Source organism: Giraffa tippelskirchi, chromosome 13 (genome assembly GCF_054371585.1).
Source record: "Giraffa tippelskirchi isolate mGirTip1 chromosome 13, T2T-mGirTip1v1.2.pri, whole genome shotgun sequence".
NCBI classification, from domain to species: domain Eukaryota; kingdom Metazoa; phylum Chordata; class Mammalia; order Artiodactyla; family Giraffidae; genus Giraffa; species Giraffa tippelskirchi.
The window spans coordinates 17,492,841-18,069,556 of record NC_137287.1 but is presented as its reverse complement, the minus strand read 5'-3'; the positions used below and the strand labels follow the sequence as shown (position 1 = coordinate 18,069,556).

Sequence of the window (576,716 nt, the reverse complement as noted above, 5' to 3'; positions counted from 1 at the left end):
ACAAATTCAAGGAAAATATTTGTAAGATCTCAGGTTGAAGGGAAGCTTATTAAATAACAGAAAACATTCAAAAACCACTATTGAAAAAATAAATGAAGGAAAAAGATATTATAAAAATCAAAGGACTAGTAATAGATTGGGAAAATGTATAAATTTGAAACATTGCAAATAAAAGATTAGTGTTTACATACAGGGCTTCCCAGGTGGTGCCCAAAGAAGAATCCACCTGCCAATGTAGGAGATGTAAGAGACATGGGTTCGATCCCTGGGTCTGGAAGATCCCCTGGAGGAGGGCATGGCCGCCCACTCCAGTATTCTTGCCTGGAGAATGCAATGGACAGAGGAACCTTGCCGGCTATGGTCCACAGGGATGCAGAGTCAGAAACTGGCTGAAGCAACTCAGCACGCATGTGCATTCATACACAAGCTATTCAGAAATGTTTAGAAACAAACCAAACATCTAAAAAAATACAAACTGTGCCCATCTCTAGGGCTCAGGTCTCTGCATTAGGGTGACAGTTGGAAGGAAAAGGATGAAGGATCACACATGGGAGGATTTTGAGGAACAGACCTGGAAGTGAAGAAGGACATTACTTCCTCTCACAATTCATTGGCCAGAACTCAGTCACATGACCCTAATGAATTGCAAGAAAGTCTGGAAAGTGTGGTCTCTTTTTGTGCTCCAGAAAAAGAGAAAATGGGACCTGATCATCAGCTGGAAGACTGCCATAATTTGGCAATTCACAAGAACAGGTATTAGTGGCCAATAGACATAGGACAATATCCTTGCATATATAAGTATTTGAGAGAAGTCAATTAAAATATCACCTCTCATTCAATAGACTGAAAAAATTACAAGTGTTAACACACAAGTATGGCAAAGATATGAGGAGAAGAGTTTCTTTCATGTGTTTCTGCTATAAATAAGAAATGCTACAGTCTATTTGGGAAGCTGTCTGGCAATGTCTATTACACGTTAAAAAAAAATCACATGTAGCCTCCAAACCAGAAAGCCCACTTCAGGAAATCTATTCCTTAAATACAACTGTATGAGTGAATAAAAATATGGATGCAGAGATGTTATCAATGCATGTTTAAAATGACAAATACAGAAGTCAGAAACACCCTGAATGTTGACGAATAAAGGAAGAGTTGAACAAATCTCAGTATATTTATTCCATGAAATAATATGAAGTTATTTTTTTTAAAAAAAACTGAATTAGACTTTACACATTATTCTAGAGATATGTATACAATGTATTGTTAAGCGAGAAAAACAAAGAGCAAGAACTTATTTGAGCATTGCCTAATTTTGTAAAATAAACAATTTTTACAAAACATTGTTCTGTGTACAGGTTTGCATATGATTGTGTGAGTAATGGCTGAGGTGGCCGAGAGATTCTTTACAGAAACACACAAAATGATTAATGAATAAAATAAATATCCTGAATTTTATAAGTTAAATCGTGCATCCATATATGCATTCAAGTTATTGAGCCAAACACCTTGCTGGGTATTATAGTGGTGAAGTGAAGGTCACTCAGTGGTGTCCGATTCTGCAACCCCATGGACTATACAGTCCATGGAATTCTCCAGGCCAGAATACTGGAGTGGGTAGCCTTTCCCTTCTTCAGTGGATCTTCCCAACCCAGGGATTGAACCCAGGTCTCCTGCATTGCAGGTGAATTCTTTACCAGGCAAATACAATGGACATGATTTGTACTTACAAGCAGCTTGCAGTCTGCTGTGATGTTGCTGCTGCTAAGTCGCTTCAGTCATGTCCGACTCTGTGCGACCCCATAGACGGCAGCCCACCAGGCTCCCCTGTCTCTGGGATTCTCCAGGCAAGAACACTGGAGTGTGTTGCCATTTCCTTCTCCAATGCATGAAAGTGAAAGGTGAAAGTGAAGTCACTCAGTCGTGTCCGACTCTTAGCCACCCCATGGACTGTAGCCTACCAGGCTCCTCCGTCCATGGGATTTTCCAGGCAAGACTACTGGAGTGGGCTGCGATTGCCTTCTCTGCTGCTGTGATGTTAGGTGTGAGTAAATGAGCAAATGTAATAGTGTGGGAAATGCTTTAATGGGAAATATTCAGAAGGACAGTGGGGGATCACTATTTATGCTCGTTTGAAAACAAGCACCTAGATATATGACCTTGATCATGAGGCTTAGGAAACTTCTGGACTCAGTTTCCCCATTTTTAATTGTGCTAAAAACCCTCTAACTTACAGGGTTGATGCAAAGACTGATTGAAATAGTAAGTATAAATTGTTCCTGGAAAATGGTAGGATCTTGGAGAAATAAGGTACCTTTGACGTTCTCTCCTTGAATCACTCCCCTGTGCCTTTTCTTCAGATATTAGGTTGCAGGTGTTGGAAAGGAAGCATTTTTCCCAAACCTACATCCACTTCACCTCTCAGGTTTCACCCTCTGAGAGTAACTTCTGTTACTGAATAGTATTTATTTTATTAGCTGTTGTTGTTTAGTTGCTAAGCCATGACTGACTCTTTTGTGACCCCATAGACTGTGGCCGTCAGGTTCTTCTATCCATGGGATTTCCCAGGCAAGAATACTGGAGTGGGTTGCCATTTTCTTCTCCAGGGGATCTTCCTGATCCAGCGATCAGACCCATGTCTCCTGCATTGGCAGGCAAAGTCTTTGTCACTGAGCCACCAGGGAAGCCATTTATTTTATTAACCTTTTTTTAAAAATTGAAATATGTTTGTGCTACATTGAGTTATTTTCAGGTGTACAGCAAAGTGATTCAGTTATGTACATATATGTGTGTGGGTGTGTGTGTTCTGCTTCTGATTCTTTTCCATTGCGGGTTATTTATAAGATATTGAATAGAGTTTCCTGTGCTATTTTATATGTAGTAGGGTGTGTTTGTTCATCTCAAACTCCTAATTTATTATTTTTGAACAGTATTGGCCAAGAGATATGTCTGAATAAACCCAGTGTGTCTTTAGTGGTGTAGAATACCTTCATACCTGGCTCCTTGAAAATGCCCAAAGTAGTTCTCAGGTACCTGAATTGTGTTTGTCACGAGTGAAGCCCCAATAACTCACAGCCGCATCTAAAGATCTCCAAGATCATACCTGCAATGGCTTTTGTTCATTGTTCTACTTTTATTTGTATGTTAAACATTTTTAATGGCAGACATTGTTTATTAAGAATGGTAGCAGAAATTTGTTTTCATAGTATCCGTATACTGTGGATATACCCTTCTGTGACAGTATCCTGGTTTTATTTTGAGGAGCCACTCTCCTCAATGCACCTGTCCTGTTGTTTTAATGGGAATGACCATAACCCCAGATATAAGGATGGTGGACATACGATCAAAATCTGGCAAGTCAGAGCATTTAATTCACAAGGAAACTCTGATTGGTTGAGAGTCAATAGACATCAGCTTCTGGGCTTCTGCTAATCATATTATAAAAGAGAAGGATTCTGTTACTAGGGTCTTCTGTAGCTTCCAGAATCCACCATGTAAAGAGAAGCATACCTAGGATTTTATGTGAAGTCTCCCAATGTTTTAATATTTGCAACTAATTTAATTTTAAAAAGAAGCCATATACATTCCAAACAAAACATATTTACAGGGATGATTGCAACCAGTGAGTGGTGCCTTTTGTAAACTCTGGCATAGACATTTCAACAAGGCATGCCTGCAGATCAGCCCTATGAACTATTCATCCAGAGTGGTCTAAGAAGGGTAAATAAAGAGGATGGCTGAGCATTTTATCCTGCCGTCCTCATAAGGTGAGTGAATCATAATAACTTTCTTTCTATTCATTCAGCAATAAAAACAGCAGTGTTTACATCAGGTCTATGGTTAAACATACAGATTTGTATCCCATCTCATTTGCTTATTAGCTTTGTGATAGTATTAATAATAGTATCTACCTCCTATGGTTGTTTCAAGAGTTGGGTGAGGTAATTAGTCCTCAGAACTGCTTGATGATCTCTTTCAAGATAGAGGATCACTGTGGAAAGAAGACAGGCTCCCCAGTCACCTATCATCTAAGCCATTGTAGCAGATCCTTTGATTTTTTTCCCCCTCTGGAAACAGTTTCCAAATTTCTGCCTCCTTCTCAACTAATGTGGTATCTCTTCTTTCTTATGTGTCTTTTTCTTTTACTTTTTGGCCACACCACACAGCATGTGGGATCTTAGTTCCCCAACTAGGGATCGAACCTGAGTTCCCGGCAGTGGAAGTGAAGAGTCTTAATTACTCGACCATCCAGGAAGTCTCCTTTGTGCATCTTTTGCACAGACAAGAATCAAAACAATCTCTTTTCCATGGAACATCTCTTGGAAAATAAGAGATGTCTTATCTTTAGGGTTACTTGGGTTTAGATTTATCTTGGTTTTCTTATTTTTCTTTCTCTTTAAGAACAATATCTCCTTTTAGCCCCTCTCTTTTTTTTACCTCTCCATTTATATGTTGGCCTTTTGCTTCTCTTTTCTCTTTCCTTTTTCTCTTCTCCACATCCTTGCTTTACACATTCTTTCCCCCCACATTTCACCCTTTCTTCCTATTTTTACGTCTGTATAGTAAGAAAAAAATAACTGAATCTTTATGGCTGTTTTAAGGTATAGAAGAATACATTTAAGATTTCTAGCATTGCCAGGATATAGCAGGCTCTTCTTCCTTTTCCTGTTCCTTTGAACATGTCCTCTTCTTTTCTTGCTCTTGTTTCCTTACTTAGCTCCTTTGCATCCACCCTCTGCCTTCCACCCCCACCTTTTTACTGTCAGGTTTGTATCAGTACTTTCTTCACCCCCGCAGCTCAGTAAGGCAGCTCCCTTCATTCCAACCACTAACAGCCCTTCCTTGGCTTTTTATTGTTCCTCCTTCATTTGAGATGCACAATGGTAACTTGTTATATTGTTAAGATGATTGACACATCACAAGAGAAAAGAGTCACATTTCATGAACTTCAGAAATTGTCGTAATAAAGCATATTTGCACTATGCACATTTTAATTATCTTTGTCAAAGGACTGTTTTCGATGCTAGAAGTAGGATGGAGTGGAAGTCATCAGGTAAAGTTTGGCTGTCTCTTAAAGTTCTCTCCAAGGTGCTGAAACTTGAACTCACTGGTTGTCTTCACTTAGTTTTCTTTGAGAGGGTGGACAGAAGATACTTATTCACAGACAAGCTTGACAGACACAGCTGCAATAGCATCGCACTTTGAAATTTTTGAATTATGTTGCCTGGAACTCATACCTTACTCCTATCATGTCATTTCTTGGCTCAAGAATTCTTAATGATTCTTTTCTACTGCAACAAGCTCTTACAGGGTTATCTTTGTGACAGCATGAAGTTCTGGCAAAGAGCATGGCTTTTGAAGTCATGCCTCCTCCATCACTAACTAGCTATGTGATCTTGGGAAGATTACTTAACCTCCTTGCATCTCTGAAAAATGAGAGTGAGTGGGAATAATAAATATCTACTCCATAGGTTTTGCAAGGGTTAAACAAATCAATGTACGTAAAAATGCTTAACAAAATCCTTGTTAGACATTAAGTGTCATGAAAGAGTTAGCCAATAAAATGTTTCAAAATCAAATAATATGGACATAATTTATCTCTCTAGGTGTAATAGTGTAGTGGAATTCACGCTGAACTCAATACCATCTACTACGTGGCAAATGTGCTAGTCACCACACCTGTGTACCTACAACAACTTTATGGAATAGATGTAATTATTATCTCCATGTTGCAGGTGAAGAAATAAGACACTGAAAGCTTACAATATTACTTCAAATCACTCAGCCTAAGCACTCTATTGAAATATAACTAAAACTCTTATGCAAAGAAGTGGAGGATTTATTGCTCTGGTAACTGGAAACTCCATAGCGGGAATTTCTAGTTTCAGGCACAGTCGAACCAGGTGATTAAGTGATACTGTCTGAAATTTGTCTTTATTATTTCTTGGCCCCTATTTATTCTTTGTTAGTCTCATGCTGAAGTCGGCTCTCCCCACATGGTGGCAAAAAATGAAAAAAAAAAAACCCACACTTATTATCTTCTTTTTAACATTTTAATCTCTTGTGTAGTTCCTTTTTATTCGTGTGGTTATCTAAAGCTGATTTTCTGTACAGTTATTTTACTTGTAGCTGAGCTTATTTTATTCTTGTGATTTCTATTTAATTCATTAATTTTATAATAATGTTGTTTTGGGTCTCAATTTGTTTCCTGAAGTCTGCAATGGCCCTTTCATCTCATTCTGTTGTTCTATTATCTCAACCTTGAGCTTTCATATTATTGAAATCTTATTTTAATTAGTTTTTTCTATAGCCTGAAGTACTCTTCATGCAATTCTATGAGCTATGTTTTCTTTCCAACAGGTTTCTTCACCTATCTTTTGTGAGTCATATTGTACGCTTCTCTATTTCTCTTTGAATTGCATTAGCAGACTCAGTGTTGCAATGCTTTTGTAAGCCTCTTGTTCATACTAACCCTAAGTGTGCTTTCAATGCTTTTATATGAAGTATATATTAATGTATAAGTGAATTGGCTTTGCCATTTTTGTTCTTTATCTGAAAACTGCATATCTTTCTGATGAGCAAGATCTTGAGTCTGGGCCTTGGTTTTATACCCCTTTCCATACACAGACATAAGAAGAATGAGACATAAGGCAGAGAGAAGTCTTTGCTATAGAAACTGTTATATCGCCAAGGCTCTTCTCTCTCTTTCTCACTCTCTTTCTCTCTTCCCCTCTTTTTTCTCTCTCTCTCTCTCTCATCCTTATATTTCTATCTCTGTGTATCACTCATTAAATGCCCAAGATCTAGGTTTTCTCCCCTTAGTTGAAGTTATATGTCAATGCCTTGAGAATATTAATTCACACTTTGGATATTATGCCTAATTAGGTCTAAGGGAGCTGAAAAAAAGGCAGGGCTTAATGGTTCCACGGGTCTCAGCAAAAAGAATTGTCTGGTAAGTAGCCAAGATTGAAAGCTGTTCTATAACTTTTAATGGGCAGCTCCTCAGGCCATATCTCCTTAAACTAGGAAGTATCGATAAGCATTTTATTGACTTCTCCTCTCTTCCCTCCCAACACCCAGTACTTCTTTGGTGAATTCAAGCTGGGTTAGTCTGCTGCTCTTTGACAGAATATTCTGTTTCTTTTCTTCATTCTCATTTTTTAAGGTTTTAAGTTGGATCCCTTTCATTATAAAGTTGCTGCTAGCATTTTTTTTCTGGCTTTTACCATTTTTATTAATTTCATGAGTATTGGGGGGAATGTAAATGTGTGATTCAACCTGAGCCTGCTACATTTGCCCAGAAGCCCCATTAACTCCCTGAGGAAACTGATGTTCTAAGAGTTTGTAGTTCTGTAAAACACTCAGTCATTAAGTAACAGAAATAAGACTTACAGTCTGCTCTTTTATTTCCAGTTCTAGTGAGCTTTTCCTCTTGCCTACATTCTCTCAATGGCTATTTTCCACTTCTACTGGCAACTGAAACAGAGAAAATAGCTTAAGCCACAGTATGAGGAAGGAAAGGAAAGCTCATTAAAACGACAAAGCTGCTTCCCATATTTCATCAATTCATAGATTCATTCATTCAGATACGTGTTACTGAGTTTCTCCTACAAACCAGAGTCTCTGCTGGGTGTTATGATACAAGGAGATGAGTGGAGCAAAAAAGACAAGATAGACAAGACCCTTGTTCTGTGGAACTTCAGGCTAACAGGGAAGACAGATAATAAACAATAAAGCACATAGAGGCTACATTGTGATAAGCTCAATAAGACACCAAGCAAGTGACGTGACAGAGAATAACTGGGTTTGAGGGGGGCAAGAATGCTACTTTTCATGATGGAGACAGAGAAGATCTTTATGGCGACTGGATACATTTTAAGATCTGAAGGATGAGAGAAGGACAATATTGTAAAAACTGGAAAGGAAAAAAAAATTCAAAATGTTGAGGCGGAAAAGCTTTTGGAGCTAGGGAGGAATGGAATGGAGCCTGAGGTGGTTGAAATGTAGAGATTAGAGGGGCAGGTGGAGAGAGGTGATATCAAAACAGTGGGTGGAGTTCAGATTGAGTACACTGAATACACCAAAGGGTATGATCGATCATCAAGTCATCAAGTGGCTTCCTGAGGAAGCCCCCCTGTCTGAGAGAATTGTAAAAGAGGGAAGTTTAGATGCTGGAGGTAGTGGCTCTGGTGCTAAATGACCGTTACATTCTCTCTCAGAGATGGCAACTTCACAGCACTAAGTGAAGAGAGCTCAGTGTATTTATACGTTGTAAAGAGCTCAGAGATGAAAGGTGCTAGAGGAAGCCAAGCCCGTGGCTATTCTAACATTTTGAGATGCCCGCCCTAGACTGTAATAGATTCCTCTGGCATTTTCTGCTTTCTGTCTGAACCTTGGGTAAGAATCATTTTTTTATTTCCCCAGTTACATCTCACTTGCCTGTGTCTTCCCACTTGGTAGGATGGATGTAAAGGTTAATTCCACATCTGTAACTTCAGGAAGGGTTTTCTTCCAGGCTGCCAACCTCTTTGATGATTTGTCTTGGCTGTTGTGTGATAGAATGTCACTCCTCTCCACTCACCCTTTGAAAACAGCCTATTTAAAGAAGGATGATTTGGGGTTAGAGTCAATAAAATCAGGTGGTAAGCAATTCTTCAGCATGTTCGGTCCTCAGCAGATTGGCTGGGTGGCTGGAGAGCCATTTTTTGATGACAAATGTCTCCTTGTGGTGGAAGCCTGGGAGACGCTCTGTGGATGAGCATGCAAAAGGCTTGGGTAACTTAAAGATGCACCCAGACAAAAACCAAATCTGGACCATAAAACCTTTTTTTTAAAAAAGTCTTCAGGGAACTCTGTGGGGCTCTCCTGGGAGAATATGGGTTTCATCCAAAGCTCTGTCTTGTTAGGCAAACAAAATATTATTTTGGGCCTCTGTTTACCCATCTATAAATTGGAATCAACATTTCTACCAATCAGTATTATTTGGAGACTTCAGGAAGATGTACGGAGGTAACCAGCACAGTGCCTGTACATTCTTGCAGCCTCTCCCAGCCCTCCTGTATTTCATCTTCATTCTGCTCCTCTTTTTGGCTTCTTCACCAGTCATTCATATCTGATTCTATGGTCTCATCAGGGAATTTGATGCAGCTGTTAGAATGTAAACTCTGAGGTCACATCACTTGGGCTTGAGCCGTGGTTCTGCCGTTTTACTTGCTCTTCAACTTTGTGCAAGTCATTTAAACCTTGTGTTTTCATTTAGCTACCCACTAAGTGATGCCAACATCTCACAGGGTTGTCGAGATGATTAAATCTGACAGTATGGAAAGTGTTGAAGATAATGCCTGGCTGGTGTTTGGCGCTTTATGAGAGTTAGTTGTTAGTACTTTATTGTTATTATTGCTGCATACATCTTCTAGTTCATCTTTCCAGAAGTCAGAGTTACTGCCAGGAGTATTTGTCCATCGGTCCCTCTCAGAGTAACAGAGGAAAGCCACTGGCATTAGTGAACACATATGGATCCCTGATTCATGCATTTGTCCCCAGTCTGTATTTCAAGGCGGAAGTAATAAGGTAACATTGGCTAGATTTTGTTCATAGAGTTGAACAAACCATACATAGGTATTTTCACAGCCTCATGCTTAATAATAAAGCATTGTCCCACATAAGAAAAATAAGAAAAGTAATCATGTATATTCATAATATAAATGCTACATACTTACAATATTTCAAACAAGGGTTGGATTATAGGAGGCATATTGTGATATAAAAAATTAAAGTGGGCTGAAAAATGAGCCAGGCTTCCAAGCTGGCTCAGTGGTAAAGAATCTGTCTATCAATGGAGGAGATGAAGGAGACCTCAGTTCGATCCCTGGGTTGGGAAGATCCCCTGGAGGAGGAAACGGCAACCCACTCCAATATTCTTGCCTGGGGAATCCCATGGAAAGAGGAGACTGGAGAGCTACAGTTCATAGGGTCACAATGAGTTGGACACGACTGAGCATGCAATACATGAACCGTGAACTTGCAGATGTTCAAGCTGGTTTTAGAAAAGGCAGAGGAACCAGAGATCAAATTGCCAATATCCGCTGGATCATCGAAAAAGCAAGAGAGTTCCAGAAAAACATCTATTTCTGCTTTATTGACTATGCCAAAGCCTTTGACTGTGTGGATCACAATAAACTGTGGAAAATTCTGAAAGAGATGGGAATACCAGACCACCTGACCTGTCTCTTGAGAAACCTGTATGCAGATCAGGAAGCAACAGTTAGAACTGGACATGGAACAACAGACAGGTTCCAAATAGGAAAAGGAGTACGTCAAGGCTGTATATTGTCACTCTGCTTATTTAACTTACATGCAGAGTACATCATGAGAAACTCTGGGCTGGAAGAAACACAAGCTGGAATCAAGATTGCTGGGAGAAATATCAATAACCTCAGATATGCAGATGACACCACCCTTATGGCAGAAAGTGAAGAAGAACTAAAGAGCCTCCTGATGAAAGTGAAAGAGGAGAGTGAAAAAGTTGGCTTAAAGCTCAACGTTCGGAAAATTAAGATCATAGCATCTGGTCCCATCACTTCATGGCAAATAGATGGGGAAACAGTGGAAACAGTGTCAGACTTTATTTTGGGGGGGCTCCAAAATCACTGCTGATGGTGATTGCAGCCATGAAATTAAAAGACGCTTACTCCTTGGAAGAAAGGTTATGGCCAACCTAGCTAGCATATTTAAAAGCAGAGACATTACTTTGCCAACAAAAGTCCATCTAGTCAAGGCTATGGTTTTTCCAGTGGCCATGTATGGAGTGAGAGTTGGACGGTGAAGAAAGCTGAGCGCCGAAGAATTGATGCTTTTGAACTGTGGTGTTGGAGAAGACTCTTGAGAGTCCCTTGGACTGCAAGGAGATCCAATCAATCCATCCTAAAGGAGATCAATCCTGGGTGTTCATCGGAAGGACTGATGTTGAAGCTGAAACTCCAATACTTTGGCCACCTCATGAGAAGAGTTGACTCATTGGAAAAGACCCTAATGCTGGGTAGGATTGGGGGCAGGAGGAGAAGGGAATGACAGAGGATGAGATGGTTGGATGGCGTCACTGACTCGATATACATGGGTTTGGGTAGACTCCAGGAGTTGGTGATGGACAGAGGGGCCTGGCGTGCTGCAGTTCATGGGGTCTCAAAGAGTCAGACACAACTGAGTGACTGAACTGAGCATGCATGCATGTATGCATACATGCAGAATGAGCCCGGTACAGACAAATACAAACACACAAACACATTGATAATAGATAGAAGAGGAACTGTATCAAAATATTAACATTAGTTACTTATCTGTAGGTGCTTCATAGACGGAAGACTCCTAAATGCCTAGAGACTAAATCTAAATCCTCAGGCAGTATCAAACCATAGCCTGAAATGTCCTACTACATGGAGAAATGTCTTCTAAATTTTTTAAAAATCGTATTTTCTTTAAAGTACCACTGCATTAAAGAGTAGTGTCTTTACATATCGGATTCAATATACAGGCAAAAATCTTTGCTGTGGCTGTTGCAAAAATTTTAGAACCCAGACCCCATAAATAAATCCATATGAATTTTTTAAAGTGTTTTTTTTTTTCCCACATATTTCTAGTTACATCAACTCTTTGAGGAAATTTTACCATTTTTACTTCATAGCTTCCCACCTCCTTCATACTGACTCATGGTTCTGATCATCACAAATAGATCATTGTGGAGCAAAACCTAACTTTTCCTAAAAAGCTTGGAATGCAATATGTCCCGGGCTATAGCTCTCTACCTTCTGGCATCCTGGAACCTGCACTCGAAGATCATTTCCTCCATCAACACTTCCTTCATCAGGGTAAGTAGGATGTGTTTTTTTCTCCTATACCTTCAGTGCTGAAATAGATACATGAGTCACGCTGAGGATGGGGGATGGAAAGGGAAGGGCCTTGACTGGTTTTGAAGACAGTTCTTACTCAAAAGGGGTAGGAAGGGCTGCCTGTATTTTAATTGTTATTAGTTAAGCTTCAAAGTTCAGCTCTATGTGTAGACAGTGGATTTATGTTCCAACCTTCTTTGGGAAAGATTTTCTTGCTGAGTGCAACTCAGTCCTTCCCCCTCAACCACGTGTTGTAGCATTGTGATTAAGAACACAGATGTTGGTGTCAGACAGACTTCAGTATGAATATTGGCTCTGATACTCTGTGCATAATACAAGGATAATAACACCGGATTTACTGGTGCTTGTGGGGATATTTCAAACCTCAAAATCAAATAAAGATGAAAGGTTTTCTGTAAGAAATGATTCAATTTGCCTAGAAATACATTTTTAAAAATCATGCTTATGATACACATGAAAAGAATCTTTAAAAGATATTAGAGGATATAAAGTGTTATATAAACAAATGGAAAGGAATATTCTTTTCTTGGGTTATAAATTAATATCAAGTATTAATTATCTCTATATATTCAATATAATTTTATTAAAATGTACCAACAAGCTCATTTTTAAGCCAAAGAAATTGATATTAAAGTTTATATAAAAGTAAACATGCTCAAGAACAGTAAGAACTTTGATGAGGATTAATGTTACCATATATATGTTATCATATATAATGAAATAATGAAAAGTTACAATAATTAAAGTAGTGTGGTTCTAGCACATGGATAATGACAGATAAATGGAGAGAAATAGAGACTGTAAAAACTGAAACAAGTATACAGATGAATTTACAGAGATGATGATACAGGAAATGCATTTTAGTGGGGGGAAATGTGAATTAATAAATTTTATTGAGAAATTTGGAAACCATATGACCTAGAGCCCTACTTCACTCCTTATAATGAATGTATTCTAGAAACAGCAAATATTTTAACTTAAAAATAAATCAGACAATGGAATATTATCCAATGATATTAGAAAATGAATTAAACTGTACAGAATGAAGAAAGGTTGGCTCACCTAACTTAAGGAAAAAGATAATGATGCCTGTTCTTACCACTGTTATTACAAATTGTACTAGAAGTTTTGGAAATCAGGCAAGAAAAACAAATAAGAATCATATAGCTTTGAAAGAAAAAAGTAGAACTATTCTATTCACAGATGACACGATTCTATATGTAGAAAAATCAAAAGAATACACACACACACACAACTCACTAGAGTTAGTAAATGGAGTCACCAAAGTTGCAGGGTACAATAGTAACACAAAAATAGAATTAGTTGTCCCACTTTGCCTACAAAGGTCCAAATAGTCAAGGCTATGGTTTTTCCAGTAGTCGTGTGCGAATGTGAAAGTTGAACCATAAAGAAGGCTGAGCACCAAAGAATTTATGCTTTCAAACTGTGGTGCTGGATAAGACTTTTGAGAGCCCCTTGGACTGCAAGGAGATCAAACCAGTCCATCCTAAAGGAAATCAACCCTAAATATTCTTTGGAAGGACTGATGCTGAAGCTGAAGCTCCAATACTTTGGCCATCTGATGCAAAGAGCTGACTCATTGGAAAAGACCCTGATGCTGGGAAAGATTGAAGGCAGGAGGAGAAGAGGGTAGCAGATGATGAGATGGTTGGATGGCATCATCGACTCAATGGACATGAGCTTGAGCAAACTCAGGGAGATAGTGAAGGACAGGGAAGTCTGGCGTGCTGCAATCCATGGGGTGGCAAAGAGTCGGACAGGACTGAAAGATTGAACTACAATAACAACAATAATACATCAACCATGAACAACAATTGAAAAAGGAAATTAAGAAAACTACCCCAGTTACAATAGTATCAAGAATAAAATACCTAGAAATAAGTGTAACCAAGGACGTGAAATATTTTAACAATGTTTACTCTCACATAAGAACCTCCTTGCTGTCGTCATCAGTTGGTGGTTTCTTTCACTCAGTCTAGCCACCAAGGAGCAGTAAAGACGGCCCAGATAATCTATTATGAAATTATGTCTATTTCTTTTATATCTTATTGCTTTCCCCCAGAAGATTTTATGCCAACCTGGCCTAGAAGTTGATCTCCTATTTATGCTTCAAAGCCAAAATCCAGTTTTTAGGTTCTGTGTGTATCTTCCTGCTCATCACCTCAAGCAAGGCTACTAGCTGCCTCAGCCTATATTCAACTTTTTCTTGAGCATAATTCTACTTAAAATTTCACACACACAGATTCTGTTGTGTGCTTATGAAATAATTATTGATGCATGCAGCTGTCTCCCATACTGTAGTGCTACATTGTGACTCCACAGAATTGTGCCAGCTATATTTACCTTCCTCACACTAACAGTGACCTGGCAAAGAGACGTGGTTGTTGAATACATGAGTAAAGAGAGAAAGGAAAGCAACAGTCAAGGGAGAGAAACATAGAGAACATGCAGTTAATGTTACGAGTTCATCAATTGGTGTCCAGGTGGGGGTCGAGGAGAGCCTTGTGTCAAAGTCTATGGCTTTCTGGTTCTGATGGGCTGTACCATTTCAATCCAACTTTTAGCTAAAGCTTTTAAGATCAGGTCTGACTCAGGCCTGAACCTACAGGGCAGATGAGTGCCCCTCAGAAAATCAGGCTGAATGTTCTGGGGAAATCAGGGCCTGACAGGCACTGCACATATTCTCCTTCTGCACATATCCTCCTAGGAGTGGGGATGGGAGGAGTGAGACTGACCTTTTTTCAGCACCGGGACAGCGGCCCTTTTGTCCAGTCTAGCCTATGTGGTAAACTAGGTCAAGAGAAGACCCCCTTTGAAAGAAAAGGAGAGGCTTGCCAAAAGCTCTGGAGAGGCAGGAAACTGCTAAGTCAAAATGTTAGCGTAGGAGGTGTTTTTGACAAAGAAAAAAAATATTTGCATCTATATTTGGGGCAGTGATTTTGAGATAAAGACATAGAGTTACCAAAATAACCTGAGATTGATTCTGTGGAAAAGAGGCAGCAGGTGGGGGTGGGGGGACTGCTCCTTTGAAGCAGACATCTGCAATAAAAATGCAATTGGGGCTTTTATTTCCAAAATAGGCTGCTACCTGTCATGCTCCAGCTTTGTGAAAAACTCAGAGAAAATCTAAATTCCAGAGGGAAATTAGGTGATGTTCACTTAGCATTTTTTTTTTATCAAATATATCAGATCTTGTGGCTGAAAAATCATAACTTTAGTAGGTTTGTAGACCACAGACACATCAGATGGCCCCAGATTGGGCACTGATGTGTACCCCAAACTTAGTACCCGTCTAGATGTTTCTCAAAAAGTTGGGACACGTTCCCTCAACCATTTGCCAATGTTTTTATGTTCAAAGGGTCAAAAAATGAGAGAGCATTTAATTTTTTGTTTATCTTGTGTACCTATGATGTACCAGACACTTGGTATCATATGTGCTGGTATCTTGTTTCACATTTTCAGCCATACTATGAGGCAGATATCATTGTCATGTATTACAAATAAATAAACTAAGGCTCAGGAACATTAAGAAGATTTGTTTCAAGTTACCTCCTCCTAAATGCACTGTTATCTTCAGAATCAGCCCCTGACCTCTAAAGGCAAGACATGCCACAGTCTGTGTTCTTCAATTGTATGGTAATAAGTGACAAAGAAGACTAAAAGCTGCCGTACATAATAGGATCTTTACTCAGGCCAGGCATGGTGATATACACATATGCACACTCCTTCTATACACATACATATACTCCTGCATACACACATCTACAAATATAATGCATATATACCCATCACTACTCGTTTCTTAAAGATGAGAACATTGAGCCCCCCATGCTCATATAGTCAGTAAGAAATGATCTGGGTTCAATTCCAGAACCATCTGACACCATGGTTTTTTCCATGGCATAGCTCCCAGAGATGGTGGTGGAGTAGACGTAGACTCTGCTTATTGTCGATCCAATGTCTCATCTTCCATTCTTTCTTATTAGCAGAATCCCAGCAACAGACTAGCTGATTTCCTTTCTATTGACCCTGTCCCTTTCCTGGATTCTTTGCCTCTCACTTGGATTATTCCAAGTGTCTCTATGGAATATCCCAGGCTCTAGTCACATCCTTTCTGATCCAGCCAGTTCCCAGGTTTATTCAAGTATGTTACAACTAGTGGAAAAGTTTTAAAGATGACTTGATAAAGTCCAAACTCTTTCACAATCAAACTCAAACTCAAACTACAATCAAACTCAAAGCTTCTTTTTCAGGCTCATTCTATTACTCATATTAATATAAATAAAAACATACTTTGTCTCAACTAGACTAAACCAGTCCTGTTCTCCCAGATGCATCCTGAACTTTTTAATTCTTGTCATTCACTTTTGCTAAACACTCTCAATGCCATACTTCCCACCTGTGCAATCTTAGAGCCCTTTTAAGGTCTAGACCTCAATATGCCTTATAAAGTTTCTCTCTTTTTTTTGAAATCCAGCAAGAATATAAGGGATTCATTATACTTAGACATACATCAGATTCAGGTTGGTATTTTCATGCATTGATTTTTGGTGAGTTGATTGATTAAATGTGTTATATTTAGATTCCACCTACTTTGTGAAAGATATGCTTAGGAACTGAGGATGCACATATACTAAACGTAAAGAAGGCTGAACCCTGAAGAACTGATGCTTTTGAACTGTGATGCTGGAGAAGACTCTTGAGAGTCCCTTGGACAGCAAGGAGATCAAACTAGTCAATCCTAAAGGAAATGAACCCTGAATATTCATTGGAAGGACTGATGCTGAAGCTGAAGCTCCAATACTTTGACCACCTGATGTGAAGAACTGACTCCTTAGAAAAGACCCTGATGCTGGGAAAGATTGAAGGCAGGAGGACTAGGGGACGACAGAGGATGAGATGGCTGGATGGCATCACCAACTCAATGGGCATGAGTTTGAGCAAAGTCCGGGAGATAGGGTAAGACAGGGAAGCCTGGGGTGCTGCAGTCCATATGGTCATAAAGACACAACTTAGTGACTGAACAACAACAACAAGTTCATTGCCCTCAAGGAACTTATCGAGAACCATTTCTCCGTGCATCTTTGTCTATCCCCCAACTCTTACACATAAATTAGCTAGAATGTAAAAGATTTAGGGGTGAAAACTCTTTCTTTTGACTAGATGATGAATTTTCAAGGACAGATATGCATTACTCTGTGTGATTATATTACTTGATTATAGTATTACTGTATTATATGTTATAATTATTAGTAGTTATTGACATTACTAATATTTTCTGATTTATAACTACAGGCCTTATACTTCACAAAGTGCTACACACTGCCGTGCAATCCTAATAATAACTCTGAATATGAGAGCTATTACTTACCTCATTTCACAGATGAAGGAATTGAAGCACAGAGTATTTAAATGAATTATAAGGAGTAAGTAGTGGACACAAGCTTTGAACTGTGGCAGTGTGAACCAGACCCTGACCAACTTCAATGTCCTTACTCCTGTATCATGATACAGGCCTAGCACGTGTTGAATAGTTGAGAGTATCAACTCTGGGACTTCCCTGGTGGTCTAGTGGTTGAGACTTCACCTTCCAATGCAGGGGATGTGAGTTCGATCCCTGGTCAGGGGGCCAAGATCTCACATACCTCGAGGCCAAAAACTCAAAACATAAAACAATTGTGCACCCATCGGTGATTCATGTTGATGTATGCCAAAAACCACCACAATATTGTAAAGAAATTATCCTCCAATTAAAATAAATAAATTAATTAAAAAATTTAAAAATAAAAACTGAAAAAAGCAATATTTTAACAAATTCGATACATACTTTGAAAATGGTCCACATCAAAATCTCATTTAAAAAAATGAGTATCAACTTTTGCATTACCCAGCCTGAGTTAAATCACTGAGTTTCTCCTCATTATCTCTGTGACACCACCAGAACTCAGTTTCCTTATCTGTAAAATTGGAATAAAGATAGTATCTGTCTTACAGGGTTTGATGTAAATATACATCAAGCATGTAGAATAGCACCTGGTAAAAATTTAGCATTACTTTAGGCGATAATAATGGTTACATAGAGGTTCAGAAAGCAACAGAGAATGAATGAAGACCTAGCCCAGGGTCCCATGCACAGTTTAAACTTAGCAGCAATAAATAAATCTAGCCCAGGGCCTAGAATACAACAGGGTGCACAGTAATTGTTTATTGATTGAACAGTTGACTGTCAAAAGGTGGGAAGGGGCGGTGGGGGTGGCACCTGTGTGAAAACTCAGGATGAATTTGCATCATGCTCTGAACATTTGATCCGACTCCACGGGGTGATGGGTCCTCAGCCAGGAAGAATCCAATTTCAATATAGCAAATGGTACACGCATCCTCCAATCCATCTCCTGAGCCCTGTAGCTCTAGCTGTCTATGCAACACACCTACTTCTGTGTCTAGACATTGGTGACACCACCCCCCCCAATCTACTATATACAGTTCTCAAAGATGCAATTGCACCTCCTGAACGAAGAAGTTTATGAGACTAATTAAAGGATGTCAGTTTCACATGTATATTATCATATGTGAAACAGATCGCCAGTCCAGGTTTGATGCATGAGACAGGGTGCTCAGGGATGGTGCACTGGGATGACCCAGAGGGATGGGATGGGGAGGGAGGTGGGAGGGGGGTTCAGAATGGGGAACACATGTACACCCATGGCTGATTCATGTCAATGTATGGTAAAACCACTACAATACTGTAAAGTAATTAGCCTTCAATTAAAATAAATAAATTTTAAAAAATAAATTAAATTAAATTAAAAAAAAAAGATGTCAGTTTCAGAATGACATGCAGGATTTCTGTCTGAATCTGCACCTAGTAAGATGACAGGCCATCCAGGCTATTCCTCTGCCTCCGAATATGTCTTGCCCCTCTCCTTCCCCAGAGAGAAGAGCATCTCAGCTCTTCTTCTGATCTTGGAGAAACCGAGGCAGGTAGGCTTTGTTCCAGGTTTCACTGAAAGAGAACCTCGGCATTTTCTTTGCTGTGGAATGGCTCCAAAGCAGAAATGTTGAAACTCTCTTTTAGGTCTGAATTCTTGGGGGACAGGAAAGGAGAGGGCGGGTGATGTTATTCCATCATCATTTTCCAACCCATTCCTTCATTTTCAAAGTCCTTAGACTGCTTATAAAAGCAAAGTCCTTAAGGGAAGGAGGCCAGCTCTCGACCTCAAACAAACCCTGTAGTAATAAGGAGGTGGTATATGGCTTGGGACTTGGACATCCAAATATTCAAATCCCCAGGCAGCTGCCTCTCTTTTAATAAGGCCAAAAAATGGACATGGGGAAGGTATACCCCACACAAAAGCACTGATATTATCATTTTAAACCATCCCTGGATGTGTACTGAAAGGCTTTCCAGGTGACGCTGGTGGTAAAGAACCCTCTTGCCAATGCAGAAGACATGAGACACAGGCTCTATCCCTGGGTCGGGAAGATCCTCTGGAGGAGGGCCTGGTAGTCCACTCTAGTGGACTGCCTGGAGAATCCCATGGACAGAGGGAAGGTGCACTGCTATCACCCCAGACCCTTTGAAATAGCATTTCTAGGGATAGGACAGATACACCTATTGTTTTCACTCCAGTTGATTCAGAAGGTCAGCTGAAGCTGAGAATCATTTTTATCAGCATTTTGCTCCAAAGGACACTACAGACTTCCAGGGAACTGGATATTACAAGCAGCCCTAAGAGTCCAGCAGCACAGCTTGTTGTTGCTAGTCACTCAGTTGTGTCCGACTCTTTCGCGACCCCATGGACTATAACCCACCAGGCTCCACTGTCCTTGGGATTTCCCAGGCAAGAAGTGAGTTGTCATTTCCTTCTCCAGGGGATCTTCCTGATCCAAGGATCAAACCTGTGTCTCCTGCACTGGCAGGTGGATTCTTTACCACTGAGCCACCAGGAAAGCCTGCAAACTGGCTTGGAAAAAACCTAGACCTACAAGCTTTAAATATGGTTAGGCAGCTACACAGGCCCATTTCTTGAGGCCCCCAGTTTATCTCAGCCCATAATAGTAACCACCACTAAGGTGAAGATAGAGAAAGAGTCTCTCTCCATGAAGACTTGATTTGAACTGTTTGAGTTGCCTTTCAGAGAGAGAGGATAGCTCCCATCAATCAGAAGGAAGCTCTAGGTCCATCATATTTGTCCTGACCACATAAGAGATGGGAATTACAGAGTCAAAAGAGAGAAGAGAAGACATCCTAAGGAAACCCTCAGCTGACGAATGTAGAGCTAGAGCTCTGTCCCTGGATCACATTCCTTGTCCAGTATTATGTCTCAGCACAGGACTAGCCCTTAGTAAGCATCCTTCAAATATTTGTTGAATGGAAAGACAAATGAAAGTTCTGCAAATAACTTTATTTCTGCCCTGTCTCATTTCATCAAATTTCTGTTCTAGTTTAGAGTTCATGGGGAAAGTCAAATTTACTCTCAGATACCATGAAGCAAAAAGCATCCCACTTTCTGGCTGATGAACATTTTTGTTTTCTAAGATAGGGAAACAAACGCCATGGGAAGACCACACCTGGGTGGTGGAGCCAGACCACTTCACAAGTGCCCCCCCACCACCTGCCAACCATGTGACTGATGAGTCACCTTATCTTGCTATTTCTCAGTTTCACCACCTGCAGACCACGGATGCTACTGCAGACCCCCACAGGGCTACTGCAGGGGTTTCTGCTGTGGTCTCTGCTATGACTGGCACATGGTGGACACCCTATAAAAGGCAGCTGTTCAGAGAGTGTGACTCTGGCTGACTTTTAAGCCTTTGAGTATAGGAGAGGGTCCTAGCCAATTGTCGCTGTTCAGTTGCTAAGTCATGTCTGACTCTTTGTGACCCCATGGACTGCAGCACACCAGGCTCCCCTATCCTTCCCTCTCTCTCTGAGTTTGCTCAGATTCATGTCCATTGAGCCAGTGTTACTATCTAGCCATCACATCCTCTGCCACCCCTTTCTTTTGCCTTCAATCTTTCCCGGCATCAGAGTCTTTTCCAGTGAGTCAACTCTTCGCATCAGATGGCCAAAGTGTTGGAGCTTCAGCATCAGCATCAGTCCTTCCAGTGACTATTCAGGGTTGACTTCATTTAAGATTTACTGGTTTGGGCTAGCCAGTAGGGTTGGGCTTTTTGAAGCTTGATTGCCCCAAGGACTTGGGATGGTTTGGGTATTCAGAACAGGTATCTTCTTGAGAGTGGATGGACACAGATGAAAGAAAATGGAGCTAGAAAGACAGAGTGGGTTTAAATCCCTATTATACCACTAGCCAGCAGTGTGACTTGGGCCACTGTCTCTCTTGGCCTCTCTTTCCTTATCTGCAGAAGGCAGGGGTCAAATTAAGTGATTTCTCACAGCCCATCCCAGAGTTTATAATTTTATCTCTGCATTAGTGGCTTACCTGGCAGTACTACCTCAGGTGGTAAGAGCAACGAATGAAGGTTATTTGGGGCTAGAAGACCACATCTGGGTATTTCTATTTTTAAAAAACGGAAACTGCAGTAGAAGTTATAATGTGTAAATAAAATGGGTTAAGGTGATAGGTTGGTGGGTGGTTTTGAAGTTTTTTTGAAATCTGTTTTATAATTGCATTATAAATGTTATATCTAGTGTAACAGTAGAGGTGAGGATCAAGCCCCACAATATCTAGAGCCCAAGAAGGGATGTGAGCAAGGAAAATTTGTGGGAAGGTGGAGGAAAATTTAGAAGGGTTTTGATCCAAAGTGGAGTTCAAGTGGGATGATGGAAAGAGCATCACTGATTTAGCCTGAAAATAGGTGTCAAGTACAGTTCTAAGAGCTTCCCAGGTGGCACTAGTGGTAGAGAACCCAATGCCAATGCAGGAGACATAAGAGACCCAGGTTTGATCCCTGAGTCGGGAAGATCCCCTGGAGGAGGGCATGGCAATCCACTCCAGTATTCTTGCCTGGGAGAATCCCATAGACAGAGGAGCCTGGCAGGCTACCGTCCATAGGGTCACAAAGAGTCAGACACGACTGAAGTGACTTAGCATGCACACATAGTTCTGAGCTGGATGAATGGCAGTGTTGATGGCAAGCCTTACAGTCACAGTAAAAATGTGTGTGACCTGGAATAAGCCACATTCCCTCTCAGAGTCTCAGATTCCTTATAAGCAAAATGAGAGTGGTGTGCAGACTAAATCAGAGCCATTGTTTTTTATTCTTCATAATAAAAGATATATGCCATGTGACACAGCCCAAAGGGTGGACCTACATTTTAGTGACATCTCTCCCCCACTGAAGGTTTTTTTCAGGGAAATAGGGTTATTTTTAGGGCAGCCCTATCTGCTGAGTGTGAGTCACCATAGAATGAGAGTGGAGACTTTTTAGCTGCACAATGGCTTTCAGTTCGCACCAAAAAAATCAAAACAGAAATAAGGAGAAAGGTACTTACCACATAGTTATAGCTTTGAATCTGTTATCATTTATAGAAAGAGTGATTACGTTAGAATCCATGGTGCTTGCAATATCTTTCCCAAAATGACAGTTACACACCAGGATGGAGAAGCTCTGGGCAAGAGGATCGCCTAAGGTCTAGCTCCGAGGGACACTGTAAGATGTCCGATGAGGTCAGTAATTCCCTCCAGGTGTCTCATAGCTGCTACACAGTGGCTTTAGGGAATAGTATTCAAGAAGGCAGGCCTGGGGTCAAACTGTCTGACAGTTCTGTGACTATGAGCAAGCTTTTGTTGTTTAGTCACTCAGTCATGTCTGACTCTTTGCAACCCCACTGACTGTAGCAAGCCAGGCTTCCCTGTCCTTCCGTCTCCTGGAGCTTACTCAAACTCATGTCCATTGAGTCAGTGATGCCATCAAACCATCTCATCCTCTGTCATCCCCTTCTCCTCCTGCTTTCAATCTTTCCCAGCATTAAGATCTTTTCCAATGAGTTGGCTGGCCACATCAGGTGGCCAAAGTGTTGGAGCTTCAGCTTCAGCAGCAGTCCTTCCAACGAGTATTCAGTGTTGATTTCATTTAGGATTGGCTGGTTTGATCGCGCTGCAGCCCAAGGGACTCTCGAGAGTCTTTTCCAACACCACCGTTCAAAAGCTAGGTAATCACTTTTCCATGCCTCAGTTTTCTCATCTGTAAACTGGGTAAAATAATAACTAAGGATATGGTGAGTATATAATGAAATAATAAATGCATAGAGCATGGTATATGATCAGTGCTCAGTGTTATCTAAGGTCACACAGACACGACATTCTCCCCTTTCTTCATTCAGTAAGGATTTGCCAGAGTTCTGTGAGTCGGTCGGTTTGATGTATTGAGCATGAAGCGAGAAACAAGAGGCTTGTTTGATGTCTCCTGAGGTTTTCTTCTAGTGGAGAGACCAAAAAAAGAGGGAGAAGGAGAAGAGAAGAAAGAATAGGGAGAGGAAGAAGAGGTGGAGGAGGAGGGGGACGAGAAAGAGGAGAAGAAGGAGAAGAGGAAGGAGATCAATGAAGAAATCACATAAATCCATACGGCACAGGTAATGTAATGAAAATAAAAGAGATGTGATGAAATTAAATGGGGTGGAAGGAAAATGTTACAGTGAATGACTAAGAAGGGGAAACTTCATCTCCCCCGATTCTGTCCACAAGCGAATAGTTCCCTCCCCTCTCCACTTCTTTTCCTTGAACCCCTACCCTGTCATATATTTCTGTAGTGTTGTGTTGAACAAGCTGTGATTTAGTGATTCAGGTATGAAACTTGAACCATGTGGCTTCACTAAGATTGGAAATCACAGTTTTAAGCTTTTCTGTTGTTCATTACTGTATCCCTGGACCATAAAGAAGCCTGAGTGCCAAAGAATTGATACTTTCAAACTGTGGTACTGGAGAAGACTCTTGAGAGCACCTTGGACAGTAAGAAGATCAAACCGGTCAATCCTAAAGGAAATCAACTCTGAGTACTCATTGGAAGGACTAATGCTGAAGCTGAAGCTCCAATACTTGGGCTCCCTGATGCAAAGAGCTGACTCATTTGTAAAGACCCCGATGCTGGGAAAAATTCAAAGTAGAAGGAGAAGAGGGTGACAGAGGGTGAGATGATTGGATGGCATCACTGATTCAATGGATATGAACTTGGGCAAACTCCAGGGGAGAGTGAAGGACAGGGAAGCCTGGAGTGATGCAGTCCAAAGGGTTGCAAAGAATTTGGACACAACTTGGTGACTGACCAAAAATATAGCCCTTGGGGCTTCCCTGCTGAGTTAGTGGTAAGCAATCTGCCTGCAATGCAGGAGACTTGGGTTTGATCCCTGGGTCAGAAAGATCCCCTGAAGAAGGAAATGGCTACCCACTCTATTATTCTTCACTAAGAAATTCCATGGACTGGCAGGCTACAGTTCATAGTGTCACAAAGAGATGGACACAACTTAGCGACTAAACAACAACCATAATATATACCTTATCCCTAGGTCAATGCTTTTTATAAAGTAGATACATGTTTAATAAATATTCACTGAATGCATGTGTGAAAAATCAGAGCCATGAATGATTTGCTGCTTCACACAGATGGGAGAAATACTGATTCAGCCTCACTCAGTCTGCTCCCTTTAAAGATTATATAAGGATTTACAGTCCTTGACCTTCTCAGCCATTTCTGGTTTTTGCATAACTGTGTGCAAACTAGGAAAGAGTGCTGATGGCCTGAGAAGCCAGAATCCAATGTTACCTTTTTTGTTACCTCTATGAACTTGAGGAAGCCACTTAATCACTCTAGACTTCTGTTTTCTCATTAATAAAATGGGAAAGCAAGTTCTTCTATTAGCAGGAATTAAGTCAGATATTAGATATGAAGAATGAATTGTAAATTCCTACCAAGTGCATGATATTATCATTACAATACAAGCAATTAGTGGCCACAAAGTAAAACTCCAGATCCTAAAGCAAATGTTTGATAAGGATCATCTCTAGCCTCCTTCAGGCCCTAAAGCCCTCAGATCTCCTTAATACCCACCCAGGTACTCCTCTTTTTGTCCTTAACTAAACATTGTAGGGACTTCTTGGGTATAAAAAGAACATTCTGCCTAGAGCTATTATAATACAACCAAAGTTTGCTGCAAATGAAAGAGCTAGAATTCGAGGCATTTAGAAACTCAGAATAAACAGACTAATTGGAGAAATGAAATATCCATTAGTCTAAACGAATATTTCTATAAAGCTGCATGTTAGACATTGATAAAAAGAGATGATTAAATGCAGAATTAACCAAGATTAATTATTTTAATCAAGAGATTAATCACGATTATATCTTTACGTTAGTTTATTCTGCTGATGTTTGCTCAGCAATCTGAGGGAAAATCTGTTCATTTATCACCTTCGTGTTTGAAAATCGGCCCATATTTTATACAGCCTCCCATCTTCCATCATTAACCTCTTTGTAAACAGAAGCTCCTAAACAGATAAATAGCATTTGAGAAGAACCTGCATGGGGCCAAGGACACAGAATTCCATGTCAGGGATCCGTAGTCAAAGCTGAATTCTCCAAAACGCTTGAGGGATGGGCTGACAGAGGCGATGGGTTAAGTTTAGAGATGGTGGTTTGTATAAGCACGAGAAAGCACAGTAGCTGGTAGAAATGGAGCAGGAAAGGGCTCCGGCTCTTGGAAACTAAAGCAGCCTAGTACCAAATGAGATATCAGGAAGTGTGAAAACAGATCAGGATGATGTAGCTCCTTGATACTTTCACATGTTTCTTCATCTCCAGGTCTTGACAGATGAATTTGCTGATAACGATCCAAAACTCGTTCTCTCTGGGGCTCCATCTTCTTAGTGAAAGGTCCCAACATTTACCCAGTGTTCATGCCAAGATACTAGACTAATTCCTAATATGTCTGTCTGTACTACTTCCCCAACAAATCAGACTATGTATATATTATATTTATATTGACATAGTTCATGTATATATTCATATATATACAATATTTACATATACTTATATTTAATGCATATTATGTATACATACATACATGTATGTTATTATATACATATGCAATTGCTCTGTCTTAGATAACAATTCATCCTCTTCCATTGTGGCTTGCATTTCTTACTTGGGTCATGCTGGCTGGATTGGAAACTGGTAGCAATCTCTACTAAATTAACTAAAATTGAGAAAATTATGCCACGTTGGACAACTCTTGAATTTTTTCTTCCAACAGAAGTTTATTAAATACTTGTTGTACAGCACAGCTTCCCAGGTGGCTCAGTGGTAAAGAATCCACCTGCCAGTGCCTAAGACACAAGTTCGATCCCTGGTCCAGGAAGATCCCCTGGAGAAGGAAATGGCTCCCCATCCCAACGTTAAAAATGCCACAGACAGAGGAGCCCGGTCGGCTACCGTCCATGGGGTCGCAAAGAGTCAGACATGACTTACAGGCTGAACAACAACATTGTATAGCAGGCCTTGTGCTTTAACTGGGCAGTGCTTTTGATGGATATATTCTGTGGTTAAGTTAACTCTTAATATAAAGTACTATCACCATATAAAGTACAATCATAATTTATATTTTGCCAAAGAAAAACTGAGTCCTGGTGAGTTTACTGGAACAAAGTCGATAGATAAATCTGGGGGGAATTGAGATCTTAACAATTATTGAGTCTTTTGATCCATGAACATGGTATATTTCACTATTTAAATCATCTTTAATTTCTCTCAGTGGTATTTTGTGGTTTTCAGTGTAAAAGATTTGCACTTATTTTGTTAAATTTACTCACAAATACTCTATTTTTTGATACTATTTTAAATGGAATTGCTTTCTTCATTTCATTGCGATTGTTTTTTGTTGATATAAAGGAATTGCAGTAGATTTTTGTATATTAGTTTTGCATTCTGTGACCTTGCCAAACTTGCTCATTAGTTCTAGACGTTTTGTGTGTTGGGGGGTATTCCCTAAAATTCCCTACACACTGAACAACAAGAACAACAAAAGGTATATAAATTGTCTTCAGATGTTGATAACTTAATTTTACCTTGCCTTAAGCAGCTCCTGACTTAAGTAGTATCTAATGAAGTATCATTTTGTGCCCTTCAAAATCTGAAATCCTTCATTAACTCTCAGAGTTCATCCCCACTCCCAGAATGTTTTTATTTCCCAAAGACTTTCTCTCATTTGGGTTTGGAGCTTCCAGTCTACATCTGGCAGCTTGGATCTTGAATTTGGCCCTCCCCATAGACTGAGGCTGAATAATTAAAGACATGACAGGCAGTCACTTGGCAAAACAGGAAGAATGGAAACTGGCCTCCCTGAGAGCTGACGGTATACAAGTCACCATGCTGGACGTTTTCACGTGGTTTTTGATTCATTGATCACAACCACACTTAATGAATAGCAGTTATTATTCCTGCTGAACAGACAAAAATTTTTCACATCTAATTTCAAGTCTGAGTTTCACAGAACTTAATTTGTCTATTATTCCTGCTGAACAGACAAAAAATTTTCACATCTAATTTCAAGTCTGAGTTTCACAGAACTTAATTTGTCTATTAACAAAGAGTTAGTGTATGAAGGAGACTAGATATCAAACCATGGCTTCATTCAAAAACTTTCTATACTACCTCTGAAAAATTACATTTCGCATTACATATCCATGGATATAATGTTGATTATCATAAAACTTCATTAGTAGGGCATTTTTAGATCCATTTAACAGATGAGGAAACCAAGGCTTGCACAGAATTATACAGTTATAGAGAACTCAGAACAGGATGTGAGCTCAAGTATTGCTGATCTTTTCATTTTTGTTCAATGACTAAGTACGTGGAATCTGCAGTCAGACTTCCTGGGTTCTATTCTGTGCTCCACCAGTTTCTACGTGGGTGACCTAGACAAGTTGCTTAACATGGTATGATTACATTTTTCCTCACTGGTAAAGTGGGGATAATTATAGCAATTCCTTGTGAAGTTGTCCTGAGAATCATCTGAGACTATATATAATGTGCATATGGCAGGTAACATGTAAGATGTTATTATTATGATTAAGGATGAATACATCCTGCCTTAGTTACTGGATTTCTAGGGAAGAAAATAAAGACATTTCATGAAAAATTTCAACATAAACCTTTTTTTCTTTTGTTTGGTGTATGTTCCCTTATCTCTTTCCTCTCTCAAATAGGACTAGGTTGGGAGCTGTAGGAAGCCCTGTGTCAAGGTCTTGTTCTGCCACCAGGGCACGATCAGTTGTGGGAATCTCCAAAGTCTTCTTGCTCTCTTTGGCATCCAGAAGTAGGCGTCCATGCTATGGGCATCGTGACATGGGTTTGTATTAATACTTGAAGCATTTCTACTTCAGGTTAGGATCTTGACACAGGTTTCCTTTGAATGCACATTCTGCTAGGTAGGCTGGGTTCCAGATACTTTTCAGTTTCTCTACCAATCAGGAAAAGTCTCAGAGACAGAGTTGGATAGTCAGTTCCTAAAGCTTTCACTGAGTTGGAAAACACATTAGCAATCATTTTTTCTGACCCTCTGCTTCCTTATCATTAAAATAAGGAATAGCCAGGCTTACCAGGAAATATGAATGAAATAATGTATATAATATGCTAAGACTGAGTGCTCCCTGTGGGAGAGAGCTGTAATATTCTGTAAGATTTCTGAGTTGAGAATTAGGACACCTCAATTCTCACATAGCTATGAATTTTCTGTGTGTTTTTATGTGAGCTGCTTGCCCTTGCTGGCTGACTATTTTTTTCTATATAAGTAATGATTGAGATTTTATACATGCTTAATGTTTCTTCCCCCTCAATCTGCACAAGCAAATTCTCCATTCATCCATCACACATTTTTATTTAAGTACCTACCTACCACCAAGATCTCTGGTGGCTCAGTGGTAAAGAATCTGCTTGCAATACAGGGGACCCAGTTTTGATCCCTGAATTGGGAAGATCCCCTGGAGGAGGAAATGGAAACCCACTCCAATATTCTTGCCTAGGAAATCCCATGGAGCCTGGTAGGCTGCAGTTCATAAGGTTGCAAAGAGTCGGACACAACTGAACTACTAACACCACCCAAGAACTAATGATACCAGAATGAATAAGATTGACCTAAAGGAACTCAGTGCTCTTTGGACATGACCTATGCATTATAGGAGCAAGGTAAAAAGGAAATAACTAATTGTTTTGAGAGGAGCTGGCCATGGCTCAGAAAGCGGGTGATATCTAAAATGAGCCTTGATTTAGTATAGGGTTTCTAGTTGAGAAGGAAGGTCCCAAATAACATGCTTATGATTTTACTCCAGATTTTGCATAGCTCAAATTGTGCTGTGATGGATCCAACCAGAAATGGAAAATTCCCATTCTCTGAGGGACTTTTGGAAAATATTCTTTTAAATTTTGATTTATTTGTGGCCATGCTGTGTCTTTGTTGCTGTGCACGGGCTTTCTCTAGTTGCAGTACATGGGCTTCTCACTGTGGTGGCTTCTCTTGTTGCAGAGCATGAGCTCTAGGATGCAGAGGCTTCAGTAGTTGTGGTGTGCGGGCTTTATTGCCCTGTGGCATGTGGAATCTTCCCAGACCAGGGATCAAACCCGTGTTCCCTGCATTGGTTGGTTGATTCTTAACCACTGGGCCACCAGGGAAGTCCTTGGAGGGACATTTCCAAGTATATCCCCAAATAAGATCAAGATTTGCCTCAGTTTCACTCCAAATATCAACTGGATTTGGTATATTGATTCTAGGTTACTTGTCTAACATAGAGCGAGACATAAGCCAATGTCTTAGGGAAAGATGTATGGGTCTGGGGATATGGAAAAAGCAACAAATAAATGTGCTCTTATGCTTTCAGCTAATTTTCTGGGATTCAAAGAAAGATTTGAGCTTCTCTGAGACAGGGAAACCAATGTCCATTGCCCATTGGTAGGCCTGAGGGAGATTATGGCTCTAAGGCATCATGTGTCTTGAAATTCCTGCCAGGTTGGAGATGTGCTTACCTGATAGACGTCCTCCATACCGCTGAGAGTGATGCTCTCCTAAGTGGTGGGGTGGTGGCGGTGGTACTGATGATGAAACTGCAGTTGTCCCTAAGATGTACAAAAATTGTTCATTTATCTTGTTCAGCTGTCCCCCAGTTGTTCCCACATTTTAAACACTGTAATTTTTCCTTAGAGAATTACTCTTTTTTATTTTTCCATTCAGTGCATGTAATTCAAGTAGAGCTGATCCCATCTGTGGTCTGGGGTTTGTTATGTGACCCAAGCCTGGTCAATCAGAAAACCACATTCCTCTTGACAACAGTGATCACAGAATATCCCAGAATGTTTGCTAGAGTGACTGGGAGAGAGGTATGCTCTTGTAATAAGAATGATGCAAAGAAAACAAGCAAGCCAGAGGGGTTACCCTGCTCTCAGGCACCGCGAAGGAAGAACTTGCCTGAGAATGCAAGCAACACTGAGAAAACAAAGCCAAGAGCAGTCAATACCACTGCTGATGCTGTTTTAGCATTCATATGCACTTCTGCCTGAAGTTGTTGCCCACCTTGGACTTTGCAACTGTGTGAACCAATAAAGTTGCTCAAGGTTACTTTTCTGTCCCTTGAACGTTGTTCCTGATTTAAACGATGATGTTCTTATTTTTGAAGCTTGGGGCATGGAAAGTCAAAGTGAAAGTGTTAGTTGCTCAGTTGTGTCTGACTATTTGCGACCTCCTGGACTGTAGCTCACCAAGCTCCTCTGTCCATGGAATTCTCTAGGCAAGAATACTGGAGTCTGCAGCCATTCCCTTCTCCGGGAAATCTTCCCAGCCCAGGGATTGAACCCAAGTCTCCTGCACTGCGGGTGGATTTTTTTACCATCTGAGCCACCAGGCAAAGATCACTGGGGCAATAGAAAGTGGGAGATAAGCGGGAGATACTTCCAATATGCATTTTCCTATTGTCTCAAAGAATTTCTCTCTTCCCAGGATAATGGTCCAGCTTCACAATCCAGACAAACATTTTTCTCCATAGGACTTCCGAACCATTTTCCAACCTGTGGTTCCAGGGCTCCCTTGTCTATAGAATTCTCCTCCCACGACTTTTTTGCTGCTTCTTTTTAAAAATAACTCCCATCTGCTCGTCTGCCTCCTGCTCTTCCTTCTGTTTCCACGTTGTGAGCTTCCCCGGTCGCTGTCCCTGGCCCTGAGTAAGCTTTGGCGATTACTTCTTAGACCCATTCCTCCCAGCTGGGCTTTCCCTCTGCCCAATTTTTAACTCTCCAAATCACATGCTTCTCTTTCCTTGGCTCAAAGGATGGCCCATCAAAAAAAATTTGACTGCATTTCTGAATTCATTCAAACTCTTTATAAAGCCATAGATTTCTAGACACAACTTTTTGACATCCTGACACTGAATGGCTAATCAGAGAACTTAGCTTATACAAATCGTAAGGAGAGATATCTCATTGTATTGGTTTAAGCTTGGAGAAAACCTGAACCAAGCCACTTAACCAATAGGAATTGGTTAAATCCAAACTACAACAATTCTGGATAATAACTCAGATGGTAAAGAATTTGCCTGCATTGCAGAATACCTCGGTTCAGTACCTGAGTTGGGAAGATCTCTTAGAGAAGTGAATGGCAACCCACTCCAGTATTCTTGCCTGGAAGGTCCCATGAACAGAGGAGCCTGGGAGACTATAGTCCATGGGGTCGAAAAGAGTTGGGTATGACTGAGTGACTAACACTTCCCATTTCTTCAAACTACAATAAAGCCAATACTTACTGAAAATGTGTTGTGAGTTATTTTTTGGGCTAAGCACTTCTATAGGCTTCCATTTCTTTTTCAGAAAGATTTGTTAGGTATTATAATTACCTCCATTCTGAGGATGAGAAAAGTGAGGTAGAGAAAAGTTATGAAATTTGCTCAAGGTCACACTGCTAACGGCAGTTATAGTATTCATCTGTGGGGTTCATCCAAGTATGCTTGGATTTCCACTTTTCTAGATACGAGGAATCATGGGACTTCCCTGCCCTGTGGAAGTTGGTATTCACCTTTCCCATCAGCAATGACTTCAGATAGTTTTCATCAGCCTGGTGAACATGACATATATGACACAGCATGTTGTCGTTGTTAGTCACTAAGTCATGTACAACCCCTTTGCAATCCCAGGTTCCACTCTCCATGGGATTTCCCAGGCAAGAATAATGGAGTGGGTAGTCATTCCCTTCTCTAAGGAATCTTGCCGATACAGGGATTGGACCTGCATCTCCTGCATTGCAGGTGGATTCTTTACCACTGTGCCACCAGGCATAGAGCCTCCCAATGATGCTTAATGAATATATAAAAGAAGCAAGAAATAAAACTTCATTGTTTTGAACCTCAAAAACTTGTGGTATTTTAAAAATTTCTGATCCATGACCTACACAATTTAATTGATATTGACATATTAGTAGAGTCACAATTAGAAGCTCTGATAATCTGGTTTCAAAGCCACACATTTAGCAATTCTCTCTTTCTCTGTAAAACATAGGAGAAACTGGGAACCCCAGAATGACTGAACATCGCCTGGAAGTTTTCAGGATACAGCATCTCTGTAACGTCCAGGCTGTCTAGTCTCTCAGCAACAGAATCTTGGTCATTGTGAGCACAGATTTGAACACCATCCTCCACTGCTTTCTACTCATTGTTTCACCATTTTGGTGACAGAGCGTTTGTGCCTCCAGTTTTCCTGACTCTCTTCTCCCATTTCTATATTGTTGTTCTGTGGCTCAGTCCTGTCCAGCTCTTTGGGACCCCATGGACTGCAGCATGCCAGGATTCCCTGTCCTTCACTATCGCCCTGAGTCTGCTCAAACTCATGCCCATTGAGTTGATGATGCCATCCAGCCATCTCATCGTCTGTTGCCCTCTTCTCCTCCTGTCCTCAATCTCTCCCAGCATCAGGGTCTTTGCATCAGGTTTCCAAAGTACTGGAGCTTCAGCCTCAGCATTAGTCCTTCCAATGAATACTTAGGACTGATTTCCTTTAGGATTTACTGGTTTCATCTCCTTGCTGCCCAAGGGAATCTCAGGAGTCTTCTCCAGCACCATATTTTGAAAGCATCAGTTCTTTGGTGCTCAGTCTTCTTCATGGTCCAACATCCGTACATGACTACTGGAAAAACCATAGCTTTGACTATGCAGACCTTTGTCAGCAAAGTGATGTCTCTGCTTTTTAATACACTGTCTAGTTTTGTCATAGCTTTTCTTCCAAGGAGCAAGTGTCTTTTAATTTCATGGCTGCAGTCACTGTCCACAATGATTTTGGAGCCCAAAAAAATAAAGTCTGTCACTCTTTCTATTTTTCCCCATCTATTTTCCCACAGCACCTGACAACCTAGGATTTCTCCTTATTCAGGTCTATGCTGTGCTTAGTCACTCAGTCATGTCCAAGTCTTTGCAGCCCCATAGACTGTAGCTTCTCAGTCCATGGAGATTCTCCAAGCAAGAACACTGGAGTGGGTTACCATGCTCTTCTCAAGAGGATCTTCCCAACCCAGGGATCGAACTCAGGTCTCCCACATTGCAGGCAGATTCTTTATCGTCTGAGCCACCAGAGAAGCCCAAGAATACTGGAGTGGGTAGTCTGTCCCTTCTCCAGGAAATCTTCCCAGCCCAGGAATCAAACCAGGGTCGTGACTTTTCCTTTCTATCCTCTTTGCTTGTGCTGTTGCTTCAGAGGGTGACTTCTATAAATTGAACTCTCTCTCTCTATCTTGCACTTTAAGCTCCTAAAATTGATGTCTGCTTGGTTCAGAAAATTATGAGCCATGTTGTAGGCTATTTACCGTAGATTTATAGATGAGGAGGTCAAGTGTTTATCCTGTTCCATTCATCTACCAAGAAGCCTGGGTAGCCTGTAAGCCAAACTGTGTGTTTGTGTTAGCCACTCATTAGTGCCTGATTCTTTGCGACCCCATGGACTGTAGCTCACCAGGCTCCTCTGTCCATGGAATTCTCCAGGTAAGAATACTGGAGTGGGTTGCCATTCCCTTCTCCAGGAGATCTTCCCAACCAAAGGATCAAATCTAAGTCTTCTGCCTTGCAGGCAGATTCTTTACTGTCTGAGCTACCAGGGAAGAGGCCCATATAAAAAATTCTTCAACAAAATATATGTAAGTCAAGTCATTATGCTACACAATTTACACAGAACTACATGCCAGTTATATCTAAATAAAACTGGAAAAAAATAATAATGAGAAAAAGTCTTTCAAAAGAAAGTTTGTGGGAGGTGTTAGAATTAATGAAACTTTCCACAATGGGGCAGTATCACCAGCAGGCATTTTATTAGGCTTGTCCAGAACACTGACTCTGCAGCAGCAAAGGACTACTTTTTCTTCTTTAGCTTGCCTTTACCGGCTCTTCTGCCCCTCCCCCACCTCTGTGCATAGTCAGTAGACTGTTACCTTGCAGGCTGGACTCCATCCAGGGACCTGACTGTTCTGAAAACAAGTTTCAGTCTACAGAGGAGAAAGTCTGGCTTCCAAATTTGTTCTTGAAATGAACCTATCTCTATGCTTCTAAAATTAAAATTTAATTACACAGATTCTACATGAATATCTTCTCCATGCAACAGATTACCAAAATAGAGATAATTCTAAAGTTCCTTTTGACCAAGAATCTAAAGCTGAATCTTAGCCTGTCTCATTCCCGGTGGTAAACAGGTTGCCAGTTTTGTAAATGCTCTCTCCCTTTCTCTCTCTTGTATATATGTGTGTGTGTGTGCTCAGTCCTGTCTGACTCTTTGCAATGCTATGGACTACAGCCCGCCAGGCTCCTGTGTCCATGGGATTCTCCAGGCGAGAATACTGGAGTGGATTGCCATGCCCTCCTCCAAGGGACCTTCCCAACCCAGGGATTGAACCTGTGTCTCTTTTGTCTCCTGCATTGGCAAGTGGGTTCTTTACCACTGGTGCTATTGGAGTATAGTTGCTATTTCTTATGTCATTGCCCATCTCCATGTCTTCACAGATGGACCAACTCAAATATCAAATTTCCTACCAAGCTTTCCCTGTTTCTTCCAGCCAAGACTCATCTCTTCACTCTCTGAACTCTCATAGTCTCACCATCTTTCCCTAATCACTCTCTATAATGTATCTCAGTTATCACTGTTTGAATTTTAGGGACCAGGTGAGCATAAGAGTTATACTTAAGGTGTTTGGAGTCAGGCAGTTCTGAATTTGAATCTTCATTCTGCCAGTTAATTCTGTCTGATCTTATGGCTTTTTGTCACATTATTCTCAACAAGTCTGAAATATTTTATATTTTAAAAGAATTTTATCCTTATAATACTTTCTAGTCTTTGAATATTAATACAGATCTCTGACTTGGTTTGTGTTTGGTTTCTCTTTTTTTTAATTAATTTATTTTTTAATTGAATGATAATTGCTTTACAGAATTTTGTTATTTTCTGTCAAACCTCAACATGAATCAGACATAGGTATACATTTGTAACCTGAGCTAATAAATAAGAAATAAAACAAGAAAAAAAAAAAGAATGTTTACATGCCTCCCCCAAAGTTATTTAACTTCCTGAACATTTGATTTGCAAAATTTGAATAATAGACCAACCACAGAGGTTGTGTGAGGATTGACTATTATACTAAAGCACTTGGCACCAAGTTTGTGACGATAAATGGTGGCTATCTCCATTAGACATCTCTAGCATTATTTATTCAAGTGAATTACTATTTATTATTTTCCTTTCTAGTTTCATAATGCAACTGTGTAAGGAGGCAGAATGCTTCTTCTGCTTACAAAGCTAGTTAATTCAACTCTCTGTGCCATGGCTTTCTCTCCAAATCCTTCGTTCATTCCTGAGTTCACCATATATTTATCAAGTGCCTGTTCTGTGCCAAGCCCAGTGTTTAAACCTGGGAGAAATAAAGAAGGGCAAAATGACAGGCTACCCTGTCATCATGGAACTTGCATTTTAATTGGGGAAATAGGCAGAAATCAAAATTCCACATAAATTGTGAAGCTATTCCTAAGATGAGCACTTGAAAGAGAGAGTTCTGAAGTATTGGTGAGAGTTAAGTAGAGAAAAAGAGGAGCAAAGCTCAGTGAAACTATGATGAGAGCATATGCAAAAGCCCTGGGGTGGTGGGAAGCATGCTGTTTGGGAAGGCCACTCTGGCAGTTGGGAAGGTCATTGTGGCAAAATTGAGAGAGTGTGTCCTCTAAGACGAAACAGAACTGATGGTCAAATGCAGGCTTTCCTTTGGGAAGTGTTCCTGGATGGGTGAAATGAAGATAAGAGGGGTCTTTGAGTCTGTCTTAGGGTAGAGGATAGGATCTAGCCCCTTTACATCTGTGGGTTAGAAAAAAATTAATTCTGTACATTTTGGGTTTTTTTTTTTTTAATATTATTTATTTATTTGGCTGTGCAGAGTCTTAGTTGTGGTATGTGGGATCTTCAGGATCCTTTTTAGTTTCAGCATGCAGAATCTTTAATTAACGCACACGAACTCTTAGTTGCAGCATGTGAATTCTAGTTCCCTGACCAGGGATCAAACCTGGGCCCTCTTCATTGAGAATGCAGAGTCTTAGCCACTGGAGCACCAGGGAAGTCCCTGTGCATTCCTATATGATGGAAATCATGCTACTCCTGAGCCTCTCATAGGAGACACTAGTAAATATCTCTGTTGGGCAATGCTTCTCCCCTATCAGGTAGAGTTTCATTTTCCTATTAGTGTGAGCATTTATTTTGATTTGTTCACAATAAAAGCTCATAAATTTGGATTCTATCCATTCAAGAATTTGTGACACTAAAAAGAGAAATTTAGTTGACATTTGGAAGCACATAAGAAAGTTCTCAAGCCACTTTAGAAGCATTCAATTAGATGCAAACAATTACTAGGCTAATTATAAATCATTCCTACCTATTCATTAAAGCAGGTCCAAGACACTAGTTAAAAGTAATAAAGCTGTATCTCTTTGCAAACAGTCTATAACTCAGGATGTTGCTAATTCAAATTAACCTCCCCCTCAATCAAGGAAATTACTGAAGTGTGTTGGCTTGCTCTTTTTAAAATTAAATGGAACAGCTTTTTTCTGATTATATAAGTGCACCTACAATGTAATAAACTTAGAAAATTTAGAAAAAGATAAGGGAAAAAAATTCACCCAGCGTGTCTGTATATAGTCATTCTAAGCACATCCATATATTCCTTCCAATCTCTTCCTAAATATAATTTGACAAATCAATGGTTGAAGGGAGGCATGAATGGGTAAATTGGTGGATAGTCAAACTGATGATCAATAGGTACATGAATAGATTTTCTAAAAAAAGAGGTCATAATGTATTCAGAAAACTAAGATCATGGTATCTGGTCCCATCACTTCATGGCAAATAGATGGGGAAACAGTGAAAACAGTGGTTGACTTTACTTTTGGGGGCTCCAAAACCACTGCAGATGGTGATTGCAGCAATGAAATTAAAAGACACTTACTCCTTGGAAGGAAAGTTATGACCAACTCAGACAGCATATTAAAAAGCAGAGTCATTACTTTGTCAACAAAGGTCCATCTAGTCAAGGCTATGGTTTTTACAGTAGTCATGTATGGATGTGAGAGTTGGACTATAAAGAAAGGTGAGCACCGAAGAATTGATGCTTTTGAACTGTGGTGTTGGAGAAGACTCTTGAGAGTCCCTTGGACTGCAAGGAGATCCAACCAGTCCATCCTAAAGGAGATCAGTCCTGGTGTTCATTGGAAGGACTGATGTTGAAGCTGAAGCTCCAACACTTTGGCCACTTGATGCAAAGAGCTGACTCATTTGAGAAGACCCTCATGCTGGGAAGGATTGGGGGCAAGGAGGAGAAGGGGACGACAGAGGATGAGATGGTTGGATGGCATGACCAAATCAATGGACATGGGTTTAGGTAGATTCCGGCAGTTGGTGATGGACAGGGAGGCCTGGCGTGCTGCGGTTCATGGGGTCACAAAGAGTCGGACACAACTGAGTGACTGAACTGAACTGAATGTATTAGAGATTATTCATTCTCACCAATTATTCATATATTCTTCCATATGTACATCTCTCCACTTTATTTGTTTATTTTGGCTGCATCACAAGGCATGGGAGATCTAGTTCCCTGACCAGGGGTTGCCCTTTGCATTGGAAGGGTGGAGTCTTAATCACTGGACCACCAAGGAAGTCCCTCTCTACTTTCTTTAAAGTTGGTTGGGACATGAGACAACCTGGTAGAAAGAATGGGAGTGTAATGATGCACACCTTTCCCAGTCTGACATCAAAACTCCCTTTACTATCAGCTCCATGCTATCTCTGCCTCATTTGTCTTATGGTAGAAGTCTCCTTGAGTCCCTGGTTTTCGCATCCAAGGAGAGCTATGTCATCTGCATCTGACTGGGACAAGAATAAGAAGCAAACGTTTGCAGAATTAGGCCATTGAGATGCAAGAGTTGTTTATCAGTACAGCATGCCCCAGCCTATCCTGACTACAGATTCTGCATACACTGATGCATATTCTATTATTAGTCATTTTACATTATATCATAAGCAATCTCCTATGTCAATACATATTTCCTAAAATGTAATTTTAATGGTCGTGCAATATTCATTCATTCATTCATCATGTGGTTGTACCAGAATTTTTTTTTTTTTTACTGTTTTAGTCTCTCTGGTTTTTATTTTTACATGAGGATACATTCCTAGAAAATAATTTCTAAAATTGTAACATTTTTTTTTTTAAGTTTTTGATCTGTTCGACCGTGCCTTCCACAAATCTGTGCAAGTTTCTCATATAGTCTGCTGCTGCTAACTCACCTCAGTCGTGTCCGACTCTTAGTGACCCCCTGGACTGCAGCCTACCAGGCTCCTCCATCCATGAGATTTTCCAGGCAAGAGTACTGGAGTGAGGTGCCATTGTCTTCATGTAGTCTAAGGGAATGCTACTCTGATGGTATTCGTAACAAAACTGGGCATTGATATTTAAATAATCTTTGCCAACTTGATAGGTGACCATGACACTTCTTTTTAATTCAATATTTATTACTAATGAGGCTAAAACATCATATATGTGCCATAGGCTTTTGGTTTCCTTTGTGAATTACTATTTCTTCAGCCTGAGATTTCCTGTCTCCATACCATCTTTATCTAGATAACTCCCACATATTTTTTTTAAGGCTCAACTTAAAATCATTTCTTCCCAGAGACCATCACAGACACATCCAAACAAAATTGTTCCCCATGCCTTGTCACAATACCATACCTCATGAATATCAATATTAATAACACTTTCTGTAGATATTTGTTTCAACATCTGTCTTCATTGGCAGACAAGAGTCATTTCTGACTTACTTGTTCACTACTGTCATGGAACTTGGCCGCATTAGATGAGCAATACATGTTTGTTTAATAAATAGATTGACTGATAAAGATAATAGCTATACTTATGATATTAATAACAATTCCTTACAGAAAACGATGCAAAACTGATGATTGATTATAAAGGTGAAAATTGCAAAGATGATGGCACAATGGTGGAAATTGCTACAGAAGTGATCTTTATATGGATGAAGGTGTTTACGTTAGTGGTAAGGATGTGGTGAAAGAAAGCGTTAGTGACTGAATTGTGTCCCACTCTTGTGCAACCCCATGGACTGTAGTCCGCCGAGCTCCTCTGTCCATGGAATTCTCCAGGCAAGAATACTGGAGTGGGTTGCCATTCCCTTCTCCAGGGGATCTTGCCAACCCAGGGATCAAATCCAGGTCTCCTGAATTACACATAGATTTTTTAAAGTCTGAGCCATCAGGGAAGGATGTGGTACTGATTTTAATTATAATAGTGGCCACTGTCATGGTGATGATAATGATGCTCCCCTAATGATAGTGATAGTGTTGAAGCTGATAAGAGTGATGGATGTGTTGATGGTGATTATATCAATATTTGCCACAGCTTGTTGTTTTTTGTTTTTTTGTTAACCAATATAAAGATCCCTTTGGTCTGCTATTATTTTGGGGTTTCCAGGTGGCACAGTGGTAAAGAATTCACCTGTCAATGCAGGAGTCACAAGAGATATCGGTTTGATCACTGCGTCAGGAAGATCCCCTGGAGTAGGTAATGGCAACCCACCTCAATATTCTTGCCTGCAAAATTCCATGAACAGAGGAGCCTGGCAAGCTACAGTTCATCGGATCACAAAGAGTCAGACATGACCGAGCAGCAGGCATGGCAAGGCTGCTATTATTTACTAGCTGAATGGCCTCGGAAAAGTACCACCTTATATATACCTCATGTCCTCATCTGTTAAATGATGTTGTTTTGCAGAAAGTTTTCACTTTTGTCTCAGGTTCAAAGGATTTGTTAATAAATAAGCCACTGGTTTTATATAAATAAATAATACAGATATTTATTAGAGAATTATCTAGCTTACTTTTAACATACTAACACTAAAAGAAAAGAGAAAAAGAAAGAGCAGAAACTACATTACCAAATTGGGTTTTGGTAGAACATCCAGACTCAAACAGCTCTGGGAAGTCCCTGGAGTTCCAGCTAGGAAATGGCCCCAGGCAGTGTCTGGGCTCCATGGGTGAGACTTCAGAGACTGCAGTTCAGTTCAGCTCAGTCACTCATTTGTGTCCAACTCTCTGCCACCCGATGGGCTGCAGCATGCCAGGCCTCCCTGTCCATCATCAATTTTTGGAGCTTACTCAAACTCATGTCCATTGACCCGATGATGCCATCAAACCATCTCATCCTCTGTCATCCCCTTCTCCTCCTGCCTTCAATCTTTCCCAGCATCAGGGTCTTTTCAAATGAGTCAGTTCTTTGCACCAGGTGGCCAAAGTATTGGAGTCTCAGCTTCAGCATCAGTCCTTCCAATGAATATTCAGGACTGATTTCCTTTAGGATGGACTGGTTGGATCTCCTTGTAGTCCAAGGGACTCTCAAGGGTCTTCTCCAACACCACAGTTCAAAAGCATCAATTCTTTTGCGCTCAGCTTTCTTTATAGTTCAACTCTTACATTCACACATGGCCACTGGGAAAACCACAGCTTTGACTACATGGACCTTTGTCGGCAAAGTAATGTTTCTGATTTTTAATGTGCTGTCTCAGTTGGTCACAGCTTTTCTTCCAAGGAGCCAAGTGTCTTTTAATTTCATGGCTGCAGTCACCATCTGCAGTGATTTTGGATCCCCCCAAAATAAAGTCTGTCACTGATTCCACTGTTTCCCCATCTATTTGCCATGAAGTGATGTGACCAGATACCATAATCTTAGTTTTCTGAATGTTGAGCTTTAAGCCAACTTTTCACTCTCTTCTTTCACTTTCATCAAGAGGCTCTTTAGTTCTTCTTCACTTTCTGCCATAAAGGTGGTGTCATCTGCATATCTGAAATTATTGATATTTCTCCCGGCAATCTTGATTCCAGCTTGTGCTTCCTCCAGCCCAGCGTTTCTCATGATGTACTCTGTATATAAGTTAAATAAGCAGGGTGACAATATACAGCCTTGACGTACTCCTTTCCCTATTTGGAAACAGTCTGTTGTTCCATGTCCAGTTCTAACTGTTGCTTCCTGACCTGCATACAGGTTTCTCAAGAGGCAGGTCAGATGGTCTGGTATTCCCATGTCTTTCAGAATTTTCCACAGTTTGTTGTGATCCACACAGTCAAGGCTTTGGCATAGTCAATAAAGCAGAAATAGATGTTTTTCTGTAATCCTCTTGCTTTTTCGATGATGCAGCGGGTGTTGGCAATTTGATCTCTGGTTCCTCTGCCTTTTCTAAAATCAGCTTGGACATCTGCAAGTTCACGGTTCATGTACTGTTGAAGCCTAGCTTGGAGAATTTTGAGCATTACTTTACTAGCATGTGAGATGATTGCAATTGTGTGGTAGTTTGAGCATTCTTTGGCATTGCCTTAAAACTTGAAATGTTGCTAAGACTGGGGATTGATTGGCTAGGAACAATCTCAAGATTCCTCCCCCATCTTATCTAGGGTGCTGCAAGTCTTGCACTCACAGCAGGCAGTCACTACCAGTCACTCCCAGTCAGGGCAATGTCCAGGCATGTTAGAAGCAAGGTCAGAGGCCAGTTCTGCTTTGTCTCTAAAGCCTAAACAAGACTATTTATTTAATTTCCCTAACAGGTGGTAATATTCTTTTCTTATTTTTTTTTACCTTTTTATTTTGTATTGGGGTATAGCCAATTAACAATGCTGTGATAGTTTCAGATGAACAGCTGTTTATATACATGTATCCATTCTCCCCCAAACTCCCCTCCCATCCAGATTGTCATGTAACACTGAGGAGAGCTCCATGTGCTATACAGTTAAGTCATTGTTTATCCATTTTAAATATAGCAGTATATACTTGTCAATCCCAAACTCTCTAACTATCCCTTCCGTTATCCTTCCTCCTAGCAATGATAAGATCATTCTCTAAATCTGTGAGTCTTTGTTTTCTAAGTGCATTTGTATCATTTCTTCTTAGATTCCACATATAAGGAATCTTGTGATATTTCTCCTTCTCTGTATGACTTACTTCTCTCAGTATGACAATCTCTAGCTCCATCCCTATTGCTGAAAATGGCATTATTTCATTCTTTTTAATGGCTGAGCAATACACCATTGTATATATGTATGATGTCTTTATCCTCTGTCAGCGGACATTTAGGTTGCTTCCCTGTCTTGGCTATTGTAAAGAATGCTTCCACGAACGTTGGGCTGCCAAAGCTAGTTGGTTCATTTTCTCTGGATAATCTAAATTAAAAAGAGACAATTTTGGCAAAGATTTTTGGCAAACATGCCATATTCCTGACTATGGGAACATGATCATGTCTCAGCCTGGACTTTATTCAGATAAAGAGGTTTTATAAGATCCAAACTGAAGAAAGTTACATCAAAACACTCAAGGGACTTGCCTCAGGAGATTTGCCTCTGTCATGCAAGGGAATTCCCCTTACCACCACCTAATCCCTTGTCTCTCCATTTGGATATAAGGCCTGGGTAAGACTTCAGCTTAGGAATAAGGTCCTTGAAGAACAGAAACATACTACTTGACCACTGAAGGCAAGACCAGAAGTGGCAGACACATGTCATTGCATAGGACTGCAGACCTTAGAGTCTCTTGGGTTAAAATTGGCAAAGTTCACTGATAATGTCAGAAGTTGAGTCATTTGTAAAAGCCACATTAAGGGTTTAGAACTTTAATCATCCAAGGATGATGAGAAAGAAAGGATAGATGCTGATATTTTAGTGGAACAGAAGACAATTTGTGAAGAAATAGGGTGTATTAAGCTAAATAACTACTAAATAGCTACTGTGACAGATAATCCCTCAGTAGCACAATACATGTTTATTTAGCACTTTTAAAAGGGTCAGTTTGCAATGGTGGGAGCTCTGCTCTATCCAGTGACTCAGGGACCCAGTCTTCTTCCTTTGTTTCTGGCTATCGTGTGGCTTCCAAGGTCACCATGGCATGAGAAGAATGTGTTTAGGGAGCACTTTTGTCCTTTAATGCTTCAACTCATAAGTGAAACCTATCTCTTCCGCTAACATTTTCTTACCTTGATCTAGTCATGTGGTGCTGCCTGACTGGCATGAGCTAGGAATCCTAAGCTTTCTGTGTTTCCAAGAAGGATGACAAAACCAGACATAGGTGAGTACTAGCAGTCTTTATGCCATTGGGAATTGTCTATAAGAAGTCTGGAACCAAGAAAACCAAGAATTACATTCTCAATATGACATTTGGTCCAGGGGAGTGCTCGAACTAAAATAAAATGCAAACTTACTTATCCATCAAAGATTGACTGTCTTGTGTATATTAAAACAAGATGACCTTTCTTCCTTTAGAGAGCTAGGATTCAAGAAAAAGGCCATACACTGGTAAGTGATATGAGTCTCCACGTTAACCACTATTAACTATGGAAGAACTTACTAGTCAATTCCATGGCTTGGGACCCAGACCCCAAATCCTTCTCAGGACATGATCAGTCAATTAGAACATGCAGGTGAGGTTAGCCTATTGGCCTTCTCTATTCTTTTTTGTCAAAAGAAGTTGGAGTGAGTTTCGGCTTCCAGCTGTGATAGTAGTGGACTTACCTTTTAAATGTAGCCAACTATGAAACTAAACAAAGTAAGTGAGGTAATGGTTTTCAGAGATTGGACATCAAGACGCAGATGCACAGGTCTACAATACCTGAAAGGAGGAAAATTAACCAGGCAAGCCCTACTATTGCCTTAGCTCTCCATCAGGGGATAATTTCCCAAATGCAGAAGCAACTGTGGTCCAAGCAGAGAACATCAGTTGTACTGCATTAAGGAAGCAGACAATAACCTCTGGGGTAGCTGAGGGAGCTGGAATCTGTGATGCATATAAACGAAAGGGAGATATGAACAGGAGAGTATCCCAGAAGTCTGTGTGAGGGGTCCTCATAAGTTCTTAGCTAAAGACTAGACTGTACATATGCAGGGCAAGACAATGTAGGGCTTACAAAGTAGTGGCTACTACTGGGATGAAAGACAAACTAGAGGTCAAAATGTGACAGGAAGTTAGAATTCCAGTTTGGTCAGAAGAGAGGCTTCATTCCTTAAAAACTTGTTACTCACGCTGCTCCAGCCTTTTAGTAAGAAACACCAGAAAGTTCACAGCTTAAGAGTTACACCTAGAAAGGAAGACCTTTCTAGATCAGCCCTAACATACCCTATACTGATACACTAACAAAACTGCAGGTGAGAGAATTTGCTCAGCAGTGACCTGGCCCCAGCATTGGGACTCTAAGGGGCCCACAGCCAGCAGCCCTAGGACCTGACTCCACCCACCAATGGGTTCAGAGACATGGCCCTTACTCAACAGCAGGCTAGCACCAACTCTGGGACCCATGAGTGGCCTTGTTTCCACTCATGCCAGGACACAGCCCTGTCCACCAGCAGACAGTATCCCTTAAATGAGGCAGAGCCTGGCAGTCAACTGGTATAGGGAGTAGGTCAGTCTACTAGCATACTGACAGTAATGGGCCCCACTGAAACAGAAGAGTCTATACAACCCACATTGGGGGCATCATTAGAGCATATGGTTCTGGTGACCAGAAGGGAGTGTCCTGCTGGGCCCCATTAGCCTAAGCTTGCGTGCGTCTGACTCTGTAACCCCATGGACTGTAGCCCACCAGGCTCCTCTGTCCACGGGATTTCCCAGGCAAGAATACTGGAGTGGGTTGCCATTTCCTTCTCCAAAAGATCTTCCCAACCTAGGGATTGAACCTATGTCTCCTGCATCTCTTTCATTAGCAGGTGGATTCTTTACCACTAGCACCACATGGGAAGCCCCAGGTTCCATAGGGTGTCTCCTGTATAAGGCCATTTCTCCAAGAATAAGAAATGAAATTGACCTACTTAGTACATAGAAATAAAAGGAGAGAATTAGGTAAAATGAGCCAACAGGTGGATATATTCAAAATGAAAGAATGAGATAACCCCCCAGATGAGTAACTAAGTGAAATGGAGATAAGCAATCTGTCTGACAAAGAGTTCAAGGTAATGATCACTCAGGAGAAGGATAAATGAGCACAGTGAGAAATTTAGCAAATATTTAGACAATAAAGAGAAGACCCAATCAGAGATAAAGACTACAATAACAGAAATAAAAAATATATTAGACAGAATTAACAGAAAATTAGATGATACGGAAGAACAGATTGGCACACTGCAAAACAGAATAGTGAAAATTACCCAGACTGAACTTTGTATGGTGATAGAGAGTAACTAGATTTATTTCAGTGATCATGTTTTATGTATAGAGTATTAAATTACTATGCTATGCACCTGGAACTAACTATAACTATAATTGTAGGTCATTTATATGTGTGTGTGTGTGTGTGTGTGTGCGCGCGCGCGCTCAGTCATGTCTGACTCTTTGTAACCACACGGACTGTAGCCTACCAGGCTCCTCTGCCCATGGAATTTTCCAGACAAGAATACTGGAGTGGGTTGCCATCTCCTTCTCTACGGGATCTTCCCAACCGAGGGATCGAACCCACATCTCCTGCATTGTCAGGAGGATTCTTTACCACTGCACCACCTGGGAAGCCTAGGTCTATTACATCTTGATAATAAAAATAATAATAAAATGATTTGTACCTAAAAAATATGAAGAATTCTTACAACTCAATTATAAGAAGAGCAAAATTTCAAAAAAGATGGGGGCAATGGATTTGAGCAGACATTTTACCTAAACAAAAGGCATAAACAGATGGAAAAATAAGCACAAGAAAAGATCATTTGCCATTGAGGAAGTTCAAATTAAAACCATAATAAGACAACATTATGTCCCTACTAGAATACCTAAAATTAAAAAGAGTAATCATGCCCAATACTAGTAAAGATAGGAAGCAACTAGGAAAATTATATAACCCCTTTGGAAAGCAATATGGCAGTTTCTTTAAATGTTACATTTACATGCAATATATGGCCCAGCTATTTCACTCTTGGGTATTTATTCAAGAACAACAAAGCAAATGTCCACACAACTTTGCAAATGAAAGTTTATAGGAGCATTGTTATAATCATCAAGGACTGGAAATAACTCAAACGTCTATCAACAGGTTAATGAAAAACCAAATTGTGGTATATCAACACAATGGTATACTATTCAGCAATAACAAGTAACATATGAAAATAGATGAATCTCAAATCATTATGCTGAGTGAAAAAAACCAGGTACATATTATATGACTACATTTATTATTTATTTATTAAATGTTCTATTTTATATTAAAGTGTAGTTAACAGTGTTGTATTTCAGGTGTATAGCAAAGTGACTCAGTTATACCTAAACATGTACCTATTCTTTTTCAAATTCTTTTCCCGTTTAGAGAATTGTTGTTGGAGAATACTGAGTAGAGTTCCCTGTGCTGTAAAGTAGGTCCTTGTTGATTGTACATTTTACATACAGCAGCGTGTACACATCAATCCCAAACTCCCTAGCTATCCTTCCTTGCACTTTTCCCCTTGGAGTAAGCATAAGTTCATTCTTTAAGTCTGTGAGTCTATTTTGTAAATAAGTTCAGTTGTATCATTTTTTAAAGTTTCCCCATAGAAGCAATATCATGCAGTATTTATCTCTCTCTGTCTGACTTATTTGGATGCTACAGAAAAAGCCAGACAAAAAAATACATGCTGTATGATTCCACTTATTTATAGCTGTGTATGTGTATGTTTAGTCACTAAGTTGTGTCTGACTTTTTGGGAGTCCATGGATAGCAGCACAGCAGGCTTCCCTGTCCTTCACTATCTCCTGGAGTTTGCTCAGATTCATGTCCATTGAGTGGGTGATGCTATCTAACCATCTCATCCTCTGCCACCCTCTTCTCCTTTTGCCTTTATTTATAGCTACAGAATGCTATGGCCAGCTAAGCTCTAGGGACAGAAAGCAGACCAGTGGTTGCCTGAGGATGTATTGGGAGAAGACAGTGATAAAAGATGTGGTGAAATTACAACCCTCACCCTTTGCAACCACTTTGGAAAAAGATTTTGGAGGTTTCTTATAAAGTTAAACATGCATTTCTCATCTGACCTAGCAATTCACAAGAGAAATCAAATTCTATGTTCCCAAAAAACCTTCTACATCAATATTTTATAGCAACATTTCTCATAATAACCAAGAACTAGAAACAACTAAATGTCTAGGTGAATGCATTAAAATATGTGATGTGTTTGTACACGGAGTACTTTTAACCAATGTAAAAGAACAAATTACTGATACACAGACTAACATGAATGAAACTCCAAAACATTATGCTGAGTACATGATGTCAGAATAAAAAAAAAAAAAAAAAAAGCACGGTTCCATCAATTCAAAGTCTTGGCAAAACTATAGTGAAAAAAATCAAACCAGTGACTGCCTGGAATGTGAAGTTAGAGGAGATTTACTGCAAAGGCTCATAAGCAAGCTATCAGAAGTGAAAGAAAAACTCTGGATCTTTATTGGGATGATGGTGACATAGGTCTACATATTTGCTAAATTCATAGAACTGTATACTTAAAATACGTGCATTTTGTTGTATGTTAATTGTATCTCAGTGACGCTGATTTTAAAATGAAAAGAATATAGGGAGTTTGGAAAGAAACGTGCAAGAGGACAAATCCCTGAGGCTTTCAAATCTGTTTCCTCAGCTACTTTACAAGAAACAGCAGGTGGCTCTTGCCAAATTGAGTTTATTTTTAGGCAAAGAGTTCATTGGTATACCCTTGGGGGTTATTTTCTAGCAGGAAGTATTTCCTTTTGCATTTTCTTCACAGCATAGAAAACAGGGCTTGGAAAAGAGCTTGGCTGCATAAAACTGTAAAGTGCTTTGTTCTTCCTGGGATGCATTCAGAACCAAATTTTAATGTTATTTTCTGTTATGATGATTAGCACACAATCACAGGTGGCCTCTGTGACGATGGATAGAAGAGGAGGAGTCGTATGCTGGGAATCTGAGTTGCATTCTCTGCACTGCCTCTTTGAGTACATTTGGGACCCCAGACAGACCACCAGCTTGCTTTGGGCCTTAATCCCCCCACTTGGTCATGAAAAGGAAGGTCACTGAACCTCTACTGGACTAGAAAGTTATTGCCAGACTCAAATGAGAACATTTCTCTGAATACATTTAAAAAAAGATTTTTTTTTTTTTGCTTCATCAGGTCTCAGTTGCTGCATGTGAGATCTTCATTGCATCATGCAGGATCTTTTGTTGCTGCACACAGATTCTTTAGTTGTGGCACAGGGGCTCCAGAACGTGCTGGCTTCGTAGCTGTAGCTTGTGGGTTTAGTTGTTCCGTAGTACGTGGGATCTTAGTTCCCTGATCAAGGATTGAACCTGCGTCCCCTGCATTGCAAGGCGGATTCTTAACCACTGGACCACCAGGGAAGTCCCTGTAAATAGTTTTGAATTAAAGCACAGGGTAGTGCTTAGTCACTCAGTTGTGTCCAACTCTTTGCGACCCCATGAACTGTAGCTCACCAGGCTCCTCTGTCCACGGGGACTGTCCAGGCAAGAATAACGAAGTGGGTTGTCTTGCCCTTCTCCAGGGGATCTTCCTGACCCAGGGATCGAACCCAGATCTCCCATCTTGCAGGTGGATTCTTTAGTAGAAATCTACTAAATGATTAATTTTAGAGAAACAGGTGATATATTTTGGCCAAACTTACACAGGCCAAGGGAAGAAGAGCACCCATATCTTGAGGTGGTGGTTGTCTTAAGTCCCTAGAAACTAGTGAAGAATGGGCAATGCAAGGTCTGTAGAACCAGAAGATCTTAGTTTCTATTCTCCAAAATTTAAAGTTCAAAAACACATGAACTGTGCAATTTGGGCCAAATAACTTAATCCTTCTTAGCCCATAAGTCTCCATCTGTAGCGTTTTAATGATTATACAGAAGTTTTATAAAAATAAATTGAAAAAACTTTTGTGGGAAACATAATATAGTGACTGAGAAACGTTTAATTTGTTAAATTTAATTTAGGTTAGATAGAACTTGAAAAATTTCCTCTTAAAGTGTAATTATTAGCACTTCCATATTAGTCTGTACAATCCTGGAAGACAGAGCAAAGCAACAGATGAGGTTCTGAAAATAATAATGGTGATGATGACAGTAATCACAATTATTACTATAAACGTTTATTGAGAAAGTATTATGTGCCTGTAGTCATTGTTTTATCTGTGTATCCCAGTCTTCTCAGTAACCCATGAGGTAGACATGATGCATGATGATTTATCCTTATCTTATAGATGAAAGCCAGGCTCAGATTCACACATGTAGTTAGTACTGAGCTGGGCCTGAGGGTTTATTTTGTGCTAGTGATCAGTCTAAATGTACTTTTCAACTGTGCCATTGAAAAGATTCCACCATATAGCTCCAATTTTCACTATATGCAGCTCAGCGGCAATAAAATCATGCTGTTAAGAGATCCCAGAATAGGAGGCCTTGCTTTCTCTCTCCCAGGGAGCGGTTGTTCTTCAGGTCTTGGGGCTTTTGTTATAACAAAATGCCTCTGCATCTCCAACAGCACCCGCAGCCAGCTGCTCATTTGGTGAAACACAGTTTGTAGGTTCCAGAGCAGGTGGTTTGCAACCACCGTTTATCAGCAAACATATCCATTGTACAGACGCACCTGCTGTTTCTCAGGACTCCTACATGGAATCCTTTTAAAAAAATGAAAGAACATTTTGCCAAGCAGAAAATTCTCTTGCCCTCATTTAGAGAAGTTACAGATTCACATTTTCCTAAGTGGGCTTTCACATTCAGGGAAGAAAGGAGAGCTTGACGTTGGCAGACCACCTAATAGAAAACCGGATATCAAGAAATGAGGGTAAGTGATTATTGAGCACTTTTTCTACGTCTAGCATCCTGTTAGATGTTTTCACTCAAGGACTTCAGATGGTCCTCAGATCAACCGCAGTGTAGTGGGTATTGGTCATGATTTTCAGTTATGGTATAATTTACCAATTAACCCTGAAATTTCAGTGGCTTCCGTCAACAACAGCTTATGTATCACTGAGGCTAAGAGTCCAGCTGACATCGGTGGGGAGCCCTGCTTCACGTAGTCACTCAGGGACCCGGGTTGATGGATACGCACCATGTAGCCACTACGATTGTTGTGTCAGGGGAAGCAAGAACTGAAGAGATGCACGTTGGCTCTTAAATGTCTCAGCAGCAAGTGGTACCTCATATCCACATGCAGTTTATCGGCCAGAATTAGTTAACTGTCCTACCTGACCACAAGAAGCCTGGGAAATGGGTGGTGGGTGTGACAACTTTAACGCTTGGCAGCATATGTTTGTGACACCTGTCCCTTCCCACAATTTACAGGGGAATAAACTATGAGTCAAAGACGTTATTTGACTTATCCAACATCACACAGTTCTTCAACAGCAAGATGAGGTGTCAAAAATATGTCTTTTGAGCTCCAATCAGTAATCATACAACTTCCTTACAAAGCTTCCTTGGAGTGCCATATCGAGAATCCTAATATTTCTAAGGACAGATCTTTGGATGCTATTCAGGTGTTGATCAGTTTGGGGATGATTGTGTAGCAGTCAATGTTCAGCCAGAGAAGTAGAAGGAAATTATGTGTGTGTGTGTATGTGTGTGTATGTGTGCATGTACACATATGTGCCCGTGTGGGTATTTGTATGTTAGTGTGTTAGTCACTCAGTCGTGTCTGACTCTTTGCGACCCCATGGACTGTAGCCCACCAGGCTCCTGTGTCCATGAAATTCTCCAGGCAAGAATACTAGAGTGGGTAGCCATTCCCTTCTCCAAGGGATTTTCTTGACCCAGGGATTGAACCTGTGTCTCCTGCATTTTAGGCAGATTCTTTACTGCCTGAACCACCAGTGGGTAGGTACATATACAGCATTCTAATGTGTGGCTATGAAATAATTAGCAGTGTATTTATCTATTTCCCATACTATAACAGTACAGTGTAAATCCCTAAAGGAAGGAGTCGTGTCTGATATATATGTAAGGAATTTGTTAGAAAACTGGCGAATGTGATTGTGGGAGCTAAACAGTCTGTAAGCTGCTGGTCTGTGTATAATGCTGTGGTCTGTGGTCCACAAAGCAGGTGGTCGGGAATGGAAGGTCATGAGTAGGCTAGAACCCATAAGCATGAGCTGGACCTCCATGTGGATGGATTGAAACCCATGTCCATTCTTGTTGCCTTGGTCCTTGGTCATGAGGGTGTCCTGCAAAGCTAAGGCCCTTCCTCATGAGGCTAAACACACACTTCTAGCCTTGGGTTAGAGGTGAAGGAGAATCTAGGGGAAGGTAAAACAATGGAGGGCCAGGCTTCATGCCAAGGAGGTGAGTCAGTAGATCAGCAACATCAGCTGCAAAATGGCTTCACCATTCAAATCTCCCGAGAATCTTCCTTACAGCCATTCTAATCAGAAATACATAAGAAGGTAAATTCAGGGATGTGAATTTCATTTTAGCCAAGTTGACACATTACAAGACCATACAAACCCCCTACCTCCTTGTCAGTGTGGCTGATCAGTCCTAGTATTGCTCAAAGGGGAGCATTTTCAAGTACATGGGCTGTTGAAGCACTTCTTGTCATGTGTGACATTGAGCATATTTAATATTTTTCAGTTTATATGAGCTCTTAATTTCAGTTTTTGATTCCCTCAGTGTATGAATATCCAGTTGAATAGAATGTATGGATTGAAGAGCTCTAAACAACCTTTTTACTAAAAATGACTGAAATTATTCTTACAAGGATATTGTGGAGTCAGTGCATATTCAGTTTGTGTGAATGAATCAGAAACATGTTCTTATCTTCAATCAAATACCTTCTGCTACAGTAGTGCTAAAGTTGAGAAACCCTAGGCTAGAGAATACTTGTGTGATTTTTTATAGACCAGGAGTCCAGGAGACTACCATGAACGTGAAAACCCAAAGTTCTACATAAAACTGAGAAGGTGCATATGCAGGCTGTCATTACATCACGAAATCATGAATCCATAGAAGGCATTGACTTATTCTTCCGCAGACTGAGACAGAGTTGTTACCCAAGAATCACGATCAGACCTCAGAAGCTGAGTGAACTGTACAGAGAAGGAGTTGCTATACCTTGGTGAAAAGCCACTGTTGCTTTTTGAGAAGGAGGCATTGCAAAGTCCAGAATGAAATATGGGCCTGTGTCTTCAGAATCTTAACAGTGCATTCAACCGATGTTGTTTGGTCCTTCTTTTCTAGATTCAGAAAGCTTAGAAGGTTGGGAGATGATTGAGGTGAATGGTAGGTGGTGGAAGAGAAGGAACAAAATTATTTGGTGTTTTGATGTTTACTCTCTGATCCTGAATGGGAGGAAGAGTAAGGATAAGGAAAGTAGGGGGCTGCACAGTTGTAGGAAGTATCATGGCCTATAGCAATTTTCCTCCAAAGCTTTCTCTGCATGTGGACACTCGATTTGCCTGGGGAGATTCACACAATAGAAGAGTATTAAAGAAAGAATTTAGAGATCATTTCACCCTCTGCTTCCCAAAATATAAGACAAACTACTGATGGCCCTGAGATGATTTCCTGATATGGCACAAAATGCAATTTTGAGAAAGCTGTTTGATGACAGTTGTCAAGAATTTTGACCTTCTTTTCCCCTCTGCCTTGAATGCTCTTCCCCAGATCTTTATGTGTTCACCAGTGCTAAGTCACTTCAGTCACGTCTGACTCTTTGCGACCCTATGGACTGTAGTCCACCAGGCTCCTCTGTCCATGGGATTCTCCAGGCAAAAACACTGGAGTGGGTTGCCATGCCCTCCTCCAAGGGACCTTATCGACCCAGAGATCGAACCCGCTTCTCTTCTGTCTCCTGTGTTGGCAGGCAGGTTCTTTACCACTCGCACCACCTGGCACCTTTACAAGTTTTGCCTTCTCTCATCTTTCAGGTTTTAGCTCAAACACCTTCCCTGATCATCCATGCTAAAATGGTATATCAGGCACATACCTGTACACATCCTTCTGGATATCATTGCCCTGGTTCATTTTCTTTGTAGCACTTCTCACCACCTGAAATCTTATGACTTAATTAGTTATTTCATGGTCATCATCTCTCCCCCGGCTTGGTGAGAATCAAGCACCATGGAGGTAGGTACCATCTTTGTTTTTCATAAAGTGGGTCTCCTGGACCCATAATCATGCCTGGAACATAGTAGGGACTCATTTATAAATCTGTTGAACTCAATCACCCTTCAATCTTCCACTTAAGTCAGAGGGCATCTCAGTTTGGTGCACTCCTTGCAGATAAATAATAAGTTCTTTCTCAAAGGGTAATGGAGCTTACACCTCCAAGGCCACCACACTCAGTTTCCAGATTCACAAGGTGGGGGCGATTTGGCAGAGAGAGTGAAAGGGAAGAATAAGGGAAGGGGAGTGTAGGAGTCAAGGAGGCAGAGCAGTAGTCAGGGTGGTGGGGCCCTTCCAGCGTGGAGGAACCACCCGCAGGCTGCCCCAGGTGAGAGAGGTTGCAGCTGCAGCGAGAGACCTTGAGTCAGTGAGGGTCCTGGCAAGCCTAGGCTTGCCTGCTGTCTTGCAAATCTGCCTGATCTTAGGGGCATGGGTGGGCGGAATGTTTGCTAACTGACTCTCAGTGTCTAATTGCCTCCCGTCTGGATCCAGAGACCTGTAATTTCCACCCACTGTGAGGAAGGCTTCCAGAGTAGAGAGGGAATTTTCCAGCAGCGATGGCAGGCAGATGAAAAATAAAATCCTTTCCCTTTGCAAAATGGCTTTTACCAGTATCCAGGGCTATTCATTAATTCAGAAGACAGGACCGCTGGCACAAGTAGCCGGGAGCCTACTACACTGATTCCTATCAGTTGCAGTGGAAACTAAGAGTGCCCTTGTGCAGTGAAGTAAGGGGTAAAGCATAGTCATCATCATGAAGACCTACTGGGTGCCATGCTGTCCACTTATTCACATATACATGTGAATGCTAACATGTACATGCATGCTAATATCTACACATTAACACATGTGTAAAATATATATTTTTTTCAACTTTTAAACATATATTTTATTTATTTTTGGATGTGTCCAGTCTTAGCTGCAGCATGTGGGACCTTTATTGCACCATGCAGGCTTCCCTCTAGCTGTGGTCCATGTGCTCCCCAGTGTGTAAGCTCTGCAGTTGTGGCAGACAGGCTTAGTTGCCCTAGGACATGTGGGATCTTAGTTCCCCAACCAGGGCTGGAACCTGTCTCCCCTGCATTGGAAAGATGATTCTTAACCACTGGACCACCAGGGAAATCCCTATCTTTTTTAAAACTGAGAGTATTCCAAGAAGGATTTGAAGTGTCTTATGCAAAAAATACATATAACATGATTAATAAAATGGGAATAAAATGAGGAAATTAGTTCTGAGCATCAGAGAGGTCTATGCCAGTCCTGGACTAGCACCTTAATGATAGCAAGCATTGTTCAAAGGAAGCAGTAGGAAGATAATGCCAACTTAAATATCCAACCGGGCTTCCCTGCAAGCTCAGCTGGTTAACAGTCCGCCTGCAATGCAGGAGACCCTGGTTCGGTTCCTGGGTCGGGAAGACCCGCTGGAGAAGGGATTGGCTACCCATTCTAGTATTCTTGGGCTTCCCTTGTGGCTCAGCTGGTAAAGAATCCGCTTGCAATGTGGGAGAGCTGGGTTCGATCCCTGCATTGGGAAGATCCCCTAGAGAAGGGAAAGGCTACCCACTCCACTATTCTGGCCTAGACAATTCTATGGACTGTATAGTCCATGGGGTCACAAAGAGTCAGACATGACTGACTTTCACTTTCACTTTCACTTTAAGTATCTGACAAACCTGGTTCAGCTCCAAGTTCTCCAACTCATCCTTACGTAAATAACTCCATGTCTTTTAGCCTCCTTATCTTTAAACAAGGAATGATTTTACTTACCTCGTGGCTCAGAGAATTAAAGGATTTAATGTAATGGACCAAATAGACATTCAATAGTTGTAAATTTTCTTTATCTGGTTTTCCTTCTATTTAAAACTTTTTCTTTTTTACTATGTTAAAGCATTATAAAACATCTATAGGTACTATGCATAGGTTTCTTGACAAAGTTCCTGCTTATAAGGAGGTTGATAGACCTCCATTAGTCTGTAGTTGTATGTCATTCGGTATATCCTCTTGGAAGGACTAGTGGTAAATGAGCACATCCTGTGGACCGGGAACTTGGCATTTCACCATACATCCTCCCAACAGTACTGAGAGACAAACACTATAGTGCTATTGCACAGGAAAAAGAGAAAATCCAGATTCAGATTGGGAGAAAAGGCTTGCTTGGGATCCCGCAGCTGGTATGTTATAGGAGAGGGAATTTAACTTACTGATTCTAAATCTCATGCTTCTATTTCCCCTCTGTGTCTCCTCCTTGCAAGTCTGTCTTAGCCAAATTATCTGCAAATAAGGTCTGCAGTGGTGTTTGCTAAATTTGCATTCTCTGGATTGAGCCCAGCCTGTGGAGTGACTGAGTCCTCAGTAGCTAGTTTTGGAAGACAAAACAGCCTAACTTCTCATGCCAGACTTGTCCAGGGAAAATCTATAGCTTTTTCAACCGCTGTAAAATACTCACTGGGTGGCCCATCTCCCCTGGTTCTTCTCTTTTATACTACTCAGGGAGCCTGCTCCTGCAGCATTGATGTTTATTTCATAATAGAATCCAGGTTTCCCAGATAGATAAAGCCTCAAGTAAGTATATCATAAGCCACCCCGCTTTCCTCCATCTCTTAGCTCAACTATAAGGCAAAATAAACCTAGTGGTTTTGTTTATTAATAGCTGTCAATCAGAGTAGCAAGATATCTATACTCTGTGTTGAAAGCCACTGACTTGTACGTCTTGTTTCATAGTCATTCCAAACACCTACTTTCACTGAGGAAAATCACAGGTGAATTCATGGCTACTCTTTACTTTTTCTCTGTGTGTTTTCCTGTCTTTGTAGGTATGTTTCTTTACCTCTCTGTCTAAAGAGTCTCTTGATGAGAGTGAAAGAAGAGAGTTCAAAAGCTGGCTTAAAACTCAACATCCAAAAAACTAAGATCATGGCATCTGGTCCCATCACTTCATGACAAATAGATGGGGAAAACGTGGAAACAGTGACAGATTTTATTTTCTTGGGCTCAAAAATCACTGTGGACAGTGACTGCAGCCATGAGGTTAAAAGACATTTGCTCCTTGGAAGAAAAGCTATGACAAACCTAGACAACATATTAAAAAGCAGAAACATCACTTTGCCGACAAAGGTCCGTATGGTAAAAGCTATGGTTTTTCCAGTAGTCATGTAGGGGTGTGAGAGCTGGACCATAAAGAAGGCTGAGCACCAAAGAAATGATGCTTTCATACTGTGGTGCTGCAGAAGCCTCTTGAAAGTCCCTTGAATAGCAAGGAGATCAAACCAGTCAATCCTAAAGGAAATCAACCCTGAATATTCATTGGAAGGACTGATGCTGAAGCTGAAGCTCCAATACTTTGGCCACTGATGTGAAGACCTGACTCATTGGAAAAGACCCTGATTCTGGGAAAGATTGAGGACAGCAGGAGAAGGGGACAGTAGAGCATGAGATGGTTAGATGGCATCACCGACTCAATTGACATGCGTTTGAGCGAGGTCCAGCAGATAATGAAGGACAGGAAGCCTAAACAGAGAAGTCCATGGTGCTGCAAAGTGTTGGATATGGCTTAGAAACTGAACCACAACAATCTCTCTCTCTCCAAACTTCATAGATGAATTGCTTGCTATGCATTATATGCATTTTATTTTGAGGAGAGCAGATACATGAGAACATATCCTTGATTTTGAAACTAGACTATCTCAATCCACTTGAGGGCTTCTTTTCTTCCGCTTATTCCTCTATGTATTTCTGAGTGCTTCTGGCTGGATCCCCCATTTCTCCCATGCTCAGAACTGTACCTGGGGGAACCTCCATCATATTTCCAATTTCACCCTCTTATATTCTGATGACTCTCTGATCTGAACTTTATCCCAGGATTCTAAGCTTAAGTGAGGACCCAGATACCTTGCTGCCTCTTAAGTAAGATGTACCAAACAAAGTTTAAATCCAGAAGTTTAACCCAGCACTTGGCATCCCTTCCCCAACCCATCACCTCAAATGCAGCCTTCCTCCTTCCTCCCCAGGTTCCCAGGCTGGAAAATCAGGAACTACACTGACTTCTTTCATTCTTCCTGTGCAACCGATGAAAGCTCCAAGTTCTATAAATTTTTGCCTTCTAAAAATCTCTGGCATCCATATGTTTCCATTCCTAGTTTCCCAAAATTGTGATATAACAGCTTAAGAGCTGATGTAAGAGCTATTTTTATATGATTCAGGATTTTGGGTTCCTTGACATAAAAATCTGAGGAATGGAGAGAATGAAGATGAATGTAGGAGAAAAAAATTGTTCTTGTAATTCTAGCTCTTCAGCATCGTGATTGTGTGATGTTCGCCTCTTTGGGTCTCAGTTTCCTCATCCACACAATAGCAGTAATATTACTTAATACCTCTATAGCACTTATTGGTGCCAGATATGTTGTAAGTGGTAGGTATGGATTAACTCTTTAGCCCTAACAAGTGTCTGAGATAGGTACTATTGTTATCCCCATTTTACAGATGTGTAAACTGAGGTTGCATAACTGCCCAAGTCCATTCCACTTGTAAGCAATAGAGCTAGATTCTGGCCCTGATACTCCCGAGTCCTTGACCTAACCACATTTTCCTCAGAGGCTGTTTGGAGGATTAAGTTCATGCATATGAAGTGCTTAGTACAATGCCGGGTACACAGTAAGTGACTGAGAGCTAATTAACATACACCGAAAAATAGGTTTACAGTCTCACAAGGAACAGAGGGTTTGGGCAGTACAGTTCCATAAAGAATTTCAGAGAACAAAGTAGCTTTGCTTATTGATTTTATTCCTGCAGAACCTATGGCTGATTAATTGCCACACATCTTAGACTAACCTCAGAAATTTGATTCCTGCACCTGTTCTCCTGGTTCTTATGATGATCAAGCCCTCTCTTTCAGGGGGTAATTAACTGTCCCATATGGATTCAGCTGTCCTGGTCTCTTTCTTCCCCACTCCCCGAGTTTGGGGAGACTCCATCAATTAAATCTCAGGTTACTTAAGGATAGCTAATGGGATATGAGTATGTGAGAGTATTTTGGCAGTTCATTGCTTCATTTTTGTATCCATCTATTCACTTACATATTCATTCAACAGATACTGATTGAGTGCTAACTCCACTTTAGCTAGGACTGTTCCTTTGTCCCTCTGTCCCTCTGACAATCCCCAACAGTCCCTTGAACTCTGTCTTTTGTTCCTGTCTCAAATGTTATTAAAACTTTGTGTCACTACTCTGACATATGGAAGACATATAAAACTTTTTACTCATGAAATGTATCCCAAAGGCATGATACTATTATTTTTTAAAGATCCTGCGGCTCCTAGTTTGAATTTATCTTTAAATTCCTAGATCCTTCTCTTCTTGTTTTTCTTTCACTCTCCCATCACAGGAAGGCAATTCCCTGGAGCCAGGCAGCTTTTCTTCCCATCCTTCCCTCGCTCCTCCTTTTGTTATTCACAGTGGAGATCTGTGGTGCACTTTTTGAAGGACACAGGATAATAACAAAATCGCTAATATTGCTAAAGATAACTTTTAATGAATCTTGTTTCTGGGTATTATTGGAAGCATTTTCACTGGGTGAGACAGACCTTTTCAAGCTCCAAGAGTTTCATATTTGAAGACTTTACAGCGTTGGGAGAGTTGTTTAGTGTTGGCTTAAAAAAATATTTCCTTTGACAAGAGCTAGATCTAACTTGTTAAAATGATCACTTTTTGTTTTTCTGGTTTTATTATTTAAAGAAAAGGCTGTACACTTTCCTGGATGCAAAAATAGCCGAGGTGCATTTCATTTTCTTTTCTGTTTTTTCCTTCCCTGGGCTGTTGACAGCCTGCGCTGCTGAGTGCAGCAAAGAAGCCTGTTTTTTCATTAAAATTCAGTCTCCAAGGTAGGTACTGAAGCTTTGTTGGTGCCTTGTCTCATTTATAGCGGATTCTGGTTGGTGGAGCTCTGCTTGTCCAGCCCAACTGATCTTTACGGAGATAAACTCAATAGTTACCCTTTACCCATGTTGCCTGAGTGCCTGTTGAGTGTCAGCTGCTCTGACACCATGACTCAACGGAAGGAGAGCATCAACAGGCCCCCTTTTCTAGATGAACACTGTGGCTTGCTCATTATTTATTCAACAAATGTTTATTGAGGACCAACGATGTGCCGGGCATCATTCTAGGCTCTGGTAAAACAGCAAGTGAAGAAAACAGACAAAAATCCCTGCCCATGAGAAGCTTAAGTTTTAGTGGAGCGAGGCAGAAACTAAATGATAAATACATGTACATCTGATAGTGACAAGTACTATAAAAAATAAATCAGAACATTGCATAAGAAGACTTAGCGGTTGTAATTTTTTGGAGAATGGTCAAGGAAAGCCTCATTAAAATGATAGCTTTTTTTCCTTACAATTTTAAAATTAATTTTTATCGGAGTATATTTTTATTGGAGTATAGTTGATTGACAATGTAGCGTTAGTTTCTGCTGTACAGCAAAGTGAATTCATTACACGTATATATATATTCACTCTTTTTTAGATTCTATTCTCATATAGGTCATTACAGAGTATTGAATAAAGTTCCCTATGCTATACAGTATGTCCTTATCAGTTATCTATTTTATATATAGTACTGTGTATGTGCCAGTCTCAATCTCCCAGTTTATCCCTCCCTGCCTTTCCTCCTTGGTAACCATAAGTTACCATCCATGACTCTATTTCTGTTTTGTAAATAGGTTCATTTGCACCGTTTTTTCAGATTCTGCATGTAAGTGATATCAGATGATTCTGGTCTTTCTCTGTCTGACTTCACTCAGTATAACAATCTCTAGGTCCATCCAAATGGAATATTACTCAGCCATAAAAAAGTACAAAATAATGCCACTTGCAGCAAAGTGACTGCACTTGAATAAAGACTTGGTGGAAATGAGAGAGTTGGTGATATCTGGGTGACAACGAAGAGATTTTAGGCAGAGCAAGCAATCATTGCAAAGGCCCTGGGACCAGCATATTTGGCTTGGTGTGTGGAATTTCAGCAAAGATACCAGAGTGGCTGCAGACAGCTGAGCATGGCAGAGGAGCTAGGTGATGAGGTCAGGGAGCTGACCCAACTCATGAGGGACTTTGGGGACCATTGTAAGTAGTTTGGCTTGTTTTGCTGGCAGAGTCAAGGAGGCATCAGGGGGTTTTAACAGGAGTGGTAAGAACTGACCCACACAGATTGCAACCAGGACACAGGTCTTTCCATTCTACACGCTTTGCCTTTTTCCTTATTCTGATACTGCTTTCTCCTTTTCACATTTCAGTATCATTTTCTATTTCTCTTCCTGTCTGATCCATGAGACCATAGCTCCTCAAAGAAGAAGGCTGAAGCTTGATCTTCTGAATATATTTCCTAGCTCTCATCTGATGTAAGCACTCCACAAAGACTTATGAAAGAGACCAATTTCTGTACCTGAGAAAAGAGAAGGACTAGCTTCATCAAAAAGAGACTTTAAGATAAATTCTTATCTATACCAAGGAAGAAAAAACAAGACATATACAACCATAAAGCAGAAGCATGACATTTCCTTTCAACACATTTCCTTTGAGTATTTTTCGCCTGCAGATGAAATTTAGATAAATAATAATCCCAGCATAATCATTTGATATTTGTCTTTAAAAATTTAATATTGGAACATAGCATTTTCCCTGCATTTCTATAGATCTTTGGTTGCTGTTGCTGTTCAGTCGCTAGGTCGTGTCTGACTCTGCGACCCCATGGACTGCAGCATGCCAGGCTTCCCTGTCCTTCACTGTTTCTGGGAGCTGGCTCAAATTTATGTCCATTGAGTCAGTGATGCTATCTAACCATTTCATCCTCTTTCACTCCCTTCTCCTTTTGCTTTAAATCTTTCCCAGCATCAGGGTCTTTTCCAATGAGTCGGCTCACCTCATCTGGTGGCCAAAGTATTAGAGTTTCAGCATCAGTCCTTCCAAAGAATACAAGGGTTGACTTCCTTTAGGTTTGATCTCCTTGCAGTCCAAGGAGCTCTCAAGAGTCTTCTGTAACACCACAGTTCAAAAGCATCAATTCTTCAGGACTCAGCCTTCTTTATGGTCCAACTCTCATATCTGTACTTGACTACTGGAAAAATCACAGCTTTGACTATTCAGATCTTTGTTGACATAATGATGTCTCTGCTTTTTCATATATGCTGTTTAGGTTTGTCACAGCTTTTGTTCCAAGGAGCAAGTGTCTTTTAACTTCATGGTTACAGTCTCCATCAGCAGTGATTTTTGAGCTCCCCAAAATAAAATCTGTCACTGTTTCCACTTTTCCCCATCTATTTGCCATGAAGTGATGGGACCAGATACCATGATCTTAGTTTTTTGAATGTTGAGTTTTAAGCCAGCTTTTTCACTCTCTTTCACCCTCATCAAGAGACTCTTTAGTCTCTTTTCACTTTCTGTCATTAGTTTCTGAGCTTTTGAAATACTGTTTTATATGATTTTATAAAGATGTGCCATAATTCACCTTACCAATTCCATTTTTGACCATTTAGAATCCATTCAGGACTTTTGTTTCCTTTGGCTAGTGTAGATAACACAGCCATGAACATCTTTGTGCAGGCAGCTTGTTCATTTTGTTCTCTCATTTCCCTAAGCCTAGGGAGGTTCACCTAGGCTTCACCATAGTGACATTCATGGATGAAAGATTATCAACACCTTTATAGTTACTATTGAGAACATTTAATTTCCAAAAATTATTTTCCAGAACTTACTACGGTCCTGGTCATGTGCACACCTCCCAGTTTTAGCATTCCAGGTCAGGCAGATGAAACTGCCTTAACTCCAGCTGTATTCTGGAAAGAGCACTAAGCCCAAAGGGAATGGGAAACAGTGAACTCTGTCATTTGTCAAACACCTACTCTGATCATTTCCTTCTCTACCACAGCCCTCACTGGCACATGTTCTTGTTCATATTTTCAAAGGAGGAAACCAAGCCACAGTTCAGTTCAGTTCAGTCGCTCAGTCGTGTCCGACTCTTTGCGACCCCATTGATGGCAGCACGCCAGGCCTCTCTGTCCATCACCAACTCCCAGAGTTTACTCAAACTCATGCCCATTGAGTCAACGATGTCATCCAACCATCTCATCCTCTGTCATCCCCTTCTCCTCCCACCTGCAATCTTTCCCAGCATAAAGGTGTTTTCAAATGAGTCAGCTCTTCGCATCAGGTGGCCAAAGGATTGGAGTTTCAGCTTCAACATCAGTCCTTCCAATGAATATTCATGACTGATTTCCTTTAGGATTGACTGGTTGGATCTCCTTGCAGTCCAAGGGACTTTCAAGAGTCTTCTCCAACACCATAGTTCAAGAGCATCAATTCTTTGGTGCTCAGCTTTCTTTATAGTCCAACTCTCACGTCCATACATGACTACTGGAAAAACCATAGCCTTGATTAGATGGACCTTTGTTGCAAAGTAATGTCTCTGCTTTTTAATAAGCCACACAGAGGTCAATAATTTGTCTACAGTTTCAGTTAAATAGGAGAAGAAGAGAGGTCCTTGCCCACTTCTGCCAGACTCTTTCTCCCACACCACCTTGCAGCTCAGGTTTCTCACTGAGCTCCTGATTTAGTGGGGGAGATGATATGTATGTAAGTATGTAAGTATAGTATACTTACATGGGTTATCATAGATATATACTAATGAACCAGAGGTAGCCTCCAAGAAAGAATAATTAATTCTATCATTGTGGATCAGAAAGAATTTCACTGAAGAGTTAACCCTGGAAAGAGGAATTTTCCAAATACAGAAAGTATGAAAGGGCATTTCAGAAAAACAGAATATAATGTGCAAAATCCCAGAAGTATGGAACAATAGACCATACATAGAAATGCCCAGAAACGTGGTGAGAAGGGCACAGTGCACGCAAGAGGCAGGGGATTAGGCTGGGGCACTGGAGACAGACCAACAAAACAGATGCCTTCACCATCAAGAGTGGTCTGGGCTCGGTATTATAAGTCAGTCAACCTCAATCCTGGGCTGCACATCAGGATTGCCTGGGCTTTAGTTTTATGTCGTATGGTTTGTCTTGCTAAATATGAATCACAATTCAATTGGATTAGAATCTCTGCAGGTGGGGCTCGGGTAATTCTAAGGTGCCGCCAAGTTTGAAAACTACTATTATAAGAGAAATTCACATATTGTCGAACGTAGAATAAGATTCACACCCTTTATAAGAAGCAGAAGGAGAGCTTCAGGATGGGGTGAGTGATATTATCCCTCTGGGGGCTATACGAAAGTGTATCGTGGGGGAGGCGTAATACCAGGAATCAGAGGATCAGAGCAGATGAATTTGTGCTAGTTGCGATGTCATAGGGGGAAGAGTGGTTGCCTGAAACTGTGGTCCCCAAACTTTGCTACATGTTAGAACAATCAGGGAGCCTTGGGAATGCCTATGACTGGGTATCACCCTCAGGCAATTAAATCAAATTCTCTGATGGAACCCAGACATCCCCCACCCTGAGTGAGCTGACTGTGTAGCCAAGTTTGAGAACCAGTGCTTTAGAAACTTGTAGACCAGCAGCATCAACAGCCTGAGTGCTTGTTGAAAATGCTGAGTCTCAGGCCCCACCCAGAGCTACTGAATCAGAATCTATACTGTGACAAGATTCCACAGTGATTCGTATGCACATTAAAAGTCAAGACACGCTATTCCAGAGATATTTTAAAAAAGCAGTATTAACAAGATTAGTTAGCTAAGCTTTACAAAAAGATTCTGTGGCTTCTCAGGTGGCTCAGTGGTAAAGAATCTGCCTGCCAATACAGGAGATGCAGGAGACCCAGGTTCGATACCTGAGTAAGGAAGATCTGTGGAGTAGGAAACGGCAACTCATTCCAGTATTCTTGCCTGGAGAATCCCATGGACAGAGGAGCCTGGCAGGCTACAGTCCATGGGGTTACAAAGAGTCAGACAAAATGATTCTATATTTTAGGTCTAGAATAGCATGTTAAATTCCCTTTAATCTGCAACTGTATGATGGAATTGGTCACTGGCAGTCTATGTTGCTTGATTCTTTGTTTACCTGCTGTATATGACTGGCTATATATTTTTCTTGTATTGTCTGTGATTGTCTGATGCTGTATGGGTCATGCCTGCCGATGTTTAGGAGCATGTATGAGGTAGGCTGTTCTGTGTGTGTATGTGTTCAAGGGATTCTAACTCAATGTGTGTGTGTGTTTGTGTGTGGGTGTGTTCGTGTTTGCCTTCAGAGTTTCTCTAGGTGGCAGCACTTTAGGCCAGCGATCCCCAACCTTTTTGGCACCAGGGCCCAGTCTTGTGGAAGACAAATTTTCCATGGACTTGGCGGGGGGGGGATGATTTCAGGGTGATTCAAGTGCATTACGTTTATTGTGCACTTTATTTCTATTGTTATTACATCAGTTCCACCTCAGAGAATCAGGCATTAGATCCCGAAGACTGGGGACTCCTACTATAGGCATTTTGGATGCACTGATTCTGGATGGGGCTGTAAAATAAGTTGAACAGGCACACAGAGTATTGTAGCACCCACAGGTCACGGGATAATCAAAACTGTCCCCCTACACTCATTTCCAGATGCTTCCTGGAGGGTTGAGGATCACTGCATATGATAGAGTAGACTGGATATTTGTATGCAAATTCTCTACAAGTGATTCTGTAGCAGAGTAAATCTTTGTGTGGAGTGTGTGTTGGGCTGGGAGACAGCAATGACTTGTATCTATGGAAAGAGCTCTGTGTGCCTCAGTGTGTGTGCATGCGTATGTGCCTGTTTCTTTGTAGTCCCGAGCTTGGCCCAGATTGTGGATAAACGACCATGGGGTCATTTGGGCTCACACAAATGCTCTCACACTAGAGACCAGTCACACTAGAGACCTGTGAAGCCAGCCTCACAGGACCCATCACACATCTGACAAATTTCACACAAAGTCACACAAACACACACACACACCACAGATAGCATCCCCGTCATTTTCCATGCGCATCATCTCAGACACAGTCAGGTACCAGCACACAGAGCGCTGCACGCATTCACACTTGGATACTCACAGACCCAGCCAGGCGAGCATTCTGGAGGAGACCCCCAGAGGAACATGAACTTCAAGCAGATTCTACATAACAAGGCTCAAAGGGAAGCATGGGTCTTGTGCTGTGAGTGACCTTGAAAACGTTGCTTCTAATCCTCTGTTTGGAAAACAGAAAGGCTTTCGCTGAAGGATAGGACAAAGGGAGGCGTCAAGTAGCAGAGACTGGTGAGTGTCTACCCTGGATCCAGACATGAAACCCATCTTCCCTTCTCTCCCTGCTCCCTTGACACATTCCAATTAATCCAGTCTCACTTTGTGTCACTTCTAATGTCTAAAAGTGTATCTCGGGAAGCCCAGATGAATCTTGCCCGCTGCTTATGACTCTCTCCTGCGCTAACAACTGTGTTCTCTGAAGATGAGGATGCGATGAGCGCATTTCTTGATTTTTCTTTCACAAGAGGCTAAAGTACCCAATTATCATTACATTGACTATCCACCACTGGAAGAATAGATGTTCCAAAACAAGAAACAATCTCCCTATTTTTTATATTGAGTTTCAAAATAACATGCCTCAAGTTGGATTGAAGTTAAAGAAATGTTCACACACAAATATTCAGATTCATTCAAAAGCCCAGACAAAGCAGCACACACAGACATTCTCAGAAACACTGCCTGTCAGTCCCTCCAACATGGATTACAAGGGTAGACCCCAGTGTATATACATAGCTAGGGCTCAGAGGCTTGTATCAATACATTGTAACAATGCCGTATAGAAACATACATCATCAGGCCCAGGCACACATCCGGCTGTGGACACATCCATTTCCTGGGCCACTGAGGCTTTAGCTTGAAGAATGGGAGGACATAGAAAATCCACAGAATGGCCAATCCACTGGTGAGAGTGGACGAGCGTCATCTGCACCATGACAGGTAATCCGGGTGCTTAAGAAAGTCAAACTTGAGTCCCAGTGGCAAAGAAGCAGAGCCTATCAGAAGAGGGGTTGCAACAAAGAGAGTCGGTTTTAAAACTTTTATTTCCCTCTACCCTTTAAACAATTGTTTGTGAGCCTATCTGACTGTAGGGCTATGTTTTCGTCCACAGTCTTTGTTTTAGCAATTGCTGATATTAATTTGTGGATACAATGAGAGCAAAGAGATACTCGGCCATGGCACTAAGTGCCTGGCTCTTGCTGGAAAAGCCTCTTAGAGTCATTTTTCCTGCTGAAGGCTGCGGTCAGCGCTGACTTCGTTGTACCTTCTTTCGGTTGGTTATTTATCAGAGAAAGGTCTGGCAGGACTGAACTGGGTAAATGCAGGAGAGAGGAGAGAGATGTATCTTGGTAGAGAGACAAAGAAAAGGAGAGACAAACACAAAATTATCATCCTTTCCCCTTTCCAAATGCCCCAGATGGAACTGAGAACTAGAGAAGAGACAGAGCTTTGGAAGGAAAAAAAAAAAAAAACAGAGGAAAAGAGAGAGTGGGGAAGAGACAATATGAGAGATGGAAAGAGAGTCAGAGGGACAGAGAAAGTGAGAGAAAAGTCTCTGTGCATGAGAATTGCTTATGAGACAAACATAAGATGTTTGTGAAGAAGATTACAATATGAGATGGAGTGGAGATGGGGTTGGGTGTGTGTGGGGGAATGTGTGTGTATGTGTGTGTGTTTATAGGCACACGTGCCCTTGCACAGGCAAGTCAGCCTTAGACTAGAAGAGATAGTAGGGGGAAAAGGGCAGGGGAAAATGCAAAAAAGAGCATGTATAAGTGAAGAGCGAAGACTTTCGAAATTCTGTGTGTTGGTATGAATGTGTCCATGAACATGAGACAGACGGAGAGAGGCAGAGGCTTTTGATGATACTGTTTGAGCACTTGCAGTCAGTCCTCCCTGAAACTAATATATTCCTGAATGTGTCAATTACATGAATCAATGAGTGCCTTTTTATTTGGGGTGGGTCCTGCTGTTGTTGAAGCTAGTTCGAACTGGGTTTTCTATCACTTCCAGATAAAATGGTCCTGCTTAGTATGTGTCATGTTCTGTTACAGAGCCATGCTTCTTAAGTTGTCAGTGTTGTTTTTAACCTAGAACGTCTTTCCTGCCTTCTCTAACGATGCATTTTTCTTTTTTCATCTTTTAAGTGACAGTTCAAATGTCACCTCTTCAGTTAAGCTTTCTTAGAATCTCCCAGGAAGTTACTTCCTCCTCCCAGTCCACCAGCCTCTTCAGCAAGCTACTGATCCCAACTGGTACTAAATCTCCCACGCTGGATTGAGGCCAAAGTTATTCTCGTTTGCTTCTCTCACTCCATGAAACTGGTGCAATGTTTGTGGCATCGTGAATCCAAATGCTTTCTTCTCCACTTCCTACTCCTCTTCCTGCTCCTCTCCTTCCTCCTCCTTCTCCTTCTTCTGAATGATTTTTACCTGAAGCACAGTGTCTAGCTAACAGTTACTGGAAAAGAGATGGCTTAAGAACATATTCACAACATCTGGACATCACAGAGGATAGCCTAGCAGGCTGATGGGCAGCCTGGTTCACCTAAGTAAACACACTAATTATGAGACAGGCTGGGACTGGGACCCCTTGCTGAAAATGCTGCAATACTTGCAACTGGACAAACTTCTCCTTTGGTAACACAATACAAAGAAACTGTAAGGGACTAAAGATAACTGCATGCATGAACAATACAGGTAAATTATGGGCAAAAAGATACAAAATGGCTACGAAAAACCCAACTGCTGCATCTGAAAAGACAGGAGAAAGAAACTGGGTATTGGGAGCAAAAGCAGGGTACTATGCATGCCCTCTGCAGTCAACACCACAAAGCCACCTCTGCCTAAACCAGCCTGGCCCCTGGACTCACCCTTACCCTCATCCCATATAAGGAACCAGCTTTCCCCACCTTGGGGAGTGAGCTAGGGAGACTATTATTTGCTTTTGCCCCCTCCTGCAAGTACGGGAGCCCCATTAAAGCCTTGCCTGAATTTCTTGTCTGGCCTCTTGTCAATTTCTATTGATTGAGGAAGGCCAAGAACCTTGGTTAGGATCAATTAGAAGCTATATGACTCAGAAGTCTCAGGGTCTCTGAGAACTTATGAGAAACAAAGAGAGTCTACAGGAAATTGTAACAAAGTTTTCTGAAGCCCAATCATCACATTTTAATCGCAGTGCTGGTCATGTGAGGAGCTGAGCCTTCAGAGCTGAGTCCTCCAGTTCCTCTGTCATTTTCTCAGACAGCAGTAATCAAACAGATCCTATCAGGGTCATTCTCACAAAACTTCTTACTCTAATATTTCCTATTAATTGATTTTGGATTCAGATTTTGACCTTCAGCCCCTATGCTTTTTAGGATGTGTAATCCATAAAGATCTTGGACTTGATCTTTCCTCTTTTTTCCTTGGTCTGTGTCCAACTCGACCTACATCCCTGCAGGCTTAGAATGGGAAGTAAAACAAGAAAGTTACTGTCCTCAATAGCCATTGTCTACTTTGTCCACATCTTCTAGGGTAAATTTCAGAATTAAGTTAGAAAGTGTTTATGGATTCCTCTGTTGATGGACATCGTTGCTTCCATGTTTGCATGTGAAAGTCTCTCAGTCGGGCCCGACTCTGCAACCCCAGGGACTGTAGCCTGCCAGGCTCCTCTGTCCATGGAATTCTCTAGGCCAGAATACTAGAGTATGTAGCCTTTCCCTTCTGCAGGAGATCTTCCCAACCCAGGGACTGAACCCAGGTCTGCCGCACTGCAGGCAGATTCTTTACCATCTGAGCCACAAGGGAAGCCCTAGTGCTGCAGTGAACACTGAGGTGCAGGTATACTTTCAAATCATGTTTTCTCTAGGTATATGCCCAGGAGTGGAATTTTTGGATCATATGGTAGCTCTCTTTTTAGTTTTCTTTTTTTTTTAATTGGCAGAAAATAATTTGACGAAGTTGTGTTGGTTTCTGCCATACAACAATGCAATTCAGCCATAATTATACATATATGTCATACCCCTCCTTCCCCTCCCCACACGCCATCCCTCTAGGTCATCACAGAGCATGACATTGAGCTCCCTGTGTTATAAAGCACCTTCTTACCAACTATCTGTTTTACACATGGTCGTGTATATATTTGATGCTACTCTCTCCATTCATCCCACTCTCTCCTTCCCTCTCTGTGTCCACAGGTTCGTTCTCTACATCTGTGTCTCCATTCCTTCCCTGTGAATAGGTTCATCAATATCATTTTTCTAGATGCCATATATGTGTGTTAATATATGATACTTGTTTTTCTCTTTCTGACTTACTTCATTCTGTATAACAAACTCAATATTCATCCACCTCATTAGAACTGACTCAAATTCGTCCTTTTTCTTGGCTGAGTAATATTCCATTGTATATATGTACCACAACTTCTTTATTCATTTATCAGTTAATGGACATCTAGGTTGTTTCCATGTCCTAGCTATTGCAAATAGTGCTGTATTTTTAGTTTTTTAAGGAACCTCCATACTGTTCTCCATAGTGGCTGCACCCATTTCATTTCCACCATTAGTGTAGGACCCAAAGATGTTATACTAAGTGAAGTAAGTAAGACAGAGAAAGACAAATTTATCATATGATATCTCTTATAAGTGGAATCTGAAAAAAAAGAGATACAAATGAACTTATCTATAGAACTGAAACATTTTTATATATGTAGAAAATAACCTTATGGTTATCAAGGGGTTATGTGAGGGAAGGATGGATTGCAAGACTGGAATTGAAATATATGCATCCATCAGGCTCCTCTGTCCATAGAATTCTCCAGGCAAGAATACTGGAATGGGTTGCCATTACCTTCTTCAGGGAATCTTCCTAACCAAGGGATCAAACCTGGGTCTCCTACATTGCAGGCAGATTCTTTACTGTCTGAGCCATCAGAGAAACCCTGAAATATATACACTACTATATATAAAATAGACAGCTAATAAGGACCTACTGTATAACACACAGAATTCTACTCAACACTTTGTAATGACCTGTATAGGGAGAGAAGCTTAAAAAAGAGAGGGTACATGTATAACCGATTCATTTTGCTGTACAGAAGAAGCTAACACAATATTGTAAATCAACTTTACTATAATCAGAAATGTTTTAAAGTTGTTGCAGAGCCAACATAAGGAAAAGTGCCCATCTGCCTTGGTGGCCACTTAAGGACCACATATGAGTCAAAGTTGAAAGTGAGACTCACTACATGAGTGATTAAAGAGGAAACCAATAAGTGTAGAGAAATTGTCAGCATGGGAGGCTGAGATGCTTCAATCTCAGCAGCTCCTTTTTCTGCAAATCTTGATCCATTTTGGTTTCTATCATGATTTCATGAGCCCCACTCTCCCCTGAGCAATCTTGCCATTAAACACAACACTTTTATTAGCAGTATTGAAGTGTTTCTGCTCTTTTAAACCAAAAGAACAGGACCGAAACAGCCAACAATGTGAATTTTGTTTAGATATTACTCTTCTGTTGGGAAGATAATGGTAGTTATGGCAATGGGACAGGTGGGAAGAGGCTAAACCCAGAGCCTGGTAAAGACCTACATACTTTCGCAGAATAAGATCTGGCAGAGATGGTTCATTTGCAAAGGCCAACTCTGGATTTTCTTCCAGATTTGTAACACGTTGTGTCCCAAGGGCCCAAGAACCTCCATCATCATCCTGAAATAGTGACAAGGCACAGTAGTGAAAGAGCTGAGAGGAAGCAGGCAGACAAGGAAACAACTGAGTGTGCTGTGTGCTTTCAGTCGCTTAGTCCTGTCTGACTCTCTGTGACCCCATGGACTGTAGCCTGCCAGGCTCCTTTGTCCATGGGATTCTCCAGCCAAGGATACCAGAATGGGTTGCCATTTCCTCCTCCAAGGGATCTTCCCAATCAAGGGATCAAACTCACGTCTCCTGCATCTCTTGCATTAGCAGGTAGATTGTTTACCACTACACCACATGGGAAGCCCCAAATAGCTAATTAAAAGCCTCTAAAAATCTTCTCATGGCATTTTTCTAATCCTGAGGCGGGGATAGTGAATAGGAGATAGTTTAAGGCAAGAGATATCTAATTATCTTGATGGTGAAATTCACTGTGGAAGGGAGAACTGGGCAGTGAGGCAGAAACCAAGGCAGAAAAAATGAATCCTATAATCTGAGCTAAAATGGATGAGGTTAGGGGGACAGTGTAGGACTAGCATGACTGTTCTGTTATTAGGAGGCAGCTGAGTTGCCTGGGGCCAAAGTTGTTCGTAAAGGATATTATAGAAGCAGCACAAAAGGTTCCCCGAGTCACCCAATTCTAGAGTCCAGTTGGATAAACTTAATGTTGAGACTCATCTATTCAGAGGTCTCTGGCTCTTGTTTCAAAAACTAGGACAAGAATGAGCTTAGAGTGAAGAAAAGGGGGGTTGAGACATACTCTGGCTGACCAGGAAGGTTTTGAAAAGCTACTAATGTAAGCAGAAGAAAGAGAGCTCTATGTGTCTCAGCATGCCTTGCCCTTTCTGGAAGATTCAGCTTTTTGTAACTAAAGCACCAATTATCAGAGCAAGAGTATAGTCAGCCATGCCCATCTGTAGCCAGGACCTGCCCTTTCCCATTTGGAAAACAGCGTTTCTGAGCCCAGAATGCATTTGGATGGATTAGTTTAACTTGCCAAACCTTGGTTCATGAGATTGTGCATTTGAATTTTATAATATGGAAAATTAATTTCTTAAGTTATTAGGAGAGGAAAATTCAATAGGATTAATTCTCCTGTTTCAAAAATAATCAGAGGTCACCATGGCAACGCACATCAATGGAGCAATACACAATGAATGAAACATTTTCCTGTGTTTGGCTGTTTATGCAAGGCCTCTCTCCTCTCTGCCCTGGCGGCATTTGCATGGGTGGCTGAATCCCCCAGGGTCTCTATAACTAATGAGCGTGGGTTGGGTGGCCATATCCAAGAACCACCGAGATAGAAAGTGAAAGTCTTGCTTGGAAACAGAGCTTCATCTGGCTTATGTCCTCATCTCCAGGGGATTAGAGGGTAAGGCTTGGAGAAAACACCAGCTATTTCTCAAAATTCATGAGGAGGCTATAGAAATGAAACCAGCAATGGCACAGCTTCAGATTATTTCCTGGATGCCAAATGCAACTCTTTGCAAATTGGAGAAACACAGGCTCAGAACTTACTTAGAGGGATTTCAAGGTTGAGGGCTCCTGGCTGGCTGATATGAGAAGACCAAGGGACACTGATCCCCTTTCTGGCTTGGACTGAGCTGGCACAGGAGAAGGTTTCTCTGGATCCCAAATTCTATTTTCATGAAAGGCAGTATGGCTGAGTTATTGAAAGCTTCTCCTCAAGAGTTCGCCAGTCTGGGTCCGCATGATAGCTCCACCACTTCTAACCTTGGACAATTGTGTCTCTGATGCTTGTTCTAATCACCTGTAAAACTGGGGTGTGTGTGAGTGCTATGCATGTAAAGTAGAGTAATATGTGTTCAGCAGATAAGGTTGTTGCACATATTCTATTAAATAATAAATGCAGAACACTTAGCATGGTGTCAGACACATGGTAAGCAGTTCTTCCCCTTCAAACAGGAGTGTAAACTAAAGGGATTTCTCCCACTCTGGATCCAAACAGGAAGGATGATTGAGAAGAAGCAGATGGCCAATGCAAGTATAGCTCATGCCTTCTACCCCATGTATAATTTACATATGGAGTTTCCTGGTGGCTCAGCAGTAATGAATCCACTTGCAGGAGATGCAGGTTGGATCCCTCAGTCGGGAAGATCCTCTGGAGAAGGAAATGGCAACCTACTCCAGTGTTCTTGCCTGGAAAATCCAATTGCCAGAGGAGCCAGCAGGCTACAGTTTGCGGGGTTGCAAAAGAGTCAGACATGAATGAGCAACTAAACAACAAAACAATTGTAGTACTATTAGGAAACATGGTTTAGGTGTTATTCACATCTCAGAAACCTGGATTCCATATTTATGCATTAATATACATTATTTGTTTTTCTCTTTCTGCCTCACTTCACTCTTTATAATAGACTCTATGTTCATCCACCTCACGACAGTGGACTCGAATTAATTCTTTTTTTATGGCTGAGTAATATTCCATTGCATATATGTACCACAACTTCTTTATCCATTCTTCTATTGATAGACATCTAGGTTGATTCCATGTCCTGGCTATTGTAAATAGTGCTGCTATGAACACTGTTGTACAGTGGAAACCAGCACAACATTGTAAAGCAATTATTCTTCAATTAAAAAAAAGAACCTGAAGATTCTTTGCACCCCCAAACACACTCTGAATCATTAGAGTGATGCTTTGACAAGGCAAACTGCTACAGACATGGACAGACTGAGCTCAGCATGAGAAAGGAGATCTTCCCCTGCCTTTGTCCCTTGCCCCATCTGAGCTGGCATCTTATTCTCATTCTGTGACTAGTCCTCCATAAAGATTTGGAGCATGTGAAGAAAAAGTGGTGCGGCAACTAGAATCGATATCAAATGAAGAGCAATAGAAGGTACTAGATTATATCTATCAATCAAGCAGTCACTCAATCAACAATCAACCAATGAGTTTGACTTGGCATATATATTATGGCTCAAAGAATTGTCATGGAGAAAACGTAACATATCAGGGGAGGGGGATTTTAGAATTTTCTCCCCTTGACTTGCTTACCTCTACACACCTTCTTCTTGCTCCATATCCCTGCTGAAATCAGTAGAAGTTGGTATTCTGATCTATCTGTGGTTGCTAGTAAGTGGACTCATTGAGTCATAATAGATACTGCCTGTATATGATGCTCTTTCTTCTTTTTCCCATTCCTTAGGTATGCATAAATTAAGATTAAGAGCCCCAGTGAAACCCTGTAATTCTCTCTTTCCGACTCAATGTCAATGAATGGGCAAGTAGAATTAGGGCTGTTTCAGTGACCTGGCCATGTCTTTCATATAGAAGCTGTGTATGAAACATACTTGTGTATGTTCTCAAGGAACATATTTGAGTTCCTGCAAGTGCCTTTCACTTCTGCTGCTGCTGCTAAGTCACTTCAGTCGTGTCCAACTCTGTGCAACCCCATAGAGGGCAGCCCACCAGGCTCCTCTGTCCCTGGAATTCTCCAGGCAAGAATATTGGAGTGAGTTGCCACTTCCTTCTCCAAGCCTTTCACTAGCTGAACTCAACTGGAAGAGAGTCTGGGTGATGCAGGGTGTAGGTTCAGCCTCTTGGGAATATCAGGTGTAGCTTGGAGAGCTGAAGTATGGTTGGGAAGGACAGTTACAGAAGAAATAGCAGAGAGTCTTACTAGAGACCATTGTCTTCTTATTTAGATTTAGGGGAAGAAGGGCATGATGGTTCATTTGGTGTGTCAACTTGACTAAGGGATACCCACATAGCTGGCAACATTATTTCTGGGAGCGTCTGTGAGGGTGTTTCCAGAAAAGATTAGCATTTGAATCAGTAGATGAGGAAAGAAAGTCAGCATTCTCAGTATAGTTGGGCAACATCCAATCTGTTAAAACCCTATGGAACAAAAAGGCAGAGGAAGGGTGAATTTGCTTTTTGTTTGAGCTGGAACATCCATCTTCTCCTGACCTTGGACACTCGAGCTCCTGGTTCTTAAGATTTCTGACTAATACTGAGGCTTACACCATCAATGCCCTAATTCTTGGACTCAGACTCAATTACACCACTGGCTTTCTAGGTTCTCCAGTTTGCAGACTGCAGATGGTGGGACTTAGCCTTCATAACCATGTGAGCTAATTCCTATAATAATTAATCTCCTATTAGTTCGGTTGAGAGTCCTTTGGACTGAAAAAAGATCAAACCAGTCAATCCTAGAGGAAATCAACCCTGAATATTCTCTGAAAGGACTGAAGCTGAAGCTGAAGCTCCAATACTTTGACCACCAGATGCGAAGAGCTGACTCATTAGAAAAGACCCTGATGCTGGGAAAGATTGAAGGCAAGAGAAGGGGACGAGAGATGACAAGATGGTTGGATGGCATCACTGAGTCAATGGACATGAGTTTGAGCAAGCTCCAGGAGATGGTGAAGGACAGGGAAGCTTGGCATGCTACAGTCCATAGGGTCACAAAGAGAGGGACATGACTGAGTGACTCAACAACAATATTGATTCTGTTTCTCTGGAGAACCTTGACGAATACAAAAGGACATGGTGTTGGGTTTGGAGAATCAAGGTCTTTATCAGGCTTTAAGTATAATCTGAGAGGTCCAACTAAGACCTCTTTCAACAGAGCTCTGAATTAGGGGGGCAGGCCCTTGTGCAGGTATTTTAAAAAAATGCTGTTTTGATCACATTTATGCATCGCTTTCTTAGTGACTTAATGGAGAAACTAGAGGGAATATCATGTTTATGTTTGAGCATCCTTTGAGGCCCTGATCACAAGCCATCATTAAACCTAGTTGTGTGTGTGTGTGTGTGTGTTAGTTGCTTCAGTCACGTCTGATTCTTTGAGACCCTATGGCCTGTAGCCCACCAGGCGTCTCTGTTCATGGGATTTCTCAGAAAGAATAATGGAGTGCGTTGCCAGTTCAGTGTTAAAAGAGTGGTTAGCCAGCCTGCTAGCTCTCTGGTAAGAGAGTGGCTTTTCCACTTACCATTGGGTGATCCTGCAGAAGTCAACCTCTCAATAACTTACTTAACCTCTTTGAGCCTTACTTTCCTCATTTATAGAGTGGCAATCTTCATTGCACCAACCTCATATTGCTGCCATGAGAATCCAAATGAGGTAATGCAGGCAATACCTTAGGACAGTGCCTGACACCGTCGGTGCTTGGTAAATGGTGGGATGAGGTAGAAGGGAAGGAGGAGAAATAGGAATAGGAATAAAAGAGAGAGCGAGAGAATTGGGCTGCTTAATTACATGTGGACCAAGGGATCAAGGCAAGACCAGTGGATTCAAGTTACAAAAAGACAAGATTTGGTTCAGCGTAAGGAGTTGGCTCCCAGTTCCTACAAGCTGTCTAGAAATGGGAACGTAATGAGCTCCTTGTCACTGAAGCTCATTTCAGTGGTAGCAGAATGCTTCTTTGTTACAGATGTGATGGTAGCACTTTCTGTACTGAATGGGAAACTGATTAAGGTAAGTTCTCAGTTCAGTTCTTCCGACATTGTTTCTGTGAAGCTTGGAGCACCAGATTCAGACAAAATCTTTCCATAAGATGCTGTGTATTCCAGGGAAGGCCGTCCTTTGAAGAGCCTAAATATTTTGGTTCTAGGGGAAAAAATAGTGAAAACTTACTTCTCACAGGGCATTTCCCTGGAGGGCTTCAAAGAAGGAGCAGTCACCGTGAATGACATTGTAGGCAGAGGCTGAAGAATTGGGAGAAAAGAAAATGACAGCTCTTCAAGACCCTGGGACTCTGAGAGCTCTGAAAATGAAAGGGTGGAGAGAGACTCATTGGATTTGACACATGGAGCACTTTCTCACCCGTGTGTGTTGGTGAGGTTCCCTCCCACGGATAACCTCTTGCAAGGCTTTCTGACTTATGTTTGGAATAATTTGCAAGCTTTTCCTAACATTACTTCGGAAAGGGGCTCAGTGGACATCATGTAAGCCACCTTCTCACCCAGGAAGCAGTCTAGACAGGGGTGGGAAGGAATTTATGATAATTACCAAGCTGATAGGTAGAAATTTGGAGGGGAAATAACAACGGCTGGATGGCAGCTCTGTTCCATACATGTAAAATAAGCTAGCATTTATTAAAGGGCTGCAAACACAAATACAGAGACCAACGAAGCAACAAAAAGCATCATAGTGTAGTGATGAAAACCTGAAGTGAGGAGATCAAAACATCTGGGTTCCAATCCCTGCTAACTGTGTGACCTTTGGCAAATCTCTAAACCACCTCAGTTTCCTCCTCTGTCAAATGGGTGTAATAATAGCAACCCTTTCACAGGGTTGTTAAGGTAATTATAAGAGTTAATATTTGCAAAACTCATAGAATAGTGCTTGGCACATAGTAAGTGCTGCATACGTGTTTTTTAAATAAGTGCAAAGGATAAAGTATGAAGAGGATCAGAAGAATATAATACAGGGAACCTGCAATGAATCTTTGGTGAAGTGAGACAAACAACCACTCACTTGCTCCAGCAATGTGGGTATAACGCTAAATTTCTCAAGGTTTTAAAATAAATTGGAAACTGAGATAGTTTTTCTGGGACTCAGTTTCTTCATCCAACAAATGGGTTTGTTGACTATTGTATCTCAGCCTAGAATGAAGTTTATGGCAGGTTTGCAGTGAACTGAGTCAATAAGCAGGGCACCCAGGACACGTCCCTCGCCCTCCTCATAAGAGTAGGCTACATTTTTTAGGGACCTCACACACTTTCTATTCAAATACCATGGAAAATACTTTCCTGCCTCAGAGAATTGTGAGTCAAAATAATTATCAATAGCTACTCTAACCTGATGGTTCAGATGGTAAGGAATCTGCCTGTAATACAGGAGACCTGGGTTTGATCCCTGGGTTGGGAAGGTCCCCTGGAGAAGGGCATGGCAACCTACTCCAGTATTCTTGCCTGAGAGAATACCGTGGGCAAAGCAGCGTGGCAGGCTACAGTCCATGGGGTTTCAAAGAGTCGGATATGACTTACACTCTAAAAAACATCTCTCAAGAGCTGAATGACTCAACACGATGTTTGTTTCTTATTCACTCTCATCTTGGTCCAATTGAAGTCAGTGGAGGAGGGGGTGTCACTCCTTTGGATACTGAACTGCTGACAGAGGCTCTGCCGTCTTCAGCTCATGACTCTGGAGGGCTACATAAGCTGGCGACCCAAGGAGAACAGGGAGGAAAACTGGGAGGGTTCTAACAGCCAGGTCTGGAAATGGTGAATCACTTCCATCTATATGCCACTGGCTAGGACTCAGTTATGTGGCCCTGCCCCCACCTCAGGGGACTGGAGACACAGTCCAGTGATGTGCCCAGGAAAGAGAGACAAAACTCAGGTATTGGTAACAACTAGTGTTCTCTGCCACAGAGTCTTTGCACACTCTCCCCCACCCCCCATCATCTCCTGCCTCCTCCTCATTCAGCTCTAAACTTCCTTAAACAGAAGAACTCCTGTAAATAGGTACTCCCCACCAGTCACTGCCAGGCTTCCCTGGTGGCTCAGCTGGTAAAGAACCCACCTACCAATGCAGGCGACATGGGTTTGATCTCTGGGTCAGAAAGATCCGCTGGAGAAGAAAATGGCAACCTGCTCCAGTACTTTTACCTGGGAAATCCCATGGACAGAGGAGCCTAAAGGGCTATAGTCCATGGGGCCACAAAGAATCAGACACGACTGAGCATGTACATTGTGCAGCTCACCACTACCTCCTCTACCATTTCAGCTTCTGTCTTCCTACCTCAAAGCACATTCTGAAATCATCTAATGTATTTATTTATTTCTTGTCTTTCATCGGGCTCTACCTCTTTTCAATCATGGGAGCAGGAACCTGGTGTCTTGTTTGCAGACATATTTGTGGCATCTACAACAGTGCAGCTGAGTTCGTGCATTCAGAGTTTGTTCCAATCCAAGACACCCAGAGCCCCTCTGTTTCTGCAGTGATCAAAGAGTTGCAGGGCAGGAATGGAGGTGCAAATGTAAAGCAAGGACTAGAGAACAGACTTGTGGACACAGCACAGGAAGGAGAGGGTGGGACGAAGTGAGAGAGTAGCATTGAAACATATACATTCAGTTCAGTTCAGTTCAGTCACTCAGTCGTGTCCGACTCTTCGTGACCCCATGGACTGCAGCATGCCAAGCCTCCCTGTCCATCACCAACTCCCGGAGTTTACTCAAACTCATCTCTGCTGAGTCGATGATGCCATCCAACCATCTCATCCTCTGTCGTCCCCTTCTCCTCCCCACTTCAATCTTTCCCAGCATCAGGGACTTTTCAAATAAGTCAGCTCTTCTCATCAGGTGGCCTAAGTATTGGAGCTTCAGCTTCAACATCAGTCCTTCCAGTGAACACCCAGGACTGATCTCCTTTAAGATGGACTGGTTGGATCTCCTTGCAGTCCAAGGGACTCTCAAGAGTCTTCTCCAATACCACAGTTCAAAAGCATCAATTCTTCAGCACTCAGCTTTCTTTATAGTCCAAATCCATACATGACCACTAGAAAACCATAGCCTTGATTAGATGGACCTTTGTTGGTAAAGTATGTCTCTGCTTTCTAATATGCTATCTAGGTTGGTCATAACTTTCCTTCCAAGGAGCAAGCGTCTTTTAATTTCATGGCTGCAGTCACCATCTGCAGTGATTTTGGAGCCCCCCAAATAAGGTTTTACCCTATCTAAAATAGAGAGCTAGTGGGAAGTTGGTGTATAACACAGAGAGCTCAACCCAAGGCTCTGTGACAACCTAGAGGGGTGGGATGAGGGGGTGGAGGTGGGAGGGAGGTACAAGAGGGAAGGGATATATGTATACATATGGCTGATTCACAATGCTGCACAACAGAAACGACCACAACTTTGTAAAGCAATTATATTCCAATTTAAAAGAAAAGATTGAGCAGACCTCTTAGACCCCGTCTCTCTATTGCCCAGGGTCGTTTTATAGCTTAGATCTACAGGCTGCCGGCTAACCATGGCAGCCAGTGGGGTCCGCTCTTCCTGTTTCCTGAAGCCAGTCTTCCAGGCTGCATTGTTTCATCTGGTTTATAGCACAGTGTTTTCTTCTATCCATTCTGTCATTCTGAAATCTGCACAGAGGGTTTTGAAATGTTTCTTTCTTTTTTTTTTTTTTCTATTTTAGGTCTACTTGTTAAGCATCAGGGAAAATATCAGTGGAGAAGAACTCTAAGGGAGTTGGGTGTGTGTGTGAGTGTGTGTGCATGCATGTGTGTGTCCACTCACAATGTTATATTGGAAAATGACTTATAAGGGTGAATACAGTGATGAAGGCAAGATAAATCAATTATTTATGGCTCTAAAAACAAAGAAGCCCCGATTCCACAACAACCCGCTTTTGTTTCTTGCTTAGGCTGTAGGTGATTGGCGTGGGTGGGCTGTGGCTCTGTTCCACGTGTCTTCACATCACAGGACCACCCAGGCTGAGGGAGCAACTGAGACCTGCCTTTCTTGTGGCAAAGTTCCTATAAGAACTCACAAAGCTCTGGCTTGGTGCTGACGTCTGACCACTTCTTACCTTCCATTCGCCAAAGTAAGGCATATTGAAACCCTTGTGTGGTGTTTCGAGGGCTATTAAGGGCTCCAGTACCATAGTTCTTTATGTCTCAGCTCAGAAAGAATTCAGTGAGAAGCAAAGTTGATAGATAAGAAGGGATTTGTTAGAATAGGACGCTTGTGAGGCTTACAAGCAGGTAAGCAAGAGAATGTTGTGCCTTGAGAACTTACGGCTACAGTTTTATAATCAAAGGGAAAGTGGGGAGGGAGGAAGACCTTCTTTTCTTTCTGGAGTAGATGTCATGCTTCCATCATCAGTTCCTCCTCCAGGTTGGGCAGGGGAGTTTTCTTGCCCCTGTATGGGCAAGCTGGGCTTCCCAGGTGGCTCAGTGGTAAAGAATCTACGTGCCAATGTAGGAGACATGAGTTGGATTCCTGGGTCGTGAAGATCCCCTGGAGTGGGAAATGGCAAACTACTCCAGGATTCTTCCCTAGGAAATGCCATGGACAGAGGAGCCTTGTGGGCTACAGTCCATGGGGTTGCAAAAGAGTCAGACACAATTTAGTGACTAAAATAACAACAAAATGTCAAGCTAGATTCACAAATTATTGTTTTCTATATATGTATGCAAAGAGCATGTCCTAGGGAGCATTAAATTACTAAGCTCACTAGGCATAATGTGAGTCTTATGCCACCATTGTATTACTATTTTGGGGCATGTCTCATGCTCCTGTTGTGTGGTTTTGTGGCTAAACAAACCTGCTTTCTTGAGAAATCATGAGCTTACAGGGGCCTAGCATGTATTTTCTAGTTAAAATCTCCTGGTGGGATTAACTATTTAATCACCTACTTTTCCCTTTACTCTGTCCCTATCATTATGACAAACCCTGAAGTCCAAGTCTACTTCACAGTAGAACACAAACAGGTACATCAAATGTCAAGGGGTAGAGAGGTACTACTCTCTCAAAGGGAGGAAAAGTGAATCATTGGGAATAACCATACACATGTGTCACAATACCCATTCCACAGAGATTTTAACATGGCTGTGTTTGCCGGGCTACCCTCTTCTTTTAGTTGTAACACACAAAAGCAGCTCAAACAGGCTTGATTTTGAAAAGGAAACTATGCCTGGATCTGGCCGTGGCTGGTCGTAGGGTTGCACGAACTGTATGAACTCACTGTTTTTCTTGGGTCTGTGTTTCTTAGCATTATGCTGTCCTCAGATGGGCTCTCTCCATGACATGGCCTGCTGGGATTCCAGTCTTACTGTCCTGTGCAGAAAGTCTCCCAGATTTCAGCCCAGATTCCAGAATTAGCTCTCATTGGATCAACTGGAGGGACTTGACTTGACCTGAACTATGGAGTCACCATGGATAGGGAATAGAGGGTGAGGACTGGCCATTGATGGATTATGGACTCCTAGGTCCCAGGAGAGGCAAGGTCCTCCAAATCTGACCAATATGGACTGAGAATGAGGGACCAATGTCTCCCCTATATTAAACTAACATGCTTGCCATAGAAAGCAGGAAATTGAAAACAACAGATTCTATTAGAGTGTCTTTGAACAAATCTTATACATAAGTATGTTTCTGATCCAAAGAAAATATAAATTGGGACAGAAAGTAAAGATCAATGTTAAAAATAGAACACAAATAAGCAGCCCATGGGGGCTAATTAACTTGCCTTACTAGTGTTGAAAGTATGACTCTGAACTTCCTGATGGTCACAGTAGCTTGACAAAAATACACTGTCATCATCTACTTCTTTCTGTTACCAGAAGCTTAACATAAATTATCTAAATCAGGGACCTTTAAGCATTTTAGGCTATGACCCAGAACATACCTACCTTCCCGCACACACAAGTGTGTATTTGTGCATATTTATATTGTCACATATGTATACAATGTGACACAATATATATGTGTCACATATATACATAATTGATATATATCAATACAATATATATTTTAAAAAATAATACTTAACTGTCTCTATGAAGTGCACACTGACATTTTCTGTCCTATGCTGCCCTAATCTAGCCTAATCTAGTTATGCCATTTTATTCTATTCAATCTAGCTATACCATTCTATTCTATTCCATATTTCTCTATTTCACTTTTTTCTCTTAGCACAACTTGCAACTTAGTGAAATGATCTCATCACCTGTATTGAGTTGCAATCCACATTTTGAAAATCTTTGAACTAAGCATTGAAGATAAACTTATTTGCAGCCTCTTTTAAATATCAGTTGAGTAATAGATAATGAAGTCAATTCAGTCCAGCCTGGAATTAATACGTATGTATTCTATTAATATGTATAATTATTATACAAGGCTCTGGGGTTGCAGTTATGGATAAAACTCAGTCCCTTGCTTTGAGACCACCTCTCAACAAAGGAGAAGAAGAGCCTACCAGGAAGGGACAATGGAGTGTGATAACTCTTCTGCAGAGGTGAGCCAAGTACCATGGGCATACATGTAAAAAGCCACTGGCGCTCCCAGAATGAAAGGTGGGAGAGAGAAAAATACACTGAGGAGGTAGCAGAAAAAGAATGTGAAATCAAAGAGGGCTTCTTCTCCACCACTTGAGACTGGAAAACCTTCAGACTGGAGCAAGCAGGGATGGGAAAGGCAGAATGAGGTCAATCTGTAGAGGGGATATTTGAGGCTGGAAACATTGAGTGAATCAAAGCTTCTTTGGCTTTGGCTCAGATTCCATGCTTTGGTTGTTTTGTTTTGGTTTGTGTTTTGTTTTCTCTCCATTATCTAAGGTTCACGTTGAGATTAGGCAAGCTTCACAGTATGTGCTAGCCAACCACATTCGAGAACAATTGTGGAAAGTTGCAGTATGTATTTGAGCTGGGAAAGAGTTCTTCCAACAGCCTATGACAGCCATAAATATAGAGTAATTTTCTTCCTTTGCTTAACCTTTTTTTCTTTTCATCATTTAAGGGCATCACTTCTCATATTTTTACTTCCAGCTATCTATTTTTAATATTTTTCTAAGTCGTATATTTAATGTGGAAATTCTAGGACACAATGCCCTAGAAATTGTCATCGAAGATGAAAAAAAAAAATCAGATCTCCCTTCTGCTTTAGGAGTGTAGGGACACAAAGACAAGGGAGATTTTTCTGAGCACATGGAATTTGATATATGGAATGAAGACCATTGTGCCTGATTGTATCTGTAATGAACTCCCATCATTTTAGATTAGGGTTGTGTGGACGTCCCAACTATTGGGCAGTAGATAGTGTGGGTATAATTCTAGTCTATCATACTTTTTCTTCAACATCAATTACTTCAAATGCTTAAATATCCAATTTCCTGAGATTTTTATTGTTCAATTTTCTTGGTAAGTGACCCTCCCCTCCAAGTTAGAGTTACTAAAGCAATGAGATATGAGTCCTGGCAATCTGAAGGGACCAGTGCCAGGGAGCTCACGTTCAGTGAGGGGGTGGTTTATGATTCCAAACGTTTGAAATATTCCACAACAAATGCCACCAGAGATGAGAGACTCAGATCTTTTCCCAGTGCTCAGACAGAATTAGAAAAAGAAAAAATTAAAGACAGGTTTAATTAAGCTGCCAAAAAGAAAAGGAAATCACAGAATGTCTCTGTGTGAGCTTAAGAACAAATCTAATGATCAAAGAGATCAGAAAGAGGGGTGGTTTTAGCAGGCACATTTCTTACTCAGTCAACTAATATCCCTGAATCACCTTAGAATCAGATCATCAGACTGTTTCTGCTTGGAGTTGCCGCAGCAGAGGGAACCTCTGCAGGTGGAATTCGCTGGAGATGAAGAGCCGGGGTCATCACGCTTTGCCTCCAGTCCCCACGGGAGTGCTCAGCTTGTGTAACTGTGGTCCAAAGGTCTCCCACAAAGTTCCCTCTGCCCACAGGGGAAGTCCAGGTAGAGGTCAGAGTAGAGATACAGCACAAAAGTGGGGGTGAGGCAAAGAGAGTGTGAATAATGCCCAGGTGAAAAGACAAGTGTAAGTGCTTGAGTGTGTTTGCATGAGTGTGGTGTGGTTGTGACTTGTGCATGACTGTGTGTGACATTAAGAACAAATCTAAGGATTAAAGAGGTTGGAAAGAGGGATGGTTTAAGAAGCGGGGTCATAAGTGTCGGTGAACACATGACTGTTGCAGCAACAATACATAATGTGCCTTGTCCTTGACCCACAGAGAGACTGTATTCCCAGCTGTCCTTGGATCTAGGTGGGGCCTCCTGACTGATTCCATCAGTGGAATGTGAGCAGCAGTGAGGTGCACCCTAGACATCACGCTGGTTAAGAACCAGTGAACTTTCTCCATGTTCTTTCTTTCCTCATCCACTGGATAATGTAAAGCAGGACTTGGCCTTAGAAGAGAGAAATAGCTCCACAATGGGAGCAACCTTGGTGCCTGGACTGTATGTAATAGAACCTGATCTACCCAGCCACACCAGACTTGAGCAAAAAATCATCTGTCTGCACCCTGATGTTTGGGGGTTGTTTGTTACAGTCTAGATTAACTAGCCCAACAACCTTGAACATATAATCTCTTTGAGCTTCATTTGTAAAACTGAGATAATGAAAGCCTTGCTGTTACAGGATTGTGGTAAGGATTAAATGAGATACTATAAATTAAGAGCTTAGCACAGTACTTGGCACATTGAAATCACTTGATACATATTCACCAATTGTTATATAGCAGTTGGTTGCTTCTTTTGAATATCTGGCTTAGTTTATTGTTTATACACAACTGTTCTTATCATCATATTAATAGAAGTAGTAGTTGCTGTTACGGTATACTTTTAGTCATTATTTTCCAAATATTTATTGAACACCTACCACATACCAGGTACAAAGAGAAGTCCTAGGGATATGGTCCTAAATAGATAAGTTCTCATACATAATCTGCAAAGTTGTTCTAAGGTTTACAATTCATATCCTGACTCAGATCCTAATTTTCACTTTGCCCCAGATACTAGAATTTCAGATCACAGCTTTCGTCCCTGAATATGCTAGAACCCCAATTATCTTCTAAGGAACTAACCAACCTCAGTTTATGACTGTATCTTTCTTGTGGGATTGGCTTCCCTTGTGGCTCAGCAGTAAAGAATCTGCCTGTCAATGAAGGAGACTTGATTTCTACCCCTAGGTCAGGAAGATCCCCTAGAGAAGGAAATGGCATCCCAATCCGTATTTTTCCCTGGGAAATACCATGGACAGAGGAGCCTGGCAAACTACAGTTCACAGGGTCACAAAAGAGTCAGACGCAACTTAGCAAGTGAAACAAACACAAAGAAATCCAAACATACATGTTCTAGCTCTTGGGGCGAGCACTTGACCCAAGTTGGCCAATCAGATCCCACCACAATCTCTTACAACAATAGCTAGGGGATAGGCATGTGATGAAGACTTGATGCTTTTGACGCGTGTTGCTAGAGAAGACTCTTGAGAGTCCCTTGGAAGGTAAGGAGATCAAACCAGTCAATCCTAAAGGAAATCAACCCTGAATATTCATTGGAAGGACTGATGCTGAGGCTGCAATACTTTGGCCACCTGATGCAAAGAGCTGAATCGCTGGTAAAAACCCTGATGCTGAAAAGATTGCGAGCAAGAGGAGAAGGGGGTGACAGAGAATAAGATGGTTTAATGGCATCACCAACTCAATGGACATGAGTTTGAACAAACTCCAGAAGACAGTGAAGGACAGGGAAGCCTGGTGTGCTGCAGTCCATGGGGTCACAAAGAGACAGACATGACTTGTCAGACTAACAAGAGTCAGTCAGCCACTGAACAACAACAAAGGCATGTGACCCAAGCTGGGCCAATAAAATGAAATCTCAGAACTACCACAAGGATATTGACCAAGATATGTTCTCTTCATGCTGGGATTATTAGGCTGATACGATATAAGCTTGAAGCTCTGGAGTTGCTTGTGACCAACTTCATGACCATATGGCAGGAACTTGCCTGAGATTAAAGCCAAAGAAAGAGAATAAAGGGCAGAGTTCTTGAGGGCCTCATCTGAACATCTGGATCCAGCTATTCCTAAAATCTTACCCTTGACCTTTTCTGTCACATATTAGTCATTCACACATATCCGATTCTTTGCAAACCCATGGACTGTAGCCTGCCAGGCTCCTCTGTCCATGGAACTCTCCAGGCAAGAATACTGGAATGGGATGCCATTTCCTTCTCCAGGGGATCTTCCCAACCCAGGGATCAACCCCAGGACTCCTGAGTTGCAGACAGATTCTTTACCTTTTGAGCCACCAGGGAAGCCCTGTTAATTCAGTCAAATACTTTATTGCCTAAGGCAGTTTGATTTGGTGCTTGAGTGCTTGGAATCGAAGCCTTCCTGAGTACTATCTGGTGTTAACTTTGGAGACTGAAGGGTCCAAAGCATCGTTCACCCACTGAAGAAGAGACATCACTTGTCCTTTAGATAATGAGGACTGCCCTTCCACCACATTGCTTCTGTACTGGATCACCGTCAGAAACAAGCCAAATTCTCAGGCTTGTATATGCTACTAAAGACCTTCCTGGGGAAGTCTTGTAGCTGGGACAAATGTCCCAGTCCCTGTCCTGCCAAGCTCTGGCTTCCTCCTACTTACCAGCTCATTTTTGCTCATGTCCTGTCCTGTCTTTAAGTGACATTTTCCCATTTATGACAAGCTCACCATTTCTGTGTAGAAGATAATCCTTTTTAAACTTCCTGCTCTGTAAGTCTGTGGATTCTAAACTCTGGGGAAATTAAGGAAGCCTCTGTCTCCTTTCTGGCCTTCTACTTCCTGAACCTGCATAGAAACACTATTTTTTCCTTGACACAGGAATCACTCTGGCTTAGTTTTTTTCATTAAAATTCAAATTAATTTAATAAAACTCAGAATTGTGAATTAATGAACCACTTGCAGAATCTACACAATGCAAGTCTTTGATACAATTATCAAATTTCTTCTATTAATGATGTTTGGGGCTCCCCAGGGAACTCAATCGACTGGAATTACCCTGGTCAGTTAAGCTCAGTTAATAGAAAACAAGTCTCTTTACTCAAATGTAGATTGGTAAACACTTCCTGAGCATCTATAAGGTACAAAATCCTGTACCTGGCTTGTCCATAAGTATTACCTTCTGGAATCTATAGTGACTCTAGATTGAGGTTGTGTGAGAATAACCTATACAAATATGATCTTGATTCTTTTACTGTACAGAGTACATAGACTCTTTTAGAACCCTGCTTACTCCTACCTCACCAAAGTAGGATCATTTTGCACTCTCTAGGATGCATGAATTCACTCATGCTAGGATGCATGAATGTAAATGATATATTTATGTGGCTGTGTTACACCTTCCATATCTAATGTTTTAAATTAATTTTTATTGGAGTATAGTTGCTTTACAATGTTGTGTTAGTTTCCACTGTACAGCAAAATGAACCAGCCTTACATAAACACATATCTCCTTCCTTTGGACCTCCTTCCCATTCAGGTTACCACAGTGAATTAAGTAGAGTTCCCTAGGCTTCCCTGGTGGCTCAGACTGTAAAGAATCTGCCTGCAACCCAGGAGACCTGGGTTCGATCCCTGGTTCGGAAAGATCTCCTGGAGAAGGAAATGGCAACCCACTCTAGTATTCTTGCCTGGAAAATCACATGGACAGAAGAGCCTGGGGGATCACAGTCCAAGGGGTCACAAAGAGGTGGATATGATTGAGTGACTAGCACTTTCACTTTTCACTTTCTTTGTGCTATACAGTATGTTCTTGTTAATTATCTATTTTATGTGTGCATGCTAAGTCACTTCAGTTGTGTCAGACTCTTTGCAATCCTATGGACTGTAGCCCACCAGGCTCCTCTGTCCATGGGATTCTCCAGGTAAGAATACTGGAGGGGGTGGCAAATGTTTTGTGGAAAACATTTAGATTTCTCACTTCAACCCACCCTCTCATTATATCATGTTTATCTGTACATCCTTATCACCTAGCACAAAGTTTAGCATAGTGAGTGCTCAGTAAATGTTTGTTGAATGAGTTAATGAATAAACTGATATCCTCATGCAAGTATGCTCCATTTTCTCTACTGCATTATTGAAATAGGTCACTTGGGGCTGAAGACAAAATATTTCAAATTTAATCTGATTATTTAGGGGCGGAACTATTGCCTCCCTCATTCTAAACACTATGATTCTAGTAATGTGATCTAAGATTTGCATTTGAGGATGTCTGTGTTGTGTGTTCATTTCCTGCCAATAGGTCTGAGAGATGACATGTTGTTGCTAGAACTGGGGAGTTTGGAGTTACCAAATCAGAGAAGGCAATGGCAACCCACTCCAGTACTCTTGACTGGAAAATCCCAGGGATGGGGGAGCCTGGTGGGCTGCCGTCTATGGGGTCACACAGAGTCGGACACGACTGAAGCGACTTAGCAGCAGCAGCAGCAGCAAATCAAGACAGGAGGAACAATTCAGTGAACAATTCAATTCAGTGAAGCAGTGCTCTGAGTGGTCTTAAAGAGGCCAGTTATGTGAGGACTAGGGACATGCATGTTGTCTGTGTATGTGTACCCTAACAGTGCAATGGTGGTACAGGGGTGTCCAGTGGTGTGGGTGAAGCACAGAGATAAGAAACCGTATGATGAAGCAATCTCACTTCTGGGCATATATCCAGAGAAAACTTTAATTCAAAAAGATACATGCAGCCCTATGTTCATAGCAGCACTATTTATAGTAGCCAAGACATGGAAGCAACCTAAGTGTCCACTGGAAGATGAATGGATAGAGAAGATGTGATGTATATACATATACATATACATACGATGGAATGCTGCTGCTGCTGCTGCTGCTAAGTCACTTCAGTCGTGTCCGACTCTGTGCGACCCCATAGATGGAAGCCCACCAGGCTTCCCCGTCCCTGGGATTCTCCAGGCAAGAACATTGGAGTGGGTCGCCATTTCCTTCTCCAATGCATGAAAGTGAAAAGTGAAAGTGAAGTCGCTCAGTCGTGTCCGGCTCTTCGCTACCCCACGGACTGCAGCCTACCAGGCTCCTCCGTCCATGGGAGTTTCTGGGCAAGGGTACTGGAGTGGGGTGCCATTGCCTTCTCCGACAATGGAATACTACTCAGCCATAAAAAGAATGAAATAATACAATTTGCAGCAACATGGGTGGACCTAGAGATTATCATACTAAGTGAAGTGAGTCAGAAAAAGAAAGACAAATATCCATGATACCCTTACAAGTGGAACCTAAAATATTATATAAATTATTTTATCTACAAAACAAAAACAGATTCACAGCCTTAGAAAACAAACTTATGGTTGCCAGGGGGTAAGGATGGGAGAGCGATAAATTAGGTGTTTGAGATTAGCAGATGCAGACTATAAATAATGATATATAAAATAGTTAAACAGTGAGGAACTTCTGTATAGCACGTGCGTGCGTGTGCTCTCAGTGGTATCTGATTCATTGAAACCCCATGGACTGTAGTCTGCTAGTCTCCTCTGTCCATGGGATTTCCCAGGCAAGGATCCTGGAGTGGATTACCATTTCCTCCTCTGGGGATCTTCCTGACCGGGGATCAAACCTGCATCTTCCATGTTTCCTTCATTGCAGATGGATTCTTTACCTGCTGAGCCATCAGGGAAGCCCACCAGAAACTATATATATATATAAAACTGAATTACTATGCTGTTCACCAGAAACTAATACAACGTATCAATGTGAATCAACTATACTTCAATAAAAGAAAAAAATGAAGTACAGGTGGTGGTGACCCAGGGGTCAGATGGCTGATCACCGTTATGCTGACAGATTGAGGAATGAGGTAGAAATGGGCCCATACAGGAAAAGGTTAGGAGCACCATAATAGGAAAGATTTACCTAGGTATCCAGAGCTCAATCCTGGATTATTGAGTCTTGGGTCTGCTTGGATACAAAAGGAGACTTTGGAGTAAATGGATGTGGCAAGGGGGATGAATTTCTCCCAAGTCATATTAATTATGGTATAAGCTAAATGGCCATAACCAGGGGGTGGGGACAAAGTACAGCTTATCAAACAAAATAGAAGTCTTTTTAGTTTGTTTGCTGCAGTCTGGAGGTAAGTTGGTCCAGTGCAGACAGAGGCTTCTGAACTTGTCAAAGGCCATGGTGCTTCTGTCTCATCATTCTACTCTGATCTGCACTGTCAAAGGTTACCTAGCACCATCATGTCTACATTTTAGCTTCTAAACAGAAAGAGAGGAGGGCAGGCAATAAGCTTGTAAGAAATGATACAAGTTTTATACTTCATCTCCATGGACAAGAACTTACTCATCTGGTCACGTCCAGCTGCAAGGGATGAAGGGTGATGTCATGGTATCCGAGTGTTGCTACAGTTTTAGTTCAGTTCAGCAGCTCAGTGGTGTGCAACATTTTGTGACCCCATGGACTGCAGCACTCCAGGCCTCCCTGTCCATCACCAACTCCTGGAGTTTACTCAAACTCATGTCCATTGAGTTGGTGATGCCATCCAACCATCTCATCCTCTGTCGTCCCCTTCTCCTCCTGCCTTCAATCTTTCCCAGCATCAGGGTCTTTTCTAATGAGTCAGTTCTTCACATCAGGTGGCCAAAGTATTGGAGTTTCAGCTTCAGCATCAGTCCTTCCAATGAATATTCAGGACTGATATTGTTTGGGATGGACTGGTTGGATCTCCTTGCAGTCCAAGGGACTCTCAAGAGTCTTCTCCAACACCACAGTTCAAAAGCATGAATTCTTCCGCACTCAGCTTTCTTTACAGCCCAGCTCTCACATCCATACGTGACTACTGGAAAAACCATAGCTTTGACTAGAAGGACCTTTGTCGGCAAAGCAATGTCTCTGCTTTTTAATGTGCTGTCTGTGTTGGCCATAACTTTTCTTCCAAGGAGCAAGTGTCTTTTTATTTCATGGCTGCAGTTACCATCTGCAGTGATTTTGGAGCCCCAGAAAATTAAGTTGCAGTTTATTTTGGTACAGTTTGGGTCCTCCAATAGCAGGGGCTGGACCTGTGGGTGGGGTAGAAGATGGGTATTAGGAATTAGCACCTGTAGAAGGAAGTATGAAGCAGGATTAGGCAGAGAGAAGTTAAATTGTGATACCTCGGAAAACCTGGTAGGAAATTCTAGAGTAAGAATTGTCCATCAGAACTGACCCATGATGGGCTGAGATGTCTGCATCTTTATACCCCTGCATCCTTCAGTTGCTAGATGCAAGCTACCCAGGAAGGGCACCAACTCAGATAATGACAGGGAGACATTGAAGGAGCTGATATAAAACCTGCCTGCAGAACACCCTCCCCACAACTGGACAACAAGCCCCTCCTTGAAAAGGGATCCTGCAAGCACATTTCAGTGTCTACCCAGGTGGTACGTGCCTTGAAGCAGACTCAGGGAGAATGGGTAATGGTGTTCAGTGAGCCATCTCTGGTTGGGGCATGAGGTAGGAATTCATTTGTTGAATAACTGCTCGGTTTCAGCAGCGAGCAAGAGCCCCTGTGCCCCATGATCTTACAGACTTTACAGTTAATTGAGACAGACAGAAATAAGCAAGTAAACAAACAAACAAGAGGGTTTCAGATAATGAAAAACACTGAAGATATTACAGGGGAACAGGGAGTGAACGCAGGGGTTATTTTAGGTGGGCTGTTCCGAGAAGGCTTCTCTGAGGAGGGGATGTTTGCACTGGGAACACAATGCAGATGAGGAACAGCATTCCAGGCAGAGGGAAGAGCATGTACAAAGGAACAGGAACAAACTTGACTCTTAAGGAACAAAAAGAGGCTGTTGTGACTTGAGGTTATTTAGGCAGAAAGTGGATATAAACCACATCATCAAATAGGTCGGCAAGAACCAGACCATGCACTATTTGGATAAGAGTTCAGAACTCATTCTAAATGTGATTGGAACCATGGTAAGTATTAAGACAGAAAGATGATTTAACTATTTTAATCAAGACTCTAATATAGCTGCTATCTTTTCAAGGAGAAATTATTTCTGGAACTAACTCTTCAAACCCATTTAACTCTTGGATCAATTTTCTGTACAGTACAAATGGCTTCCAATTTTTTTTCAGTTTTCATTTGGATTATTTCATATGGATCAATTTCACAGTAAAATCTTTGCTCTTACTGAAGTTCCAAGCCCAGACTCTGACAAGAATGACACAGGAAATGAGACATGGCTAGACCAGCCCTTTATCTCCAAGCAAGAGATTGTAGATTCATGCCCAAAATCAGCACCCTGTACAAACTGTTCTTCATTCCCTGCTGTGTCCTGACCCACTTCTCCTTGAGCTCATTTATGCTGTTTTCCTAATATTTGTGGTTTCCTCTCAGGTTTCATATAAGTCAAGTTTCTTTCTTTTTATTACTTTATCTTATTTTAATTAATTTATCTACTTGGCTGTGGCAGGTCTTAGTTGCTGCACGTGGGATCTAGTCCCCTGACCGGGGATCGAACCCAGGGCTCCTGCGCTGGCAGCACGGAGTCTTTGCCATTGGACCAGGGAAGTCCTGGTTCTTTCTTTTTTAAAGGAAACAAAGCCAGCTCAAAATAGTTTAATAAAAGTTGCAATGTATTAGTTTATAACTAGCTTCAGGTATGGCTGGATACAGTAACTCAAATAAACAAAATAAACTCATAAACATTCAGCATTGCCCTCTGTTTCTCTGAGATAAGCTTTATTTGCTCTCAATCAGCTATTTTATGGCCAGAGTCCTCTCCATGTGAAGAAGGAATTCATAGGGCCTGGACTCTCTCTTAGGCCTGTTCATGCTGATTATGCTCGGCCACCTCTCTAATGGACTCTGAACTCTGTGCTTAGTGCCTGTGGAAATGACAATAGAAGGATAAGACCCCCTCCGGACAGGTCATAAATTCTTATCTGTAACCTCAGGCTTATTGATTATTGACTGTTTGGAATGTAACCTCAGGCTTATTGACTATTGACTGTTTGAACACATAACACATGAATGATGGAGTTATTGTGATTGTGTTTACCTTTCCTTTGTTTATGTAAGTCACAAGGAAGTTGGGTGGTGGGTTCAGACACGTATACATGGGGTATAAAAGATTTTCACAAATGCTGGTCGGGGTCCTTGGCTAAGAGGAGACTCTGCCTTGGGCCCGCCGGTGTAATAAACTGCACTTCACTATCTGCATCGTCCTTCTGAGTGAGCTTGTTTCCCGGAACGGGTGGCTGTAACACATGTGATGGTCCACAAGAACTCCATAGATGTATATTCTACCACTTAGCAACTGCAGAGAGAGGGAAAAAAAAAAAAGCATCTTCTTTCCATAATTTTTGGCAAACATCTAAGAGCTTTGGGTAATACACCCACACCTGAGTCAATTATCTAGCCAAAGGAATATAAAGCTGATTGGCTAGTCCTCTCTTTGAGGTGGAGGGAGGGGGCAGTCAACCCCTCCTTGGATCATATCATTTTGAAATAAAGAAGTGATTTTCCTATAAGAAAAAAATCAAGCTACTGATAACATATTAAAACAGAAAGCAAATGCTGGGCAGTGACAGCCCCAATTCCCGAGTCCCTGAAAACCTTTCTATTTGCAGCTCCATATTTTCCCTTCGAACTGTACTTCTTCAGCTAGGATTGATCTTGATCTTTAGGTTATCCATCTTCCTAGAGCTCTAGTTTTATTCCTCACCTGCTCATCATGTTCTTTGTTCTCTGACCCTAATGTAAGGCCTCATCCCTGGGTTCACCCGAGAGACAGCTACAGACGGAGCTGATTTCCAAAACAGCCACCTCCAAGTCCCCAGTTGGAGGGACATATCTCTTTCTCCTGCAGCGTCAAGTTGCTGAGCCAATGCTTAATTCAAAGGCTAGAATCCATTAAAAGCCAAAGCAAGGAACAGAAACGAAATCCCCTCATTAAAACTGTGTTCAGTGGGGTGTGTGCATAATTCATCCCGACACCATCAAATATAAATGTCCCAGCATCAGGAGGAATGGAGCCGGCAACAGTCTGAGCCCATGTAGAAGGAGGGGTCAGGGAAGGAGCAACCCATGCAAGGACCTTCTCAGAGCAGTAATGAGATCTGGCACCAGGGTGTCAGCAACAAAGAACCAAGAATAGGACATGCTCGGCAACAGCACTTCCCTGCCAGCCTCTCTGTGGGCACTTGCATGTTTATAAACTCAGCTCTGGGTTCCCTCTGAGCTGGTGCTGAGCTGCCAGAGCTTCTGAAGTGTATAGCATGAAGTTTTCCTGGGCTGTGGATTAAACTGGTAAATCGAGTGCAGGAAGTATGGGCTCCTGCTGACCCAGCTCTGCTCAACTGCAGACAGCATCACCCTCAACCTGCAACTTCAACTCCACCTGGTTTCAGAGCCAGAACTTACCAGAGTGAGAAGGGCTATGAGGATCCCCTTTGTCCCCCAATCCTGTGGTTCAAAGATAACTGTCTGATGAGCTCAGGAAAAGGTTTCCTACCAAGTGGAAGCTTTACTATCTATCTCACCAAGTTTGTCTATAGCATCTGCTCTGGACAACAGTACATACAGCCTGGTACTTGCCGGTCTCTTTCCAGAAAGATTGGCTCCTGGGGCCAATCTCTGGCCAGACTCTAGTGATAATCCATAATGCTCTCCCCCTCTCCTCCTTCTCATCTTCATCCTCATCATTATCACAGCTATTATTCATCTCATATTTAATGTCCCGGGCACTGTACTAAAATATTCTCTATGCATAATTTCATTTAATCCTAAAACATACTAGTTCTTCCACAGTCAGAACATTTGCACCAGCTTCCTAGAATGTTCTTTACCCAGTTCCTCAAAGAGCTGCCTTCTTATCATCCTCGCCTCAAGCTAAATACCATCTCTTCAGAGAAGACTTCCCCGACAATCCCAGTTTTACTGGGACATCATCCAGCCCAGCCACAATCAGTCTGTTCTTCTATTGGTTTTAATAGTACTTAACACACTATAACACAGTCAAGTTTATTCCTTCACTTCTACCTGTCTCCCAGAGTAGGATGTAAGCAACTGGGGCTGGGAAGTAAGGAATTATTCTACCTTGCTCTTTGTCATGTCTTCACTGCCGGGAAGAACACTATGAACGGAGTCAGCGCTCAAAACCATTCATGGGATGAACAAGTCTCTGGGGTCAGCAATATTATAATGCCCATTGTACTGATAAGGAGACTGAGGACCACGCTGTGTATCTGGTTGCTTTTCCCAAGGTTATGTGGAACTGAGTTGGGTGCTATTTATCACATATCTGCTTCAACAGTGGAAACTTGGACCACGATGCAGCCAAAGCACTTCTTCCCACTCCACTCTATTATCAACCCTAACTTGGATCAAGGTCAAAGTCACCAGAATCTATTGGACTATGACCTGGGCAGTAGTTTATTAGAGGTCAGCTATCTCAGACCAATTTACCTTTCCCTGTTTTCTCATTCCTTCCTTGACGATGTCACCAATTCACTCATGGTCATGCATTCATTATACTTCATAGCAGCTATGATGCATGAGGCACTGGCCTGGTATACCCTCCTGTCTGGACATATCCATGGCACCAGACTTCCTTACTGGGAAAGAAAAAGGATAGCCAGTTTTCTGGTGGTCGACAAGCATGGAAGATTTAGTTGTATTAGGAAGTAGGGGCACTGTGTTTGAGTCTCTGTCACCCCCTCTGGCCCTGAGCATCAGTGGTTTCAAAAATATGGGGAAATCAAATTGGGTTAACTTAACCTCAATTAATTCCAGCTGATCTTCTCCCTCTGTACTGGTGTGCAAGAGATCTGGTATTCACCCCACTGTTAGGAATCAGAAGCTGAGGATAATAAACTGTAAACATTCTGCCTAGTATCTAAAATGGGGGGCTTCCCTGGTGGCTCCGTAATAAAGAACCCACCTGCCAATGCAGGAGACGTGGGTTTGATCCTTGGGACAGGGAGATCGCCTGGAGAATGAGATGGCAACCCACTCCAGTGTTCTTGCCTGAGAAATCCCATGGACAGAGGAGCCTGGAAGGCTACAGCCCATGGAGTCTCAAAAGAGACACGACGTAGCGACTAAACAGCAACGATCTAAGATGGAGTATAATTAGTGGATTCCACCATAGGTTAAAAGAAACACACGTGAGTTTAACTCCAAGTTACAATATTGTTCTGTGAGAAAGTCTGTTCTTCTTTCAGTGAGTGGCCTGCCAAGAAAGCCCAGCAATTATAAATGATCCAGGAGGTCTGTCTCCTAAGATTTAAAGAAGAGACATTCAGAGATCACTTAGCTTGTTGTAAATGGATTTTAAGAATATACAGGATCATAAAGTGCAAGAGAAATTCATCCATCACCCAAGGACTCACACTGTTTCCCAGCCTCCCGGGTTCTCGGATGCACAGCAGGCTGCCTAAGAAGCCAGGGAAGATTGCCAAACCCTGCTAAGGAAGGTACGTGAGTGATCTTGGAGCCCCACCTCTTTCTTGTGCTCCTTGCATTTACAGCTCATCAGGGGAGGAGCGACTGGGTTGAGCTGGTGTCATTTGGTGCAGAACGTCTCCACTGGGCCGAGTCTGCACTGGTACATTGGAGGCTGCTGGGCTCCGGCCACAGATGCATGACCTTAGGTGAGACACCGTTACTTCCCAAGGTCGTTGTGAGGATCAGTGAGGTAGCATCTGTGAGTGTCCTTAATAACTATGCTCACAAAAGCCAGGCCTTAATTTTTTTTTTAATCTTTAAAACTTTTGCTTACAATTCTTTTTTATTGAAGCACAGTTGATTTACAATGTTGTTAGTTTCAGGTGTACGGTCAAGTGATTCAGATGCATACAATCCTGCATTGCAGGCAGAGTTTTTATTGTCTGAGCCACCAGGGAAACCCATATATATGTATATACAGACATATATAGACACACGTATACATACATATGGGATTCCCAGATGGCGCTAGTGGTAAAGAGCCTACCTACCAATGCAGGAGACTTAAGGGATTCAGGTTTGATCCCTGGGTTGGGACGATCCCTTGGAGGAGAAAATGGCAACCCACTCCAGTATTCTTGCCAGGAGAATCCCATGGACAGAGGAGCCTGGTGGGCTCCAGTCCATGGGCTCACAAAGAGTCAGACACAACTGAAGTGACTTAGCATGCACGCAGCACACACACACACATATATATATACATACACACATATGTATATATATAATTTGTTAGATTCTTTTCCTTTATAGGTTACTACAATGTTTTGAATACAGTATCCTGTACTATACAGTATGTCCTTGTTGGTTATCTATTTTATATATAGTAGTAGTTGTTGTTTAGTCATTAAGTCATGTCCAACTCTTTTGGGACCCCAGGACTGTAGCCCAACAGGCTCCTCTGTCTGTGGGATTTCCCAGGCAAGAATACTGGAATGGGTTGCCATTCCCTTCTCCAGGGGATCTTCCTGACCTAAGGACTGAACCCACATCTCCTACATTGGCATGCAGATTCTTTACCACTGAGCCATCAGGGAAGCCTATATATAATAGTGAGTATATGTTAATCTTAAACTCCTAATTTATCCCTCTCCTGCTCTATCCCCTTTGGTAACCATACATTTGTTTTCTTTGTGTCTGAATCTATTTCTGTTTTTTATTTTCATACAATTTTTAAAGGTACTTTCCATTTACAGTTATGACAAAATATTGGCTATAATCCCTGTGTTGTACAATATATCCTTGAGGCCTCCTTATATACAATAGTGTGTATCTCCTGCTCCTCAGCCCATATCTTGTCCCACCCCACCTCCCCTCTTCCCACTGTTAACCACTAGCTTGTTCTTTATATCTATGAGTCTGCTTCTTTTTTGTTTGACTCACTAGTTTGCTGTACCTTTTAGATTCCACATGTAAGTGATATCATACAATATCCATGTTTCCCTGTCTGACTTATTTCACTTAGAAGCAATGCCTTCATCTTGCTAAGAACAGCCGTGGACAGAATCCAGCCCCTTTATACTTCTTCACTCCCAGCATGCCCTTCCCACCCACTACAGTCCATTCATATCAAAATGACTCCTACGTCTTGAATATGCCACGCTGGCTCTCATTTCCACAAAATTGTGCATGATTTTCTCGCTGCTCTGTTCACTAGCCACTCCTGCTCTGTACTCCACGCCTGCCATCACCTTTCACCTGGACAAGTCTCCTTTAATGGCTCTCCCTTCAGAGTCTTCCCTGACTCTCCCAGACCATTTTAGATGTCTTTGCTCTAATTCCTTCAAGACCCATACAAGCTTAAGGCATGCTCAGTCACTTCAGGTGTCTCTGACTCTTTGCGACCCCATGGACTGTAGCCCTGCACGCTCCTCTGTCCATGGGATTCTCCAGGCAAGAATACTGGAGTGGGTTGCCACGTCCTCCTCCAGGGGATCTTCCTGACCCAGGGACTGAACCCGTGTCTGCCTGCGTCTCACGCGTTGCAAGTGGATTCTTTACCCACTGAGCCACCTGGGAATTCCCATATCAGTTTAGTGCCTGTTCTCTAGTGCTTATCTTCAGGCTTACGTTTCTTAGCGTCCTTCTCCTGGAATTAGGATTGCTAGATTCACCAAACAAAATTTCAAAACAACCATTGAAATTTGAATTTCAGGCAAACAAGTATTTTTTTAGTATAAACTTACTAATCACTAAAAAATTCTCTCATTTACCCGAAATTTAAATTTAACTGCAAATTCTGTATTGTGTCTGGCACCCCTACCTGAAATTCTTACTCATCTTCAAAGAAGCTAGTTTTTGCATTCCCAGAGATGGAACTCACATGCCTTAAATTCAGGTTGAAGTTCTTAAACATAACCGGAAACTGGTTCTTCTTGGAAGCAGCATTACATCATTGTTGATCATAAAACCAGAGGTCCAGTATTGCCACCTACTGAAATCTCTGCCATTTAGAAGATAAGGATGCTGCTTATTGCCAAGATCCAGCCACTCACACTTCCAGAATACACTTCTGAGGCCATATTGGTCCAAGGTTTAAGCAAGACAATCGTTCCCTCAGTGCTAATCTCAGCTAAATACGCTCCACAGCAAAACTGCCTTGAAAACACTTCCCAGATATCAAGTCTGCACTAGAAGGATAAGTGGAGATATAGCACTGTAGTTAGAATCTTGGGGACCCAAAACCACCATGCTCCTTCACACTGGACAGAGGTTTTGCAATTTTTATCTCCAAAGTAATTTTATCTCAAGAGCACCATTGCCTTTTCCTGCTACCTTGCCTCGGCGTGGAACATCTTGACAGGTTTAATTAAATCTGAATTTCAGGAGGAGTGTCTGAGTGTTGCAAAACCAGTCTTCACTAAAAGACAAGTTATTCTTTAAACTTCTCACTTTTCCCCCAACATTCTCAAGCTTTGCATAACAAGAGTATTTTTTTTTTTTTTTTAGATTCCATGTCAATGGAGCACACTATAGATATTTGTTAAATGAATATATAAGTTGCCAAAAATCTATTAATAAACATCTACCATCAGGTTGGAGAAGGAAATGGCAACCCATTCCAGTATTCTTGCCTGGAGAATTTCTTGGACAGAGGAGCCTGATGGGCTACAGTCCCACCAGTGGCAAAGGGTCGGACACAACTACGCGACTAAAACCACCACCACCATCAGGCAGTGAGCTAGAGCTTTGTATCTTTAGCTCACTTAAATTTCACAGAAATAATATTTGGTCAGAGGTAACACATTTCAGAGGAGGAAACTAGGCTCAAATATTAAGTAAATAATCTAAGTCCACATAGGTAGTAGGAGAGTTTGGATTTTTTTAAGCACTACAGGAGTTGTATATTTCCCCAAACCATTGACTTAAGATTCATCTATATGACTTGCTTTGCCCAAAGAGTTATTCAGATATAACACAAAAAGAGTCCTTAAGTATGCACATGTGCTTTGGCCTGACTCTGTGTTCTGGTGACCTTAACCAAGCTCTATTCAGGATCCCCTGAACTTGTCAACTAGTCCTCAGCTTTTGGACTTCTGTGTTTGTCTCTATATTGTTCCAGCTTTAGCAGGAACCCTGCTCTCAGTTTAGCCAGAATCCCCCATTCTCTTTATCTGATCACCTTCCATATTTTCTTGGGTTCCTCATCCTCCACCGTCACCCAAGTGATATTTAATCATCCTGACCTGCCTTCAGCAAGAAGTCTGTTAGTTTGGTTTAACCAGAATCCTCCCTACCACACTTCTTAGCCTTGATATTTCCACTTGGTAATTGTTCATCCACTGACCTTCCCCAACACTGTGCTCCTTGGCTGTAAATTCCCACTTTTCCTAGTTGTATTCAGAGTTGAGTCCAGCATCTCTCCCCTACTGCAAGATCCCATTGCAGTTGTTTCCTACACCTGGCAGAGAGGTAAAGAATCCACTTGTGATGCAGGAGACCCAGGTTTGATCCCCAGATCAGGAAGATCCCCTGGAGAAGGCAATGGCTATCGACTCCAGTATTCTTGCTTGGGAAGTCCCATGGACAGAGGAGCCTGGGGGGCTACAGTCCATGGAGTCACAAGAGTTGGACATAGCTTAGCGACTAAACCACCACCACCACCTACACCTATCACAGTGGCCCCTCCTGGAGAAAGGATGCCTTACCATCTTCAACAAGTGTCATGAATGTGTTTTTCTTTAGCACGTACCACGGGTAGCTGCTGGTGCAAAAGGATAAGATATATGGAACAAACTGAACTCAGTCTTCATCTAGTTAACTTGCAACTTAAAGCAGAGCAACGCAGCTGAACCCATCTACGTCAGCTGTACTGCAATCGGCTTGCAGACCTAGAAGCCTTTAAGATTTCAAATTTATTTTGTAAGCAGCAAAAGCTGCCTATTGCAGCTAGGAGGTCACATGTCTCACCTGTTACAAATGGGTTTCATGCCTGCCTCAGGTGGCTGGTGGTCATGGTCTTCAACTCACTGAGAGCTTAAGGCACAGATGACTTCTTCAAGTGTTCTGGCTCCACCTCTGGACCTTGGCAGGTCCTATAAACTTGACACACTGAAGGAGTCCTGTGATAAAGTACTACAGGTCCATGGAACGAATCCCATCAGTGGCTCCAGACTCTCCTTAGGTCTAGGGAACATCCAGGGATTCTAACCTGATATGCTTGCCCTGTCCTTATGCTCAGTTGCTCAGTCTTGTCTGACTCTTTGTGACCCCATGGACTGTAGCCCACCAGGCTCCTCTGTCCATGGAATTTCCCAGGCAAGAATACTGGAGTGAGTTGCCATTTCTTCCTCTAGGGGATCTTCCCGACCCAAGGATCAAACCTGGATCTCCTGCATTGCAGGAGGATTCTTCACCACTGAGCCACCTGGGAAGCCCTGTCCTGTTGTCATGAATCTTTAAATTTTGATTCATTCTTACTTTCTTCAATGGTGACTGCTCCTTCTTGGTCATGCTCTGCCAAAGATGTAATCATTTGTGGATTCCATCGCTCCTCCGTGGGACTTGTTGACTTTTGGAATTCAGTAACTTTGTGTTTTCATTATAATCTTAGCTCTTGTTGGCCTCCCAAAAATATGAGGATGCAGATTATCTCGGTTTTTTTCTCATTGTTAGCATAGGAGTCACATTCTCTTGCAGCTTTAACATCCCCAGGGAACTACTGCTTGATACACACTTAAGCTCAGACAAATTTCATCTCACCTCTCCTGGGTGTTCTGTTCACTGGTGCTTTGAAGCAGCTTTTATATGCACCTTTCAATTGCCCCAAATCATTAACCTAATTGTGTGTGTACAGAAGATTTTTCATGAAGGTTTGAGGAGAAGGTAGAAGTTACACTGTAGAAGCACAAATAACTGAAATCTTAACATTGTCAAACTTGGGTCTAAAGTGATTTCCAGTTACTCCAAAATTACCAGGAACTTATATCACTGCCATTTTGAAAAACCTACTTCGAATTCTGCCATGTTTGTTTAGCTCCCACCCACCTCCAAACTTTCAGCCCATTCCCTGCTTTCCCATATTCTGGATTCCCTCATTTTAGGAGTGGTGTCTTAGGAATCTTTGGATGTAAGCAATGGAAACTCAAGCTGATCAGTCTTCAATTGAAATAGAAATGAACCGGTGGCTCAGCAATTGCGTGGGCTTTCCTGATGGCTCAAATGGTAAAGAATCCGCCTGCGATGTAGGAGACCCGGGTTTGATCCCTGGGTCCGGAAGATCCCCTGGAGAAGGGAATGGCTACCCGCTCCAGTATCCCTGCCTGGAGAATCTCAGGGACAAAGAAACCTGGCTGGCTACAGCTTATGGTGTTGCAGAGTTGGACATGACTGAGCGACTAAGCACATACGCATGCAGTGATTGGGTACATTCAAGGGTGGCACAACTGGATCCCCAAATTCTGTGTTAATAAGTCTCTTTCTGATACACGGATCTGCTTCCTTCTTTATTGGCTTCATTCTCAGATTGGCTCCTTCCCTGTAGAGATACAGATGATCACCGGTAACTTTAGATCTGGGTTCTCCCTGAAGTCAGGATTGCAGGAAAAAAGGAGATACCTTCATTGCTCATGGCTCCAGCCATGTTCAAGATCATAGACTTTACGGGCTCAAGGCTCAGTCATGTGCCTATTCCTTGAATCAGGGGTAAGGTTCAGCACCACTGAAATCAAAAGAACAGAGAATGGGAAAGGGCTGGTTTCCCAGAAGGGAGCCATTAGAAGAGACAAAGCAAGTTTAAGATATTATTGTCATCAGTTCTCTTCTCTAAGAGGCAGCAGTAAGAAGTGATTATTACTCAAAAACCATCATGAACAGTTTTAGAAATTATGGATTATTTTAGTGCTTTACTTACCTGCTTTTCTGGACATAGGGACAAATAAAAATGTGTGTACGTTCAAAGGGTTGTATTACACCAAGGAATGCCTGAGGCTGAGGCGGTCAGTGATGAGGACCATGACCTTGGGCAGCATGATATTTGCTGGCTATAAACTCCCCTCCTGTCTGTCTAGCCTGGACCTCTGCCTCCCCTCCCTGGGTCTCCAGCACAGTGTCCTTTCTACCACCATCACCTGCGTGGGTGCACAATTTACTGCTATCTTCCCTACACTCTGGGCCTCCTCCGAGATGATGCTCTGGGAAGAAATCCTTCACAGTTCCCAGCTGGTGTTTGAACTCTGATTAGGAGCCAAATGACCTCAATTTCACAAGCATTGGATGGGACCAAGCAAACACTCCTTATTCAGCACAAATAGCTATTAATACGAGAAGACTGGATGGGGGGCTGGCAACATGGATTGGAAGTAGGGGAGCAGTGAGGGACAAGTTTTTATGGGCTTGGAAACACAGTCTTAACAGATTCACAAGTCAAAATCGGTCTTTTTGAAGCCTTTAAGCAGGGTTATCTCTCATTACTTCATCATATGAGATGAATATGACCTGGAGTTGTGCACCTTGGAGGCACTGCCTTCAAAAACTTCCATGTCTGTCCCAGTGTTATGATGGGGAGAAAGTGACTCACTAATTGTTCTCTCCCCCACCCAACAAATATGCAGGAAATTAAGATCAAAAGCAAAGATTCAGTGGGACAACCAGGTGGGTGAGATCACTCAAAGCTAGAAGGAGGGCTTCCCTGGTGGTTCAGTGGTTAAGAATCCACACTGCAATGCAAGGGACACCAGTTTGATTACTGGTCCAGGAAGATCCCACATGCCCTGGAGCAACTAAGTGCATGGGCCACAACTACTGAACCTGCAGGCCTAGAGCCTATCTTGGCAAAAAGAGAAGCTACTGCAATGAGAGGCCCACACACCACAACAAGGAGTAACCCCTGCTCACCGCAACTAGAGAAAAGACTGTGCATCATTGAAGACCCAGCACAGTCAAAAAATTAAATAGACCTTTTAAAAAAGAGATATAATGAGCTAAAGGAATGCTTGGAGGAGTTCGACACATTGGCCTGGAGAGGAGGAACTTAGAGGGAACCAGTTCTGAGTTCAGATGGCAGAAAGATGATTCCACAAAGGAGGTCTGATATGTTCTGAGTGATATGAGGGGCTGGAAATGGGAACTTGGCAGCATGAGGAGCAAGAATCAGATTTTGAGTCAAATGTTGGAAGGAGGTTTTAATTATGCAGGGTACCCAGAGGATCCTGCTGGGTGATGGGTTGCCTAACACATGTTCTTTCTAGCCTATAAGCCTTTGCAGGTCTTATCCCTGCTTAGGAAATTCTTTTGACTCCTGACTCAGCTTTTTTCCTCAATCCTTTTGCTATTCTTAAGTTATTTTTCAGTTCATTTAAAGAATCATTTCTCCTGGGACATTTGCACCAACCATCTTTCTCCTACTCCCAAACCAGATATATACACTTTCTATATGCTATTTGGGACTTTCCCAATGGCTCAGCAGGTAAAAAATCCACCTGCAGTGCAGGAGACACAGGAGATGCATGTTCAATCCTTGGGTCAAGAAGATCCCCTGGAAGTGGAAATGGCAACCCACTCCCGTATTCTTGCTTGAAAAATATCCTGGACAGAGGAGCCTGGCGGGCTACAGTACTAGGGGTCCCAAAAGAGTCAGAGATGACTGAGTGACTAAGCATGCACACACGCATGTGCTATTTACAAAACTCTCTATGTGATTCCTTCTGTCTTCACCACTATCATCACCATCATCGTCATAACAATTTATTATTGCTATTGTTGTTACAGTTATTACAGTTAATAGTGTCATTGTGCTTGTGTACTTAATCGTGTCTGACTCATTGTGACCCTTTGGACTGTAACCCACCAGATTCCCCTGTCCTTGGGATTTTCCATTCAAGAATATCGGAATGGGTTGCCATTTCCTCCTCTAGGGGATCTTCCCAACCCATGGATCAAACCCATGTCTCCTGCAGCTCTTGCATTGCAGGTGAATTCTTTACCCACTGAGCCATCAGGGCTTCCCCAGAATGTTATTACATAATATAATTGTTACAGTTATGAACATCAAACAATATTATTATTGTTGAGGTCTTCTGTGTGCCTGTTCCTGGGGTGAGTGGTTTTGCATGGATATTCTCTTAACTAGCCTGCAAAGTAAATGTTATCTCCTTACTTTCCTGTACTACTCCAATCCTGCATGAGGAAACTGAGAGATATGTGGGTTAATTTGTGAGTGGATAGGGAAGTTCAGGGGTTTCCCAGGTGGCACTCATGGTAAAGAACCTGCCTACCAATGCAGGAGACATAAGAGACGCAGTTTCAATCCTGGGGTTGGGAAGATTCTCTGGAGGAGGGCACGGCAACCCACCCCAGTATTCTTGCCTGGAGAATCCCCACGGACAGAGGAGGCTGGTGGGCGATGGTCCACAGGGTCTCAAAGAGTTGGACACAACTAAAGTGACTTAGCATACATGCACAGGGAAGCTCAGATTTGAACTCAGGTTTCTCTGACACTTACCATGTTGATTTGCAGTTGTCTGTTCTCCTGCTGTTCTCCTCTTCTCTGCCACGACTGGCCTGGTGGAGGGTGGGTGACAGTCGAGGGACTCCATAAAGCTCAACCCATTTTTTTTTTCCTGATTGAATATGCTGAATGATTAGAAAAGGAGTGATGTGTTCCATTGTTCAAGGGCAGGAAACATGGAGAAGAGGGAGGAATGAGATGATTTCCCCAGCTTGAAATAAAGGCTCAGGTACTAATTGGCTTCCAATGACCATGCCGGGGAATAAGCTAGTGGCCAGATGGCACAGGGCAGGGGCATTGGGCTGGACCTCTTTGAGCTTCTGGAAACTTTGTCAAGACTGACACGGTCAATCATCAGATAAATGGCAAGGTGGGACTCTGAAAGTGTGAAAGTGTTAGTCACGCAATCGTGTCCGATTCTTTGCGACCCTGTGGACTGTGGCCCACCCGGCTACTCTGTCCATTGAATTCTCCAGGCAAGAATACTGGAGCCGGTTGCCATTCCCTTGTGCAGGGGATCTTCCCAACCCAGGGATCAGACTCAGGTCTCCTGCATTGCAGGCAGAGTCTTACCCGTCCATCTGAGGCATCAGAGAATCCCAAGGTGAGACTTTAAGCCCAGGCATAACATACTCTGAAATCCTTGCTCTCGTTCACATCTGCCTGAACCTGTGCAGGTATATCTGGGCTAAGTGGCCACTGCCAACCTCCCCAGGCTGGCACAAGGCAGGGGTTTCCCCCAGTTGCCTACACATTATTCCTCCTGCCCAGGAAAGATATTTAGATGGGAGTCCGGGCAGCCTTGGGGAACCTCTGCTTGCCAGGTCTTTGCTCAAGTCTGCCTACCTCCCTCCTAGAAGGTACAATATTGAAAATCAATGGGGAGAAAGTGTTTGAAAGGAGAACTAAATCAAATATCCCAATATGGAGGAGTTAATCATCCAAAATTAACCTTATAACGTCTAGTATCAAACTGATCTATAAAGAAAATCAATGAGAGCAAATCAAACCCCGAAGCCTTTTGCCCCCACCATGGATCCCGCCCTGACCAGAGAGCGGCGATTGTGTTCCATTACCTGGAATCCATCCCTCAGCAGTTGATACATTTAGCCGAGGGGCTCTCAATAGAGAGTTTTCATATACATTTCTCCTCCTGCATTTGCTTAACTGCCATTCTTAGAGCCTTAAATAAGATGCACTTAGCTGAAAATTGTCCTTCACTGAGGAGACACACTATTTATTCCCGCTGAGACAGATAATCCAGCATTGTATATATTCATGCTCAGAGGAAAGCAAGATGCTCATTAGAGATGCAGCTATTCCTCCCTCCCAAAGCAGCCCAGAGGGATTTCCAGGGCCAGTAGGGCGCCCTGAGGGACAGAGGGAGCAGGACAGAAGGGGATCGATAGGGGCAGATCCAGGAAGGTATTTTGGCCAAGACTGATGTGAGGATGGAGGCTTCCCTGGTGACTCAGTGGTAAAGAATCCACCTGCCAATGCAGGAGACACAGGTTTGATCCCTGAATGGGGAAGATCCCGTGGAGGAGGAAATGGCTATCCACTCCCGTATTCTTGTCTGGGAAATCCCATGGATAGAGGAGCCTGGTGGGCTAGAGTTCATGGGGTCACAAAGAGTCAGACATGACATAGCGACTGAGCATGCATGATGTGAAGGATGCTGGGGGCACTGGCCTCATGATTTGGCAGAATGAGGAAAGATGCCAGGAGTGGTGAGGATAGGGGCTGGGGACCTGAACTCCAGTGTTTCCAACCAGTCCGAGGTACCAATACATAAAATGGGAGTGATTTTTCTAGATAAAATTGTTGGTGCGAGGTTGCTTATTGTCTGTTCTCTCACTGGATGTAACCCCCATGAGAGCAGAGGCTATGCCCATTGTGTTCACTACTGAACTTTTGGAGTCCAGAATAATACCTAGCACATAGCAGGCATTCTCTCTATATGGATGAATTAATGAATGGAAATAGCTCAGCGAAGTTCAACCCCTGATTTCTAGTAAAAGCTCATGTATAATAAATGGTAGTAAGGTGATATTGGTGGTAATAATATTAATAATAACACTTCATAGGTGTTATAGTGATATATGCTATGCTCATCAGCATGCATTTTTTTTTAAATTATTACTTTTTAAAAAATACTTGATTTATTTATTTTTGGCTGTGTCAGGTCTTAGTTGCAGCATCCTGACTCTTCGTTGCCATGCAGGGGTTTCTGGGTTCAGTAGCTGCAGTACACGGACTTAGTTGCCCTGCAGCACGTGGGATCTTAGTTCCCCAAGAAGAAATCAAACTTGTGTCTCCTGCTTCGGAAGAGAGATTCTTAACCACTGGACCACCAGAGAAATCCTTGGCATTCATTTCTTACTGGATCCTCAAAATGATAGCTTCTTATTATCATCATTACTTTGTAGATTAGGAAATAAGGCTCCAATAGGCTGAGTGATCGACCCAAGTTTATAAAGCTGGTGGTGGAGCAAGATTTGAATGTAAATAAGGAAAAAGTTCTTAACCTCTGTGCTGTACAGATGATAACAAAGAGGATGGTGATGGTTGTGATGATATTGGTGAAGGTGATGGTTGTGTTTATAGTGATGATGGTAATGATGGGCTTCCCTGGTGGCTCAGATGGTAAAGAATCTGCCTGCAATGCGGGAGACCCAGGTTCAATCCCTGGGTCAGAAAGATCCCCTGGAGAGGGAATGGCTACCCACTCCAGTATTCTTGCCCAGAGAATTCCGTAGACAGAGGAGACTTGTGTGCTACAGTCCATGGGGTCTCAAAGAGTCAGACACAACTAAGCAGCTAACACTTTCACATAATGTTGAAGAAGAAAGAAAAAAGAAGACATGCATCTATGCCTATGACTGGCTGTATCCAAGCAGTTGGGAAAGAAGATATGCAGTGTCCAAACTCCAGTGTGCTTTCTGGCCATAGTTTTCCTCTGTCTGGGAACAGGAATCAGACAAGTCGCAGATATAAGGGCTCAAGAGGACACCAGGCTGTTCTCCTTAGTCACTGAAGCTGCTGCAGGATTCCAGACAGTGATGAGAGTTCAGAGCTCAGCAATCAGCTCCTTAAAAGAAGACTATGTCATAAACAAAGATCTCTATGAGGAAGTAAGAATTTGGGTCTAGAGAGAATTAAGACTATTTTCAGATGTTCCTGACTAGTAGCCTGATGCCCCTCTGGCTCAAACCAGGGTAGTTTTAAGAAGGTCAGGGGTGTCAGTGTCCCTTGAAGGGAAACACTGAAGGAAGGAAGAAATGGGGCTCATCAGATCCCACGTGTTACACACTCCAGATTTGTTGCCTAATTAACCCCAACTCCCATGCAACCCTATGAGGTGGGCACTACTGCTCTTTTACATATGAAGATATGAGCTGCAAAGGGGTCATCTCTTCACACAACTCTTTTTTTTTTTTTTAAATATGGAACGCTTCACGAATTTGCATGTCATCCTTGCGCGGGGGCCATGCTAATCTTCTCTGTATCGTTCCAATTTTAGTATATGTGCTGCCGAAGCGAGCACTCACACAACTCTTAAAGAAAACTTAAGACCAAATGACTCCAACAGTAATTCCCTCTTCATTGTGCCATAGGAACACTAACTCCCCTAGCTGAGTCCAAGGGAATTTTATTCTCAGGATTTTATGCTGAGAGGGGTTGTTTCTGTAACCCCTTTAGCAGGGGAGGTTTATAGGACCTCACAGTCAAGGAAAAAATAATACTAGTGGTATGAATCAAAAGGAAATTTTTTATGACTGTCTCAGAGAAGGAGTAAAGTCGGATACAACATAGCAACTGAACAACAGCAGTTTCTTGCCTATCATTTTGCCTCTTGCTGAATTCATTTTGCACTGAGACACGAGAAACCTGGGCCTAAGTAGGTCTAGATACCAGGTGAGTGATTCTAATTAAAAGACCATGGATTGGAGTCCCATACAGGGTTTTGGCTGGATTCAAGTTCCGACACATGAGTTCAAGTCCCAATCTGAAGTGAACGGTTTCAGAATTAGTCTTAATTTTCTGGACCTGGTATCCAGAGTCCCCACCCATAGCTCAAATTCTCATCTCCTCCAAGAGATCTTTACCAGGGACTCCACCTACAGTTCCCCCTACATGACCTCACCTATTTACTTCATAAGCTGTATCACAGCCCAGCATCACCTTACTTATTTGTTTGTTTGTTTGGCTGAAGTCTATCAATATCAGTAGAATATGAAGTCCATGAGGGCCCATGTTTGGGTATGTACTAGGGCAGTATCTCTCACGCTGGTCCCTTTGTTCCAGCTGCTTCCTTCACACGTAATCCCATCCCTCTGTATCTTTTCATGGCTGAATCCTTGCAGTTGTTGTGTTTTGTACAGTTGCTAGGTCATGTACGACTCCTTGCAACCCCATGGACTAAAGCGTGCCAGGCTCCCCTGTCCTTCACTATCTCCCAGAGTTTGCTCAGATTCATGTCCATTGAGTCAGTGATGCCATCCAACCATCTTATCCTCTGTCGTCCCCTTCTCTTGCCCTCAATCTTTCCCAGCATGAGAGTCTTTTCTAATGAGTCAGCTCTTCGAATCAGGGAACCAAGGTTATTGGAGCTTCAGTTTCAGCATCAGCACTTCCAGCGAATACTCAGGGTTGATTTCCTTTAAGACTGACTGGTTTGATCTCCTTGCCGTCCAAGGCTGTCATTCAAATCTCAGTCTAAACGTCACCTCCTCAGGTGTGCTTTCTTTGGCCACCCTTTCCAAAAGAGCCAACCAACCACTCCCAGCATGTTCCTTAATTTACGTCTCTACACAGCACTCCTCAGTAACTGGAATTCCTGCTGGATATTTATTTGCTGCTCTGTTTGTCTGCCCTCTGTAATCTATCTTTATGTACCAGAATGCCAGTTCTGTGAAAATAAGACGTTTTCTGTACCACAGCACCCAGAACATGAACTAACACATACTGATGGTTAACAAATACCTGTGGAATGAATGAACTAACTCAGCAGAATTAAATAAAGCTGCACAGAGGGAGACTCATTGATTTGTGGGGACCTGCACAGTATTGCTGCTCAGCTTCCTGGAGGCTTTGTTTCTCTTTGGGAAGAAGTTATGTCACCAGAATGATTTCCCAAGGAGGCTGGTTAACAGGAGCCTACACGGCTATGGTTTAAGAATCTGGATAAGGGAAATGAGAGAGCTTCTCCTGCACCCATTCTACAGAGGGGGAGTTTGGAAATTGGGGATAAATGAGATATTCAGAGAGAAAATATCTAATTTTTACCTAGCACTTAGTCTTCTACTGCCAATTATTCTTGTTCAAAAAATTTTTATTTTATAGTGGAGCATAGTTGATTTACAATGTTGTATTAGTTTCAGGTGTACAGAAAATTGATTTATGTACAGATATAGATATATTATTTTTCAAATTCTTTTCCCACTTAGTTTTTTACAGAATAGCGAGTAGAGATCCCTGTGCGATACAGTAGGTCCTTGTTGGTTATCTATTTTAAATAAAGGTGATGATTCATGCTCACTCAGTGGTGTCGGACTCTCTGTGACCCCATGGACTGTAGCCCACAAGGCTCCTCTGTCCATGGGATTTCCCAGGCAAGAATACTGGAGTGGGTTGCCCTTTCCTACTCTAGGGGATCTTCCCCACCCAGGGATCAAACTCGTATCTCTTGCATCTCCTGCATAGGCAGGCAGGTTCTTTAACACTATGCCACCTGGGAAGCCCATATTAGATAATAATGGTGTGTATAAGTCAATCTCAGACTCCCAATTTGTCACTCTCCCCACTCTTCCCCCTTAGTAACCATAACTTTTTTTCCTGAATCTTTGTGAGTCTGTTTTGTAAATAAGTTCGTTTGTATCATTTTATTACAAAGCCCCTAGAGGAGTCCCTGGAGACTTCTGCTAGTCCCTTTCTCAAATACAAGGGAATTCAGTTACAGTAAACTTCAGTAACTTGCTTGTGGAAGTGACGGCAATAGGATTTGGACTCAGGCTTTGGGCGTTAGAGTCGTGCTCTTTACCACTGCCCTGCTGCCCTATCCCACTCTTTCAGAGCAAGCTTGGTAAGGGAGGGAGGGGTGAGATGGCAGAGATGAATAAAAACTGTGAACTGTGACATCAGTAAAATGGCATAGTGAGCAGCCCCAAACTCTGTCCTCTGAAACAAACATCAAAACACAAGCATCAACTGTCAGAACCAACTTGGCCAGGACTTTGGAAAATGATCAAAAGTTTATAGCGACCAAATGAATGCAAAATCAAGAAAAAGTTAAAAATGGTAGGAAAGTTTGAGGAGCTTGCACTTCCTCTTGCCCCACTCTGATTAAATGGCTGTGTCTTGGTCACACAAAGGTACTTGTAGCATCTTCCTACACCAACTCCTTACTATTCAAAGTAGGAGTTCCTTAAAACATTGAAAATAGAGCTACTATATGACCCTGCAATTCCACCTCTGGGCATATATCTGGAAAAAACCATACTTCAAAAATACGCGTGCACGCCAATGTTCATTACAGCACTATTTACAATAGCCCAGCCATGAAAGCAATCTAGATATCCATCGATGGAGGAATGGATAAAGAAGATGTGGTACATATATATAATGGAATATTACTCAGCCATAAAAAGGAATGAAATAATGCCACTTTCAGCAACATGGATGGACACCAGATTTTGTCATACTGAGTTATAGAAGTCAGACAAAGACAAATATCATATGATGTCACTTATTAATATATGTGGGATTTAGAAAAATGATACAAATGAACTTATTTACAAAACAGATATAGAATCACAGATGTAGAAAACAAACTTATACTAAGGGGAAAGCGGGTGGTAAGGAGTGGGATAAACAGGGAGACTAGGATTGACAAGTACACACTACCATATACAAAGTAAATAGCTAATAAGGACCAGCTGTGCATCACAGGGAACTCTGCTCAATACTCTGTAATGACCTGTATGGGAAAAGAATCCCCCCAAAAGTGAATATATGTAGAAAAAAAACACATGAAAGTGTTAGCCATACAGTCGTGATCAACTTTTTTGCGACCCCATGAAATGTAGCCTGTCAGGCTTCTCTGGCCACGGAGTTCTCCAGGCAAAAATACTGGAGTGGGTAGACATTCAATCCTCCAGGGGACCTTCCCAACCCAGGGACTGAACATGGATCTCCTGATTTGCAGGCAAATTCATTACAGTCTGAGCCACCAGGGAAGCCAGAACATATATACATATATATAGTTGATTCACTTTGCTGTGCAGTGGAAGCAAACTCAACATTGTAAATAAACTATACTCTAAGAAAATTAAAAAAAAAACAAATAGAAACAAAACAAACACAAACAGAAAACAAAGTGGGAGCAAAAGAAAAATCACTGTAACAGAAGGAGTGAGTGAAGGGTGAAACTTTCAATCCTGATATCTTTTCCTTAAGTTTCTCCTTCTTGATCTTGGCTTTGAAGAACATCATTGCTCCCTACCTCCTATGTGCATGCTAAGTCACTTCAGTTGTGTCTGACTCTTTGAAAGTCTATGAACTGTAGCCTGCCAGGCTCCTCTGTCCATGGGATTCTCCAGGCAAGAACACCGGCATGGGTTGCCATTTCCTCCTCCAGGGGATCTTTCCAACCCAAGGATTGAACCTGCATCTCTTATATCTCCTGCATTGGCAGACAGGTTCTTTACAACTAGCGCCACCTGGGAAGCACCACATCCCCTGACCCCCAGCTTTCCTTATACCAGTCAGGTCTAAGCATGGGTATGGACCCTTCCCTATAGAATGGCTGGCATGGAGTTAAACCACATCAAGTAGACACTGTGTTTACTTTTATCTTACCAGTGAGTAAATGGAGGCTCAAAGAGTCCTCCACCTACTAAGTGGTGAATCCAGGAGTCTGTCTGACTCCAGAGCTAATGTTCTTTAGCACAAAATTTAGTGGCACCCTTATCAACATTGAGAAATAGTGCTTTGTGCAAATACATTGTACCTGAATATAAATTGATCATTTTCCAAGAAAATGGAAGCCTGCTTCACATGAGAACATTCATTTATGGAGACAGGAGTGAAGTGCTGAGTGTCTCCAGAACAGCATCTCAGCCTCCCCTCCATTCATCCTTTGTTCTCCCCAGGATGACAAAAAAAAAAAAAACTTTTACAGACAAAGAGTTTTAAACAAACTTCCTGCAAAATCCAATCTTTTCAAAACAACAGCAACATCAGTCATTCTCAGCCTTGTAGGCATGCAAGGTGACTGCACTGAGACTCATCAAAGGCTTTGAACCAGGCAGACCTGGGGTCAAATCCCACCTCCAACACTTTTGATTCAGGCCAAGTTCGGAGCCTGGCAAGCTACAGTCCACGAGGTCACAAAGAGTTGGCTGTAACGGAAGAGACTTAACACGTTAACACAAGTTTCTAAACCTTTCAGGGCCGCGGCTTTCTCATGTCACTCATTCATTCACCAAATACCGACTGGTGCCAGCCTACTCTGTTCAACTTTGGTTAAATGCTGTCATCTGCTAAGTCCTGGGGCTTTATAAAAGGATCGAGGGAGAGCGAGATGAAGAAGCGGCTTAGGGGAGGAGAGAGAGCACAGAGTAGTAGCAACTGCTTTGACTCTGATGCAAACCTTGACCCAACATCCTGCCTTTATTGACTGTACTCACTCATCTGCAAAAAAAAAAAAACAAAACAGCAAGAGGAAAGCCTTAGGGTTGCCATGGAACGTGATGAATAGATGCACCTTCTCTGGATAGATTCTCTGGGTCCAAATCCTGGATCTCCCAGTAATGGGTTCTTTGATTCTGGGCAAGTAATACAGCTTCCCTGAGCTTCATTTTCCACTCTGAAAAACGAGGGTGCTGACCATAATAATTCCCGTCTCATAGAGTGAGATGGAAAAAAATAAAATGAGTTAATTCATGTCAGCCACTTAACTTGTCTGTGGAGAGCTGATTATTTGTCAGGCCTGAACTAGGACTTTTTACATCCACGGTCCTGTTTAATTTCACACTGACCACATTAAGCAGATTTTGTCCACTTCACAAGTAAGATGCTGAATTCCAGAGTGGTGAAGTGAAAGTCTGCTGAATAATGTTAAAGAACTTGTCACAGAATCAGTAGATGTAGAAATGAGATTCAGACCCTTGTGTGTCTACCTCCAAGACTTTGGTCTTTTCCCCCACACCCAATGACTCTCCTAAAACAGGAAATGGGGTGAGTCATCTATGATGTCTTTTGATAAACGTCATTTTCATTTCTGAATGTTCACTTCCCTTTGTAGCCCAGTCAAGGACACCATTGGTTAGGGTAACCATGTTAGTAAGAGACGGACTCGAAGTCTTTCTCAGCTCCCCCTTCTCTTGCAACGTTTATGTCCTGGGCATTCTATCTCTTAAATATCTCTTCCCATTCCCCTCTCCCTTCCAAAGTAGGAAGGGAGGTCATTGCTCACCTGTAGGTCAAAGTGGGCCCCTGTTTGGTCTTCCCAGTTCCAGGTCCTCACCCCTCCATTTATCTTCACAACAGCTTCCTATAAACTTCAAAGATGCAGTTATGACTAGTCCTCTCCCTGCCAAGCACCCTTCTCTGCCTTGCCCTCAGCTCTGGCTATCAGATTTCTTCAACATCTGTCCTCTAAGATATGACTTGAGAATCTACTTTCATCCCTGTTTCCAAGAACATCTCTTGCCAAACCATTACAGGGGCTCAAAACACTAGCTACCAAAAGGATCCTGGGACAGATAACTCTGAAACTTTTAAATGGGCAACTCTGTCTGCCTTGAACAGACAACACCATCCTATATCTTCAGCCAGTTTACTTCCTGAAACTCTAAGTGTTCAGCTGAAGATTCACCTCCTCCAGGATGTCTTCTTTGGTTACACTGGTTTAGGTACCCTGCCTTCATGCCCCCCACAGTGCCCTTTGCTACATCTATCTGCTTATTCCTCCTGCAAAACTTTGAAATAGTTTTAAAGCAAATATTCACTCTCTTTGCCTTCCAGTATATGTGAGGGGAAACAGATCCCTGCCCTACTGATGCTGCCTTGGCCAATAGGATAGTAGTAGATATGAGGCAAGCAGAGGCTTACCTGTGCTTGCCTGGTTAGGCTTGCACTCTTGTGCTTCTATAATCCGCTAGGGGAAGAGATTGCCCTGGATAATTGCTGACCCTTCAAACTGGCTTCAAAATGAATATGTGGAGAACAGACTTGGAACCAAGCCCTCAGACTGGAGCAAAATGCAACTGATTGGCACCTAAAGTACAGATGACCATCTAAGCCCAGCCCTAGTCATGTTGCAAGCGTGAGAACAAATACTCCTTATTGCAAGCCAATGGTTGATTACACAGCATTGTGTGGCAATAATGATGAATATTTACTTTTTAATTGCTTTCCCCCCATTCAAAACTGTAAGCAACTGAAGGGCAGAGACTGTCTCTTACATATAAATCTACATCCCCCACTTTCAACATATGGTTTGGCACAAGGAAAATGTCCAATGTATGTTTGAGGAAAGAAAAGAAGAGGAAAGCAGAGGAGGAGAGAGGCAGAGAGGGCAAGAAGAAGGAAGGAAAGAAGAAAAAAAATGAATGATGACATTCTCAGTAAAGCACAGAAGCTTTTGCTAAAACTGCGTTTTATTGGCACCTGAATTTAATGATTAAGCCCCATGCCAATGAAACTGTCAGGAAAGATTCAGAAAGAAAGAAACAGAATGAAATGTTACCGAAATGACCATCTATCAACCTAAATTCATTTTAGAAAGAATGGAACTAGGATACTTCACCATCTTTAAGGCTGTCCAACTCCTATGAAGATGAAATTACTCCTGGCAGTGGCTGGACATTGATTGATACAATGACATTCTCTGAAGGAGATGAAGAGGGTGACAGGAAAGACTGGACAAGAGCCATGGGCTAGGACCACTCCTGGGGCCACTGTAGCAACCACCATGGATATGGTTTCCTGCTCACCACCCCTGCTCATTTGGAGATTATTATGGCATTGGGTGCCATATACAAAAGTTAACCAGATGTCGGAGAGAGGAAATTTGTGATAGATGGATAGCTGTGTGAGAAGTTAAAATTTCACCCACGGATAACTTGACATGAACTATCTTTCTAAGCCTTCCCATTTGTGTAAATAATTTTTACTTTTTATTTTCCTCTTTCCTGACATCTCAGAGAATACCAAGAGAGGTTCAGATTTCAGATTCAAATGTTTTTCCATTCCGAGGGCCAGAAAGACGAAAAGCTATTTTAGCCCCCTTTGGAGGTTCCATAACTAATATCAAGAATCCAGTGATAATTATCCTGTCTTGAGCACTTAGGTCATGCACTTTACATCAGTTATCTCTTTTAATTGCCACAACAATGGAGGGAGACTATGAGGTGGAGAAGAGAGGAGAGATAAGTACCACTATTTTCAGATGAGGAAACAGGCTCAGAGAGTCAAGTAACTTTCCTTTGATCGTACACTTGGGAATAGACAGAACTAAAATTTAAACACCGGACTATCGAAAGCCAACAGTAAAGTCAAGTTCATTTCATGATACAAATACCAGCTCTCATCATTGGCTTTAGTCCTTCCTTACCAGGAGATACTCTTGCCAGCCTGAAGCCGAGTTGAGAAGTTTAGAATGTTCACTTTCTCCAAAAATTAGCATGTCACAAATCTTTTCTAGCCTATGATGACTCTAGTCTCCAGGGAAACAGTGTTATAATGCAATGCCAGAGGCAGAAGACAAAACCAGCATGCAGGTGGATTGCTAAATGCTCAAACTTGATACAGGGGCAAGCACTGCCCTAGGAATAAGAATGTGAGGTTGCTAATTTCAACTCTGCTGTGTGACCTCAGCAAGTTGCCTGGACTTTCTCAGCTTCACTCTGTTTCTGCCTTTGAAAAATGGAAATGAGAATTTTTGTTCTGCATATTCTATAGTAGGAAAAGAATTTGAAACAGCATAAATGCCCAACGGCAGGAGACTGGCTGAATTATGACATGCCCATGCAATGACATATCATAGCCATTAAGAAAATGATTTGGTGAAAAACAAATCTATTTAATATTTAACTATAATCCAGGCAATGTGCTTTGCATGTATCAGCTCAGTAAAATTTCCCAAAAATCTATGAGATTTTTATCAAGTCCATTTTACAGATGAGGTAAAGGAATTTGCCCAAAGTCACAGCTGATGTGTGAAACTGGAATTAAAACTCAAGAAATCTGACCCAGAACTTACTCTTAACTACAACATGATCTAATTTTAAGCTTTAAAATGCAAGTTATAAAATGTAACAATTACCAGTTACTTATTACTATATAATTAACCATGCCAAAAAAGTAACAGATTAAAGTAACAACCATTTTTATTGCACTTTATAGCATTTTTGCAGTTCTGCCATCCAGACTGGGCTCAGCTGGGTGGTTCTTCTGGGGGCTTGCTAGTAGACTTTTGCATGGGTGCATTCACAGGGCAGGGCAAAGCAGGTGGGGCTGGGCTCAGCTGGGAGGCTGACAGACTGCCTCTCTCTTCATGAAGTCTCAGGACCTCTTCCTTCCCAAAGTGGTTTCTCAGCAACATATACTTCCTATGTGGTTGCTCAGAGCTCTCAAGAAAGCTACAGTCGAAGCTGCCCAACCTTATTAAGGCTGTGGCCTGGAGTTGACACAGCCTCAGTAGTCTGCATCCTATTGGTTAAAGCAAGTCACAGGACCAGCCCAGAGGCCAAGGGAGGAAACTACACAATGTATAAATACAGGATGCATGCTGCACTTTGGGCCACCAATGTAACATACCACCACAGTATGTGTCAATGGAATCCTAGTTACAAAAAAGCATGTTTATGGGAGAGGTACCTCAGGGAATACACATTAACAATGTTCATCTGGCACAGGGAGAGATTAAAAGTGGGTTTTTCCTTCTTATATTGATCTATCTGTATGTTCAATATTGTTTAGAATGAATAGATACTAGTTTTATGTAAGTAAAATAATCAAGGCTACCTTTTTTTCCTAGGAATAAGAAAATAATTCCTGGTCTGTGTGGTCCAGTCAGAAACAGTCACTTACTATCTAGCACCTACTACGTGCTCACATATATTAACTCTTCTAATTCTCCCAGCCACTACAAAGTAGGCTTTATTATTATTCCCATTTTACAGATTCACAAGCTGAGGCACAGTGAGGTCAGATAACTGTCCAAGACTACAGAGTTGGTAACAGCTAGAATCAAGACCAGGCAGTCTGGCTCCAGAGCAAGTCTCAGTTCTTAGGTTTCCTTGAGTCATTTGGATGCATATACTAATATCTAGAGCTTCTTTTTCTGCAAAGTTCCCTTCTTTTTGTGTGAACAGTGTGGTTCACTTACCTATTCTAGGAAACTAAAATCCAGGAACCTCCCCCATCATCCTAGGAAGTCTCCATAATTTTAGCTGTTCTGGTCAAGACCAGGGTGCACAGGTGGACCTCAAATTAGAAATCTCCAGACATTGGTTGATAGTTTTCCTGCATTTGTTGTGAACCATATTAGCCAACAGACAAGCTGAGAATTCCCTCCTCCAATCATGCCACTCAAATACAAAAGTGCATTTATGCACGTGTGAGCATAGAGCATAGACACGCATGTATCCGTGTTCATGCACATATACATGTATAAGAACAGTTATATACTTGAGGTGGTTTGCACATCCATGCACAAACAAGTCCATCTGGGAAGGCATACGCATACATGCACATATCAAAAGTGAAATCACAGGCATATATATCCTGTACATACATGCAGTCATTTCTAGGAAGAAAAATGCATATATATGTGTGCATTTCCACTCTGATTTAAACACACATGCATTTCCATGCTGTGTGCACCCATGAATGTGCAAATACATGCATTTGTACATACTTTTAGACCTACCTATGCAGCCATGCAAATTCTTATCCTTGCTCATCTTTTAGGTCAGTTAACTCCCAGAGAATCTCAAATGAGGACAGGCTCTGAAATATTCCTTACCTTCATGGAAAAAAAGCAGCAGTTCACCTCTAGGTCTCTAGAAATGATTTTTATAGATTGATTAATTCACTCACTCAACAAATATTTATTGAATGCTTACTATGTGTCAGGCTTAGTTCTGGGTGTTGGGTATTCAAAAGTGTGAATAAAACATACAAACAACACCTTTCCTTGAGGAACTTACATTCTTAGTCCCCAAATGCATGCAGGTAGAGCCAGAGAGATTCACCTTAGCCTTCAGAACATTGTCCCATGAGTATTTCCAAAGTGACATTTACTCTCCCAAGAATGTATCAACTCAGCAGGTATGTCAATGACAGATAAGGGCATTCTGAAACTATGGAAGTCTGGAAGCTTCTCTCGTGGCCCCAGTGGAATTCACTGGTGGACAGAACCCAATCTATAGGAAGGCTGACACTGATGGATAAGGCTGGGCAGAGTTGAAGTCCAGGCTGAGAGTGGAACACCGGCCAGTGGGGGAAAGGAAGTGAGGGATCATGACAAAATTGCAGAGATGGGCAGCAGTGCAAACAGGGCTCTGCGATAGGATAATGGAAGCAAGAAAGAGGCTCTTATTTTTCTCCTTCCTCCACCTAATATATAAATACTCTTCACCAGGACCCATGGGAGCTGCTGAGGTAGAAAACAGGAAGAGAAATAAGCAGGTAATTGATAAGAACTATGTGTGGGCTGCCTAGATTAACCTCCTGCAACATGGCTATACATTTATGCCCTTTGGGATGATCCAGACCAAACTGATTTCACCTTCCTGGAAGGTATCCTTTCAGTTCAGCAGCACAATTCGACAAGCTCTGTGCCTCAAAGAGTCTAGCATATGCCAGGCATCAGCAAAGATATTTGAATGAATGAACGAATGAATGAAAATAAATGAATGGGATTAACAATCTAATAATGCTAGTTGAGCCCTTATTTTGTACCAGGCACTGTTAAAATGCTATATGTGAACATTACATTATTAATATTTCATGTAATGTTTACAACTGCCCTTTGAAGGTAAAGAAACCAAGACACAGAAATGTTAAATAACTTTCCTAAATTTCTGCTAACTAGACAGATGGACGCACGGGTGGATGGATGAATGGATGGATGAAGAAACAGTACATAAAAAATGATAGAGATGAACACTGTAAGGAGTTTTATCTAGTTGAGATTGTACATTCCTGTCTGTTCCAGAAATATTTCACTCCCTAGTTCTGAAACACCATTTATTTTAAGATGTGCCGTGGATTTATTAACAGCTTTGCAGAGGAAAACAAACAACAGATCAACACACACATACACACACACACAACTTCAATCACATCAAATACATACATTAATTGTTAGATAAATCCTGATGCAGAAAGCTTAAATGTGGGAAAACGTGTCTTTGACATTGAGGCCTTGCCCATCAGAAGCCTAATCAACAAGCAACACTGGCAGGTACTCAGCTGACTACACACCTCTCAATTCTGCTTCCACACTCTACCTGGGACCTGATTTGCTCTCTCTCTGCTTGTTTCAAGGCTCACCTCTTGTTTTCTGTCTTTCCAGCTAATCACCTTAGGATACCCTGCTGATAGTTGGAGGTGCTATTGAAGAAGGAACTCATGGGGCCTGGACTCCATCTTAGGCCTGTTCGTGCTGATCATGTTTGGCCACCTCTCCAATGGACTCTGAACTCTGTGCTTAGTGCCTGTGGAAACGACAATAGAAGGACAAGACCCCCACCGGACAGGGGAACCTTGACGATTGTATTCAGGTTACTCATCACACTCTGTGCTTAGTGCCTGTGGAAACGACAATAGAAGGACAAGACCCCCTCCGGACAAGGGTATCTTGAAGATTGTATTCAGGTTACTCATCACCTAAGGGAAAACATACACTAATCCCCCTACCTCCGGACAGGTCATAGATTTTTTTCTGTCACCTCGGGCTTATTGATAATTGATTGTTTGAATATGGGGTTATTGTGATTGTATTTACCTTTCCTTTGTTTATGTAAGTCACAAGGAAATTGGGGTGGTGGGTTCAGACACGAACACATGGGGTATAAAAGATTTTCACAAATGCTGGTCAGGGTCCTTGGCTAAGAGGACACTCTGCCTTGGGCCAGCCGGTGTAATAAACTGCACTTCACTATCTGCATCGTCCTTCTGAGTGAGCTTGTTTCCTGGAACGCGTGGCTATAACACTGTAACTTTGGGCTAGTTAAAACCCCCAGCAGATCAGGGCACAGACTGAAAAGGGGAAGAAAGACCACTCCCTTAGCTGAGGAATGCAACCTTTTCAAGTTAAAATTTGTGATGAGCAGCTTGGATCTTTCAGCATTCTCAAAGTCCCAGCCCATTCATTTGTGATGCAAATCAAGGAATGTCAAAAAGATAAATGCTTCTCTATACCTGGCCCCCAAATAAGGATCAGAACCTTCTGTCTGTTTTGTGCAGATACGGGAAAGGGGAGGGGATATTTAATTCTGGGGTTTATTAAATCTTTGTGATGTCACTCTTGCATGCAAAGACTTCTTATCTTTTTGTTAAAGGAAAATGCTTCCTAAATTTCTGAACACCAATCCAGCTCCGATTTACTCCAAAGCTCTCCAAACAAAGGACAACCCTGCTTGAAAAAGAGGTACTAGCACCTGGAATATACTTGACAAAAATTCTCACTTTGATCAAATTCAGGCTCCTCTGAACCATCTTCTCGACTAGACCCTGATTTTTGGGCTTCTCTGTTTGCCTCTGATTATCTAATTTAGCAAGACTCCTGCTAAGTCGGTTTAGCCAGAATACTCACCCTCAGTATCTGATTGGGTTCCTCATCTTGCACTTTCTCCCAGGCAATGTCTAATCACCCTGGGATTCTACCAGCAAGAATCCTGTTAGGTAGGTTTAGCCAGCACCCCTCCTTACTGTGGTGTTTCCCCTTAGTAATCATCCCTCCATTAAGCCCCCACCCTGCTCCTTGGCTATACTTTCCCACTGTTCCTTGTTATATCGGAGGGTGAGATCAATCTCCGCCCCTCTGCCCCCACACTGCAAAGCCCCACTGCAGTGATCCCTGTGCCTGTTGTGATGATCATGAATAAGGTCTGCTTTCCAGTTCTTTAACAAGGTTATGAAAGACTGAGTCATTATTTTTCTTTAGCATATTTGATACATCCTATGCATGTAGCTTCAATTATAGTTTTCCTAGGACTGGCCCAAGAGGAGGCTGCTTTCTGATATATAAATCAGGACACATAAAACAGCAGCACAGTTTTTCCCTGATGTGTGAGTAGAGATATGTGAATTTTGTTCAAAAGACTTAGAAGTTAGATCACCTTTCTATGTGGGCTCTTTTTACCCTAAATACCACTGCATGATAAAAATGATTCCAGGTACACACTGCTATATTTAAAATAGATAACCAACAAGGACCTACTATATGGCACCGGAAACTTTGCTCAATGTTACATGCCAGCCTGGATGGGAGGGGAGTTTGGGGGAGAATGGATACATGTATATGTATGGCTGAGTCCCTTCACTGTTCACCAGAAACTATCACATTGTTCATTGGCTATGTTGTTGTTCAGTCACTCAGTCGTGTCTGCCTCTTTCTGACCCCATGGACTGCAGCTCGCCAGGCTTCCCTGTCCTTCACAAACTCCCTGAGTTTGCTCAAACTCACGTCCATTGAATCGGTGATGCCATCCAATCATCTCCTTCTCTGTCGTCGCCTTTAACTGGCTATACCCCAACATAAAATAAACAGTTTAAAAAAATGAATCCTAGCTAACATTAATTACTTTCACCATAGTCTTCACGAACTGTTCCAACCTTACCCATGATCCACTTGGCTTTGCAATTATATGGATGTTTTTTATGAGCAAGGTTCTGGTCAGTACCATAGACCTGGGTGATCTTAACAAGAAAGTCAGGCTGGGGAGAGGGGTGACGAGTGTCACACAGAGATGAGGAAACAACCACTCGTAGAGTTGGCCACTAAGGAGAGTCCAGTGTTTAAAATACAGGCAGGGGCCAAGAACCCACAGAGAAGTACCTGGTCTCAACTTCCTTCCAAGCATCTCCAAGAAAGTCTTTCCTCTATCAGTCAATGTAAATTGTCTTTGCTTGGCTAATATCTAGGCAAGCTGGAAGTCGCACTCCACTTTTATGAGGAAGCAGCCTTCAAACACTACTAAATCTAGCAGTAGAGGTGAGCCTGCCCATATCCTTTCCTCCTGGGCTCCAAGGAAGGCCATGCAACTCAGATCTGGTCCAGTTAGCCAACTCCATCCCTCTGACCAAGTCCGCCTAAAAAGAGTCAGCCTTTTGTGAGAACAGGGACCCTTCATGGAAATGGCCAAACCAGTTTCTTTCTTGAAGCTAGATGCTAACAGGGGACACAGCCCTGTAATATATTAAGAATAAAGCCAATCAGAAAGAAAAGGAATATGTGTGTGTGTGTGTGTGTGTGTGTGTGTGTGTGTGTGTGTGTGATATGTGTGTGTGTGTGTGTGTGTGTGTGTGTGTGTGTGTGTGTGTAACTGAATTACTATACTGTGGCTCAGCTGGTAAAGAATCCGCCTGCAATGAGGGAGACCTGGGTTCAATCCCTGGATTTGGAAGATCCCCTGGAGACAGGAAAAGGTACCCACTCCAGTATTCTGGCCTGGAGAATTCCATGGACTTTATAGTCCATGGGATCGCAAAGAGTCGAACATGACTGAGCGACTTTCACTTCACTCACACCTGACACTAACACATTATTGTAAATCAACTATACATCAGTTTTTAAAAATGTTTGAAAAAAGGGCTTGAACCTGGTGGTTCAGTGGTAATGAATCCTCCTGCCAGTGCAGGGGACACAAGAGACACAGGTTTGATCCCTTGTCTGGGAATATCCCACATGCTGCAGAGCAACTAAACCTGCACCCCACAACTATTGAGCCTGGGCTCCAGAGCCCAGGAGCTGCAACTACTGAAGCCCACACACCCTAGTGTCCATGCTTCGCAACAAGAGAAGTCACTGCAAAGAGAAGCCCGTGCACCACGACTAGAGAGTAGCTCCTGTTCACCACAACTAGAGAAAGCCAGATCAACAGTAAAGACCTAGCACAGCCAAAAACAAAACAAAATTATTTTTTAAAATGTTGAAAGAAAAATAAAGCCAATCAGAGAAAAGCACAGAAAGACATGGAGATGGACCAAGTCCACACTGGATCAAATCTTGCCTGAAAGCAGTATAAACTTATGCTGCCTGTACATACCCATGTGCCTATTTGTGTAATGTTTGTCTCCTCCATCAGACTAGGAATTTCCTAAGGTCGGGGACTCTGATTATTGTGTTAACTCCAGAGTCTATCACGAGTTCTTACCAGATATTTGTTGACTGATTTAATGAATTAATGAAGGAACTGCTTAAGGCTGTCCTAGATAATCTGAATGAAAGCAATCCATACCCCAATCACTTCCCTTATCAGACTGTCACAGTAGGCACCCATCCTAATTGCCCCAGGGCCAGGCTTAAAACTCACCATTCAAAAAAAAAAGAAAGATCACGGCATCTGGTCCCATCACTTCATGGCAAATAGATGGGGAAACAAAGGAAACAGTGACAGACTTTATTTTCTTGGGCTCCAAAATCACTGCAGATGGTGACTGTGGCTATGAAATTAAAAGATGCTTACTCCTAGGAAGAAAAGCTATGACAAATCTAGACAGCGTATTAAAAGGCAGAGAAATTACTTTGCCAACAAAGGTCAACCTAGTTAAAGTTATAGTTTTTCCAGTAGTCAGGTATGGATGTGTGAACTGGATCATAAAGAAGACTGAGCACCAAAGAACTGATGCTTTTGAACTATGATGTTGAAGAAGACTCTTGAGAGTTCTTTGTACTTCAAGGAGCTCAAACCAGTCAATCCTAAAAGAAATCAGTCCTGAATATTCATTGGAAGGATTGATGCTGAAGCTGAAGCTCCAATACTTTGGCCACCTGATGTGAAGAGCTGAGTCATTAGAAAAGTCCCTGATGCTGGGAAAGATTGAAGGCAGGAGGAGAAGGGGACGACAGAGGATGAGATGGTTGGATGGCATCACCGAGTTGATGGACATGTGTTTGAGTAAGCTCCGGAAGTTGGTGATGGGCAGGGAAGCCTGGCGTGCTGCAGTCCATGGGGTCTCAAAGAGTTGGACACGACTGAGCAACTTAACAACAGCAGCAGGCACCAGATAGCTAGGGACAGTCCCTATGCCCCAGAGGTCTCCCAAAGTATTAGCCAACCCACAGGGAGCTCACAGAACCTAGCTAACCCCACCCCACTTGCCATATTTAAACTGCCCCCAGAGCTTCAGATTGTTGTTACACTAATCTGAGTGCAACTTCCTGTGTGGCCCTGCCTGACACCTCTCCTTTGGACCTATAAGAAAAAGAGTTCTGCCTTTCATGTCTGCAAGAGTCATTGTGCTGTGTCCTGCTGTCAAAAGAATCTAAGTCATGTAAAACAATGTCTTTCTTATCCATCTCCATAAGTGATCCATTACCACAAGTAGGGCTTGGTACCAAGCAGAAGAGGCTCCTAAATATTTCTCAGAGAAAAAGACAGAGGAGGAGAGAAAAAGAGAGAGAAGGAGAGAGGGGGAGGGAGGCCGCGAGAAAAAAAGGGATGGAGGAAGAAGGGAGGGAGGGACAAATGGGACAAGGGAGGAAGGGAGGAAAAGATGGAAGGAAGAAAAAAGAAGGAAAGAGGACGAGAGGGAAGAAAGGAAGGAAGAGAGGAAGGAAGGAGGGAAATAATGCAATTCCAGGAGACACAGAGCCAATCAGAGCAGCCACATGCTTGTCCAGCCATCTCTTCACAGACTGCGACACACAATCCAATGTACATTTGCTCTACTTTTGATCAATAGAGTGCTAAAGCCTAGGTGTCCAAATTGGATTTGGTACTCAGTTTCTGGATTCCTGATGGGAAGAAGAATACTGTGATGGTTAAAGGTCAAGCACTGGAATCAAAATGCAGCTCTACCACCTGCTAGGCTTATGCCAAAGGACGAATTACTTGAACTTCCCCGAACCTCAGCTTTCTTTTATGTATAATAGGAGATCATAATCCCTACTTCAAAGGGCTCATGGGAGCATTTTAAACCATGAAAAATGTAAAGCGCTGAGTGTCGGGGACAAATGGCAGCCCTGGGATGTCCTCTGGGGAGTTGTGCAGCTCTTCCAGGAGAGAAGGGAAAAATAGAAGGGAAGCATTCCCTTTCCTGTTTCAGGCTCACATGGGAAGAATACAGAAGCATTTCCTATGGTCTTCGCACCCAGCATGGGCTAGGTACAGTCACAGATTTTCTTTACATCCTCACGAGGATTCATGAGTCGGTTACCGATAATCAGGGATGTTAAATGACGCCTTTAAACATCAGAGAAATATTAAGTGGAGACACCAGGATTTGTAACCCAGAGTTGTCTCCCACTGCATCTTTCTGGGAAGTTTCTAATCATCTCTCACGACCCACATTTGAGTCTGTTCTCCCTGAGGATACAGGATGATATCCTTGCTTCTCTGGGGATGGGGTGAGAGGCAGAAACAAACATCCTATCTGTCGCTCTTATCAGGGTTTTGTTATAATCAGTTTCTCCAAAGATACTCCAAACCAGAGAGAGTCTGATCCGATCCCCACCCTGGACCTGTACATCAGTCTCCCTCTCAATCCACTGGCCTCCTGAATTCAGTGGTTTCTGCCCATTCTGTGTAATTGGAAGGATGAATGTCTACTTCTCTACCGAACAACATCTTCCCTCCCTGGGCCTGCCTGTCAGTCAATTTGGCCACCACCAATTCCTCCCTTGGAATTCCTGAGAGCATGCTCTACCCAGTAGGAGGTGAACAGGGAAAGGGGAAATGGGACTTAAGATTTCCATTATCTTGCCTCTCAGGATTGAATCAACATCAGTGTAGCTTCCTATCCCTCTTCCCTTGACCCCCTACCCTATGAACTCTCTATTAACTCACCACACAAGAGTTGAATTAAACCCCTTCTTAATGTGCAGTGAAGAAGCAGGAAGAATAGCAAAATAATAAGGATGAATTTGTATGAGACAGAGGAAGCTCTAGTCATGCTTCTGCTAAAAACTAGTTTAACCTCTCTGAGCTTTAGTTTCCTCATCTGGAAAATGGGCATGGAGAGTGCCTACTGCAGAAGTCTGCTGGGAGGATTAAATGAGATAGTGTTATTTTCAAAGATTGTGTTTATCTGAATGTCACAGTGTCCTAACCAAAACTGGTAGATTTTTCTCATAAAACGAGAAATGTAAAGGCAGGCAATGCATGGCACTATCATCATCAAGGTTCTTTTGTTTTCTTGCACTGCCTTCCTTAGCCTAAGTGCCTGTTCCTCTTGATCACAATATAACTACTGCATCCTGACCACATTCCAGGCAGAGAAACAGGGAGAGAAAAGGCAAAAGGTCAGCTTTCCTAGAAGGACCATTAGGTAGAACTCTAGTCTCATCTCATTGATTGGAACTATATCATATGGTCACCTTTAGCCACAAGATATTGTAGGAAAATTTTTTCTGTGCACATGGCCATTCTGAATGAAATCACAGACCCATTAATAAGGCATAAGGGGAGAATGACTATTAGTATGCAATTGGCAATAACCTCCATAGTAGGAAAGTCACTTTACACAATTCCTGACACATGATAAATGCCTAATAAGAATTAGCTATTATGATGGTGATAACAATTTATGATCTTTATACAATCCTAGCTCCTCTTGGGACTGGAGCCTGACCCTGAAGCCTCATTTATTCTCTTAATATCCAGGATCTGTCATCCTTCTGAGGTCCTGCCATCCTCACCCAAGGATGAGGGTGTCTGTTTTCACTGTCCCAGTCACTACTCAGAATCAATCTGCTGTGGTTTTAAGCATCTCCAAGAACACAGCCTCTGGTCCCTTCATTTGTTGCCATGCACCACCCCCTTATTTCATCTGCCTAGGTTGTACCCTGGACCATCCAATGACTAACTAGGTACATAACTTTTTCTGGGAAGTTACTAGAAACCAGGATGCGAAACAATGATTCCTTTCAGCATCTCTTGCTTTTGATATGTCAGGAGTCATATGGAAACCAGAAGATGCTCTTATTCTGGACCTGTTCCAGTCTCTGTTTGAGCTACATGCCTCCATAACTGGGAAAATTGCTTTAAGGAGCACTGTTGAGAGTGGATGGAGAATTCGCTGGGGTTTGTGATCAGCTTCAGACTGCATGGAAGCCAATTTCTCAGCTAGAGCAAAATCTCCATACAAGCAGTACCACCAAAAACACCCACATCCAAGTATTCTTGTATAAATGTGTAAGCATTTCTTTAATGTATAAACTTAGGGGAGAAATTGCATGTTCACTGCACACACACATCTTTATATTTCCAAATTATTTACCAGAGTTGCTCAAATTGATAGTTGCACCAGCTGTGGATAAGATAGTCAGTTTTTCAGAACCCTCACCAACACTTAATATTGTGGGGCTTTTTAATGTTTTGCAATTAAAAGGATATGACATGGTGTCTCTTTAATGTATACTTTGTATATCCATATTTGCTGAAGGATTGAATATCTTTTTTCTTGCTTCTTAACCATTTATAAACTATAAAATTTCATAGGCATGAATCTGTCTGCAATGCAGGAAACTAGCGTTTGATCCTTGGGTTGGAAAGTCCCCTGAAGAAGTAAATGGCAACCCACTCCAGTATTCTTGCCTGGAGAATCCCATGGACAGAGGAGCCTGGTGCTCTACAGCCTGGTCACAAAAGAATCAGACATGACTTAGAAACTAAACAACAACAACAACAACATCAACAAATTCATGTACAACCATGTTATCAATATATAACTATGGATTTTAAACATGGGGGAGAAAATTCCATTTATTTATGAGATTCGGGACCTCTCTGGGTCCAGTAAAAAGCAAAGTTTGTTAAGAAAAGCCTGTGGACCTGCACTTGAGCTCTCTGAGCTCAAGGATCAAGGTCCAGGGAAGAAGAGGCAGGAGTGAGCCAGGTGGAGAGGGAACAAAGAAATCAGAATTCCAAACCAGGAGCCATCAGCCCAGCAGGAATCAGCTTATTTTTATTGGATACCAGCCAGAGTCCAAGCAGGGATTTAGAGATCTAACTGGAGTTGGAATCCAAGGTGGCTTACAGATCAGGTTCCTGACAAAGGAGAAAGTTGGGGAGTGGGTGCTAGGAGGGTGGGAGCCAGAGACTTTGCCTGAGTTTGTCCGAGCTGGGCAGCATCCTTGTACCACAGAGTCATAGCTCAAAAGGAAGGGGCTGTCAGAGCAGAATAATGGCACTTACTGGGGGAGCGATGGCCTGTCTGAAGCAGATGTTATGGGTTGCGTGGAGGAGCAGGAACATGAAATGACCAAGATGGCGAGAACATATTGGTTTGAGGAGAGGGGGTGAAATGTGGCAGAGACTGCTGTATACCTACTCAGTATCAATTTTCTCCTCTTCTGTTAAAAGTAAATTCTTATTTTTTTGAAGTGTCCCAGTGACAATATTAGCGTTTTAAGCTTCTCTTTGCGGCTAGGCTTGGCCAATGAGTTGCTAGGGGAAATCATTGAGTGGAGTTTCTGGGAAGTCCCTTTAAATGGGGCTTACTCAGGAGAAATAGACTTGCCCCGGGCTCTTTCTCTTCTTATTGCTTGATATGTGCCACGAAGGCTGGTGCTCTAGCAGCCATCAAATGACTTTGAGGATTGTGGAATAGAAAATAGAAATTTCCTAATGACTCTGGGAAGCATCAAACCAACTCTGAACTATTCATGTCTGGATTTCTTTTATGTAAAAGCATACGCACCTAATTTGTTTAAATTACTATAAATGAGTCTCCGTTAGTAGCAAAAGTGCATAATATATTTAGAGTCACTGGAACCTCAACACATATCAGTATATACAAAGAAAGAAGATGTTATTGACAGTCAAAGCAGGATGAATACAAGGTTCCATTAATGTGGCATGTGCTCAGTCATGTCCAACTCTTTGCAATCCCATGGACTGTAGCCAGCCTGGCTCCTTTGTCCATAGGATCTTCAGGCAAGGATACTGGAGTGGGTTGCCATTTCTTCCTCCAGGGGATCTTCCTGACCCAGGGATCGAACCCAGGTCTCTTGCATCAAAACCATCAGAGAAGCTCACAGGATTCCATTGAATGTCTGAAAGATACATGAGCAGAGGCTGAAATTCCTATTTGGGCCTTACATCTTTCAATGTAACATCATAGTGGGTCTGGTCAGTAGTGGATTTCTAAATAGACATGATCAAGAAATTATTCCAACCTTCCAATTTAGAAATATTCCAACTTTTTCATTTTGCAGATGGGGAATCTGAGTTACAGCCAGAGGATATTATTTGCCCAATGTCAAAAGACATAGGAAAGCTGGGTTTCTAGATTCCTCCAATATCTATGCTTATACCTCATCCCTTGTGCCTCAGTCTCCCTGCCTCTAAAATAAGAAGATCATGGGAGTGTCTTTCAAATGCTATAACTTTATTATCCTAAGAAACCAGCCTTCTGAGTATCGAGCAAGTCCTGCATGATATTGGGCACTGTTTCTTCAGACATAACCCTCCCGTTGACATAGAAATTCTGGCATTCCTTCAATTTCATTAAAATGGGATTTTTGCTGCATTTACCTTGTGTCTGAGCAATAACCAGTTTCGCTCTGGGACCTTTGTTCTCAAGGAATTTCCACATCCTATTGTGGCTTGGATATAGTGTGCTACCCCAGAATGTGGTGCAAAGAATTTGCTTATGCTTCAAATGAAAGGGAACTAAAGCACTTGCCCTGAATACCATTGACCTGTGCTCATGCCATCCCTCCCATCCGGGTCAGCATCACCAATGTCCCATGCTGCTCCTCACCCACCCGAATCCTGAGATTATTCAGGTCACCCTAGAATAGGTCCTTTCCAAGGCCAAGGAGTGAAATTCACATGGGCAGGGAGACCAGGGGATACGCTGGTTAGGACTGCTGGATTGGGTGGCACTGAGTGGACTCCTGTGTGGTCTGAGAGCTGAGTCCAAAGGGAGAAACAGTCTCCCTGCTGATTTTGAAGTTTCTCATCTTCAGGTTCCCTAATCCTTCAGAGCCTGCTCTATCTGGGTCTCTGGAGGAAGTCAGACATTCAGCCGGGAAGTCAGTCTCCATAGTTCTGGGAGATCTGCTCTTACTCGAAGCTATTTGGAAGAATCAGAGACAAGGTTAAGAGTGAAGGAAGAGGTGCTGGGGGACCTCCATGATCAGCACTGACATCCCTGCTTAACCTTTGTTGACCATCAGCTGCAAGAAAAGCAGGAGGAAGATGGAGGGGAGGGAAATGGGACACAATTGGACGGGAGTGTACAATGGACCAGGACTTCAGCCAAACGGATGGAGACCCACGTGGATATCTAGAATCCAGCTTGGGGTGTTGGATTCGAGGTAGAACAGCCTTATGGGTGAGTTGGGTCCTGTCCTAGCAAAGATCCCAGCTCAGGTGCCCGGAGCATATGGGTAGGAGACCTAAGTGATTGAGCGTGTGCATAGCTCTGTGATGATGGAGACCACAGCAAACTGGAGGGCATGTGCCCTAGCCGAGAATATTCCAATGTCCTATTTGCCAAAGCATCGATCTGGTCAGATAAAACAGTCATATGCAGACCCCACAACTGTGACCTCTGATGAGGGGAGTACTTTAGGAGAAGCTGAGAAGCTTGCAATTAGGAGAACACTCAGCCCCCAGGCTTTACATGTGGGGTCCCAGATACAGCTTCTGATGGGGATCACTGAGTCCAAAGAGCAAGGCTGATGTTCATCACCCATTCAGTCATGAATTCATTTAACATTTACTGATCAGCTCCTCGGTTTCAGGCCATGTGCTGTGTGCTGGGGACACGGAGGTGGACAAGGAGGGACAATGGATGGGGGAGCAAGACACGCATGCTCAGCTGCTAAGCCATATCCTATTCTTTGAGCCCCCGTGGACTGTAGCTTGCCAGGCTCCTCTGTCCATGAGATTTCCTATTTTCCTCCATGGTAAATGGACAGGATGGCCATTTCCTTTTCCAGGGGATCTTCCTGACCAAGGGACTTAACCCACGTCTCCTGCATTGGCAGGCAGATTCTTTACCACTGAGTCACCTGGGAAGCTCGTGGGAGCCGGGAGGGTGACTTAATTTGGGCAGGAAGGGAGGCTATTGATTAAGATTGGCTTGGAGACAGGAAGAGCCAGGAAGTGCATCTGTAGAGTCAGCACTGAGGACCTGAGCCAGACAGAAGCGGGAGCCCCTGGTTGGGAATCCTGCTCTTGAGACAAAACCTGCGCAGGACTCTGCAGCCGTGATTAGTCAAGTGAGGGAGGCGGGTCCAATTAAAGTGGCCACTGCAGGAATTTAACAAGCACAGGAACGTTTACAGAGACAGCTCCCTATTGGAGAACATGGCCTCATTTCTGAGCTTTGAAACGTTTGATGTTGGACATTTGACTCTGTTCCAAGTTCCCAGCCAGCTCTGCAGAGGGCCCGCATCCCAGGGAGCATCCTTTGAAGGATCCAGGCTGTCAATGGAGTTATACTAATTAGGTAGACAGGAGGGGCCTCGGATGCCTGTCCTCATCTGTAATTCAGCGTGTCTTTAATTTGCCAAAAAAAAAAAAAAATCCTCTGTGTAAAATTATAGACAGGTTGGTGAGACAGACTACCTCAAGTACCACGTACGAGACACTTAAAGTACCAGGCAGTGTCTAAATATCCTATACTCATGCTCTAGGTAGGTATTATGGGTTTGATCCCCATTTTACAGATAAGGAAACTGATGTCTCACTCTTTATAATGTTTTACTGTTTGTGAAAATGACATACTCACTCAATGGTCATGAGCCGATAAGGGGCAAATTCTGGATTTCCATTACTGCATTTACAGCAGTGATTCTCAACCAAGTGACTTTGTATCCAGGGGGGATGTTTGGCAATATCTGGAGACACTTCCAGTTGTCGTGACTTAGGGTGGCATCTTGTGAGCAGGGGCTGGGGACTCTGCTAAGCACCCTGTAGTGTGGAGAATGGCCCCCACACAAACCAGAATCTCCATAGTGCCAAGTCAAGACTGACAATTCCTGATAATGCCAGGAAGGATGGATGGATGTGATCACTTCAGTCATGTCCAACTCTTTGCGACCCCATGGACTGTAGCCCACCAGGCTCCTCTGTCCATGAGATTTTCCAGGCAAGAATACTGGAGTGGGTTGCCATTTCCTCCTCCATGGGATCTTCTTGACCCAGGGAACAAACCCAGGTCTCCTGCATTGCAGAAAGGGCAGGTTTCAAATCTGCTGGCCTGACATCAATTGTGAGACTTGGGGAAAGTCATAACTTCTCTGATCCTTGTTTATCATCATCTTTAAAACAGAAGATGTGAAAAATATGAAAGGTAACATGTGAAAGTAACCATGTCTCTCTCTGTCTCTCTGTGTCTCTGAAGATGGGAGTCATGAACCAGGAAACAAACTTTCACCAGACACCAAATTGGCTGGTGCCTTCATCATGGACTTCCCAGCATTTCAAACTGTGAGAAAGTCTGTTGTTTAAGTCACTCTGTATATGGTATTTTGTTTAGCACCCGAACAGACTGAGACAGAATTGCTATACAGTAGACCACTGTTTGTACTGTATGTTCTTACCAGTCTTCAGACATTTGGGTCCCTTTCAGTTGTGGCCACAATGGATGTTCTTGTGTGTGTTTCCTGGCCCTCATATGTACCCATTTCTAGGAAAAGGCTAGGTCCTAGGGTACGCGTGTGATCACTGAGGACATCCCAACAAGTAATTTTCTTTAGTGACTATTGTGAAAATGCACACACTTTCCTACAGTGGTCTCAGGTCTGCACCAACACGTGTATTTTCTGTCTTATTTGTTTTAGTCACTCTGTTGGGTATCAACAGTTGGTGTTATTCTAACTGTATCAGTTCTACCTGACCTGAGACCATTAGGACCCTCTATTTTGTAGATATTCAAAAAAGTTTGCAAATAAAAGAATGATTAAAGGACTGTGACTTAGGCACCTTGGACTCCTGCAAGAACTATCAACATGAACTTCAAGAGTCCAGCTGCAGAATCACAATTGATGGATGCCCTCTTATTGGGATAATATGGTGATGCATTTATTAATATCTCTTCTGCCCCAATCATTTTTTTTACTCCATGGCCTGCCATTCTTTGACAGTCAAACCATGAGACACCAATAGCCTCAGGGAGGATTTTAGAGCACATTAAAAAAAAGAGAGAGAGAGAGAAGTGATTTGGGAGTATCAGTAGACAGAGTCCTAGGACTTCTGGAAGACTACAAGATGCAAATAATTTTTTTTTACCACCAGCTTCCAAGACTTTCAAAGCTTGCTTTCAGGGCTTCCCTGATAGCTCAGTTGGTGAAGAATCTGCCTGCAATGCAGGAGACTCTGGTTCCATTCCTGGGTCAGGAAGATCTGCTGGAGAAGGGATAGGCTACCCATTTTAGTATTCTTGGGCTTCCCTTGTGACTCAGCTGGTAAAGAATCCATCTACAATGCGGAATACCTGGGTTCTATCCCTGGGTTGGGAAGATCCCCTGGAGAGGGGAAAGGCTACCCACTCTAGTATTCTGGCCTGGAGAATTCAGGACTACACAGTCCATGGGGTTGCAAAGAGTTGGACACGACTGAGCAACTTTCACTTTCACTTTCCCAAGAATGGTAGACAATTCCAGGACTAAAGAGAGGGGATAAAGAAAGATTGGGATCTGGGTTTTTGGTTGGCAGAATAAAAGTCCCCACCTTCCTCCAAAGACGTTCATGTCCTAATCTCTGGAACCTGTAAATATGTTACCTTATGTGGAAAAAGGGACTTTGGAGATGTGATTACGTTGAGGATCTTGAGATGAGAGATTATCCTGGATAATCGGGGCGGGCCCATTGCAGTCATAAGAGTCCTTATACTACGGATAGAGGAGGGGCAGAGTCAGAGAAGTAGATGTGACCATAGAAGTGGAAGGCAGAGTGGTGTGACTGACGGTCACACCTGGAGGTGGGGGCCATGAGCTACAGAAGAGGGTGACCTCTAGGAGCTAGAGAAGGTAAGAAAACAGTCTCCCTAAAGCTTTCAGAAGAAATGCAATCCTGTCACAGCTTGATTTTAAGCTCAGTGAGAACCACTATGGATTTCTGCCCTCCAGAACTACAAGGTAATATTAATACATTTGCATTCTTTTAAGCCAGTGAAAGTGTCAGTCGCTCAGCCGTGTCTGACTCTCTGTGATCCCCTGGACTGTAGCCTGCCAGGCTCCTCTGTCCATGAAATTTCCCAGCCAAGAATACAGAAGTGGATAGCCATTCCTTTCACCAGGGGATCTTCCTGACCCAGGGACCAAACCCAGGTCTCTACATTGCAGGCAGATGAGCCACCAGGGTTTAGGCCAGTAAATCTGTGCTAATTCGTTGCAGCAGCATTAGGGCACTAGCTCAGGTCACTAGTAGAGCTTGGGGTCCCCGTGGAGAAGATGGACTCAGCATCCTGTGCCTCTCAGCCTCCCTCCTCTCAAGGGAAGGCTGGCCAAGGCCAAGGGCCAAGTAGGGCTAAGTCTTCCCCATAGCCCCAGTGTCCACTGGCGTGGGCCTCACTGAAAACAATGGTCAGGTCTTCATTCAATGACTCGCTGACCATCTAGCAGGATGTCATCTATTTATTCCATTATCCAATCCACACCCAGTTTGGCTCTGTCTGGACAGGTCCCTTTCCCCATCAGAGGGAGCTGACATGCTTCAGTTCTGACAGTTAGATGGAGGTTGGCCCGGGTACCTGTTGAGGCACAGATTGAAATGAACCCTCACCCTACCGATATGTACCCATCATAAGCAGTCTTAGCTCAGTATGTTGCTCTTTTTGTAGTAAAAAAAAAAAAAAAAAAAAATTATTGGAGTATAGTGGCTTTATGATGTTGCGTTAGATTCTACTGTACAGCAAACTGCATCAGCTATACATATATCCTCTCTTTTTTGGTTTTCCTTCCCCTTCAGGTCAACACAGAGCATTGAGTTGAGTTCCCTGTGCTATACAGTAGGTTCTCATCACTTATCTCTTTTATACATAGTATCAATAGCGGGTATATGTCAATCGCAATCTCCCAGTTCTTCCCACCCCCCGTCCTTTCCCCTTTGGTTTTCATACGGTTGTTCTCTACATCTGTGACTCTATTTCTGCTTTGTAAATAAGATCATCTATACCAGTATTTTTTCAGATTCCACTTTATATGTGTTAATATACAATACATGTTTTTCTTTTTCTGACTTACTTCCTTCTCTGTGACAGTTTCTAGGTCCATCCACTGCGTTACTCTTGCTGGAAAAAGTGGTGAGCTATTACCTCATAGAGAGTAGCATGAAAACATATACACTACTGCTGCTGCTGCTAAGTCTCTTCAGTCATGTCCAACTCTTTCTAATCCTTTGGACTGTAGCTCGTCTGTCCATGGGATTTTCCAGGCAAGAAGACTGGAGTGGGTTGCCATGCATACTCCAGGGGATCTTCCCGGCCCAGGGATCAACCCTGCATCTCTTATGCCTCCTGCATTGGCAGGCAGGTTCTTTACTATTAGCACCACCTGGGAAGCCCAACATATACACTACCATATGTAAAATAGATATCCAATGGGAATTTGCTGTATGACTCAAGGAACTCAAACCAAGGCTCTGTAACAACCAGAGGGGTGGGAAGGGGTGGGAAGAGGGAGGGAGGTTCAAGAGGGAGGGGATATATGTATACCTATGGCTGATTCATGTTGATGTATGGCAGAAACCAACACAATATTGAAAAGCAATTATCCTCCAATTAAAAATAAATAAATTTTTTAAAGGGTACTTATATCCAGGGAAGGTTTAAGTAAGGTTGGCTTGCAAAACTTTCTGCTGGCTTCATCCATCACTTCACATTTCAAGAGAGAAAATCCTATTGAACATTCTTAAAAATCCAACAATAATAGAAAGAAACCAGAAAAAAAAATAACGTGTGAAGTTGAAGTGGTTTCTGGAGTGCGTCTGGCCCTGCACCTTCATTGTATGGATGAGGGAACTGGGTCTTCAGGGAGATGTAATTTCTCAACATGGAGTTGGATGGATGAAGACTGGAACCTGGCCACCTCATTTTGGGCTGAGAGTTTCTTTTTTTTCCCACTATATCATGCTGCCCAGAATCATATTTTAAGCTCACACACTTATTTGTTGTTGTTGTTGTTGTTACCAAACCACAAGCAGTGTAATATGATTATAAATCTCAGAGGCATGGACTGGCATTACTTTGGAGCTTTGTTATTTCATCTAACTGATTCTAGCAGGCCCACTGTATTTTAATATGTATTTCACCTTTATTTGATTTCATGGACAATTGGTTTTTTCGCAAAGCAAAAGAAAATAAAAAAGTTTTCCCCTGTTCTTCCCAGCTTGCACATTTCCCAGGGAAAGGAAGTCCATTAGACTGTGTGGAAGGCTCATCTGCGGAGCCCATCTTCCCATCGCTAATGATATTAACATGGCAGTCACATACACCAGGGCTCTTACCAGATGCTCTCAGGGACACAATCCCAACAGCAAGCACTAAAAATTTGAGCACCATGGGAGTGACCAGCAGTCAGTGCCACCTGGCTTCTGCAGGGCAAGAGAAACCAATCTCTAGGGCTGATAAGATTGTTCCTGACAATATGGAAGAGTTGGAATCAACAGGAGACAAGCTCATTGATAAAAGTAGGAATGAGATGTGAGATGCAAAGCAAATCAGCATCATCAGTCTCTCCCGTGACTGGAGGTTAGAAATTTACACGTGGGTACCATTCTTAGCATAGCAGAGGGGCATTCCTAACAAGGTAGGTGGGACTGAAAACTCAAAAGGAAAGGGTTTTGTTCTCACCTGTACAGAGTCTAAGCATGAAAATAATAACAATCACAACAACATCAACTAGTATCTATTGCATACTTTGTGTGTGTGTTTGTGTGTGTGTGTGTGCGCGTGCACGCACGCGCGCGTTCAGTCTGACTCTTTGTGAGCCTCATGTACTATAGCCTCCAGGTTCCTCTGTCCGTGGGAATTCTCCAGGTAAGAACCCTGGAGTGGGATGCCTTGCCTTCCTCCAGGGGATCTTTGCAACCCAAGGATCAAACCCACATCTCTTGTGTCTCTTGCATTGGCAGGTGAATTCTTTACCTCTTTGCCACCTGGTAGGTTCCAAATGCTTTGCGAAGAATTCTCATGCATTATTTTACCTACTCTGTTGCTTAATCGCCTTATAAAATAAGTGCTGTTATCATGTTGATTAAATGGAAAGTGAAGGTTAAAGGGATTAAGACGCAGCCAAGGTTACCATCCTGTAGATGTTATGATCTTAGGTTGAAGTCTAAGCAATGTGGCTCCAAAGCCCATGATTTTGACCATTCTTTCACCCTCCTTTCCACAACTGGGTTAACCCAGTTGTAAACCCACCAACTCCTGGAGTTTGCTCAAACTCATGTCCGCTGAGTTGATGATGAAACGGAGACTCAGGATATTTAAGTAAGACCCAACTTGAGCATGGATTATTACTGAAACTTCTGGGAAAGACATTTCCTTTCTCCACTTGCGTCTCTAAGCTGATTGGATATGGTGAGCCCCAAGGTGTCGGGCCATCTCACAGTGTCTGAAAATTAGCCATCTCCTGGGAAAGCAGGGCTAGAGGTGTGTGGGAATCAGCAATGCCTGAAGACAGTTCTACTCCCATAGAGTAGAACTCCTGTCTTCTGTGTTCCATTTGGACTCATCGACGTCCCAACTCCAACTTGGTCACCACCCCGGGTTGCTGACCTGTATGGGCTTCATCACCACTTCTGAGGCTTCTAGCTTCCCGTAGAATTCGGCCAACAGGGCACACGGCAGGGTATTGGAGGGAGGGGGCAGAGTGAGGCCGGAGTTTTATTCCCTGGCTCGCTGACTGCTGCATCACTGAGGGTGGGTGGAATAACCTCAACCAAACATAGCAGATGGCACTGTGCTCACTGCTTTTGGCTCTCCTTCTCTTTCTCCACCCCCTCCTCACTTGGGTATGGCAATAGTTTCTCTCTCTTGCCATTTCAGACCTAAGTATAGTAATGGATTCCCTGGTAGCTAAGTGGTAAAGCATCTGCCTACCAATGCAGGAGACTCGGGTTCGATCCCTGGGTCAGGAGGATCCTCTGGAAAAGGAAATGGCAACCCACTCCAGTATACTTGCCTGGGAAATTCAGTGGACAGAGGAGCCTGATGGGCTACAGTCTATGGGGTCACAAAAGAGTCAGACGTGACTTAGCTACTAAAACAATAGTAATGGCACTTGCTGTTACTGGTTTCTCTCGTAGCTCAGCTGGTAAAGAATGCTCCTGCAATACAGGAGACCTGGTTTGATTCCTGGGTCAGGAAGAGCCACTGGAGAAGGGAGAGGCTACCCACTCCAGTATTCTTGGGTTTCACTGGTGGCTCAGCTGGTAAGGAATCTGCCTGCAATCCAGGAGACCTGGGTTCGATCCCTGGGTTGGGAAGATAACCTGGATAAGGGAAAGGCTACCCACTCCAGTATTCTGGCCTGGAGAATTCTATGGACTGTATAGTCCATGGGGTCGCAAAGAGTCGGACACAACTGAGCAACTTTCACTTTGTTGTTATTATTCCCTGGGTGTTCTCCTATTACTGTGGTTTTCCTTACAGTTGCTCCACACTTTTGTAAATAGTTCCTTTATTCAACTCTACCTCTATGACCCAAATTGAATGTTAATCTGCTTCCAGCTGAGACCCTGACCGATACAGATGGTTTTCTGTCACTTACAACCAATAATCGCAGTTATTACAGGAAAATAAAATATTTCAAGTACCTGCTTTGTGGCAAGCCTTGTGTTAAGTCCATCACTTACTTTATCCCATTTACTTCTCATAATGACCTCCTTTGTCACACAGGTCTTCATAGAATGACTCAGTTTATCAGTCAAACTCAAGGTTTTTCATGCTTGTCAACACCGAATTAACTGTTGATCTCTTTTGCATAGGCAAGTCCTTCTACATGCATGCTCCTATCTCTACTTCACATTGCCTTTCCTGATGCATTCCTAGTTGTTTCTTAAGACAATGCTCAATGCTACCTCCTCCTTGAAGGCTTCCTCGCTGTGCTACTCCCCTAAGCAGAATATGCCTTCTGCTCTCAGCTGAATCACCTTGGCCTCCTTTGATCAGAGAGCTTAATGAATTGTACAACAACTTCTGGGGAAAAAGTCTTTCTCCACACAAAGATGAGAGCAAACCGAGGGGAGGGAATGCCCTGGACTTTCTCTTTATTCCTATTGCTTAGAAAAATGCCTGGCAGGGAACAGCTATTTCCTGGCATACACTTGAGGCCTGCAGACAGGTTGCGGAGGGAGGGGAGATTCAAGTTACTGATAGGAGCCCAAAGATAGTACTAAATTAAGGTATCATGCAAAGTAAAAAAAAGTGAAAGTGTTAGATACTCACTCCTGTCTGACTCTTTGTGACCCTGTGGATTGTAGTCTGCCATACTCCTCTGTCCTTGGAATTCTGCAGTCAAGAATTCTGGTGTGGATAGCCATTCCCTTCTCCAGGGGATCTTCCCAACCAGGGAAGATCCTTTGACCAGGGATCAAATCCTGGTCTCCTGCATTGCAGGCAGATTCTTTACCATCTGAGCCACCAGTGAAGCCCCTTTGTGCAAAGGAGGTTGGCTGAGTTTCTGGAAACAAAAACTTACCTGTAGAGAGTATAGCCCATTTCTACCACCTCAGTTGAATTTAATTTCCTGAGTGCAATTCTACATTAAGACATTATTCCTGGGACTTCCCCAGTGGTTCAGTGGTTAAGAATCTGCCTTCCATTGCAAAAGACACATGTTCAATCCTTGATCAGGGAACTAGGATCTCATATGCCATGGGGCAACTAAGCCCTTGCTCTGAAACTATTGAGCGTGAGCACTCTAGAGCCTGCATGTCATAGCTAGAGAGATGCCCATATGCCACAACTAAGACCTGATGCAGTCAAATAAATAAATAAACATATTTTTAAAAAGACATTTTTCCTATTGACTCTGACCGGCTTGGCTTAAGAGAACATTTCCTTCGATGTCAGCACAAAGAGCCTGGCCATCCGTGTCCCCAAGATCCCTCATCAGATCCGTGTCCCCAAGATCCCTCATCAGAGATTCCCCATCCTGGCCCAGCAACACTGATCCCACCCCACCCTTTGGGCCAATCAGGAGAGGCAGCCTCTCAGTACCCTTCCTCCATTAGCCTCGCCCCATGTGGAAGCCACCGCATTCTCTTCACCCACACCAAGTACCAAGCCATTGATTGACTGTGACACTCAATTTCAAACCAGCAGAGACCTGGCAGGCCTTTGATCAATATTTCCCACAGCAGACCACTTCCCTGTGATAAATGCACTAGTTGAGAAAAGGAACAGGTTAACCTTTCAGCATGGGTAGCAGGCAGCAACTTAGGGAAAAGATGGCTCAATTCTGTTGGGAAAAAGAGGATGGGGTCTGTTGCCCGAGCTCCCCATGATCATATTTCAGCTGAAGAGACCATGAATGAGAAGAAAGTTCATTCCTAGAGAGTCTCAGAGCTCTCTGCCACTAATGCAAACCAGCCTGTGCACCTTCTCCACTACTGCTTACCTGTGTTTGACTTGCTGGAAGGTAACAGAGAGACGGAAGGATTATATATATAAATATATACAATCAGGGTGGCTGATGGATGAGGACTGGGAGGAGGGGTGAGGTAGGAAGTGGGTGCAGAGGGAAGAGGAAAGTCCCCAAGAAGGGGGTCTCATCACCCCATAAATCCTTCCTGCTGACAAACAGCACAGGAACAAGGTAATTCAGCACAGTGATGGAACTGATTGCATCAGAGATCTTACAGCCCCACACACAGCGAGAGGGAGGAGCACGTGGAGAACAACAGACAAGATGCTCGGTGATGAACAGGTCATACCAGGAGCCCAGGGAGACAGGACAGGGCTGAGCACTCCCGGGACACCCAGCTGCGACACTTGGAAATCACAGTGGATGCATCCATTTGTTCATTCATGTACAAATATATCGCTTGGTGATAAATAGGTGTGAGGCAGTGTTAGCAAGATTTAGACTCTGTTTTCAAGTTTCTTAAATAATAATACTTGCTGTGATGAATGACAATGATTCAGCATCCCATATAGGCTGTTAGACACTAATAAGGCAGCCTTCTCCATTAGCTGGTGGACCAGGAAAGAAATGGTCACAAGTGAAGACATCTTAGAGTTTAAGGTGGAATCTCAATGAAATTAAGATACTATGGAGTCAGATGCCTAAGCGTTGTCCCAAAGCATAAACACCTGTCCCATGAGAGCCCTGACTGAGTTATCAAATCAAAGGATAAAGAAAAATGGGAGATCCAACCACTACTTCATTATAAATTAGACATGAACCCAAAAGGCCAGAGTGGACCATGTTGATAAACCAGCTGGAGCCTGTGGTTTGAGCCTGCCTTCTTTAAGATACTCCTTTCCCTCGCATCCAAAGGATAAATGAAGCTACCAGCTGGCCATCCACATTAGACAACAGCCTGAAAGGGCGAGAGAATACATATGCAGGAAAACAGAGACAGCTAGGCTGAACTTCTCCCTTTAGAACTACATTTTAGCCTTACATTCTGTGAGAAGTAGAATGCAGAAACACTCATCAGATATTTGCATTGATTCCGTTTTCTCTCCCAGTGGCCAACCCACTGAGAAACATGGCCCAGCCACTGTCCTACCCCATAGCCTGATCCTATCAGAATTTTCTCCTTCTAAGAGATGGGTAGGACTTTGTGAATAGTAAACTCAAATGCAAAGACAAAGAGAGCACAGTAGAAGAAAGACTGCCTAATGGAATATTACTTGGCCATAAAAAGGTACAAAATTGAGTTAGTTGTAGTAATGTGGATAAAACTAGAGCTTGTCATACAGAGTGAAGTAAGTCAGAAAGAGCAAAACAAATATGGTATTAACACATATATATGGAATTGATCAACCTATTTGCAGGGCAGGAATAGAGATGCAGAAGAGAACAGACTTGTGAACACAGTGCGGGAAGGAGTGGGTGGGGCAAATTGGGAGATTAGGATTGACATATACACTATCATGTGTAAAACAGATAGCTAGGAGGAAGCTGCTATGTATAGCACAGGGAACTCAGGCTGGTGATCTGTGATGACTGGAGAGGTGGAACGGGGGGAAGGGAGGAAGACTTAAGAGGGAGGGGATACGTGTAGACATATAACTGACTCACAACGTCTTATAGCAAGAACCAACACAACATTGTAAAGCCATTATGCATATGTGCTAAGTCACTTCAGTTGTGTCCAACTCTTTGTGACTGTATGGACTGCAGCACACCAGGCTTCTCTGTCCATGGGGACTCCCCAGGCAAGAATACTGGAGTGGGTTGATACGCCCTCCTCCAGGGGATCTTCTTGACCCAGGGATCGAACCCACATCTCTTACGGCTACCTGCATTGACAGGCAGGTTCTTTGCTACTAGTGCCACCTGGGAGTAATTATATTCCAATTTTTAAAAAAAGAAGTTGATTGTATTAATCTTCTATTGCTATAACAAATTACTATCTTGTGTGTGTGTGTTCAGCTGTTTCATTCATGACCGACTCTTTTTGATCCTATGGACTGTAGCCCACCTGGCTCCTCTGTCCATGGGATTCTCTAGGCAAGAATACTGGAGTGGGTTGCCATTCCCTCCTCCAGGGGATCTTCCCAACCCGGGGATTGAACTCGAGTCTGTCTGTGTCTCCTGCATTGTAGGCAGATTCCCTATCCACTGAGCCACCTGGGAAGCCCAATATCTTAGTGGCCATCAATTTATAGATTCCAGTTCTGAAAGGCAAAAGTCTGACACAGTCTTGCCAAGATAAAATCATGGTGTCAGCAGGGCTGTGTTCCTTCTGGAAGCTCCAGAGGAGAACCTGTTTCCTTGCCTTTTCCAAATTCTAGAGAATGTCTGCATTCCTTGGCTTGTGGCTCCTTCCTCCATCTTAAAAGTCAGGGACTTCAGGCTGAGTCCTTTTCATGTTGCCATCTCTTTGGATCTGTTAGACAGCAGATATATTGAATAATATTCTCCAAATCAAGAAGGAGCTTCAAGACCAAAAAACAAAGTTGTTGTTCAGTCACTAAGTCCTGTCTGACTCTTTGTGACCCCATGAACTGCAGCACACCAGACTTCCCTGTCCTTCATTATCTCCCGGAGTTTGCTCAAACTTATGTCCATTGAGTTGCTGATGCCATCCAACCATCTCATTCTCTGCTGCCTTCTTCTCCTCTTGCCCTCACTCTTTCCCAGCATCAGGGTCTTTTCCAACGAGTCAGCTTTTCAAATCAGGTGGCCAAAGTATTGGAGTTTCAGCAACCTACAAAGTGGAGACAGCAACCAACCCCATAGAGAGGGAATGAGATTTAAGTGAGACAAAAATATATATGCATAATTATGAATCCCAGAGCAAACCAGTCCCCGTGGAGTGTTCTCTCCATTATCATGCCAGTTTTAAGTTCTCTGCATATCACTACATTTTCCAGCCACTGTTTTTCATAAGATGCTGGAAGCAAAATAATCACTTATGTCTTTAGTTCCAGAGCATTCATTGTCTCGTCCTCCAAGCAATTTTCGAAATCACAAGCTAATTAAATACTCCAGCAAAGGGCTAAAAGTAGATGAAACATTGATGTGGGCATCTATCGATCGGCGCATTTCCTTGACTCTCGGTGCAATGTATCAATAACATTAAATAATCTCTTAATAAAATTTCCTCCTCGAGTTACCACTCCCGCTCCTTGTTCATTCTTTCTGAAAATGCAATTGCGGGGGAAAATAAACATTCTTTCTAAACGGCTATCAATAAATGCCAAACAGGATGAGAAGGACAGGGTAAAGGAGAGACCTCTGCCGCTCACTGTATTGTGGCTGTTTGATTGTATTACAGTCAAAATGCATTCAGACAAACTAACCTAGACAGCACTAATTTAGGATGCGAGCATGTCTCTGGGTTATACTTTTTGTGTTTTATTTTGAACAGGACCTGCCTATTCGGTTCAGCAGGAATTCAAAAACATTTACTCAATGCCTAATTGCAACTGCTAACATTTATTGAAACAGTGACTCCATCTCAGGCTCTGTGCTAAGTCATGTTGGCACCCAAGGCCTTATGCACGCTTTCCAACAATCCAAGGAAATAGGTCCCAGCATTATGTTATATTTTAATGAAGATACTGAGGCTTGGAGGAATGAAGAAACATGCTCGTGGCAACACAGAGAGTAACTGTTAGCAGCAGGATTCAATCCAGGTCTGTGTGATTCTGGAACTTGAGAATTTTTGTTTTAGAAATTTGATATTTTTAATATTTATTTTTTTTGACTGCATGGGATCTTCATTGTGGCATTGGGGGTTTTTGTTGTATAATGTGGATCTTTTGTTGAGGCGCACAGACTCTCTAGTTGTGGTGTGTGGGCTCAGTAGTTGCAGCCCGTGGGGTCTCTAGCTGTGTTGCATGGGCTCCAGAAAGTGCAAGCTCAATAGATAAGGCAGGAAGGCTTAGTAGCTCCATGGAATGTGGGATCTTAGTTCCTTGACCAGGGATTGAATCTGCTTCCCCTGCATTGTAAAGCAGATTCTTAACCACGGGACCACCAGAGAAGTCACTGGAGTTGCATTTTGACCTCTCTACAATGCTGCCTGCTTCATGACAGATCATATGCTGAGAGTCTAAGATATAATCATCAGTAGTAGTAGGTTCTTGCCCCAGAGAAAGCTGAAACCATAGTGGACTGCCATCGATACTTGTACTACAAAATATGTACTTAGTGAATGAGTTACATAGTCAGAGTTTTAAAAATACAAAAGGATAGACAGTAAAGAATGAGATTTCCTTCATTCTTGCTCCAGAGTTCCTAGTTATTTAGACTCCATTAGATGGTAACCATTAAACTACTCTCCTGTTCCTTCTGAAATAATAAACACTTTCAAAGCACATGGAACATGTAAACAAGATCGAAAGGAAATCTATATTGTCCTGTCTTCATCGTGCTTTATTGATGCTGAGCTGAGAAAGGGTAAGTTGAAAGACAGCAGCTGAACTACTTATTCAGGCTAGAAGAGCTCAGGGAAAGCATCAGATCCAAGCCAAAAGGAAGAGTGGGACTAACTGCTGCTACAAGCAATTGTTTTCTATTTCTCATATAACATGTGGGTAAGGGTCTGCTCTACAGAGTCATTCTGGGACTCAGACCTCTTCCATCTTGTAGATGTTCTTTTCTCAAGGCACTTGGGATCCTCCTACTTCTGTAGCAAGTAAATTCCCTAGACAGTGTGGATGATGGCAATGGAAGGATTTAACAGGCTGGTAAGAGCAGGGGGTGCATCACTTACGCCCACATTTTCTGAAACACATTTTTGTCTCATGGCCCTAAGTAACTGTAAAGAAGGCTGGATAGTGGAATCTAGCTGTGTGCCCGGGAGGAAAAGGAAAACAGGGTGAACACAGAACTATCTCTGCTACTGCATGGATCCTGCTTGGGGCCAAATCCTGTGACTGCAAATAAGTATAGACGTTCTGATTAGAGTAATACACGGAGCACCCCCCGCTCCCCACCTTGTGGCTTAGCTGGTAAAGAATCTGCCTGTAATGAAGGAGACCTGGGTTTGATCCATGGTTTGGGAAAATTCCCTGGAGAAGGGAAAGGCTACCCAATCCAGTATTCTGGCCTGGAGAATTCCATGGAGTGTATAGCCCATGGGGTTGCAAAGAGTCAGATACAACTGAGCGACTTTCAATTAATCAATGGAGCAACACAAGGCCCCAGTTGAACAGGAGTCAAGAGCTAGACTCTGGGACTTCCCTCCCTGGTGGTCCAGAGGTTAAGAATCCACCTTCCAGTGCAATGGACAAAGGTTCAAACCCTAGTTGGGGAACTAAGATCCTACATGCATCAGGGCAACTAAGTCTGTGAACTGCAACTAGAGAAGCCCACGTGCTGAGCCCACACACTGCAACTACTGAGCCTGTGTGCTCTAAAGCCCATGAAAGTGAAAGTCACACAGTGGTGTCTGACTCTTTGCGACCCCATGGACTGTAGCCTGCCAGGCTCCTCTGCCCATGGAATTCTCCAGGCTAGAATACTGGAATGGGTAGCTGTTCCTTTCTAAAGGGGATCTTCCTGACCCAGGGCTCGAACCCAGTTCTCCTGCATTGCAGGCAGATTCTTTACCAGCTGAGCTACCAGGTAAACACATGGTCCCCTACAAAAGAAAGCCTGTGCATGGCAATGAAGACTCAGTGCATTAAAAAAAAAAAAAAGTCTTAATTAAAAAATTAAAAAAGAAAAAGAGCTAAACCCTGTGCAGGAAATGAGATTGAGACAAGCATGACCCAAGGAATCCTCCTCTCTGCTCCAGGAAAGACCTTACTTCACTGCTATTTCTTTGAACCCAGAATGCCACAATGATGCACCTTTCTTACATGAAAGGACACAGCCCCTCAATGACTGGATTAGGAGCCTGCAAGAAATCAAACTGTATAAACAATTAAGGAAGTTTTCGTGTACTTAAAATAAGGTAATGCCATAGAGTAGATAGGAAGTGATGGTGGTAAACACCTATATAAACTGGATATATACACATTATATATAATATGCATATTATGTATAATCTACTCTGATTGAATTATTAAAACATCCAGAAGGTCTAAGAGGGTAATACTAAATGGTGCACAAGATTTGGGCCCTGAAGACAGAAAAGGATGGCTTCTCCTCTTCATTTCTCTGCCTCCTAGCTGTGCTAACTTGGGTAAGTTTCTCAACTTCTCTGTGTGTTAATCATCCATAGAACAGCTTAACAGCCTCCTGTGAACCAATTCTATAGGTGGTTCACTATTTCCATTCTTGACTGTGTACAGTCTATTCTCCACACAGTAGCTGCGGGGATATTATTAAATGAGAATCTTACCATGTTAGATTGTCTTCCAAGCTATCACCTTGCTCAAGATTCTTTGATGTTTATGCATTACTGGTGGACAATGGTACAAGCCCTCTGGAGAACAGTTTGGTAATCTCTCAGGAATTAAACCTACACTTACCTTCAGTTCAGTTCAGTCACTCAGTCATGTCTGACTCTTTGTGACCCCATGAATTGCAGCACACCAGGCCTCCCTGTCCATCACCAACTCCCAGAGTCCACCCAAACCCATGGCCATATTATTTCACTATATTATTTCTGCTGCTCTTTTTAAATATCATTTTATTTCTCTCTTTATTGATTGATTTTTGGCTGTCCTGGGTCTTTGCTGCTGTGCGGGCTTTTCTCTAGTTGCAGAGAGCCCGGGCTACTCTCTAGTTGTGATGTGTGGACTTCTTGCTGTAGTGACTTCTCTTGTTGCGGCTCCCAGGCTCTAGAGCACAAGCTGAGTAGTTACGGTGATTGGGCTTCGTTGCTCTGTGACATGTGGGATCCTCCCGAATCAGAGATTGAACCTATATCTCCTGCATTGGCAGGTGAATTATTAACCCCTGAGCCCCTGCAGAAGCCCTATTCCTGTTGTTCTATTGGCTACTTTTTTTGAGCTTTTGCTGTGAAATAATTCCAAATAACAGAAAAGTTGTAAAAATTTTAAAAAGAATCTCTGTATACCCTTCACTCAGATGCCACAAGTAACATTCCGTCTCTAAATATACATATCATAACATATTGATAAGGATTTATACTCCTATTATTTGATATTAGTTTCTGAACTGTTTGAAAGAAAATTACAAAAATGATATCCAATACTTCTGCTTTAGACTGAAGGTTTGTGCCCCACCCCCCACCTCCACTGATATGCTGAAATCCACAAGCAGGGCTTTTGGGTGGGGATTAGGTCATGAGGGTGGCATGCTATGAGCTAAGTTGCTTCAGTCGTGTCTGACTCTTTGTGATTCTATGGACTGTAGTCCGCCAAGCTCCTCTGTCCATGGGATTCACCAGGAAAGAATACTGGAATGGGTTGCCATGCCCTTCTCCAGGGCATCTTCCCAACCCAGGGATCATACCCAGGTCTCTGATGTCTTTTGCATTGGCAGGCAGTTTCTTTACTACTAGCGCCACCTGGGAAGCCTCCATGAGAGTGGAGGCCTCATGAATAGAATCAGTGCCCTCATAAAAGGGGCTTGGCAGAGCTCCTTTGCCCTTCTGGCCTCTGAGGACACACAGTCTGTAACTGGGTGGAAAGCCCTCACCAAAATACAACTATTGCCACACTGACCTTGGACTTCCAGCCTCCAGAACTGTGAGCAATACATTTCTTCTGTTTATAAGTCTCTAAGCCATCCTGTCTGTGGCATTTTGTTATAACAGCCTGAACAGAATAAAACAACTTACAAACTCTGTAGTGTGTATTTTAGGAAAATCAAGACATTTTCTTACATAACTGCAATATAATTATCAAAATTAAAAAAATTACATGGATATAATGTTATTACCAAACCTACAGATCATATTCAGATATCACCAATCACCCGTTAATGTCCTTTATAGCACAATCAAGGATAACGATCTGCCTTTCAAACTTTAAATAATAAATATAGATATTAAACTCTTAATTTAATTTTTTTCATCTTTTACATCCTTTAGTAAGTGTAGTGGTTTTTCTTATATGGCCTGTGCAATGCTAGTAAGTTGTATTCCTAGATATTTTAATTTGTTTTTGCTGCTGTTGTTCTGAATAGTATCTATTAATCTTTTATATTGTACCTTATTGAACTCTTATATTGGTTCAGAACATGTTTTACCCAATTTTCTAAGTAGACAGCCATATTACCTGCAAATAATGATAATTGCATCTATTCCCTTCTGAAATTTTAGCTCATTTCTTTATCTTGTCCTTCTGTACTTGCCACAAAATTTAGTGCATGGATTGTTCCCATTAATTTTCTAAACTTTTTGTTTGGAATAATTATAGATTCATAGGAAGTTGCAAAGAAGGATTCTTGGGAGGCCCCTTGCACCCTTCAATCTACCCCCTTCATATTCCCATCTTTGCTAATTGTAAGATAATAACAAAATCAGTAAACTACCATTGGTACAACCCACAGAATTATTCAGATATCATCATTCTTACATTCATTTGTGTGTGTGTGTATAGTTTTATGCAATTCTATCATATATGTAGTTCCCTATAACTAACACTATAAACTATTTGAAATGTATTTTTAAATTTTTATTTATATATTTGTTTCCTCCTGAGATTTAGTTGGACATCAGCTGCCTGCTGGTGTCCTTCACAGCTGCTCAAACCTTTCATTTTACTTATTTTTTAGATTAATTTTTATTTAAGTATATTTGCCTTACAATGTTGTGTTAGTTTCTGTGTGTGCGCATGCTCAGTCATTTCAGTTGTGTCCGACTTTTTGCGACCCCAAGAACCGTAGTCCACCAGGCTCTCTGTCCATGGGATTTTCCTGGCAAGACTACTGGAGTGAGTTGTCATGCCCTCCTCCAGAGGATCTTCCTGACCCAGGGATCGAATCTGCATCTCCTGCTTGGCAGGTGGATTCTTTACCACTGAGCCACCTGGGAAGCCCACTTGAATCAATTACATGAAGCTTTTTTGATAGGTGAATTCTGCCCGAATCAAGGCTCTGTAAACTCAACCAGCCACCTTCCAAGACAAGAAAATAAAATAGCACAGTTTTCCCAATCATACAGATTAACATTTAGAATTGGATCGATTTTACTGAGTAAGGTTTAAGGAAAGAAAAACAAGATGTGAGGGGCATTTGGAATAGCCTCTCCTGGATTTAGGGAGATGAGACTTATTTTCACTTCAGCCTTGGGCTTCTCGTCACTATGCTATCAGTCCTGCCTCTTCTGTTTTTTTCCATCCTAATCCTTCACTGCTGTGAGGCAGTATATACAGGACACAGCTCCACCTATTAAATACTCTAGGGAAAATATTTTACATGAATCTAACTGAGCCTCTCATTCTCAATTCTATTGATAGTTTCTAGGAAATACAAGGATACAAGAACAAATTAAGGGAAATACACAGACAAAGCCAAAATATGGGACAGTCTTCAAGACAATAGAAGAGATGAGTTTTCAGATTAAAAGGAAATCAGAAAACAAATGGGATCTGTCACAACCCAGAGGAGCCTAAGGAGATACGATGACTAAATGTAATTGATATGTATCCTGGATGTGACTGTGGGATGGAAAAAAAATCTGCAAACAATAAATATTGAAGAGGATGTGGAGAAGAGGGAACCCTCCCACACTGTTGGTGGGAATGTAAATTGATACAGCCACTATAGAGGTTCCTTTAAAAAACTAGGAATAAAACTACCAGGCATATACCCTAAGAAAACCATACCTGAAAAAGACACATGTACCTCTATGTTCATTGCAGCACTATTTAAAGTAGCCAGGACATGGAAGCAATCATTGACAGACGAATGGATAAAGAAGATGTGGTACATATACAATAGAATGCTCAGTTCAGTTCAGTTCAGTCACTCATTCGTGGTCAACTCTTTGCAACCCCATGGACTGCAGCACACCAGGCCTTCCCGCTAACCACCAACTCCTGGAGCTTATTCAAACTCATGTCCATCGAGTCAGTGATGCCATCCAACCATCTCATCCTCTGTCGTCCCCTTCTCCTCCTGCCTTCAATCTTTCCCAGCATCAGGGTCTTTTCAAATGAGTCAGTTCTTCCCATCAGGTAGGCAAAGTATTGGAGTTTCAGCTTCAACATCAGTCCTTCCAAGGAACACCCAGGACTGATCCCCTTTAGGATGGACTGGTTGGATCTCCTTGCAGTCCAAGGGACTCTCAAGAGTCTTCTCCAACACCACAGTTCAAAAGCATCATTTCTTCAGCACTCAGTTTTCGTTATAGTCCAACTCTCACATCCATACATGACTACTGGAAAAACTATAGCTTTGACTAGAGGCACCTTTTTTGGCAAAGTAATGTCTCTGCTTTTTAATAGGCTGTCTAGGTTGGTCACAGGGCTCCCCATGTGACTCAGCTGGTAAAGAATCCGCCTGCAATGCTGGAGACCTGGGTTCAGTCCCTGGGTTGGGAAGATCCCCTGGAGAAGTGAAAGGCTACCGACTCCAGTATTCTGACCTGGAGAATTTTACAGTGAAAAATAGAATATTACCCAGCCATAAAAAAGAGTGAATCTGAGTCAGTTCTAGTGAGGTGGATGAACCTAGAGCCTGTTATACAGAGTGAGGTAAGTCAGAAAGAGAAAAACAAATATCACATATTAACGCATATTTGGAGCTTCCCTGGTGGCTCAGATGGTAAAGAATCTGCTTGCAAGGCAGGAAACCCATGTTCGATCCCTGGGTTGGGAAGATCCACTGGAGAAGGAAATGGCAACCCACTCCAGTGTGCTTGCCTGGAGAATTCCATGGACAGAGGAGCCTGGCGGGCTACAGTCCATGGGGTCACAAAGAGTCAGACATATATATGTAATACAGGAAAATGGTATTGATGACAGGAAAGGAATGGAAACACAGATATAGAGAATGGACCTGTGGACCCAGTGGGGGAAGCAGAGAGTAGGACAAAGTGGAGAAAGTAGCATCAACATATATACTCAACCATGTGTAAAATAGAGAGCTGGTGAGAAGCTACCCTGTAACACAGGGAGCCCAATCTGGTGCTCTGTGATGACCAGAGGGGTGGGATGAGGGGAGTGGAGGGAGGCTCAGAGTAGGGGGATATATGTATAACTATGGCCAATTTGCTCTGCTGTACAACACAAACCAACACAGCATTGTAAAGCAATTTTCTTCCAATTAAAAAATAAATTTTATGGAATTTGAAAGATGGTAACGATAACCCTATATGCGAGACAGAATAAGAGACACAGATGCATAGAACAGTCTTATGGACTCTGAGGGAGAAGGTGAGGGTGGGACGTTCTGGGAGAATAGCACTGAAACATGTATGTTATCATACGTGAAACAGAACACCATTCCAGCTTCGATGCATGAGACAAATGCTCAGGGCTGGGGCAATGGGATGACCCAGAGGGATAGGATGGGAAGGGAGGTGGGAGGGGGGTTCAGGATGGGGAACACATGTGGACCCATGGCTGATTCATGTCAATGTATGGCAAAAACCACTACAATATTGTAAAGTAATTAACTCCCAACTAAAATAAATTCATTTATTAAAAAAAAAAAGACAATTTATGACTTTTAGTTCAAGGTTGTTGTAAAAAATAAATAAATAAATAAATTTTAAAAAATGTCTATGGGACACGAAAAAGACATTGGGTAAAAACTAAGAAAACCTGAATACGCATAGACTTTAGTTAGTAATAGTGTGTCGACATTGGTTCATTCACTGTGACAAAAATACTGCTCTAATGCAAGATGTTAATTATAGGAGAAACCAGATGTGGTGTATATAAGAACTCTCTGTATCATCTTCCAATTTCTCCGTAAGTCTAAAACTCTTCTAAAATTCAAGACAGTATTTAAAAAAATGAGGAGGATTGGGAAATTTTTAATAGAAACAAAAATAATTTTAATAGAAATTATTCTCTAATTACACTAGAGAATAATTACTCATTTATTAGGTAGAATAATTGTGCTGAGTTATGAGGATAATACCCTCACTTTGGGGCAATGCATGTTGCAAGTATTTTTTAAAATTTATGTTATTGCACTGTAATTGATTTACAATGTTGTATTAGTTTCTAGGCTGAAATCTAAGTAATTCGAAGACTGTGTGTTAGTCACTTAGTTGTGTCCAACTGTTGTCAACCCTATGGACTGTAGCCTGCCAGTCTCCTCTGTCCACAGAATTCTCCAGGCAAGAATACTGGAGTGATTTGCCATTTCCTTCTTCAGAGGATCTTTCTGACCCAGGGATCAAACCCAGGTCTCCCACATTGCAGGCAGATTCTTTACTATCTGAATAACCAGAGAAGTCCTCAATTCTAATACTCACTGTATGATAATATTCAGAGAGTATTATTATTTTTTGTGTGATAGTGACATTGTGATTATATTTTTGAAAGAAGCTTTATCTTTCAGAGACAGCAACTGAAGTATTTACAGATGAAATTATATCATGTCTGGGATTTGCTTCAAAGCAATTCTAGAATCAGGGTGGAAGGGGCAATGAGTGACTGAGGGAATGGACGAAAAGAGATTGTCCACAAATGGAAGATGCCGAAGTTGGGACCCACTGCTGTTATATGGAGTTGATACTTTATAAAATAAAATCCTTAAATAACAACTTTGCAAATAAAAGACGAAGGCACAAAAAATAAGATTAAAGCTGTTGAATACAGTTGTAGATATACATACCTACAGATTCCATTCAATTCAATCGTACTAATTCAATGCAATCCCTTCTAATTTTCTGTATATTTGATCAATTTTGTAATAAAAGATGAAACATGCAGGACAGTAGAATAATCACACAAAGAATAGGAAAGCGGCAACCTTGCAGGGAAAAGAGCAGAGATGGAATCAGAGAAGAGTATACAGAGCTACCGAGATGGAGAATTTTCTGTTTCTTAAAGGCAGACACTCATAGATGTTCATTTTATTAATGTCCCATAAGCTGTGCATGCAGGCTGTAATCACTGTTCACTCTTATGTGTGATACCAAATATTTAAAAATACACTTTATTTATTTATTTTTCTTTTTAAAAATTAATTTAATTGGAGGATAATTGCTTTACAATACTGTGATGGTTTTTGCCATATCAGCCACAGGGATATATGTGTCTCCCCCATTCTGAAGCCTCTCCCCTACCTCCCTCCCGACCCTACCCCTCTGGATTGTCCCAGAGCACCGGCTTTGGGTGCCCTGCTTCAGGCATCAACCTTGCACTGGCCGTCTATTTCACATATGATAATATACAGGTTTCAATGCTATTCTCTCAAATCATCCCACCCTCACCTTCTCCCACTGAGTCCAAAAGTCTGCTCTTTACAACTGTGTCTCCTTTGCTGCCCTGCACGTAGGATCGTTCTTTTTCTAATGATCAATTAGAGTGTGGCAGAGGGTTTTTGATGTCCCTACATGTCTTTACGTGGTCCTGGGCTCTCAGGGAACCTCCATGTGTATGTCCCACCTAAAGTCAGGGCTGGCTTAGGGAGTGGGTGTGGGAGTCCCTAGTTTTCCTGTGAAATCTGACTTCACATCTCTAATTCTTTCCTGGAAGAAAGTGAAAGAGAGTTCCTGGTGGTGGGAGTTTAATCAGAACTAACAAAGGAAAAGGAGAAACGCTGCAGACTTTCCACTCGGATTCGTCATCGTCCCCCCTCCCTCTCCCCTCCCTCCCTCCCTTTCTCTTCCCTTCTTTTTTGATGAAATTAAATTTCAAAACGTTCCAACTAGTTTTCCACCTTCCTGAGAGGAAAGGCTTAAACTTAATGAATTTTGAGGATAATAATAAGAACAAAGATTTTTTTTATGAATTGTGAAAATATAAGAGCCGGCGGCCTCTGTGGTATGACTAAGTGGGAAAGATTGATCCAGAAGAGGTGGCCAGTAGGAGGCTGAAGCAGGTCAGTCACAGAGGAGACAGAGGACAGAAAGCCAGGACTTGGGGTGGACCACCTGATTCCAGCAACATCAATGAGGACCCACCAGAATGGCACCATTGGTTCTTGCTGTGTGACTTCTCACCAGTCACTCACCCTCTCTGAATGGCGATTTTTTTCTCCTATAAATTGGAGTCAATCAGATACTGCTAACTACAAGGGGCAGGCAGAGAAAGCAAATGAGGGAAGTGGGTTGGGGGGTCCAGGTTATCTGGGGCCTGATACCTAAACTAACAGGGCAGTCAGGACAGCTGCAGGCAGCTATGGAGGCTTAAATGCGGCCAGAGACTTCATTTTTATCCAAGGAAAATGGAAGTCTAACATTTGAAAGTGAAACTGCAAATTCTGGTCATTAATTCAATTTAAGGAGAAAACAAACAAACAAAAATTAAAAACACAAAACAAAACTGTCCAGCTCCAAGCTGAAATCATCTGCTCATTGAAGATGAGATTCTGTTTGCAAATCTCAATTTTATCTCTTTTTTTATTTTACTATTGGAAGATAATTGCTTTACAATGTTGTGTTGGTTTCTGCTGTACAACAACTGTGAATCAGCCATATATATACACGTATTCCCCTCCCTCTTGAGCCTCCCTCCAACCCACTCCCACCCCACCCTCCTTGGGCATCACAGAGCACTGACCACTATTGTCTGATCTCTGCATTAGATAATAGATAATATCGAAAAAAACTCTCTTTTTTTTCAAGTGATTTATGTAATTTTTATTTTTTCTACTTTTCTTTCTACATCCATGGTAATGCATGTACCAAAACAAAGAAGTATATAAAGAACACAAATTGAAAAGAATCAACTGGGTAAAAACCTTCTCGGTTTTAACAACCTATGTTAAGATAGTTTGATGAAGGGGTTAAAAAGACATGCTTTGGAATCAGAAAAAACTTGGTTCAAACCTCAGCTCTTCCTCTTCCTGTGTGACCTTAGATAGGTCCCTTAACCTCTCTGAGCTTCTGGATCCTGCCCTGATCTCATGTATCTGCAAAAATGAGATGAGAAAATGTGCCTATCTGTAGAGTACTCAGCACAGAGCATGTGCTCAGTAAATGACAGACATTTAAATTCTCTGCCTTCAACAAAATATGATAGCTACAAACATTTAAATTCAAGTGACTGTAAGCAAATAAGTAATTGGATCAACTCTGGTTGCATGGGCTCCCCAGGGAAGTAACTCAGGAAATTCCACTGGGAGAGAGTGCCCTTGACACAGATGATGCAGAAAGGTGTTGTGACAACTACTGCAGCTGATGTGCTGCTCTTGAGTTTATCTCCTGGATCACAAAGTCCAGGGAGCTAGAGGATTTGAGGTCCTAGGGGTAAAACACTGGGACCAAGCCTACAACTAACTAAGATCAATTCAATATTTCATTTACAATATATCATCATTATTATTTTGCTTTTGGAGCAATTTTAGATTTACAGAATAGTTAAAAATAGTACAGATGATTTCTGTGTACCCTCGCCCAGTTTCCCCTATTAACATGTTATATAACCATGGTAAATTTGTCACACCTGAAAAATTAACATTGTGGTTGCTGTTGTTCAGTTGCTAAGTCATGTCCGACTCTTTGCAACCCCATGGACCACAGTATGCTTGGCTCCTCTGTCCTTCACTATCTCCCAGAGTTTGCTCAGGTTCATGTCCATTGAGTTGATGATGCTCTCTCTCTCATTCTCTGCTGTTCCCTTCTCCTTTGGCCTTCAATCTTTCCCAGCATCAGGGTCTTTTCCAATGAGTCAGCTCTTTGCATCAGGTGGCTAAAGTACTGGAGGTTCAGCTTTAGCATCAGTCCTTCCCATGAATGTTCAGGATTAATGTCCTTTAGGATTGACAGGTTTGATCTCCTTGCAGTCCTGGGGACTCTCAAGAGTCTTCTGCAGCACCATGATTCAAAAGCATCAATTCTTCTGCTGTCAGCCTTTTGAACTAAATTCTAGATTCCATTTCAATATCACCTGTTTTCGCATTGATATCCTCTTTCTCTTCCAAAATCCAATCTGGGATACCATGTTACACTGAGTGGCGCCATCTCCCAGTCTCCTCTGATCTGTTACAGTCCTTCAGTCTTCCCTTGATTTTTATGACCTTATAGTTTTGAGGATACTGGCCAGGTGCCTTGAAGAATGCTCTCCAATCTCACTTAGTCTGATGTATTTCTCACAATCAGACTGGAGTTTAGAGTTTGGGAGAAGATAACCACAGGAGTGAAGTGCCCTGTACATCACATCATATCAGGGAGTAGGTGATAGTCACATGATGTTCACGGTGATCTTAACCTTCATCATTTGGTTCAGGCAGTGTTTTCTAGATTTCTCTGCTGTTCGGTTACTATTTTCCCCTTTCTATACTCTATTCATTGGAAGCAAGTCACTAAGTCAAGCCCATCCTTGGCATAGGTTCAGGGGAGATAAGAAATATTGGGTTCCCCCTTCCAATGTGGGCAATGCCTACATATATCAAAAAAAAATCTTCTGTGGATAATACGCTTTCATCTTGTGTGGCATTGCACTCTCATGTTATAGAAGTAAAACTGGAGACATGAGAATGTTGAAAAACTTGCCCAAGGTAGTTAAATATACAGATAACAGAGTCTGGGTTTAAATCTCAGTCTCTCTGACTTCAACATCCATCGTCTTTCCACCATGGCACCATGGGGGCACCATACTCTACCATCACTGCCCTCCCCTTTTCTGCTTCAGTTTCCTCATTGGTAAACCATGAATCTTTGGTGATATCCTCTTTACCATCTGCTTCAGTCTAAAACAGTTGGTTTCTGTCAACTATGAAGTGAGTTAAATCACTGACACAGAGCACCCTGGTGAGTCTTTCTCAGAACTGCTGTGTCCTTGTCACCAAGCCCAAATGAGGACTGAGTCACCCTTGTTTCCAGGTACTGGTGAGATCCTGTGGGGACAGCTGCCTCTCTATAACTCAGGGAGGTGCAAAATGTACTTACCAAGCCCTTGACACCCTAGAAAGTAAAATGCACAAGGATACATAGAAAATATTCTTTTTATTACTGCTTGGAACTTCATGACAATATTCAGCTAGAGTGTTTTTCCAGCTGAGGCACATTCACAACGCATTAGTCCTTCAGCTCAGTTCAGTCCAGTCGCTCAGTCGTGTCTGGCTCTTTGCAACCCCATGGACTGCAGCCCGCCAGGCCTCCCTGTCCATCACCAACTCCCGGAATTTACTCAAACTCAAGCCCATCAAGTTGGTGGTGCCATTCAACCATCTCATCCTCTGTCGTCCCCTTCTCCTCCTGCCTTCAATCTTTCCCAGCATCAGGGTCTTTCCCAATGAGTCAGTTCTTCCCATCAGGTGGTCAAAGTATTGGAGTTTCACCTTCAGCATCAGTCTTTCCAATGAATATTCAGGACTGATTTCCTTTAGGATGGACTGGTTGGATCTCTTGGCTGTCCAAGGGACTCTCAAGAGTCTTCTGCAACACCACAGTTCAAAAGCATCAGCTCTTCAGTGCTCAGCTTTCTTTATAGTCCAACTCTCACATACATACATGACTACTGGAAAAACCATAGCTATGACTAGATGGACCTTTGTTGGCAAAGTAGTGTCTCTGCTTTTTAATAAGTTGTCTAGGTTGGTCACAACTTTTCTTCCCAGGAACAAGTATCTTTTAATTTCATGGCTACAGTCACCATCTTCAGTGATTCTGGAGCCCCACAAAAACAATCCTTTAAATTTCACCGATCAGGACTCTAGTTGCAAAGGTCAAAAAAATCCAACCTAAGTTGACTGTAGAAAAAATGAGAAGCTATCATTTCTTCTAAGTGAAACAATAATTGTTGTAAGTAAGCTTAATCTAGAAGTTATCAAGACATAAGATTCTTCTTTCCCAGCTTTGTTTGATTCTTCTGTTTTAACTTCAGTTTCAGGCAGGCTTTCCCTGAAACTTGTATCTTGTCAGCATAGCAACTCCCATAGAAAAATAAATAACTTTCATCTAATTGTTCCAGGGGAAGTCTCCATCCCATCTCTGATTGGCTGAAGTGTGGTCACAGACTGTATTAGTTTTCTACTGCCACAAAATGATTGAGCAACAAGCTACTATAAAGCTTCAATGACATAAAAATACATTTATCCATCATGCATCTGGGATCAATCTTGGGTCATTTGCTACCCCTACTGATCTTTGGTGGTCTGGCTCACATAACTGGAGATTGGTTGGCTACAAACTGAGGCAACTGGGATGGTTCAGCTCTGTTCTACATGCCTTTCCGCCCCCAGCAGACCAGCCAAGGCATGTTCTCACAGTGATGGCAGAGGCACAAGAGTAGCGGGTGGATTCATGGAAGACTTCACTGACATCATGATTCACCACTCTTATCACTTCCAGGTGGCCAAAACACATCCCAAGCCAGCCCCAATGTCACAGTCCACCCTTTTGGTAAGAGGAATGCCGTGGCACACATGCAGAGAGTGAAAAACTGATACACTCCTCACCCTATACTGGACTGAGATGAGCCAGACATAGGCCATGTGCTCATTTCTGAGTTGAGATGTAAGAACTGACTTCTTCTAAGAGGATGAGTGGGATAGGGCTCTATCCCCAAAGGAATGCTGAGATGCAAACAACAAAAGCACATGACAATATCTCAAAACCCAGATTACAGATAGGGAAAGAGACTCAGTCAAGACCTGTGATTTGGAGCGGGAGGTCACAGCTAGAAGGCAGCCAAGTTGTGTTTGGAGCCCAGACCTGTCTTTCCGCAAAGTCTGCTCATTTTATAGTCCATCTCACTTTTTCTTGAGAACCTTTCATTCCCACAACTCTAACGTTGTTGTGGATCCATTTAAGCATCCCAATAAGGTGAATTTTATTTTTTGCCTTATATGTGTTATTTCATTTTGTCAGATTTTTCTTTCTTTTTTTTTTTAGTCAGGGTGATGGACACATTATAAATTTTTGCTGCTTTTCAGAAAGACACTATTCAGCTTAATTTATTTCATCATGCCATTATTTTATAAAATTATCTTGATTTTAAGTGGGAACTAGGGAGTCTTGATGTCAGGGAGCTTCAAAGATAACAATCTTCAATTTGTAAACAAGAGTGACAGCATCTCCTTTCCTCTGATGAATTTTGTGCCTGGGCTCTTTGGACCATCTTGGCAAAGATGCGCCTTGTCACTAAATGCCCAGACATTCCTCACCATCTTCCTGAAAATCAATCCTCCAGGACAGGCCGTGGCTTTCTGAAGCTGGCAAAAGCCTTCTAAAGAGACAACTTGAATTTCATTCCTATTCCTGAGCGTGTTTAAATGGGACCTGATATTGAAGGGTTTGGCAGCATCTCATCTCGGCACTAAATTTTCCTAAGAGTTGAAATCTCTCCTCCTGCAGGAAGCTAGGCTTCTTGAATGGTCTATGATGCAGATGCTGAGAGGGCGGGAGGGAGGACATAGCAGTGAAAACATGAGGAACCTTCACCCAGGCCCAGGGAATCAGAGCCAGAGCTTAAATGTCATCACAGGAGTTTCCAAGACAAGCAGCTGTGCCCTGGAAAAGCTTCAGCCCTGAAAACAATTCCATGAGTGCCCCAAGGAGGCCAAGAAGAGCTCTGTTCAGACACAGTGGGCAGTAATGAGCTCAGGCCCCCATTTTGCATGAAATGTTGACTCCATGCTCTTCTAGGAACTACAGAACTGATTTTTTTTTTTAATTGAGTCAACAAATGTTTTATGGAGCACCTCCTTTGAGCTTCCACGCTGGCACAGCAGGTAAAGAATCTGCCTGCAGTGCAGGAGACACAGGAGCCGCAGGTTCAATCCCTGAGTTGGGGTGATTCCTTGGAGGAGGGCATGGAAACTCACTCTGGTAATTGCCTGAAAAATCCCATGGGGAGAGGAGCCTGGTAGGTTACAGTCCACAGGGTCACAAAGAGTGGGAAAGTCGCTCACACAAGTGAGTGACTAAGCACAAGCACATATAGACACCACCATGGGCAAGATGGAGGAGATCCCTGCCCTCATGCAGCTGGGGACCTTGTCACCTCTACAAGGAAAAAGTCATGGAGTGCAGCTGGAAGATTGAGACCAGGAAAGGAAAAGCAAATCATAGAAACTGTAGGTCATTGGTGAGGTCTGCAGCCAGATGAAGCCTCAGTTACCAGCAACGATCAAGCCAGCTTGGATGGAGGGAGCCTGGAAATCAATGTATAGGGGTCAGGGCAAGTGATGGTCAGTTATATGTTCAGCAAATCCTCACCGAGCATCTTTTTTTGTACCAAGCAGTACTAGACATTAAGAATACATAAGGGACCAAGATGCCTGTGATCATTGCCTTCATAGAGATTACAGTTCAGCGAGGGGAACAGACAGGAAATAAGGTATGGCCCCTGGGGTGACCAAGAAAGCCAATGGGGCTCTGGGAGCAGAGGCAGGGGACAGTGTCGTTAATAGGGAAGAAGAGGTGAAAGAAGGTAGTGATGATGGCAGCTGAGGCCAGTAAATGTGCAGGGAGTGAATGGGAAGGGTGCCTCTGGCAGAGAGCTCACCTTCAACAAAACCCCAAACAGAAAGCCCAGCACATTTCAGGTCCAGCTCAAAGTCCCATCCAGCTGCGTGTAAGATGTATGGTGAAAGACAAGGCTGGAGAATCAAGCAGCACCTCAGACAAGAAGCATCTTTGAATCTTTGTGAAGGAGTTTAGACTTCATCCTCAGGTCAATAAGAAAAGACAAGAAAGTGGGGGCGGATTTTCAGCTCTGTGTGACATGGCCAGAAGAATCTCCATGTCCTTAGTGTGCTCAGTGGATAAGAGAGGTGACATGGTGAGTCAGTTAAAGAGAGCTTATTTTAGCCTGGCAGAGGGTTGCTATGCTGGGAGCATGTGAGCTGAACTGAGTCTGCACGATACTTTGGGCACCAGATTAGCAGGAAGCCCCTACAACCCAGAGCAGTGCACTTGAACTGGTGCAATGCAGAGCCCCATGGAAGATGGGAATAGGATGGGAAATAAAAAATGGGAATCAAGGGGGTCAAGTGGTACTATTTGGAGCTAAGCAGGGCACATCCTCATCACAGAGGATGAGATGGCTGGATGGCATCACCAACTCGATGGACATGAGTTTGAGCAAGCTCCGGAGTTGGTGATGGGCAGGGAAACCTGGCGTGCTGCAGTCCATGGGGTCGCAAGGAGTCAGACACAACTGAGCAACTGAACTGAGGGGATCCCTTCAACGTGAAGTGCTTTATCTATTGTAGGTAAGTTTTGGTTGGAAAAAAATATATAGATTCAACTACTAACAAAAAATGCTTTTAGATGACTAAAAGCTTAGACTGGAAGATTCTTCAGGGCCCTCCCATCTAGATTCTCAGGTTTTGTAATCAGAAGCACAGAGAGAGGGGCCGACTGGGCTCCTGGAGGCCAAGGGTGTGAGCTTGTGAGCTAGGGCCCAGCAGAGAGGACAAGAAGATGTCATTAGTGAAGCATAGGCCCTGGAAGATGCTGTCAGGGCCCAAGTCGTGCTCTCAGCCTCCAAATGATGATAAAAAAATATATACACAGGAAAGAGCGAGGACCTTCCAAGTGATTGCTTCACAAGCAAAACCTCCCAAAGCAGCGATGCTGACTCACAGCAGAGCATCTGGCGTTGAGGTGGAAATGCCTGTATTAGGAAACGGGGCAATTAGAGGTTCCAAGAAGCAGTTACATAAGCTGGAGGATTTCCTCGGAGCTGTTCTGAGTAAGGAGGAGAGTGAGAGGAAGAGGCACGCGAGGAAGAATTCTCCCCACTGCTTCCTGCTGCTAGACTCAGCTGGCCTTGACCAGGCATCACCAACAAACGCAGGGAGAGCCGGATGTGCTTCTCTCTCACTAAACCCACCCAGAAATACTGGGATGCAGGTGGGTCACTTTAGAGAGGTGCCCTCCCTAGAGCCTGGGTATTGGATGGAGATGCCCAACTCCACCCCCATACATACAAGGTGGTATCAGCATTTATTGCCCGTCTTCACCACTTTTGGTGACAGAGGATGAGATGGTTGGATGGTATCACTGACTCAATGGACCTGAGTTTGACTAAACTCCGGGAGCTGGTGATGGATAGGGAAGCCTGGCATGCTGCAGTCCATGGGTTTGCAGAGTCAGACATGACTGAGCAACTGAACTGAACTGAACTGAACTGAACTGAACTGAACCACTTTTGTAGTAGCTTCATCCCACTGTGCCTCGGTTCCTTCAGGTACAAATGGATTTCTAAGAATAGAGCTTATCTGCTAGGGTTGATGCAAGATTAAACGAGTCAATGCAATGTACGATGCTCAGAATGGTGCCCAGCACTTAACTCCAGGCACTGTTGCCGTTTAGTCACTAAGTCCTGTCTGACTCTTTGCAACCCCATGGACTGTAGCCCACCAGGCTCCTCCATCCTTGGGATTCTCCAGGCAAGAATACTAGCATGGGTTGCCATGCCCTCCTCCAGGGGCAATCCAGGATTGAACCTGTGTCTCTTGCATTGGCAGGCAGGTTCTTTACCACTGAGCCACTTGGGAAATTACTATTATTAATAAATGGAAGGTTAACATCATATATATTTGGAACAGTGGTGCTGCTTATGATTTGCCGTGGACATATCTCAGAATTGGAAAGGAAATAAGGCATATTCTTCATCCCTCCAAACAAAAGGGAGATTGGGCCAAAAGAGTCTGGCATGAACCAGGGTTTCTGACAGCTTCATGTGGCCAGGTGGCAAAGCCAGGCTGATTCTCCAAACACAATACGCCTGAAATTATGCTACTTTACATACCTATCCAACAGGCATTGTTTATTTTCCTCCCTCTACAAAAAGGAGATTCTCATTGTCTGGAGAAAAAAATAATAATAATAAAAACTCATGTGCCAGGCATATTGACAGAACCCTCTTTGGAAAACAACACCCCCCTCCAACTTCTTATCAAGGGCTCTTCATCCTGTTTCTAAACATTCGCAAGAAGGCCAGGCTGACATTTTACACATGATTGACCCAGAGAGCTCTGCTTGCCTCTGGGTGTGCGTGCATGTGTATGCGAGTGTGTGTGTGTGTGTTTACCTGATATTGTAACTCAGCCTCAAGAAACAGTCAAACTAGTTTATGTGTAAATAATGAGTTGGTGGCACAGAAGCCCATCTCCTGGGGTCTATTTGCAGAGGTCGATTTGCATGTGGCAAAAGAAGATGGGAACACAGGAAGGAGAGGACAGTCAGGTCCAGTGATTGGTTCCAGGGTAGAAACACAGTGGCCGCGGGACAATGCATCCTCCTTCTTGGCCCCCTGATTATTTGCTCCTCAACCTGAATTATTGCATCTTTAGTCTCCCCTACTAGAATACAAGACCCCACAAGGCAGAGATGGTGTCTGTCTTGGTGGCCGCTGTGTCCCCAATGCCGAAAATACTTCCTGCTATAAAGTAGTTTCTCATCAGTATTTGTTGAATGAGTGAGAATGGATGGATGAGGTGTATGACATTGACCCCATCTAAGTGAACCTCAGTTTTCTCACCTCTGCAGTGGGTATAGCCATGATATGCCACTCAGATAGTGGTAGAAATTAATTAAATGGGATCCTGTATGAAACATACAAGTGCTCAGAGGGCACATCAGTGTCCACTTCCTTCCTGTCTGCCCGCCAACCTGATTCTCTGGGGCGACAGCCAGGTGAGCCTTGCGTGTATGCATGCTAAATCACTTCAGTCGTGTCTGACTCTTTGAGAGTCTATGGAATGTCGCCCGCCAGGCTCCTCTGTCCATGGAAATTCTCCAGGCAAGAATACTGGAGTGGGTTGTCATGCCCTCCTCCAGGTGATCTTCCGGACCCAGGGATCAAACCTGCGTTTCTTATGTCTCCTGCCTTGGCAGGTGGGTTCTTTACCACTAGCTTCACCCTGGGAAGGCTCAGGTGAGCCTTACTTGGAACTGAATTATAAACTCACAGCTATCCTTTAGCTCTGAGGCAAATGGGAGCCTGTCAGCCTTAAGCTGCCACACTTCCGACCACACGCACTGAAAAATTAATGTCCTTGGAAGGCATGGTCTCTCTTCCTGTAGACACCACTGACCTCCTCGCCTGTCTGCACAGCAGCGGAACTTGAGCTCTTGCTTTTCTCCATCTTGGTCCAGCTACTGATGGGAGACTGATCAGGGCTGCAGGACTGATGAGAGAAAGAGAGAAGAAGCTGACGTTCTCCTGACAGCAGTGGCAGGACCTGGTGCCCAGCCAGGAATTTCATCCACTTGGTGTGAGAGTCTTGGGTGAGGGTAAAGGCCCAGGGAAACCTCTGCTTTTAGCCTCAGAGCCCCATCACCCATCCCAATGGACCTTTGGAGGGCTGACCTCAGATGGAGCCTGGGGAAGAGAGGAGGGCTGGGCGGGAAGGAGCTGGAAGGGCTTGTGCAGTGAAACAGAGGAGGCCAGCAATATAAGCTCCTAGATTCTTATAAATAACAGAGTCTCTCATGGCCTTGCATGAAACAAGCAGACGATTTCACTGCAGTTCTATAAGGACGATGGCAGAGGTAAGCTTGGCATCTTACAATGAGTCAAGTCACCTTTTCCTCTACTATTCCCAGGGATCTAAGTATCACTGGCTCCCTCTTCTCCTTGGGCTTCCCAGGTGGCTCTAGTGGTAAAGAACCCACCTGCCAGTGCAGGAGATGTGAGAGATGTGGGTTCAACTCCTGGGTTGGGAAGATCCCCTGGAGGAGGGCAAGGCATCCCACTCCAGGGTTCTTACCTGGAGAATCCCCATGGACAGAGGAATCTGGTGGGCTACAGCCAAAGAATTGGACACGATTGAAGCAACTTAGCATGCAGGCAGTCCTTGCTGGCTAAGACCAGTGTTCTGAATTGACTGTCCAAAGTGGGACTTACAACCAGCAGTATCAGCCTTAGCTGGGCGCTTGTTAGAAATGTAGACCCTTGGCCCTGCCCCAGGCCTCCTGACTCAGAACCCGCATTTCAACAGGTGACTCCCATGCACATTCAAGCTGAAGCTGCGGTGAAGGTTAATATGGGGCTTCCCTGGTGGCCCAGCAGTAAGGAATCTGCCTGCAATACAGGAGTCTTGGGTTTGATCCCTGGGTTGGAAAGATCCCCTGGAGGAGGGCATGGCAACCCACTTCAGTATTTTTGCCTGGAGAATCTCACAGACAGAGAAGCCTGGTGGTCTATAGTCCATAGTGTTGCAGAGAGTCGGACATGACTGAAGCGACCGAGCATGCACACACGAAGGTTAATTTTATGGGTCAACATACAGGATGCCCAGATGGTTAAACATTATTTCTTGGTAAGTCTGGGAGGGTGTTTCTGGAAAGGATTAACATTTGAATTGGTGGACTGACTAAGTCAGGGGCCCCTGCCCTGTGTGGGTGGGCATCATTCAATTCATAGAGGGTCTGAAGAGAACCAAAAAAATGGATGAAGGTTGAAATCACTCTTCCTGACTGACGAACTGGGCAGGAGCCTTCCCCTGCCCTTGAACTCTTGGTTGTGAAGTGTTCAGATTCAGACTGAAATCTACACCATCTGCTCCCAGGCTCTCTGGCCTGGGAACTGCATCACCAGCATTCCTGGATCTCTGTTTTGCAGTTAGTAGAATCTGGAGTTTCTCAGTCTCCAAAATCTGGCGAACCAAGGCTAAGTCGGTTCAGTCGTGTCCGACTCTTTGAGACCCTATGGACTGTGTAGTCAGTCAAGCTCCTCTGTCCATGGGATTCTCCAGGCAAGAATACTGGCGTAGGTTGCCATGCCCTCCTCCAGGGAATCTTGGAGAAGGAAATGGCAGCCCACTCCAGTATTCTTGCCTGGAGAATTCCAGGGACAGAGGAGCCTGGTGAGCTGCCGTCTATGGGGTTGCACGGAGTTGGACACAACTGAAGCGACTTAGCAGCAGCAGCAGCAGCCTCCAGGGAACCTACCCAACCCAGGGACTGAACCCACATCTCTTACATCTCTTGCATTGGCAGGCATGTTACCACTAGCACCATCTGGTGAACCAATACCTTGTAATAAATCTCTTTTAAGAGCAAAGCATGTCTCTATCTATATCAACATCTATTTCTACTTCTATTTCTGTATCTATCCTATTGGTGTTCTTTGTCTGGAGACAGTTGTGGTTTCACAACACACTGGTGTCATCCATTCCAAAACGTGGTATGAGACTGTGTACCATGAGGTGGTTACAAGTTTGGATTCAGATGCAAGAAATGAGAATTTGGTTCCCAACTCTGTCTGGGTTCACCTCTGAGACTGATCTCTCCAAACCTTAGCTCTCTTCTCTGCAAATAGGCAGAGCAAAAGGAGCCTTTTTTGCGGTCACCTGTGGATGGCACGAGCCTATGAAATTAATCAAGCATTCCTCAGGGTACCTGCCACACAGTGAATGCCTAGTACATATTATTAATAGCTGAGTTACTGCTAACAAACTGCTTCTGATAACAAAGCATCCAAGTTTGTGAATTATTTACCTCCTTCTCTTTTTTGCAAAACTAAATAAGCTTAAACAGATTTGAGTTAACCTTAAAATAGGGGCACACACTGTGAGGCCCATTCTTACAGGGGAGGGGTTTGGCCAAGGGGAGTTGCTGTTGTTTTTCAGCCACTCAGTCACGTCTGACTCTTTGCAACCCCATGGACTGCAGCATGGCAGGCTTCCCTGTCCTTCACTATCTCCCAGAGTTTGCTCAAACTCATGTCCATTGAGTCGGTGATGCCATCCAACCATCTCATCCTGTTGCCCACTTTTCCTCCTGCCCTTAATCTTTCCCAGCATCAGGGTCTTTTCCAGTGAATCAATTCTTCTATTCAGGTGGCCAAAGTATTGGTGCTTCAGCTTCAGCATCAGTCCTTCCAATGAATATTCAGGGTTGATTTCCTTTAAGATGAACTGGTTCACTCTCCTTGCTGTCGAAGGGACCCTCAAGAGTCTTCTCCAGCATCACAGTTCAAAAAGCACCAATGCTTCGGTGCTCAGTCCAACTCTCTTTATGGTCCAACTCTCACATCCATACACAACTACTGGAAAACACATAGCTTTAACTATATGGACCTTTGACAGCAAAGTGATGCATCTGAGAGAGTGAAAGTGAAGTTTCTCAGTCATATCCAACTCTTTGCGACCCCATGAACTGTAGCCTGCCAGTCTCCTCTGTCCATGGAATTCTTCAGGCAAGAATACTGGAGTGGGTTGCCAATTCCTTCTCCAGGGGATCTTCCCAACCCAGGGATCGAACCTAAGTCTCCTACATTGCAGGCAGACTCCTTACCATCTGAGCCACCAGGTAAGACTCTGATACAAGGGACACCAGGAATTGTCCCTGAACAGAGGAATCATTTCTTCAGGTCCGAACTGACATCCTTTAGAAGCCCAGTGATTTCATATTATTTACAGAGCCTTAACTACAAAATAAAGGAAGTGTTTTATCAAAATCTAACGATGGTGGGACCACTGTGGAGGCAGACTGGACGGATGAGAAAGTCCTGTCATATGTGTTGCAGGGAAAAGAAGGCCGAGGATCAGTGATTTAATCCAAAGTTGACCAGCCCTGTGAGCAGAGAAGGAGGGAGCAGATGGTCAGTGGAGCAGTGTGAGGACAGGAAAAGGTGATGGAGAAAAAGGAACAAGGGCCAGGATGTAGGGAGGGAACCAGAGGACACTAGGGCTGGGGAGTGGCCAGCATTAGGGCTCTGTTAGGTTTGGGGGTAGGCCTGCCAAGGGTGAATTAAGACTTAGAATTAAGGCTCTTTTTAAATCAGCAGTTCTTGGTCTGGATTACATTGCTGTCATCTGGGAAGATTTTTTTTTTTTTTCTTCAAACTTTAAACTTTTTATTTTGTGTTGGGGTATAGCCAATTAACAATGTTGTGGTAGTTTCAGATGAACAGCAAAGGCACTCAGCCATACATATGCATGTATCTATTCTCCCCAGGGAGATTTCTGTAAATGACAAAACCTAGGACTCATCCCCAAAGATATGAGTCGAGTAGTGGGAACTGGTCATGAGCATTTTCCAAAAGCGTCCAGGGCTGGGAACCCACAAAAAGCATGGGGAAAGAGATAAGTGGTCCAAGAAAGAGACAGGGAAACCGCTGAGCATTCAGTCAGCCAGCCTTTCATCCACTCCAGCCATGAGTGGTCAGCTTTCAACCTCTTAATACGAGAGACCCTAAGCCAAACCCCAAACAATCGTGATGAGTGCTCCAAGTGGGGAACCGACGTTCCCTTTGATTTCTTTTACCAGGTCAAGAAAGGGGCAGGGGCGGATCGAGATTTTATTCCTAAGAAGCTTCCAGTCAGCGCCATTTCAGAGAAGGACTCAGCTGGAACACCTGTGTGTTTGGTGTCAGGTCTCGATGTGAAATTGATTTCTCTCTTTATGCCTCAATCCCTCGTGGAGGGCCGTTGTTAGGCTGGGCTGGTGTCTTTAGAAAATGCCACTGGGCTTTCTTTTGCTTCCAGCAGAGAAGTGGCCTTTGGAAAGACAGAGATTCACTCTCAAAGGAGAATTTTACCTCCCAAGTAAAATAAAATTCTGAAATGTAATGAAAACAGACCCCAGTGTATATATAATATATATACATATATATATTATATACACACATATTGTGAAAGGGTATATGTGCTTGTGCTTAGTCACTCAGTTGTGTCTGACTCTTTCTTTGTGACCCCATGGATTGTAACCCACCAGGATCCTCTGTCCATGGGGATTCTCCAGGCAAGAATACTGGAGTGGGTTGCCATGCCCTCCACCAGGGGATCTTCCCAACCCAGGGGTCGAATCCAGGTTTCCCACATTGTAGGTGGATTCTTTACTGTCTGAGCCACCAGGGAAGCCAAAGAATACTGGAGTGGGTAGCCTATCCCATCTCCAGGGGAACGTCCAGACCCAGGAATCAAACCAGGCTCTCCTGCATAGCAGGCAGATTCTTTACCAGCTGAGCTAGCAGGGAAGTCTGAATGCATGTGTGTATATATATATATATATATATATAATATACACATTTAACTTTCAAATCATGTTGATTTTGATGGAAATCCTTGGCTGTGAATGTCTCTAAGAAAACGTCCTTCCTTAAGGCTTTAACTGACTCTCTTCATTGCCCTCTTCCCCTAAACCTATAGAGAGCTTGAGCCAGTGAAACAGAAAAGTCTGCAATTAAAAAACAAGCAACATCAGAGTCCAGGTGCCACGGGCAGATATTACACGCTAACACATTGCCATTTTAACAGGATTTCCTGGAAGGTGAGTCACGACACATAATCCCGTCTCGCAGATGAGCGCATTAAGGTGCCAGAGGTGAATTGACTCATTTAAAAAATTCAGCGGATCTCAAAGTCTGGACACTCTTACATCTTGCTTAGAGCAAAAGTTCGCTTCAATCTCAGGAGGTAGGGTACCAGAAAAACCACAGTTTATGCTCATCTCTGGTCTCTGGTGTCAGCTTCGCTCCTGATCCGAACAGGCTGCCATGAAGTGGTCAGTTGGTCTGGGACCAAGATCACAGAAGCAGAAACACGTGACTACCTGCCCCCTGCCTCCGCCATTACCACAAAGCAGACAGGGGTCTGCACTCCAGCCCCAACCCCACTTCCACCTTGGCCCAGCCCTGCCAAGTATGGCAACAAATCATCTCATCTGAATCTCCCTTGCCCTAGTGCTAAGTCGCTCCAGTCGTGTCTGACTCTTTGTGACTCTATGGACTGTAGCTTACCAGGCTCTTCTATCCATGGGCTTCTCCAGGCAAGAGTACTGGAGTGGTTTGCCATTTCCCACTCCAGGGAATCTTTCCGACCCAGGGATCAAACCTGTGTCTCTGGTGTCTCCTGCATTGGCAGGCAGGTTCTTTACCACTAGCACCACCTGGGAAGCCCTTAGCTGATACTAATGATTCATAGGGCCATTACCATGTTCCTGGTGCTATGTGAAGTCTGTCATTAATTTATTCGTTCATTCACCCAACAAAAACTTTAAGCACCAATTAGTTGTCAGGTACTGTTCTGAGAATGTATACATTATTTCATGGAATTCTCATTTTTGAAATACCCTAAGGTAGGACTATTGTTGGCTTCATGTCACAGGTATGGAGACAGAGACTAATGAAGGTCCTGACTTGGTAGCATGAAAAGGAAGCAGGATACACATTCAGATCCACTGCGGATAAAGCAGGCCAGTTAACACCCAACCTTGATCAGAGGAAAGCCAGGGGCTCCTGAATTTTGAGGGAGGAGAAAACATAATTAGAACTATCTCATTTATGCTTTTGAATTTTGGTGCTGAAGAAGAATCTTGAGAGTCCCTTGGGCAGAAAGGAGATCAAACCAGTCAATCCTAAAGGAAATCAATCATGAGTATTCATTGGAGGGACTGATGCTAAAGCTGAAGCTCCAATATTTGGGCCACTTGATACAAAGCGCTGACTCATTGGAAAAGCCCTGATGCTGGGAAAGATTAAGGGCAAGAGGAGAAGAGGGTGACAGAGGATGAGATGGTTGGATGGCATCATCGACTCAACGGACATGAGTTTGAACAAACTCTGGGAGACAATGAACGACATGGGAACGACAGGGAAGCCTGGCATGCTGTGGTTCATGGGGTCACAAAGAGTCGGACATGACTTAATGACTGAACAACAACAACAGCAAGAATGGGAAACCACTACTATCCTATAGAGACAGATGATGACAGAGTCAGGGAGGGGCAGTGAGGAAAAAGAGAGAAACAGGGAGAGGAGGGCAGGAGAGAGACTAAGGATGAAAGAGGAGAGAAGAGAGGGGAGAACAGAGAGATCTGGGGAGAGGAGAGAAAAATGGGGTGGAGAGAAAACAGAAATAAGAGGACAGAGAGAAGTGGAGAGACAAACAGGCTTTAAAAATCAGAGAAAAGGGGAGAAGAGCAAAAGAAAAAACACAGAGAGAGGAGTCTGACAGCAAGAGACGAGAAAGAGAAAGCATAAAAGACCTCCCCTGCACACCACACACACACACACACACACACACACACACAGACTCCTGAGGTCTGTTTTGTTTTGTGTTTTCTCTGACAAGATCCTGGGAGCAGCCTTCCCTGAAGCGCCACCCTTAAGCTGAGCCAGGGTGAAGGAGATGAGTATCAGACAGCCGCTCTGTAAAGGAGCTAGTTCCCCAGGTGAAATTGATTTTATGTGTTTGTTCTGACCTTGAATTTTCCCCATCGCAACACCCAAGAAGCAGCATTGGAGAGACAAGGAGGTACAAATGTATTAGTGCTGCAGTTGTATTTTAGCATCTCCCCGTGCCAGATACACCATGGGGTCGGAGCCCACAGGTGGGTCTGCTTGCCTTGTCCCAGGGGCAGGGTCTGCCTGGGGGACCACAGGCTACGATGGGCCTGGGGTCAGTGGGATTGCCAGCATCCTCCGAGTCAGCAATAATGATCAAGGGAGGAGGAGATGAGCATCAGAAAAGAGAAGAGAAACGGGCAAACCAACAAGGCTAAGAGGCTGATCCCAGTGGGTGTGCTCTCAGTCCCTTCAGTCATGTCCAACTCTCTGTGACTCTATGGACTGTAGCCCTCCAGGCTCCCCTCTCCATGGAATTCTCCAGGCAAGAATACTGGAGTGCGTCACGTCCTCCTCCGGGGAATCTTCCCAACCCAGGGATCAAACCCACATCTCTTGTGTCTCCTGCATTACCGCCGAGCCACAGGGGCGCAATGGCCAAAGGAGACTGGCCAACACTGACATCGGCAGCAGCATCTTCCTATTTTGACTTCTTACTCAACACTGACACTATACCAAGAATTTTGCATCATTTAATCCTTACCTCAAATCTGTGTATTATCCCCATTCTCCACGTGAGAACACTGAGGCTCAGAGAACTTTCCTAAGGTCACACACCTAGTAGATAATGCAGTGGGTCTTGACCTCAGCTCTTTCTGGCTTGCACACCCATCCTTGCAACGGCTTCGCCTTGCATCCCTTGGGTTCCCTGGATACCGAGTCTGGGGCAGTGAGACTGTTTCCAGGCAGCAGAACTTGGTTCAGACATGCAGTCATCCAAGGCTGCCTCTGCAGGGGGAATGAGGCCAGGCCCAAGGGATGTACAAAGTCAGGAGGGCAGAGGGAATGTGATTTGGGGTAATAACTGATTCTCAGGTGGACTCCAGACAGGGTTTGGGGAATAGGCCTGGGGCTGAAGTCTTAAGGGAGTTACGGCTCCTTCTAGCAGATAAGACAGAGAGCCAGGAGGGAAAAAGAGATGAAAGCCCAGAGGTAGACAGAGGCAGTGAGCCTGGGCACACAGAGGCTCTGGGCTCCCATGGAAGCAGCTCTATGGTAGCAAGACTCCGTCTAGTGGCCTGTCTCCAGATGGGACCCCCTTGCCTGGTCAGATAGGCTCAGAAATAGGCAGGGCCGAGCCTGTAGGAGAAGGTGTTGGGGGATGCAGCTGGCAGAGGCTGAGGTTCTTGACAGGTAAGAAATCAAAACCAGTCAGCTCATAAAGAAAATGACCCCTCTTTTTGTTGTTATTTAGTTGTTAAGTCATATCTGACTCTTTTGCAACCCCATGGACTGTAGCCCACCAGGCTCCTATGTCCATAGGATTTCCCAGGTAAGAATACTGGAGTGGGTTGCCATTTCCTTCTCCAGAGGATCTTCCCAACCCAGGGATCTTCCCAACCCAGGGATCGAACTCTTTCCTCCTGCATTGGCAGGAGAGTTCTCTACTACTGAGCCACCAGGGAAGCCCTGATCCCTCCTTGCCTAACATTAAAACCTCTAGGACCAGAACACCCTTGTAGAGTTACAATTATATTTAATAGGTCATTATAAGCTAACACACTACATAACACATGAGATGGCCTTGCTAAGAACTAAGGAAACACAGAGAAAGGGAGATGTGCTAAGCCTTCACAGATCTGGACCCAGCAAATAAGTGGAAGTCTTCAGGGTAGAGTAGATAAGGAAGGGGAAGAGCATGCATGGGGAGACCTGAATGGCTCTTGGCCATTCCTGGAAGCTGTGTAGATGCATCTCCTCAGAAAGCAAGGGCTAAGGAGCGAGAGGGTGAAGTGGGAGAAGATAAACTTGGAAATGAAGGTTGGGCACAGATTTCGTAGGTCCATGTAGACTACGCATGGGATCTTCAGGGCTGTTTCAAATGCTTTGCACACAGACACAGACAGATACGCACAAAAGCAATTAGCATGAGAAATGCTAAAGTCTAAGTAATATCCTCCCCTCCCCTTGACCAGGGTCATTGCCATAATATTCATCCCAGAAGCCAATAATGAAATTTCAAGAACAGAGACTTATCATTCCCCTAATTTTCTTTGTACCCCCAAAGCCCACAAAACAAATTCTTTTGTTGCATAATCTCAAGCTCCCACCCCCATGTCTGTTTGAGATTTGGGTTTTCCCCTCTCTCTAAGATCCTTCTCAACACTCCAGGTTTATCACATGTCTAGGTCCAAATGGAGGCAGGATTTGGGAGCAATACTTTAGTAATAGGATCTAGAATCTTGGAGCTTAGAGACAGTTTTGAAAGGATTTTAGAAATCCTCACCACCACCACCACCAATGAATCCATGGACCCAGAGATGAGGTTGTAAAAAAGAAAAGGCATCTTCTTTCATATCAGGGCATCAGCCAAGATCCTACCCAGCATTAGGTAGCTCAAAGGATAATGTAAGGAAGCCTTTAAAAGATCTAGGACATTCTCTGAATACAGAAGGACAAGAAGCTGATGATAGGGGAATTCTTGATTTTGTTGTTGCAAACTTTTGCTCATTGGTGACCTCAAGATTACCTGAAATTGCATGGGAAGAACAAAAGGAAGGTGTTAGAGACATATCCTGCCTCATGATCTCCTGGGGCAGATGGATTTGAGGAACTCTATCTAACCTGAAGAAAGGTACCATCTAGATAGAGATAAATCACATGCCTGGATAGCATCCACCCAAGTGTTTTGAAAGAACTCAAGGGTGAAATTGGGGAAGTGTTGGCTGAAATGTGGAGCAGATCTTTACAAATGGCTGCTCAGCTTAAGAACTAGAGCAGAGCCAGCCTGACACCCACCCACAAGGTAGCACCCAAGAGTCCTAGGTCAGTGAAGGGAGCCTCACTCCCTACCAGCTCATCCAGACACCCTAGGAGAGACAGAACCATTCCATATTCGATGCATGAGACAAATGCTCAGGGCTAGGGCAATGGGATGACCCAGAGGGATGGGATGGGGAGGGGGGTAGGAGGGGGGTCCAGGAAGGGGAACACATGTAAACCCATGGCTGATTCATGTCAATGTATGGCAAAAACTACTACAATATTGTAAAGTAATTAGCCCCCAACTAAAATAAATAAATTTATTTAAAAAAAAAAAGTGAACAGAGGAACAGGTCTGTCCATATAGACTAGAATGCTAGGAGACTAACCCTCCTTGTTGCTCCAAACAAATCCAGCCTGATCCATTTGCTCACGTGAAGTGGGTTTTCCAAAGGAGAGTGAATCAAAGACTCTTGAATCAAGAGAAACTAGTGTGGGGACTGAGGTTTTAACACAGTTTTGGGACTGATTTATGGATCATAAGAATCCTTATGCTTTTCTCTCTATAAAATGGAAATTTGCTCCTAAATTAATTATAGACAGGGAGCCCTGTAGTCCATTCATAGGCTCTATGACGGTCTGAACTTCACCTCCTTTTGGTCACTGTCCCAGAGCCTATAGTAGACACCTCACTGCCCCAGATGTGGACATGTTAGCAAGGTCCTTCCACCTATGGACTGTCCAAAGTATCTATTGCCTGAATCCCTCCTTCGTTGGCTTTCATTTCAAGGAGTTGCTAGAATTTATGTTTGCCCCCAACTTTTTTCTGATGGAAATTCTTTCTTCTGTCTCAGCTCCCCAATCAGAATCTCTCAGCCAACTATCTAGTCATTCTCATCAGGCTAGTCCTGAAATATGTATGCTGATTCCCTGTGTACATTCTAAAATGGAGCATTGACAACACTGGGTCTTATTGACAGTTACAACCAAAGTGAAGAAGAGCTGTAAACCATGGGAGGTTGAGAGAAACAGGTGTTTGGCATAGACAAAAGAGATAATTTGAAAACGGTCCAAATGAGAGGAACCCAAGTTCACTCAGCCATCAATTCTTTATTTCAACAAAGGGCAAGAGGAGAAGTGGGTGACAGAGGATGAGGTGGTTGGATGGCAACATTGACTCAATGGACATGAGTCTGAGCAAACTCCAGGAGGTAGTGAAGGACAGGGAAGCCCAGCATGATGCAGTCCATGGGGTTGCAAAGAGTTGGATACAACTTAGCGACTGAACAACAGCAAAATGTGCCAGTACCCTTCCAGGTACTAGGGAGAAAGCAATGAATAGGACAGAAAGGACTCTCACCCCATAGTGTTTACATTACAGTGAAGCCAAAACAATAAAATGAGTAGTTGAATAAGAGCCACAGGTGTATACAATTATGAAATTAGTAAAATAGGGCAATGTGATCAAAAGTGGCAGGACAGGAGCTATGTATTTTAGGTTGGGTGATGAAAGAAGACTTTGTAAGAAGACATCTCTTTATGAAGAAACAAACTGCTCCATGAATTAAATGGAGCCACAAGTGAATCCCTGAAAACCTTTATAGCATGGAAAACCTTCAAAAACAGGTGTTTGGCCAAAGAGATGTCATGAAGTTCAGTGTTTCTGTGAAACCCACGTCAGCATGTCCAAGAGGGAAGTTTAATCTTGATTCAACTGTAAAACCATGGCCACTGAAAAGCTAAAGAGGTGTGGTCATGGTGTCTTTGGGGAAAATATCCCATATTAGCTTCAGATCCAGGAAATCACTGTGTAACAGTATTCTTCCTTTTGGGAAATAAATGGTACTAGCAATTATTATTATTTCCTATTGTTCTTAAGCAAGCTATACTAATAACTATTTCCCTTTTGAAATATAGGCTGAAAGTCTAACAAAGGGAGGAAAATTCAATCATCTTCCCATTTCTTATTAAAAGTTATTTATTTATTTTTTGTTTAAACCAAAGTTGCCAGACTGTTCCATAAAAGAATACTTACAAACATATTGTAGGTGTTCCAAATAAAGAAAGATGTTATTGGATGCCAGCATGTTCCTGCAATTTCTGTCCCAAAGGAAGTTTAAAAAGAGATTAAATTATGCCAGCTCAGGGACTTCCCAGGTGGACCAGTGGCCAAGAATCCACCTTGCAATGCAGGGGAAATGGATTTGATCTCTGGTTGGGGAACTAAGATCCTATATGCCACGGAGCAACTAAGCCTGCACACCACAACTTCTGAGTCCATGCACTCTGGATCCTGTGTGTCATACCTAGAGAACCTGTGTGCTACAACGGAAGAGCCCACATGATACAACTAAAACCCAACACAGCCAAATAAAGGCACAAATATTTTTTGAAAAAATATGCCAGCTCATTCTTTAGGTAGGGTCATTGGTCATGCTCAGTCAGAGAGGCTCACCTGGGGGGTCTTGGGTTACTCTCCTGACACTTACTCCATTGACCAAATAAATAATGGAATCCTAGACTGATCAGACAGTTGCAGAACCCACTTTTAAGTAGGAGCACTGCAGAGATAACTTGATACTGCATTTGAAAAAGAGGTAGAGGTAGAATTAAATCCTTTGGCTAGTCTTTATCTCTTAAATTCCTTCAGTGTCCACACCATTATTAATATAATCTCCAAAACTCTAACTGTGGTCTTGTATATGACAGAACAACCCCAGCCTTGATGGACTCCAAGGTAAGACCAGGGACAGGCTTCAGTGATGATTTTACCAACAATCTATCCAGTATAAGACAAATTTTAAAAAATTCCCCCATTGTCCTTAACACCTCATCAAGCAAAAACTTACAAATGGAATGTAATTAAAATCATATCTTCTTTGACCCAGTTCAAAGAAATCTTCTTAAAGGCATGCTGGAATTGTAATACATTGAGCAAGGCTCTCTGGGTTCCAGGAGCTGCTGCTGCTACTGGAAATATAGAATAAACTGGAGGGTATCAGACAGTTGCTGGAACCCCCAAACATTAATTTTAGTCACAGTTGGCTGCACCATATCAACCTATAAACACCTCTCCACTTTCAATTAACATTGCTCTGTCTCCTGTCTCGCTGAATATTATATTTAACTAATTTAAGAGGATTGGTAAAGAGAGTTTTCACACTTCACAGGAAAACATAATGAAATAATTATACCTCTACCTACAAAAGGCATGAGAATATTACATAAGCAGCCTTCAAGGCTTTTCAACTAAAACCTCTTTCCTGTGTCTTCTGTCTGAGGGTTCCTGCCTGAACTTTCACTTAAACGTACTTTGCTTTTACATCTTTATGTTGCAGAATGTTTGATTACTTCTGGGAATTTCAATACTTATATCTTTTTTGGCCACTGAATGTACTGGCTGAGTTATACACATCAGGTGGGAATAGGTGCAGGACAAGATGGGAGACTGGGCACATGTGTTGGTGGAGAGAAATGGAATTGAGATTGGGGCTGGGAAAAGTAATCCATAACGCTGTTCTTAATATAGACAGGGCCTGTGAAACAAAGCTTAATGTTAGCATCGTAGTCCGTGTATCAGTCAGCTAATGACACAATAGTGCCACACAACAAACCACCTCAAAATTCAGTATCTTCCAACCATAAGTATGTTTCTTCATGTTTATGTTTTCTGCTAACCAGTGATATCTCAAATGACTCTATCAGGTTGCAGATTGATTGGCCTTGCTTCCAGGCCTATAGGTTGGGTTCAGATCTGCTTCATGTTCTTGGGCCTGGGTTGAAAGGGCAGTAACTATTCAGTGCATGTTCTTATGGTTATCACAGGGGCTCCAGAGTGAAACTAAACCATATAAGTACATCTAAGATCTCAGTTTATGTCATGCCAGCCAATATCCCTTTGGCCAAAGAAATCACATGGCCAAGCCTCAAATCTAGGTACTGAGAAGTATATATCGCCTTCACTGGGAGGGGTTAGGTGATAAATATTGGCTTCACAATAACATCCTTCACAGCCATCAAGGGTCAACCCCGTGGGCAGAGTGACCAGTGGGTAAGGTGATAAAGACTGCTCAAAATCAGAATGGGCTCAAGGGAGAAAGGCCCGTGAAATATAGGGTCATAGTCCCAATCAATCCAATGGGGTTTCAGTAAAACTTAGGAGCTGGAGGATTAGGGAAACAGGAAGGAGCCCAGACTTTGAGATGCAACTTGATGAACAGACTGCCAAGGACACAGCAGCAAGGTGAAGGTACAGTGTGTGTTGGGTTGAGCTGAGCTGATGATGTGTTTGCCACCCTGGCAGCCCTCCCCAGGAGCAGCCTGGAGGAGCCTTCTGGGGAGGTCTCCCTGGCACTGTGTTAGTGGAGTCAGAGAAAATGGAGATAAAACACATTCTGGACCCACAGCAGCTTCAAAGAGCCTATATGAGATGAAGCAAGATGTTAATATAGGATATTTTCCCCTGGGCTTCAAATGCCATTTATTAAATATAAAAATTTTTATCTATTTAACATGTACAATGTGATGACTTGATACACATCTATATAGTGAAGTGATTTAGTACAGTCAAGCTAATTCACATATCATCTTGAATCAGTGTTTGGAACAAAGGGATCACAGAAAGACAAAAGCAGAACATGAACAGCAGAGAAGGGACCGCATCCCACACAAACCTTCTTCGCATGAAGCCTGGGAAGCACCTAGTTGAAGAATGATGTCGGCTGAAAAATAGATGCCAGAAGTTGAGAATTACGTTTTATTTGGTAGACAAGATGGAGGGCTTAAACCTGAGACACAGCTTTCAGATAGCTCTGAGGGACTGCTCAGAAGAGACAAGGTGGGGAGCTAGGATACACAGGAGCGTCTGCAACAAAGACCAGGTGGTCAGAGCATCAAAAGTCTACTGTTAATTAAAGAAGACCAGATATCTCAAGTTAAGGAAAATAGCACTTTCCTATTTATGGGAAGATGCGAGTCTGGGCTCACCAAAATCATTCCTTTGATATGCATCTCAGCCTTCTCTCTCAAGTCTGTCTCCTGTGCCTCCTGACCCTGAGTCTCCTCAGGGTACACTATAGGGGTTGGGGTGGCTGCAGTGTCTGACTGCTCGATCCAGGCATCCTATTTCCATCCTCAGTTCCCTCAGGGCTCATCATCAGGGAAGCATTATGTGATGGCTCATGGCTGCAACATCCTTTGTTCACTGATACGGCAGACAACAGTTTTCATTCACAATGGTAACCCCCCAATCGGCATGACCATTGCCGAGCATGTGTTGGAAGTGTGTGCAGGAGGCATGATGGCTTCACCCAGTGATGAAGTCAGCTCCACCAAGCAAGGCAGTGATGTCCCCCTCCCCCTGCCGTGTTGCACCCTGCACCAAAGATAGAATGGCTGGCCAAGAGGTCAGTCTCATTGGCCAATCAGAGCTCACATTTACAGTGTTGCAAAGCTATGAAAACAGTAGGAGCTCAACTATGTGCCAGATATTGTCCTAAGTTTGCACGTATTCATTCACCTAGCCCTACAACAGATCTGGGAAATTCGAGGAAGATAAGGCTCAGAGGAGTTAATAACTTCCCAAGGGTTTCACCATGAGGGAGTGGAGCTGGTATTAGGGTCCAGGTAGCCCAGGTTTCCCTCATAGCTCAGTCGTTAAAGAATCTGCCTACAATGCAGGAGACCTGGGTTCTATTCCTGGGTCGGGAAGATCCCCTGGAGAAGGAAATGGCAACCCACTCCAGTTATTCTTGTCTGGAGAATCCCATGGACAGAGGAGCCTGGCAGGCTACAGTCCATGGGGTCACAGGAGTCAGACATGTCTTAGTGACTAAACCACCACCTCCAGCTGAGGCAGAGACCCTGCTTATAATCACCCTTCTCTCCTCTCTCAGGAAGAAGAGCTGGGTGCCCAAGGGTCACCCAGCTGGGTCCCAGCAAGTGACTCAGAATTTTCAAGGAACTGGAGTGAACAACCACAGTGGAGGAGAAGCAAGAATTATTGTAGACCATATGTACTTTGGGGCTTCCCTGGTGGCTCAGACAGTAAAAAATCTGCCTGCAATGTGGGCAGCCCAGGCTTGATCCCTGGCTTGGGAAGAGCCTCTGTAGAAGGGAATGGCTACCCACTCCAGTATTCTTGCCTGGAGAATTCCATAGACAGGGGAGCATGGCAGGCTACTGTCCATGAGGTCACAAAGAGTCGGAACACTTTCACTTTTTTCACATGTACTTTACAACATACAAGTTTGTATAAAATGTATGCACCAAAGCTAACTGTATGATAAGCTGTATTCTCTCTTTTCCAAGAGCCATGTTCATTCTCAGCTTTTTAAAGAATTTTTCATAAAGTCCTTGTTAAAGTCTTAGTCCCCTGTGCTTAAATTATCTTCTGGGTAAGAAGAAAAAAAAAAATTAACAGAATCTCTCTCCAATAATGCTAAATAAATCAGCAAGTAATAGTAAGAATAACCAAAAAGGTGAAAGTGAAAGTCGTTTAGTCCTGTCCAACTCTTTGTGACCCCATGGACTATACAGTCTATGGAATTCTCCAGGCGAGAATTCTGGAGTACGCAGCCATTCCCTTCTCCAGGGGATCATCCCAACCCAGGAATTGAACCAGGGTCTCGCGCATTGCAGGCGGATTCTTTACCAGCTGAGCTACCAGGGAAGCCCTAACCAAAAAGATCATCAGTAATAATTTTGATAGTAGCAACAATAATGAATGAAAGGAGAATACACAGTGCCAAAGTCTTTGAAATGCTTCACCAGGAAGTTTTCTTTTGTAAATTAGTCTCCTAATCTCTCACTCCACCCCCATGTCCAAGATGTGGCCCTAGTGAGTTAATAGAATCCTATGTATCCTCAGAGCTCAATCAAGAGATGAGTCATGGAGGTGGGGAGCTCTTTTCCTCCTCTGACCATGAGGCTGGTCACACGGGTTGCTAGAAAGAGCTGGGTGAAGCAGAAGAGCAAACATGTGCAGATACCTTTCATGGGGACAAACACTCACATCACCACTTTGAACTAGAAACAGCCTGAAGGCAGAGGGAATCCCCCCAAGGTACATCCCAGGTAGTGGGTGGATGCTGGCACAGAGAAATCAACAGTCTCTGGGAAGAAAACAGTCTGGTTGTTCTGGGACTGTGCTCACACAACCTGCCTTCCACCTGCCAGCTCATCTGGCCTCAAGCTAAAGAGAAGTAGCTGGAACATAAACTTCCAGGCCTCAAACTGTGGTTTAGAAGGCAAATAAGGAAGTCTGGAAAGAGAATAAAGGAAAATTCAGCCATCCTCTATCAGAGCAAGTGGATACAAGAACAAAACAAAGGAAAAGAAGGGAAACAGTGCAATACTATGAGCTCAGAGAGATAAAAGGAAGAAACACAAACTGGAAAACAGTGATGAGGGATGTTATCTGGAAGAAAATGCCCCAAGGAGCAGGAGAAAATTTTGCAAGAGGTTCATGGCAAAGAACCTCACTAGAACATGATGTCAGCAAAGCAGGAATTCCAAGACAAAAAGATTTTCTGGAAGAATGCGGTGTCTGGGAAGTTCACAGAGCTAAGAGCGCAAACGGAGACCAAATAATATTCATGCAGAATTAGTAATTTAGAAGCATCAAAGAAAAGAATAGAGGCAGCTGAAAATTGATTTACTAACATAGGAAAAAAGTCTTGACATAATTACAGTCAAAATAGAGAAATTAGACCTGAAGTTTAAGCACACAGACAGGAAAGGCAGAAATCAGAAAGGCAAAGTCATCCAGTGTTAAGATCACTGACATCCCTGCAGCACAAAAGTCAACAAATGCAACAGGAAAAGATGCAAACATATTAGAGGAAAATTTTCCTGAAATCAGAAGGAAAATCTGAATCTGCAGAATTGTTACCGAAAGCAGGGAGTGGGGTTGGGGGTTGAGTGGGGGTTCTGCTGCTCACTACTCAAAAGCCAATAAACAGATGGACAGGAAATTTTGCTTTATTTTGGATGCCAGCAACCCCCAGGGGCCAGGGGGGACATGAGGGAAGGGCGGATCTCTGTCCAAAGGCCGACTGGCAATCACAATCAGTGGGCAAGAGCTTTTATAGACAGAGGGAGAGGGCTACATACATAAACAGTACAGTCAGCTCTGACAGTCACCTTTAAATTGGTCACCAGGGACCTGACCAGCATCATCTTGGCTGTTTTAGGTACAGTGAATCTTCAGTTTCAGGGTCAGTTTGTTTCCATGTCTTTGAGGCCAGTTCTTAGAACTGTGGCAGCTTATGGCATGGGTACAGTTTGATCATCATGTAGTTAACTTCTTCCTGGTGGAGGTTTCAATATATATCTATAAGACAGCTCCGAATAGTATCTATAGCCCTTGAGCAGGAACTAAAGGTCCTTCACTAGGCTAAAGACTTGTTGCTTAGTTGCTAAGTCATGGTCTGATTCTTTTGCAACTCCATGGACTATAGCCCGCCAGGCTCCTCAGTCCATGGGATTCTCCAGGCAAGCATACTGGAGTGATTGCCGTTTCCTTCTCCAGGGGGTCTTCTAGATCCAGGGATCAAATCTGCATCTCCTGCATTGGCAGGTGGATTCTCAACTGCTGAGCCACCAGGAAAGTCCCCTGTACTTAATGATGATGATTATTATTACTTGGTCTCTTTTTACTTTTTCTTTTCTTTCCTCCTGTTCTCATTTCTCTGTTTAACCTTGTTCTTTGACTAGCATTTCCACATACAAAAGGCAGGCAGAGGACATGGTGTAGGGTGGGGGGAAAGGACCATATGGTCCTGCTCTGTTTCAGAATGAAAGTGCATATTCTCTTCCAGGAAGAATCAGTACAGAGAAACCAATCCCAGGACATATCTTTGCATCTTACTGAACTTTATTCAGATAAAGAGCAAATCCTGAACAGGAGAAAAAATCTAGGTCGCTTCAGACATCCCCATCCTATCACTAAATATCAGAAAGAAAATGGAACAATGTTCATGTAAGTCTGAGGAGAAGAACCTACAATTCTAGAACATTCCTTCATGTACTCAGCATGAAGGGCAACAGGACAAACCTTCGTTGGGAATGTTTATTTCGAGGGTGAAATAAATCAGAAACAATAGCACCCCTGAACTCATCTAGAATAATGTAATAATAGATATCTTGCCAGTTAAGGCAAAACAAATAACTAGAGAATGAGGAATTTTGGCAAGCAACCTTGTGGGCACTAAGTTCATTTAATTACTAATTCTAGACTGAGTTTGAGTGTTTCAGAACAAAGCATAAATTAATCCATGGTGGCAAAGTAAAAGGAAGGACATAATTAACAAAAATCAACAAGGTTGGGGACATTTGGGTAGGATATATCCATGCTTGTGTTTCTTCATCTTTCTTATTGAGAGTCACCCCATATTATCCAAAATTAAAATATGCAGTTAAAAAATATTGACTTCTACTTCTGTCAATGCTTTTTTCTTAACTTTAGAGGCCTCTTATAAGGAATAATATTTATGGTGAAGAATTAAATTTTAGCAAATGCCCAGTTTTAAATTGCTTTTTCTTCTGTTTCATTAAAGAAAGCTTAATTTAAAAACTTCTCTTTAAATAGCAAGTGTATTACAATTCTATTTATTACAGTGTCTCCTTCTGTCTGTCTGTCTTTCTGAATATAGGCAAGAGAGCTGTCTGGAATGATAGACACATCATGTTGGCAATAGTTATTTTTAGACATTAAGATTTGGGGTGATTTACTTCTTTCTTCTTACTTTGGCACAGTTTGAATAACTTATAATGAGTAGATACAGTTTTAAAAATGCAGTCATTATTTTAAAAATGAAGAAGCTATACCAGCATCCTTATATAAAGATACTTTGCCTGGAAAAACAGAGAGAACAAATTCAGATAGCAGAATCCTTTACTAATGCCAACATCCCAAGACTTACTTCTGCCCAGATATGCTCTGCATTCCAGGATGGCTGGCAGAGAACTCTATCAGGGTCCTAAAAAGGAAAAGTCCTTCATAAGAAAATGGGAATTGTAAAAAAGAATGAAATAATGCCATCTGCAGCAACATGGATGAACCTAGAGATTAGCATCCTAAGTGAACTAAGTCAGATAGAGAAATATCATGTGTATCAGTCATATGTAGAATCTTAAAAAAAAATGATACAAATGAACTGATTTACAGAACAGAAACAGACTGGCAGGCTTAGAAAACATGGTTACCAAAGGGGAAAGGTGGGAGGGAGGGATAAATAAGGAGCTTGAGATTAAAATATACACATTTTTGTATATAAAACAGATGACCAACAAGGATCTGCTGTATATAGCACAGGGAACTATATGAAATACTTTGTAATGGGCTATAATGACAGTGAATGTAAAAATAATATATATATATATTTATATATATGTACAACTGAATCATTTGTTGCACATCTGAAACTAACACAGCAATGTACATCAACTATATTTCTTTCTTAAAAAATGTTTTTGGCTGTGCAGTGAAGTATGTGGGACCTTAGTTCCCTGAACAGGGATCAGACCTGCACCCCCTGCGGTGGAACTGCAGAGCCTTTAACATTGGAGCACCAAGGAAGCCCCCTAACTCAACTACGCTTCAATCCAAATTTATAAAAAGAAAATGGGGGTTGAATTAAGAACAATAAGTGGCTAAAATACATTGACTCTTACTATCAGGCTGATGTGATACTAAGAAATGTACACACTGCAATATTTAAGGTGGATGAACAGCAGGCACTATTTACACCACAGGGAACTCTGCTCAGTGTTATGTGCCAGCCTGGATGGGAGAGGGGTTTAGAGGAGAATGGAGACATGTATATGTATGGCTGAACCCCTTCACTGTTCAATCTGAAACTACCACAACCTTGTTAACTGGCTATACCCCAGTACAGGGATTCCCTGGTGGCTCAAACGGTAAAGAATCTGCCTGCAATGCGGGAGACCTGGGCTCAATCCTTGGGTTGGGAAATCACCTGGAAGAGGGCAAAGCAACCCCTTCCAGTAGTCTTGTCTGGAGAATCCCCATGGACAGAGGAACCCGGTGGGCTACAGTCCACGGGGTGGCAAAAGAGTCAGACCCGACTGAGCAATGAAGCACAAAATACAAAATAAAAAGTTTAAAATAAAAAAAAATACATTGATAACTAATTTACCTATGATCACAATTCTGTTAATACAGGTGCTATTATAACTCATGACCTTCTGCACAAGGAGACCGTGGCTTAGAAGGAGTAAGTAACCTGCCCAAACCCATCTTATAGTGACTGCAAGCCTGGGTTCTTAGCCACTGTGCAACCTCATTTCTAAAAGGTAACACAAGATCTGGAATTCACTGGGTTTGACTTACTTGAGATTCCTGAAGTCTGTTAGTCTCACTCAAACGGTCCTGTGACTTACCTGACACAGGAGCAAGGCTGCCTTTAGAAGGGAGTGAGGCTGTGCGCTCATAAAAATATCTCTCAGCAGGGCCATTTCCAGATGCTGCCATCAAAGGCTGGCTCAGGCCCACACGCTTCTTTCCTTTAGAGAGTTTGATGATCATGAAAAAAAGTAACATCCGCCCCTACTGATACCAGGGTACAACTCAGGTGCATTCATTGTCAGGAGGGAAGCCTGGCTTTAGATTCGGAGATGCTCTGAGTCCACGAGCCTGGTGCTGCTTCTCCCCATCCCCACCCGCAGCTATGCTGTGACCTGTCATGCCAGGAATACAGGGTTTCATCTTCCCAGGTTTAATTTCAATGGCCTGGGAAAGAAAAGTACCTCCCTCCAAACCTGGATAATTAGACCTTCTATGAAACTCCCCGTGGTGGGTTGAATGACACCCCATACTGTGCTGTGCTTAGTTGCTCAGTCGTGTCTGACTCTTTTCGACCCCATGGACTGTAGCCCACCAGGCTCCTCTGTCCATGGAGATTCTCCAGGCAAGAGTACCGGAGTGGGTAGCCTATCCTTTCTCCACGGGATCTTCCCAACCCAGGAACCCAACTGAGTCTCCTGCATTGCGGGCAGATTCTTTACCAGCTGAGCCACCAGGGAAGCCCAAATGACACCCTACCCCACCCAAAAGACACACTCCCCTGGAACCTGGAAAAGTGACCTTATTTGGGAAAAGGATCTTCGCAGATGTAATTAAGCTATAGATCTTAAAATGAGGTAATCTTGGGTTAAGATGGGCCCTAAATCCACCCACATGTGCCCTTATAAGAGATGGAGAGATGATACATAGACAGGAAGTCAGTGTGAAGGCAGGGGCAGAGACAAGAATGATGTCCAAGGGTCATAAGCCAAGGGTCTATAAGCCAAGGGTCACCAGCAGCCACCAGAAGCTGGGAGAGAGAGGAATGGATAGGATCCTCCCTTAGAGCCTCCAGAAGGAGCCAACCCTGCCAAGGCCTTGACCTTGAACTTCTGACCACATCCTGATGGCACTCAGGAAGCATGGATTAAATTAATCCAGGAATTCGCAGCTGGTTCAGTGATGCAGATGGTAAAGGTTAGAACTCCACCCAGCAGATCTGGCGGTGGAATGTAAGCTCTGTGGATGGAGACATTGTTGCCTCACCCATTTCCTCTGTATTCTCTGCACAGCACAAAGTAGGTATCCAGTGGTGTCTGTCAAATGAAGGATATTGGGATGAGGTAAAGGCCATTTGAGACTTGCTATGATGCGGTCCTGAGGATGTCAACAGCATTATCTGGGCCTCTGGTTCTTAATGAAAAGTAGCCCTAATTATTTCATGGGGCTGTTGTGAGGATGAAATAAGAGACTGGCATCCATGTTTAGAACTGTTAAGACTTAGAAGTTTATGTGTTTTTATTAATAGTGCCACTAGTAGAAAAAAACAATCTCAGATTTTAAAACAAAAATGTTCAAAGCTACCTGGAATACTATGCTTGGGCAGGAACCAGGGAGGGGTCTAAGGCAAGAACCATGAAGTCTGGGGAGAGCGATGGGCCAGAATACTGGCTGGACTTTTATCTTCCTGGAACTTGCGCTCCACCACGAAATTAACACATGGGCCCTCATTCCATGCAAAGTGGACATGTGTACTTATCAGAGGCAGGCTTCTGGGGGCTCGAGGAAAGGAGGAAATTTTTGAAAGCCACTCTTTTCTATCCACAGGTAGAAATTGATTTCTCTTGCTTTTGACCTTTTGGAACATTTATTGAGAACTGACTATGTGCCAGGCATCAGAGCATTTTGAAGACATAAGCTCTTTTTATCATTCCACGTATTTTACAAGTGAGCAAAATCAGATAAAGGGGCTTCCCAGGTGGCGCTAGTGGTAAAGAATCCGCCTACCAACGCAGGAGACACAGGAGACTCAGGTCTGATCCCTGGGTAGGGAAGATCCTTTGGAATAGGAAATGGCAACCTACTCCAGTATTCTTGTCTGCGAAATCCCATAGACAGAAGAGTCCGGTGGGCTGCAGTCCAAGGGATTGCAAATAGTTGGACATGCCTGAGCGACTAAGCAAAGTAGTGCGAACTGTAGAACTAAGATTTTACTGGAGGTCTGTCTGTGTTCACAGCCTAAGGTCCTCACTGGTAGACTTTATTGCCCTCTCACCCATCTACTGAACAACTTTTCTTACAATGCTCTGCAAGGGGCTTGCAAAATAGTCATGCAAAAGGCTGTCCCTGCTTCAAGAGAGTCACAGACAGTAGAGAGGGCAACCCAGGTGGCTCAGATAGTAAAGAATCTGCCTGCGATGCAGAAGATCCTCGTTCCATCCCTGGGTTGGGAAGATGCCCTGGAGGAGGGCATGGCAATCCACTCCAGTATTCTTGCCTGAATAATCCCATGAACAGAGGACCCTGGTGGGCTACAGCCCAAGGTTTCCCTGTCAATCACCAACTCCCGAAGCTTGCTCAAACTCAAGTCCATCAAGTCTGTGATGCCATCCAACCATCTCATCCTCTGTCATCCCCTTCTCCTCCTGCCCTCAATCTTTCCCAGCATCAGAGTCTTTTCCAAGGAGTCAGTTCTTCGCATCAGGTGGCCAAAGTATTGGCTGTAACTAATACCAAACACACATGCCTAATGCTACGAAAGCTCTGAAGAAGGAGGAATTATGACCATTTGGAGGATAATGGAGTGCTTCCCATGTGATGCTAGTGGTAAAGAACTCACCTGCCAATGCAAGAGACGTAAGAGATGTGGGTTCGATCCCTGGGTCAGGAAGATCCCCTGGAGGAGGGCATGGCAACCTACTCCAGGATTCTTACCTGGAGAATCCCATGGATAGAGGAGCCTGGCGGGCTACAGTCCATAGAATAGCAGAGAGTCAGACACAACTGAAGCGACTTAGCATGCATGCTCGGAGGGGAATGGAAGGATTCACAAAGACAATGACTTTGAATGGGGTTTGGTAGTATGAATAAGAGTTGGCCATTCTATATAGAGTGAAAAGTAGCCCAAAGTCACGAAAGAGGCTGGTGGATCTAGGGAAGAGCCTTTACTGTCACTGAGACACAGGTTTTGTGTGTGTTTGGGGAGGTGGGGGCTGAAGCAAAGAGGCTGGGGTGGGAGAAGAGGTGAGTAAGTACAGATGATGAGATGCCAGCAGTACCAGAGTCTAAACCAGAACTTCCAACCTGGTGGCCCCATAGACATGTTTTGTTGGCCCATTAGCGTTTAAAATTCTTTTAATTGACAGCCAACGTTTGCAGTGTGGAGATTTTGCATCACCATCAAGATTTCAATTCTCACCTAAAAATTCAAAACCTGGCAACACTGGGTCCATATTTGTTCACAGTTACTGCCTGGAACTGAGGAGCAGTGGCTCCTTTGGGCCCATCTCCTGTTCTTCAGATTGACACAGCCCTGACCTCACCAGTCCATCCGCTTTCTTCACTCCCTGCCTGTGGGCATCTGAGCTCTTACTGCTGATGAATGGGAATTACTTTAGATTTTTTAAAGCAGGTGGTCAGATCTGAAAGGGTCGGAGCTATTCGGGCTGGAGTGGGATTGACAGACGAGAAGAAGAAAAGGTGAAAACAGAAAAACTAGTTAGGAGACTGTCCAGGAGATCAGACCGGAGATGAAGGGACTTTTCTTGAGTAATTCCAATGGGATGAGAATCTTCACAAGGTTAGTTTCCTTATCATTTCAATCTCCTCCTTACCATCCTTTATCAATTACAGCCATCATATCACTTATCTCCTCCCCCTGCTCTATCTTTCTGCATTATGCTTACCACAACCTGGCATCCTGGGTGCTTGTCTTATTTATCTGTTTATTACCTGTCTCCTCTGACTAGAATATAAACTCCACGTGGTCAGGAATTTTGTTTGTTTCATGCCCCGCTGTATTCCCAGTGCTGGGAAAAGTGCCTGGCACAGAATGTTTTTAATGAAGATATGTTCACTTCAGATAAAAAAAAATGATGGTTTAAATTATTTGTCGATTGATGTATTTCAACATTTGTAATCTCAATACCCTGAGGATAACTGACAAGCTTGAAAGATGTGCCACGTTTTCTAGCATATCCTAGAGGCCCTCTCCACTGGTCAGATCTCAGTCTGAGAAGTTCATCCTCACACTAGCCATACAGTGACAGGGGCAGAAGAGATGTCAGGTCCTTGGAAAACCAGGGCATGGCCAGGACTCACTCATATCACCAAAGCCAGAGCTCTCCAGACACCTGCCCTGGACCAGCCTGAGTACATACGGCCCCCTGGGACTCCCACATCCTCTGAAAGGAGGATTCTGATTAATGGTCCTTTCTCTCCATTGTAATTTCTTCCCTGGTCTTCTGAACAAGTGCCAGGGCTGTTAGAGCCTCCTTTTGATGCTTAATTGCTTAATTATCAGTTTACTCCACCAACTTTAAGAGACAGAATTGAATCACTTTTTAAAAAGGCAGGTGGGCTGGAGGCTGCCCAGGAAGTAAGGCTTCCCTCTGTGTCTGCAGCAGTTACTTCTGAGGGTGGAAGGACGTCTTACAACCCAGGTTCCGGGGGCTTATCTCCTCTGGTCATCACTGTCAACTGGTCCTCTGTAGCCCCTGATCCTTCTACATCTGGCTGAGCCCTTGAGAAATGAGTGTGGAAATTACTGAGCCCCTAGGACCACCATCACAGGTACCACCCTTTTTCTCTCCAAAAGTGTCTAAATCTTTTCAAATTTGAATTCCTTTTTATTCTTTTAGCTGTTGTTCAGTTGCTAAGTCATGTCCGACTCCCTGCAACACAATGGAATACAGTACACCAGACTCACCTGTCCTTCACTATCTCCCAGAGTTTGCTCTAACTCATGTCCTTTGAGTCAGTGATGCCATCTAAACGTCTCATCCTCTGTCACTCCCTTCTCCTTCTGCCTTCAATCTTTCCCAGCATCAGGGTGTTATCCAGGGAGTCGGTTCTTCCCATCAGGTGGCCAAAGTATCGGAACTTCAGTTTCAACATCAGTCCTTCTGGTGAATATTCAAGGTTGATTTCCTTTTTGCCAGTGCAGGAGATGCAGCAGACTCAGGTTCAGTCCCTGTGTCGGGAAGATCCTCTGGAGGAGGAAATGACAACCCACCCTAGTATTCTTGCCTAGGGAATCCCATGGACAGAGGAGCCTGGTGGGCTACAGTCCATGGGGTCGCAGAGAATCAAACACATCTTAGTGACGTAGCACACACAAAGAGAGAGAGAGAGGAAAAGAATTACCACTGAAATGTCCTCCAGAAGTGAGCTATCGCTGCACAGTCAGGCCCAGGAAGGACTCCTCTGCCAGTGCAGCCAAGCCACGGGCTCAGACGTGGGCTGCTGTCACTCACGGCCCCTCTTGAGCTGCCCCTCCACGGCCAGCCTTGGATCCAAACCCCAGAGTTAAGCCCTCTCTTGACCCTCTGTTTTACTCTTACGTTCTTTTTCCAGCCAGTGTTTAGCAAGAGATCCACTCAGCAGAGGGATCTGTGGGATGAAATGGAAGCCAACACAGTGAAGATGAGTGAGGAGGAAGGCGACAGGCATTAGCAGAGATGGTGAAATGTAAGGAGGCCACAGGCATGGGTCCAGCAGGCTACCACCATGCCCAGTGGATGGGGACCCGGGAAGGAGGAAAGCGCCTGGGGCTGCAGGTCTTGGTGCTGACACTCAGAGAGAAACATTTTCCATAATTTTTCATTGTGCCGGCTGAAAAAGGATTGCAGTCCAAAAATTTAAGTGTGCAAGAGCTCTCATTAACATGATTGCCTTTAAATCAAATGATGTCTCACTTCTGGCTTCCAGCTTGTTTCGGGCGGGGTGGACTAGATTCCCTGTTTCCCATGTTGGATCTTGAAAATGTCCTGGGGTCTCACACAAAGCAAACTTTTGGGAGTTTCCCCTTGGATAGCTGGACCACAGCAGGCAAGGGAATCTTTGCTCAGCTGAAAATATAGGCGTCTGCGTTCAGGACCTCAGGGCTGAACACCTTCAAGGGGCACCATGCTCCCCTATGTGCCCAGCATGCGTGGTGTCCATGCTGGGTCCAGCTTCTCTCAATGTACCATGTGGTCATCCCCACCCCATCCCCAGGGGGCCTATCATCTCCCTGGGGGCTTGAAGGAAGGCAGTCACAGACCTCCGGTGCTCAAGGACTCTAGAGTTCTCACTTTCTTTCCAATCCTAGGAGAGCCAGTCTCTCTTTCTGCTTGTATCCCTCACAGGTGCCCATTTTCTCCCTTGCCTCCTTAACAGAGATGCCTGCCTTGAGAGCTTCAACAATCTCACAAAAGTCAAGAAAAGTCTGGCTTCAAGAAACTTCTGTTTTCTCCTTAAAATGCCCCTAACAAAATCAACAAAATCTGTCAAGAACCTAGATGTTATTATTGGACCTAGAGGATATTACGCTTAGTGAAATAAGTGAGACAAAGACAAAACGTCTATGTTATCACTGACATGTACAATCTAAAAATCAAAATAAATAAATGTATATAACAAAACAGAAATAGACACAAATATAAAGAACAAACTGGTGATGACCAGTGGGGAGAGTAAAGGGAGGAGGGCAAAATAGGGGTATGGGACTGACAGGTACAAACTACTCTGTATAAAATAAATAAGCAGCAAACATATATTATACAGCATAGGGAATTATAGCCATTGTTTGTAATAACTTTAAATGGAGTATGATCTATAAAAATATTGAATCACTATGTCATATACTTGAAACTAATATAATATTATAAATCAACTATACTTCAATTTGAATGGGAGAAAATATTTGCTAACAATGCTACTGACAAGGAATTGGTCTCCAAAATTTACAAACAACTCATGCAGCTCAAAATCCGAAAAATAAATAACCCAACCAAAAAATAGGCAATAGACCAAAGTAGACATTTCTCCACAGAAGACATGCAGATGGCCAAGAGGCACATGAAAAGATGTTCATCACTAATTAGTAGAGAAATGCAAATCAAAATGACAATGAGATATTACCTCACACCAGTCAGAATGGCCATCATCAAAACTCTACAAACAATAAATGCTGGAGAGTGTGTGAAGAAAAGGGGACCCTCCTACCCTGTAGGTAGGAATGTAAATTAGCGCAGCCACTATGGAGAACAGTATGTAGGTTTCTTAAGAAAGTAAAAACAGAATTACCGTATGACCCTGCAATCTTACTCCTGGGCATATATCCAGAGAAAAACATGATTTGAAAAGATACAGGCATCCCCATGTTCACTGCAGCACTATTTACAATAGCCAGGACATGGAAGCAGCCTAAATGTCCATCGTCAGATGAATGGATAAGGAAGATGTGGTATATATATATATACAGTAGAATACATGCTCCAATATAAAAATAAATAAATAAATACTTTAAGCAAGAGCTATCAAAAATAAAAATTAAAAAGAACTAAGAAACGAAAGTGTCTATGGGTCACCCTACCAGAGGGTTAAGTGCACTGTTTTGAGGCCAGTTGGCAGAGGGTCCACTGCACATGAGTTAATTGCTCACTACTGTGCTGCCATAGATAGTTTGCTAAAGTAAAGGTCCCACTGCATCACCCATTCCATTATCCACTCTTACATATTCCCCTCCACACTGATTCTGGGCTTGGCCCTGTGATTTTCTTTGGCTTGTAGGACGCATGCAGGGTCTTCCCTGGTGGCTCAGTGGTAAAGAATCTGCCTGCGGATGCAAGAGATATGGGTTCGATCCCTGGGTTGGGAAGAGCCCCTGGAGAAGTCAATGACAACCCACTCCAGTATTCTTGCCTGGGAAATCCCATGGACAGGGGAGCCTGCCGGGCTACGGTCCATGGGGTCACAAAAGAGTCAGACATGGCTGAATGACTAAACAACAATGACGCAGGACACATGCAAACGTGGTACAAGCAGAGGTTTGATGAGCGCTTGCGCACTGGGGCTCATTCTCTCGGAACACGATGCTGGAACCCCACTGTATAAGGAAGCTAGTCTGGCCTCCTGTAGGATAAGAGGCCACATGGAGGAGAACCAAGATGTCTCAGTCAACAGCCAGCACTAACTGCCAGGCATGCCAGCTGGGCCCTCTTGCATCTCCCAGCCAAGCCAACTCTGCAGTGGAATTCAGTCACATGAGTGAGACCAGGCAAAAACAGCAGAGGAACAGTCCACCAATGTCACTGAGTTTTGTTGTGGTTTATCGCACAACAGTAGATAACTAAAGTGATCTCTAAGACTTTGTATGTCAACTACTGCAGAGCTCTCTTTTTAGAGTAGACTTTATTTTTAGAGCAGTTCTAATTTTACAGCAAAATTTAGCAGAATATACAGAGATTTCCCATATATATTCTGTCTTTACATGTGCATAGCCTTCTCTATCATTAACATTCCCCACCAGAGTAGGATTTTTTTTAATAATTGATGAGCCTGCATTGACACAACACTATCATCCAAAGTCCCTACTTTACATAAGAGTTCACACGTGATGTTGTACATTTTATCAGTTTGTACAAATGTATTATGACATGTATGCATCCTTATGGTATCATACAAAATAAGCTGTATTCTGTAGCCCTAAAAATTCTCTCTGCTCCACCTCTTCATCCCTTCTTCCCTCTCAATCCCTGGCCACCACTCATCTTTTTGACTTCATGGTTTGCCTTTTTCAGAATGTCATATTGTTGGAATTATACAGTATGTAGCCTTTTCAATATGACTTCTTTCACTTATCAACATGTATTTAAGCTTCCTCTATGTCTTTTCATGGACCAATTGCTCATTTCTTTTTAGTACTGAATAATACTTCACTGACTGGGTGTTCCACAGTTTTATTCATCCATGCACCTACTAAGCAGCATCTGATTTCTTCCAAATCTTGCTGCTACCAACATCCTTGCATAGAGTTTTGTGTGGACGTAAATACCAAGGAGTATTTGGGTAAATACCAAGGAGTGTAATTGCTGGATCACATTCTAAGAATATGTTTAGTTTTGTAAGAAACCAATTGTCTTCCAAAGCAACAGCATCATTTTGCATTCTCGCCAGCAGCAAGAGAGGGTTCCTGTGGCTCCATATCCTTGCCAGCATTTGGTGTTGTCAATGTATGGGATTTTGACTGTTCTAATAGGTATGTAGCGGTATTTCATTGTTGTTTTAATGTTAACTTCTCTGATGACATATGATGTAGAACATCTTTTCTTAAGTTTATTCACCATATGTATATCTTCTTTAGTGCAGAGTCTATTACTTTGGTCTATTTTAATCAGGTTGTTTTCTTGTTGTTGTGTTTTAAGAGTTCTTTGTGTAGCTTGATTAATATCTCAGATGTCTTCTGCAAACATTTTTCCTAGAATGTGGCTTGACTTTTTATTCTTTTGACAGTAGTATCTTTCAAAGGGCAAAAACACTTAATTTTAATGAAGTTCAGCTTATCAGTTCTTTCCAGAACCTGTTTCCTAATTCTCACCACCCGCTAGTTTGGATTCCTAGAGGTTTGAACACCTGTTCAGCTGGTGCCAGGGTCCATGAAGCCTTCCTGAGCCCTCTTGTTAAGGCAGCATTCGCAGCTTAGCTAACCTGCCCCACAAGATCCTGGCCACCCATTTCCGATCCACATTGCTGATGGGCACGGCAGAGACCCTTTCTTAAGTTACTTTCAGAATCTGTTATATAACGCTTGATCTGTCACTCATGAGCAAAGTATAACATAATTGCAGAATCAGAAGAGAAAACTCACTACCAGACAGTGGGATCTATTAATAATATACTGATAATCATAATACATGGGTCTCAGTTGCAAACGATTATTTAGCCAAAATGGTAAAGAACGATTTAGAATAATATATATTTAGTTGCCATCTTAAGTTGCATTCTTTTGATGGAACTTATGTTTAGCTTTCAGATTAAACATTTACATTTATTTTTCAGTTCCTCAAGAAATTAATCCTGTTAAATTAACCCTGCACTTCTCTTAACCCCTGCCTCCGTCCTCTTTAGTCTACATCTTCTCCCTTTTGATAAAAACGGTATGGGCCCCAGATTTGGTTTTTGCGCTCCCCACAATGCAAAGTAAGTAAAACAACAGGACAAGCACAAGGATAAATGATGACTGACAGTCAGCCTCAGTGTTGGGGACACAATAGAGAGTGGTAGGGATTGAAGCAAATCTGGAGACTGCAAGCCAGATTTTCTGACTTTTCAGAAAAATCCAGAAATTCAAATTTTCACGTAAAAATCCCAATTTTTAAAAAATAAGCAACTAATTTAAAATGATTTGAAACACTGTATGGGCCATGAGAAAAGTGAAAATCGTTCCATCGTGTCCAACTCTCTGCCACCCCACGGACTGTAGCCTGCCAGGCTCCTCTGTCCATGAAATTCTCCAGACAAGAATACTGCAGTAGGTAGCCATTCCCTTCTCCAGGGGATCTTCCCAATCCAGAGATTGAATCCAGGTCTCCTACATTGCAGGCTGATTCATAACCACCTGACCCACCACGGAAGCCCCAACATGGACTTTACAAACTCACAATTCTAGTATCAAAGAGTTTGAGATCTCTGCCGTAAGACAATTAACAAAATGAAAAGACAGCCTACAATTTGGGAGAAAATGCTTGCAAACCACATATCTGATAAGGGGTTAGTATCCAAAATATATAAGGAACTCAAATAAATCAATAGCAAACAGATCATCAGATTTTTAAATGGGCAGAGGACCTGAATGGACATTTTTCCAAAGAAGACATACAAATGGCCAACAGGTACAGGAAAAGGTGCTCAACACAATTAATCATCATAGAAATGCAAATCAAAACCGCAGAGAGCTATCACCTCACACACCTGTTAGAATGGCTGTCATCAAGAAGACAAGTGACAACAGATGTTGACAAGGATGTGGCGATAGGGAAAGCTTGTGCACTGTTGGTGGTGATGTAAACTTGTATAGCCATTATGGCAAGCAGCATGAAGTTTCCTCCAAAAGCTAAAAATAGACCTATCCTCTGATCCAGCAACCTCTCTTCTGGGTTTATACTAAAAAGGAAATGAAGTCAGTATCTCAAAGCAATGCCTGTACTCTCATATTTATTGCACCATTATTCACAATAACCAGGATACAGAAACAACCTACGTGTCCATCAACAAGTGAATGGATAGAGAACACATACAGTGGAATAGTATTCCGCTTTAAAGAAGCGGAATTTGCAACACGTATAAACCTGGAGATTGCGCTAAATAAATTGTCAGACGCAGAAGGGAAAACAAACTGCATGATCTCGCTTAGCTGTGGAATCTAAGAAAGTCCCATACGTGGAAGCAGAAAGCATCTCACAGTGGTTATCAGGAGAGGGAGAAGGAAAGGGCATATGTTGATCAAAGGGTGCGAAGTTGTAGTTACATAGGATGAGTAAGCCCAGGTAGGCTCTACTGTATAGCATGAAGTGAAGTGCAGTGAAAGTCACTCAGTCCAACTCTTTGCCACCCCATGGACTATATACAGTTCATGGAATTCTCCAGGCCAGAATACTGGAGTGGGTTGGCCTTTCCCTTCTCCAGGGGATCTTCCCAACCCAGGGACTGAACCCAGCTCTCCCACATTGCAGTGGATTCTTTACCAGCCGAGCCATGATGTGTATGCTAAATTGCTTCAGTCATATCCAACTCTTTCCAATTCCATGAACTGTAGCCTACCAGGCTCCTCTGTCCATAGGATTCTCCAGGCAAGAATACTGGAGTGGGTTGCCATTTCCTCCTCCAGGGGATCTTCTGACTCAGGGATCGAATCCATGTCTCTTGTGTCTCCTGCACTGGCAGGCAGATTCTTTACAAATAGTGCCACCTGGAAAACTTGCAGCATGATGACTAAAGTTAATAGTATTGGATTTAATACTGAAAATGCTCTCATGGCTAAAATGCTAACTATATGTGGAGATGATATCGTAATTAGTTGACTATATTAATTATTTCACTAGATATGTGTACTTAGTCATTCAGCTGTGTTCAACTCTTTCTGACCCCATGGACTATAGCCCTCCAGGCACCTCTGTCCATGGGAATTCTCCAAGCAAGAATACTGGAGTGAGTTGCCATGCCCTCCTCCAGGGGATCTTCCCAACCCAGATATCAAACCCAGGTCTCCCGCATTGCATGTGGATTCTTTACTGTTTGAGCCACAGGTATATCAAATTCACCATGCTGTGTACCTCAAATATAAGCAATTTTCATGTTAAAAATTATATTATAAAATAGGAGCCAGGAAACTAGGTCTGGGACCCAGGGGTTGGGTTTGGTTTCGACAGGGCCCCCGGAGATTTTCCTGAGATTTTCAAAGTCAGAGTTATCCTTATGGTGTCCGTAATAAACAGCCCCTCTTTCCAGGCTTTTGAGAGCTGCAGCCATGGCCGACAGCCATGACCTTCACAGAATAGATTCTTCACTTCACTGTTTATCCTGTCTGGACTGGCTTCTGTGGTCCAGTGGTTTTTAAATCAGTGTGCACTTCAGAGTCACCTGGAGGGCTGGTTGAATCATAAATTTCTAGACTCACCCATGAAGTCACTATTTCAGAAGGTGGGGTGGGGTCTGGGAATTTTCATTTCTAACAAGTTCCCAGGTGATGCTGTTGCTGCTGGTACAGAAATCTCACTGCTTTAACCAAAGTGACAGCGTCTTAGAGATGGGGAGAGATGCTTGACTTGGGGAAAGCACTGGAACTCATTAAAGGGAGAGACTTTTTATTTTAGCCCTAGGAAGAGGGCAAAGGGCTCTTTGGCATGGCAAACAGCCGGCTCTGGCCACATAGAGGTGAGAAAGGGAGAGGCTCAGACAGAACCGTGTCCAGCCAGCAGAGGCCAGAGAGAATTGAGCTTAGCAAAGCTCTCAGCCACTTTGATTGGAATTCTGATGATCAGACCATAAAGAAACATGAACATTTTGTGTGTTCTTGCATCTTCCTTGTTTACTTCCCAATCCCCTCACACATTTGCAGTGATGCTCTTTGTGGAAATGTCAGCCTGTCTCAGCTCTGCTCAAGGGAACAAGGAACAGTGGCTCCAGACTTGGACCAAGTGTTGAAGGGGGAGCAGCTCCCCCTATGGGCCAGCAGGATGGCGTGCACAGAGGGTGCTGAGCTGGGGAGGGGGTTCTTCTTCCTTCAACGGGCACTTACGGGGCACCTGATGTATGAGTCCAGGCAAGGGGTGGAAACGCTGGAGCAGAGAAAGACAAGGAAGACCAGATCATGAAGGACTTAGGACTTTGGGATACTGACAAGTTAGTCTGCTCCCTTTTTGTTCAGTCGCTAAGTCTTGTTTGACTCTTTGCAACCCTGTGGACCATAACCCGCCAGGCTCCTCTGTCCATGGGGATTCTCCAGGCAAGAATACTGGAGTGGGTTGCCTGCCATGCACTCCTCCAGGGGAATCTTCCCAACCCAGGGATCGAACTAGCGTCTCTTACATCTCCTGCATTGACAGGCAGGTTCTTTACCACTAGCACCACCTGGGAAGCCCCCTCTCTCCCAGAGATTGCTCAAAAAAAAGTTGGTGATGTCATCCAACCATCTCATCCTCTGTCACCCTCTTCTCCTGCCCTCAGTCTCCTTCTCCTGGAACCTTCTGTTGATTGCCATTATCAAAATGACAGGATGTCAAAGTCTAAAAACACATCTGGAAACAGAACATAATTTTTTAATATTTTGTTTTTTAATAGAGTAATTTCTTAGAAATGCCACGGGATGAGGCGGGCATGACTCATTCATCGGATTCCTTTCCCTGCGAAAGGGATCATTAAGGCATCCAAATTAACTGAGTGTAATCATGAATTAAATCGAGCTCGTTTATAAGGGAAACATAGAAGCATCTTTCATCTTAATATCCTGACACGATTCTCCTGACTCAAAGGTACGATTAGAAGGAAAGTGGGGAAAAAAAAAAAAAAAACCTGTGTAACTTAACCCTGAGTGGAATTGGTAATAAAACACCATTTCCCCAGTGAACTCACTGCTTTTCCAGTCCTTCTCAGCTGAGCTCATTATTTTATTTCACTCCTTGATAGGTTGAAAAATTGCGTGCAACTCGTTAATTAGGACTAACAGTGCTTAGTAACTGGGGAGACAATTGCTGTTCATGAAATTAATGCTGAAATGGTGGGAACTCATGATTCATCTGCTAAAGTGCATCTAGACATGAGGCTCTCCTCCCTGTTGTGTCAATCCAGCCGTCTGTCCAGGTGGCCAGGGTAAATGACCATCTCTCTCTGAGTTTGGGGCTGGTGGTGATAAGAAACAGAAATCCATCTAGAGAAAAAAGAGGAGTTCATTGTAATGACACAAAGGTATGTCCACATGGCATTTCTGGGAATGGATAGGAGACTACGAAAGGGAGGCGCTAACAGGATTTCTCTGTCTCTTTTTCCTCCCCTTGGTCTTTCTCTGTCCCTCTCTGTATGACCAAGATCCCCTTTCTCTTGTCCTCTGTCTTATCTTGTCTGTTATTTAGCAATGATGTAATGGATTCCCCAACATCCAGTCATTCTTCTTCCAAGTATTTGGGGACCCGCTCCTTCCTTTTGTCACTCCATATGATTCGGTTAAGGTCTCCTTGCCCAAAGCTTGGGATGCAGCTTGTTGCCATGCTTTATCCAATCATCTCAACAGATTTCCTCTGGTCCCAGAAGTGATTTCTCATGGCCCAACCAGAGTCAACAGGATACAATGAGGCTTTGCTGGAACATCCTGGAAAGACACTCTCCATCTTTACGAGGAGGTTTCAAGGTGGCAGATGTAGGTTTTGGAGTTGCTGGAGTCATCTTAGAACTACCAAGATTATTCCTATTTTAGAGTAAAGTCTTCATGTGGAGTAGAGCACAGCTCAGTGATGAAGAAAGAAGTAGGTCATATGACATCATTTGAGCCCCTACATCAAGCAGCATCTAATGCCTACATTATCCTGGGGTTTACAGTTGCCTGAACCTTATTTTTTTGGGCTCCAAAATCACTGTAGATGGTGATTGCAGCCATGAAATTAAAAGACGCTTACTCCTTGGAAGGAAGGTTATGACCAACCTAGATAGCATATTTAAAAGCAGAGACATTACTTTGCCAACAAAGGTCTGTCTAGTCAAGGCTATGGTTTTTCCAGTGGTCATGTATGGATGTGAGAGTTGGACAGTGAAGAAAGCTGAGCGCCGAAGAATTGATGCTTTTGAACTGTGGTGTTGGAGAAGACTCTTGAGAGTCCCTTGGACTGCAAGGAGATCCAACCAGTCCATCCTAAAGAAGATCAATCCTGAGTGTTCATTGGAAGGACTGATGTTGAAGCTGAAACTTCAGTACTTTGGCCACCTCATGTGAAGAGTTGACTCACTGGAAAAGACCCTAATGCTGGGAAGGATTGGGGGCAGGAGGAGAAGGGGACGACAGAGGATGAGATGGTTGGATGGCATCATTGACTCAATGGACATGGGTTTGGGTAGATTCCAGGAGTTGGTGACGGACAGGGAGGCCTGGCGTGCTGGAATTCATGGGGTTGCAAAGAGTCGGACACGACTGAGCGACTGAACTGAACTGAACCTGTAAATCCCCTTTCTGTGTGTAAGCTAATTTGTCTTTAACTTTCCATCACTTTTGATAGAAAGAATTCCTAAGGAAACTTGTGGCTTTTTAAATGTCTTTTAACTTGTTTTTTTTTAATTTTTAACTTAATTTTTATTTATATTGAAGTATAGTTGATTTACAATGTTGTGTTAGTTTCAAGTGTACAGTAAAGTGATTCAATTGTACATGTACCTGTGTCCATAGTTTTTCAGATCCTTTTCCCACAAAGGTTACTATAGAATATTGAGTAGAGTTCCCTGTGCTATATAGGAGGTCCTTGTAGATTACTTTATATATCATACTATGCATATGTTAATCCCAACTCCTAATGTATCCTTCCCTCCCACCTTTCCCCTTTGATAACCATAAGTTTGTTTTCTATATCTCAAGTGTGTTTCTGTTTTGTAAATAAATTCATTTGTATCAACTTTTTTCAATTCCACATGTAAGTAATATCATGAGATTTGTCTTTTTCTGTCTGAGGTACTTCACTTAGGATGATAATCTCCAGGTCCATCCATGTTACTACAAATGGCATTCTTTATGGCTGAGTAATATTCCACTGTCTATACATGCATCCACTTTAACTTTGAATTGCCAAGTCTCAGCTCTGACCCTGATTCCAGATGGCCTTCTAAACCAAGCACTCACCAGCATCTGACTATACTTTCTGTGTCTTATTCTTAAAGAGGCTCTGATTCAGTTACCCCAGTCAAGGACTGCATCTCCTGATCCATACAGGTCTAATCAGCCAGAGCCATGAGGGTGAGGTCACACAGTAAAAACACAGACACTCTCCAGCTGGGGGTTGGACTAATATCAAAGAAGAGTTCAAATCGTGACCGCTACTCCCTTCCTGGGCTCACTCAGCCTACGGAAAAGGCAGTCACCCCTCCAAATCCGTGAGCATCGACTTTTCTGCTTTGGCTGTGTGAGTCTCAACACTTGACATCCCAGAGCTTAACCCACGTTGGTCTGCAGGCTTCAGTGCCGACACTTACTGCTGGACAGCACTTGAGTGAGTCCCCATGGAGCTCCCACTCTGCCAAAGGAAGGAATCTGGTTCATTCACATGTGTACTTAGTAAACATTTGCTGAGTCCTGCCTCTAGGATAGGCAATAAAAAAATACTGGAAGGTTTGAGAATTTGTCTTTCTTTATCAGGAACTGAGTGTCCAAAGACAGGTTATGTAAGATCTCTGAGATTCAGCCTCTTTATCTTGGAAAGGGGAGGCGGGTAATAATGTTTCCTCTGTTACTCCAAAATGAGGCTGGTCTCCAGAAGGCTTGTGTTGCCTGATGCTCCCTTTGCTGTCTATGTTCTGAGGGCTATGCCCATAAGACCATCAGTAGAAGCAGACAGTTTCCTCGTAGGTGTGGACTGCTGCAGGTCTGTGGATCCTGCCCAGAGCAGATGCTATCCATGTCCATCTTAACCTCCAAGAGATGTGTCTTCTCTGCTGCTTTCTCCTGCATCATATACCACAGGACTTGTTTTGGTGCAAACAGGGGGTGTGAATACTAAGGAGGCTTGGAGGTCAGTGGACAAATGTCCCAACCTCCTCAATCCACAGTGGGATGGCACCCTAGAGACTCCTTAGAGGGGCTCCAGCAGGATGGAGCCCCAGGGACCCATAGCAGTAACCTGCTCATGAACATACCTCTTGTTGACTTTTCTCTCTCCCCTGTCTCACTCTCTGTTCCCTTACTTGTACTTCTCAGGATCACCTCCCAAATAAACCACCTGCATCCTAATCCTAGTTTCAGGATCTGTGTTGAAAGAACAGAGACCAAACCAACATCCTCAGTCCAGCTTCTTCCACAAGCATCTTCCCTAGAGGCCAGACTCATCTTTTTGGAGTTAAACTCATTCCTAGAACTAAGCAAATGTTACCAGATTCTTGCATATTTTTTCCAGAGATATTTTATGCATCACAAGCAGATGTGTATGTAAGATTCACACACAAGCAAACTTCCTTCTTTCATACCAAGTCTTTGGAGGCCTGCCTACATCCTTTCACACTTCTCTGTTTCCACATTGTAATTTCCAGCAGATCACACACCTGCCTCCAGTGAATGGGTGCTATAAATGGAGAAATATCAGGGACAGCACATGGTAAGGGCAATCAACCCACACCGGGCAAGGGGAAGGCCACCCACCAGGATCCTGGCAGACACTAGAGGCAAGAAAACTATGACTCAGCATCTTGAGGAACTGAGTTCACAAACATAGATCAGAACCTGCTCGGGGACAGGTGGTCCCCGGCCCTTGGGAGACAGAAGGGGAGAGCACTGCCCGGACACAGTGGGCAACCCCTATAGAGGGCCACTTCTCCAAGGTCGAGAAACATAAGTAACCTTATACATACATAAATAGAAATTTAGACTAAATCAGTTGGCAGGCAAGAGAAAGACTTCTTAGAGGAAGTGCCATTTAAGTTGAGACCTGAGGGTTGAGTAGAAGCTAGCCAGTACATGCAAAGGCCTGGAAGCTGGAGAGGGACTGACTTGTTTGAGGAACTGCAAGTGATCTGCATGGGTGCAAGCAACCCCTGGTGTGAGGACCATATGGTGACTTTTGAGGCTGAGAGATGCCCAGAGCTTTGAGTTCTCCCCTAACCTGGTCTGTCTTTAGTTAACACCCATCCTGGTCTGTCTGTCTTTATTTCCAACTACATCTCCTGCTCCAGGGCATATGTTTAACATTGGACATTCCCCCAAAAGGGATTTGTGCTGTAGGCTTCTGGGCCTTTTCACATGCTGATCCCCAAATCAGGAATGGGTTTAATGCCAAGCAAGAACTCTGAGCTTTAAGCAAGATGCTGGTGCTTGAGGGAGAAGCCAGGCTTAGGGTAGTCATTCAGTTTGTGTTCTAACACAGACCTTAAGACCAGATTTGGATGCAGGCAATTTTCCAAGTGGATGACACAGTCATTGCAAGTATATACAGTGGAATCACAAAGTGTGTGATCTTTTAAGATTGGTTTCTTCCTTTTAAAAAAAATAATTTTATTTATTTTTGTGAAGATCCCCCAGAGAAGGGCTTGGCAACCCACTCCAGTGTTCTTGCCTGGAGAATCTCCATGGACGGGGGAGCCTGGAGGGCTGCGGTTCATGCGGTTCCAGAGAGTTGGACACAGCTGAGCGATTAAGCATAGCATGCATTTATTTATTTAACGGCAGTGCTAGGTCTTCATTGCTGTGCAGGCTTTTCTCTAGTTGCAAAGAGAAGGGGCTACTCTCTAGTTGCAGGGCAAGGGCTTCTCATTGCAGTGGCTTCTCTTGTTGTGAACTGCAGGATCTAGGGCATGTAAGCCTTAGTAGCTGTGCCACATGGGCTCAGGAGTTGCAGTTCCCAGGCTCTAGAGCATAGGCTTCATAGCACAGGCTTAGTTGCTTGGCAGCATGTGATATCTTCCCAGATCAGAGTTTGAATCTGTGTCTCTTACACTGGCACGTGGATTCTTTGTCACTGAGCCACCGGGGAAGCCCTAAGATTGACTTTTTTCACTCAGCATAATGCCCCTGAGATCCACGTAAGTTGTTAAGGACATCCATTCTTTTTTTTACTGCTGCATAAAAGTTCACACTGTGAATGAATCCATTTATTTAAACAGTCACGTATTGAGGGACATTTTCTTGGTTTGATTATTACAAGAGTTTGATTATTACAAACATAGATGCTATGAAGGGTCATGTACAGGTTTTATGTAGACATAAGTTTCCATTTCTTTGGAAGAGTGTAATTGCCAGGTCATAAATATCAGTTTAGTTTTTTTCTTGTCATTTGTTTAAGAAACTGTTTTCCCAAGTTGTTGGACAATTTTAAACTCTAACTCAAAATGCTTTGAGTAATTCAGATAATCTAGATACCCCAGGATTTGTTTTTGTCATTATTTTTTATTTTAGCTTTTCCAGTAGCCATGTAGTGACAGGTCATTGTATTCTTAATTTATATTTCCTTAAAGCCCTGGATACTGAATACCTTTCCACATGCTTATTTGCCATCTTGTTTATCCTCTTCGGTGAAATGTATGTTGATATCTCTTGCCCATTTTAAAATTGCATTGAGCTTTTAGTATTGAGTTTTGATAATTTTTTGTATATTTTATTGGAGTATAGTTAATTTACAATGTTGCATTAGTTTCAGGTGTATAGCAAAGTGACTCAGTTATACATATGCATGAATCCACTATTTTTTTCTTTAGATTCTTTTCCCATATAGATCATTACAGTATTGAGCAGAATTCCCTGTGCTAATTGGTAGATCCTTATCACTAATAGTTATTTATTTGATATATAACAGTGTGTATATGTCAATCCCAATCTCCCAACTTATCCTACCCCTCCTTATCCCCTAGTTGCTATAAGTTTGTTTTCCACTTCTGTGACTCTACTTCTGTTTTGTAAATAAGTTCATTTCTATGACTTTTTTTAGATTCTACATATAAGCAATATTATATGATATTTGTCTTTCTGTGTCTGACTTACTGATCCAGAAATCCCATTCTTGGGCTTATGAAAAAAAGTGAAATTGTAGTCACTCAGTCATGTCCAACTCTTTGCAGCCCCATGGACTGTAGCCCACTGTAGCCCACCAAGCTCTTCTGTCATGGGGATGCTCCAGGAAAGAATACTGGAGTGGGTTACCATCCCCTTGTCCAGGGAATCTTTCCAACCCAGGGACTGGACCTGGGCCTCTAGCATTGCAGGCAGATTCTTTACCATTTGAGCCACCAAGGTAGCCCTTGGGCATGTACTTGGAGGAAAACCATAACTTGGAAAGATATATGCACCCAGTGTTCACTATTTATAAGAGCCAAGCTGCTGCTGCTGCTAAGTCACTGCAGTCATGTTTGACTCTGTGCAACCCCAGAGACAGCCGCCCACCAGGCTTCTCCGTCCCTGAGACTCTCCAGGCAAGAACACTGGAGTGGGTTGCCATTTCCTTTTCCAATGCACGAAAGTGAAAAGTGAAAGTGAAGTCGCTCAGTCATGTCTGACTCTTAGCGACCCCATGGACTGCAGCCCACCAGGCTCCTCCATCCATGGGATTTTCCAGGCAAGAGTACTGGAGATAAGAGCCAAGAGATGGAAGCAACCTAAAGATCTATCAACAGAGGAATGGATAAAGAAGATGTATATATATACTTAACGGAACATTACTCAGTCATAAGAAAGAAAAAAAAATTGCCATTTGTTGCAACATGGATGGACCTAGCAGTTGTCATACTGAGTGAAGCAATTTCTTATATATTATTGATAGTAGTCCTTTATTACATATACAGTTTACAAATATTTTCTCCCCAATCCTATTTTCCTGAGAATTTTTATCATAAATGGGTGTTGGATTTTGTCAAATGATTTTTCTACATCATTGACATGACCCTGTGATTTTTCTCCTTCAAAATTCAAACCAGACTTTCATCCCTCAAATAAATTAAAAAGCAACAGAATAATGAAATAAATTGTTGATTTCTATTTACTTGTATTTCATTAAGAATTTTTTCCATCTATCATCATGAGGGAAATTCATCTATAGTTTTCTTTCTGTCTTTCTTTTTTCCTTTTTACTGTCTTTGTCAAACTTTGCTAACAGAGTAATTTTGGCTTCATAGAATGAGTCAGAAAGTGTTCCCTCACTTTCTTCTATTTTCTGGGAGAGATTTGTGTAGAATTGCTATTAATTCTTTATACATTTGGTAGACTTCTCCAGTGAAGCCATCAGGGCCTGGAGATTACTTCTTTAGGAGGTTTTAAATCATAAATTCAGTTTCCTTAATATTTCTAGGACTGTTCAAATTATCTACTTTGAACTTGGTGACAATTTGTGTTTTTTGAGGAATTGTTCCATTTCCTCTAATTTGTGAAATTTATGTGTGTAGACTTGTTCGTAGTATTCGCTTATTATTCTTTTGATGGCTATGGGGTCTCTAGTGCTATCTGCTGTTTCATTTCTGATATTTGTAATTCGTGTCTCCTCTCTTTTTCCCTTTGGCTGTTTTGCTAGAGGTTTGTCCATTGTACTAGTCTTTTCAAAGAGCTACCTCTTTGTTTCAGCAGATGTTCTCTATTGCTTTCCTGTTTTTAATTCCATTTCTGCGCTTATCTTTACCATCTCTCTCCTCCTACTTGCTTTGGCTTATTTTCTCTTCTTCGCCTCCTACTTTATTGAGGTGTGCTGTGCTCAGTCACTCAGTCGTGTCTGACTCTTTGTGACCCACGGACTGTAGCCCGCCAGGCTCCTCTGTCCATGGGATTCTCCAGGCAAGAATACTGGAGTGGGTTGCCATGCCTTCCTCCAGGGGATCTTCCCCGCCCAGGAACTGAACCCATTTGTCCGGCGTCTCCTGCATTGCAGGCAGTTTCTTTATCCACGAGCCACCTAGAAGTCCTTATTGAGGTGAGAGCTTAAATTATTAAGCTGAGACTATTCTTTTGTGATATATGCCCTGTTCAGTCGCTAAGTCGTGTCTGACTCTGCGACCCCGTGAGCTGTGGCACGCCAGGCTTCCCTGTCCTTTGCTTTCTCCTGGATTTAGATGCCATAAATTTCTGTTTCAGAAAAAAAAAAAAACAGTATTTAAAAAAACATAAACAGATTCACAGATGCATAGGACAAGCTAGTGGTTACCAGTGGAGCAAGAGATGGGGAAGAGGGGCAAGATAGGGGAAGGGAATTAAGAGATATAAACTACTAAGTATAAAATAAATAAGATACAATGACATATTGTACAGCACATAAAGTAAAACCGGTATTTTATAATAACTTTTTTATTGAAGTATAATTGCTTTACATTGTTAATTTCTGTTGAACAGTGAAGTGAATCAGCTTTGTTGTTGTTCAGTCACTAAGTCGTTTCTGACTCTTTGCAACCCCATGGACTATAAACTCCTCTGTCCTCCACTGTCTTCTGGAGTTTGCTCAAATTCATGTCCATTGAGTCTGTGATGCTATCTAACTGTCTCATCCTCTGCCTCCCCCTTCTCCTTTTGCCTTTAATCTTTCCCAGCATGGGGGTCTTTTCCAGTGACTTGGCTCTTCATATCAGATGGCCAAAATATCGAATAAGAAAAAAATTCTGTTTTAGCTGTGTTCCAGTGTTTTAGTTGTGCCCTACAAATTTTGACATGTTGTATTTTCACTTTCTTTCAATTAAGTCTATTGTAAAATTTTTCTTGAGACTTTCGTTTGACCATTTTGCTTATCTGGAAATGTAGTATTTATTCAATTCCCAAGTATCAGCTATATGTATACATATATCCCCTTCCTCTTGGCCCTCCCTCCCAATCCCCCATCCCACCCATCTAGGTCACCACAGAACACCAAGTTCAGCTCTCTCTGCTATACATCAGGATACCACTAGCTATCTGTTTTACACATGGTAGTGACAAACAACCCAATCAAAAAATGGGCAGAGGACCTAAATAGATATTTCTACAGACATACAAATGGCTAAGAGGCACATGATAAGATACTCAACATCACGATTAGAAAAGTGCAGATCAAAACTATAGTGAGGTATCACCTCACTCCAGTCAGAAAAGCCATCATCAAAAAATCTACAAACAATAAATGCTATAGAGGGTGTGGAGCAAAGGCAATCCTCTCGAACCTTTGGTAGGAATGTAAATTGACACAGCCACTTCAGACAGCAGAATGGAGGTTCCTTAAAAAACTGAAAATAGAACTACCATACAATAATTTTAAGGGCTTCCCAGGTGGCGCTAGTGGTAAAAGAACACCTCTGTCAATGCAGGAGACATAAGAGACCAGGATTCGATCCCTGGGTCAGGAAGATCCCCTGGAGGAGGGCATGGCAACCCACGACATGATTCTTGCCTAGAGAAGCCCATGGACAGAATAGCCTGGCAGGCTACAGTCCATGGGATTGCAAACAGTCAGACACAACTGAAGCAACTTAGCACACACACATAATAAATTTGGAGTATAATCAATAAAAATATAGAATCTCTATACTGTACACATAAAACTAATATAATATTGTAAATCAACTCTACTTTAATAGGAAAAAATTCTTTTTTAGTTGTGTTCCAGTGTTACAGTTGTGCCGTACAAATTTTGACGTGTATTTTCAGTTTTTCCAATTAAGTGTATTTTTAAATTTTTCTGAAGACTTTCTTTTGACCATTTTGACTGTTTAGAAGTGTAGTATTCAGTTTCCAAGAATTTGGAGGTTTATCTGTTATCATTCTGTTATTGATTTCTGGTTATATTCCATTATGGTCAGACTACACACTCGGCATGATCTCAATTCTTTTAAATTTGTGGAGGTTTATTTTATGCTCCAGAATGTAGTCATCTTGGTATATTCACGGGACTTGAAAAAAGTGTGTACTGTGCTTTTGTTGGATGGATTGTTGTATTCATGTCAATGAGATCCTGTTGGTTGATGGTGTTATTGAGTTCTTCTATATCCTTGTTGATTTTCTAATTGCTTCATCAATTCTTATGAAAGGGTGTTGATGTTTCTAACATTAATTCTGGATTTGTCTATATCTCTTTTTATTTCTGTTTGTTTAGTGCCACATACAGTGCAGTTCTTTTGTTTTGTGTATGCACTTTTAGAATTGATATTTATTCTTGGTGGATTGACCCTTTCATTATGTTACAGCCCTCTCTTTCCCTGGCAATTTTCATCAGTCTGGATACTTTTATCTGGTATTAAAATAACCACTACTGTTTTCTTTTAATTTTTTTCATCCTATATCTTCTTCCATCTGTTTACTTTATCTACCTATATAATGAAGTAGTTTCTTAGAGAAAATATACAATTGGGGCTTTTCTTCTTTTCTTTCTTTTTTAAGCCTACCGTGCCAATCTCTGTAGGTAGACTATATTTTCTGAGTAGAGTTTTATTTTTATTTAGATTACAAATTAAATATTTTTTGTTTTCATTTTTTTCAAACTTTAAACCTTTTGTTTTGTATTGGAGTATAGCCAGTTAACAATGCTGTGGCAGTTTCAGGTGAACAAGGGACTCAGCCACACATGTACATGTACCCATGCTTCCCCAAACCTTCCTATGATTACTATTGTATTAGGGCTTCAACCTGCCATTTAAAGTTTTGTTTTCTGTTTGTTTTCCCTGTCTTCTCTTTGTGCCTCCTTTTGGATTATTTAAACACTTTTTTATAATTCCATTTTAATTTACCTGGCACTTTACAGCTTTTTGAACAGTTGCTCTAGGTATTATATTACAGGTACATAATTTACTACAGTTTACTGGTACCAACATTTTTACCAGTTCAACTGAGGTCTAAAAATTGAATTTCCTTTTAGGCTTCTTTATCCTTAACCATTCATGATATAGTATGTCTTCAGTGTATTTCGCCACATACCTTGAAGTCCATATTAAACAATATAATCATTTTTGGTTCAGCTAACAAACATATTTTTGAAAACTCAAGTGGAGAATAGGTCTATTGCATTTAACCATATTTTTGCCCTATCCCTTGTCCTTTTTCCTTTTCTAATGCTCTAAGTTTCCTTCTTATTTCCTTGCTGTATAGATATTTCCTCTAGCCATTCTTTGAGGGACTATCTGTGCCAAATTCTCTTAGTTTCCCTTCACCTGAATATGTCTTAATTTTCCCTTCATTTCTCATGGATATTTTTCTGGATGCAGAATTTGGGGTTCATAATTCCTTCCTTCACCCCTGAAAGGTTGTTGCTGAACCACGAAAAGACACCTGGATTCTTGGCCTCCGGAGAAGAATTCAATCCAGGGCCAGAGATGAGGCTTGATCACTCAGAGCTTTTGTGCAATGGAGTTTTATTAAAGTATAAAAGGGATAGAGAGAGCTTCTGACATAGACATCAGAAGGAGGCAGAAAGAGTACCCCCTGCTAGTGTTAGCAATGGAGTTATATACCTTTTAATTAGTTATTACAATGAATCAAAAGAATGTCTCAAGTTTGTGAAAATTTTACTAGACCCACTCTCACAATTTACATTTTAGGATAACAAGATTAGAATTTAACAATAGGAAGATCCTACCAGACCCACTCCCATAATACACATTCTAAGATATCAGGTTTAGTCAGAAGGTTTTCAGGAAGGAGAAACTGTCCTCAAGCAGAATACATTGCTGTTGTATAATCCCTAGTACAGAGTTTAAACTGAGTTGTGTAATTGACTAAGACTAAGAAATGTAGACAAAAAAAAAAGAGTCTGTCCTTTCTTCCTCCTTGCGAATTCCAGACCCCTCTCTCCTCCTTGAGAAGCCCAGAGCCCTCTCTCCTTAGGGACCCCCGGACTTCTTATCAACCTGTCTAGGCATTGCCTCTCTCACCACTTGAACAGTGCTGTGCCATTTCATTCTGGTCTTCATGGTCTCCAGTTTTTAAAATCTGCTGTTGTTGTAATTGTTTCTTCCCCTTCAGGTAATGTGTAATTTCTCTCTAGCCACTTTCAGGATTTCTTGCCTTGTTCACTGAGCTTCTTGAATCTATAGGTTTATGACTTTTGTTGAATTTGGGGAATTTTCAGCCACTATTACTTTGAATAGTTTTTCCATTATTTAGCCTCTCCTCTAGGACTGTTATGATCCAATCGTTAGGTCTTTTGTTATATTCTGCATGTCCCTGAGGTTTTGTTCATTTTTCTTTTTCTATTTTCTCCTTGTAGTTAGTTCAAATTGGGTAATTTCTATTTTAAGCTTTCCAGTTCTTTCCTCTGTCCTCTCCATTCTGCTACAAGTCTATCCATTGAGCTTTTATTTCACCTTTTGCATTTCTTTAGCTCTAAAATTCCATTTGCTTCTTTGATGAGAGTTTCTATTTCTTTTCTGAGAGTCCATATATTTTCATTTGTTTCAAATGTGTTCATTGTTCCTGATTGAAGCATTTTGATGGCAGCTGCTTTAAAATATCCGTGAGATAATTTTAACATCTCTGACATCTTAGCGCTGGATTCTGTTGATTGTCCTTTTTTTTTTTTTTCCATTCAAACTGAGATATTTCTAGTTATTTGTATGACAAGTGATATTTGATTGATAACTGGCCATTTAAAAATGTTATGTTATAGGACTCTGGATATAATTCACATTTTATGTTTTAGCAGGTGTCCCATGACAGTGCTCCTCAGACACTGAATGGGGGTGTGGGGCGGGTAGACTATACCACGTGGAGGTAAAATTTCAGCTTCTTTACATGGCCTCCATTGACAGTCAATGGGGATGAGTCTCCTTATTACTACTGGGCAGGAATAGAAGTTCAAATTTCCCACCAGGTATCTGTCAATACCACATTACCTGGGAAAGGGAGGTGAGTCTGGTTACTGCTCCCTATGTGGCTCATTAATGCTGAGCAGTGTTGAAGGTCCTTACTCTCCATTAGGCATCCTCTGACACTATCTCATACTAAGTAAAGATGAACTTCCAGGATCCCACATGGTCTCCACCAACACCATCTCAACAGGGGCATTTTGTCACAGCCTGGCAAGGATAGAAGTCTGGGCTTTTTACTCACTCTTTGCTGACAAAAATGGGAAATTGGTTTTGCTGAATTGCTGGTTTCTCCAGGACACAGTCAAGAACAAATGAGGTCAAAAGAAATCCCAGAGAATCCACCACTATTCTGTTCCTTGAGTTTTGAGGTCCCGAGACAGTCTGCCTTCTCTCTACCTTTCTGAGTCCTCCTATGCTTATTTTATATATAGTAATGTCCAGAGGGGTTTTAACTGTACTCAACAGGATAAATAGGTAAAACGTATGTCTGTTCATTCCATATTACCAGAAGTGGAAGTCCCCTGCCTAAGTTACTTTTAATATTTATTTGTTAATTGATAATGAAGAGGGAATTCATAAGACCTGGATGGCATCTTAGGCCTGTTTATGCTGATCATGCTTGGCCACCTCTCTAATGGACTCTAAACTCTGTGCTTAGTGCCTATGGAAATGACAATTAAAGGATAAGACTCCCGCCGGACAGGGGAACCTTGAAGATCATATCCGGCTTACTCATTGCCTAAGAGAAAACATACACTAATCACCCCTGTCTCCGGACAGGCCATAAATTTTTCTGTACCTATGGGAGTGTAACCTCGGGCTTATTGATTATTGGCCAATGGTTTAACTGTTTGAACACATAACACCTAAATGATGAGATTATTGTGATTGTATTCACCCTTCCTTTGTTTATGTAAGTCTCAAGGAATTTGGGGTGGTGAGTTCGGACATGTACACATGGGGTATAAAAGATTTTCACAAATGCTGGTCGGGGTCCTTGGCTAAGAGAAGACTCTGCCTTGGGCCCGCCGGTGTAATAAACTGCACTCCGCTACCTGCATTGTCCTTCTGAGTGAGTTTGTTTCCCAAAACGCGTGGCTATAACAATAATATATTCACATGAGTTCAAACTCCAAAAGGCACAAGAGTGGGTGCTGGAAAAATTCTCTGCTCACCTCTCCCCACAACCACCCAGTTACTGTTACCTTTAGTCAATGTTATCAGTTTTTTGTGCACCCTTTGAGAGATAGTTTATGAAGATACAAGCAAATTCACTTGTACATTTTCTGTTTACTTTACATAAGTAGCAAAATCTTAAACACACTGATTTTGTGTTTTGATTTTTTAGCCACTGTCTTTTAATTTTTTTTAATTTGAAGTATATTGCTGTGCAATATTATATAAGTTACAGGCGTATAATAAAGTGATTCACAATTTTTAAAGGTTATACTTCATTTGTAGCTATTGTAAAATATTGGTTATAGTCCCCATGATGTACAGATTTTTATTTTTAAATAATTATAGATTCACAGAGGTTGAAATGTACGGGAAAGTTCTGTGTAGCCTCCCCTCAGCCTTCCTCACTGTTATACCAATGTTAACATTTTATACAACTATAGCACAGTATCAAAACCTAGACATAGCCATCGATACAATCCACAGACTCCACAGGCCATATTCTGATTTCATCAGTTATATGCATGCACTTATGCACGTGGGTGTGGGTGTGTGTTTCACGTTCATGGGCATGTAGCTCTTTGCAATTATGTCACACCTGTAGCCTTGTGTAACCAGAGTCATGGTCAAGATACTGAACTGTACCATCACAGGACTCCCTTGTGTTTTATTGCCACACTTGTCTCTTTACCCCATCCTTAGCATGTCTATTATTAGATTATTTAATTAATAATTCATAAACAGAATCATTCTTTTTGAAATTTTTCTTAAGTCAGCATAATTTCCTTGAGGTTCATCCAAGTTGTTGTGTGAATTATAATAGTTAACTCCTTTTTTATTACTGAGCTGTATTCCATGGCATGGATGTACTAAGCATGTTGAACAATTTAACCACTAAAGGACATTGGAGCTGTTTCCAGTTTGGTGGCTAGTGTATAGGCTAGTATATATAGAGAGCTGCCATGAATATTTGTGTTCAAGTTGCTGAATGAAAACAAGGCTTCATTTCTCTGGGATAAATACCCACACATGAAATTGTGTGTTCATATGATAAATCCATTCTTTTTTAGTTTTGAAAGGAACTGCCAAACTAGTCTCCAGAGTGGTCATAACATTTACATTCCCATCAGCAATGTAATTCATTATATCTTACAATCACCCTGAAGTGAATGCACCCCTACATTCAGGCATGCAAGGCCTGAAGAGGACCAATCTCTTTTTTCTTTCCTTTTGACCATGCCACGCAGCTTGTGGGATCTCAGGTCCCCAACCAGGAACTGAACCCTGGGCCATGGCCATTGAAAGCACTGAATCCTATTCACTAGACCACCAGGGAACTGCCCAAATTCACCCTTTTAAAGTCGACAATCCAGTGGCCTTTAGGATGCTCACATGGTTGCACAACCATCACTACTATCTGATTCCAGAACATTTTCATCACCCAAAAAAGAAACCCTGTTCCCCTCAGCAGTCACCCTGCTCCATTCCATCCTCCTTCCAGCTCCTAGCAGCCATTACTTGAAAGTGAAAGTGAAGTCACTCAGTGGTGTCTGACTCTGCGACCCCATTGACTGTAGCTTACCAGGCTCCTCCATCCATGGGATTTTCCAGGCAAGAGTACTGGAATGGATTGCCATTTCCTTCCCATATTTTTTCTTTGGTTGTATACTTTATTCATTTATTTTCCCACTGAAGTATAATAAAGTAGGGACCACTTTTCAAATTTCCCCTAATCCCTTCAATTTATAAGCACTCTACCCTTCCTTGGAATATAGAATCTAGTTGACAATAAGTGAAATCATACCCCATAGGATATAAGCCTCATGAAGGTAACTGAAAGTGTTAGTTGCTCAGTTGTGTCCGACTCTTTGTGACCCCATAGACTGTAGCCCGCCAGGTTCCTCTGTCCATGGAATTCCCCAGGCAAGGATACTGGAGTGGGTTGCCACTCCCTTCTCCAGGGGATCTTCCTGACCCAGGGATTGAACCCTGGTCTCCCACATTGCAGGCAGATTCTTTACCATCATGATGGTGGCGGGGGTGTTATTTGTTTACTTAGTCTATTTTGCTCATTGATGAATTCCGAGAACAGACTCTGGCCATAGGAGTTGCTCCATGCTCATTTCTATGACTACAAGTAAATGGATTACGAAGCGCATGCATGAATGGATACATTGCCCAAAGTCATCATGTTAAATCCCAGTGCTGCAACAGGACAGCAGTTTCCATTCTTGTTAAACATCATAATAACCTCCATAGGCTCTGAAAGGTATGCACCCATGGCTCCAGCCCAGATCTTCTGAGTCAAAACCTCCAGGTATGGGATCTGAGATAATTCATTTTTAATCAACACTCCTGGAAGTTCTCATGTAATTAGCTTCACCCCAGTGCACAGGTTAGAGTTTCTGAATTATCACGGAAGCAATAGAGCTGGGTAGGCACTGAGTGCAGGAGCTAAGCTCTGGCCAGGAGCCAGTGAATCTATGTATCCTTCGCTCCCAGAGAAAAAGAAATCTAGAGAAATAGTTCTGTCCAAAGTTCTGTTGGGGAGGCCTAGAGATAGGCTTCAAAGAGCAGATACTTTGAAGCCAATGACAGAGAACTTTAAATTCAGATTCAAGCTCAGTCATTCACTAGCAGAGTTGGACACATCATTTGGCTTCTCTGAGCAGTTCTGTTTTTTGTTAAGTGGGCAGAATGATAATTTGTAGCCAAGACTGCTATCATGAGGATTAAACGAGCTAATCATATAACACATGCATATGCAAGTACGAGTGCACATGTGTGTACACACACATGCCACACACACACAAACACACACACACACACTATATTTTAACCTTTAGATTTCCAGTTATGGAATCTGAGCCCATGAATCTAAGCATTAAAATGGTCCTCAGACTAATGTCATCTCACCTCCTTCTTACAACAGGTAGCACTTCTCCAACACTCTTGAAATTTAGCCACTCTGTCTCTGTTTGAATGAACACCTACAAGACCTTCTAGAACTAACACCCAAAAAAGATGTCCTTTTCATTATAGGGGACTGGAATGCAAAAGTAGGAAGTCAGGAAACACCTGGTGTAACAGGCAAATTTGGCCTTGGAGTACAGAATGAAGCAGGGCAAAGGCTAATAGAGTTTTGCCAAGAGAACGCACTGGTCATAGCAAACACCCTCTTCCAACAACACAAGAGAAGACTCTACACATGGACATCACCAGATGGTAAACACCGAAATCAGACTGATTATATTCTTTGCAGCCAAAGATGGAGAAGCTCTATACAGTCAGCAAAAACAAGACCGGGAGCAGACTGTGGCTCAGATCATGAACTGCTTATTGCCAAATCCAGACTTAAATTGAAGAAAGTAGGGAAAACCACTAGTCCATTCAGGTATGACCTAGATCAAATCCCTTATGAGTATACAGTAGAAGTGACAAATAGATTCAAGGGACTAGATCTGATAGACAGAGTGCCTGATGAACTATGGACAGAGGTTCGTGACATTGTACAGGAGACAGGGATCAAGACCATCCCCATGGAAAAGAAATGCAAAAAAGCAAAATGGCTGTCTGAGGAGGCCTTACAGATAGCTGGGAAGAGAAGAGAAGCGAAAAGTAAAGGAGAAAAGGAAAGATATTCCCATTGAAATGCAGAGTTCAAAAGAATAACAAGGAGAGATAAGAAAGCCTTCCTCAGTAATCAGTGCAAAGAAATAAAGGAAAACAACAGATTGGGAAAGACTAGAGATCTCTTCAAGAAAATTAGAGATACCAAAGGAACATTTCATGCAAAGATAGGCTTGATAAAGGACAGAAATGGTATGGACCTAACAGAAGCAGAAGATATTAAGAAGAGGTGGCAAGAATACACAGCAGAACTGTACAAAAAAGATCTTCACGACCCAGATAATCACGATGGTGTGATCACTCACCTAGAGCCAGACAGCCTGGAATGTGAAGTCAAGTGGGCCTTAGAAAGCATCACTACGAACAAAGCTAGTGGAGGTGATGGAATTCCAGTTGAGCTATTTCAAATCCTCAAAGATGATGCTGTGAAAGTGCTGCACTCAATATGCCAGCAAATTTGGAAAACTCAGCAGTGGCCACAGGACTGGAAAAGGTCAGTTTTCATTCCAATCCCAAAGAAAGGCAATGCCAAAGAATGCTCAAACTACCGCACAATTGCACTCATCTCACATGCTAGTAAAGTAATGCTCAAAATTCTCCAAGCCAGGCTTCAGCAATACATGAACCGTGAACTTCCAGATGTTCAAGCTGGTTTTAGAAAAGGCAGAGGAACCAGAGATCAAATTGCCAACATCCGCTGGATCATCGAAAAAGCAAGAGAGTTCCAGAAAAACATCTATTTCTGCTTTATTGACTATGCCAAAGCCTTTGACTGTGTGGATCACAATAAACTGTGGAAAATTCTGAAAGAGATGGGGAATACCAGACCATCTGACCTGTCTCTTGAGAAACCTGTATGCAGGTCAGGAAGCAACAGTTAGAACTGGACATGGAACAACAGACTGGTTCCAAATAGGAAAAGGAGTAGGTCAAGGCTGTATATTGTCACCCTGCTCATTTAACTTATATGCAGAGTACATCATGAGAAACCCTGGGCTGGAAGAAACACAAGCTGGAATCAAGATTGCTGGGAGAAATATCAATAACCTCAGATATGCAGATGACACCACCCTTATGGCAGAAAGCGAAGAAGAACTAAAGAGCCTCTTGATGAAAGTGAAAGAGGAGAGTGAAAAAGCTGGCTTAAAGCTCAACGTTCAGAAAAACTAAGATCATGGCATCTGGTCCCATCACTTCATGGGAAATAGGTGGGGAAACAGTGGAAACAGTGTCAGACTTGATTTTTGGGGGCTCCAAAATCACTGCTGATGGTAATTGCAGCCATGAAATTAAAAGACGCTTACTCCTTGGAAGGAAGGTTATGGCCAACCTAGATAGCATATTTAAAAGCAGAGACATTACTTTGCCAACAAAAGTCCGTCTAGTCAAGGCTATGGTTTTTCCAGTGGTCATGTGTGGATGTGAGAGTTGGATGGTGAAGAAAGTTGAGCACCACAGAATTGATGCTTTTGAACTGTGGTGTTGGAGAAGACTCCTGAGAGTCCCTTGGACTGCGAGGAGATCCAATCAATCCATCCTAAAGGAGATCAATCCTGGGTGTTCATTGGAAGGACTGATGCTGAAGCTGAAATTCCAATACTTTGGCCACCTCATGCAAAGAGTTGACTCATTGGAAAAGACCCTAATACTGGGTAGGATTGGGGGCAGGAGGAGAAGGGGACGACAGAGGATGAGATGGTTGGATGGCATCACTGACTCGATGGACATGGGTTTGGGTAAACTCCAGGAGTTGGTGATGGACAGGGAGGCCTGGTGTGCTGCAGTTCATGGGGTCGCAAAGAGTTGGACACGACTGAGCGACTGAACTGAACTGAGTGCCAGGTACCTCACTACCTTACATAAGGCAGCCTGATTCTCTAGTTAAATCCCATTATGAGAAAGCTCTTCCTCAGGATGAACTAAAACCCACCTGCTTTTGTCTCTGACCACTGACTCTCTCCTCCCTTCACTGGAACCCTGAGGAATGAGACATACTCATTTCCACTTCACAGTCTTTCTGATTAATCAGCCTCTCACCAGATAATCATGGTTTGGCAACATATTATCTGAAGGGTGGTATATCAGACAATGGGATTCTCTCCTTGTGACACCCAGCTTTGCTGCTAGACTTGAAGCAATAGAGTCAAAAGGACAAAAGTCTTTAGAGGCCAGGGAGGCAATGCATACAAGTGAGATCAGCAAAGTGAGGACCATGGCAAAGATGAAGACCCAGTACCCCTCTAAGGGAAGACAGCCTCCACTCAGTTCCACCAGATCTTTTTAGACATTGAAATCTTGCTCTGTGTTTCCAGATATGTTTTTTTTAATATGTATTCAAACGCCATACCTTTTATTTCAAATTATCCATTTGAAAAATGAGTGCAGGAATAGTTAGGAAGTTTGGAATAGTGTACACTGCTATATTTAAAATGGATAACCAACAAGGACCTCTTGTATAGCATATGGAACTCAATGTTATGTGGCAGACTGGATGGGAAGGGGTTTTGGAGGAGAATGGACACATGTGTACATATGGTTGAGTCTCTTCGCTGTTCACCTGAAACTATCACAACATTGTTTGTTAATCAGCTATACCCCAACACAAAATAAAGTGTTTTTCAAAAAATGAGTCCAGGGACCTCCCTGGTGGTCCAATGGTTAAGAATCCACTTGCCAACGCAGGGGACATGGGTTTGATCCCCAGTTCAGGAAGATCCCACATGCCATGAAGCAACTAAGCTCACAAGCCACAACTTCTGAAGTCCACGCGCCTAGAGCCCATGCTCTGCAACAAGAAAAACCATGGCAACGAGAAATCCACGTGCTACAATTAAAGAGTAGCCCCCGCTCACTACAGCTACAGAAAGCCCACATGCAGTGACGAAGACCCAGCACAGCTAAAAACAAACAAATAAATTTTTTAAATAAGTGCAGGTACAAACTAGTGAAGTGTGATGAGTTCTGCATTTCAGTTAATAATATCGTTCCAATATGTCAGTTGCCTGGTTTTGATAATGCACTTGGGTTAGGAAAGGTGTTAACACAGCAGGAAACTGAGTCAAGGGTAGACAGGGACTTTTGTGCTCTTCTTGCAACTCATTGTCAGTCTAAAAGCATTTCAAAAAAAAAAGCCTAAAAGATAAACAATGAAACTGCCATTTTTTAATCACTCATTTTTTAAATGTTGGAAATGAATTTAATTAGAAAGCACCCATGTGTTTGCAGGTGAAATACAACTTATCTTGGACCATTTGTCTGCAACTTTCATGCAATGTAGCATCATGATTGAGTTTCTAAGTTTTTCAGTCAACTATTTGAATTTTCGCTCTAGTACTTATTGACTCTGAGACGCTGGCAAGTTTCTGAGTCTCAGTTTTCTCATCTGTGAAACAGGAGACATTAATATCTCACTGGCTAGTTGTAGGGATTAAAGCAGCAGCATGTGTAATATGGTCCCCGGAATACATGTAGCATTGGATGAATGCAGCCACTGTTACTGTCAGGATGAATTCAGAATGGTAGGTAATCATCTCACCACTGCATCGCACTGGTCTGGCATAGTCTATAGACAGATTCTCTGGCTTCCTCTCCCCTTCTCATTCTTGCTCAGAGCAGGGTTTCTGATGAAGCAGATGCGTTGAATCCAGGAAGTCCAGAGAAAGGTGCATTCTCCGCCTCTTTTATAATGATTTTTTAAAATTAATTTATTTAATTGGAGGCTAATTACTTTACAATATTGTAGTGGTTTTTGCCATACATTGACACGAATCAACCATGGATATACATGTGTTCCCCATCCTGAATCCCCCTCCCACCCCCCTCCCCATCCCACCACTAGATTTTTTTATGTAAACCATTTATAAAGTCTGTATTGAATTTGTTACAATATTGCTTCTGTTTTATGTTTTGGCCTCAAGGCCTGTGGGATCTTATCTCTCCCACCAGGGATCGAACCCGTACCTCCTGCATTGGGAGGTGACGCCTTAACCACTGGACCACCAGGGAAGTCCTGAGCTCATTCCCCTTTTCTGGCTCATACCACCTGGCAGCACCCTTGATTTCCAGTCAAAGGCTGGCATCTCATGAAATGAAAGACACCCTGAAATCAGCCTTGCCTCATTTATCTGCCCACAATTGCCCACTGCCTTAGTTCGGCTCTTCCCTGTGCTGAGAGAAATGAGGGAAGGCAGACAGAATAAATGGTTGATTAGAGTTTTTCTCTTGGCCTGAAAATTCCTGACAGAAGTCAAGAAGGAAATAAGAGGTGAAAACAGACATGGGAGCAGACAAGCCAGAGCACTTGGCAAATCCCCAGCTAGCTGCCCACCATTCACGCCAGGCTAGGAGGGGAACCAGGAGAAAGGGCCCAGCTGGGCTACGTTTGTAACTGGACCCCAAAGGGGAAGGTGACCTGCACCATCCCTGGTCCAGCATTTCACTCCAATGAGGCCCAGAGGCTTTGGTGGAGGAAACGGGGGCACAAACTCCCGTCTTTATAAAGGCTCCCTCTCTGTATGCGTGTGTGCATGTTAAGTCGCTTCAGTCGTGTCCGACTCTTTGCAACCCCATGGACTGTAGGCTCCTCTTGTCCATAGGATTCTCCAGCCAAGAATACTGGAATGGGTTGCAATGCCCTCTTCCAGGGGATCTTCCCTACCCAGGGATCAAACCTGCGTCTGGTGCAACTCCCGCATTGCAGGCGGACTCATTACCACGGAGCCACTGGGGAAGTCCCCCTCTCTATATGTCATGAGCAAAATGATGGGTATAAAACAGCAGCTTAATAGGAAGAAAGGAGGAAAGGAAGGAGGAATTCAAAGAGAATTCACTCCACAAGTATGACTCAGGTGCCTCCTCTGGATCTCGCACTATGGTTGGAATTGGGGACAATGAGGTGAACACAAGAGAATCCACTCTCAGAGCTTAGACTATAGGAGAGAGAAACCAAACCATCCATAACTTGTCAGGCAGTAAAAAGCACCAGGAAGAAAAATAAAGCAAGGTGCTCTGCTTTTACCAGGTGGGCAGGAAGGCCCTTTCTGAGCAGATGACAGGGAAGTCTAGGCTTGAACAATGAGGGAGCAAGCTGTGCACAGATCTGGGGAGTGAGCTTCCCAGGCAGAGGGAGCAACAAGGGCCGAGGCCTCGAAGCTCGAGCCTGCCTGGGTTGTTTCAGGAGCAGCCTGGGAAGCTCAAGAGGCAGGAGAAGTAGAGAGCAGTGGGGATGAAACCCCAGAAATGATAGAAGGGGTCCAGGGGGACAAGGATGGAAGTACAGAGCCGTGAGGATGCTACTGCAATGATCCAGACCCACAAAGGCACACTCCAGCATCCATAACTCCCCATGCTGTGCAGGCGTTTTTCAGGGAACTTAATCTCACCCACTCTCCTCACGCTGTCATCTTCATTCTCCAAAACCAGTGCCCAGTGGCTTACCCCAGACCACATCCATGTGAGCATCCTCACGCTGGTTAGTCAGATACCCGATGTTCGTGTCCTCAGCAACCTCCCACTTACCTGGCCCTGCCTTCCCAGCTCTCCATACTAGTCCAGAGTCAGGGAGGGTGACTGTCAGACATCCACACAGTCGATTCAATGAAAGGCTTTGCTGCCATGATTAGTCATCAATGCTGACTTTTATGCTGTCTCAGAAACATACCAGCAGCCTGGCTAGCACGCATGACTGCTAATATGCATGACCACCAGCCTGGGTTCTTTTCTGGGCTCTTTCTCCCCACCAGACCATGTGCTCTATGAAAACAGAGATGGCTTATGTTTTTCTTAATAGATGTGTCCGCAGCCCCTCAAGAGTGCCTGGCACAAAAATATACCATGCTTATGTAAGACGCTAACATCAGGGGAAACTGGGTGAAGGATACAGGACAACTTTCCATCTTATCTTTGTAACTTCACAATAGATCTAAAATTATTCCAAAATTAAAAAAAAAATTAACGATAACGCTGGGAGACAAAATAAATAAATAGAAGTGGATTTCAACAAATGTGAACCTGGCTTAGTTGTTCTTTTTCCATTCTTAAGCTTCACCCCTAAAGTCCCGGGCCATCCCTTTGAGCCTCTGGGATAAATATCTGCCCACGTCTGAGTGTAGGTAACATCTAGTGCCAGGCTCCCAGAAGACTCCCCTACATTGCCCAGCCTCCCCCATCATCAGGTGCATTGGCCTCAGCAAAGAGAGCAATTGAAAGATTTTATTATACCTCCACTTTGTGGAGCTCACTCAACCTGTCAAAATAATTGTTTGACTTAATGTGAGATCTGAGGTCCGCAGCTGCATGTCTGGCCTCCCTGGGAGCTTGGGGCTGGCTGCTGGTGGCTGCCGGTGCCCATCTCAACGTCTGGAATTAACAGCAGTTTGGAAGTCTCCCTAATTAGTTACAGCACCGCTCGAGGTGTCATTTTATTTTATTTTATTTTATTTTTATTTTTTTTAATGAGCCAAATAACATATTGCCACTTAAGTTTCTGGGAGACAGGAAGCTATAAATAAAATTGTAATTCACTGAAGTCTATCACACAGATATTCCAAGTTCAGAAGTAAGTTTTAATTTGACTAATGAGATGAAACTTTCTGGGCAGGGTGTGGGTATGAATATCACCCTGTTTTATACGGAAGGGGGCATTCCCCTAAAGGCCAGGGAGACAGTGAAGCCCAGAGGCAACCAACAAAACTCAATCTAGGGACTTCCCTGGTGGTCCCTGGCTAAGACTCCATGCTGCCAATGCAAGAGGCCTGAATTCCACCCCTAGTCAGCTAAGACACCACACACCACACCTAAGACCCAGAATAGGCAAATAAATAAATAAATATTTTTTAAAAAACTTGATCTACTCAACAGAGGGCATACATGGGGTCCAGGAACCCCAGCTGCAATTCAGATCTCTGACCTGGCTCTTCTTGGCTCAGAGTCTGTGCTCTCCTTCCTTCCCCAGGCCTCAGTTTCCTCACACAGTCAAGGAGGAAGAGGAGGCGGTTTATGTTTTCATCAGCAATTTTCATAAACACGAGACCATCTTACATGGGTGACAACAGTTGATACCAGAGATCTGGTGGTGTGGTGTAGTGGTTAAGGGCTTGTACTAAGAAACTATCCTGTCTGGGTTCGAATCCTGCATCCATCATTAGCTGTCTGTCAACTCAGGCAAATTACTTACCTTCTCTGTGCCCCCACTTTCTCTGCCCATTAAACACTCATTTGGCTTCTTGAATAACTTAATTGTTGAATATCCAAATGGCTTAGAATTTACCAAGAGGACATAGCAAATTCTCTGTTAAGTCTTACCTATTAGTAGTAGATGTATTCTCAAAGCATCCTTAGATATCAAAATGGCTTCGTGGTCCAGATATTATAATGGTCTGTGGACCTCCAAAGAGTCACAGCATATAAATAGATCTACAGTACATCTGCGATATTAAAATATAATGAGGGGGACTTCCCTGGGGGACCAGTGGCTAAGACTCTGAGCTTCCAATGCAAGGGGCCCAGGTTTGATCCCTGGTCAAGGAACTAGATCCCACATGCTACAACTAAAGATCCTCCATGCCACAGTGAAGACCAGGAGCCAACCAAATAAAAATATATAAATATAAATGTAAATATATGTATATATAAATGTAAATATATGTATATAAATCCCATGGACAGAGGAGCCTGGTGGGCTGCAGTCAGTCCCTGAGTTCCCAAAAGAGTCAGACACAGCTTAACAACAAATATATGTACATATATCATGAGGGATGGGAGTTCGGAGGCATTAGGGGACAAGGTTGAGGAACACTCAAACACTTATCTACTTGTGTGCAAAGCTTATCAGGCATGTCCCTTGTCTGATCTCAGCTGTTGGGATATAAGTTTTGGGACCAGACTGGCCAATATTTAAATCTGGCTCTCTTACTTACGAACTGTGCAATTTTGGCAAGTTACTTGGCTTCTCTGTACTCTGATTTTCTTATCTATGGGAGGATGAAATAAAATCAATGGATGGGGAGAGCTTAGTACCATGCCTACCATACAATAAACACTCAATATATGGCAGCTATTATTGGGATTATTTTCTTCATTATTTTCCAAGCACATAAACAGCATATTGCATGACGGGCTCACAGTTGATGAACTCTCAGCGGAGCCTCTGAACCACCTCAAGGCTGACACTTTCTCAGGCTCTTCCTCACGCTCTCTTAATGATGCCAGGGAAATGTTGCTGTTTGCTATGCAAATATTTCGCTGTTTGTCAGGAATCATAACATCGCACCACCGAGTGGATGGTAACAAGAGAAACGCACTGATGTGGGGTGTTTGCAATGGTTCGTCAGTTCCTGGTGGATCCGAGGGAGCTGCAGAGGCAGCCGGCCAGCCTCCAGCTTCCCCGGGCACATTTCTGAAGACAATGCCTCATTAGTGCCACTGAGCACGGAGTACTTCCTCATACAGTCAATTCCTGGCCAGGATTGAGATGCCCTAAAGAAAGGGCCACTTTTAAATAATCAATATGGAATTTAAATAATTGAAAAGTGCACCTCGCCACTCCAGGGTCCCCACTGGAGCAGAAAGAATTCTAGATTTGTGCTCAGGGAAGATAATTGGAGACTGGAGGTCACCCAGGGTACTCCTCTGCACCAAGGGGCCAAGACTTTAATCAGGACTCCCACTGCTTAAGGGGCCATCTTGGCTACTGGCGCACCCCTCAGTATTCATGGCAGGGGAGGTATGTTTTTCTTGCTCTAAGTACCACCCCTGCCTATGTGCATGCATTCTAAGTCACTTCAGTTGTGTCCAATAGACTCTGCACCCCTATGGACTGTACCCTGCCAGTCTCCTCTGTCCATGGAATTCTCCAGGTGAGAACACTGGAGTGGGTTGCCGTTCCCTACTCCAGGGAATCTTCCCCACCCAGCAATCCAACCCGCATCTCTTACATCTCCTGAATTTGGCAGGTGGGTTCTTTACCACTAGCACCACCTGGAAAACCCAAGTGCCTTCCCTAGGTTTTATCTAAATTCTTCTTGTTGTGAATGGAATTCACCTCTCACTGGGGTCTTGGGGTCTCTTGGGTGCAGCTTCCACTTGGTTATAGAAAGTGGAAATGGGGATACTGCAGGCCATCCAGAACCCCAGGTTAGCTCCTCCAGCCTGCTTACTCAGGCTGTTGAGGATGGGTGTGGAGGGAGTACCTCCCCCGGCTTTCCAGAAGATTCCTTGGGGATGACAAGTGTTCTGAGTCATGGTGGGGTAGTGTACAGGGACAGAGTCCAGACTTTGGGTCCGGCCTGGAGATAGTCACTCTGGGCAGTCAGCTGGTGCATAGCTGCTGCTGCTGCTGCTGCTAAGTCGCTTCAGTTGTGTCTGACTCTGTGCGACCCCATAGATGGCAGCCCACCAGGCTCCCCCATCCCTGGGATTCTCCAGGCAAGAACACTGGAGTGGGTTGCCATTTCCTTCTCCAATGCATGAAAGTGAAAAGTGAAAGTGAAGTCACTCAGTCGTGTCCAACTCGTAGCGACCCCATGGACTGCAGCCTACCAGGCTCCTCCGTCCATGGGATTTTCCAGGCAAGAGTACTGGAGTGGGGTGCCATTGCCTTCTCTGGCTGGTGCATAGAGAGTAGAGAATTATCCCTGTGTGTATTACAGAAGCCTCACCAGCCTAGCACCCAAGGTCCCATGAGCCGTGTGGCTAGCTGGTCAGCATCATTTATTTACAAGGAATCTAGGCAGATGCCTGGCATACCAGAAATCAAACAAAAGGCAAACAGATAAAAACAAAGTCAATAACAACGACAGAGTCACCACTCTATAGGGCTTACCTTCTAATGAAGATGGGCAGTCAAGATGTGAGGAGGGGTAAATTCTATGGAAAAGAATGAAGCAGAGAAAGGGCATAGAGAGTGAAGGGAGCAGCTAGTTTCAGGCAGAGTGGTCTGGGGAGGCTCTCTGATGAGGAGACGTTGAACCAGAAGCCTGCACCAGGGGGACACGGGGAGCTCCCAGAGAAGAAAGCCCAGGGAGATGGAACAGGCTTGGCGGGTTCAAGAAAAAGCACAATGACCAGTAGAGCCGGAGCAGAGAAAGCAGGTAGGAAGTGACAGGAGGGAGGCCAGAGGGGGCAGGAACCCATCACACATGGCCTGCAGGTCATGGCAAGGTGAATGGACTTCATCTTAAGTAGAATAGGAAGTCACTGGAGCCTTGAGAGCAGGTGATCTTTATTTCTACAGGTTGACTCTGGCTGTTGAGTGAGTGGGTGACTTTAAACTGGACCCGAGGGCGGTGCCCAGGCGTTAGCCACTGTGTCTAAGTTCCAGGAGGCGGTGATGTGCCTCACGGAGAAAATGATGAATCAGATTAGCTTTGTTCAGGCACAAGTTACGGTGCTGCGGACGGCAAGCTCAGTGTTAATGAATCTACAACATATATTATAGAGGCTGTGTTGAACTAGAAGCACGCACTAAACAAAGCTAGATGATGATTGATGGATGAACACATCACGACCAGAAGTTCACAGGAACCTAACCCCATATTTCACCTGTGAGCAATGCATTACTCAGTATTCATGCATTTAGTGTTTGTGCAACTTTATAGAATGTAACTCTCATGAATAAAGAGAATTGATTGTAAGTGGATTCAGAATATATTTTGGAGGTGAGGGCAAGAGAGGAACCTCGTTTGATATGGTTCTTCCACATATGTTCCTTCGTCGGCAACCTCAGGAGGGGAAGGTTACTTAGCCCATTTTACAGATGAGGAAACAGGCCCACAGGTGAAATCACATTGCTAGTTAAGGCAGATTCTAGTATAGGCCAAATCTAAATCCAGTTCTCTCTTTCTCAGTGTATTCATTTGCTAGGGCTGCTAGAACAAAATACCACACTGTAGTGGCTTAAAGCAGGGGTCCCCAACCTCCAGGATCTACTGCCTGATGATCTGAGGTGAAGGTGATGTAATAATTACAGAAATAAAATCCACAACAAATGTAACGCGCTTGAATCATCCCCAAACGATCCCCCAACCCCAGTCCGTGGAAAAGTTGTCTTCCATGAAACCTGTCCCTGGTGCCTAAAAGGTTGGCGAACTGCTGGCTTAAACAACAGAAATGTGTTTTTTTTTCACACTTCTGGAGGCTAGAAGCCCAAGGTCACGGTGCTGGCAAGTTTAGTTTCTCCTGACTCCTCTCTTCTTAGGCCTCCCTTCTCATCTTGCAGGCAGCCCCCTTCTAGCTGTGTCCCCACGTGCTCTTCCTTCAGCGCCTGTCCGTGCCTGGTGTTCCTTTTTATTTAATTGATTTATTTTTAATTGGAGAATAGTTGCTTTACAATATTGTGTTGATTCCTACCATACATCAGCATGAATCAGTCACAGGTATACATACGTCCCCTCCCTGTTGAGCCTCCCTCCCACCTCCCACCCCATCCCACCCCTCTAGGTTGTCACAGAGCACCCCAGGTTTGAGTTCTCTGGGTCATACAGCAAATTCCCACGGGCTACCTATTTTACATATGGTAGTGTATATGTTTCAATGCCACTCTCTCAATTCATCCCACCCTCTCCTTCCCCACCTGTGTTCACCAGTCTGTTCTCTGTGTCTGTATCACCACTGCTACCTTGCAAACAGGTTCATCAGTACCATCTTTCTAGATTCCATATATACGCGGTAATGTATTTGTTTTTCTCTTTCTGACTTACTTCACTCTGCATAATAGGCTCTAGGTTCACCCACCTCATTAGAACTCACTCAAATGCATTCCTTTTTATGGCTGAACAATATGCCATTGTATACATGTACCACATCTTCTTTATCCATTCATTTCTGGGGTCTCTCTGCCTCCAAATTTCCTCTTCTTGGAAGGACAGGGCCCACCCTAAGGGCTTCATTTGAATCGAATCACCTCTTTAAAGACTCCTTCTCCACGTGCAGTCACATTCTGCAGTACTGGGGGTTAGCGCTTCAATATACGGATTTTAGGGGGACACAATTCAGCTCATAGCACTCGGTAACAGCTATACCTACTCTTATATTCTCTCTCCATCAATCGTATTAATGTAATAAGAGCTTTCAGAGTCTTGTGGGGGTGGGGGATGCGAGACTGCCCACTTTTCCCTGATGCTGTAAGAGGGCATATTTATCTCTTCACTGAGGTCAGAATGGCAGCCTGGAGCACCTAAGGAGAAAGGAACGGGCAGGAACAAGAAAGCCGGAAAGTCATCTTTGGTTCTCTGACCACATTATTCTCTCCGTCTTTCCTCGCCTCGGGATTCTTTCTGCCATTTAATCAACCAAGACCCAAATTACAAGAGAAAGGAAATCATCCCCGCGGGTCCTGGGCAGTCCCTGAGGCCTTGTGGGATTTTACATAATTAAATAGAAGCCATGTTATTTCCTACCTCCTCGTCTCCGTTGAATACTGTATATTGCCTCCTCACTACTGCTCCAGCTCCGATTTCAAACAGAAAATGTGATTTAAGGGAGCAAAAATGTTTCTCCCTCCTTCTCTGCAGGCTTCCCGGGTGTCTCAGTGGTAAAGAATTCGCCTGCAATGCAGGAGACACAGGTGTCATCCTTGGGTTGGGAAGATCCCCGGAGAAGGGAACGGCAACCCACTCCAGTATTCTGGCTTGAGAAATCCTACAGGGGAGCCTGGCGGGCTACAGTCCATGGAGCCGCAAAGAGTCTGACACGACTTAGTGACTAAACAGCAACAGCTCCTTCTCTGCGTGGCTTCTCTGGCTTCTGACACCCACATCTCACTGCTTCTTAGCCCACCTAACCCAACACCTGGCCTCAAACTCACCTGGGGGGGGAGGGGCACAGTGTCCTTCCACTATGCTCAGGCTGAACTATGGGCATTAAGAAAGCAGGCTACTTGGGCTGAAAGCCTGCCTTGGCAAAAGTGTTCACCTCTCCAAGCCTCTGTTGGTTCACCTGCAAAATGGGTTTGAATTACTTTCTCGACTGGTTCACATGGAGATATAAAAAGCCCCACTGCTGCTCAGCACCTGTAAAGTTCTGTACAATCTAGAAGTGCTACACAAGTATGATTATTATCAATGTGCTTTGGAAGGAGCTCCCACCCCAGGTGGCACTAGTAGTCAAGAACCCGCCTGACAATTCAAGAGACAAGAGAGATGCAATTTCGATCCCGGGGTCAGGAAGATCCCCTCGAGGAGGGTAGGGCAACCCACTCCAGTATTCTTGCCTGAAAAACCCCATGGACAGAGGAGCCTGATGGGCTACAGTCCATAGGTCACAAAGAATCAGACACGACCAGCAGCGGTGACACAGAGGTTCTGATGCTGCTGGGGGCACAAGGCTGCCCTGCTCTGCCCCAGGTGTCACTGGGGCTGCCAGCACATTCCTGACCTCGCAGCCACTCTGGTGCAGACGGGGTGGAAGGAGTTTGTCACAGTCGATCCCATTCAGCGTCCTACAGGTTTATGCCTTCAGGGCCCCGGTAGGAAGACGAAATAGATGAAGCAGGCCAGATGTTTCTCAGAAAATATGGAGTTGAGGGAGTGTGGGAATTAGAGGTTTTGCTTTCAAATTCCGTGTCTTAGAAACACTGAGCGTGCTAAGTAATGCACCCGATAGGCAGAATCCGACCCAAGGGAGTTCAGTTAAAACTCTGAAGTCAGCTTCACTGCAGGAAGAACGTGCTCTTTTCATCCACCAAGCCACCCGGAGGTCACCTGCAGACAGTGTCTCTCCTTCTGAGGGTGGTCTGAGCTCAAGTCAGAATGCTCAGCCCACACCTGGGGGTAGCCGGGATGTGCCTGGGTGTCAGTGTCCCTGGAGCAACCCCCAACCAGAGGAACAGAGCTGCGTGGAGCATCCTAGCTTGCTTATCCCACAAGGGGACACAGCTGATGTTCTTTCAGAGGGTCCCCAGCAGGACTGAGCTCCACTTACCCACTGCAGGAATCTATCAGCTCAGTGATACACTGTTCTTTGCTTTGGGTTTAAAAAAAAAAAAAAAAAAACTGAAGTATAGTTGATTCACAATTTTGTGTTAATTTCTGCTGTACAGCAAAGTGACGCAACTTACATATATACATTCTTATTTATTGTTTTTCCTTTATGCTTTATCCCAGGATATATGACTATTGTTCCCTGTGCTATACAGTAAGACCTTCTTGTCCATTCATTCTATATGTAAGAGTTTGCATCTATTAATCCCAATTCCTGTAATGGCTGCTTCCTAGAAGGGGGCTCTCAGTGGTAAAGAATCTGCCTGCTAATGCAAGAGATGCGAGTTCAATCCTTGGGTCAGGAAGATCCCGTGGAGAAGGCAATGGCAACCCACTCCAGTATTCTTGCCTGGGTAATTCCATGGACAGAGGAGCCTGGAGGGCTACAGTCCATGGGGTCACAGAGTCAGACACAACTTAGAAATTAAACAGCAGCAAAACAACTAACTCCAAACTCCCAATCCATCCTCCCCGTCCCCCTCCCCCTTTGGCAACAAGTCTGTTTTCCACTTCTGTGAGTCTGTTTCTGTTTCACAGATAAGTTCATCTGCATTGTATTTCAGATTCCGCATATATGTGACATCAAAGAGTATTTGTCTTACTCTGCACTGTTTATTGGTTTTCTTCCATCCCCATCTCACTTCCTACTCCCATTGTGGTTCCTGGCATCTTGAGATAATGAACTATGTGCACCCAAATTCCCACCTCAGGATTTATGTCAAATTCCCACCTTAGTTTATGTCAAACTAAGACAGTACTTATTCACTTCTCTACAAGTAGTCTGTTTGATACTCATGACAGCCAAATAGTCTGCTTCAACTTGCATACCTTTAGTCACGGGGAGTTCACTATGGTCAGAAGGAAAAAAAGAATGAAAACCAAGAAGCGAAACTTTTTGCAGGTCCTTTGGGAGATCTGATGATTTTCCAGGAGCCCCTCAGCCCTTCCCCAGCCTCTAGCTCACCAGGGCTCAGATCTGCTTAGTGTTCTCTGCATTGTGATGGATGTGGTATTAAATGCCAGAGCGGGACCTGATGCATTCTCTTCCAGGACTGATGGCCCTCGGGACAAGTTGTATATCAGTGTGATGACGGGGCACTGATGAAATGCTGCACTGTGGTCAACCCGACCCTTTCACTTAACTGCACCATTCACAGCGCTGAGCATCAGGGCAGTAACTCAGACCCAGAGAGGGAACTGGCATCGACACACCAGTGGGAACCTCGGCTTCAGACATACCTAGAGACGTCAGTGCATCTGAGATCAGCTGCTTTTTCTTCTCCTTGCCAGGTCAGGGTTGAGGACTCATTCTGCATAAATATGGTAGGACTGACCTTGAATTAAATTGCACCAGTTCCCACAAAAGCAAATAATCTTATGATAGAGATAATTCCATGGCAGGGATTCTCCGTGCTCAATGATTTGGGAGACTCTTCCTCTTCTGGGTACCCGAGAGGATCACATTTCTTCACACACGCCTCCTGCTGCAAGGTGGGGTCATGTAATTAGTTCTGGCCAATTGGTTGTAAGCAGAATGGATGCATATATCTTCTGGATCAAAGCATTTAATTGCTAGTGTGAAATCTTCCAATTTTTCTTCCTTGCTTTGGCGGTCGTGGAAACATGCGCGTGATGGAAATACTCTAAGATGGAAGCAACCAGGAGCTCCACACCACCTCATGAAGACAGCTGCCCAGGACAGCATATAGTCTCAGTCTACGGTAAGAAACAGTTTTGTTGTGCAGAGTTACTGAGATTTCGGTGTTGTTTGTCATTGCAGTGTAACCTAGACTGACATAGAAGTCTAATGAATATAGTATCAGCCACTACTATTTATAAGCAGTTACTAAGTTTCAGAGACTCTGCTAAGATGTCTATGGATCTGATATTTAAGTCCCACACTAACCCTGTGAGAGAAGATTTGGGATTTCCCAAGGGTCAGATACCCAAGATATGATCACGCAGTGAATTCTCATATCCACGCTGATCTCACTCCAAGGATTGATAGGTTCTTACTCTTAAACATGGTGAGGGGGGAACCCCCAGAGAGAAGAACTTTAATACTATATGAAAAAAATCAGAAAATTCTGTATATAAGATGAATCTGATTACTTTCACATACATATAAGATAAAGTGAGACAGAGACAGAAAGAAAGAGAGAATGGAAATGAACCACAATATATAGAGTTGAAATCTTTAGTGAGTGGTTTTATGGGAGATTTCTATTTTATTTTTATATGCTTCTATAATCTTTTAGGTCTTCTACAATGAGTAAATATTATTTTATAGTCAGAAAAAAAGTGCATTTTTTAAAAGCCAGAAGGACAGTATCCAAAATAGAGTGTGAATTATCGATGTCCAAAAAACATCCGTGACTCAAGGAGACTCAGGGGTGAATGAGAACAAATGCTCGTTAAACCCATACTATGTATCTCACATTTTTGTATGTTACGGCATTTAATTCTTCCAATGATCTTGAGAAATAAGAATTAATTTTCCCAATCTGCAGATAAGAAACCTGGGATTCAGAGAGGTCAAGTGATTGGCCTAAGGTCACACAGCTATGATATGACAAAACCAGGCTTTTGGATGCAAAATTCATGTTCTTTTCACTACACGGTGCCTGCTGTGATTAGCACCCCCTTGAAAATACTTCATAGCTTGGTTTTTAATCTTATATTATTCCATTTGCATGAATGTAGGGATGTCCAAACCGCATTTTATCACAAACCAGAGAGACACCACCTCCCTGTGAGGTTTCCCACAAGAAACAAAGGCAAATGAGAATCAAGATATGACTGCATTGCTTATCCACACCCATAATCTTAGGGGTTTGTGGAAATGTACATGCTGTGTGCTAAGTCACTTCAGTTGTGTCCAACTCTTTGTGACCCTTTGGACTGTAGCCCGCCAGGCTCCTCTGTCCATGAGATTCTTCAGGCAAGAATACTGGAGTGGGTTGCCATGCCCTTCTCCAGGGGATCCTCTCCACCCACGGATTGAGCCCACATCTTTTATGTCTCCTGCATTGGCAGGCAGGTTCCCCACAACTAGTGCCACCTCGGAAGCCCATAAATATTGTTTAAATAATAATAATAATATGAAACAATAATAATGGAAATGTACACTCTAGGGAAAGGGCGGGTGCTGTGTGACACTGTTTAGAATGATGTCTGGCACAAGGAAGGCTCTCGAGCACTGGCAGCTGCTACTAATGTAAGACAGCGGGGCTTCCCCTGCCCGCTGCCCCAGTTTCCCCTACAGCAGCTGCTACTGGCTCCACTGGAGCCTGAGTTTGCTGTCACCACCCACTCTGTTCCCTACAGCCTCCTGGAGCTTCCCCCATGGAACCTGTAATCTCTGGAGCCACGGGTTCCAGTCTCACCATGCTGATCTCACTGAAAGAGTTCTGGCTAAGATGAGAGGGGGTCCTCCCAGCAGTATTTATAACCCCTGAACTCGGCTTCCCTAAAAAGAAAAGGAGTTTTTCTCTATGAACCACTGGATCCAAAGAGTAGAATTCAGAGTGTGAATGAATATCAATGTCTCTACCCCTAGGCGACTGGGACATGAAGAAGGACCCAGGAGCTGGGGCTGAGAGAGTGACCTGGAGGGGCTGCCAGAGAGTGAGACTCAGGGGCATCTTGGAAACCCGGTGGTCACAATCTCTGGATCTTCTTGTCTACCCTTTTTCCTTACCCTGGCTGGATACTGAATGAAAACCTCTGTGTTCTTCCAGGCTCAGGCAGATGCCCTTTCTCTCCTAGGAATATCCTTCTGCCTTCCTTTCCTTCATCAATTCATCCTGTTGTGGCCACCATGTCTCCACTTGATATCCCCTTGAAGGCTAGGAAAATCCTCTGGGCTTCTCTAGTTCTTGAACCAACAGAGGGGGATAAGAGTCCTGGGCTCTTTGTTTCCCCAAACAGCACAGAGCAGGACAAATAAGGAAGAGAAAATCATTGCCTCCTATATTCCAAGACAGAAAGAGCCTGGGTAGTTGAAAGAGAGAGGCCTGAATGTACCAATAAAACATTACAGGCACCTGACGGTGTCTATAGTAACAGCCATAGAAATATAAATTCAGATATAGACATGAGTAATATTAATACATGTGTATATGTGTTTGTTTAATTTAGAACTAGGAGGTACATGAGATTAGATGAGATAGAATTAGATGAGATAGAATTAGATGAAGCAACTTCTAATAGATAACTTGTCCTTCTCAACATTTTCAACATATGCTGAGCTCTATGCTAGGCCTTTCCCATCACTTCATGGAAAGCCCCAGCAGGGCTGCAAGCAGGTAGTCATAGTCCCATTTCACAGGCTGGGAAACTGACACTCAGAAGTTGAGGAGGTTAGCCAAGTACACACAGGTGGTACACTGACTTTCCATGTCGTGGTATTTAGAGCAAAATGAGTATCTTCCTCTCAAAAATGTCAGTGTGTTTGCCATAGAACTACAGAGTAGCTGAACAGTCAAAACAAGCTGTTTGATATTTGCATATCTTTAAATCTTGCTCTAAATGGTACCATTTCTTTTAAATAGACTAAATGACTATGAATAATTAGCAATTAATAATTATTATGTCTCATTAATTTAATAAAAGATTATGTCTTTATAGAAAATGCAGAGCTCATTGGAAAAGAAAGTTAACCCATGCTATTTAGGCTTCCAAGAGGAAAATCTGCCCATTTAGACAAGAGGCCCAGAGTCCAGAAAACTCTGATCACCTGGGGCCAGGTTACCCAGGCTGATCACCTATGACCAAATGGGAGCTGCAGAGCCGGCCTTGTGAACCCAAACCAACAAAGAGCCCTGTCATTAACCAAACAGAAATCTCAGGAAGCAAAACAAAATAAGCAGGACCGTGACCAGTCCGCCAGGGCTGCATAGCTTGTGACCCAGAATGTGGGGAACGTGGGCAGGGCGGCAATCTCAGCGACAATTTGCAGAACCGCCACTTTGCAAAGATAAATATAGGTCAGGCAGCCCTTTTGGCTAGGGAGGAGGGGGGGGATAAAATGTCACCCAAGCGCTAATCCAGGGTCATAAGTTTCATGGCAAGCGGGTCCACCCACTGCTCTCCATTCCGCAGCCCCTGGTCTCATCCTCTGACCATGATGATTGCAACGTCTTCCTAAATGATCTCCCCGCACCTGATCTTGCTCCCTTGCAATCCTAATGGCAGCCAGAGTGAATCTGTCAAAAGGAAAACCTGATCCTATTACTCCGCTGCTTCCAGCTCGTGTGTTGGCTTCCCACTGCCCTTGGGATAAAGCCCAGAGGGACAGGGGGCCCTCCTTGCCACCCCAGGATCTTCTTGTCCATCCTTTTTCCTTATCCTGGCTGGATACTAGATGAAAACCTCTGTGTTCTTCCAGGCTCAGGCAGATGCCCTTTCTCTCCTGGGAATATCCTTCTGCCTCCCTTCCCTTCATCAGTTCACCCTGTTGTGGCCACCACGTCTCCACTTGATGTCCCCTTGAAGGCTAGGAAAATCCTCCGGGCTCCTATAAATCCCGGATGCTCCTCAAGTGTACCTGCAACAGCACTAGCTCATAAGGTGACACTCATGAGGGTGAGATCTGAAGGCCCAGGGGACGGTAGCTCCAGTGTCTGTAGATGGACTGTGTGCACCACTGTACACACAGCACAAAGGGTAGACCCAGCCTGGAACAGAGGCTCAGTAAATGGTTATAAGAAACCTGGAGCAACTCCTAGTTTCTCATAGGTCAGCATCATCCGGGGACCCATCCCTGCCTGCTGCATCCCATCTTCACAGCATCACCTCCATCAGAGTCTCTGGCCAGGAGCCTCCCTCTCTTCATTCTTGCCGGGTCAGAAGGCTTAGCCATGCCTCTTGGACCAGAAGTCTCAGCTCAGCCTTTGGGCATGAATCCTTCAGTGTGTAAGCACAGAAGAAGATGGTGTCCTGGTTACAAGTGTGGACACTGGAGTTAGACTTCACATCTGAATTCTGACTCTGCATCTTTGTGTGCTTTTGGACAAATTCACTTAAGCCCTGAGTTCCCATTTCCTCATTAGTAGAATGGGTATGACAGTAACACTAATATTCCATGGTTTTGTAATGCTTGCAAAGCACATAGTTAAGTACCTGATTCTCCCAGGCAGCACTAGTGGTAAAGAACCCACCTGCCAGTGCAGGAGATGTAAGAGACATGGGTTTGATACCTGGGTTGGGAAGATTCCCTGGAGAAGGACACGGCAACCCACTCCAGTATTCTTGCCTGGAGAATCCCATGGACAGAGGAGCCTGGGAGGCTATGGTCCATGGGGTCACAAAGAGTCGGACACAACTGAAGCAACTTAGCACACAAGTACCTGGTTAAATACCTGATACGTATAGGCTTTTATCTTTATGGTTTCGGTGTTTGGTGGAGACCAAGGACCCAGATTGTCCACCATTATACTTAATAATGCCACGGATTTCAAATGAGCACTTATAAACAGACACCAAGCACCAGAATGGCAGGTGCTCTCTTGTCTATCGTGCAGTGAGGAATCTGATACTCAGAAAATGTCATGGGTTTCTGCCCAGGATCACAGATGTAGAAAGTGGCAGAGCCAAGGTCAAACCTATACCCGTCTGACCCCACAGCCTTTACACTGTTGTAAGCTTTTCCTGGGGCTTCCCTGGTGGCTCAGATGGTAAAGAATCTGACTGCAATGATGGAGACCTGGGATTGATTCCTGGGTTGGGAAGATCCTCTGGAGAAGGGATAGGCTACCCACTCCAGTATTCCTGCCTAGAGAATTCCATGGACAGAGGAGACTGACAGGCTACAGTCCATGGGGTTGCAAAGAGTCAGGCATGACTAAGCTGCTAAGCATGCGTGCATGCAAGCTTTTCCTATAGCCCCCTCTTTGATACACGTCATGAAGATTTTCTCTCTCTCTCTCTCAGCAACATCTCCTCTTTTTTCCTCTGCTTGTGCTTCCAGTATCTGCAAAGACACTCCCTCTTTGGGAAGCTTTCCCTGACTTCCTCGGGCTGAGTCACATGTGCCACTTTTGTGCTTATCTCCATCCTGGCCATATCAGTCAGGATAGGCTGAGTTATGCTGCCGTAACAAACAACCCAAGATCTTGGGAGCCTAAACAATGACGTTTAATCTGTCTCACATGCTACTTGATCATCTAGGGTTACCAGCCTCACACCAGTGCCCCAGTGAACCAAGCAGCCTCTATCTAGAACATTCTCAGGCATCACGGCAAGAGTAACAAGGGTCACTGTGTGGGGATTGGCATGAAAATGCTCATAAGACTGAACTTAAGTAATTAGCTCACAGTTTAGTGTCTAAAGCAATAGACTAGACTTCAAGGGGGCAGGAAGCATAGCCCTCATGTACAACCAGCCTATTGGTAAGTCACATGGAGTCCACCATCAGAACTCCCATCACATTATAACATGGGAATCTGCTGTCTTCTCCACTGTGAGCTTCTTCAGGCTTTGGTTTTATATGCAGGCTTTTGCCTTGCGCAGTTTCTATACCAAATAGAGACCCACCATCTGCATGTTGAATAGATACATAGAGAGATGTCTGAATGCAGTCCAGACAAGAGCCCTTTCTCCATCCTGATTCCTCTTACCATCTTTACCACCTCCTACTGCACAGAGGAAGCTCATTTGCAAAATGACTCCTTGTCCACAAACATACCAGGCTCATTCTCCAGTGCAGGGCCTTTGCACATGCTGTCCCTTCTTCCTGGAACATGCTCCCTGAAATCTCTGTACACTGGAGATGCCTTCCTGGACCACCTCATTTAAAAGAGTTCTTCAGCCACAGCCCTCCGTATCCTCACACCCTGTTTCATTTTCTGCATAGGCATTCTTGCTGTATTACATTGTGTGCATGTATGTGCTAGGTCGCTTCAGTCATGTCCAACTCTTTGCAACACTATGGACTGTAGCCCACCAGGTTCTTTTGTCCATGGGATTCTCCAGGCAAGAATACTGGAATGGGTTGTTATGCCCTCCGACCCAGGGATCAAACCCATGTCTCTTATGTCTCCTGCATTAGCAGACGAGTTTTTTACCACTAGCGCTACCTGCGAAGCCATTACATTGTTGATTTGCTTCCTTAGTGTTTGTCTTCCTGATGAAAATATGGCTGCATGAGGCTGGACCCTTGCCCATGAGGTTTATGGCTCTATTCCTAAAACCGGCATAACATTTGAAATTAGTCAACAGACACTAAATATACATTTGTTGAGTTGATGAATATGTGAATGAATAAATAAATATGTAAATACACAGCTTATTGCCACAGTATGGAGAGCAAACTACCAAAAATTAATCTCTGTCTACTACAGAAAATAACATATAGAGAAATATAAGGCATGAGCTCTAGTTTCCCTGAATTTTTTGTAAGATCCTCAACCCTTCAGAATTAGCCCCATGCCCTTCTAAAATGTAAGATGACAAGCAAAATGATTGCAAATTAAATGTTTAATTAATGTTTATTATTGCTACCACATTAGTTTGCAGTCAAATTTATGACCCGATAGATTTGCCGTCTTTATGAATGACAGGTTGATGTCTTGGCACCGAGGCCTTTGGCATAAGCAGGGAGTTCAGTGCATTTCTGCCATCATCCAGTCTATCTCCTCATGAGGGAGGCAACTCTTCAAACTGAGCGACATACGACTCCTCACTCACTCATCCCATGAAACCTGATTAACCTATCACACTCCAAATTATGCCAGGCTCTGCAATGAGCAGACAAGGAGTGAGTGAATACACACATGAATTTATTCACTTATCAAACAGTAATTTTTGCTTCCAGCATGTAGGAAGTGTTGGCTAAGTGATGAATAAAACAGAAATAAAAATATAAAGTGTAGATCTGGTTCAGATTCTAGTTGTTCAGTCACTGAGTTGTGTCCAGCACTTTGCGACCTCATAGACTGCAGCAAGCCAGTCTTCTTTCTCTGTTCTTCACTATCTCCCGGAGTTTGCTCAAACTCATATCCATTGAGTTGGTGATGCCATCCAATCATCTCATCCTCTGCCACCCCTTTCTCCTCCTGTCCTCAATCTTTTCCAGCATCAGGGTCTTTTCCAATGAGTTGGCTCTTTGCATCAGGTGGCCCAAGGACTGGAGCTTCAGCTTCAGCATCAGTCCTTCCAATGAATATTAAGGGTTGATTTCCTTTAATATTGACTAGTTTTATCTCCTTGCAGTCCAAGGGACTGTCAAGAGTCTTCTCCAGCACCATAATTTGAAAGCATCAGTTCTTTGGTGCTCAGTCTTCTTTATGGTCCAACTCTCACATCTGTACACAACTACTGGAAAAACCATAACTTGGACTATACGGACCTTTGTCAGCAAAGTGATGTCTCTGCTTTTTAATAGCTGTCTAGGTTTGTCATAGCTTTTCCTCCAAGGCGGAAGTATCTTTAAATTTCGTGGCTGTAGTCAGACTCTAGAACCTCACCTTAAGTTCACAGTGAGTAAGCAACTGTGGCAGATTTGACCACGCTAACCTAAGCACACTTTTGAGGATTTTGCTCAGAGATACTGATCTCAAAGCCTACATTCCCCCTCATTCCTGCCATTCCTCATCCCCTGCATTTCATCCGTCAGCAAGAGCTGATGGCTCTGCCTCTGAAATATACCCAGAATCTATCTAGTCATCTCCTGCTCTATCCCAGTCTCCTCCACCCTCATCTCTCATCTGAAAGTTTGCAACTCCTTGCTTTCCCACTGCTCTTAAATAAAGTCAAATTTCTTATTATAGCCCACAGCCCAGATTGCCAATTTCATCCTCATCTCCCCACAATCCCAAGTTCACCATCTTTTTCCCCCACATTGTAAGGTGGTGCCAGGCAATGCCCCCTGAGGTCCTGCAGGTGCCAGCCCCTCCTTTGGAACTGTTCTGTCCCCTCCCTGAGCCACTACACTCTGGCCCTGTGATGGGAGTGGCATCCCTGATGATCTTTGACTTGCTTTCAGAGCCATTTTTCCATTATCTTAGAGAATAGCTCCCAGTTTCTGTAGAGATGGATGATCCCTGCAAACCTCCCTATCAAGCAGTCCTTGGCCACAGACTCACTGTTCTTTCCACCAAGCTTTCTCGTTTTTGACAACAGGGATAGGCTGAGAATTTTCCACATCTTTTACTTCTGTTTCCTTTTTTTGCTTAAAAAAATCCATCTTTATTTTTCTCTCCTCACATTTTACAATAGGCAGTCAGGAGGAGCCAAGCCACACCTTCAATACTTTGCTTAGAAGTTTCTTCAACTAAATATCTAATTTCATAACTAGCAAGTGCTCCCTTCCACAAAACAATAGAATAACTCGGCCATGTTCTTTGCCATTTTATAGTGAGGATAACTATTCTTCTGGTTTCCAGTAACATGTTGCTTATTTACATCTGTTATTGTCGTTGTTGTTGTTAGTGGCTGTCATGTTCAACTCTTTGCATCTGAGACCTCATCAAAATGGCCTTTATCTCCATAATTCTACCAATATTTTTTTAGGATTACTTAGGTATTCTGTGAAAAGAAGAGAAGCAAAAAGCAAAGGAGTAAAGGAAAGATATTCCGATTTGAATGCAGAGTTCCAAAGAATAGCAAGGAGAGATAAGAAAGCTTTCCTCAGTGATCATGCAAAGAAATAAAGGAACACAAGAAACTGGGAAAGACTAGAGATCTCTTCAAGAAAATTAGAGATACCAAGGGAACATTTCATGCAAAGATGGGCTCGATAAAGGACAGAAATGGTAGGGACCTAACAGAAACAGAAGATATTAAGAAGAGGTGGCAAGAATACACAGAAGAACTGTACAAAAAAGATCTTCACAACCCAGATAATCACGATGGTGTGATCACTCACCTAGAGCCAGACAGCCTGGAATGTGAAGTCAAGTGGGCCTTAGAAAGCATCACTATGAACAAAGCTAGTGGATGTGATGGAATTCCAGTTGAGCTATTTCAAATCCTCAAAGGTGATGCTGTGAAAGTGCTGCACTCAATACGCCAGCAAATTTGGAAAACTCAGCAGTGGCCACAGGACTGGAAAAGGTCAGTTTTCATTCCAATCCCAAAGAAAGGCAATGCCAAAGAATGCTCAAACTACTGCACAACTGCACTCATCTCACATGCTAGTAAAGTAATGCTCAAAATTCTCCAAGCCAGGCTTCAGCAATACATGAACCGTGAACTTCCAGATGTTCAAGCTGGGTTTAGAAAAGGCAGAGGAACCAGAGATCAAATTGCCAATATCTGCTGGATCATCGAAAAAGCAAGAGAGTTCCAGAAAAACATCTATTTCTGCTTTATTGACTATGCCAAAGCCTTTGACTGTGTGGATCACAATAAACTGTGGAAAATTCTGAAAGAGATGGGAATACTAGACCATCTGACCTGTCTCTTGAGAAACCTGTATGCAGGTCAGGAAGCAACAGTTAGAGCTGGACATGGAACAACAGACTGGTTCCAAATAGGAAAAGGAGTCCGTCAAGGCTGTATATTGTCACCCTGCTTATTTAACTTATATGCAGAGTACATCATGAGAAACGCTGGGTTGGAAGAAACACAAGCTGGAATCAAGATTGTTGGGAGAAATATCAATAACCTCAGATATGCAGATGACACCACCCTTATGGTGGAAAGTGAAGAGGAACTAAAAAGCCTCTTGATGAAAGTGAAAGAGAAGAGTGAAAAAGTTGGCTTAAAGCTCAACATTCAGAAAACTAAGATCATGGCATCTGGTCCCATCAATTCATGGGAAATAGCTGGGGAAACAGTGGAAACAGTGTCAGACTTGATTTTTTGGGGCTCCAAAATCACTGCTGATGGTGATTGCAGCCATGAAATTAAAAGACACTTACTCCTTGGAAGGAAAGTTATGACCAACCTAGATAGCATATTAAAAAGCAGAAACATTACTTTGCCAACAAAGGTCTGTCTAGTCAAGGCCATGGTTTTTCCAGTGGTCATGTATAGATGTGAGAGTTGGACTATAAAGAAAGCTGAGCGCCGAAGAATTGATGCTTTTGAACCGTGGTGTTGGAGAAGACTCTTGAGAGTCCCTTGGACTGCAAGGAGATCCAACCAGTCCATCCTAAAGAAGACCAGTCCTGGGTGTTCATTGGAAGGACTGATGTTGAAGCTGAAATTCCAATACTTTGGCCACCTCATGAGAACAGCTGACTCGTTGGAAAAGACCCTAATGCTGGGAAGGATTGGGGGCAGGAGGAGAAGGGGACGACAGAGGATGAGATGGCTGGATGGCATCAGTGACTTGATGGACATGAGTTTGGGTAAACTTTGAGAGCTGGTGATGGAAAGGGAGGCCTGGCGTGCTGCGATTCATGGGGTGGCAAAGAGTCGGACACGACTGAGCGACTGAACTGTACTGAACTAGGTATTCTCTGGGTTTCCCTGGTGGCTCAGATAGTAAACAATCCGCCTGCAATGCAGGAGACCTGAGTTTGGTCCCTGGGTCAGGAAGATCCCTTGGAGAAGGGAATAGCTACCCATTCCAGTATTCTTGTCTGGAAAATCCCATGGACAGAGGAGGCTGGTTAGGCTACAGTCCATGGGGTTGCAAAAGAGAAGGACATGCACACACGCACACAGGAATTCTCTACAGCTCACCTGTTTTCTTTGAGTTCCCATAAGAACTGCCCTGTATGGTCCGTTTGTACCAATGTAGGTTTTTTCAAGAATGCAACTCAAAGCTCTTCTCACCTCTACCTGCCACTCACAAAACCACTTCCACTCCTTTAGATATTTGTTGTGGCAACACTACTCCAAAGACCAATTTCTATCTTAGTCTGTTCAGGCTGTTATAATTTTTTTTTAATCTTAAAAAAATAAGTGACTTAAACAAACAAAACACCCATTTATTTCCCACAGTTCTGGAAGCTGGGAAGCGCAAGATCAAGACACCAGCAGGCTCAATGTCTTGTGAGAGCCTACTGTCAGGCTTGTAAACAGCAGTCTTTCTACTATGAACTCACGGAAAAGGTGAGGGAAATCTCTAGTGTCCCCTTTATCAAGGCACTAATGCCATTCATGGGGGCTCCACCCTCATGACCTAATGATCTCCCAAAAGCACCACCCCCAAATACTGTCACACGGAGGATTAGGATTCAACATATGAATTTTGGAGGGACGCAGACATTCAGTCTTTAGCAGCTGGGAAGGAAGAGACATCCTTGACCTGACCTCGTCAGGCCATTGGAGCCAGAGACCATCCACTAGGGCTGGGTCTTCCAAGGCAAGAGGAGTAGTGAAAATCTTCCAAGGGGACAGAGAACAGGCAACTGGGCAGGCTGAGAGTGCATGGGGGAGAAGAGGCGGCTGGAGGACATTCTCTGTACAGACTGGGCAGAGGGCTGTCACATACCAAGACATTTTCTCATTGCTGGACATTCAACTAAGTAACGCCCATGTTATCTCATCCAGTTATCCTCCGTTCCCTGATTTCAAGCTATACTACAAAGCTACAGTAATTAAAACAGTATAATACTGACTTAAAAATAGACATTTAGAAAGTAGAACAGAATAGAGAGCTCAGAAGTAAACCACAATGTACAGGTTAATCAGTATATGACAAGGCAGCCAAGAACATTAAATAATCTCTTCCAAAATGGTGTTGGAGGGGCTTCCCTGGCAGTCCAGTGGCTAAGACTCTGTGTTGTCAATGCAGAGGGCTCAGAGATGATCCCTGATCAGAGAACTAGATCCCATACTGAGTTCACATGCTACAACTGGAGATCCTGCCTGCTGCAATGAAAATCAAAGATCCCAAGTGCCACAAACTAAGACCCAGGGGAGCGAAATAAATATTTTTAAAATAAATATATTTTTATAATATTTTTTTAAAACCTGTATTGCAGAAGTTAAACTTTAAAAAACAAACAAACAAAATGGTGTTGGAAACACTGGATAACTACACACAGAAAAATGAAACTGGGTCCCTATCTTACTTCACTTATAAAAACAACTCAAAATACATCAAAGACATAAACATAAGGCCTGATTCCTAGAAGAAATCTAGCAGTTTCATAAAACTCCTAGAAGAAAACAGACAGAAACTTCTTGACATTGGTCTTTAAGATATAACATCAAGAGCACAGCAACAAAAACCAAAATCAAGTGGGAATATATCAAACTACTAATAAAAAGCTTCTGCATAGTGAAGGAAATCATCAACAAAATAAAAAGGCAACCTACAGAATGGTAGAAAACACTTGCAAACCACATGTCATATGAGGCTCCCCTGGTGGCTCAATGGTAAAGAATCCACCTGTCAATGTCAGAGATGCGGATTCCATCCCTGGATTGGGAAGATCCCCTGGGAAAGGAAATGGCAACCCACTCTAGTATTATTGTCTTGGGAATCCCACGGACAGAGGAGGGAGTCTGGTGGGCTACAGTCCATGGGGGTCACAAAAGAGTTGGACAAGACTTAGCAAATGAACAACAACAGCAATATCAGATAAGGTGTTAACATCCACAATACATAAGAACCCATATAACTCAAAAACAGCAACAACAAAACAATTCAATGAAAAAAACATAGAGGAACTAAATAGACACTTTTCCAAAGAAGACATCCAAGTTGCCAACAGATACATAAAAAGATGTTCAACATCACTAATCATCACGGAAATGCAAATCAAAATAACGAGCTATCACCTCACATCTGTTAAAACAGATATCATCAAGAAGACAAATGACAACAAGTATTGGCAAGAATGTGGAGATAAGGGAAACCTTGTGCACTGCTGGTAGGAATGTAAATTGGTGCAGCCATTATGGAAAATGGTATGGAGGTCTCTTAAAAAATTAAAAATAGAGCTTCCATATGATCCAGCAATTCTACTTCTGGCTATTTATCCAAAGGAAATGAAATCAGTATCTGGAAGAGACACCTGTCCCCCCATATTCATTACAGCATTATTTATAATACCTAAGATGTGAAAGCAACCTAAGTGTCCATAAATGGATGAACAGACTAAGAAAATGGGATATATGTTATGGATATATATAAATTGTTGATATGTGATTTCTATAGATCATGTATATAATGAGCTATTTTTATTTATTTATTTATTGCCTGTGCTGAGTCTTTGTTGCTGCATGGGCTTTCTCTGGCTGTGGCAACTGGGGGCTACTCTCTACTTGGGGTGCATGGGCTTCTCACTGCGGTCGCTTCTCTTGTTGTGGAGCATGGGCTCTAGGGCACACAAGCTTCAGTAGTTGTGGCTCTTCATCTCTAGAGTGAAGGTTCATAGTTGTGGCGTAGGCACTTAGTTGCCCTGTGGCATGTGAAATTTTCCGGGACCAGGGATTGAACCTGTGTCTCCTGTATTGGTAGGAGGATTTTTAACCACTGGACCATGAGGGAAGTCCTAATGGGATATTATTAAGCCTTAAAAAAAAGGAAAAGAAAGAAATCCTGCCATTGTGACAATATGAATAAACCTAGAGGACACTATGCTAAACAAAATAAACTAGACACAGAAAGTCAAACGCTGCATGGTCTCACTTACATGTGGAAACTAAAAAAGTCAAACTCAGAAAAGCAGAGAGTAGGATGGTGGCTGCAGGATCTAGGAGGTGGCAGACATGGAGAGATGTTGGTCAAGGTTTACCAAGGTTTTGTTATGAAGAATGATTTCATTCTAGAGAGCTGATATATACATGGCAGCTGCAGTTAATAATGTTGTATTGCATGTTTGAAATTTGCTTAGAGAGTTAGTTACCTTGTGTTTTCACCACAGACACTCACCTATGCAAGGCGACAGATATGTTAATTAGCTTAATTATGGTAACCATTTCACAATGTATACATAGATCAAAACATCATGTTTTGCTGCCCTGCACAGACATAAAGAATAGCCTTCGGGACACAGTGGGAAAAGGAGAGGGTGGGATGCTTTGAGAGAACAGCATTGAAACATACATATTTTCATATGCAAGATAGATAGCCAGTGGGGGTCTGATGTATGATGTAGGGAACTTAAAGCCGGTGCTCTGTGACAACCTGGAGAGATGGGGGTGGGGGGGGTAGATGGGAAGGGGTTCAGGAGGGAGGGGACACATGTATGCCTATGGCTGATTCATATTAATGTATCGCAAAAACCATCACAATATTGCAAAGTAATTTTCTTCTAACCTAAATAAATTTTAAGAAATCATGTTGTATATCTTAAAAATATACAATTTTTAGTTGTTAATTACCTCAATAAAGTTGGAAAAATTAAAAATTTAATTCTTTAAAAAATTGTGACATTAAAAAAAGAGCTGAAACTGTGAAACTCTTAGAAGAAAATATAGAAGTAATCATGGCTTTTTTAGGCAACATTTTCCTAGATGACAGGAAAATCACAGGCAATAAAAAGAATAAATTGGCCTACATTAAAATTAAACTTTTGTGCTGCAAATGATACCATCAAGAAGGTGAAAAGATAGCCCATAAAGTGGGAGAAAATATTTGAAATTTATATAGCTGATAAGGAACTTATATCCATTATATATAAAATATTCTTACAACTCAATTAATAAAAAGACCAATGGCTCAATTAAAAATGGGCCAAAGATTTAAATAGCCACTTCTTCAGAGAAGATACACAAATGGCCAATAAGCACATGGAAAGATGCATAATGTCATTGGTCATTAGAAAAATGCAATTCAAAACCACAGGATACCACTTCACAGGCACAAGGATGAGTGTAACTAAAAAGATGGACAATAACAAGTGTTGCAGGGATACAGAGCTATTGGAACCCACATACATTGCTTGTAAAATGATGGAGTGCTTGGAACAGCCTAGCAATTCCTCAAAACATTAAACATATACTTACTTTATGACCTAGCAGTTCTACCCCTAAGTTTAAGAGAAATGAAATACACAAAGAATTGTACACTAACATTCAAGTTAACATATTATGGCATTATTCGTAATTGTCAAAAGACAGAAACAACCAAAATGTCCATCAAATGATTAATGGGTAAAATAAAATTTGATATATTCATGCAAAGGAGAAATTATTTGCCAATAAAAAGAAGTAGTAACACATGTGATGACGTTGATGACTCGACACATTAGGATAAGTGAAAGAAGCCAAAAATAAAAGATTACTATTTTGTATAATTCCTTTTGTATGAAATTTCCAAAATAGGCAAATTATAGACACAGACACTAGATTAACAGTTGCCTAGGGCTGAAAGAAGGGCAGAGGAGGAGTGGAATGGGCCCTGACTACTAGTAGGTATGAGGCATATTTTACAGGAGATGAAAATCTCCTAACGTCTATCATTACAGTGGTTGCACAACCTTATGAATATACTAAAGAACATTCCATCATTCATGTTACATGGGTGAATTTTACAGTATATAAATTACATCTTAATAAAATGCTTTTTAAGAAAAGTTAAAACCCCATTCCCAGGCCCAATAAAGCCCTAGCTGGTTTAGACATAGGAATCTTGGTTCTCTGTCCTAGGTAACTAAGTCTTTGCAGACTAAGATGAAAAGTTAGAGAGTAAAGATGTGAGATCCTACTACCTCATCAAGCAACCCTGGTAATAGCCTCAGTTTCCTCACCTGAATGATTGATCCTATCTTGGTGTATTGTTGGGAAGATGAATGCCCTGTGTATGAAATGCTCAGTGCCATGTACAGAATAGAGCACATCTTAGCACACAATCAGTATCATGATTATCAGTGCATTCAATTATCGTTGTAAAGATGAAAGGAAGCAATGCCACGTAGGTGCTAAGGATTTGTTTTTGTGATGACTCATGGCAGGGGGAGGAGTCAAAACACCTGCATCAGCCTGCTCAGTGGCTCCTGGGGACTTTGCCTCCACTGACACCTCATTGGCCTCCTCGACCTCCGTGGTAGAATCATTCTGGTCATCTGGGTCTGAAAAGTCAGGCGTGAGCCATAATGGCATCCAAATGCCACACTGCCACCCTCCTGAGGTGTGCCTGCCTGCAGTGCCAAGGCACCTTGGTGCAGCCATCAGGGCAGTGGATGTCATCCTGCTCAATTACCTGCTGAAGCGAGTGTGTCAAGGACCTGCATGACACACACCTTGGCCTCTTCTCCAGGTCCATCAACTCCATGACCAAGGGGGCCACGGACAGCTTCAAATTAGTTCCTGAGCACAGAGGGAAAATGCAGCCCAAGAAGATGCCCACTCTGATGACTCCCAGGAGACTCAGTGAAGCTGAGGAGAAGGGCCCCAAGAAAACAAGTGAGGCCAAGAAGGACCCTTCCAACCAGTGAGGTTAAAAGGCGACCCAAGAAGCCAGGAGAGGTGAGGATACTTTCTTCCAAACCATGTTTGCCCAAGAAGAAGGCTCCCAGGAAAGGCAGCCAGATCAAAGACCAGAAGGGAAGACCTGGTTAGGTCAGGAAGGCCTCCCCACAGCCTGAGGAGGCCACACAGGCCCCTCCCAGTGCCAACAAGCCTGGCAGGAAGTCAAAGGTCGAAGGGAGAAGGAGTAGCCAAGATGCCAAGGCCCACAGAACAACAGAAACTGAGAATCAGAGTTCAAAACTCATGGTCACCCAGGGCAATGGTGTTGCTTTTCCAGACAAAAGAGAGGGAAACCAACATCCCTGAAGAGATCACTGTCCAGGCAGTAGGGGAGGGGCTGAGAACCAAGCCCACTGCTTCTTATAAAGGCAGCGGGTCCAAGTCAATGTTTGCATCACTGGCCAGGAAGACAGAGACCTTCAAGGGTTTAAGAAGACCTGGGATGCCCAGCAAAACCTCATCATCCAATGTGTCCAGTAAGAAGTGAAAGCCAAGAGCTAGAGGCCAGAGTGGAGAGTGGTTGAGATTTTGCTAGAATTTTTATTCCCCAACAAAATATCATTCTACTTATTTTATTTTACCTATTTTTTTTAAGTTTCTTTTAAAAAATATTTTTATTTTTAAATTATTTTTGACTACACTGGGTCTTTGTTGCTGCAAGGGGTCTTTCTCTAGTTGGACTGAATGGGGGCTACCCCTTAGTTGTGATGCATGGACTTCTCATTGTGTGGCTTCTCTTGTTGCAGAGCACAGGCTCTAGGCTCGTGGGCTCAGTAGTTGCAGCACATGGGCTCAGGAGTTGTGGCACACAGGCTTAGTTGCCCCATGGCACATGGAATCCTCCCAGATCAGGGATCGAACCTGTGTCCCCTGCATTGGCAGGCAGATTCCTAATCACTGGACCACAAGAGAAGTCCTTATTTTCCTAAATTTCAATCGTTGGTTACACATCTTATGAATATTCTGTGAAATGAAACGGAAAGTACACATGAAGTAATCCTGCCTACTGAAATACCACAGTTGTCTCGAGGAAAAGCATCGCATTGTCTTATAAACATCCCAGTGGAGATGTCAGATTAGCCTTAGTTGTAACTGACTGTTCGCTAGAGTACTCAAACATGTAGTTATATTTGAACATGCATGTATTTTAATTTGTACATGAAATTATAAAATTTTCTCATTTTATATTTAGAAAAAATAGCATTCGGATTTGGTATCTTGCAGAAGTTAAAAGCTTAAAAATACATGTGCAGAGGTATCTCAGATACCTTGACCTTTTGGTCTCAAAGACTACTTTTTGTCACATGGAGAGCACCAGAGAAAAACTACTTGATAAAAATAAAGGGCAGTATTCCTGTTATTCAGTTCAGTTTAGTCGCTCAATTGTGTCCGACTCTTTGTGACCCCATCTACTACAGCATGCAGTCTTCATTCCCCAACAAACAAACATGGTGCTTAAGATACACCTTATGAATGAATGAATGAACTAATGAATGAAGAACAGGCCATTCAGGGCAGCCTGATTCCTCTTGAAAACACATCTTATGTATCAAAATGCTGAACAAGAAAACTAACTCCTGAAAAAGGAAATCCTAGAGAGATGGATATTTTAAGTGGCAAGGTTCTGTCTTGTAAAAATGAACAGGAATCCACCTCATGTCTATTTCCAAAAGCATGGTTCTGCTTCATCATGAGCCTTCCGCACATGAAATGATGTAGCTACTAGAAGTGCTAACATCTAGAAAAAAAAATAATGAGACAAGAACTGCAAAATAGTGAATGCCTACAGGAGCCAAGAGCAGAGAAGCAGGCCAGATAAACCAGAGAGAAGAGTGGTGAGACCTGGGGCCAACTGGGCAGCACATGTCCCATGTAAAGGACTAGCTGTCATTTTAGTAGACCCAGTCACTGCTGCCATAAGGAACTGGGGACGCAGCATTGCCAGATTCTAAATGTGAGCAAAAGAGTGAGTGAAAATTGTTAAGTCGTGTCTGACTCTTTGCAACCCCCTGGATTATAGCCCACCAGGCTCCTCTCCATGGGAGAGAATACTGGAGTGGGTTGCCATTCCTTTCTCCAGGGGATCTTCCCAGCCCAACAATCGAACCCGGGTCTCCTAAATTGCAGGCAGATTTTTTACCTCCTGAGCCACCAGGGAAGCCCAGATTTCAATGTAGATGTTTCCAAATCTTAGAATAGTCAACAGGGTACATCCCGTGAGATTCCATCTACATGAAGTCAAGAAAGCAGAACCTTGTAGAGAGTGAGCAGAGGAAGTGAGAGGCGCTGGTCCTGTCCTGTTTCTTCCTCGGGGCTGGTTGCACCATTGAGCTCACTTTGTGTGAATCCACTGAGCTGGACTCCTGTGATATGTGCCCCTTTCTGTATCTGTATTATACTTTCAAGGAAGGTTTGCTTTTTTAAATCATGGAAACAGAAAGTCAGACTCTGCATCAGATACAACTCTTAGGTCACCCGTTGGCCAGTGTGAGGCATCTGCTATAAGCCTTTGATGACTCATTCTTGCTATTGAGCTGTCTGAGACTGCAAGTCTGCTCTTTTGCAAGCTAGGAATTACACCCAGGGTAGGGAGGTAATGTCACAGGGCATGTAATGTGAGTCTGTGTACAACGGAAAGATTGGTGCTCCTGCCTGGAGGTGGTGAGCTCCCCTTCTCGGCAGAAATTAAGGCAGAGGCAGAACAACTGTTGGTCTGGGATCCTGCAGAGGACCTGGGGGAAGGGGCTGAATAAAGTGACCACTGAAGCTCCCTCCAGTCCTGAGAGCCAGAGAATCAAGATCATTTATCCAATCATCCATTTAACAGCGATAATACTGAATATCTCTACTGTGTCAGGCACATGCCTGGCACTGGGGATATGGGTTTGAATAAAAGGGTTCGGATCCCTCCATTGAACGACTTTGCAAACCACTGAGTTGGTGGCAGAGGGGCTGCAGGGCCCTTGGGGAAGCATTAAGTCAATTCAGAGGAGAAGAGAATAGTGACGGAAGGTGAGGGGTCTCTGCTTTTATTAGGGGCCTGTCTTATTGTAGATGGAGAGAAAGGCCCCCCTGAGGGATTCATATCTCAGCTGAGACATGAATGATGAGCATGAACTAGCCAGACAAAGAGAGAAGGGGCTGGCGGGAGAAGAGAAACAGAAGCCCATTGAAAGAAATGGGGAAAGTTCAACGTAGCCAAAATGCAGGCTCATGGAGGGCAAGTGTGGTCCTGGTATCTGGCTGCACCTTTATTTCCACGATTCCAAGAATATAAAATTCTGAGACTCTGTAATTCTGAGCATCTATGATTCAACAGCTCTCCATTATTAAGATTTCTCCTAATTGAGTTGCCGAGATTCCATGAATACACTTTTCTAAGTCTCTGGCTTGCAGGCACAATGAGTCTGCCTCCTACTTTCACTGCAGCCTGACCCTGCCATGGATTATTCCTCCGCTAGTGCAGACAAGGCTAAAGAGAAGTAGTTGGGAAGAAGAAGCTCATTCGCATTTGCTCTGCAATCTGCCTCCCAATTAGACCCTGTTCTGCTCTGCTTTGGGGAAAGAGACAAAAGAAAATGCAGACAGGGGCCTTGCTTTTACTAATGAGTGATCTCCGTGGGTGGAGTTAATGCCAAGCCCCGTTCGGCCACTAGGCCATCACCAGCATGGGGTGAACACACAGACTAATTTATGTGGAATAAAAACATGCTTTTACATGGTGTCCTGACACCAAGACAGGTGTTTCCTCCCCGCAAAACAAGCCCAATTATCATGGTATGCTCTGTGGCCTTTTCTCCTCTGAGAAAGGGTTGCAAAATCTCTTAACACTTCAGAGCTCTGAGAAGAAGAGCAAAAAGAAGAATGGTACAAATGGGGCATCACCAGGGAGGAGACAGGTGAGTCGGGAGATACGGACGTGCCAGCCTGATGCCAAGAGCTTAAGCACCAGTCAGAGTGGTTTTGGTTTTTTTTTCTGAATTATTAATTTAATTTTATTGAGTTGGTTTACAAAATTGTACTAGTTTCAAGTATACAACATAGTGATTCAGCATTATTCCAGATTGGTGGTGGTGGTTTAGTCACTAAGTCACGTCCGACTTTTGTGATCCCATGGACTGTAGCCCGCCAGGCTCCTCTGTCCATGGGATTCTCCAGGCAAGAATACTGGGGTGGGTTGCCATTTCCTTCTCTAGGGAATCTTCCCAACCCAGGAATTGAACCTGGGTCTCCTGCCTTGATTTACCAACTGAGCTATGAGGGAAGCCCTTATTCCAGATTATTACTCCTTTAAAAGTTATTACAAGACAATGACTGTAATTCCCTGTTATTAAATATATCCTTGTTGCTTATCTATTTTATAATAGATAATAGTTTATATCTCTTAATCCCATGTGCCTACCTTGCCCTTCCCCTCTTCCCTCTCCACTAGCTTGTTTTCTACATCTGTGAGTCTATTTCTTTCTACTTTGCATATGCATTTTTTTGTATTATTTTTAAAATTCCGCCTACAAATGATATCAGACAGTATTTGTCTTTTTCAGTCTGACTTACTGGGTATACATATGGAGGGGAAAAAAAACTAATTTGAAAAGATACACGCATCCTAACATAGCAGAACTATTTACAGTAGCCAAGCTATGAAAGGAAGCCAAGAGCCCATAGACAGATGAATGGATAAAGAAAATGCGGTACATGTATATAATGGAATACTATTCAGCCACAAGAATAATGCAGTTCTGTCATTTACAGCAACATGGATGGACCTAGAGAATATTGTGCTTTGTGACCTTAAGTCAGGCTATCACCTGCTCTCCCAGAAACCTGCTCTCCCAGGCTCTGCCTTGGGGGCCCCACCAATAAAATGTCCGCAGTCTACTTCAGAGGACTGCTGGGCCAGTCAAATGAGTTAACACAAGTGAAGTGTTTAGGATAGTGGCTGACACACAGTTTTAGTTATTTTTATTAAATAGAAGCCGGAGAATGTTGCATTACGGATGCTGTATTAATCATAGGGGACTCATCCAATGAAAAATGCTTATCAATTAAAATGTCTTAAGCAGGTAATGAGTTAAACAGAAAAGATTGGCCTTGCTGATGTGTAAAAGATAAATTGTTGAGGAAAAGAGTGAAAGAGCACTGTGTACTGAGGAAATGGCAAGTCATTTACTACCAAAAAAGCATAAGGTCCATGAGATCTGAAGTATAGCAAAGAACAGTCAATGAAAGAAGAAATGGGGGGTATAGGGTGTCTTTGCCAATACGAGCTGCTGTAATAAAGTACCAAAGACTGGTGACTCATGAAAAACAACAATTTACTTCTCACAGTTCTGGAGGCTGGAAGTCCAAGATCAGGGTGTCAGAATGGCCAGATTCTGGTGAGAAACTTCTTCCCACCTGTAGACCCCTGCCTTCTCATTGTGTCCACATAAGTGTCTGAGTGAGGGCAAGACAGCTCCCTGGAGTCCCTCTTATAAGGACACTGGTCCCATTCAGGGGGGCTCCACCTTCATGAAATAATCACGTCCTAAGGCCCCACCTCTAATACCATCACTCTGAGAATAAGTTTCAACAGAGGAATTTTGAGGGGCCACATTAAGTCCATTGCAATGAAAATCACCAAAGTTTTTTTGAACAAAGTAAGTCATTAATTATACTTTTGATCCAAGTGTCAGAAACACAACTCAAACTGGCTTAAGCAAAATGTATAGGAACTTTCTGTGGTAAAGCTAATCCTAGACTAGATTAGATTTAGATTCGCTCTAGACTAGCTAAACTAGCCAGACCATTAATAGAATCAAACTGAAGTGATTTCTTCAGGACATGGTTCCCTCCATCCTTAAAGTCTGCTTTATACCAAGTTGGCTTCATTTAGCCCCAGGTGTTCCCCAATGGTGACCAAGAGGGCCATCAATAGCTCCAGTCTTACAGCCAATCAGGAAAGCCATGCTGAAGGGAGGGAGCATTTCAGGGCCCACTCTCATTGGTCGACTTTGAGTCAGTGGACATCCTTGAACCAGTCACTGATGCTGAGGTGGGAAGCTTTGATCTGTGATTGGTCAGACCTGGTCACATGCCTATTGCTTTGTGGGGTGGGGTGATGGAATATGGCTTAAAGAGCAGGAAAGGGATAGTTTCGAATAGGAAAATCAGAGGTGTGTGTGTGTGTATGTGTGCCTGTGCTTTATAGTCTTATGTTGTTTATTTTGTTGTGGTTGTGGTTGTATCATTTTACCAAAAGAAAAAGAATGGATTCTAGGCAAGCAAAAATAATACACGTCCATAGTATAATGTGTTTTTTTATATGTACTTTTGAAAGTAATGTGGATTTGTGTGAATGAAGAGTAGAGCAGGGTTGTCAAATGTGTAACGACCTGGTTATCTCCACCCCTTCCTACACGCATGTCAGATGTGACTAATTCATTGCTAGTCCACCCAGACTTCTTCTCTATTGATTCTACATGAGTTGCCATCTGTCAGTCTGAGTGAGAACTATTTGCCACCCCTGGATTGGAGGCAAGGAGTCCAGTTTTTTCCTCTCTCTTAGATACCATATCTCTGATCTTTATCAGCTAGAAGGAAATAGATAAAGTTGGGGCTGGATGATCTCTCATATCTCCAAGGGAAGAAATGAGTCCAAGGCTACAGAGCTGGAGTTTGAACTGAGGTGTCCTGAATGCCAGCTAGGAGAATATTCTCTAAGAATTAAGAGCCCAGGACTCAGATTGCTGTGTTTACATTCCATCTTTGCTACCTACCAACCCTGTGATCTTTGGCTAATTGCTTCACCTCTGTCAGCTAGCTTCTTCTGTGAGATGAAAATAACAACTTCCCCAGGGTCACTGTGATGATGGAAACAGCAATGCAACCAAAGCAGTAGCCCAATACATACTTAGCTCTCAAAAATTGGAAGTTATCTTTGTAATCATGGTTAATACACCTTCCTGCTGTTTCCCAGTTTCCAGGCTCTTACCTTTTTTTTTTTCAATTCAGTCAAGGAAGGAAGTGAGGAAATTAAGATAACCAAGTGGTTTAGTGACAACGTTATATAAACCTGTGTCTCCCTGTGGATCCTTCCAAGCTGTATAGAGAACAGCATTTGAATTTCCAAAAGTAACTTAGTAAACTCTCTTATCATTGTAGAGTGAGGAGGCTGGTTAATCAAATATAGAGAAATCAAAGTTAATCAAACAAGGAGTTACTGTGTTGATGGAGTTGGAATTAGCCTTACTAAAAGAATTAAGACACAGCAGAAACACAGCCAAAGATGCCTCGAGGGATCCCCATTGCCCACAAGCGCAAACACTTCAGAACCTGACTCCCAGTGATGTTTGGCCACTGGGGTCCCAGGTGGCCTCCACTCCTGCCCTCATGGCAGAGACTCAGGTGCCCACATGGAGCTCCATGGCTTTGCTTGTGTCATGCCACCCCTCTTGAAGACCTCCATCACATCACACTGCCTTTCTGCACTACTGCGTCTCCCTCTATAAATGGGCAGAATGAATTCTTGGATTTCATCACGGAAATGTCGGGAGTTTGAAGAAGGGCCATGTGTGTAAATGTGCCAGGAAGATGCCTACCAGGCTGTAGGTGCTTCTAAAGCTTCAGCTGAGCCTGAATGCGGGTACCTAGAAAACCTCTGATCCAAAAGTGATGATATGATAGAAGATCAATGGCCCCCAGATCAGGGAAGACATAGGAAGTGTGCTCAGTCATCGAAGAAAACCATAGAAATTCTATTCCAGTTAAAATCCTTTCTCTGGACCCCACTGCTGGCAATAACAGACTTGTTAGGATACAGAGTGATAAAGCCTGATCATAGTAATCTTAGGAGATTCTATTCCACAGGATCTACCTGGGCCCTGTACATTTAGACTGAGGACCTAAAGACTGAAAAATAAAGAGACAGATTCTACAGGTGTACAATGACCTTTAGAACTCCTTGCCAACCCCTGTTCCCACTAGGATTTTCGAAATGACCTTAGGCCCAGTTGCTTGGATGCCTAAAGTGAAAGTGTTAGTCACTCAGTCATGTCTGACTCTTTTTGACCCATGGACTATGTTTGTTCACGGAACTTTCCAGGCAAGAATCCTGGAGTGAGTAGCTATTCCCTTCTCCAGAGGATCTTCCCAACCCAAGAATCGAACTCGGGGCTCCTACATTGCAGGCAGATTCTTTACCATTTGAGCCACCAATTGCTTGGATGTCTAGGAACATTTGAATTTGCACTTTATTTTGCTGCTTCTATTTATCTAGTTTTAGGACCTTGTGCTAACGCCCCATACCTTTCTTACAAAATCCTTTTAGGACCCTTCTAAGAACCCATATTCCCTTCAGGAATCTTTAGAAGTTAAGTACCAATCAGATGCCTGGAGATGTTGCTTGCTGTGACTTCCTGAAGATCTTGGCTCTAGCAAGAATGAGCTATTTATGAGCACTGAGTCTGGAGCCAGACTGCCATTTGCTAGCTGTGTGACATTGGAGCCAGTCTTTTAACTTCTCTGTGTCTCTTTGGCTCCACCTGTTAAATAGGAATAACAGTGGCATATATCATGTATGGTTTGGGGAAAATTAAAAGAGATAACCCACATAAAGTGCTTCCCCACTGTGTCCCATAAATATTAGTAGTTATTGCACACTGAAAGCACTGGGGTATTTTGTCAGCCCAGTATTGCATGAGTACTCTGGTGTGGGGTTCCCTGGGCTTATGAGAGTCTGTCAAAGCCTGTCGGCAGCTCAGGGTGAGGCTGGAGGGGAAGGACTTGACTGTGTTTCAAGCCCGCCCTTTATGTTCATCATTCCCCCAGGGCCCTCTGGTAACCATGGCAACCCAGCTTACAGGTTGCCAAGTTCACAACAATATATTTCCAAGCAAGAAGTTTTGCTGACATCACCCATCCTGATGAGAAGACAATGAAGACTTGTGGGTCCTCACTGGTACCTGTGCCAACATGAAGACATGAGAGCCTTTGTGCCATCTTTTTTCACATGTCTACCTAAACAACGATGTCCATGCAAAAATAGAGCTGTTATTACTAATTGGCCAGCATGATAAACAGAATTGACCATAATGATAACCTTGATCATCCCTTACTAAGTGAACTGAGCCTGATCTTTGGGGTTTCATGAGCTGAGATCCTCTTTTGACACAGCTATTTGCTGTGTGACCCTGAGCAGGTAACTTAACCTCTCTGTGCTTCTGTTTCTTCAACAGCAAAATGAGAATGGCCTTGAGTGTAAAGGGACAAAGTTTTTCCACTAGTCATGTACAGATGTAAGAGTTGGACCATAAAGAAGGCTGAGCACCAAAGAATTGATGCTTTCAAACTGTGGTGCTGGAGAAGATGCTTGACAGTCCCTTGGACAGCAAGAAGATCAAACCAGTCAATCCTAAAGGAAATCAATCCTGAATGTTCACTGGAAGGACTGCTGCTGAAGCTGAAGCTCCAATACTTTGGCCACCTGATGTGAAGAGCTGACTCATTGGAAAAGACCCTGATGCTGGGAAAGACTGAGGGCAGGAGGAGAAGGGGACGACAGAAGATGAGATGGTTGGATGGCATCACTGACTCAATGGACATGAGTTTGAGCAAACTCCGGGAGATAGTGAAGGACAGGGAAGTCTGGTGTGCTGCAGTCCATGGGGTCCCTAAGAGTCGAACATGACTTAGCAACTGAACAGAAAGGGACAAAGTAGGTGATTAAATAGTTAATCCCACTTAGGGATTGTAAGAATATGGGAGACCCCTGAAGTTAATGATTACTCAAGAGAGCAGGTTTGCTTAACCACAAAACCAAGCAGGCTTGCTTAGCAACAAAACCATGCAAGAGAAGCACAAGACATCCCCCCAAAACAATAAAACAGTGGTGGCATGAGATCTGCATCCTGCCCAATGAGCTTAGTAAGTGAATGACCCAAACACATGCTCTCTGCTCTTATAAAGAACAATAATCTGTGGAACTAGCTTGACCACAAAGGGACAAGAAAACACTCCCCTGCCTAACCTAGAGGAGGAGCTGATGATGGAAGCGTGATGTCTACTCAAGAAAGACAAAGTTTTCCCCCCTGCCCACTTTTCCTTTGATTACAAAGCTGTAGCCCAGTAAGTTCTCAGGGTATGGTATTCCTTGCCCTCCCACTTGTAAACCTCACAAGCGTCCTATTCTACATCATTTCTTATCTATCCCTTTGCCTCTCGCTGAATTCTTTTTTGTGCTGAGACATAAAGAACTGTGGTAGCAGGAACTCTTCAGAGCCACCCAAAACAACATCCAACGGTTTCAGCCTAATGCATCTCAAATGGTTCTTATGAAGAATACACAAGGTAGTGTATGGTAAGGTTCACAGCACAGTGCTTGGCACACAGTAAAACCTACAGTAACTGTGCATTGTGGCTCTTGTTATCTGCTCGTGCACCCCCGATTCTCTGCTTCTGCCTTCTCTGAGTCTTCTGCCAAGAACATCCTTCATGGCAAGCCTCGAATCCCTGCCTAATGAAAACACACTGGATTTTCCCCTTAAAACAACGGCACAAAGATTCATTTGCAAAGACCTTAATCAAAACAGAATTTATAATGACAAAAATTGCAAGCCATGTAAATATCCAACTATAGAAGATTGATTCAAGAGAGAAAGATAATTCATGCAATAGAATATTATTCACCTGTTTAAAATGATAATGCACATCTGCATTTATTAATACAGAATGGATTGCTCTATTACAAAATAAAAAGTAGATCATGAAAGAATATCCATAGGATGACCATGTTTTAGAGATAGGTAGGTAGGTAGATAGGTAAGCAGATAGATGTCAAAATATTAATAGTTGTTGGCTAACTTTCTTTTGTTCAGTTTTCTTTGTGTCTTTTATAATTTTTACCCATAAATGTGCATGCCGTGTGCAATAAAATATCTCTAATACAACCATGAAGTCAATACTAATATGTTAATATATAATATTCATTTTCCAAGGTACAAGTCAAATCCACTTCCACCACAGGCTTTCCTGAATATCTCTGGCTCACAGAGAATTTCCTCTTTCCTTCTCCAGAGTCCATGCAGTTCTTTGTGCATCTCTGAAGACATTTATCACATCTTACTCTGCCTCTGCCTGCTCAAGCCAATATTCCTAGGGAGCAAAGGTAGCCTTGCTTCGTCCCTGTGGGCATCAGTCGGTGAATGCATGGTTGAATGAGTGAATGAATGAATGCATCCTTCACTCTTCAAAATTCTGGTGTGATGTGCTCTCCTTTGGGAGACTTTTCTAGACTCCTTCCCTCTTTTCTCAATGCTTTGAGTGCTGTCTCCCCTAGAACCGGCCAGCCTGAGCTCTCCTTCCAGTTCTAACTCTCTTCTGTTGGATATTAAGGGCAGAAACAAGGGGGCCCAGTTGGGAATGCACTGAACACAACCATGATTCTAAGGGTGTCAACAGCAGCCCAGGCAGTGGGGAAGGGCTTTCCAAGAAGGGAGATACTGTATGTGATGTTTACCCTGACTCTTGAAAGCAGAGCAAAAGAAGATGGTATGGATCTAGGAGCTGCTGGGCTCTATATTCACATTCTCCAAAAGGGCTTGCAGTTTTGATCATTTCTTTTTTATTTTTTTTACTTTTGGCTGCACTGGGTCTTCTTTGCTGCACACAGGCTTTCTCTAGTTGAGGCAAGTGGGGGTTACTCTCTAGTTGTGGTGGCTTCTCCTTTCAGTGGTTTCTCTTGTTTCCGAGCATGGGTTCTAGGACATGTGGGCTTCAATAGCTGCAGTCCACGGGCTTAACTGTCCTGAGGCATGTGGGATCTTCCCGGACCAGGGATCCAACCCATGCTGCCTTCATTGGCAGTCAGATCCTTAACCACTGGATCACCAGGGAAGTCCCCAATAATTTCTTTAAATGCAACATGATGGCATGCTTGTTTAGTGCTACCAAAATGTCATGTTCTCCCTGTATTTGCCAGCCTCATGTTTCATTAGGTTAGGGCCATGTGACCAATGGACTGGAAGAAAAAACAAGATATGTGTCTTCTGGCCCCTAGCCTTTAAGAACTTGTGTGGCACTTCCTCCAGCCCCTTCTTCTCCATCTGCTGCAACTTGAAGGCCATGTGCTCCCAGTTGCCCAGGCACATGATATAAAAAGCTGGCTGACCACCACTGAGCTTTGCATGACCAATTCAATGACCTTTTCTGTGTTAAGCCAACTGAGATGTTAGGGTTTACTTCGGCACAGCCTAGCCCATTCTGACTAACCCAGCACACACACTTTATCCAACCTCTGTTCTTGTTCAATAACCTTCACAAGAAGGTGACCCTGCATTTTACAAGGTTAAATTTTTTTCAATCTCACTTACACAATGATAGTGGGGTTTCACTCCACTGATGGATACAATAAATAAATATTTGTGTGTAAAAATGGAAAAAGAAAGAAAAGTCTTCCTATCTCCCGATGAACCCAGCAGCTGCCTCTAAAAAGCAGGAGAGTCTGGCTCTTAATTAGGCATTTTTCCCTGTCCTTGAGCTTAGCAAAAGGGGGTCCAGCCAAACTGAATTCATCACCTTCCAACGATTTCCTCTCGTGCAGGGACAACAGCATCAATTAGGCCCCAGGATGGATGCTGGTAAAACTTCGCTCCAACAAGCCTTACTTCTCAACCTGTCTTGCTTCTAATTGTTCATTTATTTCTCTCACAAACAATGTCAATAGCCCAGATGCAGCTTTTCTGAAGCAATGTCTGCTCCCCAGGGAAGAGGGCTGTGGGAAGCAGCTGAGTGTGGCGTGAAGGTTTCCATGGTAATTACGCACCAACCACCAGAAGGCTCTGCCCGGTGAAATCCCTCGTTAGCCACCAGCCAGCTAATTAGAGGAGGCCTTTAGCACTTGCTCGCATTCTGGAACATTTGTTCCTGGTGGGTTAGGAATGGACACTCAAGGCTTTGGGCAGTCTCTTCAGCCCCAAGTCCCAGGGAAAGTCACATGCACGAAGGGAGAGTAATTTATTCCCGTGGCCTGTGGAGCAGCAGACAGCTGACAGCCTTCTCTTGGCATCTGGCAAACACCAAGATGAGTTCATGGCAACCAGCCCAGGACAGGGGGGAAGGGACCATTAAGGGAGGAAGGGATCCTAACTTTCCATTCCGAGGAAGACCCAGAGAGCAACCAAGGGCACAGGGGACAAAATACTGCCTTTGAGAAGAGTGTGGTGGGAGTGTGAGCAGGGAAACACGCTGCGGCCAGGTGTGTCACACAGGGCACCGAGCTCTGAAGGCTCTCAGGCTTGGTTAAGTGCTCTGCTGTCGCTATCTTAAAATGTTTAAAGATTCTTTTTTAAATTTTTTGTGTTTTACTTTTTCCATTGTTGTGTTGTTTTCTGCCATCACAACGTGAATCAGCCATAATCATACGTACATTCCCTCTCTCTTGAGCCTCCCTCCCCTTCTCCCACCCCACCCCTCTAGGTCCTCACAGACTGCCAGGCTGGGCTCCCTGTGTTATACAGAAACTTCTCACCAGCTGTCCATTTGACGCATGGTAGTGTATACATGTTGATGCTACGTTCTCCATTCATCCCACTTTATCCCTCCCAATTACATCCACATGTCCATTCTCTACATCTGCGTGTCCATTCCTCCCCTGCAAACAGGTCCATCAATACCATATTCCTACATTCCATCTATATAAAGCCCAGCATTCTCGTTTTTCACTGAGCCCTACAGTATTATATAGCCGGTCCCAGGTGCTCAGGTGGACAGGTTTTCTAAGCAGGTAAACCAAGGCAACAACTGTGGACATGGAGAAAGCCTCTATGCACCCAATTACCCAGGACCCCCCTGGGCCACAAGATACTGGATCCACGAAACACTGTGTCGAATCTCAGCCAAGTATGGACTCTAAGAGCTCTGACTCTCGAGTAGAAAAGACAGGGGTCCAAGATCCAGCTTTGCCAGGCATTCCCCACGTGTTCTTGGGTAAGTGACCCAACCCCTCTGCACCCCAGGTTCTCCTCTACAACATGAAGATGCTAGTTGGCAGCTATTTCATAGTGTTATAGAAAAGATTGGCACAAAATTGTTGCTTAAGAAATGTTCCCCGATACCCTTAATACCATCACTGATACTTTTATGATGATCATATTTTCATCTTCCTATTGTTACAAAGCCCCCCACTAAGTCTCCTGAGGACCCCCTGAGATATTCACGCTGCCTGGGAGCTGGTCTCTTTGGATCGATATCCTGCAGAAGGACAAGGGAGGCCAAAGCACTAATCCTTTCCTTCTCAAATCTTCTCTGCTCCAGTGCCTTTAGAAAGAAAGAAAGTGAAGTCGCTCAGTCATGTCCAACTCTTTGCGACCCCATAGACTGTAGCCTACCTACCATGTTCTTCCGTCCATGGGATTTTCCAGGCAAGAGTACTGGAGTGGGTGGCCATTTCCTTCTCCAGAGGATGTTCCCAACCCAAGGATCAAACCGGAGTCTCCCGCATTGTAGGTAGATGCTTTACCATCTGAGCCTCCAGGGATTGCCTTTCCCCTTGTGCAAATCAGCCCCACCCCTCTCACCCCCAACCACGGCCCTAGCAATTAGCTCCACCTTTAAACTTTCAGAATTTATTTTCACCCTGTAATTGTACTAAGGAACCCACCCTAGGGGAGAGTGGCTTGCCCAAGTTCAATAGAACCACAGTCTCATCTTGGCCTTTCAACGTTTTCCACCCCTCTCAAAGACTGTATTTGACTGGGTAACATTGCTTCATTTCTGCCAGCCTCCAAAAAGTACTTCACTGCGCTTTAAATTTACAGAGTCTGCTCCTTCCTTATAAATTCACTCAAATCCCCCAGGATATAGTTATCTCCAGGAAAATCAAGCACCTTTTGATTGGGGGCTGGTCAGAGTGAGACCCTGGGCTCAATGCATCAGTGGGCAGGAGCTGCTTATCTTAAGCAGTGGCAGCAAACCGGGTGGGAGTCTAATTGGCAAACAAAAGGAGAAGAGGCTGTTAGAGCGTGACCTGAACTTGGCTAGTCCTGCCGGGAAAGGGCAGCTGTGCTGTGCTTAGTCATTTCAGTCGTGTCCGACTCTTTGCAACCCCATGGACTGTAGCACCCCAGGCTCCTCTCTCCATGGGATTTCCCAGGCAAGAATTCTGGAGTGGGCTGCCATTTCCTACCCCAGAGGATCTTCCCAACTCAGGGATTGAACCGGCATCTCTTATGTCTCCTACATTGGTAGGTGGATTCTTTACCACTAGGGCCCCCTGGGAAGCAGCTGGGGAAGGGCAGCCCCATCCAGAGGTTAGGAAAAGCAGACTAGGAAGAAGCACATGGCTCCTGAGAAACGACAGCTGGTGTGTCCAGTTCTCAGAAGAACACAGGCTCTGGCATCAAAGGGAATTGGGTGTAAATCCCTCCTCTGCTGTTTACTAGCTGTGTGACTTTGAGCTGGTTACTCTCCCTCTCTGAACATGTTTCTTTGTGTGTAAAATGAGCATAATAATGTGTGCCTCTCAGGGTTGTTGAAGTGGTTGAGTGAAATAATCCATGCAAAGTAGTGTGGGCATTGTGTTGTGATTAGTCATGTCTGACTCTTTGTGACCCGATCAACTGTAGCCCCCAGGCTCCTCTGTCCATGGGGATTCTCCAGGCAAGAATACTGAAGTGGTTTGCCATGCCCTCCTCCAGGAGATTTTTCCAACTCAGGTCTCCCACATTGCAGGCAGATTCTTTACCATCTGAGCCACCAGGGAAGCCCACGAATACTGGAGTGGGTAGCCTATCCCTTCTCCAGGGGAACTTCTCAACCCAGGAATTGAACTGGGTTCTCCCGCATTGCAGACGGATTCTTTACCAACAGTGTGGGCACTAGCACCCAGCAAATGTCCATCATCCTTGTGGTCACCATCATCATCATCATCTTCATCATTGGTATTGGCAAAGAGATCTTTGGTCTGTCCTCAGCCCTTCCTGGTGATTAAGCGAGTGCAAGGGCATTGAAAGACAGTAACAGAATTCATCAGAGCCATAAAAACAACAATAAAAGAGGGAGAGAGACATTCACATTTTTGGCAGCCTCACTCTGGACCAGACAGCATAGCTGGCACTGCCATGCGCATCTTCCCATTTCATCTCCACAACCTGCGAGGCAACTGGCACATGTGCCCCCATTTTACTGACAAAACAGCTGAGCTTCCCCCAGATGAAGTGACTTGCCTGGAGTCACCAGCTGTGCGTATGATCAGGGGGCTCATACCGGGTCCACTCAGGTCCGGGGGCCGTGATGGCAGCCAGGAAAGACCAACCCTGAGTCGGTGGTCTCCGGAAACCCCTGTCCCCTCGGACAGGGACGAAGAGGACACAGCAAGGAAAAGTGAGTGAACGGTGGCAGGAAAATGAATCGAGGAGTGGGGAGGAGCTGCCTGCCATTAATCATCATGAAGAATAGGTCCCAGAGAGCTGCCTTGGGCTCCACGGTGATTAATGACCTTTTTAATTTTCCTGCACATCATCCCAATTATGCAGGGCCACTGAGGGAGGTCCCACCTTCCCTGGGGAAGCAGGGAGGTCTGGGCAATGCCCTGAGCGAGGCAGAGAGGAGGGCTCTGGGGAGACCCTGAGCTGTTTTCCGAAGACCCTGGGCCTGGGGGCAGGGCTTGGAGGAGCTGCAGATCCGATCCCAGAGCTTGCTGGGACACGGGGCTAAGGAAAGACAGTGCCCGTCTCTGGAGAGACTCATGATGGGCACCACTCTCTGCCCTCAAACTCAGTTGCAAAGAAATAGAATCATTTTCTTACCAACTCAACCAATTTTTCTCTTTTGAGTTCCCATGCTTCCCAAATGGCCGAAGCTTAATCTTGTGCCTGAGTTGTGTCTAAGTTCTGGATGTCATGGACTGAGAGTCTGGGGCAACTGGTTACTTGAGATTCTCCACGAGGTGGGCATGGATCTCCTGGTTCATCCATCATCCAGTCCGACCCTCAGCTGTCAGCCCATAGAGGCTGCTGCTAGGAAACCTCACGCTCCCATTCCGTGGCTCTCTCTGTGCTATCGTGTGCATCGTGCGCTCAGTCGCTCAGTCCTATACCTTTTCTGTGACCCCACGGACTGTATCGCACCAGGTTCCTCTGTCCTTCAGATTTTCCAGGCAAGAATGGCAGAGCGGGTTGCCATTTCCTTCTCTGGGGGATCTTCTTGACTCGGGAATCGAACCCGGGTCTCCTGCATTGGCAGGTAAATTCTTTATTAATGAGCCACCTGGGAAGCCCCTCTTTGTTATTACCTCTGCACCAAAGAGCAATGGGGCCTTGAAAAGGCCGCCTCTGGTCCCAGTTTCCAAGATGGACCAGACCTTTCTGAGGTCTCCAATGCTCCAAAATGATGGTCTATTGAGAATCAAGGCATAGGGGCTGCTTCCGAGGTATGTCATTCCCTCTCTCGGCTCCTCTCCTTATCCCAGCCCAGGGCAAGGCACAGTGCATCAGCCATCCTCCCCTGCTTCTTAGATCATGCCAATATTAGCCAGTCTTCTAAATCGTCCCTCTCCCCAAAGTTCAAACTTTTTGAGCACAAAAGCCAGAACCAGGAGTTTATTTCTGTTTGCCAACCTGAGGTATTAACTGCAATACTAAGCCTCTTTCTCTCTCTCTGTCCTCCTTCTTTCATTTTGAGAAGTAGGGTGTAGGACAGAAGAAAAATCAGGGAAGAACCATTGGTGAATATCTCATAAGTATTCTCCCGCCACACATGCAGAAGGCTACGGAGAGGCTCAGAAGGAGGAATGAGCACGTCCTATAGGAAAATCAATAAAATTGGTCATGCAGAGAGCTGTGTTTCTTCATTATTGAGGGCACAGGCTTCAGAATCCGACAGATCTTGCTTCAATCTGGGGCCCCTACTTCCTACTGTGTGACCTTGAGCAAGCAGCTTCTTCTCCTCCAGCCTCAGTGGCCTCATCTGTAAATGGGGAGAAGCAAACCTGCTGTGTGATCAGCTAAATGGCACACACAGAAAGGCTTTGCCAAGTCCTCCGTCTGTACTAACCAAAAGAACAGAGACAATTGGAGATGGAAGGAGAAAGAGCAGGTGAGAGAAGGGAATAAAATTTGGGGAAGAGGAACCCAGAGGAGAGAGAGAGGATTGGGGCTTCACCAGAAATAGAAATTACAGAGATGGGAGGAAGTAGCCAGACCGGGAATAAGTAAGGGAAGAGTGGAAGCTGGATTTGAATTGTTGCCCTGGGTGGGCTGGGCTGAGCCTCGATAAGAAATAGCTAAAGCAGTGCTTCCCACATTTCAGCATCACGTGGATGACTTGGGGGTCCTGTCAGAAGGCAAACTCGGAGTCAGTAGTTCGGGGTCAGGGGGGACTGTCCAGCTAGCTCCACGGGATGCTGGTCCTTGGACCACGCTCAGGTGGTGAGGGACTCTTGGTCACCTGGATGAGATGGCATCACTCCAGGTATTTGAGGGGCCCCGGTTCATTCTGCATCCTGGGGAAAAAATCCCTCTTCTCTCCCCTACAGTAATCCTCACTAATGTCTTGGTAATCTGCACCTCCACTTTTTGTCAATTTATTAATCAGGGAGACATCAAGAAATCCTGTCTGTCGTTTAAGCTTCCGGAGTTGACTTAGCAGCAGGGAAAAGGCTTTCATACCTCCGGGATCTGGAACAACTGTTAACTTGCATCTTCCTCTCTTCTGGTGACTTTGGCAGGATGGTCGGAGAGTAGTCACTAGCCCCGTTCATGTATTTCCTGATTTCCAGCCTTTACCAGTCAACACACACACACTGCTACCGTAGAAACAAAATTATCTGACTACCTAAAAGCAAACTCCTTATAGCATCCTTCAAGGCCCGAACGATCTAGCATCTGCCTCCTTTGTTCACCTCTTCTCGGCTCTTTGCCCCTCTCACTAGGTACCAGCCGTACCTGCTCCCCTCTGTTCCTCTAAGGCAGGGTTTTTCAAACCTGGCTGCATTTTAGAATCACCAGGGCAGGGAGTCATTTTTTTTTTTTTTTTAATATATAAATTCCTAAAACAAACCACAGACCAATAAGATCACAGTCTCTTGGAGATGGGAATCAGGCATCAGTAAATTCTAAATCCTCCCCAAGAGAGCGGAATCTTTAAAAAAAGGGTACAAATGAACTTATTTACAAAACAGAAGTAGAGTCATAGATGTAGAAAACAAACTTATGGTTACCAGGGTGTAAGAAGGAAGGAGAGGGATACATTAGAAGCCTGAGACTGACATATACACACTATTATATATAAAGTAGATAACTAATTAGAACCTACTGTACAACACAGGCAGTTCTACTCAATACTCTGTAATGGCCTACATGGGAAAATAATCTAAAAAAGAGTGGATACCTTATATGTATAAATGATTCACTTTGCTGTGCACCTGAAACTAATACAACGTTGCAAATCAACTCTACTCCAATCAAAGTTTTTTTTTTTAATGAAAAAAATAAGAAGTTCCAATGGGCAGCCAATGTTGAGAATTGCCTCTCTGAAGTTCAAAAGAACTCTGCCCTCACTTCCTTGCTCCTTTTTCTCTGTCTCCAATCCTTAGATCATTGGCCCCCTCCCATCGTCAGATTTCAGCCCCAATGACTCCTCTTCAACAAAGCATTCCACAGACACCTCATATCTTATCGAAAGCCATCATTTGCCTTACATCCTTCCTAGAACTTGTCACAATCTGTAATTCTCCTATTAACTCATATGTTTGTTTATTCTTTGTTCCCTTCACCAAAACTTTCGCCCTAAGACGCCAAGAACCTTGTCTGGTTGTATTGCTACCGTAGCCAGTGCTTAACACAGCCTTTGACCTGTAGTCGGGGTTAAGTACATAGCTGATGAATAAATAAAAGGTCAAGAAGACTTTGCAGAACCTTCCATGTAAGAGGCTCAGTTGTGACTTAGTTTCCCACCTGTCACCTAGAGTCACACTACGTGAAGAAGGACTGGGCCTTCAGAAAGATGTTTCCCATATGAGTGTATCCCCATCCTTACTTCCCAATCTCTCTCCTTAATCAGTAATGACCTCTCTCTGGGGACTCCTCTTCCAAGCCTTCCAACTCAATGCCCCTAACCTGTGCTCTTTGGAAGCCACACACCTCTCAAAAGGAGGACAACATTTGCTCTTTAAGTGTTTCCATACTCTTGTATCTTGCATACTGTGGAACTCAGCCATGCATTCAGGTCACTCGAGGATCCTGTCTGCTGAACTTGTAGCTTCAAATGAAGAGAGGTGGTGCTGGACCCAAGGAGAAGAGAAAGTTGTGGATGCTCCAATTCTTATTCAGTCTCACCACCAGCAGTAGATTTTCTCCTTAGTTCCTCGGGAAGCTTGCACCCTCACCAAATCCAAAATACAGGACTTCCCTGGTGGTCCAGTGGTTAAGAATCCACCTGCCAATGCACAAGACATGGGTTCAACCCCTGGTCCTAGAAGATCCTACATGTCATGTAGCAAGTGAGCCCATGTGCCACATCTACTGAAGCCTGTAGACCTAGAGCCCAGCTCATTTCAGTTCAGTCACCCAGTCGTGTTTGACTCTTTGTGATCCCATGGACTGCAGCATGCCAGGCCTCCCTTTCCATCACCAACTCCCGGAGTTTACTCAAACTCCTGTCCACTGAGTCGGTGATGCCATCCAACCATCTCATCCTCTGTCATCCCCTTCTCCTCCCACCTTCAATCTTTCCTAGCATCAGGGTCTTTTCAAATGAGTCAGTTCTTCCCATCAGGTGGCCAAAGTATTGGAGTTTCAGCTTCAGCATCAGTCCTTCCAATGATATTCAGGGCTGATTTCCTTTAGGATGGACTGGTTGGATCTCCTTGCAGTCCAAGGGACTCTCAAGAGTCTTCTCCAACACCACAGTTCAAAAGGATCAATTTTTCAGCACTCAGCTTTCTTTGTGGTCCAACTGTCACATCTATACATGCCTACTGGAAAAACCATAGCTTTGACTAGACAGACATTTGTTGGCAAAGTAACGTCTCTGCTTTTTAATTTGATGTCTAGGTTGGTCACAACTTTTCTTCCAAGAAGCAAGTGTCTTCTAATTCCAAGGCTGCAGTCACCATCTGCAGTGATTTTGGAGCCCCCCAAAATAAAGTCAGCCACTGTTTCCCCATCTATTTGCCATGAAGTGATGGGACAAGATGCATGATCTTAGTTTTCTGAATGTTGAGCTTTAAGCCAACTTTTTCACTCTTCTCTTTCACTTTCATCAAGAGGCTCTTTAGTGCTTCTTCACTCTCTGCCATAAAGGTGGTATCATCTGCGTATCTGAGGTTATTGATATTCCTCCCGGCAATCTTGATTCCAGCTTGTGCTTCATCCAACCCAGCATTTCTCATGATATGCTCTGCATATAAGTTAAATAAGCAGGGTGACAATATACAGCCTTGACGTACTCCTTTCTCTATTTGGAACCAGTCCGTTGTTCCATGTCCAATTCTAGCTATTGCTTCCTGACCTGCATACAGATTTCTCAAGAGGCAGGTCAGGTGGTCTGGTATTCCCATCTCTTGAAGAATTTTCCACAGTTTGTTGGTCACAGTCAAAAGCTTTGGCATAGTCAATAAAGCAGAAGTAGATGTTTTTCTGGAACTCCCTTGCTTTTTCAATGATCCAACAAATGTTGGCAATTTGATCTCTGGTTCCTCTGCCTTTTCTTAATCCAGCTTGAACATCTGGAATTTCATGGTTCACAGACTGTTGAAGCCTGGCTTGGAGAATTTTGAGCATTACTTTACTAGTGTGTGAGATGAGTTCAGTTGTGCAGTAGTTTGAGCATTCTTTGGCATTGCCTTTCTTTGGGATTGGAATGAAAATTGACATTTTCCAGTCCTGTGGCCACTGCTGAGTTTTCCAAATTTGCTGGTATATTGAGTGCAGCACTTTCACAGCATCATCTTTTAGGGTTTGAAATAGCTCAACTGGAATTCCATCACCTTCACTAGCTTTGTTTGTAGTGATGCTTTCTAAGGCCCACTCGACTTCGCATTCCAGGATGTCTGATGTGAGTGATCACACCCACTGTGATTATCTGTGTTGTGAAGATCTTTTTTATACAGTTCTTCTGTGTATTCTTTCCACCTCTTCTTAATATCTTCTGCTTCTGTTAGGTCCATACTATTTCTGTCCTTTATTGAGCCCATCTTTGCATGAAATGTTCCCTTGGTATCTCTAATTTTCTTGAAGAGATCTCTATTCTTTCCCATTCTATTGTTTTCCTTTATTTCTTTGCATTGATCACTGAGGAAGGCTTTCTTATCTCTCCTTGCTATTCTTTGAAACTTTGCATTCAAATGGGTATATCTTGCCTTTTCTCCTTTGCCTTTAGCTTCTCTTCTTTTCACAGCTATTTGTAAGGCCGCCTCAGACAACCAATTTGCCTTTTTGCATTTCTTTTTCTTGGGGATGGTCTTGATCACTGCCTCCTATACAATGTCACGAACCTCCATCCATAGTTTTTCAGGCTCTCTGTCTATCAGGTCTAATTCCTTGAATCTATTTCTCACTTCCACTGTATAATTGTAAGCGATTTGATTTAGGTCATACCTGAATGGTCTAGTGGTTTTCCCTACTTTCTTCAATTTACGTCTGAATTTGGCAGCCCATGCTTTGCAATAAGAGAAATCACCACAGTGAGAAACCCAGGCACCACAACGAAGAGTAGTCCCTGCTCACCACAACTAGAGAAAGCCTGAATGCAGCAACAAAGGCCCAGGGCAGTCAAAAATAAACAATATACATTTCTCCCATGGCAATGCAGTAATAGTTTTATATGAGGAAATTATAAATCCCCTACAACCATAAGAAAAATAAATAACAATTGTCCCTTCCTTCACTAAGCAATGGGCTCCTCTGATGACTCAGATGGTAAAGAATCCACCTGCAATGGAGAAAACCCAGGTTCGATCCCTGGGTCAGCATGATACCCTGGAGAAAGGAAGGGCAACCTACTCCAGTATTCTTGCCTGGGAAATCTCTTGGACAGAGAAGCCTGGTAGGCTACAGTTCATGGGATCACAAAGAGTCAGACAGGACTGAGTAACATTATCACTAAGCAATAACTCCATTATTATTATCCTAGGGACCATTCACCTGTGAGCTAGGACTGTATTATCAGAGACACCATCAGCTGTGCATTTTTATTTCTTATCCTTTTAGGGAAAGAGGTGTGACATCCCCAAATATTCCACCTGTGGCTTCTATGTTCATCCTATCAATCCGATATAGCAATCTTTCTTGAACTTTCCACGTTTTCCCTTTCCCAACATGAGAAAAACAAAATGCTCTGGTAGAGATTTGTTCCCAGAAGAAATGACTGGCTGTCACAAAAAGAAAATCATCTTCAGAGTATGAGCTGATAGCCATGAAGTCCCAGGCAGTGTATCTGGTCCACCAAAATATCTACTCAGTTTTTGGTTGTTGTTTTTTTTTAGAGTGGCAGCTATTCTTACTACTGCTGTTGCTTCTACTTTTGCTACCACTATCGGTTGTTTTCCTAGCACCTAGAGAAAGACTTAGGATACATCAGTCATCTGATGCATGCTTGTTGGATAAATAAGTGAATGAAAGATAAAGCTAGAATTTCTTGTAAAATTGTGTTATAACTTTCCGACATTTCACAGCTGATGTCAGGGCATCTCCCCAAACTCTGTTGCTGAGCCCTGAGTCCTGGCACTCTATTGGTAATTTCCCGGCAACATACTTGCTCAGCCTTTTGAGATCAGGGATGCAAACATTCAGTCCTATTGCCTGGCAGGATATTTACACAAGCCCACAGCCATTAAAAGAGGGCTCCAAAATATATTTGCAGAAATTAAACTGCTGGTATGGATAACTATTAATAAATGCTGAATCAAGACTCAATAGAGTCCCAAAAGGTCGATTCTCTCAAAATGGCATTTTTTGAGAATAAAGATAAGGTACACCAGCATTCAAAATTCCACATGCACGTGTTCAGGATGAAGGAGAATCATTCAGTTGTAGCCTGAGCAGAAGAGCAATGGTGTTTACATTGGAAGAAGCTCCCAGACAAAGGCATTCTTTTCTGATTGAACAAACAAGATAAAATACATTTTTGGCAAATGTGGAGGGTTGGTCCAACTCACCCTTAAAAAAAGAGTTTGCATCTCCTATTTTCATTCTGACTTGGAAAGGAAAGTTATGTCAAACCAACAGGGAAAACAAGTAATTGCTTTTGTTAACTGAGTGGTTACCATGCAACAGGCACTGTGCCAAAAACATCACGTTGATTATCTTGATTACATTAATGTCTTTGGTGTTTTCAGAGAAGTGGAACTGTGCAAAGGTCCCCCAACATGGAACTGAAGGCTGGGTTTAAAGCTTAGGTCTGCCTGGCCCCTAGAAGCCATCCTCTAACCTGCTTTATCTTGGGACTTGGAGGGGATGAGCCTCTATTTTACAGAGAAAATGTATTTATTCAAATCATGAACATAGGAAGCTATTGCCACTGAGCTCTGGTTTAGGCCCATTTCATAAAATAGGTCTTATCCAACAACAGCAGCAGGGGAGAAAAAGAAAAGAAGAAAAAAGCCTGCCATGCAGCCATTTATTTCCTTAAATGCCTCTAGAGTGAGAAATGAGATCAAGAAACTTTGGACCCACATTTTAAGTATTTCTTACCCTTCTAGACAAAGAGGTGTGATATTTTCAAATCTCTCACCTGTGTCATTGTTGTTGTTGTCATTGTCTAGTTGCTAAGTCATGTCTGACTCTTTGCGACCTCATGGACTGTAGCCCACCAGGCTCCTCTGTCCATGGGATTTCCCAGGCAAGAAAACTGGAGTTGGTTGCCAGTTCCTTCTCCAGGGGATCCTCCCAACCCAAGGATCTAACTGCATCTCCGGCATTGGTAGGTGGATTCTTTACCTCTGAGCCACCTGGAAAGCCCTAAGTATAGTCTATTGTTAAACAAAACTAAAGAAAGCTCCTGCAGAAGTAGAATAAAAATCAAGATTAAGCCAAGCAGAGATTTGAAAACAACTAAAGATCCATAATAAAAAAAAACTCATATATCTCTAGGAATTTGCATTTCTCATTAATTCAGCAAAGATTTATTGCTTCCTATGCTGTGCCTACTCTAGGTATTTGGGGCCCATCAGTAAATAAAACATTAAAATTATGTCTTTAGGAAGCTCATACTCCAGCAGAGGGTCATAGGCTATCAAAAAATTAAAACAAATAAAATTATACACTAAGATAAAAAGTGATACATAACACATTATAAAATAAGAAATAAGGAGAGTTAGCAGGGGAGGTGGACAACATTTGAGCAAATACTTAAAGGCAGTGAGGGAACAAACCATGAAGGTATCCAGGGAAAGAGTGTTCCATTCGGAAACAGCAAGTGCAAAGGCCCTGAGGGAAAAACATGGCTGGATAGAATGAAGAATAGCAAGGAGACAGGTGTAGCTGGAATAGAATAAGTAAAGTGAAAAAGGACAGATGATACTAATCCAATAGCTCATGAGGACAAAATGATGCAGGGTCTTAGAGGCTGTTATGAGCACTGCAGATTTTACTCTGCAGTAAAAGTGGTGAGACATTGGTGAGTTTTTGGTAGAAGAGTGATCATGACCTGATGTATGTCAACAGCTCAGTAGAGGACCACTTAGTAGGCCATATAGATGATCAGACCATACTGGGGAGACTTGCTGGGGCTTGAAGCAGTGTTGTCAGCAGAGGTGGTACGAAGTGCTCAGATTCTGCATAGATGCTACAACCAGCAGGATTCCTGATGGTTTGTAAGTGGTGTAAGAGACAGGGAGAAATATCAAAGTTTCCCTCACCCTCAGGGTCTGTCGTGCTTCAGAATATTGCTTCATGATAGAATGAAGTCATCATGATCTGTGAAACATGTAAAAATTAATCATCTGAAATATGAAGATGTAACTGTAATTTTTTCAGTAAGTTTTATTCATAAGGTGTTTAATCCTGTTCTTTAAAACCTTTCACAAAATTTAATGATGAGAGTTCCTGAATAGAAGAGATCAGGACTGCATGTATGAAATTCATATATACATATGAATAATATACTACGTGTATATTATATACAGACTACAAGGCTTCCCAAGCGGCACTATGGTAAAGAATCTGCCTGTCAACAGAGGAGATATAAGAGATGCAGTTTCGATTCCTGGGTCAGGAAGATCCCCTGGAGAAGAAAATGGCAACTCACTCCAGTATCTTACCTGAGGAATCCCATGGACAGAGGAGCCTGTTGGGCTACAGTTCACAGGCTCACAAAGAGTCAGGCATGATAGCAGTGACTTAGTATGCACAAGTATAGACTATATATAGGCTTCCCTGATGGCTCAGATGGTAAGGAGTCAGCCTGCAATGCAGGAGACTCGGATTCCATCTCTGGGTTGGGAGGATCCCCTGGAGAAGGGCATGGCAATCCACTCCAGTATTCTTGCCTGAAAAATTCCAAGGACATAGGAGCCTGACAGGCTACAGTCCGTGGGGTTGCAAAGAGTCAGATATGACTGAGCAACTTTCACTTCACATATACTATGTGCGTTTGTTGCTCAGTTGCGTCTGACTGTGAGCCCACGGACTGTAGCCTGCCAGGCTCTTCTATCCATGGGATTCCCCAGGAAAGAATACTGGAATAGGTTGCCATTCTCTTCTTCAGGGGATCTTCCCGATTCTGGGATCAAACTCAGGTCTATCATATTACAGGCAGATTCTTTAATGTCTGAGCCATCAGGGAAGCCCTACATATACTGTGTGTGTGTGTGTGCGTACACACAAATTTCTCAAAATTTTGATCTGAGATGCTGGAGAAATGGATTGCCATTAACTGAGATGAAGATGATCACAAGTCAAGCACTTTTAGGGAGAATGTCAAGAAGTTTGGTTAGTACATCTTAAGCTTGAGATTCCTACTCAACATCTGGGTGAACAGGTTGAGTGTGCATTTAGATACAGGAATCTGAGTTCAGCAGACAGGTGTAAATGCACCAGGAATCCAGGCCTTGCCTCTTCTTTTTCCCTTTCCTGTTGCTTTAAATAACACGTACATGCTGTTGAAGCCAAAAACTATAGCTCTAGTTCAGACTGTATGTTGACTCCAGATTCATATATTCAATGATGAGAATATATGAGTAGCAACTGACATGGTAAAGGAGAACTCTTCATTTCTGCCTCAAATCTAATTCTTTGTTCATCCTCCCCAGCTCCTAAGATGATACCACCATCCCTCTGTTTCTCAAACCAAAAACTTTGCAAGCCTCTTCATCCTTCTTCTTCCCTTACTTTTCACATCTGATCCAACTGTAGGCAATTTCATTTCATTCTACCTCCAAAATGCACTCCAAAATTGTCCAACTTTCTCTATCTCTACTGTGCACTTCTAATCCAAACAAACTATCTCTAACCTAGAATATAGCAACGCCTGTCTTCTCTATTGTTCTGTTCTCATTTGCACAACCCACAGTCTATCCTTCACAGTGCCACCACTGAGCTCCTTCAGAAACACAAGCATTTAACCTCCCCTCATGCATAAAAGTCCTTCGGTGACTCCCACGGGTTTAAAACACATGCAGTCTCCTTAGCATGCTCTGAAAACCCCTGCATGAGCAGGTTCCACCTACCTCTCCAACCTAAATCCAAGTCAGAACCTTCCAGTAGGATCCAGACATACAGGAGCTCCTCTGTTCCATGGGGTTTCTGATCTTCATCCGCTTTTAAGAGTTTATGTATGCTCTTCCCTCACCCAGGAATATTCTACCCACCGATCTCTGTTTGACCTTGTTTCTTCTCATTATTTGGATCTTGGCTCAAGGTCATCTTTTCAGAATATTTTCTCTACTTGAGCCAAAGCTAACCTACCCTTTCATAGTGATCTACTACATCTTTCCAGTTGTAGAATTTATCACTATCTCAAAATGAGCCTATTTAATTTTTAACCAGCTTGTATATTATCTGCCCTTCTCCACATGAGTCCAAGTTCCATGAGAGCTGCCTTGTTGAGCACTGTACTCTCAATTTCTAATCAGTCCTTGGCACATACTAGACATGAAGAAATGCCTAGTTAATGAGTCAACTTTAGGAAAAAAAAAATGATGTATTGGGCGCATATTAAAAGTCCATCCAGATCATGTAGTTGTTGAAAGATTCTTCTGCAAAGTGAAAGATCAAGTGATAGGACCATCTTCTAAACTACATTCACAGCATCTCTTCAATTAAAGAGACCTTAGACAGCTACTCCACAAGGACTGTGTCACTCATGGGGTGGTGGTAGTCTAGTTGGTGGTTTACTTGCTAAGTTGTGTCCAACTCTTGTGACCCCATGGATTATAGCTCACCAGGCTCTTCTGTCCATGGGATTTCCCAGGCAAGAATACTGGAGTGGGTAGCCATTCCCTTCTCCAGGGGTCTTCCCAACATAGGGATCAAACCCCCTGTGTCACTCATGGGGTAGTCACTAACTGAATCATGGGCCAGCATCAGGAAGGGTCTATCCAAAAAATTTAACCTTCAATAGCCTCTCTAAACTTATGTTAAAAACACAATCTTTTAAGTGACGGCAAATACCACTGGACCAAATGGAGCTGGATCCTAACAAAAAATTTTAGTTACACTGAGCTTCCACTACCATTAACATATTACAAAACTATGGCATGATATCACAACCTGACCCAATCCAGGGTTCCTAACAGATGTTGAAATACAGATGGTTCTTCATTCCTGGTTCCTATTGTAAAGCACCCCCTTGTAAGGCCTCACTCTGAGCTCACAAGTAGTTGTGATCAAGTTATTAAGGAATTACTCTTTTCAAGAATAATTGCATGTTGAGAGAATTTTGAAGGCCAAAATACAACAAGGTATACGAAAATGTCCACAAACTATTACCCAGAGAAATGCATAGCGAAACAGAGAGAGTCTACTTTTCATTAGTCAGATTAACAAAAATAAGAAAAGACCTATAACATCTAGTGCTAGTGTGTATATGGAGAAACAAGCATTCTTATATTCTTCTTGGAAGTCTTAATTGCTCTTTGGGAATTAGTCTGGCAATATCTGTCATAATAAAACTTTACATCCTCTTTGATATAACAATCTCAATTGAGAATAATCTACTTTACAGAAATAAAAGTAACTACAAAAACATGGAGTTACTTTTACCAAAAATGCTTGCTCTTTGGAAGAAAAGCTATGACAAATCTAGACAGCATGTTAAAAAGCAGAGACATTACTTTGCCGACAAATGTCTGTATAGTCAAAGCTATGGTTTTTCCAGTAGTCATGTATGGATTTATGCATTGGACAATAAAGAAGGCTGAGCACAAAGAATCAATGCTTTTGAACTGCAGTGTTGGAGAATACTCTTGAGAGTCCCTTGGACTGCAAGGAGAGTCAATCCTAAAGGAAATCAATCCTGAATAGTCATTGAAAGGACTGATGCTGAAGTTCCGATACTTTGGCCACCTGATACGAAGAACTGACTGACTAGAAAAGAACCCGATGAGGGGAAAGATTGAAGGCAGGGAGAGAAGGGGACAATAGAGGATGAGATGGTTCGATGGTGTCACCAACTAAATGGGCATGAATTTGAGCAAGCTCGGGGAGTTGGTGATGGACAGGGAGCTTGGGGTGCTGCAGTCCATGGGGTTGCAAAGAGTTGGACATGACTGAGCAACTGAATAACAGCAAAAACAACAAAAAAAGAAACATGAGCATATCTATTGCAGCATTGTTTAGTGTCAAGCATATGGACATAAATACCCTGGACACATCCCAAATGTCAATCTGTAGAAGAATAGTTGAATTCATAACATAAAATCAAACTGTGAAATACTATGCAGTTATTTTTAAAGTTGTGTTGATCTAATTGAGTACATGCAAGAATTTCTGGTGCAATAAATGAAAAAAAGCAAGGTACAGGTTAGTGTACATAATATGATCTAAGTTTAGCAAAAAAAAATTCTATAAATGTATACATATTTGTAAATGTTTTACGAGCTTGAATCAAGCTGTGTCAAGACATAAAATAGATAGCCAGTTTTGTTTTCTCCAGAGTTGAAGGGAAAGTTAGAAGGAGTGAGGGAAGAAATTAATGACTTCTTTTTTCAACTTCTTTACATTTTTTGTCTAGTTAGAACAGGTATGCAATTTTTTTTTTTAAGATTTACAAGAAATCTAATAAGTAGTAGAGAAGGAAAATATCAAAAGATCAAAGATGATCTTTAAGCCCAAAGGAATGAATCATGATGGTGGAATTTTAGACACTGACAAGAGTTTCTGCATCTGAGGAGTCACGGAAGGAGAGGAGAGACTCACCCTTTAGTCGGGGGTCTGGAAACTTGCCTTCCCCTCCCCAAATCCCGCTGTGTGAGCCAAAGGAGAGTAAGGAGACCAAAGGCATGTTGATCAGAATGGATATGAGGCAAGCAGCTCATTAAATGGGCCCCGGTAATTGATTTCCAAGGAAGCAGATGCCTTTCTTGTGCAGGCAACAGCACAGGTGTTCAGGCTGCCTGGGAAACCTGAGCACTGCCTTTGCAAGGAGAGCTTTGATGTGAGGCTCCCCTTTAGACCAGGAAGGAGGCATCACACATCTGGCTTGACATCATTTCCTCTGCTGACCCCTGAGAAGCCCAGTCCTGCAAACGAGCAGGGATGCACTCTGCTGAGCTGGGCCATCACCTCTGGGCCAGATTACCTTCTTGGGAATTTCAGGGTGGGAGGGTCTAAGCAATGCCTTGTGCAAGAATTAAGGAAGAAGGATAGAAAACTTCACCTGACCCCTGAGATGACAAGCCTCTAGGGCAAAAGCAGCTCTAAAAGGTCACCGGCTGTACAGGTCTGAATATGCAGAATAATCAGACCTTGTCAGAATAGCCACACCCAAGAATTTGGGAAACTGAGAGCCTAACTGGAAATGGCCACCTACACAGGAAACTATATTGGATTTATTTCACACTGCAAGTTTGCTCCCAAGAACTGCGCTCCTACCCAGTTCTGCTAAATCAAATGACAGTTTCTTTGGACAGTATTGTTTTCTTGCGACCCATATGGGTCCAAGGGAGATGTCGTCTGCAAAGGGAGTTACTTCATCTCCATGTGCCTCAGTTTCCTCATCTATATGATGGAAATAATCACAGCTCCTATCTCATGGGATGGTTGTAAGAATAAACTGGGTTAATAATTGAACAGCAATAATCCTCCCATTTAAAAAAATAGCTAGACAGCACTTAGAACTAGTTCTAGCATACAGTACTATATAAACTCTTGCTGTTATTAGTAGAAGTAGTAGTACTAAGGTGTGATTGCTAATTAATTCCTCTTGCAGGAAGGGAAGGGAAGTCGCTCAGTCGTGTCCGACTCTTTGCGACCCCATGGACTGTAGCCTACCAGGCTCCTCCGTCCATGGGATTCTCCAGGCAAGAATACTGGAGTGGTTTGCCATTTCCTTCTCCAGGGGATCTTCCCGACCCAGGGATCGAACCCAGGTCTCCCTCATTGGAGGCAGACGCTTTAACCTCTGAGCCACCAGGGAAGTCCAGAGGTTTGTTTAAATTGAGATGTGTACTAGTGGCCCCTTGGTGGCGCTAGTGGTAAAGAACTCCCCTGCCAATGCAGGAGACAGAAGAGACACCAGTTCCACCCCTGGGTCAGGAAGATCCCCTGCAGGAGAGCATGGCAATCCACTCCAGTATTCTTGCCTGGAGAATCCCATAGACAAAAAGACCTGGCGGGCTACAGTCCATGGGGTCGCAAAGAGTCAGATATGACTGAAGTGACCTAGCACGGACACAGTGACCCCTATGTCTCTGGCATAACACTTGCAGAATGTAATCATCACTGGTCCTGTGGGCATCACAGAGTCCAGACACTCCGCTCTGTGCTGTACCTGTTTTTATCCTCACGCAACCCTGAGAGGTCAGGATGATGCTCATCTTCACTTTTTTCCAAGCATCAGAGAATTGAATTGAGTTGGTTCTCATCACCCAAGGCTTCCAAGCCAGTAGGAGCAAAGCTGAGATTCTCACTCCAATCTGGCCAACTCTGGACACCCAGCTCTACCCATCATGCACTGCAGGTGCAGGTCAGCAGCATCCCTGATACAGAGGCTCCCACATCTGGCTTCACCAGATTTCTGCATTCCTACCCAGCATACATATTGAATCAGAATCTAAAGAGTGGGCCCAGAAATATGTATTTTTGATAAGCTTCTTATGTAACTCCTATGTAGTTATCCCACTGCTTGAATGTATGAGTTATCCTTGACTCAGCAATTCTACTCCTGGGCATATATTTGGACAAAACTATAATTCAAAAAAAGATACATCCATCGATAAGTTCATAGCAGCACTATTCACAATGGCCAAGACATGTAAACAACCTAAATGTCCATCTACAGATGAATGGATAAAGAAGATGTAATATACACACACACACACACAGATACACACAGAAAAGAATACTACTCTGCCATGCAAAATAATGAAATAATGCTATTTGCAGCAACATGGATGGACCTAGAGATTATCATACTAAGTGAAGTATTAATAAGACAGAAAGGGAAAGACAAGTACCATATATCACTTATCTGTGGAATCTAAAACATGAACCAAATGAACTTATCTATGAAACAGAAGCACACTCACAGACACAGAGAACAGACTATGGTTATCAAAGTGGAGGAGGGATGGATTGGGAGTTTGGGATTAGCAGATGGAAAGGATACTATACAGGATGGATAAACAGTAAGGTCCTACTGTTTAGCACAGGGAAGTATGCTCAACATCCTGTGATAAACCATAATGGAAAAGAATATGAAAAACAAATCTATACACACACACACACACACGCACATGACTGAATCACTGCTGTACCGCAAAAACGAGCACAGCATTGGAAATCAGCTATACAATGCTCAAATAGAATTTGATTTTCTCTTTAACCCACTGGTGATCCCTCTAAGAAAACAAATCTCTTTATACCTAGACTAGACCCTTTCAAGACTTCCCTGGTGGCTCAGACGGTAAACAATCCACCTGCAATGCAGGAGACCCAGGTTTGATCCCTGGTTGGGAAGATCCCCTGGAGAAGGGAATGGCAACCCACTCCAGTATTCTTGCCTGGAGAATCCCATGCACAGAGGAGCCTGGTGGGCTACAGTCTAAGGGGTCACAAAGGATTGGACGTGACTGAGTGACTAACACTTTCACTTTCAGTCCCTTTCATCTGACTGAAGCTATCCTAAGCTGAGTCTAAATCCCTATAAGAAAAACTATCTTGACTTCTACATCTTACTTTAAACATCTGGGGCTCCAAACTTTCCCAATGCCTAGAAAACCTTTTCTATCCTCCCACTCTCCCCACTTCAGTATTCAGTCTCCACAGTAGCCTCAGGCTGCCTCATCTATTAAATGACCTACAGTTATGAACAATGGAAAGATAAATCTGTTTCATTCAATGGAAACATTTACCCAATGAGTCTGAGTCGTCAAAGCCTCAGAAAATTTGACACATTCATTAATTTTGTTCAACTTTATTTGTTAATCATAAAAACCAGGGACTACACAAGCTCTGAAAGCTCTGCCTTTTACATGAAGATGTATTTGTTGGAAAGGAGTGCTGAAATGAGCATTTCCTTCCACACAGGGATTCTTAAAGTCATTACACCAAACAAAGTAAAAGAAGAGCTTGGGTATATATTATTCCATTAGAGTCCTATTTATTGAGCACCTGTCATGTGAAAGGCACACTCCAGGGTCAAGTAAGAGATGCTGAAACAGATGTCAGTTTCGGCATGAAGAAGCTTTCAGCTGGGAGGGCAGATAAGCAGAAGAGCTATAACACAAGGCAGGATATGGGACGTGTTATGAGACAGTAAATTGAACACGGAGCATTTTTGCCCTTTTAGAATCTGTTTCCCCTTCTTTGAGTAACAGTACCTGAGTTTTACTTTACAAAACTACCCATAACCCACTGTGACTTCATATGGCATGGGACTGGTTGACCTCAACATCCAGTTTCAGGACGGATCCATCTTCAGCTTTGACCAATCAGAATATTCCATTCCTCTGGCCACAGTGATTGGTTCAAGAATGGGCATGTGACTCAGATTGGTCCAATGAGATTTAGTCCCGGGGTCTTATTGGAATAATATGAAAAAGGCAGGTTTCTTTCCCCTGGAGTTGTTAAACCGGGGAGAAATCAATCTGAAACTGCCAGTACCCATGCCCAATCCCCCACTGGGAAGAGCTTTCCTGAAAGTGAAGGCAATGAAATACAAAAGACAGAGCCCAGATGGCATTATCTGAGCTCCTGGATTCATCTGTACATGAAGAATAGAAATGCTATACGTGAAGAATCTTGGGCTTCAGTTCCTTGGAGTTCAGTGTCTGTCGCTAACAGCTAAGAACCAAATACAATGAGATATGTTTGAAGCATAGCCAGTGTTCAGAGGCTGCACCCAGGTGGAAGCATCAAAGAAACAGCTATTTCCTGAGGCAGTGGCTCCAGAACAGGGGGAGGCTGAGGTTGGAGTGGATGAAGGGCAAGGGTCTAACCATCACTCTGGGCACCTTTTGGTGGATGTCTTGCACGAGCATCCGCCCCCCCCCAACCCCCGGCTAGCAGCCACTCCCCAAATCATTCTAACTCCATGATGGCACTTATTCCAAATAACTTTTCAGCAGTGGAAATCATATCTTTTCTTTCCTTTTCACTGGGCATCTATGTACACAGTAGAAGCTTAATGAGTGCTTCCTGCGTTATGTATTATGAAGTATCACGTTCTTGATAAATTGAATCTCAGAAGACAGGTATGCAGTGGCTATCAAACATAAACAGACATTTCTCCAAAGAAGACATACAGATGGCCAACAAACACATGAAAGACGCTCAACATCACTAATTATTAGAGAAATGCAAATCGAAACTACAATAATGCAACCACAAAATGCAGTACAAAAATGCAACTACAAAACTACTACCTCACACCAGTAGGAATGAGTGCTAAGTCGCTTCAGTTGTGTCCAACTCTTTGCGACCCCATGGCCTATAGCCCACCAGGTTCCTCGGTCTGTGGGATTCTCTAGGCAAGAATACTGGAGTGAGTTGTCATTTCCTTCTCCAAGGGATCTTCCTGACCCAGGGATCGAACCCACATCTCTTATGACTCCTGCATTGGCATGTAGACTTAACACTAGCACCACCCAGTCAGAATGACCATCATCAAAAAGTCTACAAACAATAAATGCTGGAGAAAATGTGGAGAAAAAGGAACTCTCCTACACTGTTGCTGGGAATATAAATTCACACAGTGACTATGGAGTACAATATGGAGATTCTTACAGAACTGAAAATAGAGCTACCATATGATCAGCAATCCCACTCCTAGGCATATATCCATAGAGAAACATGACTCAAAAGGATACATGAACTCAATGTTTATTGCAGTTCTGCTGACAATAACCAACACATGGAAGCAAGCTAGATGTCCATCCACAGATGACTGGATAAAGAAAATGTGGTACATATAAACAATGGACTATTACTCAGTCATTTAAAAAAATGAAGCAATGCTATTTGCAGCAACATGAACGGACCTGGAGATTATCATGCTAAGTCAAGTAAGTCAGACAGAGAAAGAGAAATATCCTATGACACTGTTTATATGCAGAAACTAAAAAAAAAAAAATAATACAAATGAACTTATTTACAAAACAGAAACACTCATAGACTTAGAGAACAAACTTACCATTACTACGCAGGAAGGGTGGAGAGAAGGGATACATTGGGAGTTTGGGATTGACATGTGTACACTGCTATATTCAAGAGAGATAACCAACAAGAACCTACTGTATAGACCAGGCTCCTTTGTTCATGGGATTTTCCATGCAAGAATACTGGAGTGAGTTGCATGCCCTTCTCCAGGGGATCTTCCCAACCGAGGGATCAAACTTGCATCTGCCTTCATCTCCTGCATTGCAGGTGGATTCTTTACTCACTGAGCCACCTGGGAAGTCCTACATACCTGTATTTGTATAGCTAAATCACCTTGCTGTACTCCTGAAATGAACACAATATTGTTAATCAACTGTACTCCAATATAAAATAAATAAATGAAATTTTTTAAATGAAAAAAAATCAGACATCTCCAATATGATCTAAGAAGATACAGAATCAGCTACATTTCTCATTTTCTAAAATAGTTTGCTTCAAGGTGCTCCAAACCGTGGTGTCAGCAGCTCACCAAGACTACAGTTCCAATGAGCAGTGTTTTATTCCCCCATAATCTCTCTTACATCTTTATTATCACTCCTACCAATGGAAGACATGTTCAAAGGCTCCCCAGTTGCATCCGAACCATTGACTCATCCTGAATAGTGAGGATTTTTGTTTTGTGTGTCCACATATATGTGTGTTTTCCAGCTTAATTTACTGTTGCTTCATTCAAGCATAAAATCACATGAAAGAGTCTAGCAGAAGCAGGGAACTGGGCTGTGAGGCTAATAAAAATCGTCTTGGGATGACTGAACAGTAAAACATACATGTCACTGGGCCCATCAAAATCCGATCCTGGGCTTACCAGCAATAAAATGCGTGTGCCACTTTGATCAGCCTGAGCTCCTGAGAATGGGTTTGCTGGAAGGCTTTGCAGATCTAGATGGGGAGAGGAAATGGAATAAGTAGGAGTTTGGGGGGGAAGGGGGTTAGGCAAACTATTTTTATCCTGAAAGAAAGAAAGAGAAAGTGGCTCAGTTGTGTCTGACTCTTTGCGACCCCATGGACTATACAGTCCATGGAATTCTCCAGACCAGAGTACTGGAGTGGGTAGCCGTTCCCTTCTCCAGGGGATCTTCCCAATCCAAGGATCAAACCCCAGTGTCCTGCATTGCAGGCAGATTCTTTACCAGCGGAGCCACCAGGGAAGCCCAAGAATATTGGAGTGGGTAGCCTATCCCTTCTCCAGCGAGTTTTCCTGATCCAGAATTGAACTAGGGTCTCCTGCATTGCAGGTGGATTCTTTACCAGCTGAGCTACCAGGGAAGCCCTCTTTTCTCACTGAGAAAGGTCCACTGAGCTATGTACATTTGGAGCAGATATCTTCAGAATCGGCTCCTGGGACTCCTACCACTATCACCATCCTTCTCCATAACTCTCTCTGACTTTCCTTGGTTTAATATTCAAAACTATCTGGTTTAATATTATGTGTTCAAGGGCTGTTCTAAGAGTGCAGAAAAATTCCCTGTCTGGTCCATCTCTCTATACCCAACACCTAGACTGAGATATGAGATTTGGGTCCATGGTAGAGTAGGTGCCCAATAAATGTGCATTAGATGATTAAGTAAATGAATGAGTAATGTATTCCATGGAAAGACAGTTGGGCTTGGAGTTATATTTAAGTCAGGTCTTGATCATGACATGAATCCCTATGAGACTTTGGGGGAAGTAAATTCATATATCTGGGACAATTTCATTACCTGGAAAATGAAAGAAATAGATCATATTTGGATATCAGAGTGTGTTTCATTTTACAGTAGTTTACTTTCCTTAATCAGCTGAAATCTCATGGATAATTTGCATGTTTAGGACAGATTCAAAAGGGGCTGTTCTACTTGAAGCCTGGGGTGAAAAGTTGACTCTTAGCCACTCTGTAAACTCTAGTTTTTCAGAACAGTTTTCAAAACACCAGAAAAGATGTGATACATGAAATAATGAGGCATTCTACTTGCTTAATGATTTGACAATACTCAAAGTGATGCCAGAGAAGGCAATGGCAACCCACTCCACTATTCTTGCCGGGATAATCCCATGGACAGAGTTTTCTAGAGGGCTATAGTCCATGGAGAGTCGTACATGACTTAGCGACTAAACAACAGCAAAGTGATGTCAATGAATAGGGTGGAAATGGGATGCATAGAGCAGGAGCAAGTGAGAGACACAGTCAGGGTTTCAGATGGTCCAGGGTCCATCTGAGTCAAAATCCCATGTGCTTTTCATCTATCAGTTCACCAACCCTGCCTTCCACCCATCTATCCATGTATCCATTCACCCATTCATGTCATCCAATCATCCATCTATTCTCCCATCTATCCATTCATCTCTCCATTTACCCATGTATATAACAATTAATTTATTGAGCAGCTATTTATTGACACGTAAGCACTGGATAAGCACGACAAAGTTCCTTCCTTCACCAAACTTCAGTTCTAATGATGAAGTCAAATAAGAGATGCCAGGTAGATAGATAGAGAGAATATATAGATATGATAGATAAGACTGATGAATGATAGATACAGAGAAATAAATAAGACTGGCCTCTTGATAAATAGATAAAATATCAGCTATTATTAAGAAACCAGATCAGGGTAAGAGGACTAAGAGGTAACACGTGCTCTATTACAATAAGAGGTCAGGATGGCTTCTAGAAGGAGGTGACTTTTGAGCAGAAATCTAAGGAATCAAGAGTATATACTGGGACTTCCCTGGTGGTCCAGTAGTTGAGAATTCACCTGCCCATGCCGGGGACATGAGTTCAACCTCTGGTTTGGGAAGATCCCACACGCCTCGGGACAACAATGCCCCGGTACCACAACTACCAAGCTGGTGCTTTAGAGCCCACGGGCTGCAGCTACTGAAGCTTGTGTGCCTAGAGCCCATGCTCTGCAACAAGAGAAGCCATAGCAATGAGAAGTCCATGCACTGCAACAAAGATCCGGCACAGCCAAAAATTAATTAACTAATTCAAAATTTTTTAAAAGAGTATATCCTGTGACTATCTGCAGTAAAATCATTCCAGGCAGAAGAGGGCCATGAGACAGCAAGGGTGGGGGTGGGGATGTTCGTGACACCTGCCTGCCCCTTCAGAGAATAAAGCTGGACAACGTCAATGATGCTGAGAGCTCATCTGTGAGAAACAGTTTGAGAACTCTAATCTGGCAAGGTTATAGTGAGGATTAAGTGAGATAATCACTGTTTATGTGCTTGTAACGTATAAAGAGGTACTCAAAGCACATTGCTGAACAAAGGGAGATGTGTTTGATTTGGGGTTTTCTAAATTCCTTAATCAGCAAATAGCTCCTGAGCATCCATCAAGTGGAGGCTCCCTGCTCAGCTGTCCATGTCATTATCTCATGTAACCACCCCAACTTCTCTAAGAGATAAGCCTGGGACTTCTCTGATGATCTGGCGGTTAAGAATCCGTCTTCCAGTGCAGGGAACGTGGGTCCCATCTTCTGGTCAGGGAACTAAGATCCCACATGTTGTGGAACAACTAAGCCCTTGCAGCACAACTACTGAGTCCAAGCACCTCAGCTAGACAGGCTGTGTACCATGCTCTGCAACAAGAGAAGCCACAGCAATGAGAAACCCAAGCACTGCAACAAACATCCTTCACAAAGATGTCATGTGCCACAACTAAGACCCAATGCAGCCAAAAATAAAAATAAGTGATAAAAACTGCAATTGTAAAGTCCATTTTGCAGGTGGGAAAACTGAGGCAGGAAAAAGTCAAGTCCTCACTAGACCTCAGCAGTCTAATGCCAGAGTGTTAGTTGCTCAGTTATGTCTGACTCTTTACAACTCCACGAACCTGAGCCTGCCAGGCTCCTCTGTCCATGGAATTCTCTAGGCAAGAGTACTCAAGTAAGTAGCCATTCCCTTCTCCAGTGGATCTACCCAATGCAAGGATTGAACCTGGGTCTCCTGTCTTGCAGGCAGATACTTTACCATCTAAGCCACTGTAAAGGTGGTTCTGGGCTTAACCACTAGACAGTCCTGTTCCCCTTCCCCCGTCAGTTGGCCCAGAGCTCTTTGCCTAGAACCATTGGCCCCAAAGAATAAATTCTTCAAAAGGCACAAGCAGAGTGATGGAAGATCATGGGTCACTCTCTTTTCTAGAAGATTACCTCTGTCCTGGGGTTTCCCAGGTGGCTCTAGTGGTAAAGAACCTGCCTGCCAGTGCAGGAGATGTAAAAGAAGTGGGTTCGATCCCTGGGTCAAGAAGATTCCTTGGAGGAGGGCATGGCAACCCACTCCAGTATTCTTGCCTAGAGAATCCCCATGGACAGAGGAGCCTCGTGGGCTACCATTCATGGGGTCGCAAAGAGTTGGACATGACTGAAGCAGCTTAGCATGCACGCACACACCTCTGTCCTGATGCCTCAGTAAAGGACTGCCCTTTCTATTGGCTGTCGCCAGATGATCTCCTTTCAATAGATCATTTATGATTTTCAAGCACTGAGAGCTTTCACATGAGAGATGGAAAGTGGAGAGGGACCAGAAAGATGTTTCTGCATCTGGCAGAGATTCTGCCATCTCAGTCATCCCTGTAGGTGTCCACACACCAGAGGCCCCAACCCTTCAGATCTCAGCTTACATGCTATTTCTGCTTCAGCTCAGGCAGAACTAGCCTCCAGACCCAGCTCTAATACTTTGGACACCTGATGCTAACAGCCAACTCTTTGGAAAAGACCTAGATGCTGGGAAAGATTGAAGGCAAGAGGAGAAGAGGGTGACAGAGGATGAGATGGTTCGATGGCATCACCAATTCAATGGAAATGAACTTGGGGAAACTCCAGGAGATGGTGAGGGACAGGGAGGCCTGGCATGCTGCAGTCCGTGGGGTCACAAAGATGGACACAAAGTCAGACACGACTTAGCAACTGAACAACAGCAACAACAGCAACAACAACCTGGAGTAAGTAATTTCTCTTTTGTGGTCTTATGTTTTTCTATCCTGTAAAGTAGGAATAAAAGTAGAAACATGTATATTATCATATGTGAAACAGAACACCATTCCATGTTCGATGCATGAGACAAATGCTCAGGGCTGGGGCAATGGGATGACCCAGAGGGATGGGATGGGGAGGGAGGTGGGAGGGGGGTTCAGGATGGGGAACACATGTAAACCCATGGCTGATTCATGTCAATGTACGGCAAAAACTACTACAATATTGTAAAGTAATTAGCCCCCAACTAAAATAAATAAATTTATTAAAAATAAATAAATATCAAAGATTATCTATTTAAAAAAAAAAGTAGATACCCTCTTCCATGGTTACAAGCATCAAAGTGTTAATGCCTATAAAGCACTAAGCAGGTTGTTTGGTACCTAATTAGCATTAAATAACAACTACTTGCGGTTGATATTACCATGAGCTCAGAGAGTCTGTCCAGCTTGTCCACCACTGAATTTCTAGCATCTGGCACCATGCGTTTTCCTACAGTAAGTGTCCAATTATTATGTATTGAGTGGTCAAATGGGTAAATGAAATTCAAAAGAGAAGGGGATGAAGAAGACAAGGAGAGATAACTCATTGCTAACACTCTGAGCAGGACAGTTTAGATGCATCAGTCGCTATCATCCTTACAGCAGCCCCATGAGATAGATCTCACTGTTTTCCACTGTATGAAAGAGAGATGAAGGGACTTGCTCAATCACTCAGCTAAACAACAGAGCTTATTTTTCAATAACCTCAGAAGGATGACCAAAGCTCTTGGTGGGAAGTCCATCCGTGGCAAAGTACTATTATGGGACCACTGAAGAATAGACTTAGAAGTCAGGCCAGCCAGTCTAGAGCAGGGATCCTCAACCCCGGGGCCCCAGACCAGTACCACACAGCAACTGGGCCACTCAGCAGATGAATGATGGGTGAGCAACTGGAGCTTCATCTGTACTTACTCCCCATAGTCACTCCCCATTGCTCGCATTACTGCATTCACAGTGCAGTAGATATAGTGATGTATCTAAAAATAATAGAAATAAAGAGCATAATAAATGTAATGCTTTTGAATCATCTTGAAACCATCCTCCTCCACCTCAATCTGTGGAAAAATTGTCTTCCAGGAAACTGGTCCCTTTTGCCCAAAAGGTTGGGGACCTCTGGTCTAGAAGATGGAAACTGGGAGCCTCTGGGTTGAAATCTGGTCAATGGATGAGATTACATGATTTACTTGGGGCTTCCCAGGTGGTACTGGTGGTAAAGAACCCACCTACCAATGCAGGAAACATAGGAGACGTGGGTTCGATCCCTGGGTTGAGAAGATCCCCTGGAAAAGGGCATGGCAACCCACCCCAGTATTCTTGGCTGGAGAATTCCATGGATGGAGGAGTCTGGCAGGCTACAGTCCATGGGGTCACAAAGAGTTGGGTATGACTGAAGCGACTTAGTACACACCTGGTTTTCTTAGTGTTTCAAACGATCTTATGATGATGTTTTAAAATCTAGATTACTAGACTCTTTTGAAAAAACAGAAGCTGTCTGAACTCTGGGCCTGCATTCCTTCATGGAGACAATGACCTGGAGCTGAGACAGGGCTGTTCACATTCTCCTATGTGCTGTAAACCCCTACTTCCACCAACTCACACAACAGACAACTTAATGCAATCAGCCTCCTTCACTGCTCTGCGTTCCCCTTTGTCCTCTGTTGGTATCTAAGTTGGCCACCATGATCCAGTTCAACACTTTCAATCTACAGATGAGACACTGAAGCCCAGAGATAAAAAGTGGCTTGTCTCAGGCCATACAAAGCCTTAGTGGTAGACTTTGAAATTTTAATTCTCCTTCTCTGGTGTCCTTTCCATGACTACATCATGAACTTATGCAGAAAGAACTCCTGGTTCAATATTCCACACCTGCAAGTGCCCACAAATTATAATGATCGTTACAGAATCTATTTCCAAGAGAACTAGCTGGTATCTCCCCTTAAGGGCACAGGGTAAAGAAGAACAAGAATCATGGCAAATACAGGAGGTAAGAGCTAAGAAATAAGACCCACAAAATCAGTATTTGCTCATCACCACCCCTAGCTGGCTCCCAATCATTCCAATTGCCGGTAGGATGTCTGACTTGGTGTTGGAGCATCAGCGACCCTCCTGCTGGTATAAAATTAGTCATTGTCAGCCAACAGTACTTTAGTTTCTCTCTAAGAGCCTTCAAGTACAACTACTTCTGTAAGATGTGTAACCATTGGGATAGTTCTGTCTCTGTGATGACGATGAATCAAGAGGCCAAAGACTTTGCCTTCATTGGCTCCATCCCATTGCTGACATGCTGTGCTTATAGAGACTTCAAAGTCCAGCCTCCTGGAATTCAATGGCACTTAGAATTCTAAAATCATGACTTTGGAAACTCACCATCCTAGCTACCTGGAAAGACATCACTTTAGAGCCCATCAGGTCTATTCTCCCAACCACTGCAGCCATCCTGAGCCAGCAAATCCCAAACTATGACTGAACTTCATGGACAAGGTTAGCCAACCTCATAAAGTAAGGGAGAGAGGGGTAGTAGAAAAGAAGGGAGCTTTCTGAGCTATGTAAAACAGCCTTTGGTTTCTCATGGGGTCTCAGGCATTGCCCTACTCAATACATTCTCTACCAGAGTTGTTCCAGGAGCATCACTGGCAGGAAGTTTCATGCACTGGCAATCCCTATAAGATAGGGGTGTATGCACACGTGTGCCTGCGTGTGTGTGTGTGTGTGTGTGTGACAGTTCCAAAGCACAGTGTGATTTCTCACGCACAATCAATCCTTATACTGCTACCTAAACACCCTTATATCCAATAACACTCCCATCTGTGAAAGGCCAATATGAGGGAAAGTGATTTGTTTATGCTTCTGAGAGTAAGTAGAAAACATTATATATTGTTGTCTTAGAGAAAAGGGAACAACAAATGGGATTTGTGAATTGAAAGTCAGTGATTACATTGGCGATGCCCATAGTACAATAAGTACAAACTCGATTACCTCTAGAGACTCATTTTCCTGGTGTTGTGTTTATACTTGAACTGATATTGTGAGTGGGGAGAGGGAGGCTCCCTCCGTGTTATTTATTTTCCAGGGCTATTTCCTCAGGATGCATTTGTGTCTGTGGATGAAGCCAAAATTCTCCAGCTTGGTCCAGCTCCTACTGTCTTCTCAGGCCCCATCCAAAGTCAAAGGTCCTTCCAGCACCTCCCAGAAATGCACACTATGTTCCTACCAGCCTCCCCACACATCCCTGGATACTCCTTTCTCACTGACATCTCTGGATTTCACCACATGCTGTTTCATCTGCCTGGAATGACCCCATTTAACTGCCCATATTAAAATCAGATTTATACATGAGTCCAGTTCAAATTGACCCATAACTCCATCCCCAAATTGCCAGGCAGAATTAACTACTCTTCCTCTTTCTTCCTGGAATCTTCTCAGTATTTCCTTCATAGCACTTTTCCTGTCTTATTGGAACAAGCTGTGTGTCTCTCACCTGCTCCCAGCTGTAAGCATCTCTAGGCTAGGAATAATTTTTGCATTTTTATATCCCCAGCATCAAGTATATGGAGTAGAGGCACACACACATAAGTGTCCAACAAATGTCTGTTGAATTCATAAGTTAATAAATGACTTGATGAAATCTCAGACTTTATAGTAACTTACTATTCTATTGAGGAAAAGTTCTAATAAAGCTGTCAAAGTGGCTTATTTTTAAGTGATCCTTCAAAAAATCACATGCCTTCCTCGCTTTTATAAAGCAAGTGCAGACCCAGCCAAAGAAGCATATATGCATCTTCCAGGTAGGGGTGGAGTCCAACAGGGCTGAAATTTTATGAGGTGGTTGCAAAGGATGCCATCGGAATCAACCTAGATTCAGAGGAACCGGAGTTTAAGTACTCACAAGCTATGCAAAAACAGGACAAGATGGCGGTGGACATTACTGTCCATGTTACCAAATCTGTATGGTGCCCTTAGCGGGGTTGTGTCTTCTAAGACTGAGCTGCGTTGCAGTTACTTCCTCCCAAATTATGCCAGGAACTTGAGCAGGTGACAAATAAGAAGAGAACAGTCAGAAAAAGAACAGAGGTGATTAAAAAACAGTGCTTTCGCCAGGGAGAAAAAAGGGTGGGGGAGAGGGGCTATTGGCATAATAGCAGTTATCAAGCATATCAGTAAGGGATGTACTCAGCTCCAAGAAAGAGAAAACCCAACTCCCAGTGACTTAAACAAGTAAGGGCTTGAGTTGCCTTAATAAATAGAAAACACACGGAGCACTCAAGGGCTGGTGTAGCCACTCAATGGCATTGAAGACTAAGCCTTCGTGTCTCCTGTCATCCTCGGCTGTTGTCAAAGTCGTGTCTGACTCTTTTGTGACCTCATGGACTGTAGCCCGCCGGGCTCTGTCCATGGGATTTCCCAGGCAAGAATACTGGAGTGGGTTGCCATTTTCTTCTCCAGGAAATCTTCCCAACCCAGGGATCAAACTCACATCTCCTGTGTCTCCTGCGTCTCCTGCATTGGCAGGTGGGTTTTTTACCTCTGAGCCATCAGGGAAGCCTGTCATCCTTGGTACCAGGTTCCAACCTTACGCCCACAAGCTGACGGCCATAGCTCTTAGCATCACATCTTCATCACAGTCAGAAAGAAGGACTAAAAGAAAAGGATGCCTGATCAAGTCTATTTCTTATCCTCAAGAAAGCAAATGCCTTTTCAGAAGCCCAGCTCAGTAGAATTCTGCTTAAGTAGCATTGACCAGCACTGTTCATCCTACGTGAAGGGTGACTAGAAAGATCAAGATGTTTGCTTACCTACCTCTTTGGCTCTGGAAGGCATGTGAGAAAGGATTTGAAATGGGAAGAGGAATGAACTCACCAACAATGTGTGCCACACCAAATATCTCTTAAGTTTGGGAGACACGAGTCCCTCCATATTTGTTATTTTCCCCTCAATATTGGACTTATGGCCAAGTCAAAATCTCTGGACATGGGGGTTCCTACTGGAAACATCGGTAAGTTCCTACTCTGTGCCATTCTCCATGCTAAGCACTGATGATGCAGTAATGATTAAAAGAGGTCCTGTCTTCATAGACTTCTGGTTCCAGTGCTGCTGCTGCTGCTGCTAAGTTGCTTCAGTCGTGTCCGACTCTGTACGACCCCAGAGACGGCAGCCCACCAGGCTCCGCCGTCCTCGGGATTCTCCAGGCAAGAATACTGGAGTGGGTTGCCATTCCCTTCTCCAGGGGATCTCAAGTGTACAGCAAAGTGATTCAGTTATACATATACATGCATCTATTTTAGAACATGACCTTGACTGTAGAAACTGATGGCTTAGACTAAGGTGATGGTTGCAGAAATTCAGTTGCTCACCAGCTATGAGTATGATGGTCTGGTTTTGAGTCCTGGGTGATGGTGAACATTTCTCTTATTCTTTACATCCTTACTCAGAAGCTAAGCACTGTTCAGCATGTCATAGGCTCTTTCCGGGCTCAGCTAATCCTCCTGGACACCTGGCCATCCCCAGGGCTTCTGATTCTGTGCTCCCCAGAATTTCCCTGCTCCTCAGGAACTGGCTGCTTGATTCCAGTTGCCTGGGCAGCTCCATCTCATGCATAATGATGTGCTGCATGCACCCCATGTTTTATTTCTTGGGTTTTCAATCCTTTCATAAAAAATGTATGCTGGATGAAAGGTTTTACATACCAAACAGACCAGAGATTTAGGGTGGCCAAGTTAGTGTTCAAAAATGTCTTTTCCTATTTTTTCTATTTTTATTACAATTGCTCCAAAAGAAACCCCTGTCACTTGATATTAATAAAGGTAGCCACCGAAGCAGATGCACATACCAAAAAACACCAGGAGAATTAATTACCTACAGTTAGATCTGTTTCATCCTTTTTTTTTCTAAGGCAATGCTGCAAAGATGAGCAATGTTATGCAGTCACTCACTGAGCTTCTAGCCTTCTATGTTTTCACCATCGCCCACCAGGCAATGGAGATGACAAGAAAGCTTCATAGGGAAGACCCCTGGGCATATCCTTCCAGCCAGATAGGTCCTGGAGTGACAGTCAGCGTCTGCTTTAACTAGAATCTAAATCTGAAGGAAATCCCAGAGGCATGAGCTCTAATAGTAAAAATAACAGCACCTCACATGTGGGTAAATGTTTTCCCACAAAAAGACTTACATATCTATTCGTGCCAATGGCTTCTACAAGAAACTGAAGAAGTCAGCATCTAAAACTGCTGACAGGTTTTAGTAACCACACTTACCCAAGTCTCCTGGTAGGACAGATCTGACCTGGGGACAGCAAGAGATGGGACAGGTACCTTGGTCACAATACCATTAGCTATTACTTTGCATGCTTATTTATGTGCCAAGAACTATTATTTAGCACTACACATACATTCACTCATTGCACATACATAACATCCCAGTGGTCTCCCTATCTTTATATAAAAAGGAGGAGATTGAAGAATGAAGAGGCAGAGTGAAACTTAGCCAAGGAGACTGACCAGTCTAGTAAGTGGTAGAGCTGAGATGTGAGCTCAAGAAGTCTAAACTCAGAGCCTCTGGTCTTAAACATTATGCTATTTCAGAAAAAAACAAAACAAAACACTGGATTTGGGGTTAGCCCCAAGTCTGCCATGAGCAAGTTGTTTTAACCTGGGAAAACAGTTCAGCCTCTCTTAAAAATAGCATCCTGCTTTTACCCATGTGGTAGATTGTTAAAGTAACCTGTGAATATGTCCATGCCTCCTTGTACCTGGAGCTTTGAGTTTTTCCCTTCCACATTGACACTGAGCTCAGTCCTGTGACTGTCTTTGGTCAAGAGGACCACGGGAAAGGTGATGCAGTCATAAACTTGAAAAGTGCTTGTGCAATGGGAATTTTCCTCCCTCTTTGCTCTTGGAAGCGCTGCAACGATTACATGAATGAGTCTAGACTAACCTGCTAGATGATGAGGCACACATTTATCACCCCAGCCCACATGGAGACAACCCCTAGACATGCGAATGATGAAATGCTAGTTCATCCAGTCCCAGGTGAGCCACCACCTGACCCAGAGATCAACCACACCAGTCCGGACCAGAAGACCCACCAAGACAATCTATAAAATTGTAAGAAAAAATAAATGCTTGTCATTTAAAGTTACTGTGTTTTGGGGTGGTTTGTTACACAGCAGGAACTGTCTGATACAATGAATTAGGATTAGTTTTTGCTGTGACTGACAGATAATCCCAAATAGTAGAGATTTTTTAAAAATAGAAGTGTTGCTCTAGTAAAGTCAAGATCAGGTAAAAAGGCATCAAGACCCAGGCCCCTTTGCTCTTTGGCTTGTTCATTCCCAGCACACAGCATTCATGTCTTGGTCCAGTTTGACTGCTTCCACTCAAGCTGTCACTTCTGTGTTCCAATGATCCAGGAAGAGGATCCACCTCCTCCTCTTAAAGATGCTTCTCTTAGAAATAATATTACTCTAGGAATTATAATTCTTTGACTTGCTTGCTATTGGCCAAAGCTGTGCCATCAGACCACACATAGTTGTGGAAGAGGCTGGTAGTTGTCTTCTCCAGGAAGCCGTGTATACAGAAAAAAAAAATGGAGGCTCCATTAGTAACGATTAAAACAAGGGCTATGAAAGGTTACCTACACGTCATCTTCATCCCTGACCCTACCAATGGATGGAAGGAATGACTTTCCTCCAGTAACTGAATATGAACTCACTCAGCACAGTATAAGGGAAGATGTGAGGTGCAATAGTCGCAAATCAGAAAGATCCCCTGAATGGAGGATCCACAAAGGGAAAGTCCTGTAGGTCAGGGTCTCAACAAGAAGGACAGATAGATACGATTAGGGTAAAATCGCTCAGGCAGGCAGAGGTAAGCGCTAGTATGGGCACCTGGTAAGACAAAGCCTCAGGCCCTTACCTCTAGCCAAGGGCACCCACACCTTCAGCCACACTATACTATTCACCGATTTTAGAATTCCCAGGCACGGAAGAGATCACAATCCCACGTGCCTGGAATGTGTCTTGTTTCATATATATATACTTCTAAAGTCTAGTTACGTTCGCTCCAAAACAGTACTATTGTTGCAGAAACCAGTACTTGAGAAACCAAGCACCACACTCGGAGAGTTGGAGAACTCAGGTTTACTACGCCGGTGGGTGCAGAGGAGTTAACCCTCCAAGCTCTGAGCCCCGTAGAGGGCAACACTACCTGTTAATAAGCTAGTTTACACAGGTTTAGCACGCACAGGAACAGCAGTCAGGATGAGGAGGGCGATGCCCAACCTGGACAGGCAGGATTAAGCAGGTTTGCAGGGGCTGGGCGATTGCAAAGAGCAGGACAAGGGTGAGTGAGATCCACTCCAGTTTCTAGTGTTGCAAGTCCCCACTTTCTGAGACTACGTGACCTACGTGATCTAGACTTTGCAAGGGGCAAGCTGAGTTACAGAGGCAGAAGGAGAAGGAGGTTATGTAAAATTTTAACTTTTCCTCTTCACTATGATTGAAAATACATCTATTTTAGCACTTTACACTTAAAATAAGTAATTGCGCAGTTTTCAAGTCAGTATTTTAAAGCAGGCACCTCTCACCAGAACTTACAAGTAACATTTCTGTCAAAACTTTGGCCTAACCAGAGTGACCACCTGGCAATAATTCATTGTGATAATTCATTCTTAAATTTTATTTATTTTTGGCTGCGCTGGGTCTTCCCTGCTGCACCAGGGCTTTCTCTAGTTGGAGCGAGCAGGGGCTACCCTCTAGTTGTGCTGTGCGGGTTTCTCATTGTGGTGGCTTCTCCTGTTGTGCAGCGTGGGCTTCAGTTCCTTCCGCTTGCAGGCTCTAGAGCTGGGGCTCAGTAGTTGTGACCCGTGGGTGTAGCTGCTCCAAGGCATGTGAGATCTTCCTGGACCAGGGATTGAACCATATCCTCTGCACTGGCAGGTGGGTTCTTATCCACTGGACCACCGGGGAAGTCCAATAATTCATTTGGATTTGTGGCTCCAGGGCTGTGATGGGAACTGATGGAGTCATCCACTGAGAAAGGAAACCAGGATACGGAGATGCTTTCCCAAACCCGCAGTGTACACACACTGTTTCCATGAGCACAGTGACATGACTTGTACTTCAGGGGAGGATCTAACCCACTTTAGGGGGTATCCCTACTCTTATCTCCCTCAGATTCTCCTTAGAACCCAGCCCAGATTGGGAATCAAGGGAGTTAGAGAGAACTCCTAATGAACAATACTTCAGGAGTAGTTCTGTGTGGCTAACGTATCACAACAAAGCACGTGGAGCCCTTCTGACTTCTGAGAGAGTCCTGTCCACAAGCCCCCAAAGGCAGCAGTGCTCAGTCCATGCACTGCCCTGCTACAGCCAGGACCACATGGCCCGGGGCTCTTCTTAACAACCCGGTGCACACTCTGAACAGAGATGCCAAGACTTTTAGGCCATGAGCATCAATCTTATGTCAGTCCCTTCAGGAAAAGGCAATCCAGTTCAGTGGTCCTGAGACAGAAAAAAATACAGAGACCACTGTGAAAATGTTCCCATTAGTCCTTGATAATTTTTTTAAAGTCAAGACAATTCAGGTAATTTTAATAAAGTTGGATTTATTAAAAACTTAAAGTAATGACCTTTACTCTGAGATGATGCCCTTCTTCCATGTTTTCAATGTGAAAATGTCCTTTCCATAGGGACTAATGATAATAAATTGTATTTCTTGTGTCTTTTTAATGACCTACTCGGCAAAATTAAAAATTGGTAATGTCATATGAGTAATTTTATTTTTTGTTTAAGATTAATGACAATGGATATTGTTGCTAACTAGACACTGTCCCAAGCACTAGACATGTAATAACTAATTTAAACATCAGAACAGCCTTATTAAATGAATGCTATTTTTATTTCTACCTTCAGTGAGCAAGCCTAGATCCAGAGATGGTAAGTGACTTGGTCAAGATCACAGAGATATGGGTTTCAGACTTGGTATTATGTGCCAAGACTGAACAAGCTTGTTAGAGTTTACCCATTCATTCTCTCATACGTTCATTCTATTAGAGTTTATTAAACCTACAATGTGCCTGATACTGTGCTAACTATTGACGATGGCACAGCAGAGAAGACAGACAAACCTTCTGTCTTCCTGCAACTTAGAATTTACCAAGCAAGGAATAAACAGTCCCTTTGGCTTAGAATATGGATCAAAGACAGCATCAGGCCATGGTGATATTGGATGATCAATAAGTTAAAACTTCATTCTTTCAAAGGCTTGCTTTAAGCAAGCTTTTTTTTCCTCCCTGAAAGTCCCACTTTTCCTCCTTGTGGGAATCAGCTTTCCATAAATCTGCAATTTGTGAGAGAGGGGTTCAAATAAAAAAATAGGTCAGACCAGGAAAGAGAACAGGATAGGCTAAGACTTCTTTGCCTATCTAAGACTTCTAAGACTTCTTTTCACCAGGAAAAAGTTATCCTTGAAGACCACACATGAAGAAGGTGGAGAGGAACATATTTTTCTATTTTCTGCTTCATATCAGTTAGAGGGCTTGCCAGTTGGATTGAGTCCCATCTCAGGTCATTGAGTAGACTGCACACTTGGGAACTGGATCAAAAACAGAATTCTCAAACTTTACCATGTATCAGAATCACCTAGGCAGGTGGATGAAAAATTACAGATTCTCACCAACAGTACAGGTGGGTTCCCTTTTCTCCACATCCTCCAGCATTTATTGTTTGTAAATTTTTTGATGATGACCATCCTGACTGGTGTGAGGTGATATGCAAGTTGATACAGCCACTATAGAGAACAGCATGGAGATACCTTTAAAAGCTAGAAATAAAACTACCATATAACCCAGCAATCCCACGACTAGACATATATCCTGAGAAAAACCGTAGTTCAAAAAGACACATGTACCTCATGGTTCATTGCAGCACTATTTGCAATAGCTAGGACATGGGAGCAACCTAGATGTCCATCAACAGACGAATGGATCAAAAAGTTGTGGAACATATATACAATGGAATATCACTCAGCCATAAAAAAGAACAAACTTCAGTCAGTTCTAGGGAGGTGGATGAAGCTAGAGCCTGTTATACCAAGTGAAGTAAGTCAGAAAGAGAAAAACAAATATCACATTTTAAAACATACATACATGGAATGTAGAAAAATGGTACTGATGAGCCTATTAGCATGGCGGGAATAGAGATGCGAACATAGAGAACAGACTTGTGGACACAGTGTGGGAAGGAGGGTAGCACTGAAACATATACTTTACCGTATATAAAATAGATAACTAGTGGGACGTGGCTGTATAACACAGGGACCTCAACCTGGTGCTCTGTGAGGGGTAGGATGGGGATGAGGGGTGGGACGGCTGTTCAAGAGGGAGGGGTTCAAGAGTATATGTATACTTATGGCTGATTCACATTATTCTATGGCAGAAAACAACACAACATTGTAAAGCAATTACCCTCCCATTATAAAGTAACTGAGCAACTCAACAGCGACAACGAAGAGCAAAGCAACGCCTTGTTTGTTGATGATATTGTTATTTGTGTAATGACCTCTTGGGAACCTAATAAGGAGCCAACGGAATTGTAAAGGCAAGAGCAGACACCCTGCACCCTAATTGAATTCTATCAACACCCCTATTATTTCTATCAGTCCTGTCTAGCCTGGCTTGTCTGGTGGCCAGCACTCGGATTCTGGGAAATACAAATCTTGCTCCTCAGGGAATTAAGAAGGATATTATCCCTAGGAGGTAGCAGACTAGACCTGGCAATCCTGGATCTCTGCCAAGATCTCTATCATGCGATAATCTGGCGTAGTTCAGCAAAGCGGGGGTTAAATTTCATCTCACAGCTGTGTCCTAGACAAAGTCCCTTGAAGACAGAGCCCAGATCCCAGTTGGGAGACCTTGTTCAGAGCCTATAGTGTGACCATTCATTTGTGAGTGAGTGAAAGTCACTCAGTCATATCCAACTCTTTGCCACCCCATCAGTCCGTGGAATTCTCCAGACCAGAATACTGGAGTGGGTAGCGTTTCCCTTCTCCAGGGGATCTTCCCAACCCAGGGAGCGAACCCAGGTCTCCCGCACTGCAGGCGGATTCTTTACCATCTGAGCCACCAGGGAAGCCCAAGAACACTGGAGGAGGTAGTCTATCCCTTCTCCAGCAGATCTTCCCGACCCAGGAATTGAACTGGGGTCTCCTGCACTGCAGGTGGAATCTTTACCAACTGAACTATCAGAGAAGCCTGTGATCATCCATATTCCTTTCTAATCCAGCCAGGTCAAGTTCACTTTAATCCAGCCAGGATTATGAACTAGAGCTAGGGATTTGGGATGTACCACACGGAAATCTCTACCATGTACTCTCCTTCTCATTTCTTTTTTTTTGCTTTTATTCACATGTGAGGAGGTAACACACTACTAAGCCTTATTCAGGATGGTGGGGATGGGTGATCGAGAAGGTATATTCAAGCACACAGGTGGGAAGTGTTTATCAACAAATGGATAAATAGCAACTGGAATATTATTGTAGACAGAATATCTTTTTTTTTAATTGGATTGACCCCAGGGTCCACATTTGTAAAGTAGAACAAATACTGCCCACCACAAAGTGCTTAACTCAGTACTTGGCTCATGAGAAGCAACAGATGGCACCCTCATATTGTGGTTGTGATTGCTGTTAAAATTTCAGCAGAGTTATCACAAACCCAAGGGATGAAACAAAACTAAAATGGTAAGTTCTTGTATCACTCTGACTCTAGAAGGCAGGTTTGCCCAAGAACCTGGAAAAAAATGCAGTTAGCAGGGGAGACGCAGTGCTGGTAGGCAGACAGAAAACTATGGCTTGGACTTTGAAAAAAAGTATTCTAATGAATGAGGGTGCTTTAAAAGAAAAAAAAGTTTTATCTTGTAGTTAGAAAAGAAACAGTAGGAAAGAGAAATAAAAGGGAAAGCAGATGAGGCAAATCCTAAGAGGTTCCAGGAAGCAGCCTTAGTCCTGCATGTGAGAGAGGAAGGATGGGGCCAATTTGAGAGACAGCTTTTCGTTTTGAAATTCTAGCAGGATCCACATGAAAGAAGCAGGAGAATGTCAGAGGGATAGTGAACCAGAACGTCAGAGGAAGTAGAGAAGGACCTCCTTACACAAAAAAGAGACAGCCACTAGGACTGTGCCTGCTCACATCTACTTAAGGAAGATTTTCCAAGGCCTGAGAAATTCAGCCATAAAAAGCAATGAAATTGAGTCAGTTCTAATGAGGTGGATGAACCAAAAGCCTATTATACAGAGTGAAGTAAGTCAGAAGGAGAAAAACAAATATCATATATTAATGCATTTATATGGAATCTAGGTAAATGGTACTGATGAACCTATTTGCAGGGTAGGAATAGATGTGCAGACAGAGAGAACAGACTTGTGGACACAGCGAGGGAATGATAGGATGGAACGAATGAGAGAATACCATTGAAATATATATAACATATATGTATGTATATGTATATAACCATATGTAAAATAGATACCTAGTGGGAAGCTGCTGTATAACACAGGGAGCTCAACCTGGTGCTCTGTGACAACCTAGAGGGGTGAGTTGGGGGTTGAGGTGGGAGGGAGGTCCAAGAGGGAGAGGATATATGTATACTTATGGTTGATTCATGTTGTTGTATGGCAAAAATCAGCACAACGTTGTGAAGCAATTATCCTCCAATTAAAAATTTTAAAAAAGAGAGAGATAAAGTTGTAAAGTGAAGGAAGTCATAGAGAAAATTGGAAGTGAAAGTGTTAGTTACTCTTTGGAACCCCATGAACTGGGGCCCTCTGTCCCTGGAGTTCTCCAGGCAAGAATACTGGAATGCATAGTCATCCCCTTCTCCAGGGGATCGTCCCAACTCGGACAGAACCCAGGTCTCCTGTATTGCCGGTGGTTTCTTTATCTGAGCCACCAGGGAAATTGGTCCTTGAGATCCAAGGAGGTACCTAATTGGGAAGTGTTACCCAACCACAGCCCCGTTTCTGAAATCAGAGGACCTGGTGGCCAGGATCTTGGACAGAGCTTGTACACAGTGTTTGGCACTGGGACACCATGAGTTCAGGAGACCAAGGAAAAGATTATTTAAATATAAAACAAATGTGCAATATGAGAAATAAGGGTCAAAAGAAAGACGTGAAGTTGGAAGCATCCCTATTGCACATTTCCAAATGTGGCTAGAATCATAGCTAAGCATAGCTAATATTTACTGAGCACCACTAGGTACCTGACGCTCTTGTAAACCCTTACATGCATTATCCAACTTCATCTTTAGAAGGACACACTTTACACATTTCAGTAGAAAAAGCAGACAGGTGGTGAAGTTTTTCTCTGGGATTTGAGAGGCATGATGCCACAATTAATCTTTTTATTGGAGATGTTTCTGGGGGTTTTAAGTTCACAAGACTCCTGTGACAACTCTGGACAAGTGACCCAAATATACTGAAAGCAAAATATCTTCCTCATTTCATTTACACTTTTTTAAACTCTTCTTGATACCCTCCAATACAATTGAGATTTTTAAAAATAATTTATGGCTGGTTACAACAATCAGGTAGAAATTTTAAGAAGTGCTTAGAGTTTGTATGGAAATATCTTTTTTTTTCCTTCCTGAGAAGGATTCTACCATACAATGAAATGCTTGTTCCCCTACAGCCCTAATAGTGTTAGAACTTTGGAAAGTTGGGATATCTGAGAGATATGGGTTTTGAAGTATCTAACTTTAACAGAGTAAAGAATACCATCAGATCAAAGGGAAAATAGTTAGATTCCAGCTGCCAAATAAGGCAATCAGAATCTTTTCAGGTATTAAGGTGAGACATCTTTGGCTGTGACAAAGCAAAATAAGAAGGTTATGGAGTAGGCGAAATGACTTTGTATATTAGTTTCATCTTTGATGCATCTCTGAAAACAGAGGACTATTTTGGTAATGTATAGTGTTACCTTTAATAAAGAAATATTGAATGCATTTTATACTGCTAATACTCTATTATAATTGGGCCATTCCATTATTTCAAGAACACTGTATAACCCTCTCTGGAGAACTTGCACAGATATATAGCTGGGCATAATTTATACAAACAGCCTGAATCATTAATATTACCTTGAAATGCAGAATAGAATCACCTGGAAAACTTTTCCCAAGTTAAAAAGGAATTAAAACCCAAATAAATTCTAGAACTCCTTGTGCTCAGTCTTGACCTGAGGTCACATTTAGATAACAGTAGCTGCCATTTGTTATATGCTTACATTACACAAAGTAGCCCCTTCTAAGATCGTCCACACTTTATCTCATTTAATCCACAAAAAAACCCTATGAAATAAGCACCATTATTAGGCCTGGCCCAAGCCACCTGTCATCTCTTGCCCAAATTACAGTAACAGTCTTCTAACTGGTCTCTCTGGTTTCACTCATGCCCAATTAAATCTTAACAATGCATCACTCAGACAGATCCATTTAAAATGCAAGACATAGTATATCCTCCCTTCCCCCACTCACAGAACCCTCTAGTGACTCCTGACTGCTCAGCATAAAAACCAAATTCCTTATTTCGGCCTACAAATCCCTGTAATCAAATTCCCCATGACTTGTCCAGCCTCCCCTCTTTTTTTTTTTAAATTAATTCATTTATTTTAATTGGAGGCTAATTACCTTACAATATTGTAGTGGTTTTTGCCATACATTCACATGACTCAGCCATGGGTGTACATGCGTCCCCCATCCTGAATCCCCCTCTCACCTCCCTCCCCATCCCACCCCTCAGGGTCGTCCCAGTGCACCAGCCCTGAGGGCCCTGTCTCAGCCTCCCCTCTTAATGCCCTGCTTAATTACTCCACTCCAGCTGCACCAGCCTCCTAATCGTTTCTTCAATATGTTCCCATCTAGGGCTTTCTCGCTTCCTGGATGGCACCCCCATCCAGATACCCACATGGCTAACTCACTCCCCTCTTTCAATTCATCGGCTCAAATGTCAACCTCAGAATGAGGCCTGTTCAAACAACTCTATTTTTAATATCTAGTTGAATATTCTGATGTCTAAAATTGCATCCCACCCACCAGTCTTCCTTTACCCTGCTTTATTTTAGTATGGCACTTACTTTACTAACATTATATTTATAGCTCATTATCTCTCTCCCCATACAAATATGTAATTTCCAAGAGAATAGAGATTTGGTTTTGCCTTATTCGGCAAAGTATCCCAAGCACCTAAAACATAAAGATACTCAATCATTTGTATATTGCTTGATTCCACTTAAATGAGATACCTAGAATAGAAAAATTCAGAGTCAGAAAGTACACTGGGTAGACTCCAGGGGCCAGGGATGGGGGTGGGGAGGGGGGATGGGAAGTTAATGTTTAACGAGGGGCAGAGTTTCAGTTTAGGAAGGTGAAAAATTTGCGAGATGGATGACGGTGAGAATTGCAGAACAATGTGAATGTACTTAGGACCACTGAACTGTACAGTTAAATATGGTTAAAATAGTGTGTTTCATGTTATGTGACTTTTACCACAATCAAAAAACATTAAAAGTCATTTATAGAAAGTATGAGCTAATTCCAGTTTTTAAATGAGGACAAACTAGGGGACTACAGCATGGAATGACTGAGGAACTGACCCCAAATCAAAACCCAGCCTGACCCATAGCAACTGCACACTTATCCCCTCAAAGGAAGACAATCCATTACCCAAACTGTGAGTTAAGGATGCTTTCTAAAACAAAAATCTCCTTCACTCAATAACCTATCTCCACAGACTGCTGTATTTTCTTCCTCTTGCACAGGTAGGAGTCTTGTAGATAGAAAGATACATACATGCATACATACATATATAATGGATACAGACACTGATAGAGAAATGCTTGGCTTTTTGATAATTATTCTGATTTATACAAAAGGACCCAGACCACCTTGTGAAAAAGCTGGAGGCTGAGAAGGAATGAGAAGTAATTACTATCAGCTACATAGTGGGGCAGGAAGGAGTCTATGAATACCAATGAATTTTAAGATCTTGTTCCTTTTAAACTTAAATTTTTAAAGTTTTATTCATGTATAATCCATGTTGATTCAATAGATCTGGGATGAGGTACTGGCATTTTTTTTTTTAAAGAAAATTCATGATTAGATCTTAAATGGGCATCTAGTTGAAAAGCCCTAGACAGAGAGTGGCCATTTATGCTACTCTATAGTAACTGTGGAGTGGCTTTAATTGGACTAATCAACTGGTGACTTTTAGAGACTTTTGAGACAGAGAGAGCCACTAAAGTACATGAACACTCATGTCATAGACACACGTGTAGAGTTGGTTGTAAAGAATGGAGGAAAATACCACAAAAGAGCAGGCAAGCCTTTCCTAGAGTTCCATCAGTCTCCATCCCCGAAGGGGCAGCAGCCCAGCTGGCTGGCCAGTGCTCTGGTTGATGCTGGCTGTGCTGTGCTATGTCACTTGGTCGTGTCCGAGTCTTGGTAACCTCGTGGACGGCAGCCTCATGGACTGTGGCCCGCCAGGCTCCTCTGTCCAAGGGGATTCTCCAGGCAAGAATACTAGAGTGGGTTGCCATGCCCTCCTCCAGGGGATCTTCCCAGCCCAGGGATCAAAGCCAAGTCTCCCACATTGCAGGCAGATTCTTTACTGACTGAGCCACAAACGAAGCCCAAGAATACTGGAGTGGGTAACCTATCCCTTCTGGTTGATAAAACCATATTGATCATAGGAGAGAACAAAATATGGATGGAAATTTCAGTCCTCCTTTCAACTCATTCCAAAAAGAAGGGTGGGCTGCTGTGTGGATTTAAGACCCAACTGAATCATGGTCCGAGAATGTAGAATGCTTGACTAAACATTCTTTCTCTCATGGAGAATGCTCCGTTGAATCTGACTTTCCCCTTTGGTTTACTTCTCTGCCTTATCATGTTCATCGGCAAGTGATTCTAGGAGAGAAAATCTCTTCCTCTCCAACTTTAGAAAGTCAGTTGTTTTTGTTTAGTTGCTCAGTCGTGTCTGGCTCTTTTTCATCCCCATGGACTGTAGCCCACCAGGCTTCTCTGTCCATGGTATTTCCAAGCAAGAATTCTGGAGTCGATTATTTCCTTCTCCAGGGGATTTTCCCGACCCAGGGATCGATCCTGCATCTCCTGAAAGTCTCCTGCATTGGCAGATGGATTCATTGTCACTGAGCCACCATGGAAGCCTTAGAAAGCCAGGTAGGAAGCAAATTGGGCTTGAGAGCAAAGGATATGTGGGACCAGACACCTAGGGATCTCGTGACATTTTTCTCGGTCTTCCAATCTGAGATGGTTCACCCTTAAGCTGGGCTCTTTCAGTTCTATACAGACTAGAGCATTAGGTGTTAAACCACATGTAGTTCACTGCATCTAAATAACCTTAGTGTTCCTCAGCTCAACTCAGCAGGAAGGCTGGGGATCAATCCATCTAGGAGCTGAACTCCATCATTTCTGAGCCAATTCTGACCAGGAGAGGGATCATGGAGGCAGCTTTGTGGTGAGATAGGGACCTGAATTCATTTTGTGGTCTTGGTCTGATATTTTTGTGCCTAGAGTGGGTCTTGAGCACTAAGAACTTAGAAAGTTACAGTCTTCCCAACCAACACAAACATATTAATACAAAGCAGGGAATCCTGAACCCATACTGAACAGCTGAAGCCCCTCCCCTCCCCATAACAGACACATAGCCTTCATTGGCCATCTCCTTCCTACAAGGAAGAGCATTCTAATGCAACTAGGCACCAGTGGATGTGTGCAAGCCTGCTAAGTTACTTCAGTCGTGTCCGACTCTTTGGGACCCCGTGTAGCCTGCCAGGCTCCTCCATCCATGGGATTCTCCAGGCAAGAATACTGGAGTGGGTTGCCATACCCTCCTCCAGGGGAATCTTCCCGACCCAGGGATCGAACCTGCATCTCCTGAGGCTCCTACATTGCAGGCAGATTCTTTACCGCTGAGCCACCGGGGGAACCCAGGCACCACTGGATGCCTAATTCTAAATAGACTCCTTATCTAAACTAGACTGTAACTCCAGGATGCTTTCATCCAGTCTGACATTGAAGATCTCATGTTGAGGTCCTCACACCCAGGACCAAACACTCTGTATTTTGATGCCTGCACAGTCAAACCCAGAATCAGACTCCTTCACACTCATTCATAGGCAACCCCTGATGCTAGCTTCCTCCATATCCTGGCAGTTAAACCTATGACTGCTCCAATGAAGATACTCAATTCACCCAGATAGAATACATTGCCTCCAAAAAGGGATGAGCTACAAATCTCATTTCTGATCCCGCCACCACACTCCCGGCTCTTCCTTCTCTCCGTTCCAGGAGTTTGGGAACCATCTAGCTGCCCAGATGGAAGGTTTCTCAGAGAAGCGTCCTACAGAGTAGAGCCTCGCACGGGGAAGCTGACACAATGTCTTCAAACATTTTTAATTGCCCTGTCAAACTGACAATTATAGAACTAATTATTGAGGAGACAATACCAGATACACTGACTGAATCAAGCGTCAACTGAGTTTTTATGTAATTATGCAATTTAATGAATTGAAGGCCGCAGTAATGGACGATTGCTGGTTAATTAGGAACTCCCTTTATGCTAATAATGCCATTTATTTTCCACTCACGGTATTTATTTTCAGCGTCTAAAGCATTGGACACATCTTCCTCTGACATGGGCATGATAAGTGTTTTTCAGAGGGTAGCTGCCAATTGCGCTATTTATAGGCAGCGGGCTTCTTCCATTCACTGACTGGAGAGCTCCAACTGGTTCCTATTATATTACAAGCATCTCATTTAGACATAGATTTTAATTATTCTGCTTCTGGATGGGGGTCTTGTGTCTTCCTTCTCCTGAGATCTGAGATAGAGAAGAGTAAGGGACTATGGCAGGTGGTCCTCAAGGTCAGCCCATCAAGGTCATCTTGTGAAAGGCACAGAGATATCCTTCTTTCCTGATTTATCCTTACTTCCCAGGCCCCTCCTCGTCTCTAAGGATCATTTTCCTAGCATAATACATGGCTAAAAACCAAAGTGCACAGCAGTGGTTCTCAATGAGGGGCAATTTCGCCCCCTACGGGACACTGGGCATTGTCTGGTGACATGGATTGTCATAATGGGCATTTGGGTAGAGGCCAGGGCTGCTGCTAAGAATTCTCCCATGCACAGGACAGCCCCTCACAACAAAGAACTATCTCACCCAAAATGTCAACAGGGCTAAGGTTAAGAAACCCTAGCGCAGAGCATCAACAATCAAGAAGCAAGGGGATTTTCACCACCCCAGCTTCACAGTGGAAAACAAATATTTCGCAGCATCTAAAACATGATAGGACTGTCAAAAGTATGTGAAGCCGGCTACATAAATTGTGAAACATGAGTCACAGTTATGTTTGTTATGCAACAGTGTAAAAACTTGGAGGGTGTTTTTTTTTTTATGAAAATAGAAAAGTGACGAGCACTATCTTTTGGAAGAAACCAAGGTCCTTGCCTTGTCCTTCAATCTGCAAACACCCAGCAACCCAGACTTGTCTGTGAGCAAGTCATTCAGGGCCTAAGGCGAAATGAGTAAATAAAGGAGAATGTGGTCAGATCCTCATCCTGCTAAATTCAGCCAATTTTTCACTTCAAGAGGATGACGTTTTTACTTTTCAAGAAGACATCTTGTGTTTTGGCCTGGCCAGAGTACTTTTATTTCTCATTTGCTTCTTTTCTTTTTTTTTTTTAGAATTATCCCTCACTCTATTTCAGTCTGTTGGTTTGAATGGTGCTGGGATCACTCCCAGAATATATGATGGAAATAAGATCCAGGGTGACCTGGTTAGTCAGCCAGGCATGAGAGACCCAAGAGCCGACCTGGGACTTGGGATGGGGGGATAGATCTTACTCTTGTCTGCTGGGATGAAACATGGAATGATGAAAGCCTGGAGCTGACAGAGGCCACCTTTCCCACCTCAAGGATGAAACTTATCCAAGGTATGTAGTCAGCACAAGGATGGTGAAGAAGAAAAGTGAGAAGGAGGAAGAGGAAGAAAATGAAAAAAAATTTTTTCACTTTTATTTTTTTAATTGGAATGTAATTGCTTTGCCATATTGTGTTAGTTTCTGCCATACAACAACATGAATCAGTCACATGAATACATATATCTCCTCCTTCTAGAGCCTCCCTCCCACCTCACCCCTATTCCACTCCTCTAGGTCAACACAGAGCATTGAACTGATCTCCCTGCACTATAGAGCAGCTTCCTGCTGGCTCTCTGTTTTACACACGGTAGTGTATATGTATCAATGCTACACTCTCAATTCATCCTACTCTCTCCTTCCCCCACGTCCACAAGCCCATTCTCTACATCTGCATCTCTATTCCTGACCCTGCAAATAGGTTCATCAGTACCATTTTTCTAGATTCCATGGATATATGCATTAATACCACATATTTTTCTCTTTCTGACTTCGCTCTGTATGACAAGCTCTTGGTTCATCCACATCTCTACAACTGATTCGATTTCATTCCTTTTTATGCCTGAGTAATATTCCTTTGCATGCATGTATCACATCTTCTTTATCCATTAATCTATCAGTGGGCATCCAGGTTGCTTTCATGTCCTGGCTATTGTAAATAGTGCTGCAATGAACACTGGGGTGCATGCGTCTTTTTGAGTTATGTTTTTTCCCATGTATATGCCCAGTAATGGGGTTGCTGAGTCATATGGTAGTTCTATGTTTAGTTTTTTAAGGAACCTCCATACTGTTCTCCACAGTGGCTATATCAATTTACATTCCCACAGTTTAAGGGGTTCCCTTTTCTCCACATCTTCTTCGGCATTTATGGCTTGTAGATTTTTTGGCGATGGCCATTCTGGCTGATGTGAGGTGATCCTGGTTCCAGCCACTCATACAGCCTGATAATTGCCCAGCTTTTCAGTGTCATGAATGAATACATTATCTTTTAGTTTGAGCATCACTTCATTCTCCACCTTTGACTTCTAATCCTCTGTCAAGTCCTTAAACACCTTATTCCCCAGGATTTTATCAGGGATTGCTTTCTCCTCCTCACTCTACTCCATCTTCAGTGAGGCTCTGTCTTTACCTCTTTTCTCAGCCACTATCCATGTGTGAGGACTCTCAGGTTCATAACCCAAGGCTTCATCTCTGCCCAGTTACCATACTGCCTAACTAGACATCTCCAACTGGAAGCCCCACCAACACCACAAACCCCACTGCTATCCTCACCTTCCATCCACCCTTTCTTCCCCTGACATTCTTGTCGCATGGGTAGCACTATCAGCCACGAGGGACCTAGATCAAGAAACAGGTGTCCCCCTCCCTCAAAGTGTGCGTGTAAGTGTCAGTCACTCAGTCGTGTCTGACTCTTTGAGACCCTATGGACTGTCACCCGCCAGGCTCCTCTGTCCATGGAATTCTCCAGGTAAGAATACAGGAGTGGATAGCCATTTCCTACTCTAGAGGATCTTCCCAACCCAGGGATCGAACCCAAATCTCCTGCAAGGCAGGCAGATTCTTTATTATTTGAGCCACCAGAGAAGTCCTTCCCCTCCTCCCTCAAATCTTGCTTTATTTCATCAATGATGTCTCAACTCTGTCACCAATTTACCCTTAATTCCCCCACCTCCACTCCTTTTCCTTACTCCTCTAAATGTTATATTCTTCATTCATATCAAACACTCCCTTCCTCCCTCACCATACTCGCAGCTCTGCTTGGAATGCCTTCTTTATCCCCTTCTCCCAGAAACCTTCCTAGACTCTCCAAAATGTATTAGATGCCCCTCCATTACACTCCCAATGCATATCACTTTCCATGGAAATTATTTACTTTGAAAACAAGTTACTGAACTTCCTATATACTGAGCATTTTATCCAAATTACCCTTAATGCTCATGACATATCCTCAGGGGAAGGCATTACTATGTCCATTCTACAGATGAGGGAAATAGGATTAGAGAGCTTGAATCCATTTCTGAAAGATGAGAGTCAGGAGAGAAGTAGAACTGGGATGCCAGAGCAGGTCTGGCCACAAATCCTGGGTAGTGACCATTGTTGTTAACACCACACAGCTGTTTAATCTTCCAGGTTGGAAAATCAGATCTTTGGAGACGGAGTCTGTAACTTTCACCTCAGCTCCCCACCAGCCATGATTGTCGCACTCTGGGTATCACTGTATGCTAACTGGCTTAACTAAGAATGAATTAACAAGACTCTATTCCTGGGACTTCCTGGGTAGTCCAGTGGCTAAGATTCCATGCTCCCAATGTGGGCGGGGGGCGGGGGGAACAGGTTTGATCCCTGTTCAGGGAATTAGATCCCACATACTGCAACAAAGAGCCAGTGCTGTCAAATAAATAAAATAAATATATCTTTTTTAAAAAAAGAAAAGTTCTGTTCCTCTCACTGGACCTAGGTCTTCTTATTTGCTTGTTTTGTCTTTTTCTGCAAAAAGCAGGAGCGGGTCACAGTCAACTTTCAGATTCTATGACACTGTAATTCTAACAAACCCTATCCAGCTAATAACTTGCAAAAATAAGTGACTCATCTGTTTCTGTCCTTGTACCAGTCATTTTCTATCAGAAAAGAATTTGATCATGTGTAGTTTGCATTGTCCAAGGAGACATGCCAAGTGAATCAGCTTTAAGAAATCACTTTCTCTGCCTTCATTCCTTTCCACCTCAAAAGTCGCAATTAATGAAACAAATGGTACTCAGAGTTCCAAATCACCTGGCCTTCCTCCTCCCTATCTCCACCCTTACTTTAAAAGAAAAAGGCACAGAGAAGAAAAACCAACATATATAATAAAAGCTGGAGAAAACTGGCATTTGCTTGCTAGATTGGCAACGTCTTTTCTAATGATGGATTCAAAGGAGATCTAATTAGCTGGGCTCAGACCAGGAATGAGAATTCTTGTGTGGTTTGCACCTTCACAGAATTCCATGGCAACAAAACCATCTGGAATGAGGCGGCAATTATGATGTTATTTAATGTGAACAGCCTTACTTGATCCAGGTGCGAAGCTGGGATTTCAGCAGCATGGGCTGATGGGAAGTAGAGAAGCCTGAGGTGGAAGGAATGGGGAATTCTAGATGTGGGTACAAGCGTAGTGCATCTCCCAAGGATACAGACCCATACCTTTGGGTCCCATCATTCCAAGTGCCCTTCTGTCTCAGACTCTAGTCTGGCCAGCACCAAAATCCAAAGTTATCCACAGTAATTAGTGGGTAAAGGCAACAGGATCCCATGTGGCAGGTGGCACTTAAAAGTCTAGTGTGTGGGAAAGTCATAATGCCTGTTCATTTATAGCACAACTTCAGTAAATGGCTAAGAAAACAGGAAGCAGAGTCCTATCCCCTCGGGGATTAATAGAAGAGGCCAGCAAAACCCAGAGAATATTGGAAAGAAAATCAAAGGATTGGAAAGACACAGCAGCCATCCACTTCCAGCAAACCAGTGAGTGCACAGGCAGGGAAAAGGAGACAGAAGCCACACAGAGAAGGAGCCGAGGAGGGCAGGGCACGGGTAGCAAGCTCCAGTGCCCATGGAGGCCAAGGAAGTAATCTATGTGAGTCTGGTTGTCCAGCAGAAACTGGTGACCTAGAAAGCATACGTCTTCTCTGTTGAGGGGGGCCCCCTAGTTGAGGGGGGCCACTGCTACTAGGTGATACCAGGTGGAAATAGGGTTCCAAGATTTCTAATTTTGCAAGCCAGAATTCCAGAGTTTGTATGAACATCCCCCACACTGGAAATGTTGGCAACTGGTTTCACGTATTTTAAGACACTTTGCAGATCAAACAAAACTGTGTGCAGGCTAAATGTGAACCCGTAGGCTCCCTGTTTGAGACTTCTGCAGCAAGGGCTTAGGAGAGCTCAGTGCTTCCCCTGGCACATGGGATGTCAGCTCCATAGTGACAGCGCTGATATCAGAGGTAGCATCAACTAAGGATTCTGAGGTCTAGACTATCCTTGGGGAAATTGAGAGGACAGGGCATCCTCGGATGAAAGCCTCGGGGACTTTAGAAATACAAGACAGGAGGGCAAGGCTCTCACTGAGCCCAAACACACTGTCAGAGTTAAGGAAAGGGATGTTGGGGAAAACTGGTACAGTGTGTACAAAATCAGAGTGAAAGAACTTGCTTATAACTGGCACTCAGAAGAAAAACTCACTGCAGCAGGTTCCAAAGGGCTCTGCTCAGATTCCCTCACCGCTCACAAAAGTGCATGCACATGAGGACCCCCGGCTTGTTGTTTATTTATTTATTTATTTATTTTTTATTTTTTTTAATAAATTTATTTATTTTAGTTGGGGGCTAATTACTTTACAATATTGTAATAGTTTTTGCCATACATTGACATGAATCAGCCGTGGGTTTACATGTGTTCCCCTTCCCGGACCCCCCACCCACCTCCCTCCCCATCCCATCCTTCTGGATCATCCCATTGCCCCGGCCCTGAGCCCTTGTCACATGCATCGAACATGGAATGGTGCTCTGTTTCACATATGACAATACACATGTCTCAATGCCATTCTCCCAGAACGTCCCACCCTCACCTTCTCCCTCAGAGTCCATAAAATTGTTCCATGCGTCTGTGTCTCTTATTCTGTCTCGCATATAGGGTTATCGTTACCATCTTTCAAATTCCATATATATGCATTAGTATACTGTATTGTTGTTTTTCTTTCTGGCTTACTTCACTCTGTATAATGGGCTCCAGTTTCATCCATCTCAGTAGAACCGATTCAAATGTATTTTTTTTAATAGCTGAGTAATATTCCATTGTGTATATGTACCACAGCTTCCTTATCCATTCGTCTGCTGATGGACATCTAGGTTGCTTCCATGTCCTGGCTATTGTAAACAGTGCTGCGATGAACATTGGGGTACACGCGTCTCTTTCAATTCTGGTCTCCTCGGTGTATATGCCCAGCAGTGGGATTGCTGGGTCATATGGCAGTTCTATTCCCAGTTTTTTAAGGAATCTCCACACTGTTCTCCATAGTGGCTGTACTAGTTTGCATTCCCACCAACAGTGTAAGAGGGTTCCCTTTTCTCCACACCCTCTCCAGCATTTATTGCTTGTAGACTTTTGGATAGCAGCCATTCTGACTGGTGTGAAACGATACCTCATTGAGGTTTTGATTTGCATTTCTCTAATAATGAGTGATGTTGAGCATCTTTTCATGTGTTTGTTAGCCATCTGTATGTCTTCTTTGGAGAAATGTCTGTTTAGTTCTTTGGCCCATTTTTTGATTGGGTCGTTTATTTTTCGGGAATTCAGCTGCAGAAGTTGCTTGTATATTTTTGAGATTAATTGTTTGTCTGTTGCTTCATTTGCTATTATTTTCTCCCATTCTGAAGGCTGTCTTTTCACGTTGTTTATTATTTTTATTTGACTGCACTGGGTTTTCATTGCTGCAGGCAGGTTTTCTTTAGTTGCAGCAAGCAGGAGCTACTCTCTTGTTGCGGTATGCGGGCTTCTCATTGCAGCGGTTTCTCTTGTTGCGAAGCACAGACTATAGGGCGCAGGGCTTCAGTAGTTGCATCGTGTGGGCTCAGGAGTTGCAGTTCATGGGCTCTAGAGCATGGGCTCAGCAGTTGTAACACATGGGCTTAGTTGCCCCATGGCACGTGGAATCTTCCCAGACCAGGGATCTAACCCAAGTCTCCTGCAGTACAAGGCGGATTCTTAACCACTGGACCACTAGGGAAGTCTCCCTGGTCACTTTTGTGCATGCACATGCGGCATTAATCCCCAAAGGGAGCAGCCGTCCAATGGTGGTACATGATGGGCAATTGCTCCAGATTCCCCCCTTTCTGCTGAGATGAGGGCAAGGCCCTCCACACTGCCTCCCAGAGTTTTCTGCTGGGATTCAGCCTCCGTCGCTCCAGAAGTAACCTCCGTAGACTCACTTTTACTGACTTACTTCTCTTCCCCATGTTTCTGTCGCCGCTGGTTAGAATCACTTCCCAAGTATACTACCTCCACCCCCATCCTTGTCTCAGAGACTGTTCTCGGGGTGTTGGGGGGATCAACTTAGGCAGTAGCTTTTTATGTGTGAGGATCCTACCTTAGAGGCAATGGGTTGACTGAATGACTAGCGTCCTTGATTCTATGGATTGCGTACAAAGCATTTTCCTGGGATCCTAAGAGTAAACCCTAGGTTTTAATATTTATTCGACCATCCCTGAGGAATCATCTTGGTATTGTCTGGATTGTTTCTCTCCCTCTCTGAAGAATATCTGAGCCTTTGGCATCTCATACACTGTCTTTAGCTATTCCTGGCTCTGGTTTCTGTGTAAATAAATCCATAAGTGTATCGAGGAAGATCCTGCTCAAAGAACCTGAGTTGATCCCTTCCATAAAGTGTCAGAGACAATGGCTGAGCAAATAACTCTCCTGCAGTGTATTGAACTTTATATAATGTGTTCTAGGACAAGGGTCATCTGTTATAAGCTGGTCACTGTCACCCATCACTTATCTGAATTCAGCTGACCCACGGAGAGTCAAAGAAAGTTCTCCAGGAAGCCAAAAATCACAAGCCCATCCTCTGCCTCCAAGACTGCTTATGTGCTAGACAGAACTCTGACATCTTGCTTTCCTGATTTCCTTCAGAGCTAATAGAAGTGAGTTTGGAGATGGGGATGCTAGAAACAGGCATGGCGGCAGCAGACAAAAGTCAGAGTGAGTAGCCAACAGCAGAGAAGAAAAGAAGAAAAGCTATGTAGAATAGAAAGAAGACTTGAAAAAAATCACAATGTTTCTGAGCTGTCTAGTGTAGATGCAAACATCTCTGTGCACTTTCCCAGCACAAATGTAGCAAACGCTACAGAGAGTCTGTGAAGGTTGGCATAGTGGTAAAGAACCCACCTGCCAATGCAGGAGATGCAGGAGACTTTGGTTCAATCTCCGGGTCAGGAAGATCCCCTAGATTGCATGACAATCCACTCTAGTATTCTTCCCTGGAAAATTCCATGGGCAGAGGAGCCCTGCGGGCTACAGTCCAGGGATCGGACACAACTGAGCACTCACCACACTGAGGTTGCTGTACACACACACACACACACACCACTCACATTCATACAAATCACAGACACACGTCTCACACATGCATGCCCCAGTCTCCCACGCAGCTTCTCTGATCTCTTCCCGCAGTCCAAGAAGAAGACAGAAGCGGGGCAACATCCTGTAAGCTCAGACACAACCCTGGCAGGAACAATAAAGCTCCAGCGAGCAGTTTACAGGGAAGTGGGTGGGAAACCAAGGCACAGTTCTAGCACCTTCATGCTTGAGGACGGTAATCAGAGTCCAAATTCTGAAATGTCTGGCAGACCCTGCCAGGCCCAAGCACCCATGTTAGGAGTGCCCTCCCTCTGTATCCAGCATCCTTGTTCCAGTCACGTCCATAGATAAGACCGAAAGAGGCATGGTCCACTGCTCCTCATTCACCACATGCCTGGAACCTTGTGCACCCCAGGCACACAATCCTACCATCCACCTGATGCTCAGCTGATAGAGGGGGGCCACATATCCACATTTCATCAACACCAAATAGATGCAAACCTCTGGAATAAGATCCTTTGCAGAGTTTGAAAACAGGTGGTACAGACAGCACCTGATGGAAGGAATTCTTGAGGCAGAATCCAGGAAATATAGCTATGATAACCTTTCTGGGAGCGGAATCAGAAGGGGAAATTTCTGTTTCTAATTATACAAGGTAACAGGAGCGACATGCTGGAGAACCTTTTGCATCTGCTTCCCTGTTCAGCCCCCATCTCTGAGGACACCCTAACCCTTCCAAAAATACACCCCAAGTTCTCATCTGTCTTATCTGCTGCTGCCTGAGTAAGAAAAGTTAACTCCCACCAGGGGGATCTAGTCCATGGATAAGTTCCTCTGCTTTCCTTTGCTTCCATCTTCCAGAACATTTGTCCCTCCATGGCTGAGGATAACATTGAATGTGTCTCACCTTCCCCCTTCCTCATTCATTTCCCTGCCTTCTCTCCCCTCTGCCCACTATGGTGCCAAGTCAGCATCAGGGCCATCGTCAGGGTTGGAAGGAGGGACAGGAGTCTGCGGCATCTCCTGGCCCCAAAGCAGCAGAAGTTGACCTGATTCTGATGGCACTGCAGGACTGATGAAGGAAGATGGGAGAAAAATCGGGGAAATACGGTAGCAGGCATCAAGAATGGACAGTCTAATGCAACACAGGAAGGAAACTTGAGGTAGTCAGATGGGAGAGGGGGCACTTGAGGCAGTGAGTTCCTTGCATCTGGACTTGTACAAGCAGAGTCAGGACAACACCCCACCAAGACTGCAGTGTGTGTTTCTGCTTTTGTTGTTGTTTAGTTGCTTAGTCGTGTCTGACTCTTTTGTGACCCCATAGACTGTAGCCTGCCAGGCTCCTGTGCATGTGGGATTTTGCAAACAAGAATACTGGAGTGGGTTGCCATTTCCTTCTCCAGGGGATATTCCCCATCCAGAGATTGAACCTGAATCTCCTCATTGACAAGCGGATTCTTTACCAGTGAGCCACCTGGGAAACCCTATGGTTCCTCCTTGACCCCAGGTGTTTCTGAGATCCAGGAACAGCACTTCCTCTATATGTGACGCCAACACCAAGCACTGGGTTCTCACTCTAGGGAGACCCTGGTTGCTTAACCATCCCTTACTGATCACATCCCTGCCTGCCCCTGTTTTAAAATCCCTGTACCTTATTTACTTTTCTGGATTTCGCTGAAAATGAACTATGTTTGCCACTCAATCTTGACTGATTTGACCTTATAGAATGAGGCTACACCACTCTCCTTCAGAGAAAATAAATCTGATTGCTTAATTTACTGTCAGGAGGAGGAAATTGACTTAGATTGTCCCGTATGCCTAGTAAAATCAGTTGACCTCACTGAGTCTCAGTTTTTGCATCTACAAAATGACCATAATATCTCATCTTTCTCTCTCATACAGGAAAAAAAAATGGAGGATTTGAATATCCCTGGAGAGGAAAAAAAAGCAATTAAAAAGGTATGTTTCTTACTGGAAAGGAATTTCAGCTGTCAAAACAAGATGATCAGCCCAACCCCAAGCCCTGGTGCCAACCTCTGAGGTCAGAGAAAGAAGAGAAACAATGAGTAGCTTTTTTAAGAGAATATTTGAGAGACTGAAGCTTCTTAATTCTTCATTGTGGATGGAAAATCGAGCCCTAAATAATTTATTGTATTTTAAATTTAGTGATGGAAGCAGTTTTGAAAACTTCACTGTTCTTTTTGAAAAGAATTAACCTACTTAAATGTTTTAAATCTTTTAAAGTACTTCCTATTAGTGGTAAAATTAGGGGAAAATTTTTTTCATTAGAATAGACTATTAAGAACTCAGAAGGAAGGAATCCATTCCTCCTTCCTCCCATGATCCTTGAGAAGAGAGTGGAGGGACAGAGGCTCATCCTGGCCTTGACCTTTTCCCTGGGTCAATCTTACCCAGGACTGGTGGGTAAAGCAGAAGAGATTGCCATTTTCATGGAGTTGGGTGGAAAAAACTAGGACTTCTGAGAATTGTATTTGAGGTGAAGCAACCCTATCAGTTGGAAATGGAAAATCCAACACAAACCAGAGAAAGCAAAAAGATGATTGATTGGTTTCTACACCCAGAATGTCTACACGTAGGACTGGCTTTATCTGATTCCCCTGCCCATGGTGATTGATTCAGAGAATTAATCTCAAAAATATACAAGCAACTCCTGCAGCTCAATTCCAGAAAAATAAATGACCCAATCAAAAAATGGGCCAAAGAACTAAACAGACATTTCTCCAAAGAAGACATACAGATGGCTAACAAGCACATGAAAAGATGCTCAACGTCACTCATTATTAGAGAAATGCAAATCAAAACCACAATGAGGCACCATTTCACGCCAGTCAGAATGGCTGCTATCCAAAAGTCTACAAGCAATAAATGCTGGAGAGGGTGTGGAGAAAAGGGAACCCTCTTACACTGTTGGTGGGAATGCAAACTAGTACAGCCACCATGGAGAACAGTGTGGAGATTCCTCAAAAAACTGGAAATAGAACTGCCATATGACCCAGCAATCCCACTGCTGGGCATACACACCGAGGAAACCAGAATTGAAAGAGACATGTGTACCCCAATGTTCATCGCAGCACTGTTTATAATAGCCAGGACATGGAAGCAACCTAGATGTCCATCAGCAGACAAATGGATAAGAAAGCTGTGGTACATATACACAATGGAATATTACTCAGCCATTAAAAAGAATACATTTGAATCAGTTCTAATGAGGTGGATGAAACTGGAGCCCATTATACAGAGTGAAGTAAACCAGAAAGAAAAACACCAATACAGTATACTAATGCATATATGTATGGATGGTAACGATAACCCTATATGTGAGACGGAAAAAGAGACAACAGATGCATAGAACAGTCTTTTGGACTCTGTAGGAGAAGGTGAGGGTGAGATGATCTGAGAGAATAGCATTGAAACATGTATATTATCATATGTGAAACAGATCACCAGTCCAGGTTCGATGCATGACACAAGTGCTCAGGGCTGGTGCACTGAGATGACCCAGAGGGATGGGATGGGGAGGTAGGTGGGAGGGGGGTTCAGGATGGGGAACACATGTAAACCCATGGCTGATTCATATCAATGTATGGCAAAAAACACTACAATATTGTAAAGTAATTAGCCTCCAACTAAAATAAACAAATTAAAAAAGAGAGAGAGAGATGTACTTGTGATTCAGGCAGCTGCTGCTGCTGCTAAGCCACATCAGTCGTGTCCAACTCTGTGCAGCCCCATAGACGGCAGCCCACCAGGCTCCCCCGTCCCTGGGATTCTCCAGGCAAGAACACTGGAGTGGGTTGCCATCTAAAGCACGTTGCCTTGAGAATCTGGCTTAAGGACATTCACTGACTCCTCCAGAACTTCCTGTAGGGAGGAGGGATGTAAATTTTGTCCCAGGACGTATTTGCCCACCACCGCCCCTTTCATTTTCAGCCCTAATTCCTACCAGAGGACTGAATTCTCATACAAAGCTTTCTCTCCCAGTTACAAGATGTGAACTTTGTGTAACTTTGTATCTGTGTGGACTTTCTATAAACTGCTCTGTGGTAGAAGGGAGTGTGTCCTGAGCAAAATGAGGAACCTCTGAGGGTGTATAGGTGTGAATTTCATATCACCACCATACTCAGCAACACGAAATATCATCTCATTTCCCCTTTGTTCCAATAAACAAATTAAATCTGGCTCTGACCCCTTCCCTGGAAGGAAACTCAAGCTAGTTATCACTGGGGCTTGCTTATTCTCCCTCTCTCAAAGTCCTGTCCAAAATTCCAGGAGGCTTACATCATCAAGGCTTCTGGGTCACACTTACCACTGCCATCAGGACCAATTAACATAATCTGTGCAAAATAAAAATTTGTGCAAAATAATCATTTTGTTGAGAGATTTTTAAGAATTTTTAGATGGTGACACAATAGCTTTAAGCTAAGTCCAGGGTCCTTTTTATGTGAGAGGTCCTGTGTGAATGCATGACTCCCATACCCATAAGGCTGGCCTTGCCTAATAGATGTGACTTTTTAAATTCTTTGTGGTTCCTTAAATTTGTATCTCCATGCTGCTTTCCCAGAGCTATGCAATAGGATTTCTGTCAACACTGGTGCCCTGGCATTTGAACCTAGTGCCCCTCGATGAGCCATGTGGCATCCTCCTTCTAAGTTTTCTCCTTCCCAAGGGTACCACAAGGAGCCAGGGATCACGGCTCTTATGTAACATAACCCCTAAACCTCATCTTCACCCCAATCTTTGGTAAATTCTCAATATAGGCTCCTTCTGTCTCCAGACACTAAGCATACCTGTAGCTCCTAACTCTCCCCTTCAGCAAAAGAAGTCCCAGGTTGCTAAGACTCATTTAAGACCCTGCTTACACATCAATTTGAGAAGGGAGGCAGATAGTACTCATTTTTTCTTTAACAGCAGAAAAAATAAAATAAAACACATAGTACGAACTCAATACATTATCCTTCAGGGGAGTGACATGGTCAGATTTATGTTCTATAAAGTTCTCTCTGGCCACAGTGTAGAAAATAGATTATGTGGGAGGAAGGGCGAGTTAAGAGGAACTGTGGAAATACAAAACAGGAAGATATTTCAGAGTCCAAGAAAGAAATAATAATGGCCTGGAGTGTCAGTGCAGATAAAAGCAAATGGACACATCTAAAAGACATTTAGAAGATTGTGGCAGATACCAACAGTTGCCAACTCCAACTCACTTACTTTATCACTAATATAATCTCAGACATGTTCTAGTTGGCAAGTATTTAAAAGTATCCACTTCCCAATACTTCTTGCAGATAAGGGTGACATGTAATTCAGTCATGGTCAGTAAATAAACAAATACACTGGATGAGGTTTCTGGGCTTTTGAAAAGGAAACAGATTTGACTAGCTTCAATTTGTGCATTTTCCTCTGATACTATGCCTGAAATCTGGATGCTATTGCAGGAGGTATGGCAGCCATCTTGGGACCATGAGGTAATAAACACAAAGCCAAATTCCATATAATAAGAATGGTAGAGAAGAAAGAGAGAGAGTGAGAGCCTGAGACACTGATGATGTTACAGAGCTCAGCAAACCATGATTTGATTCCCCCCAGCTTTTCTTGTTACTCATTCTTTGTTTGGTAAGTGTGATTGAGTTTTCTGTTACTTTTGCTTTAAAATGCAACCTGTAATTAATCCAGACATAGACCTAACAAGACCTAGTGTTAACTGTGGCAGGGGAATTCAGAAGAGGGCAACAGTGCATCTGGAGGCCAAACTCATTGCAGAAACCCCAAACCAACCATAAAGAAATGTTAAGCCAAATATGAAGCTCAAAGAAGGTGTAACATTAAACAGGGAGAAATATATTTAGGTCATAAACCTATTTCCTTCGAAATATTAAATCAACAACAGGAGGACCCTCCACCTCTCTGGGCTGATGTATTTATTTATGAGCAGAGAGGGGATTAAGTTCCAATGCTCTGGCAGAGAAAGTGGATTTACTAGAAAGTCTCAGGGCTGCATTTAACTGGCTTAGAGCACAGGGTCTGGAGTCATAAGACTCAGATAATTACAACGAGAACTAGAGCCAGGTCTCCTGCCTTTCAGCCTCATGTTCTTTCTGTCTTGGGAGGCTGCTTCCGTTATAGTTCTCCTATGGAGACATCAGAAAGCTGGGCACAGGGAGCAGACATGAGAAATGCTGGGAAGACCTCAGTCTATTCACTGAGCTCCCTTCCTTCAGGATGCTGTACACCCTTGATCAATGTATGTTTCTGGGTGTTGATTATGCACTATAACTACTAGAGACTATTGGCTATCCATAGAACCCATTCGTCTTTCCATCTATGCACCGAATATACTACAACTCCCAGGCTCCCTTTCATTGTGTAGCCACGTGATGAGTTGGAGCCAATATTCCAAGAGAAATGAAGTGAACCACTTCCGGGTCTGGTCCATAAATCTCCCCATGCTTGCTTTTCCATCTTTTCCCCTTCCTTCTTCTGGATGCTTATACTTGTTCTAAAAAGAGCCACAATATGGAAACAGTCTGAGTCTCTGAAAATGATTACATGCAGAGAAGCTGCCCTGCTGATCTGAATGGTCAATCAGGATGGCTACATAAGTGAAAGATACACATCTAATGTGTTGAGCCATTCCATATTTGGGTATCTTATTACAATACAATGCAATGTTAGTTTAACTAACATATAGGCCAAAGTCTGTGCCAGAAACAGCTGAAAACATAAACATGCCCAGGTGAATTCTAATTTGGAGTCTTTATTTTAACTTTTATGGTTTTGATTTGGGGGTGTTCTTTTAAAAAATTGGTAATATTTGTATGAACTAAAAGTATCAGAATTACAAGTCCATATGCAGTAAACCTGAGTTTTCTTTCTAACCCTAACCCATTTCCCAGTTTCCCGTCCCAGAAAAAGACCACAATAAATAAGTTACTGAATATTCTTCTTAAATTTTATTTAATTTTTGAAATTGAAGTATAATTGACCTACAACACTATGTTAGTTCCAAGTGAACAACATAGTGATACAATACTTTCATGTATAGCAAAATGAGTAACTTGGTAAGTCCAGTTACCATCTATCACCATACAAAGATATTGCAATATTGTTGACTATAATCCCCATGCTCTACATTTCACCCCAATGACTCATTTATTTTGAACTGGAAGTTGTACCTCTTAATCACCTCTTTCACTCATCTTCCTACCCTCTTCCTTCTAGAAACCATTCTTTTTTATCTATGAATCTGTTTTGTTATGTTTGTTCAATTGTTTTGATATTTTAATTCCACATATAAGTGAAAGCATATGGCATTTGTTTATCTGTGTGACTTATTTCACTTTTAGCATAATATCCTCTAGGTCCACTCATGTTGTCACAAATGGCAAGATTTGAATCTTTTTCATAACATAGTAGTATTCCATTGTGTGCATGTTTGTTTCTTCTTTGTCCATTCATCTATTGATGGACACTTAGGCTGCCTCTACATATTGCCTATTATGAATATGACAGCTGAAATGAACCTAGTGGTGCATATATTTTTTTGAATTAATGTTTTTGTTCAGAAAAATGCCCAGAAGTGGAAATGCTGGATCATATGGTAGTACTATTTTAAATTTTTGAGTTTTTTTCACACTGTTTTCCACTGTGACTGAAGCAATTTATGTCCCCACCTACAGTACACGAGGGTTCCCTTTTCTTCACATCCTCTCCAATAACTGTTATTTGTTGCCTTTTTAACAATAGTCATCCTAATGAGTGTGAGGTGATAGTTCATTTTGTTTTTGATTTATGTTTCCCTGAGGAGCATCTTTTCTATGTTTGTTGACCCTCTGAGGTTCTTTGGAAAAATGTCTATTCAGATCCTCCGCCCATTTTTTAATTGCATTGTTTGCTTATTTGATATTGAGTTGTATGAGTTCTTTGTACATTTGGGATATTAACCTATTTTCTGCTATAATATTTGCAAGTATCTTCTCTCACTCAGTAGGCAAACTTTTCCTTCTTTCTGTTGGTAGTCTCTTTCATTGTGCAGAAGTTCTTTAGTTTGATGTAGTCCCGCTTTTCTATTTTTGCATTTTTCCTTTACCTGAGGAGACAGATTTATACACACACACACACACACACACACACACACACACACACACACACATATATATATACACACACACATATATATATATCACACTGTTTTCCATTGTGTGTATATATATACATATATGTTTCGCATTTTATATATATATATATTGCTAAGACCCATGTCAGAAAGTGTACTGCCTATGCTTCTTCTAGGAGCTGTATGGTTTCAGGTTTTACACTTAAGTCTTTATTCCATTTTGAGTTTAGTTTTGTTTAGTGGTGCTGAACTCCTTTAGCTTTGCTTACCCATAAAACTCTATCTCTTCTTCAAATATGAATGATATCCTTGCTGCAGAATATTCTTGGTTGTAAGTTTTTTTTTCTGATTGTTTTAAATACGTCACTCAATACACTTATTTTAATACCTATCTGCATTGTTGCATGTATCAATAGCTTGTTCCTTTTTATTGCTGAATAGTAATGTATTAATAAACCATTACATAACTATATCATAATTTGTTTATCCATTCAGCTGTTGATGGCTATTTTGGTTGTTTCTAGTTTATGGCAGTAACTACTGAAGATGCTGTGAATAGGGACTTCCCTGGTGGTCCAGTGGCTAAGACTGAGCTCTCAGTGCAGGGGCCCATGTTTGATCCCTGGTCAGGGAACTAGATCCCACATACTTGGACTAAGACCCTGTGAAGTCAAATAAAAATCATAAATAAATACTTAAAAAAAAAAGATGATGTGAATGCAAGTGTAAAGGTCATTGTATGGACAGATCTTTGTTAGGAGACAGATAGGAATGTAAGGTCCAAGTGGTAAGATGCATTTATCTTTTGAAGAGATTAGCTGTTTTCTAAAGTGGTTGTACCACTTTACATTGCCAACAACAGTGCTGAGCATCCACTTGCTCTGTGTCTTCACTAATATTTAACATGATAAGTCTTTTTTAAATTTAGGTATTTGATTATCCTCCAGTGGCTAACAAGGTGCATCTTTTCATGTGATTTTTTGCTATCTGTCATCCTTGTTAAAATGTGTGATCATTATTATCAGATTGTTTCACTTTCTTATTTTTGAATTTTGAGAGTTCCATGCTTTTTCTAGATCAAGTCCTTTACAGATGTGTGATTTGTAACTATTCCCTCCTCATATATATCTCCTATACTCATTCCCTTAACAATGACTTTCAAAGGGCATACATTCAAATTTTTATGCAGTCCTATTACTGATTATTTTCTTTTATAGATAGCACTTATGGTATCATGTCTAAAAAATATTGCCTAACCCAAGATCATAAATTTTCTTGTACATTTTCTTTGAGGAAATTTTAGGTCTTACATTTTTCTGTAATAACTTTAATTCTGGCCTCATAGAATGAACTAGACGGAGAAGGCAATGGCACCCCACTCCAGTACTCTTGCCTGGAAAATCCCATGGACGGAGGAGCCTGGCAGGCTGCAATCCATGGGGTCGCTAAGAGTCGGACACGACTGAGCGACTTCACTTTCACTTTTCACTTTCATGAATTGGAGAAGGAAATGGCAACCCACTCCAGTATTCTTGCCTGGAGAATCCCAGGGATGGCGGAGCCCGGTGGGCTGCCATATATGGGGTCGCACAGAGTCGGACACGACTGAGGTGACTTAGCAGAATGAACTAGAAAGTGTTTCCTTCTCTTCTGCTTTCTGGAAAATATTGGATACAATTGGCATTATTTCTCAATTAGGTATTTGGTAGAATTCACCAAAGAAGCCAACTGAGCTGGAATTTTTTTTTTATTTTAAATGCAAATTCAGTTTCTTTAAGAGATATTAGATTATTCTGCTTATCTTTTTTTTTATTTTAAGTGAGCTTTGATAGTTTGTGTCTTTCAAAGACCTTTCCTTTAAAGGTCATAACATAATATTGTTCATAGTATCTCTTTATTATCCTTTCAATAGCTGTAGAATCTATAGTGATGCTATATCTCATTCATTCATTTAATTGGTAATACATATCTTCTCTCATTCTGTCTATTGATTCATACTTTTCATCAGAGTTGGAAAATTTCTACCCATTATTTATGCAAATAATTTTCCACACTACTCCTTTGGTCCTTTGGATACTCATTCCAATTAAATGTGTATCAGGCTACTGTCCTTCTTTTTTCTAGCCTTTTTTTTTTCTCTATGTGTGCTTTGGTTCCAATAGTTTCTATTGCTATGTCTTCTAGTTAATTTATCTTTTTATCTGCAATGTCCAATCTGCCCTTATTTTCATCAAGTGTTTATATATATATATGTGTGTGTGTGTTTGGGGGTGTGTATGACAGACAGTGTGTGTATGTGTGTGAGTGTGTGTGTATGAGTGTGTGCTAAGTCGCTTTAGTTGTGACAGATTCTTTCACAACCGCATGGACTGTAGCCTGCCAGGCTGCTCTGTCCGTGGAATTCTCCAGGCAAGAACACTGGAGTGGGTTGCCATTTCCTCCTCCAGGGGATCTTCCCAACCCAGGAACTGAACCTGGGTCTCCTGCATTGTTGCCCGTATTGCAGGCAGATTCTTTACTGCTGAGCTACCAGGGAAGCCCAATTATGTATGTCTATATATTTTTTTAATAATTAATTTATTTTAATTAAATTACAATATTGTGGTGGTTTTGTCATACATCAACATGAATCAGCCATGGGTGCACATGTGTCCCCCCATCCTGAACCCCCCTCCCACCTCCCTCTCCACCCCATCCCTCTGGGCTGTTTCAGAGCACTGGATTTGAGTGTGCTGCTTCATGTGTGTGTGTGTGTGTGTGTGTGTGTGTATAACTGCATTTATATATATATATATATACATATGTAATTTTTAAAATCAGTCACTATAGATTTTTATCTCCAAAAGTTCAATTGAGGTCTTTTTTAGGGTTGCTTACAAAAGATCTAGTGAAGAAAAACACAAGATGAACAGTTATATTTGAATATCAGGTAAATAGTAAAGAATTTTTAGCATATGTGTTATACACAATATTTGGGGCATACTTACACTAAGAAAAATTCATTGTTGACCTGAAACTCAGAATTTCCTTTTATCTGGTAAACTGAGTCTTTCTATGTCACATCCCTCTATTTAAAGTCCACCATCTCTCTTCTAGCTTCTTGAATACATATAATACAATTGTAACAACTCTTAATGTCCTTGTCTACTAAATCTACCACGTGTCATTTTTCAGTTTAAATGATTAAGATTTCTCCTTATTATGGGTCATAGTTTCCTACATCTATGCATCCCCCGTAATTTTTTGTTGAATGCAGACCATTGTGAATTTCACCTTCTTCAGTTTAGTTCAGTCACTCAGTCGTGTCTGGCTCTTTGTGGCCCCATAGACCGAAGCATGCCAGGCTTCCCTGTCCATCACCAACTCCCTGATCTTGTCCAAACTCATGTCCATCGAGTCGGTGACTCCATCCAACCATCTCATCCTCTGTCATCTCCTCCTCCTGCCTTCAACCTTTCCCAGCATCAGGGTCTTTTCAAATGAGTCAGTTCTTCACATCAGGTAGCCAAAGCATTGGAGCTTCAGCTTTAGCATCAGTCCTTCCAATGAATATTCAGGACTGATTTCCTTTAGGATGGACTGTTTTGATCTCCTTGCAGTCCAAGGGACTCTCAAGAGTCTTCTCCAACATCTCAGTTCAAAAGCACAAATTCTTTGGCGCTCAACCTTCTTTATGGTCCAACTCTCACATCCATACATGACTACTGGAGAAACCATAGCTTTGACTAGATGGACCTTTGCCAGCAAAGTAATGTCTCTGCTTTCTAATACGCTGTCTAGGTTAGTCAGAGCTTTTCTTCACAGGAGCAACCGTCTTTTAATTTCATGGCTGCAGTCACCATATGCAGCTGTTTTGGAGTTCAAGGAAATAAAGTCTGTCACTGTTTCCATTGTTTCCCCATCTCTTTGCCATGAAGTGATGGAACCAGATGCCATGATCTTAGTTTTTTCATCTTCTTGGGTGCTAGCTATTTTTGTATTCCTATAAATATCCCTGAGCTTTGTTCTGGGATGCAGTAAAGTTACCTGAAAACACTGTGACCCTTTTAAACTTTGCTGCTAAACTTTCGTAAGTTTGGAGTGCTCTGTCCAATTTTCATGATTATTCTGAGGCTTTCCACTCTAGCTGATGCGAACAGGAACTATACCCCAAATATTGAGTGGGGACCTCAGTGATTTGTTTCTCTAACCTTCTCAAATGGTTTCACCCCCAATCTCAGGTGATTTCTTAACATACATGTGCTGACTATCACTCAGTTGAAGACTTGAGGGACGCCTTCTGCAAATCTCCAGGTCCTTCTCTCCCAATCTCCCTCCCCCTCTCTTTCCCTCCCTTCCCTCCACCCCCAATGAAGCTCTCTTTCCGGTATTCTTTAAATTTTTTTAATTTATTTATTTTTGCACTGGGTCTTTGTTCCTGCATGCAGGCTTTTCTCTAGTTGCAGCAATGGGGACTACTCTTCGTTGCAGCACACAGGCTTCTCATTGTGGTGGCTTCTCTTGTTGCAGAGCATAGCTTCTAGGATGCAAGGGCTTTGGTAGTTGCAGCATGTAGTCTCAGTAGTTTTGGCTTCTGGGCTCTAGAGCATGGGTGCATAAATTGTAGCGTGTGGGCTTAGTTGCTCCACAGCATGTGGAATCTTCCTGGACCAAGGATCGAACCCGTACCTCTTGCATTGGCAGGCAGATTCTTAACCACTGAACCACCAGGGAAGTTCCTCTTCCCAATGTTCTGCCCTGTAAACTCTAGCTGCTTTGTTTTGGCTTCCCCACACTCCTACATTCATCTGTCTTCAACTCAGAGAGTCCACTGGGCTCTGCCCTGGCTTCCCTTCCCTGTGCTATGGCCTGGAATTTTCTCCAGCAATAACCTCTGTCCTCCTGCTCAGCCCTCACTGCCCCAGTCATCCTATTTGGCTTCAAAGGGTCCTTTCCCATATGTATGCACCCTAAGAGCCTTAAGTCTTATTCTGTAAGTTTGGGGTGATATCTGCCACGCCACAGATAGGGCAAGAAGCATCTAGAGTATAAGGGGGTGACATCTGGGAGGTAGAATGACAGCCTTTCACAGAGCTTCTCTGGAGAATCCAGGAACAATTTCTAGAAAAAAGATAGAATAAAAACTCCGCATGCTGCGGTCAGATAAGAGTCAACAAACATGAGACAGCTCATCTCTTGCAGAAAAGAGAAGAGGAAAGTAGTTGTCAGGAGGATGAGCAGGGGCAGAAGCATCGAGGTGGAGGATGCAGTCCAGGAGGCTCCAACACACCGTGTGAAAGGGAACATGAGCATTAAGCCTGTGCCAGGCAATCAATACCCCTGCCAAAATGAGAGCAGCCGTGTCTGCTTGCCAAAGGCCACAGGGATGGGTGAACAGGGGAGTGAGACAGGAAGGCAGAGGCAGAAGGAGGGTCAGATGCTGGCTGGGAAGATGGAAGTTCTTGCCCAATGTTTGAGTCCAGGGAGCACTCTGCAGTTTTGCTGTCCACCGTGCATCCCACCACACACTCTGGAAACACCATCCTAATGGTCCTTTGGGGGTCCCTCCTCCACTCTCCATCCATGTAGTTCTGGAGAGCTTGACCCAGCTTGAGGTTCTCAATGTGAGCATGCAACTCAAGCCAGCTCCATTAGAGCCAAAGTAGAGACTTAGGATGGATCTATAAGAAAATATCCATTCTGTTTCTACAGAGCTTGCTACGTTGGTAGGATGTATGCCTGCTGACAGCCAGCTTTGGCGTTCTGTGCTGCTGGGGGTGGTGGTGGTTTAGTCGCTAAGTCATGTCCGACTCTTGTGACCCCATGGACTGTAGCCTGCCAGGTTCCTCTGTCCATGGGATTTGCTAGGCAAGAATACTGGAGTGGGTTGCCACTTCCTTCTCCAGAGGATCTTCCCAACCCAGGAACTGAACCCTAGTCTCCTGCACTGCTGGTAGATTCTTTACCACTGAGCCCAAAGGAAAGCAGAGACAGAGGACAGGTACAGATTCCTGAGGACATTTTTTGCACACCTGGAGAATGTCTTAAATGTTTATTCTAATGAGCCAATAAATTCTGCTTTCCAGATGAAATACATCTAACTCCTAGGAGTAGACATTGGTCTAGACATATATCTAACATGGACCCCCACCCCAGACTCAGTCCTTGAATAGAGAACTGGGATTTTTCAGCTGGACACTCCCCACCTTCCCCTTAGGATGAACTTTCTTACTCCTGAAGTTGGCCAACCATGGCAAGGAGTCTAATCTACTCAGGCTGGCTCCAACCCGACCCAAGGATGCAATAGTACACATTTCACAGGGCTCAACTCCTCACTCAGCATGCTTGGAGGGCTGTGCCCACTGCCCTGGGTCTCTGCAGATACAGCTGCAAGTTCCCTTTCTCCAAACTTGGTCTAGAGCTATTTTTATTATGAGTGTTAGTTGCTCAGTTATGTCCAACTCTTGGCAACCCCATGGACTGTGGCCCGCCAGGCTCCTCTGTCCATGGGGATTCTCCAGGCAAGAATTCTGGAGTGGGTTGCCATTCCCTTCTCCAGGAGATCTTCCCAACAAAGGGGTTCAAACCCAGGTCTCCCACATTGCAGGCAGATTCTTTACAGTCTGAGTTTATAGCTGTCTATATTTGAAAATTGAACATTTTTTTGCATGAAAATTCAGATGTATGATTTTTCTTAAATCAAAAGAACTGGAAATTTGGGTTTCCAGTGGCTTCATGGAGGGAAGAAGCAGCCACTCTTATTACACAGGCCCTGGGCTCTCTAGTTGGCCACACTCCTCGCCACTTCCTGCTGTATCACACCCCAGCCCACTTCACTCACTTTGCTCACCTTCCTGGCACCTGTATGAACTTGAGGCCTTTACAGTGAGAGAACTGAACCCAGACCTTTAGAGTGAGAGATCTGAGGGCAGGGGTAGGGGCTGGCGGAGGGGGTGTGCAGTTCTTGTAGAAGGAATTAAACAGCGGAAGGACTGCTCTCTATCAAGTATGCATGACATGCCTGGCAAACTGTCCAACACAGGCAATACAATCTGTAAAAAAGTCTCTGCTCCCAGCCTGGTTGGGGAGAGAAATGTGCAAATCCAGTATCTCATTCATCCCCATCCATGTGCCCCAAATTACAGAGGACAACTATCTCATGTCCTCAAAGTAAGAGTTCTGGAGAGCAGTTTGGAGTCTCCTATGAATATGCGCATATTTCTTGCAAGCCTCATTTTCCCACTTATCAATGAAAGTAAGTTATGCCTTCTGCCTCCCAATATTTTTCTTAAATTTCATAAAATTGAAACCCCAGCAAAATAAACCTTGTTTATCCCAAAATAGCCTGCATTCTCCTGACTCTGGAGGGAGCCCCGGCATATATGCAATATTCTCCAGGCAAGAATACTGGAGTGGGTTGCCATGCCCTCCTCCAGGCGATCTTCCCCACCTAGGGATGGAACCTGCCTCTCCTGCACTGGCAGGCAGATTTCTTTACCACTAGCACCACCTGGGAAGCCCAGTACTGAACTATAATAGGTTTATAACACTTTTCACACAGATGATGAGATGAGTGGATAGCATCACCAATTCAATGGACATGAGTTTGAGCAAACTCCAGGAGAGAGTGAAGGACAAGGAAGCCTGGCATGCTGCATGCAGTCCATGAGATCCCAAAGAGTTGGACACGATTTAGTGACTGAACAACAACACAAATAATACATTAAAAACAAACATACACAAAAAATAAAGAAGACATTTTTAACCTCACCGTACATTATCTTGAGAAGTACAGTAGTACAGTACAGCAGCTGTCATCCAGGGGCTGGAATCCAGTGAACAGGCAGGAAGAGTTACTGACTAGAGGAGGGAGAGGAGGTGGGAAAGGGTAGAGCTGAAGGATCGTCAGCAGTAGGAGATGGAGGGCAAGCTGCAATTTCACTCTCACCTGACGCTGATGGCACAGGTTCCGGTTCCTTGCTGGATTCAATTCTATCTACCCTCTTGAAACAAGGATCCAGTGATGTTGGGTAGCAGCTCTTTCTTTCTCATCAGAGATGACATGGGAGCGCTGAATGGCACTCTGAATGGTTGCTACAACCTTCGGGTACCATTCTAATTCGAGTCCTTAAAACCTAATAGTGTCCCTCCAATAGAACTAACTTATGTGACTGGACACACAAACTCAGGTTTGGCTTTGAAAGTTCACAACTTGAAGGTTCATAGGTAGGGGATTTACTGCACATCAAACAGAAAGTGATCATGAGTATAGTAGGGATTGTGAAAATTGTGTGTGCCTGACACTCTCCTGCCTCAGGACTCTGGCACTGGCTGTTCCCTCTGCCTGGATCTGGGCTCCCTCCCTCTCATTCCCTTCAAGTTTTCACACAAGTATCATCTCAGGGAAGATCATCAGAACTACCCCACTTAAACTACAAGTGTCCCTTCTCTGCCACGCTCGTAAATCTCTTTACTCTTTCTGTGGCACTTATCACTTTTTATCACATCATATAAAGTTCTTATGTTTTATGTCTACTGTTTATATCCCCCACTGGAATATAAGCTGCATGCTTGCATATGTGCTTGATCACTTCAGTCGTGTCCAACTCTTTGCAACTCTACGGACTGTAACCCACTAGGCTCCTCTGTCTATGGGATTTCCCAGGCAGGAATACTGGAGTGGGTTTTCATTCCCTTCACCAGGGGATCTTCCCAATGCAGAGATCAAACCCGAGTCTCCCACACCGCAGGCAGATTCTTTACTATCTGAGCCACCAGTAGGAGCAGGCATTTTTGTTGACTTGTTCTCTCCTGTATTTTCAGGCACACAGTAGGTGCTCTGTTAAAGGAATGAATGAAGGAATGAACAAAAAGATGGCCAACCCCCTTCTGGGGGCCACTCCAGCAGATTTGATTATCGAGCTGTACATATGCTTTTGTTGGAAAATTAAAATATGAAAAACTAAAATATAAAGTACATGAGCACTGTTAAGTCAAAAAAAAAATAAAAGAGCCATGAAGAACACGGCAAAAGCTTACTTTGTTCTCCACTCCGAATATTTCAGAGGCTAAGACCCCTTCTAATCACAGTCCCTGTTTCTCCTCCCATGGGCAGTGCCCTGCTCCGGGCCACCCGGTCTCACTCCTGGACCACTGCCTGGCCCCAGCACACACGAGTCATCTAGCCCTGTCTGCCCCCTCCAATTCTTTTCTCCTCCAAGGCTGATGCCTGAAAGTTCTGCTTTTTCTGAATTAGAAAAGGGCTCCCCCTAGGGGTCAGTAGCCCATAGACATCGTTCTTGGTGGGTGGACTATTGACCTGGCAGAAGTCCACCCTCTGAGCAGAGGTGGGATGCCCCTCTGCTGGGCGCCTGTGTGCAAGAGGCAGCCTGCATGACTGTTGCCTGGCAGCCCTGTGAATTTTGTTTTTTTCTCCAGCAATTCAGGTGTGCAATAAATGTCACAGTATTTGTCTAAAATCAAATTAAATCTGACTTTAATCCCCCTGTTCCCCCAGGCTGGAGGAAATTTCAGTCTCAGTATTATTGAAGCTCTCCTCCCATGGTTTGAACAGGATCCTGGAGAGTCTTAAGAAATGAAAGGAACCAGTCCTTTGGAAGGTTTCTATGAGGCTGGGTCTGTGTCGGGCCACACTGGGCAAAGGAGGCATATGAAGGGCAATATTCCCAGGAAAGTTGTGGGGACAAAACCCACAAACTATGGAACTAACATGAGCTCCCCCAAAGGCCAAGGCTGCACGGTGAAACTGGAGGAGGCGATATGCTATGGTTCCAAGGCAGTGAGTTTGTTCTCAAATTTATTTAGCCATCTTATCATCCATCCATCTATCCATCCATCCATCCAATCATTCAATAAACATGCATTGGTTTCCTACGCTATGCCATATGCATATATGCTAGACCCAGGCACCATATTGCTGGAGAAAATGGACCAAGCATGTGTTCCAGCATAGTTTACCAGTCACTTCCCTGGTAGCTCAGATGGTAAAAACTCTGCCTGCAATGCAGGAGACCCGGGTTCAACCCCTAGGTTGGAAAGATCCCCTGGAGAAAGAAATGGCAACCCACTCCAATATTCTTGTCTGGAGAATTTCATGGACAGAAGAGCCTGGTGAGCTACAGTCCACAGGATCGCAAAGAGGAGGACACAACTGAGAGACAAACACACTCACACATAAGGAAATAGATAATAAGCAGACAACCAAAAAGACAAATTTTTACAAAATGGCGATAAACGCTTTCAAGGAAAAAGCAAGGTGCTCTATGCCTGAGAATAAACAGGGAAGTCACAGCAGCCTTACTGAGGTCACAGGTGAGCTGATACCTGAGATGTGAGAAGTAAGCCAGGTCAAGGGTGGGCGGGGGGCCTTGCACGAAGCTGGGTGCAGGGACAGGGTCCTGTGGCAGGAAGAAGTTTGGGTCTGTCTGCATTTTTCTCAGGACAGAACCATAGCCTTTGTTAGATTCTCAAACTGAATGTTAACCCTCACAGTCATTAAGAATGAACTGCCTCAGGACTTCCCTGGTGGTTAAGAATCAGCTTTGCCATGCAGGGAACAAAGGTTCAATCCCTGGTCGGAGAACTAAAATCCCATGTGTCCCAGAGCAACTAAAAAGCCCAGACACCACAACTGTTGAGCCTGTGCATTCAGGAGCCTGTGAGCGGCAACTACTGAGCCCAAGCGCACAACTAAGATCTGACACAGCCAAATAGGTAAATAAATAAATATAAATATTTTAAAAAAAAGAATGTACACGCATTCTACACTTATTCCCTACCTATGGGTGCACCCCTGGGGGTAAGCCCATGCTACTCCAGGAATGAACACCTCTAGAGTTCAGTGCTCTTTCTGTGACACCCCATTTTCTCAAGGTGCTTTTCATCCCTCCCGACTTACTCCTCCTCCCTCCCCACTCCCGCCTTCACGCCTGAAGATCCAGACAGACACCCCACAGGGCCCCCGAGTAGGGACAACAGGACTCAAAACACCAGAGCAGCAGGAACACAAGGCAGAGATGTGGCTTATAAACTGTCTCCAGCCCAGGCAGGCGCCTGTGAAATGTTTGACAGCCCGGGAGATGGATCGGCAATACGGCTCGGGCCACACTTCCAGGGCAGAATTGAAGCCATCCTTCCTGGGAAAGGCCTCATAGATCAACCTGAACACACTCATCAGCCCAGCCAGCCACTACCCACCATCTGGCCACCCCCTCACTGCGCTCAGGGCCTCTGGGGCCCTGCTGGACTCTGTCATGAGCGGGAGGATTAGCTTGTGAAGAGCAAACCCAAAGGAAGACCCCAGGCAAGGGTGTGCCCTTCAGAAATCCCACGGGAGAGACACCTTAGCAAAGGCTTCAACATGAGCTTCTCTGCTTCTTGAGATTCCATTAAATTATTAATTTAATAAAATGAAATGTTATAAAGATTGCACTCATTGTGCTTTCCCCATGCCAGAGACTGTCAGATCCTGTGCACTTGTTGTTTCACTTCATCTGCACTCCACTCTGTGAGATAGGAACTGCTGTCATTACTGTTCTGTCACTCAGTTGTGTCTGACTCTTTGTAACACCCTGGACTGCAGCACGCCAGGCTTCCCTGTCCTTCACTATCTCCCGGAGTTTGCTCGAACTCATGTCCGTCGAGTCGGTGATGCCATCCAACCATCTCGTCCTCTGTCATCCTGCCCTCAATCCTCAAGCCCTTCTCCTCCTGCCTTTATTCCTTCCCAGCATCAGCTGAGCAGCAGCTGCCTGGGTTCTCCAAGGAGCAGATACTGAGACAGAGTCGGGGACAAGCAGTTTGTTGGGAGTGACACCTGTGAAAGGGAAAGGATGGAGGCCCCAGGAGCCTTCAGAGGGCTTTCCGGGCTCACAAGGGGTCTGCCAGCCAGCAGAGCCCCAGAGCAATGCTGCCCATCGAAGGAGTCCCACAGTCAGTGGAAAAATCCAGGCCCGGTCCCATCATCTTGCTCAGGGCTTAAAGAGGGGCTGCTCTAGAAGACCACGACCTCCTACCAAAAGTGGGAGCCGATCCCAAAGGACCTTGCAGCTAACCACACTGACCACAGCTACAGGGCAAGTCCTTTCTCGAAGGGGGATCTGAGCAATGCCTCTCCCACCTGCCACATGAAGATCAGACACCCTTGATCACCTACAGGCCAAGCAGCTAACCACTGTATTACCCTGCTGTCACCTCCTTGAGCACGAATCAGAAATGGAGATGGAACCTCTGAGCACTTGCAGTCCACCACTTCAGTGTAGAGATTGGACCAGAGAAATTGAGTAACTGGACCAAGGTCACACAGCAAGCCAGCATTGGTTGTCTCCTTGCTTGGAGCTGGCACACATTTTAGGCTCCTGGGCTGCCTTCTCTGTGTCTGTCCCAGAACAGGGGTCACCAGTGCTGCAATGCTCAGATCTGGAAGTGTCCATCTGATTCTAGCCACATCCTCACATACTCCCCAAGACCCTCCATCCTGAGAAGCGAGTGAAAATTAGGCAAAACCAGGTCTCCCCACGTTGCCTCTTGGCCAGTTGGAGTAGAGGCACTGGGACAGCTGGGAAGTAAAGGCCAGTGGAGGCACAAGGCAAAGGTAGTGGGGTTCGGGGACAGCTTCCTAGAGGAGGAAGTGCTCGGGCTGATGCTTGAAGATCAAGTAGATGTCTGAGAGGCAGACAATGTGGGGGGAGAACAAGGGGAGGTGGAGGACCATGTGAGCAGCGGTGTGGCAAGGAGAATGCGATTCATATTCTGAGACCTGCTCATGGCTCCTGCAACCAGGGAGTCGGTTCACACCTGAACAGGAGGAGACACAGGAGAAAGGCATGACCAGAGAATAAAAGGCCTTCAAGAGAAGGGATATGGGGAGCCAGTGAAGATTTCAGAGGAAGGAGGGATGTGGTCAGATGTGCGTTATGAAAATCATCCTCTGTTAATCTGGTTGCTTAGCACTGTGACTATCACTCACATGAATGTGGGCATGTGTGTGTGTCCCGCACATGCATACATGCACAGATATATACACACGTGGGTCTGGAGGGGCACCATTAGTTTGATAACTATGGATTATGGTACACATACATTTCTGCCTTTTGATACTCAACCACACCTCATGGGAATCCCTCCAACTCACCTGATGCGGTACTCCCTGTAGGTAATGAAAAGTGAAAATGTTAGTCATGTCTGACTCTTCTGCAACCCCATGGTCTGTAGCCCACCAGACTCCTCTGTCCATGGGATTCTCCAGGCAAGAATACTGGAGTGGGTAGCCATTACCTTCTACAAGGGATCTTCCCGACCCAGGGATGGAACCTGGGTCTCCAGCATTGCAGGCAGATTCTTTACCATCTGAGCCAGTGGGTGATGGCTGCATAATAATCCATAGTGTGGCTATATCATCGTGTTTGGAACTGTTCTTTTTCATCTCCCTAAATGATTTTGTAATGTTTGGGGGCCATGAGCTAGGACCCATGAGAGAAAGAAAGGAGAGACTAAAGATGCAGAAGAAAGGAGGAGATGAGGAGGCCCTTAGAAGGTGGGAAGGAGCAGAGAGAGGGGCTCACCATTAACAGAAGGGAAAGTGCCCTCACCCAATGGGTCAGTGCAGTTTGGATGAGCTGAGTCTGTTTCACTGCATCTGTTCATTCTGGTACCCCATCAATGTACTCTTCCTCCCACAACCTGCGTGGAGCTTCATAGAATGACACAGTCTTCCCTTTCAGATCAACAGCTCCAAGGATAAAGACCGAAACACCTTCCATGGTCAGGTAGAGCCCAGTTTACCGCTTCTATCTCCAACTTCAGTCTGCATCATCGTACCCTGAACTCCGGCCACTCTAGTTTCCTTTCTCCTTCATAAAGATGACATGACTCCTCCAACCCCAGGGCCTTTGTACCTGCTGTTTTGACCACATACAATGCTCTTCCATCCTGTTTCCCCTTTACCTAATCTCCTGAGAAGGTCCTGGAAAAACTCATCAAAAGATTTCCTGAGATTCTCTTAAAGATACCTGTGTCTTGCATGGGATTAATACATTCTGACTGGAAGCTAAAGAAAGTAAACAAAACCCTGCATTTTCTTCTAAGAGAAAGAATATATGTGAGAAAGGATAATTATATGGTGGTTGAAGGTCTCCTAGTGACAGCTGCTCTTTGTTTCAGCATTATACTGGCTCAATTTTCTAATGTATGGATATAGAAATGTTTCTATAAATAGATTAAAGGAAAACTTGGCCATCAACACTTTAAATAAGGAAAAGGAGGGCTGAGATGGGAAGTCACCATGGGTCCCTCACTCTTGGCTCCAACAAAGGGGGATGGAGCATCACTTCCCCACGCCCTCTCTCCTAAATCAGTCCCTGTGGACACAGTTAGTGACAGAATTCTGTGTTATTTTGCCTAAAACTATGCTCATTACAGCCAATCCATCCCAATATACGTACACACACACACACACACACAAACACACACACATGCACTCAGAGGCAGAGTAACAGCTATTATATTATAGAATTATATTCTATATAACTAGAAGAAGCAAAGGAAAGGTAAATTACAAAATAATCTTTCAGTCTCAACGTCTGGGGTTTCTGATTCAATAGAAACTTACAATTGCACTCATCTCACACACTAGCCAAGTAATGCTCAACATTCTCTAAGCCAAGCTTCAACAGAATGTGAACTCTGACCTTCCAGATGTTCAAGCTGGATTTAGAAAAGGCAGAGGATCCAGAGATCAAATTGCCAGCATCCGTTGGATCATAGAAAAAGTGAGAGAGTTCCAGGAAAACATCTACTTCTGCTTTATTGACAATGCCAAAGCCTTTGACTGTGTGAACCACAATAAACTGTGGAAAATTCTGAAAGAGATGGGAATACCAGACCACCTGACCTGCCTCCTGAGAAATCCGTATGCAGGTCAAGAAGCCACGGTTAGAACTGCACATAGAACAACAGACTGGTTCCAAATAGGAAAAGGAGTATGTCAAGGCTGTAAACTGTCACCTTGCTTATTTAACTTATATGCAGAGTACATCATGAGAAATTCTGGACTGGATGAAGCACAAGGTGGAATCAAGATTGCCGGGAGAAATATCAATAACCTCATATAAGCACATGACTCCATACTTATGGCAGAAAGTGAAGAAGAACTAAGAACCTCTTGATGGAAGTGAAAGAGGAGAGTAAAAAAGTTGGCTTAAAGCTCAACAGTCAGAAAACTAAGATAATGGCATCTGGTCCCATCACTTCATGGGAAATAGATGGGGAAACAGTGGAAACAGTGACAGATTTTATATTTTGGGGCTCCAAAATCCCTGCAGATGGTGACTTCAGCCATGAAATTAAAAGATGCTTGCTCCTTGGAAGAAAAGTTATGACCAATCTAGGCAGCATTTTAAAAACCAGAGACATTACTTTGCCAACAAAGGTCCATCTAGTCAAAGCTATGGTTTTTCCAGTAGTTATGTATGGATGTTAAGATTTAGACTATAAAGAAGGCTGAGCCCCAAAGAATTAATGCTTTTGAACTGTGGTGTTGGAGAAGACTCTTGAGAGTCCCTTGGACTACAAGGAGATCTAACCAGTCCATTCTAAAGGAAATTAGCCCTGAATATTTATTGAAGGACTGACACTGAAGCTGAAACTCCAATACTCTGGCCACCTAATGCAAAGAACTGACTCATTTGAAAAGATACTGATGCTGGGAAAGATTGAAGGCACGAGGAGAAGGGGATGACAGAGGATGAGATGGTTGGATGGCATCACCGACTCAATGGACATGAGTTTGAGTAAGCTCTGGGAGTTGGTGATGGACAGGGAGGCCTGGCATGCTGCAGTCCATGGGGTTGCAAAGAGTTGGACACAACTGAGCAACTGAACTGAACAGCCACCAGGCAGAAAACCCAGTGCAGCAGAGCCAAAAAACACCTGGTTGATACCGACTCATTTGGCCCCGCTCAGCATCATTTGCTCAAGGAAACCCACCCCCCTGCTTTGGTCAGGTATCCCGCTGGCCACTCTGAAGTCTCCCAGAATGTCTTGACTATCACAGTTGTTAATTGCATGTTTGCAGGGTGATGACGTAACTCATTTCTGTTTCCTCTCCACTCTAAACCATAAGCTGTATGAGGTGGAAACCTTTCCTGCCTTGTAACATCTGTATTCTCAACTGTATCACATGGACCCTTCTGAAACCTTTGTGTGATGCTCAAGCATTTGACTCTGCTTCAGAGGGTGGCCAGAGATTCTTGCAAGAAATATTTGTGTGTGTGTGTGTGTGTGTGTGTGTGTGCTCAGTTGTGTCCAACTGTTTGCAACTCTGTGGACTATAGCCTACCAGGCTCCTCTGTCCATGGGATTTCCCAGGCAAGAATACTGGAGTGGGGAGCTATTTCCTACTCCATACATATGTACATACTGTAATAATACATATCACAGTATCTGGTGTAATAATATGTGCTCATTACTGTGAAGGAATAAAAATGGATGCCAGGAAGGAGAAAGAGGGAGGGAGGAAGGAAGAAAGGGAGGAATTCATAAACATTTCTGGCCCAAGAAGCTTCCTGTCTTTATCATTCATGCCCCAGTTTCACAAGCAAGATTTGGCTATTTTGGTCACTGCCTGTTGAAGTTCCTGGAGCACTTTAAATACGTTAATGCCTGAGCTTCATCCCCAGAAACTCTGATTCAACAGCCAAGGGTGAGGCCCAGGGCTTGAGCATCCTTAGCTACATCCAAAGGCTCCTGGGGTGGTTCTCACAGATGCAGGTACAGCCAGGATAGGGGCAGCTGTTGCCTCTTGAGAATGAGTTGGCTCCACGGTCTGTGCCTGCATCCAGAAGGGAGAAGCAAAGTCTTGGTGGCGGTTTCCTCCTGCTGCCACAGGCCTGAAAATTGAAACAGTGGGAATGACCTGAGACTGGAGACTTGAAAACTGGGCTTGGAGCCTCCACGGTCTGTGTCTGGTCCCCTTATCTGAGAAATGGACGGCAAGAGATTTCTCCCTTCCCTTCCTAAATCCCACGCATCACATTCACATTCTCGTCTGCTAGTTGAATTAAGACTGGTTGCTTTTCCTGCAAGCCCAGGTAGGAGCCCCCCAAAGGCCTTCTGTGCCCCCCCCAGCTCTACAGGGCTTTGAGGATTCAGTGGAGGGGTACTAGTTATTGCCCTGGTCCACCCCCACTCCCCTCCTCCTCCTGCTCTGTCTGCAGTCAGGGTGGGGGAGAAAGGATGTGATGAATATTCCCTAAATATATATCTGCTTCAGACCCTCTAGGTACATTATCCATCACATCCTCTTCCAGGTTGGAGCCTTTATGCACACATTTTACAGATTTAAGAAACTGAGGTTCATATATTTTGCCTTACTCACAGGTGCCCAGCCCAGGAATGGGGCGTCAACAGTCCTGGACCACACTGACTCAGAATTACTTGAGAGCTCCATGAGTCCACACGGCCTCCAGAGACCAGCATGACACAGCCCCTGTCCCCTGCCCTCACGCCCATGCCTTGGCCCAGAGGGGCTCCGATAGAGCTGGCCTTAATGTCAGACAGAACTGGGTTCAAACTCCAACTCTGCCACTTGTTAACAGGCTGACCCTGGGCCAGTGCCCTCACATTTCTGACAATTCTGAGCAAGTTTTTCTGAGAGAAAACAAAGAGCTTTTTATAAACTGCAAAAAGAAAGAAAGCACTGGAAAGGTGTTATAACAAAAATACCAACCTCATTACTATGTCGTGGAAAGCAAAGTGACTTTTAAAAGTAAATTAGGTCAGTATTCCCACACTTGCCATTATACTCATAATAAAATCCAAACTCAGCAGCAAAACACATAAGCCCCCACACCCAGAACCCCTCTCCACCCCCCTGATTTCATTCCTTCTCTGCCCCATTCCCACAAGCCCTTTGTATCAGCTGACCCATCTCCCCCACTTGGGATGCTCTCCCTACAGATCTTTCTCTGACTCCTACTCATCATTCACATCTCAGCTCAAATGTCACCTCCTCAGGGAAGCCCTCCCTGACCACCTCTCAACACTGCCCCACGTGCACACCATCATGCTTTCTCATACTGGTTTCTTTTCTCCAGGATCTACATTACTATCTGAAACTCTCTGGCTTATATATTTGTGTGGACACTTGGTTATTGTTCTCCTTCCTCTTTTGGCAGATAAAGCCAGAGTCTTCCCTGTCTTGTTTAGCATTCCATCCTCAGCACCTAGAACTACGTTTGACTCAAAGTAGGTCCTCAATGAGTGTATGCTGAAAGAATGCTTGAGATGAGATGAAGTATATTGAATGTTTGACACAGAACAAACACTCAACCTAAGAAAAGCTTGGGTTGGCCAGAGAATGCTCTGGTCCTTCCTTACTGCCCTGCCACAAGTTCTGGGATTCTTCTGTTCCATCTCAGAGGCAGCCATAGACAATATATAAATGGATGGGCATGGCTGTGTTCCAATAAAGCTTTATTTTAAAAAATGGGCTGCAGGCTGATTTGGCTGGCACTTGCCTGGTGGCTCAGATGGTAAAGAATCTGCCTGCAATCTGGGTGACCTGGGTTCCATCCCTGGGTCGGGAACATAACCTGGAGAAGGGAATGGCAAACCACTTCAAGTATTCGTGCCTGGAGAATTCCATGAACAGAGGAGCCTGGTGGGCTACAGTTCATGGGGTTGCAAAGAGTTGGATATAACAAGGGATTTTCCCTCCTAGTCTGCTGATTCCTGGTTTAGAGGAGTCCCCCTCTGTGATATTTCCTGGACAAGATGCAAGTGGCAATCCAGGAACCAGCATTTACAGAGTGGTTGCATCTACCTGATCAAAGTATCTGAAGCAGCATTGGCAGGACCCTGGGCACGAATTTCAGTGGAGGCACAGGCCATAAACTTTATTGTTCTACAGGACTTTGGCCCCCACCCCGGCTTTCTGCTGATTTTCCAAAGAGTAGCGGAGGTGGGCCCCGCACTATGATCACTGATGCATCAGGGAAAGGAAGCCTGCACGTTTAATTAAATGTTATTCAAGAAATAAAATTCAGGCCCTCAGCTGACAATGCAGAATATTAAAGCATCAATTTCCTGAAGGAAACCTGCCTTAATGAGATTCTCCAAATAAATGGAAAGGGGAAAAAAATATATTAATCCCAGCTGCTAATGTCAGCCCCATCAACCCAGAGCAATGTCTTGATCAACAAAAGCTGATGATATTGGTTTATCTGGGAAAGAAGGTGTGGAAGACTCTGTTGAGACTGCTGGATCCCAGAGGCAGCCAGACCCCTGAAAGGAAGACCCTTTCTTCTCATGAGCCCCTAGAATGAGAAGCCATACAAGTCACACATCTTCCTGGCCAAAGGAGCTAATAATTGATTAGCATGAAGCTGGCAAGTCAGTAGTGGAGGGTCACAGGGCTCTGTCCTTGGTCCTACCCCAGGCAACATTTTCAATAGTGACTTGGAAAGGTATATAGGGCGATACTGACCTCATCTGTTGAATAAGCTGAAGCTGGAGTTCAATTAATTTATGTAAGATACCTGAAATCCTTAGAACAAAATAGATTCCCACATTGAATGTTTTCCTTTTCTTGTCTCACCCTTCAGAGAATCTAATGTGAATAAGATCTATTTACTCAACTGAATACTGAGGCTTCCCAGGTGGTGCTAGTGGTAAAGAACCCACCTGCCATTGCAGAAGACATAAGAGATGCGAGTTCAATCCCTGGGTCAGGAAGATCCCTGGAGGTGGGAATGACAACTCATTCCAGTATTCTTGCCTGGAGAATCCTACAGACAGAGGAGCCTGGTGGGCTACAGTCCATAGAGTCACAAAGAATCAAACATGACTGAAGCAACTTAACACGCACACACTCAACTGAATACCATCCTCATAGTTTTTTCCATTCTTTTTCTCCTTGTTCTATTATTAACAATACATTGTCTCTAATTTGACTCATCCATTATGTCAAATAAATACATTTTTAAAGGACACTTGAGATCACCGCTGTAAACGAAAAACTGGTTAAAACTTCCCACTGGCCAAAAGTAGCCGTAAATATGATGAAAACTAGCCTAGTTACAGTGGCTCAATATCATTGCCAGATAAAAGCCTGAAAGTCACTCTCTTTGTTAATTAGAGAGATGAGGAAAAGTTAAAGAAGTTTTAATGACATACAAGATCCAACTGAAATTTCCATACTATGCACTCAGCTATTCAGGGACATTTCATGGCAGGTCTCCGTCCCATGATCTAGGCCCTAAGGCAGCCTAAATCTGTTTCTGTTGCTTACACTCTGAGCTTTCTAACTGATACACAGTCTCCTGATGATTAGCATGCCTGGTATCCCTGGACCAGCCATTTCTGCTTGCAAATGCCATAGAGAAGCTTCACTCTGGGACATGAAATATTAATAAAACAAGGTTCAGTTTCAACTACACCCAATTCACAGAGGCTGCTAAGTTCTTTCTTGGGCTTCCCAGGTGGATGAGTGGGTAAAGAATCTGCCTGCAATGCAGGAGACGCAGGTTCGACCCCTAGCTCAGGAAGATCCCCTGGAGGAGGGCATGGCAACCCACTCTAGTATTCTTGCCTGAATAATCCCATGGACAAAGGAGCCTGGCGAGCTACAGTCCATAGGGTCACAGAGTCGGATATGAGTGAAGTGACTGAGCATGCACGCACGCAAGGTCTTTCTTGCTCCAAGTCAAATTGGCTGGGGAACCAGTGCAGGGCTCAGCCCTTACTGTATCATTTGGTACGCCACCTCTCCCCAGATGCGGCAGCTGCCACCATGAGCCTCCAGTCTGTGGGTACTGGGTGATAACTGACTAAACACAGCAATGCACTCCTCTACTGCACAGCCAAAGATGCCTGCTGGTGTTCGGGAGAAAAGTGTACGTATTTTCCCATCTAGTTCTCTACCTAGAGACTGGTAACACTTTCCAGAATGATTGGAGAAAATGTCAATCTTTATTATGGGTGGGATGAATCTGCTTTGGAGAAGTTTGATAGAATGTCCAATAGTCACGATTAGTCTTCATTGAATACTAAATATAAATATGAAGAATCAGAAAAGACAACCAGATTGTGAAAAATCTCCTAAATTTATTTCTGCAGTGCTGTTAAATCCATTTCTGATTAAAATAATTCATCACTTATCTATAGCAAGCAATACGGGATGGTTATCCATATGCGAATCTGTCTTAGAAATATGCACCAACTTAAAGTGGTTTTTAATAAAAATACATTATTTTTAGCCAATGATTTGGTTCTAAGAGCTGGTTGCTGACAGAGGGAAGGGAACTATTCTATGAGTCAGTGAATGTTTTCCAGAAAATAAATTAAGGCGAAAACAAGAGAGGCAACTAGCTCTCCATGTGCGACAAATTCATCGTGCTTACTGTTGCCTTCAGTTTCATTTTTCTTAATTTTTGGTGGGGGGTGGGTTGTGGCTGTGATTTTGTTTTCAATCAAGTCAACCAGACAGCTCCTACTAACTCCGGCTGGGTTTGTAGCTTTCTTGAAAGTGTCATGGCTTAGAAAAATTTGAGAAATGGCCCAGAATTATGACCACACCCAAAAGGTCTTTGGGGTGACATTCAAGGCCCCTCACAACCTAATCTCCACCCATCATTCTTTGCTTTCCAGAGCCCCCCAATCTATGCTTCATCTGCATTAAAGTCTCATCTTTCTCCAGAATAATAGGCATGCTCTCTGTGAAATAAAAGAGGGAGATAAGAAAACTTATTCACATATGCTTGCATTTGCATAAAGCTAGTCGGGAAGGATGCTTAGGAGACAAAAGAAAGTGGTGACAAGCAAGGGAGGTGGCGTGGGGCAGGGAGGAGGGTGGGAAATGAATGGCTGGAGGCTGGGATGCGGAGGGACGGAAATATTCACTATACACCCTTTTTTGTCTATGTGCAAGTATCACACACGGAGAAGGCAATGGCACCCCACTCCAGTACTCTTGCCTGGAAAATCCCATGGACGGAGGAGCCTGGTAGGCTGCAGTCCATGGGGTCGCTGAGAGTCGGACACGACTGAGTGACTTCACTTTCACTTTTCCCTTTCATGCACTGGAGAAGGAAATGGCAACCCACTCCAGTATTCTTGCCTGGAGAATCCCAGGGATGGCGGAGCCTGGTGGGCTGCCGTCTATGGGGTCGCACAGAGTCGGACACGACTGAAGCGACTTAGCAGCAGCAGCAGCAACAAGTATCACACATTCAGAAATCAAATGGAAGGGAGGAGGAGGAAAGGATGGAGGTCAAGAGAGAGGGAGGGAGGGAGGAATTGTCGTTATTTCAAGAACATGTTTCCAGGCCTTTGTTCTTGCTATTTCCACTTCCTGGATGACTTGCTCAACCTCACACCCACACCCATCCTTCCATATTTTGCCAGGAAAATTCCTGTGGATGCCTCAGAACCCAACTCATCTGCCACTTCCTTTGTGACTATGTCACCCAAGAAGAGTTCCTCTGTGCTCCTAAGCACCATGGTTGGAATGTATACTCCCCATAGGCATAGACAGGAGACGCCTTGTTCTCTGTTGTAGTACCAGCCCTTACTGTGGTCCTCAACATATAGTAGGAGTTTTATAAACATCTACTGAATGAATGATATACAAGCTGGGACTTCCCTATAGCTCAAATGGTAAAGAATCTGCCTGCAGTGCAGGAGACCAGGATTTGATCCCTAGGTCGGGAAGATCCTCTGGAGAAGGGAATGGCAATCCACTCCAGTATTCTTGCCTGGAGAATCCCATGGACAGAAAAGCCTGGCGAACTAGTCCATGGAGTCGCAAAGAGTCGGACACAACTGAGCGACTAACACACACACTGAATGAATGAGGAGACATAAGCAGGCTACATAACATACGGTTAAGAGCACAAATGTTGGTGTCACACAAACCTGACCAATAAGGGCTGTGTGACCTTGATAATGTGAACTAGCCTCTGTGAGAGCCGACTCCTCTCCCCAAAGATTCAGTAAGTTAAGTATGCTGGTCGCTCAGTCGTGTCCTTGGGATTCTCCAGGCAAGAATACTGGAGGGGGTTGCCATGCCCTCCTCCAGGGGATCTTCCCGACCCAGGGATTAAACCCAGGTCCCCCACACTGCAGGCAGATTCTTCACCATCTGAGCCACCAGGGAATGTGGGTCAACAAGGTAACTCATGTGCAATGAACATGCAGTATTAGCTATATTATTGTGATTGTTTCTTTGCCATGTTTGTGGTCACACCGTATGACAGTTGCCTGCCACATTTCTGCCTCCAACTCCAGGCTGGAGGCTCTTGAGGGTAGAGATACTGTTTGCTCTGTCTCTGTCACATTTCTGCAGTACAAGCCCTAGGCTAGAAGCCAGCCAGCAAGCAGGTCTCTGAAGGGTTTGTTGACTGACTTAAAAAGGGAGCAAATGAATGAGGAGCCTTCTGCCAGAGGGGAAGGGAGAAGCAAAGCAGATGAATAGGTGGGAGTCACTCTTGCTGACAAGTAGGACCCCAGAAACACAAAGCACCCCAGAGCTGGAAGAGAACAGAAGCCAGCCGTCAGCCCTGCAGCCATCCCCTAATGGGGATCTGAAATGAGTTGAGAGCTGGAGTCTGAGCACCCCGTCCTTAGTAGGAGCCCTGCTCAGCCAGCCCCCACTCACTCACTTCCTCGGGCAGGGCGATGCCTGGTTTCAGCCCTCCCTTCACTGGCCTCCTTGCTCTGCAGCCCTCTTCTGGTGTGACTTCTCCCCAAGCGCCACCTGCCCCAAACGCGCCATGTGCAACCTTACTTACCCCACTTCCGCATCCATCGGGCCCTGGTCAGGTCCCTGCCCTGACCTTTGATCTTTTACAAATAGCATGAGCAGCTCCTGTCTGTCAAGCTGTATTCCGTACTTTGCAGGTGTGATCACCGAAGTGTCATCTCTCCCATTTTACAAAGGGGAAAACAAAGAATCAAAGAAGTTCAATGACCTCCTCACTATTGCACAACTATTAAGAGTTCAAAGCCAGGACTTACGCATGGGTCTGCTTGATTCTGAAACAAGGGCTCCTTACTACACCCCAGGTCACTTTTCCTACAAGACCCACAGCAAAAGCTTGCTGAGTTTCACACCTAGTCCGTCCTAACAGCTCTTTCAGATTGCCTGTCCCAACCGAGAACGCAGCGTCTCTAGTGAAACATCTTCTATGATCTTCTTGAATGCCTTCCCAGCTGGGGAGATCACTCCCTCACAGCCTCTTTCCCCTCTAGTTTCCTCTCACTGGGCTGGTGAGCCAGCTGATGCTCCTTGGGACTTCCCTAACCTCCCATGTCCCAGAGTTCAGCCTGCCACCCACCTTCAGAGGGAAGCCTCAATTCCTTGTGCCCTGGGCACAGAGCTAGGCATATAAAAGATGCTTAAGACGGCTGTCTCTGAGTATTTGCCTGGGCAACCAGACCCCCAAAGGAGGGACCCTCTCCATGGCCCAGGCTGTCTGTGATACACATGACTATTCCTTCACGCAACTGTGTTGATGTCATCACAATGTACCTTGGGTAGCTGGGACAGCAGGCAGCTCTCTGGATAAAGAAGCATTCATCGTTCTGGGTGCGTAAAGCCAACTCTCACCTACTCCACTCACTCTCTCTTTCACTAAATATCCACTGTGAATATACTGCGTGGGTGCTGTCCCTGACTGTTTGCAACCGCATGGACTGTAGCCTGCCAGGCTCCTCTGTCCATGGGGATTCTCCAGGCAAGAATACTAGAGCGGGTTGTCACACCTCCAGGAGATCTTCCTGATCCAGCAATAGAACCTGTGTTTCTTATGGTCTCCTTGGCAGATTCTTTACCACTAGTGCCACCTGGGAAGCCCCACTGGGCCCTAAAAAACTCAGACATAAATCAGATAGTCCCCGACTTCAGTGAGATTCCCACAGAATCAGGGTCCTAGAAATGGAAACAGAGACAAAAATGCACCGCACCATGGAAAGGAGAACTGCTGATACTGTCATTAACAACACTTTGCATCTTTCTTAACTGCCACCGCCTCGCCCTGCAGACCGTGCCCCCAGGATGGACTGTGTCCATCTTGTTGATTACTATTTTCCCTCGGGCAGAGCTGTGCTCAGTGGGAACTCAGTACCGATCTGGTGAAGGAATGAATAAACAAACGAATGAATAAAGGAAAGGATGGAATGAAGTGAAACAAAGAGTTTAAATTCATGGCTCATGTGTGGGTGGGGGTGGGAACAGGGGGGGTCAGGAAGCTGCAACCAGCGGAAGGCAAAAAAATACAGCATAGACTGAACTGTCAGAGGCGCTACAAGTGTCTCCGTGTAACTGCAGAAAGCCCTTTGGCGTTGTGCAAACGCACTTAATTAACTGAATTTTGAGCACAGTATTGAGTCCGAAATAGATGCAGTTGTGGCTCACACATGAGGAAGGGGAGGGGCTGCGTCCACACCCATCAGAAACAAACCACCGCCCCCCCCCATTCCCTCTCCTGCTGTCTGGCCTGGGTCCCTGGACATGCAGACATGACCTTGAGCATCTGCTTCCCATAGGATGCAGACCGCCGGTGCCTCCCAAGCAGAAAGGCGTATGCTAAAATTCACGGCACATTCTCCAATGACTGGGCAAGTGATGTGCCCTTTCCTGGGGCCGACAGGTCCCTGGGCTGCTCATCGACCAGTGCGCCTACCCCCACGCACTGTGATTAGCCAGGGTGTGGTGACAGCCGGCTGACATTAATTATCTGTGAGTTAGAGGCATCTGAGAGCACAAACAGAAGGCTGTCAGCAGAGCAAAGCAGCATCATGACGCTCTTAGGCTTTGCAGCTGGGACTGTGAGCAGGGACAGGGGCTTCCAGGTTCAAGGAAGGGTGGGAGAGGCCAGCAGCCCTTCCCAGCAGTCTCCAGTGCTGGTCCAGCAACAGCCTTTGGGTTAATTCAGGAAACAGTCAGGCACACAGAGGACAAGCAATACATTACCCATCACCCTGCCCCAACGCCCCATCCATCACGGCATCTGACAGTTTTGCCTCTTAAATAGTTTTCACATCTATCCACTTCTCTGCATTCCAGTGATGCCGGCCCCATCTCTTAGCCCTGCAGTGTCCTCCTCTCATGTCCTTTCCTCTACTCAAGCCCCCTCTGTGCACACAGCAGCCAGAGGACACCTTCAAAGCCCAGATCAGACCCTCCCATTGCTCTGATCAGAACATGCCCTCCACCCTATCCCTCGCCGGTCCGCAAACCCAGCGTGTGGCCCTGCCGGACCCTCCAGCTTCATTTCCACCCCCACCCTCTGCTCTCCCATCACAGTCACTTTCAATCACTTTCCCAATTGTGCCTCTTGCCACATGGCTTTGCACATGCTGTTCCTTCTGACTGAAATGCTTTTCCCTCTTCCCCTCCATGTTCTAGGTTCCTTAAATCTCATATCATGTGTCACTTTCCCCCACAGAGCTTCCCTCAACCCCAAATCACAGCAAGTTCCTTTGTCTCACAAGGAAGCAGTGCAATGCAGAGGCCAAAGGCAGGGAAACTGGTGTCAAACAGCTTAGATTCAAGTCCCAATCCATCTGTTGGCTGTGTGACGCTGGGCAAGGTGCTTAACCTCTCTGAGCTTCAGTTTTCTCCTCTATGTGATTGGAGATGGCAGTAATACCAATCCCACTGGGTTGTTCTGAGGAGTAAATGAGTTAGTAGAGGTAAAGGCTGTTGGAGCCTAGCCTGGCACATGTGTGCTATAAAAGCATTAGCTGTGACTATTTATTCATTTCTTGTTTCTCTGTTTGTAACCATACCCTCCTGAATGAAACAATTTGATTAATTCTGTCCTCTTCTATATGCTCTAGGCCAGGGTATCTCAATAATCCACGTTATTGACATTTGAGGATGGATAGCTCTTTGTTGGAGGGCCATTTTGTGTATTGTAGGATGTTTGGAAGCATACGTAGCATCGACTCACTAGATACCCAGTAGCATCCTTCTAATTGTGACAACCAAAATGTCTCGGGACTTTGTGCAATGTTGCCTGGGGAGAATCAACCTGGAGAAGTCCACTGCTCTGGTCGCTGTGAGAGCAGGGAGTCTAGATGGTCTCCTTCACAAATTCCTCCTAGCACCTCACACTTGGCCCGAAGCAGGTGCTCACCCAATATTTATTAAACAAATCAATGAATGAGTAAATGAATGAATACATCCTCAGAGACATCTTGTAATATAAGGATCTCAAAGGATAAGTTGGAAGGTCTGGGGACAAGTCCTGCCTTCACTAGTCCTGGGGGCAGATGGGGGCACCTAGGGAAAATCACTTCACTCCTCTGAACCTCGATATTCTTCCCTGTGAAATAGGAGTGATGACAATGATGGTGATCTCTCTCCCGTCACACAAGTTGGTAGTTGGCCTGTTTAAAAGTGATAGAATGATTTTGCTCCTATCACCGCAGGCTGACTTGTCAGGCATCATCTGGGCTGTGACGGGCATGGGCGTGTAATATATGTTGTACATAAGGAAGATAATATATCCCTTCATCTCCCTTTTAATATTGCTGTAAATATGTCTTATGGGGAAGATAATCGAGATACAGAGCGAGTAATGGTGATGATGGAGCCAGACCGATAGAATCTCACCTGCCAAGAGGGCAGTTCCCTGTCATTGTTCCATTATGGATGGTGTCTCGGGTAGATTGTGGTGTCAAGTGTATTTTGAATTATGGCAAGCCCCGAGCACTTAATTACATTGTGTTTCTAATAAGGAGAAGAGCAGCTGAGTAGCGGAAGAGCACTGTGCTCCTGAGTTTTATCCATCCAGGTTCAAATTCTGGCTGCGATGCTCTCTGCTGTGTGAGCTCAGGCACATCACGTGCCCTCTCTGGACTCCATCTGGCTTTTCTATTAAAAGGGAGCAGAGACGAGTGTCACAACACAATATTTTTAAAAGACATTGGCTTAGAGAAGGGGCAAGGCTTGGTGGGAAGACGAGATGACTCCAGTAAATCCCAAGTTATCTGTCAAATGTGCTACCATAGAGGACAGACTGGTGGACACAGGAGGGGAAGGAGAGGGTGGGACGAATTGAGAGAGGAGCTTTGATAGGTGTACACTACCGTATGTAAAATTAGACAGCCAGTGAAAATTTGCTGTATGAGGCAGGGAGCTCAAATCCAGTGCTCTGTGACAATCTAGAGGGGCAGAATGGGGTGGGGTGTGGAAGGGAGGTTCAAACGGGATGGGACATATGTATGCTCGTGGCTGATTCACCTTGTTGCGTGGCAGAAACCAACAGAACATTGTAAAACAATTATCCTCCAATTAAAAATAAACTTTAAAAAATGTGCTAACAGGGTTTATTTGCAGGATATGACCCCATTCAGGAGACCTGGAAACTTGGTAATTTGCCTTCTAAGGTGAGCTGAAGAATATTCTTCAGCTTTCCACTAACTCCTCAGGGGTCACATGGCACAGTTTCTAGTATTCCCTAGAAAATGGGGATTTGGCTCAAGCACTTTGGTCTCTATTGTCATGTCCCCAAAGTGTGAACTGGAATTGATAAGGACCTCTGTGTTGGGTGGTTGTTGCAGTGGTCAAGTGGGAGTGTCTCAGTTGCTTGGTCCAATGGCGTGCAAGGTACTTAATCAGTGAAAGAGTGGATGCCCCATGTGTGAAATCTCTTCTATCCTGCAATAAAACTTACCTTCCCTGTCCTTCTCTGTCCAAAATACAGAGCTCACACACATACACATACACACAATCAAATGGAGTAGGGAGGGAGTGTTAAAGGCTTAAGCTACCCAAGATTTGCCTGTCCATGTCCAGAAGTACCTCAATAATTCAATTCTAGTACCTGATCACAGCCCAGAATTAATTCAAGACACTCTAACTGGAGACCCCAGGGGACAGGATAGACCACTGGACTTCCAAGGCCACAGTCATCTCACTGAAAACCAGGTCTGCTGTACTCATGGGCTCCCTCACTGGTCTGAGGCCGTTCCTCTGAGCTTCAGGCCGTTTAACCAGCCCAGTGCCCCAATATACCAGCCCAATGCCCCAATATTCCACCCAGAAGAGGGGGCATGACCCTCCCTGACTTGTCTTTTCCCATTTCTAAAAGGAGCTGCTTAGCTGGAAGAATTTCTTAAATGGCATTTAAACTCTAGTACCCTAGAACTTAAGGCTTTGTTGAGTCCCTTCTACGTAGCTGGCCATTTCCGAGGAGGACTGAAACATCTTACTTTCTTGAGGTTAAATTTGATTAGGAATAGTGAGGAAATGCTCAAAGGGTGGCATCGCCGTGGGGCAGAAAGACCCTGAGATGGCAGACTCTGGATAGGTCTCAGCTGCAAAAACCACCCACTTGAAAAAGGGCTCCCAGCTAGACTCATTTATGCTTTTGCACTGGGACCAGAAATTCAGGGTAGACTCATGGTAAAAGCCTGGTTCCCTGGAGTCAGATGGCTCTGTATTCAAATTACGACTTTACCTGTTATTAATTGAAAGTGTAAAGAGTTAGTTGCTCAGTTGTGTCCGATTCTTTGCAACCCCATGGACAGCCAGGCTCTGTCCATGGAATTCTCCAGGCAAGAATACTGGAGTGGGTTGCCGTTCCCTTCTCCAGAGGAATCTTCCTGACTTAGGGATTGAACCCAGGCCTCCCATATTGCAAGCAGATTCTTTACCACCTGAGCCACCAGGGAAGCTATTAATTGTGCAAGTATTAGTATTTCTGTCTTGTTCGCAATTACATCTTCTGCTCTGTAGGGGGCACTCAGTCCCTGAGAAGGAGAACAATACTGGTACCGACCCCATAGGATAATCTAAAGATACAATTAGATGACATATGTAAATGATTTAGCTCAATACCTTGCACAATGCTAGAGCAGAAACCTGGTAACAATAAATTAAAGCATCACTGTCTTCCAAACTCTAGTCATTAGAATCAACTCGTCAGTTCAGTTCAGTCGCTCTGTTGTGTCTGACTCTTTTGTGACCCCATGGACTGCAGCACACCAGGCTTCCCTGTCCATCACCAACTCCCAGAACTTGCTCAAACTCATGTCCATCAAGTCAGTGATGCCATCCAACCATCTCATCCTCTGTTGTCCCCTTCTCCTCCTGCCTTCAATCTTTCCCAGAATCAGGGTCTTTTCCAGTGAGTCAGTTCCATAGTCAACTGGAGAGCTTGTTAAAAATAGATTGCTGGTAATGTTCTTATCACCAGAAAAAAAAAAAATGATGATTATGTGATGGGATAGATGCTAATACTATGGTGATAAAAATTTTGTAATATATGAATTATCAAATCAATACCTTGTACACCTTAAACTTACACAATGTTATATGACAATTATATCTCCATGAAGCTGGGGGGAATTGATTGCTGGGGTGAAGGAGGTGGATGTGGTTATAGAACTGACAGAGATCTTTTGGTGTAGGGACTATCTGGTATCTTGACTATAGTGATGGATACACAAAACTACAAGTGTGATAGAATTGTACAGAATGGAATACATGTAACATATGCACACAGATGAGTACAAGTAAAACTGGGGAAATCTGAGTAAAATCTGTGGATTATATAATGTCAGTGTTCCTGTTATGACATTATTCTACAGTTTTTCTAAATGTTACCATCGAGGTAAAACTGGGAATGATATACAAAAGATTTCTCTGTGTTGTTCCTTACACAGAGGGATTATGTGAATTTATGTTATGTGAATTTAGAATTATCTTAAAACAAAAACAGATCACTGAGCCCAATTTCCAGAGTCTGATTCAATAAGTCGAATGTGAAACTGCATTTTTATTTACATGACTCTTTTCCCCAGCTTTATTGAGATTTGATTGACAGAAAACATTGCCTAACTTTAAGGTGTACAGCATGATGATTTTTTTTTTTTACATTTCTTTTAGTTTTTTTGATGGAAGTATAGTTGATTTCCAAAATTGTGTTAGCTTCTGGGGTATACAGCAAGATGATTCAGATATATATATATACATATATATATATATATATATATATATATATATATATATATACTTTTTCAGATTCTTTTCCATTAAGTTTATTACAAGATATTAATGTATTCCATATATAAGTGATTTTATATGATATTTGTCTTTGACTTATTTCACTTAGTACGGTAATCTCTAGGTTCATCCATGTTGCTGAAAATGGCATTATTTCATTATTTTTTATGACTGAGCAGTATTCCAGTGTGTGTGTATGTGTGTGTGTGTGTGCGTGTATATATATGCCACTTCGGAGGCCAATCTCAAGTCCAGGTTGTCACCTGGGCTTCCAACTTACTGCTACGACTGGCTAGAGACCAAGAAGTCCCAACAAGCCCCTCCTTGCATTCCATCAATTTGCCAGACTAGCTCACAGAACTCAGAGAAACATTTGGCTTATTAGATCACAGGTAAGTTATAGAAGCATATAACTCAAGAACAGCCAGATAGAAGAGAGGCATAGTGCAGGTTATGCGAGAAGGGGTACAGAGCTTCCACGCCTAACTGTCCCGAAGTGTCCGCTCTCCCTGAATCTCCACGTGTTCACCAACCCAGAAGCTCTTTGAACCCAGTCCTTTTCAGTTTTGAATCATAGGCACAATTGATTAAATCGTTGGTCATTGGTGATTGAACTCAGTCTTCAGTCCCTCTCCTCCCCTCCCCTCTCTGGAGTCGGGGGTGGGACTGAAAGTTCCAACTCTCTACTCACACTGTTGGCTCTACTGGCAACCAGCCCTCCTCCTTTGGTGCTTTCCAAAAGTTACTTCCTTCACTCCTTCACATAAAGACACCTTTCTTGCTCTCATCACTTATGAAATTACAAGAGTTTTAGTAGTTCTTTGGCCAGAAACAGGGACAATAATCAAATATATGTATATATATATATACATATATATTTAATGAATCACCACATCACAGAGATAGTGGCGATAATAAAGAAGAAGATAACAACCATGATGACATCAATGGTTACAGCATTTATTGGTTACATATTGTGCACCAGGCTCTTCAGTCGTGTCTGACTCTTTGTGACCCCATGGACTGTAGTGTGCCAGACTCCTCTGTCCATGGGATTCTCCAGGCAAGAATACTGGAGTGGGTTGCTATGCCCTCTTCCAGACCTGGCTCTTTACATTGTGTGTACTCCATGCTATACATACTATCCTGGAGACTCAGAAGTTAAAATACTAGCCAAGATCATGCAGCTGGTAGGTGACGGTACCTAAACACTGATTCAAAGCATTCACTCTTCACCAACATGTCAGAGATTGCAAACCAGTGTGCACTGCTAAACTCCAACCTGCTGATGTATTTTATTTGACCTACAGAGTGATTTAATTTTTTTAATTGATCGTCTATATTTAAATATAAGATTTTGGTGTTTTTTAAAAATTTTCAGCCACTATGGAGAACAGTGTGGAGATTCCTTAAAAAACTGGGAATAGAACTGCCATATGACCCAGCAATCCCACTGCTGGGCATATACACCGAGGAAACCAGAATTGAAAGAGACGCGTGTACCCCAATGTTCATCGCAGCACTGTTTACAATAGCCAGGACATGGAAGCAACCTAGATGTCCATCAGCAGACGAATGGATAAGGAAGCTGTGGTACATATACACAATGGAATATTACTCAGCCATTAAAAAAAATATATTTGAATCGGTTCTACTGAGATGGATGAAACTGGAGCCCATTATACAGAGTGAAGTAAGCCAGAAAGAAAAACAACAATACAGTATACTAATGCATATATATGGAATTTGAAAGATGGTAACGATAACCCTATATGCGAGACAGAATAAGAGACACAGATGCATAGAACAATTTTATGGACTCTGAGGGAGAAGGTGAGGGTGGGACGTTCTGGGAGAATAGCATTGAAACATGTATATTATCATATGTGAAACAGAACACCATTCCATGTTCGATGCATGAGACAAGGGCTCAGGGCCGGGGCAATGGGATGACCCAGAGGGATGGGATGGGGAGGGAGGAGGGTGGGGGGTCCAGGAAGGGGAACTCATGTAAACCCATGGCTGATTCATGTCAATGTACGGCAAAAACTATTACAATATTGTAAAGTAATTAGCCCCCAACTAAAAAAAAAAAAAAAAAATTTTTCATATTACTTGAGGTATCCTTATTTCTGGCTTTTGGAAAATTCAGAACATCAGACATCACCAAGCCAGGATTCCCACATGCTAGCTATTGGCCAGGACTGCCCACTTCAGACCCAGTTTGTGTTCATCATTTTGCCAAAGTCCATACACAGGCCTTTTCTCTTTTTTAGGTCATGGGCTGGCTCCAAAGACATTTGCATTTTCAAACTCAGCCATTTCTACAACCTTACCGTGACCATAGGCCAGTCGTCAGCCACGTGGTGATTAGATGCTACAGAGTGAACTTCCTCTGGCCCCAGGATCAGAGGCTGGCTCTGGCACTCACTGGCTTTCCAGATCTCTGGGAGGGCCTGCTGGGGGTCCGGTGTGGGCAGGGCCAGATGGGAATCCAAGGAGCTGGTCCAGCCAGAAGCGGCCATGGCGTCACCCTTAAAAAGCATGACATGAACTTAGATCCAAAGATGAAATTGGATTGGGAGGGGCAGGTCCTGTGCTCCCTGCACTGCATCGGCTGGGAGAAAACAATCTGTCTGGCACGAACAAGATCAATGCCAGCTCAGTGAATTCCCCTAGAAACTGTGAAATTGCATAAAAGATTTGATCTAAGTCGCCATCAGCCGCCAAGCTGTAATGACTTCAGTGATTTCTCTTAACTGGATTTTAATTTTTATGTTTATTATTTGGGGACCGATGGAGCAGAGGAAATGCTTCAGCCTCCAATGCCTCTCTCCTTCTCTCCCATGAAGCACTTTAAAAACTCGGAAAAACTCAATTGCAAAGGAAAAGCATTTGGCTCTCAGTGTTTCATGTTTTGTTCCTGCTCCCCGGGCTTGGAGACAGCTCAGGAACTTAATTAAAATCAATGGAGAAAAAGAATTGAATAAATCACAACATGAATATCTCTGAAAGTCTATATTACAGCGCAGCCGCATGGAGGTGAAAAAAGATGCCCTGTTCTCCCTCTCCCTCCGGGAAGGGGGAAGATTAAAATTATCTCAGAGTGCACTTGATCTTTCTCTCTCTGTTGATCTCTCTCACTCTCTGTCTCTCTCTCTGTCTCTCTCCCTGCCTCCCTCCTCTCTCCAAGCAGGAAGAGGAGAAAGAGACCATCACCAAAGTCAAGGGTATGGCTGGCCGTCACTCCCCAAGGAGGTCACTAGGACCCCCAACCATTATTGAATGTAAAACATATGACATTGGTCTTCCTGCAACAATCCTACAGAGTCACTGCGCTCAAGCCCCATTTTGCAAGCGAAGGTAAGAAATTGTTCCCGTTCACCTGGCCTTCAGGTGGCACCTGGTGCCATCATTTACCTTGAACTTGGCAAGTTCTCCTTCCCCAAATAGCTCAGGGATTCTCCCTAGCTCTTGTGGATGAATGACTTGCAGGGGATATGAATTACACCCAGAAAGGGATGGAAGAGGAGTCCATAGGACCACCAGCCTGGCCCCTGCCTCTCAGCACAATCACTTCTCACTGCTCTGTCTCCAAGAGAACTCAGAACTTGCTCAAATCTAATCTGAATCTTTTGGGCCGTGGGCTGGATCATGTCCTTGGGATAAATCTGAAAATGAGTGATGGATCCTTTCCTTCTTCATCCCTCCCTCCCTCCCTCCATCCTCGTCAGAGTTCTGCCCTCTAGCCTCTCAAAGCAAGTAAAACACCCAACCCAGTGACTGGCACAAAGCTTGTGTTTTAATTTCTTGGTTTTTTTTTCTTCCATGCCTGGGCTCTGGGGGTCACTGGCCATCCCATCCTTCTCTTGGAGTTGTTCACAGTCTCCAAAGAAGGCATGCATAAGCACAGAGCTGCAATCCAGAGACATAGATGTGACAGCAGCTAAAACAACTCTGTGGCCCCAGGAACAAACCTACTCTGCCTTTTAGGACCAGCATGCCCCCCACCCACCTAAAGCCTTCCCATTTCCCTTAGGACAAAGACAGGACCCCTGAGCCCCACCTGTCTGGCCCTACCTTACCTCAGAGGTATTCTCCTCTCTCTGCCCTCAGGGTCCTCACACAAACTCTTTTTCTGGAATAGTCCTGCCTCCCCACTTGATCTGATAGGTTTCCCAGGTGGCTCAGTGGTAAAGAATCGATCCCTGGGTCAGGAAGATCCCCTGGAGTAGGAAATGGCAACCCACTCCAGTATACTTGCCTGGCAAATCCCATGGACAGTCTATGGGGTCACTAAGAGTCGGACAGGACTGAGTGAGCACGCATGCACTTCATCTGGCAGTATCTCATCTGGCAGTATCCTATTTCTTGTCCATACTCTACTTAAATGCCACTTTCCCAGGAAGCCCTTCAGGACCCCCACCCAAAACAGGTTCAGGTCCCTTGCTATGTGCTCAAGCTCTCTAATACCAGATACTTTGCTTTTTAAACACTTGCCACATTGAATGAATACCCACTCATCAATGCCTGTCCTTCCTGCTTGACAATAAGCATCCTGAGGGTGGAAGACTTCATAGGAGTTGATATTTTAGTTGGGACTTGATGGTTATGCAGAACAGACCAGTGGGAGAGAGACAATCAGATGAAACATGAACACAATATGTGCTCCTGGGTTTGGATCGTTGAATTTGTATTAGTGAACCATTGCCCCAGAAATGCCCTATCAGAGCCTCACACTCAGCTACTTACAACAAAAGGCATTATTCTCATGCTCCTGGGTCTGCAGCTCAGCTAATCTAGGTAGTGCTTGGCCAGCCACTCTACTGCAAGCTGCCCTTCAACTGTGCTTGGCTCCAGGCTCTCAATCGGCCCTGGTTCACAGATGGCTCTTGGCTGCTTGTGTGTTTGTTCTGGACCCAGGCACAAGGGCTGCAGCCACCTGGGGCACATCCTTCTCATGGCAGATCACATTATAGCTGAAACTGACCAGACTGGCCAGGTCTTCATCATTATGCTTATGCTTCACTTGCATATCCTCTTTCCTTATGCTTCCTTCTTTCTTTTGTTAGTGATTCCTTAGTACCTAGTTGCTTCAAGTAACTCATTAGTTACAGCTACATCAGGTACCTGGTGTTTTTCCTCCTTGCAACATTCCTCTTCTTTGTAAGCATTCTTCATTCCAGAACAGAAGATCACTGTACCATAACTTCAGACCACCCACATCTCCAAACCTCCTGACACCAGCCCTGATGGCTCTGAAATGTTCCATGAGAAGAATGCAAACCCTGGATTTGCCCCGATCCTTAGCAAGAACCCTATTTTGAGCTAACACTGTAAGTTTTACCCAATGAAATCCTTTTGGGGAGGACGCAGTTCTTGAGGGCCTTAGCCTGCTGTGGCCTCCTTTGCCTGACAAAGAAATAAGCTACTCTTTGCTTCTTCACCCAAAACTCTGTCTCCGCGATTTTGATTCTGTGCTGCTGTACAGACACGGAGATTTCGGTTGTAATCACCTGCATGAAGAGGACATGCAGGAACACCTGAGGCCTCATGTAGCCTTAGCCCAGAACAAGCACTAGACCCTCCCACCCCCAACTCCAGGCCATGCCCGACATGGATGGGGGGGGGGGAGTGTGCTCTGCCTCTACTGGGAAGAGCTGCAGAGTCACGTGGCCAAAAGCACAGACGTAGAGTTTAATCCTGGGAGGGTGTGAACACTGAGAAAATGACTCCATCTCTCACAGCCAGGGTAAACAAGGACTCAAAGATGGCATCTGGTTTTTTGTTTGTGTAAGTGGCAGAAATGCGGGTCGTTCTCTGGGATGGAGAACATGGGAGGAAGACCACACTTGAGGACAATGTTGGGTTCTGCTCTGAGCATGTTGACCACATAGAGCGTCCAAGACTTACCCAAGCGGAAAGGTCTGACCTCCCCTGGCCTCTGTCTCAAAGCAAAGGTCTGAGCTGAGATTCAGGAGCATTGGTATAAAGATGGCAGGCCAAAGCTTTGAAGGATGGAAAGCCTTGGTCAGGGGCAAAGTGTAGGGTGGCGGACCTCACTGACCGCCTAGTCTCTTCCCAGCCTCCTTTGCAGCCAGAGATAGCCATGTGACCTTGTTCTGGCCTAGAAAGTGAAAGGACACATTTCCCAGGGGGATTTTTGGAAGGTTTTGTTCTACCAGTAAAAGGGCAGACTCAAGGAGAGAGATGCTGGTATTGCTCTTTATCACTGTCTCCACTTTAAACTCAATAATGTGCTCATCTCCAGAGCATTTTGTCACTATGAGATTGACAAGCAAGAGGGGAAAAAATCAACAAGCTAAAGATGCTGGCACCTTGATCTTGGACTCGTCAGCATTCAGAATGGTGAGAGACAAACAACTGTTGTTTATAAGCTGCCCACTCTACGGCCTTCTACTATACAGCCCAAACCAACTAAGACAAGCACTGATGTCCTCAATAAGAGAAACATTTTTGCAGGGAGGAGATAAATGGAATGAAAGATCACAGGGAATGAGGTGGGTAGTGGGCATTTGGGGAATATTGGGGTTCATTCACCCTCCCCTCTCTTTTGGGTGGGACCTTACCTATGACTCTAGGATTGAGGCATGTGAGCCAGAACTGCCCATTTAGCCCAACCAAACACTCCCTAACTATAGCCATTAGTTTAGAGGTTGGCATGTGCCCCAAGCTGGTCTAATCAAGGTGGAATCTTGGCCTGTGTTAGGTGACAGGAAGAGAGAGTCTCTCTATAAATGTGTAATCTGTTATGTATCTAATTTAGGAATAATTGCAGTATCAAGGGAGAGAAGTAAGAAAATACATTGCTCTTATAAAAATGCAGTAAAAGATATAGCATGAAGAGCCCCTCTGCTGTATTGAAATATTGTCCTTCTGTGATTAACACTCCACACATCAAACTTATTTTACAGATACTCTTTTCTTGCTTACTGGACTTGAATTTGAAAGGATATGAGGATCAAGCCAAGTTGCCATCACCTAGGTAGAGATTCTGAAAGGGGATCCAACCCAGAAAAATCAAGAAAGGAGAGAACTATGACATTATGTGAGCATCTGAATCAAGCCAAACCTGAAGCCAGACCATTTCCTGGACTTCATAACAAATTCCCTGATCATCCTCTTTCCAGTATGGGCTAGAGTTTCTGCCACTTGTGTAGGATGGATGGTAAAAGCAGTGAAATGGAGTGGAGGAAGTGGTGATTAGTGACTGTCCTTTTTCACTCAAACACTGGCACTAGCAGGCAGTGATTAAATCCCTTCTCAGCCCTCTTACAGGATTACCCTGTTTAGCCACCATGATTCAGTCAGCAACTGTCATTTCTGCCTCACAGGATGGGAAAGGAGGGAAGAGGCTGTTGGCTCTTTTAATCTCTTTCTGTCTGAGGACACTGGGGTCTCAAGCTCCTTTTCCTCCAGCCAGAGAAGATGAGACTTCCACCTGATTTATCACTCCCCGATTTTATTTGCTTTTGTTCTCGTCAGCCTCCAGCAAGATGCTACAATTGTTCCTCCAAAGTACATCCAAGAGGAGACACCAATTTCAGAGTAACCAGCGGTCTCTGTGCTGTGATGCAGTCCTGCTGGGGTTGTCCACGTGAGGCCGGAGCTTTTTGCCAAGAGCTCCTAATACGTCTCTGAGTGTGGTCTGCATTGAGCTATGAATCACTGTGGGGCAGGGGCTGCTGCTGGGGGCTAAGTGGCTGCAGCTGTGTGGGTTAGAGGTTTGCAGGGGCAGGAAGCCAGCAGATCATTATGGTCACAGTGACGCTCTGTGTGTTGCCGGTATTCCACCCACCACCCCAGGACCGTGCTCAGGAGAGAGGCAGGTAGAGGTAAAGGGGCCAGAAATATACAGATGCCCTAATGTGAGAACCTTCTGATGTGCCTAGTCATGCAGCCCAACTGAGATGAGCCTGGAGAAACACAGTCTGATCTGTTTTTAGTTCAGCAAGGGAGATCAAAGACACCAGAGCTGGACTAGAGAGAGAAAGCATGCTACAACAGTCATGATGTGGCTTAGAACTCAGAGTCAATTCTGAGACCAAACACAAAATAAAAACCCAGGCGGGGTCAGGGAGGGGAGAGCTGGGAGAAGAGCAAAATCTAAAGTAAGAATCACAACTTCAAATGACTCCAAGGGCTAAAGCAAGAAAAATAACAGGATGAGCCATGCTGAGAACAGATCATAGAGAACTGGAAAACTTATGTCCCACCTAGATAAGCATCAACTCAGCTTGATATTCAACTCTAACTAGCTAGAAATAAAGGGTTTTATTGTCCAAGTCCCTGGAGAAGGGGTATTCGAGAGAAGCCTTCTGGCTCCTTTAAAGATAGGATGTTATTAACTGGGCTTCCTAGGTGGTGCTAGTAGTAAAGAGCCTGCCTGCCAATGCAGGAGATGTAAAACTAGAATCACTTAATTTTTAAATACTGGACACTAATTCTATTCTTTGTTTTTTTTAAGCAATATGGACTTTTGGTTTCTAGTTGGGCATGTAAGTAATTTAGATATTGCCAGTCAATCCTAATAACAAATAAAAAGCTGAACAAACTGAGAAATCAACAACTCTTCCTAAATTCTTCAGAGAAGTGAGAACATGGGGAAAAGTCACTGCCCCCCAAAACTGTAGAGATAGACAGGCAGATACAGAGAATCACAGCTTACTGAGCAGAAACCCAGGAGAAGCAACCTCCATGGAAACCAGTGCTGGGGTAGAGAAGTCTGAACTGTATCTGAAGAATCACTGAAGGCTCAATGTGGACAAATCTGAGAGAGGAAAACTCCAAAGCAACCCAGGCATGGGCTGGCATGGGGTCTTAGGGGAGGCACACTTTTGTGAGTTTTTACCTCCAGAAGTCCAATCTAGTTCTCACAGTGAATATCAGAGAGAAGTCCCCTCATGCTTTTGCTAGGGGATGGGGAAAAGGAACCCTTTTAAAACATACCACAACCTTCTGTTCTTAACAAGGCTTGTCATCAAGAGACACCATTTTGCCAGGGCTTAACTTGTTAATGGGGTTTCTTCAGAGCCTCTCCTACTTGTAGGGGAGAGAAATATTCAACTCTAGCCTCTCCTCTAGTCATTCTGTCCAAATCAAGGAGGCAAAAAAAAAAAAAAAAAGCCCTGGTGAATTTCACAGTCCAGGGGCACAGGCTCACCAAAAGACTGAGACCCACTCGCAGGCTATAGAATGCTCCCCCTCCCTCCTCCACACCTCATTGGTAAAGGACTATTTACTGCAGTTCCTTCCACCTAGTATATCATATCTATATTTCAACAATATAAATTACAAGGTATACTAAAAGGCAAGAAACACAGTTTGAAGAGTCTAAATAAACAACAGAACCAAGAGTCTGATACAATAGTAACGTTGGAATTATGAGACCTGGATTTTTTAAACTATGATTAGTAAGGATTTTAATAAAGTAATACACAACATGTAGAGAGGTAGAATTTTAAGAAAGAATCAAAAATAAATGCTAGAGATCAAAGCACTGCAACAGGACTTCCTTGGCAGTCCAGTGGTTAAAAATTCACTGGCCAATGCAGGGGACACGGGTTCGATCCCTGGTCCGAGAAGATCCCACATGCCGTGGGGCAACTAAGAGCATGCACCACAACCACTGAAGCCCACGTGCCCGAGAGCCTGTGCTCCGCAGCAAGAGAAGCCCCCGCAATGAGAAGCTCACACACCACAAAGCAGAGCGGCCCTTGCTCGCCACAACTAGAGAAAGCTCATGTGCAGCAACAAAGACCCAGCACAGCCAAAAAAAGAACAGAATAAATACATAAATAAGGTTTAAAAACACTGTGACAGGAACTTTAAAAATGCTTTTTTATGGGCCCATTAACATATTGGACGTGGCTGAGGAAAGAGTCTTCGGGCTTGAGAATATGACAACAGAAATTTCCGAAAATGAAAAGCAAAGGGAAAAAAAAGATTGGAAAAGAAAAGAACAGAATATCCAAGAACTGTGGACAATTACAAAAGAAATAACATGTATGCTGGGGATAACCTGAAGGAGAAGAAAGAGATAGACGAATAGAACATAGGCAGTATTTGAAGCAGTAATGACTGTGAATTTCCTTCAAAATTAATGTCAGATATCAAACTACAGATCCAGAAATCTCAAAGAACACCTAGCAGGATAAATAATTCTTTTCCAAAAAAAAAAAAAAAAATCACAGCTAGACATACCATGTGGCGCTAGTGGTCAAGAACCCACCTGCCAATGTTGGAGACATAAAAGACATGGGTTCAATCCCTGGATTGGGAAGATCCCCTGGAGGAAGACATGGCAACCCCACTCCAGTATTCTAGCCTGGAGAATCCCTTGGACAGAGGAGCCTCGGCTACGGTCCACAGGGTCACAAAGAGTCAAACACAACTGAAGTGACTTAGCACACACAGACATACCATATTTAAACTTCAGAAAATCAAAGATAAAGAAAACATCTTGAAATAAGGCAAAGGGAAAAAAAAATACCTAGAAGAGAACAAAGATAATTACACTAACTTCTCCCCAGAAACCATGCAAGTAAGAAGAGAGTGGAGTGAAACATTTAAAGTATAGCAAGAAAAAACTACCAGCCTAGAATTCTGTACTCTGAAATTATCTTCCAGAAGTGAAAAAGAAATGAAGGTTTTCTCAGACCAAAAAAAAAAAATTTTTTTGAGGGAATTTGTTGTCAGTAGACCTGCCTGGCAAGAAATACAAAAAAAAATTCTTCAGGGTTCCCTGGTGGCTCAGTGGTAAGGAGTGTGCCTGCCAGTGCAGGGAACACGGGTTCCATCCCTGGTTCAGGAAGATCCCACATGCGGTGGAGCAACTAAGCCCATAGCCACAGCTACTGAGCCTGTGCTCTAAGAACCCAGGAGCTGCAGCCACTGAAGCCCGCACGCCCTAAAGTCCATGCTCCACAACAAGAGAAGCCACTGCAATGAGAAGCCCAGGCACCACAGCTAGAGAAAAGCCCGAGCCGTAATGAAGACCCAGCAGAGCTAATGTAAATAAATAAATTTGAAAAAGAAATTCTTTAGAGTGGAGGAAAATAATATAGGTCAGAGACTCAAATCTGTATAAAGAAAAGGAAGAACATCAGAGAATAGGTGAAGATAAAATAAAAAGTTATTTTTCTTATTTTTAACTGATTTAACAAATAATGGCTTTTTCAAAGTAATAATGACAGCAGCAATGAATTCAATTATGTATGCTTATATATGTATACTTATGTATCCTTATATGTAGCGTGTTCATGTAAATTATATGTGTTTATGCTATATATACTACATAGGCATATATATACATGCTTATGTATACTTATGTGTTATACGCTTATGTATATTATGTATGCTTGTGTATACATATGTGTAAGTGAACTGAATGACAAGAATGATAAAGAGATGGGAGGGAAGAATAAAGGTTAAAGGTTTAACCTGAGATTTTGCAGTTTCATTTCCAGATCACCAAAATAAAGCAAGTCACTTTTTTTTTTTTTTTGGTTTTCCAGGAAATATAAAAGATATCTTTATACTCTACTGTAGTCTAATAAGTATGCAATAGCATTATGTCTTTAAAAAATAATGCACAAGCCTTAACTTTAAAATATTTTATTGCTAAAAGATGCTAATCATCAGGGTTGCCACAAACCTTCAATTTGTGTAAACTGCAATATCTGTGAAGTGTAATAAAGTGAAGGGCATAATAAATAATAAAATGAGGTGCTCTTGTACTGTGTTATTACAAGGTGGTTTTACTATTCCCAAAGTATAGTGTTATTTGAAAGTGGACTTGGATTAGTTGCAAAGGTACATTGCCAACTCTAGGGAAACCTTTTTTTTAATATTTTTAAAAGGAAGCATAATTAATATGCTAACGTAGGAGAGGAAATTAAATCATACAAAATGCTTAATTAACAAAAGGCAGAAAAGGTGTGGAAGATAAAAATAGGAACAAAACTGGATAATAAATAGAAAACAGTAACAAATATGATATGTACTAACCCAGTTTCCAGTATCTTGCCTGGAGAATTCTGTGGATAGAGGAGCCTAGTGGGCTACAGTCCATGGGGTTGCCAAGAGTCGGACTCCACTGAGCAACTAACACTTTTGCTTTTTTTCACTAACGCAATTATATAATAATAATTGAGATTTTCAGAGTGGATCAAAAAATTAGACCCAACTATGCATTGTCTATAAGAAACTCATTTTAAATATAAATCTATTTAAAGAGTAAGAGTAAAGCGATAGACAAAGATACACCATATGGACACTAATCAAAAGAAAGTAGAAGTAGATATATTAATTTCAGACTAGAGAGACTTAAGAGCAAGGATAGTTATCAGGGATAAAGAGGGGCATTACATAATGATAAAGGGGTCAATACTCCAAGAAAACATAAAGATCTTTAATGTAATATGTAAGTACCCTACAACTATGTCAAAATATATGAGGCATAAACTGATAGAAGTGCAAGGAGAAATTAACAAATCTACTATTATAGTTAGAGACTTTAACACCTGTCTGTTGGAAATGGGCAAATCTAGAAGGCAGAAAATCAGTAAGGATATGGTTGAATTCAACAGCACCCTCAATCAAACGGATATAATTGACATCTCTGGGCTAATTTATCTAATGACAGCTGATTACATATTCTTCACACATTCACATGGAACATTCACCAACATAGACCACATTCTGAGCCGTAAAATATACCTTAAATTAAAATAATAGAAATCATATGATGTCTGCTCTCAGACTCCAGTGGAATTAAACTAGTAGGTGGCGCTATGGTAAAGAACCTGCTTGCAAATGCAGGAGACATAAGAGATGTGGGTTCAATCCATGGGTCAGGAAGATCCCCTGGAGAAGGGAATGGCAACCCACTCCAGTATTCATGCCTGGAGAATCCCACAGACAGAGGAGCCTTGTGGGCTACAGTCCGCGAGGTTGCAGTTAGACCAGACTGAAGTGACTTAGCATGCAGAAATCAATAACCAAAAGATAGTAAAAAAATCCCCAAGTACTTGGAGAGTAAGCAACTTACTTCTAAATAATGCATGAATCAAAGAAGAAAATTCAAGAGGAGTTTTACAGTATTTTGAACTAGATGAAAATAAAGTACAACTTATCAAAATTTGTGGAATACAGTGAAAACAATGCCTAGAAAAAATTTATAGTGTTGAATATTTTAGAAAAGAGAAATATCTAAAATCAATAATCTAAGCTTTTACTGTAGGATACTAGAAAAAGAAAACTAAATTCAAAGTAAGTAGAAGAAAATAATTAAAATCAGCAGAAATCAATAAAATTGAAAATCAATAGATAATATCACAAAATTACAAGCTGGCTCTTTGTAAAGGTCAGTAAAATTGGTATGCCTTTTAGCCAGGCTGACTAATCAAAAAACAGGGATGACACAAATTACTAATATCATAAACAAAAGGTGACATCACTACAGATCTCATGATAAAATGATAAAATAATAATAAAGGAATATTAACAACTCTGTGTCCACATATTTCATAGCCTAGATGAAATGGACCATTATCTTAAAAGATACAACCTGCCAAAAAAATACACGAGACAGATAATCTGAATAGGCTTATATCTATTAGAGGGATTCAGTCAAAAACAAACAAAACAGAAACAAAAAGAGATTAAGTCAATAATTAATAAAAAGAGAAAGCACCAGGCCCTAATGGGTTTGCTGGCAAATTCTACCAAACACTTAAGGAAAAAATTATAGTAGTTCTCCACAATCTCTCCCAAAAAATAGAAGTCAAGGAAATCTTTTCTAATTCATTCTATCAGGCTACCATTACCCTACTACTCAAAATCAAACACATTACAAGAAAAGAAAACTACAGGACTTCCCTGGTGGTGCAGCAGATCAGAATCCACTTGCCAACACAGGGCACATGGGTTCGATCCCTGGTCCAGAAAGATTCCATCTGCCGTGGAGCAGGCAACTAAATCCATCCAACACAACTACTGAGCCTGCACTCTAGATCCGCACAAACCGCAACTACTGATACACGTGCTGCAATGAAGCCCGTGCACCTAGAGCCTGTGCTCCACAGCAAGAGAAGACGCTGCAATGAACAGCTTGTCCACCACAATGAAGAGTGGCCCCCACTCATCGCAATCAGAGAAAGCACGTGCAAAAGGCAACTAAGGTTCGGTGTCGTCAAAAATAAGTAAATAAACAAATTTTTAAAACAAGAAGAGAAAACTACAGACCAACATCTCTCATAAACATAGATGTAAAAATCCTCAACAAAATATGAGCAAATCAAATTCAACACTGTATTAAAAGAATTATACGCTATGACCAAGTGGGGTTTATTCCAAGTATGGAAGGCTGGTTCAACATTTAAAACTCAGTTAATGTAATTCATCAAATCAACAGGCTAAAGAAATATTTTACGATCATTTCTATAGAGGCATTTGACAAAATCCAACATCTGTGCATGATGAAAACTCTCATAAAATTAGGAGTAGAGGGGAACTCCTTCAGCTTGATAAAGAACATATACAAAAAAAAAAACCAATCTTACAGCTCACATCACACTTAGTGATGAGAAACTTAAAACTTTCTCATTAAAATTTGGAGCAAGGCAAGTATATTCTCTCTTGCCATTACTGCTTTTCAACATTGTTATTAGAAGCCCTAGATAATGCATTAAGACAAAGAAAGGAAATAAAAGGTATACCGATTGGGAAGGAAGAAATAATACTACCTTTGTTCGTAGACGACATGATCATCTATGTAGAAAATCTAGAAGAATAGAAAAAAAAAAACTCCTGAAGCTAGTAAAAAATTATAGCAAGGTTGTAGAACGTAAGGTTAATATACAAAAGTCATTCACTTTCCCATATGCTAGCAATGAATAAGTGGAATTTGAAACTTAAAATACATTACCATCTACATTAGCACACCCAGAAATGAAATACTTAGGTGTAATTCTAACAAACTATGTAAAAAGTCTACATGATGAAGGGTCTGATGAAAAATATCAAAGAAAAACTAAATAAGTAGATATTTCGTGTTCATGTATGAGAAGACTCAATATTGTCAAATATTGGTTCTTACCAAGTGATCTACAGATTCAACACAATCCCAATAAAATATCTAGCAAATTGTTTTTTAGATATTGACAAACTGATTTGAAAATTTATATGAAGAGGAAAAAGACCCAGAATAGCCTATAGAATATTAAGACTGACATTACCCAACTTTAAGATTTACTATAGAGCTGGAATAATTAAGACAGTGTGATATTGGTGAAAGAACAGATAAATATATCAATGGAACATATTAGAGAACCCATAAATAGACCCACAAAAAATGCAGCCAACTAATCTCTGACAAAAAATAAAAACCAATAGAGTGGAGCAAAGATATTCTTTTATATCAATGGTGCTGCAGAAACTGAATGTCCCCATGCAACAAAATCAAATTGTCAACATCCCTTGGACCATAGAAAAAGCAAAAGAGTTCCAGAAAAACATCTATTTCTGTTTTATTGACTACACCAAAGCCTTTGACTGTGTGGATCACAACAAACTGTAGAATATTCTTCAAGAGATGGCAACACAAGACCACCTTACCTGCCTTCTGAGAAATCTGTATGCAGGTCAAGAAGCAACAGTTAGAACTGGATATGCAACAATGGACTGGTTCCAAACTGGGAAAGAAGTACGTCAAGCCTGTATATTGTCATCCTGCTTATTTAACTTATATGCAGAGTACATCACATGAAATGCCGGGCTGGAAGAAGCACAAGCTGGAATCAAGATTGCCAGGGGAAATATCAATAACCTCAGACATGCAGATGACACCACCCTTATGGCAGAAAGCAAAGAGGAACTGGAGAGCCTCTTGATGAAAATGAAAGAGGAGAGTAAAAAAAGCTGGCTTAAAACTCAACATTCAAGAAACTAAGATTATGACATCCATTCCCATCACTGCATGGCAAATAGATAGCGAAACAATGGAAACAGTGACAGACTTTATTTTCTTGGGTGCCAAAATCTCTGCAGATGATGACTGCAGCCATGAAATTAAAAGACGTTTGCCCTTGGAAGAAAAGTTATGACCCACCTAGACAGCACATTAAAAAGCAGAGACATTATTTTGCCAACAAAGATCCATCTAGTCAAAGCTATGGTTTTTCCAGTAGTCATATATGGATGTGAGAGTTGGACCATAGAGAAAGCTGAGCACCAAAGAATTGATGCTTTTGAACTGTAGTGTTGGAGAAGACTATTTGAGAGTCCCTTGGACTATGAGGAAATCCAACCAGTCCATCCTAAAGGAAATCAGTCCTGAATATTCATTGGAAGGACTGATGTTGAAGCTGAAACTCCAATACTTTGGCCACCCAATGTGAAGAACTGACTTTTGGGAAAAGACCCTGATTCTGGGAAAGACTGAAGGCAGGACAAGGGGACAACAAGGGATAAGATGATTGAATGGCATCCCCAACTTGACGGATATGAGTCTGAGCACGCTCCAGGAGACGGTGATGGGCAGAGAAGCCTGGCGTGCTGCAGTCCATGGGGTCTCAACGACTGAGCAGCTGAACTGAACTGAACTGATGCAACAAAATGGATCTAAACACAGACCTTACACATTTCAGAAAAAATGAATTCAAAATGCATCCTAGACCTAAGGGCTTCCCGGGTAGCTCAGCTGGTAAAGAACCTACCTGCAATGCAGGAGATCCCGGTTTGATTCCTGAGTTGGGAAGTTCCCCTAGAGAAGGAATAGGCTACCTACTCCAGTATTCTTGGACTCCCCTGGTGGCTCAGATGGTAAAGAATCCACCTGCAATGCGGGGGACCTGGGTTGGGAAGATCCCTTGGAGGAGGGCATGGCAATCCACTCCAGTATTCTAGCCTGGAGAATTCCCATGGACAGAGGAACCTGGCAGGCTACAGTCCCTGGGGTTACAAAGAGTCAGACAGGACTGAGTGACTAAGCACACACACACACACACACACACACACACACACACACACACACACACACACACAGGACTGAGTGACTAAGCACACACACACACACACACATACACACCTAAATGTAAAACACAACTATGAAACTCTTACAAGAAAACATAGAAGAAAACCTAATTGACCTTGGGTATGGTGATGACTTGTTAGATCCAATACAAAGCACAATCATGAAAGCTGGACTTCATTAAAATTCTAGTACCTATAACCTGTCATGTGTCATGATTATGTCCTTATCTGGTAAAACCAAAAATTTCTGTCCCATGAAAGAGAATTTTAAGAAAATGAGAAAACAAGCCACAGATAAGGGAAAATTATTTGCAAAAGATATATCTAATAAAAGACTGTTATCTTTGGATATACAAAGAACTCTTAAAACTCAACAACAACAACAAAAAAAAAACAACCCAATTTAAAAATAGGCCAAAGTAACACCTCACCAAAGAAAATATACAGATGGCAAGTAAGCATATGAAAACATGTTCATCATCATATGTTCTTAGGGAGTTTCAGAGTAAAACAGAGTAAAACAACGATGAGATATCACTACACACCTACTAGAATGACCAAAAACAAAAAACAAAACTGGTAACACTAAATGCTGGGAGGAAGGTGGAATTTCAAGAACTCTCTCTCATTGCTGGTGAGAATCCAAAATGGCATTGCCACTTTGGAAGACAGTTTGGTAGTTTCTTACAAAATAAAACATATTCTTGCCATATAATCCAGAAATTTTACTACCTGGTATTTAGTCCAAAAGTTGAAAGTTTATGTCCACACAAAAAATCTTCACACAGATGTTTGTAGCAGTTTTGTTCATAATTGCCAAAACTTGGAAACATCCAAAATGTCCTTCAATACATGAATAAATAAACTGTGGAGCATTAAAACTGAGGATTATTTAGCCCTAAAAAGACATGAGCTATCAAATCATTGAACAACATGGAGGAAACATCTATGCACATTACTAAGTAAAAGAAGCCAATCTGAAAAGGTTACATCCTGTATAATTCCAACTATATAACATCCTAGAAAAAGACAAAATTCCAGAGACAGTAAAAGGATCAGTGGTTGTCAGGGGCTAAGGGCTCAGGGAGGAATAATCAGAACACAGAAATTTTAGAGCAGTGAAACTATTCTGTGTGATACTGCAATGGTGGGCACATGTAATTATGTATTTGTCCAAATCCATAGAATGTACAACAGCAAAAGTAAACGGTGATGTAAGCTATGGACTTTGGTGATAATAATGTGTTAACGAACAAGTTGTGCTGGGAAAATTGGTCAACCACTTGTAAAAGAATGAAACTAGAACACTTTCTAACACCATACACAAAAATAAACTCAAAATGGATTAAAGATCTAAACGTAAGACCAGAAACTATAAAACTCCTAGAGGAAAACATAGGCAAAACACTCTCCGACATAAATCACAGCAGGATCCTCTATGACCCACCTCCCAGAATATTGGAAATAAAAGCAAAAATAAACAAATGGGACCTAATTAAACTTAAAAGCTTTTGCACAACAAAGGAAACTATGAGCAAGGTGAAAAGACAGACTTCAGAATGGGAGAAAATAATAGCAAATGAAACAACTGACAAAGAATTAATCTCAAAAATATACAAGCAACTCCTGCCGCTCAATTCCAGAAAAATAAATGACCCAATCAAAAAATGGGCCAAACAACTAAACAGACATTTCTCCAAAGAAGACATACAGATGGCTAACAAACACATGAAAAGATGCTCAACATCACTCATTGTTAGGGAAATGCAAATCAAAACCACAATGAGGTACCATTTCACGCCAGTCAGAATGGCTGCTATCCAAAAGTCTACAAACAATAAATGCTGGAGAGGGTGTGGAGAAAAGGGAACCCTCTTACACTGTTGGTGGGAATGCAAACTAGTACAGCCACTATGGAGAACAGTGTGGAGATTCCTTAAAATGCTGGAAATAGAACTGCCATATGACCCAGCAATCCCACTGCTGGGCATACATACCGAGGAAACCAGAATTGAAAGAGACATGTGTACCCCAATGTTCATTGCAGCACCGTTTATAATATCCAGGACATAGAAGCGACCTAGATGCCCATCAGCAGACGAATGGATAAGGAAGCTGTGGTACATATACACAATGGAAGATTACTCAGCCATTAAGAATATACTTGAATCAGTTCTAATGAGGTGGATGAAACTGGAGTCCATTATACAGAGTGAAGTAAGCCAGAAAGAAAAACACCAATACAGTGTGGAATTTAGAAGGATGATAATGATAACCCTATATGCAAGACAGAAAAAGAGACACAGATGCATAGAACAGTCTTTTGGACTCTGTGGTAGAAGGCAAGGGTGGGGTGATCTGAGAGAATAGCATTGAAACATGTATATTATCATATGTGAAACAGATCACCAGTCTAGGTTCAATGCATGAGACAAGTGCTCAGGGCTGGGGCAATGGGATGACCCAGAGGGATGGGATGGGGAGGGAGGTGGGAGGGGGGTTCAGGATGGGGAACACATGTAAACCCACAGCTGATTCATATCAATGTATGGGAAAAACCACTACAATACTGTAAAGTAATTAGCCTCCAACTAAAATAAATAAATTAATTTTAAAAAATAATAATGTGTTAATGTAGGTTCATTGATTGTAAGAAAAAACACTATGGTACAGTATATTAATACTGGAGCAGATTGTGAACATGTGAAGATGCAGTGTTTGGGAACTCTCCGTACATTCTGTTCAGCTTTTCTATGAAACTAAAATTGCTCTAAAAAATATTCATTTAAAAACAAAACATCAATAATCTACCCAATTTTTTGGTCAAAAAACTTGAGTGTCGTGTGTGAGACATGAAGTGGGGCAAGCCCAAATGTTTATTTGAGATGATTAATGAAGAAACTTGTCCACCTATTCATTCATCCATCCAACTATCCACCCATATACTCACCCATCATTTCATTTATTTGTCCACTAACTTAGTCAACAGCAATGCCACTGAACAGCATCTCAATATAGGACACAATGTGATTAGAAAAGAAATATTTATGAAGTTGCTTATGGTATTCCAAACACTATCCCAAGATCCTGTGTACAATATTAAGTAAAAATAAAATATCTTTGCCTCACGAAATTCACAGTCTGGTGAAGAGACAATGAATAAACAAATATGTTTGGTAATATATTAGGGGAATAGTAGGGTGGGGTAAGAGGTACAATTTCAAATAGAGTTGGCAGGGATGGTATTGAAAGATGATACAAGAGAAGACTTAAAGGAGGTGAGAGAGAGCCACGAGGATGGCTATGGGAGAGGAATTCTAAGAAGAAGAAACAAATGCAAAATCCCTTAGACAGGAACATGTAGAAGTAACAGCAGGGAGAGTGATGGGAAGTGAGAGCAGAGAAAAACAGGTTACATTCCAGAATAAGGATTTTGGCTTGTATTAGGGGTGAGCAGAGAAGCCACTGATGTCAAGCAGAGAAGTGATGTAACATATCTTGTCTTATTAGTTTTACAGGTGTTAGTCTTCATTCACAAACTCAGAAAGAAAAGGAATATCTTATTTTGTCCTTTATGGCAAACTAGCTGTGACCCTTCTCTCATAGGAAAGCAATCCCATCCCCTCCATGACTGCATCTCACTCCTTGTATAATGTCATTCTCGAATAAGGGCAGTATATGAAGACCAGAGCACCAAGGTCCACCTCTAATAAATTATATCATGGTCATTACTTATGTCTTTTCTGTCTGACCTGCAAGAGGTCCTGAGTCATGGATGAAGCTTTGCTTGAGGCCCCTGGCCTGCAATCCTATCTTCCTATCCTGGGCTTGCAAACTATATTTGTTCAGGTAACTCCAGATGCCGTAACACACAAATCTGAAATGGCCATGGCTGAATGAAATGTCAGATCATTTTTCACTCACGGGATATTTCACTCATAGAATATATCCTGGTTTGTGGGAAGCTCTCCTCCACGTGGTAATGCAGAGACCCAAGTTTCTTGCATATTCACTTCTACAAGTCCCTAGAGAATCAAAGTTCCTCTGTCTCCAGAGAGAAAGGAAAAGAGAGAAATGAAAGGCATATCCCCTTCTTAGCCATGCTGACCCAGAATTCATACACATTGCTTCAATTTACATTCCAGTAGGGAGAACTAGTCACGTGACACCACAGGGAACTAAGAGGGGTTGGAAGAGGCTGCCAACCAACACTGGGAGAAGATCTGAAAGATGAAGTTGACACGGTGGCAATGGTGCCCTGATTAACCAAGTGTAGGCTGACTGTATATGAGTTAGTCAGGCTTCAGCAATACGTGAACCGTGAACTTCCAGATGTTCAAGCTGGTTTTAGAAAAGGCAGAGGAACCAGAGTTCAAATTGCCAATATCTGCTGGATCATCGAAAAAGCAAGAGAGTTCCAGAAAAACATCTATTTCTGCTTTATTGACTATGCCAAAGCCTTTGACTGTGTAGATCACAATAAACTGTGGAAAATTCTGAAAGAGATGGGAATACCAGACCATCTGACTTGTCTCCTGAGAAACCTGTATGCAGGTCAGGAAGCAACAGTTAGAACTCGACATGGAACAACAGACTGGTTCCAAATAGGAAAAGGAGTATGTCAAGGCTGTATATTGTCACCCTGCTTATTTAACTTATATGCAGAGTACATCATGAGAAACGCTGGGCTGGAAGAAACACAAGCTGGAATCAAGATTGCCGCGAGAAACATCAATAACCTCAGATATGCAGATGACACCACCCTTATGGCAGAAAGTGAAGAAGAACTAAAGAGCCTCTTGATGAAAGTGAAAGAGGAGAGTGAAAAAGTTGGCTTAAAGCTCAACGTTCAGAAAACTAAGATCATGGCATCTGGTCCCATCATTTCATGGGAAATAGATGGGGAAACAGTGGAAACAGTGTCAGACTTTATTTTGGGGGGCTCCAGAATCACTGCTGATGGTGATTGCAGCCATGAAATTAAAAGATGCTTACTCCTTGGAAGGAAGGTTATGGCCAACCTAGATAGCATATTTAAAAGCAGAGACATTACTTTGCCAACAAAAGTCCGTCTAGTCAAGGCTATGGTTTTTCCAGTGGTCATGTATAGATGTGAGAGTTGGGCGGTGAAGAAAGCTGAGTGCCGCAGAATTGATGCTTTTGAACTGTGGTGTTGGAGAAGACTCTTGAGAGTCCCTTGGACTGAAAGGAGATCCAACCAGTCCATCCTAAAGGAGATCAGTCCTGGGTGTTCATTGGAAGGACTGATGTTGAAGCTGAAACTCCAACACTTTGGCCACCTCATGCAAAGGGTTGATTCATTGGAAAAGACCCTAATGCTGGGTAGGATTGGGGGCAGGAGGAGAAGGGGACGACAGAGGATGAGATGGTTGGATGGCATCACTGACTCGATGGACATGGGTCTGGGTAGACTCCGGGAGTTGGTGATGGACAGAGAGGCCTGGCGTGCTGCATTCATGGGGTCGCAGAGAGTCGGACACGACTGAGCGACTCAACTGAACTGAATCTGTGCACGTGTGCTTAGTTGCTCAGTTGAGTCTGACTCTTTGCGACCCATGGACTGTAACTCGCCAGGCTTCTCTGTCCACAGTATTCTTCAGGCAAGTATACTGGACTGGGTTGCCATCTTCTTCTCCAGGGGACCTTCCCAACTCAAGGGTCGAACCCAGGTCTCCTGTATGGCAGGTGGATTCTTCACCATCTGAGCCACCAGGAAAGCCCCTGATTAATGTCAACGTAATAGAACATGGATTGAATACTAGGTCGGATCTGAAGAAAGCCTGGCCAAGTCTGAGTTTCCACTCAGTCACTTACTTGCTGAGTTCCCTAGCCCAAGGCAAGCAATCTCTTTGAGCCTCTGTCTTTCCCATTAGATTCAATGATCTAATAGCCACATAAAGCATTCAGCACAGTGCCCCATATTGGGATGGACGAAAAGTTCATTCAAATTCTTTCATAAGATGTTACAGGAAAATCCAAATGAAATTTTTGTCCAATCCAATACATGGGAAACACTCAACAAATGGTATCTCGTGTTTTCACTGCAAGCCTCAAGCACTTGAAATCCAGAATTTCTATCCTATCCAAGGCCTGTATCCACGAGGCCTGACCCCGTTAGATGCTCTATTCTAGAATTAACAGATTCTGGCCTCATTACAGCTCCATGTCTTTGCCTTCTTAGGACCCCATTGGCCAACTTGAGTAGGTCTCGGTTTGGGGAAGCCAAATGCTCCCAGTGGGAAAGCAGATCAGGCTAATGTGAGGTTAAGGGCTTTGGAAGTTAGAGCAGAGAATTAAAATTGGTGTTTTTATAAGATTTCAGGGAAGAGAGGGAGAAGGTAAGAAGGGTGGAGGAAAGGATGAGTTATTGACTTCTTAATGTATAAGGGAGGCATTGGCTCCCTTATAGAAAAGAAGGGAGGGTGAGAGAGTTTTCTGTGTTAGGTAGAAAGCTGGGAAAAGGAAGATGAAGATTAGAAAGGAGGGAGGGAAGGACAGAGGTGGGTAGGAAGGAAGGGAAGAGGAAAGGGATTTAGAAGAGGGAAAGGCTGGGCTCTGAAGCCTCTTGGTGCATCTACAGATTTCTCTGGCCAGAGCTGAGTGTCACTGTGATCTGGGCCTGGTCCCAAACAGGCCGTGAGCTCCCACTTACCAGCCTTGAGGGCAGCAGCAAGCCCTCTATATCCACAGCTCCATAAAGGAGTTGTCATTTTATTGTCAAGAGCATGTGCCAATCTCATCCAAATCAATTAATTCCTTAATCACATTGTGAATGGAGCAGGATGTGAAGCGCCCATGTGGGAGCCATGAATATTAGCCGCATTTAACTGCCAAATGCTTCTGATATCATAAAGCATCCTTGAGGTTGCACAATAAAATCCAAAGTTTAATTGGTAGGTAACAAGGCCCCAGGCAATTGTACCTTATTAATGCTGACAACAGGAATATGTATGCGAGGGTGAGACAGCCGGCTACTTAGAGACAGCAGCCAGCCCCAGGACCTGAAAGGGATTAGTGTGCAGCCCAATTGCAGAAAGATTTAGAATCTCTTTCACCACGGGATCTTTCCCAAACACCAAGTTGTAAATACATCATCTCCCCACCCATCTGTGCCTCAAGAGATGTGTTGAAAAAGGTAGAGTGATTTTAACCAAAGACTAATGGGTGCAGGGAGGCAGACACCGGAGAAAGATCTGATGCAGCCAGGTTGGGACTGCCTGGTAAGGTTGTGCAAGTTGTGTACTGTACAAGGCCTCCCGCTGAAGAGGGCTGAGCATGGGCTGAAATTCTGGCCTGAGTTCTGTCTACCAAGTCACGTGCCTTGGCATGAGACTACATCTGCTCTGAGAAGGCAGGTTTTTACTTAATCCAACCATCCGGAGGGTGAAATGCATAAGCTCTTTGAAACTCAACTTCTCCATTTGAAGGAACTGGACTAGCTAAGAAGGTGCCTTCTGAATGGAACATTGCTTGATCCCAATTTGTTCATTCAGTCATTCAACAAATACATATACAGATACCTGCTGTCAACTCTATACATGATTAGAATCTGGGGATATGGAGATGGCATCCTCCTTTTAGAGGAAAGATAAGGTAAATACTTATACCAGTAGTATATGGGAGGGTATGGTGGACCTGGCTCAGATGGTAAAGAATCTGCCTGCAATGCAGGAGACCCACGTTCAACCCTGGGTCGGGAAGATCCTCTGGAGCAGGAAATGGCAATCCACTTCATTATTCTTGCCTGAGAAATCCCATGGACAGAGGAGCCTGGCGGGCTCCAGTCCATGGGGTCACAAAGAATCGGACACGACTGAGTGACTAACGCTTCAAAATGGTGCACCACACCTCCGTTCCTAGGACAGGAAATGCCCAAGGCCTTATTTTTGTGGTGTCTCTCCCAGCACAGCAAGGGCGAACAGTAGGATATCAATAATACATTTATCATATGGTCTTGAGTTTCTTCCTTACCCAATTTTCACCACTACAAGGCTAGAATCTCCTCGAAATCATAACGATGCCTTATTCATTAAGAACTTCAAAACCTAGCCTAGTGTCTGACACAGGACATGCTCATAATTGGTTAAGTATTTTCTATGTGTTAAAACCTCTAATAGGCACTTTACACATACTAATTCCTTCAGTCATCATTTTTGCTCTGCAAAGGGTCATTTATAATTTGATTTATAGCCTCTCAGCCCCCAAAACACTGTCTATACCATTCTGCAGAAGGAGGCACACATACTCTGTAAAGAGCCAAATATAGCAAATATTTTGAGTTTTGTGGCCCTATGTCCCTGTCACAAAGACTCAACACCGCCACCATAGCACAAAAGTAACCACAGGCAGCACATAAACCAATGAATGTGTCTGGGATTCATGGACACTGAAACTTGAATTTGATATAATTTTCACATCAAAAATATGATTCTTCTCTTGATTTATTTTCAACATTTAAAAAGCTAAAATCATCCTTAAACTGTGGCCCACATGAAAAGAGGCTAGACTTGACCTGTAGGCTGTCTTTTGCCAACCTATGCTCTACTCTGAGATGATGGGGCTGGATGTCTACACACTACACGTCCCAGAATTCCTTGATGCCTGGCTTCCATTTGGGTTTTGCCAGAAGGAGGCATTGTTGAAAGGTTGGTAGGAGGAGGGGAGAAGGGACTCATTCTGTCTAGCCTCTGTCAGCATCCCTCCAACAGCAAAGGACAGTCAAGGTTCTAGCCATGCCCAGCACCTGTCACTCACTGCCCCCGAGGTATAAACACCAGCCACCTTGTGTCCCCTGAGACATGAGACCCTTCTGTGTAGGACTTTCCTTTGAGACATAAATATCTACCTATAAGAGATTCTCCCATGAGTACCTGAATTCTGTAATATCATCTCTTCCCTTTCCTCCCCATCACTGAGGAATAGTTGCTGCTTTTTACATTTCTAATATTTAGGATATGTCAACTTCCATTTCTTTTGCTCTTCAACCTCCATTTTTTTGCTCTTCTAGGTCCCTACCGCCTGTGGTACCAATCTCCTATATTAAATCCTCTCCATTTGAAATACCTAGTGTGATTTATGTTTTCCTAACTAAATCCCAACCAATACCTCCCCATTTTATAGATGAGAAAACTAAGTCTGCTAGAAGTTTAGGTTTTGTACAAGTAGTCACTGTAGCAAGTAAGTTAAGAATATTTCATCCAAAATCACTGAAGAAGGAACAGATAGAATTATATTGGAGCCTATGTCTGTCTGACCCTGAAGCATGTATGCTCTTAGTCAGTATGTGGAACATACAGCAGGAAGAGCTCACTACTCACACTGTTCCCAGTGAACCCAGCACAGATCTAAGTACCCTGCAGGCATCATGTTCTGAAGGTTGAATGAATAAGTGAATGAATGAGCTTCTATCTACGAGCCTAGGAATGGCCTGGGCACACAATAGGTACAACAGATGACTGCTGGGGGAAAAAAATGGGAAAATTAATGTTTTAGGCCAGTAGTTTTCAATGCTGGTTGTATATTAAAATCTCCCTAAGAATTTAAAAATATACCCAAACCCCATTCAAGAGCAAATGACTCAGAATCAGGCATCACTACTTTTCATGAGTCCCTGGGTGATACTCATATGCAGTCAGGGTTGAGAATTATAGCTTTAGGCAAAACTTTGCTGAGCTGTATCTTTCTGAAAGGAGCTTCCCTGGTGGCTAAGTCTATAAAGAATCTGCCTGCAATGCAGGAGACCCATGTTCAATCCCTGGGTTGGGAAGTCTCCTGGAGAAGGAAATGGCGATCCATTTCAGTATTCTTGCCTGGAGAATTCCAGGGACAGAGGAGCCTGGGTGGGCTACGTTCCACAAGGTTGTGAGAGTCAGACATGACTGAGTGACTAAACCACCACCATCATCCTAAGACACCACGAGTTTCCTTGGGGAGGATCGCTGGACCCAGGTGTGTTTTGTATCCTTCCTCTCAGGCTTCAACCCATAGCATCATCACATCTGAAGATGAAGTGACTTTGTTCGGTTAGTATGAGAATTTTTCCCAAGGTGGCAAATCATCTTCAAATCCAATCACATTTGCTGAACACTACTATGTGTTAGGCGGGCTTACCAGTGGCACAGTGGTAAAGAATCCCCCTGCCAATGCAGGAGACTCAAGAGATGCAGGTTCAATCGCTGGGTCGGGAAGATCCCCTAGAGAAGGAAATGGCAACCCACTCCAGTATCCTTGCCTGGGAAATCCCACAGACAGAGGAGTCTGGTGGGCTACAGTCCATGGGGTTGCAAAGAGTCAGACACGACCAAGCATTCATGCACACACTATGTGCTAGGTGCTACAGGTGAGGTGCTATATTGTTAAAATTCATCTTAACAGATGAATAAGGTACTTATCATTGAGAGATTGAATATACAAACAGATAATGGTCAGACCACCTAGGACAATAGAATTCTGACTCACAACTTCTGGAAAATCAGCCTAGACTTGTCATGACTTGGTTCACAACTCTCAATTTCCCTATTTTTTTTTTTTTGCCACAGTTTCTAATTCAAGAGAAATTGGAGAAAGCCAAGTATACTCTTCCCAAACCCATGGCATAAGATACTTCTGCTTAGCTCACCTCAAGCCTCCCCATGCCAGTAACCTCCAAACAGGGCACACCTGAAACCTATTCAATGTGATGCTTCCTCACTCCATGGAGAGCCTCTGAGTCTCTGCCAAACAATAGTGATGGATGGTGGGCTGACTCCCTTGCTACAGCAAGTCCTGAGTAAGCAGATTCTGTTTGTTCTCATTTGGGTGGTCTTCACTTATTTCCTATTATTAATTGTCCCACTTTTTACAGTTTTACAGAGATGAAATGGAGGCTCAAAGAAATCAGGTAACTTGTCTGAGGTTACACAGCTGGAAAGAGCAGAGCAAGATTTGAACCCCTCAGGAGCAGAGTATCATCAGGAGAAAAGTGAAAGTGCAAGTCACTCCGTCATGTCCAACTCTTTGTGACCCCAGGGACTATATAGTCCATGGGATTCTTCAGGTCAGAATACTGGAGTGGGTAGCCGTTCCCTTCTCCAGGGGATCTTCGCAATCCAGGAATCGAGCTGGGGTCTCCCACACTGCAGGCGGATTCTTTACCAGCTGAACTACCAGGGAAACCCATCATCAGGACAAGCAGAGTAAAATAAGGTCAAAAGCATAAGCTACGGGCTTCCCTCATAACTCAGTTGGTAAAGAATCTAACTGCAATGCAGGAGACTCGGGTTCGATTCCTAAGTCAGGAAGATCCCCTGCAGAAAGAATTGGCAACCAACTCCAGTATTCTTGCCTGGAAAAAACCATGGACTGAGGAGCCTGGCAGGCTACAGTCCATGGGATCACAAGAGTCATACACAACTTAGCAACTAAACCACTATGGTATAACGAAGAATGGTTAAAATCCTGATTAAGACTCTTATGGACCTCGCATAGGTCATTCAGTTTTCTCTACACCTTAGTTTCCCCAAATCTGTAATGGACATACAACTATTTCACGAGAAGTATAGTGTACTGGTTCCAAGTAAAATCTCTGGAATATGACGGATTCAAATTCTGAGTGCATTAGTTACTAACAATATCCTTCAGAAAATTACTTAATTTGACTGGGCCTCTGTGTTTTTGTCTACAAAATGAAGGTAATTCATTTATCACCAAGTTAATAAGATAATTAAACAAGGTATTTTTAAAGTACGTATGTGGCATTTACGATGCATGTATCAGACTCTGTGATATGTGTTTTTCAGGCATTAGTTTCTTTAATTCTTAGAATAATGCCAGGAGTTAGGCACTGTCATCATCATCTCCAGCTTACAAATGAGGAGGCTGAAGGAAAAGGAAATTAGCTAACTCGCAGAAGGACCTACACCTAGGAAAACGTATTAGAACTCCAGTCATTGGTACATGATTCTGCCTCTTGAAGATGAAGTGTGCAAAATAGTTGCTTTGGTGCCTGACACATGGTAAGCTCCAAGACAGGAGTAATTAGTAGAAATCGGTTGGTCTGACTTCAAAATTGTTTCCAGTACAGGCTAACACCTTCCAGGAACACAACATACCATAAAATGATTGTTCAGGGTAAGAGAAAGAGACCATAGTTGGGTCTGATTTAAACAAACTTGCTCATGAGTCTAATAGAAATATGAGTTCACAGAAAAATAAATCTAAATGAAGTTTAACACATGAAAGTATGCTAAACTTCATCTAATACTTTCTTTAAATTTTTAAAACTGAGATACTATTTTTCAAGTGGACAGATCTCAAAAATTTTGTCAATAAATATTGATCTTAAAAGTTTGTCAAAATTTGATTTTAAAAGTTCTCATCACAAGATTTAAAAGAATGTAACTATCAATGATGATAGATGTTAACTATACTTATTATGGTGATCATTTTGCAGTATACACAAATACTGAATCATTGTGTTGTACACCTGAAATTAATATAATTATATGTCAATTAAACCTTAAAAAAGATATTGAGTGAATATCCCCCAAAAAACTGGGGGGAAAAGGCCAAAATGTCCTCTTATCACACATCTATTCAACATTGGATGGAAGCTCATAAAAGACATAAAAATTAAAAAGAAGTAAAGCTACCTTTATTCAAGTTTACATGATTGGGTATGCAGAAAATCCAAAGGAATCTGTCCCCAAATCTACTAGAACTAATATGAAAATTTGGCATAATTATTAAATGTAAGTTGACTATTAAAAAATCAATTTGTATATATTACCGATAAATAATTGGCAGTTAAATAAATATTTTATGGCACCCAAACTATAAAAGCTTTAGAAATAGATTAAATTAATGCTATGCAAGAATTCTGTGTGTGCTAAAAATTACAAAACATCTATACATTGCTAAGTGAAATTAAACACAACCCAATAAACAGAGAAGTATACTATGTTCATGGACTGGTGGACTGGAGGACTTAATCTGTTAGAATAAAGTCTCCTTACATTGTTATTGTTGTTCAGTCACTCAGTCAAGTCCGAGTTTTTGCGACCTCATGGACTGCATACAGCACATCAGACCTCCCTGTCCTTCACTAACTCCCCCAGAGTTTGCTCAAACTCATGTCCATTGAGTCAATGACGCTATCCAACCATCTCATCCTCTGTCGCCACTTCTCCTCCTGCCCTCAATCTTTCCCAGCATCAAGGTCTTTTCCAATGAGTCAGCTCTTCGCATCAGGTGGCTAAAGTATTGCAGCTTCAGCATCAGTCCTTCCAATGAATCTTGGGGTTGATATCCTTTAGGATTGACTGGTTTCATCTCCCTGCTGTCCAAGAGACTCTCAAGAGTCTTATTCAGCACCACAGTTAGAAAGCATCAGTTCTTCGGTGCTCAGCCTTCTTTACGGTCCAACTCTGTCACCTGTACATGACTACTGGAAAAACCATAGCTTTAGCTCTATGGGCCTTTGCTGACAAAGTGATTGTCTCTGCTGTGTGCTGTGTTGTGCTCAGTCACTCAGTCGTGTCTAACTCTTTGCAAACCTACGGACTGTACCCCACCAGGCTCTTCTGTCCTAGGAGATTCTTCAGGCAAGAACACTGGAGTGGGTTGCCATGCCCTCCTCCAGGGGATCTTCCCAACCCAGAGGATCAAACCCAGGTCTCCCTCATTTCAGGCAGATTCTTTACCATCTGAGCCACCAAAGAAGCCCAAGAATTCTGGAGTGGGTAGCCTATCCCTTCTCCAGGGGAACTTCCCAACCCAGGAATCGAACAGAGGTCTCCTGAATTGCAGGTGGATTCTTTACCAGCTGAGCTATCAGGGATGTCTCTGCTACATTGATCAATAGCTTTTATGGAAAATCAATCAAAATCTCAGTCGCCCATTTATAGAAATTAACAAGCTGATTTTCAAATTTCTTAATAAATGAAGTACTTAGTATAAGCAAAAATATCTTAAACAAATTTGGAGGACCTCCACAACCTAACTTAAAATTTATAATAAAGCTACAATAATCAGAAGATTGAAGAGATAATTAGGGAGTTTAAGGTCAACATGTACACACTGCCATATTTAAAATGGATAACAAACAAGAACCTCTTGTATAGCGCATGGAACTCTACTCAATGTTATGTGGCAGCCTGGATGGGAGGAAGTGTGGGGGAGAATGGATACATGTATATGCAGAGCTGAGTCCTTTTGCTGAAACTGTCACAACATTGTTAATCAGCTATAATCCAGTATAAAATAAAAAGTTTAAAAAAGAGATTATGGCATTGCAATAAGAATCACTGCAACAGAAGAGGGAATCCAGAAAAAGATCACAATTACACAGTTGGTTGTTGTGTTGTTCTTTAAGACAACCAGGCAATTCAGTGGGGAAAAGAAACAGTTTTTTAACAAATAGCACTGGAACAACTGAATAAGCATATTGGGAAAACTGAACCTTGACCTATATATTACATCTTACACCAAAAAAATCAATTCAAGATGTATCATAGATAGAAACCTAAAACTATAAAAATTACTGAAAGAAAACATAGGAGAACAATTTCACAGCTATGGCACAGATTTCTGAGGAAAGAAAAAGGGCTAACTATAGAAGAAAATAAATGGGAATTTATCAGTATTTTATAATTTTGCTCACCAAGTTTTACCATTAAAAAACAGGCAACAACAACAACAATAAAACAGGTAAGCCACAGACTGGGAGAAAATATACATCTGACAAGAGAATAGTATCCATGTTACATAAAGAACTCCTACAAATCAATAATTAAAGAAAAAGAACCCAATAAAAATTGTCAAAAGACTTAGACATTTTAAAAAGAAGACACATGAATGGCTTATTGGCACTTGAAAATGTGCTCAATATCTTTAGTCATCAGGAAAGTACACATCAAAACTCATTGAAACTCATTAAATACTCATTAAAATAATGAGATAAAACCTCACACCCAATAAAATGATTCTTATGAAAAAGATGGAGAACACCAAATATTGTTGTTGCAAGTGTAAAATGGTACAGCCAGTTCGGAAAACAGTTTGATGATCTTTTATATGATTAAAGATACATCTTCAATATCATCCAGCAATTCTACTCCTGGACCTACACCCAAGAGAAACAAAAACATATGTCCACCCAAAGAGTTGTTCAAGAATATTCTTATAGCTTTACTTATCATCACGCAAGGGCTTCCCTGATAACTCAGTTGGTAAAGAATCCACCTGCAACGCAGGAGACCCTAGTTCGATTCCTAGGTCAGGAAGATCCCCTGGAGAAGGGAAAGGCTACCCACTCCTGTATTCTGGCCTAGAGAATTCCATGGATTGTAGTCCATGGGATCACAAAGAGTCGGACACAATTGAGCAACTTTCTTTACATTTTATCATTGCCCTAAACTGAAAACCACTCAAATATCCATCAAGAAGAGAAGGGACAAACAAATCTTGAAATAGCTTCATGATGGGATAGGATTTATCAATGAAAAGAAGCAAAGACTGATAATAACATGTATCAATCTCACAGACCTTACATCAATCAAAGTAAGTCAAACACAACTGAGGACTCACTGTATAATTCTATTTATATGAAATTCAAGAACAAAAGTCAATGGTGATAAAAAAAAAAAAATCAGAGCTGTGGTTGCTTCTTGGAGCAGGAGCCAAAATTGGCTTGAAAAGGGCAGGAGAAAACCTTCTGAAGTGATGGAATTATTCTCAATCTTGATTAGGGTGTGAGTTTATGCATCTGCCAAAACTGTACAGTTAAGGTCTGTGCGTATTATTGTTTATGAATTATACCTCAATTTTTTCAAGACCTGGCAATGTTTGCCAATAAATTGTTTGCGAGGATGTGAGAAAATTCACCAGCATACATGCCTGGTGAGAGTATAAATGTGGTACAGTCTCTCTGGAGGGCAATTTTGACAATACCTATCACAGTGAGTGATACAGATACACACTTGACCCAGTCATTTCACTTTTAGAAGTCATCATACAGATATATACATGCATGATGTAGAGACAGTTGTAGAGAAATATTCTTTGCAAAATCATTCACGGAGGCAAAAGACTGGAAATAACATAGCCATCCATCTATAAAGGGCAGGTTAAATAAATTACAGTGCTACATTTTAATAGAATACAACGCAGCTGTTAAAATAATAAGGGACATTGCTATGTCCTGATATGAAATGATACTCAAGATATACGATCTATTGATATAGAGGAAGGAAAAGTATGGAACAGATCCTTCCATCGATGTAGAAATTAATGTGCACATGTAATGCATCTTGAGAGGTACATTAAAAACAGAACATGGCTGTTGCCCCTGGGAACAAGTATTGGCAGGCTGGGAGGTAGGTGGTTAGAGATTGGGGGAGAATTATTTTCAATGTATTGCCTCTTTTATTATCTGAGGTTTTCATTTTGTTTTGTTGTTGTTGCTTTTTTTTTTTAACCATATGGGTATCACATAGATTGAAGGCAAAAGGAGAAGGGAGCTGCAGAGGATGAGATAGATAGCATCACCGACTCAACAGACACGAAATGTGAGCAAAAACTCCAAGAGACAGTGAAGGAAGGACACGGGAGCTTGGCATGCTGCAGTCCATGGAGTTGCAAAGAGCTGGACATGACTTAGAGACTGAAAAACAATTATGTAAATCAATTAAAATTTTAAAAGCAGATAAAAAGACCAGCATCATGGGGCCAATCCATTTTCCCTGGCATTTAACCCAGACCCTTTCGTTCCTTTGCCCCAAACACCCTGGGTCTGTCCCAATTCCTTTTATAATAACTACCCCCATCATTTTGTCTCCATGGCCTTCACCCTCATATTTGACCTCCAATCCACCTTCTGTCTCAGCTTTGTTTCCTACAGGGTCACTGGTGCTTGAATATCAGATACTTCTTCACCAACACTGTCCTCTACCACTCGGCATTTCCAGTGTCAGATTTTCCAGGCTTTTCTTTATTCCTGACTTTTCCCAACCATAGCTAGCACCTTGTCTATGTCCCAAAACGAGACTATAAAATATCTCTGCAATTTTCAGGTGCCTTAAGACATACGTTCTTAAATATTTAGTAGATTATAAATGACCTAAAGCTTTAGTCCAGCTTTTAAATGTAACTTCTTACCAGGCTACACAGACAGTTTGCCTCCAGCCATAGAGTAGAGATAATTGTGGCTCCCCTGATGAATATGAAGGTGGGCACAGGGTAGTGACTATGCACTGTTAGTGAAGGCTTCCTGGGCGTTTTGCACCCACCCCAGGGACAGATGCACTGCTCCCAGCTTCCTGATTTTTCAGTTTGTAGCCTGCGGTACAGAGATCTGTAGGCAGAGAATCAAAGAAGCTGGTCTGAAGCAGGACTCTGATTTCCTCTGTCGCCTTGGGCACATCCCATCCCTTCTCTGAGCCTCTGGGCCTTTCTCCATTGCATTGGGTAATCTCTCAGGCCCTTGCAGCATTTAGCTTGTGACTTCCAAGTATCTCTGATGTCTGATGCTGAAAACTTATCTCTGTGCACCAGTGCTGAATCAAATCTCAGAGACAGAGTTTGAGGTAAAGTAGAAAAGAATAGCCTTATTGCTTTGCCAGGCAAAGGGCAACACAGTGGACTTGTGCCCTCAAAAGTCTCGTGTCCCAACCCAGGGGGATTGTTGAGGAGTTTTATAGCAAAGGCTCAAGGTCAGGTTTGCTGATAAAGATCAGGGTGTGTGAATGGCCTGCATCCCTTTAATCTGGCCTCCGTGGTCTCCTGATGAGCTTCCCTGCCTTTGAGGTTGCCGTGACCCTCTCTCTGGAATGAAGAATGCTTCACCAGTAGTTAACATCTTCCATTTGTTGGAGATTTTAATTCTGAAGAAAAGTTCAAACATGCTGTTGTGTGTATCCCTTGAGGCAGAACCAGGATCCTGTCCCAACCCTGCCCGATTGTTTCTTGACTGCTCCTCTGTTGTCTCTGCATCCCCTCCCTTCCCTGATTAGCAAGTGTTTGAACCCACCTTTGGAACTCAAGGAAAGCTAAGAAAAAGGGGACACAGAAAGGTTTTTGTGCCCCCAGAGCTCCACAAGATCCTGCTCAGTTTCATCTGCAATTATAACTATTTGTTAAGAATATATTTCACCATGAAGAAAAGTAAGCAGCAAGGATGTTTTTCAACTTTTAAAAATGGGTTTAAGAAAAGAATGATCACATTCCCTTTAATCTTTGTTTTTCCAGCAACATTGGCAATACCATGGAGTTTATTAAAAATGCAGAATCTCAGACCCCATCTCAGACCGACTGAAGCAGAATGTCACTTTCAACAGGGTTCTAAGGTAATATTTTTTGCTCTGAGACCCCAAGGGGCATAGAAATGTACCAGGGATCTTATGTAAAACTGGCACCTTTAAGAAAGGGTCATCTCTATATCTTCAGGCCACTCTGCCACAGTAGATGAGCTAGATGTAAAGTAGAACTCACAATACTGAATGCCTGCAGAAGTCAGGCAAGTAACATAAACTAGCAAACGCTGCTCAATGAAGCAATAGGGAAAGGTGAGGACTGTGGTTAAGTGAAATGTTTATTTCATCTTAAGTGGCCCAGTATCAGTCTATGTTGCCATATATTGCGCTTTTTTAAGTTAACCTGAATATTCAGATTTTTATGTGGAATTGCTCTCACGATAAAAACATCCTCAGGTCAAGCATTAGACAGTTTAAAGCTGAAGGTAATAACAATTTCGAAAACCTTGAAGCAAGAATAGACTTAAGTTCAAAAGATAAATAATGTGGCTGGAGCGTGATGGGGCTTCCCTGGTAGCTCAGCTGGTAAAGAATCCGCCTGTAATTCGAGAGACCTAGGTTTGATCCCTGGTTGGGAAGATCCCCTGGGGGAGGGCATGGCAACCCACTCCAGTATTCTCTTCTTACCTGGAGAATCCCCATGGACAGAGGAGCCTGGAGGGTGGCAGTCCATGGGGTCGCAAAGAGTCGGACATGACTGAACGACTAAGCATGCACGAAGTGTGACGAGTAACAGGGAAAGTAAAACAAGCCCAGAAGGAGAAAGTAGGAGCGTTTGCTGCTGACAGGAGGAGGCAGAATGATTTGCCATTTGTTGGTGAACATGGTAATTAAAAGTACAAGGACTAGAGTTCAAGCCTGGTCTTTCCTATCTCTGTGACTTTAGACAAAGTATTGCATGCATATGTATCTCTCTTTCTTATCAACAAACTGAATTTAATAATGGTATGCACCTTAGAAAGTCAAAGTAAAGAAGCAGCAGTTGATATAACAAGGTAGTTAGAATAGTCTAAACCAAAGTAAGCCTCAATAATTGTTGTGATTGTTATCCCTTGCCTTCTTTCATTAGCAATCCAAATGTTGTGAGCACCTCCTGGGGACAACACGCATGCATTCGACTTTTTGCAATGGGTTTACCAGCTCTTCTCCAGAATTTTAAAATAAGGAATGAACACATAAAGATCTGTAAAGTGTTTCTTTTTTCAAGTCTTCTCCCCTCAAGATGTCTCAGACTGCCCTGACCCAGGCCCAGGTATGTTGTTTGCCCTAAATGTTCATTTTCCCCTGTACTTTGTTTTGTAAAGTCAGCTCAATGTTCAAGGCCCCCTGCAGGCTGCCCACTATCAAAACAAGGTCATTTATTCATTTAACAAACATGCATCTGGCATCAACAGTGTGTTAGGCATTGAGCTGGCTCTTAGACATTCTCGTGTGAACAAGATTCTTTCCCTGTGAAGTTTCCATTCTAGTACAGGGGGTGGATGGCTGCACATAAGCACATAAATAAATAAGACAACATCAGAAAGCAATAAATTCCACCAAGGTGATGAGATCAAAATGTGAGTGAAAGTCGTTCAGTTATGTTCAATGCTTTGCGACCCTAAGGACTGCAGCCCACCAGGCTCCTCTGTCCGTGGAATTCTGCAGGAAAAACTACTGGAGTGGGTTGCCATTCCCTTCTCCAGGGGATCTTCTCAACCCAGGGATCGAACCCAGCTCTCTTGCATTGCAGGCAGATTCTTTACTGTCTGAGTCACCAGGGAAGCCCTTGAAATCAAAACAGAGGTGACCATTTCAGAACAGGTTTGGAATTAATTTGCCTTGACCGAAGTTTGAAGCCCTGAATGCTTAAGCCAAGAGCCCATTCGACACTCATTCATTCCCTCATCCCACAAATATCTAATGAGGCCAAAGATCTGCCAGGCTTTTTACTAAGCAGTAAAGAAACAAAAATGAAAAGACATGAATCCTACCTATAGTAGACTTTCCAGTGTAGTAATGAATAAAGATGTATTAATAGACAACTGAAGTCTGAAAGGATCTTTTTATTTTATTTTATGATTGGCTAGACTGGGTCTTCATTGCTACACGTGGGCTTTCTCTATTTGTGGCAAACAGGGGCTACTCTCTAGTTGCCACAGGCTTCTTGCAGTGGTGGCTTCTCTTGTTGTGGAGCACTGGCTCTAGGCATGCAGATTTCAGTAGTTGTGGCAGAAGAGCTCAGCAATTGTAGCCCATGGGATTAGTTGCTCTGCAGTATGTGGAATCTTCCTGGACCAGGGATCAAACCTATGCCCCCCACATTGGCGGGTAGATTCCCAATCACTGGACCAGAAGGGAAGTCCTGAAAAAATCTTTTTTTAAGCAAAGTTTTAAGTAAGGAGTTTATTTTATTAAAAGAAAAAAAAGCAAACTTGCCTGTGGGTTATTATTCTCAGAGAAATCCAATTAACCTTCGCTTTCTCAACTTCCTGACTCTTTAAGTCCACCCAGTTCAACTAATAGTAGTTCCATCTAGGGAAGACAAGGCAAAATTGCAGACAGAAGATCCCCCGAGAGCATGAGCCCATTTCATCTAAAGGTGCTGTCATAAAATTTTAATGCCTGAGTTTATGCTTGTATAAGGATCAATATGACTCAAAGTTGTGTTTCCTTAACTGGTCCTGGCTAATGAAAAATGCACAGAGAGATGGATTAATAAAAAGTATTTTGTGCCAAGGGATGTTTCCTTTCTTGTATAATAACCATGATAACATCAAACACTCATAAAGATTTACTTCTATAAGCCAAGTTAATCATAATAGCAACTCTGTGATGTATCTATTATCATCTCATTTTGTAAATAAGAAAGCTGGGGCACAGAAATATTAATAACTTGCCTGAATCTCTAACTGATAAATGGTAGGAATAAGATTTTAACCCATACATGTTGGCTCCTAAAGTTCACAGTCTTAACTATCATGATGCAGATAAAAAAATCTTTCAAGTTGTCAGAATTTGAAAAGAAGGTTTTTTTTCCATCATAAAACTGACAATACACTCAAAAGATCTTTCCCTGAAACTGTCAATACTATATTCACATTGCCAGTGAAAAGCTATTTCAGCAGCTCAACGTTATCTGTCGTATTTAAATTAATGTCATTAATTTGGATATATGGTGAGTGAATCTTGAAGGATAAGAAGGAAATACCCAGGCTCCAGGCAAGAGGAGCCACACAGACAAATGCAGTGAGGCAAAAGGGATGATGACACATTTATATATCTGTGAATACTTAATTGTGGCTGGAGCATATGGTGTAAGGTAGGGGACAGTGAAAAAATAAGGCTGGAAAGAGAGGAAGAGGCAGAAGCCAGGCTGCAGAACAAATGGAACAAGCATTAAGGCTGGACTTCCCTGGCAGTGGGGGTGGGAGAGAAATTGACTTTGGATGGGAAATTGACTTTGGATTCTGCCATCCTTAAGGGAAGGGCCCCAAAAAGTATTTGTGTCATTATCCTTTATTGGCACCTGGTTGGCAGATATGTGCATAACCAACATTCCTACTTCACTTGAGAGTGAGATAAAAACAAATAAAACAAACCTGTTGGAGCAGTGGGGTTTCTTCATGGACCCTGAAGGTCAAATCATGGGACTTGAAGGTCAGGGAACTTGGTCCCTCTACTTAGGAGCAATGCTGGCTTCTTCTCTGGTTATACATCTGTGTGTCAAAAACCTTATCTTTGCCTGCGCTAAAGAAGCACTCATCCCATACCTGTATCTACTGGCATTTTTCTTTAAGTCATATTTCTTTTCAATTGTAACAACCACAGGCATCTCAAGGACCTTGGATTTTAACATTTGTACTACAGAGAGTCTTCCAAAGGTGGTTTTAAGGAGAAAAGGTACAGTCAGATTTTACAGAGCAATCACTGTGGTGATAGTATGGAGAATGACTTAAAGGAGATGAGACTAAGAAAGCAATCTAAGAGAGAAATCATGAAGGCCTGAACTAAGACAGAGACTACAATCTGGGGGGTGTGGGGGGGCGGGGAACGTGCGTTGGCGAGAAGCAGAGAGACTCAATAAGTATTTAGGCTGTGGAGTTTTTCAGGACCCAGTGACCAATTGCATGTGAAAGAGAGATAGGGAAATAAACAAAAATGACCTTAGACTTCAGGATTAGATATCCTGATGGGGTCATCTGAGGATGCAGAGTAGAAGAGGAGAATCTGGTCTAAGAAAGAGTCATGTGAGACATGCAACAGGTAGTGGGAGAGAAGTCTCTGGAGCTTGAAAAATGTTGGGCTAGAAATGGAAATTAGGAAACCACCATTATAGAAACAGAAATAATAAATTAGCCAAGGAGAAGAGAGAATGAAATGCTGGAAACACCAGTATCCAAAAAAATGGCTAGAGGAAGGGAAACCCATTTAAGAGGCAGAGAAGAAATAAATGCAGAAGCAACAAAGGTTGATATCACAGGACCAGAGAGGCCATTGCTAGAAGGAAGGTGTAGTCAATGCTATCAAATGCTCCAGGAATCAAGTGGAATGTCAGCTGGATTTAGATTTTCAAAGCAATTTTAGTGAATTGATGTAACAATGCTGGCATTGGACTGAGGAGTCAGTTGAAGGATGGATGGGAAATGGAGACAGTATCTTGGGGCTAACTCTAAATAGATTTTCTATGGCAGGAAGGGAAGTGATAAGACAATAGTAGTGATTTTCAACTCTGACTGATTCTAGGATCACCTGGGAAAGTTTCAAAAGGTATTGATTCTGGGGCTCCCCATCACCGCAGATGGTGTTAATTGCTCTGTGATGTGGCCCAGGCATCTGCTTTCAAAATCCCCCACCGTTTGAGAAACTGTGGGCATTGAGAGAGTATTGTTATAAAGCTGTAATTTCAGAGTGGGAGAGGTTCCCGAGCATGTTGAAAAGGTGATGGCAGAGAGTAAGGAGGCTGAGATAAACACGTAGGAGAAATGAACAACAGTCACCAGAGCAGAATCCCTGAGTGGGCGGGAGGATGTGATCTCAGAGAGACAGGTAGATTGACCTTACCTGCTTTCCCTCTGATGGGATTCCCAGGTGGCACTAGTGGTAAAGAACCCGCTTGCCAATGCAGGAGACACAAGAGACTCAAGTTTGATCCCTGCGTCAGGAAGATCCCCTGGAGGAGGGCATAGCAACCCACTTCAGTATTCTTGCCTGGAGAATCCCATGGACAGAGGAGCCTGGTGGGCTACAGTCCACAGGGTCGCAAAGAGTAGGACACAACTGAAGCGACTTAGAATGCACACATGCACGCTTTCCCTCTGAGATGAGAAAGGAGCAAGGAGGAAGAAGGTGTGGGTTTCAAGTGGAGAAGAAAGGGAGGGAATTTCTCCTCCTGACTAGTTTTCTTTGCAAAGCAGAAGGATGGCCAGTTTGCTAAGAGAGAGAAGAGAATAACGGTAGGGAGCTTGATAAGAGGAAAGGCTTGAACTCATACTGCCTGTGGAGAGCCCGCAGTCAGGAAGCATTTGCCAGCTGAGACTGGAAGCCAGGAATTTATATGTAATCTCTGTGATATTTAATCGTGAAAGTCGCTCCGTTGTGTCCGACTGTTTGTGACCCCATGGACTATACAGTCCATGGAATTCTCCAGGCCAGAATACTGGAGTGGGTAGCCATTCCCTTCTCCAGGAGATCTTCCCAACCCAGGGATTGAACCCAGGTTTTCTGCACTGCAGGCGATTCTTTACCAGCTGAGCCACTAGGGAAGCCCAAGAGATGTATATATGCCCAGTCACTCAGTTGTGTCTGATTCTTTTACCACCCCATGGACTGTAGCCCACTAGGCTCCTCTGTCCATGGAATTTTCCAGGCAAGAACACTGGAGTGGGTTGCCATTTCCTACTCCAATGTAAGCTCTACTGGGAGATAAATTCCACGAGGGCAGAGCCATTCTCTGTGTTGGTCACTGCTGTATCATCAGAGTTCAATTCAGTACACTGGGGAATATCAAGATGAAGGCATGTGTTGCGGCACCAATCTGACATTTTATTTCTGCAGCATCATTTGAGAGGCCAGGGGGGAAAAGCCTTGAAACAATTCAGTAAAGCTGGAGTTTAGGGTTCGAGGATAACCTGGAGGGGCATAAAAGATAGATCATCCGAGAGACCATCTGCAGATTTTATCTTGAGGTCAAAAGGCAGAGAGAAAGGAAAGATCTGTGATGCCAAAAATCCACTCTGGGCTTTGAGGGGATTATTTGAGGGGAGTGAGGTGCTAATCTACTCAGCCAGGTGAGCGATGAGGAGTTAGGTAACCCTGGGAGACTCTGGTGAAAGCCGAGAGTCAGTTTCAAGAAGGCAAATTCTAAATCACGATAAAGGACCGCTTAGATCATAACAACTGCCCAAACACAGCTGCTCTGAGGGGCAGCGAGGTCCCGCATCTACCTTGGGGGTCGGGGGATGCTGGGTGTTGACAGGGCCAAGAGTGCAGCTCTGTGAATCTGTGAAACCTGAACAGCCACCTTCACTGCCCGCTTCTTTGGGAGGCTTTGTGGCCTCAGCTGGGTGGAAGCCCCCGTGGGAGCCCCCCCGACTCTGGCTGACCAAATTGCTGTGCTGTGTTTAAAAGCCAAAGAGGAAAATAAACCCCAGCCCAAGGAGGAAGCGATTTGGCATTAAATAAAAGGAATGTTTTTATCCTGCAATGAAAACGCTGTGATCTTGGAACACAATTTGCATAAACAGACAGTTTGGCTATAAACAACCTCACCAGTAACTGGTATTTACATATAGAACAACTCAGTCAAAACCCAATTAAAGGCTCTGATGGATTGGGGATTGTCAAAACATTTAAAAGACTTCATAGCAGCCAGGCGATTTATGTGCCTTGGATGGACCAGGAGTTCCTGATTTCTCCTCTCATCTGCTCTTTGTCCTACCCCTAGTCTCCTACCACACTAGGGACCCCCAGCCCAGCCCCTAACCTGGCAGCCTGTTCTCCAACAGCAGGGAAAGGTCTCTAAGTGGAAGACCGAGCAGAGAATGGAACAGGATCCAGGCGGGGGCCCTCGGACTTGGCTATTAAATGCAGAAACTAGAGTCCCATGTAGAGTTCATGCACCTGATACTGTAAAAGGGTCTGCTCAGAAGATGCAAGATTTCCATATGGCACCTGATTTTCGGCAATCAGCAACCAACCTGTGGATCCAGGTTCCAAAGTTCTAACTAAGCAAATGGTTGAGAAGCAAGGTAGGAAATTGGGTTCCCCGCCCCGTGGAAAGGAGAGCTTGTTGGTCAGGAACTGAAGCCAGCCATAGAAACTGAGTTAACATTTTGGGTAAATTGGGGATGGCTTTAATGGGAGGGGGAACCATGGAGCGAGAGTCTCCTTGGAACTTGATGGAGACTGCCAGGCTTAAGGCAAAATGTTGACTTGGGCTAAGCCTCCAATGTGTTCCTGTCTTCCACACACCTTTAAGGCTGTAGAGCCACCCATGTTTCTATAAATGTAGTGTGATTAGAACACAACCAATTCATTCATTTATGTGTCTTCTGTGACTGCAAGAGCAGGGCTGAGTCGTTGCAACAGAGATGTTGTGGCCAGCAACATCTAAATTTTTTACTATTTGGCCCCTTAAGAAAAAATTTACTGACCCCTGGCTAGGCCGGGCCGGGGGCCGGGGCCGGAGGCGGCCGAGAGGGGCTAGGCCAGGCCGGGGACCGGGGGCGGCGGCCGACAGGGCCTAGGCCGGACCGGGGGCCGGGGGCCAGGGGCGGCAGCCGACAGGGGCTAGGCCGGGCCGGGGGCCGGGGGCCGGGGGCCGGGGGCGGCGGCCGACAGGGGCTAGGCCGGGCCGGGGGCCGGGGGCCGCGGCCGACAGGGGCTAGGCCAGGCCGGGGGCCGGGGACGGCGGCTGACAGGGCCTAGGCCGGGTGGGGGGCTGGGGCCGGCGACGGTGGCGGCGGCGAGAGGACTTACCCAAGGCCCAAGGTAAGAGAAAACCAAGTAAGACGGTAAGTGTTGCAAGAGGGCATCAGAGGGCAGAAACACTAAAACTAAAATTACAGAAAACTAGCTAATCTGATCACACGGACCACAGCCTTGTCTATCTCAATGAAACTAAGCCATGCCGTGTGGGGCCACCCAAGACGGATGGGTCATGGTGGAGAGGTCTGACAGACTGTGGTCCACTGGAGAAGGGCATGGCAAACCACTTCAGTATTCTTGCCTTGAGAACCCCATGAACAGTACGAAAAGGCAAAAGGATAGGACACTGAAAGATGAACTCCCCAGGTCAGTAGGTGCCCAATATGCTAATGGAGATCAGTGGAGAAATAACTCCAGAAAGAATGATGGGATGGAGCCAAAGCAAAAACGATACCCAGCTGTGGATGTGACTGGTGATAGACACAGAGTCCGATGCTGTAAAGAGCAATATTGCATAGGAACCTGGAATGTTAGGTCCATGAATCAAGGCAAACTGGAAGTGGTCAAACAGGAGATGGCAAGAGTGAACGTCGACATTCTAGGAATCAGCGAACTAAGATGGACTGGAATGGGTGAATTTAACTCAGATGACCATTATATCTACTACTGTGGGCAAGAATGCCTTAGAAGAAATGGAGTAGCCATCATGGTCAACAAAAGAGTCCGAAATGCAGTACTTGGATGCAGTCTCAAAAACGACAGAATGATCTGTTCGTTTCCAAGGCAAACCATTCAATATCACGGTATCCAAGTCTATGCCCCGAACAGTAACGCTGAAGAAGCTGAAGTTGAACGGTTCTATGAAGACCTACAAGACCTCCTAGAACTAACACCCAAAAAAGATGTCCTTTTCATTATAGGGGACTGGAATGCAAAAGTAGGAAGTCAAGAAACACCTGGCATAACAGGCAAGTTTGGCCTTGGAGTACAGAATGAAGCAGGGCAAAGGCTAATAGAGTTTTGCCACGAGAACGCACTGGTAATAGCAAACACCCTATTCCAACAACACAAGAGAAGACTCTACACGTGGACATCACCAGATGGTCAACACCGAAATCAGATTGATTATATTCTTTGCAGCCAAAGATGGAGAAGCTCTATACAGTCAGCAAAAACAAGACAAGGAGCAGACTGTGGCTCGGATCATGAACTGCTTATTGCCAAATTCAGTCTTAAATTGAAGAAAGTAGGGAAAACCACTAGACCATTCAGGTATGACCTAGATCAAATCCCTTATGAGTATACAGTGGAAGTGACAAATAGATTTAAGGGACTAGACCTGATAGACAGAGTGCCTGACGAACTATGGACAGAGGTTCGTGACATTGTACAGGAGACAGGGATCAAGAAAATCCCCATGGAAAAGAAATGCAAAAAAGCAAAATGGCTGTCTGAGGAGGCCTTACAGATAGCTGGGAAGAGAAGAGAAGCAAAAAGCAAAGGAGAAAAGGAAAGATATTCCCATCTCAATGCAGAGTTCCAAAGAACAGCAAGGAGAGATAAGAAAGCCTTCCTCAGCGATCAGTGCAAAGAAATAGAGGGAAACAACAGATTGGGAAAGACTAGAGATCTCTTCAAGAAAATTAGAGATACCAAAGGAACATTTCATGCAAAGATGGGCTTGATAAAGGACAGAAATGGTATGGACCTAACAGAAGCAGAAGATATTAAGAAGAGATGGCAAGAATACACAGAAGACCTGTACAAAAAAGATCTTCATGACCCAGATAATCACGATGGTGTGATCACTCACCTAGAGCCAGACATCCTGGAATGTGAAGTCAAGTGGGCCTTGGAAAGCATCACTACGAACAAAGCTAGTGGAGGTGATGGAATTCCAGTTGAGCTATTTCAAATCCTCAAAGGTGATGCTGTGAAAGTGCTGCACTCGATATGCCAGAAAATTTGGAAAACTCAGCAGTGGCCACAGGACTGGAAAAGGTCAGTTTTCGTTCCAATCACAAAGAAAGGCAATGCCAAAGAATGCTCAAACTACCGCACAATTGCACTCATCTCACATGCTAGTAAAGTAATGCTCAAAATTCTCCAAGCCAGGCTTCAGCAATACGTGAACCATGAACTTCCAGATGTTCAAGCTGGGTTTAGAAAAAGCAGAGGAACCAGAGATCAAATTGCCAATATCCGCTGGATCATCGAAAAAGCAAGAGAGTTCCAGAAAAACATCTATTTCTGCTTTATTGACTATGCCAAAGCCTTTGACTGTGTGGATCACAATAAACTGTGGAAAATTCTGAAAGAGATGGGAATACCAGACCATCTGACCTGTCTCTTGAGAAACCTGTATGCAGGCCAGGAAGCAACAGTTAGAACTAGACATGGAACAACAGACTGGTTCCAAATAGGAAAAGGAGTACGTCAAGGCTGTATATTGTCATCCTGCTTATTTAACTTACATGCAGAGTACATCATGAGAAACGCTGGGCTGGAAGAAACACAAGCTGGAATCAAGATTGCCGCGAGAAATATCAATAACCTCAGATATGCGGATGACACCACCCTTATGGCAGAGAGTGAAGAAGAACTAAAGAGCCTCTTGATGAAGGTGAAGGAGGAGAGTGAAAAAGTTGGCTTAAAGCTCAACGTTCAGAAAACCAAGATCATGGCATCTGGTCCCATCACTCCATGGGAAATAGATGGGGAAACAGTGGAAACAGTGTCAGACTTTATTTTGGGGGGCTCCAGAATCACTGCTGATGGTGACTGCAGCCATGAAACTAAAAGATGCTTACTCCTTGGAAGGAAGGTTATGGCCAACCTAGATAGCATATTTAAAAGCAGAGACATTACTTTTCCAACAAAAGTCCATCTAGTCAAGGCTATGGTTTTTCCAGTGGTCATGTATGGATGTGAGAGTTGGACGGTGAAGAAAGCTGAGCACTGCAGAATTGATGCTTTTGAGCTGTGGTGTTGGAGAAGACTCTTGAGAGTCCCTTGGACTGCAAGGAGATCCAATCAATCCATCCTAAAAGAGATCAATCCTGGGTGTTCATTGGAAGGTCTGATGTTGAAGCTGAAACTCCAATACTTTGGCCACCTCATGCGAAGGGTTGACTCATTGGAAAAGACCCTAATGCTGGGTAGGATTGGGGGCGGGAGGAGAAGGGGACGACAGAGGATGAGATGGTTGGATGGCATCACCGACTCGATGAACATGGGTTTGGGTAGACTCCGGGAGTTGGTGATGGACAGAGAGGCCTGGCGTGCTGCAATTCATGGGGTCGCAGAGAGTCGGACACGACTGAGCGACTGAACTGAACTGGGCTAGTTGGTCTGAGATCCTTTCCTACTTGGATATTGCTTGGTCTTGGTTTTTGTTCTGAAAGGTGTAGAAATCCATAGAGAGCCAAAGAGGCTTCCAAGACAGTAGGAATCTGGCCTCCCACCTCTCCATGCATAAGCGTAATAGAGTCTTTGATTTATTTTCCTCGACTTGACTTGGGGTCCACTGAAACTGCCCCCATCTTCACAGCCTTCTTGCAGGAGGGGGCTCTCTCTAGCTAGTGTTCTTAGCTTCCTTTGGTTAGCTGTTCTAGCTCTTCCTTTCAGGAACCCATAGGTAAGAAGGAAGAAAAGGGGACCACACATTTCAGAGTGGTCTCTGGGAAATTCAGAGATATAGGGAAGCCATAAGGTAGTAAGCCACCTGTCCCATGAAGTGTGCAAGCAGAGAAGGCTGCTGTCAAAGGCCCTTTGGACCTCATATCTTGGATTTTGCAGCTTTTCAGACACTAACTCAAGCCCTAACTCAAATCCATATGGTTACTGCCCCCAGTGAGTTCAGCAGCCCTACCTCAAGCTTGGCAGCCTCTAATCCATCCTCCAATAGCAGCTAGGGCTGGCTTTGCAAATTTCAGATTTATTCTTGTCACTTCTAGCATTAAACTCCTTCAGAGGCTACACATGGCACCCAGGATAATATCCAGACCCTATCTTAGCATTTACTCATCCTTTGGCCCTGTTGAATTCTCCAAGCTCATTTCCTACACCCTTCACCTCCCGCACTCCAACCAGATCCAACAGCTATTTATTCTCCCAAATAGGTGTGTCTCTGTACACATCCTCAGGCCATTTCCTCTGCTGAATATGAACATCCCTCACCTTGTGTAAATGACAAACTCCTATGTATTCTTCAAAACCCCAGCTCAGGTGCCCCTCCTCCTGTATAAAACTTTTCCAAGATTTCCTCATTTTAGATTACTATTACTCAATTCCTATGAGGTACACCCTGATCACAACCCTATTTAGAAGTTATGACATTCTACTTGAGTGAAGTATTTGCAGGAATATCTCCCCAAGTAGACAGACTTCCTTGAGGGAAGAGATAATGACTAATTCATCTTCACAAGCTTAGTGCAAGGTCTTGCACACAATAGATGTTCAACACATGTTCCATGAATAAATGAACGAATGAATAAATGGGCCTCAACAATGTCAAGACTATAGGAGTTCAAGCTGCCGTTACTCAGAAAGTGGGTAGAGTGGGGGTCATACAAGTAAAAATAACAGATGTCTTCATCTGTTTTGGTTTCTACCTGTGAAAACTATGGTGTAAAAATATCTACCTCTTACTGTTGTATCAGCTGGAAACAGAAATAAAAAGGATTGTACAACTCCTATTATGCTGCTGTAACCCTGTGGGTTTCACCCCCTTCAAAAAGACTCTGCCCTCTGAACCCATTCCACTGTCTCTTCTCTGGTTCAGGACTTAATTACTCACCTACAGTGTTGCCACTACGTCTTTTCTGGGCTTTCTGCCTTCTCAGCTCTCCCTGGCTGGTGGCACCCCTTAGGTGCCCTACAGCCAGATTAATCTTCCATTTCAGCAGAGTTCAGGGAGCTCAAGAGCCCAGCAGTATTTAACTTGGCTTGCACTCCATCTCATGAATTTAAAGGCCATCTGAGCTGGACCATTCATCTGCTCCTTCTCAACTGCCCATAGTGAGTGCATTTCTATACCCTCCTTGCCAATACCCAGCCATCTGAGCTGCTTACATATTTCTTCCTCAGGAAAGTTCAGGGGGGAAAAAAAAAAATATATATATATATATATATATATATATCCAGCCCCAGAATTTGGAATCTTCCTTCTATTATCTCATAAAACATCATGTTCATATCATAATTTCAATCCAGAGAGAGGATTTGCCGTGTGAGCGCTGAGATGCATACAAATTGCCCTTCTCAACCTCTGGCTACAATAAGCAAACTTCAGAGGCTGACAGTTTACTTGATAAATATCTAATAAAGCTTAAATAATTATTGAGAGCAGACAAATGAAGGAGTAGAACGGCAAGAGGTGTTGTGCTGATAAATCACAGGGAAGAAGGCAGAGCCCCAGCAGCTCAAGATGAAGTCTGATTCCAAGAAGCAGGAGAGAATCAGAGGCAGAGACTCAGGACTAGACAGAGTCAGTGATGAGTGAGTGGCTGGGGAGCCAAGTGATATACAAGATGGACTTCTCTTTGGGGACCATTAAGTACCCAGTGTGTGACCTTTCTCAACTACTCTAGAAGAAAGAGTATCCAGGATGGGTATTAGTCCACCTCATTGTTTGTCTCTGTCTACCCAGCCCCCAGGTCCAATCTCGAGACTAGAACAATCCAAATCATGGTAGGATACCATCTCCTGAACTTAACCTGGAGTCACCAGCCCTGCTGAACTCCAAGAAGGTATCCAAAACTCTTCATTCATTCATTTATCCATTCAACAAACATTAGGGCCAGCTACATGCCATAAATGATGTTCAACAAACTTATGGTCTAACCAAGGATGGTTGTGAGAGCGGATCATCAAACAATGATACATGCTGAAAGTTGAAGTTTGGGGGTTTCTAGAAGTTTAATCTGGTCTGGGGCAAATGTGGAGAGCAGAAGGCTTCACAGAGGAAATGGTACTTAAACTGAATTCTGAAAAATAAATATAAATAGGAAGTGGGGAATGGGTGATTTGGGCAACAGGAATAGCAAGTGCAAAAACCTTGGGGTGTAGGAGTTTTGTTGAGAGAAATCCTGAGACCTTCACTCCCACAGTGATGCTAATATGTGATGACTCTCGCCCCCTTAGCACTCTTCCCACAGGAGGAGGTTCTGACTCCCATGTTTCTGCGCCCTTTATTGAGGTAGGTTCTCTGATGTCATTTTGGACATGAAGATGCTGAATCTCAGAACTGGTAAGGACTAGTTGTCACCTGTGTGGTCATAGATGGTGCTTCTGCTTTGGACTCTATTCTGCAGACCCTCAGACCTGCCATTTCCCCTCCCTCACTCTTCGGCCCCAGCCTAGCAAACCTCCCCAATTACTCAGAATTCTTCTGGGAAAGGATGTTTCCCTGCCCTGCCAGATTCCCAGCAGGGACCATTCTCCTGGATTCCTAGTAGGTGGGTTCTCAGTGACAGGTGGCTTCTCTAATGCATCCCTGGATGCCCAACCATCAGTGCACAAATGCACACACACCAACCAGCACCACATGCAGACCATCCGTCTAGACTTCTTCTGGTCCTCCACGTACGCTGGACCTTCCCCTCCCTCCTGATTCCCTGATGTCCACCTCTACAGGTACATCTGCCTCCACAGCTTTACCTCCTGAGGTGACAAGAAGGCAATACCAGATGTGAGCCCTCATTCTGTTGGGTTAACCCTTCCAAAAACATTCTATCTGAGAAATACAGAAATGACTGGGGCTGTTATCCATCCATTCTTTCTTTTTTTTTTTTTTTTTAAGAATGAACATTTATATTTCTTTTAATTTTTTTTCTATTTTTTGGCCATGCCACATGGCATGCAGGATCTTAGTTTCCCAAACAAGGATTGAACTTGGGGCCCCTGCAATGGAAGTGCAGCATCTTAACCATTGGACCATCGGAGAAGTCCACTCCATCCATTCTTAAAGTCACTTGAACTAGGCAACAATACTGCTTGGAGTCCTAGTGTTCTCTCCTATAAAATTGGCATAATTCTGATACATCTTGCCTACTGACAAAGCTCTAAATACAGACCCTCACATTTGGATAGCAACTTGCAAATAAATTTCAAGCACCACCACCAGAGCAATATAGGCAAAGATACCCCCTCCTCAGTTGAAGGCTTGTTAACAATTAACTCGGGTTTTTTTTAAGACCGAATGTGACTAAATTAATCTTTCTTCCCAAGTGATATTGCCATGTCAGAAAGTACTCCTCCTGTTTTGCATCTCATGTTTCTATGGAAATATGTAATAGCCACAACCCCTGCAGTTGTAAGTAACAGAAATTCAATCTAAACCAGCTTAAGCAAAAATGTAATTCATTGGCTCACGGCTCACAAAACAGAAGGATTCCTGTGATCAAATCCCACAAAACCAGAGCCTCAGGAGTTTAGTCTTATCCCAACTCTTTTTTCCTACTTTCTCAAATCCTATGGCTTATTTCTATTTGTTTCTAGTTTCATTCTAAATACAAACCAAAAAAACAAAGACCTCTCTAGATTGGGAAAATGGCCACAGACAGCCCCCAAATTCATATCCTCCCAGCATACCAAAACTGGCAGATGAAAAAGTCTCTCCTCCATTGTTTGTATATAAATCCCAGAGAGGAACTCTGATGCGCTCTGCTTGGATCACACACCCATTTCAAAGAGGACTGTGATTGGTCAGATCTGGGTCACATGACCATTCTAACCACCAGGAGGGTTAGGCACCAACACTGGAAGAAGGGAAATGAGGGTGGAAATGTCCTGGGAAGCCAAAAACAATAGATCTCCAACGCAATATGTTGCTACATGAGGAGGAAAATGCATAAGTGTCGTATATTTCAGAGCATAGGAAAATAGGACTATTGATTGGTACAGTATTTCTACTGAGAAAATTTTAAATGTGTTTTCAAAATATTTAAAGTGTTTATACCTTTGATCCAGAAGGTCAACTTCTATGATTGCACATTTTGGAGAAAAAAAATGTAGAAAGATGTGTAGCATTGTTTTCAATGAAAAGAAGAAATAAGCAAAACATAAATTAAATATTAATTTGTGATACATTAATTTAAGGGCATCTATTAATTTTTAATGATTATGATGTGGTTTTTCAATAAAAAATAATAAGATAAAATTTTGAAGCGCATATTTACCTTTGGGGGTAACAATTAGAATGGAGAAAGAAGAGGATTTCTGGGGTGCAAGAATATTCTGTTTCTTGATATGCTTGCCAGTAACAAGGATATACTCACCTTATGAAAACGGATCAAGCTGTCTTTCATAATACGTGAACTTTTCTTTATGTATCTTAAACTTTAGTAAAAATATTTTTCTGCAGATGTGTATATTTACACATCTGGAAAAGTTTTAGGGTGGTTACCTCTGGATAGTGTAATTAATAGTGATTTAAACTTTATCTTTGTGCAAGTCTTCATTGTCTGACTGTTTTTACAATAAGCACGTATTAATTCTGCAGTCGATTAAAAAAAAAACAAAACTATTTCCATTGGGAGTGGGAAAATGAAGAATGGATGAGATCAAAGAACTAAAATCTCATTAGATAGTAGGTCTAGTTAGCTTGCTCAGAGGCTGAAGACGTATGCTTGACATGCCTACAAAAACAAGGCATAATGGAATGTATCAGTTAGAAGTGGCAGCAGTGTGGTAACAAATTGACTCAAATATATCATATCTCAAATACAATCGAAATTTCTCCCCCACACTGTCAGTCCAGGGAAGATATTTCATATGGGCAGGGGTTCTGGTCCACACTGGCATTCAGAGAGCCAGGCTGATAGTGATGTTTCCTTCTCAAATACTTTCAAGGTCTCACTGATCCTTACCACCCACATCACAACTGCTCACCTTCTCTTGGAAAAGAACTCGGTCACGGCCACACCTTACTGCAAGCGGGGCTTGGAATTGCAGTCCCTAGCTGGACATCCATGTCCATCTGTTGCAGGAGGAGAAGAGGAGAATGGATCTGAGTTTATGCCACCTTGGGGAATGGGAAGTAGAAGCAGGAAGGAGAGGAAAGGAAGAGAGAGAGAGAAAGCTGATTTCAGCAGACAACCACAACAACCAGGTCTACATCAAAGAGGTCCAGACACATGGTGTGTGGCCTCAGTCCATTCCAGGCCATGGTGATGCTCAGAGTTCACAGGTAGCAATGTCCTGGTTCCAGCACAATGTCCGCTTTGGTGTGAGATTGGCAAGGGCTGTGGTCAGAATGCAAAACAAAAAGACAGGCACCACACCTACCCCACCCCACCTCCCTGGGCAGGAGCTTGGAGAGGGGGTTTCTCCATGGCCGGCAAGACCCACTGCAGAGCTGCTCTTCCCCAGGGACCCGTCCTGACAGGTCCTGCTCAGAGTCTGAACAGGGCTCAGCTTCCAGGTAATTCTAGTGATCCTGGCTGATGTGGAAAGGAACCAAGAATCTATCTGATAGATGAACAAAGGTGAGTGGTGTAAATGCCTGTATTTGCCCCTTCAGATAAGGGTAACAATAAAACAAAGGATTAGATTGGATGCTTCAGAAATCACCAGATTCTACCCAGCTTAACACCCCCCCACCGCCCCCCCGGCCCCACAAGCCCAAATAAATTGTGCACAAAAGAGGTCTCCATGCCCCTCTGCCTCTGTATTATTTAACTCTTGGGAAAGTGCATTCCACAGACCCCAGACTCTTTATCTATAATGAAGACAGACAGTGCTAAAACTGTTCGGGCAGCACCTGCTGGCAAGTGCTGAGTGCAGACGCGTGGAACCTGCGCCAAGTGAATATTACCCAGAATGTATTAGCTGATAACACAGGCGCCCCAAATCAATGAGGAAATCATCTCCTGCACACAATCAGCACAAAAGAAGGATATTTGCAGTGTCCCTCCAACACAGTCTGGCTATTGTCAACTCAGGTGCGCGAAGTGATTAATGCACATGTGAGTAGGAGCCCAGATTTCAATTCATAGGATGATGCACACGGACCATTCCCCGCCCCCCACCCTTTATGGATGCTCGACACTTAACCTACTCAATGGTTTTTATTTGCATTGATCCCATTTTATGGTATGATTAAATTTGTATGGAAGAGAACCAATTAGTTTTGTTTTACACTTATTGAATGCACTTTATAGTCAGATGAATTAACTCTCCACAGTAGGTTGATTTATCTATCTGGTGGCGGGAGGCTTGATGGGCTGTGCAGGGTCATGGGGGTGGGGGGGCTGGAGGGGCTGGGACCTCCAAAAAGAAAAACAGGCTTAACGTGCTGATGATGATGGCCCAGCTGATCACCATGGGGGTCTGGGTGAGAGTAAATACAAGGCTGTCACGCAATGTAAATTTTGGGAACTGATCAAGGCTTTGTCCAAAGACGAAACACCTTCTACAAAATGGAAAGATAATGAAGTAGAATTCAGTTCTAGCTCTGGCACTTTTACACTGCGTTGTGAGATTGGGCCAATTCTTTAACTTCTTTGAGCCTCAGTAAACAAAGATGCTAAGAAAGAGGAGGAAGTGGAGGAGGAGTGGGAAGGAGGTAGGAGGGCAGGGGAGTTGGGGGAGGAGGTGAGATCGTCTCTCTACATAAATAAATTTACTGCGAGGATTAAAGGAGAGAGCACGGATGGAAATTATAAAGTGTCATCTTTATGTGAGTCTTCCCTCTTTAAAAAAAAAAAAAAAACAGAAGCAGCACAGCACAGAGTAACACAAGAGGAATGTGGAATCAAAAAAGACAAGTCTGAATCCCTGTTGCTTTTCAGCTGTGCGACTTTGTGGATGTCATTTAACCTTTCCGAGCTCACATTCCCTCATCTGTAAAGTGAAGATCATCACAGGATCTGATGAATTTCAGAGAGCAGTGCTTTCCTGACCACCCTAATAAAAACACCAACCTCCTCATTATCCATCTCTTTTTTCTGCTTTATTCTTCTCTATCACTGCTACGTTTGTTTGCTTAGGCAGCCAGAACAAAAGCCCACAGACTGGGTGGCTTAAACAGCAGAAATGTGTTTTCCCATTGTTCTGGAAGCTAGAAGTCCAAGGTCAGCAGGTTTGGTTTCTCCTGAGGCCTGGCTGCCCCCCTCACTGTGTCCTCAACGGCCTCTCCTCTACGTACATGTGCCCTGGTTTCTCCTTGTGTGTCCAAATTTCCTACTTTATTTTATTGGAATCGAGTTTGCTTTGCAATGTTGTATTAGTTTCTGCTGTACAACGCGAAACAGCCATATGTGCATCTATATCCCCTCCCTCTTGAATCTCCCTACCACCCCACCCCCCATTTCACCCCTCTAGTCATCACAGAGCACCGAGCTGACCTCCCTGTGCTAAACAGCAACTTCCCACTAGCTATCCGTTTTACACATGGCAGTTCCCAGGTGGCGCTAGTGGTAAAAAACGCACCTGCCAATGCAAGAGAAAAGAGACACAGGTTTGATCCCTGGGTGGGGAAGGTCCCCTGGAGGAGGGGGATCGCAAAGAGTCGGACACGACTGAACTCCCTCAGTGTAGATATGTCAACGCTACCCTCTCAGCTTGTCCCCCACTTCTTCCCCCAGTGTGTCCACAAGTCCATTCTCTACATCTGCCCCTTTATTCCTGCCCTGCAAATAGGTTCATTAGTACCATTTTTCTAGATTCTGTATACGTGTGTTAATATCTCATTTTTGTTTTTCTGACTTATTTCCCTCTATGTGACAGGCTCTGGGTTCATCCACATCACTACAACTGACTCAATTTTGTTCTTTTTTATGGCTGAGTAATATTCCATTGTATACATGTACCACATCTTCTTTATCCATTCATCTGTCAATGGACATCCAGATTGCTTCCATGTTCTGGTTCAAATTTCCTATTCTTACAAGGATACCAGTCAGATTGGATAAAGGCCCATCCCAGTGACCTCATGTGACTTAACCACTTTTTAAAGGCCTTATGTCTAAATGTAGTCTCCTTCAGGGAGACCGGGGCTTAGGGCTTCAAAATATAAATTTGGGGGAGGAGATCCAATTCAGCCCAGAAAAGCACCTGACATTATATTACATATTTCTCCACTCCATGAGAAACCTTGTTTTCTTCTTTTAGTGTCTGGCACATAATGTGTGTTTGTTGAATGACTTAATGAGCACTGCTTAGAATAATGTCAGTTCCAACTGTCATCTTTTAACAGAACTGATATTAGGTCCCAGATCATTCCAACTATGGTCTTAGTTCTGACCTCTGGGACCACTCAGAATAAATTTTCTTCCTCTTTCAGGCCACATCCATTGTCTTCCCAGATTGGGGATTGTGGGAATAACTGATCTCACCACCGGAGTGGGGCCAATACTTTGGCTGAACTGCATTTGTACTTACAGACACCCTCCTCCTCTCTATTGATTGAGTTGATTTGAGTGTGTTGAGTACCTACTTTATATACATGTGTATTCATTTATATATATTTTGTATATGTAGATACACTACTTGATTACTAATACTCTTCTCCTCCAAGCTCATTGTCTAGTGAGAAAAACAGATATGCAAGCAGATAACTATTGTTGTTGCTGTTGTTTAGTTGCTAAGTCATGTCCAACTCTTTGTGACCCCATGGTCTGTAGCCCACCAGGCTCTTCTGTCCATGGAATTTCCCAGGCAAGAATACTGGAATGGGTTGCCATTTCCTTCTCCAGGGAATCTTCCTGGCCCAGGGATTGAACCCGCATCTCCTGCATTGGCAGGCAGATTCTTTACCACTGATAACTACAGTATAATGTTCTAACCAGAGAACTGGTACCAAGAGCTTTAAGTTTTAGAGGAATTCATGACTAACCTGCCTTAGGAGCAACGGGACTAGAAGGTTGGAGAAGCTTAGCTAGAAAAAGTAAGCCCTAAGTGAACTCTGAAGGATGACTCTGTCAGTTCCTGGAAGATAAGACAGAGAAGGTATGAGACTTCCCTGGTGTTCCAGTGGTTAAGAATCCACCTTCCAATACAGGGGACGCAGGCTCGAACCCTGGGCAGAGAACTAAGATCCCAAATGCTGCAGAGGAAATGAGCCCATGCCCAAGTGACACAGCTAGAGAGCCCATGTGCTGCAACTAAGACCCGCTGCAGCTAAGTAAATAAACATTTTTTAAAAACCAGGGAAAACCTCCCACGCAGAGGCACAGTGGTATGAAAAGGACTGGCTCATTTGACAAATAGAAGGGTGTTTGCAGTGGCTGTAGCAGAGGGAGGGTGATGGGAACATAGCAGGAGGTTGCTGAAGACTCTTTTCTAAAGCAGTAAGCGCTCAGTGGGCTAACCCCCTCCTTATCACCCCCATGGATGCCTTTATGTGTGACTCTACTGCCACGTGTTCCAATGCTGTCCCTCCTGTGTGTGCTTAGTTCCTCAGTCGTGTCTGACTCTTTGCAACCCCATGGACTGCAGCTTGCCAGGCTCCTCTGTCCATGGGGATTCTCCAGGCAAGAATACTGGAGTGGGTTGCATGCCCTCCTCCAGGGGATCTTCCCAACCCAGGAATCAAACCCAGGTCTCCCGCATTGCAGGTGGATTCTTTACCGTCTGAGCCAGACCGGGACGTGGTCTCTTGTAAGACCTGTTAATGGAAAATGTTGTAAATAGGTGGGCCCAAAGACAGCTGGGGACTGGGTATAAGAATGAATGTGCTGACCTCTATAAACACAACTGTTCCTTAAACTCAATGAAATTCCAACTCACCTGCCTGTGTCATTGGAATTGCCTATATCCAATTCTTTATGCCGTAAGTAATATCTGTGCTCTCTGTTGCATGGAAATTGTATTTTGACGTGCTCTGTTTGTTTTTTTAACACTTTGCAGGGTTCATTGAGGAGACAAATAAAGAGATAAAACAAAAGATGCAGGAAGGGCCAGCTAATAAAAGACTTGAACTTCATCCCATAGGCATCAGAGAAGGTTCTTCAACCAGAGGCGTGAGTGACTCTGGTCAGGCTTTGTTATTTGGATTATTGCTTTGGAAGCCATACTAAATGAGACTCAGGGAAGGAAGACCCTAGAAGGGGCTACTGAAGATAAAGTGGATTACTACTGGATCTCTGACAGTACAAGGGGATTATTGAGACCAGGGATCCCAAACCCCCTGGACCACAAACCAGTACACAGGCCTCACAGCAGGAGGTGAGCAGCAGGCAAGCAAGCAAAGCCTCATCTGTATTTACAAGCACTCCTCATCACTCGCATCCCCCAGGTCCGTGGAAAATTTTCTTCTACTAAAGCAGTCCCTGGTGCCAAAAAGTTTGGGGACCACTGATTTAGACTAAGGATGAATACTCTGACAAACCACCTCTTAGACATCAGTGGCATAGCACAGGGACATTTATACTCAGTCCAAGTAACTGTTCCTGTTCCTGGCTGTCCATCAATCCCACGTGAGTGTCCAGGAACTTAGACTCTTCTGAGATGCTGCTCTGCCATCTCCAGATCTGCTTTCCACGGTCATCAGGCTTATCTGCTTCAAGCTGGTTAAAGGGAAAGGAGACTGGACAGGCAGGCAAGAGAGGGTGGGATGGACCCTGTCTGGATGTGGCTCCCATCACTCTTCTCACATTTGATTGGGCAGAATTCAGTCACATGGCCACAGGCAAGAAAGGCAAGGAAATGTATCTAGCTGTGTCCTGAAAGGGAGAGGAAATGAGTCTGGTAAACTTTTCCAATCTCTGCCCCAGGTACTCAACAGAAAGGGCCAGATGGGAGGGTTGTTGTTAACCTACTGAGGGCAACCACGAGCACTTTGGATGGAGGCACCTGCCGACAGCGGGGGCTCCCCAACAGATACTTTGGCCTTTTCAGGAGGAAAATTCAGAGGAAATAAATCAGAGATGCAGCCCCTTCCCAGGCAAAGTCTCACATGAGGAAGGGAACAGAGTCTCAGAAACATGGGGAGGGCAGACTGAGGTCCCGAGTGGGACACAGAGGCACAAACAGAGGCTGTGACTCAGAGGAGAAGAGCAGAGAGGGGCAGCCCTCATGCGTAAGGTTCAAGCACGGCGGGGTATTAAACAGGCTAATGGGCTTCCCTGGTGGCTCAGACAGTAAAGAATCTGCCTGCAATGCAGGGGACCCAGATTCAGGCCCTGGGTCGGGAAGATCCCCTGGAGAAGGAAATGGCAACCCACTCCAGTAACCTTGCGGAAAATCCCATGGACAGAGGAGCCTGGCGGGCTACAGTCCATTGGAGAGCAAAGAGTTGGACACGACTGAGCACATACACACATGCACCTTTTCCAGAAATCCAAGCTGTGGTCCGGGGACAGATCTCCAAAGGAAACCATCTGCATGAAGCTGAAGTAAGGAATTCCTTCTGTGCTGAGCCAAAGCCTTTTTCAGGCTCTGGGGAAATACCTCTTTGATATGTTAATCAGTGTGTACCTTTTTTTCATTCCTAGAAATGCCTGCTTCCCCAGAGGCTCCCTCCATTCACAGAGCAACCAGGGTGGCCCTCATCCTGCCTCCGAGGAGGGAGGTCCTAGCTCTGACAGCTCAGAGCACAGAGACCTGAGAGTGAAAGATCGATCACAGATGAGCGTTTAGTAAGGTTAGCATCTCAGAAACATAAAAAGACACACTCCTGGAGCAGATCAACATTTACGAGGCTTAGGGGAGAGAGGAGAATTAGAGGGTAAAAGAGTTTGACTCCGGTGAGTGAGTGAGAAGGGGCTATGTGCACTTCCCCCAAGGTTAAGTTCAGAGTTCAAAGTAATGCTTGGGAAAATTACAGAACTCCAAGATACCTGTGGGGACTCCAAAGGAGAGAGGAACTGTGCTCTCCATCCCAGGAGCAAAGTCGCAGAATATGGCAGGACTCTCAGAGCTCCATGCACCAAGCTGAAGTGAGAGCAGAAAAACAACCTGCAGGTGGTCTCTGAAGGTGACCCCACTACCCTGCCCAGAATGAGAGCCACAGGAAGTTCCCTCGTCCTCCAAACAGAGAGAAGGGAAGCACAGAAGGGCGTGAGCTAAAGCAGACTTGAAGTCAGGCGTGAAAACAGTCACAGCAGTGACCGGTAGGGACCGAAGACCCCAGCAGAGGGGACCACACATAGCACAGGGGAGCCAACAGACAGATGGCAGCATCAAGCCCAAATGTTCCCCCTCCCCCATCCCTCTGCCCCCACTGAGGTCTGACCCTGGGGGAAGAAAGACACCCATCTGATCAAGGCCCAGTTCCTACCATCTGAGTCAGCCTCTGTCATATAATTGTTTAGATGCTATGCCTCACATTCCTGAGATGATAAGATGACGTTTGTACCCACCAGGTAACCGGGACCTCCCTTTTTGCTCCTTGAGCTTCCAGGACCCAGCTTCCCCGACCCCTGGGTACCAAGTGATGCTGGGCTGAGCCGGGATGAGATTTCTGGGGAAACCGACATCGAGCCCAGCTCTCACTGCATCTGGCACCAGGGTTATTTGTCTGCTGGTGACAGAACAAAGGGCCCTGTCAGAGCAGCTGGTGAAGGAAAAGGGGTACTGGAGGGTCCTGGCAGAAGGGCTGCTGTAGAAGGGGTGCCACTGGCCCCCTGCCATGACATCGATGGAAGACAGACTGCCCATCTTGAGATATCACTTCTGTCCTTGGCTGGGTCTCTGGGAACCCTTCTTCTCTTCCATAGACCAGACTTCACCTTCACCTGGGGGAAACTTGCTGCACCTCCAGGCCCCCTCCTAGCTCGACTTAAAGTGGAGCTTATATGCTCCCCTCCCCAATCCCCACCACTTCCAAAGACAAGCCCCCTGGCCCTTTCCCTAATTTCAGGGCTCTTCCTGTGACCCCTGGGAACAGACAGATTGGAAGCACTACAGTCACAGAGGAGAAAAGTGAAACAGTATTACAATGATGATTAATAGTGTTTGAGGCATGCCAGGCTGTGTACTGAGGGCTTTACCCATGTGATTTCCTTTACCCTGCTCTGCAACTTCAGGAGGTAGACACTCTTATTGACCCCATTTCCTAGGTGAAAAGATCGAGGCTCTGAGAGACAGGATCACAAGGTTCATAGGTGATGAAAAGATTATTATTGGGCCCCAGGTTTTTCTGACTCCAAAGTCCATACTTGAACCACTCTGCACTGTAGAAAGGCTTCCCAGGTGGCTCAGATGGTAAAGAATCTGTTTGCAATGCAGGAGACACGGCTTCAATTCCTGGGTCAGGAAGATCCCCTGGAGAAGGAAATGGCAACCCACTCCAGTATTCTTGCCTGGGAAATGCCACGGACAGAGGAGCCCGGCAGGTTAGAGTCCATGGGGTTGCACAGAGTTGGAGAACTGAGCGACTGAGAAAGACTTCATTTGTGGATACCGAGGGCTCATCTCAGGAACAGTCACCTGGCTGTGACGGCAAAATGATTCTGTACTCGTATAGGTGGAAAAGTTGTCCCTTCCTTGAATGGGCTGGGTGACGGGGTGAAATAGAGCTGGCCCTGAAAACTGTAGGAATCTGTACTTATGGAGAAAAGGACCTGGGAACGGTACAGTCCAGCAAGTCATTCTTCTCTACCTCCATGCTGCAGCTGCCAAAACATCTAACAGAACACTAGGAATCCCGCCATCCATCGGGCTGTCTCGTCTAAGCAGCTGGAAGACTCTGCAGAGGCTTGCCTGCATTGGGGGTTAATACGGCTACATCACCACCTGGTCTTCACGTGCTTAAAGAATTATAGAACAGAATTTGCTCTACGTCTTCCTAAATACTTTGCATGAAAGAGACTTATGTCATAGCTGGAGAGTTAGGCGCTGACCCTCAGAGCAGATTATCCAGGAGGCATGGCTTGAAGACGTTATATCTCTCACTGTTCTGTAGGGAGCAGCTGAAGAGGTGGTGATGTGAATCTAGAAAATAGTAAGCCAGGTTGTAGAACTGTCAGTGTCTCTTCCATTTTAATGTCAATGACATGAGTGGCACAGTGGTAAAGAATCCTGTCTGCCAGTGCAGGAGACGCAAGAGACGCAGGTTGGATCCCTGGGTCAGGAAGATCTCCTGGAGTAGGAGATGGCAACCCACTTCACTATTCTTGACTGGAGAATTCCATGGACAGAGGAGCCTGGTGGGCTATAATCCGTGGGGTCGTCAAGAGTCAGATATGCCTGAGCACACACAGGTATGCACAAGTCATGACTAAAATCTTGGAACACCAAGGATTTTCACTCTTCCAATTGTAGGTTGTAGAAACCCAACTTGAATAGGCAAAAGCCAAACAAAGGGGAAAAGGAAGCAAAGGAGAGGATCCGGTGGTGAAGGGGGAACTTACTAGCTTATGTAACGGAAAGGTCCAATCACATTTCAGATGTGGCTCACACTAGTTTTTAATAATGTCATCAGAACTCTGTCTCTTGCATCTTTTTCTCTTGTGTTGTCTTCACTCTCTAGCAGACTTTACTCTCAGGATGGTGAGGTAGATCCAGATTCACATCCTATTAGCTAAGCGACCCTACTGGAGAGGGTGTTTTTCTCTCCCAATAGCTCCTGCAAAGTTCCAAGGCCAGTTCACTGGGATAGTTTGGAGTTCAAAGTCTTGGGTCTAGATCTTAGCCAAAGCAAGGTTTTCTGCCTAAATGGCAGAAAATTGGCATCCTCCTGGTGAAGAAAGGAGAGTAGATAATCCATTGGGTCATCCACTCCACCGAGGAAGGCAAAGTGGAAGACCAGAAGGGACAGAGTATCTCTCTAGCCAGAAACTTGCAGTGTGCTAGCCCACGGAGCTCCATAGCATCCCCTGAATTAGCTCTTATCTTCCTGATACTTTTGTTATCAAGAACACTGAGACTTTAAGAAAAATGAGTTGATCCATGCAATGTGAACTCAGATTCAAACTCACATCGGGGTGATTTCAACAACAGTTTCACGCTTTGTCTTGGCCAGAAAGACCATTGGGAAGGAAAAATAAAAGCAGCCCCAGCTCCAGAATTAAAAGGTGCTTTCTCCTTGGAAGAAAAGCTATGACAAAATGACAAAACTAGACAGCATATTAGAAAGCAGAGACATCACTTTGCCGACAAAAGTCTGTATAGTCAAAGCTATGGTTTTTCCAGTAGTCAGGTATGGATGTGGGCGTTGGACCCAAAGATGGCTGAGCAATGAGAAATTGCTGCTTTTGAAATGTGGTGCCGGGAAGATTCTTGAGAGTCCCTTGGATAGCAAGGAGATCAAACCAGTCAATCCTAAAGGAAGTCAACCCTGAATATTCATTGGAAGGACTGATGCTGAAGTTGAAATTCCAACACTTTGGCCACCTGATGCAAGAGCTGACCCATTGGGAAAGATTCTGATGCTGGGAAGAATTGAGGGCAAGAGGAGAAGGGGGCAACAGAGGATGAGATGGTTGGATGGCATCACTGACTCAATGGACATGAGTCTGAGCAAACTCTGGGAGATAGTGAATGACAGGGAAGCCTGGTGTGCTGCAGTTCATGGGATTGCAAAGAGTGGGACACAACTTAGTGACTGAACAACAGCTCCAGAATGAAGACTATTTGGTTGGGTTCCTGTGTACCAATTACTGTTCTCCTCTGAGCTTTAGTTTCCACTATAAAATGACATTTTAGCAATGACAATATTGTCCTAAATTAGCAGTGTTAACTGGTAGCAGAAAGATCTAGGGGTAATAGTTTTCAGAAAGCCTATAGGATATTGTCTTTTTTGGCTGGCATGACCAATCCCAAATATGACATGCAGCTTCCTATGGATCCAATGGCCATGATTGTTCATCAGTGACCTGGGGTACTCCAGTCAATGATCATAATGAAAATAACCCCATGTGACCTTGGTCCTTTGTGTACATGATCTCATTTAATCTTTTCCTTTTTCTTCTTCTGTAACATTTCAAACATACAGAAAATAATGTGTCAGACACATATGTATCCTAAGATTAAACAGATGTTAACATTTCACCATATTGCTTTAAAACTCTTTTTAAAGAAACCGAATGTTACAGACGCTGGTAAACTCCTCCTCATCAATACCCTTTATTCTGGTCTCTATTTCTGTCCTATCCCAGAAGTAATCTTAATACTGAATTGCTGTGAATGAACCATAGATATATTAATGTTCATTGAATTTTTGTATACATGCATATACTAAATTATATATGCATATGTGTACATATGTGTAATATGCATATATGTGCTGTTGTTGTGTGTATGTTTAGTCCCTGAGTCATATCTGACTCTTTTGCCACCCCATGGACCATAGCCCACCAAGCTCCTCTGTCCATGGTGTTCTCCAGGCAAGAATACTGGAGTGGGTTGCCATTTCCTTCTCCAGGGGATCTTCCTGACCCAAGGATCAAACCCACGTCTCCTGCATTTTTTGGCAGGAGGAATTTTTTTTTTACCACTGAGCCCCCAGGGAAGCACACTCATATGTGTATGTGTCAAAATTTTTGTGCGTTTTAAAATATTACATGTAGCATCCTTTTAAATTTGCTCTTCTTTCAAACATATTTTCTTATCTATATTAATACATATGCGTTTCATTCATTCATCCAAACTGTAATATCATATCCTGCAGTAAGTAAACCACAATTTATTTACCATTTCCCAACAGAGACTCAGCTGAAAGTCATGTGCTCTCCTCTTAGCTTCGCTTGTGTGCTCACTTGCATCAGACTCTGTGTGACCCCATAGACTGTAGTCCACCAGGCTCCTCCATCCACTGAATTCTCCAGGCAAGAATACTGGAGTGGGTTGCCATTTCCTTCTCCAGGAGATCTTCCTGAACCAGGGATAGAACGCACATCTCTTTTGGTCTCCTACATTGGCAGGCAGAATCTTTACCACTGCACCCCATGGGAAGCCGCCCCTCTTAGCATTAACTTTCAATAATTCCAACTACTTTCCTTTGTCCCTTAGTCCCAGGGTTAGTAGGTAATTCCTGTAGTTGCTGTCCTTGTGATATTTTTGTGTCTTTTATTGCCTTTTATTTACCTAACCAACAATTTTAAGGACTACTGATAGTTCAGACAGTAAAGAATCTGCATGCAATGCAGGAGACCAGGGTTCAGTCCCTGGGTCTGGAAGATCCCCTGGAGAAGGGAATAGCAACCCACTCCAGTATTCTTACCTGGAGAATCCCATGGACAGAGGAGCCTGGTGGGCTACAGTTCGTGGGGTTGCAAAGAGTCGGACATGACTAAGCGACTAACACTACTACTACCCAACAATTTTGCATTCAGTTCACAGTTCTTTATTTTAAACTCTGTTAAAACAACTGTGTGGTTTCTGTCGCTTGACTGACCTTTACTGATACAGCGACTTTACAGTAAATCTTAATATCCATGAAGGAAATCTTCTATTTTTCTCCTTCCAAATCACCTTGATCTTCTTAGTCTTTACTTCCCACATCAGTTTTACAGTCCTTCTTGTGAAGCTCCACTAAAATAATAAATATTAATATTCAGCTTTTGGATATTTAAATAACAGTTGCATAAATTTACAGCTGAAGGTGTGACAAATTGACATCTGAACTGCGATTTTCTGATCCATTATCACAGAGTGATTTTCCCATTTCGTTAGAGCTTCTCGTATGTTTTTCAGGAGGATATTATCTTTTTTCTTCATAAATTTTACATTTGTCCTCTGCTAGACATACTCCTAATTAAGTTATAGGCTTTGTTGTTATGGTACATTTAATCTTTTTAATTACTGTTTTTAATTGTTTCTGGCTGGTGTTTAAGAACAATTGATTTTTTCTGTATATTGAGCAACTCACTGAACTCTTACATTTGTTATTAATATGACTGTATATTCTGTAGACTTTTTCTATGTAATCATATTAACTGTGAATAATGACAGCCTCATTTCTTTCTTTACAACCGCTACACCTTCGATTTCTTTCTGTGTGTATGTGTAGGTGTGTGTGTGTGTCTTACTATACTACCATTGTGCTTTTGTGTGTTAGTCACTCACTCGTGCTTGACTTTTTGGGACCCCATGGACTGCGGCCTGGCAGGCTCCTCTGTCCATGGAATTCTCTAGGCAAGAATGATGGAGTGGGTAGCCATGACCTCCTCCAGGGGATCTTCCCAACCCAAGGATCCAACCCAGGTCTCCCACATTGCAGGCAGAGTCTTTACCATCTGAGCCACCAGGGAAGCCCCTATTGTGTGCTTGGGTTTTTTTTTAATAAATTTATTTATTTTAGTTGGGGGCTAATTACTTTACAATATTGTAGTGGTTTTTGCCATACATTGACATGAATCAGCCATGGGTTTACATGTGTTCCCCTTCCTGGACCTCCCTCCCACCTCCCTCCCCATCCCATCCCTCTGGGTCATCCCATTGCCCCAGCCCTGAGCATTTGTCTCATGCATCGAACCTGGAATGGTGTTCTGTTTCACATATGATAATATACATGTTTCAATGCTATTCTCTCAGAACGTCCGACCCTCACCTTCTCCCTCAGAGTCCATAAGACTGTTCTATGCATCTGTGTCTCTTATTCTGTCTCGCATATAGGGTTATCGTTACCATCTTTCAAATTCCATATATATGCATTAGTATACTGTATTGGTGTTTTTCTTTCTGGCTTACTTCACTCTGTATAATGGGCTCCAGTTTCATCCATCTCAATAGAACTGATTCAGATGTATTCTTTTTAATGGCTGAGTAATATTCCATTGTGTATATGTACCACAGCTTCCTTATCCATTCGTCTGCTGATGGACATCTAGGTCGCTTCCATGTCCTGGATATTGCAAACAGTGCTGCGATGAACATTGGGGTACATGCGTCTCTTTCAATTCTGGTTTCCTCGGTGTGTATGCCCAGCAGTGGGATTGCTGGGTCATATGGCAGTTCTATTCCCAGTTTTTTAAGGAATCTCCACACTGTTCTCCATAGTGGCTGTACTAGTTTGCATTCCCACCAGCAGTGTAAGAGGGTTCCCTTTTCTCCACACCCTCTCCAGCATTTATTGCTTGTAGACTTTTGGATAGCAGCCATTCTGACTGGCGTGAAATGGTACCTCATTGTGGTTTTGAATTGCATTTCTCTAATAATGAGTGATGTTGAGCATCTTTTCATGTGTTTGTTAGCCATCTGTATGTCTTCTTTGGAGAAATGTCCGTTTAGTTGTTTGGCCCATTTTTTGATTGGGTCATTTATTTTTCTGGAATTGAGCTGCAGGAGTTGCTTGTATATTTTTGAGATTAATTATTTGTCTGTTGCTTCGTTTGCTATTATTTTCTCCCATTCTGAAGGCTGTCTTTTCACCTTGCTCATAGTTTCCTTTGTTGTGCAAAAGCTTTTAAGTTTAATTAGGTCCCATTTGTTTATTTTTGCTTTTATTTCCAATATTCTGGGAGGTGGGTCATGGAGGATCCTGCTGTGATTTATGTCGGAGAGTGTTTTACCTATGTTTTCCTCTAGGAGTTTTATAGTTTCTGGTCTTACGTTTAGATCTTTAATCCATTTTGAGTTTATTTTTGTGTATGGTGTTAGAAAGTGTTCTGGTTTCATTCTTTTACAAGTGGTTGACCAGTTTTCCCATTGTGCTTTTAAATAAAAGCACTTCCCTTTTCTGGCCAAAATGGACCTACAGGAATTGAATTTACCTTATCACCTGAAATATCTACAAAAAAGTCATCTAAAATGTTATGAAACAATGATTCTCGAGATACGGGAATTAGATGAGTGATCTCTAAGGACAGGAAACAAACCAGGTAAGCTCATGATTGTCCCAATTTACTGGCCAAGAGAAAGTTTCCAGGCTGCAGCTTGAGGCGGGTGACTCCAGGCAGAATGAGATCTACCTGAGATAAGAAGATGGAGCTGAGAAACCAGGAAGGCCAGAGTGGCTAGAAGTCACAGGTCTATTCAGAGATCTTCGGAAATCTGCAGAAGATCCCCAGTGAGTCTGTAGCTGAGTACTGATCAGCTCATGAATGTGACAAACCACCACCCCCATTCCAAGGTTAGGTAAATGAACGTGAAAGTCACTCAGTCGTGCCCGACTCTTTGCAACCCCATGGACTATACAGTCCATGGAATTCTCCAGGCCAGAATACTGGAGTGGGTAGCTGTTCCCTTCTCCAGGGGATCTTTCCAACCCAAGGATCGAACCCAGGTCTCCCATATTGCAGGCGGATTCTTCACCAGCTGAGCCACCAGGGAAGTCCAAGAATCTTGGAGTGGGTAGCCTATCCCTTCTCCAGGGTATCTTCCCGACCCAGGAATCAACCCGGGGTCTCCTGCATTACAGGCAGATTCTTTACCAACTGAGCTCTCAGGGAAGCCCATAAAGGGTTAAGGCATATATTAATAATACTCAGGAACTATACAAGACCAGGAAATAATGCCTATCCTCACCAGCCACTACAGAAAACCTAGTAACTCACAGAGTGTTGAGTAGAGTACTAGAGGGATTTTGCTATAGTGGTGGGCAAAGTTAGCCTTAAATGCTGCTCTGGTCCACCTAACAAAGCTTAAATGCAAGACACGACAGGATCAAATAGGTTTCAAGTAATGTAATTACATGTGAGAACAAAGCTCAAAGTAGTCACAGGAATAAAATGTATATAGCACACACAAAGTGAAATTCAAAATCAAAAGTGGCATGCAATCAAAAATTATTGAGCCTGCAAATTTGTAAGAAAATACAACCCATAATAAGGAAAATAATCTATTAATCAAAAGTGATGCAGAAGAGATACGGTTGAAAGAATTAGTAAATAGAAGCTACAGAAAGCATGAAAGATATTAGATACACGGAACAAGCAGAAACCAAGTCAACTTCTAGAGATGAAAACTAAAATGTCTGAAATGAAAAATTACACTCAGTAAGATGGATTAACAGCAGATAAGATATGGCAAAAGAAAAGATTAGTGAAACTGAAGACATGATAAAAGAAACTACTGGCAATAAGATTCAGAGCTTCAGTGACCTGTAAGACAATGTTCATTTCCTTATATATGAAATTGGAGTACCTGAAAGGGAAGAGTGGAGAATCAAAAATGTTTGAACAAATAGCAGCTGAAATTTAAAAGTGCACAAAACATATGAACATTTTGCCACAGAAGATACACAAATGACCAATACATACATGAAAAGATGCTGAATATAATTAACAATTAAGGAAATCAGATTCAACGCACCATAAGACATGATTTGACATTCACCATAATGGAAATTATCAAAAACACAGATAATAACAAGTATTCAGAAGGATATGAAGAAATTGGAACCCTGAATTATTGCATGTAAAATGAAGCAGTCCCTTTAGGAAAAAAAAACTTTTGGCAGATCCTCAAAAGTTTAAACATAAATTTAACATAACATGTCACAATTCCACTCCTAGGTATCTACCTGAGAGAAATAGCAGGCTAGTACACAAATACACACAGAAGCATTATGCATAATAGCCCCAAACTTGAAACAGCCCAAATGTTCATCACCTCATGGATACCATTCAGAAATAAAAAAGAATGAGCTATTGATGCATGCAACAATGTAGATGAACCTCAAAAACACTGTGCAAAGTGAAGAAATCTAGACCCAAACACCACACACTATATGACTCCAATTATATAAAATGTCCAGAAAAGGCAAATCCAAAGGGCCAGAAAGTAGATTAATGGTTGCCTGGAGCTAGAGGTGGAACAGGAAATGCCTACAAATAGGCAGGAGAGATTTTCATCAGTGATGATATTCTAAAATTGAATTGTGATGATTATCACATGATTCTGTAAATGTAATGAAAATAATTCAATTCTGTACTCAGAATAGGCGGATTTGAGATATATAAAGTATACCTCAACAGAACTGTATAAAATGACTATTAAAGGGATAAAAGACAAAATACAGGGAAAATACTTGCAAATCACATACTTGATACTTTTAGACTTGCATCCAGAACATATAATAAGAAAACAAAAAGAAAGCAGTATTGGATGAAAAATTTGAGCAGATACTTTATCCAAGAAGACAGAGGTGGCAAATAAGCTTGAAAAGATGCTCAACATTAGTCCCTGTTACTGTTTAGTTGCTAAGCCAAGTCAGACCCTTTTGAAACCCCATGGACTGTAGCCCGCCAGGCTCCTCTGTCCATGGCATTTCCCAGGCAAGAATACTGGAGGAGGTTGCCACTTTCTTCTCCAGGGAATCCTCCCGACCCAGAGACTGACCTATTAGAATGCCTAAAATTTTAAAAACGACCACATCAAATTTTGACAAGGATGTAGTACAACTGGAAATTTCATAAACTAAAGCTGCTGCTGCTGCTGCTAAGTCGCGTCAGTCGTGTCCGACTCTGTGCGACCCCATAGACGGCAGCCCACCAGGCTCTGCAACATGGTAAAGAATTCACCTCCAATGTAGGAGATGTGACAGACGCGGTTTTGAACCCTGGGTTGGGAAGATCCTTTGGAGGAGGAAATGGCAATCCACTCCAGGATCCTTGTCTGGAAAATTCCAAGGACAGAGGAACCTGGCAGGCTACGATCCATGGGGTCACAAACAGGTGGACATGAGTGAGCAACAGAGCATAGCACGGTGGGAACGCAGAAATGTGAAGTGGCCACAGGCACTTTGGAAAGCAGTCTGGCGGTTCCTTAAGAGTGAAACATACACCATACTTACAATCCTGCCATTCCACTCCTAGGTATTTATGCAAGAGAAATGAAAGCACATGTGTACAGAGTACTTGTACACGAATGTTCACAGTGGCTTTATTTGAAATAGTCAAAAGCTGGGAACAATCCAGATGTTCAACAGATGAATGGATAAACAAAGTGTGGTATACCCAGGATGGAATACTTCCTAGCAATAAAAAAGAGTGAACTACTTATGCAAGATACAACATGGATAAAGAAGGCAGAGGCAAAAGACACTTAACTGTATTACTTCATCAGTATTGAAGTCTTTTAAAATGAGCAGTAATCTACAGCAACAGAAAGCAGACCAGTAGTTGCCTGGGATGTATGGTAGGCAAGAGGGGGTGGAAGGGAGAATTACAAAGAGCACAAGGAAATGTTTAAGGGGTCATGAACATGTTCATCATCTTGATTGTGATGGTGGCTTCACAGGTGTGTACATATGTCAAATCTTAAGTGCAATTTACTAAATATCAACTATGTTTCAGCAAAGCTGTTTTTTAAAGTAGCAAAAATAATGGAATGGAAGCAAAAATGGAGGTATACATGTTCTGTTGCCAATGCTATATATTTAAGATAATTCTGCTTACATTTCATCATTATATATGTTTGCTCTTAGATTTTGGTATTTGAGGCTTTTGAATGAAACATATTGTTGATACATTTTATGCTTTTCTTTTTCAAAAAACCACTTCATTGAGGTGTGGTTGACAGGTAAAAAAATGTGCATATCTTCAACTCAGTAATTTTGAGAATAAGTCTACACCCTTGCAATCATCAGCACCTAACAGTACCATATTATTGCACACTTAAAACTTGCTAAGACAGTAGATTTTATGTTAGGTGTTCTTACCACAAAACAATAACGATAATAATAAAAATGATGGAAGGAAATTTGGGGAGGCAATGGAGGTATCATGCTCTTCTTGTTACAATTCCTTCTGCTGCCCGTTTTTTCCAAACTTCTGGTCTACTCATTTCTCTCAGTGCAAACTAAGGGATTTCCCATGCTTGAAATCCCTTTAACTATTATTGAAAGAAATTTCAGGAAGAAGAAGGAAATGTTTCTTCAATCCCCTCAAAGAGCTACGGAATAAAACAGACAGTGTTCTTGCATCATGAACTACTTCAAAAGTGAGATGGTGAGAATATTAACAAATTCATCAGTCTTATTCTCCTGTTGAGTGTGGAGAATAGTGTGTAAATAATCCTGTTCTGTTTCCTGTGACTATAAAGCTGTACCTGAGAATAGTCACACAAAGGAATCTATTTAGTCACCTAGTCATCAGATAGCGCTGCCATGCCTGTGAAATATAACCTATAACCCTCAAATGTCTCCAACTCTAAGCAAATGTTCCTGCTTAATAATTTGTTGCCCTAGTAGCAAAATTTAAGTTGACATCTTTGTTTACTGAAAGGTGCAAATCTTGGGAAGTTTCCATGTGATGCTACAGAAGGGCTTCGGAATTTTCTTCTTCATGCGGAGAAGCAAAGGAGAATAACAAATACTGAATACTGCTGGTTTCCTAACTCAACCTAAGGATTTAAGACTCTTTTTCTCATTAAAGTAACAGTACTTATTTATCAGGTTAAGGACGTTTCTTCTCTTCTCACTTTCCAGAAGGTTTTTTTTTAGTCATGAATATTTCTTAAATTTTATTCAATACATTTGCCAAATTTATTGAGAGGATCATATGATTTTCAGTCTTTAATCTCTTACTATAGTGAACCATCTTAATTAGATTTGTGATTGGTAAGCTATTCTTATGTTGCTGGAAAAATCCCTACTTTGTCATGATGTATTTTTAATACAAGTTGCTGGGTTTTATTTCCTGATATTTCATTTAAGATTTTTCTTCATAAGTATAGTTTGACTATTATTTTTCTTTACTATACTATCCTTGTATGATACTGGTTTCAAGATTCTACCCAGACTCTAAAAGAGATTGGATTTTTTTTCTTTTTTTTGCATTCAGTAAAGATGGTCCATTCCTTAAATATTTGGTAAAACATGCTTAGGTTTGGAGTTCTTCTTTTCTAAGAGATGAATTTAAGACACAATGGTACTCCTCCTTAGCTGTATCTCATAAGTTTTGATAGGAAAGATTTTAGTTGTCATTCAGCTATACATAGTTTCTAGTTTCCATTGTGATTTTTTTTCTTTGATACATGAAATATCTACACATATTTTATTAAATTCTAAAATACATAATCTCTCTTGATTTTTAACTTTATAATAATGTTGTTGAAGGATGTAATGTGTATATATTTACTCTGTGGCTGGACCATAGTTTTTATGAACATTCCATGAGTTTGTGGAAAGAATTTTTTATTATCTAAAGATCACCTGCAAACTCCTACACATGTCAACTAGCTTAAAACTTGCTAGCTTTGTTATTTAAATTTTTCATTGCCTTATATTGTTTTGTCATTTCAGCTATCAATAGAGAGGTGTGTTAAACTCTCCCATTCTGATTGTGGATTTACATACTTACCCTTGTAATCTTGTCACTACCTACTTTATATGTTTTGAATCTAACTAAGCTATGAGTCCAGAATGTTATATCTTCCCGAAGAATCACTATTATCTCTCTGTTCATCATTAATAATAAATATCTCTCTAAAATATCTTGTTTTGTTACAGATACACAAGATTTCCTTTGTTTAGTGTTTGTTTTAAATTAATGTTCCATTATACAGGTCACCAAACTACTACAGCCTAAGGGTCAAATACTGCCACCACTTGCTTCCTTTTTTTTTTTAATAAATTTATTTATTTTAGTTGGGGGCTAATTACTTTACAATATTGTAGTGGTTTTTGCCATACATTGACGTGAATCAGCCATGGGTTTACATGTGTTCCCCATTCTGAACCCCCCTCCCCACTTGCTTCCTTAAATAAAGTTTTATTGGAACACAGACAGACTTGTTCATTTACACATTGTCTATTGCTGCTTTCAGGTCACAATAGCAGAATTGAGTAGTTGCAATAAAGCCTTTATTTTTGGCAAAGCCTTGAGGTATTCACTGTGAGGCTCTTTATGAAAAAAGTTTCTTGACCATTGTGATACAATATTGAATAGGTCCAAATGAATATTTATACCACATGGGCAAAGCCATGGACTCCTGTGTACCCAAAACCCAGTTTAAGAAATAGAAAATCACTAGAATCTTTGACGCTATCCTTCTGTCCCTTCTTGATCTTAGCCAGGTTCCTCTCTCTCAGATTTAGCCCACTCCTGTTTACCATTTGTGCTTATCACACCACTGGTTTTCTTTATACTTCTACTATGTTTGCATCCATAAACAATACACTGTTTAATTTTTTATGGGTTTTGATAAATCAATAGAACCACAGTGTATTATTCATTGACAATTTGCTTTTCTCACTCAATTTATTATGTTTTTGAGATTCATCCTTGCTGTCACACGTAGCTGAAGTTCCTTTTCACTGCTGTTTAGAATCCTATTGTATGTACCAAAATTTACTTTTCCATTCCAACACTGATAAGCATTTCCAGCCCTTCTGCTATTATTAAAAAGGGCTGTTATATACATTCATGTATATAACATGCATGCATCTCAGGCTGCCCATGGGCAAGTATCTCTCCAGGATCAAGGAATTACCTGGCCATAGGTATGATTACCTTCACCTTGATCAGAGAAAGCCAAATGGTTTTCCACAGTGGTTATAAATTTATAAATTTATCCTCCCACCAGAAATGTATAAGATTTGTCATCATGGCCTTGTCAACGATTGATAATTGTCCTTTTTTTCCCCTTTTGGCCAGCTAGGCAGTATGATACGAAATCTTGTAGTTAGTTGTTATTTCTCAGAATATTATTGAAGCCGACCCTCTTCTCCAGTATTTAATGACATTTATAGTTTCACTTTTGTGATAGCCTTAATAAGTTGATTAGCCATTTTTCAATTTGATTGTTTGTCTTATTCATGTTGACTGGTAGTTATTTTGCCTGACACTACTCTTATACCAATCTCATTGGTGCGAATATCTTTTCCCAAATTTTGGCTTTTAACTCTCACCTTTGTATGTTTTTTTGTTTTTTGATAGGAATTTTTTTAGGTAGTCCAATTTATTCATTTTTTTCCCTTTAGGGTTTATATTCTTGTTTATTTTTTAATTTATTTTGTTTAATTTATTGCATTGTTTTTACCTATTAATTTATAAATTAATTTATTATTTATTTGGCTGTGCCAGTCTCAGTTGCAACACACAGGATCTTTGATCTTGATTGTGGCATGTCAGATCTTCCAGTTGGAACATGCGAGACCTAGTTTCCCAACCAGGGATCGAACCCAGGCCCCCTGCTTTGGGAGCACAGAGTCTTAGCCCCTAGACCACCAGGGAAGCTTTGCATATTGCTTTTAAAATATTGTTCTCTGATGCATAATCACAAATACATGCTCCAATATTGTGTTCTAAAAGATGTTATTTTTGCCTTGCATATTTAAATATTTAATCCAGCTGGAATTTATTTTTGTGTATGATGTGAGGGAGGGATGCAGTGACTGGTCCATCTCAATGTTCCACTCTTAGTAAAGCTTTATTATGATTTTAACCAATATAACTTTATATTATTAATAACTCTCAATATGAGGTAAGCCAGGTTTTCTTGCATTTTTACTCCTCATAGGCATCTTATTCTTAGACCTTTACTCTTCCATAAAATTTAGTATTAGCATCAAATACTACAAAGGAAAAAAAATCTTGTTGGAATCTTAATGAGAATAGCATCGACTCCCCAGATCAACTTGGGAAGAACTGACACCTTTGTAAAACCCAGTGTTCCATGAGCATAAAATGTCCCTTTGTCTCCTTTAACTTCTTCCAATAATATTTATAATTTTCTCCTTAAAGATTTCCCACAAATCTTTAAATTCACATTTCTTTATAGATACTATTTAAATGGTACATATTTTATTACACTTTCTACCTACTGATGGCTGGTGACTGCAGGTACCATTTATTTATATAAATTAAATTTTTGTGGAAGAGTTCTAATAAATTCTCCTATTAATTCTAAGAATTTATCTGTAGAAACTTTTGTGCTTTCTATATAATCATACCATTTGGGAATATTAAGTTTTTCTTCATCTCTATAGTTTTAACTTCTTGTCTCACACGACTGTGCTGTCTAGGACTTCCAATACGATGTTGAATAAAAGTAGTGACAATAGATATCACTTTCCCATTCTTGATCTGAAAAGGAATGTTTTCTTCCATTTTTCTATTAAATGTAGTGTTTCTTAGAATATTTTTATATCAGTCTAAAAGAAACTCCCTTCTCTTCTTTTTTTGCTAAGAAATGTTATCAGATTTTTCTACATACATTGAAATTATCACAAGATATTTATCCTTTAATCTATAAATGGGATGAATTACATTAAATGAGTTTTTAATGTGATCCAAACTCACATCCCTGGAATAAACCCAGATCAGACATTATGCATTATCTGTTTAATGTATTGATGAATTCTTTTTTGATAAAACTTTGGGCTTTTTTCCATTTATGTTCACCAGTGAGATTGGCCTGAAATCTTACTTTCTCATGCTGTCCTTTTTAGCTTTTGCTGTCAGTGTTTTGTCTCATAAATGAGTAAGGAATTTCTTCTTCTATAGTCAGTAAAAACTTTCAGAAAAGAAAAATCTGAAACTGCTGTTTTACTTTTTTTAATATTCTTGGTATGAATTTGAATCTCAAATGTATATGAGAAACAGCAGGCCTATGGTTTTGGAGACATACAGGGTCTCTTCCTGCCCAGACATCAGGTGGGAATAGACAGACTTGCTGTCTTGTCCCTTTACTGGCAGGTGAACTTTTTCTTGTCTACTTTTCTCAGAGGATGCAGCTTTTTAAGGGTTCTGTTTTACTGTGGGTGGGGTCTCAGTTTCAATGTCCCCACTCCAAGGTTTTATGTGGCTAAAGACATTGTTTCTTGTCCTCATTGGACATTAAAACCCACTTTCCCAAGTTGCTAAGATTGACACCCCAACCAAAATGGGCACACTGCCCACTTACATGCTTATTCTATGAGTTTTCAGACACTTAAAGGTTCCCTTTCTTTTTTGCAAAGTCATCTCTTCATTTGAAAGTATAACTATGTTCAGCATTTCTCGACACTGCCAGTTTTGAAGTTTCTAACCAGTCACACTGTCAGTATCACATGTACTCCCTCACTGACTCTCTATAATAACTTTATAATAAGGATTTTCATCCCAAATTTGCAGATGAGGAAAATAACCTCAAAGAGGTCAAACTTTACCCATTCTTTACCCATTTACCAGGAAATTCTGTGATGCAGGCACAAGCAGACAGTAAGTGTTGGCAAGGATATGGAGAAATTTGCTGGTTGGGATGTAAAAGAGTACAGTTGCTTCAGAAAATAGTCTAGCAGTTATTTAAAAAGTTAAGTCTGTAGAGTTACCATAATTGTATTATGCTCAGTCATGTCCAACTCTGTGACCCCATGGACTGTAGCCCAGCAGGCTCCTCTGTTCAAGGGATTTTCCAGACAAAAATACTAGATTGGGCTGCCATTTCCTACTCTAGGGAATCTTCCTGACCCAGGGATCAAACCCAAATCTTTTGCATCTCCTGCACTAGCTGGAAAAGGGAATGGCAACCCACTGCAGTATTCTTGCCTGGAGAATTCCATGGACAGAGAAGCCTAGCAGGCTACAGTTTGTGGGGCTGCAAAGAGTCAGACACGACTGAGTGGCTAACACTGTGTTGGTAGGCGGATTCTGACCACTGCACCCCCATATGACCCAGTAATTCTACTCCTAGGTTTATACCCGAGAGAAATAAAAACATCAGTTCAGTTCAGTTCAGTTCAGTTGCTCAGTCATGTCTGACTCTTTGCAACCCCATGGACTGCAGCACCCCAGGCCTCCCTATCCATCACCAACTCCCGGAGTTTACTCAAACTCATGTCCATTGAGTCGGTGATACCATACATCCACACAAAAATTTGTATATGAGTGTTCAAAGCAGTATTATTCATAATAACCAAATAGTGGAGACAACCCAAATATCCATCAACTAATGAATGGGTATATTATATGTGGTACATCCATTCAATAGAACATTATTCATCCATAATATAAATGGATTACTGATACATGCTACAATGTAGATGAACCTTGAAAACATTATGCTAAGTGAAAAAAAGACAGTCCAGTCACAAACGACTGTATGTTGGATGATTCTATAATATATATGAAACTGAATTTATATGAAACGTTTAGAATGGGAAAATATAATTACTAAAAATGGATTAGTACTTGTCTTGGGAGGGGTAGAAGAGATGAGGAATGACTCTAATGCATATAGGGCTTCGTTTTGAGGGGAAGAAAACATTCTAAAAGTAGATTATAGTGATGGCTACACAACTGGCAAATATACTAAAAACACGGAATTGTTTTGTTAAATGAGTATGTGAATTATACCTCAATAAGGCCATTTATAAAAAGAAGCAATGAAAAATGAGACACGTCTTCAACTATCAAATTGGCAACTTTTTTTTAAACAAATGATGTTCATATCATGCCTTAGCAAGAGTGCAAGAAAATAAGTACTAGTGGTAGGACTTCCCTCGTGGTCCAGCGTCTAAGACTCTGAACTCCCAACGCAGGAAGCCTGGGCTAGATCCCTGGTCAGGGAACTGAATTTCACGTGCTGCAACTAAGACCAGGTGCAGCCAAATAAAAAAAAGATATTTTTAAAAATAAAATAAGCACTAATGGAAGTATAAATTGATGCATATTTTCTGGAAGACAGTTCTAAACACATATCAAGATCCTAAAAATATGTACAGGCTTTGTCCCAGCAACTCTCTCTCAAGGAAACACAGCCTAAGGAACTATCTAGAGACCAATGCAAACTTTACCTATCACAATGCTAATTACCCTAGCTGTTTTTAATAGCAAAACAAAAAAATTAGAGGCATCTTAAATATCTAACAAAGGGGAAATAAAGACATTATACAAATACATGAAAAAAAATATTATCCATCCATTAAAAATCATGTTGCAAAAGGGGAATAGCAAAAAGAAATCACCACAATGTTTCATAATAAATGAAAGACTAGGCTAAAAAGTAATATATAGAGAATCATTCTAATATTGTAAAAAAAAAAATAAGCATTACTGAAAATACATACTTTAAAATATTAACAGTGATTTTCTTAATGTGACAGGATAATAGAAGAGTATTTTTTATTTTCTTCTTTGTTCTACGGTTTTCTAATCTTCCGTAGAGAACACGCAAAAGGCTTTTAATGACAGGGAAAGTAGAGTTATAATGTGTTTTGGATTTTTCACTTTCCTGGCCCATCCTCCCTTAAAATGCAATGATTGATGGGTTGTAAGATTTGAAAGTCAAGGATCCCTGAGATAGATAATTTCTAAGATGCTTTCCATTCTTAAGGCTTTGACTCTGATATTCTGTGCTTAGACTATTTCTCTTCCACAACCTGTCTAAGAAATTCTCTGAGACACATTCTTCCCCTTTTCTTGTAGACTCTGTGGGTCCACATTTCCAGGCCGGGAGAGGTTGCAGTCTTGAAAAATAAGGCTACTCAGCAGTCCAGGGACCAGGACACTGCAAGTTGAGACAAGGCAACCCTGCAGAGACCGGGAAACGATTTTTCTCTCCCAAAATATAATTAATCAATTTTGTGCAAAGAAGTGGAATCAATATTTTTATAAATGAGTTGTTCACATGTCAAGAAGGAATTGTTGCAATGGGCACATAATCTTTCACCTGCTAATCCAATGTAAATTATGGGCTTTTTAGCCGATGTCTTAGGCATTTGCCAACTGAACTTTTTTCCACTTTGACATTCTCATCACGACTTTCCAATTCTCTTGTCCAAACCATGCACCTCGCCCCCCACCCCCACCCCGCAGGAGATGGCATGTGTCAAGGTCTCTTCATAAGCAATATGCCACTAATGACAAAACCTCGTATTCACTGGCTGCCCTGGGCTCCCAGTTCTTTGTAATATTACCACATTGATCTTCCCAGCATCCTCTGGGACACAGGGAAGTGATGTGTGACCGGGAACACTGGCAAGGCTTAGATAAATTGCAGCTTCATTGAAGCCCTTTAATGCAAGAAACATTTATTAAGTGCCTACTATGCACCACAACGACTTCAGGCACTAGAGCTACAAAGATAAATCTCACAGGCACTGCTGTCTGGGGTTCACAGTCTAGTGCAGGAGACAGGCACAGAAATAAGGAGTCGCATTACATCAGAGGCTCCGTGGAGTAGATCAAAGCACAGCATTATGGGAGCACAAAGAAGAACAGCACTCTCCCTACAAAATCAGCTGCCCAGAATTCTTAAGGGTGAAAAATTGCTCAGCAAGCAGATAAGGGTGAGGGATGTTTTGGCAGAGGAAGGGAAACTGAGAAAAAGAAAATCATATTCGTGGACTTCTCTGGTGGTCCAGTGGCTAAGACTCCCAGCTCCCAATGCAGAGGGCCCAGGTTTGATCTCTGGTCTGGAACTAGATCTCACATGCTGCAACTAAAGACTCTGCATGCTGCAACTAAGACCCGGTGCAGCCAAATAAGTATTTTTAAAAAAAGAAAATCATATTCAAGGAATGGGATGAGGGAAGGTTCCAGAGAGGTGGGCCAGGGCCAGGGAAGAGCAGGCTTCATTCACATGCCCTTCTTATAGACATCTGTTGTTTTACCTACCCTACAATCACATCCCCTTTTCCCCTACATTACTCCAGTTTGCCTGTGGAGCTCCGCCCCTTCCATCTCCCAATCAGCTGAGGCTAATGGCACCCACTCTCAACATCAGCTTCAAGGATTGGTATGTAACATGGACCACCAGCATCCTGGTCACAGTGACAGTTTCAGGGGTAGGCACATGACCCAGGTGAGTCTTGGAAAAGCAAATTCTGGAACTATTAACAGATGACTGGGGGGACAAAGGCACTAGCTGTATATCTATTATGTGTCAATAACACTGAACAATTTTTTCAAAAAAAATTTAAAAAGAAAAACACTGTCTTTCAACTGTGGTTACTAGGCTGTTAGGGTGAAAACCCAAAGCTTGCCAGAACCTGGAAAGAGTCTGCCTGAGAAAGAAGCCAATACAGAGAAAAGGAAAACTGAGAAGAGGACCCAGAGGTAACCCTGAAGGTGAAAGTGAAAGCTGCTCAGTTGTGTCCGACTCTTTGCCATCCCATGGACTATACAGTCCATGGAATTCTCCAGGCCAGAATACTGGAGTGGGTAACCTTTCCCTTCTCCAGGGGATCTTCCCAACCCAGGGACTGAACCCAGGTCTCCCACTTTGCAGGCAGATTCTTTACCAGATGAGCCACAAGGTAACCCTGGTGATATCATTTTGTGAACCCCCAAAATCCCCTTTTGCTTCAATTGATTTGATTGTTGTTTTTTAATTACTTTCTGCTATAAGAGTATTAGTGAACTGATACACCATTCCAGTATTTTGGGAATTAAGCTGGTAGAAAACAAGGGAAATTACAGTTAAAGAGGGCCTTTGGGATGACTTTAGATGGGGAAACTGAGATCCAGAGGTGTTAAGGGGCTTACATCAAATCAGAGGTAAGTTAGTTACAAAGCCTGGGAAGAATTAGGTCTTGCAATTCTGGGGTAAGTACTCTTTTCTTCGGGCTTCCCTGATGGCTCAGTGGTAAAGAAACCACCTGCAATGCAGGAGTTGCAGGACACACAGGTTTGACCCTTGGGTTGGGAAGATCACCTGGAGGAGAGCATGGCAACCCACTCCAGTATTCTTGCTTGGAGAATCCCATGGACAGAGGTGTGTTGGTCTATAGTCCATAAAGTGGCAAACTGTCAGACACGACTAAAGTGACTTAGCACGCATGACATGCACTCTTTGCTCTACAGCACTGAATCCTGGAAGACTAATAGTAACAATAACAGCAAGACATGCCAGGCACTCTTACAGTCTGTTACATGTGTTAATTCACGGAATCCTTTGAACTACTCCACAAGGCAGGAATTACATATGAGAAGTAAGGAAGTTTGGGAACCAACTATTTGAAATGGTTGAGCCATTTTTAAGTTTCCCATCTGAAAGATCGAGTTGAGATAATGTCTAGAGGTGAATTCACATTCCATCCAGGAGGTTCTGGGATCATTGAGGGAGACCTCAAGGTGATGCTGAAGCTCAGGAGATCAGAGCCTCATGATTCTATTAGAGACCTGGGAGTCACTCTGGGGGATCAGGATCCCCCAGGAGGAGTTTAGGAATATAGGAAAGACTCCGGGGCTCTAGCCAACATGAGTTAGGCTTAAGTCCAAGTTAGGGGCTGCTCCAGTGACTAAAATGGTAAAGAATCTGCCTGCAATAGAGGAGACCTGGATTCGATTTCTAGGTCAGGAAGATCCCCTGGAGAAGGGAATGACTACCTACTTCAGTATTCTTGCCTAGAGAATTCCATAGACAGAGGAGCCTGGTGGGCTACAGTCCATGGGGTCGCAAAGAGTCGGACACGACCGCGCGACTAAGTCCAAGTTAAAGAAACAAAGGCATAAATGTGGTCAAAGAGCTGGAACTAATGTGACTTTAGCTGCTGCCTTCACGTGGCCACAAGTGAGGTTAAATGCCGCTGCCCTGGCCCAGCTCCAGAGGTGAACTTGGTTGCCCACTGCAGGGAGCCCAACACACCCAGCTCCATTGCTGATCAGGTTGCCTCCCCTTTGCCAGCAACTTCTCCTGGATTAAACCTTCACAAGTTTACCCTATCAATTCATTTAGCTGTGTGTCCCACCCTGCCTCCTACCTCTTGACTGAAAACATATTTTAAACTCTTATTTTGACACTTCAATATTCTCCGTCAGATAGGACTTAGATATTGGCCCACTTGTCCTGTGATGGCAAATAAGTGCGTCTCGTATAAATTCTGAAAGAGTGGCAGAATCAATGAATGTGTAAATGAACCTCCATGGTGCTTACCAAGGGCCTGATACATAGTAAATCTTTAGAATGTTTGTCATCTTAAATGACTACTAGATAGAGTGGGTGGATGGATGGGTGGAAGGATGGATGGATGGAAAGATGGATGGATGGATAAGTAGTTGGGTGGAAAGATGGATGGGTATCTATGGATAGATGAAAGACAACAATTCTTGGCTATTTTTTTTACTCTTTAAGATCTCTGGCATAGCGTACCTTTTTTTTCAAGAAACACAGTGTGTATCCTATGGAGTTTATAAACCACTGAGAGAGACACTAAGTAAATACTTCACCCAATGAGTAATTAATTTTAACTAGATATGTGCTAAAGAAACTTCAAAGTGTTAGGGGGCACATATACCAGCAGCTGGGAAATCAGGTAAGACCTCCCCAAGGCTATGTCATTAAGCCAAGATAAAATATGACTAGGAGCTAGGAAAGGGGGATCAGGCTAGGGGAACAGAGGATGCAAGGTGGGAGTTTTAGGCAAGAGTAGTTCAGGCTGAAGAAATGCCAGGGGCACAGGTCTAGAGGCATGAAGGGGCATGGCTCAACAGACTAAATGAAAGGAGAAAAACATAGCAAGAGCAGAGTGAGTAAGACTTAAATGTCAAGAGAAGACACTGCAAAGATAAGGAGAATACTAGGTAATGAGGAAATTGTAATGTCAGATTAAGGATTTTGCTCCTGGCTTTGACAGCAAGCCAATGAGGGGCCTGGCATGATCGGATCATGAGCATTCCCTCTGAAATAGTAATGAAGTTGAAAGAACTGGGGAGACCATGCAGCCATTCATTGCCTCCGACAAGGTAAGTAAAGAAGGCAGGGCCCCTTGACCATTTTTCTGCCTTATTTTCATCAGCCTTCCAGTGTGAAGGTTTGGCCGAGGTGTGGCCACTGATGTAATCTCAGTCCTTGTGTTGGAAAGAGCCTCGTTCCCATTCTCCTCCACATCCACCGAGGCACGGGAATCTGTTAGAATTGTCAGCAACGCCACAAAGCAGTGCATCCTGCTTGTTCCAGCCAACAAGCTTCGCGTCCCACCCTGCCCTTTCTGTCTTGACTGAAAACATATTCTAAACTCACATTTTGACACTTCAATATTCTGCTTCAAATACGACTAGATATATGCTCACATAATCGGTGATGGCAAATAAGTGCATCTCTTATTACACTCTTTAGCCTAGCCCTGTTGAGTAGGTTGGTGAGTGCATTTAAAGCTTCAAGAACTGAGCTGTCCTCACCATAATAGCAGTTAGTTTATTGATTGCTCGTTCTATGCTTGAACCTTGCCATAGGTTTTATATGCATTATCTCATTTAATCCTCCCAACATCCCTATGATGACATTTGATATGACGTCCACTTTATTGAGGGATTCCCTAATAGCTCAGTTGGTAAAGAATCTGCCTGCAATGCAGGAGACCCCGGTTCAATTCCTGGGTCAGGAAGATCCGCTGGAGAAGGGATAGGCTACACACTCCAGTATTCTTGGGCTTCCCTTGTGGCTCAGCTGGGAAAGAATCTGCCTGCAATGCGAGAGACCTGGGTTCGATCCCTGGGTTGGGAAAATCCTCTGGAGAAGGGAAAGGCTACCCACTCCAGTATTCTGGCCTGGAGAATTCCACGGACTGTAACGTCCATGGGGTCGCAAAGAGTCGGACACGACTGAGCGACTTGCGCTTTCACACTTTCACTTTCCACTTTATTGTTGAGGGAAAAGTCACTGAGAACTGCCATGTCACTTATGCATAGCCACGGTTAGTAAGTGGTGGACCAAGGAGCCAACCCAGGTCTATTTTAAAAACTCAAGCTTTTTCTGCTAAACTACAATGGGTATGAGTGGTCTTCTTTTGATGCTTTAAAAGCTAGTCAAGAGCAATTCTACTACCCATTGTTTTTGCCAGACATTAGGTTCCAAGAACTGTTGATTAAGACCAGAAGGCACATGTCCATGGGGATGGTCTCTAGGTTTTTACAGGCCTAGCTTGAATTTTATGGATAATGATATACTAAGCCTGGGCCCTACTCCTTGCCTTGTTTGGTCCCCACGTTTATGTGGCTGTGGTTTTTAATCACATAGATTTCCCCATGCAGTCTTGCTGTGTGTGGACACAGAGCCTTCTGCTGCAGTGAGGATCCAATACCATACATGAGTCCTTATCCACAATAATTCTCACTCAGAGACAAGGACTGGGGCCTCCCTTGCATCCACTGTTCCCATCGTCATGTAAATTCCTAGGGCATATCCTCTCCTACGTCCAAACAAGAAAGGTCATCAGGAAAGCTAACCTCCCCCAGTGAGGCAGTGGGCTCAGGCTCACCTAGACACCTTCTCTCAAAACCAACCAGGTGATACAGCATAGGCCACACCTCAGCTGGTCCTATTTATACAGCAACCTGATTTGGTACTCAGGAAAGTGACCTCTGTTCCTACTGCCCTATTACTGAAATGCTGTGGTAGAAAGGACCTCCATCTCATCTTCCTTGAACCCAAGTACCACCTCCACCCCTTACAGTGGAACTGACACATTCCTTCTCTGCTGCTGCTGCTGCTGCTGCTGCTAAGTCACTTCAGTCGTGTCCGACTCTGTGCGACCCCATAGATGGTAGCCCACCAGGCTCCCCCGTCCCTGGGATTCTCCAGGCAAGAACACTGGAGTGGGTTGCCATTTCCTTCTCCAATGCATGAAAGTGAAAAGTGAAAGTGAAGTCACTCAGTCGTGTCCGACTCTTTGCGACCCAATGGACTGCAGCCTACCAGGCTCCTCCGTCCATGGGATTTTCCAGGCAAGAGTACTGAAGTGGGCTGCCATTGCCTTCTCCAAGCCTCCTTAATGAGGCTATGAGATGGAACTTGCCTGTATTCATCCATTTGTGCCTCATAAGTAGAGAAGTTATCAGTATCTCCATTTCAAAGACCTATAAAACAGGATTGTACGAGAATGTTTCATCTAACTATATCTACTTTCCTTCTCAGCCTACAAAATTTCCTGAGATCTCATCTACTCTTCAAGAGCACTGATTGCTCTTGATACCCTGATAATACCTGTAGACGGCATTGATGTTTGCTTGTCCAGCATCCACACAACGCATCCTCACTCCCCACTACCTAACAGGTTTTGTTCAAAAGCTCACATTTTCCACGTGAATCTGTGGGACTGTTCATGTCATTCCTAGCTCCAGAAGTGAAGTCTAATTCATTTTCAGCCTGCCAATTCACACGTTCCCATGGTGACTGTGGACACATGACCTAAAGCTGCCCAATCAGATGGAAAGGAATGGCTGTAGTGATGCTTGAGGTAGAGGTTTTTCTCTCTTCTGCTGGATATGAATAGAGAAGTATGGCACTTGTATAGCCATTGTCAGCCCTAGGATGAAGCTTAAACCATGAAGAGCAGAGAAGAGAGACAGTAAGAATTTAGGTCTTTGATGACGTCATTGAGCTGCTGGATCAATCAACCCTAGAGCCCACCTTATCTCTGGAATTATTATTTCAAGTAATAAGAAATCTCCTTATTGTTTGTGTCAACTGGGATCATTTTTTCTGTTACTTAGAGCTATAAGCATCTTACTGGTACTTCTCAAATTTCTCTCTGCTCCGGCTCAGAACTGTCCTCTGAGATCCAGACCCTCCATGTTGGATCATTTCCATCAGTATAAAACAGGTTGAAATAGCTCTTGTATGAATAGAAACTACCTAGACTGCAGTTCTCAGTTTCCATTAGGAAAACTCCTTGAAAGTAATGTCTGTATTCATCGTCTCTACTTTCCAGGTTCATTCTCTTCTACTTCTTGCACAGTCATCTCGAGCTTCTCCCACCTGCACATCTTGCCACATCTTCTGATTCCATAGCTGAGGAAGACTTAACTCCACTGGACACTCCCTCCTTCTTAAAATATTGTTTTCATATGCATCCAGGACATCAGTCTTTTGCTTTTCCTCCTGCCTCTCAAAGCCTCCCCGTCTTGGTCTCCTTTGCTGGCCTTGCTGCCTGTTTCCTAATGGAACATACCAGAAAGCCCAGGGTTTGCTTTTCAGACTGTTCTGCTAGCTGCACCTCACTCCCAAGGTGATCTCACCAAGTCCTCTGCCTTTAAATGTTGTCTACAAGCTAACTTCCACTGTGAGGTCCAGACTTCTACAAACAATAGGCTGCTTATCTCTGCCTGGATGCTTTGCACTTAACATAACCAAAGGGGAACCCAAACCCTTTCTCCTCCAACAGATTGCTCCACCTCAGTAAACAGCCCCTCCCTTGGTTGTTCAGGTGAAAAAGCCAAGACTCATCCTTAACCCCTGTCTTTCTTCTATACTCCATGAGCATCCCTGCATGCTAAGTCACTTCAGTCGTGTCTGACTCTTTGTGACCTTTTGGACTGTAGCCCATCCACCTGGCTCCTCTGTCCATGGGATTCTCCAGGCAAGACTACTGGAGTGGGTTGCCATTTCCTCCAGGGGATCTTCCCGATCCAGGGATCGAACCTGCGTTTCTTATGTCTCCGGGCAGTGTCAGGCAGGTTCTTTACCACTAACACCACCTGGGAAGCCCAGGTGCAACACAACAGCAAGTCCTGTTGGCTCCAAATGTAAACTCTACGCCAAATCTGTTTGCTTCCCATCACCTCCGATAACTCCTCATCAGAATCCCTGCTCCCACTCTCGATCATGAGTTTTCCAGCCAGCAGCTAGAGCAACCTTCTAAAGAGTAAAAATACTAACCCTGTTAGGAGAAAGACTGACTGAAACCGCCCACCCTGGCCAGGCACCACAGTAACCATTTATGTGAATTATTTTAGAACAGGAGATCCTGGTAAGGAACACGGAACTAAAAAGCCACCACAAACCAGAAAAGAGCAGGAAACGGTCAAACGGAAATGTCATATGTCCTGCCAACCTCCCAGAATCCTCCTTGCTGGAATCCATCTTGGCTGTGTAACCTGTGCACCAGCAGGAAGGATCCTGCATCAGAATGATTGACCAGAGACAACCTGAAACTATTTCCATTGCCATAAAACCTGAGACTGCAAGCCACGTGGTAGGTCCTGCATCAGAATGATTGACCAGAGACAACCTGAAACTATTCCCATTGCCATAAAACCTGAGACTGCAAGCCACGTGGTAGATCAGTCCTCCTGGGTTCCCCTACCCTGCTGCTCTCTACCCAGGCACCCTTTCCCAATAAATTCTCTTGTTTTGTCAGCATGTGTGTCTTCTCAGGCAATTCATTTCTGAGTGTTAGGCAAGCGTCCACTCTTGGTCCCTGAAGGGGTCCCTCTTCCTGCAATAATCCTATGACCCCTTTTACCCAGAACCATCAGTAACTATCCATCACACTAAGATAAACCCATGGCCAAGGTACTCATTCCATGTCCTGGCCTCTGCCCACCCCAGCCAGCCTCACTCTTACCCCTAGTCTCCCTGCTGTCCTGCAATCACTCCAAGCATCTCAGGTCTCTGTGCCTGGAATGCTCCTTCCCCAGATGTTGGCAGGGCTGGTTTCCTCCCTTCATTAAAGCCTCAAGCCAAACATCACCTCCTTAAAGACAAGGTGGCCAACTCCAGGCCACCCCCTCAATCTCTGCCTTAATTTCCTTCCTAGCACTTACAGTCCCAAACTAAACTCTCCAACTCACTCCATCAGTGCTCTTCTCACACTCCCTGGGTCCTTTACTGTTTGTTCTGGTCGTGCCGTCCTCCTGTGGCTTCCTCTCCCAATAGCCAGGACCTGCACTGCTTTGTGTCAGGCCGCACACAGGCTGTGGAAGAGACTTTTCCTGTATGTGTGATCTCAGAAAGACAGCAGAGAGCGGTGCTGTGAAGTGAGATCTTAGTTCCCTTGCCCAGGAAGTGAACCTGGAGTAGCCTGGATGAAAACCAGGAATCCTAACCACCAGACCAGAAAGGGCCAGTGGCCAGAAGCAACTTTTCCCTCTTTCTCCCCCATTGAAAAATACATTTCTCAAGGAGGCAAAAACTGTACAAACAGGTACAAGGTTTATTGTTAGAGACACAGCATTAAAACAAGTGGGAGAGCACATAGAGAAACAATTTATTTAAGATAGAAGCAAGGCAGAGATACACAACCGGAGTGAAGGCTGTGGGCGTTCTCCCTAATGAAGAGGAGCGCTGTGAAGAGGCAGTTGAATCATTTACGTAGGCAGTTCTTGCAGGTCTTTGTTTACCTTTGGCCAATTACTTTGTTTCTTTTTCCACACCTGCCCTGTCCTAAGACCCTCCACAACCTGTGTGCACAGCCAGAAACCTTTTCCGAGATGGATTCCAGCCCAGAGAGCTATGGGGCATCCTTGGCATCACATATTATGGGGTGGTGCCCCCCTCCCCTTGACCCCCCAGGAGACTCTGTGCATGTGCAGGGTCTCCCTTGCCCCAAGGATGAGAATTACATGACCTCTTGATCTCTCATTCAGACAGGTGTAGCCCCTCTCTGTTTCTGCCATAACGGCTATCTTAAATTGTCCGCAAGAGACCAAGCCTGGCTTTTTACCCTGTTTCTGTGGTTATATCTATTTTGAAGTGCAATCAGGAGGCTGATTGTAAATATCTAAACAGAAGCCCATCTATCTCCTGCCTTACGTGCACAGGGCCAGAAGTGCCCAGGGATGGATGTCCTCACTGGGGACAGTCTTTAACCAATGATTGACAAGTGTGGGAGTATAAATACTCCAGGTCCCCCGCCCACGATAGGGACCTCTCTGAAGTGTGAACTACACCGTCTTCAGGGCTCCCCTGTGGGTCTGAGTCACCATTGCCCTGGTCTTTGCTGCTTGTCACACCACTGCTTGGTCTCCTTCCCTTACTTCTCTACCAGTTTTTCCTGAGATCACTTCCTGATGAAACATGTGGCATGAATCCTCCTCCCAGAAGCAACCTCTACTTCTCAAACCTGATCCTCCTGTCTCCTCATCTCAGGGATGACACCTCTGCATATTCAGTGATCCAAGCAGAGACCAAATCCATCCTACCCTCCTTCTCCATCCAATCCCACCCATCAGGCCCCCTTGTCCTGACCACTGTCAGTTTTCACCCATTGATCTCCATCCCTGCTCCCACTGCCCACCTCAGACTGGCCTGCATTGTGTTGGTGGCCTCTTGAAGCCTGATGGTCACAGGAAGGTAAACATTCTGCAGACTGCTCATTCTTAGCTCACCAAGCAGAGCAGTCACGTGCATGATCAGTCACTAAGTCATGTTCGACTCTTTGTGACCCCATGGACTGCAGCCCACCAGGCTCCTCTGTCCGTGGGATTACCCATGCAAGAATACTGGAGTAGGTTGCCATTTCTTCCTCCAGAGAATCTTCCCGACCCAGGGATAGAACCCGCACCTCTTATGTCTCCTGCATTGAAGGCATATTCTTTACTACTGCTCCATCTGAGGAGTCAAAGCAATCACAGCATAGCCCTTAAAATCATCCACAAGATTGTGTCCATGAGTTCATCTCCACCTTCCCTCCTTACAAAACTTAACACCAAAGCATCTACTTACAGTTCATTGCAGGTTACTGTCACTTGTGTTTTATGATAATTGATTCCTCCTTCACTTGAGGAGAACCAACCAACCAGCTACCTTAGCCAAGCACTGTGCAAGAGGCACGTGATATGGTTATAAAAGGCACAGCTCTAAATTTTGAAAAGCTCATTGTTTGAGGAAGAAGATAAACATGCAAATACTTTAATACAATGCTTACAGTGTCACGTGGACCTGAACTATATCATATCCATCTTTAAATCCCTCCCACACTGCCTAACACAGAGTTGGCTGGTTATAAATGAATGGATATTGCCCAGTAAGTCAAGTGGAAGTCTTTCCAGAAGTGACATTTCTGCTGGGCTTTGAAAAATGAGAAAGGAGAAAAAGAGCTTCCCAGGTAGATGTCAGAGTATGTCAAAGACATGGGGGAATGAAAGAATGAGTTGTTTTAAGGAAGGAGAAAATTGCACAGAATAGCTAGAAAATCACACACCTAGTGAAGAATAGCTAAGATGGGTTCAAACCAAGAGGGAAGGAAGGTGAATACTCTAGACTGGATCTTTAGGCAAGACGGAGCCATGGAAAGTTTTTGAGCTTTGCTGCTGGGTAGGAGCCCAGGGACACAGGATCATTAGAGTCTGTACTAGTCTCCAGTCACATAAATGACACTTGAAAACTCCTCTAGTGGCTCTTATTCTTTCAGCCTACATAGCTGTACCCCTAGTTCCATGTTGGCATTGTTCTGATGGTGCTAAATCTTTCATCCTTAAAAATCCATCACGTGGCACTCACCAAGGTTGGTTATCACTAAGCAAGGTCATCATCTCTCCAATTTTCCACCCAAATTGACAGAAAATAGGTTCTGCTGCCAGATGAGACCAAACCATAATCCTCAGCATTGGGAGACAGGTGTGTGTTTGTGTGTGGATGCATTTATATAAGCACATAATTGTGTCCTTGGGTCTGGGCATGAATCCAAGGATGGGTTTTGGGTGTCTGAGTGCACACATGTGTGAATTTGCATGTGTGCACATTTGTCTGGGTGTATGGCCCTGTTGGATGTGTGTGTATTTGTATGTGTGTATTTGCATGGGAGCATGTTCGTATATGTACTCATGTTTGTGTTTGTGTGTGCCTATGTGGAGGCACGCCCATATGTGCACGTCTCCACATGTGGTACACCCATCTTCATCCTGGCACGTTTTGTTTGTGAGGGGACCAGCAACTGCCTTATACCACAGCCAACCGCATCCCATCCTGCTCCCTGGTTCTCCTGCTCATTAACGCAGTCTGCATTGGTTACACCTGTGGCAACGGGCCTCTGTAGAGAGTGTTAGATATCACAACTGTTTATTGCTTAATATTTTTCATGATAACGGCAAGCTAGTTCACAAGGATTTGGAGCAGTGTATAAAACACCTTCTGCTGACTGCTCATTTCCTGCCAAGAAAGGACTTGACAACCAACAGCCCCTGCCCAAGGCCTCTTTGATGTGGTCTGCGATGCCACACTGCCCCCCATTTGGTTTCCCTGAATTAATTTGAAGCCAAGCTGAGTACACAGCAAATAGCAATACTTGCATTTCTCTGCTGAGTGGGTGGTGGGGAAAGGAAAACCTTGCCAAATCAGTGTACTCAGCTTGGGAGAAACCAACTTTAAGAAAGAAAAGAGGAGGTGGTACCAGAAAAGGACCTGGAAATGACCGTAATCAAATTGTCAACTTAAAAAATATTCACAACCTAAAAGCTAAGAGTTCTATTTTATGTGGTGGGAATTTGGGGGACTTCAAGCCTGGGAGACAGCATCTCAAGTAACCCTGAAAGAATGCCGAGGAGGAGTGGAGGGCGGGAACCACAGGTTATAAAGACATTTTGCAACAAAGGGCAGGTAGTCTGAACATCAAAAAAATTATTGTTAATTAAAGAAAACCAGCTAACCCAAGTTAAGGAATTTAGTGCTTTTCTATGTATGGAAAGATGCAAGAGTCTGGGCTCACCGAAATCATTCCTCTGATATGCACCTCAGCTATCTGGGGCCAGTACCCTTTTTTCACACCCTGAGTTCCCTCGAGATTCGCTATAGAGAGTAATTCCAGTCTGATGGCTGCTAGATGGCAAGTGTTCTTCCTTTCCCGAGTTCCTTCAGAGCTGACCCACTCATCATCCATGGTGGTTGCAGCTGATGGTGACTGTGGCATCCTGTTTACTGATATGGCAGAAAGTATCCCATTTCTCAAAATCATGTCTGTGTTTTGATGGGCCACCATCCAGTACTGTGGCCAAAGCCCGTCTGACAATCACCACTGAAAAGCATGTACCTCTCACATAGAGCCTCCGACAGCCACCATTCATTTTCTGAGATTTGGCTATTTCCTTGCTGGCAGTACACCAAGCTCTGCACAAGAGGTTTCTCATTTGATCTTCAACAGTCATTCTTTTAAGCAAATAGTCATGTCTCCATTTCACTGATAAAGAACCCAGAGTTCAGAGGGTTTAGATGATGCTGGCAATCAGGGCAAATAGCTAGTGAGCAGCAGAATCAGGAACCAAGCCCTGGGCCTTCTGACTCTGCATTCCAAGCACATTACTAATATTCTGCACTGTAGAGATTGCTGATCTGAGCCCAAACTGATCCCATACCTGTGTTTGGCTTGGCTCATTAAGTGCTTTTATAAACTTTTTGTTAATCACCAATATTTAAAAACTGGAAGATTATTTTAGAAAACTCAAGAGCTTTTTTAAATATTTATTTGGCTGTGCCAGGTCTTAACTGCATCACGTGGGACTTTTGATCTTCATTGCTGCATGCGGCATCTTTAGTTGCAGCATATGGGATCTAGTTCCCTGACCAGGAATCTAACTTGGGCCCCCCACTTTGGGAATGTGGAGTCGTAGCCACTGGACCACCAGGGAAGTCCCAAGAGTTTTAATCTTTCTTTCAACGTTGAATTATCTAGTAACCCTGAGCCCTCATTCCTGCTTGATAACTACTGGCTGGAGCAGTTCCAGGTGCCTTTTCTAGATGGTACACATGTCTGCAGTCTGCCACCGCTCCCTATTACCTACCTCTCTTTACTTATTCATATCACTGATCCAACACCTGCCTGGCTTTTTAGACCTTTTTGCTCAGAAAATCTCTTTATTTTTCAGGGAAGAGTTCTGCCTTAGAAATGATTTTATAGGTTTCTATTTTAGACATTTGCTTCCCGATTATTCTATGGTCAGCCCAAAGTTTTCAACAAGACAAGCAGTACAGATCAGACTACTTTAGTACCAACTTTTCAGGGTTCAGAAATGAACCACTGAGGTGGAAAATATGTGTATATACATATACATATTTCTGGCTTATACTTTTTCTTGCATTCAACAGGAAAAGCATATAATTAAGTCACATGTGGATGTAGATATTCCAAGGACTTAGATCATCTAGTGATTAAAATGAAGTAAAAACAGCTAACATTTGAGTACATTAAAAAAGCAGCAACATGAGAATTCTCTATCACATTTCTCTCTGAAAACTGGCATTGAGTCCTTCAGGGAAATCAGCAGGCCCTGAGTGGCCCGGAGAGGGCAGGATTGGTCAGAAAACCACAGTCCTCGCATGGCCCTCTCACAGTCAAGGCTGAAAAAATCACTCTGTGTCGAAACAATGGATTCCATGGATAAGCATCTTAGGAAAACACAGCACTGTTGTGGCCGCAGCCTCTGAGACTAAGAACATCGCCCGAGGTCTGTGGCTGCAAGATGGGAGATCCACATGCCCACAGAGACTGATGGTCACAGTAGGAGCCCCTCCTCAGTCCAGCAATTGCTGCTGCGCAGAAACCTGGTCCGGTTATGTCCACAATCCTCCAACCTCTCAAGAGAAGCTAGAAATCCGCATTTTATACGAAATCTCCAAACTGCTGAAAGTAAAAGTCGCTCAGTTGTGCCCAACTCTTTGCGACCCCATGGACTTATAGTCCATGGAGTTCTCCAGGCCAGAATACTGGAGTGGGTGGCCTTCCCCTTCTCCAGAGGATCTTCCCGACCCAGGAATTGAACCCCGATCTCCTGCCTTGCAAGCGGATTCTTTACCAGCTGAGCTACCAGGCAAACTGCTAAATGCTAACAAATAAAGTACTCCTGGGGAGTCTGCTTGTAAACTTTGATCTGGAAGAAGATAATGAAAGCTCCCTACTGTGTGTTGGGCCTGAGCAAAGCACATGCCATACTAAGCAGCTTCAGGGAATGTCCGACTCTTTCAATCCTATAGAATGTAGCCCGCCAGGCTCCTCTGTCCATGGAACTCTCCAGGCAAGAATACTGGAATGGGTTGCCATGCCCTCCTCCAGAAGATCTTCCTGGCCCAGACTGAACCCTCATCTCTTATATCTCCTGCTTGGCAGGCAAGTTCTTTATGACTAGTGCCACCCGAGAAGCCCCAAAGCATGTAGCATCTGCTAATTTAAATAACTCCCACTGTGCATCTCGAGAAGGCAATGGCATCCCACTCTAGTACTCTTGCCTGGAAAATCCCATGGACGGAGGAGCCTGGTAGGCTGCAGTTCATGGGGTCGCTAAGAGTCGGACATGACTTCACTTTCACTTTCACTTTTCACTTTCACGCATTGGAAAAGGAAATGGCAACCCACTCCAGTGTTCTTGCCTGGGGAATCCCAGGGACGGGGGAGCCCGGTGGGCTGCCGTCTATGGGGTCGCACAGAGTCGGACACGACTGACGCGACTTAGCAGCAGCAGCAGCAGTGTATCTCTTACTATGCACCACTCTCTCTTCTAAGTGCTTCATTGATAGTAACTCATCGACCCACCTAATTACCTTAAGTATCCTCTTTTGACAGAGCAGGAAACTGAGACTCCGGGAGGTTAGTCACAAAGCTAGAAAAGGCAGAGCTGGGATTTGAACCCAAGAACTCTAGGTCCTAGCACTGGCTTTCAGCCACTCTACTGCCCTGCCCCAAAGGATTTTCCCAACACTTACTACCAGCTCCAATTCACAGAGGAAAAACTGAGGCCAGAGACAAACAACCACTCCCCTGGGGTAATGGGTGTGTGGGATCCATCGGACATCAGTGCTGGTCTTAAGGGAAACACATTGACCGAAACCGTCCACCCTGGCCAGGCACGATAGTAACCATTTGCATGAGTTATTTTATGACAGGAGGTCCTCATAAGGAACATGGAACTAACGAGCCACTAACTCACTCTTCCACCAATCAGAAGAGTTCAGGAAAGGTCGAAAGGAGACGCCATGTGTCCTACCACCTCCCAGAACCCTTCTCGCTGGAATCCATCGTGGCTGAGCAATGTGTGCACCACCAGGAAGGATCCAGAGTCAGAATGATTGGCCAGAGACAACCTGGAAGCTTACCCATCACCATAAAACCCAAGACTGCCAACCACGTGACTTAGCAGTTCTCCTGGGTTCCCATTCCCTCCTGCTCTAAACCCGGGCACCCCTTCCCAATAAAGTCTCTTGCTTTGTTAGCACATGTATCTCCTTGGACAATTCATTTCCGAGTATTAGACAAGAGTCCCCTTTTGGGCACTGGAAGGGGTCCTTCTTCCTGCAATCCTGGGGTCTTTCTGGAGAAACTTCAGAGTCTTTGCACAAGGTAATGGGGGTTTCAGACCATTAGAACTGAGGGAAACATTTCTAAGAGCCCAAATGTCATCTTTCTTTACAAGAAGAAAAAGGCTACTCTAGCTTTCAGACCATAAGCTGCAACCTTTATGTTTACAAAGCAAAAAGGGCAATTAAATGAGACAAAATAAATCTTCTTGGTTCTCTGTCAATGGGCCTTGCAGGTCTGCTGTCTGAGGGCTGATTGACAGGACACATTACATTCGGGAGCAGACTCAGCCTGTGACATTTCTTTGAGGCAGCCCTGAAGCATGAGGGCCATTTTCTTAAAGGGCCCCTGCCCCTTTCCAGTCTGCAGGGAATTCCACCCCTCAGGCAGAAGCAGGGAGGAAATGGCAGGAGCGACACTTGGCTGAGAGGAGAAGTGATGGCCATGTTCATGGTGGAGTTGACAATGACAATCATGGTGACACCTTGACATCTGGCAAACTTTGACCATAAGGGCTCACTCTGTGCTGGGCACTTAGCCACATCTTTGTCAGTGAAGTGAGTCCCTTTGTGGTCACCATCTGTCAGGTGCCAGCAGGGAATTCCACAGCATCACATAGAATGGCTTTATTGGAGATTTTGAAACCAGGGTCAGTAAGAGAAGCCAAAGTTCTGTGGGCCTCTTGTCATCCTCAGGCAGGTGTGTGTGCCAAGGCCACAGCTAGACCCTCTCTGTGGGTGTGAATTTGGGGGAAAGACTCCCACTGTTACTCTCCCTTCTCATAGGGTAAGGGTGAGAGCAACCTTGACAGTGGGGAAATGCAGACTGGCATTGGGAATTATGGTGGGAAACCAACCAACCAACCAAATATTCTCTCAGGCATTTCCGACTCTGTGCGACCCCATGGACTGTAGCCCACCAGGCTTCTCTGTCCATGGAATTCTCCAGGCGAGAATATTGGAGTGAGTGGCCCATGGTGGGAATGCGTGCTAAGTCACTTCAGTTGTGTCCCATTCTTTGCAACGCTATGGACTGTAGCCCAGCAGGCTCCTCTGTCCATGGGATTCTCCAGGCGAGAATACAGGAGTGGATTTCCATTTCCTTCTCCATGGTGAGAAAGAGCCATGGAAAGTTGGGTTTGTGCACAGTGTCTCCATCTGGGAGGAGGAAGCCACACATTCCATGAGAAAGGAGGTTTGAACCCAACTGCTCTCTCTGGGCAAGGAGAGCCCTGGTCTTGATTAATGAGTATCCAGCATTCACTTTAGACAATTTTTCTTGGATTCTGCTATATTTCATTTGATCATCAAAACAGTGCTTTCAAGTTGGTGTTGACCAGTCTCTGTTTTCAGTGCTGTCCTGTGGTACAGTTTGTTTTTCTTTTACACTCCCATTCTTGATCATAGGCATCAGGGACACAGGATGTTGGGTTTCGATTCTACTGATTGACTGTCTAATGGATCAGTTGGTGACTGTTTCTGCTTCCATCTGAAGAGGCAGCGTAAAACTCAGGCTCAGCCTCAAAGGGGACTCGGCTCACATTCTTGGCTTCTGCAAGGACTCTAGGCAGGAGTCCTGTGTGACTCCACACAAACCACTTAATGTTCTGTACTCAGCTTCCTTTTCTGTCAATTGAGGACAACAGCAGAGCCTATTTCATGGGGCTGTTGTGAGAAGTCAAATGAGTTAAAATGTGCAAGGTGCCTAGCAGCTCACTGAGCATATAGGCAAAACCTAGCACGTAGATATTCTACTTGCTGTTGATGACACTCTGGAGATGATATTGATGGCAATAGTGTTGATGATGGTGATAACATTAAAGTTGTTGTCCTCCAGACACTTCGTACCACATTCTCAGAGGAAAGTTGGGAAGATGGATGGCATCTGGGGTATTGCTTTTTCTCAGTAAGAAGGACAGAAAGTCCATCTTGCTGGGAAAGATTGAGGGCAGGAAGAGAAGGAGGTGACAGAGGATGAGATGGTTGGATGGAACCATCGAGTCAATGGACATGAGTTTGAGCAAATTCTGGGAGATAGGGAAGGACAAGGAAGCCTGGCGTGCTGCAGTTCATGGGGTCACAGAGTCAGACACGACTGACTGAACAACAACAAAAGCCATCATTGGTTCATGGGGGCTTTAGGAGTATGGATAGAGCTGAAAGGCAGTTGATTTAGGAAAGTATAGGATCTGAGCAGGCACTGGGTTTCTTTCCCAGTTTTATTTGAGAGCCAGAGTTACTCCGGGATCCAGACTGAAATTATCACTCATTTGGGGCTATTGCTCAGAGCTTTTGCTGGTCTGGGCTAGTGAGCCACCTTGCTCCAGCCTAATCACACCCAGTGCTCTGCCCTTTAAAATGCTGCAAGCATTCATGGTGGTGCTGGAATCCACTTAGTGATGTCCCAGTCACCCACACTGTCTTGGGTTTAGAAATCAGAAGGCAAAACCTACAACCCAAGAAGATGAACTTCCACGTCCCTCAGTGTGCCTTCTGGCATGTGAACATTCCAGTGTGCTCTTTCTGTCTGAGTCCTAACGAAGCAAGCCCTACTGGTCATAGAATTTTTACAAGGCAAGAAGGAATGCAGGAAAGCTAGCACATCTAAATCATGACTACAGAGTTCATGGTGTTCCACCCTACTGGAATCAAGTAGAAAAATAAATGAAAATCTACCACCACCACGCAGTGTCTGCTCCAAAGAGGACATTGTGGTTAGGGATACTAAAACAGAAAAAGTCTGAAGATCTGGGTTTGAATGTCTGCCTCTCCATGGCCTCCCAGATGACCTGGGACAAGTCACTTCCATTGAAACCTCATCTGTCTTGTGCACGAAATGGGACAAGGATCTCAGCCCAGGCCATCTTCCTAGGTTGTAATGAAAATCAACTGAGATAAAGGATGTGCAGGACCTTTGAGAGCTATAAAGCATGGTGAAAATGCTATTTGTTAATATCTTGTCTAGTCTCTCTGACAGTTACTTAAGGAGGAGAGAGAAGCCCATTAAGGAAAACTCCTCCTCACCCAGTGGCATAGTCTTGAAAATCCCTGTACCTGTGCTCAAATATCCACCCAACACAAAGGAGCATTTGGAGACATTTTAGGGGGAAAAATGTGATAATGATGATAAGAAGGAGGAGGATGGTGATAAAGAGCAAGGGGTGAGGGAACATAAGTATCAGTTAAAATGTTTCTAACAGCAATAATTGACTCAAAATGGCTCTAACGATAAGACAATTTATAGTCTCATAAAGTTGTATGTCTAGTAGAGGAAGAAGATGACCCCCTGGCGTAATATGATCCAAGACTCAACAGAACCATCAAAAACCCACTCTATCTTCCCACTCTACCATCCTCCTTGCGTGTGGGCTTAATGCCCTGCCCTCCTCACGGACTCAAGACCATGTTAGCAGTTCCAATATAGAGTATATTATAGAGGAAAAAATTGAGGAAATCAAGAAAACTATGTAGGGTAAAAGAAAAAGGGCCACCGCTTCATGTGTCTCCTTCCTAAGAGTGAGGAAGACTCTGTCAAGAGGAACTTCAAAACCCTCCTCTAGTTTTTTTCACTGAACTGAACAGATTCTTCTCACTGGAAAGAGGAAGGAATTCCCAAGATTGGTCCAGACCTGTGCTATCCAATACGGTAGCCACCCAGTCATATGTGCCTACTTTTTAAATTGAAATATAATCCACACACCATAAAATTCACCCTTTTAAAATGTGTAAGTCAGCGGGCTTTCATATATTCACAAGGCTGTGCAACCGTAACCACTATTTATTTCCAAAACGTTTTCATTATCCCATAAAGAAACCCTATACCTATTCCCTCCTCCCTCAACCTCTGGCAACTGCTAATTCACTTTCCGTCTCTATGGGTTTGCTTACTCTTGACATTTCATACAAATAGAATCATCATGTGATGTGTGGTCTTTTATGTCCGGCTTCTTTCACTTAATGTTTTCAAGATTCATCTACACTGTAGCAGCTACAAGCACTTCAATTCTTTTTATGTCTGACAATTTCCATTTATGAATATACCACATTTCAATATGCCACATTTATCAGTTGATAGTCATTTGGGTTACTTCCATTTTTGCCTGCTAAGAATAATGCTACTGTGAACTTCCATTCATGTACAAGATTTTGTGTGAACCTAAGAGTGGAATTGCTGGATCACAGGGTACCTCTAAGTTTAACTTTTGGAGGAACTATCAGACTGTAATCCAAAGTGGCTGAACCATTTTGCATTCCTACCAGCAATACATGATCGCTTCAATTTCTTCATATTTTTGCCAACACTTGTTCATCTTTTATTATAGCGAATTGTAACTGTTCAGTTTTAAATTTATGTTAATAAAAATTAAATGAAATTTAAAATTTCAGCTCCTGCCTTAGATGGACTCGGTACATTTCAAGTACTCAACAGCCACATGTGACTACTGGCTACCATGTTAGAAAGCACAAAACAAATCCTATCTCAGAAAATTCTTATTGGAAGTCCCAGCCAGAGCAATTAGGCAAGAAAATGAAATGAAACACACCCAAACTAGAAAGGAAGAAATAAAACTATCTCTGTTCACTGACATCATGACTTTATGTATAGAAAATGCTAAAGGCTTTACATACACACACACACACACACACACACACACACACACACAAACTGTTAGAATTGATAAATGAACTCAGCAAATTTGCAGAGCACAAAATCAACACATGAAAGTCAAATGGACTTTTATACCCTAACAAGGAACAATCTGAAAAAGAAACTAATAAAACAATTTTATCATCAAAAAGAATATAATAGTTAGGAATAAACTCAATGCATGAGACAGTACTCAGGGATGGTGCACTGGGATGACCCAGAGGGATCGGATGGGGAGGGAGGTGGGAGGGGGGTTCAGGATGGAGAACACATGTAAACCCATGGCTGATTCATATCAGTGTATGGCAAAAAACCACTACGATATTGTAAAGTAATTAGCTTCCAACTAAAATAAATTAAAAAAAAAAAAAAAAGAAGGCCAAAGACTGGTACACTGAAAACTGGAAAACATTGCTGAAGGGAATTAAAGAGACACAAATGGAAAGACTTTCCTTGTTTATGGATTAGAAGATCTAATATTGATAAGATGTTAATAATATTCAAAGTAAACTACAGATTCAATACAATTCTTATCAAAATCCCAACAACACTTTTGCAGATAAAGTCCATCTTACAGTTCAAGAGATCCCCAAAAGCCAAAACAATCTTGAACAATAAGAATGAAGTTGGAAGTCTCACACTTCCTAATTTCAAACTTACTACAAATCCATGGTAATCCAAATAATGTGGTACTGGCTTAAGACAGACATATAGATTAATGAATCTAGAGCCTAGAAATAAACTGTTGCGTATACAATCAAATGATTTAACAAGGGTGCAGATACCATGTAAGGGGGTAAAGGAAAGTGCAACAAATGGTATACAGAAAACTGGACAGCTATATGATAGGAAAAGTTGAACCCTTATTTACCCTATGCAAAAAAGTTAACTCAAATGGGTCAAAGACCTAAATGTAAGAGTTGAAATTGTAAAATGCTTAGAAGAATACATAGGGGGAAATTTTAAGACAATAAATTTAGCAATTATTTGCTGGATAGGACATCAAAAGCACAAGAAACAAAGAAAAAAAAATAGGTAAGTTGAACTCTATCAAAATTTAAAACTTTTGTGCATCAAAGGACACTATCAAGAGAATGAAAAGTCAGCCCATGAAATGGGAGAATATTATTTTCAGAATATATAAAGAACTCTTACAACTCAACAACAGAAAAACCCAATTAAAAGCTGGACAAAGAACTTAGACATTCTCCAAAGATATACAAATGATCAATAAGCACATGAAAAAGTACTCAATATCATTAATCATTAGGAAAATGAAAATTAAAACTACAATAAGATACCACCTCACATCCATTAGCATGTCTATTATCAAAGAAACAGAAACTAAAAAATATTGATAAGAATGTGGAGAAATTAAAACTCTTGTATATTGCTGGTGGGCATGTGAAATGATGTACTCACTGGGGAAAATGATATGGCAATCCCTCAAAAAGTTAAACATAGAATTACCAGATCCTGTAATTCTACTTCTGGGTATGGACCTTAAAGAATTGAAAACAAGAATTTGAACAGATGTTTGTACACCTATGTTTGTAACACAGGTACATCAACAGATGAATGGATAAACAACATGTGATATATACCTACAATGGATTATTAGTCAGCCTTAAAAAGGAAGGAGGGGCTTCCCTGTGGCTCAGATGGTAAAGAATCGAATACAGACACATGCTGTGACATGGATGAATTTTGAAGACGTTCAGTTCAGTTCAGTCTCTCAGTCGTGTCCGACTCTTTGCAATCCCATGGACTGCAGCATGCCAGGCTTCCCTGTCCATCACCAACTCCCGGAGCTTACTTAAACTCATGCCCATCGAGTCAGTGATGCCATCCAACCTCTGTCATCCCCTTCTCCTCCCGCCTTCAATCTTTCCCACCATCAAGGTCTTTTCCAAGAAGTCAGTTCTTCGCATCAGGTGACCAAAGTACCGAAATTTCAGCTTCAGCATCAGTCCTTCCAATGAATATTCAGGACTGATTTCCTTTAGGATGGACTGGTTGGATCTCCTTGCAGTTCAAGGGACTCTCAAGAGTCTTCTCCAACACCACAGTTCAAAAGCATCAATTCTTCGGTATTGAAGACATTATGCTGAGTGAAATAAAGTAGTCACGGAAGGACAAATATTTCCTCTTTAATGAGGTTCCTAGAATAATGAAATTCATAGATACAGAAAGTAGAATGGTGGTTTCTGGAGACTAGAGAAAGGCAAGAAAGGGGGATGCTAATGTTTAATGGTTACAGAGCTTTAGTTGTGGAAGATGAAGAAGTTCTGGAGGTGGATGCTGGTGATAGTTCTCAGCAGTATGAATGCAATTAATGCCACAGAGCTGCACACTTAAAATGATTATAAAGGATTGTTAAGGAGTCTGAGATCAACATGTACAGACTCCTAAATTAAACTGCTATGTTTAAAATGGATAACCAACAAGGACCTACTGTAATAGCACAGGGAACCCTTCTCAGTATTATGTGGCAGCCTGGACAGGAGGGAAGTTTGGGGGAGAATGGATACATGTATGCTTCCCAGGTAGCTCAGTGAATAAAGAATCCGCCGGCAATACAGGAGACGTGGGTTCAATCCCTGGGTCTAGAAGATCCCCTGGAGGAGAGCATGGCAACACACTCCAGTATTCTTGCCTGGAGAATCCCCTGAACAGAGAAGCCTGGCAGACTGCAGTCCATAGGGTTGCAAAGAATCAGACACGACTGAAGCAACTGAGCATGCACGCATGCATGCATGCATGGATACGTGGATATGTATGGCTGAGTTCCTCTGCTGTCCACCTGAAACTACACAACTTTGTTAATTGGCTATACTTCAACATAAAATAAAAAGTTAAAAAATTATTAGAAAGGCAGATTTTATATTATAGATATTGGGCCACAATTTTAAAAATCTATCCCTCATAGAGTACTTTCGAATCCATTTAGCCATTCTTAAAAAAAAAAAAAAAGTGAAGGTATTCAAAAGCATATAAAATAAGAAGGAGGAAAGACACCCACAAGGATTTAAAATAATCCTACCTTTCATAAAAATGTGGAAAAATTGATACTCAGAAGATGAAAGAAGCACTCAGATATACTGGTTTAAGTATACATGCTGAAAAGTGATGACAGAAAAGGAAACACGGGCAGATGTAGACCTTCCAGAGGCTCTTCTATTACAGGTCAGCTAGTCATTGTGGTAACTCATCACTACAGAAATTGATGTCGTGATGGATTCCACCAGCCCCACTCCTGAAGATGCTCCTGCCCAAAGTGGGGGGCCAGCAGAGAATGTGGAGGGGAGGGAGATGCAGGGAATGTTCAGTGACTGAGTCCAATGGAGAGAGCTAAAGGAGAAGAGAGACAGAGTGAGGGTTGCTGGACTTTTCTGAAGCAAGGATGTTGCTTACAGCTGGCTCAAGAGGAGTTTGTTCTCTTCGGAGCCCAACTTCCCTTCACCAAGGTCTCCCTCAATTTCCAGGAGGGAAATTCATTGGGAAGACTCCAGCCAGGAAGGAGGATATTTGGGGCCCATTCTGGCTTTGGCTCAGTCTAACCTGCTGATGGGGAAACAGGCCTCTCCCTTCCTCTTTGCTAAGCGAGGATGCTGCTAATGATAGCTGCCATTTAAGAGCCCTCCCTCTCCCCAAGCACAGGTTGCCACCAGACCATGCCTCACAAACAGATGACCAGAGTGGAGAAATGACCTGTTCAAGGTCACCCTGAGGAAAGTGTTCCAATCTTAGACAGGATAGTCAGGGAAGATCTCCCTGCAAAGATGATATGTGATGAAGACCTGAAAGTAGAGCAGAAGCAAGTCATGAAAGGGCAACATTGCTGATAGAGGGACCAGCAAGACCATGCCTGGGGGGGTAGAGTTTGCAGGAGGTTTAAAAGACAATAGGGAGTAAGATGTGGCTGGAATGGAGCAAGTGAAAGAAAGGCAGTAGGAGATGGGGCTGGATTGTGTAGGGCCTTGCCAGAGAGTGTAAAGACTTGATTTTAACCCTGAGAAAAATGGAGAGCCATTAAAGGTTCTGAGAAAAGGAAGGGTGTGATCCAATTCAGGTTTATGTGGAATTCCTGTGGCTTCTCTGTTGAGACTGGACCTCCATACTGATTAGGAAACAGAAAGCCCAAATAGGGGCATGACTTGTTCAAAATCACACAGGATGTTAGAAGTAGCCAGCCCAGGCAAACCACAAGGAGATAAGCCAGAGGTCACCCTGCTCTGGGCATCTGTGCCCTTCCAGGCTGGGTGCCAAGTCCTTCCCAGCAGATTTCCCATTATGGCACTTGGTGACAAAAAACAGCTGTTAGCTGTATCTTCCTGTCTTTCCCCTTGGAGAGAGAACACACAGGTATTTCATTTCAGAGACCACCTATCCCCTACCTCTGATGGTGGTACATGCTGGCACAAAGCAACTCGTCAAAGATACAAATAAATTTGAATTTATTTGTTGAACTAGTTCAGGCAGGGAATTTTTAGGGTGCCGACTTCTGGCCTTAAGAACTTCAGTGTATAACTTCAATGACTGTAACTTCAATCAATAGAGAAAAGGTTGCCTTCATGAGCAGATGGACTCACCCATGTGTACAAGCACAAACCTGGTCTCCATCCCTCCTCTACACCAGCCTGGCCAATCTCTCATCCCTTCTAGGGAGAAAGTGGTACAAGTCTTGGGTTAGCCCAATGGGCAGTGGAAAACAGGTCATTAGCTGAGCCTGTGTTTGAATCCTGACTCTGCCACCCGTTAGGTGATGATGTTGACCGTGTTACCCAGCCTTTGTGCCAATCTGTTTACTCATCTGTAAAATGGAGGCTTAAAATATCAACTTTGGAAGGTTGCTCTGGGGATTTAATGAGATGATACAAGTGAAGGTTCAGGAAGCAATACCTGGTCTCTAGCAGTTACCTATGGCCACAGTAAGCACCACCTTGCTCAGATTCCCCTGTGTAGATTGCAGTGACCTCCCAACTGCACAACTCTCCCCCACCAACACACTCTCCACACTAACTGCTTAATATCTGAGTATGGTTGTCTCTGAAAAAGAAATATTTTGAAATATTGTTTTGGCTGTTCATATTCCCTTCTTTCTCTTACCCACCTTATTCAAGCAGGAAGCTGCTGTTGCTGTTCAGTCGCTAAGTTGTGTCCAACTCTTTGCAACCCCATGGACTGCAGTGCACCAGGCTTCTCTGTCCATCACCATCTCCCAGAGTTTGCTTAAACTCGCGTGTCCACTGAGTCAGTAATACTATTCAACCATCTCAAGCAGGAAGTAGCAAGATCAAAATCAAAACTTTCCTATAATCCTCTGTCTTCTATGTTCCAAGAAGCCCAAGCCATTAGGAAAATGGGATTTCCTGGCAATGAAAAACTGAGAACTCTGAAGGAAAAGTATTTCTCTCAGTTTAAAAGAGATGTAATGAAAACAGAGAGACTGGTGGACCCTAAAGCCTACTTCCTGAGGACACTAAAGGACTGATAGTAAAATCCAGTAAGAAAGGTCTGCATGGTATGTTTGGAGAAAGCCATAATCACAGCTACACAAGACTCCCATGCCTAGCTTGGCCACTGATGGCTGCCAGACCACAGGGGTCATGTACACAAGATGCTAGACACTTCAACATCCACGTGATTGGTCAAGCAGTGGACAGGCTGCTTGAAGACCAATGGACTTCCCCAAATTCCTTGATACAATGTAAACCCTCAGAAATGAGATCATATTAGGAACCTTCTTTAGAGAAGCCCCCCCTAAAAATGATTGTGATTAATGTTGAAACGGGAGGGCTCAAAATCAGAAATTAAGTTGAGCTGTACAAAAGAAGTTAGATTTTTTGCAAGCTTGAATTTGTGGGTTGAGGTTCATACTTGCTGCGTGATCAGATCCCTCCCATGGCTCCCCACTGCCCCTGAACATCAAACCTCTCAGCCATCTTAAAAGTCCCTCAGTGGTCTGGTTTCTATTTCCTACCAGCCTCATGTCTCACCACCTCCAACATCAGCACATCTGCCAGCCATACTAAACTCCTTGTATGTCCCAGAGGTTCCTGTCATGGTCTCTCACTTCTGTGTCTTTGTATTTTTTTTTCCTTTGCCTGGAATGTCCTTACACAATGAGGCCACCATGAGAAGTCTACCATCTTCTGAAAATCAGCTCAAACATGAGACCAACCAATGACCTGGGACGAATTAGGGTCCCCCCTTGTTATTCCTGGGCTTCCCAGGTGGTGCTAGTGGTAAAGAACCCACCTGCCAATGCAGGAAACATAAGAGATGCAAATTTGGTCCTTGAGTCGGGAAGATCCCCTGGAGGAGGGTGTGGCAACCCACTCCAGTATTCTTGTCTGGAGAATCCCATGGACAGAGGTGCCTGGAGGGCTACAGTCCATGGAGTCACAAAGAGTTGGACACGACTGGAGCAACTTAGCATGTAGGCATGCATGCATTTAATGTTCCCACATTAACATCATTGTCATATCACATACCAAAGCTCGTTGCAATTGTTGACTTAGCCATTTCCACCATCTGTTATATGTTTCTTGAGTGCAGGAATAATATTTTCTTCATTCTCGAATCCCCAGTGTCCTACACAGGGCCCAGCACCAAATGCACTCTTAGTAAATGCTTGGTGAAGTAGATATCTAATTGAATAAAGCTAAGGACATCTCTGTGTATGCCTCAGTGTCCCCATTTGTTAAGCTGAGAAAGCCGATGATATGTGCTTTGACATCCTTTGATTCCATGAACTTTCACTTGCTTGATAGAGCCATTGGCAAGGGTTCAAAATAGAATTGCATAAGCTTTTGTAAGTCAGGTGGGTGGGGAAGGGGGAAGAATAGGGGAAATATCCATGCTTGTGCTGTGTTAAGTCGCCTCAGTCATATCAGATTCTTTGCGACCCTATGGACTGTAGCCTGCCCGGTTCCTGTGTCCATGGGGATTCTCCCAGGTAAGAATACTGGAGTGGGTTGCCATGCCCTCCTCCAGGGGATCTTCCCAACCCAGGGATCAAACTTGCATCTCTTATGTCTCCTGCATTGGCAGGTGGGTTCTTTACCACTAGCCCCACCGGGACCAGTAAAATATCCATGCTTATCTCTTTCAAACAAGACCCTTCGCAAAAATGGGAGTTAACAACTCATGGAACTTGAAAGTCCTAGGCTTCTGGGCTGATTTGGGGCAGAGCTAAATGCAGGGGCTCAAATGATATGGCTAGTATCCTAGTCTCCCGGTCTCTCATCTCGCTTCAGATGCCCCTTTAATTCTTAGTCACGTTTCTCTTTGTTGGGGCAAGATGGCATCCCAAGCTCTAGTTTCATGCCCTCCCTTGCTTAAATCAGTGGGAGAGCCTAACCCACCTCCCCAGTAGTTCTGTTGGCTGCTCCGAAGGGCCTAACTTGGCTCTGGTGCCCCATCCCCAAATCAGTCACTGGAGACAACAGGACTGGCTTAGGCTTGGGTCATTGGCTTAGGCTCGGTGATTCCCCCAAGACTTGGGCTGTAGAGCCATTGTGCTATGAGGGGAAGAGACTAAGGTATGGCTCCTCAAACAAAATTCAGAATCTTTTGGTGCAGAAGGAGGAAACCATGTAGACTTCCAAGTCTTTACTCCCTCACTTGATCCCTGAACTCCACCCAGCCAAGGACGTGGAAACTAGAAATCCCATCTCCACCAGCAGTTCTGGAATTAACCTTGCTGTTCCGAATCCACCCCCCAGGATGGGGACAACCCCCCATGTACTCCAAGCTCCCAAAATCTTAAAACTTTTCTGATTGAGCCCTACACCCTCCACTACACATCTGTGATGTTTAAATCCTGCTCTGGAATCAACTGCCAAAGGTTTCAGGTCCACCTCACTGCTACTCCCCATCTCCTAGTGGCTTAATCTGATCTCCTCAGGCTAAATATCTGTCCTTCCAGAATGGACCCATCACCTAGAATGATGGTACGGCCAGCAGCTGACCTGGGTGCCACTTTCTGAATTTACCCCGATGCCCAGCCCATTTTTGGACCTTGATTGTTAAATGGCGGCCATCACCTTAGAAGTCAGGCAAAAGCAAATCTATTTGTCCTAAATAAGCCCCACTGATTCTTATTGCTTCTTTCTCCTGACCAACTGAGCCACCCGGTTATAAAAACACCCAGGCGCACATGACAGCTGCAGACCCAAGACAGCTGTTTGTCTTGGCAAGCATCCAATCAACAACAACCTGCCTTGAGCATCTCCTGTGTGCTGAGTGCTGTGCTAAGGGCTGGGAATACAACATTGAACCAGACGGACACTGGCCCTGCTTCCCAAGAAGTCTTGAGATTAGAGAGGGAAGTGAATATCTACCAAACAATTATGCAAATGATTGTTTAACTTCAACCCTGACCAGTACTCTAAAAGAGTGGAACAGGTTACTATGAGAACATACAACTGGGTCTGGAAGATCTCCTTGAGGAAATTATATTTAAACTAGAGGTATAAGTTTGAGTAAGACTTAGCCAGGTGAAGAAAGGGAAGAAGACTGAGGCAAAAGAAGGAGCATGTGCAATGGCCCTGAGGCTGAAGAGAGATGGTGGGGGGAAATCCACAGCCCTGTGAGCCAGGGGAAGAGAATCAGGCTGGGAGGTATATTTAAGTCAGTGTCTTCCAGGGATGTGAAGTTTTAAAACTTCTACATCTCATTTTATTAGAAACGGAAAATCTCTGTAAAGCAGCCAGGATTGATTTTTCTTTTTTTCTTTTACCCTTTCTTGCTTATTCTCATCCAATTCAGACTTCAAACAGTCATTCATCACGCTGCCTCGGGGCATCTAACCTGGAGCATCCTGAAACTCTGCCAATTACAGCAGTCCACTTATTAATTCCTCCACCAATACGGCTTCGCTAAGAAGCCAGCCTGGTGCCTCAGGGGACTGGAGGAGAAGTTGCCTTGTTCCAACACGCTCTCCCAGGTAATGGCGGAACATTGAGCCCACTGAGGCGATCTTGCTGCTCCCCAAGCAGTTAATAATGTAATGTCTGAACGTCTCTACCATTTACAGGGGGAGAAAAAAAAGGTTCTGTTAAAAAAAAAAAAAGGAAAAAAAACACCAACACACCCTGCCACTCAAATCCTCTACAAATATATTGTCACAGGGCTCTGTCCCTTTCTGTTGATGCTATTTGAATGATCCCCCACCCAGCCTGGCTGCCTCAGCGACCTCCATTATTTATGATGGGGCGTGAAATTGATCGTGGTTGAAAGATCCACACTGGAATCAAATGAACTCTTCAATTATTGCTGCACAAATAAATCTCTGTTTCCAGAGTTCCCCTGGGGAGCAGGCATCTAACCCCAGGTTCAAGGTAATAGATATTTCTAGATGGCAAAGTACAGGTGACTCTATTGTAATGACTGTCAAGTTGTAAGATTCCTGGGGTCAAGTGATTCTCTCTCCCTCTCCATGCCCCCCACCCCCCCCATCAACAATTCCTATGGAAGCATATTCCCACAGTCCTCCCATTGTGTGGTGACATGGCCTCTCCGCTGCTGCTGGGTACATGATAGATATTTCCATGCTGCGGGCTCTGGTCATTTCCAATCCTTTTTCACAGGAAATATGCAGTGAGTGTTAATGGGGTTACAGAAAGATTAATAGAGCTTTCAGGGTGTTCAGGCTTGGCTGGTATTTCTTCCCTAGAAAGCCATCAGCTCAGGAAAATTTAATGATGAGACTTAACCCATTAAGACAACAAATAGACAACCTTCACCCATCTTGGGCTTAATCTTCTTTTCCTTCCTCATCATACAAAGCCTTTCTGGAGAGGGAAGAGAGGCAGAGGGCTCAAGGATGCTGGATACCCAGAGTGTTGAGTTGAGTACATTCACAACATCCAATACCAAAGACCAAGGATCAGGGGCCACATTTGGCCCACAGATGCATTCTGCTTGATACACCCAATGTTTTGGGAAAATAAGAACTGGTGAATTTCACATACAGGTCTGGATTTTCTTGAAATAACAGGCTTGGCTATGTCATTCCTGCACATCTACACGGCCACAGTGACCACTGAGGGGCACTGCCTCCTTCAGGCAGCAAAGGGCAAGTACCTTTGCATATGCCTTGAAGTGTTAGTCACTTAGTTGTGTCCAACTCTTTGAGATCCCGTGGACTGTAGCCCACCAGGCTCCTCTGTCCATGGAATTCTCCAGACAAGAATACTGAAATGGGTAGCCATTTCACATACCTTAGTTCATTCATGTTACTGTCCAGACACTGTAAGCATTATATTTAAAACACACACACACACACACACACACACACATTATTCATTTGACTGCATCCGGTACTCTTTGCATCACATGAAGTCTTTTGTTGCAGCTCCCAGGCTTCGTTTCCCCACAGCACCTGGGATCTTAGTTCCCTGACTGGGGATCGAGCCCACATGGCCTGCACTGCAAGGCGGATTCTTAACTACCGGACCACCAGGGAAGCCCCCTGGCAAGCATTTTAATGTGAAGGCTCTGACACTTCCCATGTCACCAACTTGTCACCACTACCAAGTTCTCCCCTCAGTAGCTGTGACCACATATTGTCCCAAGACAAGACAGAAAAAGGGGACGTGAACCTGTCCTGGAATGTGTAGACTTCATGACAGCTTCTGGCTGGATGGGATTGTAACCAAGCAGGACCCTGTGGGGTCTTCCAGGGGCAAATCTCCTGCCCCATATCCTCTATCTTAGCTTCTTTCCCAAGTGTCTAGAAAATAGATACTGATGCACATTTCTGAGCTGTTTTACAGGTGCTAAAATCCCCACCAGACAGAAGACATTAACTACTTGAGGACCTTGAGCATGCAGCCCCCAGGCCTCCTGGAGCCCTAATGACTCATGATGTTAACTACTGTGACTCCATCCTGTGACTCACCATCAGCCATTCAGAGAACTGTGTACAAGCTGATTGCCTAGCCCAAGATGCCCCTCCCTCATCTAGCCTTTAAAAATGCCTTGCTGAAACCCATCAGGGAGTTCAGGGATTTTGAGCCCTAGCTGCCCTGGGGTCCTTACTTGATGCCCTCCACTAAACACCATACTTTTCTTCACCACAACCTGCTGTCAGTACATTGGCTTTACCGCATGCAGACAAGCAGACCCAAGTTTGGTTCAGTAGCAGGAGCCTGACAGAGAATGCCTCGAGTCTAACTTAAAGCACACAAAGTAAAATTTAGTAAAATAAAATATATCCTTATTTTCTATGTCCACTGAAACATTTTATAATCACACCCCGATTGCAGCCTCTCGTGTCATCCTCATGGGCCCCATTTTATGGGCTGGTTTTGAACTGCTAGGATAGAGAGACCAGGAGAAGAAGGTCACAGAACCGTGTGAATGAGACTTTGGACACAGACGTGCCCATTGGGGGACCCAGGGGACTAAACACATCATCTGGGAGGTGGAAGGATCAAGCTGTCATGATCTTCCCCCAACCCCTTGATTTACAGACATCACCCTCACCATTCACATGCAGAAATCATACCACCTTCTTGTGGAATTTGACCCTTTGTGCTGGGCAGTATCTTATACATCTTTCCCTGTGTGTGTCATTAAGAGATTAAACTCACTACCACATTACACAAGGCTACATGGTTTAATTGTTGCCTTTATGCTATGCCAGTCATCAGTTTCAGGACCAAGAGCATGATTAGATCAGGTTCATTCACATTTCAGAAATATATCTACCCCCTTGAAACCATGTATAGGATTCACGTGCAAAATTTAAATTGATTAACATGGAATAGACACTATCTAGGCACTCTTTTTTAACACGTTGCAATCATTTGTCAGTGAACAACTGACTCATTGGAAAAGACCCTGATGCTGGGAAAGAGTGAAGCCAGGAGGAGTAGGGGACAACAGAGGATGAGATGGTTGGATGGCATCACCGATTCAACTGGACATGAACTTGCGCAAACTGCAGGAGATGGTGAAGGACAGGGAAGCCTGGCATGCTGCAGTCCATGAGGTCACTCAGAGTCAGACATGACTTGGTGACTAAACAAGAACTACCACAAATCTTTTGACTCTTAAGCCTCTCTGGACCATGTGCTCTCAAGTAAGACCAGCCATCAGGTCTCTCCCTGGTTGCACTCTTGCATAAAGCAATGGTCATCATACATGGGCTCGACAGGTGGCTTGGAAATAATTCTGTCCAGGAGGGACATTTCATGATGGCATCCTGAGCCAATCAAATCCTCTCCTCTGAGCAGGTTAATGCTAATGGAGCAAAGAGGGGACATGTCACTAGACCCCAAAGTGTCACCTCAAGTGACACAAACCTCTTCTGCCTCTTCTAGATAAAGCCTTTCATACAACTCATCATAACACTAGATGGAATCCAAGAAAATGATGTAGCCCAAGGTAGATGTCTTGGAAAGATCACTCCATCTGTAATGCGAAGAAATTGAAAAGGAGGCTGGAGATAGGGAAGGCATGCATTCTGGTGGACTGACTTTCAGGCAAAGGTGAGAGGGACCGATTAATGCAGGGCTGGAGCTGCTGACCAGCATTCAGGTCTTAGCAGTATTTCTAGGGTCCTGTCAACTGAATTTTGAGGAAATATTCCCTTATTCCCCTTCCTTGGTCAGAAATACTGGGGAATGGGCTAGGACACACTTAAAAGCAAAGGTTCAGAATCTCCGCATGTAACTACAGGTATATTGATGCCTGCTTCATGTCTGGGGAAACTGAGGCATAAGCCAATAAAGTGACTTGCCTGGTGGTACCCAGTGGGTGAGCTGAGGGGTCAGGAGAAAAAATGACTGGTTATCAGTTACTGATCAAGAGTCAGTTTCATATAAGACATTTCCACTGAGTTCAAGTCTCAGTGAAGTCTCACAACCATCCTATGAGGTCTTAATTGTATTTCTGTATCATAGACAGAAAACCTGGCTGCAAGCGTGGGGAATTCCAGTGGGAAAGAACAAATAATAATATCCAGGATCACAGCTTAGCGTCCATCATCCCGAGTTCAGTGTGTGTCAGGCAGAATACCACAGGCTTTACACATGTAAACTCATCTAATCCTCACCAAAACCGTCAGAGAAGGAAACCAAAGACAAGGAGGAAATATCACTTACCTGAGACCATACAGCAGGTGCAGGAGGTAAGATGGGAACCTGAGCCATCGGACCCCAGAGCCCTGCTCATGGCTTCACCCCTTGGGCTTTCACACTATGGTGAAAACAGTAAGGGCCCCAGGGCTGATCCATTTCCCTGCTCACAGTTTCCATCTGTGTGCACCTGGAACATCCATGGTCAATTTCACTGGCATGGTTTTGGGCAGCCAGCCCCGGGTGGTTGGCTTAAGGTTCTAGGCACTTCACCAGAAGACCCTGAAGAGCATCCAGAATTCAAATCATGGAGCTGGAGATGCCAGATCATTCAGAAGATGCCTGCCTAGCTTATTGACGAAGACGAAACTTAAAGGGCCAATGTGTCTTATAGTTCAAATATGGAAACTGTCATCCAGGCAAGGATAAGATTTGCTTGGACAATCCTTCCCACCTTGCCAGGCCCCTCCTTGTGCTTTTTGCTCTGAATAGCTCTGGATTCAAGGCAAGCCCATTTCATTCACTTGCCCACACTATTCCAAGTCCTAATTAGCTTGTCATGGTGGTGCGGCAATCATTCACACCATTAATCAGCATTTGTGGCTTTCCTCCTTCAGAGAACTAAGTACAATGAACTTCCCCAACTCCTTCAACTTAAATGGAGCCATGTGACATCCTTTGTCTAGTGAAACGCGAGCAGAAGTGACTCGCAACTTCCAGGCAGAAGCCTTAAGGTCCAGTGTGAAATCCGCCATGTTTCCATTCCCCTCCCCTGGCAACTGGCAACAGACCAGGTACAGAAACTCCATCAGTCAGCCTGGAGGCCAGAGCACAAAGGACATGGAGCCCAGCCGCAGCTTCACTCGTGATGGACACACACGTAGTGTGAGCAAGAAATCAGCCCTTCCCATAAAAGCCACTGAGGGTCCGGGGTGACTTGTGATTGCAGGACGACCTAGCCTGTCCTGATGGGTACAGGGGATGTGCTGAGACAAATTCAAGATAGCTCTGCCCTCAGGGTAATCACAGTCCAGTGGATAGGAAAATCAGTCCACAAATACCAGTAACCCCAACCTGACTTCAGGGTATCTCTCTCAAACATTGTGTTCTTCTGCACAAAAACACTCATTCACATGACACACGTGCCCTAGAGCTGGCTGGAGGGGACAGAAGTATGTGAAGGCACTTCTTGGCAACAAAGAACAAGCTCTCCTCCAAACGCTATTTCCTGAAAGGCCCATTGCGAGGATGTGTGGCCCATCTAGAAAATTCATTATTCTCCAGCCGAGTGATATGGCCCTATTTATCCTTGAGTCAGGAATCGCCCTGTGGGCAGCTGTATAAACTCCAAGGGAAATGGGATATCGATTTGGCAATCTCTTAGATACACACACACACACGCATACACACACGGCCGCCTTCAAAACCGTGGCTTCCACCCTCTTTGTCACCAACACCTTCTTACGCTTTTCCTCCTTCAGACAAGTTTGGAAAGACATTTTCTCCAAAACAATTGGTCTATGTTGGGTAATAGTTCCTTTCTTCCAGGCAGATAATATCTCCTTTTTTTCAATGTCATTCCAGACTTTTATTTAACCTGCAAACTTTAGTCACCAGTTTATCTTTATTTTACTCTGTCTCAGTGATTCACTAATTTGATGTGTGTTTAAGCAGTCCTGGGTCCCGGCCTCAGTGATCCGGATGCATTAGGCTTGAACTGGAGCCTGGGGCTCTGCATTTCAGCAAAACCACCCAGGTCATTCTGGTGCTGGAGGTTGGTGAGTCAGGTGGAAGAAATGCTGATGTTAGTGCTCCATTGGTAAGGCACTGTACATCCCCAACTCCAGTAACTGCTGATGGCCTGATACCGTCTCTCGACTTTCCCCAGCCCCACTGCCAAAATTGTGTCCGCCTCCCCTATCAACTCTCCATATCACATCATTTAGGCTTCTAACAAGCTCTGCACACAGCATCCCACATCCAACATGCCAACCCAGCTGCAAAGCCTCCCCAAGAACTCTTCGCCTACAATAAATCTTATTGAGTACCTGCTGGGGCTTCCCTGCTGGTTCAAGTAGGATTGCGTCTCTTCAGTGCAGGAGATGCAAGAGACTGGGGTTCGATCCCTGATTTGAGAAGATCCCCCTGGAGGAGAAAATGACAACTCACTCCTGAGAAATGAACATGCATGCACCAACCCCAGAGCACTTGCTGAATTCCAGGCAGGCTCTACATGGAAGCACTATACATTTTGTGGGTGTGTGTTAGTGTGTTAGTCATGTCCAACTCTTTGTGACCCCATGGACTATGGCCCACCAGGCTCCTTTGTCCATGGAATTCTCCATGGTATATCTCCAGAATACCGGAGGGGGTTGCCATTCTCTTCTGCAGGGGACCTTCCCAACCTGGCTCACAGGGCTGTGGAACCTGGCTCTCCTGCACTGAAGGAAGATTCTTCACAATCTGAACCACCAGGGAAGCCGAACTCTGATAACCTATTTAATCATCACAAAATCCCTATGACATAAGGTCTACCGTTAGGCCTGCCTTACAGAAGAGGTAACTAAGAAGAAGGCAGTTAAAGTAATGGGCCCTCCATTGACATTTATGGGGCCCCAGACGAGGGAAGGTCTTGAGCCCACAACCCATGGTCCTTCTCTCTCCTTCCTGGCTCCATCTCATACATCAAGGGGCTTCATCATGCACTTGTGTGGACACCCCAAACTGCCCATCAAAACTTCATCCACATCCCCTGAAAACTGTCACATCTTGGGCACAGCTCAGAGAGGGGAGAAGAAATTCACACCAGTAATAGGGTTCACCCTCAGGGAGATGGACTCAGCAGATAGACTGCAGACATTGGAAGTAGGTTAGGGGATGTTTGAACAGGAATCTTAAAGTTTCATGGTCAAGAAAAAGGGAACACAGGTTCTGGGCAGGCATACCCCCTGGACGCCCTGCCTCTTCACCCCGCAGAGGGCAGGGCCAGAGGAGGACCAGAGTCAGCCTTCCGCAGTCCTCCCTGCCAGGACCAAAGGCACTGCTGTGGATCAGAGCACAGCTGGACTCCAAAGCCCATGACCTCAATTGTCACTTTCTTCCTCCAGGTTTAGACTTTGCAGCATGGAGTCTGCAGACTGGTCCTGGCTGCCCTTGGCAGCTTCTTGCTGGATCCTCCCTCCTCCAGGCACAGAACCTCCTCTTCTGTTTCAGACCAAAGCTCTGGTTTGCCAGTTCTGAACCCCAGCATGCTCTCTCACTTCTCTGTGGCTTTGTAGCTCTGTCTCATACATTTAAAATGTCCTCGTTCTCTTTCACCTGGATAACTTCTAATGGTTGGATAGCATCACCGACTCAATGGACATGAACTTGGGCAAACTCGGGGACATAGTAAGGGACAGGGAGGCCTGGCATGCTGCAGTCCATGAGTTGCAAATAGTCAAACACAACTTAGCAACTGAACAACAGCCACAACTTCTAAATACTTAAAGCTTAGATCAAATGTTCAGAGCAGGGCTTCTGCCCCCCTCTAATGGTCCTCATCACATAAAACTCACATCACAGTGGTGTGTGGATAGATCTGAACCTCTCTATAACCTCAGAACCCAGCATGGAGTCTGGAACATTCAATGTCAAATAAATGTCTCTGACAACCATCATGACAAACCTATTCACAAATTGTTCTTAGGTGTTTCCCAAATACAAATAATCTTCAAGAGATAAAAACCTATCTTGTATGGGAAATTCAAAATGTGTATATCCTAAGTAAAAAAAGAGGTTCATCATTAGCAAATTGATTGGAAATAACCCTAATGACCATCTAGAGGGCAACTGGTTAATCAAATTAAGGACACAGGGTATAGCCTGGCTCAGCGGTGAAGAATCTGCCTGCAATTCAGGAGATGCAGGTTCAATCCCTGGGTCAGGAAGATCCCTGCAGGAGGAAATGGCAACCCATTCCAGTATTCTTGCCTGGGAAATTCCATGGACAGAGGAGCCTGGCGAGCTACAGTCTATGGGGTCGCAGAGAGTCAGACATGATTTAGTGACTAAACCACCACCATCACCATGCAGATATTAAAAAAGAATGAAGTACATTTATTCTGACATGAAAAATGTAAATGAAGATAGCACATTGCAGATCAGAAGATAATGACCGCATTTATATCTATAGACAGAATACATACTAAATATATATATATATATATTTAATATACTCATAATGAAAGTGAAAGTTGCTCAGTCACGTCCGACTCTTTGCCACCCCACGGACTATACAGTCCATGGAATTCTCCAGGCCAGGATACTGGAATGGGTAGCCTTTCCCTTCTCCAGGGGATCTTCCCAACCCAGGGATCGAACCCAGGTCTCCCACATTACAGGTGGATTCTTTACCAGCTGAGCCACCAGGGAAGCCCAATACATACCCACAAAAAAATACTTGACGTTCTATATAGCATAATATTAAGCATCGTTTACCCTTAGCCTGCGGGATTGGGAGATTGTTTAATGTCTTGTTTTAATGAACTGTAGGTTATTTTATTTTGTGTTAAGAATATGTATTCTGGGCTTTTAAAATAAAGATATATCTTTAAAAGAAAGTGGCCCAGGGACTTCCCTGGCTGTCTGGCGGTTAAGACTGCATGCTCCCAATGCAGCAGGGATAGGTTCGATCCCTGGGTGAAGAACTGAGATCCCACATGCTGCACGGTGCAGCCAAAAAAAAAAAAAAAAAAAATTAAACCAGCAAAATGTAAAAAATAATAAAAATTAAAAAAAATAAAAGAAAGTGGCCCAAAGCTGGAAACCTGGTGGTGCCATCTTTGTTGGAAGATGCCAGAAGCCTCCCAGGGTGTGCGCTCTGAAAGGGCTGCCCCAGTCTGCATGTGCCAGTCCAAGTGTATCTGCCAAAGCCTGAGCCTTGCAGTCTGCTCTGGGCCAAATGGGAAAGGCAAGCCATTGCCTCCCACATCTCTCCTCACCATCCCGAGAAGAAATCGTGAGCCTGCATCTGCCCCTTCTTCTATCCCCTATCAGAGGATGTGGTCCCCAAAAGTAGAGCTCCAGTCTCAGCAGCAATGCCAGTCTCTGGTGAGGCAGGAACTCCAGTCAGTGGTGGGCTTCAGGACCTTGGAGGAGGGGAACAAAATGTCATGTCTTCAGAAGGAGGGAAGCAATGACTTATCAAGTGTCTGATCTGTCCCTAGTTCTTTTAAATACACCATCATGTCAAATCTCTCCAACAACCCTAGAGTCTAGATATTAACATGTCCGTTTTACAGATGAGGGTATTGAGGTTCAGAAAGGTTAAGCAATTTGCTGAAGGGCATTCAGCTAGGATGAAAGAAATTAGATATTGAAACCATTTCACTCAACAAATATTTGTTGAGGTTATTAAGTATGCCAGGCACAGAGTATACAAGAATAACAAAAAGACAAGGCCCCTGATCACAGAGAATTTGCATTCCGGTTACCATCAGAGTTGAAACGTATTCCCGCAGCAGCACCTAGTCAGAGTTGATACGGCATAAAGATGAAGATAGGCTTCCCTGGTGGCTCAGATGGTAAAGAATCTGCTTGCAATGCAGGAGACCTGGGTTCGACCCCTGGGTCAGAAAGATCCCCTGGAAAAGGGAATGGCTACCCACTCCACTATTCTTGCCTGGAGAATTTCATGGACAGAGGAACCTGGTGAGCTATGGTTTTTCCAGTAGGCATATATGGATGTGAAAGTTGGACCATAAAGAAGGCTGAGTACTGAAGAATTGATGCTTTTGAATTATAGTGCTGGAGAAGATTCTTGAGAATCCCTTGGACTGCAAGGAGATCAAACCAATTGATCTTAAAGGAAATCAACCCTGAATATTCATTGGAAGGACTGATGCTAAAGCTGAAGCTCCAATACTTTGGTAACCTGATGCAAAGAACTGACTCATTGGAAAAGACCCTGATGCTGGAGAAGAGAACATCAGAGGATGAGATGATTAGATTAGCATCACCGACTCAATGGACATGCATATGAGCAAACTCCAGGAGATAGTGGAGCCTGGCATGCTGCAGTCCATGGGGTTGCAAAGAGCTGGACATGACTTCACCACTGAACAACAATGAAGATGCATACCAAGTCCTAGGAGATGTACTTCTCTCAAGCTGAGAGAGGGGTTCCCATTTCTTGCTTCTGAAATAGTCCCAGGAAGAACTATATGGTGTTTTATATACCTCAGGCTCCTCTGTCCATGGCATTTCCCAGGCAAGAATACTGGAGTGGGTTGCCATTTCCTTCTCCAAGCAATCTTCCTGACCTAGGTATCAAACCCACGTCTGCTGCATTAGCAGGCGAATTCTTTACCACGGAGTCACCAGAGATGCCCTAATGTCCTCCTATGTAGAGTTTAAAAAATATAGTTGGGGGGAGGGGCGGTCCATGTGCTGTTATGAGAATTAAAGGAGATAAGGCATATGAAGAGTTTAGGACACACTATGCTGGCATGTTACCATGTCAATAAACATCAATTCTCATCACTATAATTTTATTCTCCAACTGTAATCTCATCCTTCTAGAGCAGAATGAGACCATGCATTCCCTACTCCTCTGAAAGCAAGTGAGGGCCGCATTTATGTCCTTACAAGCACAGTGACATCATCATTATTGGCTGATATTGACCTTGCCCTCAATCAAAAACTCTTAAATCCTTTTTAAGCATGCATTGTTCTTTCTCCAGCCCATTCCCATTCAGCAGGTGAGTTGCAGGGTGTTTTGAACCTAAACATATGCCCTTATGTTTATACTAATCACGTCTATTCTGGGTGGTTTTAGCATCTCATTCCATTTTGAGACACTGGCTGGTCCACCAGGTGGCATAAACCCTAGGTGTACACTTTGAGAATTATACAAGGGACTTGGACCCTTTCCTCCTGCAGAAAACTCACCAATCATGATTCCTCTGTTTCAGGGAGCAATTAACTTGTAGCTTGTGAAGCACTGACCATGGTTTTATAAAAGATGGAGAAGTCATTTCTCCCATTTTACAGATGAAAAAAAGTGTTTCATGTAGCATGGTTAGAACACTTGCAAAAAGAAACTCTGCTAATTAGCGGCAGAAGCCAGATAAATATTTATGACTCCTGAGGCCAAGTCCAGAAGGGGCAGTAGTGAGTATGTGAATGACTTACAAACAATCAGAAATTTCTGACTGTCTTCCAGCACCAATTGGGAGTGGTTGTGGGGTTGTCCAAGGCCGTTAATTTATTCTGGCCAGAATACATACAACACAGCTGCATATTTTTTTTAATATTTATTTATTTGGCTGCATCTGGTCTTAGTTGGCGGCACACAGGGTCTTTCACTGTGGCGCGTGGGCCCTGGAGCACATAGGCTCGGGAGTTGTAGCCCGCGGGCTTAGGTGCCTCGTGGCATGTGGAATCTTAGTTCCCCCACCAGGGATCAAACTGAGTCCCCTGAATTAGAAGGCAGATTCTTAACCACTTGGACCAGCAGGGAAGTCCCCTACAGCTTAATCAGGTTAATCCCCTACAGGTTAATCAAGGACCTTTCTTTGCCTCCCCAAGGGCCCAGCTACCCATTATCCCTTTGCCCATTGTCACTACAGGCAATCAGTCCATGGCTCTCCAGTCAACACTGCCTAACACCTTGACCCTCAAAGAAGAGGGAAGAAGAAAACATTTGATGTTCGAAATATCTGAGATCAACCATTGGAAAGATGACAATGCCGCCATAGTCATTAGGAGCATGAGCTTTAGAATAGATGATGGATTTGACTCCTGACTCTTGTACCTGTTCAGCGATGTGATCTCTGGGCTGGTTCTTAACTTCTCTGAGCTTTCATGGCCACACCTGTAAATAAGAAATAATAATACTATGTCAGAGGCCTGTTGAGAGGATTAAATGATATGAAACCTATTAGAACCTCATCTGAGCCTGAGTTCCCCAGAAACAGAGTCTGAGATGGGGACCTCTCGCCAGAGAAGGAAAGTGACGGAAGCAGAGTAAGACGAGGAAAGAAAGAAAAGCAAGGATGGGACCTTATCCCAAGGCTGCCTCCAGCCTGATCCCACAGGGAGCTCTGGAGCACAGTGAAGTGAAGTGAACTGAAGAAGTGTTCAGTTGCTCAGACGTGTCCCACTCTTTGTGATCCCATGGACTGTAGCCCTTCAAGCTCCTCTGTCCATGGGATTCTCCAGGCAAGAAGACTAGAGTGGGGTTGCCATTCCCTTCTCCAGGGGATATTCCTGACCCAGGAATTGAGTCTGGGTATCCTGCATTGTAAGTAGATTCTTTATCATCTGAGTCACAAAGCATGTCCCACATCAAGGCAAGGTGGTCAGCCTGAGTCAGTCAGTCATCAGCTGCAGGCAGAGGCAGGTGAGGTGGCTGCTATCCAGCCAAGGGACTGGCAATAAGCTGTCAGCACCTGGATGGTGGATGTGCAGCCAGTGGAGGGTTTCCGCAAGACACCAATAGCATCTACTACAAAACACAGCCTGGCGGAATCAGGGTTCATTTGATGGTAGTTATGGCTATTATTTTAAATTGTTCTCATGAGTTTCAGGCTAAGCCAGTTTTGTATCCTATAGCAGAAACCATTACACACCCTGGGCATCTATTTTTGGCCCCAAGACCTGAAGCAGTCAAGACCCCATCTGCGGCGATAACCTAATGACAGGAAGAAAATTCCCCTTCTCTGATCTGGAAACCAAATGCCCTGAATTGTCCAACATCAGAAACCTCAGAAAACCTTAACAGGATGTTTTGACATATATAGTTCAGGCTGCAGACAACTGCCTCCCAGTGGAAATGAGAACTGTGTAAAGAAAAAGGCAAGGTTTAGGGAGTCCAAAGGACAGGACAGATCAATTTGAAGAGCCTAACAGCAGAGCTTGATATGCAGAGTGATTACGCTGAAATGACAGTTTTTCAAAGAAGATTTGCTTTGCCCTTTCTGGAGCCACAGGAAATGCAGGGCAGTTTCCCAAATCACTAGGAAAATAGCCTTGTGTCATCTGCACCTGTGTTATCTGAGGCCCAGACTTTAGAAGAGCAAAGAGCTACAAATGCAGGGCAAGGCAAGAAGAGAGGCCCCAGCTTTGTGCCCTCCCTTCTATCTTGTGTCTGTTCATGGAACATCATCTCTATGCTGATGATTCCTATATTTAAGCCCTGGTTGGGACCCCCGCCCTGAATCCCAACTGCGATATATATCCAGGAGTCTACTTAACAACTTCACTGGGTTGTCAGACAAGCATCTCCAAGTCAACAAACCCAGGGGAACTCCCAATACCCCCTTCACGTGCTCCTCCCACAATTTCCCCATCTGTATATAGCACAATGCAAGTTTCTCAATTGCTTGTATGAAAAACACCATCTCCCTCATTCTTTTGCATAGCACATATCCAGTCTGTCAGCAAATTCTGCTGGCTCTACCATCAAAATATTCCCAGAACCTGACTACATCTCACTATCACCCAGGTCCAAGCCATGATCCCCACACAGTGGGATTTCTGCATCCCCTTACGTCTCCCTGTGACTGTCCCTGCTGCCTTGGGTCTGTTCCCAACACAGTGACCTGGAAGTCAGATCATGTCACTTTCACCCTGTAAGTCAGATCACGTCACTCCTCTGCCCAAAGTTCTTCCCATCTCGCTCAGAGTAAAAGCTGCATTCTCAGCAGCATCGCCCAGGACCCTGTGTGGTCCCATCCCCCCACTAGTTCTATGACTTTATCTAGTATTCACCCCCTCCCTCCCTCTATTCCAAACAGAACTGATTTCATGTTCCTCTTTGACCACGGCAGGCAGGCTCTGGTTTCAGAGCTTTTGTCCCTCCCCACTGTTCCCTCTGCCAGGAACACTCTTTCTCAAAGACCAATGTGGCTAGACTCCTTGGATCTTTCCCCAAATGCCACCTTCTGCATGAAGCATTCCCTGCCCGCTCTATCTAAATTGCACCACCACCAGGACATCACTTCCAATTCAGCTTTTCGGCCTCACTCATTCTTTACAACTTATCAACTACTGGTTTACTTTGTTTTCTGCCTTCCCTGCTAGACTGAAAGTTCCATGAAGTCCCAGAGTTTTGTCTATTTTTACTCACTGCTATGTCCCCAACACCCAAAATAGCATCTGGTAGACAGCTGGCACGCAAGAAATGTTTCCCAAATAAATGGATGAATAAATTCACTTAACCTTTTTTTTTTTTTGGTGAATTGATTTCCATTTTGATGTAAGTAAATTCATTTTTAAGGAAACGTATATCTAGACTGTAAATGAACTAGAATCAATAGTCATACAGAGAAGTTATCCAGAAAAAAAATACAATGAAAAGAAAACATGGTTATTAAATCTACCTAGATATTGTTATCAGCCCAAGTTTCTAAGCCTGCAGCATACTCTCTTTTCCAAAAAGGGAGATCAGCAAGTGTTTAAAGCACACTAGCACCAAACTGAGACTGTTTTTTTAACTAATCAAAAGAGTCAATAAAGAATTGAAAGATAAATAGCTTTCTAACTCTTTGATTCAATGTTAACTGTTCTTGGGTCTGTGTTTCATCTCCCTACCACCCATAAATATTGAACATCCCACACTTCTGGAAGCAATGAAATAGATATTAATGACCTTCCATTTTCTGAGCATCAATTCCTCCCACAATTTCCCCCCATTTATCTAGGGCAACTCAATTTTCTCAATTGCTCAGGTCAAAAACAATATCATCATCTCCCTCATTCTCTTACATAGTACATATCCAATCCGTCAGCAAATGCTGTTTGCTCTGCCTTCAAATATACCTAGGATCTGATCACATATTACGGTGTGAGTATCCCCCTTCTAGGTTGATGGGTGGTGAGGTACTGAGAGTGGTTGCAAATGAATACTGCCCGGAAGAAATTCACAGCGTGGGTGGGAGTCATAATGTGCACACAATTGACATGCACAGAGTAGAGGGGAGAATGTTGCAAACTCTACAAGAGATGCATAGATCATCTGCTGTGGGACCTGTGGTTTGTTAGATTCACGTTCAGCAAACATTTGTTTACAGACACACATGCACATCCTCCTGAGAAGGTCGCGCTTCTTTGCACACTGATATCAAGGGCTTGGACGTAGGGCTTATTTTGTCCAATAAGATGTGAGTGGAAGTGGCAGTTTGTGAATTCAGAGTCAAGGCCTTCAAAACATTGCACATTTCTGCTGGGCCTCTGGGAGTGTCCAACTTCTTTCTCGAGAAATGCATGTCTCAGCCAGCTATTGCCCTTCCAGCCTGAAATCAGGGCTGCCCCCCAACAACCTGCAGGTACACGGGGAAGAAACAAATACTTCTATATGCTGTTGATTTTGAGGGCTGTTGGTTAATATCATGGTGGTGGTGAGAGTTGATTGAGACAGAAACGAACAAGAAGAAGAGGTGACTTTGACGGAAATCAATCAAGGATATTTCCTGATCAGGGTAGCCCTGCAGGTAGATTTCACACCACACACACCACACCCATAACAATATTACTGGGTTGCAAACTGATGGGGTCTGAGAAGAAAATATAAGGCTGATAAGGCTATGCCAGGGATGCAAAAACTCCTCTGAAAACTTTCTATGACCTCACAGCCCAAAGAGGGTAAGAAGCTACGATAAGGATATGAAAGAAGGAAAAAAAAGAGGAAGCTGATGAGGTTTGTGCTTTATCACCCTTAAGTGTTTGGTTGGTATTTGCTCTTTGGTGACTTGTTTATTTTGTATGTTTTTAGGAAAACCCACTCTTCTTCCTCTGCCTGTCTTTAAGCATTAGTGGTCCCTCTTCTAGTCTCATGTCTCCCGTCTTTCCTAGGAAATCTGCAGCTGCCCTGGTCAGCCCGCACTGTGATATACATTCTTATGTGTGTGCCCTCAGCAGCTGCTAAAAGTCTGTCCCAATTTGGGTACCCCAAAGGCGGAACCTGTGACAGGAACTCAGCACAGGGAGTTTGAGGGGCTTCTTTAAGAAAGCAGGAGAGAGGCAGTGGGGGAAGAGTGAGGAGGAAGGCCAGGTGACATGTACGCCGGAGAGCAGGGACCTGGGGCTCAGTCCCACCGGTGATCGTTGGAGGAACCCTATAGAATGTTCCCTGGACCTGCCCCCTCCCAGAGAATGGGGAGATGGAGACGTTTATCTACCACCTCTCATCCTCCTTGTTGTTTGTTTTTGGCTGCTCTGCATGGCTTGCAGGATCTTACTCCCTAACCAGGGATTGAACCCAGGGCCACATCGGTGAAAGTGCCGACTCCTAACCAGTGGGCCACCAAGTAATTCCGTCATCCTCCTTGGATTGAGGGTCTCCCCAGCGATGTGAACACCCCTCCACCACTTCCTGACGGCAGCTGTCTTGAGCTGAAAGACCTCCCACTGAGGCAGGCACAAAAGGGACAGCAGCACACGCCTGATGTGGGACAGTGATCACAGCACAAGTCTTGTCCACACCCCCAGCGTCGACACCAGATGTGCCAGGGGGTGTGACTCTGTGCATCACACATCTGCTACAGCTGGGAGGGGGCATTTTAACAGAGGGTTACTTTCTCCTGAGTGCCACATACACGTCTCGGATTCAATACATTCCTAGCTTGGTCATCATCCCCTCCCGACAACCCTGATCCTTCCCCCAGATTCTGAAGCTCAGGGAATAATCCCCCCTCTATTTCACTTTCGAAACGTCAAAGGTAGCACCCACTTCTCCCTCTCCTTCACCTATTAAATCAAAATATGAATTGTGAGTCAGGGCGGGGATATTCCCTGGCTACCCTCAGTACCACTCCGACTGCCACCCTCCCCCATCACCGTGCTCTGCTTTCTCACAACGCCTTCATGCTCCCAAATGCACTTGCTTACTGACTGTCCACGTGCGTGTTGTCTGCCTTCCATGCTTGGGATGTAAGGGGTCACCCCTGTATCTCCAGCACCCAGAACGGTACCTGGTATGCGATTGGTGCTTGGTAAGTGTCTGTAGAATGAACAGGTAAGCTCATGGGGAAAGAAATCCACAAGGCTCACCTGGTTTCACCAAGGCAAAGGTCAGATCACCATCACTGCATCTGAACCCACGCCCTGGACAGGGATGGAGGCTTACAGGAAAGGGAAATAATTCTTGGTAGACCAACCAAGTTGAAAAGAAAAGTCTGCTGTGATCATTGAGGTTCAGTACCTCCGCTGTCATTTTTTTACAACTGTACAATTATGCATTTCAGTGACCAGCAGGGGAGTAGCCAGCCACCAGCACCCCGACCCACAGCCACACCCCCTCCTCTTCAGAGCTGTAGTCTCCCTGCCTCGCCCACCAGCTCTTCTTAGAACACTCACCATCAATACCGGACCCCAGGGGAACATTTCTCTCGTTGTTGCGGCCCGAATTTGCTCCCCGAGAGAAGAACATAAAGATTAACTAGGTGAGGAATTTTTCCCTTGGCTCTGAAGCTCGGCACATTTGTCTGATCCAGCACAAATTCTGCTGGAGACAGGCTAAATTAAAATACTAATGGACTGCTGTATTTAAAATATATTTACCAATGATTAACAGCACGGTAGGTGATGTATGTTTCAATAATTTCTTATTACAACGTGTGGAAACCTCAGTAAATATTCCCAGGGTAATTAGTGGGTGTTGATTTAACATTCAGCTCTGTTTTCCTGCACACCCAGGAGGGTATCATCGTGCCAGCCAGTCCCCCTTCACCTCATACAGAGAGGGACCCAGCCCTTGGGAAATAGCTCTCCTGCAGAGATGTTTGGTTTGGGCCACATTATTGCAGAGTTAAGTTTCAGGTAATTTGTCGCTAGCATTCAAGAAGAGTGCACATAAAAGTTTTCACTTGCAGCTTCTCTAATGTCCCTGAAAATCTGGCAACACCCAGCTTTCCCCCAGGGCCACCCTCAGGGGAGCCTGAGTCACAACAATCCACCATACCACAGTGTTCTTTGGAAGATCAACCTGGACCCGTCGATATTTACATTTGCAACTCTGACATGCTCTAATTGTGCCTTGAGCCACCCTGAGGCTGATGCCCAAACCCTGCACAAATGCCACAGGTAGAGATGCTAGCAAAGGAATGGGTAGACGGGCTGCCTTCAAGCAGAATGGACCACTGCTCAGACCTCTAGGATGCGGGCCAGCTGGACCAAGCCACTCACATCCAGCCATAACCTGGAGCCTCTCTTCCCTTGACCCCAAACCAAGCAGTGTAGAGTCTGCTGAGTGGTGTGCAGTTCAGACTCAAAGCCAAGAGTGTCTGGCTCAAAACCCAGTGCCCTTAACCACCACTCATCTCTTTTCTGGGCAGCTGTGGTGAGCATGGCTAGATGCCTGCCATACACACACACACATGTGTATCACACATGCATATATATACACATGAACACAAACACATATGTAAATACACACCTATACATGCATATGTGCACACATGTGTATGCATATACACATACACACATGTACATGCACACACATACATATACATAGACACATATGCATATATATACACATACATATACATGCACGCATATACCTATATGTATACACACATACATATATATACACACACGTACACAAAACCACATACACATGCACACAAACACACAGCATATATACATGCATACATATGAACACATACACACAAACACACATACACACATGTATACACATACATGCATGCACATGCAGACATATACAAACACACATATATACACACACTATCCCAAATACAGATTTTGTCCAGGCTAGCAAGGTGCTCAACTAAAACATTAACGTCACCACCTCCTTTACTCATAAAGGTACCAACATGGACCAATTCTAACCAGTGGTTCTAGGGGGAATCCCTGGAGACAGCCTTCCTTTCCCCACAGCCAGGCAAAGTCTTCCTGGGACAAAATCCTGGGCCCGAGGGATGTGGACATGCTGCTGTGTGCCCCTTCCCAGCCAGAAACTCCCATTCAATCCTCTCGCTCGTTTTGTCCACCTGAGCTGAGAACCTAGAGGAGTCCAGAGCCATAGGCTGGATGGAAAAGGGGTCCCACAGACTGCATGGAGCAAAACCCCTGAGCAGCCCATACTGGAACGTAATGTGAATAAGAAATCTTTGTGCTGCTTTAAAGCCACTGACATTTGGGGATTGCTTATGACCACAAGCAGCCTATCCTGTCGAAAATACCCATTTATCCCTCTTACCAAAAGTGAGGAGGGAAGACAGTGTTTTGAAAACCTTCTCCTTGGCCCTAATGCTAGGCCCCATGGGTGCAGGCTCCCAGGGTGGGGAAGCCATTCTCCATCTGCTCCTGGAACCAGGCTCACCCAAGGGCTCACCAAACAGAGAGATGGAGCTGCCTTTCTGAGCCAGAAGCACTCCCCTGGGGTCAGTCGCAGTCCTGGCTCACTCGGGTCAAGACCCTGGGAGTGAAGCAGAAACACTGACCCTGCTTCTCTCAGCCTCAAATTGCAGAGTTCTGAGCTCACCTCTAACCCAAAGCCTGCCGACTCCTCCCTCCATCAGGTCCTGCTCCTTGAGCCACTTCCTCTTCCAGCCAAAGAGGGAATCTCCATCAGATCTCACAAGAAGAGTCAAGGTCAGCTGTGCTACTATTGACTCCATGAGCAGGTGGAGTCCAGCGGACAATCTGGGGACTGAGGGGGGCTCCCTGTGCTCACAGCTGGCTCTTCTCAACCTCATCACTCCCAGGGAAATAAATATGCTCAGATGCACTTTCCATAAGCATCAGTGTTGACCAAGGGTGGATGCTTCTAACTTGAGTGCATCACTTCGTCTCTTCTGGAAATCCCTTGGGTAAATTCTCTTCTGGGAAGACAGTCAGCGGACCTCCCCACCAAGTCCCATCCTGAGGGGCTCAGAACGGTGGCCAAAGAGAAGTTTTCCAAAGAGCTGGAAATGCCTGAACATCCTCTGCGGTACCCCCGTCATTATCCCAACACCAATGGACCACACATCTACATTCTTCCAGGCGGGTCAGCTTTCTGGGCAATGCTTCAAGGGAAAGCAGGACAGGGAAGCTAGAAGGACTCTGGTTGTTAATAGTGGCCCAGAGAGCAAGAAAGACTGAGTATTAAGTCTAGGCTGTCATTCCAGGGATGAGGAGAGTGCTGTCCAGGGAATGTCCCAGAATGAAAAATCCCGTGCATTGGAAGATGGTGTTGTACCTTCAATCCATCAACGTGTCCCATTCCATGGAGTTTTGAGAGAGTCAATTTCTAGGTAGGTTGATAAGAAGTCCGGGGTCCCAGAGGAGGAGGAGAGAGGGGTCTGGGGCTCTCAAAGAGGAGATTAGGTCTGGAATTCTCAAGGTAGAGGAAAGGACAAACTTTTTTTTTCCCTCTACATTCCTTAGTCTTAGTCACATAAAAGGTTTTTTTTATTTTCTTTAAGCCCGGAACTGAGGATTACACAACAAAACAACTTGAACTCTGTACTAAGGATTATATAACAACAGTGTATCCTGCTTGAGGACAGTTTCTCCTTCCTGAAAACCTTCTGACTAATCCTGTTATCCACGCGATGGACATGAGTTTGAGTAGGCTCTGGGATTTGGTGATGGACAGGGAAGCCTGGCGCGCTGCAAGCGACTGAACTGACTGAATCCTGTTATCTTTAAGTGTATATTATGGGAGAGGGTCTGGTAAAATCTTTCTATTGTTAAGTTCTAATCCTGTTATCTTAAAAAGTAAATTGTGGGAGTGGGTCTGGTAAGATCTTTACAACCTTGAGACATTCTTTTGATTTACTGTAATAACTAATTAAAAATTATATAGCTCTCTTGCTAAGACTAGCAACAGGGGGCACTCCCCGCCCCCTTGTGATGTCAGTCAGAAATTTTCTGTGTCCCTTTTGACTGTAATAAAACTTCTGCCACACAAGAGCCCTGAGTGGTCAAGCCTGGGCTCTGGTCCCGAAGCTAAATCTTCTTTGGAGATCAGGAATCCGACATCGTTCACCATACGCTATGTTTCATCCAAGAAGCTCCGCCCATCGCAAACTCCACTTCACTCTCGACCTCTCTGGGCCCTGGAACAGTGACTCCGTAATACCTTTCCTTGGTCCCTACACCGATTCCATCCTCAGGGCAAAATGGCCAGTTGTGGGGTCACCTTACCCCTCACACCTGAGTTCCGGTCCTCTTCCCCAGGGCTTCACTGCCCCCCTTACCTGCCTTTATCCACTTTGGAGAGCAACCCACCCTGTCTGTCCCAGCCCTGGCACCTCGCAGCACAGCACCGAACAGAGTCTCAGCTCTGGAGCCAGCAGAGGGAGGGCCCCCTCCACAATGGGTGAAGACTCACCCCTCTGCCCAGGTGATCCCTGGGGCCTCAGAGTCCAGAGTCCCCTTAGAAGTCAGGCCTCAGGAGAAACAGACCTTCCTTTCAGTGTACAGGTGTCCCTCCATATCCAGAGGTCCTGCATCTGCCGGTTCAACCAACCACAGATCAAAAATATCAGGGGAAAAAATTCCAGAAAGGTCCACAAAGTAAAACTTGAATTTTTCACATGCCAGCAACTATTTACATAGCATTTACATTATAGGAGATAAGTAATCTAGAGGTTATTTCCAGTATATGGGAGGATGAGTCTAGCTTATATGTTAGTGTTAGTCACTCAGTTGTGTCTGAGTCTTTGTGACTCTATGGACTGTAGCCCATCAAGCTCCTCTGGTTGTGGTTTAGTCGCTAAGTTGTGTCTGACTCTTGCGACCCCATGGATAGTAGCCTGCCAGGCTTCTCTGTCCATGGAATTTTTCACGCAAGAATACTGGAGTAGGTAGCCATTTCCTTCTCCAGAGGATCTACCTGACCCAGGGATCAAATCCAGGTCTCCCACATTGCAGGCAGATTCATTACGATCTGAATAACCAGGGAAGTCCCATATATTAGTGCTACCCCTTTCATATTAGAGACTTGCCGCTGCTAAGTCTCTTCAGTCGTGTCCAACTCAGTGCGACGCCATAGATGGCAGCCCACCAGGCTCCCCCATCCCTGGGATTCTCCAGGCAAGAACACTGGAGTGGGTTGCCATTTCCAATGCATGAAAGGGAAAATGAAAGTGAAGTCGCTCAGTCGTGTCTGACTCGTAGCGACCCCATGGACTGCAGCCTACCAGGCTCCTCCGTCCATGGGATTTTCCAGGCAAGAGTACTGGAGTGGGCTGCCATTGCCTTCTCCAATTAGAGACTTGGGCATCTGCCAATCTTGGTATCCAAAGTGGGTGCTGGAACCAATCCCCACCCCATACAGAGAGATGACTATATCTAATTAACAAGACTGTAGAGATTTCTCACCTGAATCTTATTTAAAGACTGCCTTTGCAGAGAGCCTGGACTGCTGAGGTAACTCAAACAGCAAAACACCAAAGGGACTCACCTTCCCACTGATCCCCTTGGCCTCTGTGAGGGGTGAGGAGAAACTTCAAAGAGACAGAACTTTGTGCCAGCAGCAAGCAAGGAGTGGGATCAAGCAGAAAGTTGGAGGCCCAGTTGGAGAAAGGATTCCACACAAATGGCACTTTCCTGGCCGGCTGGCCATCTGGAAGTAGGTTGCATCTAGACTGTTAGACACTCTAACCTCCAGAATGAGGAGTTTGGATCCTTTTTCTGAGGTTGCTCAGGAGTCTCCCGTGGTGTGAGACCACCCTCTTTCCCTGATCTGAAAGATCCTTTCTGACCTTCCCTCCCTGAAGACTGTGACCCTCCCTCCCCCACCCTCCCCCACAAAGCCCTACCAGAACCATCTGCAGCCCTGATTTGCAACCGAATCAGAAGGGGCTAAGAGGGCTCAGAAACCTAAGGACACAGGGCAAAGCCTGGCCTCCCCTGTGTTGATTTCTGTGTCTGGGTTAAGAAAGAGGCTTCGGATGCAGGTCAGCTCATTGCATCGGATGCCCCAGCTCACTGACTTCCTAGCCAAGTGACACCTCAGGTTCCCCATCTTTCAAGTAAAGACAATGATGTCTATAGCACAGAAGGCTATCACCGGGCCAACAAGAAAGAAAATAAGTATTTGTAATCAGCAAGTATATGGAATATACCTTGACGTAGGGAGCCCTCGATCAACATCAGTTCCCCTCTCCACCCCTTTGTGTAGATATTCTCCCCAGATCCCTGCATCCTAGCTAGAGCTCTCTCTTCCTGTCTCACTTCCTCCATCTCTCTGCCTCTCTGGTGCCCCCTCTCTGACCTGAACCATATTCTGCTTTGTCTCTCTGGATCCTTCTTTTATTTCCACCTCACCGCCTTGTCCTCTCTGTTTGCCTCTCCCAACTCCAGTTTCCTTTCTAGTTTAGCCCTGGTTCCTAGAAAGTGACCTCTATGTCAAGCTGTCTGTCCAATCTGCCCTCCTTTCTCTGTCTCTTTGTCTCTCCCTCTCCCCTCTGCCCCCATCAGTCTTTCTATCTCTGTTACGCTTTCTCTCTGTCTCTCTCTTTCTCTGTCTCTGTAGCTCTCAGCTCTCCCAAATCTGCCTCCCTCTGTCCCTCTCTCCGTGTCTCTTTGAATATCCCTCTCTAGATCCCTGCCCCTCCCCACTCAGACACCCTTCAGCCCTCCCTCATCACTCAAAATCCCATCTCTGGGAGAATAAGGGGGAGGAGGCCAGCAGAATGAGAAGCCCAAGCAGCAGGCAGGGTTTTATTTCTCTGCAGAAGGGCTGTAAATTCTCCCTGTCACTCTCTGCAGGAAGAGACCTGTCTTATCAGGTCTCAGAGGCTGGGAGACACAGACACGGGGAAGCAAGACACCCTGGCCCAAGGGTCGGGTTGGAATAAAGTGGGTGCAGGCTCAGGGGCCTCTCCTAGGTCTGCTCGCCTCAAAACTACGTGTCTTTCCTCTTCAGCAGCTTCTGCTCAGCTTAGCCCAACCACCAATCAACTGTGTCCATGGAACTTGTGGACACTAAGTAAGGTACATGCAAGTCAAAGTGGACCCTTGAAGAGCCCCCCACAAAGGACCCCAGCTAATTTCACTTCCAATCATCCTTTGGGTTTCTCTCCACATTTCTTGGACTCACAACCATCTGCAGCCTTTATTCACATTGCTGTTTACACACCTAAAACCCAATCCCATTGTTCTTCCTCTGACCCCTGATAGCATTGATGGATCTGGCCAACAGACAAGCTTTGGGCAGCTTACAGGTTTTTTTGATCATTTTAATTAATTGCCAACTTTTAAAAATGGGAAAATTTCATATGAAAATTTACTTTTCAGGTTCTGCTTCAGCATAGTCAGCTCAAACAGGGAGTCTCTCACCCTAAATAAGAGAAAACTCCAAATTATCTACAGAGTCATTTTTCTTAAACCCATCAGAGAACTGAGGCGGCCTGATAGCCACGTAGCTTGGAATCTGAGTGGGGAGAACCCACTTCAGAGAGTCGGAACAGTAAGCCAGAACAGGAAGTCTGTCTTATGAGGAAGGGGAGGTCCCTATCCCAGTGAGACAGAAAGACTCAGCTGAGTTTAGAAAGCTGCTCAAGATCCAATGTGGATTCATGACCTTCAAGACTCCCTGGGAGCCCCGATCAAGAGTTCAGCCTCTTCTCCGATGGGCCAGTTGTTGGGAATCCGCCTTGCAATGCTGGGGACTCTGGTTTGATCCCTGGTCTGGGAGAATGTTACATGCCGCAGAGCAACTAAGCCTGCGCACCCTAGAACCTGTGCTCTGCAACAGGAAAAGTCACTGCAATTAGACGTTCACACGCCACAACTAGAAACTAACCCCCCCAATCCCCGCAACTAGAGAAAGCCTGCACACAGCAACAACCTGGGTCAGGAAGATTCCCTGGAGGAGGAAATGGCAACCCACCCCAGTATTCTTGCCTGGAGAATCCCATGGACAGAGGAGCCTGGTGGGCTACAGTCCATGGGGTCACAAAGAGTCGGACACAACTAAAATCACTTAAGCACAGCACAGCACAGCAACAAAGACCTAGAGCAATGAAAAATAAGTAAATAATTTTTTTAAAAAAATCTTTGAGCCTCATCAAAAACTTCCAGTTATCCATCATGAATAAATTGCCAGATTTTAGCAAATAATAATCCAGGACCCCCAACATGCCCCATGTAATATTTGAGACATGTTTATAATTTTTTAAAAAATGATTTGTTGTTAAAAAAAAAATTCAGTCTCATTGGCAGGTTCTTTCCCTCTGACCCTCACAAAGCTCACAGGAAGGACAGCAGGCAATGTAATAACCAGAAAGAGCAGCCTCACCTCGGAAGGGCAGACCTGGGGAGGAGACCCAGAGGCCTCATGAGAAAGGTAGAAACCCAACCTCTACACTCCCACCATCTGTGCTCAGACCCTCCTCCCATAGGGAGCAAACCCTGCTGTCCCCTGGGCACCTGCTGTGTTCCGCTGGGGAGGGTAGCAAAGAATAAACCTACTGCCGAAGAGGGCAGGAAACAGGGCACCATCAGCCAGAATCAGGCCACAGTAAGAACTCCAGCTAGAACTGCCTCCACCTCCAAGATCCCTCTCAATCCTCAGCAGTCTCAGAGCAGCTGCCCCCACCCCATACGTGGCCCCACACAGCATTCCCCAAACCTCCAATGTTCCACTTCTAATGCATTCATCACAGGACTCACTAACTTCCATAACAACCCTAAAATATTGGGGAGTTGACACAACTAAACATCTGTTTCTTTCTTGTGTCACAGTCTGTTGTGAGCGCAGAAGCTTGTTCAGAACCAAACAGCCAGGAAGAGGCAGAGGTAAGGCCAACCCAAACACCCTGGCCCACAGCTCCTGCCCTTATCTGCTTAGTAGGATCAATGGCTAGGAAGGTCTTACTGTGTTTGTTTTGTTTGGACAACCAGCTCTACCAACATACGTGACCACACATGATGAAGGCACCTAATCGTCTCTCAAATGGATGTGTACCAGGAGCATGGGGTGTTCCCTACCCCAGGACAAGGAAACGTCCTGTGTGCCTTCAAGTCTTCTAACTGTGGAGCATCAGTCAAAGTTCTCAGAGGCCTGAAAATTAACTAGACAACAGCTTTGAGCAGAGAGATGGGCCAAAGGCCATGGACAGAGCTCTCAGCTTTGGACAAGTTAGAGGCTGTGTCAGACCAGGAGACCAGGAGCCCCAGTGATGCTATCAAGGGTACATCACCCCTTCTAGAGAGTCCCTGCCTCACTGCTCTGTTCTCTCCTTGAGTGAGCAAATAATTTTGAGTGGTCAAGCTAATAGACATGTTAGCCAAGCATACAGTAGATGCTCAACAAATACTTATGGAGAAAATTTATTTACATAGATAACTGAATAAAGGAACAAATGATCTGCATATGGGATCCATAATCTGCCTTTTCTCCTCTGCAGACTTGTCTTTAAGCTGGGATGAATTTGTTTCCAGAACCAGACAAAGCAGCCCCAACAATCTGCTTCTAGACCATCTTTACTTCTTTGCCATGTCTAGATGGTTTTAGGGGTTCATCAAATCAGGTGGACATGAGTGACAGGTTAGCAACTGGGACAACCATCAGGACAGACAACGACAGACAGAAGAGAGTTTGGGGTGGTTTGGGTGAAAAGTGAAAGTGAAAGTCACTCAGTCACGTCCGACCCTTTGCGACCCAATGGACTGTACAATCCATGGCATTCTCCAGGCGAGGATACTGGAGTGGGTAGCCTTTCCCTTCTCCAGGGGATCTTCCCAACCCAGGGATCAAACCCAGGTCTCCTGCATTGCAGGCGATTCTTTACCTACTGAGTCACAAGGGAAACCCAAGAATGATGGAGTGGGAAGCTGATCCCTTCTGCAGAGGATCTTCCTGACCCAAGAATAGAACCGGAGTCTCCTGCATTGCAGGTGAATTCTTTACCGAGCTATCCAAACTGAGGGTGAGTTACAATCCATTCATCCATTTCTGCATTTGTAAAGTGTGGGGAACATCCATCCCATGGAACTGCCGTAAGTATTAGGTGAGTTAATGTTAAATATGAGGTAAATGTTTAGAACTGCACGTGGCTCATTAAAAATTCTATGGACTAGAGAATGAACTTATGGGTTGCCAGCGGGAAGGAATGAGGGAAAGAGCTAATCAGGGAGTTTGGGACCAACATGTGCACAGTGCTATATTGAAAATGGATAACCAAGAAGGACCTACTGCAGAGCCCAGGGAACCCTGCTCAGTGGTATGTGGCAGTCTGGATGGGAGGGGAGTTTAGGGGAGAATGGATACATGGATATGTATGGTTAAGTCCCTTTGCTGTCCACCTGAGACTATCACAACACTGTTACTTGTCTATGCTCCAATATAAAATAAAAAGTCAATTTCAAAAAAAGAAAAACAAATGAACTTAAAAAAAGAAAAAGTAATAAACTTGAAAGTATATGTCCTAAGAGGATTGGACAGTTACAAACCAATCACCTTGAGCAGTGGTGCTGTTGTTATTTCTGAAATGGGCTTCCTAACCAAGTTAAGCACTACCAAATAAAGAAATAAATACAACAAAACAAAGCAACCAAAAAAATTCTACAGAAGCGTTCTCTGTTATCATTATTGAGCAACTGTTTTACGCTAGGCAATCATCCACTGTTACTTCAAGCCATATCTCTCAGCAAACAAATCCGTTTCCTACATGCCAGCAGTCAGAAAGCCTTATCAAAGATCTGACTTCGGCAAGGACCTACAGGCAACTAGATTCGATGCTTTGTAATAACCTAAATGGGAAAAGAATCTAAAAAAGACAGGTCTTCCGCATTGTAGGTGGATTCTTCACCGTCTGAGCAACCAGGGAAGCATTGTAAATCACAACATTGTAAATCACCTAAACTTCAATTTTTTAAAAAAATCTAACTTCATAAAACCTAAATGACAACAGCCGTGTCTTTCTGTTTGGCAGTGGGTCACCATTCACTCATCCGGTGCCACAAAATTGTTCAGCTTCTGCCACATCCCCTGCTTTGGGAAACCAAAGAGACATTTGTCAGGGAGCACAGGGCAGAAACACTGAGATGCCAGCCCTCAAATACCAACTCCTGGGTGGTCTACACAGACATCTCAGCCTTACTAGTTCCCAGGAAGCTGATGTCCTGTCCTCACCCCAAAAGGCACGAAGGTCCCGTCTTGATCCCTTCTTCTGCAGCCCTTGAAGGACGGATCCACTGCATGGCTCTACTAGGACTTCAGAGAGAGCTCCCCTGAAAATATAAAGTGCTGAGATCAATGCCTTTTAGGAACCCCTAGGGAGACTACTCTGGGGTCCCCAGGAGGTCAGTGCCCCTTTCCCACCCACCATGGCAATCTTCTCCCCAGCCCCACTTCTTCTCCATTAACCCAGAGCCCTGAGCTGGTTAAACAGCTGTGGCTCCCGTGAGACTCAGAGGGGCAAAGGCCATTTGTCCAGCTGCATGGGGCTGAGAATCTGAAGAAGCAAATGTCAGGCAAGATCAACAGAGCTCTGAATGGATTGGAGAAATGAGGTTTGAGCCTTGGAGTACCCATTTAGCCAAAGCACTGGAGACTGTCCGGCATAACAGGTGATGAATGCCGCAGTCAGCAAGTGGGGCCACTCCCGGCACGATCACAGGGAAGCCAGGCCAAAAGGGAATATTGAGGGGTGTGTAAAGAATTTTCTTCTGGGTGAGAAAAGACCTGGGTTTCAGTCTGAGGACACCACTAGTTTGCCACCCCGAACTTCAGTCTGGAGTTGAGGTTAGAGCTAAGGTTAATATCAGGGTTAGGGCAACATAGGGACCTCCTGGTGGTTCTAGAGGTAATGAATCCACCTGCCAATGCAGGAGCCATGGGTTCAATATCCCTGGGTCGGGAAGATCCCCTGGAGAAGGAAATGGCAACCCACTCCAGTATTCTTGCCTGGGAAAATCCACAGACAGAGGAGCCTAGTGGGCTACAATTCAGGTGGTCACTAAGAGTCAGACATGACTGAGCAACTAAGCAGGCATGCATAGGGCAGTATAAAGAGTTCAGGCTCTGGAACCAAAAGTTCTAGATTCAAATCCTTGCTCCACCTCTCATCAACAGTGAGACTTTGGGGAAATGACTTAGCCTCTCTGATTTTCACTTGCCTCGCCTGAAAAGTGTGGTTAATAATAGTTCTCACTTCATAGGATTGATTAAGCATTGAAGAAAATCAATGCAAGCAAAGCTTTTAGAGGCATATCAGATGTACAGTAAGCATTACGAACATGACTAGCATTTTTAACATCAGCTGTGCATGCTAAGTTGCTTCGGTCGTGTCCAACTCTTTGCGACCCCACGGACTGTAGCTCGCCAGGCTCCTCTGTCCATGGGATTCTCCAGGCAAGAATACTGGAGTGGGTTGCCATTTCCTTCTCCAGGTGATCTTCCTGACCCAGGGATCAAACCCACATCTCTTATGTCTCCTGTAATGGCAGACGGGTTCTTTACCACCAGTGCCATCTGCGAAGCTAAAGAAATCAAAAAGAGAGAGGCAAAGAGCAGGACTGTTTTGGAAGAGAGATGGCAGGCATAGTGGAGGATCCTTCCTATGCAATCCTCTTACGTGATTCAAAGTAAGTATCACAGAAGAGCTTCTAATCACCGGTCATTTCCTTCACCCGGTACTCAACAAGGAAACAGTCATCTGTACCAAAGTTAGGAGCAAAATCAGCTGTGTTGTACTCATTGAGGAAAAGCACAATGTATACCAAATAACAGCCATTGTCCTTCATGTGCAATTTGATATATTTTTCCAAATTTTTGGCTCTCCATTATTTTCTCCTTACCTTCTGGCTTGGGAACCTCATCTTCATGTACAAAGCAATTATCCAGGTTTCATTCACTAGCCTCCGCTGGAATGTCCACTACCCGGAATGTTAGGTGGAGGGTGATTTAAGACTCAGTGATGAGGAGTTCTGGTATCAACTGGTGATTATGGCATGGGCAGTGGAGAGGCAGGTGCCACGTCATGTATCTTCAGACAAGTTAACCTCCCAATGGGCTTTCACTTCCGAAAATCTAGCAGCTTATGAAACTCACCAGTGGGATGAAGGGTAACAATGCAGAGAAACAGTCAACTAAGGGTCTGTGTTTAAATGACAAGGTCCCTCTGTAGAGACACTTCTGTGCCTGGGGTCTGGTGCCTTTGCCCGCAGTCAGAGACCCATGGAATCACCTAAGCACAGAGAAAGGAGGAAGAGGTCTGCCACTAACACACTGTGATCCTGAGCAAATCCCTTCCTCCCTGAACCTCAATTTCCTCAGCTTAAAATGAGCTGGATCAACCTTGAAATTTAAAGAAAGGGTCAGATAGCAACACTAGTCAACATTAGGTATGCTTGACCTCACTTTGATGACACAGATGGGGGTGACACCACCTGATGGGGGAGCCAAATGTCTGAAGGCAATGAAAAAAATCACTTTAGACAGTGATTGGTGTTTTGAGGACACCAACACAGAGTGCTTTGAGGCCTTGTGTGTGGGTGCTACTTTAACTAGAACAATCAAGGAAGGCCTCTCAGAGGAGGTGACATTTTAGCTGGAACCAGTGTAATGAGGAGTAAGCCAGAAGATTTTGTGAAATTGCAATCCTAGGCAAAATAACTGCAGATGCAAAGGCTCAGAGGCATGAACTTGCTTGGCCTGTGCTGCAGTTCTCTGTTGCTGGGTAATGGACCACCCCAAAACTTAGCTTAAAAGAATAAGGATTTGTTATTTCTCATGCTTTGTGGGTTGTTAATTTGGGCGGGACTCAGTTGGGCTTTTCTTTTACTCCACATCCTGTTGCCTGAGGCCACTTGGAGAGCTATAGTCACCTGGAAGCTTGGATGGAGCTGGGACATCCAAAAAGGCTTATTAACACAATTAAAGCTTGATTCTGGCTGTTGCATCAGTTCTATGCCAGCAGGCTCTCTTTCCCTAGGTATCTATACTGGCTTGATATTGATAACATGATGAACATCTTCTAAGAGGGAATGTTCCCAGAGGTCAATCCCAGGTGCAAGCAGTTATTGAACTTTAGATTCGCTAAAATCCCCTTGTCCCACTGGCCAAAGCAAGCCACACGGCTGCGCTCAGACTCAAGGTAGGGCGAAGCCTCCACAGGACATGTATTCCAGGAGGTGTGGTCCACTGGGAACCACCACGTTGTAGCCTATCATAGCTTGTTCAGCTCCAAAGATCAACATCATTAGCCCCACGGCTGTAGTTGGCATATGCTTTCCAAGCTCTAGATCTGAATATCCAGTTACTCTCTTGAATTTCCCGGAGTTCTCAGAGGCATCTACAATATGATTTGTCCAAAATGAAGTTCTTATTCACAGCCTCTACCCAAACAACTTCTACTACATATTAGTTAAGATGACCCACCAAGATGCTTGAACCAAAAACCTTGGAATAATCTTTGATCACTCTGTTTACCTCACTACTCATCAATAAATCCAGTCGGGTCTACCTCCAAGTGTATCCTGAAGCCATCCACTTTTCTCCTCATCTGCTGCCACCATCCTCATTCAAGTCCTTGTCATTTCTGCCCAGACAATTGCGGTGGTCTCCTAATGGTCTAACTTCTCTCCCTACAGTCAGTTCTCTGCAAAGCACCCCGAAGGGTCTTCCTCAAATTGTGTCACCCTCATGTTTAAAATTCTCCAGTGAATTCACTTACACTTAGAAGAAAATTAAAATCTCTTGATACGGATTATAAAACCATACATGAGCGAGTTCCACCCTGCCCTCTGTTCTCAGCTTGACCCATGTCTCCATGAGCTCTCCATGCTCCAGCACCGTTAATCTTTGCCTATTGAACAAGCTATGGTAGACTACAACGTGGGCAGCTCCCAGTGTACCATACCTCCTGGAATACAAGCCCTTTTGTGGTCTCTCCCTGAGGTTCCCTGATGGCTCAGTTGGTAAAGAATCTGCCTGCAATGCAGGAGACCTGGGTTCAATCTCTGGGTCAGGAAGATCCCCAGGAGAAGGGAATGGCTACTCACTCCAGTATTCTTGCCTGGAGAATTCCACGGACAGAGGATCCTGGAGGGCTACAGTCCATGGGGTCACACAGAGTCGGACACAACTGAGAGACTAACACTTTCATACTTCCTTTTTCACTTGGTGATCTCTCCCTACCTGAGTCTGAGCTCAGCCACATGACTTGTGTTGGCCAGTGGGACAATGGGATTTCAGCAAATCTAAAGTCCAAAATCACTGCAGACGGTGACTGCAGTCATGAAATTAAAAGATGCTGTCATTACAATTACAATGGTTCCAGCTAAAAATGTCACCTCCTCAGAGCGGCCTTCCCTGATTACACTATTTAAAGTAGCACGCACATACAAGATCTTATAGCACTCTGTGTTAAGGCCTTCAAAATACTAGTCACTGTCTACAGTGATCTTATTCATTGCCTAGCTCCTGACCTCCAAACCTGCAAGGAGGTTCTATGGAGGCAGGAATATTCTGGTCTCGTTCATTGCCATCAGCAAATATTTTTTGAAAATAAATATATTCATGACATTTCCAGGATCACACATTTAGAGTCAGAAAATGTTTTCTTGGACTTCTTGGTGGTCCAGTGGTTAAGAATCTGCAATGTAGGTGACACATTTTCGATCCCTGATCAGGGAACTAAGATCGCACATCCATGGGGCAACTAAGCCCACACGCCACAACTAGAGAGAAGCCCTCTTGCCGCAATGAAGACCCAGTGCAACCAAAATTTTCTTTAAAAAAGAAAATATTTTCTTGCCAATCCAAAAGAGAGCAAGTTTCCTTTTTTCTCAAGCTAAAATCAAGGTGGTGAACAGGACAGCCCAATAAGTGAACCTGGACATGGGGACCTGTGAGGGCTTCTTGCTCCAATGGGCTGATAAACTATTAATTGGAGCAATGAATGGAAGGGCAGTTCAGGTCCTCACTAGCAGCTGCCATGGATGGGTAGGAACAAACAGTTACAACCTAAGAATCTGTCACAAACCTGCCTCTTTTTCTATAGCAAACACTTCGGCAATACAGGACCCTTACAGTCTTCCAGGCTTTGTCAGTCTTTCAGCCTGATGTGTCTTTTCGTCTACCCACAATGTCTTCATCCAGCACAGAGTTCCCTCCTCTGGGGACCAGCCAAAGCTTTCGTGTTATACAAAGTGGTCCCCAAATGTGGCCCCCAGACCAGCAGCACCAGCACTACAATGCAAATAACTGCAGACTTCCAAAATCAGAGGGGCCAGTGATCTGTATTCTAACAAGCTTTCCAGGAGATGCTCAGGCATGCTAACATTTGAGAATTATTGCTGTCCAAAGGAAAACATTGGAATCCAACCCCTCTCCTGGGTTCAAATTCCAGCTTTTTAAAAATATTTATTAATGTATTTAATTTGCTCCGGGTCTTAGTTGTGGCACCCAGGATCTTCAGTCTTCACTGCAGTATGCAGGATCTTTAGGTGCAGCATATGGGATCTACTTCCCTGACTAGGGATCCGATACAGGTCCCCTGCCTTGGGAGTGTGAAGTCTTAGCCACTGGACAGCAGGGAAGTCCCTCCAGGGGTTTAATTATCAGCTGTGAGACTTTGGCACATGGCTTAGTCTCCCGAGCCTCAGTTTCCTCACGTGTATGTGAAGATCACATCCACACCCTGGTAACTCCTCATCGGCCTCTCTGTCTGTAACAAATCAAGTCTCCCATAGCACTAGACAGCACTTGTTCAAAATGAGTGCAATTTGACATTTCTGTAGAGGATTACTTATCTAATCTCTGCCTCCGCCTCAACTGGATTACAAAATGTACGAGTCTTTGCTCAGGTACAGTCTCCCCTGGGTCTTACAAGTGTCTGGCAGATGGCAGGTTCTTCATGAATACTTACTGAATGAATGAGTGAACAAATGAATGAATGAATATGCATATTCTACAGTCACATTAATCAATTAATTTATAGTTCCATCAAAGCCCAACTAACCCCACCACCCTGGAACACAATCCTTTCTATCATGCCCTTCTCCTGATTAATGCCAACACCAGCCCCTCAGGGGAAACTTCATGGAACAGTGTTTAAGGAGGATTCAAACTAAAAATAGAATTGCCATTATGATCCAGCATTCCCACTCCTGGGCATATATATCAGACAAAACTGTAACTCAAAAAGATATGTGCACGTCCACGTTTATAGCACCACTATTCACAATAGCCAAGACATGGGAACAACCTAAGTGTCCATCAACTGATGAATGGATTAAGATGAGGTACATACATACAATGGAATACTACTCAGCCATAAAGAAGAATGAAATAATGTCATTTGCAGAAACACAGATGGACCTAGAAACTACCATACTAAGTGAAGTAAGTCAGAAAGGAAAAGATAAGTACCATATGATATCACTTGTATGTGGAATCTAAAATATGACACAAATGAACCTATCTACGAAACAGAAACAGACTTACAGACACAGAGAACAAACTTGTGGTTGCCAAGGGGGAGTGAAGAGGGAGAGGGATGGACCAGGAATTTGGGGTTGGTAGCTGAAAACTATTACATATAGAATAGATAAACAACTAGGTCCTACTGTAGAGCACAGGGAGTTATACTCAATATCCTGTGATAAACCATAATGGAAGAGAAGGTTGTGTTTAACAAGTCACTTTCTGTACAGGAGAAATTCACACAACACTGTATACCAACTATACATCAATAAAAACAAATTAAAAACAGTAAGCTGTATGAGAATAAGAACACTGCCCATTTGGTCCACTGCTGAACACAACGGCTGACATCTATTAGATGCTAAACAAACAGTGAACGACGTCATCCTCTTGGAGCCCTGGTCAGCTGACATTAATTGGATGGAAATTCACCCCGTTGGAGGGAATCACTCAGGCACTGCCAATTTCCTACAAATAGCAACTGGGTGCTACCTCCCTACCTCACTCACTGAGTAGTATTTAGCTTCTGCAGGGTGGAGGGGTTACATTTCTCAGGAGATAAATAGAACCTCAATGGTAGGGAGAAAGCCTGGCATTTCGTGGCTTTTTCAAAATATTTTCAATAGCAATTTGAAGGCTGTTTGCTCATCTGACATTTATCTTCATTTGGCATGGGAAATTGCTGAAAGCCAGGGAGGAGAGGCATCGCTTATAAATGTTGGGTGGTGACAAAAGAGACCTCTTGCACAAATCTATCACAAAGGGCAGCCACGGCCATTTGGTTCTATGAAATCTGCCCTCATTCTGCTTTGATTTATTCATCCAGGGTGCCCCGTGATAGTTTAATTCATTTGAAGAATAATTATCCACTGTGTTATAAATGCCACTCCCTTGTCTCTGGCACGTTGGTGTTGGGGAGGTTAGACTAGTGACATGTGGGAAAGCATGTCAGATCGCTGCTCTCGCCCTGGGAGGGGTCACTGGCTGGGGGAGTTCACTAGGACCCAGGGTGTAAGTAGGGGTCAGTGATGTCTGCCTGCATTGCTGATAGGGGTGCTTCTCTTGTGTCTGGCATCTCTGAGGTGCAGGCTGCCTTTCTGTCTGTACCTCCCTAGAATGACACCTTCAAGGACTGTGCTCAAGTCAGTATCTGGAGCATAAGCACAGGTAAGGGGAAGCAAGTCACCATCACAGTTTATACCCTATGTTCTCTGCCCCTCCAGATTCACCCCACCCTTTTCTACCATCTACCCAGAAGCCTTTTTTTTTTTTCTGTTGTAGAATCAGCATTCCACTGTAGTTCTTAAAATTTCTGAGATACAGTCCCAGAAAAATGTTTTTTATTGATGTGTAGTTGATTTACCGGAGAAGGCAATGGCACCCCACTCCAGTACTCTTGCCTGGAAAATCCCATGGATGGAGGAGCCTGGTAGGCTGCAGTCCATCGGGTCACTAAGAGTCGGAAACGACTGAGCGACTTCACTTTCACTTTTCACTTTCATGCATTGGAGAAGGAAATGGCAACCCACTCCAGTATTCTTGCCTGGAGAATCCCAGGGACGGGGGAGCCTAGTGGGCTGCTATCTATGGGGTCGCACAGAGTCGGACACGACTGAAGCGATTTAGCAGCAGCAGCAGCAGTTGATTTACAGTGTTGGGCTAATTCCTGCTATTCAGGAGAATGACTCAGTTATACACGTATATACATTCTTTTTTATATTCTTTTTCATGATGGTTTATCTCAGGAGACTGGATATAGTCCCCTGTAGGACCGTGTGATTCATCCATTCTGAGTGTAAGAGTTTGCATCTATAACCCCAAATTCTCAGTTCATCCGTCTCCTTCCCCTGACCCCTGCAGCCACAAGTTTGTTCTCTACGTCTGTGAGTCTGTTTCTGTTTCATAGATATTAATAGGCTCATTTGTGCCATGTTTTAGATTCCATGTGTAAGTAATACCATATGGTGTTTGCCTTTCTCTTACTGACTTACTTTACTTAGTGTGATAATCTCTAGTTGCATCCATGTTGCTACAAATTGCATGATGCTGCTCTTTTCATGGCTGAGTAGTATTCCAATGCATATATGTACTACATATTCTTAATCCATTCATCTGTTGGTAGACACTGAGGCTGCTTCCATGTCTTGGCTATTGTGAATAGTGCTGCTCTGAACATAGGGGTGTGTGTATCTTTTTGAATTAGAGTTTTGCCAGGAGCCTAACTTCTATGGTTTGCATTGATCACCTCCCTTGCTCTCTGGTTTAGACTGCGTTTGGCTGATGGGAGGTGCTCAGAGGACATCAGAGGGCAGAGTATTTATTCTCTTCTTCTAATGAAACAGGTCCCCTTGAGCGAGTCTCTCCCTTGCCCACAGCTCCCTTTAACTACTGATAAAACTTTCTGGTCTGGGGTGCTTATGGCTCCCCACTGTGGCTAGTCCCAGAGAACACCACCATCTCTTGCTGATTGTCCTTAACCTAGCCAAGGCTTCTGTACAAAGCCCCTTCAATAAACTGTCCTCAGTTGCTTTTTGCAGTGTGCCTTGTGCTTCCTGCCAGAACTCCAAGTAACACTGTACCTTTATCACCTGTGAATCCTCTGCACAGCACAGAATGAACAAACTTGGAATAAGACACGCTTCCCACAAACATTACCAAGCCACGCAATGTACCTGGCACTGTGCTGGCTGCTGGGATAGAACTGTAAATAAAACAAATACATAAGCTCCTTGTCAGTAAGGGTGACAGATAAGTAACTATGGAACCAGGGGATGTACAGGAAGGAAGCAATTCTGGGGAATCAAATAAAGACTTTCTGGGGGAAGAAGGCTGCTGGGTAAGATCTGCAGGATGAATTGGAGTTGGCTGGAGAAAACAGACAAAAGAAGAGTTCTAGGCAGAGGGAAGACATGGGTTGGTTAAGGTAAAGCTATCTGCTATAACAGATATCTCAGCGACCTAACATAAGAAAACTTTCAGTGACCTCGCATAAGAAAACTTTCTCTCTCACTCGTGGACCATCCAGTGTGATGTTCCTGGTCAAGCAGCTTCTACATGGTCACGATGGGAGCCAGGCTTCAAAGAGAGGGATCCGCCCTCGTCTAGAACCTTTTCCATACCATAGACAATGGGGAAAAGCACATACTTTAATCCAGAAGTGACATGCATCACTTCTGCTCACATTCCATTGGCCAGCACTGGTCACATGGCCCTCCTTAGATGCAAAAGAGGCTGGGAAATTGAGCCCTTGGCTTGGCAGCCTCTTTTCAGCAACATTTCTACACAGCTGGGGATGAGAAACATAATTCTTTGGTGGTCAGCCGTCTGCTTCTGCCATCATTGTTATTGTTTTCTCTTTTCTCTCCCTTGCCCCAGCAATATTGGTTCAGCTTGGAAATGGGCAGAGGTCAGAGGCGGGAGAGAATTAAAAGCCTGAGCTGAGAGTGACAGGGAATATGACAGCTGACCCAGACTGTCCATTCTCCTGTCGCAGGGACACTCTGATGAGGAGCAGAAAGGAGAACACCAAGGATGAGACCCCCACCGACCCCACACTGATGAGCTCAGCAGACTCTCAGCAGGAAGCCAACACCAGATGCTGTATTTTTTTTCAGCTTCCCCAGCAACGCCTCCTGAGCTGTAGAACAATTATGATAAACAGGCATTGTTCAACAGTGTGCTTAAAAATGAAACCAATTTGACAATCATTTTCTTCACATGGAAGAAATTGGAAAGACAGTTATATCTGTTCAAAATTCAACCCTCTTGCTGATTCTTGCTGTGGGTTCTTGTTCTTCCTGCTGAGGTTGACACATCCTTCCCCTTCAGTCAGCATCCCCTCAGGGTCCTGGAGTCAGGCAGCGAGAGAGTTCAAGTCCCAGCTCAGCCTTAGGGGAATCATTTCATTCCCTGGGGGACCTGTTTCTCAACTGGGAGATCGGAGCAAATGGCACCTACTTCTCAAGGCTGTTGGGAGAAAGAAGGCAACTCTGGCACAGGGTAGGAGGATAACGAATGGTTTCTGCTAGCATTTGTCATCCTTAAAGCCACTGAGCCATAAATTTCCATCCTGAGGCCACCTCATTGCTCTGAGTAAGACAGCACTGGCAAAGAACACAGGATTCACCGTCAAAACAACCTGGGTGACAGCCCAGTTCTGACAAAGAGTAGCTGTGCCACCTTAGGCAAGTAATGCAAATTCTCTGAGCCTAGTTTCCTCCTCGGTTTAATGGTGATGATAATAGCATGTGGGTCATAGGATCCTTGTGAGAAAAATGCATAGAAAGCACTTAGCACTGTGCCTGTTGTGCCTGTAAGCTCTAACAATCACTAGCCATTAGCCATGTTGCCTTGCTGTTGTTGGTATCATCTTTAGAAGGAAATTGAAGCTTTATCCCTCATCCAGACTCCCTCCTACCAGATCATTATAATCCTGATCTTGATGTTTTCACTGAAACTTGAAAGGTGGGACTGGGAGAAAATATTTCAACCAGTGATTCTCAACCTTGATGGCACATTAGAACCACCCGGCGGGGTGGGATGGGGGTGAGGGGGGCGTGCGGCTTTTAAAATCCACATACCTAGGCTGTAGCCCCAACCAATAAAACCAGAATCTCTGGAAGTGGGACCCAAGTATCAGTTAAGTCCCCGAGGTGTTCCAGTGTGCAGCTGTGCAGCTGAGAATTGCTTAGTAAGCATTATTTCAGGCCAACTGATTTGCATATGCAACTCATCAAACCCTCCAATCCATTTTAGAGGTTGATGTAAATTTCTTCCTGTTTAATCTTGGAGGAAACTGAGGCACAGAGAGCAATGAAGGGACATAAATGGCAGAGGTATTTATCATCATCTCTGTTTCAGTTTAGAGAAAACTGAAGCCAACGTGAACAGTCCCTGCCCCCAACAAAGGTGGGGCCTGATCACTGCATTTGTGCCTGAATCAAACCATGGCCATCATCTGGGTGGCCTTTCATTGATGGAGTGGCTTCAGTGGAGGAACTTGGCATTGCAAAAGCCCCCAGGGGACGCTAACTGCAGCCCAGGGAGGAGGACAGAGAGTCAAGGTTCTAGGTTTGCCTTTCTCCTCCACACTTCAGTTATGAAATCTAGCAAGTGAAAGGATACACACAAAGTAGGGCTCTGGATTAGATCTTAGAACAGGAAAAAAAAAATGTTAGTAGGAAAACCAGTGATGCATAAAGTCTGCATTTTAGCTGATGGTTTGTACCCATGTTAATTCCTTACTTTTGATGAACATGCCATAGTTAGGTACGATATTAACAATTAGGTAAGATATTAACAGGTAAGCTGCATAAAGGGTATTCAGGAACTCTGGATCAGCCTTTGCGACTCTCTTGTAACATCTTAATAAACAAATAAAAGGTTGGCATTCTAGAAGTTTCCAGACTCCTTGGTATGACATCCCTGGGAACTGTGCAGAGCAGCAGCCCTGTGCTAAATGAGATCTCAGGTCCTTCCAGCCACAACTTTCTCCCATGACCACGGCGCACAGGGAAGGGAGAGGTGAGCTGTGCGTGCAAGCTCCCACCAGGGAGCTCGTGTGAGTAGCCTGTTAGTTCATGTCGGGAAGGTATTGGGAAAGCCTGAAAGATCTTTCTTTTGGAAGATTTAACTGGCGAGTCCAGCATTCCGACCCGCCCCCACCATGCCCCCTGTGAATTTCACTGCAGCTGCTCCTAAGAAGGTACTCCTAAATAACGTTTGGAAAATAAGCTGGGGACTGGGGTTGCAGGGGTCTGGAGGGGAGATAGCCCAGGAGAGACCCTTGTTATGAGATGAGTTGTGCCCCCCTCCCACCCCATAAATGTATATGCTGAAGCCCCAACCTCAGAATATGACCAAGACAATATTGTGGTGATTGGTTACAGTCATGGTTACCAGGGAACGGTTACAGAGGGACAACTCACCCACGTCTCCTGGATGCTGTGGTGGGAAGGCTCACATTTGCTATCACCAGGAGGAGCTGGAGTAAAGGAGGGGTCCCTTGGGTTAGTGGGCCAGCCCTTCCATGTGCCTGGACCCCCTCAGTGCCCCCAAAAGAGACATCAGCCTCCAGTGAAGCTCCCAGATGGGGCCAGCCCCGAGAGTCACAGGGCTGGATTTGGGAGGCTGAGGTCAAATAAGAATTGGGAATACAGCCAGAAAAAACGGTCCAAGGATGGGGACACCGACGAAGAGAATGCAAACACAGCAATATTTAGGGGACGGCAGCCAGAACTCCTCAGACCCTGGAGATTCAAAGTCAAGGCTACACATCTGTGCAAGCCCTCCCCATGAGGATAGTTTACCGAGCACCTGCTAAGGGCCAGGTGCTCTGTAGCTGTTCTGCATTTGCACAGAACTCATCACATCTCAGCCCATTCTTGCCAAAGCATGACAAATCAAAGCCCATTTTACAGACCCAGAAAACTGAGGTTTCGAGATAGAGTTAGTTGTTCAAGGCTGAGTGGAGGACCCAAGATGGCAACCCAAGTCTCTTTGACTCCCAGACCCAAGCTGCCCCATAAAATCCCCACGTGCCCCCAGGCTGGGCTGCTCTGGTTCAGGGTGTGGGTGGCAGACAGGCAGCTAGGTGGGGCCAGGCAAGGTGGGCTGGTGTCCTCGGTGTCTGTCCTGGAACCTGGAGGCTGGGGTCCACTTCACCCAGTGCCTGAAGCCAGGTGGGAGGGCTGGAGGGAGGGAGGTGAGGCGCGCAGGTGAGAAATAGCAGGTGGCCACGTGAGGGGTGTGGGCCTCCCCGGCGACAGGTGGGGTAACAAGCACCGTGACCGCGTGTCAAGTGACAATGTGGGCAGGAATTGCTTCTGCCACACCGCATTCTGGGCTGCGACATGACTAACGGGGCTGCAGGTGGCTTGACAAGTGGGGAAATTGCTGAAGATTGAAAAGCTCCCGGAGGAAGCCGACATGTTCTGAAGTAATTACTTCCCCCCTCCCCGCCCCTCTCCGCCCCGCCCCATGGGGGTAGTCATAAGAGAAGTCGTGCCCACGTGCTGAAGCTGGGACAGGCTGAGGCCTCAGCTGCCACCCCTCCACCTTCTCCCCAGCTCCCCATCCCCTCTTCAAGCTGGGAGGGGCCTTGTCATCCTTTGAGGCTCCTGACATATTAAAAAAAAAAACAGCGATGTCCCCCAAAATCTCACAAGAGTCACGGCACATCTCCAGTGAACATATTAACATTTTAACACCCTCAGGGGGAAAAAAAAAGGCAAAGCGATATAATTATACTTTTCATAAGGTAATTATGGGAGTTCTAAAATATTATCAATTCTGTGTTCCCTATGGGCAGTGAGGTCCAGGTATGGGAGATAAATTTAAAGCTGGAGAATAAATGACTTCTTTCAAACCTGTTGGTGGATCTCTGAATGTAATGGTATGTACATCTTCTTTGGAAGTGGTGTCAGTAATTTAAATTGTGTTACTTTAACAAAAATACATGTGTGTGCAAATGAACCTATCTACAAAACAAAAAAAGCATTCACATCACCTTCTCTGACTCCTTCATTCCTGTCTCCCTCTTATAAGGACCCTGGTGATTACATCGGGCCCACCAGGTAACCCAGGATCACCTCCCTTCTCAAGATCCTTCACTTAATCTCACCCACAAAGTCCCTCTTGCCACGTAAGTTCACATATTCATGGTCCCCACGGCTAGGATGTGCACATTTCTGGAGAACCATCATCTGTCAATGACTTTGAAGATCATTCACTCCAACCCCCATGACAGAGGGGAGATAAGACATGATTAGATACTGGTTCTATAATATTGAGAAAAAAAAAAAAAAAAAGGTCGCCATGCCAAAGAGATAAAGTACTGATGTGGAGACTGGAGGGAGAAACTTAAAAACAGGAGGGGCCCTTATGTTGCAAGGAAGAGCCAATTCTGTCTCACTGTTGGATCTGTTACTTTATACTTTGCTTCCCATGTTTTTGCTCACTAAAAGGATACAGTTTATACCTAATGGCCTGCCTCGGGAAACCCTGCCCCTCTGAATATTAAACCAAAATGCCTTTGTTCAGGACCCTGCCCATCTGTGGATGGAAGGAAGAAAGGAAGAAATTAATACATCCCCTCTCTGAGGCTTGCCATTCTAGGAGATATTTGCAAGATTAATGGCGTATTTACCTTATTTCCTCACCTCCCCCCATCTCTGTTTTATAAAGGAGGCTGGCATCCATACCTGGGTAAGATAGTTATTTTGAGACATTAATCTGCCACCTTCTTGGTAGGCTGGCTTTCCAAATAAAGTCATATTCCTTGCTCAAGACCTTATCGCTGAAATTCATTGGCCTGTTGTGCAGTGAGCAGAGCAAGCTTGAACTCGGTAACACCTACTTTGTGCATGCAAGGCACCGTTCTGAGTTCTCTCTGTAGTAAACTCATTGAACTGTCAAAACAACTCAACCAGGTAGGCACTGTTGTTATCCCATCTTGCAGATGAGGAAACGGAGGCACAAAGCAACCAAGAAACTTGCTGGTAAGTGGTAGAAATGGGCTTTGAACCCAGGTCGAGTCTTAACCACTCTGCCTTGGAGTTGCCCCCTCACATGGGTATCAACTCTCACCTGCACACTGTATTATCTATTTTCACACATCCCTTCCTGTGATAAGGCAGTTTCCATTGGCTGGGGGCTCACTGTGTGTGCTGGGCTATAGGGTTGTGCATTGTTTCATCTAATCCTCTCCTCAATCCTGGATACTGGCATTCCCTCCCTTTGTAGTGATGAGATAATTAAGGACCAGAGGGGTGGAATAAGCAGCAATAAAGCCAAAATCGAACCCTGGGGCTTCAAAATCCAGGCTGTTACCACCAGAGCCCCCTGAGACCAGATGGATTGCTGAACATTAAGACAAGCCCCCTAGCCTGGCAGTTCTGTGGAGCCATCAGCCTCCCCTCCCCACCTCAGAGCCCGCTTTGCCCTTCAGCAGTGGTCCAGGGGCGGGCGGGGGAGGCAGCGTCAATAATGTATGACATCCGAGAGAGAAGAGATAAAGCACATCTGTAAAGGCTGCTGGCAGAAGCTCATCAGTGGTTCATGGGAGCTTTATGTTTCCCAGCTCAGATGCAGGTAGTTCCTGCCTTGCCTTGGGCCAGCATAAAGATGTGCCCTGCAAAGGTTACAGTTCTCTCCACAGAGAGCCCCCAACCCCAGCTGACAGAGCTGGGATGACCACGATGACATGTAAGCAGCATCCCCACTATATCCCCCTTCCACACAAGCTCAGTCAAGCCCTGGCTCAGTCTCATGTCAGTTTCCCATTCTGTGTCCTACAACCCCCACTGATTTAAAACTGTTGATAGATTTCAGCCCGTGGGATGAAGGGCCACAGCCACAGCCTCTGTGGCTCTGGATTTGGGGATCCTTGCAGGGTTAGGATTAGGGTCTCTGGACTTTCAGAGTATCCTAACTCAGACCTATCTTTATTCATTCATTTATTCAGAATCCCATGGACAGAAGAGCCTGGCAGACTACAGTCCATGGGGTCACAAGAGTCAGGCTCGACTTAGCGACTCAACCACCACCATTCATTCATTTACCAAAAATGCACTGAGCATCTACTTGGTGCCAGACCTTGCTCTAGGCATTGGCAATGAATGGTAGCCAAGGCAAAGGCCTTCTCCTAGAGATCATTCCAGAGATGAGGCAGTAGGTACACAGCACAAGGATCTTCATGATAATTTCTGAGAGTGTTACTGAGTCCAACTGCGCTCTGCTTGCCACACGATAGGCCAGTAAATCCGGGAGATGAGGTGTTGAGGCAAGGAATTTGACTTTATTCCAAGAGCTGGCTGACTGAGAAAATGGCAGACTAATGTCTCAAAATAACCATCTTGTCCAGACCTGGATGCCGGGTTCTTTTATGGATCAGAGATGGGGGGTGGGAGGGGGTAGGAGGTGAGAAGATGAAGTAAAAAGACCATTTAATTCATGCAACTACCTCCTAGAATGGCAAGCCTCAGGCAGGGGGATGTGTTCATTTCTTTCTTCCTGCCATCTAGAAGTGAACAGGGTTATAAACAAAGATGCTTTACTTAACAGACAGGCAGAAGGACGCAGGGTTCCCTGAGGCAAGTCATTATGTATGCTTATAAGAACAAAAGCAGCAAAACAGGGTTTAAATGAGAGGAAGAGATTCAGCGTGGAGTCAAAAGTAACCATTCCCAGTTACAAGAGGAGATACTTAAGAGTACAGTTGGGATGTTCCCATCCAAGGTCACACAGGTTATGAATCACAGAGCTGGCCTCAAAACCAAGTTTGCCCTCTAAACCTTTCATCTCTTAAAAATTACTGACTTGAAACCCCTGTAGTGGATGAGAGCCAAGCCAAGGTTGGATTGTTAGAAAACACTCAAAACATAAATCTAAGGGGGGAATTGGATCCAAAGTTAGCACAAATCCTGGTGCATAGTAGGTGCTCAAAAAAATACAGAAGGATGGGTAGAAGGGTGTCAGGGAGAGAGGGAGGGAGGGAGGAGGGAGGAGACTTAATTTCAGGGGTGACCATGTTTCCCCGCTGAAAGAGACAGTGAGGCTGACAGTTTTATTGTTCAATTGTTTCATATGGATTTTGAATAAAAAATAAATTGGCTTCTTTTAAAGAGGACAGTCCTGAAAGCCTGGGAGACCAGTGGTGAGTCACACGTGACTGCCCTTGGCTGCCTTCTTCACAGCGGGAACTCTGTTTGCAGCCAGGAGGGCTTAGAGCTCAGCAAGGGTGGGAATGACCTTCCCACTCCCAGGGTCCCAGGGGAAGAAAACTGCATGCAGAGGGACCTTCTCTACTCTGTCTCTTTCTGCTTCTGTCTCTCTCTGCTTACTGCTTGCAAATAACTGTTTTGAAGGCGGGACCTCGGGTGAGTTCATGGCCCTTCTGTCTGTGTGATCAGCTCCAGATCTGGTCCCCACTGCCTCTTACTCTGGTATCTTGGGAAAGTCTCTTCCTCTCATCTGTAGAATGGGCATAAGGAAACTGCCCTTACAGGACTGCTAGGAGAATTACATGAGACGTGGTGTGTGGAGCAGGAAGTACAGAGCCTGCCTCATAGCAGATATGATCGTCAATGTCCGATGTCTGTCCATGGAATTCTCCAGGCAAGAATATCAGATTGAATAGCCATTCCTTTCTCCAGGGAATTTTCCTGACCCGGGGATCAAACCCATGTCTTCCCAAATGGAAGGCAGATTCATTACCATCTGAGCCACCAGGGACGCTAATATACGATGTCAGCAAAGATGAGCTGGTTCTCAAAGGTACAAAGGCCACTATCTTCACCAAGGAGAGAGGAAGAAGGAATAAGTAAAGGAAGAGATTTCGAGCACTTGCTCAACTTGAAAGTGGATGAAAGGACACCTTTCCCATAAAGGGTCATCTGTCAATTTTACTTTTTTGGAGGCCAGGGTTTCAAAAGTAATCCCTGAGAGGGCAGAGCATAGAAGGAGAACCCAGAAGTCAGCCAGGGTTCTTTCATTTATACTTGGAAAAAAATCAACTTAAAAAGGTTTTGAAGAAGGAATTCATAGGGCCTGGACTCCATCTTAGGATCATGCTCGGCCACCTCTCCAATGGACTCTGAACTCTGTGCTTAGTGCCTATGCAAACGACAATAGAAGGATAAGGCCCCCCTCCGGACAGGGGAATCTTGGAGATCATATCCAGGTTACTCATCGCCTAAGAGAAAACATACACTGATCCCCCTACCTCCAGACAGGTCATAAATTTTTCTGTATCTATCAGAATGTAACCTCAGACTTATTGATTATTAACTGTTTGGAATGTAACCTCGGGCTTATTGATTATTGACTGTTTGAACACATAACACATGAATAATGGGGTTATTGTGATTATATTTACCTTTCCTTTGTTTATGTAAGTCTCAAGGAATTTGGGGTGGTCGGTTCAGACACGTACACATGGGGTACAAAAGATTTTCACAAATGCTGGTCGGGGTCCTTGGCTAAGAGGAGACTCTGGCTTGGGCCTGCCAGTGTAATAAACTGCACTTCACTATCTGCATCGTCCTTCTGAGTGAGCTTGTTTCCCGGAACACGTGGCTACAACAGTTTAATCGACCAAGAAATGTATTGACTCAGGTAACTCTGAAGTCTCGTTTCAGGCATGGCTGTATCAAGATACCAAAGGACAGTGTCAGGAACCTGAATCTCTCTGTGTGTTGCTGTCACCCTTGGGCAGTTCCTCCCCTCTAAATGTGCTCAGCAGCATCTCCATACTTCCATTCTCTTGGCTCAGCAACCTGATGGAAAGAGAACCTCTTTTCCAATAGGTCCAACACCAGTCCCAGCACTGGCTTCCCCTGGCCTGCTTCAGGTCACGTGCCCACCCTTGAACCGATCATGTCAGCCAGCATGGGTAGCATGCACCAACTGGTCAAGTATGGGTCATTCACCAATTCTTGGGACAAGAAGGCAGCATTAGTCCCACCTGAACCAAGAGGATTTAGAATGAGAAAGGCGATTTAACAAGGAAAATCAGGATACTGTTTCAGAAGATGGAGAAGTGGCTGCTGGGCAGGCTACAACAGCAGAGATGCACACGTCTCAGGCTTTGCAGCCCCAGGCTGCACTGTGGAGGGCTTGTTCAGCCCTGACTCAGGCGCACCGCTATCTGCTTTCCTTTCATTCTCCAGCTCCATGTGTGTAACACCAGATCCTGACTGGGAGGATCCAAGCCCCGAGCCCCTTTCCCATCTGTGTGGAAGAGATGCCCTTAGCCCTCCCATGCCGTGCCTTGAAGACAAGGCCCCCACCACCCACCAGACAGCTGGTGGACAATACAAATTAATTCAGTTCTTGTCACTCAGCCCTTGTTAATTGCCTTGGACACTCTGGTTTCATCCTCCTTGGCTCTGAGGTTGTATTTCTCTGGAACTCTTTTTGCCTTTGTCCTCCTCTTTAGACTGAGGTTGGTTCCTTGGACTTGATAATGGTCCCTGACATCTGCATTCTGTGAATCTTGACCTGTACTCGCCCCTGTGGCACTTCCTGAAATCATTTCTCCCAAACATGTGCGGAGACCCTTGCAGAGAAAAAGCCAATTCTGACTTCTTATTGGAACTGTTTCTTTGACTTGCTTTCTGTTGCTTTTGTTATTACAATCATACATAATGGCCTGTCTCAGAGGACCTTGCCCCTCTGTCTGACTGTTAAACTAAAGTGCCTTTGTTCAGAACCCCGTCCACCGGTAGATGGCAGGGAGGAAGAAATTAACATATCCCCTGCCTGAGGCTTGCCATTCTAGGAGATGTTTGCAAGACTAATGGCCTTTTTACTTTGCTTCCTCACCTCCTCCCATCTCTGATCTATAAAAGAACCTGGCATCTAGACCCCGATAAGATGGTTATTTTGAGGCCCTAGCCTGCCATCTCTGTCAGCTGGCTTTCCATATGAAGTCATTTTCTTTGCCTAAACACCTCGTCGCTCAGATTCATTGGCAGACAGAGCTTGGACTCAGTAACAAGATCCCACATCTACCAGATATGACATGACACTTCCCTACCCACCCCAAAGGAGGAATGACCCCTGTGAGATAATAGAAAAAAAAAAAATATATATATATATATATATATACATACATATATATATATATGGTGGTGCTCAGTCGTGTCTGATTCTTTTTGACCCCATGGACTGTAGACTCCCAGGCTCCTCTGTCAATGGGATTCTCCAGGCAAGAATACTGGAGTGGGTTGCCATGCTCTCCTTCAGGGATCCTCCTGACCCAGGGATTGAACCCACATCTCTTTTGTCTCCTGCATTGGCAGACAGGTTCTTTGCCTCTAGCACCACTTGGAAATATACATATATTGGTCTCTGTCCCTGCTTCCTGACACAGAGCTCCTAAAACCCTTGGAATTTCCTAAGTGAGGAGAGCTTGTGAAGTGTCTTTTGTTATGTTAATGAGATGACTTCTAGACTTTTCCTAAGGGTAGGGGCTGGTTGCCAGGAGAATGAATTGTGCTACTAGAGGGTTGGAATTTTCAGCCCCACTCCCAGACCTCCAGGGAGGGGGAAAAGCCTGCAAGTTGAATCAATCACTAAAGCCAGTGATTTAATTAATCATGACTGTGTAATGAAGCCTCCATAAAAACGCAAAACGTTGAGGTTTGGAGAATTTCCAGGTTGATGGACATGGAGCTTGAGTGGGAGTGGTGCAATAAGAGAGCATGGAAGCACCACCCCCTTTCCCCCTGCCTTGCGTTGAGCATCTATTCCATCTGGCCGTTCCTGAGTTATATCCTTTTATAACAAACTCATCATCCATCTAATATGCAAAACATTTCTCTAAATTCTATGAGCCACTACAGCAAATTAATTGAACCAGCCTTGGACACTCAGAGGGGGAACCTCCGATTTATAGCCAGTGGGTCAGAAGTACAAGTGACAACAAGGACTTGTGATTGGCCTCTGAAGTCCAAGGAGGTTATGTTGCTGTTGTTCATTCATATCCAACTCTTTGCGACCCCATAGACTGCAACATGCCAGGCTTCCCTGTCCTTCACTATCTCCCAAAGTTTGCTCAAACTCATGTCTATTGAGTCAATGAGGCCATCCAACTGTCTCATTCTCTGTCACCCCCTTCTCCCCTGCCCTCAATCTTTCCCAGTATCAGGGTCTTTTCCAGTGAGTCAGTTCTTCACATCAGGTACTGGAATGTCCAATCTGTGAGCTGAATGATAGCAACCTGGGCTCTTGCACTAGCATCTGAAATGGCTGTGTCAGGGCAGGTGAAGGCAAGTGGGAGTGTTGCAGGATGGAACTCTTAACCTGTGGACTCTGATGCTACCTCCAGGTAGACAATATTAGGACTGGGTTGAATTGTACGACATCCAGTTGGTGTCCCAAGATTGTTTGTTAGAGGTGTGGGGAAACCCCCTTCCCTGCATTGAAACTGGATGCTCAGAACCTATTTAGCCCCTGAGGACCAGAATTAGTTCTGAGGTCCCAGCAAACAGCCTTTCATAAAGCCAGCATCAAATCATTATTTTTTAACATTTGCCATTCAGGAAGGCTATGATAAACCTAGACAGCATATTAAAAAGCAGAGACATCACTTTGCCAACAAAGGTCTGTCTAGTCAAAGCCATAGTTTTTCCAGTAGTCTTGGAATATGTGAGATGTGAGAGTAGGATCCTAAAGAACGCTGAGCACCAAAGAATTAATGCTTTAGAATTGTGATGCTGCAGAAGACTCTTGAGAGTCCCTTGGACAGCAAGGAGGTCAAGCCAGTCAATCCTAAAGGAAATCAACCCTGAATATTTACTGGAAGGATTGATGCTGAAGCTGAAGCTCCAACACTTTGGCCACCTGATGCAAAGAGCTGACTCATTGGAAAAGACCCTGATTCTGGGAAAGATTGAGGGCAGGAGGAGAAGGGGGTGACAGAGGATGAGATGGTTGGATGGCATCATGGACACAATGATCATGAATTTGAGCAAACTCCGGGAGATGGTGAGGGACAGGGAAGCCTGGCATGCTGCTGCTGTCCATGCAGTTGCAAAGAATCAGACACAACTTAGCGACTGAACAATTTGCCACTTGAAACATCATGGCTCAATTTCAGAAATTTTTCCAACAAGCTTAAGTATTTGTTAGAGTAATGCTAGCTGATGTAACAATTAACCCCCCACACTTCAGCAGCATAGGCTAACAGAATCTTTTTTCCTCCCACATGTAACATTCTGATGAGTGTGTTTCAAGACATTGGTAACACTGCATTCAGAGAATCAGCAACCCAGGCTCTTCCATTTTATGACTCCACAGTCTCCTAAGTCCTGGGAGTCTTCCACATTCCACCAGACTTGGAGAAAGGTAAAATAGAAGACTCAACCTACATCTGAAGGTCCCAGCCCAAAAGGGACCATTACTAGGTCTGCTTAAATTCCACTGGTGAATCCAGTCACGTGACCATGCCTGGAAGCAAGAGAGTCAGGAAAATGAAGAAGCTGCTTCCCAGTGACAATCCCACATGATGCAAAGGGGAACAGAGCACATATTTCTCCAAGGTAACAGGCTATCCGTGCCACAGCATCATCTTATCATTTTGTCATTATTCACTAACCATAGGTGAATTGCTTTTTAAATGGATTTACGTTGTGCAGAGCCTCCATGTATTAATATCCACCTTTCAGTTCCCCAGTTATGATCACTGTGTTAACCAACATCGTGTAGCCTGAAGCAAATCAAGCCATTGCCAAGTTCCAATTGGTTGAATCCCCTGGGGTTCTGAGTAGTTGAATTCAGAGGCACATCCACAGGAAAGGATTCTTGCTGTGAAGCTGGGTCTCAAGGGGTTTCTATTTTCCACGGCACACTAAGGCTTCATTTGACATAAGTGAATATCCCAAATACATCCCTTTCAAATAGAGATTCAAACTTCCAAGCCCATCTTTCCCCTAGAAAGTCTAGTAAAAAAGTAGAATTTTGAGTGTATCATTTATATGGACTCACGGGGATGGAACAAGAGCTTATCCATATGAATTATCTCACAAAGCCAACCGTGTCACAAGCTTTTTGGAAATATGTCACATAAGGGAGATAGAGATCTTTTTGGTCTGGCCAGGCACTGGATGCTCACAGCAGCAGGAGGACATGGGGTTCAGAAGCCAAGCCAAGCTCTGAGTTCCTCGATTACCTCTTATTCAATCTGTGACCTCAACTACATCACTCAACCACACTGGAAAATGGGAACAACAGTATGGTGTCACGTGCTCAGTCGTGTCCTGTTCTTTGCAGCCAGGCTCTTCTGTCCATGGGATTTTCCAGGCAAGAATTCTGGTGTCGTTTGTCATTTTCTCCTCCAGATTATCTTCCAGACCCAGGAATCAAACCCACGTCTCTTGCACCTCCTGCATTGGCAGGCAGGTTCTTTACCACTGAGCCCCTGTATGATCTACCTCCTAAGACTGCTATGATTATCCAATGCCTGTAAAGTGCTTAGCACAATACCTGGCATAGAGCAGACATTCTGTAAATATTAGCTGTTATTATTATTAAGAATTCACTTTATGAAATAGTCATATGTCTACCAATTTACATCATCTGACTCAGAACATGCTCATTCAGGATCTGTCAAAGCAGCGGTCCCCAACCTTTTTGGCATCAGGGACCAATTTCGTGGAAGACAGTTTTTCCGTGGACCAGGGCAGGAGTGGGGGATGGTTTCAGGATGATTCAAGTGCATTACATTTATTATTATTACATTTATTGTGTACTTTATTTCTACTATTATTACATCAGCTTCACCTCAGAGAATCAGGCATTAGATCCCAGAGGTTGGGGACCCCTGCATTAAAGGATACAGCTTTGGGGAGCACTGGGAGACTCACTTTTGAGGTCCTGGAGTGAGAAAAGCCAAACAGCAGAGGGGGCTGACTGAACCCTATTCCAAGGAGTCCAAGCACATAGCCATGGGGACTGGCAGTCCTGATTGCAATGAAGTCAGAACCAGCCTTTGTGAGAGGACAAGGCAGAGACAATGCTCTTTAGGACCCCAAACTAAATACTGAGCCAACAGGTCACACAGGAGAAGAATCAAGGGTAAATTACACACCTGCCCCAGACTCTTCTGAACACACACACACACATACACACACACATGCTGCAAGCACCACTACAGCAGTTCCACTTCTGGGAATTTTTCCACAGGAAACCACTGGATTGGCATACAAATATTTATGAACAGGGATATTTACGGAACTGGAAACAGCCTAGATATTCAACAACAGGGGATCCATTCAACAATAATGGATGGCTTATCGCATCATGTAGCCATTAAAAACGATGATGTAGATCTCTGTTTCTTGATACAGAAAAACATTCGTGATCCAGCATTCAGAGGGAAACCAGACTTTATAACCTTCACGATTACAAGAGCATTTAGATAAGCATTTACCACATACCAAGAACTATACCAAGGACTTTACATATATTAATACAATGCTCACACCCACCTTGTGACTCAGAACCTGCATGATGATAAAGCTGACAAGTGAAAAGCAAACTCTGGGTCCCTGATGGCATCTGTGAGCTGTGCACTCACTTGGGAACACCTGTACCAACGTACGGTCAATTTATAATGTGTTCATTTCTGCTGTACATTCTTTTTCACTTTCTTTTCCATTATGGTTTATCACAGGGTGTTGAATATAGTTCCCTGTGTTATCAGTAGGACCTTGTTGTTTATTCAGTCTTCCCTCACACCGAAGACTGTTTTCTATGTCTGTGAGTCTGTTTCATAAATACGTTCATTTGTGTCATATTTTAGATTCCACATATACATGAAATCATATGATATTTGTCTTTCTCTTTCTGACTTACTTCACTTGGTATGATAATCTCTAGGTCCATCCATGTTGCTGCAAATGCTATTATTTTATTCCTTTTTATGGCTGAGTAGCATTCCATTGTATGCTTTCCATATGTACCACATCTTCTTTATCCACTCAACTATCAGTGGACATTTAAGTGGTTTCCATGCCTTGGCTATTGTGACCAGTGCTGCTGTGAACATAAGGGTACATGTGTCTTTTTGAGTTAAGAGTTTTATCTGCATATATTCCCAGGAGTGGAATTGCCGGTGTGTGCGTGCGTGCTCAGTCAGTTCAGTTGTGCCTGACTCTTGAAACCCCATGGACTGTGGCCCACCGGGCTTCTCTGTCCACGGGATTCCCAAGGCAGGAATGCTGGAGTGGGTTGCTATGCCCTCTTCCAGGGGATCTTCCAGACCCAGGAATTGAACCCGTGTCTCCTGCATTGCAGGTGGATTCTTTACCGCTGAGCCACTGGGGAAGCCTTGGGATTGCTGGATCTTATGGTAACTCTTTTTGGTTTTCTGAGGAACCTCCATACGGTTTTCCATTGTGGCTGTACCAGTTTCCATTCCCACCAACATCGTAGGAGGGTTCCCCTTTCTCCACACCCTCTCCAGCATTTGTTATTTGTAGATATTTTTTAATGATGCCCTTCTGACCAGTGTGATTCTATACATATTTTCTTGTTACAAATAAACCAACCTCAGTTTCTTTAAGTGCACGTGTGCATGCTCAGTTGTGTCTGACTCTGGAACTACATTGGAAAAGACTGATGATGGGAATGATTGAAGACAAAAGAAGCAGGCACCAGGGGATGAGATGGTTAGAAAGCATCACCAACTCAATGGACATGAATTTGAGCAAACTCAGGGAAATGGTGAAAGGCAGGGAAGCCAGGCATGCTGCAGTCCATGGGGTCCCAAAGAGTCAGACATGGTTTACCGACTGAACAACAACAAATTTCTTTAAGCCAGTGTTCGTTTCTTGTTCATTGAAGCCAGATGCGCTCCTAATTCATGTATTTGTAAATAGCAAAGATGAGATGTAACCACTCCTGCAAAAGTGGCAGTGCAGAGCCAAAACACAGAAGGAGATGTGAGAAAATCAGACTTTCTCTGGGTTGCACTGGTCCAGGACAGTCTTCCACAGGGATGCAAACCCGGTCCTCCTCCTGGCCCAGCACAAGCATCTGTCACTGCCAGTCTCTTGTTTCAGCTGTGCCAGCTGGCCTGCCCTCAGGATTAGACCCAGGAGTCTGGGGAAGTCAGGACACTCCCCAGGGTCATTCCTCCCTGAGCTCATGGCTCTGTCTGGTTCACTGCCAGAAAGACACTTTGCATCACTTCAGCTCATTGCAATTCGGTCACGTCAGAGCAGCCCACAGGATCCGAATGCAATTTTCTCATTGAATTATGCTAAATCCTTCAGGGAAGGAGGCAGAATTATTTAAAACCTATAAAAACTAAAGCAACATTCTGGCTCTATATTTTAACTTTCTGATCATTATTTAGAGTTAACCTTTTCTGCCGCTAAGTTACAATCCCATTTTGCTGTATATCAGGCGGCACGGGCCATAAGGCATGGGGAAAGAGAAAACCAGCCAGGCAAGGCGCAGACCTGGGGATTGCTCCTCGGGCTCAGGCAGATAATAGAAAGCGAGGTGGCATTTTGCTCTTAGAAATCAAAAGTATCAGGAGGTGATTCATTGAAGCAGTAGAAAAATGAATTGTAGCTGTGTTGTTATAAATATTAGAGCAATAGATTAGGGGTGAGGTGTGTTTCTCTGGAATAATGCAAAGACTGGGGCTGAGAATTCATGCATCAGGCAGACGAGGGACTGAATCTTGTGCCTGGGATCTCAGGAAATTATTTATTCCCTCCATATATCAAATGAAAATAATACTAGTAACTCATTCAATTAGAAGGTGGGTACTATTATTTATTGTTATTTTTTTAAGCAGAGAAAACAAAGCAGAGAAGTCCTGGCCTCTGTGGTCAGATATGGCAAAGTGAAAGTGAAAGTGTTAGTCGCTCAGTTTTGTCTGCCTCTTTGCCACCCCATGGACTGTAGCCCGCCAGGCTCCTCTGACCATGGGATTCTCCAGGCAAGAATACTGGAGAGGGTTGCCATGTCCTCCTCCAGGAGATCTTCCCAACCCAGGTACTGAACCTGGGTCTCCCACATTGCAAGCAAATTCTTTACCATCTGAGCCACCAGGGAAGTTATTATTCAGATGTGGCAAAGCTAAGGTCAATTTCAGGCCAGTGGTTTCAGAGACAGGTTGGGTCTGCACTGTATATAAAATATTCATTATCTTCTACATTGCTTAGGACAGTGCTTGGCATATAGTAGGTGCTCAATAAATGCTGATGAATAATTTGTATAAAATTGCATTTATAATCAAATACAAATAATTTGTGACCCCCATGAACTATATAGCCCGCCAGGCTCCTCTGTCCGTGGAATTTTCCAAGCAAGAATACTGGATTGGCTTGCCATTCCCTCCTCCAGGAGATTCCTGACCCAGAGATCGAATGCAAGTCTCTTACATCTACCTGCATTGGCAGATGGATTCTTTACCACTGTGCCATCTGGGAAGCCCACACATAATTTGTATAAATAAGTTGTATCAATAATCTTATCAACACAGCAGCCGAATTCCTGTTTATCACTTTTCCAGAGCAGCCTATCCTGAAACTCCAAAATTGGTTGGATGCCCCTTAGTTGATGCTCTTAGAGTGGCACCCTGTATTTTTCCTTCATCGCATCTCAGTGCAATTAATTATCCATATCATTGGCTGGTTCACATGCAACTTCCACTCCACCCCGTGGGTTTTACAATTGCAGGGACAGGGTCTCTCTCATTCACATTCCCAGCATCTAGCACAATGCCTGACCAGAAGTATGCAGCCAAGCAGCAATGCAGGTTGGATGTTTATTATGTACCTGGCACTGTTCCAGGCACTGTAAACAAAGTCCCTCTGGTCTTCCTGGTAGTCCAGTGGCTAAGACTGCACACTCCCAATGCAGGGGACCCAGGCTTGATTCCTGGCCAGGGAACTAGATCCCAAGTACTGTAATTAAGACCCAGTTCAGCAAAATAAACAAATATTTTTTAAAAAAACAAAGTCCCAGTCCTCTTGATTCCACTGAGGGCATACAGACAGTGAGTAAGCAAATCAGTACTTGGTATAGCAAATGATGTCTTAGTCCATTCAGGCTGCTATAAGAAAATACCATAGACGGAGTGACTTAAATGACAGACATTAATTTCTCAATTTTGGAATCTGGGCAGTCTAAAATCAAGGTACAGGCAAATCTGGTGTCTGGTGAGAACCCTCTGCCTGGTGGGCAGATGATCATCTCATTGTGTCCTCATGTGGCAGACAGCAGAGAGAGTTCTCCTTCTCTTTATATGGGCACTAATCTCATGATAAGGACCCCACCTGCATCACTCATCTAAACCTAATCACTTCCCAAAGGCCCTATCTCCTAATCACATTAGAGATTAGTATTTCACCATATAAACTGAGGCGGAAGTGGGGAGCGCCAAACATGAAGTTCACAGGCTATTTGTTGTTGTTGTTGAGTCACTCAGTTGTGTCTGACTCTTTGCAACCCCATGGATTGCAGCACACCAGGCTACCCTGTCCTTCACTGTCTCCCTGAGTTTGCTCAGACTCAGGTCCATTGAGTCAGTGATGCCATCCAATCATCTCATCCTCTGTCATCCCCTTCACCTCCTGCCCTCAAACTTGCCGAGCATCAGGGTCTTTTCTAATGAGCCAGTTCTTTGCATCAGGTGGCCAAAGTATTGGAGTTTTAGCTTCAGGATCAGTCCTTCCAATGAATAGTCAGGACTGATTTCCTTTAGGATTGACTAGTTTGGTCTTCTTGCTGTCCAAGGGACTCTCAAGAGTCTTCTCTAGCACCTCAGTTCAAAAACATCAATTCTTTGGCACTCAGCCTTTATAAGGGTCCAACTCTTACATCCATACATGACTGCTGGAAAAGCCAAAGCTTTAACTAGACAGACCTTTGTCAGCAAAGTGATGTCTCTGCTTTTTAATACACTGTCTAGATTTGTCATAGCTCTTCTTCCAAGGAGCAAGAGTCTTTTAATTTCATGGCTGCAGTCACCGTCTATAGTGATTTTGGAGCCCAAGAAAATAAAGTCTGTCACTGTTTCCATTTTTTCCCCATCTATTTGTCATGAAATGATGGGACCAGATGCCATGTTTGAAGAATTATAAAGCAGGGGAAGACTCCTGGGGAAGGCAGTTATTTTATAGAGAAGTTTTCTGTTTAAAAGATGATCTAATTGGGCAGATGGATGGGAGGGGTCATAAAAAATATCTGCAGAAAGAGTTTTTCAGGCAGCAACAACAGCATGTGCAAAGGCCCTGAAGCAGAAATGTGCTTGGGATAGTCAAGGTCAATGTTGCTGGAATGGAGTGGGTCTGATTCATGGACTGGAGATGAGGTCAGATGGGAGGGAGGGGCAGATAGTAGATGAATAATTATGTAAAAGGACCGAAAAGAGACAGAGACCGTATCTGTGTTCTTTCTCTCCACATTCACAGACAAAACATCAGGTGACCTACACAACATGGGGTTGGCTAGCTTTGGAACACTGATGAGCTCTGAGTAATTAACTAACACAAAATCTGAGTTTCTGGCCTGAAGAAGAAGCAGTCTCCCAATACTCAAATGGCTGTCATGGAGAAGATGAGTTGAATTGGTTTGGGATCATTCCAGTGGCCAGGCTGGGACCAATGGATAGCTCTCACAGAAAGGCAGAAGAAAGCGACAAATATTCCAAGTCATGGTGAACAGATTCCTTCTTCTGGGAGATGTACTAGGCATACTTTCCTCTTTCCTCCCTCTAGGTACAATCAAAAGTTCTGGGAATGACACACAAAACAAACCTAAGAACTCGCAAAGCTGGAGAGAAGCAGACAGACCAGGCAGGGAACTTAGGACCCCAGGAAAAACAAAAGGGTGAGTTCTCCAGGTTTTCCTTTTGCCTCTTATGTCTCTGACTTGGAACTGAAGAAAACGCAACCTGAAAACCTGATGTCATGAACAACAATCAGCACTAATAAAAGCATGATCTCTCTTAGGCAAAGGACCAGAAAAGGCATAGCCTGGAAAGAAAAGTTTAAGACAATAATCACAGTACTGTAGCCAAACATTGCAGAAAAAGAAACTGTGGCACCAGCAGTGTCAAGTGGAAATTCCATGTCTTTATGCTCATAAGTATGTAACAAGGTGCCCCAGGCCCTACATGGGGTTGATATCAAAGAAGTCAGAAAAGGGAGCAACTTAGCAGCAACATCAGCCTCAATAACAGCTTACTGATTCTCAAAAATATTATTGCTAAAAGTCAAGCACACACTTCAAGCATAACATTGGTGTGTAAAATGAAATTGCTACAATATAAGCAAGGTACGTCTGCCTGGTGACTGGAAAAAGAAATCTCTGTCACTAAACTGTAGATGTAAGACAGTGAAGGAGCCCAGGGCTCCCATCAATCAATGACCAAGGGGACTGGCTCAGGGACGTTCACGTGGCCCAAACCATTCAGGAGCAGGCATGAGACTTTCATTCAGATCACTAATACCGCAAGAGCTGTACTATGCTACTCCAAGAAAAGAAAGTCAATCTGAAGGCAGAAGCAACAGAGACAAAGCAGGAATCAGCCATGGAGAGTCTGAATCCAAATGACATCCTTTAGGAGCTGGATCAAGCCATACCTGAACTTACTCCTGGTCTCTTCTGTTACAGAGCCGACAAGCCCCCTTTATATTTAAGCAGCTTTGGTGTCTTTTCTGCCCCTGGCAATCAAAAAAGTCCTAAATGACAGAAACAGCTGTGGGGTGAGCTTCTCTCTCACTACTAGTAGGCAAGCAGGGATGAAATGACCACCTGTGAAACAGGTGATAGCAGTAGTCCACCATTAACAGGAAGTGGGACAACAGAGTCCCCCACCTGGTGTTTCCTTGCTCTTAGGGATAATTTTCCATGACATTCTTGGTGAGGTTTAAGGACCATCGGTTCTGTATCTAGGATGAAGTATGGAATTTCCCAGAAGGATAAATTAGCCCAACAATCACTGGTTTAGCCAGGTAAGTGAGGTCTGGTAAGGTGATGTCCGTCCTGGAAGCTCCTTACCGTGGACAACAATGTCCTATGCTCACTTCTGCTGCACACTCCATCTTCTCCTATGCATTTCTTAAGTAAAACAAGCATGTTCCAACCTCAGGGCCTTTGCACTTACCGTTCCCTCTGCCTGGAACGCTCCCTGCTCCAGACCTTTCCATGGCTGGTTCCTTCACACCTCAGCTCAGAGGTTACCTGTTTAGAGAGGCTAGGTTGGCCCCGATGGCCAAATCTGAATTGCAACACCCAGACCCCTATAGTCTGCTAGCATATCTTATTTTCATCAGCACTTTTACACTCTGAAATGACCTTAAATGAATCTCCATGAGAGCCAGGACCTCCTCTATTCTGTCGAGTGCTGTATCCTTGGAGTGCATAACAGTGCCTGGTAGAAGAAAGATGAAAGTAAAGAAAGAAGGAAGAAAGAAAGGAAGCAAGGGACAGAGACCGAAAGGTAGGATCAGAAACTGCTGTCTACCAGGGCCTTTCTACCCTACTGGGGACCCTCTAAGCAGCCAACCTCTGGTGGTTCAACCAACCTTCAGGGGTGCTAAGCCTCAGGTGGCCACCTCGGAAACCAGCTCATTAAAGCATACTTCACTGTTGTTTCTCCAGTTCATCCTCCCTCATCTGTGCTTCCTGGAACCACCTTCTAAAAGAAGTAACTGTGCCCAGATCTTTGTTATTGGGTGCTGCTTTCAGAAGAACCTAAATTAAGACAGATTCTTACCCAGATCCACGCAAAGACACATGTGGAAATGTTCATCACTGCCTTGCTCATGGTAACATGAGGTGGGGGCTCACTTAGGTGCCCAACACTAGGGGAATAGATACCAAGAAGAAGTCAGATGGAGTAAAAGAAATGAGTAAAAAGCAACAGGGAAAGATTTCTGAAACTTAGTGTTGAGGGGAAATACAGCATGATGCTGCTTTTGTAATTAAAAAAACACCCACACTTAAAAATCAACATATATTTCTCCCAAGCACATTCTGATGTAAGAACGCATTTAAAATATATTAGAGCAGCTGCCTCTGGGGAGCAATGAAATGGGAGGAGAGGTGGAGGTAAAAGGAACATATATAGGATAAATTAATTGCCTGGACGCTTGGCATGCCACAAACTAAGTGTGGTTAATTCACCTCTGTAAAAGTAAAAAAACAATGATAACTCAAATCCATCTTCTCTTCGCCTAAATAACTGCCACGCATCCTTCATATCTCCTTGCAGACCTTCCTGGCTCAGACAGAATCCCCCTTAGGTACTCCTCCAGTGCCCAGCGCCTCCACTTCACCACGCCATTCCAGGTGAAATCTCACATTTAGTCCTGCCACTTCTGGGTCTCTGTCTTTGCACTCTACTCTGGTTCTAGGTACTGCTGCTGCTGCTAAGTCACTTCAGTCGTGTCCGACTCTGTGCGACCCCATAGGTAGGAGAGCAGCAAATACATTCTCTCTGTTTCTCCCTTCTCCCTACCCTCCCCCGCCCCTCACCAAACCCTGACCCCGATGCAGCTTCCAGTGCTCTGCAGATTGCCTGGACTGCCGACTGCATGGATGAAGGAAGACATCGTGAGAAATCCAGTCATCAGAGCCACATACACTCACACAAGGGAGCCACGTAGGTTCATATCATGCAATTCACACTGAACTGCGAACACAGAAAATGCGTCACGGAGCCACGCCCACAACATACACTAAAGACATGAAATACACATGAGATATGCCCAGATGTACACACACTCAGAGCTCTGCACCCCACCAGGCACCAGCTTCTATTATTGTCCGCTAACTCTGGCCTCACACCCCTCCCCCTCTGCTGGACCTTCCCCAGGGGCACCAGCCTGCGCCTGCCTCCACCCCATCACAGATGTCTCCCAGCTTCCAAAGGCAACTTCATTTTTTTATCCTTTTCTTTCCCCTTTTAAGCATCCTTTTCCAACTCAGACTCCTACCAGGTTTCTTCTGGAAGCCCCATCCTTCCCTCCTGAGGACTTGCTCCCCAAACTTCCAGCTTAGCTGGAAAAATGAATCATGCTGCCTCCAGCTTGCCCACTTCGCCTACCAAGTCCAGCCTCCTCATATCTATACGGGCTTTTGGCAGGATAAACAGATAAAAGGCAGACTGCTTTGTCATCTCAGAAAATGAAAACAAAGGAAGCAAGGAAGGAAGGGAAGGCAGATAAAGCTGGAAGCAGTTAGAGAAAGATTTTCCTGAAAGCCATGGTCCAGAGAGCTGGAACCCCCTCTCCCGCTCTCAGGAAGAGTCCTTGTGTGCAATTATCCAGAGGCTGCAACCCCGGGATTAATTAGAGCTCACACCCTAATAGTAGGCACCAGTGAGGCAGGATCTTATTTGCCCTGTGCCCAGTGCCTTGCAGAGCACCTGGGAACACCAAAGGCGCTCAATAAATATTTGTGTTTTGAGAAACCAGATTCAACCAGGAAGAAGCCTGTGGACAGACACATCTTGTTGTCAGCTTGAAGAAAATGTCCACTGTGACAAGGCATGGGCTTCCATGCCTGTTCTCTCACTTAATCTTCACCATTTTGTTGTGAAGGATCAGAGAGGTTTGTTCACTTGCTGGAAGTCTCACAGCTAGCAGGAAGGAGGTGCAGGATTGGAAGGAGATCTTTTGTTTACTCATTAGTTCTTTCATTCTTCTAGTCCTCACTGAGCACCTACTATGTGTAAGGCTCTATTTTGGGTTCAGAGAACAAAATACAGAGCCAAAAGAGCATTTCCCAGTGATCTGAACGAGGGTGGTGTTTGAGGAATCGGAAACACGTGGGATGAGTTATTAAAATTCAGTAGGTAGACTTGTGGGCACAGCAGGGGAAGGAGAGGGTGGGACAAAAGGAGAGAGTTGCATGGAAACATATACACTACCATATGTGAAATAGACAGCCAGTGGGAATTTGCTCTGTGATTCAGAGAGCTCAAACTGGTGCTCTGTGACAACCTAGAGTGGTGAGATGGGGTGGGAGAGGAGAGGAGAGGGATGGCCACGAGGGAGGGGACATATGTATACCTATGGCTGATTCCCATTAATGTATGGCAGAAACCAACACAATACTGTAAAGCAATTATCCTTCAATTAAAATTAAATAAATTTTTAAAAATTCAATGGGTTAACATGATGGAGTTTGGGGACTGGCTGCGTACATAAGGGGACATGTATGTAGTGAAAATGGATGGAGGAAGTTTCAATTGTCATCATCATCATTATTATTATGTATGCATTTGCTAATACTAGAAGGTGCATTTCTCTATTTATGCATTTTTTTGGTTAATTCACTCACAGCAAGCCTGGGAGCCATGTACCATTGCTGTACTAACATACAGATGAGAAAAGTAAGGTGGGACAAGGCTGGGTGACTTGTCCCAGGACACACAGCTGGTGAAGGCTGTGGCTGCAGAGCCCACGTGACAGGGCAAAGGTGAAGGAAGAAGTGGTGATGGGGCAGTTTGAGGTCTCTTGTTTCTATCGTTTGATTCTTTATGGATATTTTTAAGATGGGGAGACTCAAATGTGTCCCAGAGTATACTGGACAACCTCTGTGAAGACCAATGGGGCTCCATCCAGCAACATCAGAAGTGCACATGTCCATGATCATTAGACTTGCTTAGGCCAATAGGATTGCAGCAAACAAGCAAGCTGAGGCTGTTAAGTGCTTGTACATTTCTATTCCCTTTCCTACTGTTCTGCTTCTGTCATGAGAACACGTCCAGGCTACCAGCTGAGGCCATCCTAGATCAGCCAGCTCCCTGCTGATCCGCCAGCTGACTGCAGATGCTTGAGCAGCCAAGGCAGCCCAGAACAGCCAAACCACCCAACTGACCCACAGATTGATGAGAAATCATGAAGGGTTGTGTTTGTAAGTAACTGGTTTTGGGGTTGGATGTTGGGACAGCATTATAATGACACGAGATATCTGATCTAGGAACATAAGGCCAAGGACGTGAAGTAACTGAGGCTGTTGGCAAGTGAGTGGATGACTGCCAATAATTCTCTTCTACCATATCACTCAGAAAGTGTTAGTCCCTCAGTCCTGTCTGACTCTCTGTGACCTCATGGATTGTAGCCCACCAGACTCCTCTGTTCATGGGATTCTCCAGGCAAGAATACTGGAGTGGGCTACCATTCCCTTCTCCAGGGGATCTTCCCAACCCCGGGATCGAACCCAGGTCTCACACATTGCAGGCAGATTCTTTACCATCTGAGCCACCAGGGTAGCCCAAGGTCCCCACCAAACTTAAGAAAGGTTAGTCCCAGGTGTTCTAGGCTGGTGGAAAGCCCTAAAAATATTGAGTTTAGTTATGGCTGCTGCTGCTGCTGCTAAGTCGCTTCAGTCGTTATGGCAGCTTCCTCCAATCTTTATCTCCAAACCACCAGATGGTTGGCTGGTAGGGAGACCAGATAATAAGGGCTCTGGGGTACATGACTCATGAGGAGAGTTTGGACATTATCCAATCTAATCCTGGCAGCAACCCCAGGTGGCAGAAGTTTTGTCCCCATTGTGCAGATGGAAAGACTGAGGCTCAGAGACTGTAGTCCTTGCTTGCAGTCACACAGCTGCTAAGTGGGAAGGCAGGCATTGGTCAGTCCAGGTTAGTCTGACGGCAAAGCCCAGGCTGCTTCCATCAAACAGACACCCCCCTCTGAGAGTTTGCCACCCCAAGCCCCGTGACCTCTCCCCGCCACCTCCTGGCACCCAGCCCCACTCCTCCTGCCCCTAATTGGCCAACTCAGTGTTCAGCCCCGTGAGACCATCCCCCTTTATTTAAAAGCTCTTCAGTAGATGGAAGGAAACTTGGCAGTAACCTCTGCATAGAGTTTTAAGTACACACACTGGCCAGTCTTTACAGATTTAATCGTCTATAAAATTACTCTGTGTGCAATTCCCATATGGATCCTCAGTGCGCTGCATGCTTCTTGGCTGGACCTATCTCCTAGGCTGGGGTACAGCTGGTTCAACACAAAACAAGTCTACCGGTCAGATGTGTGACTTGAGCAAGTGATAAGCCACCCAGGGCCTCAGTTTCTTCATCTGTCAATGGGGACAAGCCCAGAAACTTGCCACAAGTTTTGGAAAATTAAATGGAATGATGAAGGGAAAGCTTTCAGTTCTGTGCCTGGCACACACATAATGTGGTAGCTAATATTTCTGAGATTTCAACCCATGTTCTCCCCCTCCTTGATTTCCTGGAAACCTTTCTCCCCTATTCCCCACCCCACCCCCATATTTGGTCATATACTTATCATCTCAGGGTACAGTTGATTTAGAGGATGATATGAAATGCAAGAAAAGAGGCTTTAAAGCTTCAAAACACTGAGCCTGGATGAATTCAAGATTTCACAGTTTCCATCATAAGGAATATTCTGGAGAAGGAATAGACGGAGAGTCAGCACATGAGCTTGGAGCCATGCTCCTGCAGGTAACAGACCACCCAACTCAAACTGGCTAAGAAATAAGTCAATGAGAGGACTGACAGGGCGAGAGGGAGGGCAACTTCACGGGTAGTTGACCAGGAACTCAACAGTGTCACTCAAGATAGCCCAACTGTTCTCCTTGCCTTCAATGGAAGCTGCTCGCAATCAAAGCTGGATCCCCTGGTAGAAACAAGATGGCTGCCAGGTGCTTCCGGAGCTTCCTCTCACAAAGGTGGGTGAGGGGTGGGAGCGCGTGTCTCCAGATAGCTCCGCCCAGGAAGCCCCAACCAAGATCACCTCTCACCTCATTGGCCCCAAATGGGCCACGTTCCCGCCTCTGAACCAATCACTGCAGGAATGAGTTGTGCCGATTGTGTAAATCCACTCCCCCTGGGATTACAGGTCTCGCCCGTCCAAACCCTGAGTAGCTACTGGAGTGAGAGGGATATTCTTTAGTGAGGGTTTCAAGGCATAAAGCTTATGCCACAATGAACAGACCGGACGGAGAATAGATGAAGAACTTACTAAAAATCATCTTCTCTATACTAGATTACTCATTGTCTGAACAATGCTTGTGGAATATACTTCAACATTTATTTATTGGGAAGTTTCTGTGGGACTTTCACAGCCAAGATAGTTGGCATTATGTCTTTGACAGTGTGACACCCAGAGGTGACACCGTCCTCCAGGGAGGTCTGACCAGCACAGAGCACCAGAGGACTGTCACTGCCCGTGGTGGTAATAGTAATAAATAGCTCACATTTGTGGAGAAGTTACTATCTGCTGAGAACTGGGCTGCGCATATAACTGTAAATATAATTCTTTTAACCCTCGTGAAATGATAAAAAAAAATCCTTTATGTGAAAGTAGGTCCTCTTATTATCTCCGCTTTACAGATGATGAATCAGAGGCACAGGGAGTAGAATTAACCTGCCCAAGATCACACAGCCAGTCAGTAAAAGACTGGGATTTGAATCCAAGCAGGGTTGCTCAAGCTTGGATGTTATAATGCTTTTCCTTCTATGGTGGTGCAGAAGTTCACAGGAGAATTTTGACAGGAGTCACTAATTCACTTGGCAAACATTTATTGGCTGTGATATGCCAATCTATAAAGCATTTAAAATTCATTCATTTCTTCAACAAGATTTTTTTGAATGCTTATTTTCTAGGAGTCACTTTATTTAGTGCTGGGGGACACCATGGTAAGTAATCTTGACCTAGCCCTGGGCCTTCACAAAGTACACAGTCTGCATTTTCTTGCCAGCAGTGCTCAGTCCAGAGTCATCTAAAAGCTCAGGGCTGTCTCAGACAGTTGGACAGTGTGCGCACTGCACAATGGCACCCAACAGATTGAGGAGAATGAGGGCTGAATTCCACCTGTCACTACCCTCATCAAATCCTGTGCCATGGGTCATAGCTGAATACGTCCAAAAATTCACCTTTTTAAGAAAGTTGCCTCTGATGCGCCGTCATGAGCTGCAGTGTTGCCTCCACCAAGAAGGAGTCACTTGCTCCAATTTACACAAAGGCACCATATAGAATGGGGCTTCCCAGATGGCAGATTCCCAGATTCTCAGCGGTAAAGAATCTGCCTGCAATGCAGAAGATGCTGGAAACGTGGGTTTGATCCCCAGGTCAGGAAGATCCCCTGGAGGAGGAAATGGCAACCCACTCCAGTTTTCTTGCCTGGAAAATCACATGGACAGAGGAGCCTGGCAGGCTACTGTCCATGGGATCACCAAGAGTCAGATACAACTGAGCGACTGAGCACTCACGCACAATGTAGAACAGCTGGACCCTATAAGAGCTGCTCCCACTCCTACTCACATGTTACAAGTCAAGGTTTTGGTTTGGTTGGTTGGTTGGTTTCTGGATGAGCTGCTGGTAACCTATACCTCTTGGGTCCATTGTCTGTCCCGTCAAATGTTTCCAACTTGACCTCAAGATTCATGCCTGCTGCATTTCTTCTCCAAAGAGCTGATCCTCTTGCAGATGCTGGCTAGGGAACTCTTCCTCAAGGTTTGCATCTCACAAAGTTCACTGCTCACCCAGGAGCCTTAGGGGGAACCAGGAACCTTTGGAGGCTAAGACATTCCTTCCCAGTGACTAGAGTTAAGGTCCATCAACCCAGGAAATCCTAGCTCTGTCTACCTCACCCCAACCCCAGGCAGAGCTGAAGTAGCAGACACCTGGTGTTGATACTGAACACAAGTATTGCCTAGGACCCACGGCAGGTGCTGTCAACCCTCCATATGCACCCCTTTGTTCCCCTCTGCCATCCTCACACATACTGCTCCCAGCGTGCCTCCATCCTGACAGCCAGCACCCACGCATCTTTGCTGGAGGGTGGTCATCAGGCTGGTGGAACCTACTCTGCCTGTGTGCATAAAGAGCCAGACATGGCTGGGGATTTATTTTCCCCCTGCTTTGTGGAAGCCCTTAACTTCTGGCTGCCTTTCCCCAGGCCTGGTCCAGTGAGGAGGTCACCTACACTACCTCCAGCTCTGCCCCGTGGAACTGAGCCCAAGATTCACTCCGTGGGACCTTGTCTGAAGCCAGCCCTGCCTTCGTTCTTCCCTTCCATCTCACTCCATCACTCCCCTACTGATTTTCCTGGGGAATGCTTCCTAATAAAAATCTTAACACATGAAGCAAACCTAGAATGGGAATCAAAGGAAGTTAGCCAGGCCATGCCTACTGGGTTCCCCTTGCCCTTGCCCCTAAGCCTCCTCTGTACTTTCAGAAGACATATGCCAAGAGCCACTTGGGGCCAGACCTCAGCCATTTAACTCAATCTGTTGGCTCTCTGTGGAACTGATCTTTCACATTTCTTTTCCAGACCTCCATGAAAAATTATTTGCAAAGTGCTTTCTCTCCCTTCCTTCCCCTCCCTCTCTTTCTTTCTCTGTCTCTCTCTAGTTAAACTTGGTGTTCAAGGACTCCCCGAGATGTTTCTCTAACTGACAGTTTTATGGGGCAATAGCTGCTGATGTTATATGTGTCCTCAGATAGGCAGGTCTTTTTATACTGTGTGTGTCCCCATAAAAATGATTGGTTTTGAGTTGTTATTCTAATATTGCTGTGATTGTAACATTGACGCCGACAGTCTCCAAAGGAGATGAGTATCAAAGCCTGATGAATAGAAACAGGAGGTCCCATTGGTCTACATGGCAGGAAGATGGGGCTGGTGGGCACTGTCTGCCAGTGGGTAGCAGCTCAAAGCCCGTTGTTTTTATGTTATTATAAAGATAATGATTAATGAGTGATAGCACTGTAAATAATCAAAACTGCTCCCCCCTCAACTGGATAAAACAAGAAGCAGTTCATTGTGGCCTGAGAGGAAAGGAGATGGGCAGAGTCCAGAAGAATATGGATTGAAAAACATAGATGCGTACAGAGGGACAGACAGAGGGGGAGGCTAGACAGAAGGAGGGGAATGAAGCAATAGATTCAGAAAGAGACAGGAGGACAACGATATGTGGCAGACAAAAGAGTACTGGGCATAAGGGGGTAGGGACGGGGGGACCCATGGACAAAATCCAAGGGTCACAGACAGAGACAGACACACAGACTCAGATACATGGGCCATCGTGGAAACAAAGGACAGATGAGAGTATGACCAAGACAGTAGAAGCCCAAAAGTGTGACTTGGAGAGGAAGACACACACGGGACAGGATGACAGACCAGAGGCCAACATCACAGGCAAAAGAGAACACAGTGAGGAAGACAGGCTGAAAGGCAGACAATTAAGAGGAGGTGGTAGAGGAAGAGAGGAAACAGAATGAAACCAAACCAGGCCAACAGGCAAGGGAGTTCCCTAGGGGGGCAGAGTGAGGAGAGTTTGGGGGGTGGTTCAGAGTGAGGGTTCAGGAGCCAGGTGCCTGGTCCCAGGCCTGGTCAATGTGCATGCCAGGAGCTGTGTGAACACAGGGAAAATTACTTAGCCTTTCTGTGCCTCCGTTTCCCCAGATAGAACACGGAGCAGATAGACACAGCACCCATTCAGCCCCTCATTTGTGGTCCCAGGCATCATGACACACCTCTGGTGATAAAAAGCCCATGGGTTGGTTCCCAATGTCCTCCACCACCTGGTGTTCATGCCCTCATGGACCTAATGACCAGTTTCAACAAATAAGATACAGCAAAGGTGGGGGAGGTCACTTATGAGATTAGGTCACCAACACCTGTGACTTTCATCTCTCGAGCTGTAGCCCTGGGGAGAGGATGTTGCCATGTGGTGGGTTGTCCCATGGAGAGGGCACATGGTAAGGAGCTGAGACCTCCAGCCAACAGCCAGTGAAGACCTGAGGCTGTCAACAGCTGCAGGAGTGAGCTCAGAAGGGGATCCTTAAGGTGCAACCTCCGGAGAGACCCTCAGCTAGAGCACCCAGCTAAGCCAAACCCGGATTCCTGCCCCACAAACTAAGATTATGTTGGTTGTTTTAAGCCTCCATGTGGGGGAGGGGGGTGTTACTATGTAGGAATTAATACCTGATACAGATTTTGGTGCCTGGAAGATAAGTCAGAGACAGAGACAGAAATACCATATGATCTTGTTTATATATGAAATCTAAAACAAAACAACAACAGCAAAATCAAGCTTACAGATACAGAGAACAGGTTGGTCATTACCAGAGGCAATGGACGGACGGGCGGGGGGCAGGTGGGGAGGGAGGCAAAATGGGTGAAGGGAGTCAAAAGGTACAAAGAAATAAATAAGTCCTGAGGATGTAATGTACAGAATTGTGATGGCAGTTAATAATACTGCACTGCATATCTGAAAATTGCGAAAGCGAACAGATCTTAAAAGTTCTCATCACAAGAAAAAAAAAAAAGTTTATAACTATGTATGGTGACAGGTATTAACCAGACTTCCTAAGGTGATCTTTTCACAATATATACAAATACTGAATCAGTATATGGTACAGTTGAAACTAACATAATGTCATATGTCAATTACACCTCAATACAAGAAAGAGAAAAATGTGGGAGAGGCTTTGTTGTTGTTTTTTGTCACTGAGTCGTGTTCCGCTTTTTTGAGACCCCATGGACTGTAGCCTGCCAGGCTCCTCTGTCCATGGAGGAGGAGATTTCCTAGGCAAGAATACTGGAGTGGGTTGCCATTGCCTTCTCCAGGGCATCTTTCCTACCCGGAGATCAAACCCACATCTCCTGCATTGGCAGGCAGATGGTTTACTAGTGAGCTACCAGTGAAGCCCAGGAGAGGCTTTGGAATGAAGCAAAAGACAGAGCTGAATGGGATGCTAAAACTAAACTGCTTTGGACAGACTGTTACTGAAGACTGGACTGTGACGACACTAAGGGGGTGGGGATCAAAGGGAAACAGGAGCATGTTTTGAGAAGGGGATCTTGTTTTACTGTGACAGGAAGCTTGGCAACATTCTTGCCTTCGGTAACATGGAAAGTAGGACGTGTGCCCAAGAACCTGGCAGTGATGGTGTTGGAAACTGTCTCCTGGCTTCCTCTTGCTCCTTCTAGGAAAATGCCAGTGGACCCTTGAGTGCCCTTTTGTGTGCTGCCTGGCACAACAAACCAGCCACTCATGTTAGTGTCCTGCTGCTGCTATGACAATTTACCACGAACTGAGTGGCTTAAAACAATGCCAATGTATTATCTTCGGTTCTGGAGGTCAGACATCTGTCATGGGTCTCTGTGGACTAATATCAAGGTACCAGTAGCCCTGCACTCTTCTGGAGACTCCAAGAGGAGAATGTTTTTTCCGATGCCTTGCCTTTTTCAGCTCCTCGAAGTCGCCTGCATTCACTGGCTCATGGCCCAGTCCTCTATCTTCAAAGACAGCTGCGTAGCATCCTCTGGGATGCCTCTCATCCCTCCTTCGATTGTCACATCTCCTCCCCTAACTCTGACCTGGACCCTCCTGCCTCCCCCAGTAAGGACCCTTGTGATGATACTGGGCCCATCTGGGTAATCCAGGATCATCTCCCATCTCAAGATCCTTAGTTGAATCACATCTGCCATCTTGCTGGGAAGGTAACACTGCCGCAGATTCCAGGATTAGAACATGGACTTGGGTGGGGACTGTTATTCTGGCCACCACAGCACTCTGTCAGCATTGATTCTATTGTACATTATGTATTGAATTGTCTCTGTTCCTGACTAGGCTGTGAGCTCCACGAGAGGTCACCTACTTAGTGGTTTAAATCTTGCCCAGAGTCTAGTTTTAGAGAGATTTGCACACAGAGATTTGCCTGGTCCCAGGCCTGGTCAATGTGCATGCCAGGAGCTGTGTGAACACAGGGAAAATTACTTAGCCTTTCTGTGCCTCCTCACTTAGTGGTTTAAATCTTGCCCAGAGTCTAGTTTTAGAGAGATTTGCACACAGAGATTTGCCTGGTCCCAGGCCTGGTCAATGTGCATGCCAGGAGCTGTGTGAACACAGGGAAAATTACTTAGCCTTTCTGTGCCTCCGTTTCCCCATATAGAACATGGAGCAGATAGACACAGCACCCATTTAGCCCCTCACTTGTGGTCCCAGGCATCATGGCACACCTCACATCAACTGAGGGACATGGCACTCAACTTTTCCAAACCTCAGTTTCCTCATCCAGAAGCTGCAAGATCAGCCTCCATATATTTTGTGTGTTATATTCACCACTCTAACGCCAGGCTTTACGAGTCTGGAATCATACCAGGTGCCTAATAAAGATTTATTGAATGAATAAAAAACAGCACCTACTTCATAAAGCTGTTATGAGGATTTAAAGAATAAATGACACGGACCACACAGCGCAGGGCCGGCGTGGGGTGGGCCCTCCACCCGTCAGTTTTGGTGATTATTAGATGGAGATGGAGCAAGCGAGAGCCTGGTTGGCCACAGGGGCAGGGACCACACACAGGCAGTGACAGGAAGAGAAGCACGAGGGACAAGGCCAGGAAACAGCTCACCTTGGTCTCCCAGATCCATTCATCTCCATTATCTGTGGGAGCAACAAGGATGCCTGCCTGGAGGCAGAGACAGGAAGGGAAATCATTTCTGCAAGACCCTATCCTAGAACCAGGAAGGGGTGAGGAGAGATGAACAGACCCCCAGCAAGGCTTGAGACAAGAAGAGAGATGCTGAAAGGGTCCTAGAAAACAAAAAGAGAGGCTTTCTGGGTCCCGGATTGTCACATATGAACAGTCATGTGATTTGTGATCACTTAGTATGTACTAGGAATTGTGCTATGTGCCATGTGCACATAAATTTCCTTTATCCCTCTCAGCAATCCTATAGGTTGGGTGGCATTCTTATCACTGTCCTATCACAGCTGAGGAGATGGAGGCACAGAGATGTTAAGTAACCTGGTCAAGGTCACACAGCTAGCAAGTGGTGGGGAGAAATTAAATATCATGCAGATTGGCTCCAAATACTGTGTTCAGTTAAGAGTCACAGTGCTGGTCTTCACGTAAGCCAGAAGTTCCAAACCCACAGTCCATAAAAAAGCTTCTAGGAGGCCCACAACCTCCTAAAATTATATATATATATAAAGTGGTAGTGACCCACAGAGGCACACATGCACATATGCCTGTGTCTGGGGCAACAGTTTATACCCCAAAACAGACTCTCTTGGGGGTTTATTGCTCACTGATCTGGAATAGCTCACTCCACCTTGTACCCATTTTACAGAAGAAGAAACTGATCCCTCAAAGAGTTATGGCTAGCCCAACATTATTCAGCAAATGAGTCTTAGAACTTCTGGGCCCCGTCTAGGACTCTGCCTCCTGGGTAAGAAAATGTCCCCCTACCCCCTGTAGCTGGCACCCTGGGCCAAGCTCATTTTGCTGTGCCAGTGGGTGCAGAGGAGCACCATTATCAGCCCTGAATCCCTATGCTACCCATCACCACCAAGACAGAAGGCCCACTGGGCTCCCCCTCCTGGACAATACCCAGGCCAAGGGAGGAAGGGGCAGGATTTAAGAGATGCCAGAATCCTGAAACAAAGGAGGGTGGGGGTCCCTGAGTGCATCCCTCCCACAGCAAGATGTGAAGAAACTCGTTCTGGAACGGAAGATGAATTGATCATAAACTGAGAGCCTTACCCTCACTAAGTGACCAGTTGATCTCACTCTGAAAAATCCCACCATGACCTTCCCCCTCCTGGGGCCACCTCCTCCTCAGGTCAACCACTATTTTTAAGCAGGAGTATGGGGAAATAGCAAAAGAACATGAGGTCTTGGAGGGAGTCAAGGGCTAGATCATGTAGGGCCCTGTAGACCATGGTAAGGAGTTTGTATTTTATTCTAAAATAAGGAATATTATTTAGAGTAATAAATAACATTATTTATTATTAAGTTTGGAGAGGCTAGAATTCACATAGAATAATCCAGGGAGTATCAGAGCTGGGATTAAAACCTGAGAACCCAACTCTAGGGTCTAGGATCTTAACTGGCTGCACTCTTTTGGCTCACCAGACCTAATGGACAACTTAGGGACAGAATTTACTTCTAAGGACTGAGAGTCTACATACTCTGAAGTGAGAATCTACAAAACAGTGTATATAGGTTTCAGCTGAATGAGTCCCAGCCCCATACCTCAGTTTCCCCATCTGTGAAATGCGGATGCTAACACTTTCCTTACACAAACGATGTAAAGATTAAAGATGATGCATTGTGCACACTGGGCACACAGTAAGCTCTCAACAGTGAGTAGCCAGTCTTACTAAAGACAGACCTAGGAGACAGTGAGCCACAGGGAGCATGGCCAAGGAGGCAAAGGTCCTCCTCCAGGACTCTCGTCATGTCTGTCAACTCCACACCCTGCTCTCCACCCCACACCTCTCAAAAAAAATATCATAGTTGATCCACAGCCAGAGATGATTGTGTCAACAGTCAACAGTGTTCATTTTCGGAGGACTGTCATCTGTTATGTTGACAGAGAAACAGCCTGTTTCAAGCCCATTTGGCAAATGCAATTAATTTCTTCAGCATTAAATTGTCTTTTCCTAATTGTCCATACGGACACCCAGGCAGAAGGAAGAAGGGACAGAATGAGAAGGCTGTTAATGGCGCTTCTTTGCCAGTGACAGGGTGCTCCGAGGGAGGACTCGAAGCTGTCCAGTCACTGCCATGGGCAACGAGGCCAAGGTCCATACACGTGCCCCCCAGGCTGAGGAAATCCCCAGGGCCCCTCCCATGCATGGCTGTGGCCAAGGTGGTGCAGTGGGGGCAGGCTGCCGCGGCTCACCTGCCCAATGTCCTCTGGGCCTCTCGCTGCAGCCCCAGGAGGTGTCAGGTTTTAGGGCAGTGGCACCTCTCCAAGCCCCAGGTCTTCAAGCTGCAGGCATGTTTCTGATCGAGGCTCTGAGCCATGTCTGACTGTACTGGTTGGCAGTGTCATCTCACCAGTGGACAGAGCTAGAATAAGTCTTGCTGCCCTGAGCTGAGTGCAACCTGTGCCTGGAAGTTCCTTGGTGGCTTGTACCCACAGGGCCCCAGCCTCTCCAAACCCCTGGCCTCGATCTCCCCTAGCCATGCTCCTCTCTAAATAGCTGCCGAGGTTGCCCAAACCAGCAAGCCTGGCCCAGGTGACAGACCTCCACCCTGAAAACTGCCCATCCCCCAATAGCCATGTTGTTCCACACGACCCTGCTCCACCCATGAGCCAACTAGAGCAGGACCTCTCTGTGCACTCATGTGGACTCCTGGTTGCAGAAGCTAGACCTCCAACATAGTCTGGCTGAGGCAAAATGGCAGCACGTTAGCTCATGTAAACAAAAACCTAAGAGCTATGAGCCCCAAGCTGAGCTGGATCCAGATGCTCAAAAAACTGTTACTGAGACTCGGTCTTGACTCTGCTTCCATCTGTGCCTCATGCCATTGCATAGACAACTCAGGTCACGTTCTGCCTGATTTATGGACTCCACAGTCACCGGCATTCTGCTCCCGCTGCCTTCCTTCCACCCGATTGGAGCTCTTGGAACCAAAGATTGTCAGAATTCACCAGAGGCATGCGTTGTACACCTCTGATGTATTGGGGTGATATCAGGGGGCTTTGGCGCAAAGAGCACACAGTGCTTGAAGTCAAATTGGGGGCCACAGGCAGGTCACTTAACCTGCCGCATCTTAGCTCCCTCATTTGTGAAAAGGAGGGAGCGAGGCCTGTCTTATAGGAACATGTGAGGGATAAGTGAGAGGCGAGCACCTCGGGCAGTGTGTAGCACAGGGTGGACCCTGAATATGTTGCATGCGAGGAAGGAAGGGAGGGAGAAGAAGATGGAGGCAGGAAATGAGGGAGGCAGGGGAAAGGAAGGAGGAGGGGAGAGAGAAGCACCCAGCATAAAATGCGGCATATGACAGATGCTCATCCCTGACTCACTCCTTGCCTGCTACCTCGTCTCCCATCCTGCCGATTCAGCCCCTTTCTGTAGCTTTCCCGGGTTTTGTTCAATCCGGTCCTGACTCCACCCACCCCGTCATGAGCCGTATTACCCTGCAGTCACACACACCTGGGCCGCCTCCCTAAGAAGAAGTGCCCAACCCAAAGGGTCCAAGCCACGGGAATCCCAGAGATCACCTTTCCAGTGCACTTCACCCTTCATCCCTGGAAATCTGGGGCGAATCCATAGCATGTGCTTCCCTACACATCCCTCCAGGCTGCCCACCTGAGACGTCAGGCAGGAGGAACAGATGCTTCTCTTTAAGGAACGCCTGTTATGCCAGGTTGCAAACCGGTGTACGTTGAGTCCAGCCCACGGGTGTGTTTTGTTTGGCCTGAAAGTGTTTAAATATTTGAATAGCTTACCAACATTTACATTTGTTAACAATCTGAAGATGGGGGCTTACAGAGCCAGTGACGGCGGCCCCCTGTGACGGACATGGGCTCACTTTCGCCACAGTGTCCACAGCCTGGCCCCTTCAGGCATTTGGGTGTAGGGCTTCCAAGGAAATAATAATACATTCAGATTAGAAAGGAAGAAACAGGGACTTCCTTGGTGGTCCAGTGGTTAAGAATCCACCTTGCGATGTAGGGGACACGGGTTTGGTCCCTGGTCCAGAAACTAAGAGCCCACACGCTGCGGGGTTGTGATGAAGCCTGTGTGCTGCAACTAAAGAAACCTACATACCGCAATGAAGACCCAGCGCAGCCAAAAAAAAAAAAAAATGTAGACAGGAAGAGATAAAACTGTCCCTGTTTGCAGATGGTATGATCATCTGTGTGGAAAATTCCAAGAAATCCACACGTGCACACACACACTCCTAGAACTAAGAAGTGGGTTCCACAAGGTCACAGGATGCAGGACCAACACATAAAACTCAGTTTCTACACTAGCAACGAACAAATAGACACTAAAATTAAATACCACTTATGATTGCTCAGAAAAATGAAATGCTTAGAAATAAATCCATCAAAATATTTCAGGGATGGTATGCTGAAAACTATAAAACATTGATGAAAGAGCTCAAAGATCTAAATAAAATGGCGAAATGTACCATGTTCATGGATTGGAAGACTGGACATAGTAAAGATGTCAGTTCTTCCCAAATTAACATGCAGGTTTAGCACAATTCACGTCAGAATTGCAGCAAGAATTTTTTTTAGATATAGGCAAGCCTATTTTAAAATTTATGTGAAAACACAAAGCAACTAGAACTTGAAAACAGTTAGAAAAAAAAATAAACTGGGAGGAATTGTATTACCTATTTTTAAGACTTACTGTAAAGGTACAGTAATCAAGACAGTGTGTTACTGGCAGAGGGACTGATAGATAGATCAAGGAAACAGACTAGAGAACCCAGAAATCGCCACACACAAGCAGGACCAACTGATTTTTGACAAAGGTGCCAAAACAACTCAGAGGAGGAACAACAATCTTTCAACAAATGGTGCTAGAGCATTTGGACATACATAGGAATAATAGTAATAAATTCTATGAGTGAAGGGATGTCATTCCATTTTGTTCACAGTTCTACCCTAGGCATATAAGACAGTGATTGGCTCAAAATAAAGAAGGCTAGGGCTTCCCCAGTGGGTGACTCAGCAGTAAAGAATCTGTCTGCAGTGCAGGAGTCGAAGGAGATGTGAGTTTGATCCCTGGGTCAGGAAGAGCCCCTGGAGGAGCTCATGCCAACCCACTCCAGTATTCTTGCCTGGAGAATCCCATGGACAGAGGAGCCTGGTGGGCTCTAGTCTATGCGGTGGCAAAGAGTCGGACACGACTGAAGCAACTTAGCACGCACGCATGCACAAAGAAGGCTGAATGCTGAAGAACTGATGCTTTCGAATTGTGGTGCTGGAGAAGACTCATGAGAGTCCTTTGGACTGCAAGGAAATCAAACCAGTCAATCCTAAAGGAAATCAATGCTGAGTATTCATTGGAAGGACTGATGCTGAAGCTGAAGCTCCAACCCTTTGGCCACCTGATGTGAAGAGCCCGCTCATTGGGAAAGACCCTGATGCTAGGAAAGATTGAGGACAAAAGAAGAAGGAGGCAGCAGAGGATGAGATGGTTAAATAGCATCACCAATTCACGTCCATTGAGTTGGTAATGCACCAACTCAATGGACATGAATTTGAGCAAACTCTGGGAGAAACAGTGGAGGACAGAGGAGCCTGGAGTGCTGCAGCCCATGGGATCACAAAGAGTTGGACATGACTTAGGGCCTGAACAATGAAAGTGTTTAATCAATGTTTGTGACATGTACAGTAGTTTTAAAAGCTACCATTTTTTAGCACTGTGTCCCAAAGACAAGTGTTATTATTTCTGTGTGATAGAAAGGAAATCTGAAGCCCAGAGAGGTCAGAAAACATTTGCGATATCTCACAGCATCCCAGGGAGACAGAATATCAGACATACCTGGTCTAATTGAGTCTTCCCATTCATCCATCGCGTTTTGCCCACTTTCTCCCACTTTTGAGTGGAGAAACTCAAGTTCAAAAAGATTGCATGAATTTTCAAGGTCCCACAGCTAGCAGGAGGCAGAGCCAAAATTCAGTCTAGAATCTGCCGGACCCCAGCACACCTACCACTTGTCCCAAAGCCTTTCCGGGGCGGGGTCCTCTTATTGGCAAACCTAGCCACACCCCTGCTTCTCAGCAAACCCTCGCCTCTCTCTGGGATTTGCTCAGAGCCTGTTGGCATATGTGGCTTAAACACCAGGGCTCCCAGTGGGGCGCAGTTCACCAAACCGGCTCATTTATTCATTAATTTGCTTTCCATATTTTCAGACAGAAAGCCGCCGTTCCAGGCAAGGCAAATCAATACCGTGCTCCGCGATTCATCTTCATTCCCGCCACATCCACGCGCCATCCGCGGTGCTTTTCACCCAGCCCCCTCCTAATGGGTTCCTGAATACTGACGAATAGGATGCTCGGAGGCAGCCACACCACGTTGGCAGATTAAATCATTAATATCTGCATCAGTCATTTTTACGAGCCTCTCTTGCCCTCAAACTCGTCACCACCCTCGTGTTGAGCTCACTGTTGGTGATTCAGGCGGACACAGTCAAGATGAAATTGCCATTTCTGAGATTTTATTGGCTGCAAGCTTGGAGTTATTGATTTTCTCTTCTGTGTTTCTGAAATCAGGTATCCTGCCCAGAGTAGCAAAAATTATTGAGGGGGGCTGAATATGGACTTGCTGATTTCCCTGGCTCCATCTGCCGAAGGGTTTTTCTTCTTTTCCTAGAAGGGAGAGAGTGGTGGTTTCCTCACGTTCATTTTGTAGTCTCAGTTTAAAACAGGATGCTTACTATTGGCCAGCTACTGCTAAGTACTGCACAGGTGATGTTCATGATGGCCTTCCAGCAACCCAAAAATGTGGGAAGTACTGTTAGCTCTTTGGCTGAGAAAACTGATGTTCTGAGATCCACTCCCCAAGATTACAGGGAACTTGAACTCAGCTATGCCTGACTCCAGAGAGTTCGTGCCCATCACCTACACTGCCCTGCCACCCCCTGTTAGCTCCAAGAGGAGCACAGGTAGAAAAATAAGAGATGTTAGGTGTTACAGACTGAGTTACAGTATTCCCCCAAAGTTCATATGTTGAAGCCTTAATCCCTAATGTGATGATATTGGGAAGTGGGACCTTTGGGAGGTGATTAGGTTTCAATGAGGTCATGAAGGTGGGGCCTTCATGATGGGATTAGTGTCCCTAAACGAAGAGAGAGAGACCAGAGTGTCCATGCACTCTCTTTCTCCACCATGAAGGACACTGTGAGAAGGTGGCCGTCTGCAAGCCAGGAAGGGAGCCCTCACCAGGAACCCAATCGTGCTGGTGCTTTTGGTCTTGGAGTTTTCAGCTTCCAAAATTGTTTAAACCACCCAGTCCATGGTATTTAGTTATAGCAGCAGAGCAGACTGAGACATCAGAAGTATTACCATATCCTGGAGCAGAGTTGCAAGTCAGCCCAGGGAAGCAGGGGTGGGGGAACAAGACACCGGAAATCAGGGCACAGTGTGGATTTGCCTGCTTTTATACCTCCTGTGCCCACAGGTAGATCCACAAACCTGGAATTCCCCACCCTTCAAAGCAGGAGGGAATTGAAAGTATCTCCTCTTAAGTTCCAGAAGGTTTAACTTTATCTCTCAAGGATCAGATAATAAATATCTAAGGCTTTGTGGGCCACACAGTATCCGTCACAACCACTCAATTTTGCCATTGTAGCATAAAAGTGGACACAGACAGTAGGTAGATGAATGGGCATCACTGTAGCCCAATAAAAGTTTATTTACAAAAACAGGCAGTGGATCCAACTTGGAGGACCATAACCTCGGGGGGCTTTAGGAGCAAGCGTTTATAATTTCAGGACCAGTGATGCTGACTTGTCTTGCACCACTCAGTGGGACCAGGCTGCAGGAAACGTCCGTACAGGGAGGGGAGAAGCTAAGTCCACATCAACATGGCCAGATGAAATGCAAAACCACCTCCATGGAGTGGAAACCGAACTAGAGTCAGCCAGGGTAACACAGCAGAAATTAAGTCTAATAATAATAAAAGTATAGGCAAAAATCCTTACTGTGATCTACAAGATGTTCGTGGTACTCTCCCCCACCTCCCACCCACTCTACCTCTCTCATCTCATCTTCCACTGCCCTTCCCCTCGCACTCTCGCTCAGCCACACTGGCCTCCTCACTCTTCTTCAAACATCCAAGCTTGTTCTCACTTTAGGGCCTTTGCATCCTCTGCCTGGACCTTACCACTGGGCTAGCCTGCTAGAGGATGAGACCGTGGGGAGCACAGACAAGCTAGCCCCGCTGAAGCCCTTCTAGACCAGCCAGCCCCTCACCTGTCTACCAGCTAACCACGAACAAGTCCAGTGAAGATCAGCCAAGCCTGATCCAGGTCAGTAGAACAACACAACCAAGCTCTAGACTCATAAGAAATAATAAGTTTTGTGGTTTTGAGTCACTTCCTCTTGGAGCTCTTTCCTACACAGCACGAGCTAACTGACACAGAAGACTGTGCCACCAACTGGCTGTCCAACTAAGACACTCTGTCTGATCCCTGAATTCCTCATCAGAAAAATAAGAGAATCATAAAAATTTTACTCCTTCCTTTGCCTCATGTTTCAGCAATACTCAGCATTATATCACACTTCTTTTTTCTTTCTTTATTGAAGGATAGTTGACTTACAATATTGTGTTAATTTCAGGGGTGCTGCAAAGTGACTCAGATATATATACATATATATACATATACATTCTTGGTTTATTTTTTCCATCATAGTTTATTACAAAATATTGAATATAGTTCCTTGTGCTATACAGTAAATCCTTATTGTTTATCTATTTTTTACATGATAGTATACATCTGCTAATCCTCTACTCTCAATTTATCCCTCCCCTCTCTTCCTCTTTGGTAACTATACATTTGTTTTCTATGTCTATTAGTCTGTTTCTGTTTTGTAAATAAATACATTTGTATCATTTTTTTTTAGATTGCACATATAAGTGATGTCATATATTTGTCTTTCTCTGACTTACTTCACTTAGTATGATAATTTCTAGATCCATCCATGCTGCTGCAAATGGCATTCTTTCATTCTTTCTATGGCTGAGTGCTATTCCAGTGTGTATATGTACCGAATCCTCTTTATCCATTCATCTGTCGATGGACACTTAGGTTACTTTCACATCTTGGCTATTGTAAACAGGCTTACTCCCTTTTTCTGGAACTCTTTCTTCCCTTGGCTTTTACAGCATCACAGTCACATCGTTCTCCAATTTCTTCTCCCCATACCTTCTATAGCCTGGTACCTGGCTGTGAAATATTGAAGCTACTCAAGACCTGCCAGTAGCTTAAGCTAAACATGGTCTATGATCTAGACTTGGGCAAGAAACCCAGAGTGAGCACACAGATCCTCCAAAAATGGGGTCATGACATTGGCAAAAAGGAAAATGTCTCTTAGGTTGGATCAACTGAAACTGCCACAATCAGAAATGAGGATGCCATCCTTAACCTCTCTCCCTATAAATAATCCCTTACCCCACCTAATGCATGATCAAGTCTGGTGTATTTTACCTCCTCAGCATCCCTCAACTCCATCCCCTTGTCTTTTGCTCCATCTTTAGCACCCTGTTGTTGCTCATAGTTCAGTTATTCAGTCGTGTCTAACTACTTGTGACTCCATGGACTGCAGCACGCCAGGCTTCCCTGTCCTTCACTATCTCCCAGAGTTCATTCAAAGTCATGTCCATTGAGTCAGTGATGCCACCCAACCATCTCATTCTCTGTCGCCTTCTTCTCCTTTTGCCTTCAATCTTTCCTAGCATCAGGGTTTTTTCCAAAGAGTCAACTCTTTGCATTAGGTGGCCAAAGTATTGGAGCTTCCGCTTCAGCATCAGTCCTTCCAATGAATATTCAGGGTTGATGAATATTCATTGGAAGGACTGATGCTAGGCCAATTTTATCCCTTTCCTGGATGAATGCAGCGACCTCACAACTGCCCCCTCCCCCCAACCTCGACCTGTGCTACCTCCTCCCCCCACCTTTATCCACCAATCACAGACTGACCGGGTGTCCCCCTGCTCATACTCTGGCTGCTCATCACTCTTATAATAAAGACAGGCCCTGCATGGGTGCCTCCTGTTGGCCACTCCTCTGGGCTCCTCCTCACTCTCTGCAGTTACTAAAATGGCCACACTTCCTCCCACCACAGGGCCTTTGCACATGCTGTCTCCTCCTCCTAGAATGTTCCCATTTCCACTTTTACCCCCCCGACTCCTTTTCATTCCATAGATCTTAGCTCAACATCACCTCCTCAGGGGAGCCTTCCTTGATTTCCTAACTAGGTCAAGTACCCCTCTAACACATTTATAGCCCTGTGTAACTTTCCTTCATGAGCACTTGTTATTACTGTCATCTCAGAGTAGCAACTATGATTCTTTGAACAAGAAGAACAGAGATGTGACACTCTTCCACACTTACTTCTTCCTTAAAACAATCTCAGAATATGGGTTCAACTATCCTCAGAGGTGAAAAAAAACTTGTTCAAGACTCACAGCTAGAAAAGACTGAGCAGATATCTGAACCCAGATCGATGTGACTCCAGAGTTCAACCCACTTCCTCTCATTCATGGTTGTCTAACTGGATTCCACGGAGCCCTGGGGTTCAGCAGGTATGAAGCCTCGGGGAATAAGGGAAAGCTAAACAGAGTCAGAGTCAGTCAGAGTCAGTGCTTTCTGTCCATCTCTTTACCGACCTGAGTCCCTCCAAGAAGCCCGAACTCTTACTTCCTGTCCTTATCCACAGCCTTCATCCTGGGGCAGGCACTCTGGCTAATCTTGAACTTGGCTTCCCAACCTGTTCTTGAATTCTCTGGTTCTTGGCTTCTGTCTCCAATCCAAGGGCCTCCTGATTACCTCTTGGGTTGGATACTTATTGGTACCACCTTCTCAGCTCTGTCCTCTAACTTCCCTCCAAAACTTCCAATCAGACTCACCAATGGGAGTGAGTCTCTTCAGACTCATTTGTTCTTCTGGATGACATGGCTCCTTCCTGGCCCAGGACCTAATGGTCAACACACTCCCTTGGTTCACCCTACTCTGTGTGTGGGATTAGGGTACCTGGTGACTTTTAACAGTCAGTAATCACTCTGATTTAGTGTATCTGTCCACTCCGAAGTCCCTGGTGACTTTGATGTCCATTGTGAATGAACCAGTCCACCTCTTCACCATCCTAGCCCTTAACCTTCCCATCTCCAATGGATTTCACTTTCCTTCCACTTTGACCACCCACACCCATGATCATGACATGTCAACATCTGCTTGAACTTGAATCCCAGCCTCCTATTTACCAACCACCACCTCCTATCCTTGCAACCAAGCCCTCCACTTCCATCACTCACTACCGCTTCCATCTCTTCTTGGACCACTCTCCATCACTTATCCCCTCTTCCTTGTTTTCTCAACCCCTCCTTCTCATTCTTGTCACCATTCAGTCATGACAAATTCTTTTCCGTTCGGAAAAATATAAATCCTTCCTTTAGCTGATGCTCTGGTGCTGATCCTTTCCCCTCATCCTTTACCACTGGCATCACTCCAAACTAATTTTGCCACCAGCTTTGTCTCGTTGCCTGAGGACTTTATCTGGCTGCCAGTGCCCACTCTTCCCATGCACATGGCAGGCCAAAAGTGCCTGGGAATTAATGCTCCCTCAACCAATGAGGAACAGTCCTCAACCAGTGACTGTGGGAATTGGTGGGTAAATACCTCAGTTCCCTTGCCTCTCGTGGACAATAACTCAGGTGCCTGCTCTGTACTATCTTCTCTAGTTATCCAGCGAGATTAAGTTCCAGTTTCCTTCAGTGATTACTCACTTGCTGGCACACCCTTTACTGATTCCTTACCTTTATGTCTTACTTCTTCATTCCCTACTGATATTTACTGGGATCGCCTCCAGAATAAACTACTTGCATTTAATCCTGTCTCGTGTCTGCTCAATGCAACATTTCCTCCGGGGACTGCCCATCTCACTTCTCTTTCTTGGACAAGCATATATACCTCTACTCATCTCTCTTCCATTCCCTCTGCAACCCACTGCAGCCTGGTTACTACCCCCCAAGGCGCCATCAATACTGTTTTTCTTAAATGTATAGAATGGCCTCCCATTTTATTTTTCCCTCTGTACAACTTGCAACATGTTGCCACTCTCTTTTCAGAACTCTCTCCTTCCTTAGCTTCGCAACATCACTCTCTGCTTTTCCTCCTGCCTCTCTGCCATCCCTCATCGGGTTCTTTCTTGACTCCTCCAAACTCCAACTGCTCTTCAAATGCTGAGATTCCTCAAGGCTCTGCCACCCTTGGCCTTCTCTTACTCTGAGGCTACACACTCTCCTTGGGTGATATCAGTAGCTTCCAGTTAGGGGTTCCAGTTGACTTCCCAATTGCTCTACCCACCAAAGCACAATCCCAAGTATCAGATCTTGACTCCAGCTGTCAATCAAATCTCTCCAACATGTCCTAAACCCAAATCATTCTTTCCTTTCCTGATTAACGTCATAACCATCCACCTAGTCACCCAGCACACATGGCGTCATCTTAAACTGCTTCCCCTACTTCACCCAGGCTGCACGATTCGCCACCCAACCGTGTCAGTCTGGTCTCCTGAATCTCTGTCTCCTCCATTCCCATGATCATGACGGTGGGCCCAGAACACCACCACCTCTCTCCCAGGTTTCTGTAAGAGCCTCCTTTCCAGTTTCTCTGGCTCCAGTTACCCCAACTCAGACTATCCTCTACACCTCCGGCAGAGTAGTTCTTTCTGCAGCTCAAATAGGAGGTCCTCCTTTTCCTGCTAAAACCCTTCAATGATTTCACTGCCCTCAGATGAGGTTCAAATCCATTTACAGGATTCCAGCACCCTTCACGACCCATCTTTCCACCACAGTCCTCACCACTTTGCATGCTTTAGCCTGGTGACTCTATCCTGGCTGAATATTAGCAATACCTGGAAAGTTTTTAAAAAATACCAAATTCTTGACCCCATCTCCAGAAACTATGACTTATGTGATCAGGGATGAGGTACAGGAATTGGTATTTGCCACAGTGATCATTATCCATACCAATTCAAATAGGGGGTGATCTTCATTGGGGGGGCTTTCATTGCGCCAACAGCAGCCTCTTCACAGTGCTTCCCTCATTAGATGACTGGATACAGGGTGGTTGAACAGATGAATTAATGAATGATCAACATTCCCCAGCCATGAATCTGAGCAAACTCCAGGAGATAGTGAAGGACAGGGGAGCCTGGCGTGCTGCAGTCCATGCAGTCACAAAGAGTTGGATATGGCTTAGCAGCTGAACAATCCCAGTCCCCTCTGGCCATGAGAATAGAAACTTGTCTCTTTACTGCTTCCTCCTCCCCCTTCCTCCTAGAGCAATGCCAATGCACATAGTAGGTGCTCAATCAATGTTCAGTGAGTGGATTCATAAATATCAAACAGGAGAGATGAGCAGCCGCCTTGCCCTCATTTTTCCAGGAGAGCTCTGGGGAGCAGAGACAAATCAAATTAAACTTCCTACAGTTTTGCTAAAATGGAATTTGCCAAAGACGTCCTGAGAAATGGATTTAATTAGGTCCGTTAATAGGGGAGTCATTGGTGGCTAAGATTTAAAGATGAGGCTGGAAAAGGTATTGATAATTTTCCCATTTTAAATTATATAGGAGGCTATTTCTCACTCCCACCTTAATTATGAGAATGCGACTGGATGAAACCTCAGCTTTGGAGGGAAATAAAGCCAAGGCGGAAGCAAGCCCTGGTATTTTGTTGAAATGGAGCCTCAGAGGTGTCACAATCTTACTGGACTGGGTCAGCCCAGGCGTGCTGGCCGTGAAAGAAGGCGGGGGTGGGTCGCAAGTAGCACTGTACAGCCAGATCTCATTACACTAAGGATTGTCAGTACAACCCCATGCGGCTTTTAATTGTGGGAAGCATCCAGGATATAAAGGTGTGGGCAGTCTCTAATGATGGTGTGAAATTCTGCATAGGTTTTCAGAGCTCAGTAGCTTTCTTGCATTCCATCCCTCATTAGGCAGTTTGAGAGACCTGAGTTCTATTTGGTTCCATAAGCAGATCCTGAAAGAGACACACCCTTCTTCTTTAGCTCACTTCTATCAGAAATACTCCCTGGTAGTTCAGCTGGTAAAGAATCCGCCTGCAATGCAGGAGACCCCGGTTTGATTCCTGGGTCGGGAAGATCCCCTGGAGAAGGGATAGGTTACCCACTCCAGTATTCTGGCCTGGAGAATTCCATGGGCTGTATAGTCCATGCGGTTGCAAAGCATTGGACAAGACTGAGCGACTTGCCCTCACTCATCAGAAATACTCAGCTATCACCAAATGATGGAGCCAAGTCAAAGCAGCCCCATTTGGGGTCTTAGCTTCCTTCAGACACAAAGACCCTTGAAGACCCGTTGAAGGACAATCTGTTCTCTAGGGACTCAGGAAATGAGTCTTGATACACAACAGGGCATCATTCATTTTTACAAATCTTTTCTGAATGTAATTACATGTCAGGTGGCCTTCTAGGCAGAGCTGGGACTCAGGTGAGGCAAGCGAAGCACTTAGCGGCAAATTTTAAGATTTTTTTTATTTTTAATTGGAGGATAATTACTTTACAATGTTGTGTTGGTTTTTGCTGTATAGCAAAGTCAATCAGCTATTGTTGTTGTTCAGTCACTAAATCGTGTCTGACTCTTTGTGACCCCATGGACTACAGCATGCCAGGCTTCCCTATTCTTCACTGTCTCCCAGAGTTTGCTCAAACTCATGTCCATTGAGTTGGTGATGCCACCGAACCATCTCATCCCCTGTTGCCCCCTTCTCCTCCTGCCCTCAACCTTTCCAGGCAGCAGGGTCTTTTCCAATGAGTTGGCTCTTCGCATCAGGGGACCAAAGTATTGGGCTTCAGCATCAGTCCTTCCAGTGAATATATATGCAAGGTTGATTTCCTTTAGGATTGACTGGTTTGATCTCCTTGCTGTCCCAGGAATCAGCTGTACATATACCTATATCCTCTCTCTCTTGAGCCTCCCTCCCATCCCCCTTCATCCCCTTTGGGCCATCACAGAGCACTAAGCTGAGCTCCCTGTGCTGTACAGCAGCTTCCCACCAGCTCCCTCTTTTACACATGGTAGTGTATATACGTCAATGCTACCCTCTCAGTTTGTCCCATCCTCTCTCTCCCCTACTGAGTCCACAAGTCCATTCTCTATGTCTGTATCTCTGTTCCTGCTCAGGGGCAAAATTTGAGAGAGGGCCCAAAAAACTCAGGCAACAAGATAATCGATATTTTAATACAATATTGTTAAAAAATAAAAAATGAATGCAAATATATATGTATAATGAACAAACTATCGAAATTTTAGCTAAAGTCAGGATCTAAGGGCTTAAGCCTAAGGTCCTCTCAGGACCTCTGTCTCCTGCCTCATGGAAGTCCCAGCTCTGGTTCTAGCCACTGGGGACACAGCAATGAATTGATCAAAACCCCTCCTCAAGTAAATGCCCAGGTGGGTAGGAGACGAACAATGAACAAGACAACCAAGTCAAATATACAGGGCTGCTGGAGGTTGTTAGGGAGACAAATAAAGCAGAGAAGGGGGAAATTCCATAGTAAACATCTCAAAATCCTTCCCCAGTCCCCAAGCGCCCCTCAAGCACCCCGGGCTCTGGAGCTCAGTTTCCCCTTTTGTAAATGGAGGTGATTCTGTCAACCTGCCTCCCTCATTTTCTGCCAATAATTCCTCCTCTCTAGTTCCTGGTTTAGTAGACACTTCCCAGGTGACTCAACAAGAGACACGGATTCAATTCCTGGGTCAGAAAGATTCCCTGGTGAAGGAAATGGCAACCCACTCCAGTCTTCTTGCCTGGGAAATCCCACGAACAGAGGAGCCTGGTGGGATACAGTCCATGAGATCACAAAGAGTCAGACACGACTGAGCGATGAAACCACCACCATGGTAGAAAGAACAGGGACTCTCGGACCAGTCCAAGGGACAGACCTCAGCCCCACCAGCCATTTGCCCTAGGTCTTGGGCATTTAAGTCACTTACTTTCCAAGCTTCACTCAGGCACTCTGTCAGCTGAAGGATGGAAAGGCGGAAGTTCCAAACACTCTGCCCAGAGCCCTGTCCTGAGCTCATGAAGTTCATTCCCTCATTTAACCCTCACCGCGGTCCAGTGACAGTGGGTATTTCCCTGGTGTAGAAAGCTGGCACTTCTCTTTTGAGTCCAGACGAAGGTAAGGCTTTGAGGTTCTTCGGGCCCGTTTCCTGGCCATAAGGCTGCACACCTCAAACCGCTCCAGGGTTCTGCATTGAGCGACCTGGAGCAAGTCCCTGGATCTTTCTGAGCCTTATCGTCCTCATCTGAAATATGGGGATACCAAGGTTCCAAACCCCACAGGACTGACAAAGCCAGATATCTGGCGTACGGTGGGTGCCCCGTACATGTGGGCGCCCCTCCTCCCCCAGCCCCTGCCCTGGGCAGCGATTTCAGTCTCCAGGGCAACGGGGCAGAATTAACCAGTGAAGTTCAAATGCAGCCCATTTCCTATTTTCCTGACAGCCTATTTCATGGATCACAGAGACCCAAGTACAGCTGCTTATTCACTGGAGGAAAGAATGAATTCATTTTCATTCCTTAATACCTGATGTGACCTATTCACTGTTGATCTCTCCTCTCCGAGGCTACAGCCCTTCCTGTGGACTTTCAATTTGGCCAGAGAGAGGGATTGTGCATTAATGACAGAATGTCCTGCCCGGAGAATGCTGGGAGGTGCATCAGCGCCGTGCGGTGATAAGTCCAAATGAAAGATATTATGTCACCTCGTTTGAATTAAACAGATGAGCTATAGTCCTAGACCATGAAAAATGAACCAATCTGCTGGAAGGATTCCAAGCGCTCGGCACTCAGCGCCCCCTAAAAGGTACCAGGCTCCCATGGGGTTTTATATCCTCATTTTCTGCCAATAATTCCTCCTCTCTGCAATCATAGAGGAATAATTTGCTCAAAAGGCCATCACCCATCAGTGGTGGCCCCATTCTGCGGGCGGCCCTTACTGTGCTCACTCAGGGCCAGTCCTGCCTTCCTGGGACTCTCTCCTCTAGACTCAACCAGGGCAGCCCGGCATCGGAGGGTGCGCTGGGAGGCACCAGGGAGCCATGGGGCAGGCAGCCAGGGCTGATCCGCAGACCCAGTGATGATGAGCTGCCCTCCACCTGCCAGTGATGTTTTCTCCTCTGGGAGTTCTGGGGAGCTCCCTGCCTGCACCCAAAAGCCCAGGAAGGGAGGCAGGTTGATAGCATCACTTCCCTTTACAAAAGGGGAATCTGAGCTTCAGAGCCCAGGGCACTTGGGGTTGCACCGCTTAACCTGGAGTACCTTGGAGGGGAGGCCCCTGGGCCATGGTCCCGCACCCCCTCTCACCATGCACCCCACCTTCTGGGACACCAGTGACCCCTCCCTCATGCTCTGCCACCCATGTGCACCATGGTCCAGGCACTGATTCACCTCTCTGAGAACCTCTGTCCCCGTCTGCAAACCTGTAGTTCCCCAGGTGCCCCTCAGAGTGAGCTTGGACTAGGAACCAGATAACGGGGTTGAAGCCTGGCTCCGCTGCCTACCAGCCAGGCAGCTTTAGAAAATCTCCTTCTGCTCACTGAGCCTCATCTGTAACTTGGAACTTAATAACTAAGGGCCTTTCTCCAAGGTTCTTCAGCCCTGACGCCCTTCCTGGCCCCTGACCAAGACCTCATCCAACAGGGCAGTTAACATCCTCCCAGCTTTAGGGCTCAGCCCCTGGGCAAAGTGTCGCTCTATTTTCTCATCTGTCTGTGCTAAGTTGCTTCAGTCACGTCCGGCTCTTTGTGACCCCGTGGACTGTAGCCTGCCAGGCCTCTCCGTCCATGGAATTTTCCAAGCAAGAATGCTGGAGTGGGTTGCCATTCTCTTCTCCAGGGGATCTTCCCAACACAAGGATCAAACCCCGGTCTCTTACATCTCCTGTGTTGACAGGTGGGTTCTTTACCACTAGCACCATCTGGGATTTTTCTCATCTAATCCACCCCGAAAATGAACAAGTCTGGTTTGCCCTATGTTGATGAGAAAGAGACTTTATACCAAAACTGCATTATAATAGTAATTAAAGCTGCTCAGCTTTCCAAGCGCTTTGCACCTGTTCATTCAGCAAAGCTTTGGGCAACGCTTAAACTTCTTCTAGGCCCTGGGGACACAGCAGTGACAAAACACAGGCTCCCCTGACCTGAAGGATGGGAGAGCTGACTGTTCCCAGCCCTGTTTCTCAGGGGAGGAGGCTGGCGGGAGGGCTTCGATAACCTGCCCAGGTACAGAGCTGGCTGGAGGCAGAGCCTAGGGTAAAGTCTTGCCCGGGAGCCATCACCCCGGACTTGCAAGCGTTCAGAACCCAAGGAAAGGCACCCCAGGACTTCGGAAAAGGGGCTTCCCAGCCCTGAGCTCTAACCAGGTGGCCCACAAGCTGAGTGTCCCTAACAGCCACTGAGGAGGAATCTCTTCATGGCACTGCAGGTCTGATGGATGCAGGGATGGAGTGGGTTTTCAGGGATCATTTTGACTGTGTTTATGACTTTACCGCAGGTCAGGAAGATCAATGCACCCCAGTTTGCTCAGCCCTGTTCCCCTTGAAAATGGAGGGTCCCACATCCCAGAAGCCCCCTCGGTCACACGCTGAGCCGAGACACCAACACCCACATGGGGTCCCTGCTCATGTGTTCTGTGCTCAGCGCCCTCTCCCTGCAGGGCCTTTGGTCCCCCTACGCCCGGTCCTCTCCTGAGACCCACCTTGGTCCGTACTTGTGGCCTGATGGAGGCCCACAAGGCAAACAGCCCCCTGACATCCAGCTCCGGGGGTGGGGGTAGGGGGTGTTAACTGCTCTGGGCCGAATGTAGTGAAGCCCCCGGGGTGTGAGACCTGACGTTTCCCGAGACAACCTCTGGGTCCGGATCATGGCCCTGCCACCTGGTGGTTTTACAGCCAGAGTACATTTTTTATCATCTCTCTGAGCTGCTGTTTCATCAGTCCATCTCCGTTTCTTCACCACAACCTTGGGAGAGCACGAGGCAGGTTTTCGATACTTAGCATTTATTGAAGGGGACTGACTGCAGGCCGGCCTGGCCTCGTGGAATCCTTCTACAGCCTAGAGGAACAATCCCTGACCCCATCTGTAGGCGAGGCCACGCTGGCAGACTCCATGGATGCCCCCACCGCTCTTCTTGACCCCCAGAGGTCAGCCTCTGCTAGAGATGAGAGCTGACGGATGCAGCAGCAGACGCACCCAAGCACCGCACCTCGCCTCTCCCCTCCACCTTGCCCTCCTCCCCGTCCCTTCTCTCCTCCCTCCCCTTCCCCTCCCCATCCCTCTCCCCTCCCACCTCCTCTGCCTCCAGGCTTTCTCTGGCACCACAGAGGCTTGCCCAGCCAGCTCGGGAGAAATGGGAAAAGGCAGTAGACGCCCCAGTGGGGCCCAGAGCTGCTGGGTAAATGTCCCAGCCTCTGAGAGGCCCCAGCATCACAGAGCCCCAGGCTCACTGGCCACATTCTCCATAAACACACCCTCACTGGCTTCTTTCCTTCCTTCCCTGTCTTGCCGCCCATCTCTTCACTAGGGTTTCTTGGGACCACCTCCCAAACGACTGGTACTGGAATCATGCCTTAAAGTCTGCTTTTGAAGGAACCCAAACTGAGACAGAAAGGCTAGGTAACTTGCCCCGGATCACACAACTGGGAGTGGATTGGAACTCAGACATCGGCTTCATTCACAGACTCAACAGCTCCATGACTCTGTGGTACGGTTTCCACGCTGGGCCTAGGGATACTCAGTTCCATCCCCACTCCTCAGGCCGCCTCTCCTCCATCCTGCCTTCCCATCCCCAGTGTGTCCTTCACACACTGAGTCCACAGTGAAAAAAAGTGAGGCAGGGGCTTTGCCCCAGCGCACAGGAAGCTGGGTGACACGGCCTGAGCAGAAGGAGCGGGTCCCTCCTGGTAGCACTCACTCTTCAGAGAGGCTCACCTGCTACCAGCCACCTGGCTTCTGCTGCCCCTGACCCAGGTGAGTCAACTCTCCAGCCAGAGCCGAACATTTTGAAAAGGCCGTGTTAACCAAATAAGGACCAAATAATGTAGGCAACAGAAAACCCTGTGGTTTATCCCATCCCTAAGCTGAACCTCGTGGTAGAAGACGAGATCCAGGGGGTGGGGGAGACGTAGCTGCTCTATACATAATTAAAACAAGTGGAAGTTTTCACAGTCCGTTTTGGAGGACCCTTCTCATAAATCCTCCGCGGAAAGGTCGTGGGAAAGAGACACTTAAAGGAATGTTTATCACAGAGGGGGAGAAAAGGAAAAGTAACCTAACCATTCATCGAGGGAATGGATGAAGTAGGACATTCATCAATAGAATGAATACTCTTAGCGTAGTGAAAATGAACTTGGGCTACACACAGAACGACAGATGAATCTCGCAAATATAATGTTGAACATAAGCAAGTTATAGAAGGTTATATAAAGAATGCCACTTATATCAAGATTAATAGCATGCAAAACGATTCCACACATGGAATGGGAATATGTCCTTTTCCTTTTATACTTCAAGTATAAAGATATGCGTCAGATTCAGGATTGCCATGGGGAGATGTGAGGGGGAGGGGTAAATGGGTTTTAGGCTATATCGGCAGAGTCTTATTTCTTGAATTGAGTGATAAGCACACAAATATTCACTTTATCGTTCCTTTTCTATGCCTTAAGTAATGTAAAAAGTGGAGAGAAAATCAATCATGGGGCCACCCGGAGGAAGAATTACCTCTCTCCCTTGGACCAATCGCACTCCAGGCCCCGGCAGAGCTGGTTCTCTTTGACTTGATCCTGGGAGGAGGTATAGAGTCCCAGGTCCTGCTTCCAGGGCTCCAAGTCCACCCTTGGAAACCACTTGTAAGCTCCAGTGGCAAGTGCTCCGGAGTAGGGAGGTACCCACCACTCGTGACCCACTGGCATGCCTCTCACCAGGACAAGACCTGCCTGGTGACCAAATTAGGTAGCCAGGACCTGGGCTTTGGGGCAGAGAGAGGATAAAAGGAGACTGACTGAGATATTCATGCCAATGTCCAGCTCAGCCCACACACACAGTCCCTCCAACAGCTCCAGCTCCTGCACAGGGAGCTCCGTGTTCTCCCCGTGTGTGCACTGGGGTCTGGCTCCAAGCGAAACGCTCACCATGCTGCCCTGTGATCACACACCAGCTGTTCAGGGATGCTCTAAACTGAATGAATGCCGGTCCTCGCCCCGATGGGCCAGATGCTGGGAAGAGACCAGAGGATCTCAGGGGATGCGCTCAGATAAGGATGCTCCACGTGGACAATCAGGGGAGAGTGGAGGCCCCAGGGATGCTGAAGGCCAGAGGGTTTCGTGGTTTTAAAAAAGTATCTTTAGGACTTCCCTGGTGGTCCAGTGGTTAAGAATCCACCTGCCAATGCAGGAGGCACAGGTTTGATCCCTGGTCCAGGAAGATCCCACACGCTGCAGGGCAGCTAAGCCTGTGCACCACAGCTACTGAGTTCACACTTTAGAATCCACGCTCCACAACAAGAGAAGCCACCACAACGAGAAGCCTGTGAAGCACAGCTAGAGAGTAGCCCCCACTTCCTGCAACTAGAGAAAGCCTGTCTATAGCAATGAAGAGCCAGCACAGCCAAAAATAAATAAATAAAAAATCATATAAAAAGCACATTTATGTGTATGTAAATGCTTATATACATATTCACATAGATATACTTATGTATCATACACACATGGATTATATTATGTGTGTATTCATATATACTTACGTATGTCTTTGCATATATGGTGGTGGGGGTCGTTTAGTTGCTAAGTTGTGTCTGACTCTTGTGACCCATGGACTGTAGCCTACTAGGCTCCTCTGTCCATGGGATTTCCCAGGCAAGAATACTGGAATGGGTTGCCATTTCCTCCCCCAGGGGATCTTCCCAACCCAGGGATCGAACCCATGTCTCCTGCAGCTCCTGCACTGCAGGTGGATTCTTTACCAACCAAATCACCAGGGAAGCCCTTTTGCATATATACATACACATATTTTATGTATGTATTCACATATACACATGTATATATGTGTGTATACGTATATATACACACATGTATATTCATGTATATATACATATACGCCAGTATGCACACTTATTTTTTTTTCATGCATACACCTATGTTCTGTCTTAAAGCAGAGGCTCCACGAGGGTTGGGCAGCATGGTGAGGCCATGGAGCCTAGAGAGCAGACCCTGCCCTGGTGTTTCCTATCGGTCCTCAGAGCATGCCTCAGGAAGAAGCATCATCAGTGCTGTTGCTCCATTTCCCAGATGTGGAACCTGAGGTTCAGAGGTTAAGTTGGCCACACCATGTCCCCCAGGGGGTAGACACAGAGTTGGAACCTCAGCTCACTCCAGGTGTGAAGCCCTTCCTCTGGCCAGAGCCCCTGCGGGGCAGAGCAACCAGGCTGTTCACCCTGCGCTGTGCTCTCTACCCCCAACTCGCTCTCTCACTAGTTTTTTTTCTTGATATTTATTTTTATTTATTTCTTTGGCTGCAGGAGACTGGGCTCGATCGCTGGGTCGGAAAGATACCCTGGAGGTAGAAATGGCAACCATCTCATCCTCTGTCACCCTCTTCTCCTCCTGCCTTCAATCTTTCCCAGCATAAGGGTCTTTTCCAATGAGTCAGTTCTTTGCATCAGGTGGCCAAAGGATTGGAGCTTTAGCTTCAGAATCAGTCCTTCCAATCAATGTTCAGGGTTGATTTCCTTTAGGATTGACTGGCTGGATCTCCTTGCAGTCCAAGGGGCTCTCAAGAGTCTGCTCCAGCACCACAGTCTGAATTTTAGGGATAAATATTCAGGTGGGAGACCCACAGCTGCTGGGCTGTTTTCTGGGCTCTCTCTGGTGACCTTCTTTCCCAACCTCCTCATCTGAGGAAGCACAGCTTCCCCATCAGGGCACTTGGCTGCTGGGATTCTGAGGGGACGTGGTGGGGAAGGGAAGCAGCCCCAGGGCCCGCTGCAGAAACCTTCAGCGATAAAGCCAAGCCAGTGAAACACCTCAGGGATGTCCAAGTGTGTGATATATTGATATCAGTCTATGGAACAAATAACCACCCCTCCCCCCAGTCTCGGAGGCTTAGTCCAAAAGTAGCCTACAGCTTACTCACATCACAGGTGGGGGTGGGGGTTCTCCGCACGATCGTTCAGGTACCCAGGTTCCATCCACCGTGGGCATCTGCCGTCTCCAGCACGTGGCTTCCAAGGTCCCTGCCAACAGAGAAGAAGGAAAAGGATGCATGTTGATATCCCAGCCTAGAGCACTGACCATCGCTCCTGCCCATCTTCTGTTGGCCCCAGCAGATGTGAGGGGATTGGAAACCTACATTTCTTAAATGCCTGGGAGAGGAATGAGATGGTTTGGTGAACATATAGCTTTGTCTTTGTCACACCAGGGAAGGGCAGACACCGGTCTCCAGGACACACACGTAACATGATTGTAACTAGGCTTCCTCTCTGAGCCTCAGCGGGGACTCAGAGTCAGGCGAAGGTCCTAGGGTACCGGGCAGCTGTGTGAAGAAACTGAGATACATGATGGAAAGGGGAATTTGGCAGAAAGACACTGGACTGTGCATCTGGGTGAGAGAAGGGTTCCAGCAGGGCAAACAGCAGTGGAGACTGGAAACCGTAGGGGCAGTCTGGTACCTGGTCGCCAGGATGAGAAAGAAACCCATGGAGAAAACAGCCATCACCCACTTCTCCCCTGACATGCCATGGCACTGGGGATGTGAGCTCAGGTGTGTATGGCTCTCTGGGAGCCTTGAGTACCAGCATCTCTGGAGGGTGCCAGGAAACAGCACTTGGGCGGGCCAACTCTGGCCTGATGCCTTCTCAAGACCCCCAGAGTTACCAACAGAGCCTTCCAGAAGGAGGATGCTTGCTGAGCAGAGACTCAGCTATTCACAGAGTCTCGCAGATACCGAAGCTGAAGTTACCTGAGCTAGAGAGGAACACCACTCTCATCACTGGCGTGCTCTCTGCCCTTTTCCCTGGACATGCCCCTAGGCGTTCCCTCCAGTTCCTCAGGTCCAGGGTGCATACCTGGGGCAGGTAGGATGGGAATCAAATGAAATATGAGTGTCAACAGGCTCACCATTAATCCCCAGCATCGGGGGCAGCATCATTTCACATTCACAAAAGGACAAAGCCAGTCTTGAGCCTATCTGCTCAGTGTGTGACCCTGCCTGCCCCCTGCCAGTCCCCTAAAGCTATATTTGTCCCTGCTTCCTACAAGAGTTGGCTTCCACCATGCCGCTTTCTCTGGCATCACCACTAAACGGCCGAGCTGTCCCTTCCCAGCCAGTCCCTGGCGGGGAAAACAGGGCTGTGGGGACAAGTCAGACCACTGTGATGAGCAATCAAGGCAGAGAGTCACTGTCCTCAAAAATCCAAATGCCTGTTTATAAAAAGCTCCCAACATGGTTATGATATAAACCTGAGGATGCTCAATCCACTCATTCAGGAAATACTCAGTGAGCATCTATTATGTGCCAGCATTATGCTGCGTGTCAGAGCAGAACAGAGAATAAGAAATCAAAATCTCTGCCCTCACAAGGTTGACACTGAAGCAGAGGGGATGTATGGCAATAACCAATACATAAACATAATTGCCGATTGTAATGAAAGCCGTAAGGCCCATAAATCAGGATGTGACATAAAGAACAATAGAGGGACCTGCTTGGGGAGGCCAGGGAAGGTTTAATGAGGGACACTGGAGCTGAAACCTGAAGGGACCAAGGGAAGAGCATTCCAGGTGGTGGGAACCACCAGTGCAAAGGCCCTGTGGCAGATAAGAGCTCAGAATAACAAAGTGGCCAGTGTGACTGGGCATCCGAGTTTGACGATAGGGTAGGGTGTGACATGGGATGAGGTTGAGAGAGAGTCGGAGCTGGACCAGGCAGGGCCATGGAAAAATGGAGATTAAAACTCTGACTGTGAAATTCTCTGCAGTCCTCAGGAGCACAGAGCTGAGCGAGGAGCAGAGGCTCAGGAAATGACAGGATGTGAAGAAACACAGCTCATAAAGGTCTCGGCTGGGATGCAAAGGCAGGTCTCCTGGCCCGGCAAAGCAGAGACCACAGGCCCCTTTGAAAGTGGTTCTCAGCCCTTCTGCACTAGAGCCTCCTTTCTGCCCAACTGCAGCCCCTGATGCCCCAGGTGCCAGCACAGCATTGTTCTCTCTCCTGCCCCGCCCGCCCGCATCACAGGCACCATCACTATGGGAACGGAGCCAGCCAATCAGAACCCTCCCTTTTCAAGGGGACCCTTATAAATTGAGCCTCCTCTGCCCAGACACACCACATCCAACACCCAGAGGCCTCCAGGGCCCCCTCCTCCTGGAGAAACCAAGTCAGTTGCCCCCCACTTTCCTCCAGGGCAGGCAAGGGGAGTCTCCCAGCTGGGAGGCTCAGGAACCGGGTGCAGGTCTACAGTCACCCAGCCTAGAGCCCCAGTCCCCCGCACGGCCACGCCATGATTCAGAAGCCACGCAGGAGCCCCTGAGAGATTCCAGTGGTCACCTGGGAAACGCCGTGAGCCACGAGAGCAGCGTGCTGCCAAGCCTGCAACACTCCAGCCTGGAGCGATGCATTGACATCAGCCGGCTGAGCAGCGGGTACGCAGGGGATGAGGAGAACAGTGAAGTCAGCTTGCCGAGCAGCCATCAAATCGTGCGGTTGAGGAGAAGGCTCCACACCCAGGCCGGCGGTGCCCAGAACAGCCAGGTGTGCGCCGTCTACTCTCCCAAGCAGCTGAAGAGACGACTGGCCCGCCAAGCCGACGGCACCAAGCAGGCTGGAAGGGAATAGTAAGACCAGCCTGCCCAGTGGCAGCGTGGAGAGCACGGCCAGCAGCTTCAGCGACATCAGTTTCATCAGCCTGGGCAGCAGTGCCCTAAACTACCAGGTGAGCAGCGGGCTGGTCAGCTCCGTGGGCAGCCTTCCCTCCAGCCAGGCCAGCAACCACCAGAGCGTCAGGGTGGACAGCCACGTGCAAAGCGGGCTGCAGAGCAAAACCAGTCTTCCAGGGGACAAAGCTGGGGACAACGTGAATGTTAGTGACCAGGTCGCCAAGGATGAGCAGCCTGCCCAGGTGCACGTGCCTTTATGAGAAGACTCGCCAGCCACTAGGACCTTAAAACACATCATGTGAAGACCCTGCAAACCCAGACTTCACCCGGAGTGGTTATCACCAACAGAGGTAAGAAAGACCTTTTAAAAGTATACACTGGGTCAAAATCACCAATGATTTTGATTTATCTGTAACAACAGCCATCAGCGGAAGAGCCGTATGTCACCAACTACACTGAGAATCAGCAGTCAGTGATGAGACCATCTACACTGAAAACCATTCTTGGGAAGAACACGATCAAGATCCACCAGTGCTAGGTCCACCTGTGTTAACACCACCAGTGGCAATAACATCAGTCCTGTGAACCCCAGTGACGAGCCATCCCTGACAGCATCCATCAATGACAAAGCCATCTGTTAGAGAAACATCCTTGGTGGGATCACCTGTGCCAGAACTCATCCGTGGAGACAACCACTTTCAAGGCAAGTGTCAACTGTTATTAAGAACCATCTGCAGTTAGAAGAACCTTCCACGATCCATCCCAAGTGAGGAATACCATCTGTAACCAACACCAACCATGATGAGCTCAGAAGGCACAACCACCAACCACAGCTGGGATTGTCCATGTCGAGAGCCAACTGATTCGAATGCTGTCAATGGGGAGCTCCGTCCCAAGCATGCTCTGTAACAGGCGCTGCCCACAGGAGCTGGGAGCATCTAGAGTGGACACTCATGACGACTGCGTCAGAGGAGCCCCATCCCTGAGAAGCATCATCCAAGGAAGATACACACCTTCAATTTTGAACACTGTTTCCAGGCAGCAAGTGCTCCTTGGCATCCATCCATGTCTCTGTTGGGTCTCAGAGGAGGCAGAGAGACAAGAAGAGAGGCCAGGAATCAACCTTTGTTGAGATGGTTGGGACAGTGCTTCCCGTGGCAGGACAATGCCATGACAAATGCTTAATGGTGACAGAGACCAACCCAGCAGAGAATGGCTGCGATGGGTGAGCTCTGGACCATTTAGTGAATGACCCCTAGGTGGGTGGGAGGGCTGAGGTCTGTGCTCCACCCCTACTCCGGACATCAACTCCTTCCCTGGGCTGATCACACAGACTTGGGGGAGAGTGAGTATGCTCTTGGAGGGACAAAGGCCAGAACAGTCATGAAGACATCCACTGGGTACCAGAAGGAAAGCTGAGGGGGCACCGAAAACAATAAAAGGTGTCTGGAGAGGCTCTGTGTGTGTGTGTATGAGAGTCTGTGTGCATTCCCGGTGAGGCCATGATCACACTGAAGAATCATGGAGAGAATCAGGCTTAGCCACCAACTTTGCTACATAATCCTTACACATTCTGAGCCTCAGTTTGCCCATATGGAAAATGGGACCAATCACCCCTATTTCATATACAGACAGGATGGTTTTACGGATTACACAAGAATGTATATTAAGAACCTGGCTAGGACTATTTCCTTCCTTTCCTTCTCTTTTCTTGCCCATCTGTAAAATGGGCACAGTGGTTTCACTCAGGCATAAGTTGGGTAGCTAACAGGAAGAAAAGCATTCTTGACCAAAAAAAAAAAAAAAAAAGAGTTGTACCATTTGCTTAGGAGTCAAGATGGTTCAGCAGGTGGCTTTGATGGGTTTGAGGAAGGGTGAGTGGTTTTGGGTTTGAGGGTGCCACGTGTCTGGATGGGTGGGTCCCTTCTGCTTGAGCATGAGCACCCCTTTGGAGGACAGTCTCCCCCACTTTCCTGCAGGAAAAATCGCTCAGCGTGGCCTGAGCTCCCACGAGCCAGGCAGACAAAAGAAGGGCCCCCGACCCTGCCCAAGTGACCCTCTGTCTGCCGTGGCTGCGGGGGAAGCTTGGCTGCCTCATCACCCCCACCACTGTCCTGTCTCCCCTGGGGACAACCCCCTGCTTTCCTGTCTCAGAGGTGAACAGAGACACTGACGCACAGCGGGACGAGACAACTGCATGCTGGGGCCCTTGGTCACGAGGCCACAGGCTCCTTGGACACAGCATGGCCAGAGCTGAGCACTCAGCCTTCCCCTGAGCACCTCTCCTCCCTTGTCCTCTCTCTGAAGATGACACCATCACTCCCGATTGTCCAAGCCAGATCCTGCATCACAGTGGTGTGCCCCCTCCCCCTTACACATCCCATCGGTCCCTCAACCTCTCCCACCCCCACTGCTGATCCCCTAACCCAGGCCATCACTTTCCACCCAGACCAGTGGTTCCCAGTCCTGGCTGCATATTAGAACCACCTGGCAGACAGTTAAGATACAGATGGGCAGGCCACCCCCAGAGACTCCGCCTGGACACCATCAGTGTTTAAAGTTCCCCAGGGGGCGATGATGCTCAGCCAGGACTAGGGGACGTCACTGACCTTGACCTCTTCCTCCTCTAGCCCACTTTCAACCTCTGGGGTCAAAACTTGACACCTGCCAGGGCCAGGAAGGTGAGGGGGTCAGGTGTGGCTTTGCATGTGTCCCATCTAAAGAGAAGCCAGCAATGTAGTAGGATTCTATGTAAAATGTCCTGATTTTTAACACATGGGTCACCCCAGTGTTCACAGCAGCACTATTTATAATAGGCAAGACATGGAAGCAACCTGAAAGTCCAGTGACAGAAGAATGGATCAAGAAGATGCACTGTACGTGTGTGTGTGTGTGTGTGTGTGTGTGTGTGTGTGTGTGTGTGTTAGTCACTCAGTCGTGTCCAGCTCGTTGTGACCCCATGGACTGTAGCCCACCAGGCTCTTTGGTCCACAGAATTCTCCAGGCAAGAATACTGGAGTGGGTTGCCATTTCCTTCTTCAATATATATATAGGTATGTATATTTATATACACACAATAGAATACTATTCAGCCATAAAATATAATGAAATAGCGCCATTTGAAGCAACATGGTTGGTTGGACCTAGAAATTATTATACAAAGTGAAATAAGCCAGAGAAAGACAAATACCATATAATATCACTTATACATGAAATCTAAAATATGAATCAAGTGAAATTATTCACAAAACAGAAACAGACTCTCAGATCTCAAAATCAAACTTACACTTACCAAAAGGGAAACATGGCATAAAGTGATAAATTAGGATATTGGGATTAACATATACACACTACTCGATGTAAAACGGATAAAAAGGACCTACTGTATAGCACAGGGAACTCAATATTCTGTAATAACCTCCATGGGAAAAGAATCTGAAACAGAATGGATAAAGCAGAGACATTGCTTCACCAACAAAGGTCTGCCTAGTCAAAGCTATGGTTTTTCCAGTAGTCATGCATGGATGTGAGAGTTAGACCATAGAGAAAGCTGAGCCACAGGGAAATGATGCTTTTTTTGAACTGTGGTGTTGGAGAAGACTCTTGAGAGTCCCTTGGACTGCAAGGAGATCAAACCAGTCAACTCTAAAAGAAATCAGTCCTGAATATTCATTGGAAGGACTGATGCTGAAGCTGAAACTCCAATACCTTGGCCACCTGATGCAAAGAACTGACTCACTGGAAAAGACCCTGATGCTGGGAAATTGAAGGTGGGAGGAGAAGGGGACGACAGAGGATGAGATGGTTGGATGGCATCACTGACTCGATGGACATGAGTTTAAGCAAGCTCCAGAAGTTGGCGATGGACAGGGAGGCCTGGCATGCTGCAGTCCCTGGGGTAGCAGAGTCAAGACACGACTGAGCAACTGAACTGAACTAATATATAAAATACATATAACAAATATGTATATAAGATATATACACAAAACTGATTCACTTCACTGTGCACCTGAAACTAGCACAACATTGTAAATCAACTATCCTTCAATATAAACTTTTAAAAAATAAAACAAAAAAATAAAAACTCTGTTCTAAACCTCAAAAAATAAAATGAGTCACAAATTCAAAAACTTTTTTTTAACTTATTTATTTTAGAAGTGAAGTGAAGTGAAGTCACTCAGTTGTGTCCAACTCTTTGCGACCCCGTGAACTGTAGCCTACCAGGCTCCTCCAACCATGGGATTCTCCAGGTAAGAATACTGGAGTAGGTTGCCATTTCCTTCTCCAGGGGATCTTCCGAACCCAGGGATCGAACCCAGGTCTCCCACATTGCAGGCAGATGCTTTAACCTCTAAGCCACCAGGGAAGCCCATTAAGGAATTGAGTGAAGTGAAGTGAATAATTGGAGGCTAATTACTTTACAATATTGTAGTGGGTTTTGCCATACATTGACATGAATCAGCCATGGGTGTACACGTGTTCCCTATCCTGAACCCCTTCACCCACCTCCCTCCCCATCCCATCCCTCAGGGTCATCCTAGTGCACCAGCCCTGAGACGGAGCAAATGAAAACACTTCTGGAGGCAGGACCAGGCCCACACACCCAATGGTTTTGGCCACTAACCAGAAAACAGAGGGATTTTTCAGAAACAAAAAGATTGCTTATAATCCTTGACAGTTAAAACCTTTCAAATTTTCCCACTGTCCAAAGAATTTGTCATGACATTCAAGGCTCTTCACAAACCAACATAAATATGTTTTCTCCACCTCAATTCCAGCTGCTGCTGCTTCTGCTGCTAAGTCGCTTCAGTCGTGTCCGACTCTGTGCGACCCTATAGACAGCAGCCCACCAGGCTCCACCGTCCCTAGGATTCTCCAGGCAAGAATACTGGAGTGGGTTGCCATTTCCTTCTCCAGTGCATGAAAGGGAAAAGTGAAAGTGAAGTCGCTCAGTCATGTCCGACTCTTAGCGACCCCATGGACTGTAGTCTACCAGGCTCCTCCGTCCATGGGATTCTCCAGGCAAGAGTACTGGAGTGGGATGCCATTGCCAACCCAGCTACTTTCCCCTAAACCTCTAGGTACTGTCTCAAACCTGAGTTCAAGCCTCTGGGTCTTTGCACCTGCTCTTTCCTCTGTCTGCCATAATTTCCATGCACTATAATTTCCACACATTATACTCTACCCTTTTTAGTGCACAGTTCTGATTTTTTTAATTGGAGGATAATTGCTTTACAAAGTTGTGTTGGTTTCTGCTGTACAGCAAAGTGAACCAGCCATCTGCATGCATATAACCCTCCCTCTTGAGCATCCCTCCCAGCCCCCGCCCTCTTCCCCGCCATCTCACCTTTAATAGGTCATCCCGGATCACCGAGCCGAGATCCCTGTGCTATATACACTAGCTATTTTACACATTCAGTTCAGATCAGTTCAGTCACTCAGTCGTGTCTGACTCTTTGGACCCCATGGACTGCAGCACGCCAGACTTGGTGCATATATGTCAACGCCACTCTGTCAATTCGTCCCACCCTCTCCTTCCCCTGTTATGTCCAAAAGTCCATTATTTACGTCTGCATCTCCATTCCTATACAATTTTCCTAGGTTCCATACATATGTGTTCACATACCATATCCGCTTTTCTCTTTCTGACTCACTTCACTCTAACAGGCACTAGGTTCAATAGGGTTCTGTGATTATTCACACACACACACAAAAGCAGTTGTGTATCCACCACCACTCCCCACAACACCAACTAGTTCCATCACCCCCCAAAATCCCCTCATGCCCCTTTATATCCATCCCTCCTCCCGCCCCCGCAATCACCGACCACTTTTCTGTCCCTACCATTTCCCAGAAAGTCACATACATGGAATCACACAGTTTGAGTCTGGCTGCTTTCACTTAGCTAATGCATTTGTGGCCCACTGACATCATTTGTATTTATCCAGAATAGGATCCATGATGAACACTCTAATAAACGTTGATGCACTAGATTTTGTGCCAACATAAGTTTATCAGTTCACTTAAGTGAATATCTAGGAGGGGGATGGTTGAATGGTATAATTACAAGCATGCTTCACTTTATAGAAACTGCCAACTCCAGGGGTCCCCCAAGACTCTGCCATAGATCAGCAGTGGTCTGTGGCCTGTTAGGAACTGGGTTGCACAGGAGGAGTTGAGCAGCAGGCAAGTGAGCAAAAAGTCACTTATATTTACAGCTGCTCGCCATCACTCACATTACTGCCTGAGCTCTACCACCTGTCAGATCACTGGCAGCATTAGATAGGCATTCTCATAGGAGCGTGAATCCTACTATGAACTGCACATGGAAGGGATCTAGGTTGGGTGCGCCTTATGAGAATCAAATGCCTGATGATCTGATTCTGAATTATGGTGAGTAGTATAATTGTTTCATTACATATCACAACATAATAATAGAAATAAAGTGCACAATAAAGTAATGCACTTGAATCATCCTGAAACCATCCCCCGCCTCCCCTGCCTGGTCCGTGGAAAAATCATATTCCACAAACTGGCCCCTGGTGCCAAAAAGGTTGGGAACCACTGGCCAAGTCATTTTCTAAAGGAAGCTTTGCTTTACTAGAATTTTGTATTTACCAGAGCTGTGGTTTTTCCTTTTAACGATCTAGCTCCCTGTTCACTATCTTAACAATAGGAGGAAGTTTGTATCAGCCTCCTATTATTAATTCCGTTTTACCTATGGGGAAACTGAGGCACGGGCTTCCCAGATGTCACAGTTGGTAAAGAATCTGCCTGCCAATGCAGGAGACAGAAGAAACACGGATTCAATCCCTGGGGTGGGGAAGACCCCCTGGAGGAGGGCATGGCAACCCACTTTAGTATTCTTGCCTGGAGAATCCCATGGACAGAGGAGCCTGGTCGGCTGTAGCCTATGGAGTCGCAAAGAGTTGGACACAACTAAGCGATTAAGCATGCATGCAAACTGAGGCACAGGAAGGCTAACACTGTGTGAGTTAGTCGGCAGGCTGGGATTTGAATCCCAGCAGTCTGGCTCCAGAATTCACGATCTAAATCATGAACCTCTCTACCCTCCCCTCTGTGTTTTGGATTCACGCAGCAAACCCAGGCCATAGGCCATACCCAAACACAGGGCACCAAGCCAGTCATTCCTTGTCTCGGGCCCCTAAATACAATGCCTCCCACTGGATGTGTCTGCCACCCTGAGTGGAGATGCCACGTCTCACCCCATCTGATTTTTTTTTTCAGCCAAGTCTCACGGCTTGTGGAATCTTAGATCCCCAACCAGGGATCAAACCTAGGCCCACAGCAGTGAAAGCTCCAAGTCTTAGCCACTGGACCACCACAAAAATCCCAACCCCACCCCATCTGTATCCTCAATGCCCCATCCCTGTCAGCAGCGCCAATGACTGCCATCTGAATAAATGAATCAGTGGGCAGGCAAATGAGTGAAGGATGCATGGCTGAAGCAGAGGAAGAGAGTTGGGTCCTCCGAGGCCCATTCACCAGCAACTACAGCCCACTGTCCAAAAACAAATGTAGTTCAGGATCCAAAAGTTAACTACCGCTCACTGTGCATGCCCCAGCCCCTAGGACAGCTCCATCCTTCTCTCACTGTCTGCCCAACACATGGGTCTCCACCTGGCTCTCTCCCACCCCAGCACTGGGCATGCAGCAAGCTCTTGAAGTGAGGACCATTTTTCAAGTGGGCACGGTGATTTTTTCTTTCCTGTCCACTAGCTCAGCGTTCGGGGTACAGCGGGGTTGGAATGATGGGTTAGCTGCAGGCGCTGGCTCCTGAATTATTAACTGGGCTGGGGAGAGAGCTGCTTACAAATGCTGTCTGTCCAGCAGACCGCGGCAGCCCTCAGACTTCAAACAGGCCTGGAGCAGGCAGGCTGAACGAGTGGGTGGGCTTCACACGCTGACCGAATACAGGACTTCTCTTCCCCAGTGCTGCCTTGGTCTACGTCCCCTGGTCCTGCACAGAAGGAGGTCATCTTTCATGCTACGATGTGCTGGTTCTGTTGGAAGCAAGCTCCTGACCTCTCCTCCTCTGCCCACTCCAAAACCAGTGGGTAAAACGGAGGGAGTCTGTGGATTATGGTGCTTTCTGAGCCTGGAGCTTGCTGTGTGATTCTCAGTCCACAGCTCACCATGGGCAGGGAGGGGGAGTAGGGTGTCCAAGGTTGGGTCCCTTAGAAGCAGAGCCTGAGATGGGGGAGAGGGGGTGCAGTTGTCCTAAGAAGAAGGAGAGAGGGAAACAGACTGGGGAAGGGAGGATGCTGGAGACTGACCTCAGGCTGATCTCACAGCAAGGCGGGTTGGGGAGAACCAAGGGTGTGAGGTAGGTGGGGTGGGGGGCTCTGCAGTGTTAATTGCAACTCAGAGCTGGTCCCACCTTCAGTTAAAGTGGGAGGGCCTTTCGTGCCCTCATGCCCTGGGTGGAGGGATCATAACCTCTGAGGAGAATAGGTCCCACCCCATTCAAAAATATATCAACAACCTCAGTGGCAGATTTTATTTTCTTGGGCTCCAAAATCACTGCAAATGGTGATGCCTGCTTCTTGGAAGAAAAGCTATGGCAAACCTAGACAGCGCATTAAAAAGCAGAGACATCACTTTACTGACAAAAGTCCACATAGTCAAAGCTATGGTTTTTCTAGTAGTCATGTATGAATGTGAGAGTTGGACCATAAAGAAGGCTAAGAGCCAAAAAATTGATGCTTTCAAACTGTGGTGCTGGAGAAGACTCTTGAGAGTCCTTTGGACTGCAAGGAGATCCAACCAATCAATCCTAAAGAAAATCAGTCCTGAATATCCACTAGAAGACTTCAGCTTAAGCTGAAGCTTAAGCTCCAATACTTTGGCCACCTGATGCAAAGAGCCGACTCATTGGAAAAGACCCTGATGCTAGGAAAGATTGAAGGCAAAAGAAAGGGGCTGACAGAGGATAAGATGGTTGAATGGCATCACCAACTCAACAGACAGGAGTCTGAACAAACTCTGGGAGATAGTGAAGGACAGGGAAGTCTGGCATGCTGCAGTCCACGGGGTCACAGAGTCAGATATGACTTAGCAACAGAACAGCAACATGCAACAAGTCTGGAGTAAATACTCTGGAGGAGCCCATGGACAGAGGAGCCTGGCAGCCTACAGTTCATGGGGTCTTAAAGAGTCTGACACCACTGAGCACAGAGCAGTACCCCGAACTTAGCAGGATCCAGTTTCAGCTGACAAGTTGGCAAAAGAAGTGAGTGGATGTCCTTCTTGGGAACCCCACGTAAACTTCTCCCGCCCCACAAAGAACAGATGCAATGGATGAACAGAAATAAGAAGGTAATCTGAGACTGGATAAACTTCAGAAACATAAAAGAATGATTTTTTAGCCAAGGGTGGCAAGGAGGCAGTTTGAACAGGGTGAGAGGGTTTAAACCAACACATCTCATGAGGGTTAACTGTAGAAAACAAGAACAACCAAGTGCTCCATGCAGCAGTCCCAGGATCTTTCTAAAACAAATCCAATCATGTTTCTAGCACCTTACTTAAACCTTCGATGGCTGCCCATTGCCCTTTAGGGTAAAGTCCAAATGGGAAGGTCTTAACTTGACCTTGATGCCTTCCAGGATCCAGCTTCTTCTCCAGCCCCTCCCACACAAGCCCATGTCCCCATGCAATCCCCACAGAAGTCCCTTTCCCTTCTCTCTTCTGGTGGTGGCTTAGTTGCTAAGTCATTTCCAGCTCTTGTGACCCCATGGACTGTAGCCCACCAGTTCTCTGTCCATGGGATTTTCCAAGCAAGAATCCTGGAGCGGGTTGCCATTTCCTTCTCCAGGGGATCTTCCTGACCCAGGGATCAAACCCCAGCTTCCTGCATTCCAGGCAGATTCTTTACCAACTGAGCTACCAGGGAAGCCTCTGTTCTGGGTCTTTTTACAAATTTTTTCTTAATCTGTGACACACTTCTTCCCTTTGTTTCTTACTCAGCTCTCTTCATAGGACCTAATTCGGTGTCTCTTCCACCAGAAAGCCCTCCCTGATCTCACCCCAGACTGCATTTAGATATCCATTCTCTGTACTCTCGTGACCTTCTGATTTGCTCCATCTTTTTCTAAGTCCTTCTGAATTGTAACTGGCCACTTCCTTGACAGTTTTCTCCTCTGGGAAGACAATACCCCAGCACTTAGCACACAGAGCCACTCCGTGAATGTGCACTAATGGAAGGAAGGAGGCAGGTCTGAAAAAGGAATAAACCCCATCCTCCGAAGGCTTTGGGGTAAAGATCTCCTGGAAACAGAGGCTCAGTGGGTGCTCAAAGTCCCTTCCATCACTTGGTTTTCAAAGCATTATAATCAGTTCAAAGATGGCAGGACTGCTACTCAGAGAGGGACACAATTTATCAGTGGTCACAGAGCAACATGTGGGCAAAACTCTGATGAAAATTCAAATCAGAACTCTGACTGTGTTCTTGGCTCTTATTTCC

At 43.8% G+C, this 576,716-nt stretch overlaps 3 protein-coding genes and 1 non-coding gene across 17 annotated transcripts; 1 reads left to right on the top strand and 3 right to left on the bottom strand.

The window, feature by feature from the left end:
- Positions 1–109,560: 109,560 nt before the first annotated feature.
- LOC145533654 (U6 spliceosomal RNA) lies at positions 109,561–109,667 on the bottom strand. Its single transcript, XR_014074234.1, has one exon. It is a non-coding gene; the product is annotated as a U6 spliceosomal RNA (small nuclear RNA).
- Positions 109,668–145,084: 35,417 nt separating this feature from the next.
- On the bottom strand, positions 145,085–408,632 carry LOC145531297 (uncharacterized). Of its 7 annotated transcripts, none has more exons than XM_081553406.1 (4): positions 408,335–408,632; positions 362,602–362,799; positions 166,923–167,015; positions 145,085–145,647 (listed from the first exon to the last, which is right to left on the bottom strand). In XM_081553406.1, exons 2-4 carry the CDS (start codon positions 362,788–362,790, stop codon positions 145,603–145,605), a joined length of 327 nt encoding a protein of 108 aa, XP_081409532.1. In that variant the 5' UTR covers positions 362,791–362,799; positions 408,335–408,632; the 3' UTR covers positions 145,085–145,602. The 7 variants fall into 7 exon arrangements, 2 of the variants coding, with proteins under 2 accessions (XP_081409532.1, XP_081409534.1); XR_014072337.1 differs by lacking the exons at positions 145,085–145,647; positions 166,923–167,015 and adding exons at positions 202,316–202,593; positions 235,166–235,712; XR_014072340.1 differs by lacking the exons at positions 145,085–145,647; positions 166,923–167,015 and adding exons at positions 277,312–278,133; positions 288,839–288,912.
- Positions 408,633–411,981: 3,349 nt separating this feature from the next.
- Positions 411,982–565,525, bottom strand: LOC145531296 (uncharacterized). Of its 8 annotated transcripts, none has more exons than XM_081553405.1 (9): positions 564,821–564,930; positions 564,321–564,426; positions 563,496–563,595; positions 497,042–497,139; positions 480,764–480,823; positions 477,951–478,097; positions 475,017–475,113; positions 412,429–412,516; positions 411,982–412,175 (listed from the first exon to the last, which is right to left on the bottom strand). In XM_081553405.1, exons 1-5 carry the CDS (start codon positions 564,863–564,865, stop codon positions 480,795–480,797), a joined length of 378 nt encoding a protein of 125 aa, XP_081409531.1. In that variant the 5' UTR covers positions 564,866–564,930; the 3' UTR covers positions 411,982–412,175; positions 412,429–412,516; positions 475,017–475,113; positions 477,951–478,097; positions 480,764–480,794. The 8 variants fall into 8 exon arrangements, 2 of the variants coding, with proteins under 2 accessions (XP_081409531.1, XP_081409530.1); XR_014072336.1 differs by lacking the exons at positions 411,982–412,175; positions 412,429–412,516; positions 564,821–564,930 and adding exons at positions 474,574–474,736; positions 563,712–564,030; positions 565,319–565,525; XM_081553404.1 differs by lacking the exons at positions 411,982–412,175; positions 412,429–412,516 and having other exon boundaries at positions 468,604–475,113.
- Positions 565,526–565,533: 8 nt separating this feature from the next.
- Positions 565,534–566,280, top strand: C13H16orf82 (chromosome 13 C16orf82 homolog). Its single transcript, XM_081552263.1, is given in 4 exon segments — positions 565,534–565,558; positions 565,593–565,637; positions 565,640–565,702; positions 565,705–566,280. Coding segments are annotated over 4 exon segments (621 nt in total). The 3' UTR covers positions 566,193–566,280.
- The last annotated feature ends 10,436 nt before the right edge of the window (positions 566,281–576,716 follow it).

Bases quoted from the DNA above. Each gene is read 5' to 3' on its own strand.
- LOC145531297 (XM_081553406.1), bottom strand. From the start codon at position 362,790: ATGGCCGCTTCTGGCTGGACCAGCTCCTTGGATTCCCATCTGGCCCTG. The intron at 167,016-362,601 runs GTAAGGTTGTAG...TTCTCTCATCAG, and splicing joins ACGACTGGCCTATGGTCACG to TCCTGCAGCCCTGATCAGTC. The intron at 145,648-166,922 runs GTCAGTGGTGTC...TCCACTTTGTAG, and splicing joins CTGTGCAGACAGGCGAGGAG to GTTGCTGAAACTCCAATACT.
- LOC145531296 (XM_081553405.1), bottom strand. From the start codon at position 564,865: ATGCTCACTGAGTATTTCCTGAATGAGTGGATTGAGCATCCTCAG. The intron at 563,596-564,320 runs GTAACTTCAGCT...CTCTGTTGGCAG, and splicing joins GGTGTTCCTCTCTAGCTCAG to GGACCTTGGAAGCCACGTGC. The intron at 497,140-563,495 runs GTGAGTAAGCTG...TTATATTTTCAG, and splicing joins CCCCCACCCCCACCTGTGAT to GGGAGCTCTCTCTGAAGTCC.